Source organism: Camarhynchus parvulus, chromosome 1 (assembly GCF_901933205.1).
Source record: "Camarhynchus parvulus chromosome 1, STF_HiC, whole genome shotgun sequence".
Taxonomy (NCBI): Eukaryota; Metazoa; Chordata; class Aves; order Passeriformes; family Thraupidae; genus Camarhynchus; species Camarhynchus parvulus.
Window position 1 is genome coordinate 35,528,481 of NC_044571.1, and position 576,716 is coordinate 36,105,196.

Below are 576,716 nucleotides of genomic sequence, written 5' to 3' on the forward strand. Positions count from 1 at the left end.
AAAAATGCCTCTAATTTAGCACAAAATGCTGTAAAAGAGTAAAATGCTTCAGTGTTTCTGCCTCCTAGGACAGATGAAGTTTTGCTGATGAATAAATGTATATGAAATAGTCTTCCTGGTGTAGCAGTTACTTTAAACAAAGGGTAGAATCCAGTGCTCAGAGGTGAAGAATGAGTATACTCCAAGGTATTCAGTAGTTGTTTCACTTTGCATGGCTTCTTAATCAGAAGTGTTCGAATGCCTCGAGATATCACAGCGCATTCATCATTGGGACATAACTTACAGGAAGTTCAGCAGGAGGTTTTATAAGGAGATGAAATACAACCAAAGACATTTTTCTTTTTTACTTGATCTAAGATAAAGAAAAGGCTTTCTGGTTTGCTGTCTCAATTTCTTTAATATAAAGAACCTGATTGTGTTTTCACGACACATATAAATTGTTTTTTTTTTTTAAGCAGTTGTCTCAATTTACACCAAGTGAAAATTTGGCTTTTGTCCTTAAATAGCTTACCTTTAATATCTTTTCTATACCTTAAGGCTTTCTGGTTTATCTCAAGCTTACCTTTAATAATTAGAATTGCATTAATAAAGAGGTGTTATTAATGTTTGTTACTTTTCTTGTGTTTACTGATTCTGTGCTGTGTCCACACTTGTTAGGGTTTGCCTCTCCTTTCTAGTTTTGTCCTCTCTTCCTTTCAACCTACCATATCATCAAATTTCTTAAAAGTAAATGTTGTGGTATATTCAGAGGGTGGGGTCAAACCAGGGTCCTGTCCTACTGACATTTTTTACTCTAAACATAAACTTTACAATGTGCATTTATTTGTTAAAGATGAGTTTAAATACAAAATTAAACTTTCTGCACTTGAGAGATTTTCTTATAAATTCAGATCTGATTCCAGGCACAAACATTGTTAATCTACCATTGCTTGAGGTTAGCATTACAGTTTCTCACATGTTGACGTCTTGACAGATTTTTTTTGTTTTCTTATAAACAATGTCATTTTCTTTCAAGCTGGAATTTCATTTGCACTATTTAGAATTTTCTCAATAGATTATAACAAAATGCTCATTAAAAAGTTCACTTTCCAGAACTGTTAATTAAAAGGGCTTGCTGGGATAAATAAACCCATATGTTGTTGATTAACCACATTTTAGGGGTCAACAGTTGGAATCTCCTGCTGTGCTTATGTTAATTGTTGTCCAAAATTTTACCAGGAACTGCTTTGTCCATATGGCATTTGCTGAAATTGTAAGACCTATAGAGAGAATGAACAAAACCCAAAGAAAAAAGGTTCCTCAGGCTGTGCTCTATGTGTGGAAACTTCACGGTGGCACTTAATGTGCTCTGTATCTTACATTACATAAAACACAGAAAATTTTAAAAAGTAATAGAGAGTTCATGTGGGTGTATGTGTGCATTCATCATTATCATGTCTATGAATATCTGCCACTATTTATAGAGAGAGTATCCTACCTGCATGTAAGGAAATATAAATGTAGATTTTCCAAATAATGAAAAATATAAGGAGACTGCAATATGTTTAAAAGACCAAAATGACATGGCAAAGCATTCATATTGTTGATTTTAGACATGTTGTTTTTCAGCTAAAGAGAATGCACTTTTCCTTGTAATACCCAATATATACTGACATTTCTTTTTTTTTAGTTAATTACCCCCTGAAAATCTCTGTCTTCATGCAAGGTGAATCCCAGAAGTGTCTATAAGACAGGAAGATTTGTGCTTTGATTCTCTTTTTTGAAGTTTAAAAACACACTCCCTGAAAATCGTTCAATTTTTAAAAAGCTATTTTTAAACTCTAGACATACATATTTTTCATTTCCATCTTTCAAAATATAAAGAATTATGAAATTATTTGCAGATGAATTAAAAAAAAGCCAAACAAGCCCCAGACCTTATGCAGAGATTTAAATAAGACCAGAAGTTTTGCCTAAAGCTGTTAAAATTCAGTACCTATTGCACCAAATCTCTGCTGAAATTATGAAGCATTGCTGTCCAAGTTTGAGCTTCAAACAATGATATCAACTGGATCAACTCCAGAAAAAAAATGGTTTTATTGATCATTTCTTTTACTTACTGTGTCTTTTTAAGAGATAAAAATCAATCATTATTGAGAAAGCCTCAAACTTCAAAAACCCCCAACTTTTGCTCCAAGAAAACCAGAGAATAATTAAGGTTTTGATTAATTTAGTTTAGTTTGTCAGTTCAGAAGGAGACTATGAGTGACATACCTAAATACCTGGATCACAGTACTTTCAAACCCAGGTGAAGAAAGCTGCTATTTTCAGCATGTTATTTGCTGTCCAAACGTTTCTGCAAGGTGGCAGCTGACAGCTGGATCTGATTGAAGATCTGTCTCTGCATACAATCCTGTCCATCAAAGAATGAGAAAATCCTGTGATAGATCTCCTTAAGTAAAAAAGGACAAATTAGCACCCTTTTGTTTCACAGAGCACCAAATTATGCTGAATATATGGTTGCCTCCACTCACACTGAAATGGCTGTGTCTTCAGCTCAAGAAAAGCTGGAGAAGGTGATGATCTTGATGATGACCACACAAAATGCTTGACTAGGTTTAGTGCTCTGTGACACCACAACCTCGCAGAAGAAAGCCACTTACTCCTGGCCCAGTCTGTGTCCTTATTTCATATTTTGCCATTGTCTGGCAAAACAGCTTTGTCTGGAGAGAAAAAGTAATGAGTTTTTTGGCTTAGGAAAAAAATAATTATGAGCTGTTTAAACACAATATTGCATTGATGCAGCTATGCTTTATACAGGGACAGAATCGTGCCTAATTCTCCCCAGGCTCCTCAGATTTTGCTGTACATAGAAGCAATTGTGTATAAATATCATTCAGCTACCTCTTCTGGTTCTTCATTGGTCAAAAAAACTAAAACAGATCCTCCAAACCTCAGTCTGCTGCAGACTCCTCTCCTTTTCCACAAGGTTAGTTCTCATCTTTATTTTATAGGCTTGTGATCTTAAGGAGTATCTTTAGCTTGTAAAATAGTTATTTGATCTAACTGTCCTCTATGAAGAGCAATTAAAACCACAAACAAGTCTTTCTGGATGAAATGCCTCTGAAGCTACCCAAGCCTGAATCAGTATCAGCAGCAGCACAGTAAAACTATGGAAACAAAGATGAAAATGTATTTGTTTCTCACTTGTTTTCTCTCTGTCTCCTTTCATGTTCCTACCTTTTGCCTTGCTTGCAGTAGCCCAGCTGTACAGCTAGTTCCTTGACATTTCGTGGCATCCCTCAGTATACATTTCCTGGTTATTGTCAGGGGGGATTCAGTGGGAGGTTTGCTTTCTTATCCCACACAGGGATAATAGGGTTGGGGTAATAAGATGTTCCTTGGACAGAGAAGGTGAAATGGTCAGTCAAGTCCAAGGTCAGCCTGAGAAGTCCAGTGAACAAGTCAGAGTTGGCAGGGACAGAGCCAAAGATGGGCACTCTGGGAAAATCAGTGGGGCAGGGAATGTTGGCCTGGGATGGGCTGAAATGGAGTCCAGGGATATGGACAGAGAGAAGGAAGACACTGAGGGAGGCTGGGCAGCAAGAGGTAAGCATGTTGCTGCTCTCAAGGGCTGCGAGAGGTTGTTACCCTTCCTTTTGAGTTTCCTCTTTCACTAGATATAATTTTAACTATCTTCAATTTTTGTATTTCACCCAGAGCAAGCTATCACACAGGGGTCCCCCTAGTCCCAAATTATTTTCAAATATTTCAATTTTTAGTGTTTTCCTCCAAATAGAGCTCCACTTCCTCTTTGCTTATGATAAGTAATAGGATAGCTAAGAAAATAATTCTGCTAGAATTGCCAGTTTCAGGGTGGTTAGAAAACAGTTTAGGTGAAAGAAAAGGGAAGAAAAGGAAATTAGTAATGTTCAGGAGCTATAAAGAAATGACTAATTAATATTTCCACTAAATTTCTTTTGTTTTTCTGAGAGACCTCTTAGTTATCAAGTATATTTTCCAGCAGTCATGATTCCAAAGTATCCTTTCATATTTTCTGGAAATAACTTCATCAGATGCTGCCCATATGTCAGTACCATCTCTAGCTTATTGAAGTACTCCAGGCCAAAGTTTTTACAGGATTTTCACAGTTCCAAAGGTGAGGCATAATCCTCTTCTCAACAATGGCTGATGATTGCTGAGGGTACACTTTTCTGTCATTTCTGGTATACTGCCAGAGACCTGAGCTACACTATTGCTGGGCTTTTCCAGCTAAAATACGTTTGTTATGTCCTTGGCTTCTTGGCAAACAAAAACTCAACATAGCACAGGGTGGATTTATAGCAATAAAATTAAAAAAATAATGTTTTACAATAGCAACTCCACACTAACGTAAAATGCCTGCTGCAAATCCACTTTTTGAAATTCAGGCTATAAGAAGAACCTAAAAAATTTCAAAATAAAGTTTGAACTTTTTAAAATACCTTAATTTGTGGGCAATGACTATGCATGAGGCATGTCCAAAAAATGTAAAAGTAAACCAATCAGCAGTTCAAATTTGCCTTTTCCTTTCTAAAAGTTTAGAGTATTCCTCTTAAATACAGGAATTCTGCATTTAGATTTTGACCAAATTCCTGGTTTTCGTTTCTTTTAATTGGTTGGGTTTTTTTTAGTGTCAGCTGGTTTGGTGGTCCTGAAACTAGAAATGCTGCTCTGCTTTTCTTCTGTAAGAAAGGCGCTACCCTGAAATAATTTGTCTTAATGAAATGTGATTTCTCTGTGGCACAAGGAATAGTATTACCAAAGAGTGGATTTAAGTAGTCTAGGTACTGTATGTGGGGTGAAGGTTTTGAAATATTACATTGTTATGAATGAAAACATTGATATTTTTGAGTAGATCCTCAGCTGGTGCTGTTTCTCAGTGTAGTTGCTCTGATTCATGCCATGAAAGGACTGACTAGCACTCTTTGTTCATTTGTACTGAAGTTGTCTTCTTTTGTATCATTCATTAAAAAAAAAATAACGCCTGGAGGAAAATTGTATCTATAAATACAGACACTTGAAGATAGTACCTTGCCTAATTTAGTACATATGCACACTCACATACTGAAGCTGTTGATGATAATAGGCGCACCCTCTAATGCTCAGAAATCTGCTTTCAGATTCCAGAGCCATCTAGCCTTGGGTTAGGCAGTTCTGCATGAGAGAATATAACAAGCCAGAGCAACTGTGATGAGTATTCTCTTCAGCTTAATACACTGCTGATCACTTATAAATATTCTACAGAAGTATGTTATTAGATTTAAATTTCTTTATCACTTTTTCTTTTGGTTTCTATTAGAAATACCTGCCCGAGGCATTTGGAGATGTCATTTTGCATAATGAAAAAGGCTTAGCAGGAATGCAAATTTCCAGCAAATATTTTTCTTTCTTTTAGGAGCAAATTCTCATGAAATTTTCCCAAATAGAATTCTCCTCCTTTGGCAGTTTGGCTCTATATTTCTATATACTTTCCCCCACCTCATTTTGAATGCCAAATTCAATCTTGATCCAGAAAATTTAATTTAAATTTTTTTTTAAAAAGTGAATTAAAATAGTAAGTTGAAGTGGTTAAAAGTACTTGCAGATGAATGGAAATTAAGGATATATAATCTTCATATTTTGCATTACTCATCCTAGAACATCAACCCAGAGAGTTTATCCAGAGTTCTTACTGCTACACTGCTGACAAGGATCTAATTATAAGAAATAAAATTGTTTCTTTTTGACGTAGTACAAATACAGTGCAACTGAATATGAGAACCATATTTCTTAGATAACTAATAAGGAAAAACATAACATAAAAGCCCACTTCTTCCTTGGCAAGTATGCATGCTTAAAACCTTAGTGACACCTCTCATTACTCAGCAGTAACTCTGGAAAATAGAGAAGTGCTTCCACTTAAGGGCTTCTTTAGTGTTTACAAAACTAATTTGAGGAGATGTGCAGTCATCTTCCCATGACTAAGTCATCTTTAAAGAAACTGAAAACATTAAGTAAAAGGAAAAGATAGGTTGGACATACATAAGAGTAAATAATCTGTTTCAAACCCTTGCTAAAGTGGGAAAGGATATTTCATAAACATTTCAGAGATTTCAATATTAGCTATGCTGACACAACCCCCAAGTCCATATCCTTGCTTCTTGAACACAGATGCAAATTATTACTTTACTTTTAGTGCTATACACTGTTTATCTTTGTCAGGAAGATGAAGAAAATTGCAGAGAGGAATCCATTTAAATATTATTCCCCTTCTATTTGCATAAATAAAATAACTTTTATCTTTCAATTTTTGGTATGTCTGTCCTCATTCTTGCACTTTTTTGATGAGTCCTTTTTCCAGTTCTCCCTTGTCTCTTGGCAAACTTATATTGCCTTTCTGCAGCTGATCTTCTTGCACTATTTCTGGAGCATTTCTACATTTTTCCCACTGCTTTAAATGTGAACTCTAGCTAGCTGAATGTTTTTATCTTGGTATTCCAAGCTGGTTGTACATCTGAGGACTAGCAAGTACCTTTGTCTCTCAGGACTTCTAATTACAGCAGAATTTGCATGGAGGTATATAACATTGTTCTAAAACTGCCTGAAGATAAATTCTAGGTCACTCATTCCCCAAGTGGTTTGAACTTAAGTATTCCATAAAAAAAAATTGTATTTCTTTTTTAACAAATATTTCATATCATTAATTTACAATGCTACCTCATTATTTTCACTACTAGCTTTCCTTATCAATACAAACCTTTCCATTCCTCTGTTTTAGTCATATTTGACTTGGATTTTCTTCAACTCTGGCTCCATTTCCTGTAACATTAGATCTGGTTTCTGTATTTTGTTGATCCTTTCCTTCATTCTCCTGCAACCTACATTCAATGAGAGAGTATAACTCAGATAATTAAAGAATAAATAGCAACAGAAGAGGAATTTATGAAATTAAAATGCCCAATTTTTAAATTTCATAAATTACCATGTGGCTTGTCAAACCTGATAGCCTCCTATTCCAGTTTCTGTGCAATTGAAAACCACGACCACCAGTTTTTTAACAACAACTCTCATCTGCACTGTAGACACAGGTGTGAAACTCAGCCTCTAAATTCAATTACATCCCCTGCCTGTGACTCTTGTGTGCTGGTCTAGAGCTGGGGAACCAGCACTTTCTTTCCTCAAGAGAGATGTGTGAAGGCTGTGTTTGGAAGGAAGCATGGTATTCCAGTGGGTATAGTAGGCACAGAGTTTGTGAGCTTTGGCCTCCACACAGAAGCATTTAAGAGCTCTCTTTTTATTATGTGGAATACTTTGCCTTCAATATATGATGGAAAATAATATTTGTTCATTATTGTTTAAATTCAATTTCAAGTAATTTGCAACTGATCACAAACAAGGGGGCTATTTTACCAATTGTCCTTTCATTAAGAAAAAATAGACTTTTTAAGGAGGGTTATGTAAGAAAACTTTCAATAAGCTTGTCTACTGTTATTAGATTAATGTATGTGAGAATTTTCCTTAATCATATGAATCAAATCGTTCTCTCACAGACATCAAGAAAACTTTACATTGATGTTTTTGTTTACTAATTTTGATAGGCGCTCCTTTCTCTTTAATAAGGTTATAATGTTTTTTATTCCTTTCTCATTTCTAATATGTTTTCCTGATTAGAAAATAGCAATATAATTTAATATAACTTTAATTATTGTTAATTTTGTGTTTCTGTCCAAGTAACTTTTGAAATGCCTTGTTTTAGCAATCTCTGTGAAATTAGTCCCATAAATTCATATAATTTGTTTTTTTAAAGTAGCTATAACCTCTGAGGCTGATATTCTTGTATAGCATTTGACTATGCTGTTAGAAAACATCAGTGTCTGCTTTCATTCTGACACTGGTTGAAAGACCTTGCTTCGCTCTTTTTGGGTGTTTAGACCTGCTGATAAATATTAGACAACAGTTATGTGCATTGCACTAACTCAGGAAGAGAAGGAAAACTTTTCAAACAGAATTGCTGCGATTTCCATCCAGTACACATGAGTGTCTTCCCTTCCACAGAAACATCCACTAACATGTCATTGTCACTATCTCATCCTCCCTCAGCAGTCAAAACATGCTTTGGAAATAAGTGCCACCTACCCTTAACATACTCCAGTGTAACATGCAAACAGACACACTATTTGTTGTACTCCTCCCATGCTGGGTGATTCCATCTGAAATACAGGTAGACAGCTCTCTTTCTCTTGCAAGTTCATAGTGTGTTGCTGTGAAAACAAAATCAATTTTAGTATCAGGGGATATTTTCGAGTTGTTTTATTTTTTCCCTTATGTTTTTCCTACCCTGAGTCTGCTGCTAGATTCTTCAGTTGCCATGGTGAGCAGGGGTGTAGGCAGTTTCTCCTATCAGAGGAAAAAAATAAAAATCATGAAATGAATGCTAATGTGAGGGGAAATTGGCAATATTTGTTTTATAACCCAGTCTGGTTCATAAATAAAAAGCTTTCCACCTCAGGCTTTCATGAGGAAAATGTCATAAAATTAGGCCCTCATCTTGAAATAAATTCCTAGTTGTTGTTTTGTTTTGTTTTGTTTTGTTTTGTTTTGTTTTGTTTTTTTGCAATCAAAAAGACGAGAATAGTCTTTCTCATGCAGAAGAGAATAGTCCAGTGAATAGGTAGGTGAAAGACTGGCCCTGAATTCAGGTGTCTTTGACAATCCAGCTTCTGGTCTCCCTTGTTGAGAAGCTCAACCAACAGTACTTTTATTAGAAAAACACTAATTTGATAGGCCAGTGTGTACTAGACCCTCATAAATGCTAGAACCTCATAAATAGAGTTAACTAGAAAATATGTCAAATTTTACACACACACCACTTTTTCAGTTTAAAATTTATGTTTCTCATAGAATTATAGAAATACAGAATTATAGAATCATAGAATGGTCTATATCAGAAGAAATCTTCAAGATCATCTAGTTCTAACACCCCTGATGTGGGCAGAGACATCTTCCACTAGACCTGGTTGTTAAGAACCCCATCCATTCTGGCCTTAAACACTTCCACAAACTTTTCTGGGCAACTGCTTCCAGTGCCTCATTTCTCTCACAGTAAAGAATTTCTTCCTAATATCAAACCTAAACCTGCAGTCCTTCAGGTTGAAGCCATTTCCCTTGTCCTCTCACTGCATGTGAGTAGTACATGTAAATAGTCTCTCTCCATCTTTCTTGTTGGCTCCCTGAAAGTACTGGAAAGCCAAAAATAGATCAACCCGAAGACTTCTTTTCTCCAGGATGAACAATTCCAATTGCCCTAGCTTTTCCTCACAGAAGTTGTACTCCATCCCTCTAATAGGGGGTTTTGGTGATCCTTCTCTGGACTTGGTCCAACAAGTCAATGTCCTTCACATGCTGGGGATCCCACACTGGATGCAGTGCTTACCATGCTTCAAAATACATCTCCCTTCAAAATACAACAAGTTTCCCTAAATTACATACATTTCTTCATATCTATGTGAAATACTGTTTTATTTTCTATTTTCTTCTTTCCATTAGGGCTTTATTTCCTCTACCTTAACTTTGTTTTTCTTTCTGATTTTTAAAAGACAGATGTGGAAGTAGAAAACCACTAAAGAAAATACTAATTTCTTTGAAGAAAGCATCATTTATGGAACTTAAAAGCTTTTCACAAGACATTTTTTCTTCCCCTCTTGCAGTCTTCTCTCTAGAATACAGTACCTGAAAAAAAAGTAGATGTTGATGACTTTTAAATAGTGAATGTGCTACATAGCTTATTTATAGATACAAGGGTTATTCTGAGGCACAATTAACATCTATAAGGCATCTCAACATCTTGTGCTATACTAATGCCTAGCATTACTGTCATTGACTTGGAGTCCCTAAAGAGCTTTCAGAAACTAGTCAATCTCTTAGCTTTAATTTAGACATGGTGATCCTGTAGATTAGTGATATTAAATCAATATCTCATTGGAGGAACAGCAGTATATTCCCTCCCAACATATTAGTTATGTGCTTAATAGTGGAAAATTACTCTCTTACTTTAGAGCTGGATTAAATTTTGCTGTTATGAAAACTTGTGAAAAGAGAATTTTAAGTTCTGCTTGTGAAAAATATCCATAATAATTATTTTTTCTGAAAGTCCCAAGTCTTCACTTAAGATCTGCTGATAAATTATCACTAACAGTCAAAAATTATTTACAGCATGTTTTCAGTGGGAATTGCTTTATATTTATATAAGGTAAAATTTGGTGGAATTAATTTTTAAATTTTCCGTAATAGAAAATCTTTACTAGAAATAACTACTTGTATTTGCTCAGCTTTAAGCTTCTTGATAGATAAAAGTATGAAGATAGTTTTTCAAGGAAATAAAATTAATTGGTTTGCTTTTTGTGTGTTTATGTGTGAGATTAAAGGATTGCAAAGCACAGCAATTCCTAGGCAAGTCTAACCTAAGACTCACATAGTCTTAAGCTAAGGAATTTTTTATCTTTTTGCCAGGGACAGGGAAATGAGCCACAGAAGACCATGAAGACAATTTCTGCATGCAAAAATTCTTTAAATCTGAGGCTGAGACATAGCAATTGCTCATTGAAGTTATACAAATAAATCACTTTACAACTCAATATTGTAGGAACAATGCTCTAGGCAAGGTCTAGATGGCTTGAAAATAAATATTTTAGTCTTTCCTAAGTTTTAAAATATATTTCATAGCAGTTTCTTTCATATGCTTAGAGATAAGAGACAAGTTCACTTGACAGATATATCCCATCACAGTTAAATGAACCATTCAGCTGCTAAGCACTATTTTTATTGCAGTTTGTTTGTTAATAATAATTACATACTGAAGGCTTTAAAAAAAAAAAAAAAAAAACACTAAACCAAAGAACTTCTCACTAATTGGAATCATATCTAGACTTAAACATGTAGAGGTCTGTAGCACCTCTGCTATGAGGACAGGCTGAGAGAGATGGGGCCATTCAGTCTGGAGAAGAGAAAGTTCTGGTAATACCTGAGAGCAGAGTTCCAGTACCTAATGGGGACTGAGAAGAGAGCTGGAGAGGGACTTTGTGCCAGGGCACATAGAGATAGGGCAAATGAGAATGGCTTTAATCTGAGAGAGGGTAGGTTTAGACTAGATATTAGGAAGAAATTCTTCATATGAAGGTAGTGAGAAACTGGAATAGGTTGCCCAGAGAAGCTGTGTATTCCCCATCCCTGGAAGTGTTCAAGGAGTTCAAGGACAGACTGGATGAGGCTTTGAGCAACCAGGTCTAGTGAAAGGTGTCCCTGCTGGGGAGCCTGGAAGTAGATGGTCCTTAATGTCCCTTCCAACCCAAACCATTCTATATTTCTATGAAAAATAAACCTTGATTTCTTTCACAGACAGTAAGTTACTTAAGTAAGTTTGCTTTATGCATATTTTGTCATTACTATCTTCATAGTATTAATCTTTTTTTGCTTGGAAAAGAAGTCTAAAGAATCATAATCTTCCAGGAAAGCTAACAGAATGTTGTCTGAAGAAATTATTGCTCTTACTTTATCTATTTAAACAGCAATTCTTTGTGATGGTATAGAAGACAAGCAAGTTTCATTCAGCAAGCAACAGGTTAAAGTTAATTCAGGTGTAATAATTATCTTGTATTCTTTTCATCAGAGTAATTGGTTCTAACACTGTACAGAAAAGATGACTAGTTATAGTATATTCACTATAAAGACAGAAAATGCTGAAGTCAAATTATGTGGCTCTAGGCATTTTTAGAGATAAACAGTGATTCACTGTGTCACAGTTCTCGTGACCTGCCTTTATTTCACTTATGCAGCTGCCCATGATCAGTGCATGCCTAAAAAAAGAATGAGAAAGTACACAAATATAAGTACTAATTAAAAAGTCACATAAAAATGTGGTAAGCACTGAAAATATAAAATATTAATGCTGTTGAGAATAGGGCTGGATGCAGCTCAGGTATGGATATGGAGCTGTTCTGGAGCAGTCTACTTTCCTCCACCTTGTCCCAGAATACCTCACATTCTGGGTCATGCTGGCATGGGGCTGGATAGCACAGCCAGCAATCCTGTAAAATCCTCTCTTCAGTGTAAGAAACCACCCATGACTGAAAGGGAGAAAACACTGTTACAGAAGCATCAGTGACAAATAAGCTTTATGCATTGGGATACAAACTGGAGATAAAGAAGAAGAAAAAGTAAAGCCTGATCCATATGTGGAAAAATGGCTAGGGAGACGTTCTATCCACATCCTAACATGTGAATAACCTTATACCCTTATAACGTTATGGAAATTATAGGGTTAAATACAGCTTCTACTCCCTGGATGGAGCACAGCTGGCATGGTCCACAATGATTCCCCAGACAACAGTAAGCACCTGCTGAGGGGGACAGAACCGAGGGTGGAGCAGTGTGGGGACACCTCCGCCAGGCTCCATTGCAATCTGCAAGGAGGAGAACTCGATGGTACTTTGCAGCTAAGGAACCACATAGCCCCTGACACTGAAGGGAGATAGATGTCAGGCTGCTGAGCCAACAACTCTGGCCAAATAACTTTCTTCAGACGAGCTTGGTTCATTATAATCTAATTGCATTATTAAGACACATTTCCTTCCCAAAGTTACCCACCTCCGAGGTGCCTTTGTTTGCTTTTTTCCAAATGTACGCACCTTGGCAGCCCTGAAGTATTTTACACTGAACTAATTTGAAAGTTCCATCCAAATTTACCTGATCTCACCTACAAATATTGAATCCATTGGCATTGTCAGGACATGACAGTAGGTTAGACCTTGTCTAAAATGCAAGGGGAAAGATTCCAGCATGCTGTTTCCTAGGGTAGAGTAGCTCTGTAACAGACTCCAACTAGGAAATGTATGTGCCTGTTTTTATGGAAAGGCTCGCTCAAAACAGCATCTTTAGGATGATAGGAGCCAAAATATTCTGAGGTAAGACTTTTTTTAAACTGTTTAAAAATAATTAACTAAATATACAGTGATCCACAAAAGGTAGCATTACTGTTCCGTGGTAATTGAGATAACAATCTGGTGTATTAATAAGTTTGAAGCTCTATTCTTTACTGTGTTTTATAAAAGAGTGGGTTCATGTAACTCTAGGAGAGGATTTGAGGGGCTAGGAATTTCAAATTCTGTGCTATCAAGGATCAAAATATGGGACTTTGGAGGGACAGTGAGCCTCTAACGAGTAAACTTAGGCAGCTCACAGTTCTGGTAGCTGACTTCTATGGATATCAGTCTTCAGCCTAATTCTTACAGTGTACTGGGGGAGGGTAACTACATAAATTGAATTTTAAGTTGCATAGGATGTGTTCTGAATTATTGACATAAAGTGTCTCATTTGGACTCAGTTCAGTGAAATTGCTTGTTGTTATGCCCTGTTCCCCTTTAATGGGCTCTAGTTAGCTCACTGAATCCATATTTCAACACAGTGCACACACTGCTTTCCATGAAAATGAACCCACATGAACTTTCATAGCAGTGTCTAGGAGGTGAAAATGGTACTCTGAAGAAGAATCTGCTTTTAAAGGCTTTTGGCATGCCTTCTCATTAAGCATTTAAGATAGGAAAAAAATCTTGCATGACAGAGAATCATACAGTAGGTCAACCATTTTTATTTCTTCTCAGTTAGAGATGAGCTTATACTGAAACTTTACCAAAATGTTATAACTTGGGCTAGTCTCTGTGTTCACAGCTTAAGCAGGGATAATCCATGTGTCAAATCAGTTTAGGCTTGCTGCAAGCAAGACCAACAGTAATCAGTAAAAAACAGAAGAGCTAGTTTCTGTCCTAGCTTAAGATGAATTCAGTAATTTTGATTTTATCACGAAAGCAAACCCTAGAGGACCCAAATGTCAGTTAATACTTATTTGACATTCGAGAAGAGATTTTGTTTTGGATGGTAAGGATTTTGGTCATAGGAGGGGGGCTACAGGGGGGGACTTCTGCAGAAGCTTCTAGAAGCTTCCCCACTGGCTGATAAAACCAATGCCAGCTGGCTCCAAGATGGATCTGCCACTGGCCAAGGCTGAGCCCATCAGCAATAGCACCTCTGGGATAACAGATTTGAGAAGTGGCAAAAAATCCCTTTGCGGTTGCAGGAGGAGAGAGGAGTAAGGATATGTGAGAAACAGCCCTGCAGACCCCAAGTCAGCGAGGCAGGAGGGAGAGGAGGCGCTCCAGGCATTGAAGCAAAGATGCCCCTGTAATCTTTCCCCTGAGGGGGCAGAGATGACGCGTGATGAACCTTTCCCCAACATGAAATACCATATTTTGGCAGCCAAAGTTTTAAAAATTTTAAGATTCGAAGTGCAATGCACAAAAGGGAGCCATGAAAAATCGATACAACTTCTGTCATAGGATTTGACAAATGTCAAGTCATCAGTTTTTAATGTGTATAAAAGATAACACTTTTAGCCCTACATTGCCCTCTAGTACTGTGCTGTATATTGATTTAGATTCTCTGAGAGGCCTAGATATTCCTTGGAGGTGTCTGCTCCAAGTATTAATCCATCCTGACCTGACCTAGCTTAGAAGATCTGGTGTAATCCTAGTATAAGATAGTATGTCTAAAGGCAGGTTTTCTTCAAAATATAAAAATTAGAAAAAAAAAATGTGTGTGTTTCTGCCATGTAAAGAAAGCTGTGGATAAATTAAAGAAAATATAAAATTAAAATGAAGATCAAAAAAAGAGAAATCATAATAAATAAGAGTATTTTTAAGATAAAACAAAAATAAGAATCCTGCAGTCATTTGAAATGAAGTGAATTATCTAGACTTCCAAAGAGGGTGACCAGAAAAGATGGGAGTAGTAAACGAAAATTGAAGCTTTCCTCTACAAAATAACTCATGACTGGAAGACACATTTTGTGTGTCTTCTCTGAACCTGTATGGAAATGCAACTTTATTAGGCACATGTCAATAAATTAAAATATAATATTTATATTTATACATCCCAGGATTTATGGAAGTGGTCTAAGCAGACAAGTCATTTATTCATTTAGTACGTACTGCTATACAAGGAGAATGAATTCCTTTAATCACTTAAATATTTGTAAGTGTCACTGGGCAGCTCTCCTTAGCTCAAGTACCTGAAGATTTTTGTATACTTCCTGGTGTTGTGCATATTTATTTTAAGACATTTAGATTAGTTTCTTTCACCAAATTATTTGAACTGCAGCTAGACTGACTCTCAGAACTTGTCTCATTATTACTGATAGGGCAAACAAGTGCTGGAAGAACTTCAATAAAGTAGGAAACATCTAGTCAATTATAGAATAGAATAGAATATGGTAATTAGAATATAGAATAGATATAGAATATGTTTATTAGAATATAGAATAAGCTTCACTTAAGACAGAAAGTCTTATCTGGCTTTTTTAGAAACTCCTATGCAAAGTGTCCACTGACAAGGAATAATATGCGCAAAATTCCCGCATAAAGAATCAGGCTGAGACAATAGAGCCAACTGTGATCTTATTCTTAAGAAAATAATTTTATTTCATGAAATGTTTGGTGTTGGGGGGGCATAGTATGGTATGTTCAAAATCACATATCTTATTAGCTGTAGAAATCCTTCCAAGAAACTGATTTCATCAGGCCAAACAAATATGATGGCTGATTTTTCTTCTTTTTCCCTCTGCATTATAATCCATCAAAGTAGGAACATCTTGAGGCATTCTCTTCATTCATTTGTTATTAGTAAATGCTTCTGTAACTGAATGTTCAATTAGATAAGAGACGCTCGGAGCAGGGCATCCAATCTTCACTTGACAAAGTACACATCATATCTTCTCAGGAGAGAAAATTTTTGATTCTTAGCCTTATCTTTTAGAGTATATGTGATGTAGGAGCTTAGATTTCCTAGAATTACAGTGAAGAAGCAGATGAAATCTTGACACATCTGGCTGTAAAATGTGCTGCCATTTTAACTGGTTGGCAGCAGCAGGATGCATGACAATGTGCAACAGATGCTGGAATATTAGTCACCATGTTTTACTTTCTGTGCTGAAGTATTTAGGAGTTATTCGAAAGAAAATCCTTGACAGCTCATGTAAGTTGTTTTCATTGTGCTGAAGCTGGAGAAATAATGGGGCCAGGCTGCTCCAAAGAAAAGAATGAATTGTCAGAGTTTGTGTGAGGTCTGCTGTTAAAAAAAAAAAAAAAGAAAATGCCTACCAGCTCCTTAAAGGTCATTATTTAAAGGCTGCTTGGATAATAATCAGGACTAGGATGGTTAAGAGTATGTCCATGAGGAATGGGCTTTCCTCTGAGGGGGGCATTAGGCTTATCACAACTGCTGAGTAGCAGCTGGTGACTTCTGAATTAAGAGACATTTCCTTGGTGAAGATTAAAATGGAAGTCTCAAGCTTGCAAAGAGGTGTCTTGTTTAAAATGTCAAGCCTGGAAGACTTTTAGGATTCAGGAAATTAGTTGTTTCTCCTGGGATTTGAAACCACATTTTGAATTCTTACTGGAGATAGGTAATAACTCTTTCCACTGAGTCAAATTCACAAATCCTAATATTAGAAAAAATGATTATTCTCAAATTCTTGTTGAAATTATTCATTGCCCTGTTTTGATTAGTATTATTATTCTTCTATTGTGTTTCTCTTACATATTTTAGCAATATTCTTTTCTGTATAAGTGCAAATAAAACCACGTGGGACTTTCAAAACCACTGAGACCAGTTCAACATATGGTGTGATATCACAGGCAAGTTACAAGTCTTTGAAAATCTCCTCTATGACCTATCACCCTGACAAACAAAGCCACTGGCTCCTTTCAAAAGCAATTTATACTGAAGAGCATTCTTCCATGAGTGTTAGCCTAGCTTAACAGAGAGTCAGCGTTGAATCATTGTGAATACCTTCTGAATTCTCATTTCCCAGGGGAATAGTTTTGGAATATGAAATTCAACTTTGTCTCACCTCATCTCTGTTTTTCCTTTTTTTTTTTTTTTTGTGTCCTCCTCTATGAATTCCAATTTGATGGTCACTTCCAAAAAACAACATTCATGTTAGCCACTCTGAAATACTGAAATAGAGGCAGGGTCATGACAAACAGGCACCAGAGCCTGAGCAGTTTGATGACAGGAGAAAGTTGTGTACCTTCCCATAAAAAGAAGCACTGATCCTATGGAGACTGATGACTGTTCAAGATGCAGTCATTATTTCCCTGCCCATGGGTGGAATAATGGATTGTACTTTACTGACAAGTGGGTTTTCAGCCTTTCAGACACCTCAAATCATGCTTATTTTTACTCTAAGTTGAAATGTGAAGGTCTATCACTAAGATAAGAATTTGCATGCGTTGTTTCACATCTCTGAACTTTAATTTGCCTTCAAATCCATTTTAATGAATGGTTAAATAATCAAAGAATAAAGAAATCTCTCTGTATTACTCAGATGCTAGACTTAGGACTGCTTGTTACAAGAAACACAGTTCCACGTTAGGCAGCTGTATTGTTGCTTCTCTCACACCATCCTATGCTTCTAATTGACTTGACTTTAAAACATATTTTGATAGCAGATCACTTAGAAAAAAGTATTTTAGCATATATTACAGAAATTTTTGGGTGAATTTCAAGAACTTTTAAACTTTTTATCTTATCAATATTTTAATAATGCATGTTTTTGCTGGCATTTTATTTGATGCCGATTTGCTACAAATAAGACTGAAAATTTCAACTGAGTTTTGAGGAAAAAAAACCCCACCAAGCAATATTTTTACTAAATATTATTTTACTTTATATCTGTCATATCTTGTCAGACTGTCTTATTCTTCTTATCTTTTCCAAGCTTAGTTTCTACATATGTTGAGCAGAATAATGTATACGGTCTAAAGACACAGTGCCTGAAATCTGGCATTTACTGGATATAGGTAACTGTGAAAGCAAAAGGTAACTGAAAACCTGTATTTATTGCTGCCCCACCTGAAGGCAGAAATTTTAGAATATATGGCATAAAAGTTCCATGCCTATTCAAATACTGATTCTGAAATTAAATTAGAAAATGAAACTCGGGCTCACAATCTACTGATATTCTAGAAATTTTACACCAAAAAATAATTGGTCTGACTCACCATGAAATCTTATGTGGGATCTGCAGGAATTATCAGTTTGGTCACAGAAATATTTGATTCACAACTCCCAAGACTAAGACAAAAAAATTGTCAGGCTATCTATAATCTTGGTATTTTTTATATATTAAAACCTGTACATTTAATGTAGTGCAGTAAAGCAGAATTACAAGTCAGACAACTTACATATTGAGAAAATAAACTTGTAGGAATTAAGAAGTTCTGTTTTGTAAAGTAAAGCCATTTTAAACAAATGAAAATACACAAGTTAATTTCATTTTCAAAATAATTCTGTAGTTTATTACCCTTCATATATTTTTGTGAAGATATTCATATTGACCATATTGATTTTTATATAGATTTTCATATCTGAAAATGTTTCATATTAATGGAAAAAAACCCAAACCACAAATAAAGCAATGTACACTTTTTAAAAACCAGCATTGTGTGGTGTAGTGGAGTTAATATCCTGCTTATTGCTTTTTTTATCATCTTTGGACACAACTTTCCTTTAAAATTGCACAAAGGAGAAAATAAACACAAAAAATTCCCAAATCCTAGAGACCGTGCAACATGGGCAAAACACATATTTTCAGGTGGCATTTTGTTTCTTGAAGATGTCTTCTTTTCCCTTGGCTCATTGTGCCTTACACCACTGAAGTCTTAACTTGATCTTTCAATGATACAATAATTCTAAAGAGTGAAGTTACCTATTCCACAGTTAAAGTTTTTTTCGACTGTACCGGAATGTCTTCTGTATTACAAGCTACAGAAATTAACCTTCAATATGTATGTTCTGCTTTTATTTCTAATATTGGCTAAAATAGGCTATACTGGGGGTATAATTTAACTAGGCAGGCTGAAATGAAATTCAGTTTCATTTGACTGTTTTTTAGTGCCAGTGTGGGACATTTGCATCCATACACATCACTGAGGACCAAGTTACAACCAATGGGGAGAAACAAACACTGTCAAAGTGTGATTCGTTGAAGCTAATGTAGATACCTACTTCAGGAAAGGATATATTTTACCATCCCAATGCCTATTTCTCTGCAGTAACTATGGAGAAACCCGAAGGTGACCAGCTCAGATATCAGTATGTGCAAGGTGTTTTCTGCATTTTATCAAATGAATCATAACCCAGGAGTCAGCTTGATCAAATTTAACTGTTATGTATCCAGGCAAAAAGTTTCTTGCTGTCTGTCTGTTTTGATAGAAAATCAGAAATCATAATGATTTTTTAATAATTTATAATACCAGCTTGATTTTTGTATTTGGCATAATTTGATTCTCATGATGTTACTTTTGGTTTGATTTCTCTGCATATGACTGGGGGAAAAGAAAGATATGCACATATCTTCCTCTTTTATGGATTACAAGAATGAAAGAAGAGCTTACGTAAGTCTTTATCTGTAATAATTACTGTGTTTGATTGCCACTCCAGCACATGAACTTTTGCAAGAATAATTTTCCTTAAGCATGTTAAGTATCAACTCAAAGTTTTAAAACACCCTTAGGAATTGCAATGGGAATTGTCAAACATGATTCTTAGCAAAACCTAAAGTCACCTAGTCCCTTTCAACAAATGTGCATTATCCATCAAATTCATGAACAGATGTTTCAAACAGTTAGGCTTAACTAACAAAAGTAAATACAGTAATGTCATTCATGACATGATTTTGAATATAACTAATTTTCCCCCATCATGCTATATATTACTATAACCCTTTTTTTTGTTAAAGCACTTGTAAGATCCTAATTTATTATGAAAAACATTTTGCTAATTTCTGAATCTATTCCTTTCCCTTTTTGCTTTCTTTTTTTCAATATGTATTTCCATTTTTTTCTTCATAAAACCAACGTGAATTCCCTGCTCTTGCAAATGTCATGATTCTGAAGTTAATCTCCTTTACTATGTTTTCCTCTTTAAAAATCATTCATCTGTAAAAACTGTAGAGATTTTGCACCTATGTAAAATTTTAATTTCAGAGAAAGAACAAGCAAAAATAGAAAGTTTTTGAACATGATTGAAGACATACTTGAAAGTATTATTAGAGGAGTTCCAGAAGTTAAATGAAACCAAAATGAGAGCTAATACTTGACAAGTAGAGATGCTGTACATTCTCAAAATAATTAGATGTTCTGAAAAAGAGATAAATCAATCAGACTGTCTGGTTAGATAAAATGCAAGAGAATTATAGACTGTTTGGGGCAACTGTGCTATGGAAAGTTATGAATTTCAGTGTTTAAAAAAACATTTTCTGTGTTACAGTTCAGCATGACTGAAAAAAAAAAGATACTTTAAAAATCCTGGAGATATATTTTCAGAGCTTAGATAATGAAGAAAGAAAATATTTCAAAAAAACTACAAATATTAAAAAAGTAGGAGACTACTTTCAAAGAAATGGTTGAAACCCACCCTTTAATAAGATTGTGTAGAGGTAAAGCACTTCATGGAAGTAACCTTTCTTCCTTCCTTTCAGGTTTGTAAACTCTATGTCCATTCTCATCCTTCAGGCATTGCTCAGAAATTAAGAGTTCAGAGAGGAAGCCACTGTTCCATATGCTCAGAGAAATATAAAGGAAGAATGTGTTATTTTGTCTGTTTTGGGTGAATAGTCACTGAAATTAAATTAAAAAGACTTTGTAAAATAAACTCAGCTGAGTCAGATGCATGCTGTTTAATACAGGGTTTATATATTTACATATATATATATATATTTTTTTTTTTTTAACCTTTTGATTGTTAGCTAATTTGATTCTCCAAGAATGTGTAGGTTCTGGTGATAGGTACAAGAAAAGCTGCCAGTCCAGTTAGGGGACTGTAGACTAATTGAAAACATCCTACTGAGATGTCAATGAACATACCAACTCCAGCGTTGTTGTGTCTTCAGTCTTGGGTTCCAGGTAGTCATAAGTACCTGTTCAGCTACTCGGAGTTGCATGAAGTGACCAATTCTCTTTGTGTGGAAGCTCAACCATATAAATTGTTAGACTATCATTGTCTTTATTTTCACCAACACACATTTTACAGTAGGACTCACTTCTCTTCAGAATTGATGCTGTCCTTCAAGATTTCCTTATGTTTGCCAAAAGGGATAAAGTTGAGCAGGGCAGTCAGGATCAAAGAGAAACACAATAAACACTGATAATAAATTATCTCCTTGAACGCTGTAGAAAATATCTATTTTCTTATTAAGAATATCAAATTGCTATTTAATGTAATTTAAATGCAAAACAATGCAACTTTGGATTTGAACAAAAATACTCAAGTAATTCACAGAAATGAAAACTTAACTGGATGAGAAATGAACCAGGTTATCACAGGAGAAAAATTCAGTGTGCATCTGTGGTTAAAAATGATCAAGATGTTACACTGCATATGTAAACAAACAATAAATAAGATAGAGAATGTTGTAATTCCCTGATTCAAGTCAGTGCTGTGATTTCATCTAGGATACATAGTCTTGCACTAGCCTGCTCAGTTCCAAAAGAAAAGCAGCAAGAGCACTGAGAAGGGTGAGAATAGCTAAGACCTCCCATTGACTCAAATAAACTGCAAAACATGAAGCAAATAACCCAGCTGAGCACTCTACCTCGTTGAGGATGTCATCATCTTTCAAAATGACACTGTGCTTCACAGCTAGACAGCAGGACATTTCTTCCACATACTCCTAGAAAAAGTCATCATGCCCACCCTCTCCACTCATACCTGTTGTGTCACTCCATCTCTTGGTCTTTGCACAACCACAGTGTTACTCTCCAGGCTGGCCTGGATAGACCAGAAATAGCTCTGGGAAACAGCTCACAGTAAGAGCTGCAGCCCATATGAAATTACCTACTGGACATGTCTTAAAATCCTTCTAGACTGTCTTGGAATTGTTAAAGTTGCCAAAGACCTCTAAGGTCATTGAGTCCAGCCATTAACCCAGCACTGCCATACTCACCACTAAACCACGTCCTCTTGTGCCACATCCATGTGCTTTTCACATTTCCAGGGATGCCACTTCCCTCAGCAGCCTTTTTCCATTGCTGATCACCCTTTCCAAGAAGAAAGCTTTCCTAATATCTAACCTAAACCTTGCCTAGTACAGCTTGGTGCCATTTCCTCCTGCCCTGTCACTTGTTACCTGGAAGAAAAGTCTGAGACTCACCTTGCTACTACCTCCTTTCAGGTGTTTTTGGACATGCTCTTGCACCTCTCTTTCTTGTCATGAAGGAACAAAAACTGAACACAGGATCTGAGGTGCAGCCCCACCAGTGTCAAGTACAGGGGTAAAACTACTTCTTTAAGAAGGTGATCACGGCAGGGAGTGGAATGGCTCAAGGCATCAACTAAAGATCAGATGAAGAAAGGCAGCACCTTCATGGGATATATGATTCTGTTCCTGACTGGGAATTCTACACCTCAAAGAGGGCATCACCTCATGGGGAAGGGTGCCAGAGATATATCTTTACTGACACCAAGCAGGTGCCTATCACAGTGCTGTTGTCATGCTCAGGCCATTTACCTTGACTGAGATGAAAGACACGATACATTGCCCCTCACATTACATTTTATTGATTGCCCAAAATCTGTACAGCTTTCTTGCATGCTTTTTCCTCTTCACAAGAATTGATTTTTTTAAAGCAAAGTTTACACATAGTTCAGATTTCTGCTAAATCTTTTCTTAAAATAGAAGTTGCTATCTACTGTAATGTGCAGATATCTAGGCAGAGGTGGCCAGAGTACAGGGATCAAAGGTGTAGGGTTATGGGAGGATCTTGTCTAGCAAAGATGGCTCCTGTCACAATGGCTTGTAAGTATTCTCAATCATAAAGTAGAACAAGGGTTGAAAACCCAGTTAGCGCTAAGGAACATGTTTCCCAAGTCTCTTCTGGCTGACCGTTCTTCAGTCAGGTGGCTGAATGCACACTTCTCCAAAGCCTATCAGAACTGAAGTGAGCAGAGTCTGTGATGGTCCTGAAATAATTTCAGAATTCACAATTGTAATGAGCAGGTAACATCATGATGAAGAATGTAATAAGGGCCAGACACAGGCTGATTATTTTAATCAAGATTTTCCCTTTCATGTCACTCTGGAGTGCAGGGTATGTTGAGGTATCTAGTGCAGTGGGATTCACTGGCATAGCAAGCAGTGTTGGTTGTGATGATTTCAAGAGAATTCTTTGGACAGCAAAGGTTCACAAGGTAATGACAGCTCATTTCTTCACTGGGATGGACACAGATGATGGCTCGAGGTCCCTGCAAAAAATGTACCATGGGTGTTCTGCACCCATCACTGATAATCCTGTGTGCTGCCTCATGTGTCTACCAACTTTTGGGCCACTGTCTCCAGGGTGTCAAATTTCCATTACAGAGAGAGGCCGTTGTGTGCAAGGTGATATCTGCACCCTGATTTGGGAATGTGCTGTATGTGGGCAAAACGTCTGCCATGCATGGGCCAAAGGAACAGTATGTTTCCTTTGAAAATCTTGTGAAATGCATTTCGTGAAATTACAGGGCCTGTGCCAGCTGACTAGCAGCTGAGAAAGGATATTCTACTTTAGGAGACGATGAATATAATAGAAAGGATGAGTAGATAACAAGCCTTCATATTCTTAGCACAGAATTGTCAGTGAAACGTACATTGTGCAGTTAGTACTCGTAGTCCAAGCAGAAACTGTTACAGTAATGGGAGCAGCAAATTCTTGGAAGGAATAAGTAGAGTATGTGAATCATTTAGAAGATGTTTTTCATAACAAATAATCTCTCAACAGTGATTCTTGGTTAAGTGAAGAAAGGAGCTGCTAACAGAGTGACTGCAGCTACTCCTGACTAATATAGAATTTGTTCAGTAATTTATACACCTTAAGTTAGAGCACTACAAGGTGTTCTACTCAGAATCCTTACAGAGCATTTCAATGGTTCTGGTCACAAAAAAAGTCAGGCAAACCAACTTTATAAGCACATAATGGAAATGCCTTGTTATTCAAGCAGGATTGCTATGACAGTGTGTCTTTAGAAAGAAAAGAAGCAGGGTGTGAAGGGGTGAATGTAAGGGAAATGATGTAAGATATATATTTGCATCAGCAAGGTGGAAAAAGATTAATTTATACAGAATTAGTGGAAACAGAAAGGATAGATAGAAAATCCATTACAAAGTGCTAAAATATAATTAAGTCTTCATAAATAACGCTATTTACCTGATTTGTTTTCCATGTCTGAAATTTTTTAACCGATCATGGGCCCCTGAAATGGGCATTGTTCATACTTATTTAATAACTGCTTTCCCTTTTGATTGTTTATTCAGAAATTTGGTATTGTCGCAACTTGTTCAAACAAGACACAGGATGTAGCTTCTGTTCTGGATTGAAAGCCCTTCCAACTAATGTTTCTCTCTATTTTCTATTTAATCTTAAACTGCCTGTGAATGTTTTTGCTGGAAAGTAACTGAATGGATGCATGAACTCATAGAGAAAAATTTAATTAATAATTGGCTTTGCTTTGCCATATACATTTACTCGGCTCTGGTGGTCTAGTGGTTATGAGTCATCACCAGTAAAATTGGGATGATAATAGGGAAGAATATAAGTCAGTAGGGTCCAGTGCAGCGAATTAATCAGGCTAGTTACTGGAACAGTAAACCAAAGCGTTACTTCTATAGAGCAAATAGCTTTAAAAAAAAAAAAAAAAAAAAAAAAAACCAAGCACAAAACCAACAAAACAAAATAGGAAGTTTGACAGAGAATCAAAAATCTTGTTCCAATTCTTTCAGGAAACAAAAAACGCCCCTGTATTTAGTTTTCCATCTCACATCCTTATAAGTTCTCCCACTTGAATACTCTTTCACTTATTCTGCATTAATTGTGTATTCTCAGATCTTCATTTAAAACAAACATAGTGTTTTTATTATATGTTACTATATCCAAAAATTCAGTGCTTTTCATGCATATTTATTACATAATATTAAAAAAAAATAATGCTTCTGTTTTCCACAAGGAAACTCTCTCTCAAGGTAAGTTTGAAACTACAATTCCTCAGCAACAAAGCTTTCTGAAAAATGTCCATCAGTACTTTAAACCTTGAGTCTGATACCTAGAGGATATAAATCTGCAGATAAAACTACAATGGATGTATGGCAACAGTGATTGCCTGGATGTGCAGGTCATTGTAATATGATGGGAATGTCAGCATCTATTTTTGATTAATCTTTCCAAATGCATACGTTTTCTCGGAGAAAAATAGAGAGTGTCAGGAATACAGTTAGTTTATTTAAAGGAATGCAAAGCATAGCAGGAAATACAGGCTGTTTACAGGCAGAGAAATTAGCTTTTTGTAAACTAATGCAGATCTCTTTAATTAATATCAAACTCATACTCTGCCCACCTTGCCAGCTTAGATTTAAGGGAAAGCTTGGAGAAATATTTATCTTTGGAGAACAGATGTCTCACTAAGATAGTTGTACAGAAATACATCCAAGAATTATGCAGTCCTTTCAAAATTAATGTTGCTGAGTTTGTTTCGTAATTAAGAGCATAATTGAAAATACAAATGTTTGAAATATTCATAAGGCCCAAACTGTCTCTGTATTATCAACCCTGAACAACTCTTCCACGTTTAGAATAAGAACAGAGACACTCCTTGGGAAATTCCTACAGCTTGACTGGGACAAAAATACCTAGTAATAGAGTATCCAAGTTTATATCAACAGAACTTTGTTCACCCCCCCCTTTTTTTTTTAATATTTACATATTAGTACTGTAAATTTGCTTGCTGTAACATTAGAAGAATGGCAGAACCATTTTTGTTGCATGCAGAATGCTTCTGCTTCTCCTAGGTGCACAAGCATCAATGATTAAGGAGCTGAGGAACAACTAAATTAGGAGCAACTGAGGATGCTTAAGTCCATAAGAGAATATCTACTGTGAATCCCATTATGATTTTATATTCCCTTGCTTTTCCCCCTGCCTAAAATTAAGTATGTTTGGACAATATATGCATAACATCTGTGGAAATATTTTCTCAAGATTAAATACATTCATCAAACCCTCAAAACAAAAGACAGACAAATCTAAATCTTCTGCTATGAAGATTTCCTGCAATGCTTACGCATGTGGAAAGGAGGGAAACTCCTAAATTCACCTTAGATTCGTGATTGCTGCTTTCAAATGGTTCAAATATTTTGTAATTTGTGGTGTGCGGTGGCACAAGTTGTGATATTTTATCATAATCAAAAGCAGATTACCTTTCCCATCTCTTCCCAAGAATAGATGTCTGTATGTGCTTATAATAAGTATATATTTCTTCATTCTTCACAATGAAAAATAATTAACAAATACAGTTAATATCTTAAAAATAACTTTTCCTAAGGTTCTTGTTGGGATTACTCCTTGAGGTAAAGAGGGTTTGGCATGTACAATTCTGTGAATTAACCTGGGAGCAGCATTCTCAAATGCATCTGTGAAACTCAATACTTTAATTTTCAAATTGAAATAATTTTGGCACTAGAAAGCTAAACTTACATGATCTGAAACACTCTGAATGAGCCTTTCTCTTTTTTCTTGGCAAGAGAAGAGTCTTCTTTGGAATACAACTAGTTACTAAAAATAGTTCCTGTTTCCCCCAAGAATCACCAGTTTATATGGTTCTACTATTCCAGTACCTAAAGAGGGAAAAGGTTTCTTAGGATATATGTAAAAGCCTTTAAAATGAAGTTATGTAAAGTACACAGACTGATTCTGTGCCTCTGTAGAAGATCATAAAAAAAAATCTTGATAACTTTTACTATGGTAAGTTTTTGAAATGCCTAATATTAAAATATGCCAGTATTTATTCATTTGTAACTTCATCATCTGATGGGTAGGTAAATTATCATTAAGAATTCAAATTTCTGACAGAAGGCTACCAAAAATTTTGAAATTTTCAAGTCCTAACTTCACATTTCTGGATGGAATTTCTTCATATGACATGGAGTTCTCCATATCACTGTGTCTATAAAGCAAAATATATTTTCCACTTTTCTTGTCCATTCTTTGTGTCACTTCTTAAACTAGCTAAGTCAGCTTTGCTTTTAGAATACCTTAAGACAAGAGTGTATTTACTCTAGGGGTAAACTTAAAATGAGCAGGTCAAAGAACTGTTTAATTTGGTCTGGCCTGACAGAGCAACACAAATTTTGCTGTTCTGAACCCCCAGATGAGCAACACAAATTTTGCTGTTCTGAACCCCCAAATTTGTCTCCTTATTCAAGCTAGCCACTGCAGAAAGTACAGACTGAAAGAGGGCAACTTTTACAGCCACTGATAAATAAGACAGCCAGAAACATTTGTTTTAATTAAAAAGAAAGCAAACTTGGAAAAAGTGAAACAGCAGCTTTCCTTTTCAAAAGGCTTTCTCTAAGTGTCAGTAATGTCAATAGGAATTGCAATGTTCCCCACTAGTTATCCCTTAACAGTGAATTTACTGCTATAGCACTCTCACCCTTGCTGATCCTTTGAGTCTATGAACCCCTTACTACACCTTCTCCTGATTTAAATTTATGTGCCCTGCACATCAGAGACTCAGGAGAGCAGCCTTAACCCTCACTTTAGGAGCCAAACTAAACCAGCTCCCTCCAGGGGCTCAGTGGACAGAGAGGAGAGACAGATGTTCTTCAGGTTGATGTGGAAAAGGGGTATAATTCAAATTGTTCCCTGCAAAGGAGCCTCTCTCTCTATGCTGACTAAAGGAAGGACTTCAGAGATGAACTGTCTTACTTTAATGAATTCCCTCACTGTCAGTGTTAATTCAGGTATCCTGAAGCAGTGACTTCCCCTTCATTTTTGCATTTCTGTTTACTAAAATTTTACTGTAATTCAGGATTTCAAGGAGTTGTTGCCTTTAAGAAATGATAAATTTTTAAAAAACAGTAATGACAATGAAACGGCAGTACCCTTTTAGAGGAATTCTGGAAAGATGCTGAAGATCATTGCCCTTGTGAAGTGTTTTCTCTTATTGTTTCATGAAGCCCTTATGCAGTAGAGCTAGCCAACCTTTTATGAAATGATGGTCTGTGAATTCTGAGAGCATGCAGTCACCTCAGCAACACACAGTGCACTTCCACTGACCCTGAGCCAGCCCTGTTTGTGGCTTGAAGCAAATTATACCCATAATGGAGGTACTTAGAGGCAGAATCTCTCTGCCTATCCCTAGCAAGACTCAGAATATGCTTGGTAAAAACCCGGGAGCAGTATTTGCTCTGGTGCTGTGGGAAAAGTGAGTGTCACACAGCCACAGCCAGCCATCAGGGGCTGCCTCCAGAAACAAAAAAAAAAAAAAAGGAGAACAAGATAAAAGGAAAGAGAAGGAAAATGAAACTCAACAGAGTGTAAGAGTTAAATCTAGGACCCAGTGAAACTAATTAGGAGACTAAAGCACCCAGTGTAATTACATTTCTTTTCTCCGTCTTCCCCCCACAAGATAAAAGCATGCAAATAAAGTACCTCTTTTCCAGCAATCTAATGCAATGAAAATGTAATATATTGCCAAATATCAAGTAATGTATTTTACTGGAAAATTAGAAAAGCAATACTGTTTGTTTACTCTAGGACTGAGAATGATCTGAATGAGATCTCTTTTGTAGGAAATTTTTGTGTATTCACAGAGGTCTGCACACTACTCAGAAATGGAGAGCAATCTCTTTGAAACAATAACAAATATTCAGTCTTAAGAGCTAGATGAGATAAGAAATTGCATTATATACTGACCTATATAGCAACCCATCAAAAGTAAATTCATTATTTTTATTATTTAAAACAGCACTTTGCAGGCATTACCTAATTCTTCTAGCCTCCCCTTGTTTATAAATAGAGATGCTGAGGAAAAGAGAATGTCCAGAATCATACCCATCTAAAGAGTGGAAATAAACTGAAACATCAGGAGCTCTTTGCTTTCAGCCTGTGCTCAATTCTCTGAATCTCTTGCAAGGCATATGGAACAGAAGCCAAAGTTTAGAAAATTGCTGGTGATGTTGCAGACAAAAGGAGACATTTGTCTTCGGGTCAGACACATTAAATTGATTGTGGGATGACTCCAAGAAGACCATAAGAGCTTGAGTCATCCTACAACTTGAGTCACATGCCTTCTTCACAGGAATAACCCTGGAAGGCAGAGTGAAAAAACCCACCCTATCTCTCTCTTCCTGGCAGATGGCATTGCAGCCAGTTGGCAGAAAGCAGAATATTACATCTTGATGGAAAAGGATACGACCTTTTCGGCTCCAAATATAACGACTGTCAATGCATGGTTCATTCAAAGGATATGGCTCCAAATATAATGACTGTCAATGTATGGTTCATTCATGTCTGCTTTACTAGTAACCAAAACTAGAAACAAAAATGTGTCAAATATGTATTTCAACAGTCATCTGCAGTTTTTTCTTCAGGAAGAATCTTTTACAGGACACCAAGACAGAGACAAAAATCTTACTGATTAATTTAAACTGTCTTGTTCTTTTAAATATTACAAGCTGGGTGCTATAGTATCATGTCCAAACCCCACCCAGTAACTCAGCCGCACACAGCTCACTCCTCTCCTGTGGGATGATGGGATGATGATGAATGAATCAGGAGGGTAAAAGTGAGAAGAATTGTGGGCTGAGATAAAGACAATTCAGTAGGTAAAGCAAAAGCCATGCACAGAAGCAAAGCAAAACGAGGAATTCAGCCACCACTCCCTGTGGGCAGGCAGGTGTTCAGCCATCCCCAGGAAAGCCAGGCCCCATCACACACAATGGTGACTTGGGAAGACAAACACCATCACTCTGAACATTCCTTCTTCCCCCAGCTTTATATGCTGGGCAAGCCACCACGTAGTCTGGGATATCCCTGTTGCCAGCTGGAGTCAGCAGTCCTGGTTGTGACACCCCCCAGCTCCTTGTGAAGCCCCAGCCTCCTCACTGATGGAGTGGGGTGAGAGGCCTTGGTGATGTGCAAGCACTTTGCAGGAATGACAAAACCATCCCTGTGTTATCACCACTGTGTCCAGCACAAATCCAAAACATATCTCTGTGCCAGCTACTCTGAAGAAAATTATTCTCAGCCAAAACCAGCTTAGATAAGCAGCAATGTAAAATTACTCAGGGACATTTCTTCCATATTCAGTGTAAAGAGATGGCAGAAGATAGTTTGCCATACAAGAGTGCCTGTCTTAGAAACATATTTAAGGGTGGAATGTGCTGTGTTCTGCAGGTAGCTGTATTTTCTTATTAATAACATGGTGAAAGGATAAGGTTTTTAAGGATGCTTAAGTCTGCATAGCTATTGCTAAATGAAAAGTGCTGAAATTGTTTCTATTTTTAGGATATATATGTTTTTAGGATATATATATATACATATATTACAACGATAATTATTCAGCCTGTATTGAAGCTCCATATCAAATCTATAGATAACTACATATCTTTTAGTAGTAGGGGTACTTCTTCTGGTCAAACAAGAAACCCCCATATGTAGGAATGTTTTCTGCATGCCCACACTGTCATGCATTTAAAATTTACACTGCAGCCATGTGTGCTGGAAACATAAAGATATTACCAAACTTTCATATGGCCAACTTGAAAAGAGTTTTCTAGGATGGCATATTTCCAAGGCATGTGGATTAAAATGTGTGGTGAAAAGTAGAGAGAAATTTACTTGCTGCCATATATTATATCTAAATTAGTCCTTTCTTTTTTTGCATATCCTTCATACCACAGACATGGATGAACATGGGGCTACAAATTCAAGTTAGTCTAAATTCTGGACTAGAAACATCGTATCAGTACATCAGAAAATAAAACCTACCTAATGCAGGAGTTGTAACTCAGGGTGATACAAGACATTCTACAGTAACATGCTTAAGGAGGAAACCAAACTGTGAACAAAACAGGGAAGTTATCCCTTAAAGTACTTCTTTTTCTTTCCATGAGAGTAAGAGAGAGTAAAGGAATGCTATTTGACTGATTAAAAACCTAAGACTTTCTACACAGTGCACAGATATTCTTATTTAAGGAAAAGATTGTAAAAGAATATTTCGAAGAAAAATCAAATATCTCTTTCCTATGAGTTGAATAGGATACCTATAAGGTAACAAAGGAGAAAAGATTAAAAAGATGTGTTTAATGTCTGTAAAAGCATAATCACATTGTGAGGCTATTACATTTATTAGAAGACAGCAAATATATATATATAATGACAGTATATAATTAGTAACAGAGGGAAACAAGGAAAAATATTTTAAAAGCCAGAATCTACCTTTTGGTGGTGCTTTCATTCCTTTTCCTTCCATCCTCATATGGGGGAAATCTTTATTCTTCTGTCTGTTTCCTTTCTACATGCTTGGTTAAAAATCCATTGCAATGTTTCCCCTGATCTCAGCATGCTTTGGATCAGACCTTACTCTAATAGGCATAGGCTAATTTGTGTGAGACATTTATATTATCTTCTTTCTGCTGCAGTCATGTGCAATAGTTATATTACACTTTTTTGATGGCTTCAGTTAATGAAGAATAGCTTTAGCTCATTTCAGATCTTGTCCAAATATACCCACTGGATGTAATATTACGGCTGAGCTCTCATTATAATGATGACATGATAAAGATGACCTACAATTTTTGGAGAGACATTATCAGACTCCTTATGCTATCCATTCATCGTTCCAAACAAAATCGTTCCATCCATCGTCAACAAACAAAAATATATTCTCATTCTCTATCAAGAAGTCTCACAGGACACCAAGAAAGCATCTGCAGGATAATTCAATCAATGACCTCAGTATCTTTGAAGTTTGTACTGCACAGCCTTTTGAAATCCAGTTGGACAAACTTTTATAACTTGCTGTGTGATAGTTAATTCTCTAATTTGGTAAGAAAAGCTTAAAAAAAAATCGAGCCAAAGAGACAAAATTGAAGATAATGTGGAAAGTGTGAACAAAGGAGAATGGAAGAATCTTAAAATCTGCATTAGTGCTGTTCGATCAAGGATTAGAAGCTTCTGATAACATTAACATAAATTTCTCATTGCTTTGGAGCAATCAGGCCCAGATGACTGAAGCTTTCTCACAAAAATTGAGCTTTCTGAAAAATACTGAATAGGAAACTAAGACATTAGGAATGTGATGAAAAAAAAATTAGTTCTTCAGTATTCTTAACTTCTTTGTATCTTACAACCATCATGGATATGCTTCTTATCAAATGGATTGAGATAATTAAATCTCTGATCCACTTCCCGGGTAACAGGTAATATAATGCCCAAATTTGTTGTAAGATGTTGAAATAAACAAAAAACTAAACAACTGTGAGGATGTTAAACCACATAAATGACATATTTTGCCTACAACAAATGTATAGATATTTCTGTTGAAGACAAATAGTTTAAACTGTTAAAAAATCACTAAGAGGTACTAGTAAAGGGCTTGATTATGTTTGCTTGGTATTAAAAGTGGTGGATGAGCCTCCAGTGCAAAGGTGTAACTGAGTATTTCTGTAAATAACTTCTGCAACAATTGGTCCTATCAGTAGAACCAATCAACCCAAAAATAAAATGAAATCTGGTCTATTAAAAATAATCTGCCTTTTACAAAAAGAGATGCTCCCTAGCAATTATGAAATGTTTTTTTCTTTTATAAAGAATATACATTACAAAGACAAGATATGTCTCTCAAACCTGTTAAAATCATCTGAAAGACCTATATACTGCTCTTTTGATGTTACAATTCTGTAATCAACAAAGTAAAGCAAGAGAATTGTGCAGGAAATTACTGTTTGCCTGATATTAGGCAAAAATATAAGAACTTTTACTTTGAAACAGCAAAGCCCTCTACTCTGAAAAGTGTTTATTGCCATTTCACGTGTTACATCAATAAATATTTCTGCTTCTTAAGCAAAAGTATTTTCACAAAGAAAACACAAGGTATGTAGGCTAAAAAATGGCTCCAAGTATCTGGAATTAGGGCATACTTCTCCTGTTAGACTTTGTCTTTAGTGCTCAATAAATCAGTTGTCTTACATATTATGAGTCAAAGAATGAAAGAACATCAGCTCTGATTGTATTGATTAAAGCACAGTGTGGCAGAGATGACACTGAACCACATTACTTTGAGGAGATCCATCTGTGGAACATCTGGTGATTCCACCAGCTAGGGAGACAGGATTCCATGAGTTCCTCACACTTGCCAAGCTTTGAAACACGAGTAATAAATATTCCCAGTAAGACATGTAATTTCAAAGTGAAGTTTTTTGCACCACTAGAGTTATTTAGGAAGAATGATGAATATGGGGACATACTTCTGTAGCGATATTTTTGAGGAAAATTTTTTTACTTTTCTTCCCATTTATATAATTCATTAAACTATTTCAAACAAAATTCTGTTAATTAGATCAGATTTATGGTAAAAAAATTTTGAAGGAACTTTTAGAGAAAGCAGCTACAGTGTATAATTCAGATTCTTTCCCTCACTGCATGCAGCTTCTTGATTTTCAGATATTATTTTATAGCCTTATTTTTTCCCTTGAGCTCCAAGACCTAACACTAAGGGGCACCAGAGAACTGAACTGCATTTGTTCACATCCATCAGGAACCAGCTACTGAAACTAAGTTGCAAGTTATTCACCGTGCTAGGTGGAGAGTGAATGGGGCTTTGGGTGAAACGCAAGAGGCAAAACAACAGTTCTGCGTGACGCGTTCTCTGTTACAGAAAACTGTCACTGGGAAAGCAAGGACATGCTCATTTTGAAAATACCAAATGTCTTGTTATAGTTTATTTCTAGGTGTTGAAAAAGAACTCACTCTATTTTTTTTTCCAGAAAAAAGTTGGGAAATGTGTGAAAATATTAAATGACATGAAAATGGATTTTTTTTTCAGAAGCCAAGTATATCTAAATCATCCTAGTGTACTGACTTTGAGTATATTTGCTTTTATCTTAGATAAATGTAAATAGAGGAGCAAAGACTTAGGAATTCATTTTTATATTAAGTTTCAAAGGAGATCTGAATACCAGCACATTTTCATTACCAATTCTTGAAGTTCCCCTATGGAGATAAAGAACTTTTATAATTTCATTGTGGATTGCAAAATTGCCAACTATCGTCTCATTTTCCCAACAGGATGAAAGGGAAACAACATTAAAAAAAATTATATAAATTGAGCCTCTTTGCCAGGCGTGGACTCCAAAGCTCACGTTTGTCTGTCAAACACAGAATAATTACACAGTTACTGCCACATATCTTAGTAGACCACATTTTGAAAATCTCAGACCTGATGTCAGGAATCTGTTGCTTATCCCACTTATTTTTGGTTTGGATGTTCTTTTTTCTTTTTCTTTTTTTTCCCTGTATTTCTGCTTCAGTTCCTTTATCCTAGCAAGAAATGCATAATCAAATTAGCAAAAGGAAATTAAATAAATCATGTTACACTTTAGAGTAGTCAAATTGTCCCGAATGCTTTTTAAAAGCTTGATCACAGCCTTGTCCCAAAACAGAAAGATTACAAAAAGGCAAATTCAGTACAAGAGCCAGTATGTCAAATCATTTCAATTAAAGCTCCAAGACCAAAATTAATAATGTACCATTAGCAGACAGTGTGAGCTGATTGACTGAAAATTGTAAAGACATTCTTCTTTGAGCACTGTAGACCTTTCCTTACAATATTAACACTTTTTTCTGTGGCTTTAAATACCCTATCAAAATAAAATCCACAGAAAACTTCTGCTTGGTCTCGTATTTGACTCATAGATCCTGTAAGGCCAGATGAGACCATTATGAAAATGTGCTTTGAGCCCCAGCACGACACAGGGCCTAGAACCTCTCTCAGCAATTCCTACCTCAGGTCTGCATCTTCTGTTTGAGGATCAGGATCTCCTTTTGAAAAACATCCAGCCTTGATTTATTGCTCAAAGTGACAGAAATTTCAGCACATTTCTTGGTAAGATCACCCTTCTGTTAATGACAGCTGCAGTCAGATAAGGTACAAGTTTTGTTTGCTTCTGATATGGTTTAGTCTCGGGTCTTTTCCCACTACACTTTTTTGAAGCAACTCAAGAACTATCAGCAAGCTGTATTAGTTTACAGACCATGTTTGTTAAGAAAAAAGGCTTTCTTTAACCAAAAAATGGGGCAAAGCCACTCTTTGCGATATACTGCACACCTTTTCCAGGGGCAATTATCAGTTCCTCGGGATAGAGAAAGCCTCTGGAACAAGGAAAAATATGGTTTCTAAACCGTCTGCCAGTCCAGTGGAGAAATTAAAATACGTCTTGGTACGCTATCCTGTGACCAGACAGCATAGCTGATGTCTCGAGGTGAACACCAGGTCTTCAACTGTTAGTGTCCAACCTCTAGCTGGCACCTGCTCTTGTCTTATGGGTGGGATGGTTCTGTTGCTGTTACATTAAGGTGCATAAGTCAGCCAGAAGAAAGGAGTGAGAGACACTTTGGGGTGCCCAAAGAGTATGTTTATTTGAGCAAGAGACCTCCACGGTTGGAGGACAGATAGTATTTGGATCTCTGTCCTGGGTCCAAGTGGAGATCATCACCCCAGGTGATTTCATCATCCTAGAAGGAGGGCTCAGCCTGGCCCCACTGTCTTTCTCTCTAAGCAGTGATGTCTAAACAGGGGAACACACAGACAGGCCATATTTACCCTGCCCATGGGCTGAACCAGGGTTTTGCAAAACTTCTCTTGCGGAAACAGCTTGGGATTTATGGTCATTTTGCTTTACAGCTTTCTGACTGAGAGACAGGCAACTGTGTTCAGACATTTTACTGTGTGGCCAAAACTGGCCAGGATGCAGAGCCTGTAGTGTCATGTGCCATTTGTGATTTGCTATGACAAGGACAGACACGGAGACAGAGCTCTCCAGCCACCATCCTGCGTGGACATGGTGTTCCACGGCCACAAAGGGAAGGAGACCCTGAAGGAGAGAGGGCTGGACAGTACTACTGAGCAGTCCCTTCGGCGAGATGACTAGAAAGAGTTGCATCGAGGAAGCCCTTTGAAGGGTCCATGTGGTCCCCAGTGTATCACCCACCTCCTCCTCCTCAGGCAGGAGGAGGCAGACTTGCTGCTGCTGCCAATGCGCCAGGATAGAGCGATCTCGGCGCGGGAGGAGATGACGCAAAAGGCAGAGCTCCCACCAAAAAAGTGTTTCTCCAGGACGAAGATGGCGGCAACTTAGCCCAGGGGCCCAAGATGCCTGTGCCCATCGGGGGCCCCCAGCCAGGCAGTTCCGCCCCGTGCGCCCGGGGACACCGCGCCCGGCGGCAGCAGCGGCGGCAGCCGCAGCCCATTGTCACCAGCAGCGGCGGCGGCCCCGGCAGCCTCCTCCTCCTCTTCCTCTTCCTCCTCCTCCTCTTCAGCATCCTCGGCAGCGCTCCGGGAGCCCTGCAGCAGCGTCTCTCCAGTTAGAGCGGAGCGGGGAGAGAAGAAAGAGACTGAGACAGCGGTGCAGGCATCTGTGCCGCGGCTCGGGGCTGAGCAAGAGGAGCAGCGGCGGCAGGGAGGAAGAGGAGGCGAGGAGCCCTCCCGTAGCCGTCCGTCGGCAGCGGGGGACGCGGCATGCGGTTGTCCGGGCGCAGTGGGCTTTTCTCAGGAGGGAGATGGGGAGCTGCGATCTGACCATGCCTGGGTGAGAGGGGGAAAGGACCAGTCGTGCAGCCCCGCCACCACCAACTATCACCACCACTACCACCACCACCGCCACCACCACCACCACCATCTCCTCTCCCTCCTCCTCCTCCTCTCTCTGCGTTATTGCTCTTATCTTCTCCACGGCACTCCGCGTTGGATGGACTGGGGCTGTTTCGTGTGGTGAGACCAAGGCAGAGCCACCGGCGAAAACCAATAATATCTCGGAGGAAGAAAAAGAGGAAAGAAGAAAGAAAGAAAGAAAAAGAGAAAGAAAGAAAAAAAAAGAGGAAGAAAGAGAGAAGGGGGAGAGTGGAAGAGAGAGAGAGGGAGAGCGAGCGAGAGAGAGAAGGGAAGGCGGGCAAGAAAATCCCCCCAATCTTTTAAGTCAATGCATATTGTGGTGACACTGGCAAAGGAGCCCTCACGGTGGAGTCGGCCAGGGCTGTGCGTTCCCAAAATATGACCAGGGGTGCTTGGATGTGTAGTCGGCAGTGTGATGACGGCTTAAAAATCTGGTTCGCACCCCGGGAGAACGAGAAACCCTTCACGGATTCAGAGAGGGCTCAGAAATGGCGACTGTCCCTGGCATCGCTCTTGTTTTTCACGGTCCTGCTCTCTGATCACTTGTGGTTCTGCGCCGAGGCCAAATTCACGGGGACCGGAGAGAAGGAGCAGCCGCCGCCCGAGAAGCCGGAGCCCGCGGAGCCGGAGCTGCTGGCGGGCATGGGGGAGCCGGCGCCCCCCGCGCCCCGGCTCCTCGCCCCCCCCTCGCCCTCCCTCCCGCCCTCCCCCGGCAGCAGCGGCGGCGGCAGCCGCGGCAGCCGCACCAACGGCACCGAGCCCCGGCACGGCAAGGCTGCTTTCCTGGGGAACTCCACCGCCAGGCCCCCGGAGACCTGTCCCCCCCCGGGCTCCTCGTCCGGGCAGTGCTTCAGCGTGGGCGACGTGGAGGCGGTGTGCCAGCGGCGAGGGGGGTCGGGGCGGCCGCGGGGCACGGGGCAGAGCCCGGCGCCCGGCTGGGACCTGACGGATTTTTACCTTTCCTTTTGTAATTCCTACACACTTTGGGAGTTGTTCGCCGGGTTGTCCAATCCGGACACTTTGAACTGCAGTCTGGATGTGGTGCTGAAGGGGGAAGGCTCCTGCAGCCAGTGCGTCCAGGCTTACCAGCGCTACGACCAGCACGCTCAGGAGAAATACGAAGAGTTTGAGGTTATGCTCCAGAAATATTTACAGTCGGATGAGTACTCGGTGAAATCGTGTCCTGAGGATTGTAAGGTAGGAGCCCCTGCTGTGTTTCCTGTCCCTGGCTGTCGGGCTGGCGTGCCTTCCTCGGCTGTTGTGGCTGCCGTGGACCCTGTTGTGCCGGCTTCGCTCTGTGCCCCTGGCGCCGGCGGCCGCGGTTCTCACGGTGCAGGCGGTGCTGCGCAGGGTATCGGCCGGGATGCCCCCCTTAGAGCGTTATTAAAACAGAGGAAGAGAGAGGGGGAAGCTTGAGAAAACGCAAAAAGAAGTGATCCTCGGTCCTCTGGGAGCGTAGCGCTGGATTTCCCCCTCCTCATGAATATGCGATTGGCTCCGGCTCGGCTGCCGGCTTCCAGCGGGCTGGGATGCGACTTGGCGGCAGGCAGCGACAGGGTCTGCATGACAATGAGCGGGGCTCGGAGCGGCCACCGGCGTCGGGGCTGCCCGACGGCGCTGCCCTGGCCGCCGGCCCTCGGTGTGCAGCGGCCGCGGTGCCCGGGCACGGGCGGCTCTCCCGCCCCGGGCCAGGGGCGCGCACCGGAGGCTCCGGTAGGTTCCGCCAGGCGCTTGGCCCGGGGCCGGCGATGCTGGACGGCGGCAGAGCGGTGCGGCGCCGGGCCTCCTCGGGAATGGGAGCGGGACAGTGTTTGCAGGCGCTCTGCCAAAATCTGTGGAGCTGGGGAAAGCTGGAGGACGAGAGTGTCTGTTGGCGGGCACCGCAGTGGCCCCTTGGTTGGGAAGTGACGGTGACAGCAGTTTCATAAGCCGCGGCTGTTTCCTTTGGTGCCACTGGTGACGGCTCAGAGAGATCCAGAGGCTTTTCTTTTCCTTTGCTAGAAGGCAGAGGGTTTCACTTTGGCTCTTGTAGATGTTGTCTTCTCTGTACTTTTGCACAAGATTAGTTGGCCTATCTCTCAAGACAGGGCAGAAGAAAAGAGTTGTCCTCGGTGCCTAAAATAGCTAACTGCATGCTTCCTCTTTGAGTACTTGGTAGGAGGTGAATATTTCTGCCCTGAACTAGATTATCTCAACTACTGTAGCACTAACCAGTCTGAACCAAATTCTGCTTTAGCAGCGGAACACAACCATGCGCGTGAATCACTGCTCTAAATAGGAGGCCTGGCAGTACCTCTGTGCTCTGTAACTTCAGCAGGGCCTTCTGAAATCATTTAATGGTAACAGCCTATGCCTAAACAGTCCCATTCACCAATCACTTAGTATAATTTGTGCATATATTTGCCCCAAAAATGGATCCAGAGTCCCTCCAGAAGCTGAAATAACCTGCTATCTAATTGGATAAAGGTAGGAAAGTTGCTGTATTTATTTTTTCTCTCTAAACCTGACAAAAGTAAGGTAAAATCACCAGAAGTGTTGACTCAACTGTTTTTAGATTGCAAACTGTGTGTGTACACACTCATTGCATATATGCTGTGTACTCAGTTACTGATAATGTAAACATATTTTATTTCCAGAGTGAATTGGATAAGTAAAAAAGGGTATCCAATGTAAATACATATCTATTGCTGTAAGGAAATTTCTGTCATTTCAGAAGCTCTATAATTAGAAATTGACCTACTATTCCTTGATGCCAAATGATCAGCATTTGCATGCTTAAAGTGATTTTTTGTATCACAGTTTAGTTTGACTGAACTTTACCACAAAGTCCTTAGTTGCTCTACAGAATAGCAGAGTGTAAAAGGTGTTGGAAATGAACAGAACAGCAAATTTATGCTGTTTAACGATTTTCCCTTCACACACCCAACGAGGAGAAATACTTTTTTAATGATAGAGAAAAGGTTGTTGACATTAAAAATTATTGTGTGAAACTTTAATGAACTAGACAGAAGCCAGTGACCTACATTTCTGCAGTTCTGAATGCCAGAAGATATTGCTTTATGTTTTGAGAATTTGGCCAACCAATCTGTGTTAAAAATGAAAGATATTTCAGAAGGGGAAAGGATAAAAGCCCAAACCATTGGTGCAACTTAGTCTATTTTCCATTTCTCCAGGGAATCTGGTGGGCAGTGCGGGTGGGGAGCGCAGTGGGGTGAGCCGCGGGGCTGGGCTGGGCTGGGCTGCACTGCGAGGCGGCCAGGGGACCGCTGTCCAAGGTTCTGCAAGGCAGCGCACGCACAGTCCGAGGTCAGGCGGAGGACATGCCGCTCTCTGCCCCCGTGCCCTGGTTTGGTGTTTCTGGGTCCCTCTGGAGCCTTTTGATTCGTGTGGATAGTTGCGAGAGCCAAGTGGATGGCGCGTGCAGCGGTCTGACGTGTGTCTTCATGTGCTTGTGCACGGGCTGACCTGAAGAGTGTAGAGGTGAAACTGGAAACTTGAACACCGATTGTTGCAATATTTCGTTTATAAAACTCAGGACTCTTTCCTTTTCTTTTCTTTTCTTTTCTTTTCTTTTCTTTTCTTTTCTTTTCTTTTCTTTTCTTTTCTTTTCTTTTCTTTTCTTTTCTTTTCTTTTCTTTTCTTTTTTTTTTTTCTTTTCTTTTCTTTTCTTTTCTTTTCTTTTCTTTTCTTTTCTTTTCTTTTCTTTTCTTTTCTTTTCTTTTCTTTTCTTTTCTTTTCTTTTCTTTTCTTTTCTTTTCTTTTCTTTTCTTTTCTTTTCTTTTCTTTTCTTTTCTTTTTTTTTTTTTTTTTTTGGGGGTGTGTAAGTAAATATTATTCTTTTTTGCATGTTGGATATTTAGCTAATTCTTAGGTAAAGCATCAGAATAGAAAATAACGACATATGTGTGGTTTAGGTACACATTATTTGGTGGGCGTCATGGTTTATACGGTGACCTGCTTTTTCTTCTAAACAAAGTTCTAAAAATTCTGCCTTTACTCAATAACCATGTATATAAGCGTTGCCTCAATACAATGAAAGGCTTGTTAACTAGTCTATTTATATTTAAGATGTCTTTAGCATTCTTGGAGGCCAACTATGTTCACAGAAAAAGAGATATTTTCATCCAGTTAACCAATTATAGCTGATGACAAACAATAATAAAATTTACTCTGAGTAACAGTCAAGCATAAACTTGCAATTGGGTGTTGCTTCCCCCTTCCTCAACTCACCCCAACACCATACAGCATCCTCAACTCAGTCAGTTTCTCACAGGAATGTGTGAAGGTTATGGTGGGTTTCTCAGCAAGTTATGCCTTTCCAGAAAGAACTTTTGGTGATAACAGATAGAATATATCACAAAAGCCTTTGATGCACAAGTATAAACCTCAGACTTTATGTTTTCATTCTTTTATCTGAAACCAGAAGAAGGTGAAATATACTTTCAAAATATTTTGTCTTCCACTACAAGTCTCCTGGTCTCTGAAGAATATTTTAAAGCAATTGCTTTATATTGCAGAATTTTGTAGACAGGAGTTGTTTGACTTACAGATCACATTTAGCTATTCTATGTGGTGAGTTTCAGTTTTAATATATGAGTATACTCAGGTTTTTTTGTTTGTTTTTCTTAAGTGTACCATCCTGTAATTAAGGTCTTACCATCAAACTTCTATTGAGTTGCATTGGGGTTTTTGAAAATTTTGTAGAAAATGCTGACAATCTTTAACATTTAGAAAATAACTATTTTTGGTGGTATCAATGAATATGCATATGCCTTTTATATTGTTTGCATGTCAGTAGACTTTATGTGTTGTTTAGAAACTTGGGATATCAGTGTCGTCTCACTATAAATCTGTCTCCAACTTATTTCTTATAAGCTCTTCTTAAAGTCTGATGTCTCTCTATATTGTTTCCTTGTCTTGATAGTCACATATTAGTAATGGCTAAACAGTAAACATAAGAGAAATGTTTGAATTTATTACATATTCAACTAGATGGTGAAACAAATTTCTGTAGCTTTATTGAATCACTAAAGTAGCAGAGTAACTGGATAGCTGGATTTACACTTCTGCTTTTCTGTTTGAAATTGAATTCAGATTTTTAAAAAATGCTTTTGAAATCTTGTTATTGCCTATTATAAATTTGTGGTTATTTTTGAAGGAATTTGTCTTGCAAATATGTATAATTTCTTGGTTTCCAGAAAATAATTTTTATATGCAGTGTTTCACAGCACAGTATTCAGACAATTAACAGAAACTGCATTGGCTTGACGTTGGAAGACACAGTTCCTCATTATGACTTGTCAGCCTTCTATCAGGGGAAATACTCAAGCTTTTATTCTTAAGGCAGCAGACAATCGCTCTGTGGAATAGAAGAAAATTATGGCTACTTCTGATTAAGAACTGGGTCAAATAACTAAGTAGGACATAAAAATGTAAAGATTTTTAATATTTTTCCTTTTTTTTTTTAAGGTGGAGCTTCCATCTTTGTGATTAAGCGTCAGAGGCCAGGGCTTTCCTGGCAACTGTGTTTATTAGTGTTTGAACAAGATACCAGTCATCATTTTTGACACAGGCTTCCTTAACCTAGTGCAAGTTAAGAGTGTTTAAAATGTGGGCTTTCTTAGCAGTAGTTAAAATATTGAAATGTATAATTCAAGTACAGGCATATATTTAAAATAACATTAAAATAATTTGTTTTCCTTCATAGAATATCAAAGAGGAAAAATAAAAACATACCAACTCTTCTTATATCAACATTGCTAAAAAGCAAACTTTGGCTGACATCCTAGGTGCTCAACATGTACACACAGTTTTTTGGTTCTCAGGAATTAAATATCATTTGGTAACTTCTGATTTGAGGATTATAGTATTGGTATCAAAATATGTCATAGAACACCTGAGTTATAATACTACTTAGTTGAAAAGTGTGTGTCAATAAAGGCTTTAATCATTAAGTGCTGATGATATAGTTGATAGGAGTATAGACTTGGTATTTTTCTTACTGAGGAATTTTTTTTTTGATCAAAGAACTGTGCTCAACTACTTTTATTTGAATAAGGGGGTGATTGGAAGTTATTTAAAACAATTAAAATCACATTTCTTCTTAGATGTTATCTGGAAATATCAAAGCCTATATGAATCATTACTTTCCTAAGAACTTTTTCCTAAACAGCATATGTAGTCTAATTAGGTTTTGATTTAAAATCTCCATTAAGCTGGCAGAAAAGAGCAGATGAGAAATACAAACCCAAAAGCTCAAATGATAAAAGAACCCTTCAGTTACAAAAGATCACATAGAGCAGCATCTGCCACAAAGTTAGATATTTCAGTTGCACATCTTAATCACATATTTATACAATGATAGTTCTATGAAAGAGTGATATCTAAACTAATCAGAATAAACCCATACAAATTAAACCTTGAAGATCTGTACTTGTGGTCTAATACAAAAAAGAAAAATCCCCACATTAATCACTGAACTAGTGCCTTTTCTGAATCTCTTAACATACAATTATTATTTGAATTCTTTTTTTTTTTTAATGAATACTATGCTGTACTTAAAAATGCCAACATAATACTTAAATGTTTACACTTTTTAAAACTTTGGTACAAAATGCTGTGAAACTAATGTGATTGTGTAAATTGATGTTTGAACAGTTTCACAGTTTTTGGTGTTATTTGTTCAGGTGATTTTTTAAAAAAAGTAGATGTTGAATTATTTTTCAAAACTAATTTAAGAAAAATATGTGGATGAATTTAGTATGACTCTTCTTGTAGTATTGGTATAATTCAAGAATCAACACTGACTATGTGCTAAGGGTTTTTTATTTTGGCCTAGAATCCCGATACAGCAGTCAGTCTCAGTCTCCTATTTTGAGCTAGGTGAATGGTACTGCACCCAGGGAAGACTGTGCACATGCTTGTGGTCATTCAATTGCTTAAATGCTTTACTGGATCGGGGTCAGATTTCTTCGCTCCTAAAAGAGAAATTCCCCAGGGTGTTCTTTCCAGAAGTGCATTAACCCCACATAACTTTTAAAAGTTTGCATCTAGTTGATCATCAAGGTACTCATCCCATTCATAATGTCAATGGGTACAGCATTCCTGATTTAGGAAAAAAAAGGACTGCAGATTACTAGGACAGAGTAGTTGAAGTGCATTCCACCCTAATCCAGTAACCACCATTTAATGTTTCAGGGTATTAATGTCACATAGTTTGGGGCCTCATGGCTCTGCCCTCAATTTCAGTTTGTTCACTTGTTCTCTTTACCTCAAGCAGTGTGCCTCACATGCACCTTGCAGAGACTGTGACAGCCTTGCTTCTTCATTTCGGGTTCTTCTGGGAAAGGTAATCAAAATGCAAATTATAGTTCTATCACTTATCCTGCCTAAAAATCATTTGGTCTATACTTAGTCATTTATAACTTCAGTCTTGCACTAAGATCCCTAGTGTATTTAGATCTGTGAATTGCCTAAAAGGGAAAAAATAACTTAGAAGCTGAATTCTTAAATATTACTTTTTTATAAATATCAGTTATAACACCCCAGAACATAGAAAAATAAAGTAGTCCATATGACAGAAAGGAAAAAAAAAAAAAAGCTAGATATCCATTATGGATATTCACAAAAAATATAAAAGTTTAGATTCTCTTTGTAGTCAGTGGAGATACATAGGTAATTCTAGAGTCTAAATCAGTTCACAATGAAGTGGATATCTAAAATATGTCAGATGGATTATGCCCTAAAATACTTATTTTATGTCTGTTGTTTCTAAAGAGGACATAATGTCATTTTATATCAGATACAAACACTCCCATCCACTGTTGACTTCAAAAGTCATATTAGATGAATTCTAACAAAGTGATTTTGGTATAAAAATTAAGTTTGGATGAAATTATGTTCATATGCAAAATTTAACTCTGAAAAAGTTTGTAAAGTCCTACTACTTGTGCTGTCCTACACCAACCTAGTGAAATCACAATTCTATTTCACTGCTAGGATGTCTATATTCTGTTGCTGAAGAATCTGTGAGCTATGTAATCTGCTTCTTAGGGATGAGAATGGGAAAGAGCCTTCTATGACATAAGTGCATTTTCATAACTTTTTTTTTTGACAGAAGACCAAAATCTTCTACATATGACTTTTCCAGTTGTTAATTTCTTTTGAGAAACTAGACGATAACAATTGTAGATCATCTTCTTAATAGACCTTTTTGGAGGTAGATCTGCTAGAGATCATTTCTTTTATTCTTCCTTCTCTCTTTACAAGAAGGGTGGATTTTTTGGGGGAGTGGAGTGTCTATGTATGAGAATTTCTTCCCTTCGTCCAAATGAGAGGAAACTCCCAAGACTACCCAAACTCCCTCTGTCAAGAAACACACTTATGCCACTTTGCTAAAGTAAGCATATTTTACTTTTCTAAGTACTTTTCACTGTGCTTTTCTCTTGTCAGAACTGTAGAGCAAACATCTCCAAGTGAGAATGTCTGGGAGCTTGATTTCCTTTACAACATCAATCAATTAGATGAATATGAATGTAGTGAGGCACTGGAGACATATTCTGGCTTGTAGAGAGATTTGATTAATTTGGAGCTTTGTTAAAAAAATAAAGACCAGATTTCTTTTTGGATTTGTGAATTGACCTTGTTTGCAAGCAGGGTAGGTATATGAAATATGTGAATTTCTCCTTTAGAACATGCACATTGAAGAGCTATATCCAAGTAGGTCCCAGTCCATAATGACAAAAATAATAGGGCATAATGTAAGTGACTCTGAAGTGAAGCTGATCAATGCTTGATACTCTCCCACCCTTCATCTCATCTCGTCTCCTCTCCTTCAAAAAAAAATTGATAGACGTGTTTGAAATCTGTGTTTGACATAGGATTGGCCTCAAGCCTTTATGGAACAATCTGGTATGACCCTTTGAAGCACTGATTGAATGCAACAAAGTTGTTGGGATGAATGGTGATGATAAATGCTGAAGTGACAAACTTCAGCAGTTATACATTAATATTTTGGTCCTCTGAAGTGTATTTGAGAGCCCAATGGAAATGTTCACCTTTAATATCTATTGATTCTGAGAGCTGATTCAGATGCTTCATCTTTAGAAGAAAACCTCATGATTAAAAACAACAGTAAAGATCATCTGAAGTTACCAGCAAACAATATGTTTCAGTCTAGGTTTTTAGAAGTTCTCAACAGCTTGGAAGTCATTGTGGATGTTTTAAATGACTTCAGCATAATTAGAAAGAAATGGTACCAGACAGATAACAAATAAAAACAAAAGGTCCAAATTTTCACTTTTGGTATATGATATTGTCATTTTAATGATTTTTTAAATGTTGTGATTTAGGTAGCCTCATTATTAAGGTATTGTATTTTCAAATATATCCATTATAAAATTTTTAAAAGTGAGAAAAAAAAAAGAAATTGTATTATGTTTGCATTTTGGAATGTGCAATGTGTTGCAGCTTTTAGGAGATATTTTCCATGGAGGAAGTATGATATCTAGAGTGCTTTTTAAATACATGTTTAATTCTTGTTGATCCTCTGCATGTTAGATTAGATGTTGCCTTCAATTTGCCTGAACACTTATGTAAATGGTATCTTGGGCCTGTCAACAGACTTCATCTCTGTTAAGCATCATAATGAAGTATCTTTATTACATTTTAAAGTATTAGCAATCCAGAATCAGAGGGCATTCTTTATTAAGCAGATGGCAAAAGACGAGATACTTTGCAAAAATATTTTTCTCATTTTATTCATTCTTTTAGGAGAATAAGAGAGTTTCCAGAGTTTGCTGATTGATGATTTTCTAATCATTGCTCTACATTGGTTAGCTTGCTTTCTGTATTTAGGGGGTTACACTTACAAGTTCTTCCTAAAAAAAAAACAAAATAAATGTATGAGACTCATTTATTTATATAAGTACTTGGATTTCAAGGGAGACCTTGAGCAACTCTTTAATACTTTAAAATCTATATTAAGTTAATTACATATCTCAGAGACCTCTGTGTGTAGTAATAGATGACTAAATGCTAGATGATAAATATAAGAACTTATTAATGTAAACTTATTTTTCATGATGAACAGTATGCCAGATGGAAAAGCTTTTGCTGGTTTGGAAAGTATATTCTTAACTCCTATTAGTTGATTTGTTGTCCTCATGCGTCAAGAAAATATAATATTTTACTAGTATAACTTCATTTAGAGGGGTATTTTTTCACTGGTAAAGTTACATTTTAAAAGGCACTAAAATCATCTCTGCTGAGACAAATTTTTGTATTTGTATACACACACACTGGATTAAAAAAACAGATGTTCTTCAAAATAAAACCCAGCTTGTAGAACAACAAATGGCAAATGAAAAGTCCAATTTGTTTTTAGGCTATTTATATTGAGAATAAGTAAAGCACGTATATATATTTGAAAATGTACCCACAAAAATTACATGTGAATTTTATAGGAATACTCTTAACATTGCCTTAATCTATATTTATTGAAACTGTATTTCTGTATAGAAGGGCTTTAGGGTAATGGAGACGTACTTCATAGCTGGAAGCGAAAATTCCTGTGTACTGAACAACTTACAACTCACTATGCAACTGACTGTTGCATCATGCTTCAAAAGTAAATTATTTTTAAAATATAAGAGAAATTTAAGTTCCAGCATATCTTATCAAAACAATAGCAATAAAATTATGTATGTAAATTGTAATCTTTATAATTAAAACATCTACAAGGAATCCCAAATCCATGTTTTGGTAAAGATTAAAATCTCTGAAGGGATTAAAGAGAAGTATTACTGTAACATCTATTTAGAATACTGATTGTTAGTAAAGTCCTTCAGAAAGTTTCTGGTGGTTTCCCAGTGGGATGTGTCTGTACTGATTCTTGCCCTGTTAAAGCCAGGAAATCAGTGTAACCAGTGGAAAAATATCCATGTCATCAGAACCTCATTTACTGGCCTTTTTTATTATTTAGTAAAGTATCCCAAATGCATCTGTTTTGAGACAGTGCAAATTTTGTACCTCTAGAGGTATAAACCCGTCCTTTAATGTTTTTCCTTTCATACTATGTTCAAGCTGTAAATATTGTGGTACAGTGCTTTAATGAGAGACTGAGTGTATTGCAAGCAAGGTTTTCTTTCTGCAGAAGGGAGCAAGTTTGGGAATCTCACAGCATCCTGTGAGTAGGGATGCCCCAGCACGTTCTGCCTGCCTGGAACGTAGAAGCTCTGCCCTGGAGCAGGGCCAGGGATGAGGATATATTAGGATTAGATTCCACTGGCTTGAGGTTCTGCACTTAAAAAGGGAAGCAAGTCAAAAACATAGCCAAGGTCCCCTGGGATGACTTTTAAAATTCTTCATGCATCCAGAGATGAGAGATGTTCATTTCCAGTCCTGTTCTGCTCAGGAGTTAGTCTTGATGTAATATTTCTACAGAGAACCTGACAGAACTTGGACAAGTATTATGAAGAAGTAAGAGTTTTTGAACAAAGTACATTTGAAATACTACCCAAATTCTACTGAAAACAGAAACAATTTTTGTATTTTTACTGTTTTTTTTTTCCATTTATGCTTTATGATGTAACAATCCTTGGGGAAATGACCCCTATTATAAGCTGAGTTTAGCTAACAAGATATAGTATAGCACTGGAGTTCAGGAAATGAGGCTTCCTGTTTTATATTCCAATTCAGTTAGAAGTGCATTATGGTTTCTTTTGTCTCTATTTAAATCTCATAATTGTTAAAGCTGAACCTTATAAATGCACATTTTTTGTTGCAACCTCACTATGAATTTAATGAAATTAAATCATTGATGTAACAACAGCTTTATAAAATCTAGGTACTGAGATTAATTCCTGGGACCAGAGCAGAGAAAATGTACTGCAAGCCAATCTCTGTACAATAGATATGAATTTAAAATATTATTTTATTTTCATTTGTAAATATAGGCCAATTTTCTTTGGTCAGCAATCCACAACAACATAAACCAGACTAACTCCATTGAAATAAATGGCTTTACTTGAATGTAATGCTGTTTTGAGAGGAGGAACATGATACGTTTAAAACTCAAATATATGAATTCAGAAGGACAGTTTGACTTAGTCAGATTTGTTTTACACACTTTGCTACAAAAAACAATATTCAGACTGCTTTAAATGCTCATTTTCCTGTCTTTGACTGACATTACTAATTTGTTATTGTTGTTGGATTGATGTTTTTTTCCCCTTTGTTGTTGTACTTGGTCTTGATTATGTTCTCTTATTCTATTGATTTTTCAGGCACTGCTGTAGAAAAATATTACGAGCTTAAGTTGTTCAGCTATCCAGAGAGAGGAAAACCTTGAAGAAAAGAAAGCAAAATTATTTGCCTTTTCCAGCCAAGGGTGTAGGTCATCCACCAGGGTTAAAAGGAGAGATAATGATCAGTAGTATTAATAGTTTAAATCCAGAGAGGATGCTTTGATTGGTGCAAAGACAGTCTGTATTTATGCTGGCATAAACACAGCTAAAAATTTAAGTGTAAGTTGAAGAATTGATCCGGTAATGGAAGTTTTGCTCTGTGGTACATTTCAACACTCATATAAAAGGTAGTAATTTTAACAATGACATCTTAAATAAAAATTACAAGTTTGATACACATTTATGTGTGTGTGTATATATATATGTATCGGTATGTATATGTCTTAAAGGAAGTGGAACAAGGAAATTATTGATGTAGGATTAAGCATTCTGGAAAGGCTAGGACAGTTCTGCAGTAGTCCTGTGGAAATCTGAAAAGTCATGAATTATGGAAAATTAAGAAGTACAGGAAAATGTAGCAATTGTTTCTAAATGGCTTCTTCTTTTTTCAGGATTTGTTTGTTTTTTGTATGGAAGTGTAAATTACTTAGGGTATTTTCTTTCTTTCATCAATACTTCAGAAAGATTCCACAGTAAAAGTAGAATACAAATGCATCTATTTTTGGGATGCCCACCAACCCTGTCTTACACTGGTTTTCACAATGCATTTGTAGAGACCCTTTGTAGAATATTTTAGATTATTTTTGTTTCTGCATCTCTATTTGGACATTACAACAAAGTTTATTGTTCAGCTTATATGTGGGGCTTTTTTTAAGACCAGCATATTTTGATCACTGTGATTATCTGAGAGATCAGTTTTTTATTACTGTTGTATAATGTAATTTTTTTTTTTCTGCAATATTTTAAAGGGCAGAATGATGTTAGCTTGTTCAATATAAGCATGAATTACAGTGACTTCACAACTATTTCTTTAAAAGTTTTTTTAGTTTCTGGTATTTTGTTTTTTTCTAATTGCTACAGAAACAGTCATCTTTAAATTATGGTACGAAAGTAAATATTTACAGCATGATTTTTTGGGTTTTGTGCTCAATAGTTTTTAATATAGGGCTGGTTTGAAGACAGCCAATAGAAGTTTGGGATGGAAGAGATCTTTTTCTTCTTTTATAGTTGTTTAGACCTGCAGGAGGAGGAGATATGTTTTGCAGAAACATATTTGCATCTCAGAGTATTACCAAAATCTTAACTGGTAGTGAAGGTCAGTAGCTCATAGGAAGGAATGTCATAGTTGCAAATACCAGTAGGCTTTCTTTTTTTTTTTTTTTTTTTTTTTAGTTCCTCTAAAATTGTACTCCTGAGTACAGGGTAAAATATATATGAATATGGAGATGTTTGAAATGATTTTATGATATGTTTGAAAGAGAAGCAAAAGACCTGAAACCCTTTAGAGGTTTTTTTTCCCTGCAAGTAAAGCACTACGGGGGAACTCAAACATTACAGTAATTCAGCAGTGCAGGAGCCCATAGCATGCAGGTGTGCCATGAGATGCAACTGTGATATTGCTCAAAGGGCTGGTCCTGCTTCACACTTTGCTCCTGACTTTGTGTCTTAATAGAGTTAAAAGGCAACTATTTATTTCTTACAGAGTCTGTAACAAATCACAACTGCCTGAGCTGAGTACAGACAGCCTGCAGACCTCAGGCTGTCTCCTTCAGCACTTCAGTTCAGGTCTGAGGTGTGCTTTGGAAACTTCCCACTCACTCCTGCTGGCAGTCTTAGTGCCCCTTGGTTCACCACACAAGCTGCATTGCTGTCTGCTGAAAGCAAAGGCGTGCAGGTGCCCAAGAAGTGCACCCATAATGAGCTGCAGGCACTTTTAGGGATGGGCAGTCCCTAAAAAGGACTAGGACTAGCCCAAAGTAAAAGCAACAAAAGACATGTAATGTGGGTACCAGGCTCTTGGCACAGTCTGTTTACAAAGTGTGTCTGCAGAGTCACACTCCCTGTTAATACTCATATAGTTATAGTTAAAGAGGCTGAAATTCAACCTGGAGATAATTCCCAAAGTATCTCAGGCAATCTCTTTAGGACTGCAGCTCAAGGCCCTGAGCCAATTTGCTGAAATGATTCACTGCACCTGGCTCTAGATAATCATGGCACTAGTGATCATGTATTATCCCTTTTTATTTTTTTCTCTTTTATCTTCTGTTGGCATGCCTGTGAAGGTGATGCAGATTTTTTGCTCTGTGCTTTCCCTGCATCTGCCAAGCCTCTGTGCAGCAGAACCACTGCAGCTCTGCTGCATTTTGGGTCTGCCTCTGTCCTCACCGTGGATTTCACAGCACCTTCCCAACACACAGACATAAGGCTGAACAGAACTGTCAGTGCTTCGTCGTGGCAATTCTAGAGTTTTTAGTTTCAGAATGGTGCAAAAATATCTAAATAATCATGAAAAGGAAACATTTTTGTGAGGGAAATTGGCAGCAGTGAAGCTAGTCTGTCCAGTCTTCATTTAATACTGCACTCACTATGTTTTGATTGTATTTTCTTTTTTCCTGCTAAAATTAAAAAAAATACTATGATGCAGTGTTCAGGCTAGATTTTAGGTAGCCACTGAACTGACAATTAGTTATGCAGGAAAGCCTAAGTAGCTGATTTTCTTTTTTAATTATTTCAGTTTCTATATACATGTGAAGACTTCATTTACTTTGGATTTCTTCAGCATACAAGATGAAGGTGTGTCTATGTTATGGATTGATATTATTTTTCTTCACAGAGTAAGCCTTTTTTCTTTGAATTATTAGAAAATACTGTGCAGTTCATAAGAAAATAGAACATTGGAAGAATATTTCTCTGCTGGTAGAATATTTGCTGTTAGTATACAGGGAACTACCACCTTTCCAGTTTTTATTATTTAGATATTTTTATTGCAATATGCCCACTAATCACAGGTCACTGCTCTTGAACCCTGACAATTCATGCCATGTATTGAGTTTGTTTTAAGTAAATTTAATGGACTTTGGAAGAAAATTAGTTCTTCTAGAGGTCATATTCTAATAGTAGCAATGTTCCTGATGATCTGGGGTTTTTTTTTAATGTTTTTAGCCTTTGGTAACTACCAGGAAAGTTTCTTACCTTTTCCTCAAGCTTGAAACCTGAGGAGGGATAAAAGGAGGCAAGAAAATTGAAATACTGACCTAGCAAAAGTGGATAAATAAATAATTGGCTGAAATAGTAGCAGTGTGTGTGATTGCTCAAAACATGAGGAAAATACCTGCCAGGTGATCAGCACTTTCTGCACCACCAGATGTTACTGACCTGACCAGGAACTGCAAGGGAGACCCTGCAGCAGAGACAAGGCATTGCCCAGCCACAGGAAAAGCAGTCAGAGTGGCAAACAGCCAAAGCTGCAGATGTTTAGCTAAGGTCAACATAAGACTAGGCAGAAAACATATTCACATAAGACTTCAGTCAAATGTATCTCAGGTTATACTCATGTTACTTTACCCTGAAGCCTGAAGGAGCTGATACTGAAGAATGACAAAACTGAAAAGACTGTGTTTTTTGGCAAGCAGGCTGTAGGAACTGACATACTACACTGCTCAGTGGTCTGCTCTGGGAATAAACTTGGAAGGTAAAATGAATTTTACACCAGACCAGAAAATTGTTTGTTAGTTTGTAAAGTTTCTTCTTAGTTCATATTAGTTAGTAGTCAATTTATCATGCTTATGATTCAATAAAATATTTTTCCATATTCTCTTCTATTAACACATTTTCATATATGAAGGGATATCTTACTTTTAGAGATAAATTTCACTTTCAAAGGTACTTAGAATAGTGTTCAAAATAATGATTTTCTCTAAATGTGTAGCAATTGCACCAAAATTTCATCACAATCTGGTTCTTGTTGTTGCATGTGTTAAATCTGTTGGTTCTTTTTAAAAATTGGGTAAAGATTTCTGTTCCTATAGTTCTTACAGGTTTTTTTTTGTGTAGCTCCTCTATTTTTTTAACATATATCTAGGGGCAAAATATTAGGTTGAAGTGGAGACTAGGGTAGAAGGAGATGCTTATATTATAAGAATTATATTAAAGGGGTAGAGCTAAACCAGTAATCAAACCCAGGAAAATCTAATTTTGAATATCTTGAAATACCTTTGCAGGGATATGTTGCCTATTTGCTCCTTTCACATACAGTTTTTGGGCAGTCAGCATTAATGGCTACTGACTGATGAAGGCATTTAAGTGCAGTTTCTTGTTTGACAGAGAAGGATTTTATTTGTATATTGTCCATATAAATGAGAACATCTGTAGATCTGCTGTAATGCAAGAGTTCCCTACATCTCTAACACATTACAGTGTGGGTGTTACCTGTGATTCTTGGTAAAAAGGATGCATGTATCAAGTGTTCATTCATTATGACTTTGCTTTCAGCAGCTGCCTCTGGTAGACAATGTTTCACACATTAATATTGCTTTAATTATCTAAAGGAACATGGGTACAGGTCACACTTTCTGGTTTGATGCAGCCAGGATTGTCCTAAATGCATTTCCAACTTGTTCCCACCAGTGGTAAAGATGACAACTGAAAACATCTTTTAGGATTTAGCTATCCTTTTCCCTTTATTGTCCATTACTATCCAGCCTTTTCTCTTTATTGTTCATCACTATCTAGCTTTTTCTCTTTTTTCTCTTTCCTCCCTCCTTAAGCTATCTGCCAAACTAACCTCTCCTTATGAATTTGGCTGTGGGTCTTTGATGTGGTAATATTCTGTACTAAGAAGGACAATTTTCTGAAAGGGGAAATAAAATATGAGTATCCATGGCTGAAGACCTGCAGCTGAAAAGAGCGGTTTATGATGTATAGAAGTTGGGATAAGAATAAGCTGTGTGCCCATGAAATAGAAGATGATAACTGCAGAGGTAGCTGGATTTCCATTTATTGCTTGTGTCGGTTTGATTCTGGCTTGCTGTACTGAACACAGTACTGTGAGGAACGTTTATGTATAAATCCACAGAAAAATCTAAGTCCTTCATTAAAATGGTGTTACGTTTCAACTTGGCAACATCAAATGAGCAGTTCTATATCTTTGATTTAAATAATAATGAAAAACAATTTTCTGTTTTAAATATGCTATTTTCAGTTTGCTGAATTCTTTACTTGTCTTATGAAGAGAGTTAAGTAATAATATAATTCACTTAATTTATGATCTAAATTTACTTATTCATCATGTCTCTTTTTATCTCTTCATTTAAAGGTGCTAGGCTTCACCCCTAAAAAAATAAATCTCAGCCTTTGTAGCCTTTATGCCAGTACTCTTCCCTTTTTCTTCATTTTCTCAACAATATCTTTATTTTAGATTGTGATTAGTGCCAGAGAAGTATTTTCATTAGTCTGTGCTTATCAAGAGGGTCTTCCCCTGCCTTCAGTGGTCATACTGAGTTTTTAATTCTAGATGAAGTATTTCATATGGTTCTTTCCCCTGTGCTTCTATTAGGCTTGGCAGTGCTGCATTCCATCTGCCATTGTTTCCCCTTTCACTGAGATCTTTTAAGCAACCTAAAAGCTCCTTGGCCTGTTTTGGCCTTAATTAATCTAAGACTTGTTGTGTCTGTTGTAAACATTTCCATCTTATTGTTAGTCCCATTTCTGGATGATTAATAAATAGATTAAACACTTCCATCCTTTGTAAAGAACCTGAGGGCACCCGCCTGTTAACCTTTAGCCACACGGAGCAGTGACCACTAATAAATGCATTCTGCTTCTCTGTTCTCCTTTTTGTAGTTGATTTCTAGTCAATGACAATGCTTTACTTCTTATCCTGTGATTACTTGGTTTCTCTAATAGCCTATTGTGGGAAGTATTCTTGAAGGCTTTTTGGAAGTCCAGAAAACTTGTATCTGCCAGTTCTTTCTTATCTGCTATTTATTAACATGCCAAAAGAATACGAATAGGTTCAAGACATATACAGGGCATTAAGGCTTTTAACTTTGATCCACATACTTAACATTTTTGCTTTTAATTGGCTCCTCAGTTATTTCTGCAGTAATATGTGTGTGTAAAGCTGAATTCTTTCTCAGTTTCTCTTGGGTGTTACATGAAGATCACTGCAGTCCTGCGTGGTTCAGTATACTATACTAACTTATTTCAGTGGGAGACTGCATAATTGTGGAGTTCTTTTGTTTAATCTTAAATTACTTTGGGAGTCTTGAATAAACAGTGTCCCATTCTTCAGATACATCAATCTTTTACTTATTGATCCATTCCAACAATTCCTCTTATGATAATTCAATTATCAAATGTTTCTTTTCTTTATTTAGAAACTCTGGTATATCCTCGGCACTATGAGTCAAAAAGAGATGTAAAAATTATATGCTTTCTCTCCTATAGTCTTATCTTGTTTAGTTTCCACTTTAACTTGTTGGGAGTGGAGTCATGGTCTCTCTTGATCATATTTTTTGTACCTAGTTACTACATATATTCTCATTTAACCATCCCACTTCCCTCTTCAGATGCACCTGTCATTGTTTATGCATTTTATATACCATATGCACTTTGTGCCAGGTGCACTGGAAAATCCACAACCCTTGCACTCCCAAAAGTAACTTGAAGCTTCCATGTTCAAAGATCTGATTGGCTTGAAGTGTAATTTATCTATTTAATTTTTATTTTTAGCTCTGTAACCCTTGGAAGGGAGAGTAACATGTTTTCCTCAAAGATGGGAGCAGAATTGGAGCCATGTGTGCTGTGTCATGCAATAGCGTCATAGCTGGAAAGGGAATAACCAGGTAAACTTACATTCTGATGAGAAATCTCGGACAAAAAAGAATCCCAGGAAATCTTACTGATACACTGTTTCTAAGTACTTGTTTTCCAAATCTTTCCCCCTGTATGTGCTGCAGCATCTATGCACACACATGCCTCATTTTCTCAGGTGTTGCTTTATAAAACCATTGTAATATGCATGGGTTCTGTACCCCATTCATTCAGAGAAACAAGCATGTTTGGGTTTTTTTAAAAACTCTTCCAAAAACCCAGCAGGGTTGGGGATGCCATTCTGCACTATTTGTATAATTGCCTGGTAGCTGGAGAACTCAGTTAAGAGGTAGAGAATTTGCTGGTGTTATGTTCAGTGTCGTCCACAGCTTGAAGATATTCAAAGGCACTTAAACATAGTGAAGCAGTGGGAATGACATCGAGTGGTAGCTGAAAGGCTTTAGATGAGAAATATGTAGCAATAACTTTCTTTGCCTTCAGAACTGTTTGGTCTTTTTCTATGTATTTAGAGATTTCCAACTCGATTTTGCTGAGAACTTTTTTTAATGATTAGTAATAATAATTCTAAAAGTATTTTGATAAAGAAACTCCAGCCACATCTGCTGAATTATTTTGGATCATATATGTCTTGACATTGCTTTCAGCTCATACAGAACTCTGATGCTGAACAATCCCCTCCTCCTTTGAGCAATGAAAGGTGCTTTTATGTCACAGAAAGTGTGGAGTAACTGTTCAAACTCTCCTACCGACCACATTAATGATTTTGGACTTAGGACAGGGCAATAGTGGAACAGCTAGCTTGTTTGAAGCCATTCCCACCTGAGTATACCTACATCAATATATGCCCTCCAGGGAATGTTTTAAACCATTAAAAGCTGCAAGGTTTGAAACTTTACCAAAGCTATATATATGCAGCAAAAGGCCCAGAGGAACTTTTGCCTCAGTAATAGCTTCTTCTGGGTCTTCCAGCATACACCAGGGCATATTACAAACATCAAAATATGCTCAGTGGATACAGGCTACATTTCAGCTCCTCTAGGGATATTTTACAGTGATGGGAATAGAATCCCTTCTCTGTTCTACTCTCATAAGCAATTCAAGTAGGAATTACTTAGGAGGACAGTCTCAGAAAACAGTGTCTAAAGGATATTAAGAGGAATGACCTGGCTTTCAGAGATGCTAAGCACTCACATGCTGAGTTAGGACACAAATTAGGATCTAATTTCTATCACATGGAAAAAGTTAACCCAGCAAGAAATGGTTTTCAATGAAACTAAGACAGTTTAATGTACTTGGTAGGGAAAAAACATAGTCCTTTTTGAGTTTGAAATAGTTTTTCAGATTTTTTGATGTTTTCCAGTGGTCATTCTGGATACTTCTGTAAAATCTTCTTACAGCCACAATAAAGTATAAAATATTCCGTCGTATCATTAAAATGTATTTTGTTGTGGAGGTTACTAAGCATGCAACAGAAACAGTGAAGACAGTCTATAAGAAAATTATTTTTTTCACTACAAGTGGTTTATCTAGAGATGTTGCTGATGCAGTAGCCAGGTGCAATGCCTGTGTCTCTACGTGAGAAAGAACATGCTCTCTATAGACTGGCAGGAGCTGAGTTTTCCAGATGGAAGAGAAATTCAGACAGTGTGGTGTGCAGAACCCTTTAACATAAACCTGAGCTGCTTAGATGACTTAGCACTGGGGATTTTGTGCTCGTAAACAACTCACTTCAAGTTGCCATCATGTCAGGTTTTGCATTCTATTTGGATGTGATCAGTTGTACATGCAGGGGCAAAGGATTTTGTGATAAAGTGTTTCTGCTTTCTGTTTAGCTAGAAAAAGACAATTGATGGGCAGCTGAAAAGGTATTATAATTAAAAAAAAATTTGATTTGCTTTCCTGGTTAAACAGCATATTAAAAGAAGTTCTGCACTCACTATGTAAAATTGTGATAATAGAAAACTGTAGTAATCATTCCTTACAGATTACTTTTCAAAGATTTACTGAAGGTAAATCTTTATCACACAGTTTGTGAACAGGTTCAATATTGTTTTCTTCCTTTCTGTAATGAAAAAAAATACCTACTTACCATTTACCTAGTTAGGCTTTTACCCAAATGCTTTCCAAAAGACTGTCATAGACAAGGTGAGCTCAAATTATTTTAGGTAATATTTCAGTCAAGAGAAGTCTCGCACAAAGGCTGTTTTTTTCTTCTTCTAATAGTCACCTTCCTAAGAATTGACTGCTTGCCAGAACTAGTCTCCTCTTGCAGAAGCTCACCATTCAAAGAGTGAAAGAGCACACTTAGCATCTCTATCAAGTGGAGGTGGTTTCCATACTGCAGCCTTTTGAGACAGGTCCAGCACTAGCTACTTCCTTGTAGGTGACATTCCATGGACATAGCATGTCAGGTGAGACCCTCTGGAACAAACTCTGGGGCATGTTCCTTTAGCACTTCATGAAAGGACAGCAATCGACTGGCTTAAAATAATCCCTTGTGGTTTCCCACCATAAAACTGGATGTGTTTTGCTCTGTCTGGCCTGGCTGTAAGATGTTTCCGTGTACAAGATGTTCCCATGTGCTGGTAATCATTAGGAGTTGACTCAGTTCCTTGAGATCATCAGCAAGAAAAAGCAACAGTAATTCACAGTTTTGCTTGTGGCAGGCATTAAGATCAAGTGAAAATAGACATTTTGAATGAGCGTTAGAGAAAAGGGTTAACTACCTTTTTGAGCAGAATAAGTGTTCTCTCTACACAGCACCTACTTTCCTAATTTTTTTTTTCCCACTAAATCAAGAAAATTAGCATTAAAAGCATAATTAATGAGTTCCCTGTGTCCAAAAGTAAACCAGGGAATAGCTGTTTTGGAAAAATGCCTATCACTTTTTTTTTGTTTGGTTGTTTTTGTTGTTTTTGGGGGTTTTTGGTTAATAGAGAGAAGATTATATATTCTCATGCAAATTTAAACTTTTAAAATGTAGAAACTGCAATACACTTGAGGACATTAAAACTGAGTCTGGATTAAGAATCTGCATCAAGGTACATTAAAATAACAATGTTATAAACATCTCAAATAATTTTGAAGTGGAAACTTGACTGGCTATTAAAGAAAGTTTAGACTGACTACCATGTGATGCTTTCTGTCTGTAATATCTGTAATACTATATTTATGTAATGGAATTTACAAGAAAGTCTCATATAAAAACCTGGATGGATGCCTTTACTCAATAAAAAAAAAAACGTGTATGAAAACTGTTTTCTGTTTTGTTCATTCAGGGATCAAGTATGGTATCCCAGAACTTCTTGGATCTAGGAGATCAAGTGTGTTTATTTCAGGCTTTATGAGGGTTAGTGAGTGTCTATTAATTTCATCAGTTTCCATTATTCCCCCAGGGATTTTTTTTTCCCAGGTCAGTTTTCTTCAAAAAGGCAAAATAATTCTCTTACAGAGAAATATCATCTTTATTTTTGAGAGACCAAATGCACACTGACAGGAAAAGTTAAAAGCTCCTTTTCAAAGATTGACTTTTCTACACTATAATGAAGAGTTTTGCCTGGAGTTTAATGATGTTCTGCATCTTGCATTTGTATTTAAGGTTACAACATGCTTTAGGCTGGTAATTGGTCATTATTGAGTTAATAAAAACATAAAATTACCTATCTTTTCTTGATGTAAAAAAGCAATAGCACAGTTTCCCTTTAGAAGATTTGAGTACTGTAAAATATAGCACAAGTGGAGTCAGTTAAATCACTTTTCAATTCCAGCTATGAACAGAATTTGCAAACAAATTGTTTCCTTCAGTACTTTGCACTTCAACCTAAAAGATGCTGATCTCTCATAGAAGAATTAGATTTGCTAACATGAAAGTACATTGAAGTGGTGGCCTTGGATAAGAACTGTGTAAATTACCTTTTTTCCCATACTGAATTTTTTTTATGAAGAGGGAATTTTCCAATGTGACCTTTACAATTGTACTCCATCTATGTATTGATCCAGGGGTTGAAGATGACCTAGTAGACCTTAGAAGTGATATTTAGCTTGGAATTGTTTTCCCTGGTCTGGAAAAGAAAGCATCCCTGAATTATATTTGTTTCACTGGCAGAGAGCTAAATCATGACTCTTCTGTAAAGCCTGAATAAACAAGCTTTATGAGGGGTTTTGTAGGATTTGAAGGGATCGAAAGAAATCCCCTTTTGGGCTGCAGAACACTTGGGACGTAATTTGTCTTAACAACTTTTGCTGTCCAAAAGCTAAACGTCTGGTTAAGCAAGTTAACTTGGCTCCCTACACAGTTAATGGGGAGAAATGGTTTCCTCTCTTCTCTAAATAGGCATTTAAAATAGCTGGGTTGAATTACCCTCTGGAGTTTCTGCACTCTCTCCATTAATTAGGGAGAGATTCATCAGTTCTAGCTTTAATGTCTAGAAGTTAGACTTCAAAGTCTTAGTTAAGCACTGTGTATTGAAGAGGAAAAAATAGCATTTCCAAAGAATTGTCCATCTTCCTGTAATATTTTTTGTGATAGGGCAAATAAATGTATGAAGAGAGCCTAAGGTGACAGATATATAAGAAAGATGGGAAGTTAGCCTAGATAGCTAAAATTAAAAGAGATTAATTTCTCTCTGGTTACTTGGACATCAAGTTAGCCACAAGAACTGCAGATCAGGTGTTTCTGTGCTCTGAGGAAAGTAGGGCTATGAATCCATCATGTTATAGATGTGCTCCTGATCTCTCATTGCCTTTTCTCCTGATTTTCTGCTAGCTATATGGTACTTCAAAATATGTTTGAGAAGTGAAGTGCCTCTGCGGGATGTCTCTGCATCAGAGCCTTCTGCACAGTGGAGGCTCTTGATTGCTATGCCTTTGAATGCTTTCCACAGACTTCTGCAGGTTTAGCTGTCTAAAAGAGGGGGGGCTGTTGTTTGCAACAAGACTTTGTAAGTGAAAATACTACATTTGCTATGTGCCAAGGAATGTCAGTTCAAATTATTTTTCCATGCAAAAGCAAGGATTAGGGAAGCTAATGAACTGAATCGCTCAAGATGTACATGGTTCCCCTTCTTAGAAAATGGTGTTATTGTGCATAATATTCTTTGCTCTTCTTTACCACTCAGTGATTTCCTTTTAACCCACACTTAAAAACAAGCTTATCTTGAGCAGCAGTCTGGATTTTAGTACAAGGAGGTTTTTTTGAGAAAAATTTCAACTAGTTGCTATCAATGAGTCCTTGCTGCTTAGTTTGACTGCAAACCTATTTCTCTAGGCTTTGGTTTAATGAGTAAATTAGTGCAATGTCAAGTAGAATACAGATGTGCAGGATGCCAGCTACTATCCTCTAATTGCCTGCGTGGAAATGCTTGTTCTCTGACAGTATTAAGAACAGTTCAACACTACTTATTCCACCTACATTGTCAGTTTTATTAAGCAAACATATGGAAATACTGAAGGACACATTAAGAAGTGGTTTTCTTCCCTCTCTTTCCTCTTTCTCCCCATTCCCTTCCTTTCATCCAGGGTCACACACGGAAAAGCGTGGGGCACAAAAAGAACAAACACCTCTCAGATTGTCTCCAGGCAGTTGTTCATAGAAGAAGCATGGTTAGAAGCTGAATAGTAACAATGGAATGGGGAAAGTCAAACAAAATTTCAAGCTGCAGTAATGAGCCTATGGTCTTCCGCTTACGTACCCTTACTTACCCAGGCAACTGTAATAAGATTTTCCTAAGGTTCTTTAGGCTTATCCTTAAAAGTAATCCTGGTGATCATAAGGACATTTTTTATTTGCTTTATTCTAGCTTTTTGAGTCCTGGACTTGATATTTTTATTTTCATTCTCCATATATCTCTTTCCATGACTGTATCCATGACTCTTGGAACTTTGGGTTTTGATTGAAACCCAAAACAGGACAGTAATGGAGACTAGCAGTTCATCTAACCCTCTTAAATAAAAATCAGTGTCTCTCAAAAGCTCAAGGTAAGCAAAAATATTTAAAGATTGTGAAAATTTGCTAAAATTTTTTTTATTTGATTCTGTTTGCTTTAGTAAGGTTTATCTTTCCTTGTGTACCTCAGAAAAAAAGAGAGTGAGTACTTGCCTCTTTCTTTCTGCTGTGAGAATTATCTCCAAATTGCCTCTAAAGAGCATGACTTAAGGACATGACACCCAGAAAGAAAAATGCTATGCCAAGAGTTAGCCTTAATTCAATGCAGTTGATACTACAAAGCATTAATCTTTTTTTAGGGAACCTTCAATGAACATTTCTATATTAGATTTCCTTCCTTTGCTTGTACCCTGGTTGCTAAGGAGAATGAATGATAAACATAAGAAACATGCCCAATTAGCAGCACAAATGTAAGGATCAGGAAGATCAGGCTGAGAACTGTGCAGAGCTCTCTGAGAGGCAGAAGAATTTTTTCTGTATTATGCTGAAACGATAGGAGGTTTCATCTTCTAAACCTCACAGTTGTGGTATTTATGAATAGGTTTTCTCCAGGTGGTTTCTGTGTTATTTTTTAAATATTAGACAAGAAATATTTGCTATTTTTCCATCTAATCAATTTTTCTAACATTTGTCTGTCTATCTGACTTTTGTGTGAAAAAGTATCTGTTGCTAACTGAGCCTTACACCACCCTTTGTCCCATGAAGTGGAAGGTCAGCATATGGTAGAAAAAAGTAGAAGACTAATTAGGCATAATTGGGGCATAATGGGGAACTACTGTAGAGGCCACTGGAAAAGTGGTCACTGCTGCTACATACTTTTACTGCAAAAGAATAAGGAATGAAAAGAGCTTACATGCTAGAAGAGGAAAGGAGGAAGAAATTATTTAAAAAAAACATAGATTGGGTTGTAGCCCATAGTGTTGGGTGGTATTGCAGGGCTAAGGCATCAGCTAATGAACCAAGAGGGGTTTGTGTCCATGGTGACAGGTTTACATGTGCTTATTCAAGTGGTTTTCCTATTGCACTTACAGGAATACATTTGTCATAGTCAGGTGTGATGGAGAAGGAGGATAGAGAGAAGGAAAAGGAAGAAGAAAATCCAGGAGACATATAAGAAGACTTTATCTGCTGTCAGACTGAAAAAAAATGAAAACAATCTTCCCATCTCCCAGATGCAACTTGAAAGTCAGATGTAATTTTATACTAGCTGTAGGAATTTTATCAAGATCAAGCAAATTTCACACTAAACTAGGTGAACCTTTGCCTACGTAGAGCAAATGACACACTTTAAAAACCATGATGTGGTTATAGGACTTACAGAAAGTGAAGAAGCAATATAAATACAAAAGTAGCTGAAAATAAGTAGTTTGTATTATGACACTTTCAGAGCAACACTGTACAATTCATTGAAATAATTAGTAACAGCATCAAATATTATAATGATCCACAAATCACAAGGGATGGACTTCACATTTTAGAGAAGCTAGAGTGAGTCTTGAACAGAAAAATCAAGTGATATCAGAACTGAAAAAAACCTTGAACTTTCTACGCTTAAATTTCAAAACTTGAATGTTGTCCTTTTATTTATGAGCTGTGAAGAGAAAGAGGACCTCTGGTCTGGAGTTCAAAAGAGAAAAAGAATTAGCCATGGGATTTCTTTTCTGATTCTGGGAAAATATTGCAGAATGCAGATTTTTCAGAAATATTATATTCCAAATAAGTTGTTTGTGTAAGAATTAAATAAATAAAAGAGAGCATCATAGTCTGGTTTTGAAGATAAGCTTGAATCTGAACCAACCACCAGCAAATACTGTCATTTGAAGTCTATGAGCACAGCATATGAAATTATTAACTTGTGTTACAAGAATGTTTATGGCTTCTTGTTCACTAACTCTGAAATCTAACAAGGTATGTTCCAACAGTTGAAAATTGATAATTTGTTAAAGTGTCAGTTCAGTATCTTAGTCAACAATAATATCAAGACCCGCTTAAGATGACTTCTCAGATGCAAACAAGCACCTGGACTCAAGTTTGCCTTATCTCCAGTCTGCTGTTTTCTCAGAAGCAGGAGGTCAGCTCCTCTTGGCTAAACATGATAGGGAAATAACACAGAAATTCCTATGCTATTGCTCCTTCTTTTTTAACTCCTGTGGTCCCTTTGCTGTCAGTAATGCTATTTCACAAGACAGGTGGATTGACATAGGGCAGATTTAAGGCCTGCAGGTTTCAACTGTACTTCTAAGATGTTCTTTCCTTATTTTATCTTTGACTGGCCTTGAGCTGAGAACAGAAGTATTTGGTGAACAGATAAGAAAAGGATATGCCAGCCCACTTATCAGTTACAATATAGAAAGAAAGAAAAGAAAAAAGAAGAAAAAATATAGTAAGAAAAAAAGTCAGTTACAATATGAAAAAAAGAAAAAAAGAAAAAAGTAATTTAAAAATAAATCAATACTCTCTAGAAAGTCTACACTGATTTTTTTTTGTCTCTAAACTACAATATTATATGACTGCAGTATAAAAAGACAAAAGGAATGATAGAATTTATAATTCAATTTCAGGGAAACTTCAGACATATTTCAAAACATATTTGAAGCAATAACAAAAACTGCAGTTAAGGCACACAATTGTCATATGATTACTACTGAAGATCGTGGGATTTGTGAAGGAATTTAGCTTCTTATCTATAAAATACCTTTTTATAGGTTTATAATGCCCTTCAGAAAGACTTAAATACGTTGTCACAGTCTAGGAAATTTGTGTGTGGACAATTGGATGCATTAGAATCATAGAATCATTAAGGTTGGAAAATACCTCCTAGGATCATCAAGTCCAACTACCACCCCAGCACTATCACCATGTTCAGCACTAAACCATGCCCTCAGGTGCCATAAACACATGTTTGTGGAACTCTTCTAGGGATACTGTTGCGCGGAGAGGAAAAAAAACTCTACAACTTTTTTTTTTAAGTTATAGAGTCGGTATGTTTATTCACAGCGCTGGACGCAGGCCAGAGAGACAGAGAAACTGCTCTCTTTTAAAAGGGCATGCGCACCTTTGCGAACCCCAGTCTTCCCTTTTATCTCCCTTTCAAATGCATATGCATACAATTTCACAATAGGCTCATACATATTCATTTCTATGAATTTCGCAGTGACTTTTGCTGCTAATTTTCATTATCAGAAGGAATTTCTTGTGTCCTTGTCCTGTTCCCGCGGTGTCTCTGTTTTCATTTCACTGTCTCCTCTTTATCTTCTTGTTTTTCTATCGAAGCAGCTTTTCTCTTTGGCCTTAACTTGACACAGAAAAGCACCTTTTACCCTTTTTGCTCTAGGGGGGGATTTTACTATGCCTCAATACTGATTCCACTACTTCCCTTAGCAGTCTGTTCCCATGCTTCACAATTCTTTCCATGAAATAATTTTTCTTAAACTCTAATCTAAGCCTCCTCTGCTGGAACTTGGGACCATTTCCTCTTGTCCTGTCTCTTGTTACCTGTAAGAAGAGTCTGAGCCCATCTCCCCATGCAGTCTGACTCTAACCTTCTTTCAATAAGGTCAATAAGGTCAATAAGAGAGCAATAATGTCTCTCCTGAGCCTGCTTTTTTTCTGTCTAAACAACCCCAGCAACTCATCCTAAGGACGAACTAAAGTTACTGCACAAGTGGATGATACTGGTCAGGGAAATTGCATGGTTTTATTGCTGGAAAACATTTTCAGCAAATCTGGGGAAATCATATTAACCAAGGGAAGCATAAGAAAAGATGGACCTGTACTAGGGTAAAATATATCAACCTGATAAGTGTTCAGCTGGAGAGATCTACTAGAGCTGTGATATGTGTTTAATTTTATGCAGAGTGAGTACTTCCTGGAAAGACAGCCCAAGACAGTGCATATGTCTTTGTGAGACAGAATCCTGAATTTAAAGTATCACTGAGTTAGAGCTTCGAAAGCATCATCACCCATCAGATGTCAGTAAAATACTCATCAGCATCTTCTTGATTTGCTTGAAATATGTTCGCTGCTCTAGACAGGCACTAATGATGGCAATGGGTAGAAATAAATAAATCTGACAGAGATATATGATCGTGAAAATTGCCCATCAAAATGGTGTAGATCATGATAATCACTTTCACCTGGGAGGACTGTCAGTTCACAGATCTGTCTGTATGTATCTACATGACCCTAATTGTTTTACCTTCTTGAGAAAGTGCCTGAAAAAATGCTTGGAAAATAGCTGATGCACAGATGTAGCTTTAGAGAGCAGTGAAGGACAAGTGAGTTTCATGTCTGAATAGTTTAGGTTATTGCTAGAGGGTGAAAATTTAGTTCATACAAGCCAATGAGGCTTTGTTGGCCTGGCTTTCCAACCAGCTATTCACAGGTGGCGTGCTATTGTAACTGCACTCAAAATAGCACTGGCTTTTTTTTTAAACCATAATGATAATTGAAGGTTTGGCAGTCAAATACTTCAGATAATTCCACTTTCAGCTTGCTTGGTGGAGTTAGTTAATGGAAGTACAATACACTGAATTCTGGCAACTGCACAGGAGCAGCTTTTGTGGCTGAGGGTAGGCATTAAAAAAGGAAAGCGATACGTAGCATAAGCATGTATCATTTAGAATGTCACTTCTCCTACTGTGTGGGACAGTGACATGTGAGATGAGCTGGGGTGCTTGTGCTAGCAGAATATCACTAGTAACATTTCTTAACATGGGTCCATGGTGCTGCTGAGGAAATTCAACACACACTGTTGACTCTAAGAATCTGTCTGACTTCTTTGGACGCTGTCTCATGGAGCTAGGTAAGAGGAACCATATCAAGTTGCTTGTGTGAAGCAGTGATATTGAAGTTTGCTTGGATTTAAAAAGGTGCTTGTGTCAGTTTGTGGAATGTAATAGTTTATGTCTTTCACCAGCCACTCACATTTTTCCAGAATATTATCTTTATGTTTCATTGGATGAACTTTGACTGCATTCAGATAGAACTACATTAGAAAGATAGAATTTAATTTAGAATGGGATTTTCCTCATTTTCAATCAATAAAAATAGTAAGGTTTATATCATTGTGAGCAAAACAGGGCCACAGAGATATAATTTTTTCCCCCAGAGAATGCAAGACACCATGTTTTGGCAAGTGTAGCCTTGTTATTCATCTTAGAAAGATTTTTCTATAATAACTAAAATTTTTGTTTTCCAAAGATATTTACGGTCTCTCTCTACACAGCTGAGCATTGTCTAATAATTTCTTTCAGTTTATAGGTGGATAGATATTGTTACCCAAATTAGATTGTGTTAGTTTTGTGAACTGACTTTGAATTAGTGCAAATGAGCACATAATAATCAGGGCAGTGAGAATTCATGCTGTTGAAAAATGGGTTAGCTAGTGCTACAAATCTGCTTCCCAGGAAAATGGCCAAGTGGAACCTTCAAAAGCTCTTATTTCCACTTGTCTTCAACCAGGAGATGGAATAAACTTAAAGTGTGAATCAAATAATTTGTAGGTTATTGAAAAATTTGAACAAATTTGTAGCTAGAAGCCAAAGTTAGTGGCTGAAATCTAAAAGATCATTTGAAGTGAGATCATTCTGGTTTCATTTCAAGCTTTGTTTTTTGAGTATATTTCCCAGAGACAAACCTTGTTAGGAATTATTTATTAGGGCAAAAGGATAGGGTCACACAGATTTTGATCAAGAACTGCTAAATTAAACTGGAATTAGGAAATGTTTGGCTAATTTCATTAGGTGAAGGAAAAGCCTAGCTCAGACTGAAGGAAGTGGCACACCTGATGTGACTTGTGTTAAAAGGTATTGGATTCTCCTCCTGTACATATGTGTGGTTCAGGTCCAACAGTACTGAAATGGCTGATGTTATATTAAGCTAAAAACTTAAGGGAAAAGCAGGAAACTTGAGAATTAAGCTAAAATAAAATAAGAATTTGACTCTATATTCAGATGGAGCTGTAAAAGAAGGAAAATACGTATCTCATGTTTTTATCAGGAACATGTAAGCATCAGAACAGAGGGGACAGAAAATGAACACCTAAATAACTTGTCCTTAAAAATCCTAAAAGTATGTTTTCTTCAAATATGATTCTCTGCTAAAATATCCTACATAATTCAACATTTCCAAAGCAGTAAGTGTGTCTCTGGGAAACTTTGGGGTTTTTAAAGCCTGTTTTTAAAAATTTCAATTCATCTTTGATAACCAACATAAAGTACTCTTCAGGCATGTGATTTTGTTCAAATAGAGAAAATTTCATGCTTTGTTGAAAAATACTTTGGTTTCATTGTAGCTACTCTATACTTACTCATCAATTTAACAGTACCTGGATAAATTTCTGCTGTCATGGAGATGGATAGAAAAGATCCCAAAGCCGAAGGCAGGCTGAACTTAGTCTTTTCTATAGTCTGCATAGGAAAAAAAAAAGATTAAAAAATCTAAATATCATTATCAGTCCTTATTTATGAGTATGAATATGAGTATAATACTAACAGCTTCTCCTGACTACTTAGATTACTCTGGAAAAAAAAAATCTAGATGTCTTTTTTGAGTCTTTAGTGTTTTTTGCATCGCTCAGTTTAGCTCTCTAGTAGTCCAAAGGAATGGAAATTGAATTTCAGAATTCAGCCTCAGGCTCTTCCGGATGTATCAGCTTTTTGCTATTCACTCATTCCAGCACCCATGAGTCAGGACACCAAATGTTCCCAGCAAGGCTGCTTCCAGTGCCTCGCTGAAGCTGCAAGCAGTTAGTCACAGATGAAAGCAGCATGGATAAGTATCCATGTGGCATCAGGAAAAATACCATGGAGATATCTTTTTCAGCTGAATAACACCTGGCTGAGATATTTACAGCCATAAGCAGCCTCATTGTATGTGAAAATGGGAAGGAACTTTCCCACCATGAGGCACTTGGCAAGAGGGCAGTGTCAAGACATGGCAAGGGTTATCTGTATGCAGAAGCTGGGCTGAATTAGCTGTAGAGTAGAGAAAAATATTAAATCATTTGTATTCTTTGAAAGTATATTCATTCCACTTTCAAATTATGGGAAGTTGTTGGATTTCCTTAAATCAAAGTGTGATTTATATAATTACTGTATTATGATTATCTTTATTAAAGGACTCGACATTTTGTAATGGCTTCTGCAAATAAAAGGGAAACTAAACAGGATTTTTTTTTTTTTAAGGGAACTGCTTCATTCAATATTTAAATGAATTCACTCATTGTTTGGCATTCTCAGTTTCAAGATTATGCCTGAATGGAAGATTATTCATTCTGATTTTTTTCAATTTCATTGAAACTTCTTGTAAACATGATCTGTAATACAGAATCCATCAAGACTCAAGATACAAGGACACATGGACAAAAAAAAAACCCAACCAAAATCCAACCCATTCTAATTATTGAGTTAATTAAAATTCGCTTGCAGTGATTTTGTTTGTTTGGTTGATTGGTTTTCTTCAATTTCTTTCATGGAAACATGGAAAATATTTAGTTTTGTCATCTTTTAAAAACCCAATTGCCACATTTATCTTGTTATCTAGGCAAAGTAATTTATCATTTAAAACCATATGTCATAAACATTTGTTAAATCTGTGTATGAATGATGTTCAAGCCAACAAAAGAAATGAAGCAGAGAAAGAAAGAAAAGCAATCAATTTTTAGACCAGTCAATAGTACAGCTCATATCATTATGTATGCATTACTTCTGTACAGGTAGTCCATGTTACAACTGCTTTGGCAGAGAATTAAGAAATGGAGAAATGTTGTTACTTAGGAAGATTAATTGGCAATGTCACATTTATAACTCATTTTAAACCCAGCTCTGTCTCATGAGTAAGTCAGTATTTTACATTTCTCAACTGGTCTGTAACCAAGAGTTTTGCTTATTACTGGGAGTGTTTAGGAAGTAATTATAATTTTCTCTCTATTTGGCTCAAGAGTGACCTTATTCAGGATACTTAAGAAGACTGAAGTCCTCTACTCTGCATAAGTACTGCCCAATCCATTACGTGTTTTCACTGATCATGGAAGGCAGTTGCTTACTGAGTCTGTAAATGCTTTATTCCTCCATGTACTATTGAATTGAAGAATATGTCCACCCTGTTCCACATTTTATGTTGAAAGAAAATAAAATTTCAAAGGGTCAGATTCTGCATTATAACCTATAGTGATAGATGTTTACTTGGTGAAGACCTGGAAAGCAAAGGCAACTAGCAGCTCTCGTCCCAAAAACTGAAAAGAGTTACAAGACTGCATAACATACCAGAGAGCTGAAACTAAGGATGGAGCTAACCATGTTTGTGTAGAAGAGAGCTAGCACCAGGCACAGTCCTGAATCTGGTATGGTTAAAGTCAAACAAGAGGAAAGTTTGACTAAGGCATGACCAAACTCTTTATCTTTGGCGTGTCAGGACAGTCTGTGTCGGTGAAAAGGGAATTCTAAATCCGAAAGTAATGCCCAGAGTTTTATGGCACATGACCTCTTTTCTTCAGAAACAAGACTACTCCTCATTCAGGACACAGAGTCTTATGACTTAATCACCAAAATAAGGGTTTTTATATATGAGTATTTCTTAGTCCCTCTGTTAGTTCCAGACTACAATGCAGGCAGAAAGACAAAATTTCTGCACCAACATGACAATGGGCCAAGAAATACTTTACCCTTACATCTGCATTTCTATGGTTTTGATTTGGACTTCCTTCTGGACCCTCTTCTTTTTATTTTATAATTTTTTATTATAAATTTTCATATAATATCTTCAATTTTTGACTCTACTGTGTTTTGTAGCAGAATAATTGTCTAACTGGAAAACAATGACTGTAAGTTCAGCCTCTTCAAAGTTCCATGAGGTTAGGCACCAATCTCCACTTTCTCAGTAAGTCCTGTCACCAGAAGGCTATCATGTAGTAAAGGGGTAGCAGGGTCATGGTATCTTTATACTGAGATCTGTGGAATCCTGCAGATAAATCTGGTTATGTACTAAATTAGCAAAACAACTTGTTTAGAGTACTTGTGTGGATGACTGCTTTCAGGAAGAAATGTATTGGGTTTATGTAATAGCACGACATGAGACAAATAGAGAAATTCCCCATAAAACTCAGAGTTTTAAATCTTTTGCAATCCTAACTAGGCATTCTTGAATTAGTTTTCTGAACACATTGCATTAAACTTGTAGCCTGGACTACCCTTTCCACTGAGAGGTGTATTGAGAGTGGTTAAAGACTATTGTTATATAAATGACAAAAAAGTTCTGTAAAATAGTAATCTGACACCCAGTAATTTTAATCTTAAATCCATTTTAAACCACCCAATTCTATAAAAGGCAGAGCTGATTGATTATGCCTGATTAATTATTCTTTGTTTATTTAGTTGACATTTACAGTCAGAACCTGGAGTTCTTATTTATATAGAGTATTTTTGTTATTCATATGATAATTTAATAAATAAAATGATTTGTCTGAATTCTGAACTTAAAACTGTGTTTCTTTAGTTTACTGTGGTATGTTTCTAGATGCTACTTAAATTAACATTTTATGAAAATAAATAAGTCAATCTCTTTTCAACAAGGAACATTAAAGAATCTTTCAAGATTTCAATAGACGTTAAACCTCACTGATTTAATGGCCTGACCAAATATCTCTTATGATTAGAGAGAGGAGACTTGTAAGAGATCTGAAACACATTTGTATTTTCACTGGACAAGAAGTTAGGAGCAAAGGTGATCTTAATTTACCACTTGTGTTCATCAGACTAGAAGATGTCTAACTGTGAGAGTGAAAACAAATGTATATATACTCTCTCTAAGCTTCATAGTGACATAAAATAGGAAACATACTTTATTGTGAGAGCAGAAATTATCCTGAATACCAATATTTTTTTTAGTTGTCAAACTGGACAATAAGAAAACTCACTGAGGTCCTCTGGCCAATGTAAACATTTGTTATGTTAATTATTAATCTGAGCTTTAAAGTCAGTTGAGGTGAAACAGGAACAGGAAGATGGGATTTATCAGATCTGTGATAGGTTATTAAATGGGACTTTTCTGTAGGTCTTTGTTTCTTAAAATGATTGTAAAGACAGCCTGCTTGGCTTAAATGAAGACATCAGCTGTTGACATCCAAAAATATAGTACGGTTAATCCTTCTGAAAAAGGCTATTTTGTTTCCCTCCAGTTTTCACTTTAATACAATGGACATGGGACTTGGATTTTGCAAATACTTTAGTATTTTAGTTCTGACCAGGCTGCTCTTTTGAAATGAACCTCTTGTTCACTCCTGCTTTTGAGCTTTGGTTCACCTTACACAATGGCCTCAGAGCACGTGAATCAGGTATCTTTGGTCTGAAATTCAACTGAAACCTGTGTTCCACCTGCTTACAGGCATTCAGTCTGTACAACCAGGCCTAGACTGGAAATACTCTGAAATACTTGTACCCCAAAACAGAAATACAGCATGCATTAGAACATCATGCAAAGGCTTCAACCAAAAATTCCCATATTGAGTTGCACTGCTTATTACTAGAGAAAACATCAAACATCACTTTTTGTTGATAATACAGACACCTCAAATAGTTCAAATAACTGACAAAGGCAAAAATATGTGATAGTAATAGGCTAGTTAAAAACAACCAAATTCAGCAATTTTTATTATGTCACTGCATAACTGAGTGCCAAAAAAGGAGTCAGGACAAGAAGACACCTTGAGCTGGCAAAACAAATACACAAACCACAAATAAAACACTTTTCATATTTTCATTTTAAGAAAACCCAAAACAACTACATATCTAATAGCCAGTTTTGTTATTTTTTGCTGGACATTTTATACAAAATTAAACTTGTTTTCAAATTTAATCTGATACTTAAAAACCTCAGCCCCGAAAGTGGTCACTAAATTAGTGCTCATTATGTTAGTAATTAGGGATTTTCTTTCCAATCTGTATGAAAAGTATAAAGTAAACTTGCTTCATCAAAAATTTGTGAAGAGGCTGATCCTCTTGTTGAAACAGAAGTAAAGAGAGAGCAGTGCAAATATAATAGAAATTCAGAGGTTGATTTCCAACAATCATATTTATGAGTAATGTATAACATACATATATTTTAAAGCTGATGGCACTACATTTTGAACTAAAGCTTTTCTAGTGCATTTACATAGAAGAATGTTGCATACTGAGTAAGACATAAAGGAAATTAGATGCAGAACAGAAAAAAACCTGGTTAAATTAGCAAAATTGCTCAAAATCCATTTAGCTTTCAAAGCTGTTAAGTCGTCCTGTACTTAAAAATTGGCTGTCAAGGTTAGGAGTTTGGGTGGGGACATGACAACTGTGCTTTTGGTGGGCAGAATTCAGTTGAGAGCACTGCTCACCACTTGGGTCTTGCATCTGTTTTGATTAGAACCCAAATCTCTGCCTGGTGCCTGGATCCAGTCTCTTACAGGTACCCTCCTTAACCAGACAGACCTAACAGTTTTTGTTACCTGAAAGTTCATTTCCTCTGGAGGTCTGTGATGACTCAGGTATGCTTTCAATTCCAATCCTTTTTTTTTCTACCACCCACAAGCTGTAAAAATGTGAAGCAGACAAGATAAAATTTAATAAGAGACCAAGTTATATTTTCTTTTAAATTTAACTTAATTTCTTTATGATTTCCTTTGTGCTTTAATTTGGAACAGAAAGTCTGCTTCATGCAGTCCATGTATGTGATTACATTCGCTTTCTGTTTTAGTTCAGGTCTATGCCTGTATAAAAACAAACAATAAAGAAAACACAACATAAACACAAACCCAACTCACTCCAGGGAGTCTATTAGTTTTGAATCAGAAAACAACTGGAAAGCCACAGCTCCTCAGCAGCACAGTTTGTAGAGTTTATATCCATCAAGAAGTCAAAAGTTGGCAAAACATTCACGGCACATTGATGGGTTACTGGCGCTAGAAACCTGTTGGTTACCTTTTCCCTTGAGAGAAGCTGATGGAGTTTTGGAGGCTGCTTCCATTTTCACCCCTACTGTGTTCTTCCCAACTGCAGCCATCTGTTGGAAATATCCCATCAGGTATCTCTCAGCAGCAAGACAGCACTAGCTTTTGAAGACACCTGGGATTGACCAGAATGCTTTTTGAATTCTCAGGTTTAATCATGCTTCTTTTGGGTTCATTTTTTATAATGATCCAGCTGACTATATTTGAAGAGTTTTTTATCTATTGAGAAGAATATTGATGAAGAAATGAGAAAAGAGACTTTGAAGGAAAACAGGTACAGTAAAACCTGTCAAATAACATTAATGCAGTAAAGTTTCCTGTATTACATTACTTTTATTTAATATTCTTATATAACTACAAAAGTAAATCCCCTGAAAATTGTATTCCCACTGACAGCTTCCCTGCTATTTTATGGTGCATCCTCTGTAGTTAATGGTCTATCACAGCTTCCACTGTAAGTTCTGATTTGTCAAGGCTTTATTGTAGCAACAAAATTGTTAGAAAGAAATTTCATTCTGTGAGAGACTGAAAAATGAATTTTAGTTTAAATTGATTTAGCCATCTCTAAATTAGAGCAAAGAGAGGGGTTTTTTCATTTTTCAGGTTTTATCTATCTTTTTCTTTAATAGGCCAATTTCTTTTCTATTGTAAACTGGAATAGTTGCTCTGAAGTTGGAAAGAAAGATCTAGATGTTTGGCTTCTGGCTAGAATGTCTGTCTCCAAAGTCACACAAGAATCTATTTTACTGCTTTCAATGCGCTGCAGATCTGAGTCTACAGATATGTACTTGGGCAATTTTTCAAAATATATCCAACAGCAAAAGAAATTTATAATGTGTGAAGGAGAGGTACAGATGTCATGCATGGTAAAGCCCTTGACCAGTTCCTGAATCACTGATTTTGTCTGATATTTGCATTAATATTTGCTCTTAAATCTACATCTGCAGCACCTAAAAGCTGCTAAAAAGTCTTTATCAAATCTAAGACCTTTTAAAAAGACTTTTTCAAACCTATAATTTAAGAAAATCGTTCTTTTCCTACCTGCACAGACTAAAAATACAATAAAAAGACCAGATGTTCTGAATCCCTCATACTTGTGCCACAGAAGACAGAGTAGACATAGAACTGTCTTCTGGGCACCCTGATGCAGCGTCAGGCTCTTACCTGATACAACTGCAAGTAGTGCTGAGGGAAAATTGTAACACATCATTTGCTAAAGTGACACCCATAAGAAAATAATTTTATGCATAAACAATGTAAAAAAATAGAATGTGTGACAATATGACTCCTACATAAAATCAGTGTTCATCTGCTGTTCTGGACAGAGAAAGACCATCTGACCAATGCTGTAGTAAGACAAATGCAATTTTTTTCAACAAATAGAATAGAATACCTGACCTGCTTTTTTTGACATGTTCTTGCATATATAAATCCATAATTTAGATACAGCTGTTGAATAGCTGTTACATATAAATTATTTCTTTGCTTCAAAAAGGTAAAAATTCCAATATTTTCTTCACTAAGGTTAAATAATTGATTTTTCCATGTCCAGGACTTGTCCTATATTTTTAAAGAGCATCAAATAGAAAAGCAGATTCAATGTTCATATTCAGTGCTAGAAATTAAAATAATGGTTTAGGTAAATTGTTTACCAATGTGAAAATATGAGTCTGTGAAATTTGTAACTTGCTCATTTTTTTCTTTACTAACAGAGGAGTCTGATGGAGGTCCATTTTCATTTGAAGTCCACCTTCAAACTGTGTGGCACTCTAATAAATAGGGTTCTACCGGATGCAATGACATTAGCAACTCATTTTTTGACGTGATACTGTCCCTCAGGCTGATGGAATACAATGAACTTCTGAATGGTGGAAGAAAAAATATTAGTTTAACCTGTTCTATGAACACCTTTCAAAGAAGTGAATTTTTTTTTTTTTTTTTGGTGCTTACCCCAGTTTGTCTTTAATATCAGTGTCAGAGTCTTATGGAAATGTTCAGCAGTGTTTTACAAGTGTATTACAAGAATCCTCTATCTAATGATGATAGAGCAAAATGTCAGAAAAAAATAAAAGCAACCCAAAAAAAAAACAGTAAGTGAAGACTTACATGTGTCTATGTATAGAATGCAGATAGTTCTCTCAAACATGTGTATGAACAGTAATTTGATTTTATTTGATAGCATTCTTTAATTTCCAAGTGGCATTATTGATCTTGATTGTATATTATAATCTAGAGTGTTGCTTATGATCTAACACTGCTGGAATTTTATTTTGAAAGTTTACTATTTAATGCAGACAATGTGTAGTAACAGACAATTGCAATGAAATTAAGCTACCCAAAGTGTTTTCTGACCAGATCCTCTTGAAGTAGCCCACTGCATCACCATTAGGTTTTTGCCTGTCCTTCCCCTCCTTTTAGGGGAACAGTCTGAGGAAAGCAATTACCTGGCTGTGAAACATATTTCTTGAACAGCAGGATCTGGCTCAGTGGCTTGCTCCTTATATCTACAGAACTATTCAACAAATGATGGCAAGTAGGAAAATAGTGACCCTTTAGCATCTGCCTTTGCTAGTTAAGCTGTTGATTGTTTTTACCCAAAGGCTGTTTTTAAGGCAGGTAATACTTACTTTATGATTTACAGTAATTTCTTCTCTCCTGTGACCATTTGATGTCAAATCCCCAGTCTGTATATTAGTTATATGTCTGTATATAGTTAAATGTCTGTATGTATGTGTGCTTGAAAAAGGGAGAAAAAAAATCACTTTCAAAAGCACAAATATATATTAAAGCATCTTTAAATAAAGATGTACCTTTAAGTTTAGACAAAGACATGAGGGCTTTATTTGTTGACAAGAAAACAGATAATTAATTTGCTTCTTCAGCTTAATCCAAAGAAACATGTCTTCTTCTGCTGATGGGTTGATAAACAGAGATTTTTTTGTTGGTAAGTTCAGAGAGGAAAATGTGTGCTCTTTGTTTTGTTTTCATTTGTTTACTTTTTTTATGGAATAAAAATGCAAAAGCCACCTTTTTTACCAATAGTTTTCAACTCTGCCAGAAAAATATGTTCTTTTTCCAGCTTTTAATGCGCAGAGATTGGTGAAGAATTCACTCTCTGCAAAGTTCAGGTGAAGGGTACATGCCTGATTATAAGGGCACAGTTAATCACTGCAGGAGGTTGTATCCGAAGCACTTAGAGTTTTCCTACCCGTGTAGAGGAATTCCTGGATAAAAGTCTGTGGAGTGCAAGTAAATATATCCTAATATATTGGAGTTAAATCCCAATATTACTGGATGGAATGTGCCTGGGCTTGGCTGGCCTTGCTGCTGGACCAAGGGCGGCAGCTGTGGTGGTCTCACCCCAGAGACACCCCTGGCTAGCTGGGTATTGCAGCTGGCACTTGGGACAAGTCCAGGGCAAGCAGGAACTCAGTTTTACCTCTGGCGGAAGGGCTTTAGGCGAGGGTGAAGGAAAAAGGAGACAAGTCCTGCTGGAGGGTTGATCCAGAGCTTTATTCCAGGCACACAGCCATCTCAATGTTGTAACAGCTCCAACAGAACCCCAAACAGCGTGGTCCCGTGTCTTTTAAGCTCAGGGAGAGGGGGAGGGAAGGGGTAGGTATGCCACCAACCAGGTGGGAGGGGGGGAGTCTCAGGGGACAAGTGACACCTGGATAGCCCAGGGCTGAGAAGCATCTTTTGAACTTTTGCCAATAACACAACGCGGTTGCTGGAATGTTAAGATTGACGGACAACACAGCAAGGGAGCAAGGGGGAGGAGAAGGGAGAGGTTGTTGTTGGCACACCTGAGGGAGGAACTGGGATAGCTGAAACAGGGTATTACATCACACTGCAACATCACTTTTGTTTGTAAAATAATTTTATTTCCAAATCAGTTCCAGAACAAACCTTAAAAAGCAAGTTACCTTAATTAGCAAGTTGCTAATCAAACACACTACTGGATAAAGAAGGTTAAAAAGCTGTCTATGTGGTCAATAAGTGAACATTTCCAGGAGGTGTAGAGAACCAACCTCACTATTTTGTTCCATTTACATTCGTGGTATGCTCTAAAATAGTTTATAAATTAAATATTGTGTTCAATATTTTGAAATTATGTTTTTTTAGAGGACATGTGTGTGGGTGGAAAGGGAGTTGCTTTTCACTGCCCATGATCTTCTGCCTGGCCTCTAACCTGGATGTAAGTACAGTGGCCTGAGGGAAAGTTTATATCCACTGGAAGTGTGACTTTTCCCAACAATATGAGATGACCTAATGGAAGTTATTGATTCTGCCTGAAAAGCTCACATTCATGTCATCACAGCCATTTACATCAGATGTTCTCTCATTCATTTTTAATGGATTCTCACTTTGGAGCACAGAGCCTCTTTGTTATTTACAGTTAGCACCTGCCAGAGCAGAGCTGTGCACAGTCACCTGCTTTGCTCACAGTTCCCAGCAAGCATGACTGCACTGGCCCCTTCTCCCTGCCTTTATCTAGGAGAAAAACTCATCTGTTATGCATCTAGCCTGTTTTGGGCTTTTTTAAATTTTTTTTTTAAATTTTGCATCTGCATGCTAAACAGCAGGACACCTTAAATCCTGGTCAGTGCTTGGACCACCACTCTTTTTCTGGTCCTTTACATATTGAGGAACCAGTTCAGCTCTGCTGGGGAAGAAAACAAGGAGCAGCCACCATGGAAGATTATGTAATTAAAGATATTTAAAGCTGTTAGAAGTACTCAGGCATCCCTGAAGTTTGACAAATCAAAAATCCAGACATGCCCTCTCCCCTTTATGAGTCTGGAAATCTGATTTTTAGCAGTATTCAGGCTGGACGTGCTTTGAACATGAAAAAAGATTCCCATCTCATTTTTTACATGCAGTTTCTGTATCCATTGGCCATAATTTTAGCCAACTAGAGTCAAACCACCAAAACACCTACCATTACTGTGGTGGGGAGTTTTCTCCCACTTCACTCTGCCCATTCCAAAAGTGCTTTCCATTAAAATAATCTGCATTTTCCTTTCCCCACCTTACTACATTTGCCTTTGTATTTTGTCAATAAGTTGTATCCCACATGCCTCTGTTCATGTGCATGTTCCTGTTTATGTGTTAGATACGTCTTTTTGCTTAACCTAGTAATATATCTGGAGTCTGAAGCAGACATTCTCAAACATTGCCAGTGTTTAAACCTAGATTTATCTTCATTCATATTTACAGCATTTTCCCTTGAAAATTCTCTTCCAATTCTCCTTGTGTGATATTCACTGTCATATAAAACCTGATATTAGTTTGGTGTGCTTGCCTGGTTTCCTTAGAAACCTTTCTGAGTTATTTCCTGTAAAGGAAATTATCATCCCACATTTAGGAAGGTACAGTTACAACTGAATAATGTTTTGACAGAATTATCAAAATTAAATTCCACAACTTACTTGAGCACCACATCTGAATTAGCCTAATTTATATTTTCAAATCCTAAATGCCTTCTCTCCAATGCTGAGCTGGAGATCAATGCCCATCATGTTTGGAAAGGCATCTGATGAAGAAAGGTCATAGCTAATCTAGACACTGAAGCATTATTTGCAATAATTTCATTTTCTAAACCTGATTGTTTTAGACAGTTTTTTAGTGTCAAACCAGACATTTGCATCAGACTCAGGAAATGATATTACACCAACAGTAAATTTTGCTACCAGCATTTTTTTTCCAATAGCATACAATGCGCCAAAATCGAGTCTGTCTCTGAATTTGGTCTCTAGCACAGTGTGAGGAATAACTTGGGCATGTTAAGGCTTTGATTCATATTCCACAGGTTCATTTGAACTGCCTGACATTCATTTGAGACTTCAGATGCCATGGATCATGTAAAGAATTCAGACATGGAGCAGAACCATTTGTTTTATCCTGCTTGCTTGCTTATGAGCATCTGTAGCAGATTTATACACCTTGCTTTACTACTGCTTCTGCACCCCTGTGTGTGTGTGTGTGTGCCTTGTGCTACTGTTTTACTGGCACCATCATGCTACAGGACTGGCAGTAACTGCTTGCTCTTAGTTTGCTTGCTGGAAACAACATTTTAAAAAGCCTTAGATACACATTTATTATTAAAGTAAATGATACATTACATGTATTGAGATAAACAATACTATATAACAATATTGTATATGATAAATTGAATGTCATTTGTTGCAATTGCCCTCAGCCATGAATTCTTCACTTAAAATAACCCAATATATTGCAAATCTTTCAAAATTAACAATCATCTCAAAGGGACTACTTTCCAGAAGACTAACACAGATATTTTTTACCCACTTTTAATAAATGTATATTATGAAAAGTAATGTTCCTGGATTTTCTGCTGAAAATTAAATGAGCTGAGCATTTCTGGTTTCAGATAAAATCTGAAACTATTGGTCATATTGATATATGATTGCGCCCAATTTGGTTGAGGTTTTTTTGTTGGTTTTTTGTTTGTTTGTTTGTTTTGTTTTGTTTTGTTCCTCCTTCCCATTTTATTTGTAAGGAAAATGCACAAATGATGAGGGTTCACATATATGTAAACACTGGAGGCTGAAGCTTGCTTTTGTACTGTGTGCCCCTTTTGGCCAAAACATACGAGACTAAAATATTGTGGTTCATCACTCCCTCCTTCAAAATATAAACTATCATTCTTTGCCTGTGATGTCAATCGGTTCTTTCTTTATTTGTAAATTTTTTGTTCTGCAATTTTGTGAGCATTCTGCTGAAACAGAGGATTGTGAGATAGATGTTAGTATACCCATGAATGCAAAAAATACACAGGTCTCTTTGTAGAAAGCTATGTATCAGAGCAATCCTGCCCCTACCAAGTTTAACAGTGCAGCATAAATAATAAATAACGTGTACATATATATGCCGTGATATATTAAAAACATATACAGATTAAAAACATATACAGGTAGAACTGTACATGTTAAATACTTAACTTCATCAGTAGGCTGATGTAGTTAATTAATTCTGGGCTTTTACATGCTGTAGTATAAAACTCCCAAGGTAAATGCTAGAGCTGCTGGGCAATGAAACTTACATGGATGCAACATATTCCTAGTCACTGATCACTTTGCTGTTGTTAATTTTTAAAATCTACTTAGTGCTTAGACTTGTAATCTGCTGGCTGACATGGAACTGTATCATAGAATTATAGAATCATGAAATGGTTTGGGTTGGAAGGAGCCTTTAACCATTGGATCAGATTGTCAAAGCCCCATGCAACTTGGCCTTGAACATTTTCAGGAATGAGGCATCCACAACTTGTCCAGGCAGCCTGTTTCAGTGCCTCACTACCTTAACAGTGAAGAATTTCTTCCTTATACCTGTAGTAAATGTACTGTCTTTCAGTTTAAAGCCATTCCCCCTTGTCCTATCACTACATGTGCTTGTAATAGGTCCCTCTCCATATTTCTTGTTGGCTCCCTTTAGATACTGGAAGTCTGCTCTAAGGTCTCACCAGGGCTTTCTCTGGTCCAGGCTGAACAGCTCCAGCTCCTCATCCTGTTCTCATAGAGGGCTGTAGCCCTCTGATCATCTTGGTGGTCCAAGAGGAGCAAGTTCTCCTCTGGACTTGCTCCAACATCTCTGTCCTTCTTGTGCTGAGGACTTCAGAGCTGGATGGAGCTCCAGCTTTAGGTAGGGTCTCACAGGAGCAGTTTAGAGGGGCCCTGCTGCCTTTAGTGCAGCCCAGGATATGATTGACTTTCTGGGCTGTAAGTGCACATTGCTGGCTCATGTTGAGTTTCTCATCAATCAACACCCAATAGTCATAGGACTATTACAAAATTAATTAATATTCTGCCGTATCACTCTGATTCAAATTTATGAACATAAGGTAGATTATGTGGTCAAAATAGCTAAGCAGTATTCCCTAGAATTCTGATATTTCAAGTAGGGATGGGATTTAAACAGATTGTTTTTAAAGCCATTCCAAGAAAAGTGGCTTGGATTTTGCACACATATAATTAAAGTGTTGCAGTGCAAACTGTACCTGCTTTACAAATTAGATTAAAATCCAGGCCACTAGCAGCTCTATCTTCATAAAAATAACTGATCTGGTGTCAAAAGGGATTATTGAACCAAAACTGAGAAATTCAGAGTGTTCTTGATATTCCAAAGGGAGATTCTCTCTTGATGGATGATCTAAGTTGAGGAGATATCATGCATAACACCATTTTGATGCATCCCTCTGCTAGTATAGACTTTCAAAAATGCTTTTGAACCTCATTCAACAATATCTAATCCATAACATTCTAGAAAATCTGCAAACATAAAAAGATATTTAGCAGGCTTTATAGATAATTTAATGAAGTAAATTTTTAAAAATCTGAAATTTTTTGCTAATGATTTTTTATTTTCAAAAAAACATAAATCTTCTCAGATGTCCTTATAAAAGATCCTATTTTAAGGGCAGAGATATAGCAATAATAAAATGTTAAGTCTCAAAAGTACAGAATATTTTTACGCTATTTGCAATATAAAATAGGTAATTTATTATTTCAGTTTATGGATACAAAGCTTTTATTAACATTTTCTCGATGCCGTCCAAAAGATTAATCTATAGCTTGGCTTTTCACTATGAGTAATGGGTAGATTCTTGAGTCCTTAGTATAATGTATCTGCATTATAGTTTACTTTAACTTACAGTAAAGTTCTTTTTCACAATAAAATAAGGAAATGCAGTGCCATTAACGAGTCATGTTTTGCTGTATTTTGCCATGCTGTTGTGAACTGTGTGCTGCTCTGAACTGTAAAAGCCAAAATTGTTCTGAATAGTTATTAGGATCATCAAATACAAGACTTTTATCCATTAAAAAATTCCACTTCTTAATTATTTTCACATCACAATTGTAATAACTGTAGCTCTAGCTGTCCTCTTTCTGAAATGTTTCAGGTAGTTAATGAAGCTTGAGCATTAGTTCTTTGAGAAAGGTTTCTTAAATGTTTTGGCAAATCTAGAAATGAATTTTATTTTTCTTTTTTGAGACGAAAGACTGGTGCTTGCAAAACTTATCTATCTTAAGTACTATAGTGCATGCGCAGTAGTTGAACAGTCAAATGCAATATTCTGAGGAAGAATCTCTGCACATTTTTGTATCTCTAAAGGAACAGTTTTCAGTGTTTTACTTCATTGATCTGCCTCAGGTCCTGTTACACCAGGGTGGGAAGCCAAAATTTAATTGGAACAGTGGGTCTGTTAGCTTAACTGCTGGTAAGCATTGATAGACAACAATAACCGCCTCTGCACTCACCCTTTCATTAAGTTCACATTAGCACCCCCCAGGTTCTGAACTAAAACAGTCTATGTAAACACATGTGGAAAAACTGCCATATGCTGTCAATTTTAGAACTGTTTTCATTTGTTGTGTTTGAACAGTGTAGCCAAAGTCCTGTTTCAGTATAGCACTGGGAGGGAGACCAAGATATCAGGTTAGCTTAGGTAGTCACTCTATTGCTCATCTCCTAAGTGTTTATCTGGCCCAAGAGCTGATGTATTCCCAGAAAAGTGTCATGGCAGGCCATGGCAGGCTGCTTCTGCATTGCTGCCCATCAGCCTGTGCTACTCATATGGTGTCATTAACAATTGCTCTTTCAAAGATGCTTGCGTGGCAATGCATAAGCTTGTGACATATTTCAAACTGTTCCATTCTTGCATTTGGATTACTTCTTAGCATGTAGGATGGATGTTTATAAAAATTATAAGAAAAAAGACGAAGCTTTGTGAGCAAGAAAGGATTAGCTGTTTGCTAAGCTGTACCTAATTTTCATAGAAACACAGAATCACATAATGGTTTGAGTCGGAAGGGACCAAAAAGACCATTTAGTCCAATCCCCCTGCTGAAGGCAGGAAACCTTCCACTAAACCAGGTTGCTCAAAACCACCATCCAACCTGGCATTGAACACTTCCAGGACTGGGGCAGCCACAGCTTCTCTGGGCAAACTGTTCCAGATTGCCAGTCTGTCAGATCACGTTTTCACGTTTGGAGTTTTTTGGTTGTTTTTTTTTTTTGTTTGTTTGTTTGGGTTTTTTGGGTTTTGGTGGGGTTTTTTTGGGTTTTTTTGGTAGGGGGTTGGTTTTTTTGCATTTTGTTTGTGTACTTTCTGCTGCAGGTCTATGTGGAGTGGAAGAAATATTTGAAGTACATGTGAAATCATGTAGATGTACTCATGAAGATTGCTGCTCTCATCAAGGCTATAGACAGGTACTTGCAATTCAGAATGCAAACTGGGAGAAGACCCTGTTAGGTATAATTATTGATAAGTAATCTGGAGGGGGAAAGAAAGACAGAATAATATATTTTAAAAGTGCTGTCAGCTTTTTAAGATTAAATGGAAATTTTCCCTCGTAAGAAATGACATGAAATGGCAATTCAAATACCATTTTTGTTTACTGAGATGCTTTAAGGCCTTTACCACCTGCTGAGTGCCTGGAAGGACGAATAAGCATTGGAGTGACAGGTTTCACACTGCTATGTCATAGATTTGCACAGCAGGACTGAGTGGTTTCCGACACTATTGGCTGATCTGTTTTTCAAATAGAAGTCTGCATTTCAAATTTTGAAAGAAAAAGGTTCTTTTCATCTTTGCAGTTCAGAAAAGAAATTAATTTTTCATGTAATCCTTCCTGAAAATTATGACGTTTCTCCAAATACAGAACATTAAAAGAATTTTATACAAGACAATAACCTGAGGAAGGGAATATAATTTAGAAGCTTAAACCCATGAGAAGAATATATGCATTTATATTTGTGAAAATTACCAGAAACCATTATTCTGTTTAAACTGTCTCCTTTAAAACTGTTCTTTTGTAAGACCAATACAGATACCAGGTGGCGGAAAAAAAGGCAAAAGGCACAAAGTAAATCTGTTGTAATTCAATTATACTGGGCCAAGGTAGGGTTCCCATGGTGGCAGCATGACACATTAAGTGTTGAGACATTGGAATAATTCCTTTGATCGTGGCCAAGTTGGACTTACAGCTTTTTATTTAGGCATTTAATTCTAAGCCTTAGTAAGGAGCAAGGCTTGCATGCCATTTTTACCAGGACTTGTCTATGGATTGTAAAAAAGTTGAATTTATAATTATTCAAATGTTCAATTACTGTTTGGCAAGCATCTAAAGAAGTCCATATAGAAGAAATAAAATAAATACACATTTAAGTTTTTGATTAATTTTCAACAATAATCTCATAGTCATTGTTAATAGACAATTAAGGAAAGAAACATTTAAAATAAAACAAGTGGGTTTTTTTTGTAATTTGTAGAGTACCCTTAATTTTAGGAACTCTTTCAGATAATGATAAAGACATGAGTATAGAGGAAGCTATTCTAATTGTTTTTGTAGATAAAATTATCAAGACATTGATTTAAGTTTTTGATCATAGAGATTATATCTTGAAAGTCATCGGCAGAATTTAACAGTTTGTTCTTTCGTATTTTTTACATATAAGAGCAGCCACGGAATTAAAAAATAATAGCAAATATTAAGAGTGTGGTGTTCACCCCACCAAGATAACTTAGCAACCAAGATGTTCTCTGTAACAGAATGAAATATAAAACTGCTGTGATGGTGTATAGAAGAAGCTAAAAATTTTATGAGGGTATACAGGGTTACCCGTCCCTCAGATTTAAAGCTGCCCTTGCTGTCCTCTTCACAACAGAAGAAATAAAGGCCCGTTAGCTTGCATGAAGCAAGGATTTAATTAAAAATATTTTGTGCAAGGAAAAAGAAAAGTCACTTTTTAGAATTACTGAAACTGAAAAAAAAGCCGTTGCCATGGAATACAGAAGACATGGATTCAATTTCTTGTTTCAGTTTGTTCACAAGATCTTGCAGTCAAGTACAGCCCAGCCCAAGTGAGTACCTACAGAGTAGTTTCTGGAGTGTGAGTTATTCTATATTTATGTTGTTGATGGTCTTCAGTTTATGTAAACAAACAGTTGATGGTGTGGAAAACTGAACCCGGGCTCTTCTTCTCAAGCGAAAAAATTAACAACTAAATAGAATCAATATCTCTTATGTACCTTCTCACTTTTTCTCCTTTTTTCTTTTTTTTCTTTTTCTTTTGTGGCAGCTACCACCTACTAAAGCCTATGTCGGCTTTTCTTTACTACTATTGCAGAAGAACATAGTATAAGCTACAATTACACCTTCATTTTGGTAGCCAACATACTATATTGCCTTCAACACTGCATCACTTGGTGCCTCCTACTCATAATGTATTTATCCTCACAGTACTCCTATGATGTTGAGCAGATGGTAAAGTGAGTCACTAGGTACAGAGCTTGACTCTTCAGGATCAGACAAAAAGATTGTGGCAAAACCAGTCCTGGGTTTCCTTCATCCTTCTGCCAGACCCCTGGTGTGTTCCTGGGAACTGTGAGAACCTCCCACCAAGGGACAATGGACATTGTAGTAGACAGGCTCTCCTTTACCTACATCCTTGGGGAAAATAGAAAAGAGGAAGTAATGTTGTGGGCCTAGTCTTATGTAAACATCCAAAAGTGGTGGTTCCAGCTTGGCAAAGCTGAACAACATTGTAGAGTTCTCAAATTATGTTGATTAGGAGACTGTTAAAGAAAATTTTGAGACACACAAGAAGTGCAGCTCTCTTTCATTTCCTCTGACTCCAGCACATGTTGGCTCCTACTGAGTTCGCCCAATAGATGATTAATTTTAGTCCATTGATGCTACCGGCAACTACTACAAGTGTCTGCTCTTGGATAAGGACATGGGAGCTGTGTGTGATGTATTACATCTTTCCATGTAGCCTTCTGCACAAGGTGCCCATCTGGCAGCACTTCTGTGAGATGTGGTGGGTATGACTGAATGAGGCAGATTCTTTTCTGGGAATCTTCTCATCCTCCTAGAGTGAGACACCATTGTTTCCTACTCAAATCTTTTGGAAACTATCTTGTCTCTGACACGCCACTGGAAACCTTTTTGGCAAGGGAGGTGAAGATACCTCATTTGACAGTCTTAAGTGATTTTGAGCTTTCACATTACTAAACATGTATTCCATTAGCCATCAAGCACAGTAGTCACATGGTAATTTGTGTAAAACCTAAATGCCTCAGCATGATATGGGAAAGGTTCCCAGAAAGTATGAAAATAAAAGACTTTTGGTATTTAGTGCAACCTGGCACAATTGGAGCAGAATACAGTTTATTTAAGCATGTCAGGTACCCTCTTTTCCCAGCAGTCCCTAGATTCTGATTTCTTTCTCTTTTGTATCTTCTGTTGTCCCCCCCTCTTATTTTACCTATTATATTCACAGGGAAAATGATTTAATTATGGAACTTTGTTTTTTGCTCCAGAGAGTAAGAATATTTTCTGTGGAATAAGTTTCTTTGGGATTTTAGTTTTATATTGTTCTTATATGTAAAATCATTGTAGGGAAATTAAGATTTCAGAGAATATGCTGGTTCTGATAATTTTGGTATAGATGATTAATACGATTTAGCATGACTCTAATGATAAAAGTATATTAAAATGAAATGTTGACACCTCACACTCTAAATTTTAAAAAAATCAAATAAAAAATCTAAAATTAAGAGAAAAAATCTAGAATTTCTGCATTTGGATAAGTTTTTAAGGTATTTTGTCTGAGTTGGTAATATTTTATTTTATTTGGATTAAGGAAAATTTCTAACTTTGATTTATCATGTTGTTTTGAGTGGAAGGATAATTAAAGTCTTGAAGTTTTTATGAGGAAAAAAACCCCATTTTCTTCTCTAATTTATTTCAAAATCTATCCAATAAATTCTTAGTGTAAATTTTGGCATCGAAGCATATCAACCAATGGAGCTTAATAGGCAATCTCTCCTGAAGAAGGGATATTACAGCTGATAGTGGGGTAGGGAAGGTGTTTACTGCTTCTGCGTAAAAAGCCTGGCAAACTAACATACAGGAGGGTACAAGACAGCAAAGGGTAACCATAGGCTTAAGGCTGAGCTTGAAATATAATTATGTTTTTAACATTAAATAATAATATTTACTATTTAATTATATGGAATTTATCATTTTGATGTTTTGGAAAAAAAGTTTTCCTTTTTATTCATTCACTTTTCCACTTCTAAATAATTTCACATTTAATTAGCAACTTTAAACAATAATTGATGTAGAATATTGCAGAATTCTCAGAATATTTTTGCAGGTTATTTTTATTAATTTAAATGTGTTATTTTATTTTGTGTTTACCTGTTAATTCATTCTGAGACATAGAATGAAATTATATTTGTTAATATAATAGTAAGTAGGAGAAGGATTTATTAAACATAGTAAAAACTTATACGACCAAATTTATCTGTAAACTCCTTGCCATCCTTGCTATTCAGCAGTAATTTAGGGAGTTATACTGAAGGAATAAGAAGAAACTTTACCAAAATCCCTTTTTAAAAGCAGCTTTACCTGTGCTACTTCATGACATTTCATTTCCTTCTTCTTTTGCAGAATTTACCCTCTACACTGTCCTTTAATTCTAACGTAGTAATCTAAGTACATGGAAAATATCAGAGACTGCTAGTTTTCTATCCATTTCTTTTCAAGCACTAATATTTTTTAAGGTTGCAGAATTCCTGTGTGTGCATTAATATGTGTATAAATGTTATTTGCTATATATGTAAAGTTTGTCAGTCCCCTCTGAAGCTTGTCTTTATTTCTGAAGTGCCAGGGCAGTCGTAGGAATAAGTAAAAGTCTGCTTGGGAAGAAGTCACCACCTACCGTATAGAAGATGGCACATATACAGTATATACAGTATATTTTAGATGGCACACTGCAGCTTTGGGGCCAGAAGCTGAGACAGCTAATTCCTGAGGAAGCCAATTTGGGAAGAGTGCAGTTCTTTGCCCTCAGGAGGTCCAGATAAGAAGGAAGTGATCTCCACTGGCAAATTATTTTAAGTTTAGATCAGTAGAGTGGCTGGCAATAAACATAATCCTAGGTTTGAGAAATAAACCTGCAGTTCAGCAAACTGTTTTAGTTGGGTTTCTGACATTTGCCCTAGGGAGTCTGCACTGAAATATAAAACATATGATGCAATGGTGCAGAACAAATTACATTTAAAACAAATGAAGGAAAGGACATCAAAATGCCCAGAAATGTCAAGCTTGGTAGAAAAATAATGACAGGAGATGAGCTGATTTAGCACTAGTAAGTTAACAAGAATGGTGTTTGGTCTTCAAGCAAGTGAGAGGTTACTACAGGAAAAAAATTAATGTCTAGTTGTCCATGGCCTCTGGAGGTTAGCCAAGGCATGGCTACAACATTTAGTCCTGCTTTTGGACAGGCCTGTTGATCATAACCCCTTCTACCATACATTTTGTGAGGGTGAATCCAAATATCATCATCCAGAGGAAGGAAAATTGACAAAATGAGGAGTTTGGTGGTTTCAAGCTTTTTGTTGAGACATGTCACATTAGAACTAAAAAATAAGAAATAGAAACCAAACAGTTGAGGGCTGATATTAAGGCAGGTCACCTGCAGGGGACATGAGCGGGTGGCAAGCGGCAAACAGCTCTTTAGTGTCCCAACAAAGAAAGAACTGATGATGGTGAGTATTATGGTTTCTGATATGATGATGGAGAATGGAACATACCTTTTGGGGAAAAGATCCTTGAAACTGTTTGTCCCAACTGCACCCTTCAAAATCTGCAATATCAAAATTAAGGAAATGCTGCATAACATAGAAGGTCCAAAGACAGCAAAATCATAAAATTTCTTGAGAGTACTAGGCTCTGGGGAGCCTAATTCTATCTCTTTCTACAGGAAGAAAACAATGAAAGTAAACTTGTATTGATTTCATTATTTTGCATTCAAAGGATGTGCCGGAAATGCTTTTCAGGAGTTTCAGTGAGATGCATCTTTGTTCCAAGAAATCTTACTCTCTAAATTTCAAATATGACAAGACGAATGAGGATGACACATAGTAAGAAGGATGCTGGGGTAGAGAGGATCAAAGATGATCACAGTGATGAAATGTTACAGGACTCAGGTTAGGCATAAGAATAAATTGCATAAGATAATAAAGAAAAATAGAATGGTGACCGTGCTGTTTTGCCCACTCTGGTCAATAAATAATTTCAGTAGTGTTGTGAGTATCATCCATCTTTATATACCACATCAAGGGAGACCAATGAACCTGTTGCTTCCTGGCTTCCTTCAGAGCCCCTCCTCACCCATGTGCATGGTGGCTCCTCTGCTTCCTTTGCCCAGTGCCCTCCTCACTTAATCAAACTGTCTTGTGCTTCCTCATCACCACTGCAGCGCCAGAAGCTGGGCTCTGCTGAAGGGGGTGGGCAACATGCCACAGGTTTCAGCATAGCCAAGATTTTGCTTGAGCTAAGAGTAGAGTTATGCCATGTTTGGCAGGCAAGCCCAGCTTGCTCCATCTGCCAGCGTGGCAGCAATGGAAGCATCTGGAAATAAAGTCGGTGCTTCCGCCTTCCCCTTGGTGGGCGACGCTCATTCTGCCAGCCGTGGGGCTATAGTGGGCACAGAGATGGTATAGAGATGGCTTCAGAATGAAAACCTAGGCAGATAAGCAGACAGCTTTTGGCCCGAGGAGTCACGATAATTTCTGGCAATAGAAATTGTCACAATAGTGCCTGCCAAGGGAGGTGAACAGTTATCAGGCACCAAAATTGCTAAAGAGTAAGAGATAAGGCAGAAAGATAAAACTAAAAATATAAGTGTGTGCTGCGGATACTCCAGGGTATCTCATGGTCAAACCAGATACATTTAGTTTACTTTTCATCATAATATGGCAGATCCTCTATGCCCATTCTTGACAGTGATAGTCATTATTTCAGACTCCATGCCATTAGAAAAAATATAATTTATTTTCTTGAAGCACTTGCAATATTCCATCTATTATTTTTAGGAATACAAATGTTTCCTTCATGTTTTAGATTAAAATGGCTAGTTTATTAATGATGGAGAAACTCTATGAAATTATTCATTTTGAAATATTAACATTGTAAACCTTTTCCCAGAAGTTTATAAAGCAAACACTCCACACTGACATTTTGTTGCCAGATTTTGAGTTTTGAGTAAGGGAAGCTTATGAGATGTGAGGTTTTTTTACCACACCAGTAATTCTCTTTTGAATACAGCTATTCTTTAGACTTTAAAATACAAATTAAATATTAACAAAAGAGACTTCATTTGTTGTAACAGAATATCAAAACTACATGTAATTTTCTTTTAATTAAACATTTAGTTCTCTGAGAACTGAAAAAATAACTTCTTTGTCAAATTTAAGTAGACTAATTCAGTTCAAAAACACTTTGAAATGAACATTTACACATTTTAAAATAAAAGCTGAGCTTTATGCCTTTGCAGTATTGAAGACAAAGAAAAATTAGATATTAAACTATCTCACCCATCTGATTATGAAATAATGACTTTCTTGTTGAGAAATATTTTTGCTATAAGTCTTCATTTGTAACTACAAAGGGTGCACATGACTAATGAAAATCAGAAGTCATGAAATATAAGTCTATTGCACTCTAAAATGGTTCCTTTATGGAATTCCTTTTACACCCAGGTATTTATTCAGGTTTTCACATATAAAAGCAAGACCACCTACTCTATCTGACCCTGATCCCTTTAAAGCCCACTATTCCACTTGGGGTAAGAGAACTGAAAATGTGTTTGAGGTTTCAGGTGCAGCAATGAGATGTGCTACAGACTCTCCATGCTCCGTTTCAAGCTCAAGTGACTTGAAGCTCCTCATAGTCCAGGGCAAAGTATCAAGTTGCCCTGTATAAACCTTTTTATTTTTTTTATCTTTGGAAGTCAGATTATTGGGAAATAGGTCTTGGACAAGACTCTGAGGAAAGACTAGGGGACATGGGAGATGATGCAAGGGTTATGGAGAAGCTTTGTCTTTTGTCTCCGTAGCACAAAATCTGCTTGGGTAGCTGACTGTGCCTTTTGATTAATATCTTATTTATGGAAGTCTGGACAACTCCCCTGGCTTGAAATTTTCTCCTCATTGCTGATGAGCAGATCCCTGTTCTCTTCTTACTACTTCTCCTTCTTCTACGTACCTCTTCACCCCTGCCAAGTCATGGCTTCAGATGAGTACTTGTGAGAAATTTATATAGTATGTGACTGAACTGAGGTTATCTCTGCTGCAATACTCATGTAAAACTCTTGCAATTTCGCAAGATATGACCTTACAGGGGAGTTTGAAGCAGGTCCCTCTAGGCGCTTCCTTAAATTAGGGCATCAGGCCACAATCCTGGGGATACACTGAGTACTGAAATAGTTGTACAATTAATATCAATATAATTCCATCTTTCTATCTCTCAGTATAAATCTAATAGGTTGATATTAATGTCATATATTGATATTAACGGACCTGAGAACAATCTGGTCTAATGAAAGTTTTTCCCACAAGAAAGTCTGTTGTGTCAAAACACAAATATTTGCTTAGTCCACCTTTATTTCCCATTTGAGGTGTGTATACATCTTGTGGATACCATAGTGCTGGTTAGAGACAATTTGAGTACTGAAAGCAGTGTCTGTGCGCCCCACTTGTTTTGCAGGGCATGGGTGATTCTTTGGCTACACAATATAAACATGAGTGTCATTAACCTTCTGCAAACTCCAACTGCTATTTTAAGAAAAACTGCAGTTTGAAAGTTAATATAGAATGGAGAATAATTTGTACTAATGCCAGCCCAAAATGTTTTAATGTTTACAGAACAAAAGTAGCAATATGTATATTATAAAAGTCTCAATCTTAGCTCAGATCCCTTATCATTTTTACACAGGTATATTTACATAATTAACCCTGTGCTTATTTCAAAGAAAGTAACCCAGTGGTTATGATGGAAGTGGTTATGATAAAATAGGTTTCTGCTGAATTTCTCAGAGAGAAATTCTTGACATGAACATTTTTAATATACCCTGCTAATATTTGGAATGTCCCTTTAAAAACAATTGTAATCACACAGTTAAGTAGAAGACTGGTTTTTGAATTGACAGAAAGCTTATTCTATACCAAAATTAAATTCTCTAATTTCTGACAGGATGCTTTAACTAAAATGCTTCAATTTCCCTTCCAGCCTGGAAAGTTAAACTCAGAATTCCCTATAAAGCTGTGCTCATCACTTCCATAAAACCACAGAAATTCTTATTTTCTGTTAGAGAGATACTATTTTATAAGTTAGAAATTCAGAGCTTTCACTTAGAACTGTTTGAAAAATTATTTTAATCACATTCTGATATACATCCTTTCTTGACAACTGAAGCTGTACATAACACAGGCTTACATGATCCATTTAAACAGACTTTTCTTGGAAGTAGGAAATACCTGTGGAGATATATCAGCTCTGGAAGATACAGCGATAAAATCCATTCAAAATAGAGAGCAGAGAGCTAAATCATCTCAGGAAGAGCAAGTAAACAAAATTATATTTGAAATCACCAGTTGTAAAATTACTGGTAAAAACCTACTTAGCCAAAGCCTTTTACTGCCTAGACAAAGAGAGAGAGAGAAAAAAATCCCAAAAAACAATAAATGTGAGACCCCTGTGCCCACAGAGAGTGATAATTTTTGATCAGTAGGCCAACATTCCCTCCTTTTTTTTTGTTCCACCTCCTGTTTAGCTCAAGATGGGACAGGGAGGAAATGTTCCGGTAAATAAAACAGAAGGGGAAGATTATTTGTAAAATATTTAAAAACACATGTTACATTTATTTTCCCCTCTGTCTGCATTATATATATATATATAAAATCACCTTGTAAAAAAAACCTTCTTGACATTCTGTGAATGAAAGCAGGAAGATGATAGCAGAGTGTCCTTTTATGGATAGCTAAGGGCTTAGTTTCTTACTCTGTGACCAGCAGAGAAGAAACTGCTGTGCTTCTGGGAGTTCTCTCCCTCCTTGTCATTTCAGGATCCTTGGTGGACTCCGTTGAACCGCTCTGCTTCTCACCCTGGCTTTTGCCTGAAAAGGAATTTTGTGCGGTCACAGTCCAGCACCCATGGGGCCCCCCAGGGAGCCAGCAAGCTCCCCAAGTGTGACGATTCTTGGAACTGCTACTTTAATTTTACTTTGGCTTTAGTTTGCAAGCAACGAAATTCTACAGGAACAGCTCATGCCTTGATAATTTAGGAACAAAGACATGCAGTCATGCACAATATCCTTCCAGATGAGTCTGTTTGAAGTCAAGTTGGTGTGGGGCTTCCAAATGAGCTGATAAGGATCTGTTCAGATTTTTTCACTCCAAACACCGAAACTGTATACCATGCCGCGAACAGTGCACCTTTTTCTGCACCCTTAGTGTTTAACACAAACCGCTGCAACACAGCTTAATGCCTTCTTATTCTGCTGCTAATATGCACTTTGAGAAAACTGAGTACATATGTAAGTTTAAAAGGGCAAGGGAAAAAAGGAGAATTTCTGTTTCTTAACTTTTTATTTGTGCGCAACAGTTTTTCTAACAAAATGTTTTCAGGTATTGAGACTGATCATATCTGAGGTTGGAAGGAGAGATGAGATGGTACTGAAATGTTTAGTAGACATATTTGTTTGGCTAAGCAGTCCTAGCAGGCAAAATTTTTCTCGGTTGGATATTTTTGGTCAAATTTGTTTGTTGTATTCTTTTTTAAGCCGGCCTTTGCTTAGGATACAGCAGGAATTTGAAGGAAGTAATTTTCTTCAGGCTGCAGCTAAAGCTTTCAAGCAGAATCCTGTAAGGTCAATTTTCAGGGTGTTTTCTTTGACCATAGATTCCTGTCAAAAGTCAAAACAATCAGTTTTAGATATACTCTTGAGTATAAGAAATTTAATGGTCCTTTTAATTCTGAGGAAGGGCAAGGAAATAACAGATAAAGATAAAGAAGATTTGAGAGAAAGATAATTAAATGAGAAAAAGTAGTAGTTGAATAATTGGAATTTCTTTTGATGTTTCTCTTCAGAAGTCCATTCTTCTTGATGTAGCTTAGCATCTATATCTTATTTATATGGTCTGTTACTGTTCAGACTATTTTTCTCTTTATGTGTTGCTAAATATGAGATTTGTATAGCTCAGTCTTCACACACAAACAGGCTTGTGGGTTATATGCATAAATAAGTTGTTTGGTGGAGTTATCCAAATTATGAGTGATATTAGGACTATAATTCTGATTTATTTGATTAAAATTTGTTTTAGTTACCTGTTTTTCACTTCTGTGGCTGAAGTGGTTCAAATAAAAAATACAGTGAAAATAGCAAACAAAAGTTCAAGGACAGAATCAAAAGTAACTGGAGGCTTGCATTTCTTTGTGCTTTCTCTTAAAAAAAATCAAATTGCCTGAATCTGTGTGAGAAAAAGACACTGAAATGGATTTGGAATATGTGACCCAGTAACCAGAGAAAGTTATTTTCAAAAATACCATCAGAAGTAGGCTAACTGGGAAATTTACCACGCTGCATGTGAGTTAAGCTTTAAATAAAATCTGTTAAGGAAAATGGTAGGTAGCATTGGGTGGAAAAGGTTAAAGATGAAGATCAGAATTATGGCAAAATGGTGATGAAAAATTTGCAATCATATTTTTCCTCTTACTTCTGTCTAGGTATATATTTTGATTTCCCAAGACTGTAACTTGCAGTTTTCAGTTCCACAGAAAATGCTTCTGTCCCAAGGGCTGCAGCAAGGTCTGTGCTTCTAATCTGGCCCTGATGGGTTTATTGCTTCCTTCCGAGTTGAAATCACTGTCTGTAAGTTGCAATATGCTCTATTCTTGAAAAGGCTTTTAAATGAGGAAAAATAACTAAAAATATACATTACTCAATTTTAATACTGCAAAATGCATAGTAAAGTATTTTGAAATACTGTTATTGAGTGAGTCCAAAACACACAAGCCATTAAAGCAGAACTCATATTTATCCTAAAGATTAAAAAAAGACAACGCAATTTCTAAATTGGTTCATTAAATTATGTATGTTTTTACAGAGGTAGGGCTGTGAATGTAAATATGACTTAGCATTTGTAGTCTTCGGTTGAAATGATTTAGTCTAAATTTTTCTCTTTATTTTAAATATATATTTTTTCCATTCTACTTGATACAATAATTAACTTTTGACAAACATTCAGTTAAAGCAAGGCACATATATCCATCACTTGGTTAATTTTTACTTGTAAAGCCAGAAACAGGCTGGAGTTGAGTTTCTCTTTGTTACCTTGGAAACAAATGGAGGTTTGACTTCAAGAACCTCTACACTTGAAATGAGGGGTGGAGCTTTGATGTTGTGGTTCTTGTTATGATGCAGAAAGGGAAGGCAGGTCTTGAAGAGATTCTGGCATCTTGCACTTACAAGGATACGGAATCTACTTAACGTAATAGCAACCAGGTAGTTTCATGTAACAGGATGAAAGGGAAATGAGAAAATGTCACTTGCATCAAGTCATTAGCTTTCAGCTTCTGATGCTGGGTTGGTAGCTCATCCTCCTGCCAAGGTGCCTAGACAAAACAGGATAATTGTTGCTGTCAATTTATTTATCTTCCAAATTAAGTATACTGCCAATAACTTGCAGTAAAGCATCTTTGCTTACATTAATAACTTATTTACAATTTTCCAATCAGTTAATGAATTAAGTAAAGTTTCTGATGCTTCAGGGAGTGTCTAGTAGGCAATTTTTTGTTCCTGCTGAGGCAATATTGCAATTTCACCAAGAAACCGTCTCTATTAAATCATTTGGATAAGAAGGTATTTTGAATAGTAGTTTGGATAATGACAATATCGAATGAGGTACATTATTTAGGATTTTGTAGTTTAGTTTCTACTGTTATCTTTTGCTTGTGTAGTGTGGACAATAATATTGATATATATCATCAAGAAAATTTCAAAATAGAAAAAAATAAGTTTTGGAATATTACTACTTCGTTGAATTTTACACAATAGAATGAGATAAAGGGCCTCTGGGATTTACAGGGATTTGAATTAATTCTCTCTATACTCTGGCTGCAGTGAGAACTATTAATATACTCATTTTACAGTAAATGTAATTAGGCTTTCATTCCACTATTGTTAATACCTGATCTGTGTGCTACTGGGTGACCCAGGAGTGCTAATTTCATCTGAATGAGAAATGGACACACAATTTTATTTCTGGAAAATTAGCCAGAACACATATACAGAGTTTATGTTAACCTCTGACTTTTATACTGGCTTTTGCTGGGCAGCAGTGGACACACAGTATTTGAGCAGTCTCAAGCTCAACAGTGTAAAGCTAATCCACCAAAAAAACCCTGCTTTGCGCTCCTTTGAATCAGCAGCTGGTGTTTCCACATGATCAATGGTTTGCATCATGAATCCATGATGGTTTTGATCTAACAAGGTATTTCAAAGCTGGATTTGCATTAGTATCAAATACCATAATTAGTTATAGCTTTTGGCAACCAGTTAATATTTTGGGGAATTCTACAGGAATAGAAAAAGGGAAGACTGATACCCTGGTTCAGTTTTGTGTCTCTAAACATTGGTCAACAAACCTTGTGAGAATGGGTTCTACCAAGCATGTGAATAGTGCTGAAGCAAATATTACCCTGAGCCAACTAGTACAAATTTACTCACAGCTGTGTGATTGATGAATAGTAATTGATTGGATCATTTTGGATTGATTTTCTCTTTTTATCCTCTTTCCTATACTTTCTGATGATCTTGTTTGATTTTATTAAAAGCAATTAAATACAATTTAGTAGGTTCTTGGCATAATGCACATAAGAGTAATAGATAATTTCTCTAAAATTTGTATTCAATGTAAAAAATGTATATTATCAGGAAAAGCATTGAAAAAAGAAAAAATCCACAAGGTAAACAGCAGCAATATTTAAATAACATGATCAAGACTGCAGTAATTAGATACATCTTAGATTTCTCTCCTTTATTAATATCTTCTCTCCTGTGTGAATATAATAATAAATTATTATCTTTGAAATCTGCTACTTCTGTAAACCTTTGTTTGGTAAAGTATACTGTATGTGATTGTTGTTTTTATATGACTAGCAAGCTGTTCACAGGAATTTATAAAATCAGTTTCTAATTTATTTTCACTTTTTATTCTTGCTTCTCAATATTCTAGTTTCACTTAGGGTGGGTAATGAAAGCAGCCTGCTGTCTGTTTCAGTTAGTTCAAGCTGTAGTTCCCAGCCAGGGTAATTTTATGGTTTACACATATTAGCACAGCATTGGCATGCTCAGGTTTCCATTTCAGCAGGAAGAAGAAAACCAAATAAGTAAGCTGTTTCAATTGATTTCCTCTGTAAAAAACAACATGACAACATTACCTCTGAGATAAATCTGTGCATTAAATAAAAAACCAAGAACGTTTCCTCCAGCCAAACCCAAACCACCACCAAATAATAGCAGGACTCAATTATGTGAAATGGTTTTATTTTGGTTTGGCCTTTTTTTCGTTTTTTTTTTTTTGGTTTTTGTGGGGTTTTTTTTTGGTTTTTTGGGGTTTTTTTTGGGTTTTTTGTGGATATGGCTTTATATTCTATTTTATAGAATAAACTTTTGAGCTTTCTTGTCTCATTCTGAACTCTATTGCTAATAAATAGGTGGCTGTTAATTTAGAAGTAATTTTGTACAAGAAACTTACTGCCTGTGAAAGGGGTGTTTCAGGACAGTGTGCTCCTCAGCTTCATGCGGGGCAGGAACTCAGTGCCTCCTCTCTCACACACCTCAGGCACTAAGGCTCCATCTTCTACGTGCGTGTACTGTGATGGCAGCAGCTCTCCTCCTCTCCTGCCTGAGCCCTGCAGTGAGCAATCCATGTAGCCAGCCACTGCAGAGCCCTCACTGCATTCCTCCCTCTTACCAGCTGGAGCAGATCTAGGAGGTGATCACATTTTGGGGATACAGAGAACTGGGGAGACTTTGTCTCACTTCTGCTGGTGGTCGCTCTTCCACGGCACTTCGAACTCCTGCTGGCTGAGCATTGCTGTGGAGTCCATGCTACCAAATGTGGTGTGCTTGCAACTGATCTGAATTAGCAGCTCAAGCATTTGTTTCTTATAATTTCTGCATTGTAAGGGGACTGCAGAGCAGTGACATTATCCTACAACTTTTCTAAACCTGCTTCTTTCCCAGCACAATATGGCCAGTTTAATGGGATGATTCAGGACATGCGGGTCTTTCCTGCTTCAGGGAAGCTGGCAGGATAGTCAGACACATACAGTAGATAGATATACTACCATATGGCCATTTTAGAGAGTGATGTGGCTTTTTTTCCTGATTAGATCCAAACTTTGACCCTTTAACTACTACCGATTAACTTACACAGTATGTTCTATTGATCTACTTACATCTGAGCTCATTAAACACATAAAACGAACTACAAGCAGAGTAAAATACAGCATTATCAAAACTAACTGAGAGATCACATTGTTATAAGCCTAATACTGCTTTTTATTTAGTTCCCTGAAAGGAGAAGCACTTTGGATGCCTTCTTGCACTCATTCTAGTATCTTCTGCACTGTTTAATCACCTGTCCCATGCATAGTTTTGATAAATGAAAACACAGTTTCATTTCTTCTCAGCCAATGAACATGTTCACAGAAATGCTCAAGTGCTGTACCAGCATGAAATGGCAAAAGTATTTGTGGAAGTGCCCAGAATGTGTGGTGTTATATGCAAAAAATGCCAGGGCTCTAGTGGCCAAACATTCATTTAAAAAAGCGTTTTACAGTACTAATGCATACTTTCCTGTTGTATTAGAATAAAACACAATGGCTTTGTTTATGGTCATAGTCATTAATCCAATTTAAGGGGTGGGAGCATCCCGCACAAGGGATGTTTTAGTTTAGATAATTCCCGTACAAAACTGGATACATTTTTTCCCATTCATTTTCCTTCATATTTCCAGCTATTTATTAGCTTAGCTACTCCTGGCAAACTGTGGGATAATTCCTCTGAGTTAGGTGAGGCTATATTATCTCCAACTGTTGTAAAGACATTCAGCTCAAAAGAGATGAATGAGGTAATTTTTTTCTTTTTTTCTTTTTTCTTTTTTTCTTTTTTCTTTTTTCTTTTTTCTTTTTTCTTTTTTCTTTTTTCTTTTTTTTTTTTTTTTTTTTTTTTTTTTTTTTTTTTCTTTTTTCTTTTTTCTTTTTTTTTTTTTTTTTTTTTTCTTCCTCTTTTCTTCCTCTTTTCCTTTCCTTCCTCTTTTTTCTCCTCCCTCCCTTCCTCCCTCCCTTTCTTTTCCTTCCTTCCTTCTTCCTTTTTCTTCTTCCTTCTTCTTCTTCCTTCCTTCTTTCCTTCCTTTCTTCCTTCTTCCTTCCTTCCTTCCTTCCTTCCTCCTTCTTCCTTCCTTCCTTCCTTCCTTCCTTCCTTCCTTCCTTCCTTCCTTCCTTCCCTTCCTTCCTTCCTTCCTTCCTTCCTTCCTTCCTTCCTCCTTCCTTCCTTCCTTCCTTCCTTCCTTCCTTCCTTCCTTCCTTCCTTCCTTCCTTCCTTCCTTCCTTCCTTCCGAGCTTCCTTCCGAGCTTCCTTCCGAGCTTCCTTCCGAGCTTCCGAGTTTCCTTCCGAGCTTCCTTCCGAGCTTCCTTCCGAGCTTCCATGGCAGCCATAAATAACTAAAAGGAATACTAGAAAAAAAAAGGCATCAAAAGCAGATAAACAAGATTCTGTCTTCAAATAAGATCTCTCTTGGATGTTTTAAATGCAAACTGTGCAGAGTTTATCTTATTTTTTAACATTATCTTAGTAATCCTAACAATTCTGAAAGCCTAGCTAATATTTTCCATGTAGTTGCCTAACTGTCTAAGGACAAGTAGATGCTTCATCTGAACAGTTCTGTATATGTATAGATATCAATATCAGCAATATTTCTTTCCCTAATGGTTTGTTTCATAGTGATTCAGTAATTTTTTATATTTTATGTATGTAAATATTTGTATAGTGTATATGTATAAATATCTTAACATTTACATGGGCCATTATAAAACATCTATTCATATTAGTTTATTAAATCCTTCCACAATTAAAATAGATTAAAACCATGCATTTGTTGTTATGCATTGACTAAGGTTTAGAAAAAGAGACTAAAAAATACTGCTGACACCAGATATGATTCGTTGTTGACTTCAGAATTCATCAATTGAAACATTTGATATTTTCATTCACATTTTCAGTGATCATATAAAGTTATAGATGGAGATGAACAAGTAATGGAAACGATACTTCCTCTGTGGTGTAGTTATACCTTCAGGAATAATATTATTTCCTTTAGATGGATGTGCTTGGATTCAAAGCCACAGGTCTGCTGTAGTCCTGTGTTTGCAGGCTGCAGTGATTGCAAGAGAAAAGTGTTCCGTGTTTGCAGGAGAGGAAGATTTTGTGGGAAAAGTTGAATAGGTTCCATAAGGGGCCCATATACAATGTGATCCAACTAGGCAAACCTCCTCATAGGAAGACATAAGCAAGCCAAAACTGGTAGTAGAAGTCTGTAAGAAGCTTACTTGCTTTATGATGTGGAGGGAGGAATTCGTATCTGCTACATGCAGATTCTGGGGGCCTGGCACAATGTCCTTATCCTAAGGTTTTGTGCAGAGTTATGGAGGTTTCTGAACATATTGTTGCCAAACAGCAAACAGAACAATGACAGTTGCAATGCACATTTAGCTGCAATTCTTCAATTTAGAAAAATTTTACCTACTTTCTTAGATTCATTTGTTGCTTAAGGAAAATCCTGAGCAAGGACATGGTTGGGCAAAAAATTACAAAATTTGACCATTAGCCCTGTCTGCCTTGCTTTTCCTATCTCTGCTTGTTGTGCACACAATTCCCTTGAGTATAGAAAATTTTGATGAATTAGGTCATATTTACAAAACACTTTGAAGTTGAAAGGCAGTGAACAATTATTCAGCATTATAACTTTACTTTTCATTAGAGTGAGAGACTTGCTGTAAAGCAATGAGTGCAATTTAAAGTTTCCATCAAAGACTACAAAGGACATGTGCTCCTTTTTGCTTTGAAAATATAATTATCATGTGTTAATATAGTCTAGGAAGCAGGCTATCTTCTCATGCACAGACTCTTCTGAAAAATGGTGGAGGAAGCCGGAAGACCTAATTTCCCGTTTGGATTGCTCTGGGATGCATGTACTATAACAATGGGGAAATGTAAGTGGTTGATGATGAGATATGAAAGAAAATATCTTTGTGCTTTAATTCTGCCTCTAGATTTCCTCATTTGTTATGCACACTTTGTGAATATATTTCTTATTCTATGAAGTGAAAAATAAGTGTGAACAACAACACGAAAGCAGAAAGAAACAGAAACACTTTTTAAAACTTTTTAGGAGAGTGACCCTATTTTAGTCCTATAGTTCTGGAACCTGTAGCACAATAGTCATGGTCTCCTAGACATCATTATAGTATTAAGAACTAGAGGTTTAATAGTAAATAATATTTCTTGCTTACACTGATAGTACTAGTAGCAATACCAAGTAATAAAGAGCCCAGAAATGTATATATGTGAGAAAGTCAAAAGGCATACTTGCAGATGGTAATAAAGAGGGCAATTTCCATTATGTGCATATATGCCAATAGCACTGGTGCTGTAGCCTCTGCCCAAATAATCTTTGATATCCAATGTTTGGATGGTAAAGGTCTATTTGACATTTTTTACAAGACAAAGAACAGCTGAATGCTGTGTTGGAGCTATGAAACCTGATGATTCTAGTTTATTATAGCTGAGTGGACAGGGATTAGCACTTTCATGAACAGTGATACTGATCAATGATTCCAATTCAATTATCTGTACCTTAGGGGAAAAATCATAAATAAAGATGGAATATTTTTAATGGATTTATTTCATGTTTGTAGATCACTGCAAGCTTGGTAAAAACCCCCACAAACCTACAAGAAGATCCTTCAAATCTAAAGTATACTACCAGATTAGGTATGCTAATACCTTCCTTCTCCTGGGTGAGTTATTTAGACAGGAGCACTCTGGAGACAATATTTACTTAGTAGGTGTAGAAGTAGTGTGCTGACGAAACAGCTTGTGCTGTTGTGTACCTTTGTTCATACTTTTTTTTCCCCCACAACGTTTTATAGCAAGTATGTGACTATTTCAGAGAATCACCAAATCACAGAATGGTCATGGTTGGAAGAGATGTTGTCAGGTAACCTGCACCAGCGCCCCTTCTTGAGCAGGGCTGTCTGGATTCAGTTGCCCAGGAACATGTCTAGGTAGCTTTTGGACATATTCAAGGATGGAAACACCACAACCTCCCTGGACAGCCTGTGATCAGTCAATATCACAGTAAAAAGCCTTTCCTAGTGTTCAAAGGGAAGCTCCAGTGTTCCAGTTTGAGCCCATTGTTTCTGGTTTTTCACCACCAAAAAGGGCCTGACTCTGTCCCCTTTGCACCTTTACTCCAGGAATTTATACAGTGACATGGTCCCCCTCTCTTCTCCTGACTAAACAGTCTCAGGTGTCTCAGCTATGCCTCATAGAAGAGACGCTCTAGTCCTTCAGTCCTTTCTTGTACTCTTCTTGTACTGAGAACACCAAAACTGGGCATAGCACAGTTTGATCTCAGTGTTTTGAGTCAAGAATAAGCTTCTTTATGTTTGGGGGTTTGTGGCAGTTATCTATCTTTAGTAAAAACTTTTGCCATGTTTGTAGCATTTGAATACCATAAGGACAGTTATATTGATTCTGCCAGCAAAACATGGGAGCACATTGTATCATTGATTTTGTATGTAATAAGGTTATAATGGATAATTGAAAGGAGAATTTAGCCCATTGCTTCTGAAACTTAATTTTCTTCCTCCCAAGCCTGCCTAGGCAGACCAACTGGCTCCAGGCAGGACCTATTTAAGTGCAGAAATAGTGTTAAGCCACCTTAATGTGACAAATGGCAAAAAACACTTTGTAAAAATTTCATTCAGAAGCAAAAGAGTGAATTGTTGAGTGAACTTGTGGAATAGATAGGTCACAAGTACATTTTTATTTCATCTCCAAAGAGTTAAAAAGCAAGTTGAAGATCTGGAATAAGAAGTGAAAAAAAGCACAAAGATCGCCTAGTAAAAACTGCCCAAATTACTGTCTTTTTGGTGTTAATTAGTGTAAAAAACTAAATTTTGTTTTGATTAAAGTAAATCTTATGCCGCCACTGTTGGTGGTAGCTTTTGGCTACTCTCTGACAAGATGCTTTTTCCTCATCCTTCTTTAGATGTCTTGAAGAATGGACGCCAATGAACTAATGCACTTAACTTTCTTAGTGACGGCTGCCAAGGTGCTGTCAAAGCCAGCTGTCTCATTATTCCTCTGTCATTACGTTTTCTCCTTTTTCCTTGTACATGGGAGAAGAACCATATTAAAGCATTCCCTGTGACTCGGTTATAATTGCACCCTCTGTTAGTAATTGCTCATCCATTCAAAAGCTTTGCTGCAATATTTTGAAACAAATTGACATCATTCTAGTTCTGCAGTTAATCTGCTATTCAGAGAGGCATAGCAGGGGGATGTCTTATTGCTGTACTTTCTATGCATGGGTACTTTGGAAAGAAAATTAGCTTTGGAGACACTGTTTGAACATTTTAATGAAACCATTATACCTAGGAGACTGTAATTTCTAGATTTCAGTCTGATACCAACTACCCCTGTTTATAGAATATTGTTGTGCTCTGGTTGTGCATGTCTTGATTTTGTGTTACGTATTGTACATATTTTACTTCAGTGTGCGCAGGAAGTTTGACATTTTATTATGTGAAGTGATAGAAATGCATGAAGAGATTTAACTGTCATACTGTCAACTTAAATGGAAGCCCTAATGGAGATACATTATGCAAAGCAAACTCTCTGGAATGCTATGGTCAGGCTTTTGTATAATGGCTTTCTTTGATGTTGTAGCATGTCATAAAAATAAAGTAAATCACTAAATTGAAAGGCCAAAAAGACATCTACTGTCTTCTTCCTAACAGGATCTTCTGATCCTGTTCCTCTCCCAAATGTAACCCTTCACACAGAAATTATAAATTCCTAGCCTGAAACACAGTGCAGCAACGTGTGCCAGCAGCATTAAGAAACAGGAAATGTTTGTCTACATATTAGTATTTAGGAGCAGTAAATATCATTGACAAAAAACTGATTTTGACGTGAATTTTAACATTGCCTGATTGTGAAGAGTGGGAGAAGTACTGACAAATGAATCTGAATGCTAACTTTTCCAGACAGCACGTAAGCAGCATTTTGACAGTTAAGGATAACCACTATTTAAAAAAGCATTTTCTGCCAAATCTTGATTTGCAAGTGAATGCAGTTTGAAATTTAATATTTCCCTGCTCCACTTCATAGCCTGACAAGTCCTTGTATGACTTGCTTGCAGTTTTGTCTTCTGAGCTAACGGCATATTTTCAAGTCAGTAAAAATTAAAGTTTTTCTTCACAGTGAGGTTTTTGTTTGTTTTTGTTTTATTTTGCTTTGCTTTTTTTTCCTCATGAAGATTCCTATTGTGTTTATAACCACTTTATTCTCTTCTCTGAATAAATTTCTTCTTTCATGGCCTAAGAAAATAGTGAAGGAAATGTACTATATGTCAGGACTATGGCCATTTTCTCCCCTCAGTTCTATCATCTGAGGGCAAAATATCAAGAAATTCAAGGAAATTTTGAAGTGATTCCAAAAGCATAGTGCTGTATCACAAAGCAGCAACATCCCTTCTTTTTTTGCTTACGCATCAAAGCATACAGATTTGCCAATATGTCTTTGCCATTCTGAGAGTCAATATAAATTTTGTAACATCGTATTTAATTTTTGAAAACAAGAATTATCTGCCAACTCTATTTAGCCTTAGACCTGCAGAAAAATTAGTATAGTGACAATGGTGCCAATGTGAATATTTCATCTATTATGCTTAAAACTGAAATGACATTTTTGTATCCTGTGTTTTATTCTTCTTCTTAACTCTTCCTTTGTCAGTATGGTTTTGGCCACCACTGGTTAATATTTACTGCTATCATTTTCAAAATTGCAGTAGATATTAGCTAGTATTTCATCAGGAGTTTTTTTTTATGTAGATTTGAGGCCGTTCTTCTATAGGACCAAGTGGATAGACAGCTAATAAGTTACATGGATATCTACATAATGATTTCTGTCCTAAAAAATGAGGCCAATTTTCATTAATAAAAATTGATTTTAGCCAATTTATAATAATATAGCCTATCTTCTAAAAGATACATAATTTTATTCAATATGTCTGTGTTTGACTTTGTTTTGGGCCATTCTTCTAGAAAACCTGTTCCAGTGATGTTAATGCAGCTCTGGAAGCGTCTGTCTTTTGCAATAGGCAGAATTATTGGATTTTATTCAATTGTTTGTAAATGTAGAATGAATTTTTACTGCTCCTGAGAAAACAGAACTCAGATCAGGAAACCATCCATTGTTGAAAATCATATCTATAATTTGTATAATTGCCTTATTTTTACAAATGTTGGTTTAGCTATAAGACTGTTAAAATGCACTTAGACATTTCCTTAGCTTGGTTTCATTTTTAAAATTCACAATGAGCACAAATCTTCCTGCAGTGAAATAAATGTATGCTATAACTGAGAAGTTCACTCAGAGGGCTCTTCCAATTTTCCAATTTGTATCTGGAAATCTGAATTTATAATACACTTCTTTAGGTATGACTGCTTTGAACTGTAGCTCTACTAGAAATTAATTCAGATTAACTATATGTGCCTCAGATATCTTGCTACTCAGAAAAACCTTTTTAACTAGTAAAAGCATTGAAAGAGTAGAGGGATAAGGGGAAAGCCTCCAGCATAGCACTGAGACTTTAATTTATTCTGTTAAAAAAGACACAATTATTAAGATATAAGCCCCAGACTATTCCAAGAATATTGACTATAGAGTCAACTGATTTAACCTTGTTGCAGGCATGTAATTAGTATTGATGGAAACAACTTAGAACTCTACTTATTTCACTTTTTATAGTTTCCAGGAAACTGTTCTGTTTTGGATGTTAGGTTGGTTAAGGCAGTATGACTTGAAATTATTGTATTTATAGGTCACCGCAATGGTCTTCAGGATGACTGTTTAACTCTGTATTTAAAATATATCTGTTAAAAATTGCTTACAATATTTCACTCTTACCAAATATGGCTTTATATTTCATAAGTATGCCTGAAGTAACTGGTTTTAAAGTTAGTTATTAATTTGTTAGAAATTTTGTGTGTTTTATATTTTGAAGAATTTGGTCTTCTCTGTGTTAGTATCTTTTCCCACATGCCTGAATTACAGAATAGGAATTCTATTTTCTTATTTATTAGTGCAGTACTTCTGTGAAATCTTGAAGACAAAAAGGCATGGTTGGAGTATATTCAATATTTTTTCAGACTTTTAACAAGAGTTTATTGTTAATATATATCCAATAAAATCTTAAATATGCCTCCAGAAAAATATGCCATATAGTGACTGGGGCAGGTAACTGTAGGGGCTTACCTAGGTGGTACATCTTAATTGGCCTTTGCCAAAACAAAGATTTTAATTTGCTTCTCCTAACATTGGAAGGCAGCTCCAAGCATATCTCTACCTCTCTCCATTGTGGAATAAAAGAGATGTTTCCTGAACGGATGCACATTTATGATTCCTATTAGTTCTGGAGCTATGCAAGAACTCTGAAAAGAAAGCCCAAATTCTTTACCACAATCTTGAAGCATATGTTTTTCCATGCTGTCTGTCTTGTATATCGGGATGCTTTCTGCAAATATAAAAAACCCTTCCCTTTTAACATTCCTCTGAAAAAGAGAGGTTTGTATGCATATGTACATGCATACATATATATACATGCACGTGATGGTGACAGCCTGGTCAGAGAGAGAAAGCCAGATAAACTTTCCCAGGCATCATTCTGGGAAAAGCTGTGAGAAGCTCAGAGAAAAGAAATAAAACAATTCTTATCTTAAGGCTTTGCAGTTGTTGTTTTGAACAGTTGTTTTCTCATAAGATGGTTTACCAAAGGGTGGTTTCTTAATTACCCAATGGTGACAGGGTGTTGATTAAAGGACCAGTCAGGCCCACCTGTATTGGAATAGTCTATAAAAAGGAATGGATTTCTAATAAATTGGATTATTAGCCTCTGAACACGTATGGATCCTTTCTGTTCCTGACTCAATGGTGACACACACACTCTAAAATAAAAGCTTCATAACATAAAGTGCTTGTGATTCCAGAAAAGAAATGTACTTGTTTGTGAAAAGAAAGAGCCGAGAGGGAAACTCTTTTCTATATTCTCTGTAAATAGGCACAGAAAATGACTTTAATTTGTCCAATGATCAGTATGGGCTCTTCACTGACAAGAGAATGCTCCCTGGCTCATCTTTGCTTATCTTCTGTGAAAATGGTAGCTCTGTGTTGTTCTTTAGCAGGCTAAACTGAGGTGGCCTATAAATCTTATAAATCCTATTTATCATTACCTTCTGGAAAGTAATGTCATAGTCTTACATAGAAGGGCTTTAAGATTAGGTAATTTTATTCCAGAAACAGATGGGACCCACAGGACTGGGTCTAGCACAGTACAAATCAAGTCTATCCAAAAAAGTGTGTGTGCTTGGGGCTGTGCTATGTGGCAGTGTAAAATCAAATCTGCAATTCCTTGAGAGTTATATCAAACCTAACTTGAATTCAGCCTTTTGCACGTATAAAAAATTTTGAGGGAAATATAAATTTTTACATGGGTACATTCTCTATTTTTATAAACATCATATTCATAACTATCCATGCAAATATTTTAGTGGGTAGCATGTTTCTGATATTCAATCAGATGTACAAAATCCTTGCTGATTACACCAAAGACCTTTCAGAATATTTTAAAAGCTTCTCAGATCTACTGACACAAAAAAATCCATGATATTATGAATCAAATAAACTAATGTGCTTTTAGTTTGCCCATGAGCATTCTGAATTATGAGAACACAATAGTTTCTCTTTCCTCAAAAAGGATTAATTTATTGGTAATATTCCTGCCTGCTCATGGACAACTTTGGGCCAATATGAAAGTAAAATATTGCAGTGTTTTATGCTATGCAGAATTTTCTTGGGAATACAGCATGGTTCTCAAATCCTTTCTTGAGAAGACTTTTTCTTTTCTTCTCTACACAATGCTTTTACATTTAAATATTTGACTGTTAGTACTTGTGCTGTTTGAACAGCCATAATTCAACAATTAATTACTAATTACTGCACTTAGATTTGCCAGTGAGGTGATTGAACATAAATTACATAATCATATTAATTTGTCTAGGAGGGGAAAGCAGGGCTGTGGCCAGATTTACTGGAAAATTTATGAACTTAAGATATGACATTGTGGGAAAAATGGGAAATATTATGTGCACTGTCACTATAAAAATAATTTTGAGAATCTTCACACACAGAGTGTGCAGTAATGAATAGTGAAAGATAGCTGACATCACTGACCAGATAGCATCTAAGTGTGCAACACAGCAATAAGAATTTCTGCTGTAATGCCTGCAAGGAGAGCCCTGTGATTGGTATTGAGTACTGCAATTGATTTGTCATCTGGAGCAAGCTTTCCAGAGTTCATATATTGCTGAAATTAAGGTAAGGCTTCTCTTATTGACTAGATTAGGGGGAAAGCAGTTGGGAAGAATAATGAGAATAAATGCTATAGCTGAGCATCAGTAACATCATAAATAATGCAATCAATAAATGACAGTGTCAGATGAAGACCACTTGAGACACCAGAAGTTAAGATACTAATTGCTGGTTGAAAGGTATGGAGGAACATTCTCAAAGGCAAAAGGAATGGCAAAGATAGATCCAAAACTGTCTACAAGTAAAAGAGGGGTAAAAAAATGCCATGCTATAGCTCAAGTTGAAAAGAATGCTTCCATGGATATCATACACATGTATATGTATATCTGACAGATGCAGTCCTAGAGAAATTAATATATAAATAATAGCAGGTAAAACTCTGAAATGAAAAATCTATTAACATTGAACTTTTAGATATGCACAGTATCTGATAACAGCAGCGGTGGTAGCTAAGGCTCTGTGTGCAATTTATAAAAACAATAGCGTTACTGGCATCACTGCAATCAGTAAAGATCTGCCATTGACTAATAACACCAAGCTAACACTTGCAGACTGGTTCTGTATTAAATCAGTTACCTTTGATATGCATTTGGCAGCCAGGCTGCTTATATAAGCAGAAGTAGCGACCTGAACAAAAGCAAAACCATAGTTCAATGGTAATCATAGAATCACAGAATGGTTTGGGTTGAAGGGATCTCAAAAACCCGCTGGTTCCATACCCTCTGCCATGGGCAGGGACAACTTTCATTAGACCAGATTGCTCAGAACCCCATCAAACCTGGCCTTGAACAATTCCATGGACAGGTCCTCTACAGCTTTTCTAGGCAAACTGTTCCAGTGCCTCAAAGTAAAAAAAATTCTTATTATTTACTCTAAACCTGCCCTCTCTCAGTTTGAAGATACGTAAAAAGTCCTGCTCCATCTCTCTTGTAGGCCCCTTTTAGGTACTAGAAGGCTGCTATATGATCTCCCTGAAGCCTTATCTTCTCTAGGCTGGAGTGTCTCAGCTCTGTCTCTGTCTGCATAGGAGAGGTGCTCCAGCCAAAAAAGCAAATCCAGAAGCAACTTTCTTGCCTCATGCAAAGAACCAAGCAAACATAATAAAAATAGCAGCATGTTTTAGTGGCAAGATGGATTTGACTTTGTTACTGAGAAAACGTGGTCTCAGATCACCATGAAGTGCAGATGTCTAACCTTTACCCAGTTAAGAACTCGAACAACTTTATAGGTATGAGACAAATCAGTGTTTAATTAGACACTAGATGTCATTCTGTTGTGATTTGGTAAGCTAAAAACGTAAGCCAGATACATATTCCATCATCACAGCTCAGTGAAAGTAGGACAAAAAGAGATAGGGCAAGACATTCCTTGTTTTCCTGTACGATGAACAGACTCAGAGATGATGTGATATGTGACAACTGTGTGATAACTTTCCCATGTGATAGCTGCTCCTGCAGAATTTTCTGCATTGTAGGTTTTGCATTGCCTACACAAGAGCATTGAAATCCTCCACACTTCAGGTCTGTGTCACTCCTATATATTGCTATGGGAGGGTAATATTGGAGTTTCTGGTGGAAATCTTATGCAAGGTCCCCAACATTAAAAACACTCTATAGCTCTTTAAAAATGCTTGTTTATTAAAAATGTGAATGATTAATGTTTTGGAATGGGCAGATGCTGAAGTGATTCATAATGTGTACAAAATGATAATTGACAAGAGAAATGAAGAAGACCACAGGGAAGAAATAGAAGAATAAATGTCAAAAATAATGATGAGATTGTAGAATGCTAATACAAATGAAAAAAGGGAAAATATTAACAAAAACATGAAACATTATGTTCTGAAGTACTTAACTGAATGATAGTCCTAATGAAAAGAAAAACAGATTTATCAAAGAACTCTCAACTTTAAAATTTGGCTATTGATCGAATTAATCATCCTCTCCTATGCAACAAATATGACAGCAGAGCCAGTGCACATTTTCCCCTCCTGCTGCAGGAGTAGCTCAAGGGATGGGTGCAGCCTCTGTGCACCCTGGAATTTGGGAAGCAGAGAAGGCCCTGAGTGGGCTCAGCCCCTACCCCTGTAGGGGGCAGAGGAGGTGCAGGGAGGTGGCTGCAGCAGATGGTGTCACTGACATTGGGGTGCTTGAAGAGGCTGGTGGGCAGGGTAGCCTTCCTCCTGTGCTGGTCTAGCAGCATGTAAACCACAGAGAAAACTCAGTCTTGTCTGGCAGGTTACAGATCCACACTTATGCTTGGGATCTGAGCCTTATTTTCAAAGCAAAGAAATTTTGTGAGAAAGGCTTTTTCCCAACAATCACATTTTCTACATTGTTTGTTTTAAGGACTAGCTATTAGCCAAGATTGTTGGAAGTAATTTGGAAGGGAATGTGATTTTTGAAAAACTGTAATTCTCTGCAGGGTCAAATAAAATTATTTTGCAAAATTCTTGACTTATTCTTTTGTGTTGGGTATGATTTTTTATGAATCGGGGTCTACATTTGTTTATTCTTCAGTGATGTCCTTGGCTGGAGTGCACCCCCCAGGATCACTCTCATTTTTTTTCTCATGAAAAAAAAGACATGTAGGAGAGCTGCCTGTAGGAGACATGTCAGAACTGTTAAGAAAACAAGAAGAGAACTAAAGCTGAAGCTAATATGAAATAATTCAGTAGCTAGGCAGGTATGATACAATATTAAAATCAATTTACAGGAAGTATTCTGCTGAAGAACATTTTAAAAACCATTCTTTAGGTTAAAGACAGAAAACATGACACATAGACATGCCATTGCTTATAACATCAGTTTTAGGACCTTCTGTTTGTTTGTTTGTTTGGTTGTTCTTTCTTGATGTAGTAGGAGAAGTAGCACACCATTCAAAGTATGGAAAAATTCTGTCAGAACTAAAAACTAGGATATATAATGAAATTTTTGAGGTGTTCTAAAGAATAGGATTTTGATATTTGTTTCCTTGTTCAGACATGAACACAGACAGAGGAACACACACACAATTTTATGCCTTCTAATGGTCTAGCTCTGGGAAAACTGTTATTCAGACTAGACTCTTGGGTAATAGAAAAGAAAATGAGTATATACCACTATAAGTGAAAGTCAATTACCCTGAATTGGGGAATAAGGGAAGAAAAGATTATTTTTCCCGCCAGCCTCCCAAAGTTAATTCTTCCCTCTTAAGCATGCACTAATTTTTGGCAAAGATTTTCATGAGGTCTTTTAGAAAATCCTTGTGGCATACTGCTTTAGCTTTCAATTGATTTGATTTGATTTTCTGTTTGATTTTCCTGTGTCAAGGTTTCTCTCTAAATAAAAGGGTCCACAAGAAGTCTTCCCAGGCTAGTATACATGTCTTGATACTTTCAGGTTTTTTGTGGTTTTGTTTTTTATTTTGTTTCGGCTTTTTCTTTTGTTTTTGTTGGTTTTTTTTTCTTTTTTTGTTTTTCTTTTTTTTTTTTTTTTTTTTAATTTTCAGGGTGAATTCAAAACCTAAAGGAAGTGCAAAGGTGCATCCACATGGTATTAAAGACTTACATATATACATAGAGACAGAGTAAAAATGATTTTGTGAAAGGATCTGGTTATGAAGCAGCCATGTGGATTCATGTACTGCTGTGTGATGATGTGCACTGGGGCAATATATTAAAAAAATTACAGAAATTATTTACATACAAGTATGAATTTGAAATGGATATACACTGATATGCAAATAAGAATCCAAGCCAGCTGATTGGCTTGAAGCTAAGGAAAGTAACTTGTTATTCACAGTGCTTTGGCACTATATTTACATAGGCTTAATTTTAAGCACTTTGCAAACATTTCAGTCTTTTACAAATACTTCTGTATAGGTTTTTACTGGGATGAAATCTTCTTCATAGTAGCTTGTAGGGTGTTATGTTTTGAACTTGTGAGTAAGATGGTGTGGATAGCACATTGTAAAGCTTTACTTTATGTATTCAACTGTCTTTATCTCATCACAAGAGATTTCTCACTTTTACCTACTGCTTCCCTTCTCCATCCCACTGCAGGGAGTAAGACAGTAGTTGCACAGGACTTGGAGACCTTCCAGGTTCACACCATGTAAACTTTGTATATAGTTTGTGGTAGAGCTAAATAAATTAAAGCAGTATTTCAAAATAAGTTCTGTATTACTGAGTTGTAAACAATGGAGTCAAGACACTCATCACTGCTTCTAAGAGGCATAGAGAAAAATTATCTTTTCTTATTATTTATTATTAACAGAAAGGTGAAAAAATGTAGAGTTTTTGCTCACACTTACTTTTGTGCTACTACTTTTAAAAATACACGTGCAAAAAACTTAATTTAACAGAATTATCTTTCCTTTGAAACCTTAAATTCCACTATCTTTTTGTAATGACTTGGTGATTTGAGTGTGTGGCAGCATTTGTTCATACAAGTCCTTTGTTTTTCTGCCCGAACCATTGTATATATATATCATCTGCATTAATTGCAGTACCACAAATAACCTGATCTACTGCAAGTGAAAAAAAATACAGGAGAACACTAAAAGCTTGAAAATACTTTTATTGTGGTTATTTTTTAAAAAGTGTGCTTTTTCAGTGGTATTTTTGGAGCGTCTAAGTTTTGTGGTGTGGTGAAAAATCTGCAAATTCAATTAACACAAAGGTAATAAAAGGTGAAAGATTTGAGAATAGAACTCTGTTTAATTTTGGTTTTTTCAGCTACTGAGTTTCTTATAAGTTAATGGTTGGCATATTGAGTTGATCTTAAAATGGACTACGGGCTATTTTTATATCATGCTGGCAGTATTACCAGTAGAGGTCTAGTATGCCTGCTGCAATATTATTCAGTGTTAAAGTGTGAGCAAATACTTGCATAACTGTGATATGAAGTTTGGGGTTTAGGTTTCTAACCATGCAGCAAATGCTATTGTGGTAAAAATGACAGCTTTTCCATGTTTGCAGATTTTTGCGATTGCTCTGTTCTTCTCATCCATATGTAAATGTTGCGAATGCCAGGCAGGATTAACTGAGAAGTGAGTTATAACTGGATGGAAGCCCAATTACCTGGTGCTTCCATGAAGTTAAGACGACAAAATCAAACCAGAAGAAAAGATTTTCACCCAGAGGATGGTTGGTCACTGGAACAGGCTCCCCAGGAAAGTGGTCACAGCACCAGCCTGATGGAGCTCAAGAAGTGTTTGGACAACACTCTTGGGTACATGGTGTGACTCTTGGGTTGTCCAGAGCAGAGCCAGGAGTTGCGCTCAATGATTCTGATGGGTGTCCTCCATCTCAGCATATTCGGTGATTATATGAAACCCAGTCAGCAGATAAAATGCTCAACAGAATGTTTCACATTAACTTCATTGGTTAGGCTCTTCTTTTTATACTACTTTTTGGACATACTGTTAGTGATTTTTGATGAACAGGTACACCATATAAACACAGAGATTATTGATCAGGACTCACAGTGCCAGGAAATAAATACACTTCACTGACAGTGAAAACTTTGATTATGGGCAGCATGGTAGAACAGAAGAAAAGCACTTCTGCTGAGGTGTTCTTCAGTAGACTTGGGAATGTATAATGTATTGCCTTAAGTAAGCTTTAAATCATTAGGAAAGCATCTAAATTAGTGCCTTGACTACAAGCAGCCCTAGTTATTTCATAGTTTCCACTGAATCACTTGATGCCTTCAACATTTGGGAATATGTCTCCTAATTACATGCCAAACTAGAAAATGTATTAATACATTTTTAAAGGAGACTGGAGTTGACATTCTCATGTTCTAAAATAATTTGAAGCCCAGATTTTTTACTGATTTAAAATGATATTAATGTCACTGGATAAGACAGTTTAGACATAGCTAGTATTAAAATTTTTGATAACATGTACTATTTGATCTCATGGCTGTTAGACTCCTAATAAAAATATTTTCTTTTTCCATTATCTGACACCTGTAGCAGTCTCACTTTTATATCAGGTAGCTAACAGTTTATTTGCAGGTCCAGGACACAGTGTGGGCAGGCATCCACATGCAGCAAATGCTGCGTGCACTCTTAAAGCAGGTACCTGCTAGGTAAGAGAGAGCTGTCCAGCTGAAAACTGCAGGAGCCTGATGAAGCTTTTGGTATCCCTGTTACCCCCTGCATTTCTTTCCACTCTTTCCTATGCACTAATCTATTTCTCAGAATTATCTCTCATGTGCCTCCAGCAAGCTGGATTGATTTTGAATGAGCTCATATGTCATCATCTCTCCCATTAGCAGTGAGGACACCATTCTCTGAATCAGACTGTGGCAGATGTAATCTATGCGAGCTGCTTGTCCCAATCTTTTCTAGGAAGAAACTTTAAGGCACATGGAAAATGAGGTGAAGCCTGCACTCATGGCTTCACTAAAGGCAAACCATGCCTGAAAAATTTGGTAGCCTGCTATGACAGGGTAGCAGTGTTAGTAGATGAAGGAAAAGAGACATATATCATCCACTTGGATTTGTTCAAAGCATTTTATACTGTTCTGAGCAGCAGCCTTGTCACTAAGTTTGGGGGACATGGGTTTGATGGCTGGACCAGTTGACATATAAGGAATTGGCTGGATGGTGGCACTCAAAGAGTTGCAGTAAATGCCTCCATGTCCAAGTGGAGACTATGAAGAGTTGTGTTCCTCAGGGATCAGCACTGGGACCAGTGCTGATTAACACCAAATTCTTAATACTTTTTCAATTTCACTGAGCTCTAGCATACTCATTTACTACATTTCTTACTAGCCAAAAGTCTCCTCAAGGAAAGCAAAATTTTGATACAAAGATTAGGCTATAATGATAATAGAACATTAGAACTTAAGCTTTCTTCATGCTAGAGTTTTAGATTTATCATCAAGAAATATATTATTTTACATTCTTTTTCTTATGTTCTTTAATGGCCCTCTTCACAGATTTGTAAACCACGGAGCTAGGTGCTTCTGTTTATTATTGTTTCTCTTTTTAGTATTGTTTCTCTATTTAGTATTTGTATATTCTGTAGAAAATTTAGTATAGTATTCAAACTTACTGTTTTACCTGCAACACTACAGCCATTACAACCCTGGAGGAAGTAAATTCTTGAAATACTATCAGTTTACCCGCTGGTAAAATATTGCCGGGTTTTGTGGAATATCAGCCTCGTGTTTTGTAATTATGTACATTGCCTATCAAACTTTTCAAAATACAAATACATAGCAAAAGTATTTATAGTACAGGATTGGAATATTCTAAAGTTTATTTTGCATGTGTTAAATTATTTTATATGTATAAATAATCCTAAGATTTGTAGGTCTCTACATCAGTCTCGAAGTAGAAGGTGATAAATCTGGCTACAGAACTACTGTAGTTCTCATATTACTGTAAAGTAATGCAAGACAAAGAATATGGAAAATTAGTGCATTTTTTAAAGCAGAGGTAGTAAGCCCATAGGTCTTGTGAAAGAAAAGATAGAGAGTAGAAAGGAAGCTGTGGGAGAAACATGGTATTGAAAATGCTGCTTGATTTACCTGAGTTTTATGACAGCTGTTTTGATTTTTTACAGGTTGCTTATGGTTGCCCAGAAATGGGATCTGTGTCTTTTATGAGAACTAGCAACACCATTTCATTTTCAGAACACTAAACAATCCCCATCTTCAAATTTAGATGGGTACATATGTTAATTCATAACCATTTAAGTACACAGCAGTAATGAGTTTCCTGCTAGGTTAATTTGTGTCATATTCAGTGTAAACACTTGATATCTGCTGGTAATCATTGTATAAAAGCCTGAACAACAGCATGATATTTCTCAGGAAAATTCTGTAATTATCTGGGGAAAAGATGATCATTAACACCTTATTTGGTGTTTCCTTGAAGTAAGCAGAACACACGCTTGAAAAAAGAAGAAAATAAAAACAGTTTGGGAACATGTCTGTTGCAATATAATTAATCATGTGCCAGAAAGAGTCTTTAATAACATGGTATGAGCTGCCTGAGACAGCTGGCTGGGCATCTAGATTGCATAGGCATTGCTTATTAATTTGACTGTATCATATGGTAAAAATAAGGCAAAAAATATTTAAGAGTCACGTTTTTAGACTTAAAAATTATTTCGAATAGATGTAAAACCTCTTAACTCTGGGGTAAAGCACTTTGTAAAAATATATTTGCAATTTAAATGGCTATACATGTTTTCTGGATTGTTTGCAGTGGATTGATGATACTCTATTCAAACTTGGCTTTTCCCCAATGAATGTGGTGAACATTTTCCTATTGATTTTAACTGGAAAATACTAGACTTTCTAGCATGACTGCCCCTGCGGAACACTTGACCAAAATCAATTAAATACTGTTAATTCAGTTAAAAGATTGTGTTGAGCATATTGGGGTTTTCTATCTTAACACAGTACTTTAAAACTGGAGGGCACATAAAACACATTTGGGAGACTATTTCAGTAAAGTTGTGATTGATATTTTATAGTAAAATACTGTTGTTTACAGTAGATTGTTATTGTCTGTGATGCAAGCAGGTAGTGAAAGACTGCAATTCTGTCATTCTACATTTGGTTTAAAGTAGGAAACCTGAACAGAACTGTATTATGCCATTTATAGAGAACATCGTAAAAAAACCCTTCAGTAATGCTTAAATAACCTTAAATGCCTGTAGTTGAAGCATTTAGTTTTAAATTTGCTTTTGAAGAGTGGTAATGTAATTCTTGGTAGAAGGGCTTTCCCAAAATTTCTCAGCACACCATTTGTACTTTGTCATGCAGAAGTGAGAAAACTGTCATCCAGCCCCAGAGAAGAGAGGGAACATTTCTGAAGGAAATGAGAGGCAGGAAATTACTTGCTAGAAGAAAAGAAACAGAAGTCCATCATGGTAGAACAGACGGTCTACAGACAAGGGGAGAATTGGAAAAGGAAATTTTAAAAAAATGTATTAATTAAGGAACAGTTATTTAAATATGATCTTCCCAGAACTTAATCAGAAGTTGTAAATAATTATAAAGATGATGTACAAATGATGATAGTGGTTACTTACAGTATCCAGTAAAGGTCTGGTGCTTTTGATGGTTAATTTCTCCATATAGAAAGCCAAGAGATATTGGAGCATGTCAAAAAGGAATCATTGTCACCATCTGAAAGAAGAAAAGATAAAATCAGACTGCAAAAACTACAGTGTACTGTTTTTGTTGACAGTTCCTGACAAAATCTTGGCCAGATTTCTTACTGACTGCTCTGCATGCCATGTCATCTATTATGTTCTGCCTGATGTACATTCTGTGACTTCAGAACCAGTGATGTGCATGTCAAGTGTTATTTGGTATCTTGTCAGCAGCAACAAAAAAATGTAGGCAACATGTTGACAAAAACACCCAGCACTGTGGGTAGACCTAGCTAAGGGCATGAAAGTTTTAGAGCCCAAGGGACTTTACTGATATCTTGAACTTTTCCCTGAAATTGTCATTCTTTCTGGGGGTTATATATCAAGGTTGGAAATCACTGAAAAGCTAGTGTAGCTTGTTGTATGAAAGAATGAGTATGTTGTTTGGGAGAATATATGCACAGACACCTGTGAAATTGATATCAGCAGCTGGGAGACTGACAGTAAAGTAGCACAAAGCATTTGAAACAGGAGTAGCTAAATCAAATTTCAGAAGCAAGGTGAAGATAACTTTCAGTAAAGGCAAAAATGTCAAGTGCAGCTGGCAGAAATTCCAATCTCCTTCCACTAGCTATACCTGGAGTGACTCTTTGAGCTCTTTTAGCTTGAAGATGAAGCCATTGGCAAAAGTTTCTTAGATTATGAAAGAAAATGAATGTGGCAAAAAAATCATGCATATCATTTAAAGAACAGTTGAATGACATTTAGGTGAGTGACTTGTATGGAAAGCAAAGAAAATAAAAGTTTGAGTCCTACAAAGCATCTGAGTGTGAGTGGTTTCTTCTAAGACTTCAGTGGAGAAACTCATGGGATCAAAGTATGAGGAATACTTTCAGAGAAACTGTGCAAATCCAGACAGTAGAAACATAAATAAAAGAATACATGTTATAGCACAGTAGATTCAGATGTATAGTTGCAGATAATGAGAAACCCCCAATGCATTTAGAGGCTGTCATTCTCAGAAGGACAAAGAAAACAAATACATATGTCTGCCTGCTGTGTGGCAGTTGTACTTCTCAGCTGATGGTGTTTGTTGCCTAACAAATTTGTTTGTTTGAAAATGGCCCACTGGTGGTGGATCCTTTACAAACGTTCCACAGTGACATTGCAGGAGGAGTAGTTACAGCCTAGATTCCAGTATTCCAGCTGTATCCCATCAATATTCCAGTCATGAGCTGTATTGGGAATGACTGGTAGTTTTACACTTCGTAGTGTAGATGCACCAGCATACAACGCCTTTGGGGTGGCCTGCTAAAAACTAGGAACAATTGCTACCTGTCCTTAGGTACCTGTGGGTTAAAAAGGAATTTCTTAGTAATGAAACAGGAATAAAACAAGGAACAAAGCTTATAAAAAGGTAGTTGTGAAACTGAAGCCTCCTCCTTCATGGTTTTAGGGGAAAGTGTTCCGCTTCAATCTTGTTTGCAGACAATTCTTTCAAGATCGACCTCAGGAATAGTCAGGACATTGATTTGAATTGTATTGCTCTCACGTGAGGTTGGGGTGAGGTATTACTCCTGATTTGTCCATTTAAACACAATTTCCAAATATTTCTAAATAAGTAGGCCTTCAACTCTGCCTCACAGCTTATTTAAAGCTATTTATCTTAGCTAAATATACTGCTCATTATTTGGAAAGTGTAATTAAATTGGGTTTAGATATAGGGTATCATTATATCATAATTTGAAGACTATCAAATATTGTAACCACACAATAATTTTTAGTAAGAAGATTAAATAATGGAAGTTGATAGAGAAATAAATATCTAAAACAATAGAATTACAATAAAGTTTTTCAGATCTATATATATTTATTGAAATTACAGAAGTTGTCTGAGCTTAAGTCATGTGACAATATTTTTCTGGGCTTGTTTTAAACAAGCATACAAGCAAAGAATAATTGGAAGTATATGGATATTTCAAACAATGTTTACAAACTTTTTAACCTCAAAATCGGGATTAAATTTTATTGGAGAGTCAAGATGGTGTTTTCTTATGTCATTTAAGGCATCTTGTGTGTCTTCAATGGCATAATCATATATAGCAGTCTTAGTAGATGGGTATTCTACCCTTTTTGGTTTCAGATTTAAGGCTAGAGGTATGTATATGCTGTTCCACATAAGTATCTATAATTTGACAGAGGAGCTTTTGCTGTGAACTTTGCATTCTGCACCATCTGTCACTGCCTACTTTCCTGTTGCAGAAGATACAGAACCTTTTTTACTCTCCATGGATTTCCTAGAGATCTCTCACAGTCCTCCAACACCTCTTCATCTAAATAGTGCCTGCTAGTAGTTTTCACTGAAATTACAACTAGATATAAGTCCAATGTAAGCATAATCCCAAGACTTTCCTTTCTAAACTTTTGACACTGTGGTTTAGGGAAGAATTTAACCTTTCCATTTGTATCACCTTGTACAACAAAGTCAGTATGAAAACCAGATATTTCTATTGACCTTGGCAGGTAGGATAGGGTGAAATGCATGATTTTAAATGTTATTGGTGTTGCTCTTTTATTCATAGCTCTGAATTATTGCAACCACTGTAAAAATTAATGGGACACTAAGTAAAATATACATTCCACTTCCTAGGAAGTTCAGGTGGTTTCTTGTCCACAAACAAGCTCTACTTAAAAATAAAAAAGCCTAAAAAAACCCCAAAAAACTAACAAACTCCACTTGGGAAATCAATTCTGTCTTGCAAAGTCCTCTTTTCCAGAAGGTCCTGCACTCATATGGAGTTCAGTGTAGCATGAGACCTTACAACCACAGAGGGACAAGGCAAGAAATTCCAGCATTGCCTGCAGAAATGCCAGGGCTTCCTCCTTCCTCTGACTCAAAGGGAGATGGAAGGCTGCAGAAGGAACAGAGCCAGGTAGCCTGCTGTCTGTGGTGCCTGCGGATCTCTGGATGGGCTTGTGATGTGTGAAGGCAATTAAATGGTGTTTTATGTGGATGTCTTATTAATTCTGGTTGGTTTCTTTGGCTGGGGAGAAGTTGTGGTTCTGGAAACCTTTGCATGGGGAGTAATCTGCAGAGCAGAACTAGACCTCACACTGCACATCTGGCTTCAAATTTGGAAGGACAACAACTCCTGAGTGCTTCTACAGTGTTAATGGATATCTAAATCTCACATATCCGAGCAGGATAATAATTTGATTGCTCTAATATATATAGAAAGGATCTGACCTTTCAAAGCTCATAGTGCATCCTTCAGCAACCAAGTGGCTGGGAATTCAATGTTTTTAGGATCCCATTGAAACAAAAACATTCTAATCTGTTCTGATGAAAGGGCTTGTTTACAGGTATGTCCTTGTCATGTCCCAAATTGTTTTTCTTGTTGTGTTACTACAGAATTAGGAAGAAGTGAGAGAAAAGCCTAAACCATTTCTTTTCTCCGAGAACCCAGAGTCAGTACTTAAAATTAAGGACTGAGGACTCAAGTAATAAAGGTCCTCAAGCAATAAAGCAACGTTTCTCCCTTTCCTTCTCAGTTTACAATTTAAAAGTTAAGCTATCAAACATAAAATTAAAAATCCTTATTTGCTTAATTATAAGATACCTTTTTGTATTGTTTTGTTTTTTTGCTTGCCTTAATTAAAATACTTTTTCCATGGAAACTTATTCAGTTAGAAAATAAAAAACAATAGGTTTTCACGATGCTTTTTCTCTAATAAGAGAAATTACATCCCTAAAAAGTCTAGTTGTCCTATATGTACTCATAACAAGTTCAGAACTGAAGTGACATCCAGTTTAACAAAAGAAGTTGTATGCTTGAAATGGCCATTTCAAGAGTTCTTTTTGTATCTATAGTGATGTATGTTTTGAAAAAAAAAAATAGTAAAGGAGCTTGATTTTACAGTGGCACTTCATGAACTGGCACAATTGTAACTTTGTCTGTTACCCAGCAGCTGCTGAAAGCCCTGCCAATATGTGCTAAACAAGAGTAACACCAGTATTAAGATCGCTGGTTGTCCCAGCAACCCAAAGAAAAACTTAAGGCAATTTCTACATAAAATGCAGTCTGCATATTTTACTTTACTAATCTGGTTGTGCATCTATGTTAAAATATGTTTAATCTAGAGTGTTAGCCTGTCTCTACTGCCTGCAAAAGTTCACTTATAAATACTTGCCTCCATAGTGAGGCTACCTACTATTAGGCTGTCAGTATCTGAAATTACTGCAGTAAAATTTAGAGAGTAATAACCTTTCTTTTTCAAGGAAAATACGACAGGTGAGTGTTAATTAAGTGTCAGGGAAGAATAACTTCAGCCACACTTGAGCATTCTTCAGTCTACAATGTCTGTAACTTCTGTACTTCCATCATTACATTCTGTCTTATCAATCATCTTTGCTGCAGCCTTCTCTGTGGGATTAGTCAGGTGTTGTGCCAGCTGCTGAACACACACATCGTGGGAAAAAACTCTTGTTCTATGGGAATCCCAGAAGTTATAGAAGCATGTAAATTACCTTCTGAATTAGGACCATTTGTTGAATGTTTATAGATATGTACATACAATAGTAATGAAGCTTTTTTTTTTGAGCCTTTACAGACGTGTGCAATAAACAGTCTTTAAGAATTGTTTTAAAAAAAAAATCAGGGAGATCTTGAACCATAAAATCATCTCTGTGAAACTAAGGCTTTTGGCAATAGCATTTGATAGCCAGTATTGGCAGGGGAAAATAATCAGCAAACTACTTTGAAATTATATAACAGTATTTTTTCAAATTATTCAAAATATTCCTAAAAGCAGATCCTTAAAACTAAATTTGAGTGAACAGTTATTTTTACAGGTATCTAGCATGCATTTCCAAAGAACAGTACTAAAATTGCTGATTTAGCCTAAGGGTTAAAAATTTCTTCTATTGATTTTCACTATTTTCTGTTGCTCTTTCAGACATTAATGGATCCATGTTTTATTTGGGAAATTGATATTCATAGCACACACCTCACAGGAATTATTTAGAATAGTGAAACCTCTCCAGACATATTGAGTATTCTTGAGGTGAAAATACTCGTAATACAGAGAACTACTAATTTAAAAATTCAAAACAGACCAAAGTATCAAGCTGAGTACTTAACTTGCAGGTCAGACAAATAAGCAATAGATAAATATATCAATAATAGCACTACATGCATGTGCTCTATCACTCAAGATTTATTGATATATTTTAAAAATCTTGCCTTTTTCATCAAAATCACTAAAACTTTTGCATGAATACTAAATATGCCAATCCCACCCCCAGTATAAGTCATCCCCAAACTATTTATGAATCTGTGATGAATTTGTAGGAAGGCATCAAATGGAAATAATGGGAAGACGTGAGAAAACTGAGCTATGGGAGGTGTGAGATAGCCATGAGATTTAAAACTGCCTCCCGTAGGAGAGATCACTGTGCATGTCTTGCAGAATATGCTAGCTACTAAAATAGTTTGTAAAAGGGAATCTCCTCTGTTAGGTATTTTCTGAATCTGATGCTCCATTTTCTTCTTCTCTTTTTTCTTTTTTCTTTGCTTGTTAGTTTGTCTGGCTTTAGTGTTCCAGAAAATACATTTTCTAAGAAACGATTTTTGAAGAAGCTTGTTAGTGGAGGAATAAGAATTCTAAGTGATATTTTTTGTCATTTTTTTCTTTTTTTTTTGGATTGACAGACAAATGAAAAATATATGCTTGTGTAGTAAATGTGGTGGTTTCTAATCCATTATTTTATATAGCTCTGCTCCTTCAGAGGCAAACGGGGATGGAAACAGACTGTGATTGATTTAATCACTACAAAGTGCTCAAGAATAAAGCTGGTAGTGCTGACTCTTCTCTAGGTGTGCAGATCACAGAAAAACCATTACTACATTGCCCCATTTTTGTCAGACTGAAGATTGCCATGGCCACAGCATATGAGTGCTTCACAACTGCTAATTAATTTCTTTTCACAGGACTCTTGAGATAGCACAGTTTCCTTGTCCTCATTTTCTAGAAATGGAACTGAAATACAGAGGAATTAGGTGCTTTGTTCAAGGTCACAGAGGAAGTTGGGACAGAACTTGGAATAGAGCCTAGCTCAAAAATTGTGCCTTAACTAATATATCACTTCCCTCCCCCTGAGGTATCTATGCAAAGGTAGTCACAACACAGCTCTTGGTGAATCAAAACTCCTCCATAAATAGCAAGCAAAACTTGAAAGGTTTAGTTCCAGTAGGAGTACCACTACTTCCTAAGTAAAGGAGATATTCCAGAAATGTTCTTTAGGAATATTTTGAAATTTCTACCAGAAACAAATGAAATCATACAGGGTTTTTTTGGTGGTGGTTGTTTTTTGGGGGTTTCTTTTAGGATTTTAGATCACTGCTATTTTTTTTCTTACCATTTTATCAATAAAATGGTATTCCCTGTTCAAAGATTTAGCCTCAATTCTTATTTTGTCTTCCTGAACTAGTTGTTCTATCTTGCTTCAGTGTTTAGATATGCTATCGAAAAGCATGTTTATCCCACTGAAAATTTGCAAGCAGATTTGTAGTTGGTCTCTGAAAAGCCAAAAGAACTCAAAACAGATTATCATAGGAAAATAAAAGTTTTCATTATCTTTTCTTTAAAAGTAGTTATGTTTTGTGCATTAACTAGATCCCATAGTTTTACACTGAAGTAAAAGAGATGGGGATACTCTAAAGGTATCAGATTGCTTTTCAACAGTGTCTAATGCCTGAAACAATTTCATTATCAGGGAATAGCTGGATTGAATGCATGCAGCCACACTGAGGGTCCATGTGCAGTGGCTGAAGGTCTTCTACATTACCTTATAACAATAATCTGATTCTAAACACACAATCTGAAATTTGCAATTGAAAATTCTCACTTTCTTGTAAAAATCATGCAAGAGTAAATGACTGCAAGTATTTTAATGTGTAAAATTATTAATAAATGCACTGTAAAACTAGTCAGGATAACTTTTTGTGAGTTACCTAAAAACAGCATGGAAAGTGATTTTTTTGCCTTGCTCTCTCAGTATGTGGTACTTCCTGAAACTACTGCAGTGGTGGGTTTAGAACCTTCTTACCATCCAGCTGATAACCAAGGCTCTAAAAGTTGTGTATACTGTTATCAGTCATTTGCACCTGTAAATTCCTGAGTCTGTACAATAATTTTCACTAAAATCACTCTGTTACTGAGAGTTTATCTAACATATCTCAAAAAAAACTTCTGTCTGGTTTGTGGCATTACAGATACCTTGTATCTTGCCCAAGGTCTTCTGAAAAGTGAAACAATCTTCATAGAATACATTTGTGCTGGAACTTTTTTTGGTAAAAGATGACGAAATAAAACTTTATGTTTTTAACAAATGAGTTCTCGTAGGGGCATTTTTTAATTAGTTACCTTGACCTTATAAGAGCCAATTATTATGTAACATATTTGGCCCCAAATCCCTTCATAGCCTGCTACTTTTCCTATTGATCAAACCTTTCTCTGCAGTGGTTTGTGCAGTAAATGCTGTGCACTGGAGTCATCTCTGTATTTTGGAGTAGATTGAAAGAGACAGGGCAGTCGCTGCAGGTCAGATCTGCTGGGAGATCTGCGTTGTCATAATAAGCCAGTTTCTCAGTAACTTGCAGCAATGAAGTTCAGAGGCAGTCAGCTCTAGCAGCTGCAGAGCAGACTAAATATTGATTGGAAGGGAAAAATGAGGGAGATGGTGACCTTCTATTCAGAGCCTGACAAAAGTGTGGTCGGAATGATGCACTTGCTAATGCAGCGCCTTCCTAGTTATCCTGCGCAGTAGCGGGAGGCCGCTGTGCTTCCTTCCTGCCTCAGATCTTCCGCTGCTGACTTCTGACATCAAGTCATTAACTTTGTTAGCCTTGCTCCGCCCTTGGAGTTTCCTAAAGGAAAGAAAGAGAAATTCTTCTCAACTTGAGCCTCATCAAAGTCATGAGAGTAATTTTCAAGTGTGGTCGAAATGAAACTCCCTCAAGCCTACCTGTATTTTCAGCAATTAATGGGGGAAGTATTTACCATTCAAAAGGCTTTTGCTGTTTGGATTTCCTCCAGTTCAGAATCAGCTCTATCAAATTGGCCAGTGCAATTTATTATCTCCTCAGGGACATTCAGCTGTCCCAGCTAACCTTTCCCAGAATAGATCCAGCTGTGTCCTTTTGGACAAAATCTTTCCACTCCCCTAAAAATGCAGTCATTGTAAGGATGTCCTCAACAGAACTATTAAAGATACCCTTAGGCCTAGCTCTGCATTAATGACCTATAGCTCATGACTTCCATTTCAGCTGTATATATTTTGATGTGAGGGTTAAGAAGGATAGCATAGGTTAAAGTATTGCAGTAAGATCCCCAGGGAAACAAAAGTGCAATTATTCTGTAAATGGCAATTCAGAATTAATGGTCCAGGAAAATGACTTTGCAGAGAATTCAGCTCCCATGATTTTATTTGGAATTGACAGCAGCTTGAAGATAGTCCATTACATGACAACAATGCCTTGCATTTCTCTTAGCATGTTTAATCTATAGATCCTGAAATTTTTCTGTGTCTTGTCACAATTTTGTATATGCTGGCAGTGAGAAGTCTGGAAATGAGGAAATTAGTTTAATCTGTTTGCTCAGAGTGATGTGGCCACTAGATGAAACTGGAACAGAGGCATCCTAGTTCCTTGGTGTAATATCAGTTTATTCTGACAATTACTTCACTGATTGTACTTTGAGCATCAGTGGTGAAAAATTAAATGGATGGTAGAAGTAAATGTTTTGAGGAAGTGCATTTTGCTTTAAATCATGTAGAAGTTCTGTATGGAAATATATGCAAGAGAAAAAATAACCTGATTAAAAGAATATATTAGAAAACATAACAAGAAGGGAAATTGATTTACCCAAGGCATAAAAATGGTCTTACCTAATAGAAATATTTGTATAATATTTAATGTAATCTTGCATATTGCATGTCAATATCCTCATTCATATGAACATCTTAAAGATAAACAAGGGAGAAAAGCCTGCCTTAAATTATTACTTTCCTGTTTAAAAAGTCAAAGAAACTCTTAGGTCCAACAGATTATTGTGTAATAAAAAACTCAGAACAAAACAGTCAAAAAAGAAAAGAAATACTCCTAATTGGGCTGTTGGAGTGGAGGGTGGGTTTTCCATTAAAAGAAGATGGAGTTAGCACCTCAGACTTAAAAACACAGTCAGCTAAGCAGTGTATCTCCCAATGATTAATCCATCTCATGTGTATTTTATCAGTCAGGCTACAGCCTAAATTAGGCTCGTTACTTATCAGGCTTTTATTCAGAAACTCATGTGAGGTTGTTTTATGGTCGTGATTTTAATGCTGCCTTGGTAACTATAATTGTTAAATGAAGATTTAGGCTTTTCTGTTTGTTTTCAAGAACTGAAAAGCAAACATGGGTGTGCTCAGAAGCTCTTACTGCTTTGTCTTTTTTCTTCCTTTGAAGGGAATATTTTTTTCTTGGGTGTTAATTTTTCAGGATGCTAATATTCAGTGATCTCTGTAATTTTGTGAGGCATTGTAGGTAGCTGTGTTACTGGAGAAGACAGAAAAGCTCATGCTAGAACAATTTATCTTCTTGATTGTTCAAATCTGAGGTGGGCAATTTGATGATGGCTTATTTTGTCTACAGTTTTACCAAAACACCACTGATAAATGGTTAGAGATCCTTTTGGTGAAGGGGTTTAGATTTCTTTCTTAATGGTAATTGCTTTCTAAATCTCTGTATGAATGTTGGTAGGTATGTTGACTCGTGTATAAATTTTTCTTTAAAGTTTTTAACTTTGGTTTGTATTTAAAAATCAATTCCAGCCTAGAGAGAGGGGAAAATATCAAAGCGATAATTTTATAACTTCTTGATCTGTGATCTTCATGATTTATTGTTTCAATAATTTTGTATTAAAAATGTATTCATTTTTCCTAGAATGTGTAAGGAAATGCCTTCTTTTAGAAGCTGAAGTACCTAAAGCAGGTCTGTGATTTCTGTTTTGTTTATTTAACAGTTGATCTAATAGTTACCCTTAGTGATTATAAAGGTGGTATTTTGCTCCAACTGGGATTTTTGTGTGCTTTACTAAGCAAATCATTAATTTTATGGGTGCTAACACCATATACCACATTTATGTAAATATAAACAAGCTGCACCTACATCTACATCTGGTTTTTGATCTGGACAGCTATTCCTATGATTTAGCTCAGTATCCTGTCTTGAACATTACTCATAACTATCTAGAATACAGCAGTCATGCAGACGTGACTTGGGTAAAGGAAAAGAGAATGCTTAAAACACATGTTGTATGATAAAATACTTGGAAATCTCATTCTGGTGGCATTTTATAAATGGATGACTAAGAATTTTTTTAAAATCCTGTAAAGTAAAATTTAAAAGAAAACCTTTCTCTTAGACTAGTGCCTTAAATGATGATTTTGACATTCACATTAGGGCAAGGGTTTACCTAATTGTGTCTTAAAGAGTAAGCAATTTCATTTTTTGAATTCTCAACACACACGCACATGCATGGAATCACCCATATACACAAACTGCAAGGCATTAAAGTGGGATGACATTGGGAGAATTTTCTTGCAGAAACATAATTACGCATCATGGTAAACGTACTTCTAAGTTTGCATTTTCCAGTCCAAAATTTTAATGTCAATATAATTTAATCTTTGCTTTGAATTTCCTGGCTTTCTGTAATTATCTTTATTGGATGCTTAGATGCTTTTCAAAAATAAGATAACCTGAGAATACTGTGGGACTGATCTTAAGTGGAGTGCTCATAATTCAAAATGCTTTTGTGAAGAACTCAAGAGCCTCAGCAGCTCATATGTTAAGTAGTTCATAGATTCTGACTAACTTTTAATGGCTTGTGAGTCCCTGAGTAACTACCTGGGTACATGAAAAGAAGCTAAGGCTCTTTTGGATGCAGTTACAACGCAAATGAAGGTCCAAGATGCATGAAAGAACTCTAAAAGTTCAAAATGTAATGAAAGGCCTCTAGCAATGAGGTATGAAGGTAGAAGAGCTTCTTTCCAAGAAATTCTTTAATGTTAGTTGCATACAGAAAATGCAGGGAGACCAGTGAGTTGCAGAGAAGGGGGGCTGCAGCATTGCAGAAATTCTTAATAATGCTGCCATCTACTTGGGAAGCCTATGACATGACTTCATCTAGACAGCATTTCAAATGTACTTTAACTGCAGGAACCTCATCTCATACTGGGAAAGCAAAAACAGGTGCAACGATCTCACCTAATCTTACGATCCCTATGAACTAGCAGCTGTGCCCCATGCTGCCTGGAGACACTTGAGCTCCAAATTCTGATAAATCCCCCTCAAAGTGCAGCTACCAGTATTTCTTCTTTCAGAAACTAAAAATTGTGTGCCATTTATCCTGGAAAATACTCAAATATACTCAAGTTTATGTTTCTAAAATAATATTAAGAGGAGATTAAAGATTTTAATATAGATCCCATTTGTTTCTTTAATAATGAACAAGCTGTCTAAAAACTACTGGAAAAGAAAGGAAAAAGTTTTGATGAATACAAGCAGAAATAAAAAATCAAGACTAAATAAAAAGTTTAGATTTAGATTAACAGTGGATATTTTTAATTTATATTTAAATATAGTACTAATTTTATGATATTGTAAAAAGTAGACTGTTTTCACATGCTCATTGTACCTTTAATTATAACACTCTTTCAAATATTAATGGTTGAAAATGGAATTTTTAGTGAATAATACCCCTTGAGAATGTCACATCTGACTTATGGGATGATTACATGCAAAATATACTTTTATAGTAAAAATATTTTAAGACACAATAGAAAATTCTAACATTTACAATACTTAACCACAAACTCATTGCTAAAATAAGACCTAAGGAAAATAATAGACCTTTTAGATCTAAAATATTCTTATCCTAATTGCATTTTCCTGGGTATTATTGTGGGGGAAATGGAATCCTGAAGTGACAGCCACTTCACTCAGCATCTAGGTAACAATTATCTGTCTCCTCCAACAATGAATCTCTGAAATTTCCTGTTATATGGGAAGCCACAGTAAATATGTCATTTCTCAAATGGATGAAATACATAAAGACCATTGAGAATATAATAATTTTCACATTGCCATATTTTATATCAGCATCTATAAAATGACTGTAATTTAATAAGAAAACTGATGAAGCTAAATACTTAGGATGTACATGATGGATATGTATGAAATCAACTTTTCCAAGGAGCTATCACAAAAAACTTTTTCTTTGTTGAAATCTGGAGTAATATTTGTTAATCTTTCCAACAACATCTGTATCAACTTTTCTTTCAGGTGCATCCTCACTACCTAGTTAACCTCCTTCTCAGATGGAATGCACTTCCCACAATGGTTTTAAGCTTTGATTTCAGAATTTTTAGGCAATCTCTGCATGTTCCTGTGTACTATAGTTCTTTTAGTTTTGCTGAGTAACTCCTCTTCCTCTCGGTTCCTTTTTGAAATCAAACTTATTGACTACTAATTTGTTTTAATTTATTATTTGATTTAAATAATTTCAAATGGGAATTAAATCATGATAGCTTCAACCAGATTTATCGTCTGTCACAAAATCTTTCATAAAGTTGTTGTTACTTAGGGATGATAAAGGACTGTCACAGATGGTGCAGTGAAGAGAATGGGTGAAGCTATCACCACCTTTCATTCTTTGCACTGCTTCTGAGGAATTTTCTCTACCTTCCTGGACAGGTTTTTATTGCATTTTTGTGGTAACTCCTTGTTCAATGTGATTTTCAGTATGCACTAGAAATCCTTCTTTGCAGAGACACAATCAGCCAACAGTTTCTAATGTATCTTCAAAGTCTGTCAGAGCCTTTCCTTTCAAATCATGTAAACCACAAAACACAGAGAAACTTCACGGAAGGTGGAACATGAGGAAGACCTCATGCCAAGAGGGGTGTTGCCAGGTCAGTATAGGTACCTCTAATACACAGTGACCACCAGAACTTGGAGCCAGTGCAATGTTGTTTTTGTTGGTTTTTTTAATTTACTTTTTGTATTCTACTTAAATATCATTTTAGATACCTAAAGAGTCTTGAAGAATCAGCTGATTCATTGGATATGTATTTACTGTCAGCCCTGGATGATTCTATACATGAAGATCCTTATATTGTAACTGCTATAATTGGTTGCTGCTGCTCTAATTGGTAAAATTAAATTTGTTGAGACAATTTTATTTTACTTCCTTTTTTGAGTGCTTCAGCATGAGCCAACAGTTTCTTTATGTAGAAATTAGAAGAGGACACAACAAATAAAGGGTACTGCTAGGGCATTTATCAATCACAAAGACATTGCAACTGTATCGTATATTGCAAATACAATAATTTGTGGTTTCTGAGTCATGATCAGAAATTTCAGAGGGTTGATGCTGGTTTCTAACCTTTGCAGGCAGGACAAGAGTGGTTTTACACTACTGGGGAATAATAATGTTATATGCTTTTCTGGGAAGTAGTGTATAGAGAGAGATTAATGAAATTCAAAGAACTGAGAGTGCTGCAATACAGATTGCAGTCCTGTGGCTATTTCTGTAGAAGTGGGTGTGTGGACTTCTGCACACAGGTAGCAACCCTTAAACAGCATGATGCGGGGAAGAGAATTCAGAGTGTTCCTTGTGGTCTGCAAAACTGTAAAGCAGTCCACAAGCAGTCTGAGGAGATTGGCTATGCCCTGTTGAATCAGCCATTGCTGTACTAACATATCGTGTGAGGAAGAATGTTAAATAAGTTCTTGGTAGCTACTGTGTACAATGCTCTTGCTATCCACCTGCTGTTGACTGCATTCCACTTTCTCTCACTGTCCATCTGCCTTTTCTATTTTAATCCTCGTTTGTGATGAGCGTCATTGCTCTTTTCTGTGATGTCAACAGACTGTGGTTGATGTAAACAACTGTGGACTCTGAAAAGGCTGTTCCTTGTGAGTCATGGCATCCTAGGGCATCCAGGATTTTATTGGAATCTTTAATTCTGTGTGTGGGTACCAAAGGCTCCTTTAGGCATCGGTACTATTGTCAGGAGAGAAATTTATCAAAATTTTGTGCCAGGAAAAGGGTCCTACAGAAAAAACAGCAATCTGATCTGGTGATACGGATATCCAGGTACCTATCTGGAGTAAAGGTAGTATCGCTTTTAGAAAACAGGAATTGAAAACCAAGAGGGAAAAAAACAAAATCCATCATCATTCTTCAGATATAAGGCTATCATAATAGGTCTCTTGGAGACCACTAGAACCCATGAATCCTTTTTACACCAGCCATATCTCAAACAGTGACTATAAAGACTTTCAGAGTTTCTGATTGGGAACTCAGTTTTATGACAACTATTTATGTGCAGAAATATGTGCCTTTATTTCAAAATATGAGTATCTTTTGACCTGACAGATTCCTATAGTTGGTGCAAGTATCACAGAGACTAAAATTCTAGTTTGTTGTTTTTTTTTTTTTTGCTATTGCTTTTGAGAGAATAATTCAGTGTAGCAAACACAGTAAGAGAAAACATAAATCAGAGACTTCTCAACCAATAAAGACCAGAAGTGTAAAATCAGCCAAAGAGTTGTTTGAATTCAATATCTTTAAGAAATTACTTTATCTTGGAAATAAATATATGTAATAATTACTTGTAAAAGAAATTTCAATAAGTTGACCATGTTCGAACGTGTACTACAAAATTGCAACTAAATAATTATTTTGGATTATAATAAATGCACTAAAAACACACTCAAATTTAAGAACTTAAATCTTGAAAAAATACTATATAAATTTTGAATCTTGTAACATATGTGATACCTGTTAATGCTTATTTTGCAGCTAGAAGAGCAGAGACATATGAATCTTGCCTCCCAGTATCACTTGTACTTTCACTTTGGGGAAATAGGTAATATGATTTCAGGCTAAAGAGCTGCCACTTCAGAGAACTGCATATTTGCATGTGTAAGTTCAAGAAAGAAGCTGTGGGTGTTTTTTCCCAGTGTTAATATTTTAACTGTAATGATTCTGTATTAGTCTTATAGTTTTTCATGTAAAAGGAACATTATAAAATTTATTTTCTCTCTGGAACTGCAACAAATATACAGAGGAAAAATGTAATCACTTTCTATGTGACATTCAGTACCTAATAAAATTCAGTAAGTGTTAGTTGTTTTGTTGCCAGTTCTTGTGATTTTTCTCATGATAGATAATTTACCTGAAAGCTACAGATGCTAGACTCATGCAAGTTTGTAAGTATTTCAGGTTTTTTTAGAAAAACGCAACATGTTGAATGTCACAGGACTCCTCCAAAAGCAGTACTAAGTTGCAATTAAAAGGAACCATTTTTTGAAACTAGCTTTTTCTTACTGATAAGTGATTTTTTTTTCTTTTACAAGTACTATGATTGCAAATTATTCCTTTTTTTTCCTCATCATGAGTGATGTCAAATCTTTGCCACATTGCTAATGCAGGCCTGTTGTTTTCTTTATCTAACTTGAGCTCATTATAAATTGGTATTTAAATGTTTCAGCTAGGAGAACTCAAAAGTTCTTTCTTAAAAATTTTAATAATTATTTTTCTTCTTTACAAGTGCATCTCAGTACACTTTTGGTTGCTTTGCATGACTTCTCTATCAGAACAAATATTAGATTAATGAGTAATGTTCTGGGTCCTTATGTTTGGTGAAAATTTCCCTTCTTGGATATTAATATTCCAAGAGTGAATTGTATTTTATGAGAAAAACACATTCTAAGAACTATGCTGTTGATTGTACACAGAAAAACAAATCAACCATAATTAAATGTCATGTTAAGTTTCTGTGAAATGTCAGTGGGGAGTCACAAATGCACTTTAAAATACTTTGAAAACAAAAATTGCCTTATATTCCCAGGTTTAAATTATGTTATCAACAGGCAGGTCTTTATCTTCATTTTAATCTTCTTCCTAAGTAATGAATGGAATTTGCTGTGAAGGATGCTGCTAATTGAAAAACACTCTGAATGTTTCAGTCCAAGATACAGCTATTCACATCCATTCCTGGAAGCTTGCTTTTGCTATAATTCTTGTGACCTTGTGTAATAATGTTGTTTTTCACACTCTATTCAGCATTAAAATATGCTTTCTTAGGACTGACTATATGTGTGCTGGAGAACCAGGGAGCAGTGAATGCTTGGAGAGCTGTGCTGGAGGTTCTTCGGCAGCACTGGAGTTCCCCAACAGCCATCACAGGAAAGGCTGACTGGCTATTATAAAATATTAGTTTGCATGAGATCAAATTTTGAGCCTGCTTTCCCTCAGTAGTGTATTACATGCCATGGACATTCTTCCTGTTCCTTTTCTCGAATTGCTGACAAAGAGAAATCTTACAGCTTTTCCTAAAACCAAGTTCTGTTATGCTGTTTAGGGGCGACCAAAAGGAAGAGCATTCACATAAACTGTCTCACTTAATTTTCCTCCCTTCAGAAGGAGGCAAAGATGTTGACCAAGGACCTTCTGTGTCCTAAACCACACATTTTTATCAGGGTTTTTTTCACAGGTTGTGAAATTTAACTTTACAAGTAGTAACACAAAAGTATTTTAACTACTGATTATTTTCCATTGATATATGGAAAATAATGGATTTCAATGTATGAATTACAATTTCATTTATTCTAAAATTGAGGAGAGTAGTTAGACTGTCAGTGATTTTTATTCATAATAAAAAATAAGCTGTGAAAAAAGTAAGATTTTGGATTGAATTTTTAATCTCATGCAAAGACCATAAATCTCAGTAAGACAATAGCTGTTTCTGTTTATTTGTGTGTTTGTTTCATTTTTTGGTCTGGATTTCTAACACATTTGACTGTCTCCACTTTTTCATGTTTGTATCCACATAGCTTATGGCAACAATGATAATGGCAAATGGAGGGCATTATTAGGGAGGCCACTGTGAAAATAGTGAAATGTGTAAGCAAGGGCAGAAAGGAAGGGGATGCAAAGAATTTTAGACTATGAGAAAAACTTAAAAATTTAAGTTTGTTTTTTCTCTTTCTAGAAAGCTCTATGTGGAGCATATGCCTTTGCCGTCTCTGTAGCAGCAGCCAGTTCATTGCTATATTCTTTGTTTGAACCCACAGCCAAGGCAGATGTTTCACTGACAGCAGTATATTTGTTGCTACTTACCACATTTCTATTTTGTTTTCTTTTAGATAACAAAAGGCAGAGAAATCTTGGGAGATGTGTGAATGGATGAGCTAAAGAGTTGCAACAAGACAGGATAGAGCTGGTTTGCATTTGGCAAAATCTGAACTCTTCTTCAGTTAGATTTATGGGAGAACTATTGATCTGTCTGATTATATTTGGATTTTTTTGGATAAGGGAGGAAAAAGTAAATCTGGATATAGCAAGTTCACTGATGGTATTCTATAAATGTTAATGAAGCTTCTAACTGTACATAATAACACTGCTGTGGCTTCTAGGATGAAAAACCTGTATTTTGGAAGGAAATTCTTAATTACAAGTAGGCACTCAGCCTACATCTGTTGAGGTTTTGCATCTCCTCAGGAGTGTGCATGACGGGCTTTCAACATTGAGCACTTTGCAAGCAAGTAATTTGGCATATTTAAGCATATATAAGCTTTCTGTTCTTGACACAAATGTGCTGCCACTGGTGTGCAGAGCTCTTCAACCTGTTTGCATTTTTACAGCTCATGTCTCAATAAGTTTCAGCTGGTTTATTGCACTGATGGGACTTCAGTACAATCCAGACATTTCGATGTCATTTCTACTTTTTTTTGTAGTACTTTTTTTCCCTAGTACTTTTTAAACAGATTTACCACAAAAAAGTGCCAAAAGGGGTGAGAGGAAAGATGGTCAGAAGAAGTCTTCATAATTTTTATTTTATATATATACATATATGTGTGTATATATATATATATATATATATAAAGTTGTTCTGCACTTGAAGAGCTGTCTTATGAGACATTGCCTACTAAGTGTACAGATCTAATGCAGAAAATCCTCCCTCTTCTCTTGGTCTGGCTCAGTTCCTAGGTGTTGGCCAGTTTCAAGTGACCTGAAGAGTTTGGGATGGACTGACAAACTCACACTGTGGTCTTGGCTCTCCTGAATTCTGCTGGTGACGTTGTGAATCACATTCCTTGCATGGAACATAAATCAGAGAACTTTACAAAATATAGATGAAAAGCATAGATTGTACATTAAGTCTTACTATATACTAATGTCCTTAAAAGTGTCCCTTAGCTTTCAGATTTCTTATATTAACTTCTTTGTTAACAATGCACTTATATCCAAGGCTCTTGGGAAAAGGTGGCTGAAGTTAAATGAGAGAAAATTGGGAAGTTATATGGACATTCTAGCAGAGGCTGTAGTGATATAAAATCATAAGGTGAAACGTCATTGCTACTCACGTGATGGAAGGTGGTTGGCAGCTCAAAACCTGTTCCACAATGATTCCCCACTCCCACAGCCTGCAACCTTAAGCACATGCTAAGGGGGATGGCCTGGAGGGTGGAGCAGAGCGGGGACCCCTGGCCAAGCTCTGTTGAAATCCTTGGATATCCAAAGTGAGGGGCACCTAGGGTACCTTGTAGCTGATAAAGCCCAAAGCAGCTGTCAGCCAGCAGCAGCTCCCTGCGGAGTCCCCATGAAGGGACACTGACAGACTGCTCGGGCACAAGGCTCTTGGCTTTCCTGGGGCACCGACAGACAAAACAAGCACTAAAGATCTGGGGAAATCTCCCTTTTTCACACGATGGTCTTGAAAGAAGGTGTTATTTGTAATTTTTTGTGCATTAACTATGTGAGCAGGATCTTTCTACAACACGTTCAAAAGTAGCTCTAACTTTTTCCTAAGCAGCTGTGTAGAAAATCACTTTGGGAGAGCTACTGCACCAGGGATGCAAGATTTAGGAAGTAAAATACTTCTGTCAAGCAGACTGTTTCTCTGCTAATTTGCTGATGTAGCAATGCATATATTCACAACTTACACATTGAGCCAGTACTTACATTGCATTTTATTAAGTTGCATTATAGATATTTTGATATTTGTTTCTCACTATGTGTGCAATTTGTATTGACACCCTGCCTGCATTGTAAAAATACCAACACAAAAGCTGGAGTGATTTCAGCTTCTGTCAGAAAGGAATGAGTGGAGCTTTTTCATACATTTTCATGCATACTGTTAAGCAGCAGCTTGGTTTACACTGTCTAGTAGATGTCTTCTATGTTTCCACTAAAGGTAATGAAAATCACAATTGATATTAAATAGCAAAATAGCAAATTCAGCAATTATGAACGCTTGATAAGATGAATAAAAATTTTCAGATCTTATGTTGTGAAACAGGCCTTGGGTGAGAAATTACGGCTCTCTTAGGAAACCAGCATAAATATAGAAGATTATTAGCAACAAATCTATTAAGTTAAAATTCTTAACAGTAAAAAAAAAAAACCCAAAAACCAAAAAAACCCCACAACCCACAGTTAAAAGATATATTTTTTTAAACAGAGTTTGCTTATACTTTCAAGTAAAATGTAAAGAAAGAAATGTTCTGGTCAAAGCCCCATTATTGTCTGTAATAAAAATGAGATGCAATGTAATGATAACTTTTGCCACCAGAGAGCTCTTATTGCATTGTACTAACAACGCTATTCAAATATTTATTCATGGGCCCCATAATTAATTCTCATGAAGTGAAAATACCTTCATATTTATATTCTCTCCTGTTCTTTTTTCCCTGCTCTACTTGCAATTCCCACAGGGTTATTTCCAGTCATCAAACTGCACTAAGGAGAAAAAAAAAAGTGTGCATAACTGACTGCATAGCCAGAAATAGCACTAAAATCACAAAGATTAATAGCTTGCAGAAACTAGTTTAGCTTACCATTCTTTTTATGTAATTCAGTTTTAAAACTGACATGCATCTTCCTATCATATATTGCCAAAAAGTCCAAAACTGTTATAATTGAAGTATATTCAATATATGAGTTTTCTGGGAAAAAGAGGCAGGCAAACTTGAAAGAGCTGATGAAGAAAGAGGTTGCTGAACAAAAGAAGAAAAAATATTTTTTCATGATTTATAGTTTGATCCATTCAAGTCAATATTAGTGATGCATAGTTAAACTGTTTATGGACAGATCCTGTTTCTTCTAGGGCTTCATATATGATTTTTGTATAGACTGAGCAACTAAATTTGTTTTAGTAACTTTCACTTTTAAAAAGTAAACTATGCTACCTACATATTTTTTTTCATACTTGTGACATTTACATTCCTGCTTTAAGTTCCTGGAACCATGATGTAAGGTTTCCTGTTTAGTATGGATGATAAAGTTATTTTTTGCAGTTTGAATTTCAATGGGCTTTATAGGCAGCCTCTGATGGATCAACATGAACCTTTTCTTCTGCTGTTAGAGTTTAGATTTGTACTTACCCAGTATTTCACTCCCAGCCTACACACTTTCTATACACAATTCTACTTCACCTTTTACCTTGTATATATCATACACAGTCTGGGTGTAAAAATGACAAAATGGGAAAAACCTCACTTTACAGCTGGTTTTGCTCAAGTGCAGCTATTAGCCAAGTCTTAGTTGAAGCCTCTTAGGAAAGGCTTTTTAATCTTGCCAAGTAACAATTTTTAGAATATTTTCATACATTGAACTTAAATGATTAAATTTAAATTTATTATAGACAGCATATTATGGTCACATCTGGTGGGGGGATAGAATGTAAGAAAATAAAGATAGTATGGAAGGTAATCTCACCCCTGAGGAGTTGCAGCTGTACTAATCACCAAAGAAAAGGCCTGCCCTTAACAGGCCGCAGCTGTGTCCAATGAGGATGAGTGCTCTAAAAGAGTGGGTTATCTGGTTGAGAAGGGAGTTGGAGTTTGTTGGCTGTACTGCGAAGAGGAAGAAGGAGTTAGTGCTGTGAGGAAATGCCCATGAGAAATCACGAAGAAGGTATGGAACTTTTGCAATAAGATGACAACAACATCCTATGTAATAGTGGACTGGTTCACCACACTTTCAAACTACTTGAAACGCCTAATGATTAATATGAATTTTGTAGACCAAATTTTTTAGGTTTCAAATGTGGTTACTGATAAATCCAAATTAATCAGTGGCAGGTCCATACTCCTGTGTTAATGTGGCTGGCACAGTTTCTGCCAATTATGTTCCAAAGGTATTGTAGCTATTTTATCAATTTGACAGCTGATCTGAGGAAAAAAATCATAAATATCTAACCTGAGTGTTCTTCTTATTGTAGATCTATGCTGAAAAAGCTTTTCTGATAGCTTTAGTAACTTTTGTAAAAGAACTAATAAGAAAAACAAACTAGCATATTCAGGATATCTTCCCCAAAACAAAATGCTTGCTACCAAAACTTGAGCTAAAGAAGGGGTGAGATTTTCAGAAGTTCTTTCCTCCCTCATGGGAACCCTCTTCCCACAGCTTCCTTTGAAACCCTTCATTCCCACCAGTCCCTCAAATGTTAACCTTAAATCTTCTAAGGTGACTCATGTCCTGGGCATAACTGGACACCTGACAGTTCTAAACTCCATTCCTTGTGTCTCCTAACCAGGATTCGGCAACTAGTGGTGGAATTTGTCCAGTCACAGTAAATGGCAAGACATGAAGTTGAATTGCAATGAGTCAATAAAAAGACAGGTACAAGGAGGCTGAATGATTAATTCAGGCCTCCACATCTACCTTTTGGAGAACAAGATAAGTGACATAATCCTGCCCTGCATCCCACTCTAGTGGACCCTCCTCTTGTGCCTCCTTCCCGTGGTTTTCATTCCTTCCCATAGAGTATGTGCACAGGGAGAGGTGATGCAGAGGATAAATATACCACCCGTGGTTGGAAGGAGCTTTCCCCACATCCAAAATTCTGTCTCTGTGTGGGTTGTGACATCCCTCAGAGCTGACAGTGTATTTCCCAGTTGATTGCCATTTCTTTGAAGTCTGCATTAATTGTAGAATAAGCTAGCTAAACTACCAAGAAGGCTGGATTTGATTTTATATTCCTGAAAAATCTCCATGAATCATGTGGACATCTGCTGTAGTTATTTAAGAAACAGGTAGTATATACTTGTCCTCTCTTTTCCTTAAATCTAATGTCTAGCAGGATTTTGCACATGGGACTTGCACTAACCCACTCATGGATTACTTTACGCTTAAGGTGATTTGTCAGTTGCATTTATCCACTTTGAATTGAGATGAGCTCCTGGACTTTTACATTTTCACTTCTGCTGCCAGGAGGAGTTTGGTCAGAGAAGTTAAAGAATTACATTCCAGGTGCTATGAAATGGTGGTGTTGTGCTGTGCGGTGGTGTATACAGTGATTTTTAATCCCAGAGACTCTAGCTAGAAATTCCTCCTCACAGTGATGGCATTCTTGTACTCTGTAAACCATATTTTCTATTAGTAAAAAAAAAAAAATTATATGAGACTTTTCTTCTTTATCATATTTTCTATCATACCCATCAACTTCATGTATACTGTGTGAGAAAGAACTTCAGTGAAATAATTCCATCACATCCATTTAATTTTGCTCTGCTTGGCTCCACAGAGCAATAAGGATTGTCAGGCAAGGTCTGTTGAGCTGACAGCAATTTCATTGTCTTTGTGAGGACTTAACTACTTGACTACCCATAGAAGTGACATGTTGTGTAGTAGCTATAGCACTGAGAGGTTCAGGGATGTCATCTTTCACCAGGGTTGTGTTTGCTTATGTGCTTGGTGCTGTCCAAAGAATCCTGCACTTCCCCCAAACCACAGTCTGAAATCATGATATTTCAACCTATGGCTAAATCAAGAACATCCCTTTTGGCCAAGCTTTAGATTTCATCTGCAGTTCAGTTCTTCCTCCCTGGTGGTGTGGCTGGAGAAATAGCTCAGTGCAAGCTGCAGTTCTGGAATACTGGGCTGCCTCAGGGTATGTGGAGGTCTGTGGCACAGGCCACAGTGCAGCAGCTGTGCTGCAAGAAATTCCCACATCACCCCCAAGCTGGGAGTAAGAGACAGTCACGCTTCAGGCTGCAGCTGAGACCAGTCTTGCAACCACTATTTATATTTCATAAATGCAGCAGAAAGTATTTGAGGATGGGTTGCAAATGGCAAAATTAACATCAGTTGTCTGAAAGCTTGGTATTCAATTGCAACAAATGTAAAATTATTTCCCTCTAGTTCAAAAGAGTAGGAAAAGTAAAAACAAAAAATGGAGCAGATGAGATGAATTCTGAGACGGATTTCATAGTTTAAGTAAAAATGAAAACTTGCCGTTCAGATAATTTTTAAATTCATAATGTAGTTTCCATTCTTGGCTATTCTTGTTCAGTAATTAAATTCACACACACATTTCCAATTGATGGTGAATTTCTGCAAATAAAAGTTAAAAATCTGATTGATGTTATAATAATTTTAAAAATTATTTCTCTGGTAAGATCCTTAATTAGGTGGGAATGTCTTATTTTATTTAATGCATTATACATGGAAACTAATACTTTTTAATTTCAAAAGTATTTCCTCAAGTGGAAGAAATGTTTTACCAAATTATTTTGCTGACAGTCCAATTCTTGAATCCTTTTTCATCTGTTCAAAGGTTGGATTTGATGATCTCAGAGGTTTTTTCCAGCCTAATTGATTTTGTCATTCTGTATCAGAGATAAATTAGAGAAATAATTGTGACATATTGGGTAGATGCAGAAGTTTGGTTTGGGGTATTGTTCAGACTAATGTTTAATTGATTGTGAGAGATCCTGGGAAAAAAATTCCTCTGGTGTGATTTAATTCATATCAGTGCCATGTATTCCATAAATTCACTTCTGTTCAAGAAAAGAGCAGTTACAAAGCTATCTGAAAGGGAAGAAAATGTTTTAAAAGGTATTCTAATTATTTTCTTCAGATACTGCCCTGCTCTGGCACCCGTGTAGTGACCTGGAAACACTTTTACATGACTACTATTTTCACTTACAAATTGAAATAAGGAAGAATTGAAGAAGTCACGTTATCATAAAGAGTGTTTCGGACTTCATTGAAATTATTTCTGCAAAACTCAGGGAGGTAGTCTCAAAAATCTTTTGAGATAACTCAGTTGTCTTTGCACAGCTCAGCACGTGTCTGCCGCGGGTGCGGTGCTTCCGACTGGGGAAGGACAGCAGGTCACAAGTGGCTGCTGTGGCTTGGGAGGCACTGCCCAGGGTCACAGGTTGCTCTGGCTCTGCACTGCTGCTCCTGTGAGGTGGCTGTAGGCATCTTTGTGCTGTGCTAGTCAAGCAGATCAGGGTCAGCCTTGTCCCCTTAGCCATTACAACACCTTCAACACGCCCCTCTGCTACGTGCAGGCTGCAGGGAGGCTGCTGAAGGGGAGGAAGCCCTCTTACAGAGAAGTCTGTTTTGGGAGGCACCTTGACAGTCTGAATTGTTTCCTCTCTCTTACTCCTTGTTTCTGCCTGGTTGACATTTTGGTGTGGTAAATCTGTCACCATTTCCTAAATTCCCAATTTATTTCAATGTAATACTTTATTGCGTGAGTGGTTGATCAGGGGTAGACCTCTTTTGTAGCAAAATGAGTTCCAAGCAGGAGCTACAATACACAGGTGTCACTTTCTTATTGTGTGTAATGTCACATAGCTGTAAAAACAATTCACAAATACACACAAGGGAAATATATTTTCGAAGGGATGATTGTGAAGAGCAAAAAATTGAAAAATAGCAGTATTTTTGAGGACTTAATTAACTCAGACATAAATCTGAACATTCAATACACAAAAATGGAAAGGAACTTTGGATTGTAATATTTGTTGTAATCTATATTGTCATCCAAAAATAGAGAATAAAGTTGTTTAAGACAGTCATTGTGAAATGCCATTATGTCATTTTTCAAGTGAGTCTGTTGACAGAAAATTGCTCCATAACCTGCAAAATCCCTGATTGTGAGTACAGTCTCTGAGTGATTTCTAAGTAATGGACCAGGTGAATGTATTTGCATCCATAAACTGGATTTAATTCCATTCCATATTTCAAGATAATTGTCTTCAACGCAGAAACTACATAAAAATGAAATTATTTTCAAATACTGATTGAATGAAAAATAAATTCTTTTGAAAATTAAGTGTATTCAGGATGTGGAGCAAAACTGTAATAGCAACTGATGTGAATATAAGTGAGGTGCAAAGGTGAACCCACTAAGAAGTCTCATAAAACATGATATAGTTGTTACGTAGCTAAACTGGGAGAAGAAAGATATCAAATGTTCATTCCAAGTTCTTCTGTAGTGGTGAGTAGGTCTGCACAGTGCAACCTTGTATTTTAGTCAGAAATACTTGTTAACTATCACATCTGTCACACAGAATGCTTTAACTGAAGTTGCTTTGATTTCAAAAGATAAAACCTAAGCTTTGACTCCACCAAAGTGCTCACAACGCTCAAGTGTATTTTTTTAAAATCAGTGCTTTACTTTCTTATGCAGTGCTGCACTCCTGCCCCAGCCATGTCAAGACTCAGCTTCAGAAAGCAGAAGAATATTTAGTCAGGTAAAAAAAATTTTGTGGTGTTGAAATCAGCACCATAAAGTCTTTTGGGATTGGAGAAGCTACACAACTCTATTACATTCTCATACTCTATTCATTTTTGTTTTATCAACAAATAACTTTTTATTTGGATGTATGAATCACTGTTACTGATAATAGAAACAAATGAGCTGGATTCCCCAGATCAACTATAATGGATGTTTTTGTTGTTCTTGTTTGTTCTAATCTAATCTGAATTAGACTGGAATTTAAATGTAGTGATTTATCTGGCTACAAAGAGGAAAAATGTGCAATGAGTGCATGAGTTGTACCAGTTGAAGAACCACAATGTAAAATTGGTAGCCAGATCAAAATGAATCTGAAAGAAGAGACAACAAATATCTGTGCACATAAATACATGCTATAGTTATAAACGTGTGTGTGTGCACTTAGACTGATTTATGCAGCCCAAATGGCATTTGTAATTTATATTATATAGTTAGTCTTTATATTGTATAGTTAGTCTTCATACAGTATCATTGCATCCTCTGGATTAAAAAAAAAAAAAACAACAACAACATCAATCTAATCACTTTTATGCCTGTAAAAATCCGTGTTTATCATGTTACCAAAAAAAAAAAAAAAAATTAAGCCAAACTAATGTTAAATAATTTTGACCACTTTTTTTTATCAATATGCACAAAACACAAAAACATCCATTCATAATGATTTACTGAAGTAAAGCTTTTAAGACTGAATGATCTTTTCTTATTCCTGATTTGTTGTGTGCAAGAGAAATATTAAAAAATCCCCTTTAACAGAGTACATTATCCTGTTTGGAATACTCTATATTTCTCTCTTTCTCTGTTACAATCTATAAAATATTGACTTTACAGACAGCTCGTTGGCAGATAGATAAATTCAGGCTTCCAGCCCCTGTCTTTGTTTCTCACATGAATATCAGCAACGACTATGTAAAATCAGCAGCATACAAGTTAAACAGAAGTAGCAGATGGGTGAATTTCACACAGTCTTTTTAAAATTAATATGGATGGGGTGGGGAGAGATGGAAGCATGGGAAATTACAGTGTTTTGTTGGTATAAAATGATGGAGTTGAAAAGTATTAACCTTTCACATGAATAGAAAATAGGAATAGATTATGGACCAAATGAAATTATCTGAATACTCGTTTTTTACCTACTTTGGCAGATGGGAGGAAGAAATTTTCTGTGCTGCTACTATTTTTCACTTTTCTCTGTATTAGGAGTAAAATAATGGAAAAATTAAGTTCAAAATCTCTTTCAATTTTAGAAAGACATAATAGACAATTTTTGGGCTTTAAATATTTTTAACTGCTGATAGAATAAAAATTAAGTGTATTTGGTTGCCATATACTTGAAAAGTGTTTTGCAATGTGAAAAAGAATTGATAGTACACTGTTGATAATAACATCAGCTGTCAGTCTACTAGTTTGGACAGCATAACACACACGCACACACCAGAAGAGAGAGAATTTTGCTTCATTATTATCTTTAAATACTCTATGCCTAAGACACTGAGTTAAATATTGCTAAACTGAATCATTATGCATATGCAGACAATAGGCATTATGCAATATACTATACATACTCTAGACACTGGCATGGAGATATTTTGCATTTCTGTTAAGTGTAGCTAATCATTAAGTTTAATTAGAATTTAAAGTGCAACACACAGGATAATCCAGAAATACGTAGCATAATTCATGCCTTGATTTGTCTAGAAATAAAAGTAGAAAAAAAAAAGTAGAAATCCACAGGAACAGAATCCTGACAGACAGTTAACACCTGAATTTTTCTGCAGAGATGTAAAGCATGTAAAAATCCTATGAGAAAACCAATACCTTGGTGACTAAAAATAGGTTTCATAGCTCATTAGAGTGTCTGTGGTTATTATGTGGATTCCTTAAGCAAATGTATACTTTACAATTTTTTCTGTGTGCATTTGACTTGGAAAATCTACGCAGGAAGTAATTGGCAGAATCAGACTGACAATACATTTAATCTGTTGCAATGATATGATGAGCCTCAGGATGCATTACTTATTCTGTTTGGTATTGAGGAATTGCCACACCTATCTGTCAGACAGAAAATTCTGCTCTGAAATTGAGGTTTGGGTGCCTTCACTTCTGTACTGCATATCTATATTTTGCTGCAAAGTCAATAGGAAGTGGCATGAAAAACATTGCACCTGTCACACAACTCGTAATGGAATATCATTAAGTACAGTTTTTCATTCAGTCAAACAGAGATCTTATGAATAAATGGACAGCTATCATGCAGAACAAACTGAATTTTTACACTTAAATGACACTACAGTTATTAATGAGGAATTACATAGATCTGACAGGAGTCAGGTCCACTTAAACGAAAGCTCGCCTTAGATGTACAGGGTGCCTTCCTCCTCATACTAGGTAGAATCAGAAAGGGGAAAGAAAAAGAAAGAAATAAGAAAGTCAAAATATTATTTAAAAAGTAAGGGGAGCACAAATATACATGTTAATTAGTCCTCTTTCCTCATAGTAACTGAGGTAGGAGTGGACCACAGTGCTCTTGTGGCATTTTCACATCTATATGCTTCAGTTGCCACATGCTGCTGAGGAGGTAAGTTGTAAATTCAGTGTTCCTCTCAAGGTTGAAGCTGTGGACAAGAGAATGTGCTTGCACTATTTGCTAGAGTGTCAAGAATCAGCCGTGCTTCAGAGAGCTTGCTAATTTATTTTGTAGAGAAGAAATGGACAGAGGATGTGTGGTCAGGGCATGTGCCAGAAGGAGGGAAAATAAAAGTCTTCCAATCTGCCAGCATCAGAGGATTTCAATATATTATATTATAATATATTAAGGACATAAGACTGAACCTCAATGGATTTTTGTGAGCCAGCTTGAACAGATTTGCCACAATTACACAGTCATTCTGTTAATTCACCTGCATGCTTTAATCTTGGTGAGAAATTGCGCATTTTCTTCCTTTCCTATTCCAATGCATAGTCATTTTACCTTTTCACCCTAGGGATTATGATTAATACATGGTGGTATTGCTTACTGCCTTATTATTATGGTGTGGATGAGTGAAAGAGCAAAATGAACCTAGAATAAGGTAGCAAATTTTTCTCTAATAGAAACCTGGCTAGCTATGTTTAAAAAGTATATATTCTTATATTTAAAAAATATATGTATACTTGTATTTTAAGTATGTGCATATATATACATACATACTTAAAATTATAATTAGAAAATGCCTCTTGTAAAGCAGAAGCAATTTTCACTTTATGTTATCAGACAATGTTAGCTGACCAATCATTTAACAATGCAGATAATTCAGGCCATTGTCAGCCCTATAAGGAAGGCACGTCTTCATGTCGAAATGTTTCCTGTGTTTGAGGAAGTTTTGTACTGAGTGTACCTGTGCACTGTTTGTAATGTAATTCTGGGGAAGCAGTGGCGATATCGAAATTCAAGAAACCTTGAAACTTGTTTATCTTAAGATTTGAAAAGATATTTGAAGTGGCATAAGAAACAACAACGAAAGAATAAGAAGTTCCCAGACAGGATTTAATATAGTATGGAAGTAAGAAAAAAACCCAAAAGAAACTAAAATTAGTTCTGTTGACAAGCTAGTCTTTCAGACAGGAATTGCATCTGTTTTTCACCAGGTTTTAAATTAGGACTTGCACCATTGTACTGTCCTTCCAAACTAAAGTTTATTGTTGAGATGAACTGAATGATAACCTATTAAAAAACCCCAGGTTTTGGGCGCTGGGAAAAATTCTTCTGACCTTAGGTAAGATGCCAATGAAAAATCAGCAATGTAACTAATTTCTGTTAATTATAAATAACCAGGGCTAATAAATAGAATGTTTGTAGTAATCTTATTTATCTTGCATTAGATAACTTCCTTCAGAAAAGAAAAAGAATGACTTTTAGAAGTGACTAACATAAATATTTTGTTGAATCAGACCCAGAATAATCTCTGACCCCACAGATACTTGCACTTGTGCAGATGAACAATCAGACATTGAAGCAATTTTCACTACTTCTATACTTCTAAATTTTTTTTTCAATTGGAAATGTAAGGATTGATTTAGCAGGCATATAAAATGATCACCCACTGTTCCTTTCCAGCCAGCAAAAACCTCATTTTTTTTCTCAAACTAAGATTTTGAGTCTTGAGGATCTGGTTAAGAAGACCCTACACTTTTCTCACTCTAAGGCAACACAGAGCAGTCTACCACAACGAAGGCGGTTGGCTCAGCATTTTAGGTGAAAATCTGTGGTTTGGAAATATTTCCTGCAATTTTAAAAATAAGTGCAAATCATTCAGATACTATAAGAGTGAGTGCAAGACACTAAAGTAATTAAAACCTCATTGTAAATTCTATCGTGCACGATCAAATAATAAAAACATTGCTAGAAAACTCTGTGGAGGCTGAGGTGAAGTGGTGAGGCGCTGCTAGGAGAAGTAATTTCACAGGCTTTTTATAAAATTTGAGGGGTTAATGAGTAAGTTATACTAAACTGACTAAAGACCGCAGATAAGATGGATTTGTTGTGCTTAGGTCTGCACAACCCCAAAAATTTGGGATTCTAGAATACACAGTTTACAAATTGCAGGTTTGACTCTTCAGCAGCTTCCACAATAATGACCACTGGAATGAATTATTTGCATCCTTTTCCATGCTATGTTGTTTTGTAGCATCATTCCTTTTGTCTCTTTCTTCACCCCCCAGGCTACTGTAGATTAATTCTCCTTTTAAGTTTAAATATATTTTACACAGGATGCCACCATGGATCCATTAATGAAACACAGTTGGTAATGATGTTTTTAAGGAGAATGCTTCTTGTAAAGATGGGTTAGAGATCCAAAGGGCTCAGTAATTTTCTTTCCAAAACTTCATGCTTTCTGTCATAAATAGAGCATTCAATGAAATTTTGACAGAAGTTTTCAGGCTTTAAAGAATTACTTGAAGTGAAACACTTTGTACAGTGTTCATATATGTAGAGATCACAAACAATGAAATAATAAGAAAATTTTAAATTCCTTTTTAATAATTCAAGCATTCGTTTTTAAAACATCCCATATGTAATGTTGCATAATATAAAATGTAGATCTTCCAATATTGAATATATATATATATATAAAATGTTGTACCAGAGACTCATATAATGCTTCATTTTGGAAGTGACCTTTAAAAGTCATCTAGACACCTCCCCTTGCAATTAACAGGGACATCTATATCTTCAACTAGCTCAGGTTGCTCAGAGCTCCATTCATCCTGACCTTCCATGTTTCCAGAGATGGGGTATCCACCATCTCTCTGGGCAACCTTTTTCTTTGTAAAATCTTCTTCCTTTAGTGTATTTGGAATGTTATGAACAAAGTCAGATATCTATACTGATAGAAGGTGAAATGAAAACAGATGGTTTCTGCCTTTTGTTAAAAGGCAGAAACTTTGAGTGCATCTTAATTGAAAGAGAACTTGAGTATTTATCTTGAAAATTTATAGTTCAGTTTTTCAAATAATTTTCCTAGGAGTGTCCTAGTGCTTACAAACAGGAAAGGAACTAAGGCCAAGCAGCATTTTGAAGTCTTTAGAGCTGAGCTGAGGCTGCTGAAATAGCAATAAAATGGGAATACTCTGATTTGAAGGCTGGGTTTTGCTCCTTGGTTTCTCTCATTCATGCCATTGTCATCAGCCCACATTCTAATGAAATGTTAACACAGAAATTGTGTGCAAGAACTTGCTGTGGTTTCCACAGGGCCAACTTTTCTTGTCACATCTTTTTTGTGGGAGGCTAGCATTTAATGTGATGGTCTGATTTAACATGAATTGTTCTTAACAGGCTACATGCCACAAACCTCATATAGAGTGCTTGTCAAGAGATGGCTAACAATGACAGGCTAGGCAAAGCTGAGCAGCCCAGGAGCTCTTTGTGTTCACACCAGATCAGGCTTCGTGAACTGATGGAAAATGAGCCCAGACAAGCCTCCAGGATCTTCTGTTTTGTAGTTTGTCTAATAAAGAAAAAGGAAAAAAAATCACTAGGAATTTTCTGAGTTCTGTGGTTTTTTTCTGTCTCTTTGAGGAGTTTTTTTTCCCAGGCAGGGAATAAGAAGTGTGCATTTTCACTGCTGTGAAAGACTACTTTTTTAAAATCCCCAAGTTCTTTGGATTTGCGGTTCCCTGAGCAAAGGCACAGTCCTCCTAATCAGGATGTTACCAGGTTTGCCAGGCATTCTCTATGTGTATGGTCTCCCCTAGGTTAGTTTGCTTTGTTAAGCTCTGAGACCTTCTTCATCACTGAAGAAGTACACTCATCATCTTCATCATGAGTGTCCTGCTACTTAAAGCTTCTTTTATTGTTAGTGCCAAAGTGTGTATTGACTGGCACAGTAACTAACCAGTTCTCCCTCTGCTGCTATCTTCTACTCAAATATAACCATTTGCGGGCAGAAAACAAATTCCTTGTCAAGTTTTCAGCAATAGTTTATGACTTTAGTTTGTATTCAGGATTGTACTGTACTGCTAAATGAAGCCAACAGCTAGGTCCTTCATTTTGCCATGTTTAGGATGCATTCCTAAACATGTGGTCCTGAACACTGAACCTGCTTATACCTCCTTTCATCCTCCAAAATTTCCCTATGATGTACGTTGTGATGTTTGCTCACATTTTTTTCTGCTTATTTGTGATGGCTTCAAATTTTGCAAGGAAATAAGGGATTTCCTTTTATGATAGTATTGATTCTTAAATATGGTCTATTTTTTTCACCTGAGAAAGAAAGCATAGCAGATTCCATGAAGATTTAACAGTGCAATGCCTCTTTATATGAAATGTATTCACAGAGGTTTCAGTTTAAAGAGGTTGTGCAGCACTTTGACAGGGTGTGTTAGCTGCACATTCATTAAGAGTGACCTGAACTGAGCTGTAAGAATCTTGAGTGCTATACTGAAATGTGTTCTTTAGATTGTGTACATGTTAATAATATATCAGATATTTCTGTTGCTTTTCGGGAAATCTTAAGGAATAAATAAGATAGCATAAAGCTAATGTGTTTTAAAAGTGAAGACCATACTTCATTGTTGTCTAAATCCCAATCCGTGCTTCTCTGTAACTCCCTGTTATAATCACCTGCATTTTAATAAAATGCATTTCTGTGCTTGTTCAGTTCCTCTACAGTGAAGCTTCTCAACTATGAAAAGCCTGAGAGTAATACTGTTTTCATGAGCACCAAAGGCAGAAAACCCTTTATATGTAAAGGTAAATTGTCGTGTTTTAGCCGCTTTTGTTCTTTAAGAGAAAGAGAAGCAGGAAAGAAAATAATGGAACAGTTTTTCCTTGACTTGTTGTGGATGTAAAGACATATAATTTTTTACTGTCAGTGATTTACTCAGAAATCACTCCAATACTTTTCAGTGTAGCACAGCATTAGCTAGATCAGCCCTTCTCTGTCCTCCCTTCCAACTGCATTAACCTGTTGTCCTTGAATTTCTCCTTCAAGTTGTGAACAAAGAGCTCTTCGGCTTGGGTGAAAGTGGGAAATGTGGTTATTGATTTAGTCATGAATAAATGAATGTGTGCTTGAATGTATGAGCTGATAAATGGATAGATGCTATTAGTTTTGTATATTATAGAAAACTCTTTTTGTTTTCAAGCAATATGCACAAGAATGCCAAGAGTCAGACACACACATACATTATTTCCAAGCCTTTATAACCTTTTGAGGCTATCTCTATTTATGTACTGGAGTACAGTGCATTTCAGAGCCAGATACGACTGAAAGCACACTGCAGTCCCTTCTGGATGAACAAACACTTGGGAAGAGACACACTTCTGAGGATGTTTCTCTCTGAGAAAATCAGGATTCACTTCCAGACGGTATCCCAGGAAATCTGTGTGAGGTAGATACAGACTCAGAAGCCCCCCTTCCATACCATGCTTTTAAAAACAGCGGTTTGGTTTGGTTTTTGTTTTGGTAATTTTTTTTGTTTTAACTTTTTTTAGGTGAAATAAATGGCATATAGTTATTCCCTTACATAACAAAATCTCATTTACCTGTGCCTGGCTGCTTTTGTTTGTAACAGCATCTTCATTTCCCTGAAATCTGCGCTTTTTAGAGGTTTCTTTACACAATGATTTTAGTTATCCTAGCAGCTATGTATATATCATTAATGTCTTGTAGACTGTAAAAAGCACTATGATTCAATTATTAATGCAACACAAAGAAACATACGCTTATATCAGGACACCTTATTTTGATAATAGAAGGAAATGCTTTTTGTGTTGTAACAACCCAACACCAGCTTGTTAAAATCAATATTGAAGGTTTATTTGCTTAATTAATTTGGTAAAAGGAGACTCCTCATAGGGAAATTAAACTGGTGCAAAAGTTATGTGTAGATTAGCCTCAAGGGTAAAAAAAATTAATTGCACTGTCATACATGTGTGATTTTCTGATATTAGCTGTATATTAACCAAAGTGCCTAGTAGCTGAAAATCTGAAACTAAGTGATGAGGGAAAATGCTATTGGACAGCCTACTAGAGGATTATTTTACAAAGAATGTATCACCTAAAATGAAATTAATAGCTATTTTAATGGAAGGACATTTTCCTTTACTTTAGATGGCAAATTTTGAATCTAAAGAAAAGGAGAAAGGAGTGTATTTCCTTAGCATATTTGAGTGAAACAGTGCTACTAAACAACAATAGCAGTTTGTATTTGCTGTACCAAAGCAGCTTGTTGCTGAGCCCTGGCCACTCTAAAATTAATATTACTAAGTCAAGGAGATACAGGAAATCATGGAGATTGAAGTTTATGATAGTTTTTCACCAGAAATGCCCAAAGGCTTCCAATAGATACATTTTACTGTTAGACAATATTTACTAAAGAAAACATATTTTGTTCTGTCCTTCTTCCATCCTGATGTTTTACCCATTACAGAGGAAAAATACAGTTGCCATCATAGCTGGGTAGGACAAGGGAGTGGATTTGGTAACTGAGGAGTCAGGGAATGCAATTGTATCATTGCATTGTCTACTATTTGTCAGGAAAATAAATTAAGCTTCACTTCCCTGAATAAATTTCCAGCAAATGAAGGAAAGAATTAAGAGAATATGATGAAATCTGGAGTTGAAATCCTTTGGGAAATTAAAATATTGCAGATTGTAATAATCTAAAACCTCGATTGTGATCCCTTTTCCTTTCTGTTCAACAAGGAAAAAAAAACCAAATAATGGGAGGGTTTTGTTTGCCTCTTGATTATTTTTAAATTTTTTGGGAGATATTGAGTCTGAAATATGTGAGAAAGAACTATAAAACTTTTTTCAAGCTTTTTCATATTCAGAAGTAGTGACATTTCTTAATGTATACGTTTTAATGAAGGAATAAGAATGTAAAGAAGTATGTATGCATATATATTTCAAGATTCCTTTTAAATACTAACATTTTTAAAGCAGTCATTTATTAAGCCAAACAAAGAAAAATGTTGTCTTTGAACTGAATTTATGAGTCCTCACATTTCCCTTGCCTGGGATAATAGACATAGCTGAAGGACAAAAAGGATGATGGTATTTATGCACCACTATTTATAAACAGATAATTGATAATATAAGCAGGTAAATTAGAGAGCCTCAGACACTTTTCTTTTTCTCTTTTGAGGTTTGATCAATGGACTTGTCTCATTTGTTTTCCTTTTCTGTTTAAGGATATTGCATATATATTGGTAATCTCTTATTTCCTAATTTTATAGGAGAAGGTAGAAGTAACTGAAAACATCCATTGGCTCAGTACTCTACACTGACTGTATTTTGCAGGTCAGATTAACTTCCTCTGATACTATTAAGGCTTCTAAATTTTAATCTTTCTGTAGTCTTCCCCTTATTTCTCCTTCAGAGATGTATCTCTCTTCTCTAAAGGGTGCCCAATGTAAATTTTTTTTCTTAAGAGATTTTAGATTATTTGTTATTAAAGATTTTAGATTAAGATTTTAGTTTTGTAGTTATTAAAGATTTGATCATTTGCCACCTAGCACTGACTGATATACTGTCAGCTCCAGAGCATCCCCTATTTATGTTGTATTAGAAAAGTTTGATAGTTTGACACATCCACTTATAAACAAAATGAATTTTTTGCTATCTGACGCAGTATGGGGATGAGATTTCAATGGAAAATCTATTTCATTGGTAATCTGTGGCATTTTTGACAGTGCTGAAGTAAGGTGGTTTTGTTCCCCCCACTGGATTTCTGCCTCACAACATGCACAGCCTTCTTTTAACCTTCACCCCATGTCTTAGACTAAAATGAAAGATTTAAGTATAATTATAAAAGGTCTGGTTTGTAATTTACCTTTACTAATATATACCCTCAGTAGCAACTCCATTTTAATTTGGGTTTTGTCAGGGAATCATTATGCCTACAGATAATTAACTAATAAGTTTCCCAGGCTGTGTAACAGATACAGTTGTCACAGCATCTCAGCTTTGTTCAGTGTCAGGTGAATTACATTTCTCTCCTAGGCAGTCACCGCTAAAGACCTTGAAATGAAGCTTTCATTATTTGCTGACTGCTTTCAGTGTTGCAAAACAAAACAGCAAACATTTTATTTTCATTTCATTTATTCTTTGTTGTCCACATATGAAAAATTAAATGAAGTGATCTCTTTGCCATTCTGCCATAATGAAGTTTTAAAGGCTGTTAAAGCAATAATGCTTTAAAATATCTTTTAGAATCAGCAGGTTGATAAGAGAGAACCAAATTCGGTGCATCCAAATTATTATGTAATGTATATATTATGTAATGTCCATAAACATAAAGTTAATTAGACAGTAGCATATCTTGATATTTTGGCTGTCAGATGAGCTTTGTGTATTCCTGCCTGTCCTCCCTTGCCCTCCCAAGCGTGCCACTGCTCTCAGCAGGCTGCGAATCTGACAAATGTAGCCCATAGCAAATCAAGCCCTGAAACACATCTGGGGCTGTGGTGAAGCTGCCACTCCTAGTCAGAACCTCCAGAACTGGGGAACTCTCAGTTGTTTGCACAGCCATGAAGATGCCTTCCACCATAAATCTGACCTTGCCACTTTCATCTGCCGAGCTGTATAAAAGGCATTTTGTAGCTGGATCACTTAGTGAGACATGGAAGTTTTATTCAGTAGTGAATGGGAAATAAGTTCTGTTAGTGTTCTTATCCTGAGCCCACACTCCACTTCCTCTGGACTAAAGATCATTCCATGCAGCTTACCAAGAATATTAAGAGATCTTTGTACTGTAAATCCTTTTGCCTGCTTCACTAATATTACTTTAGATATGGACTTAGTTGCTACAACTGTCTCCTGGGCAACATCAGTTAAAATCCTACTTCTAAGAGGGCCTCTGGGAATTGGTTTCCTGTCAGAGCTTGTTGATTTCTGAGCTCAGGCCTTTTCTTGTCAGTTAATGGGTACAAATTGAGGAAATGGGCAGCATGTTAGAGCAGTGTGAATAAAGGAAGCATTGCTAAATGAGGTGGGTGGTAGAACCATCTGGACATTTGAAAACTTGCCTATTTCTCAGCTAGATAATTATCTAATTTCACTATTATTAGGCATGAGAAGTCTAAATGCCAATAACTTTGCCCCTGATCTAAAATACAACATCAAAATGCCTGGGTTTTTTTTTACATATTAAGCTAGTTATTCTTCTCTGCTGTATTTTTAGCTGTACTTTTTATTGATGTTTCTTGTGTTTTTACTTACTAATAGTGTTATGCAAGTTATGACCTTTTCCCTTAACTTTAATAGCACTTTTGAATGCTTTTTGCATCCACTTAAAATTAACAATAATTTTGAAGGTTTTCTAGATAGTATGCATTAGTGGCTGGTCACTATTTTAAATTTTGAGTAGTATTATAACAATTGTGAAACACTTTTATAATGGAATTCAGTCTCTAAACCCCATCTCATAATTAGGGGCAGCTGCAGGATATATTGGAACAGAGTGGTGAAACAGAGCATCTTTAGCCTCTTTGGTCCAACACATGGAACATTTTTCATAGAATAAGACTAAAAAAAATTCTTTGATATAATTTTCATATAATTTCCTAGGCAGACAAATTTTAAAATGGAATAATAAGTTGGGGGCTTTTATTGGCTTGACAGCCATTGTTTTTCATCTGAGAAACTTGATAATGTTTAGACAGAAAGCCAATTATGAAAACATGATGTAGATGCACCTTGCATCTTTAAAGCTCTTGCATCATTTCTGGGAAACATGGTATTTAGATAGTGCTTATTTATTTATTCACTGAACTTTACTAGAAAATCTTTACAGTGATAAACAGTTTTCCTTCAAAATGCATATATACAAAATTTTATTTTACATTTAAAAATGAATAACATAAAATGGAACATTTTAGACATTTTTTCAAAGAGCAGAAAAGAAAGGCAAAGCAAGAGGAAAAACACCAAAGGACAGCCAGAATAAAAACTTAGTCTGACTGAATTTGAAAATGAAAAAGAAGAAATCTATCTTTGATTTTTTTTTTACCACTTTTCACCTTCAAGTTAAGAATTGCTTGTCTTTTCATCTTCCATCATGAAGTTCTTGGTAAAATAAAATAAAAATTAGCAGCAATTATTCCAAATGTGAATAATAACTATGATTATTAAATAGATCGATATTAAAAAAATGTATGCTCACAACGGCTTATTGTTTCAATCCCCGCATTAGAAACCTGGTAATACTTCTATTCCGTTGTTTCATGGCCCTTGCTTAATCAGACACTGAGCAAAGACATCGTCTTTTCTACTACAGAATGTATTTCTTTCCTTTGCATATGAAAGTATCTATGCAGACTCCCAAAATACCTGTTCAATATGGTGGGGTGTTCTCTAAAGAGGCAAATTTTTTGTGTGTGAGAAAGAAGGAAAAAAGTTTTAGAATCATGTCTCTGGTAGGACATCTCTACCATGCTGGAAATTTAATGCTTTGGAAACTTTCCTCTTTCAGATCTCTTGCTCTCTGATTGGTTGCATTCAAACTTGATATTCATTCCTTATTGAAAGACAGTGAAAAAATTAATTGAGATATTAGAAGATTATGTCAGTCAGGACTCTGTGGGGTTTTTCCTTTTTTCTGGTGCCCTCATGCACCTTTCAGTCTAGTTCAAAGGGATAACAGCTGCTGGAAGTTTATTGCTGGCTACTAAGGCAGCACAGTAGGGCTGTCTGGTTTATATTGAATTTAAAATATGAGAAACTGCACTGGCTTGAGAGGGAAGGAAGACATTTTTACATAAGTAATGGTAGTCAGCTATACTCCTTTTTTCTTCTTAAGCACAAGTATACATGAATTTCTGTCTTGTTTGTGCTCCATTCTTGATGGCTCCAGAGAAGTCAATATTTTCAGTGATGCCTTAGAGTTTTGCCTTAGAGTTCCTTGGGATCTTTATCTCATGGCAGTTCATCTAAAGAGATTCTTTATGGCCAACTTGTGGATAGTTAGTTTGATTATTGCCTCACACTGATGATAGTAAACCACCTGTGCCATAAAGTCACAGAGTCCACCGCTTGAGATTCTAAAGATGAAAATATTGAACTAATTTTGGTTTGTTATTGTTACTGTTATTACTTATGGTGTCATGGTTTAACCTCAGCAAACACTAAGTCCCACACAGCCATTCTCTTGCTCTCTCTCCTGGTGGAATGGGGGAGAGAATTGGGAGGATAAAAGTGAACAATCCTATGTGTTGAGATAAGACAGTTTAACAGGTAAAGCAAGAACTGTGGACACAAGCAAAACAAACCAAGAAATTCATTCACCCCTTCCCATGAGCAGGCAGGTGTTAGGCCATCACCAGGAATTCCAGGCTCCATCACATGAAACAGAGACTTGGGAAGACATACACACCATCACTCCAAACTTTCCTCCTATATTCCTTCTTTCCCAAGCTTTATATGCTGAGCATGACTCCATATGATATGGGCTATCCTTGTGGTCATCTGGGGGTCAGCTGTCCTGGATGTGTCCCCTCCCAGCTCCTTTTGCACCCTCAGCCTGATCACTGGGGGCTGAGAGGCTGAAAAGGCCCTGACTCTGCTCCAGCACTGCTCAGAGATGGGGAAAACATGCCCGTGTTACCAACTCTGTTGCTAGCACAAATCCAAAACACAGCCCCATACCAGCTACTGTGAGGAAAATTAACTCCATGCCAGCCAAAAACAGCACAAATGGGAAAGATAAGAAAGGCCTATTCCCAACAGAGACATTAGGAAAAGCCATAGCTATTCTAAAGGAATTAAAAATTCAAAAAAATCACACACTGTTATTTATATGCATTCTTTCTAATGAACAACAGAAGAAAACAAGAGGGACTTGTGTTCCTTTATCAGAAGAATTCCCAGAGGTGATAAATCATACAGAATTTTTGGCTTTTTATATCATCTGCAGTTTAACTTAATTAACAGTTATTTGTGAATGAATTTGTCCTAGGCAGGTTTTTGGCTATCTGTGGTTAAATAGTCTCTGACATCATTGAGCTGAACTTCTGCACCAGCCAGCTGCCCAGAGCAGCTTGAACATTTGCCAGGAAGGGGAAAGCCCAGTTCACCCAGCCCCCACCTCTGCTAAGAGCCCAAATCTCTGATCTCCCTCTTGTGTTTCCTGTTTCACCCTCAGTGTATTGATTCACTTTCATTGCAAAATGCGCTTCCCACACACACTCCATGGAGAGCTGCAGCAACAAATTCAAGTCTGTTCGTTTTAGGAGATTATCTACAAAGGCTTAGGATCAGCCCATGTTTTACCAGAGATTTCACGTCTTGCAGGTCCCACATACTTTCCACTCTTGACTGCGCCTTCAGTTTCACGGCAGGTGGATGTCCCACAACCTTTGCACGTAACCAGATACAAGAATCAAGACAAAGATGTACAATTTTCCTAGGTTTCTCAGACTGACTAATGAACATTAATTTCAGTGTATTCTGAAAACAGTGTATTCTGAAAACACTGCTGCAGTAAGAACAAGTGTTAATGTGCAAACCTGGTACAGAGCATAACCCAGGACCTGGTCCCCATCTAGTACCCATTCAGCAGTCAAGTGTTGCCCTAATTAAACAAAAATAATAACATAAATAATAATAATGGTAAGTTACCAACAAAATATAAACTATGAGGCATTGCAGGTGTTCAAAGGGGTGCTATCAAGTAAATACTAATCTGAGCACTTCTATAGGTAGTGCTAGTAACTTTGGGGAATGACTTTTTATGACTAAGTGGACCTCTCCTTCTATGTGTTTGTGTGGTCTGGTAAATTCAACTTTTCCTCAAAATATCAGTATTTCCATTGCCATTATATCACTGGTCTTGTTAAACAATACAAAACTGAGAACATAGCCAAAGTTACTTGTTTTCCTTAGTTACTTGAGCTTGACTACCTTATTCTACAGTTGAAAAGGGAAAACCTGATATTGTTTTTTTCACTTTTTGTTTAGCTTAATACACCTCAGTGGTGCTCATGTTAAATGATTTTGGGAATTCTGTCATGTACTGTGCCAGTTCAGAATTGCACTATTAAAGATACAGCTGTACACGAGATTATTTTTGTAATGAAGTTTCCAGGAAACCTGAGTGAATCTAGTGAAGGAGGGAGGAGAGGTCAAGAATGATAGGAGGAAAATAACAATCAGTAAAAAAAGAATGGTGTCAAGGATATTGATAGCCCAGTGGACTGTGACAGGTGTAGTTATGCTCAGTCTCTGGGGGACATTTATGTATACAGCTGGATACTCTGGAAGAAAAGGTGGAACTAGCTGTACAGTGAGATTTGCAGAAACTCAAAACAAAACTTGATGATTTTCTGCAAAATTTAACTGCTGGGCAAGTCGGGGCAAGTTAAACATTGGAGATAGGTTTAATGTGTAGCAGATAAGAATCTATTTCTCATTCGTATGAGTTATAAATTTGCCTTTGAACAGTTTTGAGTTGAGCTTTTGGGAATTTTAGATGAGTCTTCCTTAAGCTGTGTCTGTGAAATATCTGTGAATATATCTAAACTCATCTTTGCCTGTGTACAACAGTGAGAAATGGCATCACTATGAATATTCTAACCTTATAGTCTTAATTTTGAACTAACTCTAGATCAATATAAATACTACCAGAAACAGTTATGAGAAATTAACACATTCTGAGCCCCACCATTTTCTTGATCCAGTTTCTCGGTCCCTGCCCCATCTGCCAATACTCCCAAGCAGTCACAGTTCTCATTTTTAGAGAGAACTACGCCACCTGTCCAATGAAACAAAATATGTTGGTGTAGTTACAAAGATGTGTAAGATTTTTGGATGCTGTCCCTCTGCCTCTGCTTTCAGACAAATTTTCTTCACACAGAATTTCCGAAATTTTTTGTGCTGAAAGGTACATTTGGTCTGAAATCACTGCTGGGAAATGGCTACATATTGTATGCTGTGTGCAGCGACCATAGGTCATGACAGTAAGAAGAATTTAGATTAGAAATAACCAATTTTGAAGGGTGTATGTATTATTAATTTATTATTAATGTATACAGACAACATATAGGATTTGCAAATAAGCATCTGGGAACATTTAAGGTTTGCTTAATTAAAAGTCCTTGCTGCCTCTAGGCAAAAGTTGGCTTAATACAAAAAAACTTTAAGTGAGGATGGGACTAGAGGAAATACTTTTAGGGGTGCATGATAATAAGGTCAAATTTTTATTTCTTGAAGTTAGTGCAGTTGATTAAGTATATTTGTTCAACAAGAAGCATTTTAAAGACTTGGCTACCTCTGCTTATACAACAGGGGAACAAACTCTGGTACTCATCCCTGTGAAAACAATTCCACAGCCTAAACATTAATGTTTCATGTCTAGTGCTGTTTTAGCTTCTTCAGAGTGCTTGAGGTACCTCTGTGTAACTTGAAAGTATTGCCCAGGATTTGCAGGAGAGCTGCACCTCCCTGTAGGAGCAACTGGAGACATGTCAGGGTGTTCAAAGAGCATCACCCCCTTTGGCTTGACAGCTGCATGCTAGGTTTCTCCTCCTTTCCTCCCGAATCCAGTCGGAGATCAGTCTTTCAAGAAGTGGAAATACTTCTGGTGTCTTCCCTTTCTTTTCAAGATTTTTGTGATGAAGATACTCACTGATGGTTTCCCAGAAAGAAGTTTTCTGATTAGGATACTCAGACACATCTTCAAGAGTCTCTTAATCACCCAGCAGTCCTGGAGAGACAAGGCAGGATTTGGCATGTGAAGCTGTTTCTTTTTTTCCCCAGAAGATAATTCAGGATTCTCCAAGAAAGGAGGAAAAGGAAATCCATTTCTATGTACAATTGGCTAGAGTGCTGTACTGGGGTTACAGAGACTTGCCTGCTGGTTTCCACATTTCTTTTTTTTGGCCAGTGACTGTTTACAGAGTGAGTGAAGAACAAATAAAAAGGAAATGTTGTACTAAGTGCTATTAAAGTGCAAAAGCAGTGTGAAATGCATTCAAGGACTACTTATGTAGACAAATGATATCACTTGAGTTTTATCTCATTAAAAGATAGAAGTTTGTTAAAAGAATACCTCTTAATTCAGGCTATGCAATTGCTAATGAAAACTGAGCTAAATTTGGCTAAAATAGTTGAAACTTAATTGACAATTCAGACGTAGTTCTTCAGCTAGGATTAAGACTGAACACGCAGTATTTGCAATTAAACAGAAATTGATAAAAGAGGAAGAAATCTCCCAGTGTCCATTGGAGTCTGCATGTAAATATAGTAGGAAACTACATGCCTGCTGTAGTTCAGCGTCTTCCATGGAGTTATATGAAAAAACAACTTGTGTAAACTATTGATACAAAACATCCTTAATTTACATTAATGATAAAACCAGCTTTTAGTAAAAATAGTACTATTTATCTGAGAAATATTTTAAACTGTTAGTGCTAAGTCCGATATAATTTCAGTATAATTTCTGCTCACAAAGATTTGTGGTCTTCATATAATAATACTTCTCCTAGAAATTCCACTGACAGACGTAATTAAATTATTGACTAATTGCCAGAATCGAACGACCTCTAAGTGCAGCCAACTCATTTTACAATCTTAGAGGGTGCAGCAATTTTCAGAGCTCTTACCTGCATTTTGCCTCAGAGTTAGATGCTTACCTGGGCAAAGCCAGCTGCAGGAAACAAAGTGTTAAATTTCTTCTTGCAGATAGCAGAGACACTGGTTTAAGGGGAAGAAGAGGGGAGATCAGAAACAAGACATACCTAAGGAAAATTGAACTCCCACTGCATCAACTGGCACTGTGTGTGTGTCCTGATAGTAACATGTCACTTGAGTGTAGCGGTGCAATCCCACTAGGTGGCTGAAGAATTAGGGAAAGTAATGCCCTGAGTAACATTTTGACTCTTGTTTTGGAAAAGAGTATCTGTACTTGCATTCAACAAGAAAAATTAATCAAGTAGCATGATCTCCTTGAAGCATCCAGAATGAAAATTTGTGAAAGGTTAAAAGCACAGAAATGAAGACACGGTGTTTCCTCTAGTTACAACCACATCAGTAAACTCAGCAGAGTCAGGACTCTGGCTTTGAGCACTGTAACAAATTCATCCTTAACAATTCTCCACAGAGTTTCATAACACACTTCCTAAGAGAGTTCTTGGCTGTACCAGCAGGTTTCCAGAGTGTCCATGCTCCCTTCAAAGATACTCTGATGAGGACGTGTTTTTAATATGTGCCTAGACAAGACCACCTGTACGAAATGTGTAACTGTTGGGACACAAGCTCTGCTTGCCCCTTATTTCAAGTTTAGAGACCTTGCCCTTTTTATTTAGTAGAACAGTTGCTATTTGTTGACCCAGGAATTGCTGAATCTGCTTGCTGTGATTTCACATTCCTACATTTTAGCAATGGCAGGAATAGCTAACACTAGGCACATGGCATCTACAGCTTTTATCTTATTTTGTTACCTACAGTTCCGTAAATTTTTGCTGTTTTTTAGTATCACAGATGTTTTGGTGCATGTAGCTGCACATATCAAAAGAATTCGACAGTTTGCTTTCAGCACCAAACTAGAGGTAATAACATTTTGATGGCTGTTTCTGGTAACTGTGGAATTGTTTGTAGAATCATCTAATTTCAAGGACATTACTTCCAGAAGTGTGCTCAATAATTTAAAAAAGTCTCCAAAGCATTTATTAAAGATTTCAAAATGTGGGATATGCACACAAGATTCAGCCCAATTTTATTAAATATGTCAGTAAATTAAGGAACATTGTATTGTGAGGTCTAAATGCATATATGGTCAGGCAAACCTGATCTTTCTCTTTTTTGTAGGGATTCTGGTATAATATGACATTCAGCTGCTTAAGAACATTACACTTTATTTTTCCTTTTACTATAGCCTGCCTATTTATGCCTCTGGAAATTGGAAAATCAAGTTATGATTTCTCTTTTGAAAGCTTTCACCAGTCAGATTTGCAGCTTGTATTTCTCTCTCTGCTGTCTCTTTTCTCACACTGGTCTTCACTCTCACTGCTCTGTGTGACTTCTGGCTGATCCTTTTTGCCTCTTTGCCAAGTGATGTGCCTCTTACAGGTAGATTTAAACAGTTTTTATGAGTAAGTGGGAGCTGATAAACCAGCTATTGCTCTGCTTCCTAACATTTAATTTGTGTCACAGACCTACATCTACTTCTGCAATAGGATCACTGAATAATCTGAAATAATGCCCTGCAAGCAGGAACTGTGGTACCGCTTCTTATGCCCTGAAATCAAACCAAACAGAAGAAGATCACTTTCGTATTTATTTGGGAAATTCTTTGTGAGGTTGTACATAATATTTTATCTAAAGTATGGGCTGCAGCGTGGGTAGTAAAATGGAGATTGCAGATGTAGCTCCTATTTAGTTCTGTGGTTTGTCTGGGGACTGGAAATTTGACCTACTTGATAACATCCACAGTAGTTATTAACATTTTAAATAGCATGCATTGTATGGGCAGCAGAATCAGTGGACAGTTAGATTTCCAGTCTAGTAAGTGAAAAGAAAGCCCAGAAAGACAGTAATTTGAATAGAGATAATACATCAGGTAGCCAAGAGTGACAAGGGTCACTGGAAGGACAGGTAGAATAACAAAGGACTAAGAGACATGGGAACATAATTTGAGGAAATTAAATTGGAGCAGAAACTATAAGCATAAATTAATGTTAGCAGGCCGGCAGAAGGAAGGGGTTTGTAAGGACAGGAGCTGAAGGATGAGAATTGTAGTGGGCTGTGTGATACACAGAGGATCAGTAACCAAACAGTAGCTTTGCAGCATCAAATCATGTGTGGGAGAAAGAGACAAATCTTGCTGTACAGCTAGGAGTTTAGGGCATAATATTACAGAAGAGCAGATGTAGACACAGAAAAAGCTTAAAAAATTGTTAGAGCATAAGAAAAGATGAAAAAGGAGCAGCAACTATGATGTAAATCTTCCTGAAGTACTGAAATTCTGTAAATAAATACTTTTTGATGAACAAAGACGTCTTGATACTGTTTACACATTGACTTCTCTCACATCCTGTGGCAATGAGTTTCATAATTGGATTACTTGTTAAAACAAGAAGTAGTCCTTATTGTTTGCTTTTTAGGCTTATGCTTTGTAAATTTTCAAGTGTGCAGTAGGCCTTGCATGAGAAAAATAAAATAAAATAAAAAACCCTTCCTATTTCTCTTTTCTATATAATTTTTTATTTATAACAGATTCCTACATCTTCAGATTTCAATGCAAACCTATCCAGGTACATTTCTGCATTTCTGTCTTACCGATTATCATTCTGTTTGTCTTTCTGATCACCGATGAAAACCTCTATATGTTCAGAGGACCATCAACAATATCTGCAGCATCTTTTTTTTTCTTTGGCAACAGATAATTTAATACACCATGCAAATATGGTTAGAATTGTTCTTCATGTATGTTCACATACTTTTTATCAGTTGCTAAAATGAAAGGTTAGATTCAGCCCCTTAACAACAGGGTTTCCTTCATTAACTCCTTGGTGTCAGCCTTATTCTTGGTTACTGTGAATAATTTTAAAATGGTGAATAACAATCATGTTTTCTTGGTCTCTGAAGCTTCTCTTGGCTTTAGTTGAAAGCTCTTGTTTCCCCATTATTTTTCATCCATTTCTCTCATATTCCATTCTCACTGAGTTTATTAAAATGCCCTAAAATAACTTTTAAAATTCTAATTAAAACAAAAGCTGTTTAAAAAAAAAACAACTTCACCATAGTTACCATGTGTCTACTGACTTTGTGTTACACTATCTTTGTGTTGGCCAGAAATCATTAAAACAGGGCACTTCAGAAATTGTCATTATTTTTATTATCAGCTGTTGTGTTCTGATACTGAGGCTGGTTTGAATGATAGTTCAGTACTAATTTAATTCCTAGAGAAACTGAGTGTTGAATCCTGTTTGTGGTGAATTTTTTTACTGTTCTTTTTTCTGAGTCCTTCCAAAATATCTTTGATATTTGAATAGCGCAAGATTTTCCAGCTGAGCAAGTTTTTCTCAGCTTTCCCCTTTAGGTTAAAATTAGAAGCTTCCTAAGCTCTTTTGTAGTCAAAACTGATGCAAAAAGGCAATTTATTTTTTTCCTTTGACCTTATTATCAGTGAGGATACTTTTTACACCTTGCTTATCTGTCAGCCCCACTGTATCTTTGCCAGGTTCCCTGCTGATGTTGAGTCCAGGATGAACATCTGGTACTTGATATGGAAAGATATCTGAAGCTGAAACAGGGCTGTAGACAGACAAGAGACACAGTTGCAATCAAATTTAAGAGGAGTAATTATTTTGGTATGTTGTCGATCAGTGCTATGTAGGAATTGCTGAAACAAGAGAAACTGTTTTGGTAAACAAGAAAAAATAAGGTAAGAAAGAAAGGAGCTGGCAAGCTCCTCTAAAACAAATGAGGCAAGATTAAAAAACTTATGGAGAAAAGATGGATGTGAGGATTTTAATAATATATACATTTCATTATTCCAAAGAAAACCCCACAACATCATTCTTTCCAAAGTGTTCACTTTCCTAACTCTGAGTACTGGATGGACCATGCTAACTGGAGAGAAGACTTTTGATGTTTTAGCAGCTCATCTAATTGCCAGGTTCATGACACTCAAAATGAACAACTGATATCTCCCCTAGGGCTATTTCAGATGACAATCATGTCAGACTCATGCACAGATGTTTGACCCTGTTAGTATGAAATCAATGAGATTATTTGGAATTTGACATGCTTGGTAATCAAACCATATGTCTAGCTTCTAAGGATGGATTTCAAGAGACAAAAGCTCCAGGTATTTTAGTTTAAGAGTTCTTAGTCTTCTAGGTATCTCAGTTTCATTGTTTGTAGATTATGGGTAATATTTACTTATTCTCAAGGAACTGTCATTTTCTACTCAGTTGTTGAGTTGTGTCCAAATTAATCCCTACAGGAATGTTAAAATTAATCTCAAAAGTCCAAAGGTCTATATCAATGCTGAATAATTTTCTTTTTGGTTCTTCAAGCACGAAGACAGAATATGTAGTTTGGAAGTTCCCAGGCTTACGTGGGGTTGCTGTCCAGAACATTGTATAATTGCCTGACTTTTCTTGCCCATTGCATTTCACTTGAAGTGTGAATATCAGCAAAGATTGTAAAGAGCTCATGAAAGTACAGAATGGTGGATCCCAATGTCAAACAGTAGAAGGTGAGTATTTGCTGAACATGTAAAAAGAGAGGTGGAGTGGGGGGGGAATCTAGCTGGCAGTTTTAGCTAGGAATAATCCAGAGCCATATATAGATAGGGTGATGTAAATGCGCTCTTCATTCCTCAGCTTTCTGAGCTGCTCTCAACGTACCCTGTCTTCCTTTGCCATCCTTCTTTGCTACTTATAAATGTTGTTACCCAGGGAAGCCTTTTTTCTGTAGAATTATATTGACAAAAAGATGTGATTTTTTTTTTTGCCTAAGCCCTGGGTGTAGAGCAGTCCTACATGCCCACTGAAAGAGGTGGCCTTATTTTGGTAGGGTAAACAGTGTTCTAGCCTCAAATCCCTAAGATGCTTTGGAATAAAAGAAAAATGCATCTTTTCCTTGTAAATTATTAATTATTCTGATGTCTGTGACCTTTGTTTATGTTTTTCATCTTGTCCCTGCTATGTCCACCCTTTTCCTTAAGCAAGACTATGGAACAAGTGCCAACTCTTAGAACTGTGAACTTGTACCCAGACAAACTTACAATTAGGTTGTTGAATTCAGACACAAGATAAACTATAAATGATCCATAGAGAATAAAGGTTAAATATTAAAGCAAAATCAGAAATCATTTATTCTGCCTATATTAGTTTTTAATTGCTGGACATATTTCATGGATGTAGTCTAGTCTGAATTTTTAGGCTGATTTTAGGCTGGGAACCTCTTTTTCTGCATTTCAGAAGCCAGATTCAGATAAAAGGTAAACTTAATAGAAGCAACATTTTTGTTTTCTGTATTATACATTTATCATTAAATATTAAGGAGTCTAGAAGTCTTCTGATCCTAAAGAAAAATCAATCCTTTTTTATACATGGAACTGATGATTCTTTTAAATAAAATATTATGGCAACAACGTATCTATACCTTCTGAGGTCCTGTTTTTGTCAGTAATTTTATTTGAGTTTTCACTCTATATCCATAGATCAAATTACTGGAAATACTGTCTTCTGTTATTAAAAGTAAAAGAAATTTGTTAATGTTTGCGAAATGGCGGTGCAGATTCAGTGACTTGTTTTTCTATTACTGTTTCCTTTTTTTAATATAAGAGTTTACTTCTGGAGAGTACTTATTGTTGTGCTGAAAACTGAAGTTGAATGGCTTTTTGCATCTCATTCCTCTGATATTATTTTGGAGGAATGTTTTTTGGTTCCATAGATGTCCATTAGTGCCAATCATGTCAAGTGTTGATTTCCAATTATTTTCAGCATATTTATGTTAACTATCACAACATGAATCTTTGAATACTTTCCTCATCCCATTCTTTTCTTCATAACATTGTTATTTAAACCAGAAGGGGCTTAAATAATTCCTCAAAATATTCCTTCTCATCAGATGTTTTGTCTGAGAATATGGACCTGTATATGGGGTTCTGCACATGGAAAACCTGGTACCATTCTAGCCACTTGAACTCAGACCATATGTCAATTTGAGAACTTAGTTCCAGTCCCCATGCTGCCATTTGTACAGGGATATGGATAGATGTGGACATGGATAGATAGAGATGGAAAGCTGCTGAAATGCTGGTGTTAGCAGAACTGAGGCAGTGCTTTTAGAGGCAAAGCACACAAATTGTGCCACAGATACCTCCTCTTGCTCTACAACGTGAACTAACTCGTATGATGGTTTCATGACTTTGTTAATCCCAAGTTGTAATGTCATTCAAACCCTCATACTCATAATGAGCTAATTTAAAGGCTAGCAAGCATTGTTGCTGTTGCAGAGAGAAGATGCTTTACGGATGCAGCAAAGCCATGTGCTATGCTGTCATTTTCTCAACCCTGAAGCAGATGAAGATGACTCTCCCAGAGTTAGATTCAGCCTTCCTTCACTTCAGCTTCCAATAAATTTGTGTGGAAGAAACTTTTGCTACTTGCTCAATTGCTAGAGTATTTCAGTCATCAACAGGTTGTTGATTTCAAAGATGAATAAGCATGTTAGGTACTTAGGGGAATCTGAACATCAACAGAGGGTAGAATTTGCACTGAAGGTTTATTATGCTGCTTTTGGTAGCCTGATAATGTCTTCTCTTCTCTGTTAATAGGAGGTCTTCAACCAGTTCATAGAATCATAGAATCATTAAGGTTGGAAAAGATCATCAAATACAACCAGTATCTTAATAATTTCAGGTCCGCCACTGAATTATGTCCCTCGGTTATTTCATTCAACTTAGCATGTAGGCTGCTAGCAGTGAAAGAGCTGAGGATAATATCTCTGAGAATCAGGTGTTACCATCTATCAATTCATGCAGCTTCTGGATTTTAAATTCACACTTTGTCTTCTCTGTTTTCATCTGATTCCAAAAATGCATCTTATCATTTTAAGGAAGTCTGTGCTGCTGTGACAAATTAAAGCAAACAAATGACTTCCTAGCCTAAGGTGGCAATTGAGAGAGCTTAGAGGACCAAAATGAGTGATGAAGTTCTCATTATTTACCCTCAAAAAATTTGCAAACTGAGTTTTTTGTCCCAGAGAAGTCTATGAAAATGGCTTCTTTACAGTGAAATAGCCTCATTTGTCATGCTGAGTTAATTGACCTTTGGCCAAAATCACACCATGTAAAATTTTAATAGGTATCAAAATACTTGAGACAATTTGTAAAGTTATCTTTCACTGTGTGAAATTAAGGAATTTATTTTGGTTTTGTTTCAGTCAGCCCAGCAGTAAGTTAAATATAGTGTGGTTACTACTACAAAATAAAGTTGATAGAAATATTTCAGAAGTTTTCCTTTTGCTGCTCCTTTCTTTCTTGTTTTTCAGTCACCTATAGAATTGACCTTTTTTAATTGAAATTTTGTTGGGGAGGTTCTGAAAATCAAAGATCTTTTTGATCCTTTCATATTAATGCAAACCAGTGTGATAGAAAACCAGATGTGATTGCCAAGCTAATTGTTCCTAGGCAAATAAATTGCTTTTACAAAAACATTTTCAAAATCTAATCTGATTTAAAGACTTGTTCTGGAAATGTTTCCTTTTTGTTTAACATAAAGAATTTTGGTTTAAAGTAGTTAATCTATTATTTATTAATCTATTTATTTATTAATCTATTATATTGTTAATGGCCAGTAGATTAAAAAAAACACCCTAGAAAGATAGTACACTCCTAAGTGCTTAATAAATTTACTAAAGTTTAATACTTTCACAGTATACAACACAGTATTACAGTCTCCAGAACTGTCACTGATAATTCTGATGATATTTGATTTGCAGATTTAAGATTTATGGTGCTTTTCTGTCAAGTCTAGTCATGCTCAGTGTTTATCTTCATTGCATCCCTTTTGTTATCAGGCACAATGAGGACCTGATATTGTGTGAAGCCTTCTGGGTCATATTGTCAAAAATAAAAGGAAAAGTCCGAAATCATAATCAAATATCTAATTTAGCCATAATTATGATGCTACAAACAATTGTTGTGCATCTCACCTATGCAAAATATTGTTCAATGGTAGCATTTTTTGGTAAGAATTTTAAATGCAAGGCACAATACGAGTAAATGATGGTTGTCGTGGTATTGGCCAAATTTTTCCTCCTAGGATTCAACTGAATAACTCTGACCTTGACTCTTAGAGATTAACAAAACACATCTGTTTTACTACCTGATCAATGTTATAAGTCATAAGTAGAGACTGTACCCACAGATAAAATGGTATAATTGGGATTTTGCCAGCCTCATTACTGTCATTGATTAGTGTGCATTATTCTGTTTCATTTCTACTTCTTCAGAAGTTATGTCTTATGCTAATTTTCCTGTTGCTGTGTTTTTAATATAAATGCAGTTCTGTGGTTTGTGCTGTTGTTTTTTCTTCTGAGAATACTTCTTTGAAATATGTTTAGGCTTAGATTTGTCATGATAAAATGTCTTTTGAAATTGTGTAAAGGAAAGTAAAAGGGTAATAATTTACTAACATGAAACCTGAGGCAACATGTAAAAAGTAGCTGCTATAAAGGACAGTGCAGCTGAGCAAGCCTGAAAATGTACAGGTGACTTAAATAGCATGAACAACACAAGCGGTTTTGCTGAAAGACTGGAAGGTTGCCACAACCACATATAGATGCACCCCAGTTCTAGCCGGAGAAGGTCAGAGACAAAAAAACCTTGAGCTTTGGATTTATGCATACGCAGATTACGGTTGTCTCCTAAAGGAGATATTACAGAAGAGGGGACAAAGTCAAAATGATAAGAGCTTGTCAGTGCGATCCAGGCTCAGCCAGTCACTTTCTTTTTCAAACTTGTCTAAGTACCACAAGCATGCAGGCAAAGTGTAGTTCTGGCATATTGAGTGGTGAAATAATGGGTGGGCTCAGCAGTACAGTGAAAGTAGTCAGTACACAGAATGACATGGCTGTAGATTGCACTTGTGTGCTGTGAGAAGTTGAAAGCATCATATCCAAGGATGGAATCATCTCACAGATTAATTTAGTTTCAGATCTTAAAAAATTAGGCAGCTGGTCTGAGCTAAATGTATAGTTTTCTTTCCAATCAGTGAAAAATGAAATATGAAACTCCAAGATGTAATTAGTCTCTGATACTTGGCCTTAGTGAAAGGAGCCAAATTGTTGGAGGGAACACAATAAAAAGCAAGCCTCACAGCCTGCAGAAGCTTGCAAAAGAAATATATGTACCTGCAAAACCCATTAAAAACAGAGAATTGTTTGGGGAGCAGTTGAAATTTTCCGAAATTGTTTGGGGAGCAGTTGAAATTTTCCCAAGAATTTTAGAGCCAACCTAAATTAAAAGTACTTTTACCCCACACATTTTCTTCACAGACCTGCTCTACATTGGGCAAGATGTGATGTGGTCAAGAGAATTTTCTTTAGCACATATAAAAGACACATCTGAATTGAGCTTAAAGGTTTTAGAAAAAGTATTTTGGAAGCTGAAAGCAGGAGTTAAGGAGAAAAAGAAACTTATTTACCCTTGTAGTTATATAATTTTAGAACATCTAAATTATTTTTAAAAAAGGAAGATTTTTGCGTACCCTTAAATAATAAAAAAATTATTAACTTCTTGAACATCCCATTGGTCTGTGTATTAAAAAAAAAGCTGTATTTTTCTTAAGGTTAATTTTCTTTGTTGGCAGAAGTATACTTATCATAACCCTTTGTAACTCACAATTTATGAATTAATACAGAATTGAATGGTGAGTCATGAAGATGTAACTCGGTAACTCCTACCTAATACTGGTGAGCATTTCACCATTATACTGACTTTGCCTATTAATTATTTACACCAATAAAAGTACTGCTTTTAGGAGAGTCTTCTTACTCATCCAGATACCATCAAAACAGATGCCAAATCCGTGCTTGAAAAAACTCTTGACTGAAAAGCCATCACACACTAGTTGCCCTGATTTAGTATTCTGGGATGCTTTTTTTGTGCATTTACTCAGCACAGACAGCCTCCAACAAAGTGTGTTTGCCTCTCTGCATCAGTTGCATTAATTTGGTCTGCTCTGGAGGCACCACGCGATGCCTGCCGAGGACCTTCGGGTCTGGCTGCAGCAGGTCGCGAGCAGACGTGCCCGTGTGGGAGTGCCCAGCTGCTGTCCTGACATCTCCTCTTTGACTCCTGCTGAGCTGCTAGGACTTGCAATGAATTTTATGAAGATGAATGGAATACAGAGAGGAGTTATTGGGGAAAGATTTCAATATGACAATATGTGCTCTGAGCAGCTGGATGTCTGCAAGGCTACTAGATTGTCCTGTAAAAGGGAAAATTTTAGTGATGGGTAAAAAGCATTTCCTGAGCATCTAATCTTTGAGTTCGAGTGACATTTTCCTTTTCCGGGTCAGATGAAGCTTCAAAGTATTTGTGATTCTATTTCTAATATATGTTCAATGTTTTAAATTACTTTGTATTTTGTGAGATATTGATTGTATAATTACAGGGTTTAGTAGTCAGTCCATAATAAAGCATAATCGTAGTCATAACGATTGGAGAGATAGATAGATAGATAGATAGATAGATAGATAGATAGATAGATAGATAGATAGATAGATAGATAGATGGATGGATGGATGGATAGATGAATGTACCATACTGGTTATATTTCTAGCACTGATTGTGGTTTAATATCAATTTGTTTTCTTTTGGTTTTCAATCAAATGCACCAAGTGTGAGATGCAGTGCTAGAACAGGCTGGCTGTAAGAAGTTTAAGTTTCTCATGAGATCAATGAAGTCTAGCAAGTAATTCAGCCTATCTGTCTGAAGACACATGGTGATTAGGTATTGAATTGTTTGCTGTGTTTCAGTAACTGCAATAGGTTACCCTCCATACTCAGTTACAGATATCTTTTGTAGGTATTTCAACCTGAAATAAGTCCCACCCACAGTGTTTCTACTTGCAACAATATCTTTAGTGTGAAGAGGAAAATTGCAGTTTGCTGCTCTAGCATTTTGTGTTGCAATAAATGTTAGCAAATAAGAAGCACTAGCAGCAATAACTTCAGCCATTACTTTTATGGCTCTTTTGTTTCATGCATCTTCTGGGGATTTTCAAACATTTGGGTTTTTAAACAGCTTCTCTACAGATGTATTCTGTCTTTTGAGATGTAATTTCAGAGGATTGGGAGTAAAAACCCCAAATATCGGTAAATATGCATTAAAAGATAAAGGCTATCTCCTGGCCTACTAATTAAAATTCTCAGCCTTTCTGAAGATTCATGAAGTTCAAGGATTTTTCTTGAAATATCAGGGGTTTTTTTTAAGAAGTTTAGTACTTGACCATCCTTATTATAGAGTTAAGTATAATTAAGCATGGACTGGCCTGTGGCATCTGTGGTTTTTTCCCCAGTGATTAGACATGACAGGATGTTATCTTCAACTGTGAGATGGAAGGTAATTCATTTTTCAAAGAACTTTTATGTAATACTGATTGAATTAGTATTTAAGATATGCGCCATGTTTTGTGTAGGGCATTATATATTCACTGCTATTATTTGTGACTGAGGTGTTTTACTACCTTCTTGGTATTCACGGGTGTGATAAGTCGAGAGAGATATTTGCAATGAATAGTGGAAAGCAGACTTTGATGTTTTGAGATTTTAGAATTATGTTCTGCATTTTCTTTAGGTTTTTTTGGAGAAGATTATCTTTAAATCATGCAAGAAAATGGCAAAAGTCTTTTGCCATCACAAAAAAACCTGCAGTTCTCTGGATCAGTTTGGAAATATGGCCTTTATGAGACTGTATTGCAAGTGGAAGGGAATGAGGAGTCAAACACAGCATTTTGCTGGGAGAAGCAGTGGGTAAATTACTGCTCCATTGTTGCATGAAATTATTAAGAGTTTTAAAATATGTGATAGCATATATAGGGAGGGAATAACAGTTAACATAATAGTTTCATTCCAGAAAATGAAAACTTCAGTTTAACTCTCCTGTCTGCTAAATTTGTTTTTCAGCAGTTCATTAAGAACAATGAAGGAGAATAAATGTTCCTGTCTTGTTTCGTGCCCAGAGTGATTTTGGTGAAGTAAAGGTTTGTGGAAATAACATTTCCCTGTAATTCAAACACCAACATATGTAGACAGAATCTGTCTACTATTTCTGCATTCTAGACTTTCATTTCATGCCATTTTATGTTTTTCATTGGTTTAGATGTTTATTTATGAAACTATTAGGCACTACTTATTTATTGGTAATGTAACCTAGAAATATTATTAAGATTTCAAATATTAGTCCTTTCTTCAGTGTCTGGCACATCAAAACACTTACACACCCCTAACATGATTGTACCAGCCCTGTAAAACAGGAGGTATTTTAGTATGTACCCCAGGAGAGTTCCACTTAACTTAGCAGAACACAGAGAAATCTTCCTTGTAGCTATCTTAGCTTTGGAAGCATTTTAAATATTTAAAGATTCTTTATAGCAGTCTTGCCTCTCTCTTGTTATGAAATCCCTATCAGTTTTCTAAAGACAGTTAGTTTAAATGCAATTGCCTTTATTCTGTGGAGAGAAACAGAGTTAAAATACTTTATTTACAGAAAGACTAAATGCCTGCATTTGATAGGACATGCTTGGATTTTTCTGTTGTAAAGCAGGGCACATGTGGACCTTTGGTTTTCCCATTATTGAGAGTCCCCATGAACTCCATGACAGAAGCAAACAGAGGCTCAGCAAGGCTGCTGCAGTTTCTTTTCACTGATAGTTCGACAAGTTGAACTGTATTGATGAAATTTCAAGGGGGTCACTACAGAGAATGAAAATCATGCAGTAAGTCATTGCAGGAGAGGTCCATTGCTGAGTCTGGCAGAGATCAAAACAAGTTTCTTACTTCTTTCATAACACTAATCAATAGGAACACATGCTAGAAGGGTGAGATACTAATTTTTTTTAAATTTAAAAGAAGAGATGAGTGCAAGTCCTAGCAGACAGAGCCTGGTAAAATTGGATGGCAAATAGAGCATCATCAGAAATAAAAGACGTCTGAGAAGGTGGTGGACTTTGAATAAAGAGATATAATCAATATATGAAAATTCCTGGATCCAAACTGACATTTTTGTGGCTTGGAATAAATATGGACAACACCTTGTCAACAGCAGCAAATCTGTTTTTGGCACTGTGTTCTTGCACCTAATTATTTACTCTAGCACCTAAATACTGAGTGAATGTTTATTCAGTACAGTTAAGAAGGGGTTCTTTATCTCTATGGAAGCAGAGAGCCTTACTTTACATTTGGTTGTATTTCCAAGAATGTTGAAGCATTCCTGCCCTCTTGGTAGAGAAATGGAGACCACCAAATTAAGGTGTCTCAATCTACTCGTGCAAAAAAAATGACTCACTTGATACCAAATTTTTAAAAATGAGTCATGATTTTATTTATAAGGAGTAGGTAGGAGGATATGAGAACTCCTCAAGTCCCCTTAGGCTTTAGGAAACCCACAGTGAAAGCAACCTTTAGTTTTCTGATCTGGTCAAATACTGTCAGTGTCCATTTTATCATGGTACCTCAAAAAACTTCCATTCTTACTGCATGGATCATTAATTTTGAGAAAAAGGAGGTAAGGAAAGGACACTATAAAGTAGTAAAAGTGGGAAAAATAACATTCAGCAATCACTCGGTACCCCCTTTTCAGACTGTCTTAGAAACACATTCAGCTCTGATGAGGAGCTGAATTCCAAGCCATCTGTGAATCCTCAAGCTTGTACACCCACAGTGGAAAATGGATATAATTTGTTTCTATAGCTGCTTATGGGAACTGCCAAACTTTTTTTTCCTCTTTTGGTTGCTTCTCTTTTCCTTCTACATCCGTCTTCATCCTTATTTCTCTGAATTTCTGACCAGTAAGGAGAGGATAGAAGCACCATCTGTTCTTGAAAAGCTCTAAGTTTGGCTTCTTCTGCTGTTAATCAGCAGCAAATCAGAATAAAGTACAGCAACTGGTATTCCTCAACTATAATGTATGTTACAGAAAACATGAGCAAAAATTAATGGATCAGTGTTTAGTTACTAAACTAATTATAGCATGGCTACTATGGGATTGTTGTTTAATTACTTCACAAATATGTGAAAAATGCAGATTTTTCACTCCTGAGGACATTTCTATCTGCAATCAAGCTATATCTGAATATTTTTCATTCTTTTTGGCATTTAATTTGCAGTATTTACTTTGGTATAATCTATAATCCAATTAACTTTTCCTCCAACAGTAGCTGTAAATGTTATTTTACAGTAAGTAGAAATCATGGTAAAAGCTGTGAAGATTCTTTTCTTTCTCTTTGTGTCTATTGGAAAGACTGGTGGAAAGTCATATATGTGAGAAGCCACACTAATTGTAAAAAATATGTTTCTCTTCAAGACAACATTGCTATTAAAACTCCACCTGACAATTACACCAGTAAATATGTTAATTAGTTTTCCCTTTAAAGCATTGGGTGTTCTTAAGTCATTAGTGAACGTGAAACCTTAGGTGCAAATGAGTCAAAATAATTCAGTAGTGTGCATGGTTTTATGAAGAAATATGGTGAGAATTGCTGTTTGAATCTGAGTAGTGTTCTGGGTTTTGTGCTGAGACATTTGAAGACTGAAAATGCAACTGTATATGGAATACAGTTTCCTCCCCTTGTGAGAATGGAGGAGTAAATCTTAGCAGTGTTTTGTCATGATTCAATCTTAATTTTGATCTTCTGCTTTTACTGCTACAGCATATTCAATTCTTTTTTTCAAACCAATACAAATAAAAGCATCACAGTCAATTCCTGGTTTCTGACATTATAACAAACTGCAGAGAAGACCCATTATTCTGTCTCCTTTCAGTGAGCAGTAGATGAAGGAGGAATTTCACCCTAAGTGTTTTTTCACTGGAATCTCCAGATGGTGTGGTGTTACTGTGCTGCATCCGATGCACTGACAAATAGGCTGCCAGTGAAGATTTTTCCTGTAATGTACACTGTGAAACGAAGCCATCTATTTGTTGGTATACATTGTTTGAAGTGCATGCAGTTTGCCATGAGATATCATGGGAAGGTGACACATCTTTGCCTCTGTATGAAGGCAATACTTGATTGAAGTGAAATTGATGTGGTTGTTCTGAGGTGTCAAATGAAGTAACATGCCAGGGAAAGAGCTATGCAGAACTAAATCAAAAGTATTTCTAATCCATACAGGGTGTTATTGGCTCTGTGCAGGCCCTCGATATTTTCTTATGTGAATTGTCTGACTAGATGGAATTAGCTAAACCCATTAAAGTTTGGTTACCTACCATTAACTAAAATAATAGAAATAGGGATCCTCATATTCAGTTTCTCATTGGATTGAAGGCTACTGTGAAACTGTGCTGCATCCGATGCACTGACAAATAGTGCATCGGATGAAACTGGTGATTTGGAAGCTTAAATAAACAGGAGGAATCAGCATCCTAACCTGTTACCTGTTTCCCCTACTTGGCTGTATCCCTTGGTAGAACTTCACTAGAAGTAGCTTAATTTTCCTCACATTACTACTCCTGTAGATTTTGACCACAGAATTTTTCATGTTGTTGACTATGCTGCATGTTGATAACTAATTAGTTTCAACAAATCACAAATGTTTGCTTTGCTTTGCTGTTTTAAAGTGAGTTTTAGTTCAGTGTGACCAATATGGGTCTGCATTTAATCTCACAGAGTTACATTTCTATTTGTTGGAGGATAATTTGTTTCTCAAACTACTTAACTCATAACCCACATGCATTTCATTTGTTCACTGCAGAAGAATACAATTTACCAGGAACAGGTGTCCACTGGTCTCCCACAACATCCTTCTCTAAATTGGAGAGAAAGGGATTTAATGAGTGGACTGGTTGTATAAGAAAGTGGTTGGATGGTTGTGTCCAGAGGGTAGTGGTCAACAGTTCAGAGTCCTGATGGACATCAGTGACAACTGGTGTCCTTCAGGGATCCGTATTGGTAACACTGTTATTTAATATCTTCATTACTTAGATAGACAGAGGGTTCAAGTACATCCTCAGTACATTTGCAGATAATACCAAGCTGAGTGGTGTGGTTGCCACATCTGAAGGACAGGATGCCATCTAGAGGCACCTCAAAAATCTTGAGAGGCCCATGGGAATCTGTGAGTTGTAACAACGCCACATACAAGGTGCTGCACCTGGGCTGAGTCAATCCCCAATATCAGTGATATTGATATCATTGAACAGGGGGATGAACAGATCAAGAGCAGATCGAGAAGGGCTTGGGGGTGCTGGTGGCTGAGAGACTGGGCAAGAGCTGGCAATGTAAGCTTGCAGTTCAGAAAGGCAACCATATCCTGGGCTGCACCCAAGGCAGCAAAACCAGTAGGTCAGGAAAAGTGATTCTGGCCCTCTACTTCCCTCTCATGAGACCCCACCTGCAGTGCTTCATCCAGCTCTGGGATCCTCAGCACCAAATGGATGTTGAGCTGTTGGAGTGAGTCCAGAGCAGTCTCACTAAGATGATTAGAGGGATGAAACACCTCTTATATAAGGAAAGGCCAAGAGATTTGAGTTTGCCCATCCTGGAAAAGAGAAGGCACTAGGGTGACCTAATTGCAACCTTCTGGTACCTGAAGACAGCCTACAAGAAAGACAGAAAGATTTTTTACAAGACAGTGTAGTGAGAGGGCAAATGGGGAGGGTTTCAAACTGGAAGAGAGTAGGTTTTAATAACATATTAGGAACAAATTCTTGGCTATGGGGGTGGTGAGACACAGGCTGGAACAGGTTGCCCAGAGAAGTTGCGGACTCAGCAATACCAGAAGTGTTTAAGGCCAGCTTGAATGAAACTCTGAGAACCAGGTCTAATGTAAGGTTTATCTGCCCATGTGGGGGGGCTAGAACTAGATGATTATCAAGACCCCTTCCAACCCAACCATTTTGTGATTGATTTTATGTATTTCTTTTATAGTATTCTTCCAGAAAGATGTGTTCCTTGAAAAGGCAACATAAAGATATTTCTCAAAGCAGTCTGTCACTACATGCAGCCAAAAAGGATCTAAATCCTGCCACTACCTACAAAAAGCTTCCCATCAAATAGCTCTGTTGCTTCATTTCACTCATTATGCAAGTGTATGTCCTGATTTCTAGCTGCAATTTTATTTATGCTTGAATCGATTAAGAAGTTCCAGAAGTTAGGAGTTGACTGTCCTGAATAGTTTTGGGGAAAAAATTGTAATTTCTCACTTCAGTTTATAGAGATTATAATTGATGTATTTATGTGTTTAGATTTATTTTCATATTCTTAATTTTATTTGGAAACTAAGATCCAAAAATAAGTAACTTACATGGCTCTGCATAAGCTGAACTGCTGCATGTTCATTGCGGCATTTAATAAAATTTCAGAGTATCAATGCTTTTGATGTCACTTTTTAATTTATTTTTCCCCCTTGACCCAGTCTGCTTAAATAATAATTAATTCCTGCAGAGAGATTCTTCTACAATTTGGTGTTCAATGTCAGCCACAGTGACTGTAACAAGTAAGGAAATATTATATAATTTAATGAGACTTATTGTGCTCTACTCTACAGAAAAAACTGAATCAGCAAATACTCTGAGAACACAAAACAGGCAGTTTCACTTTGGAAAAACAGACAAGGAGATGAGTGGGAATGAGGTGGGCAAATCTAGTTTGCTTCTAAATAGTGTTACTATTCTTGTGTTAGTGTAGAATTACCTTAGAAAAATAGATAGTTACCAGCAGGATTGACTGAAGGTGACTTTCAGAGCCAAATGTCATTTGTTGACTGAGCAATCTGAAATATTGCAGACTAGTAATTTATTCAAATTGGCTGAATTTATATCAGTTCAGTACATTTACTTAAAAAAAACCAGGCTAGGATCATAAATGTGCTGATCCTGTAAACATTATGGTAGGTAGAGAAGGGTCTGTGCTAAAGAATATTTTGCTACCTTTGTAAAATTTCATCCAGGTTTGACCAAATGGCAAAAATTCTAGTTTGCATATGCTCAGTGGCAGTTTTTGGACTCATACTAGCTGATATCTCCCAGAAGACTGGCCTAATAATCTAAAATACATGTGCATAATCTGGCCTGTGATTTCAGTAATACTTTGTTCAGAAGCATTGAACACGTCTCTAAAGGCTAAAGTATTTTGAAAAATTAGGTGTTAGGTGCCTTGAGTTTGTTACTTAGTGTTGAAAGAAGTCTTTTACTTCAATATGTTTCTTTTGTCAAGATAGATCTTCACTGAAATCTAACCTCATTGAGTAGATGCAAAGGAAAAGGAGGCAGTCTTTTCAAACACTGTGTTGTACAGATAATCCCTCTAAAATCCTGCTAGGAAAGACTAATTGTGCCTTCAAATTAGGTATGAAAATATGCAATAAATATAAGTCCCTATATTAAGCAACTTACAAAAAAGAAAGTACTGGATACTCATTTAATGAGCATTGCACATAGCAGAGTCTGTATTGGAGAAAAAATTATACACAACCATAATATACATGTATAAGAGATCATTTTTCATGTTGCTCTTTCCTGGCTCTATGGGGCACGACTTTTAACTAGAATAAAACTTAATGTGTTTTTCAGATCAGAAATATATTGTCAAGCATAGCCTTTAAGATCATATTGTGTCTCTTCAAATTTAATAAAATGCATTATATTGCCTTGAAAATAGATTGCAAATTGTATAGACAAAAGTAAGTGAACATGTACAACAAGAGTTTTTAAATAGATTTGGACAAGCTTACATATTATAATTTATTTTGTCATGTATTTTAAAAACATTGCTGTATTTCTGCCTCAATTCTCCTTTGCTTAGTTGTCCAAGAGAATGTAATGTAGATTAATTATTAATTATATAGTATTCCTCTACATTAATGACAGACTATTCCATACTTAAGATATAGTTTCAAAATGTATCTGAACAACTCATACTTGATCTTAGTCAAGACTGGAAGATGGGATCAAAGATTCATTATGGTAATTTCTGGGTTACAACGAAATGTATGTCGAGGACAGATGAAAATCACCTTTCTTGAAAAATGATCTGTTTGTGTATTATTTTCCCTCAGACTTAATTAAAAAAGTCTCATGAAAAGTGCAGCTTTTTCCAAGCACCAAAATTTCTCAAGGACTTCCATAGTTTTTCTTTAAGTGTTTTGTTCAGGTACCTCTGTAAAAGAACAAATATCATTACAAAGTGTAAAAATGCACCTAGGAGCATCAGTCCTGTTTTTGCTAATATTTCATCATCTGAAATGCCGTATATCCTGTCTCTTTAATGCTTGCTTTCTAATCCACTTATAGGTATTTTATGCAGGAAATGAAATACTGGAACACTAAGAAATGAGGAAAACACATGATACCAGGGGAGCTTGGAAAAGCAGTAAAAATGAATTCTGGCAAAAAATTAATAATCATATTGTTAGAATAGGTCATTTCATTTCATCTGTCATTACTCTGAGAAAGAGATAAATGTACTGTTGAGAATATCAGTCAAAGTGTTCACATCCACAGAGGACATGAAAGGAAAATGAATTTATAATCACCTGTATAGTATGTAGGAGCATTATGAATAATGAGTCATACAAAATGCGTATGGACTAGGAATGTGCATATACATCCAGATAAATTTCAACTCATAATCTTAGTACCTGTCTGTCTGGATTACTATAGTTGAAAGATGATATAAAACATTCTTTCTGACAAATTAGTATCGTAAGTAATTGAACTTCAATGTTACCTTCTAGAAACAAAATTATGCCTGAATTTGACAAAGCCCTGTAACAACTGCTTCAACGGCCTGAAGATAGGGCAAATGGCTTCACTCCACTAGGCATAAATTTTAAACTATTATGCATTTTGCATGCTCTGTGATTTGGAGTTAATAAATTCTGACTGTTTTCAAATTTCCTGAAATAAAATCTCTGATTTGTTTATTTGTTTTGGTCTTTGTTTCTTGTCAAACTCTTAGAACAAGATGAACCATCCAATCTCAAGGAGTTACTTGTGAGAAGTTAATGCCATCTTCTTTGGGCAGAGCAGGTGCCCTGAATTTCTAGGTGCAGTTTCTGAAGAGAGGTGACTTTCATTGGAGTTAGGGTTCACAACATCACACGTGTGCTTCAATTACATTGCCTGCTTTGAAGGCATCTAAAACCATTGGTTGTCTGTAAGGAGAGCTTGCTACTTTAACAAGGTTCCTTAACTATGTTCTTATATGTAGGTGGGGTGGGATGGATCTAAGTTTGCCCCTTATAAAACCCTTCCTCTTTTCTACACATTTCGAGTTCCTTTTGTCCTTCAGGGCTTTTGGTTTTGGTTTTGGTTTTGGTTTTTTTGTTATGTTGTCATTTTGGTCTCTCCCTGCCCTCCTAACACACAGCATTTCCTTCCCTACAGTTTGGAGGTAAGGTTACAAGACAGACTAAGTAATCAAGCTGATTCTGTAACCAGGTTTTTAAATAGTAATAGCTGGCTGTACTAGGATCTTATTCTCTTAAGTTTATTTTCCCACCGTTCATGTGTAGATGCTCTCGCTTCCTACGCAGTAGTATCAGTCTTCTGAGTATTCCCATGATTTTAAACTAAAAAGACATGAAAATAAAAATAAAGGGGGTTTTGAATTTCTCCTGCCTGTCAGAATTTGTCCCAATTTTAATCTTAGAATATGGCAAGAGTCTGTAGTGAAAAAGTTATTGTTTACTTTGTCTTTACTAATAATCAAAACAAAGCTGCCTTCATTGTAGGTTCTTAGAATATACCAGACAAGCATAAATGTGATTTTTCAGTTGGAAAGTTTTAGGGTGTGCTTTTAGAGAAGACCTGGTCTTTGAATTTCATAGATGCAATTACTCAGTGTGGCTTTTTGGTTGGTGCTGCTTGTGTTTCCCTGCATTCTGTGGGGGATCTTTCCTACTTCCAATGTATTGGCACTTGTACACCCATTAATTTCTTCTGCACAAATCGCTGGCAGTCAGGAAAAATTCATTCAGACCAAATGAGGTCTTATTCTCTGAATTTATAGTGCATACTTCAAATGAGAAGATCAACATTCATATAACTAATGCCCCCTGCCCCACTCCCAAGTCATACCACTTCAGTGTATTTTAGTCCTATCAAATGATGTTTCATGAATTGGTAGGTAAGAGAATGCATATTAAATTGAGCAAGACTGAATGGATTTAGGGTTGAGGGTGGAAAGGCTGATGGATTTGGCAAGGAATTTACTTAGGTAAAGTCAGGTGGGTTGGCAGTAAGCAGAAACATATTTTATTTTTTGGCAGTAAAGCTGTTATGCTCAGGGAATATCATATGTCTTGTTGACTGAGGTGGAAAATTTTGGAGAGATCCTCTTGTAAAACTTCTGGAATTATATCACAGCCTTTGTCAAGATGTAAATAATTCAGTATTGCAAAGTCATCTGGAGAACAGTCAGGAAAAGAAAACAGGGATTTTTTGACATCGATGCTTCTCTTGTATTCAGGAAAAACTAGTTCCTTGATCCCTTTTATATAAGCACTGGGACTGTGCCAACCAATGGGATGCTGGTTTTAATCTATAAAACAAAATGTTATGCAAGTTAGAAAGAAGTCTGAGTCATTAATCCCTATAAAACAAAACAAACAAAAAAAAATCAAACCAAAACAACCCCGACCCCCCCAAAAAAAAAAAAAAAAAAAAAAAAAAGAGAGAGGAAAAGAAAAAGAAAAAGGGAAATGAAAAGAGAGAAGGAAAGAGAAAGAAGAAAGATAGAAGAGAAAGAGAAAGAGAAACATTTGACTTACTGAAATGGCCTCACATTGCCTTCACCTTTCATTGAGCTCTTTAATATGAACAGTATCATTAAATCATACCTCTTCAGTCTGTTCTTGCCTCACTTACTTTTGTTTGGAAACAATGTTTCAAGGAATTTTTGAAAGTTTAATTATTAAAGTAGAAACAGTTTAATCACTCTTTCATCACAACTAATATGATTCAAATTTAACACTATGTTATGTGTGGGCGCAATTAGGCATCAAGACTAACTTTTGTGAATGAATTATTGCACAATAAAGGCATGTTTAAAATAGATTTGATTTGGGGTTTCATTTGATAACTCTAATAGAGATACATAAAATATTTCTATCTTTAATTATTTTAACTTCTTTTTCTTTTTGTAATTGTGGAGAGATTAGTGATTTTGATTGTGATTTTTCTGGAATGCTTAACATTTATTTGGCATTTGATTAACCTGTGGTTAAGACACTTGTTGTTCAACACAATTGTATTTAATGTCAACATGCAATTTGTATAGATATGGGTGATGTAACATGTATCTTTGAGATGCACGCTTTCTACTCTGAGCAAGAATTTAATGTCCTGTATGCCCAAAACCAGCTGAGATCCTCTGATAAGAATAGTCTAAACACCCTCTCTGGGAGTATGCAATTATATATATGTACATACATCTTTATTTATAAATAGTTGTCGTACCCTTTTCACTACTGGCCTGTGTGTATCTTTCCATCTGCGTGTTTGTGGGTAAGTGTGTGAACAGTGGTACATTTTTATGAGTATTAATTATTTCTCTGAAAAAGCACACATAGCAACATATAGGTATACCCACATGCACTACATACACAGGAAATGTAATGTCCCCATTTTTAAATAAAAATTCGTATTATTTAATTCTCAAAATTATTATTTTATCTGGAAATTAAGTTTCAGAACAGAATAAGGAACGCAGTTGGCATTAAATGAGATTTTTTTTTATTTGTACATGCAAAGAAATCTCTCTAGTTAATCATAACAATTATTTTTAAGCTTATTGTACAGATGCGTCAAAATATTTAGGGTATGTACTGCATCAACTTTGAGAATCATTCTATTTTTCTATTTTTAAAATAATTTTTCATGTATATTTGGTCTAGGTTTGGTACATGGTCTTTCAGAGCTTGTTTTCCCCAGGCTGCAGTTAATGAGACAACATAAATAGCATCTTGATGTAAGCCTTAAAAATGTTGGTTTATACTAACAAGCCTGGTCAGAAATGCTCAGTTAGACTATTTTTCCTATGACAAAAAGTGTTTTATATGCAAACCTGAAACATTTAGAATCTTTCATATTATCATGTCTTCCTTTATTTTTAAGTTTTTCTCTTTTTTTTTAATAATAGTGAATTTTCATTTTGTAGTCATAACTGACACAGTAAATGAAATGAAATATAATTTGTCTGTGCCTGCTGTGTCGCAGTCATATTTCTTCCTGATTGCAATGATTTCAGTCTTGTGATGCACCAAAATGCTGTCTAGTCAACTTTATTTTCTTCAAAGAGACTACAGTGTTGTGAAACCATTAGACACATAAACTTCAGACAATTAATTGGGAATTCAGCTTCGCTCAGAGTCTGCCAAGCAGAGAAAAGATTGTGCATGGTGAAATTGTTCAAACTCTTCTATGGAGAAAAAAGTGTACAGGTTTCCTAAAGAGGTCAAATTTAAATTGTAAGCAAGCAAGCAATTTGTTATGATGTAAAATGCATAAGCATAGTCTTGTAAATGATAAATGCTGAACTATATTTTCTTCTTAATAGGCTAGCCTCAGTAGGTTGGTTTAAAAAAATTGGTTCTGTTGTAAAAACCAAATATATTTATTTTAGTACAAACTAAATAGCTTTTAAGAACATCTTCTGTCTTTCTTAATTGCCATGGAAGTTCAGTGAAGCATTCTTGCAAAGAAAAAAAGGAGTAACTGAATGAAATGGTCTGAAACTCAAAATGAAAACCCATGATTTTCAGATTTCTTTTGTTTATTTTTTTTCCATCTTTTTCCGTCCCTGGTCAGGGAACTAGAATTTCTATGGATTTCTAGGATTGCAGACTCTCAAATCTATAATTTAAATATAGGGTTTAAATTTAGGGTTATGTTTTCTTTCCCTTGAAAGGAAAAGCCGCAAAGCTATAAACATGCTGTTAGCTCTATCTCTCACAATGAAAGCTTCACCTGAAAATACCTCTATCTTTTCTATGATTCAGTAAAATAATTAAATATCAATATTTATAGATTGCTACAATGTTTATACAATTTTGCTAAATGAAAACTGACATATGTAGCAGTAGCTTTTCAAAATAAAATATTTGAAAACTATGACTGCACGTCTTATGGTTTACTGCTATTCTTTATAAGAATTACAGTAACACATGGCTCACCAGGGAGATGCTGAACTGGACTGACAGCTCCTATCCAACACACATTTACATCCATCTGTTTTCAGATAAATTCTTATTTTTGTGTTTGATGTTTAGGAAGTGAATAAAAATGAGGCTGGAAAAACAAAAAAAATAGTTTATTCTTTTTTGAACAGCTACTACAAGAAATGTCATAATACAGTCTTAGAGCTGCATTTTTTCTGTATTCAAGTGTTGAGTGGAAAGCTCGGGAAAACACATAAGGTGCAGTGAAGAGAGAGATAAATATTGTTTTAACTCATATACTGAAGAAACTGAAAATACGACTGAAGTCAAGATTGGTCCTGCTAGGATATGGTTACTTCATGACACATTTCTTCTACATCACCTTTCTGTGCTCGGCTCTGTTTCCGCAAGACCTTGCACACATGAGTGGTCTTGCTAAACATGACAGGATGGCTGGAAGAACTTGGCAGACCTGGAGCCAGTGCATGCCACAAATCCCCAGCACTGCAGGGAAACCTGCTGGGTGTCAGGGGACATCCGTGGTTCAGACCTTAAAGCCTCCTTCCATCTTGCTTTCACACTGGTTTATGTGTTTTAAATTACATTCTGTCACTCTCAAAATCCATGAATATTGCTTTCCTCTATACCCACTTCTGCTTTCTTGATCTGTCTCCTTTCTTTCTTTGGGGGAATAAAAAAAAAAAAAAATTACCATGATTACAGTATCTGATAATCTGATACTACCTATATAGCAAATTAGGCAGCAAAGGAAACCGTAATTTCTGTGTATTAATGGGAATTAATTGTGCTGAGAAATCTGAAGGGCTCAATCTCAAACCATTGCCAGCATGGCTATAATATAATTGTTTAGCAGTGAGCATGCTCAGTGAGCATGGTCACTGTAATACACACTGTCAGGACTTGTTTGGGTGTTGGTAGTAAAGATTAAAGAAAATAGCACAGTGTACTTGTCACAAAACTTAAAATATATTATAAATAGAAGTCAATATTGATATCATTTCAACCATTATTGATGTGGATGGGAATAACCCCTACACAGAAATTGGATGTGTGAGATCAGGTCTTTCCAGGTTCTCAGCAAGAGGTCCCAAGGAATCTAATAGTAAACAAATGGAAAGAAAAAAGTCCCAAAAACCATGAAGAAAGCAAGTGATTTTTTTGGGAATAGGATGAATTCAGAATACTTAAGTTGCGCTTGATATAAAATCTTGAATTGTTCTCTGATTTTGCTATCAGATTAGTATTTGATTAATCTCATGCTCAATGACATCTCACATTATAATGTCAAAGGGAGAAAGCAATTATGTGTAATAATACAAGACAATGTCTGGGGGCAAGCAATACTTAATTTTCCAAATTGTCCAGTGCAATGAATTGACAAAAAAAGCATTTCTAGTAAGTGTTTCTTTCATTTAATCTTTTCCATATTTTAAATACTTTAGAAGAGATAAAGTGTGATGTTTGTTTCTTTCTTCTATGTCAATCAGAACATCTGTTTAAAATCTTTCTGTACTCTGTAGGTGATAGTGATTCTTCAGTACCAACAATGCAGAAGGAAATGAACTTGCCCTTCATATTGCCAGACTACAATTTTCTTTTATTCTTTCCTTTTTCATGTGTCATGCTGCTGCAACATTAGTAATTTTACAGCAATTTGCTGAGAATGTGTCTAACATCTCATTTGTCTAGTTATGAACCTTGCCTTGTTGTGCTGGGGTCAAGCTTTTAGCTAACAAAACATTTAAGAACTAGGAAAAACAAGTAGCATCACAATGAGTTTTTGTATAAACAGTTCTGTATTTTGAAAACACCCTCTTGCTGTATGAAAAATCTTTCTTTGCCAACTTTCAGAGCCATTTCACATTTTCTGTCCCCTGTATGAGGAGTGGACTTTGTGGGTCATATTTTCCTCCATGAGATGTTCTACAAATATTTTCAGAATGAGTTTCTTAATGCAGTTGCTTTGGGGGATATTGGCAGAAAAACATAGTTACAAATATAAAACTATTAGAGACAGAGAGTGAAATAAATTCAAACTCTTTTTTAGAGACAATTAATTATTCAATTCTTACATTACACAGAACTTACTTCTACCATGCTTGCTGAGAAGCATTTTATATTTTGGTTTTATATGGTTATGCATAAACAACCCTAGCATTTGCACACCCTTTGGAAAAAATATGGACTGACTTTTTGGAGTCAAAACATCTCCTGGTTTTGGGTGATAGCCATGGCTGCATAAGTTGTAGAAGTTTTTGATGCATCTTCTTTTATTCCAAAAAAATGCTGACATTAATTTCATGAATGTCTTTGCATTATTCCACAAGCACTTTTCCTTCCTGTACATGGTCAGTAACCCAAAAGACACATCTTTTGCAGGAAAAATAGTAATGGTCTTATCTTACATAAACTATTGCAAAAGTGAGGTCTCAATCACATTCAGAAATTTATTGTTTTCATATTTGTTCAACAGTAAAAATGAATAGCTATGGAAAGGTTAAAATTACTTTTATGTTTTTACCTCAATTCCACTCCTAAGACAAGGCCATAGATCATGCTGTTTTTCTTAGAGCTGCTCCTTTAGTCTAATCTGAACAAATTGTGAATCTAGGGCAACAGCAGCAGCAGCCCAGGGGAAAAAAATGAAAATTTGTAAAAAAACCCTAAACAACTCCAAAACACAATAAAAACCCCCAAAACCAAAAGACAACTGTATTAATAATTCATGTGTTCACTGTTCATTGTATGAAGAATCTGAATTTTAATAATGATGGAATAGTATAGTAGTGGACTTGGTTGAGTCAGTTTAAGGTAGGAGAATTGCAACACTTTTTCTGACTTCACTGACTCCCATCCATAATGTGATCATAAACTCACTACCATTATTGTAGACTGTCAATCTTTATGGAGGACAGAGGAAGTATTTTGTATAAAATCAGTGGCTGAAGTTCTTGTAAGGCTTAACCTTTGTTCTCAAAAGGTTGAAACACCTGTCTTCCAACGCCACTTTTTTTTTTTTTTTTTTGTAGAAATCCCTTTCTGAACATTTTTCTTTCCTGATTGCTGCCATCATTTCAGTCATTTATTTCCATTCTTTTTCTCTTGCATCTCTTTCCTTGAACAAAAAATTAAGCTTTTCAAAATTTCTTGTGACAAGATAGGATCCTTCAGTATATTTTATTTCCCTTTCCATTCCCTTCTCTAGAAAATTATTCTCTGTGCACCTTAATCTTTACATCTGTTATGTTGACAAAAAGAGTTAGTAACTTACAAGGCAATGGGAAAAATAAAATCTAAGTATATTGGCAAAGCATAAATGTTATCCTTTACTTCCTATGTCACCATTCATGAGATTGTAGGATAATTTAAGGCATCACATCAGTGGCAATTTTATAGATTGTGTAATATTTTGCTCAGTCCATAGTGAATTTTGATGTTACTGAAACCTTTTGCTATTCAACTCTGCATGCATTCAGGAAGTGCAGAAATCAAGAATTGTGTTTTCTTGCTACTTCACAAAGTCCTTCTGTATTAATTTGGCCTTTTGCATGAACAATTCTGCAGCATGCAGAATTGCTTTCATTTTCTTTACACATTGGCCATACAGTTTAAAACAGTGTATATATATAAATGGGGCAAAAATAACACTTTGGTATGAGCATGGGAATCTTTGCTCCATTTATATATGCACTGCATAAACAGCTTTTAAATATGCTATTATAATATGGAAGAGTCTATTTCTGTCTGTGATATTCCTGTGAGAATATCACAGATATTCCTGTGAGAGGGAAAGACGATCGTCTGCAAGGTGCAGTTGAGTGGGAGAAACAAGTCTTGCAAATTACTGTGGGTAATGGGGAGGTGAGAACCATGTTCTTGTTGGTTAAGAATAACCTCCAAAAAGCGCTGTTCAGTGTTTTGGCAGCAGTTGAAGCAATTGTCTCAACTTTCCAGGGGTCTGGCAAGGCCAGCCGTAGAATTATGGATGTCTATGACTATAGTCGGCTCCTCTCAGTCTGTTGCCCATGTTGTAATGTATAGGCCAAACCTGAGTAAGCATTCCTTAGCACATTGTATGAAATTACAGTGTTGGTATCCAAGCTGGGCTGGTCTTTTGCACTGTGAAACTACTTTTCTGACTCACAACTTTTGCTGAAACTTAACTTGAATTCCAGTTGAAATTGTCTTTCAATGTTTGGACGTCTTGTTGAACAACTGCACTCCTAGCAAGGTGAGTCCACAACTGTACATTACACAGCCTTTTTTACACAGTGTTAATGTGAAAGGCTGGTTCTCCAAGCTTAGCTGCTATGACCACAACTCAAAAGGAATATCAGGGGTTTCTCCAAACTCTCACCTTGGGCCACAATATTTTTATGAAGGACCACTTGGTCCAGATTTGTTCACGATATTCCAGGGCAAGGAGGCCATCTAGTATGGAGTCCATGTAATTATTACATTATTTCAACAGTTTGAGGGGTAAATAAATAAATAAAGAATCAATCAGTTGTTCCTTGCAGCTAGTGTCTGTATACAGGCTGTATATATCTTGTATGCAATAGAGTATATTACTAAAGAATGTTCTGTTTGGGAAGGCACTGTGTCAGAATTTAGTCAATATATGCAGGGAGCAGATTTAAGTTTTGATAATGTCAATGCAAGCCAGCAATAAACTTGTGTTGGAGCTGGTACTGGCCTTAACCCTAAAAACCTGCTGATTACACACCACAGTTTGAGATGATTGTAAGAATGGCATTTACAATATACAATGTAAGAACCATAGCCATACTGCAATATTGCTCAATCTGTGCTGTTTTTACGTCAGTTCTGACTCATGAACACATTCCAATACTGCAGTCTTGCCATATTGCATCTTATTATACCAAGTGCCAAGAGCAATAACATAAAACCTTTGTTTTTCCTACATGCTTCATTTAATCTCTAAAAGCAGGACTCAGCTCAGTGGAGTGTGTACATACACCAGCATTACACCAGTCCCATTCTGGAGCCACAGCAGCCTTTGCTCATAAATTTCTAGACCACAGCAATGCACAAGTGAAGCATATAGGTGAAAACTATGAGAAGTTTAGTATCTAGTAAATCTAAGAGTCACTTCCTGTAGCATTTGCAGTAAACCTCTTCTAGATGGTTGTATTTTAAAGCTACATGCTCTAAAAAGATTTAGCCCTGTCTTGGCACTAGCTGAAAGAATGGGATATAATGTGTGCAGAACTTTATATTGCATTACAGTAAGCTGATTCATTTCTTATTAGTTCTGGGTGAATGTATGTGGGGGAAGAAGTAAAAGGGAGGGTGAACTTAGTTCTAAGAAAGAATATAAATTTTAAAAAAGTCAAACTGTAAACATGGTATTTGAGTATAAATATAGACTGTCATATTTTCAATGACACTCTTAACAGTAATTAGCACTTTTTGAAAGTGTATTATTTGCCTCCAGAAGGAGAAAATATGTCTTTGCTGGAGCTGCATGTAAACAGCTTCAAGTGCAAGTTGACATGATTTTTCCAAATAAAAAATCTAGAATAGATTGAGACCCAACAGTGCTTGACATAGAAAAGATACTGTTGATGCATACATAATACATTTCTAGAAAGCTAAGGAAACCAGTGAAAAGCAATCTAAGGCAGGACTATGGACTGCCTAACTTTAGAAAATTACAGTGCATTGGGCTAGACTCTCTTGAAAATGATTTCAGAGGAGCAGACACTTACAAGGAGTAACAGATCACTTCCCAACGTACAAGACTACTTTGGAGGTAACTGAAGTAAATTGTACATCATTCCAAATGACCATCATATCTATTTTCCACCCATTGCTAACATCTTCTGGTAAACCAACTATATTTTTTTTTGTTATAGAAGCTCACCTTTTCAACACTTTGTATACCAAACTTATAAAACAAATCTCTTTCAAAGACCTTTCTTCCCATGTCCCAAATTTGCATTACCAGTGGAAGTTTATAATAATGATCTTGCGTTAGCAGGAAGGAGCTTGCAAAATGGGATACAGGAAAACTGTCACTCACAATTGAGTAGAATTAAAGGCAATAGTCATGTTTCATGGTACCTGTGGCTGGACTAACATATGGCTGTCAGGAAGAGGAACCTAATGTATTTGTTAAATTATTTATTTTTAAACTTAGCTGTGTGTCCCATCTGTAGTTTTTAATTATTGTACTTGTTTTTTTGCTTTTACTTTTACAATGGTAAGCACTAGTTGCCATGGTATATAATATAAGATTCTGAGTGGTTTCCATTCGTGGTCTTCAAAGCAGTAGTTCGTCTTCAGTGGGTATTCGCATATTGTTCAGGTTTCTTCTGAGTGAGTTCAATAAGTCATCTTTCCCCTTTTTTTGACAAAGGAAATCCATTTTTAGTCTTGGCATCTCCAGTTTTACCCATTGTTGGTTGATATTTTAGTCATGAGGAAGGCTGGAAGAAATGGAAACTGTAAAAATATCAGAGTAATAAGAAAAAGCTCCATTTTTTTCAAACATCATCAAGTCTGAGATAAAAATTAAAACCAGGCACAGTGTAACTGTTGCCCATCACTTATGTTTTTCAGCCTTATAGAGACATTTTTTAGTTTCCCATTTGCATATGCTCACTGTAATTCAAGCATTATTCAACATTTACGTCTAGTAATAAAATGTGATCCTAGCAACCTCATAAAGAAAAACTCCATGACCTTTCCTAAATCCTGGGTTAAAAGTCAGCATTTCTTTCGTTCATCAGAATGTTGTAAAGGAGAGTAGCTGTATGACTTGCCTCTCTAGAAAAAAAACCAAAAACACACAAAAAAAACCCAAACCAAAACCCCTGGAGATTTGTATAAGTTTGCCTCCTAAGATAAATTTCCAGGGTGGGTTTTCTGTGAATCCATTAGCTGCCTTGTAGCTTTACAAGTTAAAAAATGAGTTGACACTGATGAAGATCTTCTAAAGAATAAAGCAATTGAGGTTTAAAAGCAAAAAATAGATTTGGTTTTGTGATGGGTGACAACTGAGCACTAAAATGATACAAGAAACAAAGATGAGGGAGAAATTTACTCAATAATTCTGTTGAAAGTGTATGGGAAAGTGATAAAATTTCCTTAAAGGAAAAAAAATATTATTTCCTCCCAGAAAGTAGGCAGTGTGGGAAGCCTGTTTCTCTCAAAAACCTTTCACTTATGTTTTTTTAAGTTATGAAACTTTTTCACTTGAGGACTGCATACTCCTCTTTATCATTGTTACTCAAATGGCAGGGGAGTATATTTTTTTATTTACTCAATATTAAAAAAGTTATAAATGTAAAAATGTGGAGATGGCCAAAGAGAATAAAATTCTAGATTGTCATTCAGTAAAAAAAAAGGCAAGTTTACAGTAACTTCAGTATTTTATATATTGCACGCTGTGCATCTGGTTACATATATTTTTAAATCTATAACAAATGTAAAACACCCTGGCTATCCAAGCTCAACAATTCATTGAATTGATTGATGTTGACCACAAGGATAAAATATTCAGTGTTTATTGTCAAACCAGAAACTGTGGTGTGAGAAAGATAGCAGGGGAGTTACAGAAAAGAAGTTGAAAAGACAGCAAAACCAGAAATCTGTTAAAAATAGTTGAGACGAAGTGTCTCTGTTCTTGAAGATGATGTACTGTACTTTCTGTTATACAATACAAAGGAAAGTGATTATAGCAAATTGGCTGTAAAAACACAGACCAGTAACATTTTGTTCTTGTTTTCTTGTGGGATAAAATGTATTGTGGGCTCTGGGGACTTGAAAGGAAGTACATTGCGGGAGGTCTGCAGGAAGATGTGGTTGAGAGATGAATTTCCAAGTTGCTAAAGAAAGTATAAAATGAGCAAACCTAAAAATAGAAATGTGGAGAAATGAGGAAGATGCACAACGGGAGAACCAAAGACGATGCATAACCAGTTAAGCTTTTTCAGAATGAAAGAACAAGAAGCAGTGTCAGATTGGTATGATTATTCAAATACACGTCTTTCCTTACATTTTTATTCTTCTCATTACTAAATGTGTTCCTTCTTCTCTTTTTGTAGAAATTTTTAGGAATAAAATGTATGTTTCATTTTTAGGGTCTCTATGTCTGGCAACGCACAAAAAACATGAAATGTCAATAGATTCCTTTGTTATACTGAAGTGGCTGAAAGAAATAAATTTTGAAAGTAACTGAAGAGATAGAAAATTAGTTGTCATTCCCCCTTTAAATGATGGGGAATAATATGAAATGGACATTGGCTTACATTTTAGGGCAGAGAGCAACCTTACTTAAAAATTATGTTAGCATTTTAGAGAATAATTTTGCTGCTAAAGCTACCAAGTTCACAACACCTCTTAGAACAGAGTCTCCTAAAATCCTGGCCTATCTGCATAAAGATACATGAGATCAAGTCCTTCAGAATCTGTTAAAAAAAAAAAAAAAAAAAAATATTGACAACATTAATCAAACTTTTTATTGTCTTTTGACTTAAAGCCTTTGGTTTTGCAGAAAAGGACACAGGGGTCCTGTGAGATATCAAGTTGTTCATGTGCCAGTGAAACATCCTTGCTGCCAAGAAGGCTAATGGTGTCTGAGGCTTCTTTACACAAAGTATTGCCAGCAAGTCAAGGGAGGTGATATTTCCCCTCTGGTCAGCCATGGTGAGGTCACACCTGCAGTGTTGTGTCCAGTTCTGGGTGCACAGTGCATGTGACAGACATAAAGGAGAGAACCCAGCAAAGACTCACTGAGGTGACTGAGGTCTGGAGCATCTCTCCAATGGAAAAAGGCTGAGAGAGCTGGTAGTGTTCAGTCTGGGAAGAGAAAGCTCAGGAGGATGTTATTAATGTATATAAATACTTGAAAGGAGGGTGCAAAGAGGACAGACCCAGGCTCTTTCAGTGGTACCCAGTGTCAGGACCAGAGCCAGTGGCACAAACTGTGGCACAGGAAGTTCCTTCTGAACATCAGAAAACATTTTTTCACTGTAGGTGTGACTGGGCACTGGCACAGATAGCCCAGAAACGTTGTGGAATCTCTACCCTTGGAGATATTCAAAGGCCATCTGAACATGAGTCTGGGCAGCTCACTCTGGGTGGCTAGGCTGGAGTGGGAGGGTTGGACCACATAACCTCCAGAGCTCCCTTTCAATCTCAACAATTTTGCAATTCTGTGATTCTTCAGTTAGTTGATAAGATAAAGGTTGTTCTTAATGTTTTGATTTAACTGCAAGTATCTTTCCAAGGTGCTTGTTAAAATAACTTTTTTTTTTCTCATTCTATTCAAAGAATTTCTTTCTTCTTTCTTTGAGTCTCAGAATAATACCTTCTTCCTTTTAATTGTCACAACTCCATTTGTATGTTCGCTGGTACTCCGTATTGTATGGGCAGGTTTACAACAAACTGCTACATTTACAAATTCAAAATCAATTTCTAAATTAAAAAAAAACTGCAATAACAACACACCAAAACTTCTTGAATTATAAATACACAAAATGTTTCATATCCACCAATATGTTTCAAATCAATAATTTGTAGCTCAAATCAAGTTTATGCCCTGTAGCACAATTAATCAATGATAAGTTGGCTTCTTTTTTTTCATAACAGAAAAATGAATACAGTAAAATACTGCAAAAATTCAAAGCTACTGATGCACATGTATATTAAATATACACGACTGAAATACTATGCATGTTGTGCCAAAGTTGCAAGAACATTTTTTTTCCAATTAATTTTCTTGCCAGTTCTTCTGAAATATAGAATATACATTTTTATCTGCAGAAAAATTCAGGCTAAAGCCCATGTTTCTCTTTCTTGAAAAGGTAAAAGTTTTCTTTTCTAACTACAGAATTAAGTTTCAAATTCTAATTAAAAACTCAAAACATATAGCTAAGGCTCTATTCAATTTGAGCCAACAAAAAGAAATGGAAGTAAAATTATTGCAATATATAAGCAGCAGAAAGATATATATATATAGTATGAATACCTTTTTCAGATGTGTCTATTTTAAAAGGAAATTTAACCAATAAGGGCATAGTGTTTTTGTCTTAATAACTGCAAGTTATTTAACAATAGCTGCAAGTTATTTATCAGCAATATAATTACTTTGTTACATAAAAATAGATAATAAAAAATCATCTCAAGGTTGATGAAATTACATTTATCATAATGAAATCACATTATTTATATAAATTTATTTTTCAAATATACAATGTTCTTTTCCTTTTGAAATGCAATCTGCTGTCAACCTTCTACAGTAAATATCTGCAGTTTCTTTTGGCTGGCTAGTATAAAAAAGAATCATTAATATAAATTTAAAGGGTTGATATTTTAATAAATTATATATAATTAGGAAGAAATATTCATATTCCTGTTTTTTCAAGTTTGTGGATCTGTAAGGATTTTCACATCTTTCCTTCATTGTTTGTGCTTAATTTGGCCATTAAAAACCTCCAAACAACCCAGACAATTATTTAATGGTTTTTTGGTAACATTAGACACATGTAATGGAGGTCTATCAGCATTGAAGAGAGACAAGGAAGACTTTGAGGTGGTCAAACAATCCGATTTTATTGTGGGATACAAATGCTTGTATACTATTTTAGGGAGACTGGGAATGTTTTGCTACAATGATCAGGTTAAAGATCACATAAACAAACTTATAAATTTTAAACATCTCTTGCTTGCAGAAGTCTGATGTAATTTTCTTTCTCTGGTAAACCTGTCTGATTGAACCTTCTTGCAATCTTGATTTAATCCTCAAAGTTCTGTTTGCTCTTGCCAAGGCATTTTGTTTATCAAATCTCTTATGCTAATAAGACAAATAATAAACAAATAGAACGAGCTTACCTCATATAACCATACGAATGCTGGAGTCCTCTAGCTTCACTGGCCGGTCAAAACAGGGCACTTCCAGACACTGCGCTGCCTCCTTGTGTTTTTTCTCCATCTGAGTCTTGGAAAGATTAAAATTTCACAATGTCTGTTCCAGCTGTACAGTACTGTACTAGTGAAAATGTTCTTCCAAAAGTGTGATTTGACTATTGTGACTATTTCTAACACTTCTAGCTCTCTTTTATGTCTCTGCTGCTCAAGTAGGCAGGTGTGACTGTCTCCTGAACTCTTTGTCAGAATAAACGAGCTCTCAATTTCTCCTCTTAGGTCTTCTTACTATCTTTTGAACCCTTCCCTGAGCTCAGACCTTTGGACAGCCTTTTTGAGTTTTGCTGGCCCAGAACTCAACATAGTATTAATGTATTGCTCAGCTAAGTTGCAATCTTGACTTTTAACACTTAGGCTAACTTGAAGGAGAAAATTTTATTTAGAGGCATGTCATGCAATTTTAACAAAATGTGTAAGAGATTTCAAAGTCTGAGGTGAAATGAACATTTTCCAATTGCTTTGTACAGTAGTATTTAAAAGAAGCCAGATACTTTTTCATGTGAGTGATTCAGGTAGACAAATTCAAAACTTATGGGGCCTGTGATGTGCTGTCCCTAAGTACTATAAGTGACCCAATTTGAAAGAGCGTTTTCATACATATTTTAGCTAAAGTACCTCTGAAGTTTGATACAGGCTAATTAAACATTGCATGTCAGAATCTTAAAAGAAAAGTGTTATTATTAGCCTTTTCAGAATTATTTCAAAGTATATTTCATCTTAACCACCTATGTTTATAGTCTAGGTAAACATTAGCTTTCTTTTCATCCTTATTTTTAGCTAGTGGATTGCTTGTGTGACCGTGAGAGTGAATGCTTGCTTTGATTTCTCATGAGGCTGATTTATGCCATGTTACTAGAATTCATTGCTTAAAGTTCACCCATAGACTGCTGAGATAATGTGGTTTTATTGTAAATGTATGCCATATAAATTATATTAAAAAGCAAGATGGAGGGAAAAAGAGACCAGAACACACACTTGTGATTTTTTTTCAAGATCCATGCATGAAATCCCTGCTACTCTATGAATATTCTTACTTCAACATATTTCTACTGAGTTGAAAGCAGGAATCCAATGAATGCTAAAGAGGTTGAAGAAGTTGTGTTTTTACTGAACTTAACCAGTTAATTCAGAACACGACACAGTGGTGTAAGGACTTTGCATAGAGAACAGGTTCACATTCCTACGTGCTTCAGCTGCATTTTAGTGATGCAAATGATACCATGTACTGTTGATTGGGTTCTATATTTGATATCATGCCCACTTTAATTCACGTTACCAAACCAGAATGTATGTGCTGAGTCTTAAGCAGTGAGTCATTGCTGCCTTGAACTTAGCTGCCTTGTAAGTCCTGAGATTGCCTCAAAGGCTACAGTAGGTAGTCTAAATTGGGTCACACACAACTCTCTCTCGATTTGAAGTACTTGGGTAGGGGTCTTCAGTGATAGTAAGTTTGATTGGCATCAATAACTTGACTAGTGCAAAAGGACTTGGGGAATATCTTATTATGTTTAGGAAACTTTGATATCTAAGGAAATGTTGAGGGGAACTTGTAATAGATTGTTTTATCAAAACAAGGAGTACATAATTTTGCCCCAAGAAGACTTGAGGGCCATTTGAACAAGAAAATAATTGTTATATCTTAAAAATTGAGCCTAGGCAGGCCTAGGGCAAAAGAAGAGAAAAAATTATATTTTCAGGAAAATTCATCCAGCAGTATGATTTCACTGTTGGTACTAGTTGTATCACCTCTTTTTAATGGGTGATGTTACTTTGCTATCTCAAAGATACGTCTGGAGAGATATTCAGTTCTTAGGCCAAAACCTCTCATTCACTTACCTTACAAGACACAGAGGGAGAGTGAAACACTAAATTTTATGCAAGAAATCATCAAGAAGAAATAATTTCTGTGACCATCTGCAATATGCATTATGAACGGTAAATATGAATAAAATATATAAATTCAGAATATATGATGAGAGTCTATCTCAAGTGGTAGGCTGTAAATAAATCATTTTGGGTTTTATTTCTTCTGGAAGAATATGGTAAGAAGACTTGTTGTCATTTCACCCCAGACAGCAGCCAAGCCCCATGGAGCTGCTCCCTTACTCCTCCATCAGCAGGATCAGGGAGAGAATTGTAAGAGTAAACGCTAGAAAACTCATGGGTTGAGATAAAAACTGTTTAATGGGGAAAGTAAAAGCCATTTACACAAATAAAGCAAAACAAGGATCTAACTCACTGCTTCCCAAGGGCAGGCAGGTGCTCAGCCATCTCCAGGAAAGCCAGGACCCCATCACGTGCAACAGTGATTTCGGAAAAGAAACTACATCATTCCAAGCATTCTCCCCTTCCTCTTTTTCCCCCCACACTTTATATACCGAGCATGATGTCATTAGGTCTGGAATATCCCTTTGGTCAGTTGGGGTCACCTGTCCCAGCTGTGTCTCCTCCCAGCCTCTCAGGTACCCAAACTTCTTCACTGACATGGCAGTGCAAAAAGCAGAAAAGGCCTTGGCTCTGTGTAAATCCTGCTCAGAAATAAAAATATCTCTCTGTTCAGCACAAAACCAAACCAAAGTCCTGTATTAGCTGCTGTGAAGAAAATTAACTCTACCCCAGATGAAACCAGCACTAGCCTTTACTCCAAATCCCTTGTGCTGCTTTAAGGTTCTTTAAGGGGTCGTTATTAGTCATCAGCTTCATCTTAAATCCATTTTCAGCATCTACCTTGGAGATGCTCTTTGCCTTTCTGTGTTCTCTGAAGTAGCCAGGCAGAGCGCACGATCCTGGTCCTTACTGGTGAAGACTTCTCCTGGCTTCAGAAGTAAGTTCTGTCTGTATACAACAAGCAGCATCTTTTACATAAATTTGTAAATATTAAATAGAAAAAAGATTAAAAAGTCAACAAATGGCATTTTATTGTCTAAAAAATTTGTTATTTGTTTTAATTTACAGGACTCTTCATGTGCTGATTCTGTATCTGCCAACAAACATTCTCCTGTAAGCCACAGTCGCGTGCTGTCACTAGAGTCGCTGGACATAAGGCTGCTTGTGCAGTTCGAAAGAAAAAACATGAGGCAACAACAGTTCTTTGTAGAGCTCAGTAAAACAGAGAAAACCTTGAAGCAGAAACTTCTGTTTCTCAAATTATTTCCCTTCATCAGCATCCACCCACTTTATCTCAAGCAGAGGTGTGTGTTTCTTCCAATTTTCTGAGACAAGCAGGTATTATACGTAGATGCTTAGAGGATGTACGCAAAGGAGAATATGCTCTGCCTGCCATAATGGACTTGAACTGATGAGAAAAGAACATCAAATTTCAACTTGCAGAGAAGAAGAAAAGCCAGTTCCAAACCCTGGAGCAATTATGTGACTTTCTTCCAATTTATTCTCACATCTTATCAAAATTTATCTCTGCAAGGAATCACTGAAAGAATATCTGTGAGAATGAAGCTTTCAGAGGAATATCTCAGGTCAGTGAAGAAACAGTCAAACACAATGAATTATCATTCAACTTAATATCATGTTTTTACCTATGAATTTTGGGGGTGAGGGATTTTAGTTTGTTTGGAAATAATTGAAAACAAAATCTTTTTTTTTATTAGACCATCTTGCATATTTCAAAGGGAATCATATTTTTTGGCCAATCTTAGGAGGATTGCTTCAAGTATGTCTTATAGTTGACTCCTTTAAAAAAAAAAGGAAATAGTGTGGAACTCATGATCATGATTCTGTAATTTTGAACATTATATTCTGATACTCCTTTTGTAATGTTATTTCAAAAAAAGCATAATAAAAGTTTTCTTTTAATTATGACTTCTATGAGTTGATGTTTTTCTATTAGGCCCAACATAAATAGAAAAAACACCATCTCCCTTTCTTTCAGTAACTCAAATTTTCTCTTAGCTGCTCTTTTCTCATGTTCCTCATTCGACCTCTCCTAAGATATCCCAACAGCAAAATATCTGCATTTAAAGCACAATTAATATCAAATAGCAGATAAAAATTAGCAATCACAGGCTAAACCCAAATGAATCTATTGGGAGGACATATGTATCATAGCGGTAATTATTTGTATAAGAAATAAATATGTGTTTATATATATGTGCAGAAAGAGAGAGAAATTTTTCATGTTGATCTGTTGGAAGGAGGAGGTAGTAAAGAAGGAAGATTCAGAAGAATCTCTCAGTGTCATAGGTAAACCATTATGTTCAAACCTATTTTGCTGTCCTCATGTAAATGTCATGTAAAGCATCAGTGGTGAGAAAAACTGCTTACAGTATACTAGTATCCATAAAATTCAAGATGCTTAATTGAATGTTGTCCCTAAAATAATTGCTGTAAACGTCTGCTTTTTTACAAAGCCCCTTTGTTATGTCATCTTTGGCTGAAATTTGTGAAAGTTAAAAGTCAATAGGGTACTGGTTTATTCTGAGGGAATATAAATCCAGGAAAATATTGTCTTTGCAAACAAACCATTATGATACAAATAAAACTAATTTTAAAAAAAGCAAGACATGCAAAACCTTATGTTTATTAATTTATTTGGGAAATAGAAAACACTTCATGCTGAAAGCTCAGGATAAAAACCAAACTAATCTTTTAGATGTAAAAATGCTAGGAGAATATTTAAAGTGCTTACATATGGTGAATTTCTTTTTAATGGAGCTACTTTAGAGATGAGTTGTAACTTGCTTAGAGTCTCACAATTATTGCTGCAGGGAAGACTGAAAATGTACTCCAAAATTCATGAATCGATAAAGGAATTCCCACCCTGTCAAGTTGCAGCTCTGCAAGGAGGCAGAGCATCACTTTTGTGCTGCTGAGGCTCAAAGCATGAAGAACCCAGTGGTGTAAAACAGTAGATTGTTTTTCTGCAGATAAGAAATGCAAAAAGTCAATAGACAGGATAGCATAGCATGTCACACTGCTACTGTGGAAGAAATAAAGCAGAGATGAAAAAAGAGGGGGAGTGTGTAACAAAACAACCAGAGCAGAAATATAAGTTTTGAGACTTAGTGAACAACTAATCAATAAAAACAGACGGACTCAGATTTGTCAGAAACATGAAATGTCAGTGAAGTTTAGTGTTGGTGCTCTTTCACATCTATTGTTGAACCATATATTTTATCTGTATTTACTGAATCAATGTTTAGAATTAAATAAAAACCACTAAGCCTTTGGACTTAACTTGTGGTTGATTCACAGCTAAAAGTTTGGGTGACATTTTTAACCTAGTTGTTCTTTTTCTGTCCCTTCCATGTGTAGGGCCTGATTGCAATCTAGAAAGGCTAGAAATTTTGATGTGAATTAACTTTAAAGGAGAATAAGCCTGCTAGTGTCCTAGAAAAATGTGATCACATTTCTTTTTGTGGGTCTTGTCTGCCCAGCTTAAAGCCAGCACTTCCTTTGCTTCAGCTGTGTGGTCTAGTAAACACTGTTTATTCTTCATGATTTATTTGGGAATTACAGCTGACTGAGTGTGCACTCAAGAGAGAGAGAGAGAGAGAGAGAGAGAGAGAGAGAGAGAGAGAGAGAGAGCCTTCACAATAGAGAGAGAGCCTTTATTCATTCAGAATAAAACTTTGCTTCATGTTTTATTTGTCATCCTTAACTGATTACTGCATTATTTAGTGGAATGAAAGCACTGACACAATGTACATGTAAAGTGATCTTATTTCCTCAGTTTTGAGGAAAAGGTTGGAGGGTTTTGGGTTTTTTTTTGGTTTTCAGGTTTTGTACTTTTTTGGGGGGACTTGGGGTTTGGTTTTGTTTGTTTGTTTGTTTGTTTAGTGGCAGAAATATTAATCTTAGCTGCAAGTTTAAATTAAGTGTACCTTGACTTGTATAAGGCAATTGATATGGTCCAGCACAACATCCTTGTCACTGAACTGGGGAGATATTGATGAATGGGCTGTTTGAGGGTAAGGTATTGTCTGGATGGCTGCATCCAACAAGTTGCCAATGTCTCAGTGTCCACATGGAGACCAGTAACAAGTAGTGTCCTGTAAAGGTCCATGTTGGGACCAGAACTGTCCGCTATCTTTATTAATGACACAGATTGGGGCATTGAGTGCATCCCCAGCACTTTCTGTGTTTGTGGGTAATTCTAAGCTGAGTGGTTCAGTTGACACACTGACAAGAAGGGAAAGGGATTCATCCAGGGGAGCCCTGGACATTGACAGGGTTGAGGCATGGGCCCCTGAGAAGCTCATGCAGTTCAAGAAGACCAAGCACAAGGTCTTGCACCTGAGTTGGGGTAATTGGTACTGGTAATCCCCAGTACCAATAGAGACTGCATGAATAAATTGATTGAGGGCAGCCCTGCAGAGAGGACTTGATGCAAGGCAAGTATGAGTTGGCAATGTGCACTTGCAGCTCAGAAAGTCCCTTGTATCCTGGGCTACATCAAAAGAGGTGTGGCCAGCAGGTCAAGGGAGGGGATTCTGCCCCTCTCTCAGTTGTGAGACCCCATCTGGAGTACTGCATCCCGCACGCATTTGAAATCAGAGGATCAACAGAAAAGCTGGGAGCTGGTGCTGCAGATCCGTTTTATGTATTCCATGGGAAGGGGAAAAAAAGTTCCAAAATTTTACACAGTGGAATCCACAGTGGTGTGATGGAAAGATAGAGTTCCTCAGCCTGTTCCAAAGTAGCAGATCAGTTCAATAAACCTTACTGGCTTTCCTTGTGAATTTTTTATATTTCAGTGTGGTTTCATTTTTGTTTGCACAACAATAGTGCTTACTGCTGTGAATGTTATCTCAGGACATAGCGTGCTACACTAGAAAGAAAAAGAGTATTGCAAGGAAACATTGCAGTGAGTGTTACATTCACAGAAGTTGTGACTGTTTTGTTTGTTTATTTGGGAAAATAGCTATACCTGGCCTAATACATGTATGAAATCTCCATCTTTTCAACGTTCCACATATTTTATATGGCTTCTGCATGTGTCAAGAATGTTGAATTAGTGGAAAATGGTCTACAAGTAGTTATTAATTGATAATAATAATAAATATGAACATGGAAAAACTCTAAAGTTAAATAGGATGCTGGAGAGGAAACGTTTGAACCTCAGGAAAGTAGACATTTATTCACTGTACCTCTGTGCCACTGTACTACTTGGATATTATCTTTAATATATTCCTCCCCCCAACCCCAATATCGTTATTCACAGACTTAGTGTTTACTTTTGAAAGTAATGAAAAAGTGTATTAACCATCACACAGCTTTGTTTTGATTTCATCTTTTTTTTAGATAGAGATTTTAAGTTAAAATTTTCCTAAGAAATCAGAGGTGAGACATTTAGACCAAAATATTTTTTAGCTTTTTCCAATGAAGAAATGGAAGAAGTCCAATTTTAGCAATCACACAATTTAAATATAACTTAGGCAAGAAGAAAATGGGACAATAATTAAAAGTATAAATTTAAATGCTTAGATAAAGTCTACTAGGAAGAACTAATTTCGTTACAACCTCCCTTTAGAAAATCCCTTTATGCATGTAATATATGAATGGAAAGTCAATTTACTAATTGTACAACTTCAATTAACTTTCCTGTAAACATCTTTTCATATATACATCAGCTGTCTAAATAGCATTTGAATATGGGATTTTTTAAACAGGTCTTTAATATTTTCTTCCTGGCTTCTGAGGAGCAGAGTTAAACAAAAACATAATTTAGGAATTGGGAAAAAGACTGTTGTAGACCTCGAGCCAGCAAGCATGTATGTTTGCATTTAATTGTCTGGATATGGGGAGCTCTGTTACACTGCAAATCCTGTTTAAGTGTAGAAAGCTAATCACAGTCCTGGATGTGTGAAGGAATTAGACCTTGTTTTCCCACTCGGGTTAAATTCTACATTTTTCTCTGCTAACTCAGGTTTTATTATCTTTGAAATATTTTAGATTAAGCTTTGCCTCAGGCGTGTGGTAAGCAAGGTGATTTACCTTCCTTTGTTTGTCATTGAAGCACTGGAGGGAAATAATGTACGATCTAGAAGTTATCTTGCTGCTTGATAGCTTGGCAAGGTTATGCAATATGTAAATTACCCAAAAGTAGACAAGTTTTTCCAAGCAGCTGCAATATACATATATTTACTTATTTGCTTTTTCCTTGTTTACTTTCCATTCAGGAATTCAAACCTCTAAAAGGTCTTTATTCCAAGGTCTACAATGATGATCTTCAAGTAAAATTATATCCTTAGGTCAGCTGCAGCATCTCTGTTCAGAACACCACTCTCAACCCTTCTCAGAAATTCTTTGGTCTTGAGAAACCTCTTGAGTACGTTTTTTCCTGACTCTTTCATCCAGGATCTGGCTTTTAAAACAGAAATAAATAACCTGTATCCAGTGACCATTTCTCAATCTCTTAATGATTTTCCTCAGAGATAAATTCTGCCTATTAGAAAACAAGCTTCTGTCTCCTGACACCTGATAAAAAGAAATTTGGTTTTTCATTGCTTCTATTCAGTCTGAGTTCTAATGTGTTAACAGGACAGGGTGCCTGATGGTTTTGGTTTGCTTTTTGGTGGTTGTTTCTGTGTATGGTTTTTTTGGTTGGTTGGTTGGTTTGTTTTTGCTTGTTTGGTTGGTTTTTGTTGTTTGTTTTGTTGTTTTGTTTGTTTGGTTTTTGGCATTTGTTTTGTTGTTTGTTTGTTGATCCAGGTAACCTAGACTTTTCAGGTGAAGTTCATGATCATATAGTTTCACCCTGAGACATTGGGAAGGTTTCAGAATCCTCCAATATTTGCCAAGTAAGCAAAGAGAGTTAGGGAACCTCCACCCTGTAAGATCAAGTGTAGAAAGACTTGCTATAAAAATACAGGTTTGATGGGAGCTGTTGAGATGTTTCCATGACTTTCCCACACAACAGCCTCTGCTCTTATTTCCTTCTGACATCTCAGACAAAGCACACTTAAAGTGGCAGCAAAATGATTCTCTAGTAATTTAAAAATAGGCTCTATTCATATTGGTGAATCTTCCTTAGACTTATTCTATCATGAAATGCTTTATTTCTTTTTGTTGAAAAAGCTGTGCCTCAGGCTTGTTTAAGGGAAGCGCTCTCATGAAGGCAAGGCATGTTGCACAGGACATGCAGAAGCCTCTAGAAACACTTGCATCAGCAAATATTTTCAGGGAGAGAGTTCTATCCATCTGTGCTACTCTTTAGCAATTTGTGGGGAAATGTTTCAGTAAGTAAAGACATTTTATCAGTGGTCATTGAAGTTCCACAACCTGGAGCTGATTAAATGCTCCATTAATTTTTGCAGTGTCAAAATGAATGGGAATGAAGTAAGATTAAAAACCTGTGGAAAAGTAACAATTTGACAAATATGTGAACACTAGTGTTTTTTCAGCAATAGGCTGGCACAGCACTGGGTGCGCGGATGGCAGATAAGCAACCTTTTCTGGCATGGTGTGTGTTTGATGCAAAGAGAGCAAAAGGTCTTCAGGAGAAACAGTGCAGTTTCTGACCGCTGCAAACAATGTGTGGTGGAACTGAACTGGGAGGTGAATAGGCTGCCTTCCAGCACCCTGCAGGTCCTATCAATCATTTGCCTTCTAATCTCAGTTTCCTATAAATCTTTCTACTCTCTTATCCATATATGTATCAAATGAATTACTCACATTATATGAAATTAGCCTCAACATGGAATCAACCTTGTTAATTTTTGCTTCTTATGCTTAAAATATTGACTCTTAAAAAATATAAAGTGATCAAATTATAACAACCTGAATATTTCATACGTCAGTGTATCCTCCAAGTCTGTTCTGGTGATATTTTAATGAAGACATTATCATAATTCATTAGCAGAATAGCCAAGATGTTGCTAGCAGTCCTTTAGAACCTTTTTAGAAGTCTCTGTCAGCTTGTGGGAGCACAGATATCAGATGGTATCTTTTGTCGAAACCTGGAAGGTTAACTACTAAATCTCATCAGAACACTTTTTCTGGAAAATTTTAAGTTATTGAAATGTCCTTTGTTTTTAGGCTGAAAGGTAAATCAGGATGTCCCTCATGCACTAATGCTCCAAGTACAGCCAGTTGTGAGGTCAGACCAGGTTGTTCAGGGCTTTGCCCAGATGGGCCTTAGAATCCTTCAAGGACTGGAGCCTGGGAAATCTGTCTCTGCCTGCTCCCTGTCCCCTGCCTGTCCTCATGGGGAAAGGTTTCAGCACAGCCTGAATCTCCCTCACTGCCCTTCATGCCTGCTGTACCTTGGCCTGCCACACAGAGCTCTTGAAAAGCCCATCTGCCCCTCTACATCCCTCTGCACCCCCAGTAGGCACTGGTGTGGCTGTGACATCCCCCTGAAGTTGCCTTTGCTCCAGGCTGGACAAGCCCCACTGCCTCAGATGCTGGGACAGTGCTCACAGGACACTCTCAAGTCCTGAGTGCTGTGGGCATGAACTCACTTGAGGTTTTTGGTGTCTTTCCTGTGCTGGAGGGCATTAAGCTGTCTGGCCTCTGCTGGACAGAGGCAATAAGTTCTGCCCTGAGCTCCTGGCAGTGCTCCAGCTGACACAGCCCTGGATGATAGTTTGATACCAGGGTTCGCTGCTGACTCCTGCCCAGTTCCCAGGGCCCTAGCATCAAAAGCCTGCCTGAAGTATATAAACAACATTCCTGGTGCTTTCTTTGTCACAGATGTAGTCATTTTAGGATGTAAGGCAACAAGGTAAGATGTGCATGATTTGTGCCTGGTAAATCCATCCAGACCATTCCAAATCATCTTGTCCTTCTTGTGTCAAATCAGTAGCTCTGCCAAACCAGAAGAAGGAAGGAGAACAGAGAAAGCAAATTCTGGCTTTAATGACATGGTTAAATTCTGATTTAGAAAAGTGAGATGAAGCTGAAAGTTTTGTTCTATTGATGTGAAATAAAAAATTTCTGCTGTGGATCAGGCAGCCCATGGACTTGAATTGGAAACTTTTTACAAAGCTACCTCGAATATTCAGGAGGACTTTTTTCTCTGACAATGCCCTTTTTTCTGGAAAACAGTTCCATGCCAAACTGCTCAAAATACCTCTGTTCCACTAAGAAGCAAAGATGATTCTGAAAACTTCAGAAGTTGACCAGAAAAAAAATTTCTGCTCTTGTTCTGTTCTCTGTTCAGTTCCTGTGAATGCAAAATGGATTTGGTATAATGGCACGTGGTAGAGGAAATTATGACACAAGGCACAGTCACATAAAGTAACGTTGACTTAAAAGGAGCCTGGAGCAGCACTGATTATTAGAAATAAATGTTCTTCAAATACCTTCCTGCTAAAGAGACACAGGTGCTTTAATATCTGCCTTAGCTGGGGGGACATCATCCTTCCTTTGTGGTTTATTAGTCCTTCTCTCTGTTTAAGCTGCAAGTTTCTCCAAAGAAATCAGGACCAGAAAGGTATTTGGCCAATGTATACTGAAACTGTAGTAATGGGAAGGAAGGGAAAGAAATGTGAAAAAAAAAGTCTTGTCAAATATACATTTTCAAAAGAGTGGTCATTAAAGAGTGATTTCAGTTAAAACCCAAACACTTTTTACCAAAACTTTCAAACTAGACTACTGCATAATAGATCTAAGGAAATTATGAAGTGGCTTTGGCTGCCTGAGTTGAATAGCAAGATGTAGAAAAGAATAACAGTATAGTGGTAATTGACTCAGGAAAAAAGGCAGTGATTCTTAACACAAACTATAAACATGAAAAGAATACAAGTTTCATTGTCATTTAAATTGTGTGGACCAATGAAGCTCTTTGAAGACCTGCTGCATGTTTCCTGGAAAAGGGTCAATGCTTGTTATTAGACATTTTCTCAAATGAAAAATACTAAGGAAATAATTTCAGGGGTTTTATATGAAAAAAAGTAATATGCCCACCTGTATAGATGAAAACAAAAGTTTTGGGTATTTTAGTCACTGCTTGGACCACATGCTTTAGAAAATCTAACAAACTGACAATAGAATTTCAGATAATGGATGTTTCATAAATACTTTACCTTGATGGGATATTTAAAATCGCTGTTTAAAAGCAATTTTTGGGATGCCTTTCCACAAAGGATGTAAAACACTGCATAAAAATCTCACATTTGAAAAGAGCAAATAAAATTAGCTGAACTGCATAGTCTTATTACTTTTTGATATGTAAAACAGTTTTGCAAATTTATTTTGGCTCATTATCTCTTTGATTTGTCCTATTCTTGAAAGCACATTGTTATTATTATACATTTAATACTGTGAAACATTTTATGGAATGTTACAAGAGTTTAACATTTCACAGTCTTTCCAAACAAAAAATAAGTTGGATAAAGGGTCATTCTGCCTAGAATAAAATTGCTTAAGAAATCTTTAGTGGTCCAAGTTTCAAAATTACTTGCTACAGATCAGTTACTCTGTCCACTTGATGTGGTGCTGGTGGAAAAGGGCAAAATCATTTAGACCAGCTTGTCTGCCCTGCCCTGCACACATGCATGCTTTAGTGAGAGTAGTAGGAGATGCACTGTTAAATACATTTTAGAGTTCAAATTGTCAGAAAATTGAGCTATAGAAGTGCAAATGAAGTGATTTAAAACATCAAATAATATATTAAGAAATTGACCTGTACATGAAGGCTGGTCTTTTATCTTTTCTGTTCTTTGAAATGAGACCTTGTGTTGGATAAAAGCAATAGGGTCCTATTAGACTCTTAATAGTCTTCCATCAATATGATTTTAAAAAAGCCAGTCTTTGCTAGCAAAGCAGATGACACAGGTCAATTCCCCTGTTTCCTTAAAAAAATAACAAATCCAAAGGAAACAAAAAAAGCCCTCTTTTGCCTATTTTTGGAACAGTTTTTTCTTTCAGAATGGTTTGTAAAGTGTGTAAGGAATCTGGACTGTTTGGCAAGTTGTAGACTTGTGTTTTAAATCCAGCTTTTTCCACAGAGGCTGACAGCGTGAATACCTCTAGCTATGCAGGTGTTCTGTAACAGATTTTTATCTGTAGAGAAATGTGCCTTGTGTTCAGCTGCCTAGCAAGATGGGAGACTCCATAGTGCTTCGTGACATGAGCTTGAGCTGAGAAACTTTGCTATGCAGGAAGAAAAGTCAGCCATGCTTACTGCATATATGTGCACAGTCAATTTCCTTTCCTTTCCTGTTGTTTCACACCCCTGTCAACTTTGGAAAATCAGGTCAATGTAGACTCATGAAGTCATGCAGGAGCCATGAAGATAATATCTTGTTGTTGCTCTGCTTGTTATACCTGAGTATATTGGAAGTATAATTAATCTTCTCATGAAGAACGTGCAAAAGCATCTTGATTGCTTTCATCAGTCCTCAGAACATATTGTTGCTTCACTTTTCTTTTTAACATATGTTCATGCATGTGTATGATTTACTACATTGTGAATAAGCAATTAAAAATATTTGATCTAACTTGCTGCTAGGAAATGATGTTTATTGGTGGGAGGGAAGTAAAGGGAAATGTGAAGGTGTTTCGTCTTACCCTGCAGAGCCAATGCAAACATTAGGAAGAGTAAGGAAGAGCAATTGGCAGGAAACAACATAGAATTAGAGATTCAAAGAGCTGTTAAGGCTGGAAAAGAACTCCAAGATCACTGAGTTCAAGCTTTGACCAAACACAACCAGGCCAACTAAACCCAAGTGCTAAGTGCACTTTAACATTTCTAGGAATGGTGACTCCACCACCTCCCTGAGCAGCCTATTCCAATGTTTAACAACCTTTTCAGTGAGGAAATTCTTCCTGCTGTTTAATCTGAGTCTCCCCTGGCACAGCCTGAGGCTATGCCCCCTTGTCCTCTCACTGGGTTCCTGGGAAAAGAGGCTGACCCCCAAAGCATGGCCTGTGGTAGTCAAGGAATTAAACAGGTTCTGCTCTGCTGCTCAGTGAGGAACAGAACTTGGCCCTGCTTTTCCCTGTGTATGCAAACCAGCACCCAAATTCATCACACAAAGTCCCCACCTTCATTATAAGATTTCCTAATAAGTGTCATAGTAAGTATTATGATAATAAAAAAGAAGCCTGAGTATCCTCTTTTATTTTAATCAGACATCAGCTGAGAAATTATTGTAATGGAATCAAAATAGTTTCATCCTTGATCTCTCAAGGTCCTCATTTCCCTTCATATCTTCTCAAACACACTCCTTAAATCCCATATGCCAGAAGAAATATTCATATATTCACTATGTAATTAGAAAATTTCAGACCTCATTTGGTTGTATAAAACATAGTAATTAGCTCAGTAAAGGATATTTCTTTTCTGCTGTTTTGGTTGTTTCCTTTATGTGCTGCCCAAGTTTTACTGAAAAGCCCCAATATGTTTTGAAAAATTATAGATCCTTTGATTTCAGAAAATGTTTAGAAATGAGAAAAAAGACATATGCATATGTCTGTAGAAAAGGAAGTACTATTATGAATCTTTGAGGGATTGCTAGAAGATTTTATTAGTATATTTCAGTTTGTTCTCTCTTGTCCTATTCTTGTTATTTTCTTTATAGATCATGTATCTTTTTGATAGCAATGTAGTTGAAACATGCTGGAAATTGAGAATATGTGGAGAGTTCACCTCTGTCTGTTTATCAACGACTAAATATTAAAACATATTGTGAATGATTTCATGGTTATTTCTTTAGAAGTCCTTTGATAGAAGGTCAAATGCATAAGTTGTGAGATGTTTCCATAGCCAACCTTCATCTACTGCAGATGAGTGAGTTCAGTGCCACTCCTATACAATAAAAGTAGAAAAAAGCTAAAGAAACCCATACAGATTACAATAATGGGTGTGCAGCTTAATAATAGTTCTTATATATATATATATATATATATATATATATATATATAAAATATATATATATGCAAATACACTTCTTAGTTGCATTTATAGTGTAGATAAAAAATAGGCATTTTTTAATTGAGGGAAGATACCTGGTCTTGAGTTACATTGCTGGTAAGCCTACACACTGAATCACTAGAAATCTAAAAATCGTCATCTTGAAAAGAAACTGGAATAAGTAACTCCTAATGTATGTCTGGTGTGTGACTCATTATCCAGTGTTTTCAGTATCTGTCTTAACCAGCTCCTTCATTTCTAGATAAATTATTCTATTAGTGTCAAACAGTAAAACAGAGTATTTAATATTTCAATATTGAAACCAAGTTTTCTATGGCTAACTGAGCATAATGTCCACAAGGGAGTAAAAATTCTAGCAGGTGTTTCTATAAATGACAAATATACTTACAATACTACCTCTTAAGAGCTTAGGGAGGGAAGTGAAATAGATGGCATTTATGTAGGACATATATAGTGACAACTGTAGCTTAACATTAGCTCAGACCTAAGTCTGCATTTCCTTTATTTTGCAGTTGAAGCTGGCTAAGTTCCCTGCACAGAAAGATAATTTATACATTAAAGCTTGCAATCAGTGGTCTAAAATTATTAAGAAAAAAAAAAAAAAAGATGTAATATATATAATGAAGAAAGGTATATTTATATTCAGTAACTCTTACCAGCAATCCAGGCAAAATTGAACTCTCTTAAAATATAAAATGTAACTCACTGTTGTTGGTATGGTTTGGGAGACCTAGATTTTTGTGAAAAGGTCATGTATATTTCTTTGGAAAATACATTGAAATTGTGCTGAAGCAAAAGTTGGTCTGTAAGTTGGAAAATACCCCAAAAATTAAGTTGTAACTATATTTTGTCATTTTTCCCACCAATTAAATTCCTTACATGAACTATTTTAGTGTCTATCTAAAATGCGAGCAGCATTCTTTTTAAAGGGTTTTTATCTCTTGTTAAGTCTCTGCCCAATGTCTCTGCTAGAGATGGTAGATTCCTTATGGTCAGAAGTCTTTTTCCTTTAGTCTGGTAAGTACAGTCTCAGACTTAATACATCTGTAGTATTGTTGTTTTATAATTCAGAGGCACTCTGTCAGTATCTTAAATTTTCCTTATTTTTAAGGAAAAAGGTATGTCTGGCTATTTTTGTTTCAGAAAAATGTGGTTGCATTGCCATCTTTTGTTTGAGAACTTAGTTCCTCATCCAGCCTAAAAGTTCCTTAGACATCTAGGTGGTAACATTAGAATAAATATCTACTGACTATATGTCAGCTTCCATCCTGTGAGAAAGCCTCTGAAATGGGAAACCTGGGCAGGTTGTATTGATTAATGCCTTTAGTTTTGTAGGCAAAATGTTTCAATTCTGTGCTATGTATCAGATGTGCATAAAATTGTGACTGAAACATTTTTTTAAAAATTCCTCTAAACTCCTCTTTGTTTGCTACCATTTTTAAAGGCAGAGTGACATCTCTTCTTTCTTAGCATGTACTTAATTGAGTATAAAGAAACCATGAATGGCCTCACTCCATATCTGTATATGCATATTGAAAACCAAGTGCAAGAAGTACATTTTATTAATGCAAGAAACATAAATGCTGTAGAATTAATTTTAGCAGCTAAATGTTCATTTTCAATAACCTCTGTTTCATAATTCTATAATAATTATTTAAATAATGTCCCTGGTTATTTGGTGATTAGCACATTTTAATGATGAAAAATTCATTAATTCAAAACAAATGGGTTTTTCCTTATGGCATGGTTCTTCTTCCTTCCTTGGTTAGAATGGCTAAAAAAATTAGAAAATTTAGACAGGTACAAGCTCTAGAGACAAGTTATCTATCTGTCTGCTTTCTTCAGCTGAACCAACAAATGGTTCATGGTCTCCCATTAACTGCTTCTCTTCCTTCACATCTTTTTTACAGCTGAAGGAAAAACCTCTGCTCTAGCTCTGTCTCATGCTAAAATATTACTTGGCCTTAGCTGTGCTCCCAGTCTATATCTCTGTATTTGAGAGGAATGTAGAACCTTTTTATCTCAATGTGTTTTGTGGAAGTTTCATATCAAATAGAGAGTGGAGTATGGAATCTCTGCTGCTTACTCCATCTCAGGTCACTGTGACACAGAGCGAGCTGGAACACAGATTACAGCTTAATGAATAAGCTTATAGGTACTGTTTGCATGATTTTTGATCCCAAACTTCCTTTCTTTAGTTCTGGAAAGAGAAGGTTCAAGTGGATATAAATGTGTGTCCATACTAGTTTAAATTTTTAAAAGTTGGGAGTTTTACAGTGTCTCCCCTTGCTTCTTATTTTTGCAATACTAGATCACTACCATTTTCTAGTTCCAGTAGTAGGCTCCAGCAGGCTCCTGCTAAACAGACATCTTCTAATTCAGGTGCTGGAACCAGACAGTTGGACCTCTTGTCTTGTGGCTCAAGCATAATACAGTGGAGAAGGCTGTTAGGCTTAAAGAGTTAAACACAAATGTATTTGTATTCTAAATTACAGTTTCAGAAGACAAGCTTGAATAAACACAAGGGCTTGAATAAACACAAACCTAAAAAACTAAACTCCTTTGATTTGAAATTAGATTTTTTTGTAGACCGCTGTACACCAAATAAATAAAATGAACCATTGAAATCCTATTTATTAACAGAAATATCATTATTCATCATAAGACCAGTCTTAAATCATGAATTCAGTACCATTTTAACTCCCAAATGCATTAATATAATGTGTTAATACATTATATTAACCATTTAACTATTACATACTTACTTTTACCCAGTCTTCAGCTTCTAAATAATGTCTCTGCTCCTCAAACATCATATACCTGGGATTTTCATATCATAAATAAAAATGAGGTCACATTTTCCTTAAGCTGCAGCAAAGATTACCCAATATGTAATAAGAAAAGTTCTCTGCCTCATTATTTAAAAGAAGTCTTAAATTTTCTATCTACTTATGTTATCAAACTCAGAATTTTTTAAAGTTATTGTAAAAAATATATGTGTCTCTCTACCTGAACTTTGAAATAAATTCAAGGTGAATGCTAAGTAAATGGCCAATTTTTAATTGACTAGATAAAACATAACTAAAGAACACAGGGAATTTCTTGAACTGGAGCTTTTTTCACTAATATTTGATATAAAATTCTACTACATTTTCCACAAAATTGAATTGGGTAGCTGCAGAGAAAATACTTAATCTCATTTTATTGCCTCTTAAAATGTTTTTGCAAGATAAAAAATATATGACCCCAAAAATTTTCAGGAATTCTTTTAGTTCCTCCTTTTTATGACTGAATCTTCTGCAGTTCCTATTGTGAATTAATGCTAAAAATGTTTGATATTTGGCCTTAGATATATAATTTATTTCTAAAGCACAGAGCTTGTGCTTAAGACACCTGTTCAATTTTTTTTTTGTATTTTTTCTATCCCAAAGCCAGTCTTTCTGCACAGCCCCTTCAGGTCCAGAGAAGTTTTTGCACACCCCAGTCATGTATTTTGTTTTTGCCATTCAACTAACACCCCTCTTTCATTGACTTGTTTTCCTAAAATCTTAGAAAGAGTGTAATGTAGACAAGAAATCTGGGTTCTATCTCTGTTTGATGAAGTACATCATAGATAATTCTTCTACCTAGAAATCAGATTTAACCTGACAGTTACTAGTGTGATGTGTTTTTTACAAAACTCCAGCAGCTCCTTGATACATAGGGGAAAGTTTTATTTCATGCTTAGATGTTTCTGAAAATACATTGGGAAGGTAGGACTATTTGCTCATTATACTTAAGACCCAGAGACTACTGCCTTCCCATCCACTAACAGACACATCTCCATTCCTTCTTTCATGAGAAATGAGAGTAGGTTTAGATATATCCATGTCAGTAGAGTGCATTTACTTGAAATAATTTTGACAATGTACACAATGGGAAAAAAGTGGGAGGAAAGAGGTCAGCATAATTAAATTGGTGAGTTAAAAACTTATTTTATTGTCTTCCTCATTGCTTTTTGAAATCTCACTACCATACTGCATATTCCCAATGCCTCGGGATTTTGCGCTGGTTTATGTGTTCATTTCATGAAGAGAAGACAGAAGAACAGCCAATGCAATTGCCACTGCAACTGCCTCTGTCTGTCTCCTTTCTCTAAAGGCCATGAGCTATCTGGGGAAGGCATAAGCTGCTTGTTATCTGAGTTCAGCAGCAGGTCAGTTCTTTTCTCAATAGGTTTCACTGCAGCCAGAATCAGCTACCACAGTTTCGGGGACTTTTTTTGTTTCCTTTCCCAAGAGGAGAAGGTAAAGAAACCTAAGAAACCTAAAAACACAATTAAGGCTAAACAAGGGGAGGGGAACCAAGGGACTGGTTCTGAAAAATGACATATTGGCCAAAGTTTGTACCATATTGTGGAAGTATTTCTACAGAAGTGGAGCTTTTTGATGACAATACTGATTGTATGAGTATTCTGAAGGATTTAAAATATTCTTGTCACATTCCAGAAGAAGTTCAAACTCACTGACAACATCTTTAAGACTTACACCATCCTATCTACTACAACAAACTCTAATTTACCTATTTACTATTCTAAGCTACTTTCTCAAAGAGGCAGGGTATATTTACTAATTATATAGATATGTGTGTGTATTTATGATATATGATATACAGTAGGTTATCTATTAAATATAATAGAATGTACATGGGGAGTTCACATACATGTATCTAAAGAGATTCATATTTATTCATGTCCATGTTTTAGGATGGAAACCACCCTCTCCTGGCATTTTTTGTGAGTTTGCATCCTGGAACTCTTTTCTTTCCTTCTTTTCATTTATGTTCCTCATTGTGCTTTCTCCCTTCAGTGATAGAAAAGATCATACAGCACTTCTCAGTGGGTTTTCTCCCTACAGTCACAGAAAATATCATGCACGTCTCATAGGGTTTTCTCCCTACAGTCATAGAAAAAAAAATTATACAACACTCCTTCCATGTCTTCTGACACAAAATCAAACGTACCATTCACTGACTTGTTCTCTTCCTGTTATCGCTCCTGCTGACCTTTTAGGAGGTTGTCTTGTTACTCCTCCCCTAACATTTATCCTTCCTTCACTCATTTTGGTCGGAAAATGTTTCTGCTTTTAATAATTTCCTGTCCTAATTTAGGGAGGGAATGAATCCACTGCAGTTAATAGGACTCCTAAACTAATTCTATTAATGTTGCTGTACTGACTAAGGTCAGTATTTCACCTCCTTAAATTCCTGTTGTTTTGTTTGTTTTTTTCTTTCATGTTCAGAAGCGTATGAGAAGGACCTCTAGATTTCCACTTTTCTTCTAGAGGTTGATAGTGCCATAGATTTCACTGGGAAGGAAAATGGGAGCAAGGCCAAGAGTTAAGTATTTTCCCTACATACAACTACCACCAAAAGATTCCATAACCAGTGCAAGCCATAAACTTTCAAGTAGCAATGTAGCTCATCAGAGTCTCAGTCTTAGGAAAAATGGATTTTTCTGGATATTATGAAAAAGTAAATAGCATAATGTGGGCATTTCTCATTGAATTACAATAATTGTTTCTAAGGAAGTTTTCAGTATGTGTATGTATGTGTATTATGTATAATATGTATATATTTTAATTATCCAAGATAACTTTAAGGTTTTGGCTTCTTTTTTGTTTTGTTTTGGTTTTGTTTTCCTTTTTGTTTGTTTGTTTTGTTTTTTGGGGTGTTTTGGGGGATTTTTTTGATGTTTTTGGTTTTGGGTTTTTAAAATTATTTTAATAGCAAGCCTAGAAAATGACATAGCATAAAAGAAAAATAGCTTCTATACATATGGGATAAGTCCATGTGCTTGTTAATTTTCTTCACAGTATCTTGCATGGTGCTCTGTTTTGGATTTGAGCTGAAAATACAGCACAAATTGCTGTCTTTTAGACATTGTTAAGCAGTGCTTGCACAAGCCAAGGCCCTTTCTGCTTTTCACTCCACCCCACCAGCAAGTAGGCTGAGGGTGCAGAAGATGATGGGAGGGTACAGTCAATCCTTTGGATAAATAAAGAATATCTCATTAATATCACACATCTTATGACAAGATTAAACCTTTTTTTTAATCCTTGTATTGAAATACAACTAGACTGAGTTAGAAATAGTTCTTGAATTTTATGCACCTATAATTTACAGATTTATAGCTTGGATATATTTTTATGGCCATTAATTACAGTCAGAGTTTGTAACCTTTTTTCATATTGATGGAACCTTTGCCTGAGTGGTGACTACTCAGCTGAGAGGTGATTAAACACATAGTATAATTTAAAATGACCAAAATACTTTTAAAATCCAGAAAAACAAAGCCGAAATCTATTTAAAGGAAATGAGGCTGCTTTAGGGAGAGTGGTGTGCAAGCTCAATTAATGTCAGCAAGAGTTTTGTCATATCAAAGATGCCAGACTAGTTATTCAGGCTTTAGGTCTGCATGGATGCAAAATAGAAGTGGGGTGGGGTTTTTTTGTTGTTTGCTTGTTGTAATAACTATGTTGCATTATTATGCACTATAATTATATTGCACAAATACAAAAAGCTTGTTTAGGAATGTGTAGTGATGCATAAAATTTGGAGGTTGGCTGCAATATAATCAGTTCCATGAGGTAAAAGAAAAATTAACTTTATGGATATTGCTTGTGTCAATAGAAAAACACAAAACATTTATAATTTGAGTCTTTCAAATATGTGTTCATGTGTCTTGTTTCTTTTTCTCAAAACATTGTATTTGAATAATTCTGTGACGGAAGAAAACCATTTGCTATTACTGTACCATAACTTTTTAAAAGGTTCATTTTAAGACATTTTATAAAACAATTTTGATATTAGTCTGGCTATATGGCATCTGATCATGACCCTTGAAGTGTGAACAGTGTTGTAAAAGTGATTCCTTTGGCCCTCTGTGCTCATTAAAAAGAGACAACACCACAAGGCAATGGAAAATTGGTCCTCGAAGAGTGTTACATACTTGAATATGTGGCTTATACAGAATACTGGCAGTTCATCATTATTAGAATCAACCTATATTCATAGACCAATCTGTTCTCTAGAATAACCCTCTTTGTTTCTTGAGAGAAGGGAAAATAGAAAGTTTTGATCATTGGGGCTTTTACATATCAACTGTAATGAAAAATACAGGAGAAGGGGCAACAGTGTCCAGAGTAGATGGTTTTGGCTTTTCTTTATTTTGATAGTCAGTGATAGCTATTTAATGCTCATGTTGCTGTCATGGGAAACTTAATGACTTCCTCAAAAATAAAATACATTTTTCTGTCCATTTGTTAATAGAGACCTTTTACACATGTAAAAACAACATGAATCATAGGATTCTGCTCAGATGAAATAAACTTCTACCAAGAAGCTATATTCAACCCAACAGAAGCATTTCCTGCAACAAATCCAAAACCTAAAAGGAAGAAGTTCAGTTTGCTGACAAGATGAATAATATTGTTGTCTTTCAGACTGATAGCTACTGCACAACCTTAACTTGAACAAATATATCTCTTACATTTAAAAAAGGCTTCACAAACAAACAAACAAACAACAACAATAAAAATAAAAAACAACAAAAACTCCTCTTATTTTGTCAGACCATCAAATTCGATGAGCAAACACTTCAGGCCATGTTCTAGGGATACCACTGGCATAACAATGGTGATTAGGTACATGGAAAAGAAAAAAATAATGTCCTGCAAATTACATCAATGGTTATGTAATAATAAAACTATTTTAAAAAAGAAAAGCTTATAAAAAAGGCTCACTGTCATTATGAATGAGTATTCAGATGTGGAAATAATGGCTGTTGTGTAAAAGGAATTGGTATGTTTTATTAAGGCATGCAAGTGCAGTTATTAGTGACCGTCATTGTCAGTGACCCTCAATGGGATTTACAAATTAGCAACATATCAATTGGAGGGAATTTAAGGTTAGATTTATCCTTTCTTCTCATTTTAATAGCAACCATGGAGATGACACAATATAGATTAAAAAAGGCACAAATAAAGAAGGCAGACTACAGCTTGAGCTTTTATTTCTTGCTAGCCAATAGAAAAATGGCAAAGTGATCTGGCATGTAGACCATTTATAATTATAAGGTAGTTAAAAGTGGGGAAATTGTCAGTAACTGCAAGCATTTGGACAAAACCCCTGCAATTTGAGTTAATTATCTCTCCAGAGTTCTTGTTCTGAGCAAAACACATGTGTTTATGTAGTACTATTGTATTAGGGCTTTATTTATACTTGGTTTTTACATAGCCTTATTAAAAATAAAAATAGAGATCCGGAAACAGTGTTTGAAAAGTTTGTTAAAATAGATCAACTGTTGCTAAATAGACATTAGAATGCAAAACATTTCTAAAAGTCTGTTTTCAAGTATCAAGGGCAAAATGCTGTACCAAGAAGGAGGAGGGGTGAGGTGTGTTTAATAATCCCAACTGCATCCTAAAGCAGTGCAAGGGCGTGTAGCTCTGGTGAACTCAGCAGACCTGTACCTGCCTTATGTAACTAAGTTTCTGAACAACAGTGATTTAAGCCAGTGCTGTCATCTCACTTCATTTTGTTTTGGGTTGTTTCCTGACTCTTAAGAACTGTCTTGTTTCTAAAACTGTAGAAAACTCAGGAACTTTTTATCTTTCAGATATGCACTTTTCAAATGCAATGAAATGCTGTGAATTCAGAAAATGGAATCAAATTTGAGAAAACATTTGTCTTAATGTAAATATAAGTAAGCAGACCTAAATTTTGCATGCAATAGTGATAAAATACAGAATTGCTAATTACCTGTTTGAGCTAAGGTAGATAAAAATTTTTAAAGCACTCAGAAAACTTTAAAAATAAAGTTCAGTAAAAACTCTGTTAAGTGAGTATTTGTGAATCTAGCATCTATGTATGACTGAAAAGATGTTGTCTTCTCTTATGTATGGGAACACTGCTATTTTGATGAACTGTAAACTATAATTATAATCAATGTGCACCAAGTGTAACAGAAAGTATAAAATTAAATCATAAAATCACAACTTTCCAAAAGATTTCTAGCTCTTTTTTTGAGCTCATAAATGATGGTGTCCTAATCTAGAAGCATGCAGAAAATAACACACTCCTGCTTCACATAACCAGGCAAGTAAAAACCCCTAGGTAGAAGAGCAAAGCAATTTTTTTGTCTGTTTGTTTTTTGGGTTGTTTTTGTTGTTGTTCTTGGGGTTTTTGTGCTGTTTTCCTTTTTTTGTTTTTGTGGTTTTTTTTTGTTTTTTTTTTTTTTGGGTTTTGTTGTTGTTGTTTTTTGGGGTTTTTTTGTTTGTTTGTTTTGTTTTGCTGTTTATTTTTTTTTTCCCCATACTTTAAACACAAAAGCAGTGGTAATTGCAAAAAAATGAGCTGAGATGTATTTTGGTTTTTTTCCTATTACTTTTCAATACCTTTTCAATAAATGAGGGCTGCACTCAAAAGGACCACACTGTAGCTGGACATAACTATTCTGTTAGGCCTGCTGGTGCCTAGTTAATGGTGTGTTTGGGGATAGTAGTTGCTGATTTTTATTTTTTTTATTGTACTGTGTGAAGCAGTTAGAGCTCTAGTTTCTAATCTATAGACCAATGGGTGATTAATTTATGTTTTAACATGACTGACATATAAAGCAACCTGATGTAGTGAAAGGTGTCCCTGCCCATGGAAGGGGGGCAGGAAGGAGGTGATCTTTAATGCCCTTTTTAACCCAGGCCATACTGCCTTTTCTCCCTTTAGTTCAATGCTTCATCTGAACACCAAAATGTTCATTCCCTGCTCTCCTGAGACAGAGCCTTTTGCATTTATTTTCATCCTTCCAGCCTGTGCACTCCCAGATTGTTCATGGCCCATTGTGGGGATACTCTGCAGTCTGACAATATTCGTGTTTTTGTTCAGGTCAGACCAGCACTTTTGAAGGAATCTCCCAATGCTTGCCGGTTGGTTTTATGGTCTCACAGTAGACTCCTTTCAAGTAAAACTAACCAGCAACAGAGGCTGTCTTGATGCACTCTGGTTGTTAATAAATGCTCTGTTTACAAGACCTTACCAGAGCTATTCACCAGTACATGTCCCTAGAATCATGTGCAGCGAGGTGATGAGGAACCCTGCACCAGCTCTGCTGCCCTGGGGATCCATTGCGATGGCACCACATTGGTTGCTAATGGAGATGCAGTCTGCAAAGTCAGAATCCAGAAGAAAGGCTTCAGCAAGATGGGTTGGAATGACTTAAGGATAAGGGTGAACCTTTTATATGTCTGAGGCTGCAGCAGAATCTGAACTCCAGGCCAGAGGTCTGATGAAAACTTTTTACTCTTTGGGCTATTATTCTAAAGGCACAGGCAAAAAGCACTCTTCCCCTAATAGACAGAACGATCCTTATGTATATGTCAAAGATTGCCACATTTTAAACTTTCATTTTTTACACAAAGATGGAAAACAAATTTTTTAGACCAAAAAAGAAAAATTCTTAAAATTCTTTCAGTCTTTTGGAATAGGGAATGCTTTTCCTTGCTTTTTTTTCCTTCAATGGGAACAGTCTATCTGTGCCACATAGCAGGGAAGCCAAGAAAATTAGTCCTGCTGCAGGGCAGAGACTGTAACTGCATGGATGAGCACTGAGTCCCAAGCTGATAAATTGCTTTGTATATTGATGTAACATGCCACGGAAGGTATTTGGATGGAGGCAATTCTATTTGTGTTTTGCACTGATCCACTCATATATATATGAGTGTGTGCATGTGTGTGTATCTTGTATGGTTACATGTTGCTTGACTTTTGCCATCATGGATATCTTTTCCAACTTCTAGCATCTTAGATTTTCCAATTTGCCCTTGCATGACTTCTTTCTTTCCTTACCATCTGCTGAGATTTGCTTAGGCTAGTTTGGCTGAACTTTCAATAATCTAGCATTTCATTACTGTGGCATTTCTCAAGCAATTAAGTTCTGTATTTCTTTTCCTAAATTAATGTGTTCATGCTGGTGGGACTCTGCAGTTCTGAATGGATGACTTGTTAATGGAAGTATTTTCTACAAGGCAAATAATAAGGCAAATTGAACCTATGCTTTTGTTGCTCAGATTAATCTTCCTACTAGGGACAAAGTGCTGTGCAGGGGTTTCCTCCTATGTTATGAGTGGTCTAGCTTGCCATTATACCTGATTTTATATGCACACCTGGGCTATTTCACCAGGCCTGCTATAACTTTGCTTAGAGATAGCAAGCAATGACTTTATCTCTCTATTTGGTTCAACTCAGACAACTTCCTTCATTTCTGGGGATTAAACCCTTTAAGCAAAACTTAACAGCAAAAATTTAGCAAACATCCTCTCAAAAGCAAAGTAAGGTAGGAAAAGCTGAAGATTTTTTAGTTCAGAACAGTTCAGTCTCAAGTGACAAATTCTATTTGCACAGTTTCTTTGGAATGGGAGAAAGTATTTGTCATGCCCAGAAAAGAGCGGTGTCCTGTTCTGACCTTTGCTGTTATAACTTAAGAGAGCTGAAACTACACTTGAGCTCATATGGTGAAATCCATATTGATGTGGATTTCCTCCTCAATGTCTACCAGTGGGCATAGATTCAACAAATTTGGAAATAATTTTAGGTAGCTATTCACCTTAAATGATAGTTTATCATAAACAGTAAGATTTAAAAAATATCTCAAAGCATGTGGGTAATCAGCACTGAGAGCTCATTAGGATTCTGGAAGAGCAGGACTCAAATGGTCAGGTGCTGCATCATGAAGATGTGTCTCTTATATTTTTAAACCTCAAATTTTTCCTGAGAGGAGTGGATAAGGTGTTTCAGCTAGAGGAAAGGGGAATTTCTGCAATGTAGTTCCTTGCACAGGTAAAAGGGTTTTCCCTGTTAGATAAAAGTGGAAGACTCTCATCAGCAGAAACCAGTTTGCAGCAATTTTCTAGGATAAAAAACCATGCAAACATACAAACAAACAAAGAAAGCCCCTCAAAAAAACAAAATTAAAATTGAGACAAAATTTTGATTAGCTCAAGTTTTGGGCTGCCTATATGCCTTTACATGAAATTTGTGCCAAGTTCATATGATACCGGTATGATTTTACTAAAATTCTTCAGTGACTTGACTCTGTGATAGCGGACTGAAGAGAGTCTTTTTTATGATCTAATTTAGGACCTTCCATAGAAAGAAAAGAGAAGCTTTAAAATACATCCTTTGCTGTTTTAGTAAAAAATAAATAAGTTTTTTGCTTTCAAACAAGACTTCTGTCTATAAATATGCCAAAATCCAGACTAAAGATGCCTCAAAAGATTTCTTTCTTTCCATTTTTTAAAGAAATTCCAGTAAAGGTTATTTTTTCTCCATCTCCCTTGAAAGAATATTTTTACCTTCCTGATTTTTTTTTCTCTTACCCCTACTCTAGCAAGAGGTTAGTGAACTGAAAAATTAATTATTTGCACAGTCATAGGGGTGAGTGAACAGCAGCGCTCTGGGTTTTCTTCCTCTGGAGTCTGTAAAATAGGACTGAGAAACAGAAACTATTTTTTTAATAAATTTTATTTATTTAATGTAATCTCTTAACAAATTTATTCAAGCATGACATACCAAAGAGTTTTCAAACTCTGTACTGATTTTAGTGGTTTACCCTCTCTGAATGACAAAGGTGGGTTTTTTGAAAATTCTAAAAATTATTTTCTTTTCTTAAACTGCAATTGCTTTTAAAAAATAAAATTTTAATTTCTTAATGTAGTAGATCTCAACCTTGTTTTCCTACTGCAACTTGTTTCGTTTCATTTAACTATGACAGATTCTTCCTCAGTTCCAGAATTTACATTGTTGCCATTGATTTTTCAAATTTTTGAGTAAAAGTGGTCCTTTGAATTTACCACATTTACAATGGAAAAGTTGATAAAGATCTTTTTTTACTAAATTCCTTTCAAATTTCTTTAATGCAAAGCAAATATTCAAGTGATGGAATAATAATTTCTAATTATTTTCTGGAAACCTCTATATTATGTCTGTGACAGTTGTTAATAGCATCTGTCACTAACTTTCTTCTTAATAAGATGATTTTAAAAGCTGAAGTGATTTCTTTTTCCTCCCCGTCATTCAGTTTTGTCTACTGGACCCCTATAAGTATTGGTACAGTGTTAGAGTGTTTCAGTTAGATATTTACAATTATCAGAACCATGAAAGTTGGTATGCTTGCAAAATCCTAGCTCTTTGTATCTGTTTTTTTGCTCTTATGAAGCCTGTTATTGGATAGCACTATGTTCCCTCTAAATGTGCATAGTCACATAGCTTTATGTTTAGATAAAATTTAGGAGCAAATCATTTTTATTTCAGATTTAAATAAGCATGAATTTTTGGATTAAGTTCAAGTATTTGAGTTTCAAAAAATGTCTAAATATCTGTATCTTCCATCACACGCTTATATTAAAAAAACCCCTTGCCTATTTAAGAAAATATTCTTACACTCATTTGAAAGGCTTTGTTTTCTAGTAAACTTTCTTTGATATGTCATCTGCTGTTTTGTAAAGCATTTTGAGATTAATTGTTACTTTAAATTCATATATTATGCTTAATTAATTTCCTTCACACATTTGTTATTTATTTTAAAACTTTTAAGCATAATATTGGAAACAATATTTTGGCTATCTTTTGGGTGAATATTTCTCTAGTGAGTGATAGTCTCCCTACAGGAATTCATCTTCATAGTGAGGAGAGGAAGAAAGGATATGTTAAAAACCACTGGGGGGGGAGTGTGTGTGTTTGTGTGTGTGTGTGTGTGTGTGTGTGTGTGTGTGTGGTTTGGAATATCTGGTTTTTATAATGTGGTCTAGTACTTGACTAAGTGGTAAAACTCCAGATAGGATCCAGCAGTAAAATCCTTTGAGTACTATTTCACTTTTCTTAGAAATACTCGCTCTCTGGTTTTTGCTTTTTAACGTGTCCTGGCATGGCAACACCTTCTGTCATGCTTTATAAATTTTGCAAAAGACATTGCAGGCCTTTGTGGGTCAGGATGTCATATGACTGATGTCTGTGTATCCCTCCCTGGGCCACAGGTACACTTTGTCACCTTTTGGATGCATTTCACATTTTCTGTGCTGTCCTTTCAGACGCTGATTTTCCTTTACATTTGGCACAATTTAAATTTTTGCATACAGAACAAATGTTCATATATTCACTTATTTTCCAAAAAAACTTTATTTATGGTGCTTTAAATATTAAAGTCAAGCCTGAGTCACATTATAGGGACCTTATCTTCTGAAGGGAAGAGCAATTTCGTCACAGAAATGCATGCCATGTTTATTTGCCTTTCTAATTCACATCAGCTTCTATATTATTGTGTTGCTACTGGCACGATTCAGTTCTTGTAAGCCTGTTCTGTCCATCTCTGATCAGGTTGTCTTTTCTTATGCCATGTGGTTTTGAGCTTCACAGCCCTTGTTAGTTAGGGGTTTAAATTTTTTCTTTTCCTTCTATGCTTCCTTCATACTCCAAATACTTCTTTTAGTTATTATTACTTATACTTAGCTGTTAGTTTGGCTACTGATCACCTGGAATCTAATTTACAGTCACAGAATGTGTTAAATTTATATTTTCGAGAAATTCCTGGTGCCACCTTTTGGTTCAGTTGTGGAAATGCAGCTGCAACTCCAGAGCAAAGCCAGCAGTGGAAATAAGTAAATTAGTTACTCAAATTGTTAGGTGCATATGAGCTTCTGTCTGACTAAACAGAACACTACTAAGTTCTAGTAATTGTATAAAATTTTAAAGTACTTTTTTTCTACTTAAAAGAGTCAATTAAATATCAACACTCCTCCTCATTTGAAAACTTCAATAAACATTTTGAAAGAGGGATATGGCAGTTACTGAACCTTTCTGTTAATTTTTTCCCAGTTAATTGGACATTTTCTAAGGACTATGTATGATTTTTAAACATATTTCCTATAATTATCAAAATTTATCAGCAGTTGTGCTGACTCATCTCTTTATAAAATATAAACTTTATCCTAATCAGTGCTTTGACATAGATTTTATTTTTTTTTTTAATGTGGATATAAGAATACATATAGCCTTTTACTCTTTAGTATGTAGTCTTACAGGAGAGATACAGTGTTGTGCAGAAAACTTTTAGATTACTTACTTATGTGGGGAATGCAACTTTGTGTATTTTACCAGCCAGATCAAAGTAGTAGTAGCAACAAGTGTAGTGCACTTCCGAGCACAAATGGTTTTACCTCACAGTCACTGCAGGAATAGTGAATTCACAGAGCTGCAGATACCATTCTATTGTACTGTACTGTCTGGTGGCCCTGTCATACTTATAAGTTAAGTTGGATTTGTATGATTAAATCTGTCTTAATGAGAAGAATTTATGCATAATTGTGGTTGACAATTGAAGTCCTGGCAAAGATGATAGATGATTAATTACTATTAAGTACCTCTCTTGGTATACGTACACTACAAAATCAATTTTGTTTCACAAATATGTAATACTTAATTAACTGCATTACCTAATTGTTTCATTCTCATCTAGAGTGAAATCTGACTAGATTTCTGAACTTTATTTACCTCGTAGAAAGATCTGCATGTAGATATTACATCTGTCAGATTATGTGCTTCTTTCCAAGAGAAAATATTTTGAAGTTTAACTGAACGAGAAGTGCTGTTGCAACCCTGTGATAAAGCACTACATAGATTGTTGCTTTTCAGAAAAATCCAGAAACAAAACAAGTTCAGAACACCATACCTTTTTATCCCTTTTGATTACTTTATCTATTCTCACTGTTTTCTATGAATAGGAAATTGCAGTACACTCAGTTGTCCAGTTTATTAGAACAACAGAATAGCTAACTGTTGAACCCTCTGTGCTTTACAGATAGGAAAAATACAGCCACTGGAGATGTGTTTGTAGTTTCCAAGCCATATCAGCACAGGTTTAGAAAACAGTGATCCTGTTCTGCAGTTTTGAACTTCTACATTTTTGAAGGCAGCATGGAGCCCAATGGTCTGTCCTCCAAAATATGTTGTGAAAAAATGTCGTGATAACCTTTACATGACTATAACAGGTGGGATTGCAAAGGAATAGGAGTGATAGTAGTGAGAAAGGTCCAGTAGAAATTTTATATAGTCCTGAAACCTACTTTAAACAGATATATAGATATATAGATATATAGATATATAAATAAAAAAATTGGAGTACTTCTTGTAATAATCACTATGTTGTGTATGTCGTATGAACACTTAGGCTGCTCTATTTGCATTTCACACTTTACCTCAGCACAGTATGTTCACAGAATCGGTCTGGGAGGTAAATAGGATGTTACTTAAATTCTGGTGCTTATTTTACACACACACAAGAGGGCAGAATTCAGTTCTGAAGTCACACACTAGCTTGTCTCACTGAAACGTACTGGGTTTTTTCCCAAAATGGGTTGCAGAAACAGGTTATTTTTCTCACCAAGCAGGAGAGGGCATGATGGTACAGGCTGGCCCAGTCACACTGTACCCTCTCCTCTGCGAGACTAAAAGCTGAGCTCACTGACTTGGCTTTGAAGAACAATATCACTGAGAAATCTCAAACATAAGCCACCACAGTGCCAAACTGAGGCTTATGTTTTCCAGCCATAATAATACTTTAACCATTCTCTGTGGGTTAAGTGGAGTTCAGGATAATTGCTTCCTTTCCTCACAGAGGTGTTGTGAGAATTAATTAGTTAATGTTTCCATGGCTCTTCCAAGATACAAAGTGCTATACGCATGCTAATTAATTCAACTATTATTTCCTGCATGTCATTTGCACTGCCAGGAAATCCATACATGACTAATCCAACCCAATAGTTCCGTTTTATATGTTACATCCTAGTCCATGGTTTAGAAATACCTCTCATTAAAAAAGGAAAAGAACCAAAACCAAAACCAAAAATAAAGTATTAACAAATAGTAGAAGAAATAAAGGTGAGCATTGTGTAGTGAAAGAGATTTTCCACCAAGAGTACCATTTTGATCTTGTAAACATTAACAAAATACTGCTGTAGTGAGTGTTAATTCTCAAAACAACCATGAAAACCATTTTCCTACATAAGGCGTTCTGGGCACCAGATCTTCAATTACAGGGAAAATTTAAAGGTGCATAGAAAGATGTTCTTTGCCTAGGAGGTAGGGTCCCACCAGCTAAGAATGTGCGGGCTTTGGATTTGATTTAATCCAAATTTGGATTTGGATATAATTAAGCAATTGGCAGACATTATCTCTGTTTGAATGTGTTTCTAGTAGTATCATTCATAAGGCTTGAGGCTAAAGCCACTTTATGTAGTGACCTTAAATACATAAGAAGAGCAAGAGTTCTCTGAATGTATGTCCCAGGGTAGCAGTTCTGTGCTGCAGGAAAAATAATGTATTAAAAGGAAAAGAGCTTTCGTGTGAACTATGACATATGAACACCTATTTCCTCGAGATGTGTTTCATCTCAAAGTCATTCATGTATCTTTTTAACAAGACAAAAGAAATATAATACATATACTAAGTAAGGAAAAAAGAGAAACCCCCAATATAAAACACTCCTAAAAGCTCATCTGTCAAATGAAATTCCTATAGTAGCTGATGGTACCTATAGTACCATCCTCTTGCATGAAATTTTTGTAATTGGTTCAAAGTGCAACTTATTCCTCTCTCTACACTTTCTGGGTTTCCCAGCATCTTATTGACTCTTCTTGCCTAGTCTCATCATCTCTACGTAATGCTTCAATATTTCTGTTTTATCCTCATCCTGCCTTTATTCATCCCGCTTTTCTTTTTCTCATCTATATTTCCTTTTGTGAACAATTTTCTGCTGTTTATGATTTCTTGAGATTGCACTGGAGCTTTTTTCCTTTTTTTTTGTATTCTTTTCCCTGTGCTGAACCTGATTTTTTTTTTCTTTCTCCTGTCCCCTCTTTTCCCTTTTCCCTTTTCCCTTTTCCCTTTTCCCCTTTTCCCTTTTCCCTTTTCCCTTCCCTTCCCTTCCCTTCCCTTCCCTTCCCTTCCCTTCCCTTCCCTTCCCTTCCCTTCCCTTCCTTCCCTTCCCACACATCATAAATGACTCTCCTATAACAATTCTGTATTTCATGGAATATTAATATCATTGTGAGTTATGTTTTTATGTGCTGAAAGTACTCAGAGTTGTGGGAGGATGAATGTTTTCATAGTCATAAACCCTCTGGAGCTGGGAATATAATTTATCTCCCAGCTCTTTACCAAAGATGTCTCTGACTCCAATCAGCATAACCATATGCTTAAAGGTGATGTACATGTTATGCTATTCTGCTGATAAGCCCACCTCTGCCTAACATTTTATGTTTGGGTGATTTATGTACAATGAAAGATAACTAGAATTGTAAGAAAGTATTTTTGGTTGTGAAGATTTACTTTCAAATAGTCCAGAGGAACCCATTATTATACAAATTGCTCATCCCCAAAGATATGATCTTCATTTCATGATTTGTGCTAGCAGCCACATTATTGCTCAACTCCAGTTCATGAATAGCCCGTATGAAAAGGAGGAGGTGATATTGAAAAGCAACTGGTGACTTCTGTGGGCACTGTGAGTAAAGCTGATTTACTACAGTCATTCAATGCTAAGATGCTTCATCATCTGGAAAGTGATACAGTACAGTGATCATGGTGGAAATTCATCACCTAGAGGTGGCTGCTGGCATCTGTACTGTAGGGAGCAAATAGCTGTGGAAGCTGGGGAACTGCCTGTGTTGGCTCTGTAAAAGGTGTGTGGCTGCAATCTGACTTTTCTGTTGGTCCTTACAAGTGTGTTGAACATTTTTTGACACACTGATAAAACATTGTTTCTGCTTTCCCCGTTTTTTTCTGTTCCTGCATTTCCACTGAGCTGGAAAGAGGAATAATATGAAAAGTTAATCCTTTTTCATCTGATCATGAAGGTGTGCATATGTATATATATATATATAAGTATTTATATGTATTTCAAATATATTATATGTATTTGTATGTATTTATATATATATATATATATAATTTGGCTGTCAGAATGCAAGATCAGAATCTACTGTAATATTCAGGTATTATTCACAGTACAATGGAGTAATTTTTTATTTTAGTTACTCTTAGAAATACTCTGTCATTATTCTCTCTCACCTTTTTGCTTAGCTTAGGTCTTTGCAATAAATCCTTTTGACTTTTGCCAAAACGGGAGAAGAATATGATGAAGTAGTTTCTCTCAAAATGAAAAAAAAAAAGGTGACCTCAGACTAGCTTCAAGTTTGTATGTAAGTCAGTTAAAATGCAACAAATTATTTTTCCAGTGACTGAGTACTTTGGAAGATTTCTAAGGAACACTTTTTTCACATGAGAATCACTTTCAGGAAATATTTTTTGCAATGTCACAACCCCAGTTATAGAGATTTCTGCAAATGATCTTTGTTTTTAGTTTTTCAACTGAATTACAGTCTTTGTGGTATTTATTTTTCAGTCTGAATCCAGGATGCTTATACTAAAAGGATGGAATTTTGTTTGTATGAATTCACAGTTCTTTGTCTTGTTTAGAAACATTTTTTCTACATATATCAGCAATTTAAGTCACATTAAAGCACCTATGAATGTTAAAGACCCACTCTTTGTGTTCAGTTGCATATCTTTTGTGCCTAAGAAGAAAAATATCTGTCACGTTTCCCATCTTGTGGAGTAAATCTGAAATATCCTTATAATCAGATGGAGACTTCAGGGGAAAAATGTGAATACTTTGAAAAAAAAATAATAGTGGTACAACAGTTGATCAGCCACAGTCGCATCTCTAGAAGTCCTGCTCTCTACAATTCCAGTATTAAACACCTATAAGACATGTGAAAAGAAATTCTACATTTAGCAAGTGAAGGGTTACCTGAATAAAGGAATAGTTGTACAAGATCCATGCATCTCATAGAACCACAGAGAGTTTTGGGTTGGATGCAGCTTCAAGATCACCTAGTTCCAGCCCACCTGACACAGGCAGGGATGTCTTTCACTAGATCAGGTTTTTCAGGACCCCATTCAACCTGGTCTTGAATGTTTCCAGGGATGAGGCATCCACAATCTCTCCAGGCAACCTGTTCCAAAAGAAATCTCTCTGGATGACTTGTTTTCAAAGGCAGCTTCTTTTGCTGCAAAAACTTACAGGGTTCCTATTGGAAGGTCACCAATTCAAATACCTTTCTAGGGCTTGCATTTTACAATTTTGCTACCTTTATTAAAATAGATAGATTTGGATTCTTTTTAAAGAACAGTCTTAATAGCATCTTCCCAGGGGAATTGAACAGCAATGGATTACATTTTTAAGTGACAACTGAAGAAATGGCCAACAAATAAAAATAAAAAAAAAGAGAAAATGAGAAATAGAGAGATAGATAAAAACAAAGGGAAAAGGGCAAATCTAAAGAAAATGTTTGAAAATGCTAATACCACCTTTCACAGAAACAAAAAAATGATACACAAACAATGAGGACACATGATGGAAAGTTTTCTCAAACTGGAGTTATTATCTCTCTTCTCAAAATTACTTTTGCAAAAATCTACTTTCAACTTCAACTCTTTTCTTACAGTAGAAAAAAACTAGAAGCTATTTTAGAGAATAATAATAATTTAAAAGATTCAGAATAGAATAGGAATTTTAGTAAAACACAAAATAAAAAATTACTAAGTAACCCTGGTGAGTGTAGCTTTTATCCTGACTTTTGTGTTTTGTAGGAGTTCTGCCTGAATTAAAAGGTGGGTAAGGAAATCAGGATTTACTGTAGAATGAATGCATATAAAAGGCTTATTTTTTTCATGTGAATGCAGGCAATTAGAACCTGTGGATATTCTATTCTCAGCTGTGGGAAAAGCAGTAATGGTAATTTTGAGGTGTTATACATTACACTTCTTTTATGAGGGATCAAGTACATTGTCTTGATCATTGCCTTTAAAACCTTCTTTGAAAAATGCAGGCTAGAATGGTGAGGAAATATGTATTGTTTTTTCTTCACTACAATTTCAAAGTGAATATGTTGCTGAAAAACAGAAAAGAGCACATTTCAACCTGTGAAGTTTTTTTCTGCTTTACATTTTGTGGCAAAATTACATTTCTCCACTTTCTTAGTAGAAATTATGAAATATTTAGGAGGCTTATTCCTACTGATCTCTACTTCTGAAAGGGAGTGAGATAATTTGAAAAAAAATCCTGCAATTATTTCATGGAGATTTTTTTCAAGAGAAGTTGATTCTTTAGATTTTGCATCGGTAGGTTATTATTTATTCCCCTCAGAATTCACATTGTTTCACAGACCCTGCTGCTATTGGTGTTTTCCAGTAAATATAGATATGGAATTTCTTCTGAGGTAACGACAATTTTAAAATAGCAATTAAATGCTTTTAAGCTAGAGCCAAATTCTTTCTTCTAGATGTTGTTTGTTTCAAGAAGAACTTTTCCACATATTAAATCAAGCATGAATACCCAGTATGTCATGCAAAGGTACCACAAGGCAGTCAAGAGATCTGAAGGTGTTTACACATATTGATCTATACAGAGGCTTAGAGAACCTTGAGTCAAAGGTGAATATATTCCATTGGACAAATACAGGTGGAATCTTGGCCTCACAGACACTGGTATAATTTTTTTTATTGTCTTCAATAGAAATTAATGTCCAGCATGATTATTTCAACTGTGGTAGGTTACTGATCCATACATTATCCCAGAGTTCTAAGAAGTGCTATGCCCAAAGGGAAGGCACTGCTCACATTTCTATTTTTTTCTGTTTAATGGTCACACATGTGGTGAGATGGACTGAGCATAAAGATTTACAAAATAAAGTTAGTATTGTTTAGTTGTATCAGGCACTCCCCAGAGATACAGGTCCTTGTTGTTGGGGGCTATTTTGGCTCTATAATGGCTGAGACTAACTTTGAGTGCATCATAAAACTCAAAAGAGCTTCAGTGAATGTGTTGGATGCTTTTACATGTATAACTGGTAATTGAGTTGCTATATTTCCTTAAACTTGGTCTTTGAATATTCAAATTCTACAGCACCTCGGAGGATATTATTCAAACACACAGTGCAAGGATAGACATTGGCATGTGCTGCAGTGAAAACAAGTCACAGTTTTCATTTCACCTCCCTTAAAAATCATGAAAAAATTGACCCATCATGCTCCTTCTCTTCCATGCTAAACTGAAGGATTTTGAGGAATGTTTCAGTTTGCACTTAGAAAAGAATGATATTTCAGTTTGACAGAAGAACATCTCTCCAACAATTCACACACCCTCCAAGCTCAATTATTCTTTCACTTAAGGGACATATTTTGGCTGGAATATGGTTCGTAAATTGGATTTTAGCTTAACTGCTACACAACATATTGCATAAATTTACAAAAATTTGATAAAATAAATTTATCTTTAATCTTCTGCTTTTTTTTTTCCTAGAAAGCTAATTAAATACTACATTCATTTTGAAATTAAGACAGCAAAATTCTATAGCATTTAGAGTTGATGGAGTTTTGCCACTGAAATCCAGTCACATAGTTGATGAAAATTAAAATATTTTTTGTTCTTGTTACTATTTTATTTGAACAAGAATCAGTCAAGCCACAGCCACTCCCAGTTTCCTGTACTTTGTCTCCCAAAATTTTTGCAGCTTGAGGAAGAATTCATGTTCCTATGGCTGAGCAGTTTCTCTGCTTGAGGAAGTTTCTTTGTGTGATAGTTTTCCTTATATCACACTTCTGCAAATTAATATAGTGACTTTAATATGTATCCCTTCCTCACTTTAACTCCCTCTCCCTCACTGAAGTCATGTTCCTTAATTTAATCACTTTTATTGCATACAAGGTCATGATCTGCTCCTTGTTCCACAGTAGATTCTCTGGTTTATCTCCTTTGAAATTTCTGAACTAGCCTGAGCTGAACCTAGTGGAATAACACTGAACACCATGTAAGAGGTTTAAGTTAATGTAGTGTGCACGCAGTGTGATAGCAGCTGTTTTGAAGGACAGGTGAGATGTTTCCATGCCTTACCATCTGATATATTTACATTCCTTAGTCATAGCATATGGGGGTTTGATTACTCCAAGTGAGAAGTACAGCAATGGAAAGAGTATAGAAAGTAATGAAATAGATAATAATTGGAGATGCTGGATACAAGAGAATAAGTTCATGCGAAGTGACAGGGCAGCAAGGAGGGTACACAGCAAACTCATTACTATGGACTTTAGGAGAGCAGATTTATGTGCTTTCTGTCCAGAAAACCAACCATATCCTGGCTGCATCAAAAGCAGTGTGGGCAGCATGTTTAGGGAGGTGATTCTGGCCCTCTGCTCTGGTGAGACCCCAGCTGGCGCGCTGTGCCCAGCTCTGGGCCCCCCAAGATGAAGAGGATATGGAGCTGTTGAAGTGAATACAGAGAAGGCCATGAAGATGATCAGAGGGCTGGAGCACTTCTCCTATGAGGACAGGCTGAAGAGTTGGGGTTGTTCAGCCTGGAGAAGAGAATGCTCCAGAGGGTTCTCCTAGCAACTTCCAGTACCTAAAGGAAGCCTACATGAAAGCTAGAGAGGGACAATTTATAAGGGCATGTAGTGATAGAGGAATGGCCTTAAACTGGAAGAAGGTAGGTTTAGATTAGATATAAGGGAGAAAGTCTTTACTGTGAGGGTGATCAGGAACTGGAACAGGTTCTCCAGAGTAGTTGTGAATTCCCCATATCTGGAAGTGTTCAAGGCTAGGCTGGATGGAATTCCAAGCAGTTTGGTCTAGTGGACAGTGTCCCTGCTCATGCCAGGGGGGTTAGAACTAGATGATGCATAATTGGATTATGGCTATTCTGTGATTCTGTGCCTTTCTATTAAGTTTAAATAATTTTTTTTAATTAGTAATAAGTGATTTATGAAAGCAACTTTGTTATCTTTTTCAAGTTATATCACAAAGTTCTCACATTACTTCAGATTTCATCCCAGTGGTACAGGAATGGAAGAAGTAAATCTCAGGCTGTATTTACTTTCTTTGTTTCATGCCGGGTTCCTCTGTAGCTGAGAGTTTGGCAGACCTGCTTATTTGTGCCCCAGCAGCCTTCACAGGTATTCATAAGCTTTGCAGGAAAAGTAGTTATCATTCTTTCTCCCAAACAAAGGAGATCTGAAGAAATTGAAACAGTATATTTCTACATGAATGGTGTATCCTACTTTAAAAAAATATTATATTGCTCATAGTTTGCCTAGGGTTTTTGTTTTCATTTTTGTTTTTTAATTCTGGTAGAATTAATTTTGACCGTTTTTATGTATCTGAAGCTTTCACATATAAAAATTTTGTGTTATTATTCACAGCTGGAGGCTTTTAGTTCTGTCTGCTGTTTTCTCATATTGCTGAAGTTTTTTGAGTTGTATGATTGATTGCAACCATAACAGCAATATAACCTTACCCCTGAATTTCTAAACCCTTCAAAATTTTAAAAATGTTTTTATTTATAATCAGGTGAACATTGTCTTTTGAATAATTTAGTTTTATTGTCTCCAGGGGCTGCCTTAACCCACTGAATTCTTCTTTAAATGAAAGACTATTTAGAGTAATTCCTTTCCTTTCTACTACTTTTATGGAGCACTACTAATTAAAGAAATTTAAAATGTAAATTATAAGTTTAAGTAATAAATTAGTTAAAAGAAAAATTTCCTGTGGGGGAAAAAATAATGTTTAGAGAGGCTTCCATAAAACAAGAACACCTGATTCATGATTTATTCCCTTTTGAACAGGCTCTGACCAAAGGGGAGATGTAAAACGAACACTGTAATATTTTCTTATTCTCACGAAATCCTTTTGTGTCTGGACCATCTTTCCCCAAGGATGGCAGGGAACAGTTCCCTTCATAGTGTGTGAAGGGAAAAAGACAATAACTGTGATGAAGCTCATTTGCATCTCCCACTGGAAAACACCCAAGAACCAGGACACTGGATGGGTTCTTGTACTGCCTGAGAGACAGTGTGGCAGGAGCAGCTGTGTTTGCCACAGGAGCTCCTGCACAATGGCCAACAATCTACTGCAGATTCCTAACAGTGAATAAAACAAGCAGGTATTTAGCCAGCTACTAGTACTTGCCATAACTTTCTACCATACTTATAGCCTTGCTGCCCAATGAGCCATAGTTTTACCACATTTTTAACAAACACTTAATTCTTGGTATCTCCATAAAGCACTGTCTTTAAACACGAACCCCTCCCTGCAAGTCACACATATCTTTTCTCCCCACAGTCCAAGGGATTGTGCCTTAGGCCTTGGAAAAAGTAACATCTCAATTTCAACAATGCCAGCAGTATTATATTCCCACCGGGGAACAGTAGGACAGACTTTTGCAGAGATGAGGCTCATTATCTGCCTTTAGCCCACCCAAAAAATCTCTGAAATGCAGTCTCCGAGCTTGGCTGTTTGCATATCAGCACATTGTTGCAATGTTGCTGTTGCTGCAGTAAGATTGATTATATTTCTTTTTCAAGAAATGGCAGAAGTGACTTCCCCTCTAACCTCCCCCTCTCTATTTCCAACAGATGGAACAACAATCCTCCTCTTCTTGGTAGGAGATATGGGAATTAGCAGTCATCTAGCTGGTCATCCGGGAATGTGCAATGATACTTGAACTAGAGCATCATTATTTTTTGCTGTACTGTTTGTAGCTAGAAATCCTTTTGCCAGTGGCTGTTTTTGTGTTTGTAGCTGAAATTTTAAATTCCTTCCATCCACTCAGTTTTCTTTAGCAGCAGTAGGAGCATTCACAGGTTCCTGAGAAGCCTGTCAGTTCCTTGCAGATCTGATAAAGTTTTCATTGATGTCTTGGAGATTTCACCTTCACTGGTGCATGGGCATGTTCTAGAGGATGAAATAATGGAAAATCTCATGATGAAACATATTAAATTCTACATGATGTCTACAGTTTTTAATACTCAAATAGAATTTGAAAGGAAAAGACAGTATTTGCACTTGTCAGCTGCAGGAAATCTAATACTTTGAATCTGTGAACACAAAAATAGGTGTTATCCCATTGGATTTCCTTGCTGGTAGAATTCATTCTATTTGTGACAAGCAGGTTTTCATTTGTGCATAATATAGAGCCATGACAAAAATTAAGTCATTTTGATGGGTTAATTCTTTTTCAGCTTTGGGTTTGTGACTTCCAAGCAATTCTGAACATGATGTATTGTTACAGCCGTGTCAGTGGAAGTTAAAAGAATTTAATGCCCTAATTTGTTCTCAAAGAATTCAGATTTTATGTGATATGAGATCTGTAATGATGCTGTGCATTAAAACAAAAGTGCAAGGAGATTTCTAAGGATGCAATTCCTTTACAGCTCACTGCCTCTCATTGATTTGAAAGGCTGCTTCACACATTATAAATGGATTTCGACCACAGCAACTTTGCATTCTCTACTACTAAAAGCTGGATTGCCTATGCAGTGGCAGCTCTGTGGCTTGCCAGAATGACTGACCTTGGGTGTGAATCCATATGTCAACTCATTACAAGATGATAACATGCATACTGAAATAGCAGAAGCTGAGTTTCTTGTCAAGAAATCCTTTGATAAAGGACAGAGAGATGAACTCAGCTGTTCTTAATGATCCATCCCCAGAGGAATGATAAAAGACAGAGAGGACTGACTGGCCACTGAGGGGAAGGAGATCAGGGAGAGTATTTTGTGTGGGTACCTCTTCAGCTATCACTCACTTATAATTAACAGTAGGACTCTTATGAAATGCTGTGAAAACACAGACTTTTCACCAAATATGTATATCTCACTTGTCTGCTTTGGTAATAGTATAAACACTGCATGGGGGCAGGAAAAAACCACAGAAACAAACAATTTCATATTCTAAAAAAGAGGTCCAAAATATCTTGGCAGTGACCAGCTTGTCGTTTACTGCTTCTGTTGTCCCTGCCAGCATTTAAATTATGCTGGACTAGAATCAAATCAGTTCTATCACCACCCCGCTCTAACCTTTGGTTAAACTGATAATTTTCAACTTGTTAAAATGTTTAATCTGTATCAAAAATGCATCACACTACACTTCTTGGCACATTTTTGTGACTGGTGAATAGGACCCTATTTTCTTGCATGTTTACAGAATATTAATTCTATAGTGTCTTTATGAGACACTTGGTGCTGCCGGTTGCCTAATGTAGAGATGCAAAACATTTTTTCTCCTCCTGAGAAATGTGATTTATTAGATTCTTATCCAAACAGAATGCCTTTTCAATAGTGCCAAATGTGCACCATTCACGAGAAACATTAATGAGAGAATATCTTCACCACTACAATCCCGCTGGATTGAGTCTACTGTCTGTGACTCCATTCATTTCCAACACCTCCTTTTAGATAGATGAAAGAAATGTCTGCATGTGTTTAATCTTTTTGCTCAGTGTTGTCATTGGTGACATATTTGTCAGTACCTGATGACCACACTAAATAACTGAATAATGGCCACAGGCCAGAAAAGGCTTTAAGACTTTTCCCCAGAGGTATTTACTACTTTATGTGACATGCTATAATTTCATCCATTTCTTTAGAAATTTAAAAATGTATGAAAACAATTACTTTATTGTTCTTTTTTAAGCTTCAGGTGAAAATCAACAAACTGTTTCACTAAACTGGTTAAAAAATAAAGTGAGATTTCAGCTATCTAGTATACCAGATACCCAAATCTATAAATTTTTTATAGTTATTTTTATTAGAGTCATGCAGCTCAGACAATCACATAAGAAGTAATACGAAAAAAATGGGAGAGAATATTGCATCCTATAAAAATACAGTAAAATGTTAAATAAGTTGCATTTTCTATTTCTTTCAGTATTTTTTATTGGTGAAATTGAGTCATAGAGGACTACATGTTAGTTTTCCTCTTTTGAAAGCTGTCAGCTCACGCTTAACAGAAAAAACTGGCTGGAGAAGAGATCTGTTTTGCCTGTTATGTGGCATTCAGTATTACCTGACCTCAAAACACCTTTTGGAGAGGAAAAACAACCAAAAAAACCAAGAGGCATCATACTTCATACTAGACAGACTTTGAAAAAAGAAAGATTAAATCAAGCTTACAAGGGTGAAGAATATGGAACAATTATCAAAGAAAGAGTTACAAAATATAAAATGTCAAAAGTATCTGTCTATTTCCATAGACAGCTCTATTTCTATAACTCCAGCTCTTTCATTTGTTGCTGTTTCATCTTGCCTGCAGCTTTCTCCTCAGGAGATAGATTGGAAGCAGATTTCAGCATCTCTTCCTCTTCTCACTTCTCCAGTTCAGGTGTCCTTGTGCTGCTGCTTTCACACTTGAAGCTGGATTTGATGTATATTTGCTAGGGGCATCGAGGAACTTCTTGAAAGCATTTACTGAAAACTTTCTAGGGAAACTTATTTCATTAAACTGTGGGCATGATTTGAGGATAAACCTTTCATAAGGTTCTGGGGGTGGACTTTATATAAAAAACACTCTCCTAAGCCATTTAACCATGATGAGAAGAGAAAGCAGTGAGGAAGATTCTGCTTCTGCTCTGTAGATTGTATTTTTGCTGTGTGTTGTGTCTCTACCCAGCAGAAATATGAATATTTTATCAAATGCCATGATTTTTTTTGTTGCAAACATTGCAATGACTATTTGTGAAAGGAACAATAAATCAGAGGCAAACTTATCCAATTCATTATAGTGTCATGGTTTCACTTTTATCATTGGGAAGGTGGATTTGGGTTCTTTTTAAACAAGTTTTCCACTGCTTAGCCAGCTTTTTGTTTTATTCTTTTGTTTTAACATATATTACATGATGTCTAAAATCCTTGCCAACTTGTACAGAGCTGTTACCAAATTTTTTGTTACTTGAATATGTAGGAGAGAAGAATAGTGAGCAAAGAGCCATTTGTGGTCCCAGATTTTGTTATTGTTGTTGTTGTTTTTTTTTGTTTGGGGTTGGGGTTTGTTTGGGATTTTTTTTGTTGCTTGTGTGATTTTTTTGTCTTCTTTGTTTTGTTTTGTTTTAATAATACATAAAATTTTCAGGTGGTCAATGATAAAGACTGCTGCTTCAAATATTCTGCCAGCTAGAACTCCTGTTGAGTAGGTATACTTTAAAAGAAAGCCCTTTCATCATTTCACTTTTTAATAGGAAAGTGAGGTTTTTGCTTCAAAAATACTTCATCTTAAGCTGGTGTTTTGTATGTCATTTTCTTTCCTCCAGTGCAGATCCTTTTCTGTTTTCATCAATGTTTTATGAGAGGGGATGGGAAAAAGACATGGAGAATAATTTTATCAACACCTTCACAGCTTGACAAGGAATACATATTAGAGAAAGCAGCGAACAACTTGTTAGGTATGAAACAGCAATAAGACATGAAATTCTCTGCTCCACTCCTGTCATTCTTGTCCAAGGATATTAATAGAACCTTCTCACATGTATTATACAAAATTTATGCTTAAGAAATGAGGTATTTTGTTGAAAACCATCTTCCTATTTTTTTCTCTGTAATTCCCTCACCATTACAGCTCCTCCCAGTGTGAAGCTGATAGATGCTCATATTGTGTTTGCATGAAATTGACTTTTAGAGGTAAATTTTAGCAGTATTTCAAATCTTTTTCCATTCTTATTAACTCAGTTTTGCTTAACCTGGTAATATTTGAGCTAAAAGTTTTCATAGGCACTTTCTGATTTATTTGCTTTCTCTGGAAACTATGAGCAAAAGTACATGCCTGTTATTAAAATGTGAAGATTATTTTGCAGTATATACCTATTTCTGACCTTTGCTGTTTGTAAGTGAAGCAACAGAGCATCTGGGGGTCGAAAATAAAAATTTGGGCCAGGAAATAGCGGGAAAGATTCTTACCTATTGTGATGATAATAAAATTTTCTTTTGCTTAATCAAAAATCTCTCCATGCATTTGACTGTGGGGTTTTTGGTTGCATTGTGCTTGTACGACTGCATGTATTGTAAGCTAAACAGGTAGGTGAGTATACACTTATGTGAACCACATAATGAGGGTCATGTCATGAGGAGAGTGTTTGTATTCTCTGATCTTCTTTTTAAGCACCTGATCATGGGCATTAATGCTGTGCTGGGATCATACCTAGAAAGTAGTCCCTGTGTGGCATGGTGGGATGCAGGCTGCCCTTTTTCCTGGGTGCCCCCAGACTTCTGCAGCACATGGGAAACGTGGGGAATTCACAGTGTGAGGAGTTCTGAAGAGCCAGCCATGAGTGCTGCCCTGATGATGGTTTGAGATTATCAGGTAGCACTGTGCAAGGAGAAGGATGGCTTTGAGTGAAGAGTCCACAGAAAATTCTGAAACTTCAGTTATTTTTAAATCCAAATAAGTGCTTTTCGCTGTGCCTTTGGTGAGAAGCTTTAAGTGAATAGGCTCTATTTAAATACATACTAAACTGAGTAGAATGTCACCTGGATGAAATCTTTACATTTTTCTGAACAGAACAGGTCCCTACAGTGTAAATTTCAGCTTTGAATGTTCTTTTTTTGCCCTCAAATACTCCCCTTAGATTTTTTAAGTACACATGCAACATACTGAAGAGAAAAGAAACATTTACAGTTTCCAAACACCTGACAATTTTTCAAAGAACATGCTTGAATTAACTATGGGCATAAAACGGTTATGCAACTGTGTTCTTGGTAAGGAAAAACTAGGAAAAAGTGAGACTAACACAGGTGATATTCTTTGGTAATATTTTGGTGATGGGAAAGCTGTCCTTCACAATTACTCAAGAAGAGATGGCAGGGCCTGACAGCGAGGTTAATAGCATCCTGCAAGCAAGGAACAGGTGTGATAAATGATGGTTCCTTTCTCACAGTGGAAGGGCAGTCCAGAAGGCTTTGGGAAAGTGAATAGAAACTGGAACAGAGTAAAATATCATTTGAACAATCTTCTGATTTTTGGGGAAGGTTTGTTACATTTTGTATTATTTTTCTTCAAAGCATGGAATGTTCTTAGAATTTTTTCTTTCCAACTGTAGCTTGATTAGACAAATAATCTTTGCTGCTCTCAATGAAAATGACTACATGAGAATAATTACAGGGTTATTCAGGAAAATAACCCACTATCATATTCCACATAATTTCTTTTTCTTTTCATTTTAGAGAGAGTGAAGGAGAAACTTCAGTTTTAATTAAAAGTCAAGGAAAACCTGGCACAATCCGGATCTAGGTGTATACTAGATCAAGACCAAGGATGCATTTAGATATTTATGCACAGAAATTTATTTCAGTAACTTTTGCAATAAGAATTAATGGAAAGCTGTTTCACAGCTGCTAGTTTTTAGTGTGGTTGACATCTCTGTACTATTGATTCTGAAATGTCAGTATTGAAAATTTGTGTGCATAGCGCTGACTTAGTTTACTTTAGTTCATTAAATCAGAGCTCTTTACCATTTTAAATGGCAGAACTGGAAAATAGGTATGAACTGCATTGTCTAGCTTATTAAATGCAAGTTATTTAACGTCAATGTCCAGAAATATAGGTCATACTTGAGGACTGCCAGAGACGGCATACCTAGGAAAACAAACTTTAACATATGTAAGCTTATTGAGCAAAGTCAGGAAAACTATAAACAAACTGGATACAAAAAGCCAGATAGGGCAGTCAAGATCCCCTAGTACTTTAGATGGTTTTATTCTTACCTTACACTGAAAAAAAACCCAAACAAACCTGGCATAAATCTCTTCTTACTAATTCAAGACAGCATTTTAAAGAGCAATTTATTGAATTTTTTTCTGCATTTTTTAAAATTTAGTTTGCATTTGAAACAAGCTAACAGTCACCAGACACAGAGTAACATAGAAGAGCTGGCTGGGGCTGTCATCCCTACACAGAATATATGAAGAAATGGGGAATAAAATGAATGAGCAGAATAAATGACTTTGTGTTAGTTTTATCAAAGAAGCGTGAATTTGAATAATGACATTCCAGTCACCTTGGCTGCCTTGTTTATATACAGCCATGCACAAAGCTTCCCCTGAAATAAATGAGGCTTTAATTTTTCTTGCTAGCTACATTAATTATGTTGCTTTTATGCTTTTAACTAATGTGACTGTTCCTGTATCAGGTATTACACATCTGTGTTATAAACCAGCATTCACAAATACCTTCATTAGGTGAACACTTTACAATTGTTAATAATGAGAACCACCATGATAATTTATCAGCAGATATCATGCCACAAGGTTCACTGGTTTCCCTGGTACAATGACTACTTTTGAGAGTGGATGTATTGGTTGTTTACCAGTAAACAGAAGGAAATTGTGGCACATTCTGTTGAAGATGTGGTATGTAGTAGAACATGTGATATGTCGACATAGATGTACTTTTGCCCATGTAGACAAAGTACCAAATCTCCCCAGAATTCTTTGAGAATATGTTGCAGATGCGTTCACCCATCTTTTAAGTTGTAGAGATGAATTGGACATTTTATCTTCTTTGTCACCACTCAAGACAAAACTCTTAATCTTTATCTCCCCTGTTGCAAGCAGATTGCAAAACTATTATTAGAGCTTTTCCTGCCTACAATTGTTAATTTTATTATTCAATTGTTATTAAAAACAAAACAAAGCAAAACAAAGCCAAGCAAAACAAAGCCAAACAAAACAAAACACAACCTTAATTTGCTCTAGAGAATAAATCAGGAGTAGAACTATAAGAATAGAGTTAGGAAATATTTGAAAATTTTAAATTTTGTTTTGGTCTGAAGGTGTTTGAGTGGAGATCTGTAGATCCAGGACTCTCATCCATAGTTTGAGAAGGAGGTCACCCTACAACAAAGGACTCCAGTACCTATCAATCAAGCTGAATCCAAAGGAGACTCTCAGAGAAGAAATTTCAGGACCTGAGTACTGCAACCAGATGTACTGGATGAACACCTAGGAATAAGGAAAGCCAAAAGCATTGATTCCCCAGGCTTAGACGGTTATCCAAAACACATGGCAGAATTTTGCTTGAAATACTGTTTGGATCTTGTAAAGGTGAATTTTGCCAACATGATTTCACAAAATTTCTGACAAAACCTAGTCCATAATGGCAAGTATAAAGGGTTTGGAAGGCTTTTTCTCCTGGAAAACATTTCAGTTTGACACCTGACTGTAGCCATTTGTGCTCACAGATAGATGTGCCATAAACCTGATTGTGGATGCAACGTCACTATGAATAGATCTAAATGTTCATGTGCACTGTTAAACAATATTATGTAATTATGAGACAGGAAAAATGTCTCTCATTTCCAATAAATAGAGTTATTATTTAATTCAAATCATATACTTAAGATATAAATGCTGGTTAAAGGAAGCATGATCCTATTGGTTTTGCTTAAAAAATTTTGGTGGCCCAGTCCACCCTAAAAGCTATAACTTGTTTGTTTCTTATGTGTTCAGTGAAATATACCAATTATAACCACTAAAGTGGGTTATGCCTGTTTATGTGGATTTCTAATGAAAAGTAGAGAAGTGTACAGTAAACAGCTTTTGAAAACTCAGATTCAAAATTCATCTCAACAAAAGTTCTAAAGTACCTCTTGCAGACATATTTTGTTTATCTGCTGTCACTGCTATCACGCCTTCGTACAAGAGAAATTTGCCTTCTGAAGAGTACGGATAATCAAGGAGAAGTTCTTGCTAAATACCTTCTCAAAGGACTTTTATTAAACATGACAAGAATCTAGAATAAGAAGTTATAATTCTGTTAGTTTGATTATTTCAAGTAATGGACATGGGACACAAGGCACAATTTTAAAACAGCATATTTTCAGTTTCTTAATTCCTACTTTTTTTTTTTGTGGTTACTCATATGAGACTGGTTCTCAACCATACTGGAAACCACTATATATTTCTCTAAACAGCTTTTTATTAGGAAGGCTATGATCCATTGTGTCTCTTGAGGGAATATTTCCTAAATTAATAGGAATTATAAAGAAAGGAGGCAAAAATACCTCTGAAATGGAGTAAAAGGTCAGAAATTTTTTAGACCAAATTTAGAAGCATATTTTTTTATAGGAGGCTTGGTTTAGTTCTCTCCTTATTCACAGAACATCTTAATTATTGAAAAATCTGACTTATGCTAGCAAATTTTCTTGCCATATGTACATCCCAAAAGATTCTCTCTTTTTTTCTTTCACTTTTGTCCTTTTAGATCAGCATTAGTTCTGAAGAAAAATTGGCATCTGTGTCCATTTAGGTGATTATGTATTTCATAACTGGATAATTAATTCTTAAATTGGAAATATTCTTTGATCATAAAAAATATGTCCTGGGAAAATAAATTTTCTTTCTGATTTGGTTGTTAGGTTTTTCCCATTTTTTCCCAATGTATCCATTGATAACCTTATGTTTGCTAAAGGATAATAATCTAGATCTATATCTTCAAATTTTAAAAGGTGATTTTTCAAGACGGAACTTAAATTGTATTTCAGAAAACAAGCCACAGAAATTATCACTGAAGGTTTATTTTGGTTTTTTCTTCCCCATAGGTGGGAAGCTGAGTACAAATATCTGTGCTTGAATTTTTCAAAGGTCTGCTTTAGTAATGGACACTGGAGTGGTATTCAACATTAAAGGATTTCAATACCATTTGTGATTCCCTCTCCTTTCCCAACTCTTTACCTGAGTTTATTGGTCTTTACATCGCAGTCAATTGTTTGAATCTAAGTATTTTTTTACTATGTTCAGTACACATAAGCAGTAGACCCCACTCTCAGAAAGAAATTTTCTTACTCTAGCAGTGATTATATCAAATCTCAAGTTCAAAATTAATGATGAAAAAGACAGTCCAGTTTCTCCATACAAATGGTTTTCTGAATTTCTAAGTCGCTGGTTAGTGCTATTTGCTCCCGTATTTACAAGCCAAGATAATAAAATTACTAGATATTTCATGTCAGGAAATAGGAAACAATTTTCCTCTGGGCAGATGGGAGAAGATCATTAGGGAAGTGACTGCATTCACTTTTGGATAACAAACTGCACTTCAGCAATTCAAGGCATTACTGGCAACCTCCTTTTCTCCAACTCTTTTGCTGACACCCTGAGACATATGGTCCTTTGTATAGAAGGGTTAAATGTGCTCTATTTTACAGGTGTCTCACATATTTGTTGTACAGAAGATAATAGTGCAGATGTTCTGGAGAATGTTTTTGAGTTCAGTCCCTATTGAATTGTTTACCACAGTTGCAAGTGCCTGGATCTGGTGGCTGCTAACAGTCTTTTCAAGCCTTGAGTTTCGTGTCGTGAGCCATTAAGGAATTTGGGCATAGAAAATAAGAATACCTGGGTACAGGTTCTGCCTATGCAACGTGCAAAATTACAAAAATGAAATTTTACAGACCTTTATATCTTACTGAATGTGAACTCTGATAGCATTTAAAAGTGCAAGGTTTTGATCCTGCATCCCTTGAGTGCAATGTTGCAGCATTTTCTTGTTGATATTTCTAAATATTTTTCAGAATAAAACAACATACTTTTGTAGGTGTTATTTCTCCTGCAAACACTTTAGCTGTTGGAACAAAATAACGAGCATTTTTAGCCTCCAGCCTTCTAAACATTTTAAACATAGATGGGAATATCTGAAGCATATCTGTGATTGTTCTGGACATTTCTTATATACAACAAAATCAGAAAGAGCCAAGGCAAAAAGAGAGCCTTGGGGCACTGAACAGTAATGTTTAGATTGCAAGGGATATTAGAAAGCAGACAATGTCAGAATTCTGTTCCTGTACTTTTAAGCATAACACTGCAGGGAGGACACTCTGCTATAATGTTTGCAGGAATTGTCTGATAGTGTTTAAGGGTGTATAAATCCACTGACAATATATAAGAATGAATGGGAATATTTAACAGCTGAGTGAAACATCTGAAATTCCTTTTAACAAAGTCAATACTGAGTTTTCTCTCCTTTCATTTAACAATGAGATTTCTTCACTGGAATTAAAACAACACAATTTCAGCCTTGCAAATTTTTGCAGAAACTGCTCATGTGCCTAAAAACTATTGAGATTTTTTGGAAGAAAAGGAGGGAGAAAGTTGGAATCAGCTGTCTGTTTTGGCAAATGTTAAGAACTAATTAGTGAGAGAAGCCTCTGCCTGAATTAAGGTCCAAATGAGACCATATGCAGAAGTCAACAATACAGATTTTATTTAACAATAAATGTAGATAGAGAGATAGAAAGGAATAGAAAAGGGAGATAGAGAGACCGATCAAGAAGAAGAATGTCGCCACCCATGGATCCAGAGGCATCCCACTTCTTCTTCACATTCTTCTTCTTTGTTGTGGATTTCCTGAGGCTGTTCAAAGCTTTTCATCATTTATACATCTTAGCAAACACAGGAATTAAGGCTCATTGGATACACAGCTCTCTTATTCTGTTGTTTGAATGATTCCCTCACTTCTAATGCCAATTATGCCCCACGTTCAGTCTTTTTCTTCTTTTGAGTTGGTTTCCTGAGTTGATGGGCTGCAAGTCCTCATCACAATCTCCCCCTGCCAGAATTACCTTTTTACCCATCAGAGCAGATTTCAGCACAGTTGTTAACTTGGCTTTCCTTTATTTTTGACCAGTGATACACATATAAGTAGTTGCTTCCCTGCACTGCTTGTCCCAGTGGGAGTTTTTGTCTGGATGCATTAACTAGGATGAGCTAACCAGATCTTGCCTCTCCCAGACCCTGAGTTAGCACCATCCTGTTGCTCCATGCTGTGCTTATCTCATGGCAAAGCCCACAGACACAGACAACTGTGCTCTTTAGCAAACAAATCACAAACAGTCTCCTTAACGCCTAACGTATGGATTTTCAAATTTTCTTTTAAAAAATGCACAAAGGGAAAACATTATTTTCATGTGAAATTGAGTCTGAAATTGCATAATTCTTGCAGAGTTCTAGAAGGCAAAGAAATATTTTGTTGGTTCATAAATGATTTAGACAAAGACAGGAGACATCTAACACTGTCATGCAGTGAATTTTCCTATAAAAACCTGGGTCTTACTAAAATGACAGATATGACACACAATATTCTGCTACTATTATCTGCCTCCTTTTCAGAAACACTGATGAAAGTCTGCAAGTATGGTAAACAGGATGCAGACTGAGTGGATCTTACCCCACCTGGGGCAACACTGGTCCACTGAGTCAGTGCCCCTATCATAGAAACCCTCATCATTCCAGTCCTGCTGACTAAATACATACAGTGGGAGTAAACCTTGGCAAGCAGTTAAGTTTAACCTTTTTGTCTCTTAATTTCATGGAAATGAGAGAATTCAGTCAGATTTAATCTATGAATGATTGGTGTTTCTTATATGACCTTCTGAGATGTCTTTTTTAAAATACTGATGTAAAAGATCCCTCAAATTTTAATGTATATAAAAAATCATCAACTAATAATGTGTCTTGGCCATTGTACTATTGAAAACCCCAATGAAAATCAAACCTGGATAGTAAATATTGTGTATCTCAAGGGTTTCTCATTTCTAGCTATTTTAAACAGGAGTGAAATGCAATCTTTATGATGTATGTCAAAAGTATATGCTTAATACTTGTATGATGTACTGAGGTATTCTGAATAATATTTCAAATCTGATGCAAATATCAGTAAAAAGTTCAAAGTAAAAATATCATTATCGTAATAAATTAATGCTACTTATTGACTTGAAACTAGAATGAAACATCTGCTCTATCATGGGAAATATTTAGCACCAATGGTTTTGCTTTCAGAAGTTTACTTAAGATTTTAATTGGAATTTCATACCTACTGACTTGTAGGATATAGCTGAAGATGAGATTTCTAAAATAGCGTAGAATATAATGAATGTTAATGCAAAGAAAGTAAAATAAATTTTAAAATGTTAATATTTGCTGCAAAAGATGCATTATGTTCTACTCCTTTGCTCCTTTTCTTTCATTTCATTGGTTGTATCTCTAGATATTTCCTTTTGTCCTTTTAGTGTTCTTGACTTATTCTACCTACCCTCCTTTCCTCTAGGTAAAAAATGTATAGAAAAAAAGTGTTCAAAAATCTTTTTTATCAATTAATTATTTTCCTTTGATTTCATTAATATTTTCATTTTTATCTTTAACATTTCTAAGCCTTTATATTTTTTATTTTTTTATGAATTTTGCTTGAATTTTTCTCATTTGTCTAATGTAAATAATATCTGCCACTACCTTTCTCTAATATTCTCCCTTTCCTTATTTTTTTTCTGTTTTTCCCTTGTCTTTTCCTACTTCTCACCCTCCCTCAATCTGTTGTGTTTCTCTGTACTTTTCTTTTGTTTCCTATCATGAACCAATCATTTATCTGTTTCCAAAAAGTCATCATCTAAAAGCCGAATTTTAGAATGGTGTTCTGGATCTACACCACTGGCAACAAAAGCAGAAGTTGCAATGCCATTGCTTTCATGTTATATTCATGTTGGTTGTGGACTGCAGTGCGAGAGAATGCTTTTATTTCAAAAGCTAATATTTCTATTGTAGTGGAGCACAAACACCTCATTCTTCGATAAGAAGCCTAGGACAAGTATTAGGAGTACTAAGTATGGGATAGGTACAGAACGAGAAAAAAAATTAGAAAATAAGCAGCAATAACATTTTGCTGCAGGAACTTTTTCTTTTATTTTGCTCTATGGTGCATCATGCCAGGGACTGATTAAAATAAATATTCAGGGAAATGGATGAAATATATTCAGATGCAATCACAGATTAAAGTGTGATTCACATTTCAAGTTTCTGTTGTCATTCAAGATGGTACTTAATAAGAGCAATGCATTGAGGTCAAGATGAAGCTTTGTAGTCAACATCACTGATAAGAGCTTTTTGAGTCTTAATTTGTGTATAATTGTGTCTGAATAGCAGCTTCTTTTTTTTAATGTCCTTTTTTTCCCTCTGATTTACTAATAGTACAGACAAATGAAGAATGTGAATCTAGTGCTCTGTGGAAAGCAGAAAGGTCTGGAAATCACCAGAGAATTGAAGAGAGTTCTTCCTTCACTACTTTTTCTTTGCAGAGGCAAAGCTTATTTACTGCTTTTAAAATTGATTGAATACATGTAATGAATTCCATTCCACACATCACATGAGTTTTTGGAAACTCTTTAGAAGAACACATAGATCCATCACTTTAAAATGTGAAAAAGTTAATTACAGGCAAAGAATAAGGAAGAGAGATATGGCCCTGGATGAAGATCTGGCAGGACATTCCTTCCAGTCATTGCCCAAATAAAGAGAGAGCAGGGTGGAATGACCTGTTTGGTAATGCTCATGCATTCACAAGCAGCTGGGGAGCAAGCCTGCCCCGGTGCTGAAGTTCTCTAGTTCACATGGCAGCTGAATCAGGGGACATGCAGGACCCATGGAGCTCCTCCTTTCCCAGGTCCAGCTCACTGTACATACTCCTAGTAGAGGCACGCACAGTATTAACGTGGACAAATGCACAGACTAAAGCACGTCTTTTTAGCACAGCTCTCATCCCAACATGAGCAGCACAGACTGTTCTTCTTCTCCAGTTTATCAGGATGGGAGATAATTAGTGCAACTAGCTCCCTGTTGCATAGCTACCTGTACCTGCTCAATCCTCTTCTTAGCAAGTCCCTAAATCACAGCTTCTCTGAGCTGCCAACAGTGGGCACTCAGGACCCGCCAGCTTGTGGTGTCTCATTCTCGCTTCCCTTGGCCAGCCAGGGTTGCCAGCTTTTCCTCCATACTTGTTCTCTCACAGCCACCTTGTTCCCTTCCTTTCTTTACCTTTGACTCTTCTCCTTAGCATCACCTAAGAAGTTTCTCGCATCCTGCAATCCCCTGAAAACATCTTTTGATAAGTTTCATGCACTCCCCCAGACCTCCGCCACTATTAAGTCCCATGCTCATTGAGACATCAAACCCCTTCAGTTGCATGCAAATAGAGGGAGAAAGCTCAGGTCAGGGGCAACAGTCCCATTGTGTGTTCTTAGAGATTAACCATTAGATAATTTAACAAAAATTACTCCCACATATCAGGTAGAATTCATTATTTATTAATCACAGACATAGATAAGCTCCACAGATAGTTTAAGGGGGAGAGAAGGGACACACCTCTCTTGAGACATCTCCTATAGGAGAGAGATGTCTCATATACTCATATACACATAGTTTTCACCTCTAAAGGCTGTATCACTAAATTCAATAGATAGATATAATTTGAATGAATAGTTTTAAGAAGATGTCTTTAAAGCAGCTAAAAAGATGCTATGGCCCCTATATTATTTAACATACATAGGTATTAAAAAGATAAGTAAATAAGAAGTAAATAATTTACTGATTAGTATTCTTATGAGGAGAAAAAAATTTATATTTGAAGTTAGTATAGTTTTGGCTGTCGGGATATGATTCTACCACCAGTTATTTTGTAATAACATGTCAAATATCAGAAAAAACATTTAATTCATTTTTTTCTAAACAAGTTATCTCCATGAAATATTCAATATTGTTTAATTTCTGCTTTTTATTTAGGCCAGGAGGAATAAAATAAATGCAATTACAATTATACAAGTAAATGTTATTTCAAACCCTCTAGCAGCAGGAAATAGCTTCATAACAAAATTATGTAACATCTGCTATCACTAGTGATCAGCTTGATAATGTTTTCTCTCTCTTTTTCATTTATCAATAAGAGTAATTTCATAGCAATGTCTTCAACAGGTTGTGAAGTGAGGAAGAAATAAAGCAGACACAGGGTACCCATGTAAATATGGAAGTGGTGAAGTAGTCTATGTTCTTTGACACAAAAATGTCTTTGGTCTTCTTGGTACAGTAAGTCAGTTGTCATCTAATCGTTTTGTTTTATTTCTGATCACTAGACTCACAAGAGATTGTTCAGGCCCTAATGAAATAAGCCCTTGCTTTACATTGCACCAATATTTGGGAAAGACTGAAAGTTCTAACTGAAGCAATTTTGTCATCCTTAAATTCTATGCATGGATTGTATGGTAGCTGCCTAGTTAAACTAGCATAATTATGCAGTTAGAATTGCTGAAAAGTCATTTGGGGTTTTTTTGGGTCAGTTCAGCTAGGAAAAAAAACAGGAAATAAGTATTACCTAAGCAAACAAAAAAAAAGAACATTTTCCAAAGAGCTAAAGAAAATGGTGTGTACTGGGCAACAGTGCAAATATAACGTGACACAATGAGGAGGATGTTAATGCATGTCTTTAGAGACCTATCTGCTAGCAAAGAGTCTGTAATGTGTGGAGAAAAATATTTTGCCCACAAATTTCTGTATACATTAAATTCTATAAATAAAGTTGCTAAAGGAAGTAAAAAGCATATAAGTCCAGGATCAGTAGAATTCATTTTAGAAAAGGAGTCAGTTTGATGCTAAGGCTTGGTATTTGCCAGGTACAACCATATATTTATGACTCTTTGTCCCAGTAGTGGTTTCTCAGTCCATGGACAGCTCTGATTTGTGTAAGAGGAAGTCTTTATGTTATAATACCTGTATTCCTTCTTTAAACATGCTGCTCTCAATAATGTGTATATAGATCTTGTTGATTTTCCAGCAAGACATACCTCAGACAACCTTTGAAGAGGTTGGCTCAGCTGCCAAGATACCATTTTAGCTGTGGTTATCAGAGGAATTTTCTATTTCTAGATAACCCCCTTACATCTGGGAAAATGCTCAGTAGAATTTTGGCAAAACCAATTATATTCACATACTTTTCCTTTAGTAATAAATTAAAAATCAATTCTACACACCATCTTCTAGCAAAAGTCAGAAATCGGTTGTCATTTTCTTTATTTTGTTGTTACTAACTTAATGTTTCCTACAAAATTCCTGAGTAGCATGTTACTTTACTTTTGAGAAGCAATATTTGTGCACTTCTGCAGCTGTTTTCTCACTGGAGATGGAAAGAGATAAAGATTCTATATATACTCTAAGAGCAAATAACTTGTTTCCCTTTATGTACATTTTCAGTCTAGAATAAATGGAATTGAGCATAAAGGAAGGAATTTATAATTTCATATATCTACAGAACAAGACCTAGACTACTAGGACCTTGCATGATCTAGACTGCATTTCTTAACAGTGCAAGGGCTTGAGAGATCAGGACAAAGCATACATTTTCCTATGCTAGATAATTTTTGCCTTGGAGCCTTGAAAAAAAAAACCCAAACAAATCAACCCACCCTAATAACATTGCAGCACATCTGGTAAGACAAAAAATTCCATGTTCATTAAAAAAAATCTTTTAATAATTTGCAATTCAGCCATATTTCAGTAATTGCTATCACTTATATTTGATGGTTTAGGGACCTTTCTCTCACCCTCCCCTTTCAATCTCCCCCCACCCTGTTTTTATTTATATTGAGTGGTTCTTTAAATGAAGAGTTAGAGATGGCAGCATGTCAGGAGAAAGGATATGTAAATAACAAGCCCAAATATTCCTTCAGTCCCTAAGGAACAGAAGCAATCAAAAACATTGTTTCTGACTCACTCTATTAAAAATATTCTAAGCAAAGGTACCCAGGTTGAGAAAGCAACCAGGTTGAGAAATGCTTTGCAAAGTTCTAGTTACAAAGTGACAATGCAGAAAATATTACCTATGGAAATTAAATCAAATATGCAAGCACATAAAGAACTGGTTCACCTTTAAAAACAGTAATTTCATTGCCTGTGTCAGAAAAACATCCTCCAAAATATGAATTCCTATTCTGACATGCAGTTCTGGCTAAAAGTTCAAGGAATATAGCATCCCTGAAACAGGGTAGGAAATCACAGAATTGCAGGAGAATTCAGGTTATCAGAGACTCCTGATATTCATCAAGCCCAGACACCTGCTCAAAGCAGAACTAACTTCAAAGTAGATCAGTTTGCTTAAGACTTTTAGGTCAGTTTTGAAAATCTCCAGGAGCCTCTAGAAAACACAGTCTCATGTATAAACACTTGCGACTGGATCATATAATTTCCTTTTTCTCCAGGCAGGAATTGCCATGATGTGTTTAGCTTATTTCCTCTCAGTTTTCTAGTGCATCTCAGAGAATGGTCTGATTCTGTCTTTCCTATTCCCCTACTTTCTGCAGTGGGTGAATACAGAGTAATTTATAAAGTCATAAGTTGAGCACGCATGTAGGAAAGTTTTATAGACAGGGCTGAAGGGCTGTGTGAAAGCTATTCTTCTTTCCCAGCCCCACCACAGTCAGAAGAGGATTTGTGGTGAATATTTTGCAATCATCTTACATTAATTTTCCAAGAAGAATATTTTAGTCTCCCCTCCAACATGCCCTAGCATCCTCCACTTACCCAATTTTACCATTTCACTAACCATTGAAGAAGTTAGGTTTTTTCCTCCCCTTCCTTTCTACTACACAACCATAGCATATAAAATATTGTCCTGCTTTTTGTCTCAAGAATTACATGACCATCATTTTTTGAGTCCCATGTGATCATGATTAGTTGTACCTGAAATAATATCAGTACTACCTTGGAGCAAAGATTCAGTTGGCGTAAGTTTTTCTCACAGCACACTGCACGATAGAGCTGGCTCTGGTGTTTCTGATTTCCCAGCCTGCTTGTTTGACTAATTAGATGTTGGGCTCTGTAGATGGTTTTGAAGTTGTTTATTCCCTATCTAATGACATTACATGTGTCACAGCAACTGGTAATGTGAGGTGCTCAGCTTAGAAAATACACAGGAAACATCTGGGGTTAGACACTGCCAGCCTGCAGAGCCTTGTTTTTTCTTTACCAAAATAAAACATCCTAGAAAGGGAAGGAAGAGATAAATAAAAACATATTAATACTCAGGCATCCGTTACATTGATTTAATACACGTTCAATGTCTCATAGAGAGGAAACAAAGGCACTGCTTCTGCTTGTGAACACCCTCCCCTATTCTACAATGTTGACTTGAAGCATTTTATTCAATTTTGATCAGTATCTACTTTTTCATTTCTAGAAGATATCCTAGTAGTCTGTAGCTAAAAGTAAAGGAATATTTGTAATAAAGAAACAGTAGCTTTGGGTTTTCCAGTGGATTCTAGATTTATTTAATACTTTTCTCATAAAGTGGTTTTGCATTTCAAATGATCACATCTGGCAGCTGCCCAAGTAAAAGAGCCCTGCCAGCTCAAAGACACACTGCCAGGATATTAATATTCATGTTGCATTTTGGTCTTCTCATTTGTGTACTTAACTCTCTGAGACACAGGAAGGTCCATGGGGAACACCGATGTGGGAGCTTCAATCAGTTGTGCATCAGAATTTCATTAAAGAAACAGAGAAGAATACAAATTTTAAAAGCATAAGCCCAATACTGCCCTTAGAGAGGTTTATTAAATAATAGCTAGCAAGCATCAAGTGGGACTGTAACCCAGAAGTTATTGAAGCTGTTGACTATCCTAACCTTAATCCAGAAGAAAGCTAGGATTGTAGGTTTGTGCTACTGTTTCTGGAAGATGCTTGAGAAAATGTAATCCAGTTCCTACAGACATCTGTAAAGATGGTGAAATATGTTTCACTTTCCAATTAAAAGAAACTCACAAGCAAATCTCTTTTCATCCCATCAGAGGTTATGTCAGATGAACTTAGGGTGCAATAGTTTATTAAAGCAGATATCAATACACATATTCTAAATGAAATTTGTTGGAAAATATATTATTTATATTGTAAAAATGTATTTCAAAATACAATTTTTATAATATAATAATTTGGGAAAAAACATTTACATGTGATGTTATTAGCATTCCCAAAATTTATCCTTGCATCCTCCATACCTTTAGGAATACCTTTTGTTATGTTCTCTGTATAAAGCAAGCCATTATGTAGCAGCTAGAGGGTGGTTAGAAGAATTTCTTATGTCCCTTATATGAAGAACAGTGGTCCAAACCTTCAAAGTGCTCCTAGAACTCCAGTTAAAACTGAAGATAATTGCAAAAGATCCTCTAGTAAAATCACATAGATATGGAGAAAGCTTACAGTTATTCTCTCCTTCATTCTAAATAGATTCTTTTCTAACACACATATTGGAAAAAAACAAGATTGACCAAATATTCCCTGATTCTTGCTCCTGTATTCCTATCACTTTAACTCCTTATTGTTTGTCAGTTTAACTTACTGTTTGTCTCCTTTATATAGAGATAAAATATTTAGCCACTTTTACTTCTTGCTGTAGTTATAAAAAGGAAAAAATAAAATAAATTGTCTTGTTGTGTAGAGAAAAGTTTCAAAAAAGATTTTGATTACAACCATGATTCACTTTAACTGAAAAGTGACTAGAAAACAAAAATCTGAGAAATGGGACCTGACATGTCACCAAAAAGAAAAAAATTCCTTAAAAAGATTTTGTCAAAAGACAAACAGTGGGCTGTAACTAAAATGGCATTTTGGGAGATTAACCTTTTTTTGACTTCAAAATTTTGGAGAGATTTAGCTATCATTGACAAAGAGAATTATAAAAAGCATTGGACCTTTATTTTAGCGGAGGGCAAAAGGATAGGTCAGTGTACTGACAGCTTCTAGGAGAAGGTAACACAGTCCCTCTGAGCTTGACTATCTTTTCTGCCCAACAGAATAAAGCAGGGATTTTTATGACAATTTAACCTTTTCAATCTTCATGAAGAATGCACAGCAAGTAACCATTAACTTTTGGAGCTTATGCATCACAGAAGATCAAGTATTTTTGAGGATGAATAAACCTCTGCTAATGTTTTAGATTTTTCATCTAAAAATGCAGTGGATGAGTAGCTCCTAAGGCATACACAAGAGCATAGCATTTGTCCAATATTTCTGTGACAGATTCAGCTTGTGTTACAAAACAAAGAATTTAAAGAATCCATTCCAGACCCCCCCAACTAGTTTGGAAAAGCAACTTGGTAATTTCAGACTATTTGCACAGACAATTTTTATTCAATGCTGAACATGTAAACTGTAAGGACCCATTTGCCCTTGTGCTGTTTTGGTCAGTCACCAAAGAACACATTTCCATTGCACTCTTGGGGAGAAGCCCTAGTACCAGATTTCTTCTGGATTTTTTTAATCAAGGAAATGTATTGTGTACTTTATTAGTAGCACAACTTTTTACATCAACTGACAGAATAGAGACAGAAAAATCTAGGAAAGGCTAAAGAGTCTTTCTCTAAAGGCACATAGTAATGTGCTGTGGATTCACCTACAAAAACACAGGAATAACTTGACTCCTCTCAGACACATATGCCTTTGAAATTGTTTATGTACTTTCAGATATTCATGGCATTCTCTAGACCAAGATCTCATTTGCTTATCTTGAAATATTTTTCCAGAAGAAGTCTGACACTTCTTTTCCTGTACTAGGTTGCTCTAAATAGATAAATATTTTCTCTTTGGCTACATAAAACTGAACACTCACTCTAGGTAAGCGGTATACTTCTGCTGCTATAGCACTTTGTGGGACTACATGGAAGGGTTAATCATTAAATAATTATGCAATGAACAGAGTGATTGATTTTTTTTTTGTCTAGTTGGTGGCAAATGAGAAAATTATAGCATAGCAACCATATTTTAAAATAGAGTGATTTTTCCAGTCCATTTCCAAGCTCTGTGCACCTGTATTATTAAAACAAATCCCTATTGAGTAGACCTATTTATGCATCATAATTTGGTGTCTCTAGGGCTCAAAGCTGATAGTTGCCACTTCTTTTTGTCTCAATACCATGACTGCCTTGCTGCTCAGGCAGTCCACAGAAAACTGTAAGAGTGAAATTCTGGCCTGCAGCTACCTGATTTTTAGTTGCGAAGGAAGAAGAACCTTTACTTCATTCTAAAAATGACAATATTTTTCATTTTCCCTTAAAATGGCATGCAAGTAGAAGAAGACAACTACAATGGTGGGCGACAGTGATGAATGTGGTAGAGCTAAGAAAGACAGTGCAGCACCACAACTCCATTTCAAACCCAGTACAGGTATCAGATGTGCTCAAATTTGGAGCAGGTTATACTTACAAAAACTTAATTAACCAAAGTATACTTTTTTCAAAACTTGTCATTGACCTCATTGGTATATTGGTATATTGTGATATATCATGATATTGTAGGCTACCACCCACCCCATTCCCAAAGTCTCCTGTTTTTCCAAAACAGTGGAAATTATTCCAGTAGAAAATATATTAAACCACCTTTTAAAAATGGCTAATGTCTCCTAGGAGAAATTTATTAATTCCCACTGCTCCATGTTGTACAGTGAAATCCTTTGGACTCAGTAAATTACATAAAAAATGATGCAAGAAGTAATATGGTTGTACAGTAAAAAGTCAGCTATAAACACAAAAGGCAGCTGAACTACTGGTGAGAGTTCTCTGGTAAAATTACAAAATTTATTTAATTTAGAGTTATATGAATTTTTGGGGTATGGTATTTCTTAGGACCAGGAGTACATCAAAATTGTTATTAAACAAATATTTTACATATTAAAAAAAATTGTGGATTTGGCTACTTCATTCTTTCATCAAAAGAACCTAAACACAAAACTGCATTACTTAAAATTACTCTTTTCTTGTAAATTGAACTGTTCTTGAAAATATTTGCATGACAAGTGAAAAGAAGTATTTGGGGTTTTTTTAAGCCTTTTCAGGTTTCTTGGGAAAAGGCAGTTTCAGCTAGGCTTGTTATTTCTGCAGTTCAAATGCCTACACTTAAATATTTGTAAAGAGTGAGAAAAATAACTCCATTTTCCATGGTTGATTCGGAAACCTTTGTTCCCTTTCTTTGAATAGGCGTAGGCAAACATGTAATTTGTCCTGCCTTTTGTCTAATTGCAAACAATAGATTAAGTTCAGCTGAACATGCAAGGGAAAAGACAAAAGCAAACATTGTCAAGCACTTTCCATTAGCTGGACTTTTTTTTTCCTTGAAAATGCCAGAGTGTGGTGAAGCTTTTCTTCTCTTTGTTTTAATAATCATATCCAGTGGGTATGGCTCTCAAGGAAATTGAAAGGTCAAGACATGCACACGCTTTTGTTTGGAGTGGTAGCATAGGTTTGTACATCTTCTGCTGGAAGCTTTTGGATCACAGCTGCAAAAAGATGCAAAAATTTAAATTATTTAAGGCATAATCCAGATGGCTTTTGAGATGCTATTTCTTTCCAATATATAATCTAAATCTACCATTCTCTTTCAGTTTAAAGCCATTCCCCCGTGTCCTATCACTACATGTCCTTGTAAAAAGTCCCTTGCCAGCTCTGTTTTACAATCCCTGGAGCCTTCTCTTCTCCAAGTTGAGAGGTAGACCAAGCAGGGAATACCAAAGCCCACAATACTTGTGTGTTAGCTAGAGTGGATAAAACCCTTGCGCTGTAATTCTTAAGTGTGAAGAAAATTACAGAAAATAGTACCACTGAGGAAATTTCATTTGACAGAATCATACCCTGGATCATCCCTTGTTATGTAACTTCTGCTTGTAAAGCATAAGAGCTTTTTTTCACTGACTCACCTGAGAAACAGATAACACTAGATTTACTTAAAAATTTGCTTAAGATATACTTCTCTGACCAATTTCCATATATTTTGATTACATTTTGTAATAGATATTAGATGTGGTCCACGGCAGTCTGACCTCAGATCACAAGCTCACATACAGGCAACCAGAAAATTCATGTGGGGGGAAACAAGCAGGTTAATATTAAAATTCAAATAATTGAACATTGAAGCATCATAGGAGTGTGATGTCTAGTTTTACTGAAAACCATAAATATGTATCTTAATTTGATACCCATACCTTAACGTTGTCATGTTGCTGTCATATTGTGAGGTAGAGTTTCTGACTTGAAAACTGCAGGAAAATCCAAAATTTCATTTAGATAAAGCATAGTAACTTCAATCTTTTATTGAACTTCTGAGTAGAACTGTGGTTCCTAAGAATTTGAGTAATCACAAAGTTCATCAACAACACAGGAAAGGCCATTTCATTTATATCCTCTGTTCTTTGGAGTCATGCATTCAGAACTCTAGAGACTTAATGAACCTTCTTTTCAGAATTGCTATATTTCTTATAAAAAAGGTTTTTAATAAAACCATAATTTCACAGGAAAATGATGTGATTTCCTACCCTCTAACCAGCCCCTGCCACACAAGATTTTAGTTTTGTTAAATATTAGCAACAGACGAGTAGATTTCTGCCCATTCTATTGTATAAGGAAATAATATTAAAAAATCAGGCTTTTTACTCTACCAGTGATTAAATTTGAAAAAAAAAAACAAAAAAACAAAAAATCCAAAACAAAACAAGGTAAACCTAACTTTAATAGCAAAATTCACTGGTATGGAAAAAAAAAAAAAAAACAGAAAAAAGAAAACAAATCAAAAATCTGCTTTTAGAAATATTTCTTAGAAGGTTTACATTGGGACTCTGTAAAGCAAGACAGCGAAAATGAAAATTGTCTTTCATGGTGAAAGGGACATGCCAAGTGAAGGGGTCACTTCTCCTCCTCTCCAAACCTCACTGTATCTGAGCTTTTTTTCCCCCTAGAAATGAAATTCTTTGATAATGTCGGTCAAACAAATACATGATTTTGTGATGTCCATGCCATGCTTTGGAAAAGGCGTACTTTGGAAAAGTGTTTGTAAATACGACCTTTCTCTCACTTTAGCATATCTCAACACCAGATAAACAACACTCAAAAAAATCTTCCCAGTATCTGTAAAGGAATATCTAAAATTATAATTTTTAAATGTTATAGATATGCTGTGGTTGCTGACAGTCTGGTCAGAGAGAAAGTCAGATAAACTTTCCCAGGCATTGCTGTAGGGAGTTTTGAGTAAACTCCGAGAAAATTAAAATAATCTTTAATCTTTGCAGCTGGTGGTTTGAACTAGTTGTTTACTTGTAAGATGTTTACAAGAAGGATGTTGGTCCTAATTAGCCAATGATGTGAGGGGTGTTGACTGAGGACCAATCAGGTCCAGCTTTGTTGGAAGAGTCTATAAAAAGAATGTGATGTCAACATTTGCCTTCTGAGAACATAGGAGTCTATATTGCTTCATTCACCCATCCCTAATCCAACAGCAACAATGTGCTTTTGTTTTCCTTTAATAATTGTGTAATTTGGAAGAAAAATATTAAATCTAACTCCGTGTAGTTGTTTTTCAGAGTGGAAAATGTTGGTATGAATTGATAGGCTTGTTACTGTTTTGCTAAAGCAGAACAGACAGTGTGAGAGTGATCATAAGATAAATGGTGTATTAAAAACAGATGAGCTTTGGCACAAGAAGTGGCTTTCCTGTGTTCCTGATCACTTTGATGCCAGTGTCCAGCAGAGCATGAATAAAGTAAGGACAGAAATGTTGTGTTTGGTCTTACAGTGAGCTAAATAACACTTTAGATTTTGCATAGCCAAATCTCTATCTGAATTGGAAACTATGGTCTGTACAGAGAAATATGGATTCTGATAATTTATGTGTGGTTTGGTATAATTTAATTAGAAATGCTTTTAGAATTAGGAGGATGCTTGTCTTATAATGCTGAAGAACAGAAAATCAGACAGTATGCAAAACTTCAATTCAGGTTTGAGTGATTGTACTGGCTTTGCACAGCCTGGTTTTTGGGAGCAGGAGAACCACAGAGGTGGTTTCTGTGAGAAGGTGCTGGAAGCTGCCTCCACATCTGGCAGAGACAATCCCCAGTGGCTCCAAAAATGACCAGGCCATTGGTCAAGGCTGGGCCAATTAGAAATGGTGGTAATGCCTCTGTGATGACATATTTAAAAAGAAATCCAAATAAAAGTTGTTGCACAGCTATAATTGCAGCTTGAGAAGAGTGGAGTGAGGCGATTTGTGAGAACAACCCTTCAGACATGAAGGTCAGTGCAGAAGGAGGGGGAGGATGTTCTGCAGATGCTGGAGCCAGGATTCCTCTGCAGACCATGGTGCAGACCATGGTGAAGCAGCTGTGCCCCTGCAGCCCATGGAGGTCCATGGGGATGCAGAGATCCATCTGCAGCCCATGGAGGAGCCCCACAGTGGAGCAGGAGGATGCCTGAGACGAGGCTGTAAACCCGTGGGACACACAACATGAGGGGCCCTGCTGCCATGCTGGAGCAGCCTGTCCTTGGAGGACTGCACCCTGTGGAAGAGGGACCCATGTGCAGCAGTTTTGGGAGCACTGTTTGCCTGTGGGATGGACTCACAGTGCAGCAGGTCACAGGGAGCTGCTGCTCGTGAGATTGGAGCCATGCTGGAGAGGGTCACAGAGAACTGTGTCCTGTGGGAGGGACCCCACGGTGCAGCAGGGGAACAGCTCCTCTCCCTGAGCAGAGGGAGAAGCCACAGGTGATGAACTGACCATAACCCCCCTTCCCTCCCTCCTTGCACTGCTGGTGTAGCAGGTAGAGCTGGAAGGAGGGAAGGGTAGGGGGAACGTCTTTGTAAGGGTTTATTTTACTTTTCGTTATCCTGCTCTGATTTTGTTAGTGATAAATTCACTTTGTATCTCAAAGTTGAGGCTGTTTTGCCTTTGATGGTATTTGATGAGCGATCTGTCCTGGTCCTTAACTCATGAACCCTTCATTAAATTTTCTCTCTTCTGTTCCACTGCAGAAGGGACTGAGTGAGCAGCTTTTGTGGGTGTCTGGCATCTGGCCTGGGTCAGCCCATGACAGTGGTGGATTTCTATCTGAAGTTTGTCACAGTCAGATCCTGCTTATTTATGAACACTGAAATAAGGGGAATTTCTTAAAAAACTGAAGCAGGATGAAATTTTTTGATGTACCAAAAAATTAATTGTGAAACTCATTTGGGAAGACAGGTAGCTTGTGAACTAAAGCATTGAACAGATCTTATACTGCATGAATGAGATTTTTCAGGACTGTCTTAGCAACCACCAAGCAACAATCAGATGATCTGGTATCAAGGATAGCTGGCAACATGGAACAGCTTGATAGCAGCTGAGATCTGATGGTTTGTAACGCGTAGGATATGATTACTAATTCAAATTAGACAGCATTGGCATGTGCTTGTTTAAGATAGGAAATGCTAGCCTAGAAACCATTACATTTCATCGGCTTGCATAGCAGCCTCAAGCAGCCTCACCAGATATACTCATTGCATCAACTGTTGCAACTACAAGGAAATGAAATCCTACAGGAAATGACAATGTGAGTTCTATAGTCAATAAGCATTTCTGTGTCCAAGAATATATGATGAGTGTTGTGATTTATTTTTGTTTCCTTTGACTTTAAAGGCAAGAAGTTCCTATAACTGTTTTTCTGTAGGACTCTGTTAGAGCCTGTCAGATGCTGTTAGTGCCAGGCTTTGTCTCACAAAAACTTGTCATGCATACCTGACTGCTTTGACTGTTGCCATTCCTAAAAGGTGAGTATGGAAAACAAAATCACCCATCAAAATCCCTCTTTATGACTGCACCTGCTAGTGTTGATTCTGGTAAAGGAGACCATCAACACCTCACAGCTGTCTCCTGCATCTTCATGGCCTGTTTCTTATCCCAGCTCTTGTGATTTTATCCTGGGTTTTTTTGTTTGGGGTCTGTTGTATAAATGGGGTTATCTGTTCTGAAGCTGGACCATGTCAGGATAGGAAGGAGCAGGAAATGTCCCAAGCAGGGGTGGAGAATGAAGTCCCAGCAGAAGTTCTTTCACTTGTGACATTCTCTTCCATCCTTTCATTTCTCTCTTCCTTGGTAGAAATATTTCTCTCTGTGGCAAAAAAGTTAACAGGCGAAGGCTGACATGAGATGAGCAGGAACAGCTGGTTCAGCACAGTCTGGCATACTCTCCTTGGATGTAGTAGTAGCTGATTCACTGGAACACAGATTTCAAGAAAAGGTCAATCTATCTAAAGCAAGGGAGTCACCTATCCAGAAATGCTAGAGCTAAGTTGGTATGAGCTTTCGAGCAGTGACAGGATAACCTCAGCTACAATTCATCAGCCAACCTTCACCTTTCTCTTGCTTGCTTGAAATTATAACATATTCTTCTCTGCTTATAGTAAAAAAATATTTTACTTGTACAGGGATGTCAGGTTAAGCCATTCTAAGTTTGGGTTGCCAAATAAGGAAGTAATCAGACTGAATCAATAGTTTACAGAACTGAAGTTGAAACATCCCTACTAATCCACATGCCTGCATGTTCCCACGTGTTCTGTTTATTTTATTCACTTTATAAATGATTTAAAAAAGAAAACCATCCATTCAAAGTGAGTAATTTTCCCAGTGGATATTACGTCAAATTTTCTGGCTTTAATTCAGTCAGTTAATTATATTTTATTATCCATAATTGTTATACTAATGATGGAAAAAACAATATTTTCAAGTGTATTAAAATATCTTAATATATTTTTTTACAATTTAGGTTTAAAGACATTTTTACCATGAGTGTGATTCACTAGTGAGTTGACAACTTACCTGTACTTCCTTTTCAAACATTTTCTGTGGACCATTATTGGGTGGGATTTCTGCCATAACTGGCACTGTAATGACAGCATCAATAAGTTGACTAGCACTTCTTAAAATCCATCATGCTTAAAAGCAAAACACAACAGAACAGATGCAAAAAATGCTCAGCAGTATGGTGTTCACTATAGACTAGTGTTCCCAGTCTCTGACAGGTTTGTATAAATTTAACACAATCTTATGGCATTTTTATATTAAACTAGAAAGAGAAACTTATTTTAAAACTTCCATAAATGTAGTAAGTACAGTCTATACATAAGGTCACCTACAAGACATAAACTTTCCAAACCTTCTGGTCTGACCCAATGAAATACTAGTTTTTGTGTTGTAATCTGCTTTGAGGGAAGAGTGCTAGGCTTTTCAGTGGCTTTGTCAGTATAAAAATACTGCTCTGAGTAATTTAGATATTACTGTTGTAAAAGAAAGTTATTTTGGATTGTAAGTTTTCTCCTGTTAAAATAAAATTAAAACTCTCCCAGAGTTTTCGGAATTGCAAATTGACAATTTTCTACCTATTAAAAGTATGACTGGCAACAAACATTCCTTCACCTTGACTGGAATCCTTAGTGCAGTCCTCCCAGTTCTTTACTGGAATGGCTGGCTAGCCCCTTGACCCTGTTACTGAATCTCTGAGATCACTGTTTTCTGCCAGAAGATGGTCCACTGAACTGAAGAATTCCTGAGGGATTCATTCACTTAAGACTCCTTATCTCTCACTAGAGGGTTCCAAATGCAGCAGAAAGAGATGAGTCCATGAAGCAGCAGAGCTGATACAACCACTGTAAGGAGGATGTATTAAGAGCACAAAACACAGGGAGGGATGAAGGGGAAGAGTGGTGAGGGCACACTGCGGCTTTATGTCTGAAGTTGCAGAGCAAACAGCAAATCTGGTGTAGTTCAGCTGTCGAGAGGTTACGAAGCAGCAGTCGCCGATTTTTGGCTCAGCAGATCAAATGGAGTATTCACTTATCTAAGGTTGACTGGTCAGGTCCAAGCACATGTGCTATGTAAGTTAAGAGACATGTAAATATAAAGCAGAAAAGAAGAGTTAAAAACTAGTATTTATGGGTTTGATATTTAAAGGCCAGTTAATTCAATTTAAATATGTAAGTGCAATCTCTCCATTCAATTTCAATTTATCTTTTTTTCTTTTTTTTAATAAAATGGATTATTTTTAAAGTGTGTAATTATAATATAAGCTTTTTAGCAACATTTTATTTCATGGAAAATATTTATATCCAGAGGTGGCTGCAAGTTTTAATTGATTTTTCACACTTCAGTGCAGACAGTTTTCGCAAATACTTGTGCGTTCTCAGTAGTGTCCTAAACCCAGATTTAATTTTCATGTGGCAAGGGAGTTACTGTGCCTAGAATTCCAACATATTGTTTAAAATATTTTTCAAGTTTAATGTCAAATAAATTTATTTGTTTTGTGGGTGCTGAGCCTCAGTTTATATACTCCAAGCATCTTCTGAGTTTTAAGCTGTCCACTTAGCATGAATGGTGAGATAAAATCTGCATTCCTGGCCTGAGTCGTAGTACTTTACTTTTCAAATAATCTCAGTGAAAGAAAAAGACTACTTAAAGAACAGATTTTTGATCCTGAGACATCAAACTCCATTTGGTTTTGAGCAGGGGAATTCTCACCGAAATTACTTTTGGTGCTTTATATGTATAGCCAATACGTGTATGAGGATTTATGGGATTTTGCTTGCTCTATGCCTCAGAAGGAAAAAAGCCTGATACAGTATCTGGCTAATGGTTCATATTTAGTAGATAACTTAAATGGTAGTTCATATTTTCAACTTTCATCTTCTTAGTTGACTGTATAATCAACTAAAATTTCCAGGATTTAACCATTAAAGATTATGAAAAATAGGATACATTAAAATAACAGTGTGTAATATCTCTGTTTGCAGATTTTCCTATTGATAGTGCAAATTAATAGTGTAATTGATACATTATTAATATTTAATTTTATTTATACTCTCTCTTTCTATTCTGTTACGGGCTTCAATATCCCTTGCTCAAAGATGAAATCCATGCATATTTATGAAATGAGCTCCGATATTATACATTGGCTGTGTTAAAGGGTACAAGTCTATATAGCAGAAGGGTTTGGTGAGGGGATAGTTAAGGGAAGATAAGTCTTTTCTCTCAGGCCAGTACTGTGATGGAGAAGAAAAATTTGCTCTTTAGACCGTGGCAAAAACATTTGTTTTTTTTATCCCTGACCATCCCACTCTAGCAGCTAATTCAGGTAGAAGATCGAATTTTGATTGGTTTCATGTCCGCTGGACAAATTTGAGTAGAATGGTTTTAAAAGTGAGAACAAACTCAGAAAAAAAAAAGGTGTGTCAGTGTGTCAGTGAAAATATTGGGAAAATATTCCTTCACAGTTACACACATGGGAGCTCAGTAACCTTTTGTACACACAAGATTCAGCAGTTTATCATCAGAACCAGAGAGGCAAGGGGGAGACCAGCTTTTTCTGCCTGAGGACATCTTCCTGTAGATGAATTTTAATTAAAATGTGTCCTTCACTGTATTTTATCTTGTCAAAGGCCAGCCAGTATTTCAGTTAATACCCCTGTAAATTCCTTTGCCAAGTGTCTTTAATTTGACACAACAGCCTTGTGAAGCAAGGGGTCCTAAAGTCAAATATATATATTGCTTCTCTGGGAATCTGTGAGTGCTCTCAACAGTAAGAGCTGGAAGGAGTGGAGAGCAATGAGCCTTATACAGATTATCTCTCAATCTGACACAAATGATCCAAATATTGAATAACTGTGTTTTTTGTAGGATCATTTTCAAGACATATTTTAATCTCCATAAAGAAAATGCATTGTTCACCCTTAAAGGTCTTTTATGTCACCAAGTTCCTGTTAGGGAACAAAATTCTTGTTTTATCTGATATATATGTATTTGTAGCAATGTTGAATTCGATGTTAAAACAAATGATATATCCCCAGAATTCTATGCTCTCTTTATTGGAGTTAAAATATACGTCAAATGCTAAATAACAGTGTGCCAAAGCTAGGGAGTTTCTTGTGCTCTTGCCTTTCTAGCCAGATCAGCTTACATTTATTGAAATAAATAAAACTTTGGAATTATGTTATTGAGTTGAGAAGCTGAGGTTTTCTATCTCCTCTGCACATGGACAACTCTCAGATTGTTAAGGAAGGAGGCGCTGATGGAAATACAAACGGCTGAGTAATGCCCTTAACATAAAGCTCCTGTAATTGGGAATAAAATTATTGGAACTAAGTAACTCTAGCACTAAAAAAAAAATTTAAAAAATCCCAGATTTGTCAATGGGGAAAGAAGCTCTTAGAAAGCAAAAGAACTCAGTCTATTAGTATGAGTCTGTGCCATGCCTAGGGAAAAAAGCTTACTTTAGCAAAGGCATGACTTATCTTCTCTGAGTTTCTGCACCTATTTGTCTATCCTCACAGCATTCTTTATTCCTTAGGAAGTCTTAGGAAGAGAGCAGAGGCTTAATTAAAGAATGTCATGACTCTACAAGTTAGTGAGCATGATGTTCTTTAGATGCTGCAAAATTATTTATTTCACTGCATTTTACTATTTCATTTAATTTCCCAAAATTTATTGCTATCTAGAAAACTGTTAGTGAAGTTAATTTTATTTATGTAACTGAAGAAATAACCTTGATAAGCAATCTAGTTTCACAGTTTAATTTTACAGAAAAAATCATTATCTTTTCTCTATCTGTAACATTTGAAGAGTTTTCTTAAATTTACCAAGCAAAACTTATTTTTGAGATGAGAATAAGGAATAGAAAATTTAATCTGGAAATAGGAATTCATCAGAAATAAATGAGCAAATAAAATCAATGTGCAATTCCTGAAGTGGAGTGAGAAATTTTTGAAAGGTAAGCTAAAGAAAGAGCAAGAGACTTGTTAAGACATAAAAGTACTCTTATCTTTTCAAACTCCTGAGTCACACAATGTTGCTTAATATTTAAGTTCAAATTTTCCAAGTATTTATGACTGCCTAAAAATCTGATATCAATCAGTGCTTATCAGAAGGGTGCAAGGAATTCATAATTAGATGTAGGTAGTGGCAACCATAAAATCAAAGTAATATCTTAATGGTTTGGTAAGAAAATAAATACACAGTTTAACACAGGAACTAAATAATACAGTAATACTTAAGTACCTAAATTATTTAAACTGGATATAGTTTATTTCAATATGTCAATTGTACTGCAACTGTTAGTTGATGAATTGTCTTTCAACTCTTCCCTCCTTGGGAGAAGTCTCATTGTTCAGAGAACCACAACAGAGATAGCTGGCAGCTCGACTAACAATTGACTCCAAATGGATTCTTCAGATGATCTGTTTAACAGATCATGATGATCCCTTAAACACATGCTTTAAATACTTCTTGACAGAAACAGAAAAATATTCTGTAACAAAATGTTTCTTTTGACTTGAATGTAAAGATATAATGAAATTTGACCCGCAGAAAATACTGAATGAAATGTGTATACTAAGTTTTTTAGTGAAGACTGTCTTACCAGTTAACATGAATTATTATGAAGGCTTTGTGTTATTCCTCAAATCAGAAGCCCGATAAGTATGTGGTACACAGGCAAAGAAAAGGATGTTGCTTAAAAAAAAACCTGGGTGTTTACTTGCTTAGATTAGAGCAAACTTGCTAAACAAATTTATGACAGGTATAAATCTACACACAAATGGGATCATAATGAATAGCAACCATATTGTCCAAGAAGATATCATGTGTTATGTTATTATAGTGCTAGTATATACATATGATCTAAATTTTATATATCATTATTTATATATATTATATATATAATAAATATAATAACATAATATCATGTTATGTTATTGTAATACTAGTTCTGTTGTAATTTCTGAAAGCTGTTTTAAAGAGAGTAGTATTAGATTGCTATGGACACAGGACAGAAGATTGAAGAGCACAATGAAAAATAATTCCCATTAAAAACAATTACTTATGTAGTGTATGAACGATTCTCTTTGTGATCACATTTAGTCAAACTAATGTGAAGCTATTAATGTAGGTCAGATACATTTTGACTTCTGCACCAAGCACAGGGAAAGACCATCATACTAGTGTGAATATTCTCACTAGCTGCTGATCTCAAAGCTATAGCTAATTCATTATCCTTCTTCTGTCTCCTTGGCAATCAAACTGAGAAATAATGACTATGATTCTAAAAAGACTAAGACAGGGTATATTATAACCAGCTTTCTAGGGTATATTATAACCAGCTTTCTCAGAACAGATGTTACACTGCAGTAGCTGGACTGAAAACAATTGCTTTTCTTGCAAATTCAGACACTATAACCTATTTCCCTATGAGCACAGTGTTCAGAATGAGGATTGGTTCTCACAGAAGATGGAAATATTATCAGACAATAAGATTCAGATTGCTTATTTAAAAATCTTTGCGTCACAGGCAGGACAAAAGTAATACAAATTTGATAGAGATTCCCTCTTTGAGTAATTTTACTTGTCATCCAAATGATAAAATTATTGGAACCATAGAATGGTTTGGTTTGGAAAGGACCTTAAAAATCATCTAGTTCTGACCCACCTACACAGGCCAAGAACACCTTCCACTAGAACAGGTTGCTCAGAATCCCATCCAACCTGGCCTTAAACACTTCCAGGGATGAGAAATCCACAGCTTCTCTGGGCAACCTTTCAGAGCCTCACCACCCTCACAATAAAGAATTTCTTCTTCATATCTAATCTAAATCTACCATCTTTCAGTTTTAAGATTTCCCCCCTTGTCTGCTGATCACCTCCATGGCTCTCCTCTGGACTCACTCCAACAGGTCCATGTCCGGCAAGTGTTTGTATGCCCCAGAACTGAACACAGTACTCCAGGGCGGCCATCCATCAAATCCATCCCTGCAGTTAACAAGAATGTTGTGTTGTATATTGTCAAATGCTTTCCACAAGTCCAGGGAAATTATGTCAGTCGTTGTCTTATCCACCAAAGCTCTAAGCCCGTCACAGAAGACTCACAAAATTTTCAGCCATGATTTACCCCTAGTGAAGCCATTTTATCTGTCACCAACCACCTCTATTTTCATGTGCCTTAAAAAAATTTCCAGGGGGATCTGGCCCACTCTGTCTAGAGACAGAGTTAAGAAAGACTGGCTTGTAGTTCCTCCACAAATGGGGGAGTTTCCCATTTTTTGTCTGTGTGAACTTCACTGGACAGGCATGAATTCTCAAATATTCTGAAATATTCTCTAGTGGCTTATCCCCTTCACCTGCAAGTTCCCCGGGGACCTGAGGATGCATTTTGAACCCGATCTTATCGTAAGTGACCACTACTTCATTCTCCCAGTCCCTGCTTCTGTCTTCTGCAACTTGCTGGAGCACTTGCTGGTGAAGATTGAGAAAAAAAAGTCATTGAGTATCTCAGCCTTCTCCATGTGCTGGGTAACCAAGTCTCTGGTTCAAAGACTAAAGTATGATAAAAACATAAGGATTTTGAAGATGAATTTCAGATACATCAGGAAGTTGAAAATTGGGTGACATATTCAAGATACATTTTATTATGACATTCAAATATAGAACTGTGGTTCAGCAAGTGGACTATTGCTTAGTGTGAAGTTTCATGAGTGCTTAGTGATTATGTTTGGATTAAATGTAAATAAATAACATGTTTAAAGCATGCCGTTACCGATTCAGAGTTATGTATTAGATCTGTGCTTCAGGTTTAAAAAAACTACTGTCAATCATCCTAATTGTGAATGGGTAGATGGCCAGGAAATCACTCTCCTGTTTTCCTTCAGCTGTAGAGAATGGTCTTTTCAGGTCTAGGTTTGTTTTGAGATTGAGGCTGAGTTGGAGTTTTAAAGGTGGAATGAACAGTGGATTTCTGTGAGGATAAGTATTCAGTCTCTCATGGTTTTGTCTCAGGTCATGTGGATAATCAGAAAAAAAGAGATGTGGAGAACAACTTTGGAGTCACCTCAATTATGTCAGCATTGTGCCCTCTTCAGTTTGACATAAGAGGTGTGGAGATCCTAATGGATTTCTGAGACATGTCAGGACAGATCCAATTAGCTCTTGTAAAAGGCTGGAAAGGGGTTTCTTACAAAAAAAAATCTGCCTTGTGGCAGGCAGTATCCTAGTTCTGCCATGAAAGGATGTAATTTTCTCTAGGTTGCAATTAACAAATTTGTTCGTGATATCACTGATGGATAGATGGGACACTTTTAGGTTGTCACCTGCAGCCTGGTGATGTAATACTGATATATGGTCTCCTCGAGCCAGGTTTTATAAGCTCTTGGAGATTTATATCACACCCAAGATGGCTCAGCTACCTTAGAAGGCATAAAATCAGCAGGATGGCTCCTGTGGTAGTGTTGGAAATGGAAAAGTTTTAACAAAAGGCAAAATAACACAACTCTTTACAGAGAAACCCCAAGCCAGGTACAAGAGGTTCTTGGTTCCAGTAAAACACCCCACAAATGCAATTACTTTCTTTGTTCTTTTTCTAGTAAATTACTTAGGCAGGATTTTTTGGCTCCTGTCCAATTGGCTATCCTTAAGATTTAGGTGAGGTCCCCCAGGTCCTATGAGGTGTCTTTTTTACCTAATTGAGGAGAGAAACTTCTGAGCTTTTTTCCTCTTTTAGGAGACAAAGGATAGTTTTGTCACTCCGTCAACAGGGGGCACATTCCTACGTAACACCATAAGTGGTCCAAGCATCCAAGCACAAGTATTCACTGCTGTTCTTCTGACCCTTTTTTCCTGAGAGAATGCATCTTGCTCTCTAAGAAGTACACCTTTTGTGCAGCCCTAGAATAATCATTGTGAATGACCTATAAATTTTCTCTGGAGCCTATCTTTAAGGCTGTTCTTGATTTAGAGGCAGCCTTAATCCACACCTTATGTCTTGGGGATTAGTCCATTCTTGTCCAAATGCTGTACAGAACCAGGTTTCAAAGCTGGACTCTTTGGAAAATTTAATTTCAATTTAATCGCACAATCACAGAAGCAGGAGGGAGGATATGAGTATTCCTGTAAATTCCTGCACAGAGTAAGGTGCTGAGAGACTAAACTGTCATTAATCAAATAGTGGTTGTAGGACGGTTCATTGTATGAAAACACAATGAATGGAAGAATCTTAAATCAGAAGAAAATTTTGTAGAATTGTTTCAATTTCATTCTTTTTCTTCCTTTTTTAAATATTGGCTTTCAACATCTGCTAGAGAAATTAGTACAAAGTAGTTATGTATCTAACAATCAAGGAAATGGCCTTGTATGGACAAATGTCCTAAATGTCCCATTGTGCTATTCTTTCTATTAATCATTTCCAATGCATTGCAAAGCAAATTGACCTCTTAAAACTAGGGAATCACTTTTATTATATTCTATTATCTGTGCTTTGAATATTCCTCTTTCAAATCCAGAAAGGAGACTCAGGAAGGAGGAAGTACTTATTACTGTGAAATTCTGTTCTAAAATGCGGGTTAAGTAACATTCTAGCAATGATTCCAACAGCTGAATGCCAGAATGATGAGCTTTTATCATATGGAAAAGCTTCTTAATTATGTATTCCATAATGCTCTAAAATTAGTTGGATGGCCTCTTTTCTGACTATGTACCATTTCTCAAAACATATTCTCTTGTATAATTTTTGGTGTCACAGTGATCATGGCTACCTTTTTACACAGAATTACAGTAACACGGAATAACAGTAATTTTACACAGAATTGCTGGAACAACAGCAGTTGCTGCCAGGACATTTTCTCACGACAACCAAAATCTCAGCTTTACTTTTGCTACACTGAAGAACGGTGATAGCTAAGAGAGGAACAGAGAAATGTTGATTGTTGCTAACAGTTGTGTGTGCAATTATTTTATGCTCTCTAATGTGCAAAATTCTTTCTTTAGCATAGCTGACATATGGAAAAGATATAATTATAGTCCTTCACCCACTCCTGTTTAGTATATTGCTTTAATCTATCTATCCTATCTACTTCAATATAAGCATGCCAAATTAGAAGGAGATGATTTTCAGAGGGAGGGAACTGTTTTTGTATCCAGTGGAGATAGGACCAGGAGTGGTGGCTTAACACTGCATCTTGTCCAGAATTTCAGCAAAGCCCTGCCAGAGATTAGAAAGGTGGTGGCACCACCATCATGACAGGCAGTTTGTATATTGTAGGCAGAAGTATATTGAAGGTATTTCTGATCATGTTGTTCTGAGGTTTTTGTTCTCTGAATATAGACACATGGGAGCAGTTTCAAGCTCACCTTTTTTGAAACAAGTTCAGTCCTTTGTTTTTGTGGTCAAGATTCTGTACTGTCACTTCTATGGGGCAGAATCTTTTCTCCTATTTTTCCTACGTGCACAGCAAAATAGTTCTCTGAAGATATTATACTCTATATATCTCCAATATTTTTAATTCCTCTATGCATTTGTCCATTTTCTTGCAATGTCTAGAGCCCTCTGCCAGTCCCTGGTCACATTGGGAATATTTACTGTGGTTTTGTTTTGTCAAACATTGCCTTTTTTTTCAGAGGTTGTCCAGTTTGTCTGCATATTATGCTGCATTTTCTGCCTCACCTGAATAGATAACCTTTTTTTTTTCCCTAGGAAACTGAGGGTTGTATAAGTTAATAACAAAGGCTATAACATATATATATATATATATAACATATATATAGTCCATAGCAAGGGTTTTGTTTGTGGCTTTACCTCTGCAAGCACAGGGGAAGTGCTTTACTTCATTTCCACAATCACCAGGGATTCCCTGGTTGCCTGATTACTCCAGAGCCTTTGATTTGATCAGAGCTGTGCCTTTGCTCCCTGAAAGCATCCTTAATGAAAAGAATACTCTGGGAGCTATGAAGGAACTCCTCAAGAAAAGAGACAGCATGGGGAGGGAGGAAACAATGAGGAGACAGTCTTGCCAAGATAATAAGGAGTGAAAGAGCCCTGTTAGGAGAGGAGAGAAATATGATTATGCAGCACCAGAACTGCAGTAGCCTCTGCAGAACATAGAATAATAGCAGCTACACAACAAGACAGAATTTTCCCTTTGAAACCATAGATGGGAGACTCCCTATATAGGCCTGCAGATCTTTAATATCTCACAGGTGAATTGTCAATTACAGTGCCTTTGAGAAAGCTTTTGAAGGAAGGGGCATAAATCCTACTTTTATTTTTATTTATTAAAATGGAATGTGCACTAATTTAACCACTATAGTTTTTCAATTAAAAACAAAATTAAATTAAACAATCAAAATAATAAATAAGTCCTTCACAAGTCTGTAATGCTGGTTTAAATGGCTAAATTTTGAAATAGTTTAGTAAAAATTAATACTACATTTTTAATGGATTTGCTTGTCAGACAGTTCCACTATCTACATTAGTTAATATTTTCAGAGTAGCTCCAGGTCTTAAGTATGAATTCCTTGGCTGATCTATATTCTGTTAAATCTGCAAAGCAATACATTTTGTCAATCATATTATCATCAAAAGTAAGATGATGGCTTGTGATAGTCACTTTTAGAACAACACAAAGTCCCTTGTTTATAACAGTAATAACATATATAACAGTATATAATAACAGTATATAATCAGTATAACAATTCTGAAAGTAGAGAACTCATATTAGGTGTTTTCCCAAAAAATTCTTGGGACAACAATATATTCAGAGTGATACTTCTAAAATAAAACCAGTATTAAAGAAAAGAGCTGTTGTAGCACATTGGGATGAAAGCTTTGTTGTAGGCACATGCACAATTCATTAGTATTACAGGCTTGATATTTTGAGTTCCTTTATCCTTTCCTGAAAACTGTAAAAAGAAATATATTTAGAGAGGAGATATATCTGCAAACAAATAACTGAATGGCAATCTAATATCCTGGCTAAGTGGTATTACACATAAGCTCCAAGACAGATGGTGGTTTGTTGTCTAAATCTTGCATAGGGACTGGGGCATGAACACTACTCTGGCAGGAGCTGAAGTGAGATATTTTGCCCCATGGGGATGCAAAAAATCTGTCATAATACAGAGGGTGCACATCCTGTCACTCTCTCACTGGAGATGTCCTCTTTCTTTTGCAATGTCATACATTTGATTCTGGAGGCTTTCCATCCCCACACCTTTTTCTTACCAGTTCTTAGAGCCAGCAATCCTAACGTGACTCAGAAAAGAGTAAGTTTAATTTCTCTACCAATATTTGGGAGTTGACAGAAAAGAATAAGGATTCTACCTCTCTCACTAAAACTATGTCATATACTGAAGCTCTGAAAAGTGACAGTTTTCACTTGAGTTTTTTTCACAGTTTCCACACATACTAAATCACTTTTTATTTCATATATGAAGGAATAAAACTAATGTGATAAGCTGATTTCTTAATGAAAGGTTGTGTTTCTACCAAGTTTATAGCTTGGACCAATTCTGAGTATCCAAAAAACAAGTATCCTGGTTTTGCATAGTTGTGTATCTTCCTACTTATGTGTTTTCTTCCTACTTATATAATCTGAAAAGAATTGAGCCAATTTTGTTTAAGCATGATTTTAAAGACTTTCTGTACATGTCTTAACATGAAAATTCTAAGTACCTTTTCTCTCCTTAAAACATATGGTTATTTTGGGGGGTTTATTACCTGTAAGAAGTTAAACAACACTGAAAGTACTCCTATGATATTCTAGTGTTTTAGTTCATGAATGTCTGGAACTTGAGGTATGTGACTATGCTAAGATTATGAAGACAGAAAGCACCAATATTTTGTACTTACCTCCTGTGATGAACAAGATTGGCTAGTATTTTGAACCTCCAATGTGTCTGCTTATTCCAGAAAAGATAGAAAAAATTGCCTATCTCTCCTCCAAATGAGGAAAAAGCCCTACACAGATTGCAGAGAAGATATAGGGCTGAAGAATGTTCTTACAAAAATCACAGATGTTCATCACATGCACTCAGGAAAAAACACAGCCACGAGTGGCTGTAGCACATCCATTGTTGTTATCTATAGCTGGTAGCTTATCTGAACTTTACTCTTATCACTATATATTAGGAGTGAAATTTTCAATGCCTAGAAAGAGCCTTGGCTTTGCCACAAAACCTACCACATGCATTTATATAATTCTAACTATCATTATTGCCATTTCTTTTCAAAACACTTAGGAGAAAAACCACAAGCGGTTACCAGTGTGAGGCAAGCAGACATATTTCAGATGCTTTCAATACAAGTTTCAGTGTTGGCCATTTAGACAATGGTCAGATATGGTTTTGTGATTCCATTTCTCAGAGCAGCTGCTTTAACTCTTTCATTAAGCTGAGTGTGATAAAACATCAGTGGAGACAACTCCTCAGACCTGATTTAAACACCCTTATTCATCATCTTTTCTCCAGTTTCCTTATATTTAGTATTTTACTCCTGAAGAACTCCCAATTAAATTAGTGAATAATGCTTTATTGAAGGGCTGCAAACTGCCCACATGAGAAAGGACTATTTAGTTCAGTTAAGAAAGATGGTGTTTGATCCATTTACTTTATGGTGTAGTCCAATGGGAATCCTTCCAAAGCAGTCAGTCTCATCATTTCCCACCTCTTCCTCTCACTCTCCCAAACTCTCACATGGGTATAACAGCAGATCTCTGGAAGGGTTACCTAAAATACCAGAAGAATGAGCTTCTTAATTGAATTTGTCTAACTATACTAGACACTGCAGAAATGAAAAATATATCAAATACCTGTGAGTAAACATATAAAAACAGGAGTTTATATCTAAATAAATATGTATATATATGTATATATGTATCTGCAGATTTAATTTCATGAATGTATTTTAGCTATATATTTTTGGTCTGCTTTTCTTTCAAGTTGAAATTAAATAAATCTTCCCAAATATTTTAAAATTATTATTATTTTTATTATTTTATAATGGTTTTTTTATATACTTTGACAAAGTGAATTGGTGATGAGTATCAAACATAAAATATCTCATGAAGGTTAACTGGAAAATTTTAATTTTTAACACCTAATTTTAATAGGGTGTCTACTTCATCCCCATGATGAAATGAGACCTCTCAAATATTTTTGTTTGTGATCCATTCTGTCCAGCGGCCCTTAGTCTGGGCTGTCCCTGGGATTCAGGAGGCCAAGGCTCAAATTTCATCTTGAAACAGACTTTGTGAGAATTAAAATTCTCTGGGGTCTGCTAGGTGAGTACTGATGGATGCTGCTGTTTAAAAGCAGCTGTCTCTCAGCCAAGCCTTTCTAGACTTTTCAGGAAATAGTCAATTTCTATGAAAATTGCAGTTTAGGCAAATCATTAAACATTTGCTGATGAGATCAATTCGATAAAGAATTTTGCAGATAATTCAAATCATTTTATGCAGCACAGAAATCAGCATCACAAAACTGCTGGTTTGATTCATAATTTTTTTCCTTTTTCATTTAGTAAAATGGGATTGTTGGATGCTTCCAAGAGATGGCAAGTAAAAAAAAAAATAGCATTCTGAGATATGAATTTGGGGATAACATATCAACTGAGTTTTTTAATAATTTAGTATTTTTTAAATAATTGAAAAGTAGTGCTACTGTGCTCAGAATACAGTACTTGCTTTATTTTGACTCTGTTTAGAAGAGCACATTTGAATAAGTTACCTTCAGCAACCTGTCCTAGATATCAATCTTTAAGGAAATTTTTCATGTGTTAAGTCTGTCCTCTGATAAATGTGGAGACTTAGCTTAAACTTTGCTGCCTAACGCTTGAATGCCTAATCTAGGATAAATAAAACTTGCTGTTATTTCTACTTCTGGATGTTTTGTGATTCTGGTGATCTGGATTACACAACACAAGAGAAATATAAGATAGAGAGAATAATTCAAAGGAAAGATACTAAGACCATGGTTAAAATCGAGCAGTCTAAATTATGTTTTCATATATTGGTCTATTTCCCAAGCTGCTATAGTAACACACTATGACTGATTCTCAGTCTTCCTGTTTGCATGCCTCACTGACAAACTCATAAAACAATTTAGAGGGTGGAATTTGTTTTTCAAGATTTTTGTTTCCTTATTAGACTTCAAACATGATGTTTAAAGTTGATATAGCGCTATGAGGATGCACAAGATATCTGACACTTAAGAAATCTTCAATGATTTCTTTAATGAATATTCAATGCCAAATCATAGGAAGAAGAAAGTTTTCACAGCAGACTTTTAATCCTTGAAAACCTGGATTTACAATGGAAATTATGACAGACTCTTAAGTATCACAGTACTACTGGGTAGCTGTATTTATTTTATAAAGCACAAGAGCACCAGATTTATAGCTGTAAGTGGTTTCATTAAAATGCCAGTTCTTTCTAGATTTTTCCCATTTCACTAGCTCAAAATTGTCAGTATTCCCCAACAACACTTAAGGAAAAACAAAATAATTACGATAATAAAATTTACTAATAACATTGATATTATTTTAATTATTGCTTGTGTTGCTGGAAGTTAAAGTTGCTGTGTAACATGAATTAGCAGGAAAATTTCAGAGACGTAAAGAGGTAATTTCTGTCCTATTTCTGCCTGCTGTCAATCTCTGAGGACCTGAAATGTGGGATTACTTTTAGTCTTAAATTAGGTTAGTCAACACTTGTTCTCATTTTCTCCAGGAGAAAACTTCCTATCAAGCTGGACTATAAATCTATCAGAAGAAATTCCTTAGGAAGTATTTCTGTCATATAGAAACCTTTGTTTATCAAATATTTTCTAGAATTTTCTTAATGAACTCTCAGCCTTTTTCTATCTTAAAAATACTTATTTTCCACCATGGAAAACTGAAATTCTAGTGAAGATTTATGTAACAAAGTGAGTATGACCTGTGAGGATCTAATCCTCTAAGATAATTTGCTCAAGCTACTGGTAACAGAAAAGCAACTGGATCCTTCAAGTTAGATGAACTTGTAGACACTGGACAAGGTAGTGCAAAGCTGCAGGTGAATGTAGATCAGAAGACACCATATAATAGACAATGCTCACAGTCTGTTTCTTGCTTAACCAGCCAACAGGCATCTTATGTTCACATACAAAGAATTAAAAAGTACATTGTCCTGTTAGTTTTGGCCTAATTTTTCAATTTCAGAATGATTCAGCATAGGTTTACCTTAGATGGAGTCTATTGGTGCTACAATTGTCTAATTGTCTAATTGTCCAAAGCTATAATTCTTTAGATTTTGAGATAATACCATAAATACACTGGAGAAAAGGTAGGAAACAAGGATGAGAGAGGGAGGGAATGAGAAAGGGAGGACAGGACACCTTAAAGAATCTAATAAAACTTGCATTAGTTCTAAATTTGTTTTGGGAGCCATAATTTACAAAATGCATAGGCATCATTCAAGAGCTTCCCCTATTCTCATGTTCACCTAACCTTGGCCAAGTCACACCTCTCAAGAGTGAATAATTGCCTCCCTGATTTTTTTGTCCTCCACTGGTTTCAGTCTTTCAAGGGATTTCCTACTTCTATTGCATGTTGGCTGTGATTATTTCTTCCACTGCCTTGCAATTCACATATTAGCCAAGTGTTTTCTTGCTAACTGCATCCTCTCAGCTCAATACAGGCATTACTTTGGATTTTATTCTGAAATTCAGTAGCGTTAGACTTGTGCTGCAGTCTGTGTTAGTTACAGTCTTGTTGGAGTACATCAGTTCTCTGCCTGGGCCCTTGGAGAAAGCTCCTGGGCACCTGAAGCTTGAGATTCCCTTTAGGTAATAGACAGCCAAAAGTTAATAACTTCATCACTTCATTCTACATTGCTATCCTTCATGGCCTGTATGTTTTTTCTTAACCTCGCTGTAGCATAGCAAGGACTTACAAATTAGTTGTACTCCTTTGTGTTAAGATACTTCCAGGTGGTCTTCTTTTTTACTGCCATAAGACCTGGTTTTAGCTGCAAAGTGTCAGTATAGAGATGTAAACAGCAGGCAGTTAAATCGCTAAAGATTTTCACTGAATGATTTTTGAAACAGTAGTATTTGATACACCTCTGTTTTCCCAGCTGGAAATGCTCTGTCTCTTAGACTTTGATTCAAGTATCCTGAGGGTGATCACATTCCTGACTCTTGACAAAAAAGCCTTCTACAACCACAGATGATAAAATGAGAAAGTGGGAATAAGCTCTGTGTGTTTGTCTGTGAGAGGCTGGGGGCACCCATAACTGCCCATAAGGGCCTTTGCCCTGCGCAGATCGCACTAAAGTGGAAGGCAGCCATCAGCAAAATTAAACTGCAAGCAGAAGATTGCAAAGAGATTTCTGACACAGCAGAAAAGACCTTGCTACAGGGGTAACAGGTCAGGGATCCCACCAGGGTGAAGTGCTTTCTCACCAGGACCTGGGTCAGTGGGTGAAGAATACAACAAAGAGCAACAAAAGATCAGGAAACTCACTTGTCCCACAAAAATGGTGTGCTCAAGCAGGACCCTCTCCTGGGTGGGGATGAGCTTCTGACCCACACAACTGCGGGAAACCTCACTGAGGTCAGATGGGTTGGGGTGGAGCTTCTTGGAATGAAATATAAATGGAATTTAGAAACCTGAGGGTATGCATACATGTGTCTAATATTGTGTGTTTTGTTGTGTTTCTGATCCTGAGCATAGTGTTTGCTGATTAATTACATGTAGTAAATCAATAAAATGCTTTGATCATTATTTGATTTAAAGTGTGTGAATGGATCAGTTTTCCCCAGGGTCAACAACTAATCTGTTAAAAAACTAGCAGACTTCTGAGCAGGCTAGTTCAAGGAGAGGATTTACTGAATCATCTAGGGGAAAAAGAGAGAGAAAATAAATTGTGGTTCTAATGATGAAAGGTTATCATTCTAATTCAATGCAAAATTTAAATATTTTCATAATTATATTCCATTAAAGATAATTCATGCATCAGCAGTTTTTTTCTTTCAAGAAATTTTATATATTTCTCAAAAGCAAATTGCAGAAAAAGTGTCAAGACTATTAAAATTTTATGTCTAAATTCTAAGGTAAAAGTGCTTTCTCAGCTTCTCTAGATAGAGTTTCTTAATCTAGGTTTTTAAAAATGCAAGTTTGGTATGAATCTGCTATTTCTTTCTCTGTGGACGATTTCAATGATTAATCGTTAGGAAAAAGACCGCCTTCATTCAGAAAAAAAATACTACTATTTATAAGAGATCTAGAGCACCCTGGAGCTGACTTAATAACATGTTATAGCTAAGGTAGTGTAATAATATATCATAAAGATGAAGTACAGATAACCATCCCTGGTATCCTCCACAGTAACATTTTTATTGTTTATATTGTTTTGCAGATTTATTAAAGTTCCTGAAAAGCTTTGCTTTGACATGTTATTTGATGTACCATCCTGAAAAAGTCCATGTAAAAAAGAGAGATGTTTCAGAATTTGTGGAAAAATATTTGTATAGTTAATAAAAAATGAAGAAATGTAAGGTGGAATCATTTTTGGAAAGCAAAAATCATGGTGATCTTGTCCAAAGTCTTTAAAATCATGTTTAATTCTGTCTTGTGAGTGTTTTTTACATATATTCCTCTTATAAGTGAATATTGCTTTTAGGATACCATATCGTCAGCAGAGCCGCATGTACCTCAAGATAGGTTGTTTTTCTTCTTCATACTTGTCTCAATAAAGTGTTAAAAATTGATTCAGATGGTAGTAGTATCTTTTTTATGGGCATTTACTAGACTACAGCTTGCCATTTCTGTACACTGACTGTGTAATACAGCCTATAATACATTATAATTAAGTATCTTCAATAGTTAAAAGGCAGAAGCACACACAAACAGAGGCACAGCAAGCAAAAAGTCAGTCTCTCAATAGATGTGTTTTAAGAAAAGTATTAGATATTTGATCATGTCTTCACTAGGCAAATGTTAGATTAGATTTTTCTAAAAGTATGTTGTTTTATTTACATTTCCATATAATGAACAAATTAAAGTCAAAATTTGTCTGTGCATGAAAGTTTGTTGAATGAGTGGAAAAATACTTGTTTGTAGAAAAGCTTAGCTAAAAAATTAATGTCCAGTGTTGGTGTTACTCTAGCAGAAAAGGCAAATGAGATAAAATCAGTATTATTTTAACAAATAGGGAGACAGTTGGGTGCAGATACAGGTGAAAGCTTACTTGTGGTTTCAGAAGTGCTAGACATAAAGATTCAGAAGTAAATGGTGACTAATTTTATATTTTCACCGCTTGTAAACAACACTATAATGGTTTTTCCTACTATGTCTTTCCCAACACATCCTCAGTTTGTTATATGAAATGCATATCAGCAGTGGTGCAAATTGACTGGAAAACAGACTCAAAGAAATCACAAGGGTCTGTGTAGGTTTCTGGGCAGCAGAGAAGTATCTTACTTCAAGTAATGCAGTGCAGCATGCTGAGTTCATGTCACTTGCTGCAGGGTAGTAAGGGTTCATAAAAATCAAGCCAGCTACATGGCTATAGATCATCTATAATGTAACATTTATTTTCGTTTGCCATGGGCAATAGATTTTCTATTACTGAATGTGAACTAATGAACTGGCAGGGCAAGTCCAAGTTATCAACACCTATTGAATGTGTTTCCATGCTCTAACAGAAAGGACAGCTCAGTTGCCAGTGTTCTATCTGCCTCTGACACAGTGGCATTTTGACCCCAAGAATGCTCTCTGTCTTTGTGCTGCTCACTGATGCTGCAGCTCTTCTTTTGGAGCACATTGTAAGTCTTCCCATCATGTAAATCTCCTCAGCCCACACAGGGATAGCTTCTTAACAATCTCAGTGGCATTGCACAGCAATCCAGGAAATAAATTCTCAAGCCATATCGTTAGATAAATTTGTGGACTGCCTTTCCACAAGTAGAAAGCTGGTGTGACCACCAAAGCCAAGAGACTGTGGGCACTCTACCACTCTGAACTTTACAGGCACCTTTGTGCCAAGACAAAACGAGTCAAAAAGGACATAAAATCCCACCCTTCTGATCAGTCAGCACCTGCTGCTCAAACCATCCAACAGGGTCTCCCATTGCCTTTAGAGACTGTGCTGCTGGTTTAGTTCTAGTTAGGGGGAAAAAGAGGGAAGTGTGTACATTGGGATATGTTTTAGGGAACATGGAAGAAGGTGGGACAGGGATTTATGAAGGAACTACCAGCTTTGTGGAGCAGAAGCAAGTGGAATAGAAGAACATGGAGTGGTTATGGTGATGTGACTCTGGTTATTGTTCATGTGCATGGAAACACATGTAATAAATTGCCATGGGTTCCACTTATATATCATACTAAGAAAGAGACCCCAGTTTGCTTAAATTACATTTGATTAATGCTTTTGTTGGCTAGACACAGGCTTATAAAAGTTAATGTTGGAAGACGAAATGGCTCAGGAATATAATTGCATTTATTAAGAGACATTATTAGGTAAAATTCAGATATTGGCAGATTTTTTATTATGTTACTTACATATCTGAAAAAAGTTTAAAAAAAAGTTGTTAGATAGATTTATCTCATTCAGTCCTGCTTGCAGTCTCAGAGAGTAACCATTACATGTGGGGAGCACTGCACACCAAGACTGTTGGTCTGTCATAGCTTTAAAATATGAGAAGAAATGCTTTCTCAAGTTTCTGTATTTAACCCTCTGAAGCAGAACTAAAAACCCTAATGTTCCTCATTTGCTATATTGGGCTTTGTTGGCCAAAAGCCTTTCAGCAATTAGTGCTCTACATCCTGCAGCTACTTTCAGTGTCCTCCATAGCACAAACTTCATCTCTACCTATTATGTATGAGCCAAGCCAAAAAAAGGAATCTCCGTTGTTCCAAATCTTGCATATGAGCTAGCAAAGTTATATTGCAGGTTATCCTCAGCTACATGAAATGTAGAAAATTAAGCCCTTCCAGGTCTCCTCATTAGCCCAGTATCATAACTTTAATTGTAGAGTATAAGAGAGGAAAGCCCAGTAAGAGGGCAAAATAAACCATTCCTTCTTCAAGTATCAAAACAGGCTCCTATAGTTCTGGTTCAGGGTCAGTTAATTCATCTAATTATAGTGATAGTCTTTCATGAGTTAACAATTGCACAATACAAATGAAAAGCCATATGTAATTTAAATCACATTATTCAGATGAGGACATTGGAGTCTGAGGTCCTGTGATGAAGTGGGGCACCCTAATCATTACCAAGGTCTTGGACACATCCAATTTCTGGACAGCATTGTATGCAGTTTCTTTACCCCTTTCAGTATTTTGAGGATGTATTAAATGTCTCTGCAGCAGTTTAGCTGCAGAAATTTACTTTGAAGCATTATGCAAAAGGAATGTAGAAATCTACAGAGCTATATTCTATTGTAATAGATCTCTTTATTTTTTAGTGCATTGGAAGCATAGAGGAATTCAAGACATGAACGCTGAGATGGGTGTTGTCTCTCATGGATGTGCAGTTGTTTGCTGTATAATTTCACTACCAAAAACAATTTGTATGTGCCAATTTCTTTTAGGTGATTATATAGGTGGTAAACAAGGTGACGTTTGGTAATTTTTTTACCCCTAGCTTTATTTTCCCCTGCTCCAGAGAAATTAAACATAATGGCCTTGACCTGCCTTTTCATGTCATTATGAGTTTGGTTGGGGGTTTTATTTCAAATTCAGAGGATAATGTTAGTGGAAAGCACTGGGGAAAAGATTTTGGAGGCTTTTTGTTTGTTTGTTTGCTTCCCAGTTTGGTTTTTTTGTGTATTTGGTTGGTTTCCTTTTTTGGGATGTGGGTTTGTTTGTTTCTGGGTTTGTTTTGGTTTGGTTTATTTTTTGGGTTTTCTTTTGGTTTTTTTGGGGTTTTTTTTGGTTGGTTGGTGGTTCAGTTTGGTTTGATTTATTTCAGGCGTTTTTTTTTTTTTTTTTTTTTGAGGCAAAATGCAAGCAGATTCTCCTTTTGACTCTCATAGAGAGGCGAAATATGGTCAGGAAGCACTAACACATATCTGACTCCCAGAAATGAATGTACCAGTTCTTTGAAACAGCCACTGCATTTTTACCCACAGTTATGGGAACACTCGTGATAAAACCTTGAAAAAGGACATTCTTCTTTTTCATTTAAAAATGTTTTGTTTTCTATATGGAAGAAGAAAGCAGTTCACTTAGATAAAAAAACATAGTATATAGGATTTTAAAATTCCATTTATATTCTTTTGTATGCCAAAAAAACCCCATCTCTTACCAAAATGCATGCCTATTAAAATATAGGTACATGATACTAAAAAATAAAACTGTCTTTCATTCACAAGCAGATAATTAACATGTCTTCAGTTTTATGAAACACCATGAGATATTGTGCTTGGCTTTTAATGCTCTGTTCCACAAAGAACATTGATTTGAATTGCTCTTCTTATAAAAACTAAAACAAAGTTCTTAAGAAATAAATGCTTTTTCTCTGTCCTTATTTTCTCTCCTACACATGGCACCTTTTTGCTCATTTCATTGTGGGAAAGAAAAGCACTTAGTTCATTGGAATGGAGAATAAACAAATATGAAGGCCCAATCTTACCTTCATTGTGGCCTTAGGACCTATTCAATATTTGAATAAATCTTTCATTTGCTACCAAGACCCTAAAGTAGAGTCACTTGCAGTTGTTCTACTGAATACAACCCAAAAGCTCTTTAGGGTCATTTTATCTTGCAGGCTTGCTGTATCCGCAAATTCTGAGTGCACCTATCCTGTTGAAAATAGATGAATCAGCTTAAAAACATCCTATAAAAAGTTATTATCTTTTTTTTCAGGTTTTGGATGCATGATTCAAGCACACCCAATTTGATTCTGAGTATGAATCAGCTGGTGAATTAGAGGAAATAATGAAATGCCACCATACCAATGAGACAAGGGAAAAAGTCAATCAAAATTGGACCTTTAATAACTATGAAATATGACATAAATATGAAATATGAAATAGATTTAGCTCTTAAATTACTGAGAGAAAAATGACTGATTTTCAGTGTGATCATCATTCCAGATTTCCTGACATACATATTTGATAAACTTACTAAATCTGAGAATCTCCAACAGTATCTTGAGGGTACGGCTAGACCAACTAAGTCTAGCATCAAATTAGGGAAATGAAAGCATGACAGAGCTTGGAGGCAAATTTAAAATTCATTTGATGAGCATTCCATGAAAATATTGAATCTAAAAAACAAATTGTTGTAGAGTCATTATGCATTTATTCAGATACACCTAAAAATAATAATAAAAAAATGATCAAAGCTCTCTATGCAATAACTTTTAATGCTGTAAGAGGAACAAACTTTCTCTGAAGTGTTTAGCTAAGTTGAAACAGTGATGTTTATTTTTAAATAACAAAGGAACAGAAACAAGCACATGTCTTTAAAATTCAGGGTTCACATTCAGTTAAGCCGCTTTTGAAATAATATCTTAAATCTTCTTGCAAGTGTGTTAATTAAATTATTTTGTTTCAGATTAACTGGTGTTGCAGCTTTGCCTCTTTTTAACTGTGAGAGTTTGGGTTTTATACAGAAGAGACAGCTCCTGTCCAAAAGTACTTGCAGTCAGTGGTTGCAAAGAAATACTAATTACAGGTAATTGTGATTTGTTGTATAAGCTTCAATCACTGCATAGAAATTACTCATCCACTAGCAAATATTTGACAAGTATTTCTCTATCATGGCAGTATAGGAATGACTCTGCTGTTCCTGTGAAGAAGTAATTTCATCTTCATGATGTCTCAGTGATTCTTCATATTTCAACAACTTCTGAATTAAAATGCAATTTCAAGAAGAATAACACACACATATTTTTTGTTCAGCTGGCATACATAGAAACTCAGATTGTGAATCAAAAGTTGTCTTGGTTCTTGTACTTTCCTATGTGAATCCATCAATAATTAACATTCTATTTTCATTCGTTTATACCAGAACAGTTGATTTTTATGCACATTGTACAGATTGAAATTAAATTATTGTCTACAGTGATTTGCTTCTCCTATGGTTCTTTACTGCTGCTTCAAGAACTGAAACAGTGCAAGTACTCCTATACTAATGAGGCTGACATTTAATCATGGTGTTGTAAACTAAGTTAAAAAAACCCCATCATTCTTAATTTGAAGGACCTTCCTGACTAATATTGCTAGAATGAGCTGTGTAATACTGAGAAATTTCAGTGGAGAAATATAGGCAAGGACCAAATAAATTAACAATTCTACTAATTGGTGATTTAAGGAAAATTCTTGTCTCATCTCTTTAAAAATACTACATTGTTACTGAGAGTATTAAAAAGCAAACAAAAGTAAGAATGATGATTCTAGCTATTATTGTAAGAGAAAGATACAACTCTGAGAGTAAATAAATATTTTATTTACTTAAGGAATAATTTTTGCAGTCACTTCTTTGCTACATCATGTGGATTCTTTAAATAAACTTTCAATTAAAATTATATGAAATCATATTTTTAAAAAAAGAAACTAGCTATATAACTATCATATTAAAATTTGAGATTCACTGGAGCTGGTCTGAAGTAAAAATAACTCAAAGATGGAAATAGCCCCCTGAGTAGAATACATCAAGATACTTAGAGTGTTTGCTTTACAAGGATGATTATACACAGACTACTAGTAAGGATGGGGTTTTTTTCTGTTATAAAGATAAATAATAAAAACATTAGGAAATATTTAAAATTTTTTAAATAGACAGGAAAAATCCAAACTTTTTGTTTTGGTTTGGCTTGGGTTGGGTTAGAGTAAGATACACAACAAACGCATATGAGTTGGAGTCAGATTTTTCTAAGGGACAAAAGAACAGAGTCTGCCGTTAAAAAAAAGTGTATGTTATATATTGTACTGAATTTACATATGGTGATTATCCTCTCCAGATCTGAACATCATTGATGTAAAATGAAATTGGGGATTTTGGGATGGGGGAAGCAATGAATGAAGCAAAAGGCTTTTTAAAGCTGAATTTGTAAGCTCAGCCTGACTAGGAAGATAAATCAAGCAGAACTATTGAGCTTCATGCATAATCATTTTCTCCTCTTCTGCCTATTACTTCTCCATCTCATTCAGTAAGCAATCCATAATTTGTACCTGTAAACTATCAGTTACTTTAAAAAATAAGCTATCCAGTTGTGATAACTTCTGAGTCAGAAGTTTCAGCCTACTTCAGTAGTAAAATAATGCAACCTGTACTGTTTTTTCCCTGGAGTAACACCCATCTCCTGACTGCCAAACCATTAGAAGTAAAGCAAAAAGGAAACATTAAATTTAAATTAAAACTAAATTTCTGTCCTGAATTCCTTCTACACCCAAAACCCAGGGAGAATCCACAGAGGAGATATTTTTTGATTAAGAAATAGTTGTATTTCTGCATTTCTTACCTGGACCCTATGCATGTCTGACACATTCAGAGGAATGTTGCAACAATTCTTAGGTGGGATTACCTTCCTATGACATACATGTCTCCATCTGTGCTAATTCTATAAAATCCCTTCTTAGTCATCAGAGAGAGAAGCACACTCTACTTGAGTTCAGCTCACCTGCCTTGTAGGATCAGATATGATATTATTCCTTAAAGAATACGAAAAAAAAGTAAAAACATGCAGTTGGGTTTTTTAAGAACTTGGATTAGGAGAAAATAATATGTAGAGCAAAAGGCTTGAAACAAATAAAACCTTGGACAGAATCCTGTTGTTAAAAGGCATGATCATTTCTGATAGTTCTGCTCCTTTCAATTGTCTTTTATTTTCACAAAAATAGCATTGTGCCTGTGTCTAATAGATTTTACAGGGTGTTTGAGTAGTTTAGGTGATAAATCACAGTCTTAGAAACACAAAAGGCACAAAGGAACATCAGATCAAATGACTTGTTTTGCTAGGATTTCCAGGTCTGGGAACTGAAATCAGTGCCTGCTTTCATGACTCTGGTTCTTGATGCAGGAAATGAGCTGCACTGTGGAGCGATGCTAAGCAGATTGTTAAATTGCATACATAAGGTAAAGCATAGATGTGTCACCTCAGGTTTGTCTGCATGAAGCTATATTAATTTTGCTGAAATTTTGCCTTTAACTAAGGTTCATCTTGTGCTGTCAGAGCCTAAGGCACAGTCTAGAAAGTGGGAGGAATTGCTTCTGTCATTGGACCGTGTGGATGATATTGCTTTACACCTCCTACCTGGCAGCCTGCCAGATGCCTATGTCTCAGCCAAGGGTGTGCTTCTTCTTGGTCCTCTAATGTTCCTGAGCAGAAGCTACCAGCTAGTGTTAACTTCCCACTTAGTAAGGAAACATCTCGTTTTTGCACTGGGCAAAACTTATAAATTATTTATAGCATGTTATTTATCACGTATTTGAAATATTTCTTTATTTACTTAACTGATGTAAACACAGACAGATATCAATCTGTTAAGTTCAAGTCTGTAACTCTACATGCTGTCTTTGTCTCAACATTCAAAAATATTTACCCTTGGTTCAGTGTCCACTAAGCTTTCTAGTTAAGGAAAGGGAAGAGCAGACAGTGAAATTTGATCTGTTGGCTGGCAATAAACTTCATTCTCTCAGTCCACTGACTGTTATCTGCTGCTCATGTGAGCACCAGCAGTACAGCTGTGAGCAGACTGAGGAGCATGAAGAATAATTACAGAGTTCTGGGAGTGGCAGTGAGGGAATTTGGAGCACAAGTTATTTTTTCCTCAGTCCTCCCAAAGAGAAAGGGTTTGAAAAGGTGAGTGAAATCTGTAATGGTTACAGACCTGGAGCCACAGTTAGGATTTTTCTACTTAGACCATGCCACTCTGAAAAATGTGGTGTACTGGGAGCTGATAGGGTCCATCTGTCAGAGAAGGAGAGGAACATCTTTGGTCATAGGCTTGCCAAGATGGCGGAGAAGGCTTTAAACTAAAGTGGCCAGGGAAGGAACAATATGTCCTATTCCTTAATCTGTCCTGCTCCTAATATATGGATGCCAGGGCCAGAAATTGATGCACAGAGGTTGCAGAGAGAGGCCACAGGTCAGCAGAAAAGCACCTGAAGAGCAGTACAAAGGAATTACAGCCACTAAGTCAGCTTGACTGGGGCCCCAACTTAAATGCCTCTATGCAAAGCACATAGCAAAAACCAGAAATTAGAGATGTGGATGTCTGCAGGGCTTTAATCTTATTAATGTTGTGGAGGCATGGTGAGATTGTTCCTGTGATTAGATTGTTAGAATGGAAGGATACAATGAAGGATCGGCAACAGAGCTGAGGAGGTGGTGTTGCCTTCTGTGTCCATAATCACCTGGAGTGCAAGGAGCTCTACCTGTGGATGGAAGAGGAATCAGCCAAAAGTTTATGGGTCAGGTTTATAAGGAGAGCAGGGACAGGATATTATAGTGGGGGTCTGCTACAGGAACACATGGTAAATAATGATTGGTGACAGCCAACATGGTTTCACTAGGGGCAAACAGCTCCTGAAAAATTTGGCCACCTACTGCGATGGGACTACACACTGGTGGATAAGGGGAGTGCAACTGGCATCATCTCCCTGGATTTGTGCAAAAAATTTGATATTGTCCACCATGACGTCCTTTTCTTCAACTGTAGAAAAATGAATTTGATGGATGGACTCTACATAGAGTAGTTTGTTTAGAGTAGTTTGTTTAGTTTTGGGGCCCCAAACATAGGAAGGACACAGACCTATTGAAGTCAGTCCAGAGGAGGCCACAAAGATGATCAGAGAGCTAGAGCATCTTTCATATGGAGACAGGCTGAGAAAGCTGTGGTTACTTACTCTGGAGAAGGCTGTGCGGTGAACTCACTGCATCCTTCCAGCACCTTAAAGGGCTTCAAGAGAGCTGGGGAGGGACTTTTGACAAAGGTGTGTAGTAATAGGCAAAGGGAAATGGCTTTAAGTTGAAAGAGAGGAGGGGTTATATTAGAAATTGTTAGAAAAATTTTTTCACTATGAGTGTGTTGAGGCACTGGAACAAGTTACCCAGAGAAGTTATGGATGTTCAAGACCAGGCTGGACGGGGTTTTGACCAACCTGGTTTAGTGGAAGGTGTCCCTATCCATGACAGGATGGCTGGAACTAGCAAAGTTATAAGATCCTGTGCTTCTATGACTCTTTAAAGAGAATTGTGATAGGTTAAAACAAAAAAGGATCCAAACATTTTTTTAGGCTTACCTCCATAAGAATTTGTCTTTGATTAGACCAAGTGATCATCTTTTAAGCACTGAAATATTCCAAGCTGAGGGAGTGCTAGTAGAGCCTGCGTTCTTGTTTATATAATGTTCTTTTCTCTTTGTCATGCAGAAGATTTTCTGTGCTTGTGAACGTGACTGACTTTACTTAAAATACAGGATGTGAAGAGACTGAGGACAGAATTCTGCAGTTTCTGGAAACAAAAAAAATATTGAAGGTGCCCACTGGAAGTTGTCCAGTGGGAAGTCGAGGTCTGATCTGCTTTCCAGAGCTCCAGAGGTCTGAAGTTTAAGATCGGGGGCTCTAGGTGATGGCCTCCAGGGGTGTCTTGGACTGAGTCCAGCCTCCTACTACTCACTCTGAAATAGAGGATGGTGCTTGATTGCTGTAGAGCTTTGGTGTCTTGGAGAGAGGAATCCTTCAATTTCAGCACTGTATATTTTATCTGTCTTTTCTCCAAAGCCAATATATATACGAGACTACTTCCACAACAGCAGAATCCATTCCCTCAAAATAAAAAAAAAGGATTTAAGATGTTCTGTTGATGGAAAAAGTTAAAAAGATAGGAAATTACTTCCCCAAATAATGCATCACATGCAATTTCTAATTTTGATTGCATTAGGAATATCTGGGTGTTCATTTATGAGACCAAAAAGAAGAGAAAAATAGAAGCAAATAAAAAGGACAATTTTTAGACATAAATTTGTGGGTGGATTAGTTTGGGATTTTATACATAAAGCCTGATTTTACCTTTTGTGGGAAGAAAAGAATTCGCAAGTAACCTAGAAATAATTTTACACAGTAGTCTAACAAGAACTGAGACAGATACAGAGAAATAATCATTTCAAATAATAAATCTCTAAGATTTCAGAGTAAGAACAAAGTTTCAAAATCTCTGATGTTACTTTCGATCAGTAATGTCATCAAGCCCAAGCTTGTCAGTCCTTTCAGATAATTATAATATTCTACAGTTCTCAATTTAAAAGACCAATTTCTGATTGCATATGACAATTCTTCTTATCCCTGAAAAAAATTCTGCCTGGTAAATGCTTTCATTCAGTACTAAATCAGATGCAAGGTTCCCAGTCTTCTTGTGCCTGCAACTCTACTCTTGATGAAAATCACCTTTGTTATTCTGGAATGCTTCATTTTACTAAAAAATGTCTTTACACTTTAGTATTTCAGAGCTGGGGCTCTAAATCTGGGAGTTGATGTTCTTGCATTATTAAAACTGTGTAATACATGACTTTTTGCTCTGCATATAAGAGAAACACTTAACTCTCTCTGCAAACATATTTTGTGTTCTTCTCTCCTTTCAGTAACTGCCGATTGCAGATGTTAACGTCCAGATTCTTATATAAAGAAACTGTAATTGCCTTTATTATAATATTATAGAAAATTCTTCTAAGTCGGTAAACATAAAAAAACAGCTCTCATTCACTGGAACTGAATAAAACTTAAATTTTTTTTTATACCTCTTTATATTTGTTAAAAGCAAAAGGGTGCAAGAGGATACTGAGATTCTGCCTGAGGATATTTAGATTAACAGTACAAGCAGTGAAACAAGCATATTCAATTATGAGGCTAGATTAACTCTCCTTGACAAGGGAAAAGTAGTAGTAGGCCCAAAAGAAACTACAATGAGCAATCCAAAATAGGCATATTTCCAAGCAGATCATGCTTGCATATGAAGGGGAAAAAAACACTAAGCCATCAGTTTTCTGTGGTCATAAATGAACCTGCATGTGGAAACCAAACTGAATAAAACAAGTTCCCAAGAATTCAAAACTCTAGGTAACCATTTTTAACAGAAAGGTTTAACAATCACTAAAAATTCTACTATAAATTTACCATGACTCAAAAAAAGCATTTTCAATCCTTTGGAAGAATCTACCCAACTTTCACTATCATCCATTGGGTCTGGTTATACTATGCTATAAATCAGGGGTGATTAATTAACTACTTAATTACAATGTGATAAACTACACAGATTTTGGGGTGAATTTTGCTGAATGGGTAGTAATGTCATGTTTTACAGACCATTCATCATTCTGGACCCTTGTTTCTGAACTGCCTCCAATTTTTTTTCATTACTCTTTTTAAGCTATTTGCAAAATGTTCTTAGTACCACTAAAAATAAATGGAAAAAAATAACTGATCCATACCTAATTAATATTTCCCTTGTTCAAGTATCCAAGGACTGTAACAGTCTTTTTGATAATGGTACGACACTAGAATCTCTATCCCAATAATCACATTCATGACTATACATTACATATAATTAAAGTGAGCATCTGAAAGGCAAACTTATACAAATATGAACTAGAAAAAAAAGCCATATTTTTTTTACTTAGTTGTTATATCCTTAATGTGAAAAGACTTATGAATATTATGTTGACCTCATAATTTTTTCTTATAACATTGAAAGCAAAAAGTAGTATCAAAGAAGCTGAGCAAGCTATGTTGTCTGGCATAAATTATATTAAACTTTTTCAGAATCATAAACTAACAATATTATCAACCTGGATTAGAAAGTATTACCTCTTCCTTTGAAAATTTCATTTGATAAATTATGCTTAGGTTAGATTTCTAAAATAGTGTATGCCAGCATTAAAACTGGCAGTAAGTAAACATTAAATCCCTTCAACATTTACTCCAGTAAGACAAAACAATGCTGGGAAAGACTTTTTATGAAGAGAACTCTCAATTTCATCTAAAATAGTGTTAGCAGTATTTAGCAAATATCTTGGATGGAAACCCAGGAGTGAACAATAGAAAAAGAGAGAAATTCAATAACAGAATCATACAGCTGGAGACAAAATAATTAGGGGAAAAAAATCCAAACATACTCAGAACATATGTTGATTTTGCTTGTAGCATAGTATATAATCAGAAGGGAACTCTATGGCATAAGGCAACTAGTGATAGTATCTTGTTTAATTGACATTTTTTCACAAAGATGACCAAAGAAGTTTATGTTTGAGTACGTTCTTGCTGCTGTTACTTATGATCCTATTTCAGATTTTTGGTATTGTATTTTTGAGACCAAATACTGCAGAGACAGAGACAAATTAAATTCTCTGAAGAGGAATCCCATGGCTCTTTTGCAACTCAAAAGTTCAGAATTTCCTGATGAGAAGACCATTGAATAAAAAGATGCAACATCAAGGTGATACACAAAAGTAAGGGAAAAAAGGAGAAAATTCCAGAGTGCATTCTTTCTTCCTTCTTCTTGTTATTCAGGTACTTAACACTCAGACACTTCTGTTGGTTGGAAAAGTGACAGTGACTTCAGTCAGCCTTCCAGGTCTCTCCCTGGAGATGAAAGGAAGGAAAGAATGTTTTGGCATCCTTACACATTTGTTTATAACTCACACTTCATTCCAATCCTGTTCATGTGCTTACTTCAAATATGATAAATTCTGGTAGGAACTGTGGTTGAAAAGGGCTTTAGAAATCACTCCTCCTTTAGTATTCAGACTTCAAGTGGTGGAGAATATAAAGCATTCTGTGCAATCTTATTCCTATATAAATTTACCTTCTCTTCATTGATTGTATGATATGTGTGCAATAGATTTGAAAGTCCTTTAATACTCAATATCAACAATGTTGAATATTGCACAAAATCATGGTTATTTTGATGTTTAAGTGTATAGCTAAGACTGACTAAAAACAGAAGGTTTAAAAAGTGTAAGGTTAAATGTTTGTTTTCTTTCAAATACAGAAATCAGATTCTTCAATTGCCAAAATTAAAATGAATTTTTTTGGGAGCATCCATATCACCCATTTAAGTTGCTGTTTTGTAGATTCTTTATCATCAGGAAAAATGAATGACAGATATAGAGGAGTATCCAAAGAATAATTTGTAATACTCCAGTCCTATCACCTTTTTTTTTTTTTAAAGTTCAATGGATTGTAAAAGGGACTGAGCATTTTTGAACTACAATAGGTTTCTACATATAAATGACACAAATATTCTTCTTTCTTCTTGCTTCTATTTTGTTAATTATGGACTAAAGTTCTCATAGGCAGAAAAAACCCTTCTGAAGTTCCTAATTGACTCTGGAGTCCTATGGATCATGTATATGGCTTTCTGCAAGCCTTGACCATATGTTATCTTCCACTGTAGATTTTAAAGGGATTTAAAAAGGATGGCCGTATATTTATTTTTTAATTCTTAACTGAACTAGCTGTTATAAAACCAGGATTCCAAGCACACACAGTTCCCTGGAAGCTGCACAGTTTCAGAATTTACAGGCTCAAGAAAAATATATCTAGGAGGATGAGTGGGCTCCTGGGAAATGAATGACCTGACAGAGAGGCTGAGAAAGTGATGTTCAAGAAATATTTTATGAAAAGAAACCCCCGATTTTAGTGTCTTCAATATATTGATCTCAAATTTTTAGCCAAGTTTTTTTAGAATAGCTTTAAGTCGTTTGCATAGATTACTTGGATAACACCAACAGAACATTTTCTGAAGAAGCAAACATTTCCCAGAAAATGTGCTGTTGAAAGGGGGTTTGTATCCTAACAGAAAGATGTCCAGCTGACTAATAAACAGGAACTCCATGAAATCAATGTGCTTGTGCTGGTTTTGGGTAAGCAAGGAATTTGTGTAATAAGTTTCAAATAGAACTCCTCCAAGAAATTTTCAAATGTTGTGTTGCTATAACATTTATTCTGCTTTGTAAGGATTCTTATGCAGAAAATGATGAAGGAGTGAAGGTAGGTGTGCTGTCGCATTGGCATTCTGTTCATAAAAACAGTGGTAGACTGTTAAATGCTAATGTGTACTGTAGAAGATGCTAAGAAACATTCAACATTAAATCAATTTATGTCAATAACATACAGCTTCTGACTGCTGCTAAATTCTCTTCTTGAGACTGAACACCAGTACATGTGAACTTTGCACTGATTTGAACTTGGAGATCAGCCCCAGAAAAGTATAGCCTTTTTTACTTGTTTTTTGCCTGGTTTATTTTATAGTAACTGCTGTCTCATCAGCTTAGATCTTGGCAGCTGTCTTCATGAAGAGATGAGATGGTTTATGTTAGTGATGACATGAGTGTTTAACCAGAGAGAAAGTGAGAGACAGAGGAAAGCCCTGGCAGGTTTATAATGTTGCTGCTATAGGGGTTTTTGAAGTGTGGAGGTGGTTGTTTTTTGGAGTGGTTTTTTTTTGTTTGTTTGTTTGTTTGGGTTTTGTTGTTTTTGTGTTGTTTTGGGATTTTTTTGGGTCTTGTAGTAGACTGTGAGTAGGTGGGAAGAATTGTGCAACCAATTTTCTTTAAGAAAGTGTAGACTGGGATTTAGATATGATTTTCCTGACATCCAAATAAACTGTTCCGGTAGGATAAATAGCAAAGAAATCTGATGACTCACTCAGTTCATAAGATTTTGAGGAGTAATAGTGAAGAATTTCCTTCTTTGTGTGACTTTTCGTTTTCCACTTCACACATTAAAATTAGAATAATCATGCCCTACCTGCCTTCCAGGAAGAAACCCAAAGATATCCATTACAATGTCAGTCAGAAATAGAACAAAGTAACTGTGAAAATCTGCTGCCTTTATTCCTCTATTTTCTCTGTTGGCCATTGTTTCCTGACACTATACAGTTAAAGGATTCTTTTAAAGACAACACATAAAATGGAGCATAATCACATTAGATTTGTCATTATTCCCAGCACTGTAAAATTTAGGAAGATTTTATGTACATATTTCAGAAAATGTACAGAAAGCTGGTTGGGTGGCAAGATAACTAGGAGAAATGGAATAGATGTTATTGTTGTAGAGACCAATGGAATAATAAGGAGTCTCTAATGTAAACCAGAGTATCAATATCTCTGTCATAGCATCCTACTGAACCAGTTTAATAAGGCCTCTACAAACAGAGCTACACAGCAGATACTACAGAATTGGAGGTGGTTGCTTTTTTTGAATTCTCGCATAAGTCTCAAGTTGTTTCTAGCAGTTTATGATGCCATGATTACAAGAATCTTTCAAATATCAGGATAAATTGAGAAAGAAGGAAAGTGTGAGTCTGAAACAACTGATATATTTATACTGAATTAATTTGAAATGTCTTTTTGTGTTAATTTTACTCCTACTACTGAAAATTAGAAACTGAAAATTGACTTTAGTGTTCTGAATCCTGAGAATGCTTATGAGGATTTCCAAATCAGAACTTATTCTGATAAATAATGCTAGATTCAAAAAACCTTGATCTATAAATCTTGACTTTTTTTCCTAAAATATTACAATGTCTGCATACATATTTGTTGTCCTTAGACAACATCTAGTCTCATAACCATCCATCACATAAATTCTACAGCTAACAGGTTCAAAAGCAGAGTGCCAGTTAGATTTTATTAGCTACAGATGGAAGGGTATGATGAATCATTCACAGGTATCAAACTGTTGTAAAGATCACATGCTATTATTTCAGCAATCTAGTTATAATGCATTGACCCTTAATATGCTAGACTTAAACAAATAATTGCTTTTATAAATTACTATTTAGTAGGTTGTTTATAAAATTATTTTCAATTGTGACAGCTTGAGGAAACAATGAAGTGTTGCTGCATAATCTGTTCTCTGCCTCACAGGTATTTCCTGATAGAAATGATCATGAGAAATGTGAAGTTTTTGAAATTGTGTTATATGCAGGAAGCAGGAAGGCCCTTTAATTATGCCCTTAAGTACAGAATATTTGCTTAATTGCTTAGTAGCCCTTGTATCCTGAAAATTTAATTAAGTGATGATTAACTATTCATTATAATATTTTCCTGTTATTATTCCGTACAAGCTGCACATTAACTTTTAAAGTCTTTATCATGTTAGGAATTAAGCAACCCCAATTCTCATCAACTACACAGACTGACTGTGATACTACAATAACTTATCTACTTCCCTTGTTCAATTAATAATACCTGATTCGTCAGGCAAATCAGACTTGCCCGTGGAAAAAGTCTGGCATTTTAAGAAGTGGCAGCTAATCCTGTTTCCTGCATCAGGCCTCTGCTCTGTTAGGCAGCATGCTCAGTTTCCCTGGCCCAACTAATTCAGTCTGGAAAGCTGTGATATGATACAAGCTGCTCAAGATGGGGTTCCAGAAGAGAATATGTGGAGTTTAGAGCCCCTTAACCTCCATTGGAATGTGAATGTCTAAGCTCAAAAACCAGAGGAAATGGTGGCTTTCTTTTCATACAATTAATTGTTGGGATTCCACTAATTGGGACATTGGAATTCCAGCTAGTTCCTCACCTCTATCCTGAAGTAATCCCAAATGACTTCTCACTTCTCTGGAGAAAATGTGGGCCATGAAGAACATGCCATTGTGAGGGAAGCCCTCCACATCTCCTTTGAAGCTGTGCTGCTCCCTAATGTGAACTCCAGGAAGAGCTCAAGGGCAGTGGCCAGTAGACCTTTGCCCGACACGAGGAGATGAGCTGTGCAGATCTGAGATACAAAAAGATTGTGACATTATTTCATCTTTGTAGCAAAGGTTGGCATATTGGGTTTCTTGCTTTTCTTGTTCCCACTTGATAAACTTCAGATCTTGTTTCAGATGCCACTCTGGCTTTCTACCCCGAATCATAATTGCCTTCCAGGGCATTGAAAGGATTCTCCTCTTGGAATAAATTAAAAATGTAGCAGAGGTGAGGTCAGTTGTGCCCCACGCATTTTATAAGCACTGTGTAAAGCATTACTTTGTTTAGCTGATTTGCAAGAATGAGAGGAAGAAGGAGAAAGTAGAACATAAGTGTGCTTGGCTACTCAGCTGCTGCATTACTTTCAGTGATGGTGGCATGTGTCAGCTGTTTCTAGAACTAATCAATTGAATTTCTGGCAGTCAGAATATTGGAAAGTTGAGGAATTTGTAAGGATAGTCAGTAATAAACCACGATTTTTCAGTCATCTTTTAAAAAATTATTTGCATTATATCTAAACTGTATCTCTACCTATATTTTCAAGTTATTGTGTACTCCTGAAACTTTCTGGTATTAAACAACTTCTGAAGATATGACTTTGCAATTTAGTGCTACTACAATATTATATTCTGTATATAACGATACATATATTTGCACACATGTTGAACCCAGAAATGCCTTAATCATTGTGCTAAACTTGTGTGTGTGATAAGCAAGTGAAATCAGGACTGAGAAGGAAATGGGATAAAACTCTGTAAAGGGGAAGAAGTGGAAACCAGTTCATTCAGATGCAATGCCATGAACTGATGAAGGAAGAGATTTTCTTTTCAGAAATTTTGGTTCTGAAAATCCTACAAAAGTTCTCATTTTGCATTCTTATTTTTATATGTATATTATTAACAGTACCACATGAAGCCACAGGGTGCCTGATCCAGATTTTGTGGGAGGCTTCTTTGGGGAAATTTAATATATGTCTTTTAAAATAATTTTGAATAACAACTTTATTAGATAAAATTAACACATTAAAAAATTATCTTATATATGATTTTATGATTGATTGTATCAATCATGGAGATGGATACATATATAGTAGACTATGCATATGTCTAGCTGGTACATTAAGTATACTTAGATAATTTTTATTTAATCTTTAATCTGAATATTTATATTTTAATAATTTAAACCATGAAATGTTAGTATTTTAAAGTACCTTAAAATTTAATAAAATTAATATCATAAGCATATTCTGACAGAGGGAAAACTAGATACATTTCCCACTTTTGGATCTGGCTCCAGTCAGGACTGCCTAAGGGCAAATCTACATTCATCCTTGTAGATTTTTGCTGAAACATTTTGCTGTAACATTTGCTTATAAAGAAGAGCATCATTATGAGTTTGAGTTTGATTAATACTATATAAAAAAGCCCACAATGTTTTAAGCTCAGCAGTGGGTTTAATCTGATTACTTAACAGTGATGAGACTTTATATAAGAGAAAACCTACCACTTGTTTTTCTAGCAGGGCCTGTTTTTCAGAGGTGACCAGTCAAGCATATTGTTAGATGTTTTTTCCTTTTTAGTGTATGCTTTTTTAGACATCTACAACCCACAATTTTTCTACATGAATGTTTTAAATGTCTCCTTTGTCTTTAAGTGATTGGGACACAATTCTCTAGACACTTACTAGTCATTTGATGATGATGTTAATCTCTGTACCAGCAGCTAAAACACTAATGGTTTAAATCACCATTAAAGAGGTGAAAAATTCAGTGTGCACTTGTCCAGAGGAAATCAAAAGTGCTATCCCTATCAAAAAAATTACAGGCCTAAGCTGACTGATATGTAGTTCACCAGAGCTCATGTGTATTTTCAAGTGATATCTAAGTATGAAAATATTTCTAAGGAACTTCACAATAGAAAAATTTCTTGAAGTGCTGACTAAACTCTGGTCTAGTGGTGTTTAAACCTGTCATGAGCACTTTCTTAATGATTGCTCCTCTGTTCTACAAAGTTGAATAAAAGGACTGCACTAAACTAGGTTTTGCTTTGTGTGGGTGTTTGTGTGGGCATGTACCATGCAAAACAAAAACTAAAGGAACATATTACCAGGTTTTCTTTATGCTCTAGCCAAAGTGATATCAAAGTGTCTAATTACTTTTTATTAGTTTGTGGTCTCTAGGATGCTGAAATGCACTATTTTCAATGTTTTTAGGAGTGCAACCAGGCACAACACAATTGATGAAGTTTTAATTTCATATGGATGACAATTATCCATAAACCTCTACATAAGAAAGCTACTAACATTATAGCTGAACATTTGGTTGACTCTTGTAGAAAACATGTTGTTTATTTTGCCATACTCAGGTTAAGAGTTGCCTAAAGAGGAAATATTCTGATAAGAATTGAAGCACAATCTGCATTTTCTTATTCATCAGACTTGTGAGAAAATAATCAAAACTGAAAACACTTTTATATACTTTCATTTTTGGCCTATAGAAACTCCAAGGTTGCATGTAATTTTCCTTTCTAAGATGGTGTAGCTGGGACTGAGCCTAGATTGTAATTCCCAGCCTGCTGACTTGTGCTCCTGGATGGGAATGTGTTTTCCATACTGTCAGGAGTTCCAAGCTGGAACAGCTTAAGACTGATTTTATGTCTTTTGGGGGAAAAAACAGAAAAAACCCAAGAAAAGCTATAGCCTGGTCTTTCAGTCCTTATTAGAAAAAGAAAAAAAAAAAAGGTAGTGACTGTTTTTTTATAAATCTGAAGTAATAACACTGTAATGTTTTATCCTAGGAATGGATTACTTTGTATTTGATTTGCTCCCATTTTGAAGGATCTATCCTCCATCAACTTTGTTATTTAGAGATTTTCTTGTCAGAGCTCTTTCTTGCCTTCTAAGCTTTGAAAGAGATCAGATAATCCTGAACTCAAAGCTGTTTTCTAGTTTCAGTCAGAAAATTGGGCAGACTTCTGACTTTTTAAATTTATTATTCTGTTATTGGAAAACATTTTTTCAGGCGGTTAATGATCCTCTATATGCCTATGAGAGATTTGTATCTGTGTAGGAAAGGAGGTTAATGTCATGAGTGAAAAGTAATTTAAAATTGTTTTAATTAGTCTACGTTTTTGTCTCTCAGAGAAATTAAAAGCCAGAATAAACTGGCCTGAGCATTTCTAGGACTATAGTCTCTCAGGCATGTATCATTTTGGTTCAGGTTTTCAGGCATATACTGTATATCTCAAAGCTAGTTTTAGTACAGAAAATGTTTTCTTAAAATACTTGTTGTGCCCATCAGCTACTGAGATGTAACAGGACCACATTTAAAAGTTTTCTCTATTAGCAGAATAAAGTATGTTGATTACATAAAGTTTAATTTGGAAGAGAATTAACTTATTTAAATTAAATAATATGTAACTGAATTTTAGGCCACTAACAAGTTGAACATTTAACAAAATGTTTCGTTTCCACAAGAGACTCCTGACCTACCAGAAGCAAAGAAGCCCACCTAAGAAAAACCAAAAAAGCCAGAGATATAGTATCAGTCCTTCTCAGTTTATAGCTCTGGCTGTGGAATATTTACAGAAATAAATCCAAAGGAAGCTTTCATGTGCTTACTGTATTTTGTCTTGTTATGATTACAATGCACATATTTTTGATAATACATTATTTTAATTTTATATCCTAAAAGTTTCATGTCCTAAAGTTCATTTACTTACATAATCAGCATAGAAGCGCTTCACAAAATAAAGCACTAAACAAAAGAAGTGATATGGTTTCCAAGATTTGAGGGAGTAGGGATTTAATTTTTCATTTTGTGTTATTACGAAAACAGATTTATTTAAAGGGTAGGAAGGATAAGCATCACTTATTTAAGGGTTTTTTGTCTGTAGTTTTTTACTTTCAGCAATACAGCAAAAAGAGTTTACACTACGACATTATTTCAAGAGTGACAGCTGAAAAGAGAATTACTACTGAGAAACCACTTCAAGTTAAAATACTGTTTAGTAGGAATTTTAGTGTTCGAATATTTCAGTCTTATAGAGGGAACTAAATCATGAAATTAATTCATTTATACATCACAAGAACAAGTTTTGTTTACAGTGTCCTCTTGATCACACAGATATTAAAATGCAGTTGTACAATGCAAAAATCTTAGCATACTAATTATGCTTATCAGGATTTAAGTAGGTTAATTTAATCAGATGGAAATGGGTGTGTCAGACTAGGTTTGAAGTAACTAATAGAACATATAATTGACAGCTTTCCAAATGCTGCTTTAGAAGGGCAGAGGAAAAGCATTACTTGACCTTGATGACTGCTCAGATTTTCAAGGTGCTACTTTGGAGTACAATCACTGGGGGCGCACAGGTTAGGAACTGCAAATAGTTGCAAATGCAGCTACAAAAATGAGACCATTATTGAGTTGATTGATTTACTTATGGAAAGTGATTTTTTTAGGTGAAACGTTTAGGTGAGCAACTACATTGTGATTTTAATAACATTAATATCTTATTTTCTGTAGTTAGGAATGCTGCCTAAGGAAAATGTATGATTATGGTTTTCGATTATGGCTTTCCTCCTTTAATGTTGATTCAGTTTCCATAGGGAAGGTTTCTGCTGTTCTGAGCTGCTCAGCCCAGCGTAACATGGCCACATCTTCATAATACACACAGATTCACAAGCAAATCAATGAAAACCAGCTTACAATGTGGGGCTTACAGAAAAGAAATACATTCTCATGACTCAAGAATGCATTTTATAGTATTTGCTTTTGAACTGGATGAGGATATGTCATCAGAACAATTTTAGATTTAAGCATAGGAGTATGCATTGTCCAAAGGGTACTATCATAAGATCTCAAAGAGAAAAAAAATGACTGAACTTTACAAGCCTGTGTGAGATTCAATGAAAAATAATTTACCTCAATGATAATTAAGACATTATTAAATATTAATAAGTTATAAATTAACAATTGTATCTCAATTTGTGTTTAGATCATTGCTAATGATTTAAGTGAAGCTTGTCTCCTCAGTATGCACTGAATTTCTACGTAAAGGCAGATTTGTTCTGGGAATGACTTAGCTGGGAAAAGTTGTTCCTTGCATCAGCTTTCCAGCTTTCAGAGCCCCTCTAGATTATCTTGCTGTATGGACTGCTAGCACAGCTCAGAGGTTAGTGTGACAGCTCCTAAACTGTTGCAAATCACATTCTGGTGAATTAAGGAAAACTGAAATTGAGGGTTAGGTTAGAAAGTAAACAAATTGGCTTAAGAGTCACTGTAAATTATCTAAGAGCCACTGAGCAATCCCTAAGTGAAAGACATCACTTTCAGTAATCACCTAGAACAAAGTATGTTGAAAGTGGGAGATATTGCAATTACCATAGTAAAACTTTACTTACCTGTGATTTTCTTTATAGATTTTCCCTATAGCACTGCATGAATATAATTACTTGCACTCAGTATTCCTGGGATTTTGTAATTCAATTTTAGAAGAGACTAAGAACCCCAAACTTGCACATATTTTATGAAAGACAAAAATCTCTGTGAGACCGCCATATTTATTGTCTTCCTATTTATTTTGGCTTGTTCAAAACTAAAAAGCAAAAAAATGGAATATCTCTGACTGAGCTAAATGATAAGAGAACTCGGGTCTTTTGCACATCATTCCTTTAATAAAGGAATGATAAAAATACTAACTTGTCTCCTAGATAAATTATATGTTATATATTAAAAAAAAAAAAACAAAAAAACAACAAAACCAAGAAAAACAAAACCAGTCAAAGAAAGATGAATGCATACCTTCTTGTTAAGCCAGATCTAAGAGTTTTTAAAAATACAAAATAATTTGTCATTCACAGAATTCACAGCTTAGGGTTAAGTTGCTGGGTCAAAATGGCATTCAATCGAAACCATTTGATTGTGGCTTTTGGAATTTTTAAGTGTTTTTCTATTTAATTTAATCCTTGTTTCCAAATGAAATGTTTGCTTGGATGAAAGAACTGATTTTGAAGCCAAATTTATTTGCAAATTTGGCACATTATTAGGATTTTTTAAAATGTCCTGAAGTATAACATTTTTACACTATTTTTCAAGGGCAAGTTATTTATTCAGATGTAATGATAAATCCTGCACTTCTGTACTGAAAATGAAAGATATTCCTACTTGTGGAATTAAATATAATGTTTTTATTGTTTCATTAGCTAGTAATGTAGTTCTGCATCAAGGTCTGCACAGGAAGATTATGCATCCAAATACTTTAAATGTGCAAGGATTTAATGACCTGAAGAATTTAGTCTTGGATACCGCTTTTATTTATGTGTAAATTCAAGATCACTTAAGTGCGAAGCCAGCTGTAAATAAAATCTTTATAGCTGGAAAAATCTTTTAAAGTGTGCTGTAGAAAAACCTCTTATTTAAGTAGCCACAAGTTGTTTAAACTCATAATTGGAAAAGATTTTGCTTTTTCTTTCACATAAAGAAAAGCCACAAAGCTATTTTAACTCACTTTTTTGGAGAAATGAATGTGAGGTTTTGATGTACTTTCTTAAATGTAAAATGCTGTTAAATTGTGAATATCATAAAATGCTGGTTGAATATTGTGTAGAAAAAAAATTAAAGCAAAGACAATTTCATTCATCATCATAATCTCATGCTTCCGGGAATAAAGAGATCAAGAGATCTTGGATCAAGAGACAATATTTGTCTCTTCATCTAGATTGCACAGTGGGGGGACTCTGAAAAAATCCTAAATAGGATTACTATGAATAGAAGGATGCCTGATTACAGTACAGAGCAAGTGGTGTCCAGCCTCTGTGTGTGCAGTTCCAATGGCTCCCACAGGGAATTAAAAGGTGAGACAAACTTAGTTAGGTTCAAAAGAACTCACTGGTGTTTCCATTTGGCTATACCACTCATTGTATATCCATATTTCCACTTTAGATTTTGGAGAATATTCATGTTTTTGACTGGAAACATATATCTGACAGTAGGATCATGGAGACTTTGCATAGAGCAGGAGCAGAGCTCTGGCATAGGAACATGGAATTCAAGTCAGCTCCTACAGTGTCAGCAGCGCTAAACCTCTGGAAAAGAGCTGCCAGAGCTTTACAGCCTTTGTCATCATCACCAGTCTAACACACACTAATGGATCTGGGTCAGGGAACAGACTGCATGCTGCCTTGAAAAGCTTTGGGGTTTTTTCAAATATCTGTCAAAAGATTGATGTCTAGGAATATTCTGTAGAAGCTGTACAGTATTGCTGCACATAGTAGAGTGTCTCTGGAGGCTGTTAAAAGAGCTCATTATGACCCCTGCTATACAGAGCCATTTCAAAAGCTTGATCAATCTCTCAAAGCATGCCAAAATAGCTTGAAGTTGTTCTTTATTCAACTGTCCTAGAAATCTAAGTCAAAATATATTGATAAAATTGAACTGTTAAACAGAAATACTTCGCTTTATTTGGGAAAATGAGTCAGGAGACTCAGGAGAATATTACCTCCAGTGATGTCAGCAGTGGTAAGACCAGAAAGAATATCTGTATGATTGAGTATATAAATGCTTCTTTGGAGTTCACTGCCTATTTGTGCATTCTCTTGCCTGTTTCTCGTCTGTTAATGAGGTCCTGCAGTGAACATATGAACTCTATGAGTTATTGCTGGGATGGAATGACTGAGTGAAAACAATCTGAGAAGCTGCAAAATAGCTATCAGACCACTCTTATAAGTTAATATCTTTGCCTTATCCAAGAAACTGTAGTGATCATGCAGATTGGTGTGAATTAATGAATTTATAAAGGTTTCTTTCTATATCAGTAGCTGCAAAAAAATTAAGAGCAAGAAATGTATCTTTATGGAAATATTCAGGTTTTATTATTTTCCTTTTTATTACTAAAATTTCTGACAAGTTCTGCAAATGGTTTTTGGGCTCAGCACAGTCCTGTACAATGAAGCAGAAAGCAGAAATGCCCATTGGAGAATGAAAAGCAAAAGAAAGAGTAATTGCTTTCTAACATCTTTGATGGTTTACATGGAGTAAACTCCTGACCTTCAAGCAAAGCATGAGACTCAACTGAGTGAAAAAAGTAACAGTGAATTTCAGGAAGAGAACAGTCAAAACTGGATTGTCCGTTAGCTATAACTTTTAAAGCTCTGCTGCATCCATCTTGAAGGAAAATTTTTAATAATGAAAAAGAAAAAAAATAATCAGGGGGTGGTTTTTGTCAGTTTTAGTCCTAATTGTAACAACCTCTATCTTGAAAGTGATGCTTTGCATGATTGGTTCCATTATGTCTAGTACTGAGAGTCTGAATACTTTCATCTGCATAATGCTGTGATGGGGTATAATTAGAAAAATGCTATTTTGAGTCTGAAGAATCTTTCTGTGGCCCTACCCATCTCAAAACTATTGTCTCATTAAGGAGCTGAAAATTCTATTGTGTCATCAGCAGTTCAACTTTTGTTATATTTGACCAAGTGAGCTAAAACACAGTGAAATAAAGTAGCATACTGAAATGCTTTCCTGTACATTCTTTTAATATAGTCATCCCAGAGGGTGTAGCCTCCTAAACAGTTGAGAGAGAGCATTTGCAGTTATAAAATCATTGTGGCTCAAGTCCTTATTGTTTGAGAACATCTTCAAGGACCTTACAAGAATAATTTTTTGCTGGAATTAACTACTCTGTAGTTGTTATTAGCCATTATTTAACTATTTCATGAGTCCAATCCTGGTTATGTGATCTTGCTGTGAATGAGTTCCTAGTTCATTCACAACATGGGCTGCTATGTTCTGCCCTAAGGGTTAGGGCACACTTAGGATGTCACTTTCTTGGCCCCTGTGCCTGAAAGGGGGATATCTGTGCTATAGCTTATATGGTGAATAAAGGCTAAATGCAGCTGCAAACAGCTGAACAACTCAAATGAGGGTATCACTCTTGAAATATAACATAGATACAATTACAACATCTTTCTAGAGCTAACACTTTTGATAACCTTCTTGGGAAAATAAGGATCAGATGTCCTTATCTGATTACAGTAAATAACCTACAGGCATCCCAGTTAAGCAAATTACCATCCCAATTAAGCTGCAGTTCTTGCTGATAAGTATCATTAGGTTTAATTCCATTCCTTGGGAAATGTCCTGATTAAGGCCATTTCTCAATTTAGTGGTATGTAATCTAATAGTTATAGGAAAAAAAGTGACATTTGAAGTAGAAACGTGAAAGAAAAGCTGAATAGGTTGGAATATGAGCATAGGTTTGGATGAAATGCATCACAGCAAGCTCTAAGAAGCCAGATGAAATATTGCCACAATTGCTTCAGTTGGTTTTGGTATGTCACAGAGAGCACAAGAGTGAGTCTGATGAAATATACTTCTTTTCTTAAAGATAGTGTCAGTTTGTTGTAAAAAAAGTCAAATGCCTCATCATAGGGAAAAAATTAGAAGATGGGGAGAAAAAAAATATTATCTTCTTGGAAAAGAAGCTTCTCATAGGGACCCAGATGATTTGTAGCTGAGGAATAATTTCTTGTTTAAATAAGATTGTTATTGATGGGCTATACAGGGAGCATGTTTTCACCTGGTGAAAATGTGGAAAGTACAAGAGCAAGTTCAATCAAATATATTGCACTACAGCAAAGCTGGATCTCCCATATTCAATTCAACAGTGCCTATTTATTATGATATTATACACTAATGTGTAATAAGGAGGTGAGTGATTATGTGAGGAATTGCATTTTACCATGGGGGAGGCAGAAGGCAGCCAAATGCACAGGAACCTCCCTGCAGGGTATAGTGCTATCAGGGGGACTGGGGCTGGCTGGTGATCTCTAACCACTTCTCTAAGCCTGTTTTGAAAATTGCCAGAATGTTAAAAAGGAATACATTTAGTACAGCAAAAATGTTCTATCTCTAAGAATTCTGTTTGTGCTGAGAGCATTACAGATGAGCAGCTTGTCATTTTTAAAACACCAAGCAAATGTCCTAGAAAAACTGCCAGGAATTTTTTTCTGCTGTGGCGGTAGGGACAGAGGGATTTTCTAAGTTCTGGTCAATCCCCTGCTCCAAGAAGGGATAATACCAGTTCTGGTTGCTCAGGACTATGCCCTGACAGCAAACAGGAAAAGGAACTGGTATAAAAAGATCTGTGAAAATACTTTAAAAGCTATCAAACTCCAGGATTCTCTTATACTATTAGAAGACATAAACCCTATGTTCCCTTTAATTTGTGTTCTTATTGAATCTCTAAAATATTTCAACAGATTTTTTTACCCCTGTCCAAGGTCTTTTTATTCCAATGGGTATTTTAAGTTCGGTAAAGGCTTTCCTCAGGTTGGGAAACTCTGGAAATAAAAAAGTATTAACATATACGATAAGCATAGCCTGTCATCTGTAATATGAAATTTAGAATTTTCTGCACTCCAAGAAGGATTTGAATACTTTTAAATATTTTCCTTATAAATTGAGGTTTCTGTGTTTAACATGTTGTTCTTTCCAACACCTTCCTGGAAGACTAGAGCCCCTAGAAAATGTACTGTATGACACAAAATTAGTGGTAAATGATGGGGGAAGGCCTGTGCTTTTATATAATAATGGTGCCTGTAATAGTCCAGTGTCCAGAAGTGCATCTTCCATAACAGATGACAATAGTTACACAATCAGCAAAATACTTGATACTTCCAGGGACCTACAGTGCAGCACATGAAGTATAAACTCAATATTTTTCTGATAATTAGAATTAAAAAATCAAAAGACTGCTTGTAAACGGGAATCCAATTTCCCAGGCAATCTCAGCAGCTGTCAAAGGAGGGCTCCTGCGCAGAGTGGCACAATCAGAAGGGAAAACACAATCTAATCTATCACCACAGATACCTTTCTGAGGATGTGACACACTAAAAAGGTCACTATGCCCATCACTACAGCCTAACATTTTGCAACAGTGTGATTCTCCTTGTTTGTGAATCTTATGCTAAACAGAAAGGGAGCAGGGAGTTGGCTGTTATTTAAAGCTGACAGCCAAAATAACCCTCAGTGCTTTGCCTTCAACTTCAAGTGACTGAATGCCCACAGGCATTCTTGAGGGATAGAACTGCATGGTGTGTGAGTAGATACCAAAGCTGATAGTCCCAGGTGCGATCCAGCCTTGCCCTTTTCACTCATGATCTCCTCACTCATAGCTGCATTTGTTTTTTAACAGTGGGTTTAAACAAGCATACTTTAAATCCACTCATTTTACAAAAATAAGATTTATTATTCAAAAAAAGAAATCTGAAATTTTATGCAGCCTTTAAATACCGTGGGTCCCCCTCAAACTGAATGCTTTATAAATTGTCTACATGTGTGTACTTTCCATAACAAAAACCAAAGTGACTTTCTACCCTTCATAAAATTCCAAATGTTGGTATCACCTTTTTGCTGCAATCAGAAAACATTCATCTAAACAAAGCTCAACTTAATTGCTGTTAACTTCTGAATTCTACATTTATTCATTTATTTATTCATTTTATGAAGATAAATGAAAGCATTTTGGTTTTGTTTTTAGTGCTGATGCCAACTGATAGGCAATTTGTCAGTTTAAAATAAAACCATCCCTAAGCAGTGCTGAAAAACTGCTAATGGTTTAAATAATCAAGCACACTCTAAGTCTCTGAGGGCACTGGAACTAGACGAGAAAGAAGCACAGGATCTTAAAGTGGCACAGTACTCTATAGATTAGGGAGGTATACTGAGAAAGTGACAAGGACTTTTTGGTGCAAGCAGTAAAATATATAAAAAAATAAAAATGAAAAAAGTAAATGGAACAAAAAACCTAAAACATTGTTTTCTAAAGCACGAAAACTATAGCATGTATATCTCTATTATAATGGGAAAATCAGGTTGTGTTTTCAAATCCACCTGAATATCATTAAATTTTTAGAATTGGATAATTGCTTGTCCCTGCCTTTCACAACTATTGAATATCAATACCATGGCCCTAGAGAGCTCCACCTGAATGCTTTAGGGAAAAGGGGGCTAATAATCCTTAACTGAAATATTTAGGCAAATACTTAAAGGAATAGATTGTCCTTTAGTGTCAGGATAAAATAATGATTTATTAAATAAGTTGTACTAAGGGACTGACCCACACAATTATTGCATTTGGAAATCATGTTCCTAATGTTAAACAAGCTCTTCTGCTGATATAAGACTGCTAGGAGAAAAAAAAAAGAAAGGAAAACAAAACAAATTTTGAGCCTGGTGTGCTTAAATTTAGCCAAATTAGACCTTTTAGGGTATAAGAAAAAGTATAGAGTTGTCTCTACAGTTCTATTTAAGAGTATAAGCTGTAAATATAGAGGCATACTGACCAGTAAGAACTGTTGCAAAGTAGAAGGGCTATAAGATGAAAATGGTGAAAAAACCACAGCTTTGTGGAAGATCAGTAGTATTGGTGTGTTAAAATACGTAGTGCTTGAGGGATGGAGAAACCATTCCAACATAATCACCATCTTCCCTCATTACATCTGCCAAAGGAGATTAGGAGTTAAGGCTGTGTTTCTAAAAGATTTTAGGGTTCCTTATAGACGAAGGACATCAAACTATTGAAGTGAGAGGAGGCCACCAAGATGAACAGAGGAATGGAGCACATCTCCTGTTGGATAAGTCTAATACAATTGGGTTTGTTCAGCCTGGAAAAGAGAAGGCTACAGGGTGACCAAACTGAGGACTTCCAGTAACTGAAGGGAGCCCACAAGGAAGGCAGAGATAGACTTTTTAGAAGAGCATGTAGTGACAGGACAAGGGGAATTATTTCAAACAGAAAGAGATTTAGTTTAGACTCTAAGTTCTTCGCTGTGAGGGTGATGAGGCCTCAGAACAGGCTGTCTGGGAAGTTGTGGCATCCCATCGCTGGAAGCGCTCAAAGCCAGGTTGGATAGAGCTCTGAGCAACCTGGTCTAGAGTAAGGTTCTTGTTGCATCTCGTTCCCCTCTACCCTTGGCAGAGGGGATGGAATGAGAATTTTATTGTCCCTTCCAACCCAAACCATTCTCTGATTCTATGATAAGGTTAATCTATTAGAACTCTTGTACTGAGCAGAGAGATTCAGGAAGTTAGCCAACTGAAAAGCATTAACAGGAGGGATGGCACTGAACTCATGTCCTTGTCATGCTTGTAGGCATCTGAGCAAATATTTTTAAGAGGGAAATGCTCCTGGGATCCTTTCCTAAGGTTTGCTCTAATTATGTCTAAAAGACAGGAATAGGATTTAATCTTTGAATATAAAGTAGAAACGAGAGATGAAATCATCAGGTTCAGATAAAACTCTTGAGGTACTTGACAAAGAAATAAGAGATCTGGGTTCTATCTTTTTCTCATTTTCGAGAGTTCATAGCCACATTTCATTAGAGAAAACAAATAAGCCTGGTGATCAGTCCTCATAGCACACTATTGTGACGTCAAAAATGCGAGTCCCACAGATTGCATCTTATAAAGCAGGGCAAATAGAAATGTTAGAACTGAGTTTAGTTTCTGGTCTCAGTTTATCTTTAATCCAGAAATTACTAAAAAATCCTCTCTAGGTGTTTTTATTGCACAAAATAAGCAACTTCAAAGCCAGAGATCCAAGAAAAAGTAATTTACTTGTTTTTTGCCTCCTCTTATATAAATGTTAACTTGAAGGTAATGATTTTGTAAAAATGTTCTGAATAATAAATTTTGTTGTTATGCAATGTGCTGAATTCCCTTTTCTCATAAGGAAGTAAATGATTATTCTCTACTGCCAGAGAATATTGGAGAGTGGAGAATCCTTTTCTCCTGTATAATCTGGCATGCAGATATTTTCTGCTGCAGAGTTGCTTTCTAGCTTTTCTAGATGAAACTAATAGAAAACCTTATGCAATTCTAACAGTGACATGATCATATTTCATACATTTATAGTTGGTTTTCAGAAGCATTAGCATGGGAACATGTATTGCCAAATTATCCTCTCATAAATAGTTTTGTTCAGCTTCCTCTTTTTTAGAGGCAATGTCATTTCAGAGCCCTTAACAGCTAAATAAGCATGTATTACATTTAGACAACAACACTTAAAAACTAATTCCTTTGTCAGTATCCTCAAAAATTAAAAACTAATTCTTTTGTCACTGTCTTCATATTTCATGGTATTTGTCTTAACGTTTAATATAGGAGCAAAATAAGTTTTTATTTTCTCCTCAGATTCCAGGCTGAGCTCAGCTGTCACTTCCCTCCCTTGCCCTCCCTGGTCATCATGACTGAATATTGTGCCTTTACATCCACTTGGCCACTCTAGCAATTCACTTTTACCCTATGTCACCAGCAAAACTCTTTCATTAAACAATAGATAAGTGCTTTTTTTGTTTGTTATTTAAATGCATACACCAAATTATTCATTTCTGATTAGTGTTTGTAGAGTTTAACACAGCATTATAATAGAATTATCCAAGTTCCTCACACACAAAATTGATGTTTTTACTGTATTTTATAGGTTCATTATTTCATTTTGCACTACAACAGCTAATGAATTTGGTACACAAAACACTGTTGACAGGAACAATTTTTATGTGTTTTTCTACTCTTTTCCTTAATAACACCAGAATCTTCTCTTAAGCACTGTAACTTTTTTCCAATCCTTTTATGTAACATATGAAGATAAATTGAATCCCCCAAATGGCAAATCCCCCAAATGGCAAAATGTATTGTAAAGTTTCCCTCACATGTTTTAATGGGAAACTTCACCTGGAAATTCACGCATAAATTATTAGCTTTTTTTAAAACTAGCTAATGAGAAATTTCTTTCCAGGAATTAAATATGAATGATTCTCCTTTTTTGTTTATCATTTAATGTTCATGTTCTTTCCACCATTTAAGTTCTATCTGTTTCACATGGTAAGCATAATAAAACAATCTGCAAAACTGCTAAGGATATTATGGCTAAGCCTGTGAGCTGTACCAGTGAGGTTTCACAGCTTGTAAAATTTGAAAAAGCCTTGTCTAGGGGGCACAGTCTTGAACCACATGAACAAGCTGAGGTTAGTGTTAGTTCAGAAATTTCAATCATACACAATTTTCCACTTAGGCTTAGGTAATGCCTTTGAAAGAGTATATTACTCAGTATCTGATTCAACATCTAATAATTTTCTTTATGTTTGGTTGTTTGGTGAATGTGAACCTTTTCTAGGCATATATTTTACCAATTTTATTACAAGTTAAGAGCAAGAGATAAGAATGAAAATTCATTGTATGAAGTAGCTAAGAAGGAAACATCACAAGTAAAACCATAAAACTAAAAAAAGTTTAAAAAAATATGGCAAACTTGAAGAACTAAAGTAGAACCCCTTCCTCAAATACTGAGCCTGTTCTTTCCTTTATTAGTTATTTTTGGGTTTCACCTCTATCTCTTCATTGAATGTGTTTTCACACCCATTTAATGAATGCGTATTTTAGTTTGTTTTGTTGTATTTTTTACTTAAAATCAACTTTTATCTACATATCTTAGTCTAGTCCCACTGGCAACTTTGGCAATTAGATTTTCCATGGCCTCCCTAAGTCTGCTACAGTTACATCTGCTTGTACATGGTTTACTGTACCATCTAATTTAGATGAGAAGGGCATGGGTCAGAAGATAAATTGGACTATGCCAAAAGCCAGAATATACTCTTTGAATGTAAACTTATGACTATTCAAATAATTTACATCATTTACTGATCCTTCAGTAAAGAGATACTTGATGGAGCAGTGGAAAGTTAACAGCCCTTCTGAGTGAACTGTTTTGAGTGAACTGTTTTACAATGAACTGTACACTAATATATTCATGAGTAGTCTGTGGGCAGCTGCTAAACCTGTTGCTGCCATTAACAATTGACCAGTTTTAGCCCTAGCCTTGGTAAAACAGTCCTATCTCCCATTGCTCTGGACATGCTCATACAAATTTAGCCCCACTGATGTAGAAGGTTTCCCTCTTTCTTGGGACAAATGTGTAGTCCTGATCTAGCTTTCCTCAGACAGGAGGCATAGACAGAAATTCACAGCTGTCACATTTGCCTCCTTTTGGGTTTTTCCCTGGGAACATATACATTAAAAGGGATATCCTCTCCACTTGGCAAAAATGATTTAGATTGTCAGGAGGATGTATTTATCTTTGCATTTTTTAAAGACAATTTTGATTTTTCCATGCTGGAATTGAAATGCAGCCTTCAGAGTACAGAACTCTCTGAAAGTGTGGCAAAAATCATACAGGCACTACTATACTTAAAAGATATATTTAAGAGTAGGGCTCTTAGGTAGATAGTATAAGTCAGGGGTGGGACAGTGGCAGGTGGATAGGAGAGGTGTGGTGCTGTGGTCTAATACTGGCAATAAAAACATTTTAAAAAATTAAATGTATCTATCTGGTTTTATTCTCTGAGACTTTCTGTGATTCGATCAAGAAAAGCACAATATTTTCTTCTGGTTTTGATATTGAAGTATCAGATTCTTTAAGCCTGCCTTGCTCCTCTAAGGAGAAAAAGTATAAAGTACTGTGAAATTTAAATAAATATGTGGAGTCCTTATTTGACTAATACTGAGAAACATTGAAGTCTTAAGTCACAAAGACCCTAGCAAACAATCCTGTAGTCAAATGATCAAAAATAAACTAGAGAACTAATACATTATGTTGTTATGGTAACTGAATATTTAGATTTAATTTTATGTAAGCAGAACTTCAAGGATTATCCTGGGCAAATACAGTAAACATATTTGCAAACAATTTAAATATTTTCATCCAGATATTCTATGTCTGGTAATCGCCAGTGATGTTTACTCTAGAGTTATTTAATATTCTGGATTCCCAATGACTTTACCATTAATCTGATTCTATACAATTTTATAGTATGTTTTTGGCAGCTGAATACTTATCGTTGTTGTCCAATTTGATTTCAGCTAGTTCTGGTTTTAGGTTTTATTTTTCTCTACTACAGCTGTATGCTATTTTTCCCTTCTTTGGCTGTTTCTTTAAACAATAGTAATTTCCTTGTCATCTGTAGGCTAAACTGCCTTTTTTTATTTTGCCAGATAATCAGTGTACAGTTCCTTTATTCCTCCCTTTTTTTCTTACACCAGGAGCAATCTGTGTTGCCTCGGAACAATTTATGGCAGTATGTGTGAACTGAGGATCCATCTCAATGTGGTTGAGATTGTTCTGTGCTGATGTATTTATAAAGAAGCCTGTCTTTATAAGGAGACTCTGGTTTTCACTTAGGTTCAATTCAAGTTCTCAAAGCAGCTGTTTTTCCTCCAATGATACAAGGTATTGAGCAAATGCTGAACATACTTTGTGTGTAAAGAGCACTGGTCTTTTCAATGAAAGAGGAAATCAGATAAAATATGATTTTTATATGCAGCCTTCAAAATTGCTTTTGTTTAATGTTATATCTCTAACTGCATTTGCCATTATCAGTAACACATTTAATATGAAAGTGCATTGCAAATGTAAACAACAATTTGATTTTTCTAGAATCAGAAAAGCTTATTTTTCACAGAAAATTTGAATTAACTGCTTTCTAATATATGGTTTTGAAGCTAGTAACTTAATGTACTAATGCAACTGCATGTTCTAAAGAGTGATTGGCTCCTTTATTAGTGTTTGTTTCAAAAGGAGCAAAATTTAACCACCCTTTACTGTTAATCTTCCCTAATGTGTGCAGGATCTCATTCTTTTATTCAGTTTTACTTTCTCAGCTTCAGTAGTGCTTCTACTTCTCACCTAAGAACAATTTTTGCACTTACATAAGAAAAAAAAATGCAAAAGAAACTTGGAAGAAAAATCACATTGTTTTCCATGTGCATTAGGAAAAGTGATAAACAGAGTCATTGAATATATTTGCAAATTTTCCTCTAGGGCAAAGTATACTTGAGCAGAACACTTTTTTTCAATATTTTTTCTCTGCAGTAGGGAGGAAAAACTATTATACAGTCTACTTTACAGAGCTAGGGAAGTGTGGGTCTGCCAATTAAATTGGTTTACAGGTATGCAGGCAGAAAGAAACACCTCACCCAAACCAAGCAAGGAAGAACTCATTGCTGAAAAAACAACAAGCAATACCTCCAAGGAAAAGCAGAGTTCATTATGCCTTGTTTCACCTTCAACTAGCTGAAACAAATAGTTGGAATTTCAATATAAGATTTTCTTATCTGATAAAACAGTATTCAATAGTCTTGCAACAGATTGTTTTTAAGTGTAACACTTGTAAATCATAAATATGAACCACCAGGAGGGTAGCTGCTATAATGTTAGCTGTGCTATAGTTTCAGCTATGTTATAATAAATAGAGCTGAAATAGTCTCAAATTGACTTCTATTTGATAGTCATGAGATTTTTGCCATAAGAGACAAGTTATTTTCATTATGTGTTATATAGTCTTTCAATGGCACATCAATGTTTGGCTGCTGTGGCTTCTAGCATGGGGTACACATAAAATAAAGCACACTGCTTAAAATATTTGGGCATGTCATGTTGCTGAAATGTTTATGTTTTCAAGTGTGATTGCCTAATATACATACTAATAGTAAAATGCCAGATTCATTATTATACATTAAGAGATTAGAATTTTTGTAATCAAATATGTGTTTTATGTTAAACTCCAGAGTTACACTGGCACTATGCTATCATAAGGCTAATGAAACACTAAGTAGGATCATAGTTTATATGTTATGCTTATAGATGTTTATAACTTAATTTCAAATTATTAGGGCCTTATTTCAATATTTTTGGATTTATGATTTATTATGGTAACTATGTTAGGTGAAATCAATGAACCATATAATCTACCATCAATGGTAGTCATTGCTAGACATTCATATTAAATAGACGGAAAAATTCTAGTGGGTAATTGTGAAATAGCTACTTCAACTACAAAGATTCTTCATATTCTCAACACTTAGTAAGTACCTTAAATAATGTGAATTTATACTCATTAAAATTTAGCTCATTTTCCATATCAAATTTCTACACATACATTAGCATCTTTTAGAAAGGATCTACCGAATTTGTAAAAAGGCATAAATATTCTGTCTTCAGTTTAGTCTAACAGTATTTGAAACTCAGGGCTTAAGTATCATTTTTGCTAATTTCTAAACTGAAGCCATGAATAATGAGAGCTGTCAGTCATACATTCACCAGACAGCCATGATTTCTCATATATGATGCTTAGAGACTTAGTCCCTTCATCCACCAGTCCTGTGGACTTGTACATCTTCAGGTTCCTAAGATGGACCCAAAATGGATCTTCCCCTACACTGTGCAGTTCTTTGTTTTTCCCAGACCTTGTCTTTGTTTTTTCTGATTTGCTGATGGAGGCTGAGGCAAAAAAGTCATTGAGTCATTAGCTTTCTCCATGTGTTAGATAAGCAAGTCTCCCACTTCCTTCCAGAGGGGGCCCACATTTTCCCTACTCTTCCTTTTGTCATTGACAGGCCTCTAAATGCTGTTGTTGCTTCTCCTTTTGTTTTGATCACTATTAATTTTTTATTATCATCAATATTGAAAAAAGACCCGTGTGCAATGGAATAGTTGGCATCCATACATTAATATGTTTCTGATTTGAACAATGTGGTGTAAGAACAATACCAGTTGTTGCAGACTACAATACCAGTTTGCATCTTAATGAATGCTGAGTATTTCCTAAAAACAGCTTCTACTTCCCTACACACTTCAAGTAGATATCAGGAATATTCTTAAAAATCATTCAAAGATTTTTGTGATTAGTAATGTACTTCCCTAAAAGAAGTTCCATTTGAGATGGTATTGGTAAACGATATGGATTGGTAAATGCTCAAAGATATGATTGAGTGGTCAAATCAAGAGCTGTCCATTATTTTTTTTTTAATAATGAGTCTTTGGTCCAATTCTTTTGGAACACTTTTTTGAACACTTACAGGTAATTTATCCAAATCTTTGTGGACACAGAACTAAAACAGCGCAGTAATTTAACTAAAATAACTCTTTGGCAAAATCTATTCCAACAGAATGTCTGGGCTCTCTGAATACACTCCAGCAACTGGTTGTACTCATCGAACCAGACTTCTTGGTAGAGTACTAGTTCAGTTTAATAATATTCTGGTCCAAAACTGAAGGAAGCATCATCATGTCAAAAAAATGAATGAATGAATGAATAAATGATCTCTTATTGATTGTAGCAGTATTTTTCTCCTGCCATTGCTGATAAATTCATATAATTACAGATGTGCTCAGCTGTTGCAAAGCTCAGAGACGATCCCTGATTACAATTTTTGCTGCAGTCATAGCAGAACCTCTGACACCAATATGATATTCTTCTGTAATTACTAATATTAGGTTTTTAACTACAGTGATTTATTTTTTTAATAGGCAGTTAAATATTAGAGGAAGGAGTTTGTGAGGATTGTCTGATTCTGTCACTTTTTAGCAGTAACTCACTCTAATAACCACTCCAAGTCAGTATATTGTAATCAGGAGATAAGAGATATTCATTGACTGTGCATGAAATACTGAGTGGCTCGCATTCACACCCTAGGCTTCTGGCCAAAACCAGATGCTGCAGCTGTCATTGTTTGGTCCATCTGGAAATTAGCTATAATGTGCTAACTTCATTCCCCCAAACGGCCTGTGGCTGAATTGTCACAAAAATGAGTACAATGTCTTGGAAAAGAAAAGCAAGACAAAAGACCTTAAAGATTTTATTCAAAATTACATAGTCTGTGATGATGACCACAGTATTTAAGCCCTTCAGTAGTGTACTGTGTAAGCAACATGACTAACACATTCCCAGAAATGGCAGAATTGGGTGTGATATGTGATAAGGGACACAAAAACACCCCCAAAAAACCCCTCCACAAAACACCTCGGATGGTCTGTTTCCAGCAACAGCATACATTTAAAATGAAGGGTAAACATCTTGAATAAGTCTCAGTTATATGGTGGTGCATCTGCTTTGTATATCAGTTTTTGGAAAGGTAAGCATATCAATGAAGAGCTGTGTTTAGAAATAAATCTCTGACATTTCTAGGTCAATTATACATCTTTAGGCCGGTCTTAGTGATAGTTTGGCATTATATATAATTTTTTGGCTTGAATTATAAGCAGACAAAAAAGGCCCAGAAGAAAGGAAATATTACTACATTCATTTTACCAACAGGCAGAGGTGATACAGAGGTTTAAGTTCTTTTTTTTTTTGCCTCCAGTCGCATAGCTGTAAGATTTTTAAAGGCTCTTCTGCCTTCCATGAATGGATGTAGTCCTGTTTCTGTCTCACAACCCTATGTTCAAGTTAGAACTGGGCATGTATCCATCCCCCAGCGCCTGATGAAACAAGACTTTGGTTCCTACAGAGAAAAGCTGATTTAACAGATTTAACCCACTGCAAGGCTCTCATGTAATACTCTAGACAGAATCCACCTTGGAAGCCATGATGACACATGTTGTTAAACATATCTCCCATGAATTAAATATAGTCTTAAGTAAAAATCTTTTCTGTATGATGCTAGGGAAAATCAAGTCACTTCAGGATCCATGAATGCCAAGATCTGAAGTAGAAGCAATAATGTTATATGCCAGGCTGAAAATCAAGCCCCACATCTTTTACTTGTTCCTTTGACCGCTAAGTTTCAAACATGTTACTTCCTTAGTATCCCACTTTCCTTATAGTCTTTGACTCCTGTCACTGCATTCCTTCTTACAGAGGGAATAAGAGGATGGAGAGACTGATTGCTGCCTCTCATGAGCCCCAGCGTGCACACAGAGTACTTCAGTGCAGCTTCAGTATCCATTTGGGAGTCGTACCACATGTAGGCTCCATTTAGATGGAAACACCAATTCATAGGTGTTTACAAAAACTATAGGATCATTTCAAACTTTTATGACTGTTCTTTCAATGAAAGCTAACTTCCCTTAAAAAGTCCAGTACTATGTTAAAAAGGATATAAGTTTGAAAAGCTGGTTTATTAGCTTGGCTTTCAAATACTATTGTTAATTTCACTTTTTAGTCATCTTTATTCTCCTTTTTTTGAGAATACATTAGGCTTGTTCTTTTCACAGAATGCTGTGATTTCCTTGTTCCATCCTCTGCTTGGAAGAATGGATTTTATTCAGAATACAGACTCCTGGGCTGTGTATTTTTCCAGTTCTCAATATTGTTTGTTTACAATGATCAGGAGCTGCTGGAGACCAGAACTGAATAAAGTTTGCCATCAGCCTTGGATGTTGAATAATCTGGAATTTCTTAGTGTTTCATAGCAAGCTTTTGTACAGCACAGCAAGAGGGTTGTAAAATCTTTCTTTCATGCATTGAAAAGAAAGCATGAAGTGAATAAGTAAATATGATATTCATATTGGAATGCTCTGTTTGCTGAATCTCTTCACAAATTATATGTGTGCACCTTAGAAATGAAATTCTATCTTTCTTGAAGAAGGCAAATAACAGAGAATTTAGAATTAGGAAGTTTTTGGAGCATATTATAGAATAATGGCTACAGTTTTTCATATTTAAAACTAATTCCTTCATGAGAATAGAGAGGAAGTAAAATAGGGTGAGTTTGGTTTTTTTTTTTTTTTTGAAGAAGAGATTGTTAGTTTTAAGAAATTTACAGGGAAAGTTTGATAGAAAAGCAACAGGATGTTTACAGGGAAAATTTGATATTTCTATAAAGCCAGGCCAGCTTTCTAGATTGCTAATACTAGCCCTGGAATTTAGCTCTTGGTAAGTCCTAGAATTTTAGCCTCAGCTGCTTTTAATACTATTCAAGAATGATGTCATAAATTAAATTTTATTTTTCAGTCATAAGAGGCTAAAAATCATATCTAATGAAGCTAAAACAAGCTGTGTGAAATGCTGATAGGAATGTTGTATATATTCTCATTTCATAAGAAGTTGCTTGATAGGATCTCCATAAAATATTTAATTAAGACTGAAAGAGAAAAACATTTTAGAGATAAATTGAATCCAATATATCTCATCTATGTGAGTATTCTGACATGTCTCAGTTTTAGATTTTGGAATTAGAAAGAAAGACATTAATTAATTTCTACCCTTCTTGTAGACAAAATGGCATGATATGTGTGTAGTCATTTAGTGGAGACAAATGCCTTTGTTTTTATTTTATTCAATCAACAAATGCAGCATGACTACATATAGAGAGGTATAATTTATTTTTAAAATATAAATTTAAAAATATTTTAAAATAATTGTATTTTAATTAGTCATCATTAGGTAGTAATTTATATTTCTACCGGTACTGCTAAGTAATTGAAAATATATAGAAATGGAAGCAGTACTGGAAAATTAAAAATAATATTAATGGAAACAATATATTGTAAATATTAATGATTTATTAAAAAGTAAGCAATAAACCAAAATTCCAGATCTTTAGATCTGAAGTATAGAATGTTTTTCTTCATGTTCTTCATAAGTCAGGAACTTGTTCTAGCAAAGATGAACATTTTCTAAGCTAATTAATGAATTCCTGAAACCTAAGGGTTTGGGGTTTTTTACTTTATACTTTTTATTCATGCAAATTAGACACAAATGGAAACTTCATAGGAAAAAAATCTGAAATACTCTCTGAGTCTGATTGTAAATTAGAGACTTTCAAAATAAAAACATAATGGTTTTTTAAACAACAAATAGATTAGTGATGGAAATAAGTAGCAAAAAGTTTTTATTCCAAGTGGAAATTAGCCCATGATAGAAATTTATGGTAAAAATGTGGTCTGCAAAATTTGAAAAAGTTACTATGTATATCCACATAAAATTGTGGCTCACATATGGTGGTGTGGACTTTTAAGATCATAACACCAGGTAAAATTTTAAGCCAAGGGTAGAAATTGCTGATAGCTTTTCAATAGATCAATTTTCTTTTTTCCAAGGTTTTCCCCAAAATTCTGGGATCAGAATTGCCCCAGGTGACAATATGAAAACACCTGCAACACCTAGATGTACATTTTCACTGAGAATTTTTATTTTCCCTTTAGTCCATTAGATCTAACAAGTCTGAGGGGTTGTTTATTTCATATTACTCCAGACATCTGCACTTGTCAAGGTAAATTACAGACTGAAAACCTTAATTTATCTTAAATACTTGTGAAGCTAAGGAAAATTATGGTGTTTAAGACGGCACCAAGCTAAGATCAATCCCATTCCTCTCTTTTGTATGACCTCAAATGTATAGGCATACAAATGTATAGGCAGAAATCATGTCATTAGAAAAAAGATTCCTCCCCCTTCATCTAAGCACCCTTTTTCTCTTGATGGTTTGGGCAGCAGTCCAGACAATAACAGGAAGCACAGTTTTACAAGGCAAATATTATTAAAAATACAAAATGAATACTGTGAAAGACAAATATACAGTATGCCAATTACCGTGATAAGTAGCAGTGTGAGCTCATTATAGCAGAGGCATAGAAGATAGTCAGATAATGCAGATGATCATGTTAATCTGTGCACAAAATGTAATTCATATTATCAGGGAAAAATAAAAAAATTATGTAAAATAGTGCAAAATTTATCATACTCTCCAGCATTCTTGACCACAAAACATGCACAAAAAATGCTTCAAAAAGAGTTGTTCTATGTTTAAGATGTTTCCTTTCTGTCAGCCAAGAAACTCTGGGCATTACGGTTGACATCTGTGAATATCCATGTCCTCTCTTAGGTTTCAGAGAAGCAAAAGATTTTAATAACAATCAAGAAATGCTGATGAGGACAGATTTACTGGGTCTTTGGGACCATTCATCAGTATAGCGTAGGGGTTATTCTAAAATTATTCTGAAAAATTCTGATTAACAAATGTCTCAAGAGGATAAGACACTGCATGAAGTTCAGGAAAGCCCTGGCCCTACCTGCAAAGCCAGCATTTGCAATTGAAATGTAATAGCACATTATTTACCTAAACAGCTGTACTGCATAGTGTATCCCAGTATTGGTGCTGCTGCTGCTATTGTGATTGAAGAAGAAGAAACAGCAAAGAAAAGGAAAATCACTGAGTTGATATACTGGCCTTCAATATCCCTAAAAAGCAATTGTTCTCCTACAGCTCTGTATATGTCTCTTTTTCCCATAACATAAATTCACCACATCTCTTTTCCTATTTTTTTTTTTTTTTTGCTCCTTCTCCCTGCAACATTTCTCTCATTCTGCTGGTACAAATTACTTTTTCCCTCAGAGGGCAATTTGTTAGTACATTATTTGTTAAACTCTGCCAAATTCTGCTTTAGAATTGTAGCTGTTCTCTCTATTTCAGAACTAAAGAAAGGCCTGTGTGCCTAAAAGCTTGTCTAGTTTTTGAGTTTTTTTTCCCCGACTATACTTCTTCGGTCTAATAAAAGATTTGTCCCTTATTACAAGACTTGTTTGCCTGTACTGTGCATGGAACCTGTAATAGTGAAGCATGGAACATGTAATAGTGAAGCTATGCATATGACAGTATAAAGTCAAGGGCAGTCCAGGTCATCATTACTTTTTTACCAAGTTTCATTTCAATAATTTTTCTCTAAGAATCACCTGCAGTGAAAGCACTTATATTTTATTTACCTCTGTTAAACTTTAGAAAAACTGTGCTTCTGAATTATGTAAGACTGGAGTTACAGGTAGTAGATTCTGTTAAAATTGTATCTTTTCTGTCTTAAGCATTATTTAGCTTTGTTTCACTTGCGTTCTCTCAAACTCTTAAAAATTACAAATGTTTTTTGTGTCCCTTGTTGCTCCTTCCTTGTTCCCTTTTCTGTAGACAATTGTCTCTTTTCTTCTTCTCTGTCTTCAGGGGAGTCATAAATTCCTGAAAGAAAAGAAGAAAGAAAGTGCTATAATTACCGGCACAGGCACTTAGCGCGGGTAGGAACTAGCTACCTCTGATTGCTAACAGCAGTGTAGCTGCTTTAGAGTGGAGGAGGAAAATCTTTCTATAACTACTAGCTGAAAGCATAAGCTCTCATTCTAAGGCTAAATGAGCTGAGCCAATGCCAAGGATAAGGAAAGAGAGTAATTCCCTGTTTTGTGCAAGCAGTTTGTGTCTCTTTCACGCTTGGGCAAGAGTGTTGAGGAATACTACTTTCCATACGAATTTGAAATGCTGGAATTAGTGTGTGATGTTCTTTTTTTTTTTTTCCTCTGCTGCTGGGTTTAGAAGACCAGTTTAACCTTAAAAGTTTATCATTTCCTGTTTCAGAATCTCTTCAACCTCTTACTTCTTTTTATTTGCACTTCCGTATGCATCTTTGGTTAGTTTTTTTTGAGCAAATTATATCTGACAAACAGTTTGTTACAGTGGGCATGAGGATAAGGCATAATAAATGGCAACTACCCATGAACACATAAAGAAGACAAAGCGAACCAATGAACTAAATCAGAAAATGTCACCTGTTGGACTCAAATGGGACTACAATACTGTTGCTGTGTGGTGCTTCAACTTAATAGATTTTATGTTACTCAAAATAGAACCCGTCAGCAAATACCATTTCCTTGTCTCACATCAAATAAAAGGAAATAACAATCAGAGAAATGAAAATGTTTTCTGAAGTGGAAACCTGAAGGCCCTGAATGTAGTTCTGGGTTTTGTCTCTCCTTTCTTTTCTTTTTCCCCTCAGTCTATGAACAGGAAAATAATAAAAGAAATTTTTTTTTTACAAATTTGCAGCTCATTTGGTTCTTCCTTTATCTTTCCCTAAAAGAGTTCATAGTTTTAGTCAAAATATCCTTTTCTTTGGCATTTTCCTCCTTGAGAATGAATCATTTCAATACCTGTTCCAATGTATGAGCACAAAAAGACCAAAAAAACCCACAAAAACAAAACAAAACAAAACAAAAAACCAAAACAAAACAAAACAAAAAACCAAAACAAAACAAACTACAAACAAAAAAGAAAAAACCCACCCCAAACTACAAGCACCCCCCCCAAAAAAAAATGAACTCCAACCCCTCCAAAACAAAAGAACAACAAAAACAAACCCCAAAACAAAACAAAAAAACAACAAAAACAAATGCCAGATGTAACCTACATTTCCTGCTACACTTTGGTCCTTTGATTTTCAGGAATTTATGTAGAGTATGTGTCAATCATCCTTTATCCACCTTGCACATCGTGCTACTCCTCATATTCTATTATATGAAAGACATTATTTTTCCAAGGGATATCCAAAATAAAGATGTATGTCAGAGATTGAAGCTGCCTGCTGCTGTGCCTGCTGTCATTGCTCCTGTCACCAACATAAATGCAAGCAATCAGAGCAGAAGTGAGGCAGACAGAAGTGGTGACAAAAGCAATGGAGCTGGGAAAAGAGGTCGCAGTAATGCCACAGTTGCCATCATTTACCTGTGTGGGGAGAGTTCAGCTCATGTTCTGCTGTATTTTAATAACTGGAAAATAAGGTGTTGCTTATCTTTTTAGATTGCTTCTCTTTAGACCTTATGCAGGTTTCTGTGCATGTTTAGTTTCCAGCACTTCAAGTAGAAGCTAACTTCAGGAAGATTGTTCACAGAGCATTCAGTTGAAAATCAACATGTGTGCACAGGATTCCTTCCTTATACACAAGAAAATCTTTTTTTAAACACAAACACAGTCTGATAAGTTACTCTATATATTAAGTGAGCATCCTCCATTTTTAGTGAAAGGCTGACAATTTATTTTCAAATTTTATGGGCAGAGGGGGGAAGACAAAAACAACATCAGAGCTATGTCACAACACTGTAATAATCTCTTAAATATGCAAATAAAGAATGCAAACAGGTGCTTAGGGGTTCAAAGTAAGTTCATGAATTCCATTATCTCAGTTTCTCATATTTTTATGTTAAACTCTTCAATTATAACTTTAGTATAATTTTAGAGATAAATTTAAAAGAGAAATAGAATTTTTTTTTAATAGAAATTCAACTAAACTTGGCAGCTTAATTTCACACAAAAATTCTGTACTTTGCTAAGACCTGATGAAGAATCTAAAATTGGAAGACTGGACTGAAAACTGATGCAAAAGAGAAAGTATAATAAACTCCCAAGTACCTAACTTTTTTTTTAAGAGCTTTTGTAAGAGTCAATTTGAATATTGCTCATTAGCTGACTGAGAAGTTTGAAAGCTTACTCAGTTTTGTAGTCCATACCCTGAACTCTTCTGTATTTCAGCCTAATGATTATGGGGACTTGATTCTTAGACTGTACTGGAATCAAAATGTCTGAGTTCAGTTTTCAGATCTCTTATAAATGTCCCCATTACTTTCAGCAAGTCTGAACCTCAATTTTTCATCATTAAAACAGAATATAATTTTTTCCAGTCTTTTGAAATAAGAAAAGAGCACATTTTATAATGTGCTGCATGATATCTAGCCTAAGGATTCACAATCTCCTTTAATGTTTATTGGCTCAGCTACAAAATAGAGATATAACCTTTTAATTATGTTTGGGTTCAACTGAACAGTTTTCAAGGAGCCACTCTGGGTGAGATCAATTCCTTTTCTGCTTAGCTAACTGTTCTACCTTCCACAAGTCCCATATGGGCAAACAGCCCAGAGGAACAGCTAAAGCTGCTAATGGGTGAACATAGTTGGTGTGAGAGTGCAAGAGGAATGCCCTTTACTTTTCAAATAAGCAAGATCTGCTCACTTGGTAAAGCTGTAACTGCCTATACTGTGTAAGAAGTTTTCTGTATTTAGACTACACAGTAACGGTTTGGGTTATTTTCATAATTCTACCAACATACAGCTCACTTCCTGCTTACTCAGTCCAGGTCATGTTAATTGAAAACCACTTTTCTGAGTAATGTAACAACTCATGGTAATAATTTTCCTCTATTACTTTAGAAAATTAAAGAAAATAACTCCAGTCATCACTTCAGTGAAGAAGATTGGACTCCAATACTGCTGAGTGTGTAATCATGGAGTATGTTTTGCATTAACCCCACAGTGGGAGAACTGTGTAGGGAAAACGATAGTGCTTGTGAGTACAATTGATTAATCATCTCAGGACAGATCTAAGCGCTAACTTAGTCACCTGCAATGACATAAATTTATGTAGGTGACATTTAGGAAGCTTCCTGAAAGACACAATTTATGTACATTATATGGTCACCCCAAAATTAAGACAAGTGAGAGAGTCTGTTCAATCACAGATCTTGAAAGAGTAGGGACAGGGGACTGGGCATGGCAACATTGCCATTCATTAAAAATCTTAGGGTGTGCATACCCCCAAAACAATGTGTTTCCTTTCACATACAAGTATACTTAATGATAACTTGTGAAAAACAGGCAAAACCAGGAAAAAAAAACTAATAAAAGATGCACCTTCCAAAAGCCTTTTTTGACCTAAAGTATCAGCAATAAATCTTACCACCTTCATCTCTCTAGCAGGAGCAGTAAATCAAAAACTCAGTTAATCAGATACATATATTACTGGTATTCTGTTTAGTTTTATTTTATGAATGATCCAAAATACCTGCAAACCATATAGTATTTTAGGCTGCAGATCCTCTGACTGAATCTAGATGCTCAAAAGAGAATTCAATTGGCTGCTTTTCACTTCTTCCTCACTTTGAATGTATTTATAAGAAATTTTACCAAACCAGCCCCTTGTCTGTATTCTTCACCTAGAAAGAATTCCTGCTTTAGGCAAAGCATAGCCAGCAGGTCAAATGAGGTGATCCCTCCCATCTGCTCAGCTCTGGTAAGGCACATTAGTGGTGCTATGTACATCCATGGGCTCCCAGCTGCAGGAGAAACACGGACTTGCTACAGTAAGTCCAGCACAGGCCACAAAGATAATGAAGGGACTGAAGCATTTCTCACACAAGAAGAGGGGGAGAACAATGAAACTGTTCAGCCTGGAGAAAAAAAAGGAGATCTTATCATTGTGTGTAAATCTCTGATGGGGTGAATAAAGAAGATTGAATTTTCTTAGCGATGTTAATGAAAAGAACAAGAGGCAACAGGCACAAACTGATATACAATAGCATCTGTTTAAACATTAAAAAAACCCTTATTTCTGAAGGTGGTTGAAAATGAATTGTCCAGAGATATGGATTCTCTATGCTTGGAGATATTCAAACTTCGCTGGTTAAAACACTGAGCAACCTGCTGTATGTGACCTTTCCTCTGCGTGGCTTCATACTCAATTAGACAGTTTTAATAAAGTCAAACCAATTAACCAACAGGGCATGCACTTACTTGAAACAGAATAGAACAAGGTTAAATTTGTTAGCGTTTATTGTTATGAATGTGAAATCTGGAAACTGAAATTTGAAAGCCAGATTATCTGCATGTCGGATTTTTCTATGTGTTTCTTGCTGGCAATTCTATCCTTGTCAAAAGCCTCACTTATATCCTTTTAGCAAGCCTAGATTTTCTGGGAAAATTATTAGAAGAATTGCAAGAAATTTTCCTCTGAAATGTTATATAGAGAGGTCCTTATCACCACAAACTGCTGTCTCTTCCCATCTGACCACTTATTTCTGTCTTTTAGTCTGCTGGGTCCTCTTCTGGCTTTTCACTAAGAATGGACCTATGAGCCTGACAAAAGTTGTCAAAATGTTCAGTTTATATCTCTCTGAAAATACTTTTCACATCTTCCTGACACTCACTGAGAAAGACCAACAAACAATAAATTTAGTTAGGACATTAAAAAATTTCCTTGAGATTCTTCTCCTTATCCTACTCAGTGGTATTTCCCAGATTTCTCTTGATATCGTCTTACATAGAAATGGGCATGTATATGTGTAGACACTCATGCCATTTTGTTATTGCAGAGAAATCTGCAAAAATTCTCTGTTACATGGTAACTTGAAGGTCTCCCCATAGCTTCCAGCATTATTTTACTTGATTGTTAGTTAAAGATCTGACAGTTGTTAGGAACAATCTTTGTAAGTCCTTCGGGTGATAACTGACAAAGCCTTTATAGTGTGCTTCATATTTACATTCCTTAACATCAGGCTATGAAATACCAATTTGTGAAAGACTATAATTTACTAGGAGATAACAAGTATTCATGCCTTTTATTCTTGTATTTTTTCATTGAATGCCATAAATCAAAGCTGGCATGAGATGAAGAAGCAGCTTATTTTAAGGTGTATGTAGACAGAGAATTAAAACTGAAGACTATAAATTTTCAATATATTTATGGGACTGTTTTTCTTTGTGCCTTTTTTTTTTTTTGACCATGGCTGATTCAAGTGAGGTAACCCAAGACAGACGTGAATGATAAATACACATCCAGATTTGTGGTTCTTATATTAATTATTAATGTACAACATTTCTTAATATATAATATATGACAAATTTATAAATTTATAAACATAATTTCTTCAAAGAGAAGTCCTTGTGAAAATGTTATCACCATTATGCGCAACAGTCTCTGAAACATTTTTTTGCTATCACAGAATATGTTGCTCAATCCAGTTTAACTTTCTGATATACTCTTAGAAACTGAACTCTATGACTGGTATAGGGGAACCGAGTTCTTCAGTGCAATATGTTCAGAAGTGAGATACAAGCTGGTAAAATATGTGTATATGCACAAAATTTAGTTTCCAAAAATTCCGCAAGATCATTGATCCCCATTGAAGTTAATGAGTGCTCTTATCTGTAAAACAGTTTTAACTAATATTTCTTTATGTTTATATATATATAAGGTCTTGAACAATGTATTTAATGTGACTGACTTGTTTTTTTATGGTGATAAAATTTCCTGTGTTGAGATCCCAAGAACTGGAAGTAGCACTTCAGATGGTCTTTCACCAGAGAGAAATAGAGGGTCAGTGTCAACTTCCTTGACCTCCTGTCCTGTTGCTTTCTGGGCTGCAATTGCACACTTATGTCCCAGCACCCCCAGGTCCTTTTTAGCAGGGCAGGTCTCAGTCTGTTCATCTCCCAGACTGCATTGATACTGGAGGTTGCCCCAGCACAGGTGCATCACCTTGCACTTGGTCTTGTTAAACCTCATGGGATTCCCATGCCTCACTTCTCCATCTCATCTAGGTCCCTCTGGATGGTGTGCTATCCTTCAGGTGTGTCAACTGCACCACTCAGCGTGGCGTCGCCTGCAAATTTGCTAAGGGTGCACTCAATCCCTTTGTCTAAATCAGTAATGAAGATTTTGTATAAAAAGTTTCTAGTAGCATCATGAAATTTTTTAGATTCACCAGAAAGTTCTAGAAATAGAAGAGAGATAACAAGAAAAAAGCCACTCAGAATACAGCAATAAGTGGTAGAAAAAACAATGAGGTATTTCCAGACTCGTACATGATATGAAGTGGCCTGATGAGAAATGCATCTCTATCACTCATGTACAGAATTCAAGTGTTCCATGTGATACCCTAAGATTAAGCTCTTCCTCCTGAGTTTTCCACCAAATCTCTGGTTCTTCCAGCAGAATGTCAGGAATGGCAGCTTCTTCCTTTAAAAGTCACCATTTGCCTACTTTTCCTTGTCCTAAAACCCTTGTCCTTTGTAAACCATGGTTTCTTTGTTATTTTTATGACATTCTTTATGATAATAAGAAGTGTATTAGAGCAAAGTTGCATCCAGCATTCAACAATGTGCTGTCTATTCAAGTGTGCTTTCTGTCTGTGACCTTCACGCAGCAGCTTCTGTCCCACACATATCAATGAGTTCACAGCAGGAGTAGATGAAAAGAGTGTAGATGATAAGGATGGTTAAGGTCTTAAGGATGGGAAAAGATTCAAAGCCAGAAGACTTTGAAACAGCAAAAAATGCCCATTACTGTGGTATATAGGAGTTACTTAGCATCAGAAGACTGTTCACAGAAGACTGAATGCTGAAAAATAATACTTTTTTGTAAAGGAAAAGAACCTGCACTGGATGTTGGTATTTGAAGAGATGAAGAGATACCCACAGAGTTTACTCTTCAGATGCCATGGAGGCTTTCATCAGTTGTCTCAACTCCAAATATTCTTATTAGTATATGTCACATCAAGTACTATGTTTTAAATGTATAGGGTGAGACAAGAGTGGAGTGAAAATAACCACTTTAGAGGAGATGAGGAGATTTTGTTTTGTTTGATTTGCTTTTTGTTTGTTTGTTTGTTTGCTTTTTTTTTTTTTTTCCTGAAGATAGATACATAATTTTGAATTCAGAATGCGGGGGTTGGGGGGTGGGAAGCAGAACCAACGAATGTATATTTTCAGATGATGTTCCCTTATTTTTTGTGTGAGCTATACAAAGTATATTGAGTTAGTATAGCTCTGGTATGCAATTTTTCAACTTGCCACTTTTAATTTAGCAATAGGCTCTTGTTAAGAATAGAATATTTTAAAGAAATGTAACTCTTTCCATTGTACTGAATGAAATTTCTGAGCATAACATAACACAGAAAACATCTTCCTTCTGTACCTCCATTTCTTAAACTGTCTGAACAGTGAACAAGACTAACAGTCAGGACTCTTCTTGTTTTTCATTCCTATATAAGAAAAGACAGAAAGGGATTTCCTATACCCCATCTGTATATTCTAACCAGCAGTACTGGGCATGTTTTTCAGTCTGAAATGGTCTCAGTCTCATCATAATATGAAATAGAAATAGTTATTAAAATATTTGTTCTTTCCATAAAATGATAATAATGTATATTTAGCCAGTTATATTTTGGATTTTCAAGTCAAAAGAGTAAGCTAGTTAAGAAAATTTTGTAGATCTCCTTAGATGTTCTTTTTCTGAGAACCGTATCATTTGGTGCCATCACATTTATTAGAAGTGTAAGTACTTCCTCTTCATAAGTACTAACAAAAAGGTATTGAAAAAGTGAGTGGCATCAGAAGAAAGCAAATCACACCAAATTAGGTTAAATCTTAAACACAAGGCTTTTCAGATGTCCAGCTTTTGAGACTCATATTTAGGATATTGTACACAGACAATATCTGTCTGGAGGAAGAGATACAAATGCAAATTGTGCTTCCCTAGTCTGCTCTGCCACAGCCAAGTAGGCTGAGGAATAACACCTAATGCATTGTGTCTGAGGAAAAGCATGGATATATCAGATACACTTAATTCAGAAAAAAAGCTGGAACATCCTTACAGAACAGTGGAACTGTGGCAGATAAATTAATTCCTAAAACAATTTCTCTTTAAGTAATGTTTCCTACTTTTTGCAGCAAATACTAATAAGAAAAAAATGACTCAAATTCATTTCAGAAATTCAGGGTTGGTTTACAGGAAACTTATTGCTTATATACATAGAGACTCACAGTTCAATAATTTGACTTGGTTAAACTTCATGTGGGTGGAGTTCAAATTTACACTTGAAAAGATTGAGGAAATAAATTGATCTTTTACATCATTTGACAAATAGTTATTTTAGCTCATATTAATTAGAAAGCTAGAGGTGGGGTTTTTTTCAGAAGAAATGATAGATTTTTTCACTTTTCTTGCATCACACAGTGGTGTAAAAATAGTGCCTTTTAATGATATGTGCATGTAATCTTTAATACAGCAGTAACCATATCGAATACTTTATGCTGGAAGATTTAAATTGCAGAGTAATGACTTACACAGAAGGAAAAATCAGGACATATCTAACCTGCTTTCACAGATTCTTTCTTAAATATGTGTCCTTGTGCTTAATGATACTGTATAGTGCTTGAAAATCATCATGGTACTTTTTATTATAGCCCTGATTGTTTTGCTCATAAAGTTTGTACTTGGAGAGAATGACATGTGTTGGTATACTCCAACATTAAGTTCTGAATTAATTTTAACTTGTAGCAGGCCTGAATGAATATTCCAAATATCTATAAGGTACTTCAAGCTCTTTATTCCCATTTAATATAATAGCACTTGAGGGTATCCAACACCTTTCAGCATCAGAAGCTCTATTTTATTAAAAACTTGAAATGCTGAAACAGTTGTTAATAAAAAAATATCACCTAGAGTATAGCTACCCTTGAGAAAATTTAATTGCCTGTACCAAAAACAACATTGTGGCAAGAAACAAGAGATATTTAAACTCTCCTTTGAAGTGTTTGTTTTCTTAGTAATAATGTGTATTAAGGTACAGTGTACATAGTATTATTTCCTCAAGAGCTGAGTGACCGATTCAGAAAAAATTTGTGAATCATTTAAGTTAGTGGTAGCATGCGCTAAAGAGACTCCTTAAGAAAAAGGACACACCAAGCACATTGAAAACATACTATTTACCACTTAGGCTGTGGAAACATTTTAATTCACATATTTGAAACGAATTCAGGGAATAAGAGCGGATGCTTCTTTTTTGCAGTCTAAACTGTACTATAGCAGATGATTCAGTAGCTTGAATTGCAGATCTTTCATTTCCATCTGAGCTTTTATGTATAAAAGTTTGGAAGTGTTTCAACTTTTCAAACCAATTAAAATTGCCACTGCTAAATTGAATTTGAATATTCCTTGTTTTACAGTCAGTTACTTCCTTCCGATTACTTTTTCTTTTTTCTTTTAGTTTGGAGTGGGTAATATTTCTGCAGTACTACTAAGATGAATGAAGAAGAAAGTAAATAAATGCACAGAGCAAGACCTTGCACAGAACTCCGAAATATTCATCATAAAGAAAAGGAAAAGGAAAGTAGGAGAACAGTGCAGGAAAAGAAAAAAAAAATCACCCTTTATTGTTTACAGGGATGGTAAGAATATCACAACAATTGCCCTTGAAAATATCAATGTTGGATGAATCTAACAACAAATTGTCAACAACATGCCAGTAATTATGTCAAATAATTGTTTTTCTTTCATGCAAATAAAAATGGAAATCAACATACTTAACAGAGGATTGTGTGCAGTTTAAGAGAGGGATAAATCACTTTGAAACAGCTCTGTGTGTTTACCCCTAAACTGCAAGTAATTAAACAATAAATGTTTGGATATTTCTGTTGATTCAATCCTTAGGAAAAAATGACTTGCATACTAAAAAAAAAAGTCTGTGATCTTGCTTGACTCCCCATTCAATTTATTTTTTCCACTGCTTGGCAAAGAGAGATTCAGTTACTAGCTTTCAAATTATAACCATTTTATGTTCTGGTATTCAGAAATAAAGAGCAACCTATTTGTCTTAACACTCTCAAGGACAGTGCTGTATTCCTCCATGATTATGTATATTCATGTCAATAGGCCTACTGAAATAAGGAAACATGATTGTATGCAGGTTTAAAGAAGTCCAAGAATATCATAAACTCCTGATCTCAGCTTTCAATTAGTGCAGTATTAGCTATGCAAATTGGAACAAAATAAGCATTTTAAAGAGGAGATGTTTGTGGTAAAAGAGAGATAATCTATCCTACAGACTATTTTCCCTCATTGTTGTCTTTTAGGAGTGTTTTTATAGAAGTTATATCTTTTTAATAACTGTTACATAGCTTTATAGCCAATTGACTAAATGTCCATCAGTATTCGTTCTAACCTCATATGAAAACTACCATGAGCACACTATAGAAAAAGCAGCATTAGCTTAACAATATATGTATATATTTATTTCATATATAATATGCACAACAAACAGTGACATGGATTTTTAAGGTATTACAAATGCGTTAGTGCCTTCTCTTATAGGAGTATTTTCTTTCATTTTATAAAAGCAGCTATGACTGCAGCCTCATTTTGTAATGACTGTATCATTTTAAGAATTTTCCCCAAATAAGTTAGCCTCTCAGTGTGTTTTCCACAACCTTTGTATTCCTGCCTTTACCAGTACTATAAAATAGTTTGGCATAATCAGCCTGCTCTTATCTGTCTAGACTTAAATTTTCTTTTCCTCCTGTGGTTTCATTGAGTCTGCTACAGCTAGTGCTAGTGACTGATTCTCTTTGAGATCCTGAAGCTATGAATATGTGAAGAACAAGGACAAGAAAAAAATTTCTGTATTTCCTTTTCTAGTACCCAAACAGATTATGGGCTACCTGAACTTGGCTTACATATTCAGAAATTATTGAAATTTGAAATTAATAATTCTCTTAGGAGATTATTTGGTATCTCCAGCCTTGCTTGAACTGGACACAAACATTGTACTTCTTTTCTGCTTTCCAGATGGAAAGATTTTCTGCTTTCCAAATGGAAATAACTTTTGATGATGGTTCTTTTCAAAACTTGATCCAAAAAAAATCAATGAGTCCTGCTGCTCCCAATTGACATGAGTAGAAACTGGTCTCCAGACAAAGGCAAAGTGGCAATGATTCCCATGCCCAACACCACATAGTATTTGGGAAACAAAGGCAGTAAAGCAAGGAGAGTAAAGCAGTTTCCCCTAGCCTGAAAACAGCGAAATACGTGGACAAACAACCGCAAGGATGTGAGTGGTTTAGATTAAGCGACTTGGTCACACCCGTGCTCTGTTAGTCTCTGCCCCCTTCTCTGTCACCAGGACACCATCAAATTGTTTATCAACTCAGATGCCACTTAGAACTTTATATCATCATTATGGAAAGGATTCACACTGTTTCCTTTCAAACAGTATGATGTTTATTGCCAGTCCTACTATAGGCCCCTGAAGTACCTGGTATCCCTCATTAATGAACAGTCAACAAGTCTGAGGTACGTCAGTGAAGGTAGCCCAATCAGACATTTCTGAACTGACTCAGCACTTTAGGAGTGTGAGAGCATTGTTCCAAGCAAAATTAGTAAAATGTCTCAACAAATTGAACATTAAATGAAATTCCTTCTGCACCATTTTCTTCTTATTGAACCAAGCCTTCAGATCTCAGCAGGCTGTCTTTCACATTTTTTAGAAAAATCCAGAACTTCTTTAAACCTAGGACTTAGTTTTAATCCTCCTACTTTCTCATAATATCAGCCTTTGGCTTCATTGTAGCTTAATTACAAACTTTTCTAGTGATCCAGTCTTGTAGGTCTGTCATTTTCCTTGAGTCATTCAGAGATGTCTGGTAATGGAAGCAAAAAAGTAAGTACAGGCCCAAGAAAGAAAGCACATTTTACAGTAGATAACTCAGGAATTTTCCACTAAGGAAACAAAAATATGCTTGTTGAATAATATGTTGTCTCATTCTTCTTAGATTTCTTTACACTTAAAAATATTTTCTTTTCCGAAGTCCTTCCTTTTCCTTGGCTAATAGACTAATATCTACATAATGCTAAGATGTCCCGCTTAATGTGACCACTTAATAATCTACCAAAATTCATACAAAATTCTCACAGGTGTCCCATCTATTGCTCTGTTAAACATTGAGTAGTTAAACTTTTTCTAGGGATTTCTTTTTAGTAAAAAAAAGTATTTAAGTAATAAAAAACTTTTTTTCCTCTTACAGCACTGAAATTTCAAAGCTTTTCCTTTACACAGTCTGTCTAATTCAAAAATCCATCTGAGAGATGGTGAAGTATTCCTATAGAGTTAGCTGATATACCTCCTATTGTACGTTCCAAGTGAAAATATTCAGGATATTATCTTTAAAATACTGTCATTTACATCACTTGTACAATAAACTATTGTTTTTGTTTAGAGCTTGTCAACAAGCACTCTATTTTGTAGGTATTACTCAAAGAAATTATTTATTGTTATAGTCCTGCCTTTGACTCACTGTAGATATCGTCTTTGGTCTTTCCAAATCACTGTGTGGAACAAGTGAATTGTCTGAGGTTCTGTTCCAAGAAAATAGTTTAAATGAAAGCATTCTTTTCTGCTCACATATCCAATCAATTTTTAACTCAGTGTTAGCCTGCAAATTCTATTTTACTTCTTGGTTGTTTGTATGAACAAAAATTAACTTTCATCTACATCACAAGTGAAATAATTCCATCTATGTCAGTATACCAACATGCTTTGAAATGTACACTGGGAAACCAAAGTTGGAATGTGTCTCATTTTCTTTACATCCTTTTTCAGCTGTGGTACCAAAGGATGTCATTCAACCGTGCATTAACTCTGATGTAAAATCCATTTTAAGAACAGCTGGACACTCATTCCTCCATCCATGTAACAAGCTCATGTCTTCTCTGCTTTGTCAAGCATTAGTGAAACTCTACAGTAAGCTAAGTACCTGAAATAATTCAGGTAAAAACTCAACATTAAAATAAACATTAAATCTTTTGCAGCCTATAGTCTTATAATGGTAATATAAAAAATTTCCATTTGTATAACAGAGGGAAGTGGTAAGAGTAGGAAACTAGGAAGCAAACTAATTTTTATTTTTTTTAGTAACGGACAACTATTCATCAAATCATTTGGATTCTGACTTTATTCTCATTTTCTCCTTATAAACAAAATGACTAGTTAGCTCCCTGTTTTCCATAGCACTAGTTTTTTAATTAATTGCTCCTTCACTGAAATCAAAAGCAAGTTAATTCTCTACCAAATCTTACTGAGCAATATTATGAGGATTTAATTAATGTAGTTATGTTTTTTGAAAAAAACACCACCAAACAGGTATGGATCAGATATGTGGATGAGACCCCCCCCAAACCCTGAAAGCTGTGTAGGGTCTTAGACCTACATTACAAAGCCCTTTCAGGAAAAAAAAATTATTCAGAATGATATTATGTAAATTCATGTTTGTGTTTCTTAGAAAGAGACACACTCCTAATAGTAGAAAATTAATAGCAAAGAGCTTTCCACTTGTTTATTCTCTTGAGTTATTCTGCTTGGTAACTGGGTGCTTCTTTTATAATCAAAAACAAATTAGCATTACATATCTCAAGGAAGGAAGGATTAGCTTTGAGAGAATGTGGTCTAGTTGTATCTGCTTTGTATCACAAAAATACTGAGCTATTAGAGAATGTGTACATCTTTTTATTACTGATGTACCCATTTTATAAATGTCCTTGCTTTTCTGTGCCACAACAGATTATAATTCTTTTCCTCTTTAAAAACTGAATGTACATAATATGTGGATCTTCTCCACATTATTTCTGCAATGAATTTTCAAGGCAAAGATAAATGGTTGCTGTGGTGTTGATGGACATGGTTTCAAGATTGAAAGAAAACTGTAGCAGGGTACCTTTCAATTCTAGCAAATCTCAATACTCAGTTGATTTGCAGCTGAATAAAGATTCATTTTAACACTCATGAAACTTCCATATTTAAAAAAAGTCTTGTTATGTGTGATGGTGATAAACCAAGTATGAAAGAACAAAGCAGAAGACTTAACTGGGATACAGAATGTCTTTTTCAGGTCCCTTCTCAGAGAGACTGAGAGAAAAGACTTATGCCTGGGTCTTCTGTCATTAGCTGGGTTTGTTCTTTGTGCATAAGAAATCTTTCCTATGCTTCTAACAAACATATTTCAATTTTTTTTCTTAAAAATGATGAATCTTCACAGAATTATGTGATTTGCATGAACAGGAATTTTTCTGAAAGAAACAGGAGAAAATTCCTATACAGTTTAGACAGCTGGTGTAAATGGCATCATTGCCACTTAGCTCTCTTTGATATAGTCATACCTGGATACATTTAGGTGTTAATTACGCAGTGAAGAGCTGTTTTAATCACAGCATTGATACAGCAATGGATATTCCATAAGTTCAAACAAAAAATAATAATTTCATGCATGAATAATGAAACTTCATGTAATAATGTAGTGCAGAAAAGAGTCACAAATCTCTAATGCATTCAGGTTTGTAGGAGAGACAAGGAGGTAGAACAATGATAAATTATTGTTTTTTCTGTTCCATTTATTTAAGAGAGCTGGCTAAAACACTGTCAACTAAATGGGTCATCTAACTTCTCACTGTAGAATGATTTTTCCTGAGGTTTCCCATCAGTGCTTATTGTACCTCATCTTTTCACAGCCCTGCAGCTGTGGGATTGTTAATGGTATTTCTTAGCCGTCTCAGGAAGGTGTTTTCACATGGTGCAAGCTCTGCCAGCTCACCTGCATAAGTATATGTCATTTTCCTGATCCTGTGGCCTTCAATTCAGAGTGCTTCTCAGATTCAACACAGGCTCCCACTTAGCTGTGCATCACACTGTTAGCTCACACTGTTTGCCACTAAGCCTTTTTCCTCCCCTGCTCTTTTCCCAACATCTCTAACTAACAAAGATAAAATTACTATAGTATTTCATTTCAGGTGTTATTTTTACAGTAAATAGTAGCACATTAGTGTGCAAATGTGAAAAACGTAATGGCAAAAAAATCTTTCATCATCAAATATGTTGACTGACTTTGTAAAACAATATATATTTATCATATTGTAAATCATGAACCACATTATGAAATGTTAAGATCCTTAAATGAAAATGAACTAGGATAATATGAATCATAATCAGGTCCTCCTTTGTCACATCCTTGCATAGCACAACTAATAAAGAAACAAACCTGTTAGATATAAATATAAAAACATTTCACTGGAGCAGGTTCCTCAGGCTCTGTCCAACTTGAGCACTGCCAGAGATAGGGCATCCGCAGCTTCTCTGGGCAACCTGTTCCACCACTCTCACAACAAAGAACTTCCTCCCAATGGCTAATCTAAACCAAATCTAAACCTTCTTTTAGCTTTAACCCCTTGTCCTGTCACTACATGCTCTTCTAAAAGGTCTCTCCCCATCTTTCTTGTAGGCTCCCTTCACATACTCCACATGAAGGCTGCAATTAGGTGACCCCAAAGCCTTCTTTTGTTGCAGGCTGGACAAAAGCAATTCTCTCAGGTTTCTCTCATAGAAAGGGTGTTTCACCCCTCTAATCATTTTGCTGGTCCTCATCTGGGTGCAGTACTTCAGGTGGGATCTCACCATGGTGGAATAGAGTCAGCGTGATCTCCCTCAACCTGCTGGCCATGCTGCTTTTGATGCAGCCCAGAGCATGGTTGGCTTTCTGGGCTTCAAGCACACATTGCACAGAAGCTTCTTTTGTCTATGTGCTTAAAGGAAAAACTTTTTCCTTTGCTTTGGGACTTTTTCCTTTCCTTTTCTTTGCTTTCCTAGCTTTGGGACCAGAAACGGCTTGCTACAGCTGCCAGCCTGTCCATTGACCAGAGTTTCTTAGGCAGGAAGTAAATTTACCTCTCTCCAAAAGCAATGTCTTTCACAGTCAGTCTCCAATCCTAAAGCAGGGCATGCAGGTGCTTCTAAAATATAACTATCAAGTAATTATAGCTTTTCAACTAAGAAAATGAAATTGCAGTTCTCATGTCATGATATAGCCAACATGGCGATAAAGAAGAATTCTACCTTTATCCCTCTCACCATGCTTTGATGTGATCTCACAATCCTCTCTGAGGTGAAGTAGGCAAGCCTCAGCCATTCTGACACAGCCAGGAGAAGAAAAGGTACTTTATTAACAAAGGATGGAAGTGTCCATTCCCCTCCTTTTTCTGCTTCTGACTCAAAAACACTCTCAGGCCTTACCAAAATCAGAAAACTGACTTAGTCTCCTGTTGCTGTGACCAGTAGCTGACCCCTGGTCTCCAAGTTTCTCTCATCTGGACATGCCAACCACTGGAGCCCAAAGCCCTTCTGCTGTTGCCACAAATTCAGATATGCACACACACATCAAGGTACACATACAAGGACACACAGTCTCACACACATTACAGATCACTACAGTCATCCAGTCTGGACCTAAATCCCTTTGTCTCCTCACACACAGGGACTCACATTTTCTAAAGAGTCTTGCCAGGAGCAGGACCAGACCTATATGCTTACTTGTAGATGATTTTATCCCCGTGGCCTTCCCATTAGCTGACCTCCTGCCCTCTCCAGTAGCCAACTTGCAGATCCTTTTGCCTCTTCAGGGTAAGCCCAGACTCATGATCATTCCACTATGTGGTTCTCAAGCCTTTTATCCTACTTGCCAGCTAGTCCAGCTTCATGTTTTCATCAGCAGTCACATGCTGCTGCAAACATCCCAGTTCATCATGCAGCTTCATTGGCCGCTGCAGTTGCTGGAAGCAGAAACAGACAAATGGACAGACAGACAGACCTGGTCTGATTCCCGTTTCTGGCACGCAGCACACAGACCTATGCACACACATGCACCCTGAAGAGTCCTCTCAAGAGGAAAAAGAGTTGGAAATTAGCTCAACAAGAAGAGAGGACAAATTGTGCTGAGTGGGTGCAGGGAATGACCTGACCAAGCATTTGATTACCTGGCTGGAGGTAGCTAAATTAGCTAACTTCAGCAAAGGGGACATGTGTGTCTCATATAAAAGATCAAGCCAATTTAAAAAATGGAAATAGATGAAGAAAAAAGACTGTCTGCTTTGCCTAGCACAAGTTACCCAAGTCTGTCACTAAAAAATTACTATGCTGTTCATCTACATTCTGCTCTTTTGCCAGTAAAAAAAAAAGATTATGACATTTTGACCTTAATAAATCTATATTAAGCTCTGTATCCTGTCCAATCAATACTGGAAGGTTATTGAAATACTTCCAACCAATCTAACATTTTTGCTTTTTTCCTGACAAAGACATGCTAATATGACCCTATGTAACTGGAGAAAAAAGAGTGTAAAACATTACAGTCAAACTTCCAAGAAATCTGAGGGGTTGTAGGGGGGCGTTGTTCATGCAAGGGTGTTTTCTTCTTGTTGTTTTCTTGTGACTTTTGAAACAGGATTAACTCTTAGTATTCTCTGGCAGCCACCTTGAAACTGCCTGGTTTTCTATATTCCCAAAAATTATATTTTCCTTCCAGAATCCATCATACAGAAGATTACTTAATATCTTGTACTACTCAGTAAGGAAGGCTCTTCAAGCAAATCATCCTTTTTCTTTGTCTTCCTTGACAGTTTATTATCAGCAGTTTCAGTGCTTCTAGCATGACTTGATGAAAGTAACTATTTTTAGGGAATAGAAAGATTTTTGTTCAGGAAAGGAAATTTAATTATCTCATTAATCAGTTCATCACAAAATATTTGGACCTGACACTCAGCAGTGAAAGCTGGGGCATATGAACAATGGAAATAGTAATGATATTGTTGGTGATGGTGATAATGGTAGTAATAATAAATACTATTTAAACATAATGTTTTAATCATCCAATGAGTAATTAATTTGATAAATTTAGAAAGTCTTTGTGCTCATTAAATATCTGCAAGCAAACAAGATTTCCTCGGAAAAGCTATTTTCATTGATATATCTTTGAGCACCAAGAGACGTTTGAGTTGTGTAATGGGAACAAGTAGTCCTCAGGAGACAAGTCTTATGATATTGTATCTCACTTAGTGGAAACATATTAGTGATTAAGACACAGCAACAAGAACAGGATTAAGTATTCTTTGCTTAGAAGAGCAATTTTTCCATACACACATGTGAATGCAAAATTTTCAAATTCATCTTCCACAAAGATGCATTGACAAATATCCATGAGAAGTTAATAAAAAAGTACTGAAAAAACTACTAAAAAAACAGTTGGCATTTATTTTATTTACATTTAATCTTCCCTTAGCATTCCTTTTAACTTCTACAGGACTTTCATTATTATAGCCCACACAGTAGGATAGTTCATGACAAGGAATAGTAATGAGCCTCATTTCCATAGGTTAGGAAGAGTGACAAACCAAACTGCAGCCAGCCTGTGTTGTATGGCCATTGAGGCTTTTAGGGATGCCAGGAGGTCTCTAGTGCATCCCTACACAGAGCAGAACCAGCTGTGAGATCAGACCACACTGTTCAAGACTGTTCACCCAGGTCCTGAAAACCCGCAAGGATGGAGCCTGCAGGAGCTTCCGTGAGCAGCCTGAAGAATTCAGTCTTGCAACCTATCCCTAGTGCATATCTCAAACTGCTTGAAAACAATTTTTTCTCAGAATTTTTTCTCTGAATACCTTATATCGTACTGTCTTCATCACTGAGAAGCATTTATCTTTATTTCAAGGATGAGATTTTTGCTTCTCTGTTAATATTTCTTCTTGAATATAACCACTTCACACAAGCTGCATGGAGCACATGAAATATTTTCTATATTCCTATCACCAAACCTTCTTAGTTGGTCTGAGTTTAGGAAAAGGAAAGGGTTCAATAGCTATATTAGTATGCAATCACCTTTGAGTTATTATATATCCTGAGCTGCTCATTCCTAAATAACACAACCCATTCACTTTTATGTATCTCAAGTTCATTGTTTCACTGTTGTATACTCCATTCTGAAGGAGAACACCTATATATTGTCATTAAAACATACTAGGCTGAAAAAGCTATGAATTTTCCCATACTCTGGAAGATCACACAGCACAGATTTTGCCATTGAGCCAGAGCTTTCTGCCAAACACCTTTCTGGTAAACAGTTTTGGCAAACTGTTATTTCTAAAAAGAAAGAAAATAGTTTTGGGGTTTCTTTTTATTTTACCAGCCAGCAATATTCTCAGTCACAGATGCTCATTGTGCAGCAATGACTGATCATGGTAGGACTGAACTGTATGGGCTGTACTCTGTGAGTGACAATTTCAAAAAGATTGGCCTTGTTAGGTGAATTGCTATAGTTTACCCCAGTATTTTTGGGTGCTCATTTAACCAGCAAAGTGCAAATTGTTCTCTCTTCATAAAGTGTGAGGTGTAATCTTTCTGACTTCCTTCTCTTGTTAGTGTTGATGCCGGAGACCGTAGTAAACCTGCACACCAGATGCGTAAAGTTCTTCCTTGTTCCCTTTAATTTTCAAGGGCTAAAAATACTCTAAGTATTTAGAAGTACTTAGACATTTTTTTGTCTAAGTCCTGCCTAGTGTTACTCTCTGCTGCATGTAGGTTTTTAGCTTAATGTTAAGTTCAAAATGAAAAATATCTGTTGAGCTGTGTGAACTCTGACTGCAAAGGACATGGTTGTGTAGAGCAGTGATAACAGTTACATTACCTCGCACTATATTTGAAGTTATTGTATTCCTCATTATTTATCCATAATAGGAGGGCCAAGGTCTGATTTTCAAATCCCTGACTCCTGAAAGCTTGTGTTTCTTAGTATAGTCGCTGGAACTTTTTTTTCCCAGGTGGACACAAAGTGTATGCATATTCACACAAATATAAGAAATGTTAAGGCCCAGGCCTATTCCATCCACCCTTAGTCATTTACCGGAGTGCATAAATTAGAAATCTAACATTGTCTAATGGAAAAGAGATAGCTTACCTTAAACTAATCTATGTCTTTTCAATGCCTATGATGAGGGATCTCAGTCTCAAGCACAGGCACTTGAAGATGATGTCTCCATTTAAAAACTTGAACTCAAACATCAAAGCTTGACAATATTTGCACTAATCAATGGGAAAAAAATACATATTGGAGTCAGAATTTAATTAAAATTAGTTAATGACACTTAATTGGTTACCTGAAAAAAAAAGTTGTTTTCCAGTTCAAAAAACCAGAACACCAGACAACAGAAGTCAGAGTTGTATCTGCTTGCCTTAGTTCCCTCCTAAGATCAAAGAAAGAAACTGAAAAGCTTCTATTTCAAGAATTATTGGAAGAAGATTTAACCAGATGTTGTGCAACTTTTTTCTTTATTCTCCAGCTTGGGGTAAAATATTAAACTCTGCTCTACTAAAAAAAGAAAAATTGTAATAGAAGAAATATGTCTTTTTTTACCTCCTCATGCTTTTCCATATTCTTGTGGCCTATAGATGTATATTTCTAATATACTTTTCTTGTTGATGGACCACATCTCCTCTCTAACTTGAGAAGTAATATTTTGACAGGCCAATATTCAAAAATAATTAAGAAATTATAATATTATGGCTATGTTTTTCAAACTTTTTTAAGTAGCTAAGTAATCAGAAATGATAAATTTTAAGGTGACCAAAGTGCTGCAAATTAAAATTAAAGAAAGCAGCAATACTTTGTCCATTTTTAATTCATTTTTAAATGCCAGAAAAGTTATCTTTTTGCAATCTATAAGCCAGGAGTTATTCCTGAGTGTTTAACAAAGCTGAAAGACAAGCTAGTTCTTCAATTTGCTCCTGTGTATTAAAGGGAGATCTGAAATACCCCCTACGGTAGTAACATATCTTTCTATAAATTACGTGGTATGCCATGTCCTTGGTCTCTTTACGCAGAGTTCGATAACAACCTTTTAGCTAGTTAAGGTTTGTTTGGGTTTTTGGTTTTTTTCTAGTCAGCCTTGTTTCCCTAATTCACCATCAATTTACCAAAAATCTCAGCGGAAACAGTGGTGCTGACTAGGGATCCTGATGGGATACAAGGAATTAAATTCTGCATGATAGCTGTGTCTTATTTACAACGTTTATATTCCCAACCTTTGCATATTGCAAGGTTTCACTGAAGTTATACACTCACATCTTGACAGAAAAGCTGTCTGAAGATAATCAAAATTCTTGAGGTAATCAGAAGGAAATTTGCTATCAACTGTGGATCTATTTGTCTGTTCTATTGGTTTAATTCTTTCACATGCTAAAACTTTATTACTCTTACTCCAATTTAGAAGGGATTTTGTGGTGAGTACACAGATAATGTGGCAGTTCTGCATGAGCCAGGCATTTAGCAACTCACATGATAAAATGTGACAGAATTACCGATTTCAATAACATTTTATAAGTTTAGAAGCAAGCAAATTTTTATTAACAATTAATTTAGGTAACTTTAATCACATACATTATTTTAAAATACCTTGTATTCGATATTTATGGTGAAGCCGCAACTTTTTTGTCATTTAGCGTACACACTACTAAGGCAGTCTACCCTTTTGTCAGTTTTGGATATTTCTGATGAAAACTCTTACCTGGAATGACAATGTTTGGATTTATTTGCTTTCATGTATTCCAGTATGATTGCATACTGGAATACAAAATCTTTGTATTTTTTTTTTTATCTTTACATATCATACTAAACTTATCAACTGCAAGTGTATCACTGCTTCACAGCTGGAGGCATAATTTCACCTATTAAGAATATATAAAGTCTAGTCACCTTGGAAGATTATTATTAACACCTCTTCTGCTGTTTTCAGAAACAGAATTAGTGGACTAGAGGTTTTCAGTATAAGAGTTTGAAATATTTTCTCAAATCCGTTCCTACATCTGAGAGCCTAAGACTTTTATCAGAATTGTGCTACTTCTACTCATTTGCTCTTTATGTGTTTCCTTCCTTTTTGTCATGAGTGTAGCATAGTGCTGGGGGAAAAGAAACAAATGAAATTTGCTGCTACACCAAAAAAAAGTTATTTCCTTATCTTTAGAAAAAAATTAATGTGCTTTGTTTAACCATTCATAATCTGATATCTTTCTTTGAAAGAGAGGGAGGAAGCTGGGCTGGGCAGGTGTGAGAGAATGGACTGTATTGTCCATGTAGTCAACAATATCTTAATTTTTTTCTTGTGATGAAAGTAGTTGGTCACGTAGCTTCTTCTCTAAGAGAATAATATAATTACATTTCTTATGGTTTATGAGAAATTTCTCATACAAAAGAAGGAAACTAAATATTTGAGTGGAAAATATATTTATTATTTTTCCATTTATCTAGAAAAACAGGTCAATTTATTGATAAACAGTAAAATCCTTTGTTAATCAGAAAAAAAAATTATGTTGACATTCACCAGTAGAAGAAAACGTGGTTTTGGTCTTCTTTTTTGAACACAAAACACAAAGACTACTCTCTTTGCTCAGTTCTCTCCTTAGGATCCTTTTCTTTCTTAAAACCTTACAGAAAATAGCTACCTAATGCTTTTATTTCTAATGGAAGACAATGTAATGCTCTTCCTGAATCATACCTTGCACTAATCCTGCTGAATAACCATGTACTTTCATTGAAGTTGGTTTTGTGTGTCATTTTATGTTCTAATATCTTGTTACTCTCCTAGCTGGACTGAATGCAAAGTCTCTTTAAAAGCTGCCCAAGAAAAAGTCCTATTTTGCATCCATAGAGGAGCATCATCTTTCCCAGTATGCTTAAATTATCTCCTAACTTTTAGCTGAATTATAAAAAAAATACTTTTAATAACTTTTCATGTTATCTTTTCCCTTGTGAAGACTGGAAAGGAGGTAAAATACTTACAACTACCATGTATTTATGCTTTTCCCCCCCTCCCCCTCTATGTGTAAACAAGAGTTAGATATATAAAGGATGCATTAAGCCCTCAGCATGAAACATTAGTGCTGTAAGACTTCTTCATTAAAATAACGAAAAAGGCTACAAAATATTTTTATATTCTGACTGTCTCATCTAAAAAGAAGAGGGCAAGATTTTTGTCAGAATTTTTTTCCCCTTTAAGTTTTGTAATTTCTTCAAGTACTACCCAGTCCTGTAAGAACTTAATGCTTTAATCATATGAAAAACATTGAAGGCATAACTTTTCCTTCAGGCATATGTGATCACATGAACACCAAGTACAAATGTATGAAGCACAGTAACTTAGATCCAGCTGGGATGATCAATTTCTTTTCTTCTCCATTCCAACTTTTAATATTGATGATCTACTGACGGTTCATCCTATCTCTATTCTTAATATTACCTCCTGCTCACAGTACTGTAACTACTTTTAGGAAATTGGTTCATTTTTCCATTTCTCTTTTTATATACTACAGTTGCCTTTGTTGCTGATGAACCTTCTGGACCTCCAAAAGGATCTGTTACTTTTCCAGGGAAGGAGCTGAGGCTGACTCACCAGTAGTTTTCCAGGTCCTCCTTCCTGTCCTTTGAGTATGGGAGTAGCATTGGTTTTTCTCCTGTAACTGGCACCTCTCCTGTTCTCCATGGTTTTTCAAAGATAGTGGATAGTGGCTTAGCAACATCTGCCAGCTCCTCAGCACCCATGGGTACATCCCATCAGGGCCCGCAGATTTATGGGTGTTAAGTCTGCCTAGCTGATCTCTGACCATGGGGAAGTCTCTCTTTCTCCAGCCTTCCTCTCTTAAATCCAACATTTAGGATTCCTGAGGGCTTGTCTCAGCAGCAAAGTCAAAGGCATAGCAGGCATTCAGTATTTCCACCTTCTCTGTGTCTTCCATGACCCACTTTTGTTCAGCAGCAGCCTCACATTTTCACCAATCTTCCTTTTGCTGCTGATTTGCTTACAGAAGCCCATCTTGCTGTCCTTGCCAGATTAAATTCCAAGTGGCCTTTGGCCTTCCTCTTGCATTCCTGAAAATGTTCCTATGGTCCTCCCGTGTGACTTGTCTCTTTTTCCACATCCCATAAAATATCTTTATGCTCTTTGATATTTGATTAAAGCTCCCTGCTCATTCACGCAGGTTTCCTGTCCCCCTTACTTGATTTTTTGCTCATTCCTTATATTTTGTTATTTATCCACTGGAAGAAATTTCTGTGTGCAATTTCGTTTTCAATCTATCTACTTTTCTGCAGTAGTAATACTTGATGAGGATTTATATGACTGCCTTGTGATTTTTTTATTTATCTCACAACTGATCAAGCTTAATTATCTTTATTATGCTTGTGGTGACAAACCTGGTATTTAAAGTGTTTTCCATCTTCCAACATCTATAATTATATAGTATTTGAAGTTCCCATCATCTCAAAGTCTCATATCTGACAGACTTTTTTTTATGTTCACTTAGAATGATCAGAAATTATTGCACAATTGAGCAATCCTCAAAAGCCTAAAAGTATGCCTGCTGTGGTTTTCTCATGCATTGTTTTTAGCCCTGATTGTCAGCCAAACACCCAACCAGTTGCTCAGTCCTACCTACTACAAGAAGGGGAAAAAATCAAAAAGATCAGTAGTGGAAAAACTTAGGAATCAAAATTATAATGGGAAGTCACTCACTAGTTACTGTCACAGGCCAAACAGACTGAACTTTATGAATTTACTGCTAATTAAATTAAAAAATTAAATACTGATTAAAATATTCAGAAACTAAGCCAAGCATTTAAGCAAATATGGAAAGCACCTCTCCTCCCCATTTCCTAATCTCTACATACCTTTTTACTACTGCAGGTTGCACTCAGGCTCTTTGGTGAAGCACAGGAAGCTGGTGACATTTTGCTTCCTACCACTTCTGTTTCTTGTACTTTTCTCCATACTCATTTCTGTTGCTTCACACATCACACTCCCTTCAGGAATGCACCCATCTAGCACATATCCTACACACCCCATGGGCCCTCCAGGGGTTTTACCAGCTTTGCTATGAAGCACCTCCTGCTTACCTGACCCTAATATTCCCCACATCACCTCAGGGCAAGCCTCTTTCTCAAATATATTTCCCAGAGTCATCACACACGTGGCTGAAGGGCTCAGCTGTGCCCTGTGATGAGTCCATCAGAGCCAGCTGGAGCTCCTGCACTTAGCACAGGGCAGCCCCTGGCTTCGTCTCACAGAGACCACCTCTCCAGCCCTACCACTGTAGAAACTTAAAGGTAACACATCCTGTTAAAGACAGTATTGCATTCAGAAACACCCAAACCTGATAAAAAACGTGCATTAAATTCTGTCTAAGTGTTCTTCAAGGCAGAGTTACTAAAGAACAGCAGGGCTTTGGCTTTTCTTACTGTTTTTGATGGTGATGGTAGTTTTGAGGTTGGTTTGGATTTCTTTTTTGCTTTGAAATGGTTAATGCATATTAAGAGCCATACTAATTTAGGATGCAAACAAAAAAGGAAAACAGCACCTAGGGGATTGGAAACAGATACTAAACAAAGAAATGATAATGAACAATATTTTTGTTTGCAGTAAACAAAATGTAACCACTCAGCTGTAGATATTTTTTAATCAGGTATTCTGTGCTTTTTAAATAATGTGTGCCCTAAAATGCTGGAGATAACTTCTATTTCATTTACTCAAGAAAAATCGGCTAATTCTACCTCTACCAATTATACTTTAAGTTTCTGTATCATGCTATCTTTCTTTGCTGAACAGCAGTGCTTCTGTCAGTTCATAGGGCATCTTACAAAGTAATCTTCCTCCCACTGGATGATCTCAAATAGAGTGCAAACAAGTGAAAAAAAGTATCTGTATTTCTTTTCCCCATTTTTTTCTCCCCTTACTTCTTGTTATTTGTGTTACAACTAAGGACTATAGAAAAAATTTTGTATTCATCCTTGTCTAAAGCTCTGATATTGCTTTGTCTTCTTTTCAGATATTGTGTTTCGATTTTATGGAGTCCCAGTAAAATAAAACCAGTAATTGTTTTCTTAGCTATAATCATGTTTTATTGAGAAATGAGGATCTGCTACCATGGGAATGGTATATGAATCCAGGTGTTGATTTGATATTGAGCTTTCAATTCCCATCTATGTATTTTCAGGGTTATTTTTTGTTTGCAAAAGAAAGTTATGTTGCTTACACTGCAGCTGATGAAAATGGCCATGTGAATAAAGTCTTTAAAACAAGTGTAAAGTAAATGCCCACTCTCACTGTTTAATAACCTTTTACTTGTTTTTCTGATAAGTTGCATGTAGTTATACACAATATAATACTCTTCAATTAAAAAAGTATTTTGATATGCTCACAGGTCACTGGATGTTCAAATTCTTTATCAAAAATCAAGGATTACTTTTTTAATTGCTTTTGAAATGTTTACCCAGTGTGGTTCCAAAATTACTTATCTAAAAGAAGTGGATATTAAGCTCCTCTCCTATGAGCTGGAAGATAAGCTTATTTTATATTTGCTTACGAGGGATTTATGCAGTTCATGTTTACTGAAGTTTATGAAAACAAAATATCTCTTCATAAAAACATTATATCCTCAATTCTGAACACATGAAACTGCCATGATGTGCAAAATGCAGTGTGAGTAGGATTTTTTTTTACTCAATGGTTTTTTGCAAAACTTAAAAAAAATGCCATAGGTTTTGTAAGGGCAACTCATGACTGGGCCTTTCTGTCACTGTACCTGACAAAAAGGGGTAGTTGAGGTTTTGTTCAGAAAATTGCTGAGGAATTGCAAGAGGACTGTCGGTATAAATGCACAGTAAAAGCATACCCTGGTTCTAATAGAAGGCGTCCAGGTGCTCCACCTCCACCTTGCGGTGACAATTGTGCTGATAACAAGAGGGGATGGAACTAATACCTGAAGGGCTGTTAATTTCACTGTCCAGACCCCAGATCTAGTTTAAGGTTTTTCTGAGAGGCAGTTACTGCTTCAAGAGCAACAGATTGACATCTTGCTTTAGAATTAACATGCGTCACCCTCTGGCTTAAAAGCTAAGGAAAAGCAGAGTTTTCCAGGAGGAAGTAAAACAAGGTGTAACATACAAAGTATTTCCATTTTGCTGTGGTTTATAGATAGTTTTAAAGCAAATTGTGTTCTGTGACTAAAATCTAAGTGTATAAAGATTTACCTAGATGAGGATGGCTACTGCACTCACTCCTGATTTGAGAAAGTTTAAAAAACTTTTCTTTAAAGTTTCTCTAAATTTTTTCTTCTAAAAAAGCATATGTCTTTTATAATGACACATAAAAAATAATGAACAGAAACCAATCTATTACTCTATAATTTGTTTCTAAGCTTGTAAAAACAGAGGTTGCCAATAATTTCATAAATTAATCTATGTTTGTTGTGAGTTTAGGCACTGGAAGTCAGAATGAATGGCAAAGACCATGATCCAAAAGTGGATTTGGGTACCTCTGTTCTGCTTTAAAAATCAAAGTACAAGAGTAGATCTCATCATTCTTGAAATGGTCAGCTCTCTTTGGGGATCTAAAGTTGTACCACTAAGTATTGGAACAGACAGAACTTGATGAAGGTGGCTGATTAACACCCTTCTCCCATCAGCTTTCTTTAATCAGGGTCCTTTAGGTTATCTGGTGAATGTTTCCCAAGCCTGTTTACATGAACACATGCTTTAATATGTTTTCTTAAACTGTGCCAAGGAAAAGATAGGTTTTTTACAGAAAGGGTGATAAAGTACTGGAATGGTCTGCCTTGGAAGGTGGTGGAATCACCATCCTTGGATATGTTTAAAAAAAAAATGGATGTGGCACTTGATTGAGGTGTTAGGGGTGAGTTGAACTTGATGATCTTGAAGGTCTCTTCTAACTTAGTGATTCTGTGATTCTTTTTTGGGGAAAAAACAAACAAGCAACCAAAAAAAAACCCTTATTCATTATAAGAAAAGAATTTATTACCTTGCATTAAAAAAAAGAAGAATAAAAAGAGTAATTAGTCACAGTTCCTGTTCTGAATGATGTTCAAATAAATTGTGCTGAAGGTAAGATTGTGAAAGAGACCCAAATCCCTAAACCTTGAACATGCCAAGACAGAGTTCTAGGTGGAAATACCTGCATGTAGCTACCTACTGCAAATATCAGAGGAAGGCAGCTTTCAGCCAGGTTTTCCTCACAGAAGTAATGGTTTCTCTTAGTGCTGAATTGTCACATAGAAAGCAGTCAAGGAATTTTCTTTAAAATTTTTTTCACAGTGAGTTTATCCATTTGCATGCCTGAAGACAAAGAATATAGTCCAAAGTTTAGAATCTTGAATTGAGGTAGAAATTTTCTTCCAGATTATCTTTAATTTCTCCCAGACAATAAAGTATTAGTCATAATCATTTCCAGTACTCATCGTTGAGTTTAATCCCATTTTTCTGGCTTCTGTAAATCTTATTTTTAGCATCTGACCTTTCTAAAAGTATCATTAAGATTGCATGGATTCCTGACCTTGAAAATGCAGATTTCATTAGCCTGGTAAAGTTGAATCCAATGTTGTCTTTTTCCATGGTAAATGGAAGACACCAGATTCAGAGATTCTCAAGATGACAATGGGAGAAATTAAACACAACACCATGAATTCCAGCATTGACCCAATACCTCTTAAATTCAGTGGGATCATAGCAGACACATGTAGTTATAGGAGAAGTGATTCGTTTTGAAGAAACTTCTTGTCTACCCTAGAGAGAGATTTTTGTAACCTCAGAAAACTGAGCCATATGAAAGCTTATTATTTCCTTTACAGGATGCGCCAAGGACTGAGAATGTTCCACTTGAGGCTTCCAGCAAAACATGTCATTCACCTACAATGCTCTGCTAGCTACAAAAGCCAAAATCAAATCTTTTGTGTTCTAGTAGCATTTTCAATGTAAGTGTTCCCATTAAAGGCAAAAAATTTCATAATAGAAATAATAGAAAAATGGACACATCTTTTCATTTTCTGCAGTGCCTCCTTCCTAAAAACCTTTATTCCTTATTGCACTAGAAATATAGTGGACTTGCTTATGGAGGTTACTGAAACATCTCTTAATTTTAGACTTCAGTGATGAACACTATGAAAAAGTTGTTTTAAAAATGATCTCTGTATTTTTTTATCTGAAAGCAGTGATACTTTTTTATTTCCAGGGATATAAGTAGTTTCATAAATAAAACAGCTGACTACTCCAAAGGAAATCATTTTCCAAATAGAATGATGATTTTTTGCATATGTATATACATGGGAGCAATTAATGCTGGTAATAATAGTCTGTTAAATCATTCCCACTTGGATGCTAGTGCAAATTACAAATTCACGCGTTGTATGTTTGAAAATGTTGTGAATTATCTGTATTTTCTCTTTCTACCCCTATTATATTCCCCAATGCCAACAAGAAAAAACTGAACTGTCCAATTTATATGAAGAATGAAAGAACTTCTAATTCATACAGTGCAGCAAGAAGTGTCATTCATCATTAATGTGATGAAGATAAATGCTGCTGGCCACAAAGAGGAGCCTTATGAAGATGACTGTGGGTTGCAGGAAAAAGGAATATTCATTTGTCTTGAGTGAACATGATAGTCTGAGAATTCAGGAAGAAATAGGACATTGGGTACATTCCTTTAAAGATATCTTTAAGTCCATTTTCACTGTTGCTGTTAGCATCCTTTAGGATCCATGAAAGCATTTGAAGAAAAGTCTGCAGTTAGTGCCTTTTTTAAATTGTACATTGGAGATTTTCCCTGCAGAACTTTAAAAGTCATAAAATTGTAAACAGTTGACCACTGCTTTGAAACAAAATAATTGTAATTGAATGCATGAAGGTATATTTTGAAAATCAGATATATACAGATAATTTGTAAGTTTAGTCCATTATGCATGACATTATCCGTTCACAGGTTTTTGGGCATTTGTGTTGGCCAAATCAATGTACAGGCTGCAAGATGCATCAGCAGCTTCTCTCTGATATGGTTTGGTTTTGGGGAAAAAAAAAACAAACAGAAAAACATGTTACCACCAAACAGAAAAAGATGTTAATTTTAATTCACATTAGGTAATGGTCTGTCAACATGAATTGGAATGCTCTAATTTCTAAGTGAGGGGTTCTGGATAACATTCTTGTGATATAGATACAGAGCATTCGAACAAACATAATGTTATTCTATGGACTAATGGCAGGAAATTGAGAATGCACTGGAATATGAAACTCTAGTGAGACAGACTTTACCTCTGCCATTCTTTGAAAATCAGTATTTTGATATTCACTTTTAATTTTCTTTAGTACTGAAAAAATGTACGTGTTCTTAAAGCAGCTCTTTGACTTGTCTGTTCATGTGGGCTGAGCTGGACTGGGTTGGTTAAATGCAGTTGCTGTCACTACCATTGAATTGCCATGCCAATCACTAAACAGTTAAATCATTCACAAAGGCATTTTTTGAGGTATTTGTCTTTTAAAATTAAAATCATAGGTTTGGGCCTGGAAAGTTAGTTACTTTATTTGTTTTTCTTATTTACTTTGAATTATTATGAGCCTTTCTCTGAGAACTGACAGAATTGAAGCTTTTTTTATTCTTTTACTATAAATATTTTGAAGCAAAAATTGGCAAGCTGGGTCATGAATGTTCCTAAATAATATTCACACTCAATTGTAGAGTATGTGCAGTTTTTGAAAGAAAGGATATTGTTTCCAACTTTCTAATATAATATATATTTAGAGTTAGCTAATTTCTGTTTATTGGAAACTTAATTCCCCTCAAGAGACAGGAAATAGGCATGGGCACATTTCTTTTCTCAAATCTATTATGGAATTCTAAAAGATTTTGGAGTCTCATTAAAAATAACCTTAAGTTGATAGAGGCTTAGTTAAAAAGAACTCAGTATTGTTTCTTCACATATAGGACTTTAATAAAAAATATCTAGCCTGGAATTAATTTAATAAGTACTTGATTATGAGATGAAATAGTTTAGAAATATATGTTAAAATTCATTTAAGTCTTGTTAAGCTTGCAATAAGATCAGAAATCTTCTAGATAATTTTTGAAAAGCTTATAAGAAAAATAGCCTCAGTGGCTGTTGTTGGCATTTGGCATCATTTTTTGGCAAAGAATAATTCAAGGTAATATGTACTGGAAGGATATGGTAGGATTCTTAATGTGATGAAGAGCTGTATTAGCTTCCTCTGATGCAACAGCAACATTACAAGTAAGTTGAGGAAGTAAAAAAATATTTCATGCTCTATTTATCATCTCTTTTACTTTTTCCTTTGAGTTCTTTATACTTCATATTTCTAATTTTTTTCTGAAAACTACTAAATATTGCCAGCCCGCAACACTGATAGGAGGTATTACTAAAAAAAATATCTTGATGTGCAGCTGCTCATAGAAATAACATAAGGTTACAGGTATAAAAGTGAATTGTGAGGGCATAGCTAAAGTATGATATGTTTTACATGTTTTACTTGTGTCTTTTTGTCCTGTTACATTGCTAATCTCAGCACTAAATATTATTGAAGTAATTAATATTATTGAAGTAATTAACCTATTAAGCAATCTCTTAGCTCTGGTTGGACAACAAGGCTTAATTTCTGAATACATGAAACTGTTTCATAAAAATTCACTTAAATTTTATAACAATAAATCCTTTTATTTCAAATTGAGCATTCTGGATGTAAAAGATTCACCCTTAATAAAACCACAAAACATACTGTTGGAAAATAATTTGAAAATAAATTTTAATTCTGAACTTTATGGAGAATTTCTCAGCTGTGATTGCCCGTGCTTACAAAGCAGAAAACAAAGTGAACCATACAACCCATACGTGCCGGAAGCCGCAGACTCTGTGAGGCATTGGTGCATCTCCATATACATCTTCAATTTTAGAAAAATCATGATGCAGTTCTTAGTGCTGTCCCGTGTCAAGACTAAGACACGGGAGAGATATGTTAGAAATCCATTATTCAGAATGCAGAAATGGTATTTATACTATTTGGCATCTTTTTTGGCAAAGAATATTTATTATATTATACTATAATAAAAAAGGAAAGGGAAGCCCCAATATTCATGTGTTTAATGTCATTTTGAAGTAGACTTTTCTGTTCACTACTAAGAAAATATAATAATATATAAAAGAGATGTGCAGGTTCAAAAGGCGCTTAAAGGCCATTCAAATTGGTCTCCTCTTAAGATCCTGTATTTTTTCTTAAAATATTCAAAGCCTTCTTATCATTGTAAAACAATAGATTTTTATTTGTTATATAAATTAGCTTTAAAAATTCTTCTATAAAATATTTGACCACATTCAGGCTCAGAAAAGACAAAGTTGCTTTTCAAGTACTTGTTTTTCTCTGGAATGTATTATGAAATAATAATAAAATAATAGTAAAATAATTAGCAAAGAAAAAAAAAACCATTTGTCTTTTGAACAATTCCCAAATCCATTTATTTCCTCCTGTGCTGCTTGTACCAGAACTGGCATGTGCCAGATATCGTGAAAGAAGCAAATTAGAATGTACAGATGTGCTGGACCTCTTCATTTCTCAAGCCTTCCTGATAACCAGTGACAATTTATGCAGGGCTGGTCTGCAAAAGGCTCTAAATCCTCTCTGCTCTGTTCAAAGGGCCCCTTCCCAGGGCTGGCTTAACCCACAGCTGGGAGTGCTGGGCACTGGAGGGCAGTAGCCAGGACACTCTCGTCACTCTTAGGTTGTCATCCAGACTCCAAATCCACTAGGATCTCACCGCAAATCCAGTCTAAATTTTGCCAAGGAACAAATATTCGGCAGAGACCCTTTTGTGTGAGAATACAGAAGAGCGTTCAGTGGGGATTTCAAAAACAAAGCAAAATATGTTTTGTTTCTGAATTAATGACAAATGTGTGTCTGCTTGGTACCTGCTCCTGAGCATTTACAAGAAGGCAGGTAGGAATGTGGTGATATCCTTACACATCCTATAATTTTTTAAAATCTTGACTGCATCAATATATTGATGTCTGTGTTCATAAACTGCCATTTACAGAATATTGTTATGATGCTGGGACAATTTATACAGGTTATACAATTTACACCCACGATTTGCAGGTATGGCTGGACAACTGTTGCTATACTGACTATGTTACCTGCTGGCCCATCATTCCCAGTCTTTTATTAAAAATGCAGTAGTGTGGTTTACATTACAAAATACTGCCTACACTGCTGACCTGATACTCCTTTACACTCCACATTTCAGACTATGAAAACAGAAGAAATGGGCCACTCCACTCCTTCTGGAATCAAACATTTTTACTGGATGCATTTTTCTTTCTTTATGGAAATAAAGGTTAATACTCTAATTAAAACTTCAATTGGCGCTATAATGGCTGTGAGGAGGATTGCAAGACCGATACAAGTTAACTTTAATGGCTATTTTTACTAATTTGGGAAATAAGATTAAGAGGGTTGAAAAGCTGCAGAAGACAAAGTCTTGGGTAGTCTCAAACCCAGATTTGATCAGCAATTTCCTGTGTAAACAAGAAACAGAAGCCTCCATAATCTAGGTGGAAATGGCCAGTAACCTTCTACAGTACTTAGACGCACAAATCTGTGGGGCAGGATGGAATCCAGGATGGATATTGAGGGAACTGATGGGAGTGCTCACCAAGCTCATTTTCATCATTTATCATCAGTCCTGGCTAACTGGGGCAAATTAGATTTTTGTTTTTCTATTTTGTTTTTTTTTTCCTGACAGTAAGACAATACATAGTTTATATTTTTAGAAGTGATTTGTTTTCTCTGTTTCCCAGCATTCTTTAACATTTCTGTTGGGGATACTTTCATGCACAATCCTTGAGGTCATCTTTATAAATTTTAGGGATATTATAGATGTAATCTTTTTCAGGAATTTATTTTTAAAAAATCAACAGATATCTTTACAAATATGGAGCTAAATTTGCATGATAGAGCTGCTGAAAACTGTGTGACTCAGAGGAACATAAACCAAGTTTGAATTCTCTTGACAATTACAACAGGGATAAATTGGTTGTTAATTAATTATTCTTAACAATTAGGTAAGCAGAGAGTTCCTACTAGCCCAGTTATGAACTTATATGGATTTCTGGATGGTAAACTTTCATATAATGTGTGGCCGTTGTGTGCTTTTTGTTCCATGCATTAAATTTTCATTTTAGCATCTAACAAAAGTGCATAAAATTAAAATTTGTGTTCAAAAGATCCATCTAGGTCTTCCAATGTCAATTCTGTGCAAGGATTTTCTTCATACAAGTTAGCTTGAGCAACTTCTGCAGAACAGCACTACTCTTAATTGGAAAACAATATTAGAGTGTTATTAAACTGTATGGTGATTGTATTTATGCTTTCATTTTTGACATGAAAAAAATCTGTGAAGGTCATGATAGGTTCATCTCATTACTTCAGACTCTTTATGTATTTCTTAATAGCCCAACATTGATGCCACTCTTCAAATTTCTCACAACCTCTACAAGACCTTTAGAAAATGACATATCCTTATGTGAAAGAGTGCAAATCTTCATGTATACCTCAGATGTGCTGCCTCATCACAGATTTCCCGAAGAAATCTAAATGAATAGTGAAGATTTAAGGATTTGTTTGTTGGATTTAGGAAAAAGTTCAACAAATCAAGCTCAGAATTTTAGAACTATATTTAAACCTTCAATAAAATTTTCAGAAAATTTTATTTGCTTCAAGAAACTGCATCCCGATTTCCTTCTCAATTTAGCGATATGAAGCCATTCCTCCGGAACTGAAGGCTGAGAAACAAAAACTGTGAATTGGCAGAGATGTTTTGAGGTATTCTGAGATAAAGCATTGATGTGAATAATAGTTGATGCACATGTTTAGCTTTCTCGATGATGCTGGTTGCCTGGTAACCAGTAAAAGGCATATGTCAGACAGGAGTTCAAATGAAACAGATGACATCAATCTCAGCAGGGTGAGGAAAAGGAAAACCACTGATTAGCTCACCCAGACTAGAATATATAGGAATCTTGTCATGTTTTCATGTTACTAAATATCTAAGCTGATTCTAAACCTCAATTTATCACAGCATTTGTGGTGGTTCTTAACTAGGGATGGCATTTCTGTTTTTTTCTGATGATTTTAAATGTTTATTTTCAGAATCTGCATAGTGTCCCTGCTCAGCAGCATGCATTGGAAAAATATTGTTTTCATTGCTCTGACACTGGCTGGGCAGCAGCTTCTTTTAATTTATCACAAAGTCACATTCTATTTTGCAAGTAGAGTGACTGGACCTTCAAAGAAGGTCACAGAACCTCCATGGGGAAGTCACAAGGCCAAAGATACATTTTGAAATATTATAATTTTTTTTCCATATTCCTCTGATTGAGCCTTTTATTCCACACCAAAAAGTACACAATAATTCCAGCAATGTTTTTAACCTTGCTTTTCCAAGTATTCAGAAAACTATATTTATTTATATCTAAACAATACAAGAAACAGTCTAATTATAGATAGATATTAATTTTTCCTACAAGTTATTAGGATTCACATTTTCAGTGTTTTTCATGGAGAGGTACAAAATTTCCAGTAGGATTTCTTTTCGGATGGTGGTAACAATTCTAGCCCAATATCTTAGTTAGTTAAAAACTCAAAGCTGTTTATCTTTTCAGAGTCTTTGTTAGAATAATTTATACTTTTTTACACAGAAAACCACACAAAGTTATTTTTAAAAAAATGGGTTTAGAGTAATGACTTTATTCTAATGATGTTCAAAAATTAGAAACCACTGTTAAATTACCCTGTTTTATAATACCTTAGAGTTGCACATTTAGCCTAAGATTTCCTCTCATTGCTCTCTGTTGTCAATGGAGAGGAGCAGCACACCTTCCCTAGATTGTGTCAAATTGACATCTAAGGGTGATAATTGTTTCCATTAGCAATGAATCAAATATATAGCAATGAGTCACATAGCTATCACTGGCTAAAAACCTGTTCTTTAAGCATCAGATATCAAACCCACCAATTAAACCTTTTTTTTCTTTTATGAGTAAGTGACAATAATATGATAGGAACAGCCACTTCACATTCCAGTTGCTGATGCTCATTATGAAACCCAGAGTTGCTAATCCTGAAAACAGGCATTAGTAAATATTTCTAAAAATATTTGATTTAGGTCACTTGCTCATCACAGGACATTATTGTCATGAAAAACCTAGCCATATTTTTCCATCTGTCTCATACATGAAATCAGCTACACACAAAATTATTTTTCTTTTTTTTCCTGAAATTTTCCCCATACAACATACTTTCTCCAAGGTCTGCAATAAATAGGGCATCACAATATTAATAGGTTTCTAAAGTGAGGTCACTAACCTTTATTTTCTGCATATGACTTTATCTTTTTGAGCTCTCATCCTCTTCACTGTGAAAACCTCCACAAACTGTGAGAGCATGAGAGTGGGATCTCAGACCTCATATCAGGGAGATTAATTACTGGATGTTTACAGAGAAGCTACAATGAGCAATTCTAAGTCCCAGAAGATCTCATATCCTGGAGATGAAACAGGCCTGAAGTGTCTGTCAGTGCTAGCAGAGGTGCTGCCTCTTGGCTTGCTGAAGGAATGTTTATTTCAGACTGATTAATGGGAAAATTTAATTAATTTAACTCTACATAATCTAAGATGTGTAATCTAAGACTGTTTTAAAGATTAATTACATCAACAAATTTAGAAATATTTCAAGGCAAAATGAGACATAATAAAAATACAAAAGGCATCATTTTATTATTGCTCATTCAGAAGAGTTCACCAAGTCACACTCCATCATTTACCAGCAATTCTGGCTAACCAGGCGAGTTCCAGAGGACTGGAGATTAGCCAGTGTGTTGCACATCTACAAGAGTAAGAAGGAGGATCCGGGTAACCACAAGCATGTCAGCCTGACTTTGGTGCCATTATGGAGCAGAAAATCTTGAGTGTCCAGCACATTTAGGAGAACCAGGGGATCAGGCCCAGCCAGCATGGATTTAGGAAGGGCCCAGAGAATGCTGGTGAATGGTGTCCCATCTAGTTGGCAGGTGGTCACTAGTGGTGATGCCCAGGGCTCAGCATTGGGACCAGCCCTATTTAATCTCCTCACGGTTGTAACAGGATGTGGTGTTGACCTCTTCTCCCAGGTAAGAAGCAGCAGAACAAGAGGCCTCAAGCTGCGCAAGGGGAACTTTAGGTTGGATATCAGGAAGAAATTTCTCACTCAAAGGTTGGTTAAGCATTGGAACAGATTGCCCAGGGAGTGGCAGAGTCACCATTCCTGGAAGTGTCAAGAAACAGCTGGATATGGAAATTAGTGCTATGATTTAGTTAACACGATGATGTTCCATCCAAAGTTGGAGTCAGTGTTCTTAGAGGTCTTTTCTAGCCTTAATTCTATGATTTTATGATTCTGTTCTACCATTGCAATGGAGCTGGTCCCTGCTCTGAAGCACTGAGATCTTTGATGTTGGCAGTCAACTCAGTGATCCACAATGCCATTCTGAAAAATCAATGAAAAATTTCACTAGAATCAAAACAGAGATTTTTCTTCAGTTATAGTTTACAAAGAATATTCTAGCCTGACAATGGAGTTGAATATAGTTAGAAGCACAGAGGCAGGGGCTGTATGGTAGGCTGGGGAGAAGATTAATACTTTTTAAGGGAACTTTAAACAGGATATGAGAGCGCAGAAAGGACAGAAGAACCTGGGCGGCTGAGCCTAATCCTCAGAAACTGCAGTCAACTATCAAACAGGCGTGTTGCTGAAAAAAATCTATAAGATTCTTTTTCCACACATAGCATAAGCCATAAAACACATCTTTTGACACTTAGATATTGAACCTCAATCAGAGCAGTTAGAAAAAAATGAAATAACTAGCTTTGTATGATTTCTTTTAGATTATAACACAGCATTAAGGATGTTTTAAATAGTATTGTTTATCAGTGCATTTCAGACGTGTTCTTTATTGAATTTGCACTTTTCAATGAGGAAATTAAAATTATTAACTTGATTTTTACTTCAAACCACTGTGCAGTGTTTTTCAACTTCCAAATGTACAACACGGTAAAATTTTGGCTGCAAGCATGCAAGGGGGCAAATTGCTTTTATTTCAGTTTGTTTTTTTGTTTTGCTTTTTCCCCAGTTTGGTTCATTTCACACTGCATAAACAATGAAGGTAAACAACATTAACAACAGCAGTTTATTTGCCTTACATATGCATTATGCGGTCAAATTCTGAATAATCCCATAGATATGTGGCCATTTCTTGCAAAAGAGCAGGATTCAGAATCAGTCTTCTAAATTTTAATAACTTGGTAAAACTGAAGTCTTAATCCTATTGCATCCAATTCAATGGTGAAAATTCCACTAGTTTCAGTTAAGGTAGAAACAAACCAGTGCATTTTTCCTTTAAATTTGCCAATAATGTCCTCTTGACTATAATAAATCTCTCTCATATTCTTAATACCACAGGAGACACTGTCACTAAGAAAAAAATAGCCTTTTTCCTGAAAAATGTTAATAAAATCACTATTTTAACTTTACAGAGAAAATGTGTTGGAAGTAGCCTAGGAACTTCTAGTTTTATTTATCTTCAGAAATTCTACTTATAGGTATCTTTAAAAATGACCTCGCTGTTTCTTTTTATTCTCTTAATTAATTTAGACATTATTGACAATGCCATTTTCCTGTAATCTCTCTTTGGAAGCTCTGTGAAAGTGCAAAGAAATTCCTCCTTGCTTTCCGTATCCACACACTTTTTCTTTTTGGAAGCTGCTTGATAGTTGAGAGAAGTCAACGTATCACATATGTTCACTTTTGTACTTAAAACAAAGGGCACCTTGAACAGGAAAGCACAAATGAAAAATTCAAGATTTGACAGATGTAGCTGTTCCAGGGTTTAGTATTAAATGCTGACATTAAAACATGGCATCCTATTTCTTTTCTGCAATAACTTAGATTCCTTCTCTGAGAACACAGTAATTTACTTGATTCTGGTATTTTCTTGTGTTATTCACTTTAAAGACTGATAAATATAGCTTTACATATATTATTACTAAAAAAAGACATTTGCTATGCTGTTCAAGTTTACTGAAACACTCCTAGCATTTATCTGAGTCTTCTTTTCAGTTACAGAACAGACAAGCAGGGGCCAGCAGCCTGCCATGCAAACTGTTCCTATTATCCCAACAGTCACCACTGGAACTGCAAAACTATTATTTGGAGGTTTGCAGTAAAAGAAAGTGGCAGCATACCTTATATAAAGTTGTGAAATTAGAAAAGGAAGAAATACAAAAGCTTTGTTTGAACTCCTAATACATCTTTCTGATGAAATATTTGCTGTCTACCATTGCTCTCTTTAAATTCAAGTAGACTTGAAAAGCTGACAATTTACTTTGTCCTTTTCATGTTGTAAAAAAATTATGGGGATGGGATAGAAGATAAATAGTTCTGATGCTGAATTTGAAGATTCAAGGAGCCTGGGTTTTATTTTCTTCCTCACATGTTTCCCCTCAAAGTTAATGTATTTCCATAGTATTTCAATGGTGATAGGAAGACTTCTATCAGTGAATTATCATTATGAGCAATCAACAACTTGGTAAGACTGGTACTTTATTAGAGCTCTCTATGTGTTATAGCATATCAAAATCTGGGATTATAAATCTGAATTTTTTTCACAAGACTATTAAGTCAAAATAGACATATGATAAAAAAATGGCATTACTTTCTATACAAGTAGTCTAAAGAGGGAATATTTAACTTCTTTAAATTCACTGCACTCTGATTCATTGTCATTTAGCAATACTTTGACATCATGGATCATTCAGTATTTGAGAGCAATTTAGCATTTTCTAACCAAAGATCTAGTATTTTCCAATTAAAATAATACTAAACTTTGTGGAAAACAACTATAATAGGTTTGCACACCTATTTGCTAATGACACCATCAATTTGTCTTTTTAATTCCAAAATGCTTTCTTAGTAAGACCATCTAAATTCCCTGTTTATTTGCTACCCAAAGAATCTCTCCAATATCAAGCATTCACATTTTCTGCTTTTTGATCTAGGCAAAATCCAAACAGATGTCTTTTCCTTTTCCCTACATCACATCCTTAGTTCACATTTCTGAATGACTTTTCTCTGGGTCTGGGGAATCATGGGGCTTCTGGATGGAGAAAATTAGAGATTCTGTTTTGGTTCCTGGACTGCGCCATGATTTCCTATCCATGATACAATAATAAATTTATCAGTCTCAGAATTTAAAAATTGCTATTGTCCTTTCAATGCTCTCTCTTCATCTGTGCTAGGAATGATTGCATATGTTAGGAGTTGCCCATGCTGTCTAATTTGATAGAAATTTCTCTGCGTCCCAGTTAATACACTAATCCTGCTATGCCTTGTTCATACCTGGTGGAAATATATGGCTTTTTAAAAAGTAATAAAAGTGATTCTGAGAAGAATTCTTTATCTTCATTTACTGTGTTAAGCCCTGGGTGAAAAATTCTTTTTTGAAGAGATCTGTTGTATCAAAAAACCTGCTTTCTAACTCACACACATTCACTGTCTTCTTAACATTAGACAATGTGGAACTCTCCTTTTGGAGTGCATATGCTTGATCAGGCTTTGGTGTCCTCCTATGCTTCTGTGACATGATGGGTTTCTGGCAGTTAGATGTGGCAATCAAAAAATCCTTACCTTTAAACCAAGGTAAAACAATGACTATATTCTGTTTGATTTTTAAAAATTATTACAAAAAATTATTATTGAATTTATTGTGTTCAACTCCTGTAAATATACTAATGAATTACCTTAGATACAGAATCAGTCACATACCAGAGATCTCTATAGGAAAGTAAAGTTAATCTTTCAAAACACAGATATTTTCTGTTTTGTGAATTTTCTGATGTTTATGTCAAGTGAGACTTAGTCACTACAATGTATATTTGAATCTCCTACTTCAATTCCCTTAAGAAACTACTTTTTAAGTTAAGTTTATTACATTACAAAAAGTTCAACTAGATAGGTGGAGTAATTGATGTGTAAGAATTATGCCTTTACCACAAAGGACATTGTTCTGATTGACTGTTCTGTTCTGTTCTGTTCTCAACAAAAATTAGTAGCAGCTTTAATAAGTCAGAGAATTAAATATCCAATTTTCACTCTGAAGAAATTTTGAAATTGAGCCTATTTGGGGACATACAAGGTACAGCTGCAATCCATAAAGATTTAATAAATATGCCAAAAAGTAGAAAGCACAAATTAGACTTATTATATTTTCCCAAGTGACAACTGATTTATATATGAAAGCGGTTCTTATATATGGCCAGGTGTACAGATATATACATATATCATATATACATAAATGTTTACACAATTTAACATTTCTAAAACTATAACCTCCTGAAGTAACATTCCAGGATGTTTTTCAGAGTGAGGTAACAATACCAATACCTGTTAGGATGGATGTGCTTTTTAAAACATTTTAATAAATATTTGAGAAAAATTTAAACCATTTTCAAATAATTCAGCAGAAATTAGACTTTAATTATTATGATGGAAGTAAATATTACTGAATTTTATAAATAGTCATAAATATGCTGAAAAGTAGAAAGCACAAATTAGACTTATTTATTATATTTTCCCAAGTGACAACTGATTTATGTATGATAGCAGTTCTTATATATAGCCAGGTATACAGATATATACATATATGTTTGCACAATTTACATTTCTAAAACTATAACCTCCTTAAAACATCAATCTGTTTTTCCCTGCTATTATCAAAAATATGTGCACTTTGTAGTACCACTTTGGCACAAAATGCACTATTAGGATATATTACACCAATATTTAAGTATTAGCTTTTATGTGACCACATAGTTATATAATCTGTCTTATCTCATTATATGCTGTGCCTCTGTGCTTTGATGGCATGTCATAGTCAAAGTGTTCTAAGATACTTTGGAGTATTTCAGAGTTTCATAGAAAGGATGATTGCAAATTTCTTACATGCAAACATGGAATTCAATAATAATACACCTGACCTTTTCCCTTTCTTTTAAAAAATAGAAGGTTAATATTTTTTCCAGTGATCAAATTGAGAGTCTAGCAAAACATGCTTCAATTACTCATAATCCCAGTGTATCTGGGTATACTAGACAAACTTTATTGTCTTTACTGATAGATTTCTTATTTGATTTGCAAAATATAAACTGAGAGAGAAAACAACTGTGATATCAAAATTATATCTAAAAATGATAATTTGTATGCAACTAGAACAACAAAAAGGAGGTAAGCTTATGCTTTTTTCACACTTCCTTCCCCTTCTTTTTTAATGCTGTCCTTACAAGATGATCATAAATATTGTATTGCAGTTTGCCTATTCAACCCAGTTTCTTCATTCTCAAATTGTTAAATCTCATTTCTCGATGATGTTCCCTCATTACCTACACCACTGACTGTGTTTCTGATGCTACTTACAAAGAGAAGAATTAAAAATAAATGATACAGGCTGTTCTTTTTTTCTTGAACTCACTCTTTCCTTATTAATCTGTAGAGAAAACTTCCTGCTATGCAGTTGAGTAAAGTATTTCTGAGCAACTAAGTAGAGGTCATTTATATCAGGAGAGTTCATTGTACAAGACTGTCCTGTGGAAGTCAATACACTTCAGCCACATTACTAACAGTGGTAACTTCTGATCAAGTAGAAAGAGATCTCTTTCTCCTTGAAAGACCTCAGGAGCAAGGAGAAAGCAAATCAATTACATGTTACCAGAGCATCCTTCTGTTGTTTAACCACATTGCAGAATATTTTCATTTCAAGACTTTCATACAGATCCAGGCACATTTTTGTAGCTATTCCTATACTTTAGAAACACAATTATTTACATACTTTTCAAAAACAATGAAATGTTTGGACTAGTCACAATTCTTTAACTTCTTTATCTGGTTATCCTCCATAAATATAGTAGATATGACTTGTTTTTCTCACATAAAAAAACTGTCATCGATAGAAATGTTGTAGAAAAAGAGTTTATATGTTCTACTTTCAGGAACACTATAAATAATCCATTTTGAAACAGCTTATGAGCTGCACTTGAGGATAACTTAAAGACCCAGATAGCAGATACTCATAAATTTGCTACCTGCCTACAGTAGCATGAAGAGTCATTTACAGAAGCTGCTGAAAGTCAGTTTAAATTGAAACTTCTTTCATGATGTAATCATCTAGGAGGAAAAATATAAATTTTTTATTAGGACTGGTGATAGAAGAAAGACCTAACTGTGATAACCTCATTCCATATAATTTTTGGTCTAATTATACAGTCCTGTTCGTGACAACCATTTTGTTTTGTCATAAGAGCAGTGGTTCTTCTGAATTTTCTTTAGGGAAAAAAACCTTCAAATAGAAAGAAATCTAGGATTTACCTGACAAAAGAACAAAGAAACTGTGAAACTGTGCAGCAGCACATGCAGATCTTATTTTAGGAGATGATACGTGGATCCAGTGCTGCAGTGAGTCAATGCCTCACTGGAGGGCTGACAAGCAAACGGGTTTGTCACCAGAGGGAATCATAGAGAAATCGCCTGTTAATGGAAATGCTACTGCACTGCTGCAGATGCTGATTTATAAAGGCACTAAAACCGATACTATGTCAAATTTATTGGTCTAAGTCAAAGACTGTATTCTTAAAAATACACACCTAGATTCTAGATGCCTAGGATTCTATTGCTAAAATCACTGTGTGCTTAAGGATCATCCATGCTTGTATGGGAATAACCATCCTGAAATCACTGAGCAGCTCAATACCTCCTTTAAGAGCTTTAAGATCCTCCAACCAGATTTGCATTCTCATCTCTTTTATTTCCAGAAGGATATAACATAAAATTTGTGCTCAGGTTTTCCTTAGTAAACAGTGACATGACTGAGTGCTGTATAAAGTACATTAGGAATGGCCATGTTCATTTCATTTATGCTTTTAGATAGAAAACTGCTACTGAAATTTGTCCAATAACCCTAATTACTGCACTAATCCAGCATTTGGGAGAACTGGGTTCTCTGTTTTCCCACCTGTGACTTGATTCTCATACACTTTTCTTTGAGCAGCTCAATAATCTTTTGTCTTTAGCTAGCTGGGGTATATCCATATTATCTGAATGCTCACCACTCTTTGTGCCACTTTGAGTAATAAATGCTACCAATAGTAACAAGATTAACACAGATTCAGACAAGCTTTTGTAATTGGGCAGTGTAGTCAGTGCACAGTAGGAAGAAGGGGGGGTCTAGGTCATGAATTTCAGTGCAAGCCTGCTTGCATATTTCATGGGGCCTAAACAAACCTCAGAGGACAGGTATGAAACTGCATAGATGCAAAATAAATTTTTTATCAAAAAAGAACACTTGCAAATTGCTCTGCATTTCCCTGCACTTCACTGTGCTTCATTCATTAAATTGTGGTGGCTGGGCAACAGAAGTTGAGTCAATTGTGTATGTGGTTGGTTGGTTGGTTGGTTGATTTAATTTTTAATGTTGTTGAATGTTTTCAGTTTCTGTGTATCTTGAAAAGAAGTTGAATGCGTACATGGATAGGCATATTTAGAAAGAACTATGCCTTTTCAGCATGTAGCACATGTAGCCTCTTGCCTGCAGCACAGCAAATAGGTCTCATAGCAATTTTATCCCCTGATTGTGTGGCAGTCAGAATACAAAGGTTGATAGTAAGAAATGTTAAACACATCTCAGCTTCTTTTTCCTCTTAATTTTATGCTTATCAGTTTTATGTAGGACCTGAAATGAGAATTACAACAATTGTCTAATTCATTCATGTTACCTGAACATTAATTCTTTTTGGGCTTCTTTAGAACATTTTTCTTCATTTATTCCCTTTTCTAGTCTTTCTTACCAGCATCTCTTTTTCTAGCCCAGACATTTGAATAAATCACTACTGTTGTAATCTGAAAGTTATAGTTTACAGTTTTGAAGTCTTCTGATATGGGTCAACTTGTTTTGTTCCTGTTAGAACTCTGTCATTTCTTATAAACTCCAGTCTTTACGCAGTAAGAAGAAGAGGGTAGCTCAATTAGCAAAAATTGGTTTTGAAAGAGAGCCAAGGATGAGTGCATTGCTCTCTCAAAAATTATTTGAACTAGAATATTCTTGTAGAAGCTCATGGATATGTTTCAGAAAGAAGAAGGAACTAAGGCTGGGGTTTCCATATCCCATAACTTCCGGGTTTCAGTAAAATGAAATGCTATTATATTTTTATATATTTATATTTTTAGATTGGTTTCTTTATTAAAAATATCCAAATGTTTCTTTCCAGCCTAAATATAATGACATCTTTGATACAGAGGGAGTCTTTTCAAATTTTTGTGTCTCAGGAAAAAAAGCATATTTATGTTCTACCTGAAACAGTTTTTCTATATTAGATTTTTCTTTTTTTACCTGCCAACATAAAAATTAGTTTGAACAACCCTAGATCAGACTATGGATGTGCTTGGGTTCCTATGTCTTTCAGCATCCAGAAATCACTTGCCTTTAACGTCACAACCATCTGTTCTACAAAAAGAAAAAAAAATCACCTAGAAACTTTTCTAATACTAATATATTTACATTGCATAAAAGCTACTATATGAATGCAAATTTTTAAAACAGAACAAACATCAAATTATGAGTTAAATAGTATCAGCTTTTGCCTTCTGATACTATTTAAAGGTTAAAACAAGGTTGGGGGACAATAGGAAAGAAAAAAAAAAAGAAACCCAAAAACTTCCAAAGCAGACAAGACTTTTATATTTGCTTTCTTCTACATCAACTGCAATAAGACAGACCTCAGGACATAACAGTAGTGAATTCTCTCAGGAAAGGAAGATGAAAACTGTGGGAAAGCATGTAGATGTTTGGGACCAAAATTTTGTGTGGTTCCAATTGTGAAAAAACTCAGCCCTGCAATCAACTTATGCTTATGCTGTAGGGAGGAGGATTTTTAGTGAATACAATTTTTATTTATCTCTCTATCATTTGCATACAGGCTAAGTATGAAAAAAAAATTAAGGCCATGTGCTTTGGCTTCTACTGTATTATTTACCTGAATTTGGTGTTAAATAGCATAAGGTTGTTGTGAGCTATCAAGAAATGACTCTGCAGCTTAACTAAAATTGCATGTTTGTTTTAACTAGAATTTCACATTCAAGATCTTTCAGTAATGGTGTGGGGTGGGGGGAGGGGGGAAGGCAAGAAATATAATAGTTTATGGTTTAAATTATTTAAATTATGAAAATAAATATGACTAAGAAAGTCCTACAGTTTTTCAGTCCTCTTCTGATCTGCTAAGGACATGTCACAAATTTCATCACGTCATCAAATTCAAACGTATCCCTGGCCAGGCTGGGAACAGAAGGAAGGCAGGCTGCTGCAATGGTACACCAGTTTGTTATTACTCCCTTTATGGATTCTTGCAGAAGTGATATTCTGAAGCAAGCATATGGAATAATTTCTAGAGCAAGTAGCACAAATGCAGTCTATGCTTTGGATTACCAAATATCTTTTGTTAGTGTAGTCGAAGAGGTAATGTAGTAAACCAGATCCATGCATTCTCTAATGCCCTACATGCTTTTTGTATTCTTTACTGATTGTCATTGTCCAGTTGTCTTACTATTCCTTCTATTAGTGCCTCTGATGAGCACTTTGTTTCCATATTCATCTTCCAAGGCACAATTTTGTGTTGGTGCTGAAAAGCTGAAATTGGAAGAAAGCCTTACAGAAGTGTTCCAAGAAAGTGAAGACAAGTCCCTGTAGCTCCAATGAAGGACTCTATCTAAATCCAGGATTTTGTCAATGTAGACCAAATATCTCACTAGTATAAATAATTACTTCAAATTATGATTTATGCTTTACCACTACTCTTTAACATGCACTGGGTATGCTTAATAAAGTACAGGCAACAAAAGAAAAAAACTATCTTGTGCCTCAGACACTGATGCTGTGTCCTTAGATATGTGCCATGTCATTGTCAAGATTTATATTTCAAACGGAAACAACTTTGCACAGTTTACTGTTTTGAATTTCCAAGAATGGCCAAGTTGGCAGATATGCAAACCAATTTAATTCTGCCTGGCACCACAGTTCTTTTCCTGGTCCTCAAAGACTATTCTTTGAAAGAACTGAACCACAAAAGGAAAGCTTACTCACTACTGGACAACACGTCTCATCTGGAAACAAATCGGAACTTGCTTGCCAGCTGTTAATCAAAGTATACAGAAAACAAATTATTAAAATCCCAGAGAGACTTAAATTTCAGTAATAGCCTTCTGATCTTAGTAATACAGCCCTCTTCCCAAATATTACTCAACACTCAAAACATTGTTTCTAATCTTATTTTCATGTTTTGAGTATGCATTTTTATAAATGCATTCTTTAATCATATTCATTATAAATGTGAAAGCTCCACTTGATGTTTTCTACTCAGCTAAATCAGTGCAGACAAATTGAAAACCTTTATTACACCCCACTCCTCTCAAGAGGGCCACTGTGGCAGCAGCTGACATGATTTGAATCACTGAGATGTTACTAGCCATAAAAACAGAATGTAAGTAAACAGTGTTTGCTGCATGATGTGGAACTGCCACTGCCTGAATTCTAAGTCTCTGCAAATTCTCTATGTTACCAAGAACTGACACTGTGTTTGATAAATTTTATTTAAAACTGAGTGAATCAACATTTTATGAAATATCAATTTAAAAAATTAGTCTAAAAATTGCTTCAGAGTGGGCCATTTAGATTCCAGTAAAAGTTAATCAATGGCAGAGTTATTTTTTGGCAATTGCTATTAGTTACTGTATCTTAGATTTCTGCCAATGAACTCTGAATTTAAATAAAAGAGCAGAAAATTTAATCAAATTTAATAATAGAAAAGGGTAGTTATACGTAAGCATTATATGCACACTCAGGTTCTGCTACTGCAATGTGCATAAGTAAAATAAACCAAGCTCTATAGTTTGAGATCTAACTTTTTGTTAACTTCAATAAAAATCAAGGTAGAAAAGAAACAATAGAATGATATTATATTGATATGATCAGAATTTAACAAAAACATCTTACTAGGATATCATGGGAGGGGAGTTCAGAACTCATGTGTATGGAAATTTACCAATTCTCATCATCATCAGAATGTTAAGAAAGTCTATTTTAGGATAAAGCTAAAGAAGAAGCTAGACTTGTTTTAGTCCTTACCAAAAATGGTGTGCAGGAAATGTTTCAGGCTACTTACAGTACCAGTTTGGTGGAGCAGTTAAAAAGTCGTATTTCAGTACCTATTAATTTTTGTTGACTGTGAATGAGAAGTATGTGCATGTAGGTAACTTCCACCTCCTTAGCTCTTCCTAATCATTCCTAGCTGATGGTGAGGCAAGTCCCAGGTTTCTGGGAACTGTGTAGCGCCCGGGAGTTACACTAATTCTTGGGAAAGTTTTAAAGACAAATTCATCTTATTTGGAAAGCCCTGTGGGTTGCATGTGAAATAACTTAGGCTTCCCATTCTTGCTCTACCCCTTGTGTGGCTGTGGAACTGAAGCTGTTTTCTGAACATAGTGATCATGGTAAGTTGTAAATATAATGATAGAGAGGTTATGTGCTGAAAAAATGTTGGCTATAAAAGGATACCATTTTATTCTGCCATAAAAAAAGCTGGGGAAAAAGGTGCATCTGCATTTTTGCTATCCAAGTTCTTTCTACTCAAGATACTTCTGCAGAGTTGTTGAGTATATTGGCTATGCCACTAGGAAAACTGTCATTCAGTCAGCACAATGAATTTAGAAAGGTAAGGTTACAGATCTAAATAAGTTTTAGACTTTACTCATGAGGAAGAAAAAAGGTATAAGCTCTTTGTAAAATTATTTAGCATGATGTGTAGGAAAATTAATTTCTCCCTTCTCACTTTCTGAAGTTGACCTTCAAATTTCTTAACTGCTTTGAGTAACTGTCAATTTTCAATAGATAAAGGAAACCAGCAAGTGTTCTATGAAGGGGAAGACAAAGTAAAATTTAATATAATTTCTCTATTTCCACAGAAAATCTGAAAAGTTAGGCCTTAAAAGATTCCCAGGAATGGGGACAAATTATATTTAATGTCTTTATTTATAGACATTGAAAAAAAATCTCAACGGAAAAAGTGATACCTATATAATGAAAATGCATGAGGACCATTTAGCAAAATATCTCAGGCCTGCTGGAATTAACTGATCTCATATTGAAATATACTTTTTTATCTTTTGCAGTTATATCTTCTGACAAAGCAGAATAGCAGCAAAGTAAATCGCAGGAAGCAAAATCTCTGCTATAGCTCAGGAAAGTGGAACATGGATGTCATGCCTATTCATTATATCCATTTTGGCTCTCAACACAGTAATAATTGCTGAAGACACATGTCTAAAAGCACCTTCCCTTTTGTATGTACAAACCATTTGCAAAGTTTCCAAACCAATCTGTATGTAAAAAGACTTCTGTGGTTGTCATCTCAAAATCATTTTTTCCCTTGTGCCCATATTGAAACGGATTACAGGTTATATAAATGCAAGTTTTATCATGGTAGCAGAGAAGAACTGATACAGCATAATAATTTTTTCATTAAAGTGTAAATGAGGAAATTATAACAAGAGGTAGTTGCATGGTTTGCTCCGGCTATCTTTGGTAAATCTAAACATGTATATTCAAAACTGATGGTTGTCCAAGAAGCATCTTTGCAAATTTCTTCAATTTAATCTCCTCTGCCTTTTTTCAACACTAGTTACAATATTTTATAAATGAGATATCAGTGTCCTGCAGTATCAGATGGTGAGAGCTCATTAGAGGTTATTTGATTGGGAAAGGAATTGGGGATAAGGGGAAAGGAGCAGGGAGAATAAAAGTACAGATCTGCTGGATCACTTGTGTTAAAATTCACATCAGATTTAGTGACTGCAATATACTTAAATAATTAGGTATATTATTTATTATCCTGTGTTATTAATTGGTAACCAGATAAAAACTCTATTAAAAATCAAAACTTTTAAAACTTAATTATGGAAACAATGTCAAACAGAAGTGGTATATATATCAGGTTCTCTGGTTTGGGCTTTAAGATACTTAATATATTTTTCCTCCTGGAGATATAACATGACTGTATTTGCTATTATATTTGCTATAACTTGCAAATAAGTTTATATTTTGCTTCAACCCTATTAAATTAACAACTAAAAGGTATTCAACTGAAGCTAGATTAAAAAAAATTAGACCAATTTTGAAGGTTGAGTTAAAAAAATTTTAAATTTATCATGAGATAGTAATAAAATAGAAAAGGAACTGACAAAGACAGGCACTGTTTCTGTTTGCAGAAATGTTACGGAGTTTCTCTGTTGATATTTCATCAATGTCCCTACCCATGTTTGGCAAGGGAAAGAACAAGGGGAATTATTTGTACGTTGGTTCTTAAAATGTCCCTGAGATTTCCTGAGTTACCTGGTGCTGCAAGAGAGGCCTTGTATGGAGTTATGGGTATGATCACACATTGAGAAATCTAGTATTTTATTACTGCACTTCAAGAGAAACCCCACTTATTTTCCTGAAAGACAATTCAGGAAAATTTCCATTTTCCAGCAAGTAAATTCATAATGGTTTTTATGTCTCAATAGCAGGTAAAAAAAACCAAAGAACAAACCCAAGAAAAAAAACTAACCCCAAACTAAAATAACCCAAAACTCCTAAATTAATTAATCTTTCATAATCCTTCAAGAGACATTTGGAACAAACCGAAACATGGGACATTCCATCTGAACATCAGGAAAAGTGTATTCACTGTGATGGAGACCAAGAACTGGCAACATCAAGAAGGTTGCCCAGAGATGTTGAGGAGTCTCGATCCTCAGAGTTAGTCAAAAGCCACCTGGACATGGTCCCAGACAACCAGCTTCAGCTGGCCCTGCTTGAGCAGGGACGTTGGACCAGATAACCTCCAAAGGTCCCTTCTAATCTCAGTCATTCTCTGATTCTTGATTGTGAGGCAATGAGAGCAAAGAAAACCTGATTTCTTCTCATATGTGTAAAATATAGGTAAAGAAAATTGTTCACATTCATCTAAGAAAGGATATTTTAAGTAAATGAAAATCATACTATTGTATTTGCAGGGATCCTTGTGGCAGGAAGGAATGATGAATCTGATTCCATGTTCTCAGAAGGCTAATTTATTATTTTATGATACTATATTATATTAAAGAATACTAAACTAAACTACACTAAAGAATACAGAAAGGATACTTACACAATGCTAAAAAACTAGTAATGAAAACTCGTGACTCTTTCCAGAGTCTTGCCACAGCTTGGCACTGACTGGCCATTGAGTCAAAACAACTCACACCAGAATCCAATGAAATAATCACTGGTGGGTAACAGTGTCCAAACACATTCCAGACGAGCAAAACACAGGAGAAGCAAATGAGATAATAATTGTTTTCCTTTTTCTCTGAGGGTCCTCAGCTTCCCAGGAGAAAAATCCTGGACAATGGGGTTTTTCAGAGAACGTGAATGCCACAGCATACAACTTCTTGTATTTAATGCTTGGACTTGAATAAGTGGTGTGGCGGTGAGACACTGTTAATCTGATTTTGTTTCTGTCAGTACCGTAGATTTTTCCCTGGCAAATATCAGGAGGGAAGCATCATGAGTTTCTAATATTAAATGCAAAGGTGAAATCCTTTGTACTGTGAATTCAAGTAGGGATTGAAGCTGCTCTTTAGAATGTCCTTTGGACCAATAAACAAACATTTTCCTTTTTGGCTTGATGATGATATGGACAAGGGCATAATGAAAGTCCTTTAGCATTCTAGTTTATGGATTTGGCTAATGCATGAACAGATTTGATTGTGCCTCAGTGATTTGAGTGATTGTGTTTTTTTCTGCAGCATGTTACATTTCATGGACAACAGGTAATTAAGTTTCATCCGTATAACCACTTGGTCAGTGTTTAAGTGCACTCTACATTTGTGTTTTTAATGGAGTGACAATTTTTCTAACTTCTCATAAAGATAACAGTGATACTTAAATGTTTTTATTGAGTGATGCAGATAAATCTTAACATAAAATTACTATATTAAAACAGAGCTGCTAAAAGCTTGACTCTGGCTGGCTTCAGTTAACAGGAAGTTGAGCATGCTTCAGATTATCTGAAGGCATGGGGAAGACAAGAGAGCCACTACATCAGGGTGACATTTTCAGATAGAGGAATCACTCTAAATTTGGAGTCAATCTGCTGGGGAAGAATTTGCAAATGAATCAACCATTCAGAAGATCAAGCAGATCTTTGATCAAGCAGATTAGGTGAAAAGAACACTAAAACCCATTGAAAATGAAATCAAACCAAAGGTAGATCATGCCAGACCAAGTTTGATTTTATCTTTAATAACTGATCTTCCAAATAGTCCCATCTATAGATACGATGGTAAAGCACTGATGTAGTACCATATGGGAAATCCTGAATTGTGCTGGGAAATAGAGCAGTAGCACAAGAATTACAAAGTAATGATCAATGCGTGACCAAACAAAGTTTCAGCTATGCAGCTCTGCATTTTCCCATTTTCCAAACCTTGCTCAAAACCACAACTGCCATCTTGGAGCAAACTGGTGAACTGTGTGGAGACATGAATTGCAAGACTGGTGAGATATGACTAGTGGAATTAAAAACCAGAGTTGAGAGTAATAGTAATTTTGTTGATGACATCAAGCTGTGGAAATGTTAAGGTAGAGGGTGTGTACAGCCAGAAACAGATCAAATAGTATATATGAGGAACTGAGTGTCCTCAAGGGGCTTAGGTGGACTAGAATGAAATTTTATAGTTATGGGCATGCAATTAAAGGTTAGTAAATACTAATAATTTTACCATCGATTATTTACTGGAAATTATTATGGTCAGAAAGTCTTAGTTACACAAGCTGGACACAGAACCTCATGTACACTTCAGCTTATAGAAAGGTAAATTTAATATCAGATAAAGGCAAAATTAACCTAAAGACTTTGGAAAATATTAATAGCTTTCTGTAAGGCACTGAAAAATTGCTATCTTCGGTGCAGTGCTATCAGTGCCCAAGAAAGATGAAGAAAGAAAAACTTTGCTGAAAAGATGCTTCAGTTCAGCCTCCCCAAATACTTCAGACATTGAGCTCCTACTAAACAGCCAAATGCCCCCTGAAGTAATTGGTTTCAGCGGCAAAGGCCTAAATAAGAGTTAGGCAGACAACTACCTTAGAGGATCCAATCCCAAGTTTTCTACTCTAATGAGAGAATAGCCAAGAATGGATATAACTGCTCTTTTTTAAATTCTTTAGGGACATAACACTTGTAAAAGAGAGGGAACACGCAGAGGTAATGTTGGTATAAAAAGAAATAAGAACACAGAGGTCATTACTAAATCTAGGCTAGAAACAAGTTTCTGACCGCCAGAAAACTAAAGTTGGGGTAGGGGGAAGAAAGGACAAAAACCGTCTGACTTAAATAAAAAGAGTTAACACATTTCACTACATTTATGATAGGATTGCAAAATATACTGGCTAATAACAATAGGGCTCTAGTTGAAACCTATTTGCAGCCTATTTACTTTGGTCTAAAAACATCTGGAGATAGGTTGTTAATGCAACTAGTCCTAAGTATATCATATCAATATATCCTAAATATATCACCAGGTTAAACCTCGTCCTTGCTTGGAGCTGAAAGATATATGGAAAGAAATTTCATTACTTCTTGGTAACATCCTGAGTCTCTGGATCTGTATAAAGATGAGTTAAGCCCTAAATGGAAGCAGTAAGCTGAGGTCAGGCTTCCAAAGGGTAGGTGTGTTGATTCTCATTGATACAAGGAATTGCTCTCAATGATTATTGAAAGTATATTTATAAATCTGTTGTCAACAAATTAAAATAATGGTGGATCTGGAAACATTTCTGGATTGAGATGGCAGAAGGTCTTCTGTATGTTATTTTTTCTTTTTTTGATCAATTGCAGCATAACTAAAATAATTTTATTAACTGTAATTTATACTTTAAAATTTTTAAATGGTGTTGAATTTAGTAAAGGAATCCCTAAGCAGATCTTACAGCTTCTGTAGAGACTACAGAATTTCTAAGGCCTTACTCCTGGAATAGGTCTGCTGAGCATTGTGAAGTTTTACCTTTAATCTGAAACAGTAAAATGCTCCCCTAATCCAGATCACTTCTGCTGCTCTGATTGAGGTAGTACTCTTGTCTTGTCCATCTGGTTTGCATCTTCCTTTTCTTTCCTCTAGGAAGAAAGTAAATTAAGACTGTAACTTTTTCTCCTACAGTGGCTTGGTCTCCAAGGTACAAACCAAATATAAGAAATGTGCAGCTTGGGATCTTTATAATGTGGTTTCTCTTTCTGTGGAAAACCACAGCAGGGAGAAGGAGAGAGAGACTGAGAGTTGAAGAGGGACAAAAAGAGACATAAAAGAAGGAGAGACAGAGACCCTGGTGACTGTGATATATTTCTGCTTTGGTTGATGTCAGGGCCTTTTCTGTTTCAAGGGCCAGCCCATGCAAGCACACTATCACAAAACCAATTCCAAACACTTGCTGCTTTGTAGCAAAATGTCACTGTGGGCATCATGCAAAATTTATGGATTGTTAGAAAATAATAGCTTAAAAATGAGTCTGAGCTGTTTAGAAGTACTGATTGGAACTGAGATTTGGATGAATAATACTCATCCTTTTCTGCTAAAATGTATTAGTGTGCTGTGAAAATTCCTTGGCTAAATGGAAGTCCAGTCTCTCATTTTGATCATCAAAATGGTACCACTGTTTCAGATGGATATTCCTCTCTGTGGGCTACATAGTGTCATTTCAAGAAAAGTTGGAATATTCTTAGTCTAAATGAATCCATCAGTTATAGCTCAATAGCATTTTGCAAAAATATATGAGTATGATAATAAGATGGAGTCAACAGCTGACTTTGACCAAGTTTCATTTATATAATTTTGACTTTACAAAACCAGATTAAAATACAGTTTTTGATCAAAGTGTGCTGCTGCCTCCAGTGTAAGCACATGTACAACTTTTTGCCACTGAGGTAAGGGTAGTAGGACCTTCTTAACTAATGTGATTGCAACAGAGTGTTGTATCTGTCTCTAACTCTGTTTTGGATTCTGATATACATTAGCCAAATTATTTCAATTGCTCTATGCTATTTAAGGACAGACAACTAAATAATATACTCAAAACAGTATCTTTTTATCGCTCTCTGAAATTAAATATCCCTTTCATTACTAAGCATTTTGTAGGTTTGACTTAGTGATTCATGAAGCAAAAATTATAGGGCCAGTTACACAAACTCCAAATTATTTTAAGCTTTTTATGCTATTTCATTTACATGTGCCCTTCATTTTAGCCATTAACATTTGGTATTGGAGCTATAGTATATTGATTAATCAAACCAAGGCATTAGTTGTCAATTAACATAAAATCTAACAACATTTAAACTGAATGACAGTAGTGGACCATTTACAGAAGTATTCCTTCACAAGAAAAACAAGAATGAAACTAATATAAATTTCTAACAACATTCAACTTTGCACTTAAAGCATATTTGCTCAGATAAATGGATAGCATTTTATCCAAGTGATTAGAATTATTTGAAAATTTTCCCCACTAAATGAATATAGTTCTGGAAAAAAAAGCATCATTGCTTCGGAAAAAAGCTTAGCTCCAGATACTCTCTCCATATGCGATAGAAAAGTGGTTCAGCTGCTCTACAGTTAAACATGACCCTGCTTTAGAGGAGGTTATGTTTCAGTCTGAAAGTCAATTTGATGCATTTGTTCTCACCAAATGCAGATGATTCTTCTATGAGGAGATTTTACTTTAGCCACAGTAATGCACAACCCTCAGCACTACAAAAGCAACTGAAGTCTGCAAAATAGTTTTAAACATGCTGAAATTATTTTTTAAAAAAAGTTTAAATTAAACAGTATTTAAATATAGATCTATTAACCTTGACTGAATTTTAGAGTGTTGTTTGGTCAAAAAATATTCTAATAAGACAAGGGTTGCTGCACCTGATTGTATGGCTATAGAGTGTCCGTCTGTTTCTTTGTTAGCTTTAGGAACTTTCTGGACAGGAAGTATGGCTCCCACATTACAGAGGCATACAATCAAGTTCCCAAGGAATGAGCATATTGCCCACAACAGTATCAAATTTCCTCATAAATTCATTTTGATAAATGTGCTTTTCAAAAGATTTCAACCTAAATTTCTGAGGCTGTCCCAGGGATGTGGCATCTGAGCCTAGAGCTGATGACTCCACAGAAAATCAACATATTTGGGAATCTGCTCTTGAGATGTACTTGAAAATTGGCAAAACCAGTTTTTCAAGGCAGTAATGAGGTATCCACTTCCAGAGATGGTTGTTTTCCTATTAACATTTACAGGAGTGAAAAAACCTTTTAAGCATTGGGTGTACTAGTACTTCACTCTGACATAGCAGTGCCCACTGTTAACATTAGTTGTAAGAATAATGTAGGTAGTGGTGAATGGAGTCATATTGCACTCACCAGACTGAAACATTGGGTGCGGCAGCCAGGGCCACTGTTGCCATAAAACCAACACACCTCATTACTGGAGGGGCAGCAGGAGCTCTGAACCTCTTTGCAAGCACCCTCACAAAGAAAGTGGTTCCTGTTAAACACCAATTCATCCACAAAATTACTCCAGTTCATTTTCAATCCAGTTTTTTTATGAAGCTAGCTGAAGTCCAGACATATAGACTTTTTTTCCTTTTTCCAGTTTTCTGAGTAAAGCTAAATGTATTCTAAGCGTGCTGTGAGAAGGGGCAGAGGGGGCAGAGGGGCAAGATGTGCTGCAGGCTGCTCTGCTCACTCTCTTAATTGACACAACTTCAGGGGAATATACCAAGCTCGCAGGATGTTCTATATAAGATACAGGATGCTTCCAACAAGGAAAACAGGGATATACTGGGACCCTATCTGAAACCTTTTAAATACAACGTGACAAATGTTCCTGACCCAACTGTCATGTTTCAAAACACTCTGTGAAGGCACAATCCTCAGCAAGGAGGATGTAGGGTGCGGGAGTTTTGATTAGTTGGAGATAAAGAGCCAAATATTCAAATTACCCAAAGTCTATGTACAAGCTCAGCTCTGTTGCTGACTCTGTGTCACCACTTCGGCAGAGGAGCAGCCCAAGGGACCTGTAAGCAAGCTACTTGTGAGCTGCTTAAAAACTCACCAGTTGATGGCTTCTGCTATAGAGAATCTGACATCCACTGATGCGATGGACAACAACACGATTTGAAAGAAAAACTCCCTGAGGGCTTGTTTGTGTCTCCATGTCCATAAACGCTTTTAAAAATCTGCTACTTGGTTAGCTATTTTCATGAGGATTTCAGCAAAACAACTCTTTCTTTAAGTAAGCATATTTAGGTGGCATATCTGCTATATTAATGAATTTCAGAAGAAGGTGAAGCTTCTGCTGTTATAAGTTTGATGGGGTATAAATTCATATTAGTTATTACTATCTAACAGAAAGTCTCCTTGAATTTTATTAGCAGTTACACTGTAGTGGTAGGTGAGTTGCTGAGCAAGAAGAAAGTGATTTTTGCATCTTTGGAGAGATAGCTGTGCTAAGAGTTAAAGATAATTCCAAATTTTTTATAGACAATAGCCTGAAAACATGCTGCTTAATCATATGTATGAAAAAAAATCTATGTGCATAAATGCTGAATATCATCTTCTACGAAGGCAACTACATAGTCCTTTTGCCAATATTGTTTTTTCTCCTTAGTATTATGCATACTGTTTAATGACATAAGCTCCCAGAGAGATTTAATGTAGCATCACCCTCCAACAGGCCCTGCAGCAGCAAGACAGACAGGGACATCTCCTACAGCTTTAATTTATACTGCTGTCACTCTGCTTCTTTAATGCAAAGCATTAGTATAGCTATCTTTTTTTGCATGGCCTTTTCAATCATGATACCTCTTCCACCTGTTTTTAGGTTCTAGAAAATCCCTGAATCTTGATAAATCCCACTCACTCCTGTCCATCTTTATTAGATACTTTTCCTAGACTTTTTAAGCAGTCAAAATATTTTAAAGACAGTAATTTAAGAAAAGCAAATGCTTTGTCTGCAAGACTTCCTCTTCTAACTTCTTTCTTGCACTGATTTTAAACGCATTTGGATTTCTTTTGTGATTTGAGAATCTAAACCACTCATCAAAAGGTTTCTGGCTAATATGCCCTTTAAGATACTAGTAGCTCAATAGTAAAGACTTTGAAACCGCATAATCTACCCATGCTTTCCTAAATGGTCCAAGTAATAAATTAATTCCTCGATTAAAATATTACATTCATTGCAACTGCATTTTTCTATTATTATTTTGAATGTTTTAGATTTCTATTGGGTGTATTGTGAGTTTTTATGCACATAATTTTTTAAATTGTTCATGGTTAATATTTAATTTGCAGTGGATGTGAAAACTTGCGATTAACACTTTTGCTTCTTATATAATCTATCAAGAAACTAAAATTGGATAACTAAACTATGTCTTTACATCTCTAGATGAGTCAGCTATTAGAGAAAATATATTTTTGATAGAGATCTGGAGTTGAAAATATGGCAGAGGAGAAACATAAAACAAATGCGAAAATAATAAAGTATAGTGAAAATAAGAAAGTATAATGGCAAATAAAAGCCCCAGATGTTTCTATGGGAACACTTGATGACCGGTTAATGGAAGAATACGGCTGGCAAGTAAAGACCAGAAAAGATTTCAAATAAAGAAGAGGATGAAATGAAGCAACAAAGAAAAAAGATTCATTAATGAAAGTCTAAATGAAGATCTATTGCTGTTCAAACAAACATGCCTGGATTTGTATTCTATTTCATACACTTTACCAATTACATTGCACATGCTAAAAGTTGTAGTTTTGGAAACTTCATGCTGAGAGGATAAATATTACTGGTATACAGGTTTCATCAAAATTAGTCTCAGTGCCTTTTTCTTTCCTACTTTTAATACAGATTAGTTTGAGCTTGCTGTTGTTTACTGTACTTCTCACACAGTTACCTGTTGTCATATATATCACAGGCATCATGGGAAGGATACAGAATCATTACCTTCTATAAGTTAGGTATGAAAATACCTGAGTCAAAAGTGTTTGGGAAGCCTGCAGTCTTTTTAAATGTAGCTAGACTAATTTAGTAGGAAACAAAAGCGGTTGTTTTTAAGCGGGACTTTTATTCCTTCATAATTCACTGAGATGTAAGTGGATGCAATTAATTGAAGCGTGTTAGTCTGGGCCAGATCGTTTCCTCTAAAGTTTTCTATTTTTTTACCAGGGCATTCTCATCACTTTAAATAAGGTCCTTCCTCCAGAAGCAGCTTCTAGCTCTACCCAGGCCCTGTGTGCTAACATGATAGCAAATTAATCCTAGGATTAGGAGATGGTACTAAATTAGAAATACATGACACCTCTGTACAGGTCTGAGCAAAATTGATGCAAGGCTTTGACATGGATTTGGCCCTTCATTTGGGGAGGCTGAGATGTGTGAATGGAGAATGATCTGCTCTAGCTTGTGGTAGTATTTGGCATTCACAGTGAGCATCTGAACAACATAAAATCATCAAAACAAAAATGGTTTAGACTCAAGAAGTTGAACAGAATGTTCAGAGCAAACTTGTCTGCCTTCTCTTTCCCACTGCTCCCCCGCCCTATTCCTGCAAATATTGCTTCAATCGCCTGGTTTCAATCCAAAACAGAGAATCGTAAATTTGTTAAATAATTGGGTTTGATGCCAGTTAAATTAAAACAAGAACTACTCAGCTTTAGTGAAGCTTCCTGTTTTTTGCTGTGTTTTTCCATGGCAATATTTTTGCTTCCTAGGCTCCAGACTGTTGTGTTCTGAGTTCCAGAACTGCATCTGCTTAGGAAGTTGTACTTAAGAGGATAATTCTATTGTTCTTGTAATCAAGGGTCAAATCACAGTTAACCAACAGAAATAATCTGGAATGAGTTAGAAATTATTTGTCCAGTTATACTGACTGTTTTATATTGGCACATTTCTTTACATTGCTTTTAATTTACTGAAGAATAACAGTAGGAAGTAGGCAAACTTTGCAAAGTTTCCTTGCCATATTCAACCCTGAGAACCTGCAAGTGCTTTCTTGGTAGTTAATGGGGAACAACAGCAATTTGTTTTGTAAAAGTTTAAATGAAGGTGGTATCTCCACTGCATTTGTGGCTGACTTCAGTGGTCCTAATATTATATCAAGTTTTGATAAGTATAAAGGGGTCTGCAGCTGCTCTGAGTTTAGCAAAACCTCATAACACAACTAAATAAGTTTGCAGGGTTCTAGGCAGTCTTACATGTCTTCTGCAGAAGCACTTCAGTTTATTCCTTTTAACAAATATGATAACCAGATTAAAGCTAATTCAAATACCCTGCATGTGTGATTACATTTCATAATTACAGCAGGCATAAATCTAAGTAATACTTTGGCTTCATCCTGCTTGGCTTGTTTGTTGGAGTAGTTGGAATTCAAGTGCTGGTGGCTTTATATAGTAGCACAATAGTGATGCAGCTTGCTAGATTGTAGTAGGGGAAAAACCCAGCATTTTACTGATTTAATGGCTGACTCCAATGTAATCTGAACAGGGGATAACCCCAGGCAGCACATTATTTCCAGCAAATATTGCTGTGGCTGCCTTAGCCTCCACAACTATTTGTTCTATATGTTTGGTGGCAGTCACTAACCACTGCTGCTGGTGTAGGAGGCAAGTTCTCCCTTTCTACTCCATAGGAGGGGGGTCTACAATGTGACTAAGCCAATCTATCAACTGTTTGCACCAAAGGGGACAGTCATCTTTTGGATGTTTACAGGCACAGTTTTCTTTCCTCCTTTCAGCCACCTACACGTGGTGCTCATTCTTGTTTTAATGTCAGCCTTCTGCTGGTTAAGCAAGTTGAACTGCCTCATTTTCTGGTCAGCTAAGTGCCAAAGTCAGCATCTAGGAGGAGAGAACACAGGAGAAAGGGGCAGCCAATTTCGCTGGAAGTGAGCCATTAGATTGGTTCAGCTTTATCACAAACTCTCACCCTCAGAGATGCAAATGTAAAGCTGGAAGTCTCCGTTTAGGCTGCCAGAGAAGGACTTTATGCAGAGGCAGCTGACAAGCTGGCCCACATTATCTCTGCTGACTCTGCTGTTGACCTCTGTCAGAAGGGCAGAGTCGCCAGCTGGGGGCTGTCGCAAGATTTGTCATCGTTTGCCAGTCAGTGTCCTCGCTCTGTGATCCCTCCTGCTGAGTTAGGGACTCACTATGGTGCATTCATTTGGCCTTTTTGTTGCACTGAAGCAAAGGTATTTGGCAGAAATCTGCAGGATTGCGAAGTTCCCTCTGCATAAGGGAAAGTTTAACAGAGTGGCTGTTGGTATTATCACCTTGTTTACTTTTTGGAAAGCAAGACCAAGGTTTTACTTGTTTTCTTTTGTCAGGAAAAATTGACTTATAGAGAAGGAGGAAAATTATTATTCCCTTTTAATTTTTTTTTTTTCACTCAACCTCTGTGTAAAAAAGAGCAAGAGATCTAGTTCTAGTTCACTGACCTGTTATTTTCCAACTAAAATTCATTTTGCAGTCCCTATGGCACTGGTGAGTTTCAAGGGCAAAAGAGTATGAAACTTGAAGTCTTAATGACTCTGTGAAGGTTTGATCACAGAGTAACTTGTCTACATTAACTCCTATTAATGGCTGCTGTGAAAGCTAACCTTCAGTGGGTTAGAACTTGCTTTACTAAAATTAGATTGGAAACCTTCAGCTGCGCTTCATCCATCTTTATATGGATGGTTTTACATGTCCTGGTTGGCATTAATATAAACGTGTTTAGATAAATATATGTAAATATGGTGGTCCACCCAACTTCCTGCTGGTAAATCTCTTGTAGCAATGATGAGAGATGCTGAAAATGTGTATCTACAAACTGCTAAATTTCAGTAGTGTTGTAGATTACAAATAATGACTATTCACAGCCCTTTCCATAATGACAGAAAATGCACAGCATTATTTTCATTCTCCCTTTTACTATCTGTGACAGAAGATGAGTGAAGGCTGAAAATCCATGAGCGTTTTTTTAGCATGGTGTGCCACAGTCATTTTAGCTCATTGCGTAGAAGTAACTTAGAGAGATGAAAGTGCCAGGAGGTTTTTGCAAAGAGACTATCTTTATCTCATATTATTTTCTGTCTCAGGAGTACTCCCCTGCCAGTGAACTCAATAGTTCTATAGTTTCTCCATTGGGAGAAAAAAAATGCATCAAGTCCAAATAAGTTAATTGGCTGTGATGATTTGAATAATTGTGTTTACACTATTTACAGACTTTGTTTTATGAGGTAGAAGTATTATGAAATTCATCTGCTTTTCTTTTTTTTTTTAATTCTTCCATACTAAAGTCAATACAGTATTGCTGGATTGCTGGCAAGGACTATTCTGTGCCCCTCAGACCACAGCCAGTAGTTAAAAGCAAGGTGGGAGGATGGGTTAGCAGAAGCCCAGGAGAGCTAGTGTTCTCTTCTTTGCCTGTGGGAAAGGGTTTATTTTGTAACAATGGAAAGTTACCCGAAGCAGAGCAGAGAAGTCTGTGATCCACTGGGTGTTGTATGCCGATGGAAGCCTCATCAAGAAAGGGCAGGTAGGGAGGAAAAACAAATAAGAATCTTTAAGAGACAAACACTGTTCAGAACACAGGGAGCTTAGGCCAGGATCAGAAATAGCCTGACCTAACTAGACAGCTGAAATCAGAAAAAAATTGAATGTGATAGAAAGGTTCTGCAAATCAGGAAAGAAACCACAAGTTTCAAAAGCCTGTTCCTGCTGCAGGCTGGGGACTTATCAGACAGTAGGAAATTGAGACAGAAAGATAAATACAGAAATTATTTTCTGCTTATTTCTTATCCTGCAAAGTGTTTATTATTTTACTAAGCAATGGTGATGGAAAACCCTGTACTGATGTGTGTTTGATTATACATATTCTGTTCATGTACTTTAGCCTAGAACACCCTTCTGATGCTGTTTTGGACATTTTGTTTTTCTACGGACACACCTAAGGCTTTGAAAGGTAAGGCTGCAGTCCTTAAAAAGGGCTCCTGCACACATTTAGTATTGAAATATTTGTACATACTGTCTGTATCCAGGGGAGGGACATGCACTCTTGTAGTAAACTTGAGGCTGGCAGCACTTTGTAAACTGAGACTCCATGTAATGCCATGGAAACAGCAGGATCCCAATTACACCTATAGATCTGCTCCTTCTGTTGGAAAAACTTGACTTCAGGTTCATAACAGATGACACAAACAAGACAAGCAGTGGTTCTCATGACAACTGCATCATCTTTTGTTCTTAGTTTCTTTTGTCAGGAAGGCAGCAATGCAGGAGTTAAGACTATTTAATTGTTACAACTAAAAAAAATCTTATCCAATGAAATTATAGCTATATAATGATGCAGATGCTTTCCTTAGTTTAGTAAGTACTAATGCAGTAGCATTTCAGTAGCATTTGAAGTATAATGTAGCAATTTATGTTAACCTAATGTTAACAGTAAAAAGTCTCGGTAAAGAAAATTAAGTCTGTATGAAGCCCACATACTACTGTTTTCAAAATTTTCTTTCTGTCAGCCTATACCAAGAATTTTGTTTCATTTCTTTGGGTTTTTTCTTTAGTGTTTGTGGAAAACAGTGCTGATAATATCAGAACTGAAATAAGAATGAATTTAAATAAGCAAACTAATCTCACAGAATTGTTATGCTTTCCCCTTTATTTTCTAACAAAAATCTCTTATTCTTCAATATAAGCCAAAAATAAGACACCTTTATCCTCTGCAGCTATTTCAATTGCCTTGCATGCATTCATATATAACTTCTTGTGGATTAAATAGTCACTTTCTTTTTACCTGCAGAAAAATTAAAAGAGAAATATATTTTTTCTACTTTTTAAAAATCTCTGTCTTTGAAAAGGCACTCAGAGGAGCAACACAAAAGCAAAATAATTTAATTCAGAAAGTATTTTTGAGAAAAATACTTTCTGAATTACATGACAATTCCAAGTGCTAAAGGCACTGTGGCCACCAGTTCTATGAGAGTGCATAAGTTTGTCCTTGTAAAAAGACCTGAATATCCCTAATTCTCCTGATGCTGTTGTCCATCTGTAGTTCTTGTCCATCAGTGTAGTTCTTGAGATTCTACTCACTGCAGTGCTCAACACTTTGAAATCAACTCACAAAGCAAAACAGTAAAAAAATGCTCCATGATGTATGTTTTTAACTTATTCTTCAGCTGCAAACTTTCTAGAGAAATGATCCTTCACCCTTTAGTCTTGTCACTGGTGTGATTACCATGAACATTAGTATTATAATCTACTAATGTAGATGAGCATCAACGTTAGTATTCCAGAAAGACAGATCAAATGCCCTCCAGTGATAGAAAAGGTGTTTTTTTCCCCCATAACCCTGGTGTTGCAAGGTATGTCAGAGCAGGTGAAAGGAAAGTGGTGGAAGGAATTAAGAAAAATTAAGAGTAGATTATAATAGAAAGCAACAATGATATCGTTTTATTGTTTTTTGAGATAGTAAGATAATATTACAAGAAAAATATATTTAGCTGTTATAGAGTGGAAAAGACAACAACTGCTAATGACTTTGTAAAGAACCTTGTAACTTTTACCTGTGCCTCTGTTCCTATTCAGCTCCAGCTGCTACATGCTCATCTCTGCAAGCCTGAGTAGTCAGAGAAATCACCTCCAACTGCAGAGACATTTTCAAGTACTTTGAAAAGACAAGCTTGCAGGTGACAGGCTGACCAAGACCTGTTCCCAAGATACATTCTTTTCAGTTCACTTTTGCACCTATTTGACATGACAATACATAGGGGACAAATAAAAATACCCATGGTCAAACCTTCAGCATCAGTTTCATGAAAAAAGGCATATAGGAAAAGATTAAAATGTCCTTTGAAAGGTAATGCCCATTTTTTCCTTTTTTTTGCCTTAAAGCTCTTGAACATTTTGGGTCTATTTATATTACCTCGGATATTATTACCCTACACAGGGGTTTTTATCTTTTCCTCTCTGACTTATAGCTTTGATTAGAAATTACTTAACCATTTCAGTTCTGAGACTGAAGGAGATACAATAGGATGTATGATCGAAGAAAATAACCAGAAAGCTGGGAATAGTCTTAGAGGTAGCAAGATTATTTTTGCATTCAGGCTTTGAGCAATTATTTCTGTCCATGGAGAATTGGAAAAATATAAAGGTATGATGACCTTTTGACATGTAAAGGTAGTTTTGTTTTCAAGCTTTCCTGGATTAAAAGACAGTGAAGAAAGCCAGCTTTTTTCTTCTTGATCTTAATGAGATACAGCTCCACTTTGTTCATCAAAATTGCACAGCTCTGCTTTTTGCATATGGTCTATTCTACTAGTTTCCAATTTCACTCTGTTCTCAGCTACTTGAAAGATGGCTACTGAAGCATGTTGACACCATCTGTGCTTTCAGAAAATAAACTCTTCTATAATAAAAGTAATTTTTATTTTGGAGACAATTGGTGTACCATTTTCCATTCCACAGATAACTTTCTCTTAGAACTGTTCTCACAGGCACCTCAAAAATACCTGGAAAAGAAGGTCCTCACCCCAGATTCATCATGGTTAAATGTCTTGCTTACCAGTTTTAGAACGGCCACTGACTTGATATATTGAATTGTTACAGTTCTGGCTTATATTTCATTTTGTACTTAGTGATTTTTTCCAAAGTTGAATGAGTAGAACCTTGAGACAAAGCACTGCACTATTTAGTCTTTGCAATGAAGTATTGTTGTAGCTCTACAGAATTATTAGTTCATGAGTTACAATACTATGAGCCCAGCCATACCATAGAAGCAGTGAATGTGAACTCACTTTTTGTCTATTGTGTTGCAGAACAGAGGCTTAAGCACACTTGCTTAACTTCAGGTATCTTATACATGTATAGGCAGATTCAGTTATCTCTACGTCTAACATAGGAAAGATTAGAGTAAATATCTCGTTAGAGCCTTAGTAAATATCTCTGCAGGACCTTGAAATGTTGTGCCTTAAAATACTAACAGAATTAAGCAAACCACTCTGGGGTTTTCTATCATCTAAAAAAATTTAGCAAAGATTTCAATTTAAATTTCATTACCTTTTCCCAGTATTATCCAATTTTTTTGGAAATATATAGTGCAAACAATTTGATCTTATCAGCTTTTTTCTCAGTTGTGTTGCTCTGATTAATTTTAAAGTTTCTATCAGGAGTTACATAGTTGATAAACTGTATTTCACAACATCATTGCTCAATAGATTAAATAAAGGTGATAAAGGTGTTATATTAGGTGCAATTTCATTGCTCAATAGGTGCTATATTAGGTGCAATATCATTGCTCAATAGATTAAATAATTGTGATATACGTATTATATATCTTTCTTCCTAATCATCAAAGGGTTTATTATACATGGGCTTTTCTCTCTTCATAATCAATATAGCATTTTATTTGTTTCCTATGGAATCAGAAGGCTTATTGAAAGAAAATCATAGTTGCAACCACCATCAATGGAGAGGCAGAATAATGAACAGAAAGTACAAAAGAATAAGCTTTTGGTAGAAATGTCTTTGTATTTGGGATAATTATGTTAAGGTTTTTCTTCTTATATAAATAATTATTTTTTGCTCATTGTCATAGCGTTTGAATTCAGAACAGTGTCATATTCAGTTCAAAAGCAGTTTGTATACAAATAAACAGAAATTATTCAGAAAGCAAATGCATTCTCAAATGATAATGTTACTATAGCTACTGTTGTTCCCTGTACTGAAGTGGAAATATGAAGAACTACCCAGATAATGAGAAGAATTTCCCTCAGGTATGTATGACGAGTCCATAGGTTATTAGATAATTTTGAGTGGATGATGAAGCTTAATAAATTTTAAAACTATCTATATTTATTTTACATTTGCTAATTCATTTGAGGCCTTCTTTTATGATTTCTGATGGTCAACAGATTTTCCAGACATTTTTAGCTTTTTGCAACACTTCTCCAATATAAAACCCTCTTTCAGTACATTTGAGATGAATAGAAAGGTGATCAGTTATTTTTTCTAAACTCATAATTTTTCTATGCTCTAAGCCATGAATATAATCTCTAACTTGTCTCAATCTTAAGAAATACTGTGTACAGTAATTTTTTAACAGTATTATCACTGCAACACTAATTTTATCTACCACAAATCTTTCTGCTTTAATATTAAAGTCCTACTCACACCTGTGTAGTAAAGGTAAGATGTAAAGTGATAGAAAAACTAGAACCACAATGTAGATAAACTGTAATATAAAAGCATAATTGTAAGAAAAATAATTTGCATTTTGGACATTCCTAAATGTCCTTTCCTTTCCTGACTTCCAGTACTGAGGACCTGAAGAGAGAAATATTTTCTTTTAATGCTTAGGTAATTAAATCAGCTTTGAATATCATAGTGACGGACATTTGTTCAGTAAGAAGAAAGAATTATTTTTGAGTCTATATAACCCATGCAAATATTTTCTAGGATATATTTTAAGAAACGACCATATTTTTCTGAGACACAAATTTTTTTTGAGAGAGATTTACAGAACATGAACGTTTTACTATTACTTTTACCAAAATCCTAATTTCACCAGATTTATTTCATTTTGATACTTTGAATATTTGCTACCTGTGTTGTAATGGGGGCATAAAAATCAGACCTGTCTTCTAGGAAGCAAAGGGTGCAATCTTGATCCTAGGTGTTGCAATGTTGATTCTAAGTTTCATGTCTATTTTCCAGTTGCTTCAATAATACTGTAGGCTGGATGAAAATATCTTTTTCTTAGTTCAGAAAAGTTTATACATTTATGTGGTGTGTTTCTTGATGTTCAATCCACTGAGAGACCTAATCCTGCAAAGATTCTAATGTGGAAGTCCACAACTATGCATATTGTTTTTGCTATGTTCTTAAGCCATAAATCACCGCCTTTCAGCTCTAAAAATTGGCAAAATTATCTGATTAATTTAAAACTTTGAATAGGTTACCAAGGTAGAGTTTCTTGGTAAGTTATTTTTTCAACATTTACAATCTTTAAAAATGTTGAAGTTTAATTATATTTATTTATATTTCTTTTTTTTTAATATGTATTCAATTTCCAGCCTCTAGGCTCATTGCAAGACAAAATGCTGCTTTCATTTTCACATATTTCTTGAGCTCATGCAACAGATGAAAGTATGCTAGCTTACCACCTTTTGTTTGTAGGATCAAAAAGAATGAAAGTTTCCTACTTTCAGTGGCCAGCAACTTTAACATAACTTGAAACCCTTGTTTATGAATGGAATCCCATGAGGAAGAGCAAATATTTTTTAAGAGGCCTAAACCCATCATCCTTTTGTATTCAGCCTTCAGTTTCTTGCTCTGCAAACTGTTTTCTAGGTAGCAAAGGTGCCTGCTTGAATGGGTACCATAACAACCTTCACTTTGTGAAAATATTAATATTGTATTTTGTCATGTTTTATTTGCTGGTTTTGAAGACAGAGTGAGCTCAATTCAGAAAAAAGAGAAAGAAAAGTATGTTTTTTCCTTTTTTATGCTCCCCCTAATCAATGCTGCTTTTTGTGCCTGTGAAAGAGGGAAAGCAAATAAATAATATTTTTCACGTAGTCAATTTAATTTTCATTAATAGCAGATCACTTGAACAGTTCTGCTTCTCAGAAATTTTCTGCTGCTGCCTTCAGTAATGCAAATCCTGCAGATATTACTCTTAGGACTCTCATTTTTACTTGGTAAATCACGCATTAAATTTAAAGGATGTGTAATTGAGGAAAATTGGCTATAAATAGGGTGAAATGTCAAGATTTGGTCAATATTAATGGACTTCATGTAATAACTAGTATATTGTGATTTAAGGACTTCTTTAGCCCTAGATACTTAGGCACGAATCTATCCAATCCAGCTTCAAATCCATCCATATCTTAAGTGGGTTGAACCAATTTCTCTCTCAATTTTCTTTCTCTTCATCTAAGGACTTAGACATCTCATTTAAATTCCTAGTTCAAATGAATCCTAGGATTTTGTGATGCAGTCATAAAATCCTTTTTGACAATGACAGAATGCCTGTGCAGGTCATACTATCCTTGAGGCAATGAGCAGTTTATCATAGAGTCATAGACTGGTTTGGGCTGGAAGGGACCTAAAAGATCATCTAGTTCCAACCCCCAGACAGTGTGGGCAGGGACACCTTTCTCTAGACCAGACTACTCAAACCTTCATCCCATCTGCCCTTGAATGCTTTCAGAGATGTGGCATCCACAACTCTTCTGGGCAACCTGTTCCAGTGTCTTACCACTTTCCCAGTAATGACTTTCTTCCTAATATCTCGTATAAACCTACTCTCATTCAGTTTGAAACCATTGCCCCTTGTCTTGTCACTACATGCTCCTGTCACAGAGAAAATAACTATTTAGCAGTTATCTGTAAGATTAATCTTGTAGATTTTCCCATGTTTCTATCTACTCCCGGGATATAGTGTTTTCCCAAGAGGCAACAAAAAGCAAGTACAAATTCTGAGATTCACAGAACAAAATACAGAGCCAAACAGTTGTTGCATATGTTACAATACTCCACTGAGCAGCATTCAGTGACAATATTTAGCTAATTCTTGAACCATGCTGTTGTTTGGATAGAGCACACTTAAGATATGTCCAAAAGCGGGTCATACTCTCCTTATTGAATGTGACCAGTAACCAGGCTATGCATGCTGCCTTTTGGATTATTTATCCACCAACATTCATCTGATAGTGCTATTGGTATGGATTTTCATAAACCATAACATGCAAAGTTTAAAACAGAAAAACATGGGATATTACTTACCTATGCCTTCAGGAACAGAAATATTACTATATAACTTGTCTGGTCGGAAAACAAAATTTGGAAAACAATATTATTATTATTATTATTATTATTATTATTATTATTATTATTATTCAGTGGAAAGCAAAGTATTTACTTCAATACAATATTTGAAATAATTAATTTATCTGATAACAGGTGTTCCAAATAGAACTATATATCATAAAATATTTTAAAGCTGAAGCCTGATCCTTTCAATACTGCTCTTTTAAGGAAAGTTGGAGGCCTCGAGGACCTAAAGATCTTTTGTGCTCTGATGCACTTGACAGTATAGAGATCTAATGAGCCTTCAGTGGAGATCTTGAGGAGTTGAGAAGGGGAAATTGAAGAGCCTTGTTTACTAACAGAAGTTGTTTGATATTGATTTAATGTAGCACAATTGTGTCATGACACTACTTGACATCCACAAATATTTCTTCAGGGGGGTTGGATTTTTATGTTTCCTTTTTCTTTTCCCTAAAGAAGGAGTCAAATAAAAGTTAATAGAATAATTTGATATAGCACTTTGTGCTTGTCTTGCAGCATAGGGTTATTTTGCATAAATGGTTATTTGTTTCCATTGCAGTTCTTTACATCTGCTTGGGATATTACAGGGGTAGTGTAAAGTAGATATATCAATTAGCAGGGCCACTTTCATGTAGCACTTCTCTCATGCTTTCTTTTCAAATGCAACTAACATTTCACAAGACATCTTTGTAATCTGTGCATGAACAGCAAAGGTAGAGGTAGCTTTGTCAAATACTCACTTTATGGTAACTGCTTCTTTGTTTGTATTCTACTGTAAAAAATACCTTAAGAGAACTTTAGTATACAGTCTACTGTTACTGTATCTCACAATTACTTTTCTTGCTGCTTATTGGTATTGTTTAAAACAGAGGCATTTGGTGACCACACTTTCCCATACTACATACATATAATTTTACTTTCTTCTCTATATTCTTCTTTATATTGTTCTAAGACTTTTTTAATCCTTCTTTTTGATTTCTAATGATTTCCATCAGTTTGGAGATAAAATTAATGGTACAATTGCATGCATATCTGTGCTGTTTTCCTATTTTTACCCGTGGGCTTGTTTGTTTGGAGTTTTTTCCTCCTGTACAGCAGTTAGATTAATTTGAGTATAAGGTTTTTTGACCTTCAGAATGTTTAGAAATTGTTTCTATATTTTAAAAGTTAAAGTAAGTATGGAGCTTTATACACTTGCCTTTTTTAAATTATTCTTTCTCATTCTTGTTTCAAAATAACAAGTACAAAACACAGATTAATATGATGTAAGGGCTTCTTTATTCCTAAGAATTATATTATTCTAATGTTAACAAGTGACTTTTGAAATATATATAGTGGATGTAGAATTACAGATGTGAAGAAACAGTGCATTTTCATGAAGCTGAACAGCACATGCTCTGAAGCTTTTTTAATTTAAACTGCGTTTTTAAAGCAGAATTCAGAACATCAGACAAATTTTGGATTTCTCTAGTCTTACAACAAATGTTATCATTTAAACAAAGAATAGATTGGATTTCAGATAATAGGAAGCTATGCAATGCAGTAACTGATGCTTTGTTTTCTTCATCATTGGTAATATCAGAACATCTTTTCTGCATATGCAGAGAGGCAGAATGAGAACATATGACAAACAACAAAATGGAGCTGTTTCCTTATTTCCTTACACTTCATTAAGAAACTTATTATAAAATCTTCTTTATTTCCATAAACAACAATTCATAGTATGTATTAACTCCTCTTTCAAACTCTGTTTTTCTACAATCGGTTTGGAAGGATTTTCACTGATTTATGTAGTGAAAAATTAAATAAGTTACAGGGCTTTCAGATTACTGCCTTCATAATTCAAGAGGATTTATTACTAAGAACACTTCTGTGAGGAAAATAAGTCAGCTAATAAAGAAAAATGATTGCTGAAATCTTCAAAGTACATAAATATCAATGAAGCTGCATTGATCAGTTCATTATATAAAAGAATCTGAACTGGAAAGCAGAGTACACATGGCATTCAGTAAAGAGCTATTTTTATTGGCTACACTGTAGAAAATTCTATCTCAAAAATAATCAAAAGCAAGATACTTGAAATTATTTAAGTAGATATATTTCAAGAACATTAAATATAAGTCTTTCTACACACAAATTAATGTTCTCAACAAATATTCCCCCAACACAGAGGTGGGTCCCAGTCATGAGGGTCTGTTCATTCAGAAATTAGAAGAACTTCTTGGCATTCTGAATGAAGAAGCAGTTTAATGTAGCCATAATTTAATGCTGAGATGTCTTGTGCCTAGGAGGAAAGCAAGAGTTTCAAAAGTAGTTTTGAAACTCCATCAACAAAGACAGACACCTCATAATCCTCAGAAAATTCTGTGATGAAAGGGACGTGCCTGTCTGATTCTCAATATTAGTGGGTGCAGACATTCCTGGAACTATGAGGAACTGTAAAATGCACTTTGAAAGAAGTTGTTTGGGTTGCTTGTTCTAGGAAAAAAAAATCAAATCAGAAGAAGAAACTTCCTTTTAGAAGAACATTCATGAAAAATTAAATTAATGTTACTCAAAGCTGGTGAAGATTTTAATTACTTGTAACACAACAGAAAATAAAACACACTTTTACAATTTATAAAAGTTTTAAAAATTGTGTTTTGCTAGCTCATTATATACAAAATCGGTGCAATTTGACTCCTTAAGATGACCAATTCATCTTAGGAACAGCAGAAACACTGAAAATAATATTGAAGTATGCATGATAGATTTTTTATAAAATTCTTTTAAAAGTTTCTTACTGTTGCTTTTGTTTAAACAGAAAAGTTTTGGAATTCTGGCAAATGCAGAACTAAACCAAATGTAACATGCCTTACAAACAGTGCTGTGCTTTGTAGGACTTGAATTTTTACTTATGTAATACTAATGGCTGACTTCATCAGATGAGGGAATGAACTGTCCACGAGTCCTGGTTTATCATTTTAGTCAACCAGGAGCCAAAATTGGACTGCAAGATTTGAAAAATCTTATGGTTGGAAATAAAGAGGTTTAAGCCAAATTTCCTTATATAAATTGCTTCTTTATTAAAAGAAACAGAGTGGACAGTTACTCTTGTGTGTAATAGAACACAAGAGAAAAGCAAACTCAGGCTTTAAGCTTAAAACATGTATGTCTTTCTAAATTAAGGTACACTACAAATCAATGAAAGTTGCAATGAAGTAGGTTTTTTTATCCAGTACACAGTGAGTGACAAGTGATTTTGCCTTTTGGCACTTATTATGTAAGCTTAATTCCAAAGAAGACATGAATGTTCCAAAGAACATAATTGCCTGGAAGAAACACTGAGGCATTTCAGAAAGCCAATTCAAAGTTTCAAGAAAATAATACCGAAGCCTTAGCTAATCTAGCTAACATGTTTTGCATGGACACTAAAAGCTTTGTAATATTTTCTTCTGAGCCACATTTTTCCCATGCAACAAATATATCTAGTATTCATCTGAATAAGTGTAACACTTTACAGATGACTTAGCATGCCTATTAGCATGTTGAACCTCTGTGATGCAGCGTTGCACTTCATGTAAAGTCCTGCTAACTGAATTAGGAGTGTGTCATTGGGTAACTGCATGCCTGACCAACTTGTGAAATCCTTATTTTTCTAGGTATGCACTGGTTTAATAATGGATCTGAAGTTGAACTGATCTCTAGTAGAACTGTAATAATCGAAGTCCAAGTAGTATTTTTAATTCTATGAGCCTGCACCTATGGTCTTACAATTCATTGCATTTTCCAACAGGTTTTATACTTGAGTAAGTCTTTATACACACAATCATTATATTGTAAACAGGATCAAGATAGTGAGAAATTTCTTTTTTATATAACCTTCCCAAAATGCTTCATACCATTATGCTCATTGAAAATTAGAAGAAAGTACAGAGCAGACAAGTTAATAAACTGGTTGAACTCTACAAAGGGATTTGTGGACTCACATAATGTAATAAAAATTGGGATTTTTTTTTTCACTCCAGTCACACACTTAGACTTGCATACTGCACTTTAGAGTGCCATAATAATATTAGTACTATCTGAAAGAGAATGCTGTTAATGTGAATGAAATTCTTAGTGCTTTATGGTTATATTTGGACAGACAATTAATACCTATATTTTATCTTCATCTAGTTATTTGAAGTGCAGTGATGGTCATTATTCTGTGTGCAAATCAATAATGGTTACAAGAGCCATTAACAGTGAGAAGTTACGAGCAATTTCTCTCAGTGCTCATAGGAAGGCTGACCTTCAAGAAGTTGCTCTTGCTTTGGACAAATTAAGAATGTGGAGTCAAATATTCTCTTTCCAACAGTAAACAATGAATGTTCACAGAAGAGCCTAGGAACAAGGCAAGTACACAAGATTATTTCTCCAGAAAACACCTGCACCTTCCAGCAATTTGTGGGTTTCTGAAGCTAGAGAACATATCTTTTTATTTAGCAAATTTTTGTATATTTTCCCGCATAAATTTGCCCTTGAAAAACTTTACTTATTGCTTTTCCATATAAGAATACTGATTATGCAAATGTGACTTTTTCACAATAATAACTTTTAAATTACCTATTGGTCAGCTAGGAATAAATTCTTCAGAGCAGCATATTCTTAACTGTTCCTTCTTTATCATATAAGGCAGGAATTAAAATATACAGCTTACACAGGTTATGCACAAACATATTTTTGCCAAGCTGGCCAGAGTGATATAAAGCATTACTGTCTCCATCTGTCCAATTACTGCTTCTGCATTCTGAACACCATGTTATTAAGAAATCTCTCCTTGTTCATAAAACAAATTAACTTAAATCACCCTCTCTAGTGATTAGTCTGAACTTTTTTATTATACGAGATAATATATTGTGCTCACACTATCATTTATGTCATATCAACTGTGTCTAAAATCTCCAGCAGAGAAGGGGCTGTAAAGACTTTGACTAAAACTGTAAAAGTGACTACCTGCAAGTGCAGTTTTCTTTGGTTTTGATTACGTTTTTTACACAAATTAAAAATTTTTAAAACCCCCCTACACTTTTAAGTAATAAAAGACAGAGCATTAATTGCATTTGGAAGTGCGCTGCATGGGGCCAAGATCTGAAATACAGAGTATTAATGTAGGAAACAGGATAACTCTCTGAAAATTTTACCTTGGTTCTATTTAAACAATAAAGAAATATAAGTGTCCTTTATCACTAATTCAAGTACACCAGTAGCCCAAGAAAAAGGCAGATACCTCACAAATTTTATGAAATCATCCTGACTTTTTCTTTGCCTTCAGAGTGATTTCAAAGAAATTTAGTTTACTGTTTTATAACCCATTAAAATGGGTTTTCACTGGGGGAAAAAGTAGACATATTTTTGTGAGGTTTTTAATGGTTTTCATGAAATTTCAGGGTTTTGTTAGTTCAAATGTTTTCAGACTCAGTTATAGCTCTGAGGGGTGAATGTTTGCTGTTAGAAAAGGATTAACAGGAAAAAAATGTTACTCATTTGTAAATTTGACTTCACAATAGACATCAATACTTGGTACATTAAAAACAAGATACTATTGCACATTCTGTTATTTTAGAATTTGTTCTCATTTTTTAAGTCAATTAGCATTAACCTTATCTCAAAAACACAGGAATGCAATTTCTCTTCTTTGACCGATACAATTACTCAATTCTTGATTACATGAACAGCTGGATTTTTAAAAATTATTTCCTCAAGACGTATGTTCATTTTTGTATAAAAATAAATGTGCTTATAAACTCACACACACACACACACACATACACACACACAGATTTATGGCCATTTTCAGGTAGTTTTTAAAACTTCTTTTGTGTTTTCACTTAGCCATTTTCCCTAGATGATAACCTTAAAAAGTAGATTAAAAACAAAGTACAGAAATACTTCCATACTAATACATCTATATCTGTTAAATATATGTTAAATAATTTAAATTACTTTGTTAGTACTTGGTAGGCTAGTGCTGCAGCATGTTTCTCAATATTTTCCATCCCTGACTAACCTAATTTTCAGTGATCTCCAGAGTTAAGCAATTTTCAGGTAATTAATTTCTATTCTACATTGGTTTACATAATCTTTTTTTCCTCCCCTGTACAAATTATCAATTTCCACTCTATAAAAGCTGTATTATGTAAAAGCCTGGAAACTTTTAGTGCATTATCCGTTTTAAAAAATCTGCCAATTCCGGTTAAATTTTTCATTCCCTTTTAATATGGAGGCATTAAAAATAATAATAAAAGTGGATTCAATTACAATAGAAATTTGTCTTGTAAATATGTTTTCTCTAATGAAATGGTGTTAGAGGAAATTTAGAATGGTCATTCTTAAGGCAGCATTTCTCTTCTTGTGTTCTTTTTTTTTGTTGTTGTTGTACAGTTGAAAAATGTCAAAGATAAGTTTTCCCAATTAAGACCATGCTTGAATAAATGACATTGAAAAAGGTTAGTGTCACTTTTCTCTACAACTTTTCCATATAATGAATGCAATTTTAAATTTTTTTTTTTCTAATGCTGGTTAGCTTGAAGGTGCTCTGACCTGAGTAAGAGAGGGTGGAAGATTGCTCACAGGTATTTGTGTGAATCTGTCTTGGTCTGTCATTGTCTGCATGAAGGAATGTACAGTCATCTTGAACAAAAATAGAAAAGTGGTAAGTTTGGTGGACATGTATAAACATTCCTCCCACATCAAGCCTCCAGCTATTTTATGAAAAGGCAGCTCACACAACCAAATGAAGAAATACAATTCTTCACTATTCAGAGTAAAAGAAAATCCATCTAAATCACAAACTTATTTTATCAGTAACAGAACACCTTCAGAGGAGCAAAGACCTTGAAATTAAGCATTTATTTACCTGTTTATCTTAACTGAACTTTTACAGCCATTGACTACAGTTGTAGGAGTTCACCTAAACCAGTAATTAAAACAGTTCAAACATGCTTTTCTTGTTCTGAGGATAAATAGCATAGCTTAGATAATGGTGTTGTGTGCACTGCACCCTGGAAACAGTTCCTCAACACCCCAAAAACTTCCTAGGCATTGTCCAAAAGCTTCGAAATTGGCATAAATCAAATACACACTAGGGAGTGTACTGGCAGCTAGCAGACAAAGATCATCTTGCCTCTGGCACTGTTTTATTTAGCCCACCAGTACAGATGGTGCCGTAGCAGAGCTCCTCTAGATGGAGTTCTCAGGCTCTGTTTTATTCTGTAAATACGTCCTTTACTGACCAAAACAAGAAAGCCTCACCCTGGGTTTTTGGTGTCGCTTTTTATGAGAGGTATCTTTGTTTGCTTATTTGTTGATTAATTAGTACCAAAGTGTAAGAAAGGAAATTCTTCAATGTACTTGCTGCATTCAATATGTTCAGACTGTAGCTTCAAAGCAAGCAGTAACTTATTAGATCTGACAGTGTGGCTTTAAAAGGGCACTATAACCACAGATTAGCTTGATGTGGAGGTCAGCATTCTGTTTTGCTTCACTAGCTCATGAGCCAATAATCTTTGTTCTAAATGAAAGTAATTGTTTTGAGTAGCATCTGATGGAAGGCTCTAGTCCCAAGGTCAGAGAAACAAAAGGCATGTAAAATGGAATCCATCATTATATCATTATACCATCATATACATTAAGTTTAAAAAAACAGCAACCACCTCAAGTAAAACAATCAGGAGGACAACTCCTGTTCTCCCATTCATTTTTCTATTAGTACCTTTAGACCTGGAAAATAAATGGGACAATGTAGGTGTCCTTAAAAGAAGGAAATTATATGAATTTTCTCATTTTATTTAAACATACAAGTGAACCTTGAAAGTTGAAAATTTCAATTATATGGTCATTTGGCTTCTCTGAAACTGATGGGTTTCACCCCGCCCAAATTGCCATTCCCTCATTTGAGAGCAGGTATTACAGATTTCAGCCTAACAGAGCCTTCTATCCCAACCTATCTTTTGCAGAGAGAGAAAAAAAAATGTTCAGTCCATCTCCCAGTCAGCAACGTATTAATTAGAATTATAACATGTAGAGGGAATGAAAGCTGCTTGCTAAATTCATAATCTGCTTCAGATGTACGTGTATTAAGATTCATCTAAGAATAATTTTTTGCCCTTCTCTGATGGAACATTGAGTTCCTTCACTTACTCAAATGTGAGCTGCCTCATTTTAACACAGAATGATCAACCACAGCATGGATATGTGCTTTCTATTTATATCCCTGATGTCATTCATCTGTTGATCAGAATAAAAAGCCATCAGCCATAAAGTCTATCCGTTCATTTTATCAGATACTCTTGCATTTGAAAATAAGATGGATTATATCTTACTTTATCAACCAAAGAAAAAGAAACAACATATCAAGTTAGGTTTTTCTATTAGTCATTCTCAATATGGTGCGATAAAACAAAACTGTTTTCATGAAAGCTCATTTTTGATTTTGATTACAATGAACAGAATGATACTGCCATCCAAGCAATCTCTTACATTCAAACAACCACACAAATGACAGAACATCTTGAAAGACAATAATGGGAATCCCTTTTTCAAGTAGTGACAATGCCCACAATATAGTCGTAAATATATAGTAAGAAACTGGAAAGGCATTCCATACCAGTGACTGCATGAATTCAGTTAGATTAGTCGGTTAGTAGTACTCTGAGCAGCAGCTGTAGAGACAAAATAAATGTCAGTAAAATCTAATAAAAGCACACAAACAGCAACAGTTTGAAAGAGCCTGTTCAGCAACTCACAGTTATGCTCACATAGCTCATTTATACACCAAATACAAATCATCTGTTTTTACAGAGCATGTTCTTGCCACATTGTTCTCATTATTCATTTCTACAGTCTTGGAGCAGCCACTTCAGCCTCAAGAGCTGGGAGGGGACCTCATCAAAGTGCATAAATTTATGAAAGGAGGCTATCAAGGGGATGGAGCCAGGCTCTTCTCTGTGGTGCCAGGCAATAGGAAAAGAGGCAAATGGCAGAAACAGATGCACAGAAATTCCACCGAGTATGATGAAGAATTTATTTACTGTGTGGGTGACCACACACACTGGAACAGATTGCCCTGAGAGATTGTGAAGTCTCCCTCACTGGAGACATTCAAGAGACATCTAGAAAAATCCTGTGTCGTGCACTCTGGGATGGCCCTGTTTGAGCAAGGAAGTAGCACCAGGTGACACATTCTGACCCATGCTCCCAACCTTACCCATTCTGTGATCCTATGATTTCCAGAAGTCTTCTAGAAGACATTTACTGAGTTTGATTCACTTCCTATGCACTTATTAACTAGTTCTAGTAGTAGTAAAGCAACAGAACTGTCATTTCTACATCCTACTGTAGATATTATTTTTAATGTCTATCTGTATCCTCAGGTGCTTAATTATGTTGACTTGGGCAGTTGTGAAATGCTTGTTTATTTGCTTGTGGTCCAGTTATAATGCTTCTTTGATGTACAAAACTAGAAATTCAGATAGTCTGAATTTCTTAACATCAGACAAATGACTGGCCCCTAAGAGCTGGTAGTAGTATATATTAATATAGTAGTAATATATATATATACATATATAAATTAAGATATCTGTTTCAGTACAGAACATGCCAGCTCTTTATCAGAACACAGTATCGGGCACATCTATATGTTTCGTATCAACTACCCAGAACTTCCTCTCTGACATGACAGTGAAATTCAGGGGTCTTGCTTCTACATATGATAGAGGAGTTTCTGGCAAAATATCTTTTTGCTGAATGTAGTGAATCAGAACTTGAGCTTCTCATGGAAGCCCATCAGTTCTGGTAAAGCCTTCAGTAGGTCTGGTAAAATTCAATTAAAAAGGACATTAATTACAGAATGAATCCTGTTTGGAGAAAATGAACAGAACATTACAAAATTCAGTTCCTTTAGTATTTATGGGTTTGGATATGAATTATCTTTGCCTTTGATCCACAAATATTTGCACTTGTTAGTATCATATCTTGACATCCTATTCTGACAAAAACCTAAACAAAAAAATCCCACACCAGAATCACAAACCATCCAGTCTAAACAATCTATATATATTTTTTGAGAAAAGAAAATGGAAACGCCAGACAACAGCAGTGCCAGGCCCACAATATGACTTCAAAATAACATATGCAATATCTCAGAAGGCAATTTGAAACTGGGCCTTCAGAAGAAGCAATTTCAGCCATTATTCTTCTTTGTTAAGCAGAAGAAGTTAAGGATGTGAAAGAACTTTCCAATTGCATTTTCCACTCCCACTTTATTTCCTTCAAATATGCTGATAGGAATATAAAAGGAATCTGTATCTTTAAAACTGAACTTGCTCTTTTTTTGAGAAAACTATTTTGAGAAATGCCACTATAACTGCCAGTTCCTCAAACATATGCTCAAAGACTACCGGAAGACTGTCTTCAGAGTTAGGCTAACAATCATAAAATGATGATGCAAAGTACCCACTTGTGTTTTAACATGCAAACAGTCATTATACATACTTTCTGACTGTGGTTCATAATATCTGTTGGTTTCTGAGCAAAATTGTAGCCAGTTAATAACACATTCATTCTTTATAATATGAAAACCCAGATGGGAGAAGGTTTCTCTCAGTGATGATTGCCATTGTGTTCTTATTAAGTATAGCAGAAAAAGATTCATTAATCAAAACATAATTTGACAAATTCTTGATTATACCAATATGACTAATTGGAAAATAACAGTCATTCAGGAAAAAAGGTACAAATTTAGAATACAACTTTGCATATTTGATTGTGGTTAATAACAAGCTCAATATAAAATCAAAATACAGGCTTTGGAAAGCTAGATAATTTGTGTTAGACTGCATCAAAAGCGAAGGTATGTTATGGTAAACAGTGATAATCTATTAGTCAACACTTAATAATCAGAATTTTATCTCTTTGGAGATTTGTGTTGTAACTTCAAGTGCTCAAGCAAAAGACTTTGCAAGTGTTACGGGTTGACCCTCTTCAGATTCCAGGTGCCCTCTACAGAGGTCTATTACTCTTTTCAGTTGGACAAGGGAGAGAACATATATTGAAAGGCTCATGGGATAAGGACAGGGAGAGATCATTCACCAGTTACTGTCATGGCAAGACTCAAGTTGGGGAAATTGATTTAACAACAAATCAGACTAGGAAATGAGAAATAAAATGAAATTTTATCACACCTTCCCCCTATCCTCCCTCTTCGCAGGTTTAATCCCATTCCTTATTTTCCCTAATTCATCCTGCCAGCAACACAGGGGAGCAGGAAATGCTGACTGTGGTCAGTTATCACACCTTGTTTCTGTCACTCCTTCCTCCTTAGAGGGAGGACTCCTCACACTCTGCTTCAGTGTGGAGTCCCCTGCATGGGAGACTGACCTTCATGAACTTCTCCAGTGTGAGTCCTTCCCATGGGCTGCAGTTCTTCACAAACTGCTCCAGTGTGGGTCCCTACTACAGTCCTTCAGCAGCAGGTTGCTCCAGGGTGAATACCACCATGGCTCATGCCATTAAATCTGCTCCACTGCAGGTTCCTCTCTCCATGAGGCCACATGACCTGCCAGGAGCCTGCTTCATCATGGGCTTCCCATGGGTTCACAGCCTCCTTTGGGTTCTGACCTGATACATGATCCTATGGAGTGGGATTTGCCATGGGCTATAGGTAGATCTCTACATCCCTATGATCCTCCATGGGCTTCAGAGAGAAAACCTGCTGCACTGTGGTCTGTACCATGGGCTGCAGTGGAATCTGTACCTCAGCACCCGGAGAATTACTTCCTCCTTCTTCTTTACCATCCTTGGTATCAGCAGGACTGTTCTGCTCACATGTTCTCATGCCTCTGTCCAGGCTTCTCTTTCACACCAGTTTTTTACCCCTTGTTAAATCTGTTATCCCAGAGGTGCTGCCAGGATTGATGGGTTCAGCCTTGGCCAGCAGCAGATTCATCCTGGAGTCAGCTGGGATTGGCTCTTTGGAAAATGGGGGAAGCTTCTAGAAGCTTCTCACAGAAGCCACCGTGGAACTCCCTCGCTACCAAAACCTTGTCACATAAACACAATACAGCAAGATATTGCTTCAAAGGTTAATTGTTTTCCAAGAGTTATTCACAGTGACATTACTTCTGCATGTCCCTACTGATACATGCTATTAAAGTAATTTTTTTCTTCATTAAATTTGTAGAGATAAAATTGTCTATTTTCAATTGAAGTGTTTTCTGTCTGCAGATTTGAGAGCATGTTCCTTTGGTGTATTTAAAAGCAATAGGCAAGGGATTCAGTAACACACACTGCTAGTTTTGCTCCTAGAGTACTTTGGTTCCAGTGGTAAAACATAGTTTATTTGGAGGCTATGGGTAAGAAGTGATTTAAAACGCTCTAAAAGAGAAAATAATTAATTGAACAGTGTAAGAAGTTTATCAGCAAAATTGTCTCAATGTTATTGGAAGAGTAATTGTACATTCTTCCATTTGAAGTGATGATATTTTCATAGAATAGAATATCTGTTGAACAGTACTTCTACACCCAAAATAAATGCTAGCCTTGTGTAAATTATTTTATCATGAGAAGTCCTCTGGAGAAGCTTTTCAGTTGAACATTCAGAGTCAGAAAAATCACAGTATTTATGCTTATAAAAATAATTTGGTCTTGGTGTTTTCTCTATACAGTGTTTAGATTGTGTACCTTTTCCTTGGATTGGCACAGAAATTTGAGACAGGCTGGGCCTTCCTATGTATCAAATTAATTGCTTGGATGACTACACAAAACATATTAAAAAGTGTAAAGAAAGAGTGTGCCATTAATTATAAGGATTAAAGTTTCAGAGGAATTGACTGCATTACTGTGGATTATCAAAGGCTTTCTTTTGCTTTGAAATGGGTTTTCATTCGCCACTGGAAAACAGAACTTGTAATACTTCTTCAGTTCTTACAATAATATTTAATTTTTTTTTAAAAGGTATTGTTGTTTATGTGAGGCTTGGATACTAGATATTGAAGTTTTTGGAGGTACATAAAATTTGAATAATTAAGCAAGTATATTTCATTTGGAAACCTAAAAGATATTAGAATTTTCTATGAAGCTTTGCAAATAATTGAAAAAAACATAATTTTGTTAATTATTTGATGAATTCATGCTAATGGATGAAAAAAGTTTTGAAGCATATTTGTGAGAGCTTTAGACCTAGACTTACCAGATATTGCAGCTATAAAACTACTAAAACCTATCATTATTAATGCAAAGAGAACTTCCATCAAGAATTTGCTGTATTTATTTTTTTTTACTAAAACAAGAGAAAATAAATTACTTTAGCAAAAATATTTTACATTATTTTTTAACTTCAAACTTGCTCAGTTTTCAGTAGATGAGAACAAGCTTTTTTTTTTAAGTGTTTTAAAGTTTAAAATGTATTTCTATGAAATCCTGAAAATGAATATTTTAGGTCAGATATTTGTGACAGAATTCTTTGCCTCTGATTTTTCTCTTCTTTCCCCTAAGACTTTTTTGTCAAAAGAAGCTGTCCTTCGCTTACCGTACGTGTCCTTCACTTATAATCAGGACATTGAAAACCAAAGCTCATTTTCCAGGAATTAGAGCAAAGTAAGTTGCCAGTTACTGTAGGATACATTTGCCTGGTTCTGAAGAATCAACTGAAGGCACACAGAGAGATGAATGAAATATTTTTGCTACGCATTTCACTTGTACAGGAGAGGAAAAGATGTTTTGTTTTTGTTTGGGTTTCTTTGTAGCTAGGGAAAGAGTTTGGTTGTCACCGCTTTCTTCATTTTTGAAGATCTACGTATCCAAAATAATTAATATTTAATAAAGATGGTCTTATGATGGCTATGTTATTATTGTTAAGCCAGCTTCTTATTAAAACTGTGGATTTTTAATTATTCATAGAGATAATCTGATTTACAGAATGGGATTTTTTTTTTTAGTAAATCTTTGATCACTTATTTCTTCAGTAAAACTGTACAGAATTAAGTAGATTTAAAAATCCTTTCTCTTAGAAGAAAAGTATTAAAGAAATCATTATAAACAAACCAAATTTAATTCAGAGAGGAAGTGGAAATAAAATTTTTTTGAGGAAGAGAGCAGAACACAGAAGACCAGCTATCCAAGGCCCAATAATAATATATAATCTTCTTGAAAAAATATTTCAGTTCTATTCTGTTCTCCAGTGAGGAAAGGGAATATCTTCCCACTTTCACATAAAAAAGTAATCAAGAATTTTTTTCCAAACAAATGTTATAATTATCATGATAAAACATGAACAAAGTAATAGATGAGCCCGACACTTTTCGTATATTCTGGTAATCCATTACATAGCGATTCAGTATGAAAGAACAATAAAGCTAACAAAAATTAGATCCTAAAGTAGGTCCCCAGGGCTTGTTCTATATGTAATCATTTGACCAAAAAATACCAGAATAAGAAACCAATTTAATTGTTATCTTACAAGTCTGAGCTTGAATGTTAAAATTAATAATTAGAACTTTTTTGTGAGTTTGTTACCAACTTCAGTAACTTTTAATTTACTAGCCATTAATTTCCATTGTCAGCCCTAGTATTGGAGTGCTGACATTTTCCTTTCATAGGAAAGAATTATCTTTAAGGATCTCAATAAGCAAAACAAGGTCACTTGTTGGTTAACTGGATGGTTAAGACTGAAATTGTAGAAAAGGTGTTAGCAGTCTCATGTCCCTTCTGCTGTTGGAAGCCCCAGCTGTTTTAACATCGCATGAGTCTTCCCTCATAACATGCTGCTCAGATCCCATCTGTGGTGGGATCCAGCCCTAGTGTTCTTTATATCTTTACAGCATTCTGAGAAGTGAATAGATTTGTCAGTCTTTTACCTACACAATGCTGAACATTCTAGATGTCACAGCAGTGTTCACACTGAGCATTATGCTCTTGCAGGGTTCCCTAAGACCAAACCTTAGGAGACTTGACAAGAAGTGTCACCATTTAAATTGGAGAGCCCATACAAGACCTTACAAAAGGGATGTACAGGTAGCATTGGCAAAGGCAGGGCATGCTCATAGGTGTCACAGTGTGTGCTCAGGTTATCTCATAGCCATCCCACTAACACGCTGGTCTCTGTAACTGGCCTTTGGTTAAACTCTGCATAGATGCTGCTTGAAATCACTACTGCACTATCTTCCATGTGGAAGGCGGCCCATGATGCATTTGCCTAGAATAAAATCTTATCCCAAAGGAAACCATTCTCCAGTGACACATCCCAGAACCTTTTGTCTGGTTTAGCTTTGCTATGATCCTTTCCCTTTCTTGACAGCTTTTAATAAATATTGTTTACTGCTGTCTTTCAAATATCCTAGCTGTTGTCTGGAGTACCCTGTGATCTAAGAGATTATCTGAAATGCTCTTAGGCTGTTCTCATCTCTGACCTGCAGCCAAAGAAAACACTTTCTTTGTGGGAATTTAAGTTCATACTTTGCTCCTGTATGAACCTATAAATGACAGGTACCAGCATGAACATGTAATATATTTACTAAAGTTGTCATATCACCCAAAGATTTTGAATTTCTACATCTCTACATCTTTTCCCTCTCTTCTTTTTTTTTTTCTGTTTTCTGTCATAAAATATCAATAATTTCCTTGTCAAAATGCATGTCCATTGATGAGGTTTTAATGAAAATATTCATTCAGCCATACCATCAGTTAATTTTCTCTGGAAGACTTTCAGTAACATAGATCTTGTAATTAATTACAGTGAGAACTTTTCAGTAAGGGCATAGCTAAAGAGAGCACAATAAATAGATCCTCTTTGATGCAACCGGGAGAGTGAGCTATAGTCCAGATACTTCTGGGAGTGAGTAAATGTTGCCTCTAATGCTCTAAATTCACATTCTGCTATATACACTTTGTTTCTTCTAGAGCAAACACTGTTGTAGGACAACATCAAAAGTGGAGGTGCTCCTCCAAAACCACCATTTAAATTGGAGAGACCATAACTGCCTTCTGCTGAATTTAAGGCAAACTTCAGAGAAACAATTAATTTGATGTTATGGAGAGATTCCCTTGACATCTTATGAAAGATATCGTAAGCAGTCCTGAAAATGTGGTCACCTTTATCCATGTCCTTTCTTCAGCCAGATCACGGCAAACATTGTCTTTTCTGTCTGTTATCTGTTATGCCAAAAGCTTGCTGAAGTGTCAGCATTTTTTAGCCACACAATTGTGTGCAGAAGCACACTGCTTGTGTGGTCACTTCAGGTTAAAACAGATTAGGATAAAGAAGGAATATAATCAATTCTTGTTGGCAAACCTGACTAGTTTTGACTAAAGAAGAGTAGAAATACACAGGTAGCAAGTACTTCAAAGGAAGCTAGTTGCTGTATGTCAACTTCTGAAGTACAGATATGTCTCTGCTTGATACTTCAGGGAGGTAAATAAAACCTTCAGTTTCCACTTCTAAAATCCAGATTGTCTCTCATTTTCTGTGAATCAAAACTCTAGGAGCAGGAAACAGGCATCTGCTGTCCCTGAAGTGAATCAATTCCACTGGTGCCAACTGGGGTACCTGTTTTGCTGTAGGTGTCTGTCTTTTGAAGGCATTGTCAATAGAATTCTGATGGGAACTGAGCAATAGGAATCCAGATTTAGATGATGACAATAGCTCCTCAAGACCCTGAAAGCTGTAAAAATAGCAGGTCCTGTGCCCTGGCATAAAGCAGGCAGCTCGTTTAGTTACATCATTTTCAAAAGGTGTTTTACAGGCCAAATTCAAAGGTATATTTTATCACTGTCCCAGACCAAAGAAGCAAGGAGGAATGGAGAGTTCCTGCCTAGTCACTTGTATTATTACCTATCATCTTTTTTAACTATTAGATAACAAATACTCTGCTACATGCCAGCTTGCTCCTATATTATGCTGCTGGGCTGCAACATGTTGGATGCTTGATTTGGTGTTCACATTTTGATTATAGCAGGAGCAAATTAATCTAGGCTGACTTAATTGGAAATTCATACACTTTCCCAGGCAAAGTCTCAGACAGGTAGTATAAATGAAGCTGTTTGAGGATTTTCTGACTGTAAAATTGAAGGGGAAAAAAAGACAGTAATTTTAGTAAGTTACATAATGTTATGAAATAATAGAAAATGAACTGTCATCATCTCAGTCTTGTTATATTTTAATTCAGATCTGAAATGAGCCCAGACTGCCTCATTTATACCAATCAACCTCCTCCACTTCATTCCTGAGGTGAGTCGTTCAGGAAAACAAGACCCGAGTCTAACCAATGCAGAGAAAAGAAAGTGTTGTCAAACTTTTGTCTCCAGAGGACTCCTTAGCATTCAGGACTCCTTAGAATTCAGCTGGGGGATGCTTGAAAAAATGTATCTCCATCCAGTCTGGTGCAGAATACTTATAAAAGCTTTCATTGAGCCTCTACTCGCCAAGAGTACGCGCTTCAGGAATTTTAAATCTGATTAATTCATTAATGACCTATTCCATGTTGCATAGTGCCATCCTGATTCTCTTTTTTAATGTAAATGTATAATTTACTGTTGTTAAGGTAAGGCAATAGACTTGGATATAAATATTTGGGAAAATAAAGAATGGTCAAGTAGATTAAATTTGCGTTTAGGTTAGCATTCAGAAGTGGCCATTAGCACATGCCCAGAAAAAAGGCTAGAAATGGGCAAGAACAAAAATACTTGCTAATACTAGAAAGAAACTTTCCTACTATTTTTAGCTCAGGAACTTCCTGAAGAGGAATGGCAAACCTGGGAGAGGATCGATTACCACAATTGTTGTGGCTTTCAGTAGATTTCTTTTTAGATTACACAAGAAAGGCATCTCATGACAGCCGTGGGAGATGATAAAAACATAAGTGTCATTTAACACTTGAAAAATATGTTTTTATCCTATCCAGAGACTGCCAGTTGTGTGAAATAAATGCAATGAAAGAAAGTGAGATAATAAAGCAAAATAAAATATGACTTTGCTGTGAAATAAGGTATGAACAAAAGAAAAATTTGGACTTATTTGAATGGGAACTGTTTTTATTCAGAATTCACCTGAAAACTGCTTTAAAAACCAATGAAAAAACACTACAACTGAAACATTAAACTTTCATCAGTCTTCTAACTTTCATACCATCAAAAGTGCAATATAAATAACATGAACAAAGGGATTGTAATGTTAAGCTGCAAGAAATATTTCAAATTTGTAGGATTCAGATGTTTAAGTAGCATTTAAAAAAGAAAAATAAATTTAAAATGTGTATTTTCTCCTAAATGTAAAATAACTTTTTTTTTTTACATTTTTTCTTTTTTTCTTTCTTATTGTACATTTTTTTCTTTTTTTTCTTTCTTTCTATTTTTTTTAATAAATACTGCTTTTGGTATATCAAGTAATTATTTGTCATGTTAAAAATCCAAATGCCTTTGTAGAAGTATTGGCAAAGCTTAATCAATGACCATGTGTAACTTTATACTAAATATGTATTTTATGGGAAAGTTGTGCTAAAACAAGCTGTGTTTTCTCTTATGTTGGGAGTGATTTAAAATTATTAATGACTCTTTAAACTTGTTGTTTTTAGCATAGCAAAATTGTGAAAACAATTAGATAAAAGTGTACTATGGAGAAGAGTAAACGGCTAAGAGTAATTCAAAGGGACATGGATGCAAAAGTTCTACCTAATAAAATTATATTCTTTCCATTCCACATCCTCCCCTATTCAAGAATAGGTGCTACGGAAAGTAACTAAGAGGATATTAAACATGTTTATAAACTTTAAAAAATATGTTTGTACAAAGAAATTAAAAATAGTCTGGGTGCTTATCAGAACACTACTCAAAGTTATGTGACACAGAATGGAAAATAACCAGCAGTTAACCAAATTTAATTTCACCTGAACTTCATTACTTGCACCTGTTGTACATAATTTTTTTTACTTGATGTTACCTGGCACAAATATTTCAAATGACAGGTTTTCTGAATTTTGATTTTTTCTTTAAAAGTATTGTTTTTATTTCTATTATTTTATAAGTTCCTTTATTTTCAGCAGGGCAAAGTTCCTTTGCTTTCCAGTGAGCTTGTTTTCTAATTAGCAGAGAAAGAATAAGGGAAAATTCCCCATAACAGTCAGAGAAAAGGCAGAATAAAGAAGTTCTAAGACATGAACATTTAATATCACATTGAATAATTAACAATTCTAAATGTCTTTTCACATTGCAACAAGAGTCTCAGCATTTTCCTTTCTCAGATAATTTTGTTTAAGGATTTTAGCATTGCTCTCAGCTATGCAAGTGTCTGCATGAGCTAAACAAAACCATTTAATTCCTTCTAATCTTTTTAACGCTGAAAGCACTAAACTGGACAAACAAAACCATTTAGTTCTTATTAATCTATTTCATGTTAGAAGCCTGTATGAATACTTTCTATATCAGTTTTTAAAAAATAATGTAGTATCTAAATTTATTGGAAGTTAATGAACCTTTGCCCCAGACAATAGTTTATGACTGTCGTTCTTCTAGAGCTCAGTGACAGGGCCTGGAATAACAAATAGGATATCATTCCATATAACTAATAGGTGTCTACCACAAAAGGGAGTAATTTTTTTTGGAAGGTACCTCTCTGTTGACTTCAAAGGGAGCCTGGATGACTAGGTTATCTTAGAAATCTCAGCCAATCCCTGTTTTAACAGTTTTGGGAGGGATGATCTAATTATTGTATCTATACACATCGAAATAAAATGAAACAACAGAGAGTATTTTCATTAAATCTTGCAAATGATGAAAGATCCTTTGAATGGGTAGCAAGAAATCCTCTAGTCCATCTGCCTGCTCCAGCTCCTGTACAAAAACATGTCTTGGTGCAATGTGTCACAGCTACTGGCTGTGTGTATATCCACTTACTCTGTTGGTGCCGTGAGTGCAGTGTCAGCTGGGGCTCTGCCTGGACCTTATAACAACCTCTGTGCCTGGACTTTGGCCAAGAATCTGTAGAACATTTCAACAGGTCTTTCTCCCCATCTGGTGTGTTAATTAACCTTTGTTCTATCACGGGCTGCTTCTACTGCTTAGCATTATCATAAGTCTAAGGAGAATAAAACTGCTAGCCGTGAAGAGAGGCCAGGGACTGCCGAAGATACATTTAAGTTCCATAAAAGCATGATGAAGGACACTCACAATAAAAGCACTGTCAGTGTAGTTTTATCACCACAATCTGTCACTTCTCCTTGTATACAATGGTGTTCAGCTTTTGCAAAGAAAAAGAACAAGTTGAAAAGAAAAAGCAGTTTCATTTCCATTTGAAAATTATTTTATTTTGTCACTAAGCAAGCTTGGATGAACTTAAAATTTGTCAGACTCTCACAGGAGCAGCTGATATTTCTGAAAAGTGAACACAGAAAGCCAAAGATGTTGCAACATTTAACTCTTTCTTTAATTTGTCAGAAATTTTGCCAATAATTTTCTAGGTCAGTAGTAGAGGCAAACTGAATAAGGACCCAAGAGGTTTTACATACATAAGGGATTGCAACAGGAAACAGACTAATGGTTTTGGACAAAGGAAGATATTCTGGTAGCTAGAAACAAAATAACATATCCTTTGTGTTTAAACTCTAAATATTTTAAGAAAAAAGAACATTAATTTTAAGGAAATACGTAATCAGGCACTGTTCCATACCTTGGCATGGTGCAATACCTAGGCTAGAAAGAGCTGAAAATAGACATTTACAGTAATATTCAGAACACCTAACTTTAGGTGATTAAATAAATCCTAGATTCAGAATATGGTCACCCATGGTGCATATACCAAAGTTAAGAGTTACTGCAGAGGAAAATCCTTAGTTTTGTAATGCCATCTGTCACATTCTCTCATTCTCTCTTTCTTTCAGTTGAGTATAATGGGAAAATAAAGATTGCACTGCTAATTTTGTCACTTCAGTAATTAAAATCATAAAGAAGAGCGAAAATCCTTGAGATTCAAAAGTGTCTCCAAAACAGCATTGAATGGCTCTTGTTTTCATTCTTCTGCAAAACAGAAGATTTTTTCTTTTAACATTTAGTTTCATTAATAAATATGATAATGTTTTTTCCACTTGACTCCGTTCAAAAAGGAAAATTCCAAATAAAGCAAGTAATTTTTTTTCAATATCACAGTAGATATTTTTGGCTGTAATATGGAAGTAGATTCTGCAAGAAAAAATGTATCCTGCGTATTCACAGAACAGAAAGGTTAAAATATTCTTAGGAATGACACATGAGACTCCAGCAGAAACTGAACAGTGAGCAAAGCAAATTAATACTGAAGCCTCAAAGACATTGCTGAGGCCCAATAAAGAAGGATTATGTATTTGTATGTATGTATATATATATATATAACGGTCTAAGGAAAAAAATGGTAAATATTATATGCTTTCTTAGGAGTGAGAGGAATTAAATACTAAAGTGTATTTAAGTTCCAGAAAAAATTTCTAAATATGGTGTTTCCAGGGAAGGCATATTATGACATAAGAGTTCTTTGCTACGCAGAGAGGATGCAAGGGATCTAGTCATTGTATGTTTTAGTGGGGATGCAATTGCATAGACAGTGCCATGGTGCTAAGGAAATGAGGTAGACTGTGGCATGTAGAATAAGGATCTCATATTCTATTTCTACTCAAGATTTTTTACTGTTCCTTTCCACTTGTTTCTTACCTGTAAAATGTCAATTTTTTTTCTGCACTCCTCAGCAAAAGTAAGAACAAATATGTGACAGTGAATTATTTCTAAATCTAATTTCTTCTTATCCCTGAAGTGGTTATTTAAAATAGAAAAAAGAATTCAGACATGGACTTGTAAAATTTTCCACTTAATGTAAGACTGTTTATTGTGACTGAAGGACAAGACAGTAGATAATCATTCCTTAAGTTTTTTAATTTTTGTTTAATTATCCTGGCACAGACAGACATTTACTTACTACTGAAGCAGGCAGCCACCTTCTCTGGTTAGGGCGAAAGTGTTCATGTCTCTGCAATGAGGACTCATAGGCATTTTTAGACCCTGAACTACCCTCTTTCCTGAGCAGTTTAGATTCTGTGTAGCTGATATTGAGCTCCTTAAGCTCAGTTTGACAAGAATCAACACAAATTTCATGAATGCGCTACAGTTTTCATAGCAATGGAGAAATTTTGGTTTGTGAATTTTCAGGAACCTGAAGGCAGAGAGTCTCTTTGGGTATATTATTTACATTGAACAGAATAAAGTAACAGAGGCCAGTATCTCAAAACTATTCTGCACTTTTTCACATATATGTGAAAACAATAGCCTTCTCCATCACTTTTGAAACAAATATATGAAAAAAATTTAAAAACATTTTTCATCTAGTTCTATTTCTTGCATTTTAGTTTTTTTTTAAAAACCTGACTGATATAACATTAAAGAGGAATTCATTTTATGAACACACATGTGTAGACAGACGTTTTTTATGTCATACCATAAAAGAAATAGGATTAGAGCTTATCAGATTCTGAGTGCAGCATATTATAGAGAAAAGTGTCTTTCAACACCTTTACAAAACATTTTGATACAAGTAACATAACTGCATCTTGTTTGGAAATTACAGAGTCGCTTGCTTTTTTTACAGGTGTAAAATTCTTCCCTTTGAGGTAATTTTAAATATTTTATGCCTTTGGTTGGCAGAAGAATATTTCACTATATATCAAAGAATAGAGAATTAAATTAAAAGCTATTAACCATTTCCATTAGTCTCAATCATTGTGGCAATAGGTCTTTTATTTCCAGACTTTGTGCATGGTTCTAGGAAATATGAGAATATTTTATATTTAGAATTCCCTGCATGAATTTCCCTTAGCATACTGAAAACTTTTATAAATAAAATTAGACCAACAATGTGAGAATCAGATGTTTTCCCATTACATTTTATGTCCTATGAAAAAAATCACTCAAATCATCCTCCTTTTTATTTGGAACTTTTCATTTGTTCTCAGGAAATAACATACCAGCTATCTTTAGTTTTCCACAGTTTGTATTAATGATCAAATAAGAATTTGATCAGGATTTATCTTTAGCATAGCAATAGAATGACCTATTTATTTTCTGAATAATTTTTTCCCTCAGAGAAGTCTGCAGCTCATCTGGGGATTAATGACATAACAGAAATGGAATTAATGTAAACAACAAACTTTATAAAATGCATATAGACAGCTGCTAAGATGGTAAGGGGAAGGCAGCATAGGAGCTCTGCTTGTTGCTCTGAGTTGCTTAATTTACCACCACTGCTTTAGTATTTATTAAGACATTGTATTACTTATTAGTTTTACTGCAGTACTTGGCAGAATGAGTCTCCAAGCATTCAGAGTCTCCAAACCACAGCTGTTGTTGTAAATAAGGAGTAAATTCAAACTTCTCGGCAGAATATACAGTACTGATTTACCAACATCACCTACCCCCTTCCCTTTTCCTGGAGTGAGGACAGGTGACTAAAAGTTAATACAGAGTAAAGAATCTGGAGGACTGGTTGGATTTGGGACTCCTGTTTTGCTTCAGGGAAGTGAAAAGTCGAAGGTTGCAATTACAGCTTCCTGGGTAGGTCTTGCTGCTGAGCAGAGGTTGCCCTCCCTCTGCAGAAGTTCTTTCCCTGGCAGCTGAGTAGTAAATGTGTCATTTCACATCTCTGGTTTGGCTGAGTAGACAATGGGATGTGAACACTTTATTTCACAACTTTGTTGCTTTTAGATCATTAAAAACTCTTGCATGACCTCAGTAATAAAGGGTAGAAAGCATTTTCTGTTTTATATCTCACTTCTCAAGAGCTTGAAAATTACACAGGGAACTCAATTTGGGATTTTTAAAACAACTGTGAATAGGAGAAAAACTAGGAAGCAGTGTTGAGCTGGTGTACTAAGTCTCCTTTAACAAATTACATTAAAAAATGAGTAAGGCAGCAGGAAGTTTGCAGAAAGAATTTGCTTAGCTGATTAATTTTTTTCAGTTTCCTTGCTGCTGTGTTCCCTTCTGTTATGATGACTATTTTATTTTTAAAGAAAGTTCCCAGTATTTCCAAAGTCTGAAATAAGCTTTTTCATGTGATAAAAGATTGCAAAAACAATTAACAATACATGAAATAATGTCTGCTGTACAGCAAGTGCAATATATTCTAACTACTTTTCAAGATAATGCATTTTTCTGATGATGATCACTATTACTTTTTAAGCAGATTTTTCTTTTTCCCTGTGGTTACCAAATCTGTTTCATACAAGGAATTAACTTGACCTATACCTTTTGTTCCGTTTCATCATATTAATTTGCAGATAGGTTTATTGGGAAACTTGTCCTTTCTTTTTTTATAGCAAAAAGATAAATAGATTGATGAAGTATAAAGAAAAAAATTAGTTAAAAAAACCCTAAGCTTAATGACATCATTATTTTCTTAACTTCAGATTGGAGGCACAAAGTTTGCAAAACAATATATAGATGCATAATCATAATAAAAGAAAAATTGTTTTTGAGAAGTGTATCCAATTAATCCACATTACTTTCTCATTTTTAGAGATCATCATAGTTGACATTTTCATCCACAGGTCAAGAAGTAATTAGTAACATATGAAATGAAATCTGAATTTGAATTCTTTTTTTAATTGGGGAAAAAAAATCTAGTTACTTCTTAATTAACACTTCTATCAGTACCTTAAGATTTTATCTAATTTATACCAAACGTATATATCTTAGGCATCAATACTGGCCTAAATTACTGATTATTAGATTTAGCATTTTCTTAATGTTTTATATTGTGAAACTTACATTTGGAAAAGACAATCTTAAAGTCTCAGAGTTTAAAACAGATATTGGACCTATATGTGTAGATAGACCTATGCAAAGCTAAATTACGTAAAATTAAAGAAGACATTTTTAGAGTACACATAATTTCTAGTTGTAGATATAGAGCATATTAGTATATATGTTGTGCATATTTCTCCTACAACTGAACTGTTTAGAATAAAAAATTCTAATTTCATGTTATCATAAATTTAAAATACTTCATTATACACATATATGTGTATATATCTCTCGTTTGAAGATAGAAGACATCAATATAGTAAATAATGATTGAGTTTTTGCAGAGCTTTTAGTACACATACCCATACATGGACATGCCATTCCTACATGGGCCTAATGAAATTGCACTGAAGACCAACTTAACTGCCTGCAAAATTCAGGACTTCCTTGAGGTTTTGTTCTTAGTCACAGTACTTCCATTCTCTTGTGAATATGAGCCTGACTTAAGAAAACGTTAAGAGTCACTGAAGTGTAAGTTATTCACAGGATTTAATTATGCACCTATTTAAACATGCTTTTACTTTAGTCCTAAATTAATATCATGCACATTGTTAAACTGAAAGGTGAGCATTTTGATGTTTTACATGCTCTTCCAAAGGAATTCAGATTTCTAGCAGATAAATTTTACAAGGTGCTTTAGATGAATATGGTGAGAATGTTAGTCCCATGCCCAAACCTTACATGGGTGGAGAGGTAAGCTGCAAATTGCCATACAAATTATTGAAATCAAGATCCAGTGACAGGAGTAATATCTTGACACTCAGTAGAATGGAGGCCTAAAAATTATTTCTTTTGTTTCTTTTTCAAACCATAGAATATTAGTCAACTTGCAATTTTAATTTTCCTCTGTCTTATACCAACTAAAAATAGAATCCTTCTAAACTTAACTTCATGTAAGGTGCTAAACTTAAAAAAATTTAAAGCTAAACCTAATTAATATTTCAGTGATAGTATCTTCCTATATTCTTGTCCCATGTTTTATAAATTGAATAGACCTTCAATAAGTGGTCCTGGCACTGAACCAGAATATGGGAAGGGAAGGGAAGGGAAGGGAAGGGAAGGGAAGGGAAGGGAAGGGAAGGGAAGGGAAGGGAAGGGAAGGGAAGGGAAGGGAAGGGAAGGGAAGGGAAGGGAAGGGAAGGGAAGGGAAGGGAAGGGAAGGGAAGGGAAGGGAAGGGAAGGGAAGGGAAGGTGTGTCATAGTAATTTTGTATGACATAAGTCCCTAAATGAACTCACTGAAGGTTCAAACCAGAGAAGAATTAAGGATTAAGGGAGGTGAGGGCAGAAGAGGTCTTCCTTTTGATAGTAGGAACACAGAAGAAAATGGTTTGGAGAGATCATCAACCATGGTCTAACCCAGCCTCTCACTCACAAGAACAGGCTGGGAGCAGCTAGTCAGCAGATTGGCTTAGCTGTAACATCAGACAACATTTTTTGTTGGTTTACCTCAGATAGCCCAGCATTAAGCCATGAGGCAGCCAGTCCTGCTTATCTAGCAGTTCTGTGTCATACACAGCCTTACTGCAACTCTATGGTTATAATTATGGATTTTACTCTTCAGTGCATTAGTGCATCTAGACACTAAATAAAGTAATCTATGCTGAGGAAGCAATAAACAATGCTGAGGAAATCATCAACAATACTTAGGAAACAGAGAATCTTTTGAAGAAAGTGATTACAAATCTAAACAGCAGTCCTTACAATGAGTTACATTCACCCATTCTCACCATTCAGCCTTGATGCTTTTTCCCATATTAAGGCAGCTTTTGCAGGAGTAGGCAGGAGATGCCTCTATTTAGTTTGTCTTCTTGCTTCAGGGCATTTTTATGAAAGCTATGTTATGGGAGGGAAAAAACATAGTCATTATACTGTACTGCTATCATATATCCAGGATTATTTTCTGGGAAAGTTTCTTTTTTTCATGACTTAAATCCAGCCGTGAAACCTTAGCTCCACATGCGTCTTCTTGTGACAATTTTGGTGCTAATCATTGTATCTGATCCCCCTTTTTTTCAGCATTTAGACAAGCAATCTATAAACTAGTGGTTTTTCTATCTTCCCCTCTGAAGAAACACGCATATATATGTAGAAATAAATTGTATTAAAATATTTTGCAGCAGATGGACTATATGGAAATATTTTCTAGACAAAATTAATCTCTGTGCTATTATGCTGGTACAGTATATGGCCTCTGTGATTATACATAATTCGGGCATAGATCATTGCTTCATTTTATTTATGTTCCTCTCAGACTGTCTGCATATAACAAGAATTCTGTCTTGCTAATTAACTCCAGTGATCCCTTTAAGTCCTGATTAAGTTCTATTATTAAATTATTAAGACCTTTCCCTAGTGTTATAGAGTTTTTCCCTCTAATTTTGAATGACTTCTTGAAGCAATAAATAACCTTATGAAATAATTTTTCTCTTTTTTTCCTGTGCACATATTTCAAGACTGTCAGGCTGGCAACATATTACAGTTAGAGGTTATAAAACAAGAGATTTCACCTGGAATAACTTTGAAGGATGTTTATAATGATATTTTCATACTCTAAGTTAGCTATCATTACCCAATGGATTGCAGTAGTTTTAATTACTAGACAGAGAAGAAAAAACAAAATTACATAAAACTCACAAGGAAACTTCTTTTCAAATACATGGAACACTTTATGCTGTAAAATTATTTGATGCAAGAGAAATAAGCTTTTGAAAGAGATTTTTTTTAATATGTATTACACTGTGATTTATTCTAGGGTTTTTTGCTCTGATTATCCATTGTCTTTCTAGAAAGCAAGATTTTGCATATATACTTATAAAGGAGGAATAAAAGACAAGTGCAGCATGAGAGGACTCTGAGACACACAAGTTTATGCACACATGCAAAAACATACTTATTGCCATTCACCTATGCTATAGCCTATATATTCCTCTGATTCCTCTGTTAAACATAAAAAGATAATATTAGTGGGCAATAAATAGGTCACAAACTTGTAAGATTATTTGGGGTGAGGAGGGAAATCAGAGATATTTAACAAAAAAATATTAAAATTCAAGAGAGCAATATCATTTAGTACAAAGTAGATATATTATAAATTTTTTTTATTTTATTTTATTTTCTATTTTGCATAGACCTCTGGAAAAAAAGCAGATATTCTGATTGACTGCATCAAAAACTGGGAGAAAACTATTTAAAATCTGAGGATTAAAAACCATATGAATCTTTTTTCTGTGTTTTTTTTTAACCCTTCATTTTAGTATCCCTATAATGTTACTTCTGTAAACAATCCCAGTAATTATAAATGGAAAAAGATGTCAAGCTTTTTGCAAGTAGATGAATTTTTAATTAATATACTAGGTTTTATATCTATATCAATAAGACGAAGCAATTCTTTTTAAGAATAGTTGCTTTTCTGATTGTTCAATCTTAACATTTTTTGGTTTATCTCCCTTAAGTGACCCGCTGTAAACTTTGGCTTTTGAAATCCAGGTTTGCCTTTGTGAAGCAAGCACAACTGAAACCCCACATACACATTTAAAACAGTAATAGGATGTGACAGCACAACATGATTCAATCATGTCAGCAGATGAGAGTTGTACAGAGAAGATCAGTGGTGCATTTTTTCATCTTTCCGAATGGCTGTTGCTTTTTGCAGTTTTCATTGAAGCAGATGACCTCTTTAGCCTCATACAAAAGTAGAAACAGCAAATTTGGGTCTGCTGGAGTAGCAGGGTCTTAGAGAGCGCTAAATATGAGTAGTGTTAAAAAGTATAAGTCCTTTTGTAAAGAATAACTTTCTAACTGTGTAAATGATAAAATCTCTCACATTGCAACATCCAAATAATTATTTATCTCTCCCTCTTGCTGTTTTTTTTGGCCGTCTCTCACTTTTGATTTTATTTTTAATTATTATCTTTGACCTAACTGCCGTGGTAGTTTAGGTCATACATTTAATCAGGTCTAACAACCATGCATTATATTTTATAATTCACACTGAGAGTTCAAGTGACCAAGGCTATAAAAACTAAAATACACTTCAAATAACCACAGGAAACATTTAATTTCCTCCATAATAGCTTCCATGTTTGCACTATACTGGTATTTTCCTGCTGTTCCACACTGCCAGGTGACAACACCTCTTGCTGTTTAGCAGTAAATTGTAGATATGGGAACCAAAGTATCATTTGGGCACCCTTTATCTGCTTCAGAAAGGAAGGATTAAGCAAATAATAGTTTATTCACCATCCTGTCATTATTTCCCCTTCCAGCCCAGGAAAACTCATAAACTGATTTGCATCTCAGACATTTTTTGTTATGGTAAAGTCATGAATTGATTGTGCTTGATTGAGGGTCAAAGCACATGAAGCTGAAGAAGAATGAGTAAATATATATTGAAAAATACAACACATCAGCTTCAGAGATCACATTGAATATTAAAATGTCATAACATGCTTAACTTAAATAATATATATTTTATTTTCATAGAATGGTAAAATCACAGAATCACAGAATGGTTCATGTTGGGAAGGACCTTAAAAATCACCTAGTTCCAGCTCCCCTGTCATGGGAAGGAACACTTTCCACTAGACCTAGTTGCTCAAAGCCTAGATACTTTCCTAGATACTAATGAGAAAAACAGTGTTTTCCTGTAAATATGTTGAGCTGTTAGAAAACCACAGAGAAAACAGTTTATAATTGCAGAAACCACAAGTTTTATGCGATTGTCTTGCAAAGTGCTTTGCAGAGATTGAAAAATTTTACTCATAAAAACCCCAACATCTGTTATTACAAAGTAACAACAAAAAATGTTAAGTAACAAAATTACAGGAAATTAAATCAAAGAATGGGGAAGAAAAACATATTTTGAGGAGATTTTGGCAAAGGAATTGGAAACATAAACAATAAAAATGTGCAAGGTCTGACTTATTAACTAGCAAACAATCTATTCAACTTATTTGACTGCTTTACATATGTAGAATGTGGCTTCTGGAAAGTAATTTTGCTATTTTTTTTTACTTTTAACACATAAAACCAATGAATTGAACTACTCCAGACAGATTGTAACTGGCTTCAGTGTTGTTCTACTGGGACTAGACTGCCTTGTAATATTACAGAATGAATGAACCTCCCTGGATCTATAATTGCTCACATACTTCTCTGTAAATCCCTCTTTGGGGCTTCTGGGTTTAGTTTAACCTTAAAATTACTTTATCTTTTGTAAAAGTTTGCACTATAGTGAATTTTCTTCTAGACATGAAGAAAATTGATTTTTTTTTTCATTTTCTGATTATATGTTTGAATTTAAACTTTTGAAATATTTCCCTTTGTTAAAATTCATTCACATTCCTATACAATACAGATAGACATTGAAAAGATAGACATTGCTATCTTTTCAAAAGGGCAACAGTTAAATCTGCTTTTCAAAATGAAAACTCACTGCATTTAAAATTAACAGCCAATAATTATGGAAACAGTTTTCATTTATGATAGTGTGCTGTACTTCTGTCTCCATAACACTTCTGTTAGGAGCCACAGAAACTACTTGTATCAGCTGAAGCAGATATTTGCATCTGGTTTTGGTAGAGAGAAATATAGGAGAGCGCACACGTGAAGACATACTGCACTCTATTGGCAAATTGTACTCTACAGATGTCAACCTGACCTTTTTTTTTAAGCTTCCATATTTTCCTCAAAAAGAGTAAAAATTCAAGTTCTGAGGCTCAGTTGAAGAATTCTGAAAAGGGAATAAATTTCTACAGATATGACTTCTTAACAGAATATTTGAAACTATCTCTTTTGCAAAATGTTTTGGTATGGGATATGTAAAATTCATTTTATGCTTTAGCTTATTATATTAAATAATATCATGCCTTCATATTTGCAACATATTTCAATTTGGGCCTGGATTCATGGAAAAAACTTTGTAAAAAACTGCAGTTTCAAAAATTTTCCACCAAATTAAAGTGCTTAAAATATCTCCAGCAGGAATTTAACCCATAAAATAACAAGTAACTAAACTGTGTTCTTAGCAGTATCCCTGTCTCTGCCAATCCTAAAAATACAAGTCCTAAACCACTGGAAACACAAACTTTGGTGTTTGCTGTGGTAATAGATGTTTTGGCATATCCAATCACAAAGCATGAGTTTTTCTGGAGTTTTTAGGGATTGCTTAAGAGAAGAGGTTTGATAATGACTATATTAATTACTTTCTCAAGGATGCTAACCTTATCTTTTACAGAAAATTATAGCAATAATGTTGTATATCGTGCTGATAAGGAAAATCTTTTATGTTCTAGAGTGTTTAATTCTAGCTCTAGGATAATGTCATAAAACAAAGTAGAATTATTCTAGCTTGCCCAAACTGTGAACAAGATGCCCTGTGTTACATGAAAGGTACCCCCAGGGCAGCATATAAATTTATTCCAAATCAAAATGCATCTGTTTTACTGAATTTAGAATTAATAGAGAACATCTGTTTTTGCACAGCTGAATGGTAGCACATGCTGGCTCAGCATAATCATGAAGCAAAACTCTGTCAGGACATCTACAGCAAAATCACAAATTGCTTTAAATTTATGCATACAAGTAGTCTCATAGTCTGGACATGGCTAAGTGCTTTACTGTCTCATTTTCATTAATTAATGTAATCCATTACCTTAAGTTTTGCTTGTGGAAATTATGAAATTGCAAGTCTGATTTTAAGAAATGCAGAATCTAATGGAGAAAACTGTAAAATCACATAATTCATAAGCATTGGGGATGGTAATTCAACAGCATTGGGATGCTTAATAATCTCTTCTTATTACTCTTTAATTATAATTGATTTTAGCAACAGAGATATTCTGGCATAATAAATTCTCAATAATCAAACTTTTTATGGCTATGAGAAGTTGTGGCTTGAAAGTTTCTCTTTCAGAAAATATAGCTTATTTTTAGTACATCTTGGGAAAAATATATAATAGTAGCATTTGAAATTACTTCTTGATTTTTGAGAGATTTTCTACTAGATGAATTTCAATCTTTCTGCTTAATAAGCCATAATAATAAATGCTCTGTAGGTCTCCATAGCTCTAAGGATAAGAAGGATAAGGATACTGCTAAGAAAAGGCATATAAAGAATTTTTTTGTTGGCAGAATGGTTTCCTGGAAATCTCTTCATGAGCAAAACCCTCAGCTTTCCTTCAGCCTCCTGCATTACATGCTCAGGTTCTCAAAAATTTCGGAAGAGTATATTGAAACTTCTTTTCAGGTTTATCTCCTGAGGAGTACAGCATTCACACTGAGATTAGGGACCAGGAGGAGCAGACTCTAACATACTGTATGTGTAGAAGGGTCTTTTTGGGTAAACCAGAATGTCTTAGAAGAGAAAACAGGAATTTCTCTTTCAGCATGTCCCAATTCTACTCCAATATAGGGTCAGGACATAATTTCAGTGTATATGAAACACTGAATTGAGAAAAGTTTCTGAGTTTGGGGGTTTTTAGATGTGGTTTTCAATTGAAGGTATGCTATTTGAAATAGCTCTTATCTGGACAAGAAGGGAGATTACTAAACTGGAAACCCCTTTTTTAAAAGACCCTGCAGACAGGTGAAGAGCTATGTGCAAAGACATAAAGTAATATGGATAATATTAATAATCACAAAATCACAGAATCATTTCAGGTTGGAAAAGACCTCTAATATCATGGAGTACAACCTTTGACCTTGTCAATAGAGCATGGCACTAGGTGCCAAATAAAGCCACAACCACATGTTCATTACCTTTACTATAATGGAACATCTTTTCTCTGCATGCAGCTCCAGCTGTTGTAGGTCATGTTGCAACTCATGCCTCAAATGCAAGAGGTCAAAAGTTCTGTTTGGCTGACCTGAAGCTCCAGTCATATCTCCAAACTTCAAGTTCAGTCAGCTGGATGTGCATGTAAGCTGATACAATTATTGTGAATTTGAGGAGCTCACATAGTAAAATTCTTGGCCAAGGACATGTACATTTTCCATCTTCTGTACTTATATAATAGCAGATAAATCAAATTTCATTAATATGTATTTCATTTATTTGGGTGTAACTAGAAGACCAGAATGACCTGCTTATATATTTTTGTTTAGACCTACAGAAGAATTTTAGTTTAGTATGTAGGCAAAATTAGTTACTGCACTTTAGCTGGTATTCATCCAAAGAGCTTTTCTCTCTATTAAAGAAGAAAATAATTTGTTTGTCTTTTCCTAGAATTTTGATCAATATCAATTTACTGAGATTTCCTGGTTAAATTTTATTTCTGTCTTAGTTTTGTTATAGCATCATATCAGTGTCTTCTGAATTTTTTAATAAATAAATTATTTGAATTGGAGGTTTGTTTAGTTATGTGATATTTTACACTGAGCAAAGCTTCTGTTGTTGTATTTTTCAAGTTTCAGAGAATATAAAATATTTTGGGTTTGTTTTCAATGGAGGAGTTTCCTTATACTTCGTTTATTTAGGATAACACTTGGAGTAATGTTTCAGTAATTATATGAGCTGTAATTTCTAGAGGTGCTTTTTCCTTCAGTTGCTCTTCTATATAAGTCAGTTTGCAGATCAAATATGAAATTCTTGGGTTTCTTTGATCTTTTTTTACTGCATACTTTAATGTCTGTTGGATTTTATAATCCATGCAAGCACAACATTTTTTCATAGCAGCTTCTTCTTTTTCTTCTCTTACACATCGCATATGAAATGAAATAAACTGATTCTCAACTGATTCTAAGTGTTGCCTATTGACAGACTGATAGTCTATTTATAATCTATTTAAAATTAAATAATACAACTACATTGTGAAGTTCACTATTGCTTTGTACTATTAATTTCAATTAACTAAGTCTCACCCACCAAGATCACCAGAGATACTTCAACCTTTAAATTTAAAAAGACAATAATGACATGAGAAAAGTAAAAAAAAAAAAAATCAAAGTGTGATGGTATGATGTAAGTTATTTAATCAGATAAAATTCTTGTGAAAATATATATTTCAAATATTTTAAAACCAATATCCAACTCTTCTGGTTGTTCAGAGTTACATGAAGCAACCTGATGATTATGTCAATGCTAAGGCACCGGAAACAAGAAAACAAAAAAAATTCAAGCCAAGAAACACATAAACAAGTCATTTTCTTGCTTCTTCTAGAAGCCCCAATGTAGGCTAAATGATCTGTGGCTTCATTATTCAGCAGGAATGTGGATCTGAATCTGGATCAGTTTGTGGTAGACCTGTCACTGATGTAACATCTTTCTGAAACATCAGTGTTTATGGTTTCATTAGTGTTCCAATTCTGTAAATGTCTTTCCTGGTCTGAATTCTAGCTCCTTTTGAATGCCAGTCACAGGACATGAACAAGGCTTTTCTTCTTAAAATGCCTAGACAGATTATAATTCCAGAGCCTTAGCTGTAAGATAGTCCTACTACTTCTACTGATGAGAAAATCCATATTTTCCCATGTTTTACATTAATGAAAGTCAGTGGGTGTTCCAGGGTGCCCAGAAACAGTTGAAATAATTAGGAAGCAATTTCCACATGACTCTCCTCCTCTCCATGGAGCTTTCAACAGAATTTCCTTAAAGCATGCATTTGGAAAAAAGAACACTGGTCTGTTAGGATTGTAAAAATTGCTAGCTTTCACAAAATTCTGGGAATAACAATATTTTCCATTTAGAGTTGATTTAGATAACATATCAGCCATAGTGAGTGTTTTCTTTTCTATCTTCATTTTCCCCTACACATATAATTTCCACAAAACTGTAATGCACTGAAAAGCTTACTTACAAAATAGACAAGAGTAGTTTGAAAAGTGTTGCCACTTCCCTATATTTTTATCTTCTCAAAGCTATGGATTGTCTCAGAAGGAAATACGAGACATTTCCATGACCAAACAGTTTTAGAGATGCTTTTGGACTTGAAGAGAATAGGCAATTGTCCCAGGTTCCCTTTCAGTTTGACTCAAGGCTATGTGAGGTAAAATGTAACCAAATATGCAAGTAGAGAGGAGGAAAGGTCTTCTACCTTCCCTCCCTCTTAAATCTCCATGACTGTATTGTAAACTCTGGTCATTGTGTTCCATTTAGTTAAAATGGATATGGAAAGTAAAAGCTTTTGTAAAAATAGAAAAATAGCAGACGTTAAGGAATAGCAAGGAATAGTTCTTTTATTGTCAGGAAAACAGACTCAGTACAAGAGCTGTACTGTCCTACTGTGTCCTACTGTCATTGTCCTTGCCCTTGTAGAACTTGGGTATTTGTTTATTTTTTTAGTTCTGATCTTGGATGGCTTTTCCTTCACACCACAAAACAATGATGTGGTAAAAAGTACTTGTATGAATTCTTTGCTGACATGGTAATAGGCTTTGCTTGCATTTGTGACCTCAAGAAGTGACTGTCCCACAGATATACCTGAATTGGTAACAGCTTTTTTTTTTTTCTCTTTTTCCATTGTAATATTTTTATTGGCTGTTTATTTAAATACTTTTCTGAATACACATGTATCTTTAGAGTGCTTGCTTTCACTGCTCTCAAGTGCTCTGCTGTTTATTGTTCTGAGTTTCTTCAGTAACATAATGAATATAACCTTGAGTTTTTGGTTTTTTCCCCAAGTGTCTCATATTTTAACTCACTGAGTACTGCAGAAGCCAAGGACTACTGTGTTTTATCTTAGAAAAAGAATGCAATGGAATTTCAGTAAGTTATATGAAATGTCTCACATACTAACCATGTTCATGCTACCAAGTTATGCTCAGACCTAAAATGTAACACCTGAAAATCATGAGGGTCATCGCTGTTTCCTAAAGTTTGAAAAAAATGTGTAGAATATCTGATACTTGCGAAAGAAATGCAGAGAAGAAAAAGAGCGAGAGAGAAAGCTCTGGATACTAATTACCCACACTATTTAACTCTTGTCTCCTCAGCTCTGCCTTTGAACTGCTACAAATATTACATCTACCACAAGGGCTAAAGCTTTGAGCAGCATGAGAACCAATTGGTGCCATTTGGCCTTCACCTTTTACTTAGCAGAGCAGAGACTATCTTTTGTAATATTTTTATTGTTTATATTGTCATCAGGCTTGCATTCTTGCTTTGCAGTCTTTTTAGACAATGCATGAATGAAGAAAAAAGATTAATCTAAAAACTGACAGGGAATACAGCTATTTTATACAAAGCATGGGTAAAGTTGTGTGAGACAGTATTCCACTCACAGCTTGTGCTTCAATCTTGATTTGGAAAGACCCTCAGGTGCATGCTTAACTTGAATCCCTCTGAAGTCAATATATTTACATGTGCATAGTGCCTCTGGTTGTTGTTTCACAAAGTGCTTTTTCAGTGCATCTGAAGGTTGTATGCTAGAGGAAAAGGGGAGTATCTACAGAAATATTACCAGCCGCCTCTGTCTCAGCCCAACAAAGCAGCACAGCACAAAATGCATTTGGGGATGGCATATGAGGGGTTATGGCTTTGAGATACAATGGCCCTGTTCTTTCCCAGAGACTGAGGTGTGTACATGAGCAGCATCTCCCAGGAGCAGTTCAAGCTGTAGCAAAATAGTCTCCCCTTTCCTACGCTCCAGAGCTTAGTGCCGTGTAAGGAGGGGGATGCAACAGCCCTGCTCCTTTCTCACTGCACTTCAAGGAGCTCTGTCAGGCATGTCATGCTGCAGCCTCTGCATCTCCCTAGGTAAGTCCCTGTGTTAAAAGCTAGATGTTTTTCTCAAAGTGTTTTAGTTTAGAGGTGCTCTAATCTGATCACATCTAAAGTTTAAACCACCTTAAACCTATTCAGGCTAGATGCCTGAATTTTACCATGCCTTTCCACATGCCTGGTGCTTGCCTCAGACATGTTAGTGTGAGTAAACAGTAAAGGCACCAGAGCTTCCTGTGGCTTTGTCTTCCTTCATGATATACAAACTGCTCTTATTAACAACAGGAGGAAATTACATCTGGTGAATCTCTCTTAATGGCATCATTGAGGGGTTAATTTGGTATGGTAATTTTCATTGGGTACCTGTTGAAGTCTGCACAGAAGTCCTGTGTTTTAGCACTGCTTTGAATGTCTTTGCTGAAGAATTAAGGTAAAGTCTTTCCTTTGCACACTTATTTGTTTTTCTTTCAGAAGGAGAAGGGTCAATTATTGTGATCCATAGAGGTTACTGCTCTAGAAAGCTAAGAAAGAACATTTCATCTGAGAAAACGAATACACTTGGAGAAACAACAGTGAAATTTGATAACCTTTTAGTGTATTTGTCAAAGGGCCTGCAGTTCCATTTCAAGGCAGGTGAAGGAATACTTAGTGAACCCAGAAAATGAATCTACCTCCACAGAACTAAGATAACTAAAAAGGAAGAAAGAAACAGGCACAAAACCGTTAGCACCTGCCAACTCTTATTAAGAGATTAGAATGCTTAAAAAGACAGCGAGCAGCTCAATATTTTCTTTTAAGTTTCTCTTGCCTGACTTCTCATGCATACTGCTGTGCACTGCAGTGAAACAAACAGGTCACATTTCACCTCCTCAGAGCTTCCAAAGCACTTTATAGCTTAAGAGCAAGTAGCTTCTCCACAGACTTTGTAAGATATTTTTACAAAATGTATAATTTTAAGAACTGTATCTGTGCCCAAGTGATTGACTCTTAGGAAACAGAGTGAGGCTAAGCGTTGGCAAGAAACTTAGTTCCCAATGTGAACCTAGAGTTACTTTACACATGAATGCTGAGTGATTTAGGAATTGTTCTGAGATACACTGAAATATCCTACAATTTTAACAAGTTTCCTCTTTAATCAGTGGAAAACACAGTTTACAAATAGGCTTCTTGTGAAACAGTGATGAAAGCAGCACTGCTAGTCATGCAGATCAGAGAGCATAAATCCCAGTGAAGCTGACAGGAATACAGACAAATGTTTTAAAATGGAAAGAGCTATTTCTGGCAGAAATGGGGGCCTGCTCCCCCTGTGAAATGCTAAAATTTGCAGGGGAAAAGGCCTGCAGCTACCATAGTGTGAACCACATGCCTTCTGAGAAGGGGCCGTCAGGTGACCCATTGCGTTTGCTGCTTCACCACTCTTTAGTTTAACCAGGAATTAGACCAAACAGAGGCTGAGGGAAAACTGTTCAGTTACAGAAAAAAGGGGGTTAGTGGACTGAGCTGCCTGCAGAGATGTAGTCTATCCCTGGCTGGGAGTCGGAAAAGGGCAGGGTTAAGGGGAGCAGTGCAACCAAATAACAGAGGAGTGGGGTCTTCACGGCTCGCATAATACCCATGGCTGGGGCAGGACCAGGCAAACCTGCAAGGCTGTTATCCTCATGTGGACAGGGAGGTATGAACCTCAGATGTCTTCCTCCAATTGGAAGACAGGCACCTGGGCAGAGCTCTAGGTTCTTGCTGATTGGGCTGACATGACCAGTCCTAACTTCTATTGCATTTGGCTCATTACAAAAACAAAACCAAACCAAAACAAAACAAAAAACAAAAACAAAACAAAAACAAACCCCAAAACAAAAACAAAACCCACCAAAATAAAAAACCAACCAAACAACAACAAAAACCAAGCCAAAACAAAAAAAATCCCCCCAAAAAACCAAAACCAAACCAAACCAACAATCAAAAAAACCCACAAAAACCCCAAACAACACAAACAAAATAAATAAATAAAAAAACCAGAACTACTGACCTCTGCCTTTGTAAGGCATGGCTTGGAGTACTGCATCCAAGTCTAGGCTCCTCAGCATAAGAAATGGACTTGTTAGAGGGGGGCAGAGAAGCCATAAAGATAAACAGAGGGGTGAAATGCCTCTCCTACAAAGACAGGCTGAGATACCTGGGACTGTTCAGTCTGGACAAGAGAAGACTTTGGGGACACCTCATTGTGATATTTCATTACCTTAAGAAGATTTATAAAAAGGAGAGAAAATGAATTTTTATATGGGAAGATAGTGACAGGACAAGGGAAAAAGGTTTTAAACTGAACAAGGGCAGGTTTTGATCAGACAATAGGAAAAAATCCTGTAGTGAGAGGATGATGAGGCACTGGAACAGGTTGCCCAGAGAAGCTGGAGATGCCCCATTCCTGGAAGGCCAGGTTGGATGGAGCCCTGTGCAACCTGACTTTGTGAGCAGCGTCTCTGCCTGCGGTAGGGGGGCTGGAACTAGAGGGTGTTTAAGGTCCATTGCAACCCTAATTATTCTATGGTTCTATGATCCTAGGTGATTGATGTTATCCTTGAACAGGTCTTCACTTACTGATATTGTTACAGTGTTTTAATTCCTCTTTTTAGCTCTGAGGCTACATTACTTGTTCGGCTTTGCTTGAAAATGCAGATAATAGATACAGAATCTGTAAGACACTGACTGACCAGAGATCGCACCCAGGTATAAAATGTATTTGTGCAGAAAATGTCACTGGAAGAAAAGAAAAAGGCCTTTGTGCAAAGAGAACTCTGCGGAGAAATATTGATATTAAAAAGATTACATTTGATGAAACATCCTAGCAATACTGAAATGAATCCATTGTGTTTCAATGAAGAAGCCAAAGTGAAAACAGTTTTGGTATACACAGCATTTTAACTTCAGTTGTTTTCCCCAGTTCCTGTTCTATACTTTGAAGCCGTACTACAAAAGAAGGCTTAATTCTCAACTTTTTCACTGATGCTGTAGGGCTGAGATAACCAAAATACAGATCATGTTAGAAGAAAAAGTGAACCTAACCTTCCTCAGAATGGAGACAGCACATGGGACAAAAACTAAATATTTTATAACTTCATTAAGTCTCCTGGGCGCATTTTACACAAATGTCCCTTTGTGTAAAGATCAGAATCACATTCTGATTTTTTAAAAATATATTGCATAATGGTACTGCATATTCATTACAGAAATGTAACTCTACAGACCCTTCAGTTCAGGCCTATTCAATGACAAAACATCAATCATCTGGATAAAAAAAATCAAAAAATCAAAAGGCACCTGGATATGTCTTGCAATCCCGTTAGTTGCATAATAGCCTAAACACAGTGAAGTCCTCAAATACAAACAATGCTATATTTATTTCATAGGATGTCTCATTTTTTATTTAAAACAAACCCAAATTTTACAGCAAGAATAATTTACAATTAAGTTTTAATTTAACAGACATTATTGATCTAAGCTCCAAAAGAATTTAGTGATTTTTTTTCTAAATTTGCTTTCAATCACTTTGTGTTCAATTTAATTAATTACATTGTGTGCCCTCAGCAGTTTGGTGTTTAATTAGAATACAGCAGAGAAAGAATTTGTTTTAAAATCTTGGGTTATCTCATATATGCTTGTTTATGGAAAAGCTTTTGTGGGTGGATGCAGAGCAGCTCAGTCACTGTGAATGAAGTAAAAATGGGACCCTTTGTGTGCATATTCATTATTTTAATGCATTAACATTAGCCTCTCATATTCACATTTATTGACCTTTTACTCTCTACTATTACTTGCATATTTGTCAAGCACTTTTCATGTCTTCCTGTAGATGGTAAGAGTTACCCAGAGCTGACAATGCCTTTGAAAACTAGAATTTAAAAGTATAAAGTATCGACATGGAGCTGCACAATACTGGAAATTATTAACATTAAACAGTTATAATTAATTTCCGTGATGGAATTATGTTTTAAAGTAACAGCATGATCCGACACATGATGATTTGTAACAAACCCTTTGTCCTGGCTAGTCTTTTGCCAGTGCTGGTCTCTCTGCTCTTTGGAATCTTTCCCTACTTGCAAATTTTTTTCTCATCTTTTTTACAGAATAGAGGAACAACTTTTGGGAACAACTATATAAATCTAAAAAACCTTGTGATAGCCGCCATATTTGACAATTTCTATCAGAACCCATAAAATATAGTGTTTTCTTTGAAATTTGCAACTACACTAGTTTAAGAATAATCAAGTCATTTGACTATACAAAAAACTCCTATTTTCTTAAAAAGGGTCTATTTGTAAGTTGTAGAAGAGCTTAGGGAATTTGTTTAAATTTACTCTCCATCATCTTGAACTTTTTGGATAGTAACTTTACATGAATTCAGACCTCTTTTATCACTACATAAGGAAACAATCCTTTTTTTTTAATTTTTGGAAAAAAGTAAAGAAAAGTGATGGATCAGGCTAAAAAGGTACTTTCTCTGAACATGACTGCTAACTATATAAAGGTAAGAATAAAAATCAAGTGATAGTCTCTAAAGTTTAGAGGTTCTAATAACAATCCACTAATATCTAAATGGAAGTCATTAAGAAGGCAAATACAAGCTCTTTACAATAAAAAGGTAACAGACATAACTTAAAACAAAAGAGATTCCAAAATATAATCAGAAAATACTTTTTACAAATGAGGACTATCAGGAGCGGCACAGGGAGCCTCTGCAGGCTCCATCTTTGGTGAAGAGGTTCAAGAAAAATCACTGAGTAACTTACTCTCATCTCACAAGTGGCTCTGCTTTGAGAAGGAGGGTGCTCTAGAAATCTCCTGAGGCCCTTTTCCACCTGGATTATTCAATGAATCTATTTCATTATTCTCCAGACCTGCTTGAAAACCACCATATCATATAGCCTTCAGTGACCATTTTTGTAATCAGAGTATCTCTTCCTTCAGTGCATGTCTTATTGCTCACAAATGTTGTTGAAATCAGATCCTCAATTTGATTCTCCATTCTGTAGAAGTGAATTTTCAACATACTGTTTTATAAGAGTACATGATAATTAATCTAGCTTTGTGATTTACTCAGTCTCAGTCTTGGGTATTCAAGTGTTTGGAATAGGTAATGTTAAAACATGACTGTGCATATGTTTAAAAAGACAACACTCCATGATACACTGTCTTTTGTTAGACAATGGAAACACAAATCATTCAGTCAATCAGTCAGTCAGTCAGTCAATTGGTCATGTAAACCAGTGATTTGTTCTGTGGTTCAGTAAACAAAGGATTTAAGTAATAATGTCTGTAGAACAATTTGGAATTAACTCAAAATTGATGAATACAGGTAAAGCAATTAATATAAATCAATTAATCACAGGTACTAGAGTGTATAAAAAGAAAAATATTGCTCTTGGTTTTTCACCAACTTTTCCTAGCAATTTTTCTGAGGTGATGAATTCTGATCTCTCCTTTCTTGTGTCTTCTGCTTATAGACTATTTCAACATAAATAAGACCAGGATGAATGAATCAGTTTCCCAATAAAATAATAAGAGATGTTCATTATTGCATTGAAATGAGTCCTTGTCTTTCCCTGTCCTTCAGGAAAAGAAAGATAATCAACTGTCTTCATTATAAGATTTGTCAGCATGATGGAGCTAATATTAATGCATTTTAAATTGAAAATAAATAACAGGGCTGACATTTATCTACAATGCTAGAATGTGACAGGATACTGTATGTGGTGATGTGTGTCATTGGCTGATGCGGAGTGAACACATTATCCCCACTGCTCTCTCTGTGCATAAATCAGTGTAATTATTTAATCTTTAATTTTAAACAACTTCCACTTTGGTCTAGCTACCACATTTCTTTTTTACAGAAGCAAGATAGACACTGGAATTTTTTTGCATCTCACAAGGAGGACTTCCTGATGGGAGAAATTATATAGCAAATTTTGACGTGAAACTACTTTGCACAGTTTGTCGCAAAGTCCTTGGCATGTCTTTTAGCTGGTCATGTTCAATTCAAAAGCAGAATTGTCTGCCAAAAGAGTTGTTCCTAATTTTGTGACTACAGCACTTTTTGGAATGAGAGTTTACCAATAATATTGTTAATGGCCAAATTCTAACATTTTTGAACTGCTTAGAAGAGGTTAAATTTACAGACAAAGAGTATCTAAATCCATAGAACACAAAGTCTATTTGTTTGCCTGAATGCATGTCCTTTAATGGTACAATTGTATTTTAAAAATCAAAAGCAGAACTAAATTTCACAATGGGTAATTTTCTCTATAATAACATTCTTTTTTAGGGAAAATGCCACATTTCCCAAATACAGACCTCTCATTGCATTCTGTGATTCACTTGTGCCATGATCTGTGGATGTAAGGCAAGACTACCCAGTAAAATAAGTGCTAATAAACTTTCTTTACTATCTGGGTCTATTTCATATCCTTAGAATTAGTAGCAGTTTATCAGTAGAATATGAATAAATATATTCACATATATAAGAGTTTATTATAGGGGAGGCTAATCTATTTAAATATCTTCATCCCTAGGGTAGCTAGGCTCTTTCAACAGGTGAGTCATAGTTGGAGCCAATGTGTCTTCGTTGATTACGCAAAAACTGAAGAAAAAGATGACCCTGGCACCGGAAGTGCCCAGTTAGTAATGATTCATTAACAATTTAACTGGTATAATCTCCACCCCTGCTTTACAAGTATAGCCTTGCTTGAACTAAGAATAAAACTTCCTTTTAGAGACTGGGGGCATGAATTCCACCGGCACTTCCCTTTCTAACAGTTAAACAACAGCCTAAGGTATTTGGTGCTGTTAGGTGTTTGAGAGAGATGCAATTTTACTAAATATATCAAGAGGGATACACAAAAAAAACCCTAAACCCATATTTGAAAAAACAAATCCAAAATGAGAGAGTAAAGTGTAGAGACTTAAATAACTACATTTTATGATATCGTACCCAAAAACCAGTCTGTTTTGTAGTTCCGTATTTCTGGTCAGAGTAGTGTCGACAACAGAAGTGAGGCGACATCAAACTGGGTAGAATGGAGATAGCAAAATATATCTCTACATTTTGAAGTTATACCTGCAAGGAATTGAATGATTTTAAAGAGAGAGAGGCCATCATGTATGGGACTATATTTTTAAAGTCTTCTTAGCCCTTTCTTTCTCCTTTTCTCTTGTACCACTCTGCCTAATTGTGTTAACAGAACATGCATTTTAAAAAGATATTAAAAATTAACTCCTGCCTTGACAATTGCTTTTTGAATTAAGTTCTTCAAAGACTTTTCACAAACAGGACTGGGAAATCTTACTTATTATTCGATTTGCAATAGCTCACGCAAACTCCTGGCGCTAGAGATTGTTTTGCTGACATTGAAAGCAAGGTCCAGAACAGTGGGGGGTCCAGAACACTTAGCAAGTGTTCTTCTTTCTGAAGCGAATCCTGGGATTCTGTGTATACACCTAGACAGCTGATCTGATGTACTGGTGACAGACTTCAGAATTTTCCGACTTGTATTTCCTACTACACTGAGTGGTAAAATGTTTCATTATTCACACCAGACAGAAGGTCATATAGAGTGATATAGATAGTCTTTGTCTTTGTCTTTGACCGATCCTCTGGCCAGGTACTATGGCGCACCTCTCTCTTTCAGGGTTGGAGTCTCCCACATACACATGTGCCAGGGGCGGTTTAGATTGGATATTACAAAAAATGTCTTCCATGAAAGGGTACTCATGCACTGGAGCAGACCCTCTGTCTGGAAACTGGAAGTCTTCGGAAACTTGTAGATATGGTGTTTAGAGACATGCGTTAATGGTGGACTTTGATGCTGTGACTTGAATTGATGATCTGATTTGATGACCTTAGAGGTCTTTCTTTATTCTTAATTATTCTGTGAATCAGTTCCACATGCTGCTTTGAACCATTACTCTTTCCCTCCATTCTGCTCATGTTCTGAGCTTTTCCTCTCCCTAAAACTCAGAGGAATATTCTGGCCTCTTGCTGCCCTTTGATATTCTAACCCACAATTTCTCACAAACAGGATTTTCATGAAGGCTGATTAATGCAGACTTTTTCCTTAAACATTTTTCCTGTTATTGCTGGTCCACAGAGCATAAAGATGCAACATGGGACCAATTAGCTCTATAAGAAAATAGTGCCTAAATGCCTTTAATCCTCAAAAACAGGAGTGGCTGTGAAGAGTGAAGTTCCTGTTCTGGTAACCTTCAAGAAAATGGTTTACTGAGAAATCTCAGTAAGTTAGACTGTCACTATTCTCCAAAATGAGGCTGTCTCACAACTCTTCAAAATCAACTACAATTATAACACAATATAATATCCCAAATTGCTGCCTCTTTATTTAAGACTAACAGTTCTGGAAACAAAGAATTTTTTTATTACAATGTCAAGACTACAACAGTACAAACCAAACAGGTTTTATCTACTTGGACAAACTTCTGGGAATTCAGCATGTCATGGTCTTCTGACTTTGTGACCACTTTTCTTGTATCATTTTAACTATATAAGGGCTGCAGGAATCATCAATTCTGTTACACTCAATGGGATTTTTGGTGTTTTAACACTTATAAAACCTGATGACAGTAAACAGATTTTTTTAAAAAAACTAAAAATTTAAAATTTACATTAAAATTTAAAAAATCAAAATGTAACTTCAAAAAAAGAAAGATTTTAGCTCTAGACTTGTCAGTAGTATGCTTCATTGTTGGATTTTGTCCATTGCAGTTAATTTAAGTAGTGTAACTGGTCCCTGATTCTGACCAGGAATTGTGGCTCCTACACAAGTCTGTGAACAAATAGTAATTAAATATGACTGCATTTGGTGCTAGTGAACAAGGAATAGAACTGAAAGCAAAATATGAAGTAAAAAAAAATATATATCAGCTAGCACAGCATGCTTGGGAACTAATTTAGTATAGATAAGTCACTAAGAAGGAAAAAAGTAGACAGGGGAGATTTGCTAAGTTTCCAAGCAGCTTGTTAGTATTCATGAGAGTGAATCTTTAGTAATTATCATGACACACAGATAGTTCATAGCCTAGATGAAGGATTCTGTGTGTCAATCAGTGAAAATGTAATCACCCAAAAAAAGAGATGTCTGAGGCTGGTTTCTGAGATTAACCAACTTTGAAGGAATTTGGAACTTTTGAATTTTTAGAACTTTAATGGCAAAGGAGCATAGGAGCTTAATGAATTATTTTCTCCTTCTGCTGAAGAGGGCAACTTTGCCTCTCCACTCAGCAGTTGTCAGGCCATGTCGGAAATACTGGGTTTGATTTTTTTTTTCCTATTATACAAAAAGGTTTGGACAGGCTAGAGAAAGTCCAGAGAAGGGCACAAAAATGATCAATGAACCTGCCATAGCAAGGAAGTCTGAAAGCCTTGAGATGAAAAGGTTTAATGGAGACCTCATTACTGTGTTCCAGTATTTAAAGTGTGTTACACTTGCTAAAGAAGATGGAGACTTCCTGTCATGGTTTAAGCCCAGCTGGAAATAAGGTGCCATGAAGCTGCTCCCTCAACCCCCTTCTCACTAGTGGAATGGGGAGGAGAACCAAAATAAACTTTTTAGGTTGAGATAAGAACAGCTAGGAAATTAAAAAGAAAGTAAAATACACTGGTAATGGTAAATTATAGCAATAACGATAATAAATAGGAAAAAATAGGTTGGTGCACAATGCAACCACCACCTGGTCAGAGCCCCTTCCCAAACCCAGATCAGCCCCCACTTCAGGGTACCTTCTCCCATTTTATTTTCCAGTCATGATATTCTGCAGTGTGGAACATCCCTTTGGGTCACCTGTCTCAGCTATGCTTCCTCCTAGTTTCTTTTCCACACCTCCTCACTGGCAGAGCATGACTTAGGATAAACACAACTTAGCAAAAGACCAAAACATCAATCAGCGTGTTGTTAACACTATCCCCTTTCAAAATCCAAAACATAGCACTGTAACAGCTGCTATGTAACAGTTACTGAGAAGAAATTAGCTCTACCCTAGCTAAAATCAGGACATTTCCTTTTTTATAAGGAGTCACTTGGGAAAGACAAGGGGTAATGAATAAAAAGTTACTTCTGGGGTGATTCCAGTTAAAAACAGAAGGAATATTTTCACAAGAAAACCAGCCCTTGGAAAAATCTTACCAGGGAAGTGGGGAACACTTAAGAGTCATCTGTTCAGGGTGCTGGGCCATGTTGTCAATTTTGTTGCTAAGAAAGTCTGGACCAGCTGATTATTATCTATTAACATTTTAAGATCATTCCAGGCCTGCCATTGTGCAAATTAGCACAATGTGTTAGCAAGGATGAGATTCCTGGGATGAAGAAAAGCAGCTGATTGCAGAAAAAATGTATTTGGTTCTGTGTACTTATCCCATTTCATATTCCACAAAATACCATTATGTCTACAGCACAGGATGACAGACTATGCTGTCAGTGCTGAGTTCCCAAGATGTCTTTGATATTCATAAACACAGCATCTGAATTTCAAAAAAAACTAATAAAACCTGTCAATATGAGGAGAAATATAGCTTAATCAAAAGGAAAATTAGCTAGGTCACAGACTAACAGAGAAAGATCTGCAATTGTGTTGAGTGCATTTAGGAAAGAGGTATTTTGGAGAAGTCAAAGGAAAGCTACCAGACATAACGGGTTTTGATTAAGAAACAAAAATCATTAAAAAATGACAGGGAAAACTTAAAAATAGCTATGTTATCAAAAGTTTGAAAGTGTCTAAATTCCAAACAAATTTAAAGTTCAAAAATAACTTCTGGCCTAATTTTAAATAAAGATCTGTTAATGTTTAAATAAATATTAAGTAGTGTTTGTTGCTGTTAAACCATTTGGATTACATTTTCTCTGTATGTTTTTCTGCTTTTTTTTTCTCAGTCATTTCTGGGGAATGTCACACAGGAACTATGGTGTGTGCTTCTGATGTTCCAACTGGACAGAAGCCATCTAAATGTGCAGGTTTGAGCTGCACAGTAACTTTTAGTCTATAAATTACCAGTACTGAACAAAAAGACATAAGACTTCCTTACTCCTCATTCCCAATTATTGTCTTCTCCCATGCTTGCATTTCACAAGGCTGGATCACAGGTCTAATGCAGCTGAGAATGAAGTCAGTAAAAAAGACCCAGTTTTGAAAGGACTTGTGTTATAAAAAAGTTAAACTTTTTTCCTTTTTAATTTATCCTTCAGGATTTTTTTTTTCTTATATTAAGCATTTAAGCTCTCCTTTGGTATATTAGACACATATCTTTTAACCTTATTTTATTAAACAAAGTGGGCAAATTAGACCAAGCATTTCCAATTGCTGCTTATGTAGGTTTCCCATTGGCTTTGACAACAAATATGAATGTTCAGTCAACAAAGAGTAGAAGCTTACAAAGCCTTCTGAACCTGTAATTGTGCATTGGACACACATCAATAAAGTCAACACATGATTTATTCACAGTTGTCTCCCACTGGAATTTGGAGTTATTTCCTTGATGGCAGCAGTCCACAGGACAACAGTCACTTGCAGGGCTTTATCAGTTAGTCATCCCATCCACAATCTTATTCCCATGGTAGTCAGCAGTAGCCTGTGCAGAGAAAGAAGCCAGAAGTTTCAGAATAAGGCACTGTAAGGCATCCAAGCCACCTTTTGTGCATCTGCATTTTAAGTATCCAATGCTGCAACTCTTCAGAAGTCATGTAAGTGCCTTTGCATATGCAGAGAAAAGCCTAAAAGTTCTTCAAAAAGAGACCAAGTACACCTCTGCAAAGTATCTAAGGTGAACCGAGTTTCGCACTCTGACGGTCTCCAAAAATATTTTCCTTTAGAAAGTATATTCTGGTCTTACCTTGGAAAGATCATTTTCTGAATCTCAGTTTCTTGTTCTCAAGAAAATATTACTGTCTGACTGCCAATCTCACACATTACATGGAAAAATATTTCCATCTATTATTTCAAAAGTTATATTTTTCAATTTAATTACTCCTTTGACCCCCACTTCTGGAACATAAAACAACAAGCTCAGAAAATTGTCCCTCCTCTCTACAACACTTATAGGTATTATTCTGTCACCATTCTTTTTTCTGAAATCTCATAACTTAATCTTTCAGCCTTTCTTCAGAGGTCCCAATGACAGAAATGCTGTCATCTGTAATTCTCTGCCTCCCTTTTGATGTGGGGTTATCTGTTTCTGGGTGGAGTATTTCTGGTAGGCCTGTGGCACTGGCTGTGCAGGAGATTTTTTCTATCTCATTTCTCAGGTGTCATAAATCCACTTGTCCTTTCCACCTGCAACTGCACAGAGCTCACTGAAGAGCAAGACACAGATCATTTTCCAGGATTGACACATTAAACATAAAATCCCTTATGGTATACAAGTATATACAATTTTCTTCACAAAATTTCTTTTCTTTCAATTCTTCAGCAGTGAACTTCAGCAAGTTTTCAGTTCAGCTGAAGTTTAATTTCTTTTTTTTGAACTTCATTGACTTGTTTCTTTCAGTACACTTGTTTTCTTCTTGTTTAGTTTTCTTTCTAATGCATTAATGCATTAATAAGCAAAACATTGAATATATATGAAAGTCTGAAACACCCTACTTTTAACATTTTGTAGTGATGAAAACTGATTTTTTTGCCTTTTGTTTTCTGCTACTTATTTTTTGTACAGGACTGTGTAATACCCTCAAAAAATAATAATTTCATTTGTTTATTGCCTTTCTTTAGAGACCTGGTTAATGAGTTTTTGAAAAACTAAATAAATTGTCGTTAGGATCACATTTTTATATATATACTTTGGAAGGGTTTGAATTCATTAGAGAGAGAATTCACCTTTGTAGAGATGAAGTTATTTACCATTTCTCACATCACCATCCACATTCAATTTTATTATTCCACTTTTAAGTATTAAGCAAATTATTTGCTTCCAGAAATGTCTGTAGCTTACTTGTAAGAGAGTTTCTGAATGACAGAGAATCATTCTGAGGTACCAAGTAAAATATTTTCTACTGTCAACCCTTATAATCTAGAAACTTTTTAAATGGCAGACTGTACAATTTCTGGTAGCATGTCTGATGTTTTACTCTCAGGTTCTTTGGTAGTCTTCCAACATTATCTTCTATTTGCTGAACAAGCTGTAGCAATGACAAATAAAAGTAAATTTGAAGGGCAAAATATTTTCCCTGATGCTACTGACCTATGCAAATTGTTGGATGTGTCAGCAAATAGTTACATTCAGACTTGACCCAATGTAACCACAAGAAATCATCTAAGAAAAACTGCAATGGAGTAAATATTTGAAAATCAGAGAGAAAACAACGCTTGTTCAGAGAGAAAAAGTTCCCATTACAACAGCTTGCATAAATACCAGTTTTGTATAGTTCAGGCAAGTCCCTACAAAAAGAGGGGACAAATGTTCCTGTAAGGGCAAAGTCAAATACATATAATGCCATAAAAACAGTGTGGCAGTGATGTAATATATTCATTACAAGCTCATCCTGTTTCATTTGTGTGTAACTCTTCTACAGTATCTTTGTGGAATACACAATGTCTTTTTGGGTATTATTATTGCCTACCAAATCAGTGAAGGAATGCAAATGAATTATGAAAAACACTGAGCCCCAAATCCTCTTATTCTCTCTAAGATGGCACCACATTTAACAGAGAGTCTCTAAAGGCTGTAAATAAATTGATACTGATATCTAATTTACAATAAGAATATAGTATTTTCAGAATAATGTCTAAAATTGAGATAGCATCATATAATCCAACAGGATCAAATAGAAAAATAATTGTAGTAAAGACTGCATATTATGATACTGGGTTTTATTCAGTTTCCCATGAAAGTTCTTAATCAAGTAGTGAAAGGATTTTTATATTTAAGATAAAAATATATATTTGGATTTAGTAATATTAAAGATGATGGGAATTGGGCAGAGGAAAAACAAAGGATATTTGTGTTTATGGAGAAAGCTGCTAGTACAGCCATTCACAGAGCAGTATCACACTCATCATGCAATTAGATAAGATGAGGGGGTTTTGCTAGCTGAAAACAGTACCTAATATGACCTGTCTTGAAATTTCCAATTTTCAGTCTAGCATAAAAAAACCTCTTCTCTTCCTGGAAGAGGCATGAAGAACTGATCCCTATATCAGGCACTTTGAAGACAAGAAGTGCCATATGCATTGTATATACTATTAAAATCAGCTATTTCTTCTGCAGAACCATATAACAGTGCTGAAACCTGACCCTCTCCTCTCAGGCTGGAATCACTGAGATATTCCTGGATCTTCTCTGGAAACTCTGAAAGCACAACAAAGTTTGAAGGAAATATTTTTCCTTCCGAAAACCTTCAGGCACTAAGATATGAGGACAGGTTAGACTATTGCTAACACAGAAAATGACTGGGAAAAATAAACCATTTGCATTTTGGAAATGCAGGATAAGAAAGGAGAAAAGCAAGAAAAAAATGGATAGGAAGATAAAAGAACTGTAGCATTCATATCTTCTTGACAACTGAGTGAAGCAAGTATACTCTACTTAGACAAAAGAGAAGCTTTTATCAATTGGAAAGGCTAGTGACATCACTTGTTTCAGAGACACTAAATGTGGGTTTATTTGTCTGCTTGCTTAACAACTTTGAAGTCTGCACCCATGATTAACTTGTGGTCTCACTCTTGAGCAAGCAGTGAAAAACTGTGTACTCTATGAGTTCTCAAAGACTACAGACTATGGCTAGCAGTACCTGTTGACTATGTACCAATCTCATCATCAGAAAATTCTTGAGACTTTTTATTTTAATACTAAGCCTCAAATATCATGCTCTGAATCTAAACTTTTCTCAAAGTGATATCTATCTCACTTTTTCCTAGAGAAAACCTGATGGAGCCCCCCTTCCACTGTGTATAAGGCATGACCACTGGTCTGGCACAGAATTATATAGAAGTCACAGATCTATCTTGTCTTCAATGGAGTTTTAATTTCATACCTTATTTTTGGGTTTGTTTTTTTCTGATTGACCCATAAGCAAGATTTAGTGGCTTAAACTGATGTAGAACCGTTACAAGTTTAGGAGATTAAAAATGTGTATTAGATTTTAAGTGGCAAAACCTGATAGATTTAAGTATTTGAATAGGAGTTTCTAGTGTTAATAGCACTTGAAAAGTTCCACTTTAATCTCTGAATGTCAGCAAGAATATCCAGTAATAATCTCGGATTCTAATATGATTCTTAATGGTGGAGAATTTACCTGACAGAGATTTAATTTTGTGTTTAACTGCATCAGCCATCTCTGTCTAAAGGCATGTTATGTAAGTGCAGTGCTTGAATAACTGGATAGGGTCTAAGCTATCTTAAATTTATCTTACTTATCTTTATATATGAGCAAATGTAGCAGAAAGAATCAATAATACACCTCAAATTCTCTCTAAGGTAAATCTCCAAGGTAAATCTAGTTTAAAAAAAAAAAGATAACTAATGAAATAAGGTCCTGTTGGTGAAGTAGAAACTTCAAAGGCATATGGTTAGATTATGGAGAAAAAGCAGAAATTTTTAAAAAATAATATGAGTTTCATAAGGTGGTTAAAAGTATGAAGTCTCATAAATACTGTGTTATATGGTGTAAAAGCTTTGACTGCTGAAGTTACAGATGGGAGTTGTTACTGGGGGCAAAGCTGTAGACAGTTTGCACAAATCCTTAAATAGACACATAATGCTTTGAAATCTTCTGTCAAAAGACAATTGAGATTTTGTTGCAGTCTCTATGCTGGTGATTATCAGATTGGCAGGTGAAACAGCAAAAGCTTTGTGAGAGCTGTTCTTTACTATTTTATCCCCTATGATGACAAGTATCATTCTGCTGTAGCAAATGTTTATTCCCTTGCAGAGCCACCCCAGACTAGGGAAAATCCTCTCTTGAGACATCTGCTCTTGGGTGAGCCTATTGTTGAGCTTAATTGTGACCTCTTTGGAGAGCTGATTGTGCCCTCCAAGAAAATATGATTTATCAATTGCTTGGTCACAAGCTGTCATGGCTCTGATTTCAATTTCATGTATATCCCCATCTTGCCCGAATTTGGCTGCTGGGGCTCAGCTTTTGGTGCAGCTGTGTGGCCTTAAACCAGAGCGGTGTGAGGAAAAAAAAAAAAAAAAAAAAACTGTGAGAGGAAAAGCCTTCTTGAGAGCTGCTTTTCAGCTCAGCCACTCACCCTTTTTGGATGTCTGAATGTCTCACTTAAATTTCATTACAACAGCATGCAACTCTGAGGTCTTTATGCCAATCTGTAAATTACATCTAAGTAAAAGTAGCACAACTCTAGGATAGAGTGTAACAATGTTGAATAGTGCAGTAGAGTCTCTGGCCCTGTTCATGCATTTAGAATTGTCTAGAGAAAAAAAATAAAGACAACCTGGTTTGCCTCTAGAGAATTTCCAACATCATAAAGTTCTCCTAATCAGTTCAATTAACCATTATTAAAATAAACTTGATGCAGTGCAATATATCAAGTGAAAATATACTTGATATCTGTGATACAAATTATATTAATAGAAACTGCACTATAACAGGCTCCTTCCTTAGTTTTAAATTCTGGGGGTCTTTCTTTGTTTTTTCATATATTTCAGGCTCTAAAGCATTTGTCTTACATCTGGTGACTAAGAAATTTTCTTCTTTCTTCTGGATTCATTAGCTCCTTGTCTTTGGATTTTGTCATATTTACTGAATTTTCATAGAATCAAGAACTAGCACATAGAATGTGCTAATAACCCCATTTGGGTTATTGAGTCTGACTCCTGACCCTGCACAGGACAGCCCAAGAATTACATCATGGAGAATTGTTCTTGAACTCTGTCAGGCTGGTGCTTGACCACTTCCCTGGGGAGCCTGGTCAGCGCTCAGCTACCATATGGGTGAAAAATCTTTTCCTGATATCCAACCTAAACATCCCCTGACACAACTTCATGCTGTTTCCTCAAGACCTATTGCTGCTCACCTGAGAGCAGAGATCTGCACATGCCCCTCTACTCCCTGCATGATCAAGATGAAAATTCAATAGTGAAGTTGAAAAATTCTTATGCTTAAACAAGCTATAATTCTAAATGGAAAGAGAAATTTGAGGCATAGGACACATTTTCTGTGTGTATGTTTATATCACCTTATGGCAAGTCCCCTCATCTGTCGGGAGTGTGCAGCGGCTGTTGCAGGTTGATTGGAAGCCCTCAGAACCCATAAGGGATTCTCTCTTCTGAGCAATGGTGGAGATCAGTAGGCAGTACAAATCAGGTCCTTAATTTGAGAAAGCAGAGGATATAAAGACTCTCCTTGTGTCCTGCACACACTGTTAATAAGTGGTATCAATCTTCTGAATACTGTCACGGTGAGCTGATTTATACAGACTACCCTCACTTCAGAAATTTTGTAGAGCAGAATTGAACAAAAATACTTTCCAATCTTAACAGATCGCTTGGTTCATGAATTCAGATGTAATTTTAGAAGGCTGTAAAACTTAAAAAGAATCTCCTGACCATTGTGAGCTGACTTGAAATCAGTAGATCTTAAATTTTCTGGGGAAACTGACCAGACATTTTAGAGATTATTAATTTGTTTTATTCTTCATAATTTGAATATTCTAATATACTTTATGATTAGATGGAATACTATTAAGCTCACAAAATCAAAGACTAGTGCCTCCTTTTTTTTTTTAACAGACTACTTATTTCCATAATGAGTTATTTAATCTTCAGTTTTCTTTAAGCTCACCCAAAGGGATGTTTATGATCTTCAAAAGAAAGTTTGCTTGCTATATTAAGTAACAGCTAAAACTGAATTCTGATACAGAGGATGAGTTCAGGTTTTAAGGCATTACAAAACAACACTGAAGCTAATCATCATGATGACCTCAGTTGATTGGATGGCTAACCACCAGAAAGACAGGACTGGTGGATCAGATTTTTGCACATTTTTGTCTTGCAGAAGCTTGATTTATTTTGGTGATAGAAACATTATAGAGCTCTCCTATATATGTAAATACTTTCTCAAAGTTACCAAAGTGAGACATTGATACCATCTCCTCTGCAGTAACATCTCCTGAAAGAGAGGATACATCAAATCAAAGAAACATATTTTTATTAGGAGACAACATATTCACATCTTTCAGTTCATCATTTCCAAGATAAACAAGGATATGAGCAGAGCAGCTTGCTCTTCCACATCTGTACTTCGTTAAAAGAAATCTCATTACATAGCATACAAACTGAAGCTGAGATTAACAATATTCTGGCAAAACAATTTCAACCTTGGTTTAATTTTTTTCTATCTTCAAAATAAATAGCATGTGCATCTTTCACATGAAATTATATACATAAACATTATTCATATTTATTCATATAAAATAGGGAAAGAAATTAGTTTGTCTATTTAATTTAGGAAACATGAAAATTTTTTGGTTTTTAACACAATAGTTTGCATTCTGTGGCATCAAGATCTTCTGAATAAATATTAAAATATTTATCTTATGATATTCCATCCATGCAGATACAGAAGATGTTAATTATAATAAACTACAAAAAAATCAAAGGTTAAAATAACAACAAAACAGATGTTTTCATTCCCAAATTACTGTAAATTTCAGGCATAAGTATGCACAATACGAAGCAGATATTCTCCTTTCCTGGTACAGTCTTATAATACAAGGAATTTTAAAAATGCACATAGAATTGAATAACTAGAAAATATAATGTCTGTTGTACAGGAAATTCAGATTCATATATTTTATTCATTCTGGATCAGATTTTTTAAAAAATCAAAATGGAAATTCCCCAGAAAAAAAAAAAGGTGAGGGTAGGAGTGAGGGTTGGTGTGAATGCATATACAAAACAGCTTCTCCAAAAATCAGAACATCTATGAATCAATATCAATAAATAAAATACAATAATGTGACATGTATTTAAATGAATGTTTTATGAGGAACATTTCGGTGTACAAACAGAATGAGAACAGTTTATTTGGAAAAAAATATTTGAAACCAAATGGAATATAATTCCCCAGTCAAAATTATTTGATTTTGATAATGCTGAAACGAAATGAAAATTATAACTTAAGAAAAGCAAAATCTCCTTTCAGAGACTGTTCCTATAAAATATCTTATTTTCAGCAACCCACATATTTGAAAGCCACTTGTCATACCTTTCCTACTGCATGTAGTGAAGAATGTTAATCACTGATGTTACCACTGATATTCAGTGGCAAAGATACCTTATGGAGGGTATTGTTGCCTCTTATCTGGTCACTGTTGCTGCATTATTTGTGTGCTTTGCCAGGCCTATCAGGAGGCTGCCCAAAGTCTCAGAATGGAACTGGGAACACAGCCCAGAAAAAGAGAAATGCCAGCAGCACTCCTGCAACTCTCATGGGTAGAAAGCTCTCTGTAAAATCTGATTTTTATCCCATAATACACATGTAAAATGCAGTCTTCCTGAAGTCAGACTGCCCTTAATGCTCAAAAATGACAAAGTTCCTTGGGGAGTCTACATTTGTAACACTACAGTTGTCAAACTTAATCAGGTTTTGTACCAGTTAGCCTACTATATTTTGGTTACAAAGTCTATATAAAATGCACTTGTAAGCTATCTAACAGACATCTGTGCTTGTAAAACATGAAATCTCAGGTCCTAATGCACAAAGCAGGCACTGAGACTGACCCAAGATGTACTGTCTTTCAAACCAACACACAATATGCTGGTGATCCAAATATAAAAACCTTTTAGAGGTTCCACTTCACAGATGTAGCATTGCTTTGCTTCTGTAAAGCACTCATAATATTTGAAGTGACTTTTGCAGCAAAATTTTTATCACTGGGAGAAATAGGTGTGCTCTTCTGAGGTTCCTCATTGCTACATAAAACTCATAATTGCAATCTCGTCCCCTTATATCCTATATATAGTGTTTAATAGATTAATCTTTTGCCTGGTCAGTGTTCAGGCACAGTTCTAAGTGAATGAGTGAGTACCTTTATTTGTGGGAGTAAGGATTTGAAAGGTTTTTTAGCCTTTGCCAGTAGCTTTTCTCCAACTATGTTATTGGCAACACATGAAGTATTATTACTGTTCTTAATGTCTACACTTTGAGATTGGGAAATTATAATTAAAAAAAACAAACTAAATGAAGCAAAGTAAGTTAGGCTGAAGCAGATACTTTAATAATATTTCATAGAAATGTTGAAATGAGGACCCTACAATACACAACATTATTGACTGTGGTAATGTCACAGAATACTGCAGAGACAATTCACCAGGCTCAACAGCAACAACAACAAAAAGAATAACCGTGGTATTTAAACATATGGCCTAACTTTAAATGCACATATAATGACTTTAAATAGTTCAAAAATCCCTAAGTCTATGAGTCAGGCAAATATTAGACATGTGAAATAGACATCACCCTCTGCATATAAGCAATACCTTCTGTACTAGAATCTTTAGGGTTTCAGAGGATCATATGCTCTAGCTGAGGCTGACAGGAAACAGATCTCACTGTCCATACACAGCTGATTCACTGTCAATGAGTAAACATGTACCAGGCACCACTAAGGTAAAATGTATCAAAACCTGAAGGCCACATCAATATTCATTTTTAGATGAATGCTGCTTCTCCATCCAGCTCTTCTGAAAAAGCTCAGCTTACATAACGGTTATTTAATGAATATTCTTGGAAAAATTAATTAGTTATTCAGTCACAACCTGAGGTACTCCTGATTATACATAAGAACTGCAGAATTTACCTCAAAATACTCACAAACTTTGAGAGTAGTTGAGCCGGAATTATATCACACTTTCTGAAGGCAATACCTTTATTCCAATAAGGTACAGTTTCCTGGTGTCATTGAAAGTGTCACTGATCAAAACACTTCTCAAGTTCATAGGGGGCCTCTTCCTTCCAAATTGGTATGTGAAGTAATTCAGTTGTGCTCTCTTTGAAGACTTCATTTTTACAGTGAGTAATGGATATGGTCACAAAGCATCAGTTAAAAGCAGTTAAAATTTATTTTGATTCAGAAAAAATTACCATTTTGAGAGAGAGAATTTCTATTGTGACTTCTTTCTTCCTACTTTCTTTTCCTCCCACCATCCTCCACATCTACACAGTAAGAGTTATTTGATGATTTTTAAGTTCCCTTTTGTGCAACTATTATGATAGCCCAGCAAAAACATCAAACATTTCCTCAGTGAGGAAAAAAATCTTTTCTATGGAAAATGGTCGAAGTACTTCCTGGAAATGGCAGTCAGAAACAACAGGGGAGGGGGCAGAAGTGAGTTGAATTCATCTCTTGAAAACCAGGAAGAAATGGCATTTGTAGAGAATGAGACTGATTGAGATTTTCCATGCTATTCTACTGACACCTCTCCTGCAGTGTGACTCAGATGATTAAGGCTACGTGCTCAATCTGTTTTGACAGAGCTTGGGTTATCCAGAATCACATGTATTGTGTGCGTATGGGTGAGTGAGAATGAGACAGGGAGGAAGGGAAACTGTGGGCATATACACACGGTGCTTTATCTTCCCATTGGTTTTGCAGTATTAGCAAAGAGAATCTTAGAATCATGGAATCATAGAGTGGCCTGGGCAGGCAATTTTTCTTGTCAAAATTAGTTTTGTGCACTTGCACAGCCAATTAGAAATCTGCTAGTGTATTGACCAGGGCTGACCCAGCCATTCTGTCCACACTGGGAGCCAGCAGTTCCTGGTCTCTCTCTAGGTGATTAATGTAACAGTATTAACCAAAAACTTCGTCTGGTTGCTTTTCAAGAGCAGAAAGAATAACTCAGACACCTCATGTGTGATATGAGATACAGAATATCTGAAAAAAAAAAAAAAACCACGGGACTGCCAGTCTCCACACAGACAAAAATAAGTGTTCTTCCCAACGTCCTGAGAGAAAAAGCACACAATGTGCCCTTCCAGTTTCTCAAAATTCTCCACACACACTCTTGCTTTCTTCCTGTTAACTCTGAATCCTTTTATTATTTCTAATGATTTGACAAGTAGATGTAGTTTGATGTCTAGTTTGTTTGTGATGCTTTAATTCTTCGAATTTCTGAAGCTGGATATTTGTGTTGGGTTATTGGTCACTGAAGTAATAAAATATTTTTTCTGCTTGAAACTTGTACAGTGGAAATGAAATGAATGCCAAATAATAAATTAGTCTACCCAAATGATAACAAGCTTTTATCATAATACTGTTAATAATTTAAAACTACCAAGATGCCTTTGATGATGATCATTCTAGGCACTCAGACACATGAATATAGGTATATAAAGCCAGCACTTCACGTACTTTTTCAAACATGTAATCTTATTTTTTTTCCTGCAGGTACAAAATAAGGTAAATTTAATTTATTTAGGTGAGCAAAATTGCCAATAAATCCTTCTGAGATTTTATATCTATGATTCTGTACACGAAAGATTACTTTATTCTTATGGGATACTACCATCTTGCATTACAGTGTCTCATCTAATAGCCAGGACTGGATCTCTTTCAAATGCAGAGTGTCTAAAGTTATGTTGATGGTAAAGTGATGAGATATTTATATATATTCAGGTATTTAGTCTATGTATGTGATTGTCATGATGCATTAATAATCCAGTTCATCTTAGTTCTTTCCCTTGTTAAAAAAGAGTTAAAACAAAACCAACAGAAAAACATGAGGGTTTTTCTGTTCTTTGAAATTAGTTTGCCAGATATCTGTTAGGAACTATGATATTTCAAAGGTTTCAATCACCTTATTGTATCTTATTTATAAACCCATTGTATCTTATTTTTAAACATATTTCTTGTGTTTATAAATCTTTGAGTTTAGCTATTGATGTTTTCTAAGAAAGAAAGAGAGAACTCTCATATTGAAGCATAGTTTGTAAAGTGAACACCAAGCTCAATATACAGGCCAATGTGCATTTCACTGATAGTTTCATAATGATAGTTTCATTTCACTGACTTGTTACATAATATATGTTTTAAGTCTCTGAAAATCAGCATTTTGGACTTGCTAGGAGGTAGAGCAAAATTCCCAACCAAAAAAAGTCTATATTTTCCTGGGTAAAAGAAGGAATACTGGCCAATCAAAGGCTGTAATATCTTCTTTACTATTAGGAAAATATCAAGAAATTTCAAGAAATTTCAGTTCCAGATTATGGACTTCTACTAAAGCTAAAAAAGCCACCTCTCATTGTCCCTGAAACAGACAAAAAAGACTTCAGACTGCTCTGTGTCCTCTTACTCAACTGGGTTAGCCATGGGACTTATGCAAATGCTGTTGAGCAGAGTTATATGGACAAATATGAGATCAATTCTCCCATTTCTGTACTCCCTCCCAGGTAACACATATTTAAGCATGAAAGTAAGACGTCTGTGTAAAACCTTTGGTGCTTAGAAAGTCCAGGAAGGGTAGGAGAGATTATTTGGGGTGTTTGTTAGGAAAGCAGGTATTTAAATCATGTCTGTAGCAGTGAGAGCAGAGAGGGACCACATTCTGCTCTACCAGCTAAACCAACACAGTTCAACTACGAATACCTACATCATTTTCCTTTTTCTCCAGAAGAAGATAAAACTGCTTGCTGGATGCAATTCTTGGCACACACCTTTTTCCAGACAATTGCTCAGTACTCTCTGGAAATGTAGGAATTACTACAGGCCAAAGCTGTGAAGGCAGTGGACAGACAGATAGACACCATGAATGTGCCTTGTCTAGGAGTCCATGTAGCCTTACTGGGTAAAACAGAGCAAAAGGTAATCACAATATTAAAAATATCAATATAGGCTATAGACACACTTTAAATCAGCTGCAGGATAAAGAAAACAAGAAAGGATACAGAGTGGGAGGTATTCATCTGAGAAACAGATCTCAGGAACAGGTATGCTCATGCACTCTTTAGAAATATGGACGATTCAAAAGTAATTTTGAGACAAAGCTGAGGACTTGTGAATCAGAGCAGGAAGATGATGTGTATGAACGGAGATTGGATGCACGAAAATCTTCATAGAAGCCCACGATTGCATTATTTACTTCTGCTCCTGAATAAACATTTTCTGTCTTTCTTCAGTAAACACATGGTTTTGCTCATTTTCTTGCTACCATGTAGGGACTGTTCAATATATTTCCTAAAAACTGATTTACACTTTCAAATATGAGTCATGAATCGACTTACTTCTATTAGATCTATTTTATTAAGAGAACATGTCATACTAAACAGGTCTAAGACCAAGAAAGAACCTCTTTGAATGTAAAAGTGTTACCAGACCCAGCATTCCTGCCTCCAAACAATTGACTATGATTGCTAATTGAAAATAGAAAACTATTGCTGTATTTCACCTAACCTTGAATCCTGAGTGCAGTTTTGGGTATGACAACATGATATGAAGTTATTAGATAGTATCCAAAGGAGGGCAGCAAAGATGGTGAAGGTCCTTGAGGAGAAGCCATATGAGGAGCAGCTGAAGTCACTCAGTCTGTTCATCCTGGAGGAGACTGAAGGGAGACCTCATTGCAGTCACAATTTCCTTGTGAGGGGAAAGGGGGGGGCAGGCACTGATCTCTTCTCTGTGGTGACCTGTGATAGGAATGGGAATGGTCTGAAGCTGTGTCAGAGGAGATTTAGGTAGGAAAATGTTCCTCACCCAGAGGGTCATTGACAACTGGAACAGGCTCCCCAGGGAAGTGGTCACAGTGCCAGCCTGACAGAGTTCAGGAAGTGTGTGGACATGGTGTGACTTTTGGGGATGGTCCTGAGCAGGACCAAGAGTTGAACTCAATGATCCTTGGTATTTTCCAACTCAGTATATTCTGTGATTTCACGATTTATTGTTGTAAATGTCAGCAAAGCAACTGAAGCAGCAGAAATGTGGTGATGTAATTGACAGCGGGAAAACCACCTTCTGATTAAAAGTTTATTTAAGAACAAAATGTACACACATCTCCTGGTCTTCCTTCTTATTAATCATTTACTGTGAATAAGAAACCTTAGTAAGCAATTAAAATTGAATTTTTAATGAAAAAAAAACATTTTCCACAGAATGCAGTAGGCAAAAACTGCTATAAAGAGATAATCACAAACCATAGAGTAATAAAGGCTTCATTTTATCACCTAGAAACTTAACATATACCTGCCACCGTTGCAAATAATCTAAAATAAAAGTTTGGTGATTCCGGGACTACTACATTGATATTATTTATACAATTTAGGCTACTATTAATAAAATTATAACCACTGAGATGAAACATACTGAGATCAAACGAAACTCTCATCTAGATTGGTCATTTCAGGTATCATCTTTTTTAGCTTTCTCAGCTTATGAATTTGATCTGTAGTTTCCTTTTCTATTACATCATTCCTAGAAAGAATGGAAATGATGAGCTGACTATATTGGTTTTCAGTCTATGTTTAATAAAAAAGTAGTTTCCAGGATTTTCAGATAATTAAAAAATACAAAAAAGGATTTTTTTTTTGTTATGTAACAACCTAGATAGCAAGTATCTAGACAGTAAACAATGTACTCAAAAACAGCTAAGTAGAAAATAAAATGGGGAACAAGGAAATTTCTCTGTACTCAGTCACACAGGTTTTTATCACATTTGCAGCCTGGTGTCCAACCTAATTTTACATGAAACATTTCCATGTCCAAAAGAGTTTAATACTAATGACAAACATCATTGTTTGGAAGAAAAAAGGTAGCAAAAATTAAAATCAGCATGTGTATTTTACTTCTCTGTTTAAATGGTGACAATAATTGCAATAACCACAAGTCCTGCAGCCACGGCTGTGCAGCATCAGATGAGAGCATCTTTAAAGTGTTCCTTTTAGCACCCAAATGTAGACTTAGGTTTTCACTGTGGCAGATTTATCCCCTAGTCTGCAGCTGTCGGTGTTCAGGTACCCTAATGCCTGTTTGAATGCTGTGGACTGGATAAGGTTTTATTTGAAGGGAAGCAGCACCATCTATTGCAACCTGATAGCTTAGCTCTCGATGGTATAAAGACAGGATTGGCCTGAGCCCAGCTTTCAACTCTTTCTTGCAGGCGCTTTTATAAATTTGTCCTTGTCCAGCTTCAAATGAGATTAGGATCTCACTTGGTGAGATTTGGTGGTGCAGGGACAGGGCTGTGTTCCATGCATGCACATGTCTAATAAAAAGTCACATCTAAGAAACATAGCTGTTTACAAACTAAGAGAATAAAATAGCATAAGCCTAGTCCTAAATAACCGTTGCTTTTAAATGACTTTGCTGGAGTTTTCATTTCTGAAGTGGGAGGACAGTCAAAAGTTAAGGGCATATTTTACCCAGATGATATTCTCTCAAAATTTTCTTCCAAAAGCAGCATTAATGTAGGTGTGCAGTACAGTATGTTCTTCTAATTATGACAGTGCTATTGTCATCCATCTATATTTCTGGTTCTTCTCTTTTTTTCCAGACTGTCTACAAAGCCTGGCTCTGTTCCCAGTATTTTGAAGTCACACAGTTTCACTGCAGCAACAGAATTCCTTGCAAGCAATACTGTTTGGAGGTTCAAACGAGGTGTCCCTTTATATTACCAGACAATGATGATGTCATCTATGGAGGACTATCAAGTTTCATCTGTACAGGTATAGTACAGAAAAACCAATTTCACTTGTTTTCATAAGTCTAAATGTCATGGATTTAGCTCTAACTCTGAGACCTTAAAGGTATTCCATATCAGAAAGACTTTTTGGAGGTGCTAGGATTTGAGCTCAGATCTAGTAATGCACAGTTATGATATAGCCTGCCAGTCATCAGCTTTACAAAACAAAATTTCTAGAAAAAAATTTATTCTGCTTATTTTTTACACTTAATAATTTGGTGGAGGATTTATTTTACTTCATGTCATGCAATATTCAGAAAAAAAAAGGGAAAAGGTACATCCAGTTTTTAGCATATTCACCTTTGTTTGCCTGCATTCTTATGCCAGATGAATCAAGAACCTGAAGCACAGCATTCAAAATTGTGCAGCAGCTCTCAGAAAGTGTTTACGAAAACATCTTTCGCTAGTGAAGAAATTTAAGAATCAGTTGTTCACCTTTGAAGAACTTTCTTTGTTTGATTTTTGCTTGTTTCCTATTGAGTTTGGTTACATTTTATGAATATTTTTTAATTTTAGAAGATATTGGTAATGTATATCTCATGTACCACAGATACCTTTTTCAGGAATGGATGGGAGTTATCCACAAAAAATTTCAGCTTATACCAATATTATCTTCAGACTTATGGCACCTAGATTATCATCTGAGAATCTTGAAGATATTCAGGCAACTTATTCCCAGTAAATTCATAAAAAAGGAGTTTCAACACTTAGATCATTTGACACTCTCATCCAAATATCAGAAATTAAACTGTCTTCACCTCTAAATTAGGGCTCCACTGGAAGTCTTGATAGTAAATAAGTTGTCTAAGGTAAACTACTTATAACTAGAGTCAATTATAAGAATCCATAAATATTATATACCATTTTAGATGCAGGCATAAGGATTATGGCAACTCCCTTCACCTTGTACCCTGTATTTAGATATAAGGTGGTTCTGGTAACAAGGCATTTAATTGATTTTTTTTTTCTTGGAAATTAAACCTATTGCACAAAATCAAGCAATATCCATCCATATACAAAAGAAAATATAACAAAAAGTGAGCTGAGTTACAATTTGAATCTGATGATTCAAAATTGTAACTCAGCTCACTTTTTGTTATATAAGGTTCTTGGCACTTCAATGCATTTTTTAAAAATTAATAGCCTTCCAATATGTATATGCAGTAAGGAAATGAGCATTATTTTCCAGTTTAATGTAGTATAGTAGAAGTGAGAGACAGGAAAATTTTATTTACCACAAGTACACAAACTATATGTATGTTCACATATATGCATGTGTACACACACATGTACCCAATGGCAAGAAACCAAACCAACAGCAGACAAAATCATCTTGGCACGTATTTCAGAAAATCTGTTAGGAAATACACATCCATCTCTTCATTTTCCTAGTATAACTCATAATCCAAATTCCTTCCTAAAACACACAAAATAGATGATTTTGAAAAGATTACTGACATCTCTGAGTCTGGGATGAAAAAGCAGCTTTAGGGGAGGATTAAACTCATTTTGTTGCAGGTATTATTAATGTGGGTATCTACACATGAACTCTGTGACTAAGCTCTGCCTGGAGTCTTGGTGTAGTCAGTGGAACTGAGAACCATTTAACTCACCCTGAGCAGACACTTGCACCTGATGAGAGGACTTGCTCACATCGCTGGCTGTACTCTATTTGCTGTAGCTGCTGTTAGACCAGGGTCTATTGCAGGCACTTAAAATCAGGGTGACCTAATTTTAAGGTCACCCTTAAAATTAAGGGTGGTCTTAGCTGTCCACTAACAGATAACAGTTCGGTTGAACTTTTTGTCCTCTCAAGCCCAACCCCAGCAGCAGCAGAGCAGAGCTTGTGTTTCAGACCCACAGGAGTCAGTATGCTGACCCTAGAGAGTTGTGTGCAAGGGAAGATGTTGAGGACAGGTATGAGGCAGCAATTCAAATTCTGTCTGGAATACAGACCCATTTTCACCCTTATAAAGCAGCAGCTCCATGTAAGAGTGCTAATGAAAAGTTAGACTTTAATCTGCTACAGGAATAAAGAATTATACCTCTCTGCAGCTTAATGAAAACAGATTTATTTCATGCAAAGTGCAGTGAGCTCAACAGCAGACAAAATACTCTACCTCAGCATAGCTTGTGATAGATAACTTGAAATCCTTTCAAAGAAAAAACAGCTCAAAGAAGGTCACCCCTGTCTTGAGGGACATCTCCTACTGCACTTTTTGTGTTTCTGTCTGGTATACACCTTCTGAGATTTCTAGTTATTGATCTGTCTCTTCATTAGAAAAATACAAAAGAGTAAGGTGAAAAGGTATTCTTATTTAATATTTAGATGTCAAGTTACAAGAGAAGTTATACAAGGGATAGCTGATTTTATTTGGCATTGACTACATCCGAGAGCTCAGGATGAACACAAAAACATTACCTATAATTTTCCAATTGCAGACAGGTAGAGGTTGGTGTGGGTCCATAGCCCCTGCTGGGAGGTGTCCTGGCAGTGGGAGCTGCCACCTCCCCTTTCAATCCTGTCCTACCACAGCAGTAAGAGCGCAGAGATCTGCTGGAGATGAATGCATGGCAGCACTGGTGGACAACAGGGAACCCACAAAATTTTTTTTTTTTTCTTTCAGGCCAGGACTTTTTGGGTGGTGTTGGGGCTTGAAAAACAAAAAAACCCCAAACCTGGAGGTTGTAAAAGGATATAATAACAAAGGCTTTACCCTTCCTTGGAAGGTTCTCATGATGAGAAAACAGCACAGAACTGGCTATTTTTCCCCAATAAATACTGCAGTCATTGTTATATTTGTAATTAAGTTTAAAAGAAAATAAAGTGTGGTTTATAATGTGGATTAATTACAAGATATTGGAAATTCCTGAAGACTTCATATAGTAAGTAACAAGTATTCTAGCCTGAGAATGTCTAACTTGATCGCCTCCAAAGAAAGCCTATAATAGGAAAGGGAGAAGGCATGCTACCCACATTTTGCATTACCAGAACTCATCTTTTGTAGAAATGCATATGAGGGTGTGGAAAAATTGCAGTGTAAGAGAAAGTCCTTGAGAGATTAATCAAAACAATCAGAATCACAGCGTGGTTCTGATTGTGGAAATAGTTAGGCAGTTAGGCAGAAAGGATTTAGTGTTCCCTTCTTGCCCGCTGTCTTCCAGGACATAGAAGGAAAAAGTTGATCCTTCCATTTGGTGCTGTGCTGTAACCTGCTGGTTTTCAGATTCATTAAAACTGAATTATTACTTTCAGTTTAGACCTTTGGAGTTCATATCCATACGAGTAAAGTTTCCAGTGGTTTCATCCAATGTTTCCTTTTACAGCTCAGCTGTCTTGAACTGTCCATGCAAACCAAAATCTCATTTGAGGGAAATAACAATAGTTTTCAGGTGTGCATGGAAAATTACAGTGAATTAGTCCCATGCAAAACTCCAGGTCAAGGTTTTTAACTGTAACTTCTAAGAAAACAGTGTTCATACCAGCAGGATTGTTTTCTCTTGTAAATGTAGTCATCTCTTCCTTAACTAAATGTGCTACAGCATCATACTACCCTATGCCAACCAGTGATGCACATTTGGTCTACAAAATTAGACTAGAGCTAGAGTGGGGAAAAGTCCTTTCAGAAGCATTTAGGGTTGACATGAGATAGATACTCAGTACCAGCTACTTCATTGTACAGATCTTCTTATATTTCCAAAAATTACTTGTTAATACAGCCTGTTCTGACTGTTTGGAGAAACTGCTGTCCATGTGCCAAGTCTGGACCAATTTAGAGTGCAGACTTAGGGCTAATTGTGTCCTAAAGGCTTTCTTTAAAATGACCATGACTTATGGTCCCTTTGTGCCCTGTGGCATAACAGGGCCACCATCCAGCATCAAGCCTTGGGCCAGAAATCCCGGCCACATATTCACTCTCTTTATCTGTACAATAGATGTCATGGTATTTAATGGAGAAGGAAAGTTCCTCATTGAAGGAAAGGAAGAGAATGTAGTGAGCAGCAATAAGGCAGGAATGTGTTGCATCAACTTCCAAAATTAGCATGGCATTCTTTAGTACGTCCTGAGAGCAGTGCCATCAGAACAAGTCTTCTGCCATCAAGAGGAGAATCAAATTTGTCTATTCTGTGTTGAACAGACTTGTGATGCTTTTCAGAAAGTGTTGAACAGACTTCTGATACTTACTCCTACAGAAGGAGAAAGTAAAGGGAGAGAAGAGGTAAGTAGACAGGTGATTCAGGTACTTTAACTCACTAATATCTTTCAGTTCATATTAATTTAGACTCCTAATTTTATGTGTTCTGATTAACCTCTCAGTTGTTTGGAACACAGTGTGAACCAATTTTTGGCAAATAACAGTAACATATGTTTATGTGATCCATGCAAAGTAACAGTTACATGGAAAATCCACCTCCTTTACACTAAGAATTCACTGGAAATAACACTGTCAGTCATGCTTCATAGCACACAATAATGCTTCTAAAGACATAGTGAGAATTATTACAGAGAATTCTCATCAATCTGTAGAAGTTTGATGACTAGCAAAGCTCAGCAAAAGTATTAGAAGAAATTCTGTAAACTGCAGCTTCCTCTCAGAAGGGGCAGATGTGTGACTGGGTTTCACCAACAGGTTTGGCTATAGTATGTCTCTTTCAAAACAGATGCCCTGATTTCAGTGAAATTTGAAAAGCAATTTCCTTGAGAAAATGTGATATATAGAAAGGAATACTATCTATCTATTTCGTAGAACAATTCAAGAGAAAATCACTCTGAATTCAATCTGCTTTATGTTGTTATTGGCAAATTTAAAAAAAATATATATTTGATCCAAATTCTTTCTCAAAAAATGTCTTATAATAATGCATCACTTACCTCCTGTCTGCACCTCTTAATAGGTCCTAAAATATCAAAATATTAAGCTAACACAGACAGCAGGATAAATCCCTTTTATGTTTGATAACCATGGTTTAAATCATTACTAGCCATGGATCGGCTTACTGGGAAAATTTGACATGGTTTTTTCAGCAAAATCTATCAACTAAATAGCTCATCTTTTTCAGTCTAGTGTTCTTCTAGTCTTGAGCATGGGGCTTTCCCACGAATGAGGGCTTTCCCATGAATCATGGCACTTTCCCATGAATGAGGTCCCATATCATGCACAACATACACAGCAACACATATCTCCAACCCAGATCTCCTCTGACAATTGTAATTGACTAATAGAAGTTAACCTTTTCAAAGGAGCTGAACAGTCTTATTCGCCAGTTTAAGAATAATCTGTTTGAATAAAGAATAATTTGTTTATCTTCAATATTCTTCTACACATAATTTTGTTTCATTTTTTTGTAATGTGAAAGGTATAAAATACATGTCTAATCATCATGATGTGTCACAGACACAGCAATTTAGAAATTGAGAAGACCATCTGGATAAGATCAAAAAGTTCTGGCTTCCAGATCAGTTGCACGAAAGCAGTGAAATCTAGTCATATAATATCGAATGTGTTCTCTTCACTTCCACAGTTGGAAAATGTTAATACTGAAATCTCAGAAATAATTCCTCAGAAACAGAAATGCCATGCAGAGTGCTGGCATTCACTCATACAATGATGTCAGTGCGGGATGGATCACTCTTGGCAGACACTATTTGCTTTGGGCTTCACAATAAAATGGAATATTCAAAACTTCTGGTATACTACATCCACTTATCTTGTTTCAAGGTCTTTTCTTGAAACACAAGGAGCTCCATATATCTCTCAAAAATAATCAGGAATCTCTGTGAAAAATGAACACAGGTTAGGGTTCTGCAGAAAGAAAAAGAGGAAAAAGCATAACATATCATAAAATCTGATTTGTTTCTGTGGCTTCCCAAATACTTTTCCAGCAATGACAACACACATATCAACCAGACTAGTTTCCCATAATGCAGAATATTATGGCTCCATAACTCTTTATCTACAAATAACCAAGAAGCCAAGTCAGACCACCTGCAGCAGATTCAAATTCAGCCACAAGTGTCATGCATCCTGACAGTGCTGAGAGTCATAAGAATGCAACCATTGCTTTTACAGGCTGTTTCCTGCAACTGCTCAGGCAGAAACTGCAGCAGTCTCTGAGTTAGATGGTGTTCTAGCTGATCAGCAGACCATGTCTTTGTGATTTCAATTTTTGAGTAAGAACTTTTTTTGGCTTTGCTGCTTTTCCCCCAAGGTACATTCTATAAAGTGAATATGGTATTCATGCTGTCACTCCTTTTTCTTTCAGTCTGATTCAGCTAGGCAGGACTTACAGGATTTCTCTCTCATGTCTCCATTAACAATCTCAGTGGAACCAGTAGCCTTAATACTTGCATCAGCATTAGTAACACGGAGTGCCTACAGATGTAACTTCTGTGCTGATCACCAAAATGTTATTTTCATGTGGAGAAAACCTATCTGATTACAAAGAAAAGAGAGAGCTTTTGCATGACCTTTGTGAGTGATAGTGTATCTGTCTGGAGAATGATTTGAAATCAAAAAGTCTCTTGGCAAATTCTAGATCCTTGACTATAATAAAGGTTCAAGTACCTCCATATGGATTAAGTTTTCTGCTGGTGGAATATAGCTGAGTGCTGGGAAAAGTTGGGAAATGAAGACACAGAACTGAGAATTTTAAGTGAAAAGCACTTAAAAAAACTTAAGCCAGTAACAGCTGACCCGTCAGCCTCAGAAATAGAGTAGCCAAACATCCAATTAATATAAAATAATGATGTCTACAAACAACTATAAGGACAAGTGAGGAAGGGGGAAGCCTTGATATTTTTGTGGGTACAGATATTGTTTTTATTTCTTATACCTATGTATTTAATATTTAAACAAAAATACCAGTCAAACAAAAGGGAGAGAAGCAAATGCACAGGCAGTGGAAGCAAGGAGAGGTAACCCTGGAAAAGCATAGAGATTAAATCAGATTATGTAGGGATGGGGCAAGGAAGGTCAAGAGGAAGCTGGAACTGAACTTGTAAAGGCATGCAAAGAATGAAAAAAAAGGGCTTCTATACATATATTAGCAAGGAAAGGAAGGCCAAAGAAGGCGTATCCCTATAAACATTGTTGGAAAACTGATAACAATGGATGAGGAGGAGGCTGAGGTACTCAACAACAGTTTTGCCTCAGTCTTGAATGGCAACCTCTCTTCCTATATCTTTTAACTGGACAGACAGACAGCAGGATGTGGACTGGATCTATAGCCCCTCCCACTGTAAGTAAAGATCAGGTCCATGCTCTCCTGAGGAACATGAACGTACACAAGTCTGTGAGACCCAATGAGTTACATCCCCAGAGACCCAAGGGAATTGGCTGATGTAGTTGCCAAGCCACACTCCATGATATTCTAAAAGTCATAGCAATCAAGTCAAGTCCCAGGTGACTGAAACAAGGGCAACATTGAACCCATCTTTAAAAAGGGTAAGAGTTGATAGGTCAAGGAAGAGGCTGGGAACTACAAACCTGTCAGACTCACCTCTGTGGCTGGGAAGATCATGGAAGAGATCCTGTGCTAGAGGCTGTGCCAAGTCACATGGAGAACAGGGAGGTGGTTTGAGACAGTCAGTATGGCTTCAACAAGGGCCAGTCCTGACTCACCAACTGAGCAGTCTTCTACAATGAAGTGTTATTTAATATCTTTCTCAATGAAGAGATCAAGTTCCCCCTTAGTAAATTTGCAGATGAGCAGAGTGGTTGACACTGAAGGACGGGATGCCATTCAGAGAGACCTAGGCAAGCTCAGGAAGTGGGCCCATGGGAATCCCATGAGGTTTAACCAGGCAACCCCTGATGTAAAAACTGGCTGGGGATGAACAGATCAAGAGCAGCCTTGCCCAGAAGGACTTGAGAGTTCTGGTGGATGGGAGGCTGGACATGATCCAGCCATGGGCACTCACAGCTCAGAAAGCCAAAAGTGTCCTGGACTGCGTCAAAAGCAGCATGGGCAACAGGGCAAAGGAGGTGACACTTCCCCTCTACTTTGCTCTGGTGATGTCTCACCTGGAACACTGCATCCAGCTCTGCGGTCCTCAGTACAAGGGGGACATCAACTATTGAAACAAGTGCAGAGGAGGGACACCAAGATGATCAAAGGAATTGAGTGCTTTTCCTATGAGGAAAGACTAAAAGAACTGTGATTTTTCACTCTGGAAAAGAAAAGGCTTTGGCTGCTCTAATTGTGGCCTTCCAGTATTTGAAGTGAGCCTGCAAGAAAGATGGAGAAAAACTTTTTTTTTTTTAAATGGTGAGTGGTGATAGGACAAGGGGGAATGGTTTCAAACTGAAAGAGTAGGTTTAGATTAAATATTAGGAAGGAATTTTAGGAAGAAATTCTTTACTGTGAGGGGGATGAGGAACTGAAACAGGTTGCCCAGAGAAGCTGTGGAGTTCACATCCCTGGAAGTGTTCAAGGCCAAGTTGGGTGGGGTTTTGAGCAACCTGGTGAAAGGTGTCCCTGCACACAGCAGGGAGGTTGAAACTAGATGATGTTTAAGGTGCCCTCCAACCCAAGCCATTCTATGATTCTATGAATATTTTGATAAAAGAACAAACTGGTTTTTCCTCCTTGATTTTCCAAGGAGATTTAGCCAGCTTACCTGGATTTCTAGTTAAGTCACATATTTGTAAACCTCTGACTTAATAGACGGACTAATTAGATCCAAGGGGCAAAAGCTTATATTTGTGGCTACAAACAAGTATGTGGTGAAGAACATGTATTGTTTTCAGTACAAAAGGTTTTACTGAATTTATCTACATCTTCTACACTGTCATACGAATAGAGACTCTGTAGTTAATTGTTTATTTAATATGTAACTGCAAATTCAAAACCTAAATTCAATTTCTGAATTGAAATAAAGAGGAAATGCAATTTTACATTAAGGAACATGTTAAATTCATCTTTGGATGGAGAGTTGTCATCAATTTATTTATAATTCAGTAAGTGCATGTGAACTATTTAAATACCTTTTGATTGACAACTTATATACATAGCTTTGATTTCAAAGGAAGTCTGGATTTTCCAGTAACAAGAAAGGCAGAAAAAATAGTTTGAAAAGTAAACAAGCCTCAGTGGGATCAAAGCATTAACCATTCTCTGTGTCTTTTCAATTACTACTAATCGTTTGAGCTGCTGCAGTTTACAGAACAAATCATAATTCCCTGCTTTGGGAAGCATTGCCTGTATATTGCAATGTTTAAAAACAGACTTATGCACAAAAGATAGGTCTCAGAAAATAAGACTGTTTTATTATACTTTCAATGAACAATTGTCCAGAAGTTCCCAAATACGATAGAATTTCTTGTTTAAAAAGAGATTCTTTCAGCCATGATCTAGAGTGAGAATAAATAACTTTCAACCTTTGGAATGCTGCATTAAGTTTCTGACTACAGAAATGGAAAAATTGGTCAGGTTTAGCATAGGATACACTCTGAATTTACAGAACATGAAACAAGTTGCTGTCATTCCTGTATCTTTAAAAATTTAGTTAAATCCAAAAACAAATGCAGATATAGCTTAGCAGAAAATTGTGTCAGCTATGTAAAAATCTGTCAACCTAGGCATCTTAACATTCTTAGCATACTTAACACTTTTTTTTTTATGGAAATAGGAACAAAAGCATTCAGGTTTATAATATTTTAAGGTATACTGCTTTTCCTTACAGGTTATTCACAAAGTGCAAGAAGTCTGGTGCCTGGACCTCAGACCTAGTGTTACACCTAAATTGCTTTTTGAAAGTAATTTTGTTGTTGTGATATTTTGGAGAAAATGTAATTCTTGTTCTAAAAAATAAAGCTGCTTTCAAAATGACTATCCTAATATTTCATTGCAGATGGATTTTTTTCCTAGAAAAACCTAGTTCTACCACAGAGGATATTATTTACTGCAGAATTTAATCTCAGTTTAAACAGAGAAAAGGTGTTTGTCCATTGTGTTAGATGTTCTTGCATTTGAACTCTAGTTAAATAGCCAAATTTGTTTAATTTATCAGAGGAAAAGGTATGTGAGAAGCAAACAAAACACTCTGGTTATGTTAGTCTTCTGTATAGTAATGCAGATAACACTGAGAATTTCCAAAAAAGGTACAGTTCCTCTTAGTGTTCAAAAAGTCATAATCAGATCATTTGAACTCAGTAAAATTCAAAGGCAAAAATGGCCTATCTGTATAATCAGAAACTTCAAGAGATCCAATCATTGTGTGGCAAGGACAGATTTTTTTTCACCTCTGGGATATGTTGAAGGCAATATCCAGCTGGAAGAACTCAGATGAGTTAAGATAAACAAATAGGTTCTGAACAGCTCTGTTTGAAAGCTGTTCCTGTGATACAGCTTAATTTACATTGGTTTGAAAATTAAAATAGCCAATATAATCAGTGCATCATTATTTGTTATTTAATGTCTGTCTTTATGCGGTCACATACTGAAAGAAAAATTTTGAAGACCAAATTTTGTGGAAACATCCTGGTTAATTAGTTCTTACTTCATCATTGTTCGTTACTTCCCAAAAAGGAAGAATTCAAACACTCTTATTATTCAAATAGCTATTGTTTTTTAATGTTGCTTCTTTACACAATCATGCTCAGTTGTCATACTTCTGCTGAATGACCTTTTGATGCTGCTTCCTGTTAGACAATGCATATTCCTTCAACATCTATAATTATACAGAATTACAGGACTTCTGAGGGCCTCAGTCTCACCCAAAGATATGGATTCAACAGATTAGACTAAATGTCAGCTGTGCCTCCAAGCTACTACTTCTGCCAATCCTTGTGCCTGGTATTTATTTTTCTTTTGTGTTTACCCTACAGGGCTCTATGAAAACTATCCAACCAATGCAGAACCAGAATGCTGTGATGTCAGATGGGGACTATTATCAGATCATCAACCCAAAGGGACTATAAAAACAAGTGGCTCAACAATGTGTCACAGGACATCGCTCACAGTTTCATCAGCATCAAGACTGTGTAACAGCAGACTTAAACTGTGTGTTCTTGTATTAATTCTCTTACATACAGTACTTTCAGTCTCAGCAGCACAGAACTCAACAGGACTGGGCTTTGGAAGCATAACAACTTTGGAAGATAATTCAACCAATGAAGAATAAAAGAAAGGATTCATCTTACATAATAGAAACACAACAGGCCCAAATTACTAGAGTCAAAAATAGCAAGGACTGAGTGCTTTACCCTCAGAGCTCTTCTTGAATGACCTTTTGGGTAAAATGAAAAGAATGGGCCGCTACCTAAACAACAAGGACACACAAATGCAGCTTTTTATTGACTAAAAGGCTGTTTGGTGACTTAACTTTCTCACACCATTTTATACACTGTGTTTTAATGTTTGGAGTTTCTTTTTTTTTGTTTGTTTTTTGCACTTGTTAATACAGGATTTTATTTTTGGGACAGTTTCTCAAAGCTAAATTAAGTCTTTTCTCTGTCGATATATTTCTAGTCATTGTGTGTGTTCATCTGATAGTTCTGTCTTTTATGTCCTGTCAGTTTCTATTAGAGGAATGACTGCTATGATTTCATGACATAGCAAAAAAAAAAAAAAAAAAGAAAAAAAGAAAAAAACAAAAAAAACAAACAAACAAACAAACCAAAAAACCCCAAAAAAGCCCACAAAACACCCCAACAAAAATCCACAAAAAGAACAACAAAACAAAATTTAACCAAAAAAGAGAAAAGAATAAGAAAAAGAAAAGAAAATAAAAAGCAACCACGAAAAGGACCCCAAACAAACCTTACTGTCCTCTTATCCATGGGAACCATTCATCTCCTTTCCCTTTCCCATCTACCGTCACAGACAACATACATTTGCTTCTGTCTGTGTAATCACAATGAATGGGTACACAATTCCAGTGTGCCTCTGCCACTGTTGCACAAAACAGTTGACTGAGCAAACCCAAAAGGAGCATGAAGGGGGTTCCTTTTAGCTGAACAAACAAGTGCTCTCCTTACAAGGTGGGATCGGACAGTTAAAAAGTATAAAAAAATATATAACAAACTGTTGCTCCAATACCCATTTTGAAGAAGTCCAGTCCTTTCTCACTGGTCAGTTGAACAGGAGCAGCCTTTTCTAGACATGTTACTTAAAACCAGTTATGCTCAGCAAGTTGAATAGTTGGGAAGCCTTCATATTGGAGGTGAAGGATTGACATTCATTGTGAATCACATTTTGAGTTCTCCTGCTGTCACATAACCAGCAGATTTCCATAGAAAATGGGAGCTAAGAACTTCCAAAATTCAACTCTTTTTTCACAACTGAATTACACTAGAAGTCTTTTAACATCTACAATACAAATTATCTCCTTGGTTTGATTCCATTGTTTTACTATTACCTACATGTTGTTGAAAGTAACTAGTTTATTATGGATGCACAAGAATGTGTTAGCACAGATAAAGAAACTATTTTTTTTTAAATATATAGGACAACCGTTTTCATAAATGTGCAATAAAAACAGTAAATATATACTAGGATATGAGTAGTCAAGAGAAAAGATTGTAATATGCTGGTTTTTCATTGTTCGGGGTGGTTTTGAATTTGTTTACTTTTATTTTTTGTGGGAACATTTCACCTGCTGAGTGTATGACAATTTGCTTTTTAAAAAGGCTTTTTAGAGTTTACAGTAGAATCAATGGAAGGAAAAGTTAATAAGGGCTGTTTTTAAAAACTTTACATTCCTTCCTATTCTCTAACTACACTTGGGAAGTGCACTTTAGAGATGTTTGCTGTGTAGCTGGGAAATGAAGGAAAACTATAGAAAATGTTCTCTTAGGAAATAAAATATAGTTATCTACTTTCTAGCTATGAAATACCCCTTGATAAATATTAATGTTGTAAGAACATTTAATCACTGGTGCATAATGCATTTTTGTATACAATTTACGGTCTGTTAAATTCTGGAGAAAAACAAAAAGAAGATAACAATGCTGCTTAAGCGGTTCAAGATGCACATGTTAAGCTGCGAAGCTCAAACATTTTGCAAGAGTATTTGTTTTGATAGTGTTTTGCTACAACCTGGACTGAGGAGCCTAAAACAATCTGTGCAAATATGACAACAACAAAAAGCACCAGCTAATGCAAAATTCTTCAGCACTGGTTTGTTTCTATAATTCCTCCCTTCCCTTCCTTGCACATGCTATATTTTGTTCAATAAAACATGGTGCTTTTTTATTTATTTTCTTTTCTTTTAGAGGCACATGTATTAATTGCAGTGAATTGATGCAAAATTGGGGGAAAATGTAGAAATGCAAAAGAAAAAGCCTTAACTAATGGTAGAATGTAGACTTTTGAAGGACAGAAATGTTACTGAAAACTGATGGAGCAATAACTGGGCAGTGCTCTGGTACTGTACAACAGCTGATAAGTCACACACTACTGAGAAAGCTCTTACTAGGTGAGCTCTTGTTCAACTGACCTCTTAATTCTAGTAAGTGTACATGGTCAGTAAACAGTTTGTTATAACCTTTATCTACCTCTGCTGTGCAAAGGCCATCCAACATCCATTCCTGTGATGTTCCTCATGGTTTTTTGTTCACACCATTACTAGCTGTCATCTATTTTTACACTGTACCAATACAGTAACTAGTCCGGTTCATCTTGATTGAATTGGCACCTGAAGAAGAGTTTTTATTATTTATCTTTTGCTTCATGATGAATTAATGTAGAGATCTATCTTTAAAGTATTTGAGTTCTTCTTTTCTGCTCTTTTTCATTCTTCATCCCTTATTTTTCTATAAAAATGTTTTTAAGTGGTGTCAGTGAAAAACGACTCCTCCACTGCTTGGCTACACTCAGTCATGTGTCATACAATATGAGAGAGACAGGAGGAAAAACAGTGACAACAACATCACATACATAATGTAGCCTAATTAAACTTGGGGAAAATGAAGCAGAAAACAATTACAGACTTTCAATTACAAATACAAGATGTAATAAATTCATCCCCCTCTCCCTACCTGGAGTTAGTGCCTGCAGTTCAATGGTCTGTGAATTTTCTCTGTCATCTTTTTGAGGTCTATTTCTTTAATTTCTGAAACAAAGAGTCATGTTGCAGTTGAATACTGCTGGGGTATCTGTTGCCATTTTCACTCTAGCAGTGTGGTAAGAAGCTTCTCTTGGTGGTACCTGGGACATCAGGAGTAGACAAAGACTCTTCTATGAAGTTAAGCAACATGTAATCATGTATGATGCAAAATTCCATCCCATCCATTCTTCATTCGTAATAGTTTTCCTGGCACAAACTTAAGCATGCTTGATATTGTGCACATATTACTTTTTTTCAGAATAAATTTGCATCTTGCCACTGCTATAACTGCCATCTTGTTCCATTTCTCCTTGTACTGTATGCCTAATACATACATGATAAAGAGCTGGCTTAACAAAGAAGTAACGCTAAAATCTTACTGCAAATGACTGAAGAGAAGAAAAAGAGAAAAAAGAATATTTATTTTATGATCATATGGAAGAAATTAATGTCCCATGTCTTTTATTGTCTTATTTTCTGCAATAGGGAAAATGCAGATTTTGTGCAATATGTTAATACTGCTAAGCCAAATGTCATATAACATAACCAGAGCTATATGTTATTCCTTATTGCATTTGCATTTAGTAATACAGTATATTGTTGCTTTTCTTTCATTAAAGAGACAGTATCTTTTTCCTTATTTTTTAATATAGCAGGTGAAGGCTGTGCTTCTGCACACCATAATTTAAAGACAAAAAAACCAACAAAATGTTAGGATGAAGTTTTAGTTCTATAAATTATTAAACCAAGCCATCAGCTGCCAAAGAATCTGTTGAATAGTAGCTACAAACAAAACGAAGATATTTCTCCTTGAGAGATAAAAATAATTTTATTCTGCGTGATTAAAGAAGAAAGAGTAAAAGAATGAGAGGTGTATTTCAAACAGCAGAGAGAGCAGGTGTCATCTGATACACGTTGTGACTCTCAGCTTATATAGTTATACTCTTCTATTAAAGAGTGAGGAACGAAGCATTGTCTTCTGCTCTCTCTGCATTTATGATAATGAATGTCCTTTTTGCAAGCGTTGCCTGTCTGCACAGAAGATACCTGCCTACCATGAGAGCTGAAAGTAGCACATGCACACCAATTTACGCAGTGAAAACTGTCCTGAGTGACCATCCAAAGCACAAGCAAAACTCGTTTGCAGAGTAGACCTAGTTTTTAGGAAAATTCAAGATACATGTGAAGAGTCACCTAAGCAAGGGGTCTGTGAAGGTGCCTGGTCCTTACTTCAGCTTTCACAGTATGTCCCATCAGTGCCACAGCCCCACGATAAGCCCTGCTCAGGCAGGCTTCAACTGGGCTCAGAGTCATGCTGACTTCAGTGAGCCTTGGTACAGGTAAAGGCATGCACCCACAAAAAATTCATGGTAGCACATATGTCTCAATTTGCTATCCCATAATCTTTACTCAGGAATCGTTCATGGGCATAGTGTATAAGCAGAAGATCTCTGAGTTCAGCCCTAGCCAAATCTTGACAAGAGATTGGCAAAAGCATATTAATGGTGAATGGTCCTTTTTTATTATTACTCTCTACTCATATTAGTTCGGTGAAGGAGTGGCTTCAAAATTTAACTACAAGTACGAGGACAAAATACCAGAAACTTTGTCTTTGTGGAGAAGAAATTAAATAGCTTTGTAAGGTAAAAAGAGACTTTGTCATTTTTCTGCAGCTGTCAGCAATCTTTTAGAAAAGCTTGGGAAAATAATATGTCTAGTTCCGAGTATGATAATTCTCATTAAAGCTAGATGTTTTTATGAGACATAGGACTTGATCACAAACCATCTCAAATGAGGGATATAATTTGCCAATATTTCCCACAGCAACCCTGAGAAATTACATTACTGAACACCTCTAGGTATGCAGTACTTAACAGCATTTTTTCAAATGTTAACAAGCTTGAGATAGGAGGGAAAAGGAGGGAGAGAGAACTATTGTCATTCTGGGAAAAAAAAAAGTCTTGGCCAACTTAGAAAATCCATCCAAGAAACAGCTCTAATTTTTCAAAATACAATTGAGACTAAAAAAAAAAAGAAAAAATATTCATATGTAGATGTAGATCTATATAGAAATAGACCCATATCAAAAGAGAGAGACAAAAATATATGTTCTCTACAATTATTACAAATACAGCACACTGTAGAACAAAAATGCCAAAGGATAAGACCTATAAAAAAATAGAGCAAAATTGCTGTATTTATATTCCTTACTATGGAGTGTGGATTTCCAGGTAGAATTTCAGCTGTAGAAATAGATTTTATAATAAAAAAGGAAATAATTTGGGCAAAAGAGATATATTTGGCTATTCTTTCCACATACTGTCTCCTATGAGTTTAGTTATTTTTCTGAACTTCTCCTTGAAGTCGTTGACTTACACAGGAAGATCCCAGCACAGACCTCACCCCAGCAGTTCCAGTGGCTGTTGGGGACACAGGACATCTCAGTCATGAGTCGTAAGGGATAGTTGCACTCAAAGTGCTGCCTGTGCTTCAGCTTTCCAGTCCAAACTCTCGGCTGTCCGTCTCTCTCACTGTGTTCATCTCTTGGGCACACATGAAGTGACTCAGTTTCCTCTTCTGAGGAGCATGTGCTTGGCCTGCTTGCACCTTCAGCCTCAGTCACAGGGTCATTACACAGATCAGAGGAAACACTACTGTGCTTTAAATGCAACACGTGCTCCGAGCACCCCAAACAGCTGAAATAGGATGAACATAATAAGCATGCTTTGGAACCAGCCCTCTGAATAAGCCAGTTGCATATATCTCTAGACCTTTTTGCAATTTTCACACTGAGAACTATCTCAGCAGAAGGGTTTTATCAACTAGTCTTTGTCAAATCTCTCTGCAGCAGTTAAGACACTCTTCCCAGCTGCCCCTCTTGTATGATTTTGCCAGGACTTATTGTCCCTGGTAGGACAAGATAAAAGAAGATGTGATGTCCCACCCCAGTGGAAAATGAAGGACACCTGGATGAAGACTAGAATGCCAGCTGGGACAACTGTAACAAAGACATACAAACCTTTCCGTGGAGTCTTTAGCAGTGGGGGAAATTGAAGATAAAAGAAGGGTACTTTCTGTCAAAGGCATAAATCAGGCAGTGGAGGGATTTATTTTCAGAGATCACTACATGATGTATTTGAATGTATTTGAATGTATTTTTAGTCAGGACAACACTGAGCATTGCAGCACCAAAATTTTATGTGTCTTATAAGTGGCTAATTTGCAACTCTGAATTAAGGTGGATGAAGCATAATACACAGTAGGATTTGGTGATACAAACCAAGAATCTCCTGAGGAAGGTACTATCTAAGCAAGTGCTCTACATAGAATGGGATAGCCCTATTTTACTCCTGCTCTCTTAGGGTCATTCGCAGAGCATCCAGGAAGTTCCTACATCTGGAATTCACATTTCTGAAAGCTTTTTTACTAGACAGGCTCCTCCACCAGCTTTTTTGCATGAAATGCAGTGTAGGATGAAGTGGCAACATGATACCATCTAGAACACACTGAATGAATTTTCTGTGAATGCAGATCAGTCCTTCTCTAATCAGCAGACTACTCTTATTAAATGAGAAAGAAAAACTATTTTTTTTTTCTTTTCTAGTGTTTCTCCAGCGGACACAAATCAATGAACTAAAAATTGGTCTAGTACAAAAGTACAAATTCTGGTTACTACACACATATAGGAGAGAGATGTTCTTTTTGTCCTCTGAGGAATGTTGATAGACTATCTGGTAGCATTATGTAATTTTGACAGTCTTCATTATAATTTCCACAGGGAATTCAAGTGTGCTCAATTCCACTTGTTTCATTTGATGATGAAGGGCACCTAGCACTTTACAAGACCAAGTTCCTACGTGGGAGTGGCACTTAACAATTGTAAGCTGCTATGCAGTTTTCTAGGAAAACTCTGAAAAAAGGCAGAGCAGCTACATAAGATGGCAGATATCTTAAGAAAATAGTCACTAGTTGTAGATAGTTTTAGAGAAAGCCAGTAAAAACAAGGGCAAAAGAAAAAAGAATTGTCTTTCCCCTTTCTTTCCTCCACCTTTCCCTTTCTCTGACAGCGTCACCAGTCTGAACTAGGACATAATTTTGCCTTGGTAGCCCTCTGAAAAATTAAATACATTTAAGAAGAGATAAAATTCTCCTATTTCATATTTCCTATACATATAGAATTAGAAACAGAACAAAATAATGAAAACAAAACACAAAAAAATTAATGAAATAAAAGTATTTTTTCATCCACAGAGAGATGTTCCCATATCATTTCCTATTCATCATTAGTCCATAGGTCCACTGAATTCAATGGGACTCATGCTTTTCATTTAGATGGAACTAGGATTAATGCCATGGATCAAAATCTGCCAGTTTCAGAGCAAGTCCTTCCACTGACTTCGGGGAGGATTTGAAAAGTCCAAGGTCCCTTTGAGCACAGATAAACTCACATGGATAAGATAAATAAACATGTGATCAGCTGAAAGATTGAAATGTTCCCAGTGTTTGTCCAAGGGTTTGGTCAAATTAGCTGCAGCTCTATGCAAAAGTCATGTTGAGCCAAAGCTTTGAGCTTTGATTTGATAGACCTTTCTTTTTCTGAACTCTAACAAGTTTCATTCAGGGTTTGAATATGCAAAAACTTACACAGGATTATAAGTACAAGGAGAAAGACTGGAAAAAATTTATAATATTTTCACTCCCACAAGTGAAAATGAAATTTAAAAATTCTGATAATTTTGGGTTTTTTAAATTAACCCTTAATGACAATTTATTTATGTAGTTCTTCAGAAGCTGCTTGGTTTCACTTGTTTGTTTTCCTTTGTTTTGTTGAAAACCAGACTTTTGGCCTTTTAAAGATTCAGATTGAACTATGCAGCTACAAATTATATGTTTCTGTTAAAAGATTTGCAATTAAAATTATTCTACTCTTCTGTTCCTTCCAAATTGTATGACAGAAAGCTCATGTTAAAAATAGATTTATCTAAGTGTGTTTAATCTTTGTTTCTTTTTTCTTTTCTTTGTTATTTGTTTTTATTTTCTTTCTTCAGAGTTAAGGACTGGATTTTTTTTGAAATGGGCTAAACTGGCATCAGTGTTTTTTAACAATATGGAATGTCCTATGATTCTTAGCATTGAAAAGAGGGCTATGTGGTCCTGTCAGAAAAAAAAAGAAAAAAAAAGCTGTAAATTGTAATAATATATTAAATATTGTATTATTATAGCAACTTTAGTTAAGCAACTAATACTATCTTTAATTTTTTACAGAGAACTTTGATGAAATAATTTATTACAATGACTCACAGAAAAAACTTGTTTTCAAAATGACAGGAGAAACTGTTGAAGATTGTGAAAAAAATACTAACAATAATGCTCTACTAAGAATAAATTTAAAGATGCAAACAGTGAGTCTGACTTTTTGGTTCAGGGTTTTGTGACTGAAATTAAATCCAAGGTGTTGGGGGGAATAATTTCTTTAAGTGATGCTTAAATTTAAACAAATTTCTTTTCAAAATAAAAAGAAAAGAGATAAAAAAAGACAAAACGCTTGTGTTCTGGCCTGGACTGCAGTTACCTATTTCAGAAATTGCCATAGACAAAAATATAAAGATAGAGGTAATTTCCTCATATTAAACTGGTTTTCTAGGCTGTACTGTATAACACAGCAACAGTACTTTACAGCTGTTTAGCTCAGATACTTTATGAAGGGAAAAAATTATAATAAATGAAAAATAATGTCCAAAAAAGAAGAGCATTTAATTTTTAGAAGAGGTATGTTAAATTTCAATGGTGCAACATCTACAAAAATACAGTTCATTTACTACCTATGGGATATTCAATGGGGGTGTGAATTGGTGGTAAATACTTGCCCATCTGGTTGCACAAGGATCAGCTCTTCTCAAAAAGGATTTGCAACCAAACCACAGCTCCAAGAGGTGAGTTCAAAGATGTTTAGAAGTCAGATTTCTTATGTTTTAGGAACTATTTTGGATAACAGTAAATGATCGCAACCGGTCTGTGGAAATTAGTGCTGATCCTCCTAATAACAAGAATAAAAATTCAATAAATCCAGTTTAAGGTACTGCAACAAATCAAAGATGAAAATAAAAAGTAATTTGTAACAATCTGAGCTGTAAATATGGTGAGGAAATAAACCAGAAGCCTCACAGTTTCCTCAGAGATGTGTAAGTTAAGATTGCCTCCACACCTTCACAGACACCTATTTTTTGCTCTACTCACCTGTTCACACAGGTAGGTACCTACAGTGAGTGAATGAAGTCCCCTACAACTGTTCTACTTCAATATACAAAGTTTGTACTACTTACAAACTCCTTCTGCATGTCATAATGTCTGTCTTGAAACCAGGTTTTCCTTGTGATGAATAGCATCCGATGTTGTGAAGGAAACAAATTTCTCTGATTCAGTAGACTAAAATCTGAGGTCCAGCAATGCCAGTTTTTCATTAGGCTTCCTAGATGGAGATATGAGGACTACACTTTGTTTCAAACCTATTGTCAAGGTCTCCTCTACTGCAAGGGCATTGAGGTTTCATTTTATGTATGCAACATCATCAGGCATAAAGTGAATGCCACATAAGTGTGATTCCTATTTTAATAAAACTGTTTGGGACATGGAATGAAATATTTTTTTCTGACTGGCCATTTTCACATGGGGATGAGCAAAAGGAAACAAAACATGCGTAAACCAAAGTAAAACTCATTAAGCATTTGATATATGTAATGTTATTTCAAGAACCCTGTTGGGTTTTTTGTTTTCTTTTTTCTTTATAACATAGCTTCCATGTCTTTTAGCTTATGGTGGGTCCACTTTTCTTAATAAAACTTCATAAGATTATATTAGTCTACACTCTATACTGAAAGTGATGCATGATATTCTTCAGAAGTAAATGTATTCAACAGACCAAGCAAGCAAAGATTTTTTCAGGCATTCATCCTACCCACTTATCTTATCCAGCCCTCTTCTATGCCTGATTGTTAATTGTGGCCTTCTGCTTAATATGCCTTGAACATTTAATAGAATAATAGAATTGTAAAATAATTTAGATTCAAAGAGACATTCAAAGATCACATAGTTTCCAATGCTCCTGACATGGGCAGGGACAGCTTTCTCTAGACCAAGTTGCTCAGAGCTCCATGCAGCCTGGACTTGAATACTTCCACAAATGGGATATCCATAACTTCTTCGGGCAACCTGTTCCCACATCTCACCACCCTCATAATAAGAAAAAAGTCTTTCTTGTGTCCAGTCTATACTTACCCCCTATCAGTATAAAACTATTCCCCTTATGGTGTTGCTTCTCTCGCTAAGCCCCCTTTATACTTTGAAAGGATCCACAGCTTTCTCCAGGCTGAACAACCCCAACTCCCTCATCCTAACTTTGTAGGAGAAATGATCCAGCCCCCTGACCATTTTCGTGGTCCTCCAACATTTTCGTAGTCCTCCTTTGGTACACTCTATCTGGTACTGGGGACCCCAGAGCTGGATGCAGCACTCCATGCAGTATTTCACAAAAATGGAGTAGCCCTTTGTCTTGGTCATCATGCCTCTTTTGATGCAGCCTAGGAAAGGATTGGCTTTCTAGGTTGCAAGAGCCCACTGTTGGCTCATGTTCAATTTTTCATCCACTGACATCTCTAGGTATTTTTCTGTTTGGCTGCTCTCAATCTGTGCATCCACCAATCTGTATTGACCCTGAAGATTGGCCCAACCCAAGTGTAGAATCTTGCACTTGGCCTTGTTTGAGTGAATGAGGGCCACCACTCAAGGCCATCAGGTTCTTCTTAAAATCTCTTCCCTCAAGCATATTTGACCACTCAGCTTGGTATCAGCCAAAAACTTGTGGAGAGTGCGTTCAATCCCATTGCATCTAAATAGATTACAGACCCCAGATGGACAGAACATATCACTGCTTTCCATTTGGACATTTGGTTACTAACCATAAGACTTTAGGCATGGCCATCCAGCTAATTCCTTATCCATTCAACAGTTTATCCGCCAAACACATATCTCTCCAATGTAGCATCAAGGATGTTTTGTGGGACCACTCCAAAGGACTTACAGAAGTTCAGGTAGATGGGATTTATAGCTCTTGTGTGGTCCACTGATGCAGACACTCCACCACAAAAGGCTACTAGATTAATCAGGCATGATTTGTATTGGTTAAGCCATGTTGGCTGTCTCAAATCATCTCCCTGTCTTCCACATGCCTTGAAATAACTTCCAAGAAGATGAGTTCCATCATTTTACCAGCTGCAAAAGTGATAATGATTGGTTTATGGTTCACAAGGTCCTCCTTTTTTACTCTGCTTAAAAATGGGTATGCTCTTTTCATTTTCCAGGCACTGGGACTTTGATGGCCATGACTTTTCAAATTTCATGGAAGTGGCAACTACACCAGTTAATTCCCTCAGGGCTCTAGGAGGCATCTGGTTGTGTCGGGTTCCTCAGGTGCTTTTGAATCTGATCCTAAATGATGATGAATTGGACTTTGTTCTCCTCATCCTTGCCTTGAGTTTCAATAACTTGAGAGACTTACACTCTTAGAAATCTGTATTTTTCCAGATTCAGACAACATCTCTTCTTGCCAAATGCAAAGACTACTTCACCTTATTTTAATCTAAGAGTGATTTAACAAATGTTATGAGGAATTATATTTTTCCCCAAAGACAATTAAAACAGAGCAATATCGAAAATTAATCATTTTACTTTACTTATGCTGTTCTTCAGATGCTTCACAGAAGCTTGGCTTCCTCAAAATATTTTAGGAAGCTACCAGGAGAAAAGCTTAAATGAAAGAAAGCTTAAATTAAGAAGAGCATAAAGGTTGCAGAAATAGCTAAAACTGGAGGTACAGATGAATGTGCTACAGGTATATGCAGTCAGAACTAGGAGGAGAGATACTCAGCATAGGCACATTATCCTGTATGAAATTTAACAACACAGAGTAGGTAACAATAAAAACAAATAAATGTGAAAGCCTATGTCTAGCACTCTAACAAGTGAGAATCTAAAAGTTAAGAACAAAATTAAAAGTGACAGCCAAATTTTTCAAACAAATCATAAGTTGGGTCAAGAATTTAGGCTTTTTTGTTATATAAAAATTATTTCGAATTTTGAGGGGTATGTGATTTCAGGATTTTTTTTAAGGGGTTTTTCCACCATTTTAAGAACCTCCTCTATTACGACTGAAACAAATTTTTCAGGCTACTCTGGAAAATTTCTTCATAAGGTGACCAATCCTTTTGACCTTGATAATGTTACTCTAAGATTATGCTCACAGTTAAAAAAACAAACAAACAAACAAAAAAAGCCCCACCACTAACCTACTTATTAACTTTAAAAATATCATTCCCAAATGAGTAGATTAGCCCTTTTTTCTGAGAAGCCAAAAACTTCATATTTGGAAAAAAAGAAAATGAACAACCTGTTATAGAATACAGCAAATCTATTGTAATGCTATAAAAGCTGCTTATCCAATAGTGAAGAATCTCAATAAACTTACTTAAATGTTCCAAATTATGTGGTATAAGAAATACACATTTCTTGTCAATATTAACTTTATTATGCCTTTGTTATATCCGGTGTCAGCTCCAATTCAGATGTATCTTTTATTTCTATTACTCGATATATGATGGAAATATGGTTTACTGCTACTTTATCAAAATAACATATAATTACAAAGTTGTATATATTTACTTCAAGGTGTCTCATGATTGTGACAACATTGTAAAAGTTCAGATCTTTCACACAGAGCTATAAAATTCAGACTTGCAAAAAAACTAAAAATGTGAATTAAGAACTGAATCCAAACCCCAAATGTTTCAAAATAACAAAGGATACATGGAAACCATGTCAAAATCAGTTTAGACTCATGTGACTTACAAAACCTGGAGGTTTAGGTAAATGGAAGTAAACTGGGACCGTGGTTGTTTTGGTAGAGTCACACATACAGCTCAAACTCTCTAGGTCCTAAATCCAGTTGCATAGTTATTCCTATTCCATTTGATGAAACACCATAGGATCAAAGGGACTGTGACTTCTTACTGCTTGCAACAAGTAATTCTCTAAGCTTTAGTCCTCACCATACCAGTATGTGGTTCTTGGCTTCATTAATACTGTGAATTTCTACACACAGATGTACACAATTTTTTGGTTGCCCACGGGGCTGGTTTATGCAGCAGGAGGAATCCTGCTACAGTCAAGAAGTACTTCCAGAGTAGCTCTACGGAGGCTTTCAAGATTGTATTATCTCCATGGGGTTTGGGGTGAGTTTTTTTCTGTACCATTATTACATGAGGTGCCATGGATGTTGATACTGTACTTTCCAGTAGAAAATAATTTAGGAAAGCAGTTATGAATTTTTCGTCTTCAGCCAGACCACTAAGTTCAGCAATAACACCAATATATCCTGCCTTTGAACTTGCACAGTATTTCATTAAAGCAAAGATGGATATGAAACAAATGTTCCATAAGATTTGAAAAGTCTCTTTCTTTCTAATGCTTAGCATTTAGAAACTTGAAATTTAATTTATCCGCCAGGTCCTGTATTGTGTGCAATTGAATCAAAGACCTAGACTTAACCTCTACTCTTATTTTCTGGAAATCAAAACTCCCATTTAGGTGTTGATATTCTGTCTCCTTTATGATTCAGACCTCATTTCATTTCTTAAGAGATGTCCCTGAAGTATCAAATTTTAAAACAGAATAAATATTTTTCTACTCTAAGTAAAATGCATTAATCTATCGATTATAAGTACAATGAATTAAATAAACAAATGAATACAATAGAAATTGAGGCTTGCACTGCCTAGCTGACAACTACTATCACCTCTGGGTCAGATAAACATGATCTATAGAATATGATGAAAAAAGAAAGTTCTTCATTTAATATAAACATACCCAGAAAACTGTTTAAGCTAGTCAGAGGAAATGCAAACATCCCCTATTCTCCATATTTGTAAAAATTCCATATTTTTGCAATAATTTACGCCTCTGGATTTAGACACTGTATTCAACATCGAAGGGAAAATATATGCAAGAATATCAAAAGTAATTTCTCTGTTTATGTGAGGTATTCCTTCTCCAAATGCCCAAGGATAGAATTTAAATGAAGAGGAGAATAAGCAATGCTTCTGATATTGAGGGTGGTAGTGGTGGTGAGTTAATTCCTTTCTATTTCTCATCTTCTTTCCTCTTGCCCTCCTAATATTATTGCACACTCTCATACTATTTTCCATAAAGAACTTTAAATGCAGCATATATGTGGTGGTTTAATTTCTTTCTGTGGCTGAGATCTGCTTCCTTCTTGCAAGCGCCTTTTCAGGCTGGTGGGCACAGTGCCATTGCTCTTTATTTTCTTTTGCCACCATGTATGACATATTTCCAGTTTCAACTTAATGGACACAAAAAAGGAAAGCCTGGGAACAAGAACGAAATAGTCAAGAGGGCAGATACATTTGCTTTCTTCATATCCTTTTTCTTCTCCAAGTCTCTGTTGTAAAAATTTCACCTCATCCATCACATCTAGGGACTTCATGACTCATTACCTCCTTTTTTCCAAAAGGTGATCCTCCAGGGATGTGGCTGCTCAGGACACCTGGCCCAGAGAAAAGGAATGCAGAGTCAGATGTTCCATCCATCATGAGGCAGAGGATTTCCAAATCCTAACATTTTGCTTTGCACTCACAACCTTTCTTTAAATTTGAATACATTTAATTATTGGAGAAAAGAATTGCAGCCAGTTCTATCTATTTTCAAATGGCATAGTGATCCCAGGATCATGAATTTAATTTTCTGTCACTAACATTAACCTGTTTCTTGAAATAGTTGGGTATTTGCTTCATTACAGTAAGCCTGAATAGTCATTGATACTGAGTTCATCAAGAGCCAGAAGGGAGATTTGTAATCCAACATTTCAAATCTTGACAGCATATTCTCTTTTCTTGCTCTGATTGTTATTTCCATAGCAGAAATTCCTCTAGACTCAAATAGTAAATGTAAGACAAACAACAAATGCGGGAAAACAAATTTGCAGAGGTTTGTTGTTGGTTTTGATTGTTTATACATAGTATTGCTTTTTATAAATAAGTTTAACCCCAAACAAACACCAGCTTTTAAGAAAAATCCACCCGTGTATGATGACAGAAGGTAGTTCAGGGATGCCCATGTGAATGACATATTGACCGCTCAAAGCTCAGGTCCTGTGTCCAATGTATTGGTTTATTTTTTCCCATCGAAATACTCTTTAAAACAATGAAATGTGAGGAAAAGAATGAATGAAAATTCTGCATGCATTTCTCTGCCTAATTTCAGCTGGCTCTTCCTCATGATTTACCTGAATCAAGCACTCAATTCTTCAATATAATTTCTTAATAACCTCAGAGCTTCCAAAAACTAATTGATTTTCTTTACTAGCCACCAGGTGGCAATCATAAACTTCCATAAACTTTGCCTGCACCATCAACTCTTCTGAAGCAGCTACTGCAGACAGAGAATATGCTGCAAACAGAAAGCAGAAACCGGTATCTCCATGGTGACTATGATACTATGTTTGTTGTTTGTCATGGATGAAACTGGATGAAACCATGCTTGTGCTTCTAAATTACTTCTTCATTAAGTTCTGAGCAGATAGCCTTGAAAAAACATGTGTTCTGCTGAAAGATGTACTTTATCTCTCAAAGAGCCTGTTGATAGCTTATTATCCGTGTGGCATTTTTAGCCTTCTGGACAGTAACCATAATGAATATTATTGAAGGAAATCTATATGAAGTTTTAAGTTGCATTGTCTACCCAAGTAAAATCTAATAATAATTCGGGTCAAGTACTTGTTTTTCTCCCTCTCTTACCAGGCCTTTGAATGAGATATTGTAAAGCTATGGCAGGCAGAGAAAGAGAATCTGCATTTTCCCTTTCTATATGATAAGGCATTTAAAGGACAGAGAGCTCTTTAACAGAGTCTTGATTTTCAACATCATTGTCATACTCGGAAAACTGAAGATGAAAAGCTCTGGTCTGCTTGTGTGCTTTATTTTGAACATTCCAGTTGAGAGAGATATAGCTAGACATCAGCAGATTTTTTTTTTCAAAAGTGTTTTAAGATCTTAAACTCCACTGACATTTGATTTTCATCTTGTTTTTCTTCTTCCAAGTCTCTTGCTCCTAGATCTTTACCTGTAGGTCTTTCAGTCTTAGCTCCCATACCTTTGGATTCATTTGAAACTCTTTTCTACTTAGTTGCATTACAGCTAGCTGAGCAACAAAACAGCAAAACAAAGATGTAAAGAATACATTGATTCTCCATATTCTGATAGGAATCATGTATTTTGATTAGGCTACACTTTGTTTTGTCTTTAAAAAGATGGCATAAAGTAAAAATGAAAGAAAAGTTATGAAAATAACTCAAGACACAGTAAGAATATCTGGAAAAGAAAAGTTAAATAATTAAAAATAATAAAAGGAGTCACAGGAAAAAAAAAAAGTGCAGTTTAAGAACTGTTGGAAGCCCTGACTAATTGGAGGGAAAAAATCCACCATCCAATAGGCTTGAAGGACATCAGATTAAGAGCAAGGAAGTAAAAGATTTTTTTAAAAAGTCTCCTGTTTTCTGGTGAAAGTTGCTTTCAGAAACAGCAGCATTAAGAGGACATGGAAAACAGTAATAATTACATCATCTCAATCAAGTCAAGATAGCATAAACATAAGACAGAACCTTATAGACTGATACTGTCTTTGCCTTAATTATTCACCATTTTCTATTTTAAGTGTTCTTCAACATTTTCTTGGAGCATTTGTTAGGTATAAGGTAGGGAACTGGCAGTCTAGGTGTGAGATTTGATGTAGAAATTCCTGTGATGATGCAGTCTTTTGCTGTCTTGGGCTTTTTACTGCCTTCCAGCACACAGACTGTTTTGTGTGTTTTTCTTGACCCTGAGCAAGCCCAAATTTCCAAAGTACATTTCCATTACAATTTTAAATTTCCCTCTGTCATTCAAAGACAAGCCAAACTTCAATGCTTATAGTCAAATTAAGAAGAAAAACAAAAGTTTAATACTACTACTTGTAAAGAAAAATCAGAGAATTTCTTATTTTAAAAAGAGAGAGACTATGTCCATGCAGTCACCATAAAGAATACAAGGACTCTCTAAGTTCATGAACCTGAGGTATTTTTCCCTGTTGATAACTTGTGGTTCTCTATAGCAGCAGTTAGATGGCAGTGCTGTTACACTATTCAAAGCAACCACTCATTTCTGGTTTTGTCAGAAACTATCACTTCAATCCAACATTACAAAGTCAAAGCATAATTACCACTAATGCTCCCCCTCTCTTGAGCAATGCCATCAGGGTATATCTTGCAAATGAATGGAAACTGTTAATTATAATTATGTTAGACACCCATATTGTATGTTTCAGCAGTGCCGGTGTCGTCTTTGGATCTTTGTTTATCATTACACAGGAGATATTAAAGTATAAGGATGGAGACCACAGTGAAAACACTCCTTTATAGTATGAAAATTATGCATCCTATTTCATTAACAGCTCAGCCCCATAATTTGAAAGTCTTGTAATTGGATTATTCTTTGCCCATATTTTACACATATGTCACTAAAAAGAAGTAAATGCTTAATTAATCTTTTTTTTATGTTGTTTGCAATCTAATTAAGATGTTTGCTTTCATTGACAAAGTAATATTTCATACTTATTTTGCCTTGAAACATATATCTTCATTTTCAACCCAACCTCCAGGGAACTATTTCAAGTAGAACTATAATATGTGTACAGTACAAATCCTGTCTGTGAGGTAACTGGGGAATAGTATGTGCTTTCTTAGCCCTTCATCCTTTCTTCTTCACACCAATTTTCCCAACTCTGTTTTCCTTTTCACAAAAACCCTAGCTTATTCTTAGCTTCCTAACCTTTCCAGAAAAGACCTGTCATCTTTCTCTTAGCATTTTATTTAGCCGATCTTCCACAATCTGTCTGGTGCACCTCCCTGACATTTGTCAGCTATGCTGAATCCTGACTGCTGCACTGACTCTGCAGGTGTGTTACTTTCTTTGAACTTCTGCTGTGTCTTCCTAGAACTTGCCTGAAATCAAGAAAGCATCCCTTTAAGCACCCACAAACACATTCATTTGTACTACTTTAGGTTTGACTAAATTACTGCAATGCCACCCTCTGCAGTGGTGATGCAACTGTACTGCTGTAGAAGACCTCCTGCTGCCTGTAAATGTACATCTTTTCCAGCTATAGCAGGGCTGAGTAAGCTGTTAAAGCCTGCAGTAGATCCTTACAAGCTTCTCTACCAGTGTTTTCTCCCTCTGAAAGTCAGCTTCCACAGTTCTAAAAAGTTCCATTCAAAATGAGCCAAATCTGCAATGAATTGCTCATCATTTTGAACTGATTAAACCATTAAGCATGCAACTTTTCCCTAATCAGACTAGGATAATAAACAGGAAAACAGCTATCTCACCAAAGTGCAAAATACAGGTGCCAGGACAGCTTTTCCTCTCTGTAACCAACAGAAGGTTGTTTAAATAGCCTTTTACTGTCCTAAATCATACTGCTAAAAAGTTGGCTGCTCGTACCCATTGCAGTAGACCATTTAAGCACCACACAGACATTTCTCCCTGAAAGGAAATTCTTGGCTATCTTTCTTTTAGGCAAAACAGTTTACTTTTCTTTTTTTCTTTTTTCTTTTTTCTTTTTTTATTTTTTTCCTAGTTCGACTTTCCAATCTCCCTCAAACTAAAGCTGTTCTTCTACCAGGATTTCTGCCATGTGGCCAGTAGCCTGGGAGCTCCAGGAGCTTCAAGGCAAACTGAGGTACTCAGGGCTGCTGGGGACTGTGTGTACAGAAGAGGACAACTGAAAGGAGAGTTCCTTGGATTCCCCAGGTTACCAGCATTGCAGGAGCTTGCTATGGGGAGCACCCATGGAGGAAGGAATCAGGAAGCTGGCTGCTAATGAAACAGACTTTTCCTAAGAAACCTTCCTGGATCCAGCTGGGAAATTAGAAGAATTTGACATGGTGGAACATTTGAAATGTTGTTAAATGTGCATTTCCCAGTGGAAGGTTCCCAGACAGCTGTCATAATTTCAGTACAAAAGAGATAAACACACAACTGAAGACACCATAACCATTCTCTACTCTTCTTTGCATTTATGCCTCAGAAATTCATTTGCAATAAAATCCTTTGAGTTTATTCACTTTATCTGAGCTCAGGGATAATTCTGTTGATAGTTTGCCAGTCTTCAGATAGAAGTCATCTTCTGGAAGAAGTGATAGACATTCTGCATGAATATATGATGAGTATATCTTCATTCATCTGCAACACCCAGGCAGAGTGTCTATTATATATCTATTCTCCACATAAACAATTACTCATAAGCAATTATTAGATCAATGTTGACTTTGCCAGATAATCTGAGTCAGCTTCTATGTCCTTGCTATGTCTCACGGAGATTTATAAGTAGATCTTCATATGTGCAACTCTTAAGAAAGAAAATTAAGAAATGGAAATTACAATGGCATATTTTTGACATTATGGAACATCTTACTCCAGCATCTTTGAGGTTGTTATCATGGCCTGACGTTGTCATCTAAAGTTTCTCAGGGAGAAGACTAAAAACTATTTGAGTGACACATCACCCTAAAGTTCTCATGGTAGGAAGATCTAAGAGAGGTAAAGCAAACTAAGCCTAAGAATGCTTCTTACTCTTTGATTAATATAAACAAATCTTAAGCAAATAGGTCAAACCTGGATATAAATTTTGAGAGACTTAAAGTTAGTTGAATTCTACCCTACTCTGTAATCTCCATATAGACAATCAAGGCCCCTCTCTCACACAAAAATATTTCCTTCAGTTTACTAAAGCCACGCTGGCTCCATATGAACCTATCAAATATAATGTTGATATTGATCTCTTTGATCTCAATGTAACCTCTTTATCAAAAGCTGGTAATATGGTGTCCCGTGAACATATTGTAATGCAAGGCCATTCCACAATTCTCATTTAAAGTCAAGGTTCCATTACAAGATTTTTTTGTCTTATTTAAAGCTCTCTAGGGAAGAATGATCTGAAACCTTTACATTTATTTAGGGCAAGCATTTTTCCCTTGAACATGAAAATCTGTCAGTAAGGAGACAATTGAAAGTAAAAAAAAAAAAAAAATCACACTGAATTCTCTATACGAGAGATTTCACATATGTACAGTAACTTGGTGGCCAGGTAAGAAGGTTGTTGGAGCTCCCAGTCAATCACATAGGATTTCAGGATGTCTTTGCTATCATTTTATCTCACTCTCTGTGGTATGTATGCATATACTACAAATCTGTGTTTGAAAGTCAAGGCAAGTAGATGTAGCTAGTTGTAATTCATTTCAGTACACACAAGTCTCAAGTTTTTATTATTCTCAGTAACATCACACATTATAAAATAGACATTCAGAATTTTAATTTATTTTCACACAACAATATTTTTAAAAAACCTATATCTCTCTTCAGTTGTATAGGAACCAGAGAGACAGTAATTAATGATATGTCCGTTAAAATCTTGTGAACTTTTCCAACTGTGTTGTTCTTGAAGTTGGATAAACAGAGAAAGAGAAACAAAGAAACAGGGAGAGAGAGAACAAGCATACAGTATTATATTTTTTTTTAAAGAAAATAACACTGGAAAAATGCAAAATAATGGACAAACACCACTGCAAGGTGTTGGTGAATGTCCATTCACCATAGTGTTTCCTGTCCTTAAAGCACAGGAAGTCACATACAGAAACACTGCAAACAAAAAAAAATTGATAGGAATTTGTTTAGATTAGCTCTGTATTCAAGTCAAATTATTTTTCTAACATAATCCAACAGAAAAATAAGGATTCCATTTAAAGATGTATGGTAAGCAGATGCAAGGCCATTAGAGGTCTTGAAACTGAGGAGATGAATTTGGAGTGATTATTAGATATTTTGCATTTATGATTTTCCTTACCATATTACTTTGTCTCATGCATATCATCCATAATTTTTATATGAGAAAATATAGGTTTTAATGATTTTTTTTTTCATTTAGTAATTAATGTTTGAAAGGCAGAATAATAAAGCAGAAAAGTGCATGTTATTTTCTTCAAAATATTTTCAATATTTCCTCTATTTATTTTGGGCCCTAGTTACTCACGAGTAAGGCTACTGCAAGTTGCGTAGAGATATTTCACTCTGTCAAAATAAGAGCATAAACTCAAAGAGGGCTTAGTTTTAAGATACACCAGAGTTCACAACTGGGAAGTTAATAGTGGGTCCTGCTATGGAAGTCGTATGTGAATCCTATTATGATGCATATTAGGACAGAGATCTACTAGAGGTGGACCAGTATGCCTTGGTCCTACTTTAACTCTCATCCAGCCCCATGATCTCTATTTTACAGGGGTGATCCAATGAAACACACACTGAAATACCCCCTTTTCTCCCACAAATGAAACCTTTTTCTTCATCATATCCTTTACATGAATGACTAAACTCTGCTAAGTCAAATGTTTTTACTAGTCAGGCACTTTTTCTAGTCAGATTAGTAAAAGGCAGGTCTCCAGCTTAGGATAATGCAACTACTAAGTAAGTTTTCTGAGTGGGTCTTGTCTTATATATTTAATGAACAATACAAGTCTTATAGACTTAGTCTTACAAACAAGAAAGCCAAACAAATTTGCACATGAAAGATTTCAAATATCCTTGGAGATTGGTTGTGATTAGGCAACTCAAGAGTTCATGTGTGTATCTGTGTTTAATTAGCAGGCTACACCACAGTTTAAAAGTCCTCTGCAAGTAGATTCTGCCATGACTGTAAACAAGGGCAAGAATGAATATGCCTAACACTTTTAATAAAGCTGCTGTCTCTCCTTGTTTCAAACTTTGTCTTTTAACGTGGGAGTCTCCCATTTGTCTCAGTTTCTAATTTGCCCATGGCTGCTACTGTTGATCAGCCTCTCTAGTCTAGATTACCTCTGCTGCTACAAGACCTCTCAAGAAACCCTTTTTTCTACTGCCTAGTGTGTTTGTATTAAACAATGTAATGAGGCATATTGTAGTAAACAATATAACCAGAATAACAGAGTAATTGGGAGAAAACCTTGCCTTAGAGTTCCTACATTTAAACAGACATAGTTTTTTTATCTTTTTCTCTTTTTTTTTCTCTCTTTTTTTTTTAATCACTTCATTGAATCTCTAGAGCTTTCCTCCCTTCATCTGACCAGCTGGGTAATTTAATTTAGTGACGATTAAAACAAAGTTCAATTGGGTGCTGCTTTGTTTACTTGATTGTATTTTTGAATGCAAAATGAAAATAACTCACTAAAGAGCTCTGGGAGAAAGTGTAGGGCAAGCAGAATGCAGGACTTTAAAAGCTGCCTTTATTTTGTTCATTCTTCCATTTCAGACATTAAGTAGTTCTCAGTTGTCTGTCTCAGTTTATCTGTCAAGATAAAATAAAACTGACAAGGTGGCAGGGTAAGAGAAATAAGGCTGTACATATGTGAAGAAGACAGAGTAATCAAAAAGAGAATTCAGAATTGACAAAAAAGTGATCATGGCATAAAAAAAGACTTCTTCCATTATAATATAAGCTAAAAAAAAGCACCTCACAAATGCATTGCACTTTGCAAGATACTGTTTAATAAAACTCTTTCAAGACATTCAAGAGTGAATGATTCTACAAAATCTTTTGTATTGCTAGTAGTAACTGATTTCAGGATTTGAATTGCAAATCTTTATGGAATATACAATAATGAAGAAAAAATGGAAAGGTCTAAAATAAAAGGTCAAATACAATTCTAAAAATATAATTTTTTAAACTATCAGATAATGAAAGTGGACCATCTAGTAGAATGTGTAAGGCCATGCCCATTACAGCCCCAGGGTATAGGCAGAGATAGCAGATCAGTGTACAAGCAACAGCCACTGTATGTTTGTTTGATTTGGTGCCCAAGACAGGGACAGATCTTTGTGATCAACAAAATGAATGCAGCTGATGTCAGAGGGTGAGGAGTAGTGAAGAGCAACCACCAAACTTAGCCTCTTAAATTGTGAAATCAGCCAACCCATCCTGCCAAGCTCTGAGCCAAGAGGTTCTCAGGAAAAAGGGTTGAAGCCTCTGCACCTATAAGGAGCCTGGCAAAGTGGAACAGATTAACTCCTTATGAAAACGCAATGCCTGATAGAAATATACTTTGTCATGCAGCAGAGGTATGAAGCAAGCAAGGGTGCATGTTAACCATTGTTGTAGCAAAAGCTGCTTAAACTAAACTCTACAGCACAGAGCTTCATAGATGGAATAGAATGGCAAGGAGGAAATGATGTGACAAAAAACTGGCATCACAAATGTGTAGGAAAGGATGTTTTCCCTCTGCTTGATTACCACACACCAAACTTTTTCACTGCTCTTAAGCAAGGAAAGTTTTCATTTGCTTCCTAACTTCCCTAGCCCTGTGTCTACTCTTCTGAGATCAAGCAGCTGGAAGTGACTTTGTCCCATCTTGCAAAATGAGCTCAAAATGCAAGGCAGTAACATTGATTTCTGAAAGGAATGTCAGGCCCAATTCTCCATCTGTCTTGAAAATTCCTTTAGCAACAAATTGCCAGAAATGGACAAGACATACAAAAGGAACATCGCTTCATAATTACCTTGTTATTCTCTACTGTTGGTGACAGCCAGAGACTGAATTCTGACTTTCTTGTAAATTTTGGTCTGATTCAAGATATCCATCCTTGTACATTTATATGATAGCTCAAGTCTCAAGATAATATGGCACTTTAGGCCTAGGAATATTCTCAATAACTTCAGAGACATCTGTACCACTGCATTAATATTGTGCTTTTTAACTGCTCTGGTTAAATGAGGCAGTCAAATGCTCCAGCTCTAGAGTTATTGTGTATGGAAATATGGAATTTTAAAACTCTATTCCATGAAAATTAGAAAGACCGTTCCTGGGAGAAATTCTCCAAACAGTTGGAGATTTGGTTTGGAAAGCTAAATCACTGACAGAAGTAAATCTGGCCAAGAACATCAAGGGTAATAAAAAATGTTTCTTTATACATCAATATGCATCAGAAATAAAAGAAAGAATAGGAAAAATGTGGGTCCTCTCTGGAAGATTATGGGAGACCTGTTTTCCCAGGACATGGATAAGACTGAGGTACTCAATGGCTTTTTTTTTTTTCAGTTCTGACCAGCAACTTCTCCAGTCACACTATCCAAGTTGCAGAAGGTAAAAGCAGGAACTGGGAGAATGAGGAACTGACCACTATAGGAGATGGTATTCAAGGACATCTAAGGAACCCGAAGATGCTCAAGTCCATGGGACCTGACAAGATACACCATGGGGTCCTGAGGGAAAGGGCCAATGAAATGGCTAAGCCACCATCCATTATATTTGAGAAGTCATGGCAGTCTAGTGAGGTTCACACTCGCTGGAAAATAGGAAATATAACTTCCATATTTAAACAAGGAAGTAGGGAAGATCCAGGGAAATAAAGGGCAGTCAGTCTCACCTTAGTTCCTGGCAGGATCATGGAGCGAATACCCCTGGAAATTACGATAAGGCACATAGAAGATAATGAGGTGATTGGTGACAACAAAAATGGCTTCATTAAGGGCAAATCATGCCTGACAAAGTTGCTGGCCTTCTACGATGGGTTTATATCAGTGGTGGACAAGGGGCATCTGCCTGGATTTCTACCAAGCATTTCATACTGTCCCACGCAACATCCTTTTCTCTGTACTGGAGAGACATGGATTTAATGGCTGGACCAGCTGGTGGACAAAAAATTAGCTGGATGGTCAGGCTCAAAGTGTTGCAGCCAAGACTTTAATATCCAAGTGGAAAGTAATGATGAGCAGGGTCAATATTGGAAGCAGCACTTTTTAGCAACTTTGTTGGTGAAACAGATCACGGGATTGAGTGCACCCTCAGCAACTTTGCTCATGACACCAAGCTGTTCCATGAGGTTGTCACACTGGAGGGAAGGGATGCATTCCAGAGGGACCTTGAGAGGTGTCTGTGTGAACCTCATCAAGTTCAACAAGGCTGAGTACAGGGTCCTGCACCTAGGTTGGAGCAATCCCTAGCACCAATAGAGACTGGGAGGAGAATGATCAAGATGAACCCTAGGAATAAAGACTGGGGAGTGTTTGTTGATGAAAAGCTCAATGTGGCTCATCAATGTGCACTTGCAGCCTGGCTACGTCAATAGTGACATGACTGTTGGAGGTGATTCTGCCACTCTACTCTGTCCTTTTGAAACTCCATCTGGAGCACTTCATCCAGCTCTGGGGGCCCCCAAAGAAGAAAGACATGGATCTATTGGAATGAGTCCAGAGGAATCCCACTAAGCTGATCAGAGGATTGGAGCACCTCTCATCTCCCAATAAGATGGGGTGAGGAGTGGGACTTGTTCAGCTTGGAGAAGAAAAGAGTTCACGGAGCCCTATAGCACCTTCCAGTACCTAAAAGGATCTTACAAGAAGGCTGGAGAGGAACCTTTTACAGTGGCATTAGTGAAAAAGACAACAGGAGAATGGCCTTCAGCTGAAGGAGGGGGGGGTTAGATTAGGCATAAGGAAGAAATTTTTTACTTTGAGGGTGGTGAGGCACAGGAACAAGGAGAAGCTGTGCATTCTTCATCCCTGCAGGTCTTCAAGACCAGACTGGATGGGGCTCTGAATGAGCTGGTCTAGTGAAAGTTGTCCCTTGCCCATGGCAGGGGATTTTGAGCTAGGTGAGGTATAAGGTCCCTTTTGGGCCAAACCAGTCTATGACTCTATGATCCTAAAATATCAATTATGGGTATTTGTAACATTTTTTTTTTACTTTAGGCAGTTGTTCTTTGTTGTTTGTTTGTTTGTTGTTTGTTTGCTTGTTTGTTTCATATCAATCCCCTTATAGTGGTTGCTTATCAGTTAAGTTCTGTTATCTTGAAAAATGCAAATGTCCCTGATCCATACTGAGGATGCGTATTCAGTCACAGTCACTGTTTGTATGAAGAGGCATATTTTATTTCTCTACTGTATATACAGGAAAGAAATATTCCAGAAGAAGAAAGAAGGAGCATAAATACAAATTTTACAGTACTAAAATTTGTAGAAAAAAATCTCCAGAATTGGCATTCTGTAAAGTATAAGGATAATGGAAAAGCAATAAAGCAATACACAAGATGACTATTTCTTATGAACAGATACAAATATTGACTAACACATACCACCTGTTACATCCCTGAGTAATGTTCAATATCTAATTGAGCATTGTTTCTCATTTCACATGGATGCTGCAATCTCCTTAGTTAGACTCATCAGGTTATGAGAAATTAAACACTTGAAAATAAATGCAGTAGATTCCCATGCTCATTTCTTAACCTCTCATAAAATTCATTTAGATTCCAGATGAAGAATTCTCCATTAGTCATGAGAACTAATAGGCTTATAAATTCATTAATTTTGGATAAGCTTTTTTTTTTCCTAGCAAGTTAATAAACACAGTTTTCAGTTAGCTTTCTGTCTTTCTTTTAGCAGATAGGAAAGAGTTGGTTCCATTACATTTTGTCTCTATTTAATCCCTCACTGTTACAAGAAGTGGAAAATGCAATTAAATGCAATTTTGAAACCTTTCCCTGGAGAGCTGTTTACAATATTGCCTGCATTATTCAGTCCATGTGAGATGATGTATCTGCTCTTCCATATTCATGACAGCCTTAAGAAACTTCAAAAATATATATTTATTTTTAGTTAAAGAACATACACCCCACAAACAACAACAACAACAACAACAAAAATTCAAACCAAATAAAAACAGCCCCCTCACCTTTTAGTATAAAAATATATTTATGAAAAAATTGTAATGTCAGACATGGATTCCCGGCAGTTTTAGAAGCAGACCATTGTAAAATGTGCCTTAATTTTTGTACTCATGCTGTTTTCTCCCTTCCACAAACTAAAATGTCCTTAAACTTCCTGATTACTTCATCTGACTCCATACAAATTTCATAGGCATGTAATTTTCCTATCTGTTCATTCTAAGCAACAAAAAGAAAGCTGATAGCTTTGACAATAGAAGTGCCCTAAAAATGTTATCTCCTCATGCAAACTGTCCCTAGATAAGCACGGTGGGATATATCTGTATCCCCCTATATCTGTAGGCTTCTACATCCAAGGTCATCATATAAGCTCTTTTTTTAGTTAGTGGGGGGAAATAACCAGGGGTTTTTAATGATTGACCCATCTGACTTGTTCAAGACTTGCATCTTAGGGCATCTAAGGGTGGGATGAGTTACAGCTATGTGTTGAACTGTTACCTTCCTAAGCTGTCCAATGTTTGCAATGGTGCAATTAAGCCTCCAAAATCAAAGTTTGTTTTTTTTTTTTAATCTTGGCCTTCTAATTGAAAACTGTCAGAAAACACGTGTTTGGAATTCTAATGAGTTAAATATAAGTTTCTCAAATAACTTTTGAAGCACAGAGGAAGTGAGAATGGTTGCAATAATAAAAGATTACATGTAAGTAATAAGGTTAAAAGAGAAAAAGAACCCTCTCAACATGAAAGCATCACAAATGGCCTAATATACTGCTGTTAATTTTCTAGGAGAATCTTTGACCAAGGCTCTTAGAAAAGGAAAATCTCAGGATTTGTCTTTTTTTCTAGGATAAGAAGTGCTCTTACAGACTAGCAAGCAATCTATAAATAGGATACAAAGGACAGGAATGCACATTCAATATCCAGAACAATGGCATGTATAAGCAGCTTTACTCCAAACCTGACCTAGCATTCCTAGAACCTGAAATAATCTTAAATACCCTGGGGGGAAAAAAGGTATAAAACCTGAAGATGACAAAGAATAAATTCAAAACTTGGTTATAAAATTTAAAGTGAGAAGTCCAAGAAGATTTCGTAATACATGGTGAAGTAGGTAGCAAAATAACACCTGAAATTCTGCATCAGTGAGCAGAAAGTGCCCCATGTGGTAAAATACGACTATAAAACATCTGTGTAATGGCAAGCTCTAAATTTGATATTACTTACTCAGAAAAGCATAACGGTGTCACAGTATATCACTCCCAAAAATATCAACCTGGTAGTCAGGAGAAGAGACAAAATGATAGAACATAAAGAATTATGAAGGAAGGAATTGGAAATAAAGTAGAAGGTTTACTGTCATTATGCAATTGTAGAAATCTGTTTTAAGTCTCCATCTATGAATACTGCACAAAATTCTTGTTGCTGTGTCTCAGAGATTTAGAGAGAAATTGGAAAAGGTACAAATAATGAAGACAACACATTGACAGAGGTGAGGAAGGGTATATGGCTTCTGGTTTGAAAAAAACCCAATACAGTCTTAGGGTAGATACCAGTTAAATCAAGCATGACAAGGAAAAACTACTAAGAGAAGACTATATACTTTTCCTCACCACACAAAACCAAAGAGCACCTACTGATACCACTATGCAGATATCACAAAAGAGAAATAACCTTTTCACAGAGAGGACAGTTAAGCTGAAGAGGATGGTGGAAGCTGTAGTTCAAGAGCTTACCAAACAGGATTGGTAAGAGAAGCCAAAACAATGGTCAAAATCGAATTTTTGTCTTAGTTTCTGGTTTTAACTGGAAAGCATAAAAATACACAAAGGAAAAGCATTTGCTCACTTTTTACACATTTTTTCCCAAATATCTAATACTGGCAATCACTGGAGACAAGATGCTGAGTTTCCCAGACTCAGGTCCCAGGGAGTATAAGCCTTCTTTGTCCTTAAAAAGAAATATTTAGAAAGTGATGTCTAACGATAGTTAGGGCCAACAGTTGAGAACTGGTGTATTATTTAACAATTATCCTCTCAATCTCCTCATCCAAATGAAATGCCTATCTCATTCTGGTTGACTGGCTAGGGAAAATTCACTCCCAAATATGAATTCTCATAAGGTAAGAATCAAAAATTTAATTCTTTACTGGAAGAGGATGTGTTTCTCAAAAAACAGATTTTTACTCTGAAATGTTGGAATTGCATTTTCCACAAGATTTCCTTATTGTAGCCTCTAAGTTGTTATGGTTGATATGTTTCTTTGATGGCAAAAAAAAAATAGAAAATTTTAAATTCTTCATGTCTTGCAGAGACGAATTCTAGTTTTGGTGACAAAATCTGTAAGTTGAATAATTTAACAGTACAGTGACAACTTAATTTTTTGGAGGTGTATTTGTGAAACACAATTAAAAGATACAAAACAGGGTCTTCCACTCTCTTCAACATAAGTTGAAATTAAATAATATGCATTTTTGAATTTGAATTAGTTCAAGTTGTAATCATATGAGATCTTGCAGTGCCTTCCAGGAAGAGACACAGTGGTCATTCATTCCTTTTTTTTTTTCTCTACAATGTGGGAAAACACATTCCTGTTCTCCCAGAAATTTATTATCTGCTCTTATTTAGCCTTGATAGTTTTTTAGGTTAAGTTGCCAAGCAACTTGTATAGTCTGCTTAATAGACTTTTATTGGTTCAGGGTAATAAAAAGATATTTAATACTTGACTCTTACAAGAACTTGATAAAAGCTATTAAATTTATCTGAGGCCTTTCATATAATTTTGGAAGAACATGAAAGATTTTTGAATCAGTCTGAGAAAGTGAGGCTTCTGATCTAGTAGCAGGTAAATATGAAATAAAGGAAAAATCATACTGTAAATATTTTTTCCCTGAAGGGACCCATATGCACAAAATTTCTGCCTTGTAGTAGCTGTGTAAAGTGCATTTTTGCTCTCTCTTCTAGCATATCATGCCCTCTGATCCATGAAATGTAGCAGAGAATTAGGAAGACTGTTCAGTAGGAGAGTTTCTGTGAACCCTTAAGTGTGTTCTCAGGTTTTTTTGCTTTTCAGGCCAGACTTCCTATATTTTGAGTCTGTTCTATTGCTAAGAGAGAAGAAAAAATTTCTTCACAACAATAAATTTAAACTATTTTTTGTCTTCTCTTAAATTTTAAATGAATTTCTGTTATAAATTGTTGTAATATTTTGAAAGAGGTCGGAACACAAGCCTTCACAATTGAAAGTTAGTACTGTATCATAAATTGGATGGGAAATGGTACCTCAAAACCACCCCCACAAGGAAAAGAAAATGTACAGTTTTAAGCTATAAGATCGGTAGGAGATTTTCCAGAAAAATAATTTTGGGTGGGTTGAAAATGAAAGCACAGCAGGGTCATCTATCCTTCTGGCACTTGAGAAATACCCTGCAATATACAGTTCAATTCCCTTCCAATTGTTCAGCTGTTTATATCATTAACCCTGCAGCCAAGTAAACAGACCAGCAGTTCTAAGACTGCCGTTCAATGCCATGAGGAATTCAAACTCATGTCCCTACAATTATCTCCACTGCTAACGATCTGGAAGAGGAGTGTTTTTACAAGTTTGGGTTGCCAATGCTTGAAGGCAGCAGGATTGGTAGTCTTTTGATTGTTGAATTGAAACGGGCTCAGTTTTCTCCCATTGCACTAGCCACTTTTGCACATATATTTGATGGGTTTGATTATAGTTTTAATTTTTAGCAGACTAAAAGCAGGGGTGCTCTTGTGTTTTGTATCTTTCCTTTGGCTCTTTGGTTTCTCAGTTTTTGTCACTAAGTAAAACAGTAAACAAAGTAAAACAGAGTGGGCCGACTGCTGTACAGAAGGAGGAAGCTTGCAAAAGAGCTTTTCTACAGGAAACTTTGAATAAAAATTAATTGACTCGGTAAACATTTTGGCAAGCGGAAAAAAAAGACTAAATAATACCTTATCATTCCTATATAATAAGAGACCAGAGAGATTTGTTTGTTAGGGATCAAGAGATCCTGGTTGCAGATATTTACTCTGCAGTTTGCAGCTCTCTATTGAACAAAAATTTGTACACCAATTGTTTCACATCCTATTTTGGAATTATTCCTACAAGTAAGGTAAAATACATTCTTGGGATCTTTGTCACATCAACACTTAGTCACTATGTACAATTCATTCTAGCTGTTGTTAGTGAATGGATTCTTTGTAGAGTTAATGGGGACTCAGGAAAGATTAGGGAGGAGGAAAGTAAAAACCAAACCCCACCTTGCTTTCTTGCTGTGTAAACACACATCTTTCTTGGTGTGTGGATGTTTCCTCTTCCCTCTTCCTGCACTAACCTGCAACCTGGCTGCTGAGGCAGTTTCTTGAAGCATGAAAGTGTCAGGCTTGTGACTATCTCTTTCCCCATTCCCATGGGACTACTGTAACCTCTTGGTACTTAAACTGAGGATAAATCAACCTTTTCTGGTGATGTTTTTAAAAAACTGTGGCAACTGCAAACAGATTGTGTGCAGAACCCATTCCCACAAGCCTCAGTCATTCCCAGAAAGGCCTCACAGGGCGCTCAGGCAGAACGGTATCTTGTTTCTTAATTCCTGTGTTCGGCAGGCGTTACAAATGCAGACATAGCATCACAGAGCTTCCCTAAGTATTTTAATGGAAAAAGTAAGGTGCCTCCTTAGTAGTCAAGAGCTGAGACAGATTTTGCAGCATCTTCAGTCTGGATTTTAGTGTATTAGTTCTTTAACTGAGTCAAAGTTCAAAGTTTAGATTCACTGCAACTGGCATTGGCTGGATAAATTGTTGACACTTATAGTTTCCACAGTCAGTGGTGAAAAGTAAGAAAGCCACTCCAGGAAAGTAATTAGTTTGATCCTAAATTAAGCTGTCTTAATTGTTTTCTGGAATTTCACTACACTAGCTAGAGAGAAAGTTAATGTGTCTGAGGTTGGAATCCTTGAGCCTGAAATACTGAAATCCAGAGAGATGAGACTAGAAAATGAATCTTCAGATTTGACTCGAGCCAATAAAATGTGTATTTTATGCTATATTTTATTAAATATATAACATTTATAAGAGCAAAAAAACAGTCAGCATCTCAAAATTTTGTGGTTTTGAGGACTTCTTGCAGGCTGAGTTCATTCTAGTCTCTGAACATCTAATGACAAACAAAAGTTTAAATCCACAGATATAGTCACAATGAAAATTTCCCTGGAATTTTTTACATCTAACTAGAACAAAAGATATTTTCACTACCTATCTAGAATTCAGTTCTTTTGATATTTGTATTTCTGTTTTACAGATGTGTCAAGCCTGAAGCTTTTCTCATGAGCATTTTGCATAGTTATTGAATGTAATTTCTGAATGTGGAGAGAATCGACAATGTGAAGGCTTTCTTTAAAGTGGACTTTTCCACTCAGTTAATGGGGCAACAAGGGTTGTGGTTTTGAGTGATATGTGTTGTGGTACACCTAGAGGCTCTACTTCAGTGTGCACTAAAGCTCCTTTCCCACCAAAACACTGTCACAGACAGGTCACGTGGATGTTGTTGGAGAGAAGAATGCTCACAAAATATTTCATCCCAAAATACATTGCACAAAGGGATTTACATGCACGTGTGCAAATTTGGGAGTTCAGACATCGCTATTAAATATTACAATATGATATTTAAGGAGGGAAATTCACATTTTCCAATTTTAAATACTTGTATCACTTCCACATTTCATATCTCTTTCTTTTTCTTTTGATTTTCTTAAAGCAATCTGCTTCCTATTTTACCACCTTCCTTTCTTTACTCTTTGTACAGATCATCTGTAGACTTTTAGACTTCTTTCTCTTGTGCTTTCATTTTTCATCTGACTCAAGCATTTCTACAAACTGCTGCCTTCCACAGAGGCTGCTAAATGGATAGTATTATTGCTAGGTGGCAGAAAATTGAGAAATGATGTGAAATGCACAGAATCCATTATTTTATACTGCCCATGATTTTCCAGTGATCTTGACTGCAGCTTCAACTATCAAAAATGCAGTGATTACCCTTGCTGCTTTTTTACAGAAGAAAGATTTCTGGGGCTCTGTATTATGTTCCCTAGAAAAAGCTATCACAGACTTTTTAAAATGCAAGAAATTCCCCATCTGCATAATATCTGTGGGCATTCTGAGTACATCATTTCAGCATAGATCAGTTAACTTTCACTGTCATTCTAAACTGCTCAGTGTGGATGCAAGACTGGATTACAAGAACTGACTTCTGCTCTGATGTCACTTTGAAATATGTTTTTGCAAGTAACTGTTCCATATTCATATTCTTAATAATGAAATTATCTAACAGTGTAGCACAACTCAAACAATAAAGCAAATTTGGGGTGAGGGAAAAAGAAAAGAGCTCTTCTCAAAAAATTCCTCAAAATGAATGAGCATGAAAGTATAAATATTCCACGTTTGGAAGTAGTACCTGAGTTAGGTGCATTTATGAAATCTAATTTCGTCTCTCACACTGAACTTCATTTAGTTAGTGAAAGTGTGTAAGGAGGATGCAATTTCACAGTTGATTTAAGTCAGCCTAAGAGAAGTAGTCTCACCTTCCTGCCCTTAGTTATGTCTTCCCACCTCTTTTCTTATGCTGTTGCTAGCACTATAGCACTCATGAGACTACACTGTTGGCTGAATGGGGATCTGATTCAGAGGCAAATTTCACACACACACACAGAGGAAGAAACAGACAGGTTTCATAGCAATAAATTTCAGCTGGATCAGTTGACTAATCTGGCTGACCACACAGATACTAGAGTTCATGCAAGAAAAAGACCAAGAATGATGAAGTAGGAGGAAAACACCCCTTGATTGTCACAGGAAAGAAGTTAACATTGCACACTTATTCCATAAATATGCCGCAATAATTATTATCAGTGCTACTTTGAGAATAAGTCCTGCATGATCCCCTAGTGCTGAATCCTGTGTGTAGAGTGTATCATTTAGATAGTTAAAATGGCAAACTCTAGTTTAAAGTAAAGCGGTAGTACTGAGCTCTTCCTTCTTTGTCACAATCCTTTTTGAGGAATAATGGACAGTTTGTCATCAAAGAATACAGAAAAAAAAAATGACAGCAAGGTAGACTTTGTCCCAAACATCCCTAAGTTCAATGAAAGGAAATTTATTGTGTATTTCAGAAAATAAAGCCATCTTAATATATACAATTATTTATTTCTGTGAACGAATGGTATGCCACATTTTACTCTTAAAACATAATTCAGCACATCATCAGCAATAGAAGCCCTTTTTTAGCACAGAATCATAGAATTGCTTAGGTTGGAAACAATCTCTGATATTACCTGAGCTCAACCATTAACCCAGCACTGCTGAGTTCACTACTAAACCCTGTCCCAAAGTGCCACATATGCACATCTTCTGAATCCTCCAGGGGTGGTCACTCAACCCCTTCCCTGGGCAGTCTGTTCCAATGCATGACAACCCTTTCATTGAAGAATGTTTTCCTAATATCTGTATGTCCCCTGCTGCAGTTTGAGACCATTTCCTCTCATCCTCTCATCTTTAATTTAAGAGAAGAGATCAACTCCACCTTGATACAGCCTCCTGTCATGTAGCCATGGAGAGCAATAAAGGTTCTTCTCAGCATCCTTTTCTCTAAGCTTAATAGCTCTCTCTCAGCCACTCCTCATCAGACTTGAGCTCCAGACCCTTCAGCAGTTCCATTCACCTTCTCTGGATTCTCTACAGCACCTTAATGTCTTTCTTGCAGTGAGGAGCCTGGAACCAGATGCAGGATTCAAGTTGAAACCTCACAAGACCTGAACACAGAGGGACAATCACTGCCCTGGTCCTGCTGGCCACACTTGCTGATACAGGTCAGGATGTCATTGGCCTTCTTGGCCACCTGGGCATACTGCTGGCTCTTGTTTAGCAGCTGTCAATTCCCTGAGATCCTTTTCCACTGGACAGCTTTACAGCCACTCTGCCCATAACCAGTTGTCCAGACAAACAACATCCATAAGTTTTCCCTCATTAACTCAGTGGGTCACCTTGTCATAGGAGATTGTGTTGGTTAAATAGGATCTGCCTTTCAAAAAGCCATGCTGCCTGGGCCTGATCAGCTGGTTTTTCTGCACATTCCACATGATGGCATTCAAAACTATGTGCCCCAGGACCTTCCCCAGCTCTGAGATCAAGCTGAAAAGTCTGCAGTTCCTGGATGCTCCAGCTCACCCTTCTTGTAGAGGGGCCCCGTATTGGCTAACTTGTAACTGAACTCATTGCTCTTCTTGGAAACACACTTTTATTCTTAAGAAAAAACCTAGAAGAAATGCAAATGTATGTACTGGTTACAACTGATTCCATACATACAGATGTGCATATCTGTACATACATATACATAACACATATACATGTGCACTCATGCTCAGTTTCAGTGTTTTCAGTTCAATCAACTTATCTAAAAGAAAATGTTCATCAGCCTTCAGGTCCAAATGGAGTTATTCTGAGACCAGGTCCACTTCAAAACAGTGGGAAGTAACGTGTTCCTATTTCACTGTATTTCTTCATATGCTTGAATATTCCAATACTTGCCTATCTAGAAACTTTTATTTTCTTACAGAACATGCTGTAAGGTCTGTAATTTATTGCAGCATTATTTTCTAGACACAGTAAGTTATATTACTCATCTCATTCACCTGTGAAAGATCATTCAGAAGGTGAAAGACCTTAGAGATATGGCAAGCATTATTCTAACAAATGGAGATGAACAGCCTGGTATAAATCATGTTTGTGGGCTGGATAAAATGTTCAGTGGTGAATCTAAACATCATTTATCAGAAGGGAAATTTTGTAAAACATCAAACTTCACTCCACAGGTAAACTTTTCAGACAACCTTTTGTACCCCATCTTATAACTGTCAGATCTATTCTCGGCCAAAACATCTTGCTGTTAATTAAATTTTTACACTAATTTTTTGCATCTTCCTCTGTATCTAATTGCAGTTTTATGTGCCTATGCCTAAAACTTCTGAAGTTTTTTTCCTGTGATTATTGCCATAAAAATAACAAAAGAAAATATTGCACTAGTATGAGAAACGCAGGACTTGTCTGTCAGTAGCTTTGTGACTTTTCGTTTTCAGGAAAAGGTGTTATTTTGTAAAAAAACATACACACATAGAAATATCCTATATTAATAATGTAATATGTATATTAGATGAGATTTTGAATATGAATGCAACTCCACTGAAATAACCAGTTCAGATATGCATTTAGGGACATACTCATTAACAAAAATTCAATGGTGTAATCAAAATACTACATGTCAGGGGAAAATTTGTTTGCAACAATTACATTGGTCCACATCCTATTGTCTTCATCCTCTATATAAGTGTGTGGATATTTCTAACAGGAGGTACCTTAATGCCATTTCAGTCACCACCTGGAGAATTCCCAATTACACCTTATAAATTAGAAACAAGAAATGTTATTTTTTTATAATCTTATTGATATATTTTAGGATGAAGTTAGAATTGTAAAAAAAAATTCCAGAATAAAGCAGGTATTTTTTTATTTGATATGTTTCTTTTGATGACAGGACTAGCTCAGATATTTTTGTTTTATCATATTCTGTGCAGAAACAACTACAGATATTTGACTTATTTTAGGAGCATTTCAATGTCATGGTATCTGAAAAGTCTTGATGGTTATGTGCACTGTAAAATAATTTTCTTCTACTGTGGAGACATCTAATCTTTCAGTAGGAATTTTAAGATTGAAGTCTTTATTTGCAATCCAAATAATTGCTTTTTAAATGTCTTGCTGAAGGTTTACAGGGCTGGTAGCTTAGAGTTGCTTTTTTTTCTTCCTGGGGAAAAAACATCTTCCATATGGTGAAATAGGGTAAAAATGTCTTCTCTGTTTAAGTTGTGTCAAATGAATTTGTTGGCAAGCGTGAGCTAGAGTCCTGTTAGGTATAAGTGTGATTCAGGTAGTTTTAAAGTGATGTCAAAAGATGCAATTTTAAAGATGTGGAGGTTTTATGTCTTCTGTAGGAAGGAATAGGTCAATGTTTTTGTCATACAAGACATTCTTTAGGAATAACACCGTTTTACCTAACCTACAATACGTCACCCTTTTTAAGTAGGAATGAAGAAACTTTCTTTCTTAACCTTGGTGGGATCTACAGAGGAAAAGTAGAATATAAAGGGGAGTGGGAAGAAAACCAAGAGGAACCGTTGTGGAAAAAATTCTGTTTCTCACAAATGCTTTTAGAAGAGTATAATCATTAGAACTGAAGCAGTCTGATTTTCTATAGTTTCCTGGCTTGAGATTGCTTAAAGTTGATGCCCAAAAAGATGCTAACCCTGTCCCATTTGTGGGACATTTTTAAGGATTATCTTCCATTTCCTGATGTGATATAGACTTTTCAGGGTCCAATATGTGTGCTCATGGCCCTGGTTTTCCCTCATCTGAGATACCTTCATTTTTTCATACTAGTTCATCAATTTGCGGAAAACTCAATGGGCTTGCTTGAGTCCTCTATCCCTTTGTTAAAGTTGACTGAAAAGAATTGATTTTAAAAGCTTTTGGGCCAAGGAGAAAGAAGCTTTCACACAAGAACTTAACATGGACATAAACCTCTTCTACACAATAAATCTGGCAAGGAATCCTATTATTAATATGTGAGTTTGTAAATCAGATCCACTGCAAAATCCTGTGATCCTAACATATGTTAAGAGTGGAAGACAAGTCTTAAGCATTGCTTATATTTACTGAACATTTAAAAATACTAATATTTTTTTGAGTTACAAATGAATCTCTACTTTGCTGTTTTTCTTTTTCTGGAATCCCATACTTCAGAGGATTATCGAAGGCAGACTTGAAGTTCACATCTGTAATATCTGTATCTGCTATTGAAACTTACTCATGTTTGTCATTCACTCTCCTCTAGTGCTGATGAGATCAAAGAGCCTTATTAGCTGGATTACCTTTGTCAAGCTTATTATTGGAAAGACTGACTGTGTATTTTTGCTTTCTTGCTTTTGCTACTTGCAGAAAGCTTAGCATCATTTTGAAAGCCTTAGTAATAGTACTTTGTTAAAGTAAAAGACTTCTGTGTAGGGATTTGCTCTTAGAGATTATTCTGTTGTTATTCAATCACATCCCTATTTAATTTAATTTAATTTAATTTAATTTAATTTCATTTCATTTCATTTCATTTCATTTCATTTCATTTCATTTCATTTCATATTTCATTTCATTTCATTATTTCATTTCATTTCTTTAAAAAATATAATAGAGGCAAATATAGAATGCATTCTGCATGTTCATAGTATTAGGCTGATACTTTAAAATCCTGAAGGCCTATTTCATGATCTGTGATATATACACTACTAATTAACTTGATTCATCTGCTTTCAAAACAATCTTCCCTCAAACAGGAGAGCTTTCACTCTCCAACTTTGTAACACTAGAGTAAATTATTTCCTTACTGTTTTGTTGTGCTTCAAGCATCGTAAAGTCTGCCTTCATACAGAACCTGGATTCAATGAATGCCTTCTGTTTGAAAGAGCTGAATCTTTTGTTCTTTTTTATCATTCACATACAGGCACGGAGGGGTCTCTCCCAGTGAAGTAGGTTCTTCAGCACAGAGGTTTAGTTGAGATAACCTATGCATTCAAGGCTGTGCCCTTTGGAGAAGTCCTTCAAACTGTTTAATGAAGCAAGAACTGGGAAAGTACTTTGTTCTTGCAGCTTCTTATCCATTCTTCAAAACCACAGTGTTTAGCAACACACTAATGAATCCGGTTTCTCTCATGGATATACAGTACTCTTCATTACGGATTTCTTTACAAGTAGTATCAATTAACCGTATATTTCAAAAATGCAGGAGTGTGAGAAAATTATTTCCAATTACAGCATTGCACTTGTGCAACTGTCTATTGGACGTTGATAAGTGTTTTGAGATAACCTTTAAAGGGAAATTCTACACTGGAGAAGTATCTGTATTAAAATGGCAGCTGTTAAATGAACAGATTTCTTCTGCTGTGCTGAAGTGCAAAGCCATACAAATTAATGCAGTTTGCTTTTCAGTTGCTAGTCTAAATTTTACGAGATTTTTATGTATATAAAGTATTTCTTTACACTGTTATACATACAAGCATAAATTCATATATGCATATATGAGGAAATTACCTATTCAGCATAATTTCAGACTCCCATTTAATTTTTACACTTCTTTGAATATTCACTTTAAAGTGACACTAAATAAAAGTAATAACACATTTTAGTGGGAGGTTAAAGACTTGGAGATTATTAAAGTGATATAGTTGAAATACTTTTGAAAGTAAGAAGCCTTGGCATCTATAAAACAAAAGAATGGCATTATGAATCCATTTGGATGTTCTAGTGTAAACAGAAAGCATAAGGTTCTTCAGAAAAAAAAATCTTTTTTCAATGTCTGAAAAAATTTGTGAAGAAAAACGCTAGTCAAGCAAGAATATAGTGAATTAACAGCATATCATTATCCTATACATAGTATATTAAGTAAATAGTATTACTATTAATTGATTATTTAAGTTCATTTTGACCATGTATTCTTGGGTGTGGTTACTTCAATATCAGTTCAGTGTCAGTGATACTGCTATTTTATCCCCCATTATAAAAAGAAAAAAAAAAGTCTGAAATATATTAAAAATTTATTTCAATACTTGGCAATACTTTTTTTATGGATAATTGTAGGTGTTCATGTACCTATGCATGTGTGTGCAGTTATGCATAAACATTAGATTTTCTCAGCAGACTGCAGCAACTTCTCTGCTATCTCTGGCTGTGGGTCAATTTGGCTATTATCCTGTTTTGCTCTTTTTCTTTCACTTCTTATCTACCACTGATATGCACGAAGATGGCTTTGAGGTGTTAATCAATAACTGTGAAATGATCAAATATATCTTGTGTGCCCAAAAGAAAATGACATACCTTAGTTACCAGGAAGAGAACATGCAGATTGTGGTGGCCTATCTAAAACAGTATCTTCTCTCTGATCATCAGGAATCTGCAGAAAGTTTACAATCCTATTTGTTCAAAGGGAAAATATTTTTTTAAATGACCATTAGTTAGATTATGTCTCAAGTCTTATGTAGAATTATCTCCTGTAATCCATATCCAAATGAAAGATCATAATTTTATTTTTGAGTATTAACAGGTGTTTGAATTAAATTATATCATATAGCAGTGAGATGAGTCCTAAATGTTGTTTATTAAAACTTAGTCAAAGTGAAAACAACACTTTTAAACATTCTGTATTATATTATAGAAATATGCAAGCATATTTCTAAAGGAATACAAGAATTATGTTTCAATGTTGAAATTCCGGTCTCAAGAAGACAGAAGTGCAACACAACCCACTTCTTGTATATCTTCTATTTAGATAGCTTCTTTGTGGACTAGCTATACAAGCATGCCCCAAAGAGAAGACAATACACTAACTACCCAGAAAATCATTATAAAGAATCCAAATGCTGTTATCTTTCCCAGCATTGCTTCTGAAACTTTCTTTGTGAGGGTTATACAGAGACAGTAAGGCTATAAAAATACTTTTTCAATTTCTCAGACTGCTTTATAAACCATTTTAAGATTTGCCCACACCTAAACAGTTCATCACTTACAGAAATAGAAATGTCTGAAGTAAACATAATCCTCTGTCATTGGATGTAGATATTCTAATTTAAAACTTTCCAGACTAGGGAAGGATTTATTTATTTGTTTTGAGAGGTGGGAATGATTCCCACTCAAAAAGCAAAATAGGTTACATTTTTGAAGGACATCTTTATGTCAGTAGAATGTTGTCTATTTTTCCAGGAGTAACTGTGTTTTCCCCATCACTAGATTGTTACAACCGCACATGTAGGAGTTCTTTCTAGCAGCATACTTTAGGTCAGAAAGATATTTATTATTCAACACTCCCATTCAATTTTGTTACCTGCCTGACATTCACTTTTAGAGGACCATTAAAATTCTTTTACAATACAGTTTAAGAGTTCCTGATATGTTAACCGTCACCCTGTTGAATAATAATAATAATTAATTCCTACTCTTTGTTTCCCACTTCTTAGCTATCTTCTGATCTGTGACTGCTTTTTGTTTCTCACCAAATGAGCTTGATTTCTCAAAAAAGTCTCAGGGGAAACTAGTCATCTTTAGAAAGTTTATATCAGTTATTAATGCTGATTTTTACTTCAGAGTGTCTGAAAAATTAATGTGCAGAAGCTTTTTGAGAAGGTAAAAATTCTGGTATTATTCTTCCACTAGCATGATGAACAAAGCAAAAATAAAAAACGCAAAATCTATTAAGCATTACCTCAGCATCAGTATAACGTCACTGGGAGTTTCGCTTTCTTCACTTTCTAAAGTATAAATATACTCTTGGAAGATCATGGAGTAGATGAGGAGATGTATTTTAATTTTCTCCTTTTCTTGGGTCTTCATGGAAAACCCTTGTCTTTGAATATGTATTCTTGTCTCTGTTGTAGGACTGGATTTAGGTGACTTGATAAATATTCTTCAAAATGTAAATGAAGAATTAATCCTCCTTGAGGAATGCTGCTTCCTCCTTTATGATAGGTGAACTGTAGACAATGACTGCATAAACCTCAATGTAATGTCATGGCAGAAATGTTGGCCTGTGAACTTGAAAAGGTTTATGTTCTATTTTCAAGCATCCCAGTGGTTAGATTTTTAGTTGACTGAGTCACTGAAGATCTGATTCATCTTGTTAAACCTCATATAAAACATAGATATTTTTGAAATAGTGGTCCAGATTCTCTTTGCAACTTATGGGGGGAAAAAGAAAAAAAAAAAAGAAAAGGATATTTTGAAAGAATTATTTCATTTAAAAGTAAATATTTATAATGCATTTCAAAAATCATGTCCTAAAGAATACCTCTTAATTTTCTTTGGCTGCAGTACAGGCTCAGAGAGCTAGATTAGGTATAGTTATTTATATAGTAGGTTCCTAGAAATACAGCAAATCAAAACCATGTTAGAAGTATTGAGTAATGAGGACTGGGCAAATCATGGCACAATTCTGAGAAAAGAGATCTGTGTATAAGAAGATGAAGCTTATGTTAGTTAAAGTCAATTTGCATTTTGAAACAATCATCAAAAAGTATTTAATGTTGGAATACAAGATATGCATGTACTCAATTTTCTGTACGCAATATAAAGCAAAGTAACAAAAAAAATAGTAAATTTCGAATTGTCAGTTGTTACATGAACTGCATTTAAGTTATTACTCTCTGTTCCAAAAATTTTCAGTTCTCACATTAAAAAATGCTACTGTCAGAGAAAATAAGCTTTATTTATCACACAGTAACTTTACATATTCTTTGTATGAGATGTTCATTCATTACCATGTATTTTAAGGAGAATGTTTCAGAGAAAAACTCTGTGCACACAAACTGATAAAATACACTCTCTCCACAGAAGGGCTGAGGGAAGTTTGTACACCTTTCCATCCAATAATTCAGTTAATATTCTGTAGTCACTTACTGGAATTCAGATAGGAATTTTCAATTTTCTTTTTTTTCTGATAATTGCAAAATTTATTCTCCAGTTTTGTTTTAATACTTTCCGTATTTTATGACCATCACATTCTAGTGCTCCTTGCACCACTATTGATTAGACAGTGAGTTGTACAAAATGTCAAAACATCAGAAATGTTATTCTGCCCTGTTGATAATACTTTGAGTGATTTTGAGCACAAACTTCACTAAAAGCTTGTAATCATGTCACTGAGTCATAGCTTGAGTGTTCTTTTATCATTCTGGGTAGCATCAATATGTAAAATCATGGCACCAGGTTTTTTGTTAAATGCTTTATATTTTTTTTAACTTTCTGAGCTTTTATCAAGCTACAAAATATTTCTGCTAGGTAAGTGTGTTGAAGTATGGTTCAGGTTGTCAGTTGTATCACCTCTGTCTGCAAATGTGAGTCACCTGGTCCAAGTTGGGAATCAAAGCTTCTTCTTTTTGCCTGTGGAGACAGATATTACTTCCCAGCCTGTATTCAGCCCAACTATCTTAAGCACTATGATTGGATGGGGGGAACCTTTCACCTGGAAATTGCTCTCCTGCTGTTGATGACAGACTCTAGATGGATAGCTCAGACTTAAAGAAATAACCTTGTTGATCCTCACTCCCTTAAACTATTTAAACCGTACTTTAAACAAATGATATATTGCTTGTTACTTTCTCATATCTTTTTCTGCCCAGTTATTTCATTTTTTCAAATGGACAAATTCTTTACAAACAGGTCTATCTTCCTGATATCTATGCAATTCAACACAATTAAGCTACATTAATCAACAGAAGCATTACACAAATTATGAAACATATATTTGAAAAAGAATATTTTAGACCAAACTATGCATTACAGTACTAATGAGATTTTAACTACCATTACTTTCTATTTTACTTAATTTTTTTAGTCAATATAGTTTTCATCATCATTTTCGTCATCTTTTTGCTCTGTTGAAGATAAATGTTTAATAAAACAGAACAAAGTGAAATTGTACTGAGGAACAGTTAACATAAATTTTCAGTGGCCACCTTAGAAGTGCAGCACTCAAAAATATAATAGTGTTATATCATTTAAGAAAATGTATTTGAGTTTTCTATTTCTTATGACATTTCACAATACTAGTGTTTAGTGATTAATCCAAAAATACCTGTTTGGACAAAAGTAACTAAAGTGTGGACATTTTGAGTTATTCTGATACTTGAAACTAAAAATTGTCTGCATTTTTACTTCTCATCCATCAATTGTTTCATTTGCAGTGACCTTAAAGTTATTCCGGCATAGCCACCTTGAAGGTGAATTCTAAAACTTTGATTAGCAGCCTGTGGAGTTGTTTTTTTTCTCTCTGCTACTCTTCTGGCAAGTAAACTAGCACAGAGACTTTATTCTTTCAGATGTTGCTAGAAGAATCTGGCAGGGATTTTATTCTTTAATCAAAGGTAACATCACTAAAGGGTAGAAAGGAAACAAACTAGGAAAAATAGATGCTTGATTTCTTTAGAAAACAACATCCAGATCAATTATAAAGTAAAAAAAAAAAATTGGAATAGCAAAGTCTGAGTAATGTGTTTAGCTTTCTTCAAGTCATATCACAAGCTAATTGTCTATTTTTTGTCAATTTCTAATTTGTCTGTCCAAATGTAATTCAAACACCAAGCATTTACTTATTTCCTGGCATCATAAAAAATATGCAGAGGTCTTCTTTTCTTTTCTTTTCTTTTGCTCCATTAATTTTGCTTTTTTATGGGAATGTCTTCTAAAAATAAGTAAATTTTGTATTTTATTCAGGTATATTACAGATGTGAGCTAATACAATTCTGTTGAAATTAATTCAGTAATTGAGACCTTGCTGTAGAAAACTGGGGCTCCTCTTCATCAGATCTCTCTAACTAATCTCTGCCAGTTTTAGGTTGCTCTTTACAACATAGCCCTAATATGTTCTTGATGAAACTTGTTTCAGAAAGGATTTCAAAGTTACAAAACATCAGCAGGACCTCTTACTGTTCTCAAATCCATGGAAAGCCCTTGACAAGTTTGAAATACCTGTTAACAAATGTGGTAACAATTTTCCCCTACTTTTCAGTATTCTACATTTTACACAAATGGCATAAATTCCATCAGCTCAATTGACATGAACAGGCAAATATTTTGGGATTTTGTCAGCGGTGCCAAGCATTATGAAAAGAGGCAACAGGAAGAAACATACACAGGAAGTTCCACCTGAACATAAGACAAAATTTTGTCCAGAGAGGTTGTGGAGTCTCCTTCATTTGGAGGCATGCAAGACCCATCTGAACACAGCCCTGTACAAAGCACTTTAGGAAGACCCTGCTTGAGCAGGGAGGTTGAACTATATGCCCCCAACAGTGGTCCCTTCCAAACGTAACCATTCTGTCATAAAGTAGATTCTCTCTTTAGCTTGGTCTTCCCTCCACCTTATTCCCAGTAATACCTTCACAGTTATATGTATATCATTTCCTCTGCTTTCAATGTCTTAAACGGCAAGTTATGCAGACGTGGTATTGTTGTTAAAAGAAGTGGAAATTGGTGTGTTGGAAGATGTTGTGTGAGCCATTAGTTTAAGTGAAAATGCTTGTAGAGATACTGTCTATGAAGAAAGTTCATTTAGTTCACTCTTAGCAAGAAAACAATTGCATTGAAATTTAAGTGTCCTGTTTTTTATGGAATGTGTTGTGAACTTTTCATACTAATTGTAAGGTCAGTATATGCCATTTCAGATAAAAGATATCCCTTTATTATTATGTATTTGTATAACAAAGGCAAAGTGCAACGAAAAACATGTATACAACCCCACTTGATATGCCATTAACAATGAAATTTTGGGCAAACAGAGAAAAGGGGTTTGAAAAACAGCTTATTCTGTCTCTGTAGGATCAGAGATTTATGGGGTAAAAAATGGGTTTCCTTCTCTGGTAGTCCATCTATTAAACTGGAGTTTGCTTTATTTAAATACTGTGAACTATGATGTAGCATAATATGATTGAAAAGACTGAAATTATGCATTTAGACTGAAAAGATGGTCTTCCTAAGATTTGAGTTACATAACAGATTTTCAAATTCTGAGAACAAACTGTAGTATTTATGTTTCAAAAACTCCTGCTTCTAGAGATTGTGTTTGAATTTGTTGACTTTGACAGTCTATGACCTTGAAAGATGCTTGTCTTATCCTCCATCATCCTATTTCTGTTCCACAAGTCCTCTACTAAAATGATATGTTCTTTCTGAATGAAAAGTAATTCTAAGCACTTCACATCTTCAACAGAGATCTGGTATTTTGTCATTTCAGTGTGTCACATTTTTAAGCTACCTAATGCAATGAATCAAAATGATTCAACACTAGCTTCTGGGCTTACATTTATTGTGATGTACTACATACTAAAGATAAATGAAAATTAAACCAAAACTCTCAGCCAATAGCTACACTTCTTGCCAATGATTAAATATGAATGTGTCTGAGTAATCTAGGGATGGATTATCTGTGTATTGTATTAGCAGAACAATGGATGTAGGCAGTGCAAATTGGTTCAGGTTTTAAAAGAGTTATTAGTATAGCACCACTCAGACCAAGTTTATGCTTCTTCCAGGGCTGTTTTTCTCAATGCAGTATAACTGCTCTTTGCAAAGCAAGCGTGAGAAAATAAGGAACTGGGAGAATTAGGTACAGCACACTTACCTGATAAGAGGGAATTTAAGTGATGGATCCAGACTCTTTATCTTGTGACAGAAAAAGAGACAATTCAAATTAAAGCACATGAAATTCAATCTGAACACAGGAAAACACATTTTACTGTATAGATGGTCAAAAAGAGAAAGGGGTTGCCAAAGTAGTTGTGGAATCAGTATCCTTTGAGATATTCAATAACTGGCTGAATATGGTCCTGGGCAACCTACTCTATCTGTCCCTGCTTGAGGTGAAAATGGTGAAGTAGATGATCTCAATAGGTCAATTCCATGTTTCTGTGATTTTGTGTAAAAAATTCAAAAGATGACAAATCAGCAGAGTGCATGTACACTGGCAAATAATATGAGAAGTGACATAATACCTGAGATGAACTGGATTGAGTCGACAGTCTTATTCCTCATCTCTATCACCAGCTCAAGTTCCAGAATTCATAGAAGGGCTATGCAGAGCTCAGCAGACTCTAGTTTATAAAGAGAAGTACCTGATCACAATTTCTTCATTTTCCCTAAAAATCTTACTATCTAGGTGTTTCTAATACTGAGGATCTCCCAGTTTTTCTATTACCTCAATAAATTGAGAGCCAATTCTGAACACATGTACTTAATGGCTTTCATCAATGTCTAAGGATCTGTCAGCTTGAAGGAAGACCTCTCCTTCTGTTCAAGTCATCTTTTAATACCTGTATTCTACAGTGACACTCAAAGCAAAGCAACCTAATTGCCCTCTTTTCCCTAGGAGCTCATAGTTTAGAATTCACATGTACCCACCTGATACAGTAATTTCCTGACAACTGCTAACCAATTTAGCAATTGGACAGCAAGATACATTTTACATAAATGTAAAAGCCTTGGTTTTTGGTAGGGTACTTTCCCTATATTTCTGAAAACGTCAAGCTATTTCAATTTCTAAATATATTCCTTAAGGCCCCTGGTACGCTATAAGTCTGTAGTCTTTTCTGCAGTTTTTATAATATATTTTAAGATTTAAAATAAAATTTCTCAGGTACGTTCTCATATGCATTTTGGTGAAACCTTCCAAAAGGGCTAGTCTTTCAGTACACTTTTTAAATCTAGACGGATCAGAATTAAAATTAAACAAGCCATTGTACTGTTCAATACTAGTTTTGTGTGAATCAATAAAATAAAAACAAATAAATCCATGCCTCCTTGGAGGTAATACCTCCTTTTAGCTGAACACACATGAAGACATGAGGAGAGAGACACAGGGAGGTGCTGCTGTGGACATCTGCCATCTCATGTCAACTTGCAGACTGCTTTGGAGAAACTATGATATGTAAAGCACATACTAGGGTAGGAAAGGTACAGATGAAGCAGATATCATTTCTGCATTCATTCACTGTAAATGACATTGTAGCTATGCCTCACCTCTGGCATAAAGGATAATTTCCTCTTTACCTTGCCACACCTGAGTGAAGGGAACAACACATTTAGCAGGTCCTCTAGTCTGGAGATGCAGAAGCTCTCATAGAAAGGCTGTTTCATAATGCAGAGGTAGCTTGGTAACAAAGAGATTGTTAGAAATGGAATTTCATAGATCCCAGTCTGTAATGTCAGTGGGGCCCTGGTTTTCCAAAGGTGCTTCTTCCACTCTTCATTTAGAAGCATTGCACTGCTTCTTCCATTGAGTCAAAGACATCTGAGAATTCAGGCAATGTTTACTTAGATTTTCAATTTTATGTCACTCATAAAAAAGGCAGAAGGAAGTCCTGGTGTATTATCAGCCTTTTATAATTGGTATATTTTTAAGGTCCAAAATTATTTTTATCTATTGATGATTCTTTCTCTATCCAACTACATCACCACTACATAATTCTTCAGAACAGCTAGTGAAGGTGGGGTATAACTAAAGATTAAAAAGATTAAAACAAAGAATTTGGATGGGCATTTTGACCACATTCATGATATGATAAAAACAGTTCAGGCTGTAAAAGCATAAGCACTCCAAGCAAAAATGTTACGTGTGTTTAGTCTTTGATTGTTTTCTTTAGGAATCTGTTGTTTAACGGTTAAAACATTCTACAGTTCTAATCTCACAGTTTGTCATCAGAAAATTTACCTAAGAATATACTTCTAAAGATTTTACTAACATAAGCCTGTAGATTTTTAAAAGATTTTGAAAGATTTCACTAATATAAGCCTGTAACTTTTCTGCATTTAGAAGTTTTTAATAATCACAGAAATAGTTTCTGCACATTCGTGTTTCACATGTGACAATATTTAGAGCCCTTTACATAAAAAAGAGGTTGCCTTATAGGCTATATATATATATATATATATATTCCTCATTTTGCTGATTTTTGGCCGGATCTAATTTACACTGAAGTAGATGGAACCTCTTCCAAAATGTACTTCTAAGAATCTTGAAAGAAAAAAAATCCTAAATTAAATAAAGCAAATAATATTAACAGGATAAAAACCTTAATCATCTTCTTAAGGATTTGTCTCTAAGAAAATAAAAGTTTATGGAGCGACTTTTGCAGCCTTTCAGTCAGTACCTGATAAAGTCTACAAGAGAGCTGGAGCAGGACTTTTTACAAGGGCATGTAGTGATGTATAATGTGAAATTAGATTAAATATTAAGAAGAAATTCTTTACTGTAAGGGTGGTAAGTCACTGGAACAGGTTGCCCAGAGAAGTTCTGAAGGGATGCTCCACGACACATGTAAGCCTCAAATCTAGATTAACTACAGTTTTCTGAGCCAAGCATTTTACACTTAGCTTAGGTGGTTTATTTGCAAAATAAAAGCTTTAAAATAATAATTACAGGAGTCAGGGTACTGGCCAACACAAATGCATCCTGAAAAGCTATCTCAATCCCTCCATCAGAAGTGATTGGGAAGTCCTTGATATTTTCTTGTGATTCCAGAAAATGAAAATGCTTTTGCTCTATGCTCTCAGTCAATTAAACTGAAGGCTGTGGGTCATGCTTTTCTGTATGTGGTCAGTGGATGCTTTATAAATTACATTGATTGCTTCTGAACATGTGAAAAATAGTCATCATGGTAAGCAACAATTTTCTTTGTGATACAAAAAAACAAGTGGTAACAAATTTTTTAAGTAACACCATCCCTTCTGCTAACTGCAGGGTTCATCAATTCCTCCTTTAACCATAAAAATGAAAAAATCTTGAAGCAGTTATTACAAAAATGTCTCTACAGTAAAGAAACAATAGCTTGCCCTTGAAGGAGTATATTGTGATACTCTTCAACCATATTCAGCACATCAGCAGTTTCTTTCTGTATTCTCCCAGTGTGCTGAGCCCCTCATAACCCCACCTGTGTGTAACCTCTTGTATTTTCAACTCCTAAATACATTAAAGGACGCTGTTCTACCTTTATAGTCCTGCACAAATCTAGCTGACTCCAACTTTGTCTTACAACCACTTTCCTTAGGATGAGTGTGTCCATGAGTTCCACAAGTTACCAGATGTAGGTCTCTGTAACAACCAGAATCTGAGGATGCGATAGCAAGCAGATACTTATTTGTGTCCTGTGAAAGCACACGGAAAGAACCAGCAGGTTTTACTTAGTCAAGTTTCATGCTGCCTATGTGATTTTGCAACACTCATGAACTCTTTCCTATTCTGAAAATATCTTTAACTTTTCTAACAGTCTTAGAGAAAAAAAATTATTTTCAAACTATGCTGGCTTCAAATCCCATTTTATAACTCAAATTTCCATCATTCTAATGAGTGCTGACAAACTCCATAGGTTAACAGCAAATAACAGTACATGATCTAATGTCCGATTCAGCCAAAAAATGTGGAAGAACCTCATTCTGAGGTTTCAATAAAATCACCTCTTCTTTCTACATAAATTTCAGCATATAAGGATGGGGCAGATGTAGGTCTGTTGGTGACAATTAAAATCCTTACAAAAAAAATTCACCCAAAACCACTATTGACAAACTTTCAGTAAAAAGAGAACGACTTCCTCCTTTAGGTGTGCAATATAAATGGTAATAAAAAGACCTCTTTAACATGCAATCTACAGTACATCCCATTTCCAGTGCTTACCTTTATCCTGACCTACTTGAGAATATTCAGGCTATCTCCTTCCCTACATATCTAAGACATAAAACCTGAGCAGAGGTACCTTCTTTTTCAGGTCCCACAATTTATAGAGGTATGCAGTTCTACTTCATATATCAGTAACCTTCTGCCTCAGAAAGAAACACAATCTTTGTTAGCAGCAGCCAAAAATCTGTAAGTAGATTTAAAGAGAGAATTAAGAAAATTTATAGACATTAAGCCCATCAGTAGCTATTAAACACAATGAATGAAATACAATCTACCTCAGCAAGTTCCAGGAAACTGGGAGGTTTTAGTGGAAAAGAATCACTTTACACCTGTTCTTACATTTTTTCCTTCAGTACAAGAAAGTGGAAAATATTTGAGACAGGATGTTGGCTGAAAAGAACTTTTAAATTGATGCATTAGAGAATTTTATATATGTTACATATAAACCAGTTTCCAAAGCCCTATAATAAATACCAGATGACATAAACCAAAATAAAAGATCTCTTGAACACACAAAAGGATTCTCTATTGTCTCCTGATTCCTCTGTGTCTTAATTCTTGCCTGCCAGAAAACAAAACATTATCTGTAGAAGCCTACATAAGGATAGGAAGGAAGTTCTTATGTGTCCCATGTGATTCAATGTCTTGCCAGATACCTTCCATTGTTATTACCCTAGAGTCCAGAAATATCTTCCATTTTTTCAAGTTATCCCACGCATGGGATGCTGCTCTCCAACTGGAAAGTCTTTCATGCTGACCACTGCTCACCCACATTAATAAGGCTTCCAATGTTTCTTATTTTTCATTTCCCTTCCAATTTTCCTTTGATTTTTAATGCAGTAAGTTCCTGAGAAGTCATGTTCAGGAGTCCACCAGCAGTGATGATACTCAGACTTGGAACATCCTAATTTCTCCTGTCCTTCTTCTCCTAACTAACACACTTTCAAACCTGTGTTATTGATTTATATTCAGTCCTCCCTCTAAAGATAAAGTCTTTTTCACTCAAGATGGGGCCATCATTCGTCTAACTAAAACTTCTATGGATCTGCTGATGCTATTTTCTATGACAGTACTAAAGATAACGGTGTCAAATCTTACTTCTTCCCTCATTCCTCAAATTTATTTTCTGACTCAGAGTAGACACTCCCTCTGCCTCAAATTCAAGACACCACAAAAACAAGATTCGTAACCTCAATTCCATATAAATGTTGATTTATTAATATCAAGAGTGCTCATTGAAATGTCTTTCTTGATTTACCTCCTGAATCTGTAGCAATGTGAGAAGCAGGAGGAAACTTCTGGATAGCTTAAACCAGAATCCAGGGTGTTAGACTTCAAATATCAAATTTTGCAAATAGCACTACATACCATCTTTGTTTCTTCAAGACAATCAGTAATGCAGATCTTCCTGCACATATCTGTGTGATTCTACCAGAGAAGGAATGTGCTTTCCTCAGAGTCTACATTTGCCTTTATTCAATATTTGCCTATATTCATGGAAGAAAAATATTTAGGTATATATGCAAAGGAAATAAAATCCATCTTCTGTCCCCAGTATCACTTATCTGGCACTGTCTCACGGGAATTTAGGCAAAATTTCAAAGTAACACATTCAAAGAACACAAAATTTAATATTTAAAGTAATACACAGTCCATTACTTATTTACTTTTTCACATGTAGGAAGAACCTATGTTTTGAGAGTCATTCAAGGTGATTCTACTGATCTAAATTTCTGGTTGAATAGCATTTTAGTTAATAAATACATACATAGTGGTGTGAATTTGAGATAACCTGGAGGTGCTAAGCAACAATTTTGTAATTTTACTGTGCTTAATAACTATCACAAGAGATCTATACATGGGCAGTGATCTTGAAAAAAGGCTTCTTGGGTCCAAAATATCGCTAATCTACATTTACAGATTTTTTTAAGTACACATTATTTTGTTAAGCTTTTCAAAAATGAATATGAAGGGAATTATTTTTTTGTTTAAAATGGATGTATTTTGTGAACCACCTGTTCACACATTTTAAAAAAGATACTATAAAGCAATTGCCTTCAGAAATTCAGATCATATGGTCAGCCCCTGAATTAATTATCTGATCAAGACTGATTGGGGTGAGACCAAATAATTACTCATTAGCATTCAGCACCACTGTCAGGCTGCATTTTGCATGCTACAGTGTATGCTGCCCTTTTTCATTTTACTCAGTCTCCTTTTTGGGTTACACCACATTGTTCTACATGACTGGGAAATGAAATTGAAAACAGGAAAAAAGAAGTTTGGAGAATAAAGCAGACATGACTTTATATGAAAAAATGTGCATTACACAGTTTTGCTTATTGAACAATCATATTGTCTAATAACTATTTCTATAAATCTGACACATACTGGTCTCTGCAGGAAGTCAATAGGAATTTTGGGCATAGATAGTTTGAAGCATTCTTCAAAACTAGTGTTCTATGTTTAAATGATCCAGTTTGTAACTGGTTGAATGCTAAAGCTGTATTTCTTCTTACCCTGTAGGCTAGTAGCGTTTTTTTTTGTTTGAGCAGCTCAGTATTGTATTTCAGCAGCCATGCCATTTAGCACTGTGTGGTGCAGGGTTCACATTCTTGCAGATGTGAAAGAGGAGCAGACAGCTGTAGGTGTCCCTGGATCTGGTTTGGACACCATACTTCATAATGCTAGACTATAATAAACACCATAGCATCTTAAAAGAGTGAAAAAAACAGAATCTGCTTCAAGGTCTTGTATGTTACGTAGAAAATACATTAGATTTAAGATGCAACCTTCTCCAAATCTCTGCCCATATGGCAATGTCTAAATACTTAATTGAGTATACTCAGGGCTCCAGCTTCATGATGAGGCCAAGTGGAGCAGAACAGCTGCATCCATGCTATTAGATTACTTGCTGTCCAAAGCAGGATGTCTACACTAGGAATGTGCCTAATTGCACATTTGGCCTCTGTCCTATGATAAGTCCAAACCTTTGTTGGAGATTTGTCAGGAGGCTGCTGATTGGCACGACCCTCAAGAAGACCAAGACTCATTCAAAACACTTAACTGTACAGACATTAAAATTTCATATCCCATGGATGTCAATTGGCCTTAGCTCAAAAATAGATACATAACTGAGTAGAAAAGGCAGAAAGTAGAAAGCATATACCAGTTAAATTCACTGGAATAATCTTGAAATTTTGCCCTACCTGACTTTGAAAAAAAATCTTTTTTACCAGACAAAGTAACTATGCAACAATCTTCTGCACACTATCATAGCTGTCAAGAAATCACAGTGTCACCATTAGACCATTAAGTTCTCAAAAATTCCCTGCTTGATGTATAAAGGTGCCACCTGTAGCAATCTCTACACTTAAGTGAAGATTTTAGAGCAGAATCCAAATCATTTAAAATCACTGACATTGTTTCACAAGTGTAATGACAAAATAGAAGGCTTTATATTAGACAGTATTTCTTAGGCAATCTGTTGGAGTTTCTTCTCTCCCTAACCATCACTGCCCAGGAGGATCCACTGCAAAATTCACCATATATTTCAGGCCCCTGAATCTGAAAAACACGTAACCAGTCCCCACTTTAAAGATTCTAGATGTTTGGGTATGTTGTTCTTTTGATATTAATCATGTTTTTAAAGAAAATTTCCTAGTCATTCTCACATCTCTTGCCTCAGTTGACACCGTGGGAAAAGATTAGGGCACATGAAACTGTAATTGTACCAGACAAAACTGAATGAGAAGTGGTACTCCAGGAGCTCACTTGAAGGGCTGTAGGGTCACTGTAGGGATGCAGAGTACTGAGTTCTGGAAATAATCAAGTGCCTCCACTTGGCTTTCCTCCACCCCACACATTTTCTGCATCAGCTTGTCTTCTCTGATTTTGCCTATGAATCCTTCTGTCTTACCTTTGCTACAAAAGTACACTGCTCCACTGCAAAATGCTACTGTGTCTTTTGTATAACCTCTCTCTTTATATCCCTTTCATAGATTTTTATGTCTTCTGTGGGTTTTGCTAGTTTTCTGTTCTTTTGCAAGTTTGCAGACAAACCTTTATTTTCTAGAGAGCTCATCTGAAGAATACACACAGGGTTCTGTACTTTTCTTTATAAACTGCCCAACAATTTTGCTGCTGTTGAATCATTCCCAGCTCTGGATGGGAGGAATGAGGTAGACTCCTGCAGAGTCTGACTCAGAGACAGACAAGTGGTATTGTGGTGCCTGTGGCCTGTCAGGAGGCTTTGCAAAACGTCCAGGCCCTGAGCACTAATTTCTCAGCAGAAAGTCTTGAAGAACTGGAACTTCTCACCTAAACTGGGTTTCGTGAGGGCTTCCAGCAACCTGCTGGTTTATGGGGTGTCATTTTTAATAATAAGCTTAGGAAATTCCAAAGGAATAGAAGAATCCTAATGTAGCACCAATCTCTTTGGAACTGCCTGACCAGCTAGAGCTCAGTCACTGGCAGTATCCCAGTTCAAGTAGTGGAGAAAGAAAAGTTATTTCATTTTAACTGACACAAATTAAGACGAGATGTATTAATAATAATTGTCAATAAAATTTTAAGAAATAAAGACCATGACACCTGGTATCAGTTTTTAGTGCCATTAAAATTGTGAGAGATTAAGTTAGATGAATGGTTGTAATACACTTAGTTTTGCAAAATATTTTATATGGTCTGAGCTATTGTACTTCATAAAATAACCTGCTTAAGAATAGTGATATGTAAGTCAGCTAAGTATTTGTCATAATGTAGTAAACTGTCACCAGATCAAGAAAGTTTTGTATTGCACATGCACCTGCTATCAGACTTCATGCTTTTCCCCATTTTCTTCAGTTAGTAATATCCACCATTTAATTTTCTTCTTGTGACGTATGAGTCTAATTCAGAAATATAATGCTGAGTTAGAGCATGAGAAATCTCATCAAACCCAATTGGATTCCCACTGACAGGCTAAAGAACACAAAATTTAAATTGCTCAAATGCCAAGAAGTAAATGAATGATAAAGGGCTCTGCAGAACTGCAGGCCTGAATGCTTTTATCTTGGAGCATTTGTATACGCATGCCATGAGTAAAGTATTCTGACTAATCATGTTATTCTCTGACAATTTATTACAGTCTTACAGTTAGCTGAATATATCTTTCCCCTTGACAAGTCTCCTGGGAAACTAAGATGAAGTTGGTCTTTTATCATTATCTCAAGTTTGTCTTTCCAAATGCTTTTATTACAGTGATTTTGGAAGCAGGAATATTAAGGCAGAGATATTACAGAACTGTTTTACAAAATAAAATTGTCAAATACCATGTAAGTGAATTTAGGTATTATCAAAAATATCTTAGAGATAATTTAGGACTAACTAAAAAGAAGTAAATCAGCTCTTGAGCCCTAGGGTACCTTTCAATAGTAATAGTTATAAATCAGAATGATAGCCTGAAACAGCCACTGATTTTTCCTTTTAATCAAATAAGATCTGAACAAAGCCATCATTCCAGTAGAAAAAGCAAAATCTAATTAGCTTATCTAACAGTGTCATTTAGTGAATCAAAAACTTTGAAAGGTCAATGAATTTTGTCCTTATCATCTCATTATCTTCCATCACTAACAAGATATCATTAAGCAACTTCATGTGAGCATTTAATGTCGCAACAGCCAGTAGCACTGCTATAATTTAAAGGGAAAATCCAGGCCATTTAAAAATATTTATTTTTCTTGAATTTTTAATTCACAGAATGATCCTAAAGGTCACTGGAAAAACAAAAACAAATACAGCATTTTTGCATTATTTCCATATTTGTTTTTATTTCTGAAAAAAAAATAGTAGTGTATTTTTTATAATCCCAGTTGCTCAGACATACACACAACTCAAAATACATCTGCAAGAATATACAGAACAATACACCTTAAATGCTTTATTCTAGTCCCACTAATATGAGCACAATCCCCATATAATATCCAACATTATGACCTGTCTCTCTACAAAACCAGTGGAGAACAGTGATGAGTGGTGTTCATCAGGGGTCAGTATTGGGACTGCGCTATTTAACATCTTTGTCAGCACCATGGACTGCGAGGTGGAGTGCACCCTCAGCAAGTTGTAGTAATAAGACAAGGAGAAATAGCTTCAAGCTGAAAGAGGGTGGATTTGGATTAGCTATAAGGAAGAAATTCTTCACTCTGAGTGTAGTGAGAGACTTGAAAGAGTTGCCCAAGGAAGTTTTGAAAATCCCATCCATGGAAGATTTCAAGGCCAGGTTGGTTGAGGTCATTGGAAGATGTCCCTGCCCATGGCAGAGGATCTGGAACTAAATGATCTTTAAGGTCCCTTCCAACAAGGTTTTTGACAATTCTATGGTTCTGTGAAAACCATTTCAGAGGCCTTTGTCCCATCCTTGCACAGGCAGGTTCACCTTCCACTACACAGTACCTTCCTATCCAGCAATCCAGCACCACATGATCTGTTTTATAAATGTGACCAGTGAAAACAGCAGGGCTCAAAAAAAAAAAGTGCTCTGCACACTGAAGGTCATTTCACTGCTCTGCTCTAGAGCACAGATACATAAACTCCTGAAGAAATACATCCAAGAGGGCAGCAACCTGCAGTGAGGCAAAAGCTTGCAGTGGGAGCCTCTCGCTACAGATTTGCCCTCAGAGTAATTCTAATGAAGAACTGCACCCTGGAAAGTAATTTTGTGGAGTTACACTGAGCACTGCTGTAAGGCAAATAGTAGCACATTAGTTAAAATAATTTGTTTACATACCCTAAAATCAATGGAGTTTTAAGATTTGTTCTTCTAATAGCACAGAGGGAAGGTAAATAAAATAACTTGCTGAGGTTATTTCCATCAGATTGTGATCATTTTAACATAAGTCAGGTCTGGAGCCTCAACTACCTACTGCTGTTCCACTGAGAAGCTGTAATGATTTCTAAAAATACATGCTCTTAGCTGAAAAACCACATGTGCTTCAGCTGAGATGTTTCTCTCTCCCCACCTTTTATTTATGGTACCTATCTGCTTTAAATTGATTTTGCTATCTTTTGCTCATAGAAGGCTAGAAAAAAGGGCTAAAGGAATTCACATATCTTACACTATGCTGCTACAGGGTTTATGTGGCAATCCTTCATTGTGAAAGGATGCAGGCTTTACAAAATCAGAAATCTTAGCTACAATGGAAGTTATCTCTTAAAAAACAAGATCAGCAGTTTTAGACTAGATAAGAACTTTTAAGATAGGAAACAGAATACCCTGGCTGATAGCAGAAAATATCTGAGTCTCTGAGACAGGTGATGAGGCAGAGAAGGGTGAGTAAACCTTCTCTCTCTAAATAGGATCAGGATTCACTGTTGTTATTGCCATAATCATCTCTGCTCACTTCCCAAGTCCATTCCTTGGCCAGATTTTTCCTCTGAACCAGCCTTTCACATCAGCCCCCAGAAAATGAGAACTATGTCTGTTTCTGCAGATGTGGGAGCAAGTGGTTTTCTTGCTGGCTTTTTGTGCTAGCAATCACTGCTGCTTCACCATCTGCTGCTCCTCTTTTGTGTCTCCAAGCAGCTGTAAGCAGAGCTGCTGTATTCAGTTCACATTCCAAGTTTTTTCTTAGCAACCACCAAGGCTAAAAAAGAAAATCTTTTAATGAGACCTGAGATTCTGCAGTCACTGCAGCCGTACTAGACATATGCCTCATTGACATGACTTAGACCCATCCAGGGGTCTATCCAAACCATGGTGAGAGGGAACTGAGTGAGAGGCAGAACAGGTAATTAGAAATTTTCCAAGTTCTAAGCAGGCTTTTTTTTTTTCTCTTGTTGAGAAGTGTTGTTTTGCTGAAACGGAAAGGAAGGTTTTCAGGGAAGGTAAGCAGCTAGGTCACTGCAGCTGTGTCCCAAGTGGGAATTCAAGCAACATGACAGGCTTGGATTCAATCCCTTTGCTACCTAGCAGCCTGGGAGGTGTGGTACTCTGAGCCATTCTTTAGTCCATCAGTTTCCCACCTCAGCTGCCTATCATTGCAATACTACCAGGAATAGGCAAGAATGTAAGCTATGGGGCTTTATGAGGTGAGATTTAGCCATTTTATTGCTTGCAGGCCAGAAATAGCTGAATGGCACTGGACAACAATAAGAACTTTCCTAATAGTTAAACATTAAAAGGTTAATCTCAAGACTACAAATCCATAGGGTCTGGGTTGATAACTTTAGGAATTTTAATAGAGGAATTGTATGAGACAGTCTGTTTAAAAGTGTTCAGTACTGGTATGCATAGAAGTGTGATATGTTTTTTTCAGGAATAATTTTACCATCTCTGCCACACCAAATATAGTTGTATCATTGTTCATAGAATACAGGAGTCTCAGGACCACACTTTCAAGCCAGAGCACACATTTTTGCCTGTGTCATTTTGTGCCAGATCTCACAAATAATAGAAGTGAAAGCTAAAGTCCCATTTTTCTCAGATGTACACAAAAACCCTTTTGAACTCATGAATTTGTTTGTTTGCATACGCAAACAGCAAAAAGAAAGAAATGGAAATGTAAGTTATTGAACTAAAGAATAAAGAGTCTAGGAGAGCTTATAAATGAGTGATCCTTCAACTCTGTGAGTGCTTTTGACAAAACAGATGAAACTACTTTTATCAATAATCTACCAATTAGGGTTCATGTTCATATGTTAATGGGATAGACCATAGCAGCCCCAGAGGAAGTGTAATGATCAATTGTGGCAATAATCCACAAATTAAAGATCTCTAATAGTATGCATTCACTTGACAGACTGCAAGGGTTTTAAATGAGTGTTGCATTTTATCATGCCAATGATCCATGGATTAAGGGCTTGCATTTATATATAGCACATTGTAATGGCTTTGAGGAAGCTGTTAGGGTCTATCATATCAATGATCCATGAATAATGAGAGTTGTTGGAGAAGTATCTTTCAGTCCATGAGGCAGTGCCTCAAGGATATTTTAGCATGGTTTAAGGTTTAGCAAGTGTAATATACTTTATGTAGCACTTCTTACACTTGTATTTACACAATGAATAAAAACAGTATACAAAGCACCTGAAGGCAAAAGGAAGAAGTACTGCTTCAAGGGGAAAATAATGGTTTGTTTTCTTTCAGTGCCTGAGATCAGTTTCTGGCAGCAATAATCTTTTACTCCCTGCTTAGTGCAAATTCATATGGTGCTCATAATATCACTACAATCAAAAGTATGTAGGATACAGGCAGGCTTTGCAGTGTGACAGTAATCAAGGATGTCATCAAGGTGGAATCAACAGAGTTATGAGGGATTGGGTAATCTCCTAATAGTGATTCAAACAGGGACTGTTCATTGTTATGTGAATCCCATTCCATTTCATTTTGAAATATTCTGACAGCTTTCGATGCTCAGAGATATACAGTATACAAGACTGCAGCTTTCTAATTTCTTTCTTCCCCACAACATCATGCCTGCACAAAAATTTAAAAGTCATCATTATATTTAAAAAAACCTTGATCAAGTACAATCTCTTCCCATAGGTTTCTAAACCATGAAATTTTTTGAAGTTCATAATTTTGAGCATGATTGAAGGAATATGAGACAAAAATACTTCATACATTAAAAATATGTTCTGAAAATGTCTAAACTAATGTAGCATTGTTTATGAAAATTATTGTTCTAAGATTCTTCTGTCTGTCCAAGTTGCTTCTTCCTCAGCCATTACCTCCTCCTTCACAAGATCATCTCAAAGACAAAGTGAACTCTTGGCCCTGAGAACATGTGAAACAGGAGGGAGACACACCCTGCCTGTTCATGGCTTGGCAACATCATCCTGCTGCCATGTTTCTCAGAGACTGCTTGTCTCAATGCCAATTGGTGCCCTTGGGAAAGAAGGGACATCTTTTCCACAGGATACAGCTGGAAGGGTGAGGAAAGGGGACAGGAGAAGGAGCTGTAAAAAACTTTCTCATCTCAGCTTGTTGCCACATCCAACTCCTTTGGCAGGATGAAGCAGAGAAAGCATTTCCTGCTGTGGCTATTGCCTTTATGGGTTACTGCAGTCTGGCTGCAGTCATGTACAGACAACTGCAGCCTGTTGGATCACAGCACTGGGAACCAGCCACTGCAGCTGCTAACTTTGGACCAAGTTTGAGGGTAACTTCTTCAGACAGTGTATAAGGAAATTTGAGTAGAGATCAAACAAGATGTAATGCGAGTGTTGGCGAATTCACGAGCACAGCATGTAGTGACTCCTACAGTCAGCAAGTCTTAGTTCAAGCTCCGTTCAGAGCAGTGTAAATAGTCCTGTCCCCATCAGAGGGCTTTTTTCCAGATGGAAAGTTATAGTTACAGGTCCAGGGAAACTCAGCCTTGCTTTTACAGTCCACAGTGGGAAACAGGAGACAACTTCATCCAGTGGCGGACGTTCCTTGTCCTTTCTGCCGGTAGTTGTAAAATACAAAATTATACCTCTGTTTAGCTGGTGGATCTCCATTTTCTCCCTCATCTTTGTAGGTGGATTTATCAATCCTTGCAGGCCAGATGAACCAGTTGTAGTGGTATCACTATGTTCTCTAAAGCTAATGAACGCCACACAGAGCTAAGAATTTGGCCTGGTGACAGAACCTCATACAAGGATTTGCATTCCCTCCACCTCACAACACACCTTTTTTTCTTCTTCTTCTTTCTAATTAAATGGAAAGGCATCATAGCCGCTATCTTGAACTACTGTTAAAATAAGTGCTACCTAAAATAATTAAAATATGTGATTGTTGGTGAAAGAAAAAGAAAGACATATAATCTCCCTGTGTTTAGGAAGGCTTTTTATTATCATTTCACATATTCATTTTTCCTTTTCAAATAATTGTAACAGCAACTTTTCTCTTGTCTTTTTCTGCTTTACCAGTTAGATCTTAAGTAAAGCCACAGCACTGAGTTTGTGCTACTACTGATTTTTTCTGTGGTTAGGAATGTGAAGCCATAAATACAGGGTTGTGAATTCATCACACCCACCAAGCTGAGATGTGGGGTAATGAGGGAGAACAATGCTATTCAGATACCAATAATTTCCGCAATATCTAGTGCAATGTAGAATATTACAAGAAGAGAAAATTGCTTTTTGTGCAGGTATTCTCTTTTCAAAGAAACCTAATTGATATCTATAGTAAGATAAAATATGAAAACTTTGAAAAAGATGCTGTTCTTTTTCTGCTGCCATCAGGGTGAAGTTACACCCCAAAATACAGGGAACATGTGCATGGAGGGCATGGAAATACAATTTCAAATGTGGCAAAGACAAAACAAAAAAGGAATTCAGGGAAACCTCAGCCTGCATTACCATCTGTCACCTGGCATCCTGGCTCAAGGGTAGAAGCTAGAACCAGTAACAGAGCTGGGCTTTTTAAAAAGCATAGTATGGAATATATTCTAAGGTTCAATAGACTGTAAGCTTGAATTTTGTGCCAGGTGTGTAGGCTTCCTCATGCCTTCAGAAGAAAATCCAAAGTGACTGATTCAAATGAGCATCTGAAATAAAAGTACAAAAAGATGAAAATGAGAAACAGCACGCAGAGGAGAATATGCACTTAACTTCTCTTAACTTTTCTATTGAATGGTCCTTAAAACAGGCTGGAATTAGGCTTCATACAATTTCAGTAGACAGACATTGCATACTTCAAAGGTACAGAAATGTTTTGGGTTTTTTTCCAGGAGTTAGCAGGATTTTGATGAGAGAGGGAATGCTGGGCCAAAATTCTTTGACACTGAAAAAGAGCTGAAGCTGGGTCACCTAACAGTTGGGCCAGTCCTCTGTGCTGCTGTGGAGAAGTTAAAAGGCACATGAAATTTATCCTGTGAATAACCTGCTCCTGTGGTCATGCTCAGAGCATGACAAATGAATCAGGGGATTTAGGGAGAGAAACAGTTTCCGGATCTTGACTAAGCTAAGTCAACAGGATATTTGAACTAAAGTTTTGTCTGTATGCTTGAGTACAAGATTGCATGTGTCTGGAAGATTTAAGGCGCATAGATACTTATCTAGTGTGGCTAGAGAGCAAGAGAACTGAATTATGGGCTCATTCATTTGGATTCAGATATGTTGCCACTTCATAAATGAACAAGCTGAATCAGTTCCTACATCCTCTTTAACATATTTTCTTTCCAGTTTTTGGGTTGCACAATAGAGACACAAATATAATTTTGCAAAATCAAGTAGAGAAATCTTGAAAACAATTAAGAGAGAAAAAATAAACTTACATACTCACTGTGCAGTAACTTGAGATCCTGGCTCAGAAACCCACGCACACACAGACAGACACACAAAAGAAAAAAAAAGCTATCTTAAAATCAAGAAAAGAAAATTTAAAAAATAAAAAAACCCAGGTTGTTCATTATTATTTTTAATGAATGATAAAATATTGATGAAAATAAGGATATGCCTTGTATTGTGATATAGATCTGACAATCTGCCAAACTATTGAGGATTATAATTATTATCCTTCAATCTAGTTTAAAAGTTTTAAATTTTATATAGCTGAAATTCCACATTAACATCTAAATAGCTTATGAAAATATGCCATACCAATACATTTTTCATTTAGGTGTTTCTGCTGAAATAAGGTAAGCTATCTCCACAAATTATTGTGAAAGAGCAGGGTCATGTTCATGAGGGTCCAAACATTGATAAAGTCATTCATATCAGCTTTCTCTCACTCCCCCTACCCTCTAACTCCTTGTCATGCTGTTCTGAGATTTGAAAATATGCCAGCAGAACACCAGAAAGGATGTGCATGTGCAACTGTGTGTGGTGGGAGTGAGAGCAGATGAGCTTGGTCAAAGCCCTCTATGCCATGTCTAACCTCTGAAGTTTTATTGTGTCATCCGGGGTTACCATGAAAAGCTAAAAGCAAAGCAAACTCTGTATTTGAGAGGAGGTGTTTGCAGGGGAGCAATGTCTAGTAAAGGGCTTCTAGTCATTTTAAGACAACAAATTCAAGATTTGTTTATATTAACAGGAAAAAGGCCATCTAACTCCACTAAAATGAGTGGGCAAAAGTCCTCTGTGCCCAGCTTTGCTATAGGGGAGTGTAAGGCAAATAGTTCTTCTGTTGCACAAAAAATAGTTGCAAAGGCATAGTTGAGATGAATTCCTTTCTTTGGAGATTCATCTCCAGAGGTTGGCCTCCGGGCAGAAGTTATGCATTATCAGTTTCACTTGCTGCAGTTTGTGACTCTTGCCTCCTGTCTTTTCTATGTGGGCCTCTGAAAAGAGCTTGGCTTCTCCTCTGTAGTCCTCTTTACTGAGTGGAAGACTCAATTTAATGTCTCCTTTTGCTTCTGTACTCCAGGGTAAGCAAGCCTTTTTCCTTCAGTCTGCCCTGTGGGTTACATGTTTTGGCACCCAAACTGTCCACAAACATCCCTTCACCAGACTCTATCCAGATTGTTGGTATTTGTTTCTCTCCCGGAACTGGACAGAAAATTGCAGATGCCAAATGGAGGTTAATTAGCTCTTCCCTGGTTCTTCTGAATGCAGCCACTATGTAGGTAGAATTTACAACTTCCTATTAAATACACAGGACTTTACAGTGATTATTTGAGAGGGTATTTTATCAGGCTTGGCTAACACAAGACAAAATGCAATAGAAGACAGCTGAAAAAATCCTTGGTTATTTCATACAGTTTTATAAAATTGCTCAACTAAAAATTTTAAACTGGGACAGGAGAGAAACTCTTGCTTTCTTAGTTGAAATAGAGGCAATTGGTGCAACAGTTTTGTCCCCAAACACTTTTCTTCATCATCATCCTTCCTGCAATCCTTTTCCAGCTGGATCTGAATTTTCTTGGGTTAATTTTGTATATGCTCAGGGTTTCTTTTGATATTTTCCATAAAAATTAATGCACTGGAAATGCAGCAGTTATCACATGGATATACAAACAAATGTATAATATTGTAGCCTTGTATAACTTTGATAATATTCTTGTCATTAATGTAAACATTTAGAATATGATTGGTTTGCTGTGTTATATAGATACATATATATAGATACCTGGATAGCTTAATAAATTCTTTCAATTAAAAAGTCTTGAAGTACTATGCCTTCAGGTTCCATTGAAATTCTTTTTGATTCATGATCAGGTAATGTACCATAAAAATTAAACATTACCCCACAACAAAATGATCGTGGTTCATTGCATAGAGAAATGAGCAGGGAGTACAGTTTCTTGATTCGTTAATAATGGCAAAACATTAACTTTCCCAAGGTCTTTGTTGGCTCTGAAAACATATCCTATTGTATAAGATCCATTTATAAAAATGTACTTTCAATATGTATCCTGAAAGAAAGAATGTACAAAATGTGCATCAACAAGGCTACCTGAAGTTCAGTTGTGCTGACACAGTGTGGTGTGTCTCCCTCGTATTAAGCTCAACAAGTTCAAGACAAACACAGAATCAAACTTGGCAACTGTTACTCAAAAGTGAAATCCCTCTTCCTGGAGGAAATTCAATGACATATAACTCCAGCGGATAGCTCCTGTGAAAAATGAAACATTCCCCTGAGTAAGCATTCTAGAGGAGGCCATCCAGGCCCTGAACATTTCCATCTGCAAAATAATTCTAGTAGTAAGTAAATGAGCATAAAGCTCTCATAGTCACAACCTAATATGTCTGAATTTGGAATTTTGGGGAGTAAAGAATTATGAGGGAATCAATTATTTAAGAAAGAAACTACCATAATAAATTCCTTTCCTTTGTTTCCTTCAGGTGACAGATGGCCATGAAGTTATTCACATACTTAACAGTTTTCTTGCTAAAAAGGTACTTGTAGTTTCACTGAAATTACTAACAGAATGGGGTCATTCCATACTGAGCAATTTTGGGAGGGGAAAAATCCTCATTCCTTCACTACGCCTACAACCCTAAATAGCCTACATGTGAAAAATAGCCAAAGAGCTTGTTGATGATGATGGTTTTTCTAAAAAATTCTTAGATATTAAGAAAACCAGTTACCAAAAGGAGCAGATCCCACCTCCCCCTGTACCATTGTGTTATTGAATACCTCTTCATTTCTCCATAGATTAATTGTTACGTTATTTGCATGTTCTTCCAGGTCAGCTGATGAAGCAGTAGTCATACCTCTTAAATTTGAAGAGAAAAAAAATCATAAGAATGAAATAACAATTACAGTGCAATATGGAACAAGAAAGTAGATGAGAACAAAGGAAGAAATACTAGTGAGGAAGGTTCTGATTCAAGGTTTTATTTTTATAGCTAATTTGCATGATTTTATAATCACACATTTTCAGTTTTCCATAAGTATGACTTTATCTTTTCTGCAATGCATTGCCTTCTTACCCAAGCTTATCACCGTGATAGGAGATTACTTCAGATGGCTTAAAGATGACAGGATGCAAGGAGGTGATAAGCTGTCACATATCCAGCATAAGTTTCTCTCCGCTAAGTCTCAGCCTGTCCCACCGTGAGGCCTTTGAAAAGAGTGGGCATCGTTTCAAAAGACAAGAACAATCACCCCTCTGCTCAATTTTTTTTTACTGCAGCTGGTGGGGAACTCTGCCACGACAGGCGACAAGGTTTTTCTTTAATGCTGAACAGACATATCTGAATGCAGGCCCAATGATAAAGAAAATGTGTTAGATGAAGGCTTAAATATTCTGGATATCTAAACATTCTGAATAATTTAATGCTCTGCAATCTAAACTGCAGCTGCTATTTTGGATGAACAGGTTATAGCACAGTGATGCTCAGGGACAGGCCACAGTATTTCCTATGCCTCAGTAATCTGGACCACTGGTTTTCAAGAAATTAATATAAAACTCAGGGAGATAATAGTTTTGATGTGATTATTCTGCAATAGAAATGTATGTCTGTAACAGTGAAAAGAAAGATGTCTTGTCTATTTTTAAATGTATAAGGAAGCGTAGGGAAAAGTTGATGCAAGGCTCTTTATTTGGGTAAAATTTAATTTGGGATTGTTATGGATAGTAATGCATGAGCAACAAGCAAATACATTAATTTCTCCTTGCACCAATAGGGAAAAAGGTCACAGCAGACCAGCAAATATAAAGCCCAGAGGTGAGAAAGAAGCATATCAACCATGAAATTGTATTAATTCAATAATTAAAGTGAGTCTCAGTTCCAACACAGACTGAGGTTCTGCAGCAAAGATGTGACAAAACAATTGGGAATGGCAGTCCATTGCACTCGTATTAATCATCAGGAGAAAAACAGTTCCAGTAAATTGAATGCCTTATGAACACTACCGTGTGTTTAGCCTGGACCTGGTATCATCTCATTAATCAAAGCAACATACAGGGAGTGAAATTTCCACCTGAGTTTAGTTTTGAGAAAGAGGCAGTGAGAAGTGGTAGGGTCATGTTTTTGTTCCCAGATGCTACAGCAGAGCCAGGCTTTGTAGTGCTCTTCCCAGCAAGGGAATGAAAACAGTGCTGTAGAGGGAAATTAATTATTATCAGGGACATTCCAGCTGGAAATCTGTGTTGCTGCAAAATGAACACATTTCAAGAAGTTGAGTGTTTCCTGCTGATCTTGTTAGCTTCCCTTGTGTTTAAGAGCTTCAAAACTTCTATGGAAATGCAAGTTCCTATTAGGGCTGGCAAGGAATCTAGAATTTGATTTTGCATTTTTAATTTTTTATTAGTTTTCCGTGTTCAATCCCAGAGACATGCAAGAAAGAGAGATATTCCCAGATAAAATCAGTGGCCCAGTGGCTGGGATATTAATTTAAAATCTGGAATTATCTCCTGTCCCCATTTCCAGTGTAAACCACCTGCTTGAACAAGTGTGTTTTTTCTGGGTTACTCTCATTTACAAAAAACACTAATGGATGTTTTGGAGGGAGATTAGAGTAGCCAACTATATGGTTGCTGCTCTTCAATGAAATGTGTTGCAAACAGAAGCAAAATAGGGAGTGAACATCCCAAGAGTGTGCCTGGGCCATTTGGCTGACCTGTGTTTCCTGTCAACATGAGTGCTCCCCTTCACCTGTGAAGGCATCCAAAGGGAAGGCTCTTAGTTTTCACAACTCATAGCTATTCTGATTAATACTCAGGAAATTTCCAACCAGTTCCTGTTTCTAATGTTCTTGAACAAACCCCTTCAAAATGCAATCGGCAACAAGATTAGATCTGGGACTGTCTTATTACAAGAATATTAAAGACTGCACCCATGCCACTTTGGTTCTGTGTCTCAACAACCATTTTCTTCAACTATTAAATTTAGCTGCTGGGTGTCCAGGTAGACGTTAAGGAGTGTTTTACATTCATTATTTGCATTAGTCGTAAAAAAAAAAATCCTGAAGTGTTTAAAAAATGAAACAAATATCCAGCCTTAAAGTAAACAGATTTTTAAATACTTATGGCTTCCTTTAAATGCTCCTTCACTATTTTTATAGAACACTGGGCTCACAATTTACACAGTATAAGTTAATATCAGAGTGGATCTGACTTCATTTCACAATAAAGAAATAACAGTTAAATCATGGAAGGGGAAAATGAGGAATGGATGCACATAAATTTGGAATGGAGGATCAGTGAAATTTAATTCTATGCTCAGAATAACATTCCTTCATTTCCTGCTACTCTTCTTCCATGAATAGCTATATTCACTTTATGTATATTCCATTTTAAAATATATTTTCATGAACACCTGCATTATTTATATATACTCACATTCTTGAATTTGTTGGAGAGCAGAAATGTTTTAGAAATACAAATAAAACAATAGCTGTTGAAAGGCATATTTTGACTGATAATGAGTCAGATATTTTGACCATTCTAATAACTTTTTAAATCAATTATTCAAAATACCTCTTTACCAAATCCTATGGCTGTGAAATAATTTTCCATTAAGAGTTAAATCCAACCTTAATTAACTAGACAAATACACTTTTCAGATCACAATTTTTCTGCTTTTCTGCAACATATGCAAATTTTCTTACTGATTTTATGATAAATTTTCCCTTAGAAGCTGATAACCAGTAGCTCCAGTAAATTATCATATACATGTTTAGATTTGTTAATTTAGCATAAGCAGCTATGCTGAAAATGCAATGGCATGTTTAAAGAGCTGGTCATTTCCTCAAGACAGGCTCTAACACTTCATGGTTCTCTGTGTATAAATATTTCTTGAGAAAAATTGGTAGGACATAGGTATGTACCCTTACAAAAACAATTCTGCAGACTTAATGATGTCAGTAGGAATCCATTTGCCTTTAAACATCATTTGTTAGTGCCTAGACATTCCTCTTCTTTCTGGACTTTCCCAGGACCTAGCAGAGAGCAAATAAGTTACTTTCTGGTTTTGATTTATTAAAAATATGCAACGCCAGACAATTTTGTGCCACAGAATTAAAAACCATTTAATGTAGAGAGGTGCAATCTACAATATGAGGCCCTCAAAATGCCTGCCAATTATTTGCTGGAGGTCTAATATGTAAGAACCATATCTTACATTCTGCCATTTTCTCCTTGTTCTCCGCTGAAAACAATGGATTTGAAGGGTGTATAAAAAGTTAAACCAATATTCAGCTAAAGAGTATGCTTGCAGATTTTAAAAAAAATCAAAATATTTCTGGTGTACTCAGGAAATCACCTCCTTCAACTTCTGATAAAACTTGATTTTAATAAAAATTACATTTTTGTCAATATATTATTTTTTGTGTCAAAATGTCTTTATGTCAAGTCAATAAAATAATTTTATTTTATTATTTAAAACACCTAAAAATTGCAAAGGGCCTTCCTAACAATTTACCATGTAATTATAAAAGCTTTTTTTGTGCTTTATCATGTCATTCTAATATAAAAAATAGGAATTCATGGAGATAGAGAGTTGCCTGGAGATATTAGGCCTTTTTTTTTAATGTTAAAAGATTCAGTAGTGAACTTATACTTATTGAAATAATTTTACTATGAAAATACAAAATAGTGAAATATACCTTACATACAGAACCTAATTGACTTTGCAGGGCACAGTGAGAATTGGATTGCTGTGGTTCATATGAGCTGCATTTTATACTTGTTCCAGAGGAGATGAAGAGTACTAGAAAAGCAGAAACTATTAGCAACAGCTGCAACTATGTTATTCAGAACTTTAAAAATATGAACCTATTGGAACCTCAGACTTCGGTTTGGTGACTTGGACAATGAGAAGTGCTGTGTTCTGCCTCCGATGATCCACATAAGAACATATTTCAGGGCAAAACTGAAACTCATGTTAAAACTTGACACCATTCAAATTCCTGAGCCGCCAGTAGGGACATTTACTTACAGAGGACTTTTATACAAAACAGCTCAAAATATAATACATATATACATATACATGTCTGTACATGCATATACATACACACACATTTATATCTCTAGATATGTTAATCAAGTTATTTCTGCTTACAGCTAAAACCAAAAGCTACAAAATGGAGATAAATACAAAAGAAAATCTTTCTGATGCTCTCACAGCTTTCACAAACAAAAGTATTTTTCACGTTTCATTTCAAATGTTGATTGATGCTCAATGTAGTTTCCAAATTTCAACCTACATCAGTTATGGAAACTTAAAGCAAGCCCCTGCTCCTGTTACTCTGACTCATTCCATCACAAAGACTTTGTAGAAATTCTGTAACATATTCATTAATGTTGTTCTTTAAGAAATATTTTAAATAAATCTTCTTCTTGTGAATTATGAGAATTAATTTTGCCTCTGGTTTTGTTGTATCAATAAACACAAAGCAAGGATTAACTATTAATTTTGGAAATAATTTATTACAAAAATAGTAATCCTACACATATGTAAACGAAAGCCTTATGACAACACAAATATTTTTGTACTATTTTTGATGTAGCTGAAGGCAATTACATCTGTAGTTCCCACTAGACACACAGATATGGCACTGCCATGAGGCTGGAGGAACTTTTTCCATAGGAGTGATATCCTAGGAAAAGAGATATTCTGGACATATACTACAAAATATCCATAAGATGTGCCTTTAACCCTCCACAGAGTAATGTACAAAATCCGAAGCATATGGTTCTTCCTCAGGCATACCTATTTGCCAGTGGGGAGCATTATGGTAGTTTTATTTTCAATATTTTAATTACCTTTTTTTAATGTATATCAATCAGCTTCAAGGATTGGAAAGTAAATATCTCATTCAAAAGCAAAAGATGAGGTCAGATGAGATGAGACAAGATGAGAAATCATGAGATGCCAGCGTAGAGGAAGAATTTGAAAATCACTTCGTTAGGCAAATCCTGTAAGGGCTCAGTCTCCGCAAAGCAACTAGAAAACAAAAACAGATGCCTTCTATTCCTTTCAGCTGGACACTTCCCACGTGGGGACGCTGCCCATAAAATGTGAGCCATTTTTTTATCTGATAAACACTCATGTGTTCAGCAGGGCTCAACTTGGTGCTGCTATGGACTGCTGCCCTCCCTAACTACTGCAACCATTGTACAGCAATTTGCACTGAGCTGCAACCACAAGCTATATAGACTACTTAAGTCTCCTTGCAACTCAGAAATGACAATATTTCAACTTAAAATTAGAGACAAAAACAAGCCAAAGTGTCTTGCCCAGTTCTGCTTAGTGTTAGTACAGAACTTATTACTTAATCAATAAAACTTTTTCTCATAAAACTGGGGTATAGAGAAAATCTTAACTCTCAGGTGTTGCCAGTCTGTCTGCATGTTTATTGCCTCATAAGATGTGTGATTATTATCTGGGTCCTTCCCAAGAAACATGCTTTTACAAGGTTTTAGAAAACCCTATGTCTCTCAAGAGTCTTAATGATCACTCCAAATATTTCCCCCTTCCTCCTCCTTCCCTCCACTTTATATACAAGGGATGTCATATGGTCTGGAATATACCTTTGGTCAGTTCACTACCAGTGGATTTTTTACTTTATAATAAGGCCACTGCAGCCATGCCCAATGATCATAATCAAAGACCAAAGTGCACTACATTTTGTCCTGTCCTGGCTTTGAAAATGACTGCTGGTCCTGACTACCTCAGTCCAGGATGCGTCTGGAATGCAAACATCTGTTTTATGCTAACTTGAGCAAATGAAGATTATCTGAGCAAATTATATCTTTGTATATGTCTGTGTGTGTGTGTGTGTGTGTGTGTATGAACATATGTACGTATATTTCTGTTTGGCCCAATGAGTTCAATTTCAAATGAGCATGTACTCACCCTTTCCAGTGACTTTGTATGTACCAAGCCACATTCCTGCACTGCTGTGCAAATTCTACAGTATTTTTATGCAGTTCCTTCAGAAAAATGCATCCCTACACATTTTGTAAAATTCAGTACAGGAACCATGAAAACATTTCATCGTATAATAAAAAGGTGTTTGCATTAAGATGTGCCATAATGCACCACAGGCTCCCCATCCAGGACAAAACCATTGTTTAATTCACAGAAAGTAAATTCTATCAATCAGCTTGTCCTCTGTGGTCAAAAAAACAACTTAAGATTTAATTCAACAAGAAATAATCATAAAATGAACAAACAAGAAACAAGATAAAGTACACCAGCTTAAGGTTTTCCCCACATAAAACACTGAGAAGTTAATACTGTGTGTGGGAATAGTTCTAAAGATAAGATAAAAGACGGAAGCCTAAAAACACATGGGGTTAAAATCTGACAAAAAGCTGTATTTGTTCAGTAATCATACCTGGAGCTTCCCAGAATTTTTAAGTGCACAGCAAACCTTCTGAAATTCTCCGCCTGCCTGAACTAAGTATAGAGTAATGAGGCTACATTTTAGAAATATAATTTGCATATTAAATCTCACCAGAGGTAATCATTTCAGTACTATCTGTGGGAGTTTATACTCAAGACACCAGATAAATGTTACACAATATCTTTTCCTAGCAACACCCTGTGTCAGCTGAGATAAAGATTATCATAGCATCCAAATTAGGGCTTAATTCAGGGCAATTTAAAATTATTTTTGAATATTTCACATCTCAGTCTAGCAATTTCCAGTTTCACTTCACAGGACATGAGGCAGCACTAAGTATTGGAAAATAGGGATCTTTTTTAATGACGAATTAATATTTATTGAATATTCGACTATATCATAATCTTTTAATGAACAAAACTAAATAATAGGGTGGGAATGATGTGTTGGGGAAAGTGAGCACACAGCAGCATTAACCTCCAAAGAGTCATGCTCATTCATGCCAGCAGTGACTTTTGCTGTGTAATTTGCCCTGGGACACTGCTGAGCCTGTCCTCTGGTGGATGTGGCCTCTTCCCAGGTAGCAGAATGCTCTTGGCTGGCTGCACCTTCTGTCTGGCACTGCACCGGAGCCTGCAGAGCCTGGCACTGCACGGTCTGTCACGTCGCCTGGCTTCAGCAAAGCTGTGCTAAAGTCTTGCAGGCTCTGCATTTGTTGACCATCAGAGTTCAGCTGGGAGAGAATTTATCTTCCTTAAATACTCGTTATCTTTGTTAGCTAACTCATCATCATTTAGGCAGCTTAAGTCCATGCACATGAAGGGCACAGCAGCTAATGCTGTCAGTGTGGACTTTGAAATGATCTATGAAGGAGATAGAATATAGGGCCGCTGCTTCATAATCGGATACTAGAAGTGAATTACCTTTCAATACTTTTTCTGTCCATAAATCTCAAATGCTGTCAGTTCAAAATACAGCAGTTGTTTCCCCGGGGAGTCTCAATTTAGATCCTGTACCTCCTCTGCAGTGCAAGACTCCTTTACCTGCCTTTGCAGCTGTTTGACTAAGGTCAAGTGAGTCATCTGAGGTCACAGAGGGAAAGAATGACCCAGAAAGATGCTGAAACCAGGCCAGGACCTTTCAAAGTTCCCTGCTGCAACTACTGAAGCACACTGTCTCCCTTGAATAATTCTGCCTGTTGATCCCCACTGAACATAGACATTTCCTAGTGCCACAGGAAATGAAAGCTTACATCCAAGCTGTTGTAAGAGCTAGCATGCAGTGGGAACAAAACTCTTTTTTTACTGTTATATCAATAACATTACTTCCATTCATGTACTTCAGGATATCCTTACATCCTGAGAAAAAATGGGAAAGAATACAAACCCATGTCCAAATACATCTAGCTTCACACCATGAGTCAAAATCCCAGCTTTGTGGTTCTTAGATGTTTGTCTTTTCTTTGACGGGATTAAATTTAACAGTTTTGGTTTAGGTTTTTCCATCACCAAGACAGTTTGAGACACTTTTCTTTAAAAGAGAAGGCATCACTGTGTTTGTGAGAATCAGAGGAATCCTACAAAGATTTCACACATAAAAGCCAGCATAGACTTATCTGCAATGTCCTGCATTTCCTGCCCACTATTCACACAAAAAATTTGGGGTAAATACCATGCAGTTACAGCCCAGCAGGTAGCCTGTGTATCCTACATCAAAGATACCAAATAAGTGGATGAAACTACCTACCTAAATAAAATGGTAAGATATGATTGTTGTATTTTATGGGGTCAGTTTATGTGTACTTAAAATTAAAAAAAAATATATATATATGCAAGAAGAAGAGAGAGAATGAAACCAAAATCACAACTGAAAGCAACATTTTAAATATTAGCTTTTCAATTTGCAAAATCCCAGCTCCAATCCTCATGTTAAAGTTTTCCTTGCTTCATTCACAGCGATTCCAGATGTTTAACTGGCATATAAGCAGGTCCAGTAGTATTTTCCTTCTACCTGTGGGGAGCCAATATGGCTCACATTCCATCATTTAAATGCAGAACTAGTCCATTAGTTAAAATAATAGTGATGCCTAAACACCAGATGTCCTGCTGGCACAGCAAGGGTGAGAGTTTAAAAAAGGCCTATGCACCAACCATACCTTGGGGCTTGCACTCAGCTTGGGGCAGGTGACTTTCCCACCTCTCATCTCAGTCTGTGTTTTTGTTCTGCTTTTCCTTTGTAGATTGTGGCCTGCTTTACTTGATGTTCTGTGAACCTTCATTGCTGGTAGCACGTACTCTGGACATCTGCTCTGAATTTACTTTTCAGATAATATCTATATGTGTGGGGATTTTTTTGTAATATTGGGGTTAGACTGAAACTGGCAGTCTGCAGGAGGGAAGGAAAGATCAGTACATTTCTAATAACAACAGCTATTTGCAAGCCCAGGGACCTCAGCAGGTATCACTTTCCTTCCCAGTGACACACAGCTATCTCAGATCAGAATACCACAGCCATTTTTTACCAGTAACACTGCACAACAGTTTTCAACAGAGGAAATGAAATATGTATTTATTCATTGCTAAAACACAGGGCAATTCCAAGGATGCAGAATGGAATTCACCTGGAAATAGGCCAGAACAGGGAGGCCAGCTTTTCATCCTGGGAAAGGAATGATGTGCTCTTTTCTGTGATCAGAGGTCATCAAGGTTTCAGCCTTGTAACTAGCCATAGGGGCCTACAGCTGTAGCATAGTTCAAATTAGGCACTGAAGAAAACAGTAGGGAAGAGTGATCCAGCTCTCCCTAAAATAAATAGAAAGATTTCTGTAGGAGTTAGAGCACAGTGAATCACCACTTGTTTCTTAAACACCCTATTTTATCCTTGGGGCTCAAGTCACCTTCTTTTTAGTTATGATATCTGATGGGATTTCAGCCTAAGCTCTACGGCTATGATCATACGTCCTATAATTCAACCTGCTCCAGAAAATCTCTATTTATTGAGTGACGAATAATAGAATTACTTAGCAGCTTCTTTTAGCTTTCAGAAAGGAAAACACAGTATTGTATGCACTGTTTCAAAAGTTTTCCTTTATTTTCCCGTGGGGATTTATTCTTAAAAAAAAAAAAAAAGCCCTCACTGAGAAGTATAGTAGTTAATTCAGACAGTTTCAAGTTGCCTAGAGCTATTGACTGATATATGCAAAACCTTGCCATTATGTTTTCAAAGCAGCAACAAATAGAATTAGGAGTGCAACTCCTTTGATGATACTTTGAATTTTTTTTTAAATTACCTTCCATTATTGTCTGGGCTTGATCCTTCTCCCCCAGAAACTAGTGGGAGTTCTGCCACTGACTTCAGGGGAAAGAAAATTGGATTGTTTTCAGCACAGATTTTAAAACAAAGGCTTGAAATTGGCAGGAATAGAACCCTCTGCCATGAATTGAGGCAGCAGGTTGCCAGATGGCAACTTTTCAGAGTTATGCAAACAAACTTGGTTTATTCAATACAAATATTTGAAGGGGAAAAAAATGAAGAGTATTATTCTCATTTACCAAAGTGTCAGATTGGAGTCTTCTAAATTTTAATTTGGTTCCAAGAAAAAGTAGAATCTTTACCAACATTGTTATTGCTCTAGAAAGCACCTGACTCTGGCTTTCCATGATAATAATTTGTACTACTTCAGATATAGTTTTGGGTAGGTGAAGAAAAAGAGGAGTATTGGGGAAGGCAGGAATTCACACTGTTGCTAGGGGAACGCAGTTCAGGAGCAGTTGGTCGACTTCAAGTTGAGGAGAACATGTTTCCTGCACTACCCAAAGAAAGAATGAAACATCCTGAGAAGGCATTTGAGCTTTTAAGTTAGATCCTTGAGGTTAGGCACTATGAGTAGCCCCATAACTTACAAGTGAAATTTTCAACATATGGCTAACCCCCGAGATCCACTCATTAGGTAACCACAAAGAGAAAGAGGCAGATCAAGAATACCAGAAGAGTTCTGTTCTTAGACTTTTGTGTTATTACACTCTGGTCTGGTTTAAGTCAAGTAATGCTTAGAAAATACAGAAAGTGAACATAAAACAAAAGTTAGATTCAGGTTTTCCTTGAAAATTAACTTTGAATCTATCTAGAAAAATGACCTATGAGCAATTAAAAAAAATAATATTGCTGAATTCAGAAGACTTGACTTTCCTCCAATTCAGTAAAGAGGCTAAACAGGAAGAGGTTTGTATACAGGTCAGAATAAGAGAGCTCTAGGACTCTTACTCCACTATCATAGTCCTTTTCTCAACTGCATCTAGCATTAAAATAAAAAATAATAAAGCACATCTGCCCCGAATTCACTCTACATACAGTTTCCTTCCGCCTGTGGTGAGGGGTGTGCTTTTGGAATGGTAGAAGGTTTCATCCTTTAACATATAATGAAATCCACATTCCAGTCAAATGTGATCAGCCCTGCTAGTGAACAAAGATATTTTTATTGTTCATGTTTGCCTTCAGAGTGCCACTGCACATTACTAAGCATGTTGGCTTCTTGCCACCTCTATTTTAAGCTGTTGAGAAATCTGGGAAATGAAGGAATATCTGCCTTTGCTTTTTAAGGGGAAAACCATTATTTAGGTAAGCAAACATTTTAAATAACTTAGGCTAGAAAATGCATGTGTTCTTAGATGGACACACTTTTAGTTAGACAGAACTGATCATTTCTTTGAATTAACTTCTTGTTCCTCATAACCCACTTGTGTGCACTGTGTTGACCTCATGGGAAAGAAAATCAAATCAACTGCAAATTGCCTGAACAGATTTGTCTGAACCCTTGGAGCAGCAAGTCATACATTTACATTATTCACTCAAGACAAGTGGTACTTGCCACACCTTCTACTCAAAAGGTCACACAGAACTTTTTATACTCACTAAAAAAATACAGTAGTGGGCCACAAGTTTGAATTCATTGTCTTCATATGATTCCTAGATCATGGAGGAAAGGAGAAGAAAATAAATGACTTGCCGGAAAGTTCAGAGGAGCAAGGCGAGAAAGTGGGAAGGAACACATTCATGTTGATGAAAGAGTTTCATTTCAGATGGATCCTCTCCTCAGCTAACTTTGGGGACTGGCATATGGCATATGCTACAGATGGATAGGCAGCAATACACATACAGCTGTAAGGTTCTGGCACTCCTGGTCCTGGCCCACGCTGCCAGCTGGCCAGCAGAAAGCAGAAAGCAGGTTTGCAGGACAATTTGATTTTCCACAGCTGCTGTACAAAGCACGAGGTCAAGGGAGGTGAGAAGGAGAGTGAGGGGATTGTAGCTGGCTGGTCCTTGCTTACAGCACAGAGGCTGAATTCACCCATGACAACTGCAATATCCCAGGCAGCAACTTTCTCCATGTGCAAGCCCTTCACTTAAATGAAGTGCTAATGTAAGGTTTAGGCCTTTACTGGGTGCTCTGGAATCCCTTATGGTACAAAATACAATACCATACAAGATGGGTGGTTCTTGTCTAATGCACACTAAATATACCAAGTAGATTGAAGAATGGTTTTGTGGAAAAAGGAAATCTCTGTTTGGTAGTTATGTCCAGGAAAACTCACTCCGACACCCCTTTGTGTGTTGACAACAAATAGTTTTTTAAAAGAAATCAAAATAAGACCCCCTTGTCGCCAGAATCAAAGTCAAAAGCAAAGTCCTCTGCACACAGTCAAAAGCCTCAAATTTCTGCTAGTGGGGTTTGAATCACAATTTACTATTATTTTCACAGGAGCCAAAAGTCACTATACTCACTTTAATGGGATGATTTACTAGAAATATTTAATTTCATAGATATAAGTTTTAATGTTTATTAATTATTTGAAATATTTTGAAAACAGTTTTATCATTACATTATATCAAGCCATGTGTACAAAAATTTTTTGTGAAATTTCCTGATAAAACTATCAGTTACATCAGATGGTGAGGATAAGGCTGGAGTATGAGGAATTTCATATTAACAGGCTTGAGTAACTGGATAAAAAATGCCAGAAAGAATACAAATATGGAAAAATTCCTCCTGTGCAGAAAGACTGAGAATGTTAGGTTTGTGCAGCATGGAAAAGAAAAGGCTTTGGGGAGACCTTATAATGACTTCTAAGGGGGCTTATAAGCAAGATGGATAAAGGTGTTTTCACCAAGGCCTATCGTGATAGCAGAAAGAGTAATGGTTTTAAACTGAGAGATCATAGGATTAGAGTAGGTGTTAAGAATAATTTTTTTTTACTGTGAGGGTGGCAAGGCCCTGGAACAGGTTGCCCAGAGATGCTGTGGATGCCCCACCCCTGAAAGTGTTGAAGGCCAGTTGGATGGGGCTTTGAAACATTCAGTCTAGGAAAGGCGTCCCTGCCCATGGCAGTGAGGTGAAACTGGATAACTTTTAAAGGTCTCTTCTAACCAAAACCATTTTAAGATTCTATGATTCTATGAAATTCTAAGCATGAGGAAAAAGCCTCTCTACCTTCAGATATACAAGGTGATTTCTGATCTGTTCATCACTCTGCAGGAACAAGACCTTCAGGGCATGATAAGTAGTTCCACAAAAACATTGACTTAGTATTCAGAGGCACTCAAAAAAGAAATTCATATACTAGGAATTATTGTGAAAGAAACAGAGAATAAACCAGAAAATATTACTCTAGAATATAGATCTATCATTCATTCTGACTTTTAATTTTGTATTCTAGTCATCTAATCTCAGAAAACATAGGTATCAAAAGGTTCAAAAGCTACTAGGATGGTTGTATGGATGAGTTAATAGGCTCAAAACTTCAGCTCAGAAAAGAGATGGTTTCAGATCATAACACAAAAGTCTACAGAATCAGTGTTGGCCAGAGACTCATTACTCACTGCTCTCCTAGAGCTGAAGGTGGTTGCTGGCAAAAAAAAAAAAAAGCCCTAGTAGAATTTGATTCAAAGAAGAAACAAAAAGGTAGTTTTTCGTGAGTTAACCTTTGTAATAACACACAAAAGGTCCTAGTCAATACAAGAGGTATGTGTGGTATTAGTACAAAGAAGGGTTCATAGAAAGTTACTAAATAGACAAACTGCAGATGTTGAGGGAAATACTTGAGCTGAAAATAACTGAAGCCTAGGAAGGCGTTAGAAAGAAGTATCACACACTGTTATTCTTTTACTCCTGCTTGCATGTCCACTTACAGGCCAGTGTTGGCAAACTAGATTAATCTGAACTGTGTGACTGCTCTTTCATTCCTACCATAAACCTCTGTGTGTTTTGTATGTATCATGGCTGCCTGACAAATTGCCCAGCAAGGAAACAAAAATTTATATTCACAAGCATTAATAAAGGTAATTGTATCTTAACAGATTATTAGAAAAGGTGCATGAGCAAAATTTTGGAGACGGAAGAAGACATTTTGTAACTCAGTCTACTTGATCCTCTGTGGTGGAAGGCAGAAGCCTAAATGAAGAATTCAGAGAGATGAGCAAGATAAGTAGATAGAGCCACTGGCAGTAGCAGTAGGCAATGGGGGTGCCCAGCAGATTGCTCCACAAAGTTCCATTACTCTGGAAGTTTACCATCTTCAACAGGGGTTTTGTGGGCACAACTCTTCAGAACCCAAAGGTTCTTTTTCCTTCGTCAAAAAAAAAAAGCTCCCTTTCCTCCTACATGGCCAACATTCAAGAAACACACCTTCATATTTGGTATGTAATACAGAGTTCTCAAGCAAATATGTCTTTCACAGTCTGTACAAAAGTCTTTTCTTCTCTTTTACATTAAGTATTCAAAAGGCTACAGAGGTAGAAGATGAAGTTGACTCTAAAATCTGGGGTCAGAGATTTGCACCAAGTTGTTAAACTACTTATCTCTTAATTCATTGAATAAACATGTAACCAGACTGAGTAAACAAGGCTAAAAGTGTCTTCTTCAAAAAAGACCTTACTAAAAATGAAGTGACCAGATTTAATTATTTCCATCCAAAATAAGATAAAAAGTGATTTAAAAGTTGCTAGCCTTTACCTTGGGGAAATTTTTTCTTTTTTTTTTTTTTTTTTTTTTATTAATTAAATGGCATAGGCTTTGCATAAAAGCAGCATCTTGCTTCCATTTTTAGTAACATTTAGAACCTAGGCTTCTGAGCTTTCACTCAGGTCTGCATGTTATGTAATTCATAGGTAATTTGTCCCTCAAGTATTTCCTGGTACAACAATGTCTACTAGGAAATCTTCACAGGTGAAAATTCAGGATACAGCATATCCCAGAGTTTCCTACTGACAGTGTAGGGGTAAAGCTATTCCAATCTGAGGGAAAAAATACTGTGGACATAAATGTGGAGGTTTACATCAGTTTGCCTCTGGACCAAATAAGACTCTTCCACCTTTTTTTGTTTATTAAATGCAGATAAGTCTTGGGAATACAATCAGCACTGACAGCTAAGTCCCCCTTGGAGCTCCCGGAAGTCTCATGCAGACAAGGTATGAGCAGCCTCCAGCAACCCTGGCCAATGTAGAACACAAAGGATGTGCAGCTGCAGCATGTGCATAACTTGGAAAGCTTCATCAGTCAACAATGCAAGGGAATTAACCACCCTTTTTCTTTTTTTTTTTTTTTTTTTTGGTATAGACATTGCTGATGGTGACTGTGCTTTGTATTTGCATAAGGATAACCTATTGTAATGTGTATCTATTCAGGTTTACTTGTGATGCTTTCTTCTTATTCTCATTTATAAAGAAAGAAAATGCTTTGGTCCTCTGAGAATAACATCAATGAATCCCAGAAACTATTTATTGCTCTATGTACATAATGCTCTTTTGCATTAGATCTTTTGGAGTAAAAAGAACAATAAATGATTCCTCTGTCCTTGAAAGGGAAGACAAAACCTGTAGATGAACATCATTAACTACTGTTAAAATTTGACAGCCTGTAAAATAAAATATTTTAAACTGACAAACCCGGTTCAATTATCTTCTAAACTGTATGTGGAATATGTTGAGAACTCAAGAGATGTTATTTCTACGAGAATTGTGAAGGCATAGACTTCCCCTTTTACAATGGATCTGCAATGGCTTGTGCCATCAGAGAAAAAAACTTTGATGATGCATTAACATGGTCCTGACCCAGCTGGTTGGCATGCACTGTCACTCCAAAATTCCATTAATAGGGTGCCTGAGGACATGAACTCAGTTTGACTTGAAAGCTTCATGTGTTTCAATTAAAAATGCATTTATTTAATTAATGTAGACATTAGAGAGAACACTAGTTTAAAAAGGAAGACTGAATCTGATAGACTATCTTCATCTTTTTTTAAGACATCTGGGAAATGTTGCTTTTTTTGCAAGTGTAAGATATAGGAAAGGGAGGAACGGAAATGTTGCAAATTAATAGATAGGAGGCACTGAGGAAATTATCAGGCCTGTTGCACTCAAAGTAGTTATATTTGGAGGTGGATAGCTCTCTTTTCTCTGTCTCTCTCTTTTTTTTTCTTTTTGTTTTTTTTCTTTTTTGTTTTTATGGCTGAGAAGACAGTGCTAATTCCACTCGCAGGTGCTTAAAACAAGAGGAGTTTGGCCACAATGGAAAAAATGTTTACAGGCATCACTTAAAGTGTAAAGTCAATGCTTTTTCTAATCCAATAAATGTGACAAAATTCTGCTGTTGCTGACACCTGAACAATTTCATTGAAAGAGAAAAGTGAAGAGATGAAGGAAAAATACAGCTAAGGGACATATCACCACAGACATTCCTACCGAACCTAGTCCCCATAGACTCTATTTTCTATTTTAATAAAATGTTTTGCTAGTCTTACCAACTTAACTCCTTTTAAAGATCATTTCCACTCCACAGCAGACTCTAGGGCCTTATCAAAATAAGATTCAAACTCCAAGTACAATTGCTGTTTTTGAAACCTCGGAAGATCTCATGAAGAACATGCCACTTCAGTCCTGCTTTTATAGATGTAATTTTCTGATGCAGAGTTCATTTTAAATAATTAGCTGTCATGTGGAGTGCGGTCACAAATGGATACATCTTTCCTAAGACACTCTGTACGGTATCCATTCTTATCAACCTAATGTAAACAGAGATTTAGTTACCCACAGACACACCACATAGATCTTATCTAGCACAGAAATACCAAATCAGCACTAACTGATTCTTAGGTAGCTATCAGCTAGCTGGCAGCTGTGATTTTTCATATCCAGTACATCTGCTTGATACCATATGCCAAGGCTAGATCTAGGGATTTTGGCACCTTGGTCTGGTTGGACAAATCCTTTGACATGTTTTCTCCTTGATGTGAGACCAAACAATGAATAGCTTCAATTGCATGTGCACTTAGCATTGTCTAGATTATTTATTTACTTTGAGCAGTTGTACAAATGGGACAATTCTGCAATCTGATAAAAAGAGGGGAGCTTTGATACATATCATAGAATAATGATGTGTCAGAGAGTGGACACACAAGTATTGCTTTTTGAGCTGCTGTCACAAAGCTTAACCTCGCTTACTATAAAGAAAAACTGGTAGTCTATGATGGTTTTGTGGCCTGTTGAATGAGATTCAAAATCCTAGGAACAAGGCAACCATACAGACTCTTTAAGATGTGATGCAAATGGAGCCATAATATTTCATAGTTGTCCTGACTTAGTTCAATAACACAACAGAACAGATCAGTCATTTTAATTTTGCTGATATTATGCACAAATCCATCCCATCACCAAGAACAGTGCTGCTTTTCTGCTGCTTTTTTTTTCAGCTGCTCTTTCCCTTTCACTTTGGCCTGCTCCACAGTCTCTAAAAATGCACAATAGCTCAGAGAAGGAACTGATCCAGCTAAAATACTCTTGAGGAGGTGAGAGGGTAGCAGACACTCTGATAGAAAGCTGTTCTTAAAAGGTTTCATTATGTGGTGGCTCGCAGGCTAGACCTGCCACTAGAGAGGAGATAGGGACAAACAGTAATGACCAGTCAAGGAGAAGGGCAGAACATTCCTTTTTGGTAGATTCCTACCTTCTTTCCACATTAAAAATACCAGGTAAACATAACCAAAATGATTTAAAGCAATAGTCTGCAGAGCATCTCTTCCTGAAGGACAGAAAAAAATTCATTTAAAACAAAACAAAAAAAAGGATTCCTATTTATACAGGTTTTTCATATGAGAGTCTGCCTTCACTGGGAATGTTAAATAGAAATTCCATTAGATAGAGTAGATTGAAAGCTGCTGATTTCTGGTGGATGGGCTCAGCTGTGGCTGAGTGCATATGCAACACAGCATATTTTGTGTGTGAGGCTAGCCAGCCTGACAGCTCTGGTGGGGACAGGAGAGGTCACAGATGGGCTGAACTAAAAGAGCTCAGTACCCCAGCTTGCCTGACCATGAGCAGTTCCAGACACAGGATACTGCTGGTGCTCTGGGACTGACCCTGCTGAGCAGCAATTGACTGCAAACGCTGAAGTCTGGCTTGGAGACTTTCAGGAACAGCAAAGTTGTCTAAAGTATCTGGACATGGGGTGGGCATGATGGGGGAAGGGGATGGGTTTCCAATTTATTCTGCACTTGTGAAATCGCCATTAAAGTTCAAGTCCCAACAAATTCACTCATGTTTTTTGCATAATCCATTGTTGTGAGAGGCATAAAACAACAAAGCAAGTATGAGCAGAGCCCCTGGCTCTGGGAGCATCACATTTTCTTTCCCTCAAGAATACCCACCTCAAGAAAGCTACATGCTGAACATTATAAGTATTACTGCACACAATTCTTTCTCTTCCATGTTTCAAAGGGATGAAATGGCACACAGCTTTTATCTTTTTTAAATTATAGCTCTTTTTATTTATAAAGACTTCAGCTTGAAAAGCTGTTAAAAGTAATAAACCACATCTTTCTGAGAATACAATTCCATTATTTAATCATGCCCAGAGGCAGCAAAGACACTGGGAAATAATTGTCTTTCCATCACTCAAGCATGAAACGCCCAACATTGTTTGAAACCTAATTCTAACAAACGTTTAATATTCTAGTTCAGAAATCCCTTGACCATGGGTAAGTACAATCTCATTTCTCAGTCTTTTAAAACAGTTTGATGAAGTATCCCAGCAGGCATAAGTTGTGTTTTCTTCTCTAGATTTTTTTTTCTGTCAGCAAGGTTTCACTTTTTGCAGCCAGACCTACCAGATCACAATTTCAATAATATTTAAGCATCTCCATAAGACATTCATTCATCTAATTTCTTCAGTCTAAAATTTCCCCTTTAATTTTTGAGGAAATCACACCTGAAGAAAATGAAGCACAGGGAACAGTGGATCCAGAGATTCTGTAGCTAAAATCTAAATTAACATGGAAAGACTGTATTTACTGCAATAGCCTTGTTTTGGCACAATTTGCCTTTCTTGGAATTTTTTTCCTACTAATTAGCAAATTAGTAGAGCCTTTCAGTATATTTTTCCACAACATGATCAAGAGATTTTTTCATATATCACAAAATCAAGAGATTCTGGCACTTAGAAATAAATTAATTAGTTAATGTTAACATTGTAGCTCATAATTTATAGGCCCAGTAAGTGACGACCCAGACCAGGATGATACTGTTATAGGACTGGATGTCTGTCTCATCCTGACTCCATAAGCACAGGAGAATAAAACATAAACACTAGATATTGAGGATTGATATTTACTACAAATGGCCCATAAATGGTAGACTTAGATTGAAATTCAGAACTGAAACCCTATAAAGAGTCTTACCTATAAGGTGCTTTGAGTACCTCGATATAGATGCTATTAAATAATAGAGTTAAAAAATAAAACCTTTGCAATATGGGATACATCCATTTCTTTTTATAAACTCTGACTAAAGTGAAACAATTTGAGCATTGATAGAAACCATAATGCAAGTTACAGTTTTTGAGTTACTCCTCCTTTTCAAAGCTCCAGTGAAGTAACTGGGCCATTTCATGTTGCAATTGAAAAGATCAGGGCCTAAAATAGTGCAGGTAAAACAGGGAATCCAAAATGACTTTTAACTCCTGCAGATACATGCAGAGTATCTGAATCAATCAAGAAAACAGGCTACTGACCTCAAAAAAGAAAATTAAATAAGCACATGGCAGAGAACAGAGAATAGCTCTTTGCAATGGCACAGTAGTTAGACAGGAAGAATGCAGAAAAAATCAGGAAACAACAATTTATATTCTATATATTAAAGGTAGGGGTAAAGGTTTGTTTCAGGCAAGTGCCACCAAAAATAAATTGTTTCTGAGTTTCAGCCTGAAATGTGGTGCAGCATAGCATCTGAGCACAGGCCAGATCTCTGATCATAGATGGGTATTTCTAAAAATAAACAGAGGTGAGAGCACCAAACAGCTCATTGAAAACATTGCTAAATTTTTATAAAGCAGAGCAAATGCAAAAGAGACAGTAAACATTTTTGTATGTTCAGCCATACTATTTTTCATTATATTCATGAAAAAGTGAAGCCATCTCCCTTTCCCAAAAGGTGCTGATTGGAACGTGGGGAATGAACCTCACCCTGAATGCTGAATTCCAATTACATTTGAAAATGTCTAAACAATTTCTTTGTTTATTTCTTTATGGAAGTTGTTCAGATTTAATTTGATTATGTGTGGGTTTTATATATACGAGTATATGCTTCTAAATAATGTTATGGTTTTTTTATCAGAATAAAAACATATTATTGTAAATATGCATTTTTCACTAGGATTATGCTGAATAACCTTAAAGACTATCAAGGTAGTGCACAGCACAGAGAACAGCTGAATTCTCTGTCCTCTTGGTTTGCTATTTGCCTTGCCAAATATGTAGTGAAAATGCAATAAAGGGGCTCGGTGAGTGGATTTTAAATGAACTGACAATTTGAGCTTTGAATGATCACTGTTTTGTGACTATTTGGGGAACATGACTGCTGGAATAAAAAATGGGTAAAGACAAAAACTATTCTCCTCTGACAAACCATTCTTCTAAAGAAATTGAACTGTGTTTTGTTTTTTTCCTCCTCAGCAGAGAAATGATACTTAATCCATTGAGATGTAAAAACTCTATAAAAGAGACTCTTTACAGGAGCACTTAGGTCACTAGGTTAAAGAAAGTGAATGGTATTCCTAATGGAAGATAAACGGTTGCCCTGTGGGGTTTTATCTGTCATACTAATCTCAAAAAGCATTTCATATAAAAGTAGAGTTAAAAAGACTTAAAGCAAGCTTCGCCACTGCAGTAAACTAATACCTGTGGCTTACCGCCTCTGCCCTACATATGTGAAATGTTTAAAATGTTTGGCAGGAAGCTTTTTCCCACATTTGGCTAGGCATACTCAGTGAACCCAATGTGAGATAATCCAAAACAATTCAGGTTCAGCAAAGGTTGGGAAAATATTATAGTGGACGTAAAGCTTTGATGGAAAGCTTCTTTGATCTTGAGATTATAAAATATACAATTTCTAATCTGACAAATTTTTAGCTGCAAAGCAGAATATCTAAACATTCCTCTTTTGTCATAACAGTTTAATCCCTTAAGAATGTGATTTAAACCATTGGGGAGCAAAGGTTACCACAAGATTTGTATGAAAGAGGAAACCTGCCCCAGACACCTAGATAGAAAAATGTGAAGGCCATTAAATTATATAACTAAATACTATCTGCAGATTGGCACTGCCAGGTCACCTTCAGTTCAAGCTGTGTCAAATATCTGCTGTTCTAAACATCTTCACTGAATGAATACTAAAATACTTATGATTATTTTAAACTTTGGATTTTGTGTTCAAAATGACCCACTTCACCATGCATGAAAAATAGCATCAATACAATAAGAGTTTAGGTATCAACATCTGTGGAGTGGAAGGTTTTGTTCTGGGGTTGGTTTTGAGGGGGGAGGACATTGATTATTTCTGATGTATTTATTAATCTCATAAAAGGTATTTCTTCTTCCTACCAATCTTTCTTAGGGCCATAGACTATGAAAAATCTGCCACTAACATAAAAATAATGATTTTTAAATTAAAATCACCCTTACAAAGCATTGCCTACTTATTAGCACAGCAATTCTTGTAAGGAAGCACAATCAGCAAAAGCAAATACAAAATTGTTTAGAGTTATGCATACCATGATTCAATATCACAAGTCACATGGAAATCTGTGCATTGGAGTTCATAAAATCTGTCTTTTGGTGCTGATATACCACAAATCATTAAACATTAATTTAAGCACAAAATCTAATAGAGCACCAGACAGCTTCTAATGGCTTTTAAAGTCAGTTGGATCAGACTTCAAAATTTTTAGGAAAAAAAAATCAAACAACAAAAATCCTATTTATTTCCTCTCTGAAACTGAAAGCAAAGTTCATCCTTTTTGTTTGAAAAGCCAACAAGTAGAAATTTAATTCCATGGTGATTTGATTTCGATGGATCTGCAGAGTAGTGTTTGTCACTAATGTTTGCAACTAAATATCTTTATCCAAACTCCATTCAGTTTTCAGCTTTTTTAACAAATTGTTCCCTACCCTATAATCATGCCTGAAAAAGATAAAAAGTCTGGGAGCAGAAGACAGGGATTGAAATAATGACTAGAATGGGTTTTTTACAGTCATTATACAAATGAATATAAATAGTGATGATTAATACATGAATTGTCAATTTAGAAAACACAGCCCTGTACAATGTTGTACTACAAAATGAGGAAAACATGGATCTTTGTGGTAGAGTTTTTTACAGTAACTGAGCTTTTGCTTATACTTGGGTGGAACTCTTCCCATTTAGTGGGGAAAAAAATGTTGATAAGACTGAATCTCCATAATCTCAAATTTAGAAGAAATCATATCAGAAACAGTAGATAGATCAGTTCCTGACATTGTGTTACTTCTTACATTTCTTGTTCCCACATCAATGATAAAAGTATTTGTTTTTTCCCTTGTCAAAATGTGCAACTCTTTCTCTTAATCACTCCAAAATCTTCACAAAAATTAATTTTAACAAAAAAAACTCAACAAAAATCCCACATATACCCAACAAAACCCACACAAATTTTGGTCTGTCATTATATTAAATCCAGTGAAAACCACCTAATAGGTGCAAAAGGAGAGTAAGGTGGGAGGAGAGGCCCCCTAATTGCACAAACCTCATTCCTTTTGGAAACAAGTATGTATTTGATTAGAAATAGCATTTTAAAAATAGCTGCACACTTACTAATCCTTCTGGAATCACAGCTGATCTTCTCCACATGCCCTGTAACCACAAAATGAGGCTTCTGACCCAGTGTAGGGAAGTAGGGTCACTGCTCCTCATGCACAAAGGTTGAATTAAGGACATGGTGTTCCTTGATCTCCATAGAATTTATAGGATGTGGCTCTGCCTGGCTCCTCACCTGCTCAGGCAGACATTACATGCAGGGATTATCAGGGAGTTTTCAAATTATTTCCCTAGAGCTTTTTCTGTTTCCTGGCAGTATAGAGTTTGGACCATTAAACTATATAGACTTCTGTATAAATCTAGGCTAGTGTTATAACAGACATTATTCATTTCAGTGCACAACACATCTACCATTAACACCTCCCTTTACCATCCTCTATGTCTCTGAAATGCTATCCATATTTCCAGATTCCATTATGCCATTCAGAAGAACAATTTTGGATGTACAGCTGTGTGCAAAATAAGAAAGTCCCACAACATTAAAAACATATTTTCAATGTGTTTCCTTCACTAAATATCATTACACCTAAATGGAATTGAAAGAACATATGATTACTTAAAATAATCAGAAAGAATTTTTACACAGTATATCCATTACAACTTCTTCATTTCAACCACAAAAATTATTTACAGAGGTTTCATAAAATATTTACATAATGTTTTCATTAAATACGTTACTGTTAATATCCATCTGAATCAAAGAGTAGACACTGGGGAAAACCTGTAAGAGAGAAGCAGGGAGCTGGGAGAACACTCATGCTGAAACAAGCTACATACACCCATGTGACTGACCCAGAAACGATTTAGTTGTTGCCAGTACAGCTGTCTTTGAAGTCAGCCAAACAACCATATTCTACTGCCAAAAAAAGAAAAAAAGAAAGAAACCTCCTTAGTTTGGCATCAGTGTTTTGCAATCAGTTTGTCAGAGTTCCAGAGAAGCTATTTTAATTTTTAAAGTGATTCCACTCTAATCTTCAATTCTTATCTGTTTAACACAGTGTCTTGAACAGTTTTTACTTCCCTGACAGAAACCTCTTCTCTGTGTATCCTCCTTCAAACCTACCTTTGCCATCTGCTGTTTCCATTGTTCTTTCACTGATATGGATGCATTTCATTTGTCCAACTTCTGTCTTTGTTCTCAAGACAGTTCAGTAAAATAAAAACAAACTTCTTATATGTTAAAGTCTGTCCTTTTTTCAGTCTCAGAGTCTTTCAAAAGATCCCTCAATGTCCCCTCATTTTGCTTGTGTTTTCTTGATATTGTCAGATCAATTTTGACTGAATTTCTGCTAAATATTCCAGTGCAAGGTTATAAAATCTTCCTTCTTTCAGTACATGCCCTTTTACTATCAATTGTAGGTTGTCAGTTCCTTCATTTGTGAACTTTTTATAGTCCCAACACACATAATAATATTTAATGACCACTTTCTTCCCCTGTGCCAAATCTTTCCTGTCTGCTGATGTGCTGTGCAGCTGTAAATCATCAAAACTAGGGTTTATCTTTGCTTTTGTTTAATTACACTTGAAAGATTTCTTTTTCTTTTAGTTTTCTTCCAGTTTTCCCGTTGCTTTATTCATAATTTTCCCAACTTGTTGCCTCACTTGGATATTGAATTTGGAACCTAGACTTGTTCATATTATTCTGTGAAAATAAACTGCCATATTGTCTTTCTGACCAATATCTGTGCTGTATTACAAATAGTCTTCTTAAGTGATAAAAAACTTCTCTAGGAAGTTTTCATTTTCTGTCTTACTACAGTTCATCCATCATCCACTCCAGCAGTTTTTTGTCGTTCTCCTTGTAGGGTTAATCTCAGAAATTTTGGACTTCTTATTTAGGTAGAATTTATCACACAATAACATTTTTCCTCCTTTTAAAGGTCCAAAACATGACAGAACTGATGCAGTCTCTCTGAAAGCCCTATGACTCCTTTGACTACCAAAACTGGCACTACAGGCATCTACATTTAGGCACCTGACTGATTCCCACATGTCCAGTCTAAGTCTGTTTTTAGGCTCCCTCTGTAGTCCAGAACAAGTGTTCAAAACAAGCATTATCCTCCAGAGATGCACTTTTCCTATTCATTGACCAGAAGGGAACCTACTCATTTCACTTCCAGAGAGGTCAAGTTACTGCAGTGCATCCTGTGCTCAGTGTCACATCCTTCTAGGCATGGGAACAGTGGGTATTACTTTCTTCTCTGTGTTTCCTGAATGTCTGAAACTGCCCCTGATTATTGCTACGTTCATTTCATTTCAAATTTAAGATGGAAAATTTAACCTTTTGTCTAGCTCCTGCCAAGATCTTACTAGTGTGAAAAGATATCTGGTTTCAGGACCAATGATGGAATATATCTTCCTGGATTTCCTCACTTCAAGTCTGTGTCAGAAACAGGAATGAACTCTAATATTTGCAATATAGCAGACTGAAGAAAGATTAGGTTATTATAGAAAAAGATCACAAAAAAAAAGTTTTTTGAGATTGCTTAAATGAAGCAAAATATATTCATATTCCCCAGTTCACTCTGGATTGGCTGACAGGAAGCACTAAGGACACAGCATTGACTTTTTTTAATTTTTTTTCAACATGGAATGTTAAATGAAGTCAACAACATTAGCCAGAGGTCAAGAAAGTCTGAATTTTAATTTGATGAGGTTGACATTCAATCATCTGAAAGACCAATATTGCAAACCTTTGACTGCTCTCTCTCAGGAAGAATCAGTAACACAAAAGGGTGAGCATCATTCTTTCCCATTGATTTCAAATGGAAATAGAGGTGACTGCACCACAAGTACTGAGCACCTTTTAGGACCAGGACTTAATTTAAGAGAGGAGAAAATGAAACCGAAGTTATAAGAATAGCAGCCTGAAGGTGTAGTTAAACAAAATGGTCCAGGCAATAGGATGCTGGGAAATAGAGAATGTTAAGTAGATAGGACTTTCAGGAATCTCTGAATATTATTGTCTATATATAATTATTTAGTGATTTAATTACATCATTAACTAAATGTAATTATTTGAGTGAAGAAGATTACTGGAATATGAGAATAATGTTTATAATTTCTTTCCCTGTAAGGACTATCTTCTCATTATTTGTGCAGAACAAAGCTCATTTGAGAGATGTTAGGAAGCTGGGACATTTAAAAAATAAAGCAGATTTATAGCAATTTTCATTGGGAAGGTGAAGAGGGGAGAGAACTCTAGAGTATTCAGCTGTCAACCTTATTTTTAACATAGACATAAATATTACTTTCAGCAGAATGGACATGCAGATTAGGCCCAGAGCAAAACCTTTTTAGGAGATAAATGCTCTTCACACTTACTTTCCTTCTTTGCAGATGATGGCAACAGTGAACGTTGCCAGAGAAATTTGTAAAAATAACACTGAACCCAAATCTGAAACAAAGTGCCCCCCATGGAAAAACTGGCTAGGCTGGAAGAGGTTGGTTTCAGAGCTAGGCAGTAGGAGCATGAACAGAAGAAAGCAGCTGAGTAGGATAAAAGCTTCATCTGGAAGGGACAAAGGAATTATTTTGGAATTAGAACAAAATGGGTAGGAAACAGACTACACAGAACCACTTTAAAGGTCTAGTGTCAGAAAATAAGAAACAGATTTGATTAAGTGAGGCCAAGTAAACATTGCTCATGAAGAGAAAGGAAAAAAAATCAATACTACTGCAAGCAAATCTGCAGACTGCGGACATGAAAGAAGAATGACGAAAAAATAGCATGGTCAGAAGAAAGATGAAAGTGTACAAAAACATCTGGTAATTACCTGCACGGTTATTTGGAAAGGATAGCCTCCTACTCAGATTTAGTGTGCCAAGAAGCTTATCAAAAGTTCATTCTCTTGACAATCCAAGTTCTTGCTAATAGGCTATAATTGACTTCTGACAATTTTCAACTGGAACCAGGCACAAGGACCAAGAAATGTAAAAAAAAAGAAAACAAAAAGAAAACGGAGGAATGCTGTTCAAAGTGTCCACTCCAAGGTACTGAAACATTTTGTGTCAAAACATAGAACATTGGCCATTTCTCTTGGACAGGGTGAAGGGGGTGGCGTTTGGAGAAGATTATGAACATTAGGAGGACACAATGACCTTCTTTTTAAGCATTTAAATTAAAAACTAATCCTCAATAATAAATATTAATTCCTCTTTTCACAAAATCTTAAATTCCTTGGAAATTTACTTTCAACTGTACTGCTGTTTTCAGAGTAGTATTTCCTTGCTAGTGCTTTCTAGCAAGAGTTATCTAGTGTTTAGTGTTTCTTGCTAGAAGTGAGCTGCTTCTTGTAGCTTCTCATGTAAGATATTCTGCTGGTTGGCAGGAAGCCTAAGACTTAGAAATTGTAGTTCTGCGTGCAAGTTTGTTCCAAGAATCCAGTCTTTGGCTCTTTATCCTCTTTTTTGTGCTACTGATCCAATGACTTTAAATTGCTTTTTAAAAGAAATTTAATGAAGTAATAATGTTTTATTTCAGCTTGATATGCATTTGGTTGGTTTACTCGGGATACAGTTACCAAACATGACTCACCCCAGGATGATTATGTTTCAGTTTCAGCCAGGTGCACCCAGGACTTGGCAGCCATCATCCTGAAGCTGATGTCTGTGCTAATTCTGCACTTAGTGACCTTCACGATGTGGGTGTTTGAAATGATGCTGTTGGCACAAATACAAATTCTCTCATAAAACCATCTGTTCCTTGCGGAGACGAATTTTCAACAGGTATCTGGGATGTTTCATCTACAGCACTCAGTTTTCAGCACAACTCCATGTTTTTGGTAGGAAAATAATGTTTTCACTGCCTTGCAGAAAATAGGGCCACCAGTGGTATTTGGAGACAGAATCCTTTATTAGTCTTAGCTGTAAAGGGAACCTGCTGAGCCCTTCCCTATGACACTTCAAAACAACCTCAAGGCTGAAGGCTGGTCTTTCAACCCCAAAATCCTTATTACTCCAGTTCTCCTACCACATATCCACTTTCACAAACCCCATGCTTACCTGCCCTGGCTGTGTCTGAAGATGAACAAGTACGTGGACAGTTGATAACCAAGACTTTTGTCTAATTGACTGTAGCATAGTGTGTCCAATGTGCTTGAGTCTCTTTGATACCCTAACTTAAGGGACTACAAACATCATTCACAGAAATAGGTACACTTCTTTTTTCCTTAATTTGGCCTACATCAAACAGCCAGGCAGGGAGAAAGGTTTTCATTTTTCCCAATTAACTGTAAGCCTAACAGCTAGTTCCTAATATAAACCTTAGAGGATTCCTGTTCCACTGGAACCAATGCCGGCATCTGTGCGGCATCTGTTTTAAGACAGATATACCAGTATAGAATGACATTTTTGCTTAGTATATGCAGGTTAATTTCCTTGAGGTCATTACTGATTTTATATGCTCTTTGGAGACTTCCTGCTCTTCAGAAATTCCGGCACAGTTTATCTACCAGTTAAATGCACTAAAAGAGGAAAGCAATATTTTGTCTACAGGAACAAGTTTTTTGCCATTTTCAGGTTTAAAAAAAGAAAAAGTGGGGGAAAAAATCTATCTTATTTGAATATTGAAAATGAAGAGTCCTCTCTGCAATAAGAGATAAACTAAACCATATAAGGCACACATTTGCACAGAAGATAAACAGAGACCCTACATGGATTTTCAGAATGACAGGTTACTTGACAATGATTTTGAAACAAATGTTGTCATTTACATGGTGCACAGGGGACTTTGCAGTAAGATTTAGTGATTATGGCAATTTCTCTTTCAGTACTTCTGAGACACCTTCTATTTTAGGAATTTAACTTTTGGGGATAAGTATGTCTTTCTTTTTAATCTTTCAAGATTCTAAGGCTCAAGAAGCCTTTATTGGTGAGGAGGGAGAGGAATTATACTGTCTTATGCTGTCTCATGATCTATTTCCGAAATAAATCCAATACATGGAAAAATTTTGAAAATTTAGTTCAATTGACCTCATCTCATTTTGATTTGTGTTTCAGGTATTCTCCCAGTTTAGTGTGCTACATTCCATACAATGGCATGATATTTTAGGATTAAATCTGAATTGGCCACCAATGTCAAATTCCATTGTTATCAGACCACTTGTAGGTGCTCAGTGCTCTACAGAAATTACCACAGCCACTTGATGCAGAGTCTCTGAGTTTTTCTGCTTCTTCAACTTAGATTTCATAAAATCACTGAGTCACAGAATCATTTATGTCTAACTGTTAAGACCAGGAGTCCAGCCATTTACCCAGCACTGCCAAGTCCACCACTAAACCATGTCCCTGAATACCACATCTACACATCTTTTAAATACCCTCGTGGGTGGACTTGACCACTTCCCTGGGTAACCTGTTCCAATGTTTGGCAACCCCTTCAGTGAAGAAATTTTTCTTAACCTCCAATCTACACCTCCTCTGGCATTACTTGATGCCAACTCCGCTTGTCCTAAATTTCTTATTTCAATCCTATTAAAAATGTCCTGCCTTATGTGTAGTTTTTCATGCATTCATTTATGATCTTATCTTTGTAGCAGTTAAATCCTTTAATGTATTATTTTTGGAGACAGCTGGCATACAGAATGATGAGCAATGTAAGAGTTTAAATCAGGGAAGTGTTTCCAAGCAGTCAACTTTTTTTTTTTTACAGACAAATAGTAGTTCTTTCTCCTTCTTCTCCTAACCAGCTGGATACAGACCAGTTTCAAATAAAAAGAGCGCAGCTATATCAACTGTAGTATTATGGTTGAACTAAACATTAAAAATCCAAGACCAAAGGATTGCTTGAGAAGAGTTCTCAAAACACAGGACATAAAGGGAAGCTAACTGTACTAAGGTCCAGAAATAGACAAAAGAGGAGTTCTATTGGTCATAATTTCCTTTGCTACAGGACTGCTATTTTTGAAGTCTAATCTGTTTGGTAGTCACCATAAAATGCTAACTTAGATGGAAATCTTCCCATAGCATAATCAGAGAGATCAGGGAGGCAAGTGGATGCCGCTGGGGATGTTTCCAGTATAAATCATATTTTATCTCACCTAAACTGTGAGCCTGCAACTATAAACTCAGTAAGTTAAACAAAATATTGGTGCTATCCTGGTCTGCGCATAGTTCAAGAAAAACACTTAGACAAAATTAATTCATGCAAATTGGCAACCACTGGTTGCAAATAGCCTGCATATTCTGAATTAACATAATGCACAGATGAACTTATAGCACAAAGACAATGAAGTACAAAAGAAAGAAAAAAACAAGATGCAGCTGCAGTAGATAGTAATGTTGAAAACTTCACTAAACACACAGTCATTTAGACAACAAACTCCTTATCTGCCTTATTGTCGCTGTTGCTATACACAGCTTACCTACATGGGTATCCAAACGTGACTGGCTGCAGAACCACAGACAGCAGAGATGTCACTGCCTAGCCATTTGTCAAGACACAGCAAGGAGGAAATCTGGGTCATTTGGATGATTATCATTTGAATAATCATTATCATTCCAGACAGCTCAGTGTGTTGCCTCAGGCATCTGAGCTATTTCACCCAGTCACCTCAGTCCTGTAAAGCAGGGAAAAGTATTTTGTGAACTTAACAGAACTTACAGGGAAAAAAGTCTATTGGATTCCAGATATTCCAGATATATTCTAACTCTTTTATACATTTTCAGGACATATAGAAATTTTATAGGGATGGCTTTCTAGTCATTGTCCTTATGATTGGTAATAGGTAGTAACCTTGCTACAGGCCCCATAATGTTAAAGACAGGCAATTATAGAAGGTTCTGCCTGAAAAGGAGAATGATCTGAATATGCAAATTTTGAGCCAAGACAAAAGACAAGGAAGAGTCAGAGAAAAATAGTCACTTTGTATGTGCATATGTTCCTTAGACATAAGAGAACTTATAAATTAAAAGAGATATTAGAAGAAAAATAAAAAAGTTACAAATATCATCAGAAGAACAGGAAGACAGTCAGCAAAAGAAGCAACTTTCTTAGAGATGCTTAGCTGCACCTCTGAGCATAAGGTAATTGCCAGTGAATAAAAAGAGCAAACTGCATGCCAAGACAAAAAGCAATGATGGAGCACCAAGCACTTTGGTCAATATATTTGTAAATCTACAGAAAGTCCCAGGAGGAAGAAAAACTCATCCTGCTTTCTATTTCTCAAGATGGTAATCTTCTCATGAGATACATTTTCACTTAATTTCTTGACAGAAAAGAAATGCAACCACTCCTAAAGGTTGCTAGACAAATAGAGAATTAGCTAGTTTTGCTGGGTTTTAACAGACACATATAAATATATGCCAATAAACAAGAAAATATTAAAAAGAGCACTGGCCAACCAAGTATATATCTCTGGTATGGTCAGTTAAAATTAATTCTGGCACTGGAGGCAGCCTGGAGCTAGTCCTTGTTGTGCTTTGAAGTGAGAACTTAAAAAACAATTTCTTCTTCAGACTTACCAGGAGCTAACTAAATACCTGGGGTTTTATTGAGGGAGACTTAGGTATTATGGTGTTCTTGTCATGGGTGCCATTTATATATTAGACAAAACAATAGTCTGACTTCCATAGAGGCAGAAAAGGGAAAATGGAAAGCCGTGCTCTGTTGGTTTTTGGCAACAGGGAATTATTAACAAATAAAAAAAGCCAGTTAACTTTCATTTAGAAAGAATTTGTGTTGAGCAGTCATGAGTCTGGCATGAGCACTTCAATTTAACCACTTAATTTATAGCATTTGATCATGAACTTTGCCAAAGTTTTTGCTACCCACATAAGAATTTAGGGTCTCAAAGTATTTCCAAATATATTCTTCTGGCAATCACTTTTAAAAGGAACCCACTACTGTGTTTTTAAACTTGTTTGATTCATATGAAATAGTATTTGTTGCTCTGGAATTGCTATTGCAGGTATTCTGGCTGACAACTGAAAACAGCACACTTTTTACAGAATCACAGCATGGAAGAGGTGGGAAACAACCTCTAGACATCACATAGACCTGCTCAGAGTTGCTCAGAGCCATTTCCCATCAAACCATTAATATCTGCATGGATGGAGATTCTACAGTCTCTCCAGGCAATCTATTCAAGTGATTGAACAACCTCATTGCCTAAAAAGATGGTTTTCTGTGTTTAAACACAGCTTCCTATATGCCAGTTTGTGCAACATTTGCAGCGCTCCTTGCCAAAACCTGAGCAAACCAATGAAAGCACAAGGACTACTGCAGCATGTTCAGCAGAGCTGAGCTTGCTTCAGCCAGGGCTACCAACAGCAGTTTTCCAGCATCTGAGCTGGAATCAGCACTCTTTGTAAATGGCAAACACGGTGTGACCTTGTAAGGTCAAGAACTGGAACTGATTCAGACAACTCTGACTTAAAAAAAAAAAAAAGCCCACATAAGAAAGCATGAGCAGTGTGAGCTGAGGTAAGCAGTGACTAACCAGGACCAAGGGAGGAGAGTAGGCTCGGGGCTATTGTGCTGCACATCCGGGAGGGTGAGGAGGTGGGGTGGAGGGGGAGACACAGGAGAAGGGAGTGAAGAGGGAAGGCAGCAGGAAAGGGTGATGACATAGTTTAATAGAATTGATTTATGAATCACTGACTTTGTGAAGTTAATTCCATATTCAACTTTCCCTATTTTGCTCCCCCACTCCCAATAAAGTTGTCTTTGTTCTAAACCCTTGAACTCATTGTTTGTTAATAGGGAAGTATTGCTCATGAGGGAGACACAGACAATGTTCATTTAATTTCCCAGCTTTCCCAGGAGGCTCTGGAGGGTATTATTTAAGGAATGTTTTCAAAGGAACATATGCGCATTGGCCCTCTTTACTACCCACAGCACCTCCACCTAGACAACTTAATACATCAGTCAACATTTGCAAATCATCACTTAATCAACACAGAGGAAAGGTAAATTGAAATAAAACAACCTAAGTGAATAATTTCATTAGCTTTGCTCTAATACAAATAGAAGCCCTTGGAGACTCACATTTTCACTGGAGCTCGGTAACAAATGTGTTAAGTGCTTGAAAAGAAAGGGATACAATTGTGAAAGCACACATGCAGGTGAAATTTTCCCAAAGACTGTGTGGGAGAGCATGTAGTGGGAGCAGACCTGACCTGGCTACTGTGTGTGCTACCGTAGGTGCAAGGAAGGAAGTCTCCAAATGGTGGATTTAACATGACTCTCTGCAGTCACATCACAAAGCACCCGGGAGTGGCTTGTCCCTCCTGGCCCCTGTGGGAATCAATTTGAGGAAGCCTGATGCTATAGAGATGTTTCCTGTATATTGTGTGGGAAACTCAGCTAAGTGCAAACTACTGGCAACAATGAGACAATAAATTATAATAAACAGGAAAAATAGCATTGGCTACTGAAATCAATGGTTGGAGCATATGAAACTTTCACAGCATTGATAAATGAATAAATATAACAAAAAGCATTGGTTTTTGAAAGAATGGGAAGTTTTATCTGCATTGAAAGGCTCCTTTTCTGTTAACTAAATACATTCAAAAAATAAACACTGCTAAAGCACTTTGGCTAGGATTTTCAGCACTGGAGAGGTGGTTTAGAAAACTGCACAATACGCCAGAGTCTGATTCCTTTGCTTGGCCCTGAACACAATCAAGCAGAGTCTGAACAAATGGCCACCTGCTAGCAGCCCCATTGCATCATCCATCCATGTCTGCTACTCAGCCCTCACAGAGTGATCACAGATGAAACAAGCTGGCCCCCTCCTTCTGGAATATTATCAAAAACAGCAACAAAGCTGAGCTTAAAAACACTAGAGACAGCCTGCTGTCCAGTGAAGAAGACCTGGACCAGTCTGAGGGTTAAAAACTGTTCACCTTGTGCACACAGGCTATCTTAGTGAATTCAAAGAATTGAGCAGTGAGAGCTGAAATGAGTGGGAGTGAAGAGTGTGCAGTACTTCAGAGGAGACACTGAAACACCTTACAAGCCCAAAGGAACTGCAGTATTAAGTACTTTTCATATAGTGCCCTTGTGATATCCAGGCTCTGTGAAAGAACTTAAGAAAATGTTCAGCTGCAGCACCCACCTGAGGCAAAATGAAGTCCCTCTCCAGATAGTCTCTGGAAGGCTCAGGGCTGTGTGGGGCCAAGCTTTGAGGGACAATGCATAGCTGGGATAAAGCACTAAGTTTTAGCCTGCATTAGAGGTTTCTGCTTTTCAAGAACAAAAGATCTGAGAGAACACCACCAAACATCTTTGAGGGAGCACAAGTAAACTGTGCAGAGGTAAATGTTACTCTTTCAACGTTCAGGAATAAAAAAGAAAAACTAATGCACTAGCAGAAGCATATAAATACACTCCAATTCTTCCTGAATTTATTTCAATTAGTTTTATCTGAATCATACATCATTGGAAGATCATGACACAGAAGCAATAAAGTGCATAGGTGGGTGTGTAGTTGGAATTAGATAAAATCATGGAATATACATTTTACAGAATATACTGGATTGCTTGTTTTCTAGTATCTCAGAACAAATTGTTGAAGAGAAAAGTGATGCACTTGGATTTTTGCACAGCACAGTACAGCTGGTTGAAGGATGTGATTGTCCTGCTGTGCTCTGCACTAACACAGTATCACCTTAGTCCTGTGTGCAGTTTTGAGTGCCACAATATAAGATAATAAGCTCTTAGCATCCAGAGGAGGGCTACAAATATGGTGAAGGGTCTTGAAGGAAAGCTGTATGAGGAGCGGCTGAGGTCACTTGGTCTGTTCAGCCTGGAGGAACAGACCAGCTGAGGTCATTTGGTCTGTTCAGCCTGGACCAGCATGGTCCACAGCTTCATTAGGAAGGAAAAGGAGGGGCAGGTGCTGATGTCTTTTCTCTAGGGAACAATGATAGGACCCAAGGAAATGGCCTGAAGCTGTGTCAGGGGAGGTTTAGGTTGAATATTAGGAAAAGGTTCTTCACCCAGAGGGTGAGTGGGCAGTAGAATAGGTTCTCCAAGAGAATGGTCACAGCACCAGCCTGAGTTCAGGAAGTGTTTGGGGTTGTCCTGCGCAGGGGCAGGAGCTAAACTTGATGATCCTTCCAACTCAGGATACTCTATGATTCTATGATGATTCCACTTGGGGATTTACCCCTTGTGACATATAATGAAAAATTAGTTTACTTTATTCTAGGGGAGAACTGCCTGGTTCAAAGGAAAGCGACTGATGTGTAGAAAGCAATGCCAGATAACTATGACTTGGTTCTTGAAGAATTTTTGTGAGAAGACATTCAACATTATGAAGACATTCAACACTATGGTAACTTTAAATAATGATTGGAAGTGTGAATACAGTACTATTGAATTTACTTTTCAATAAAATTTAAAATTCTAAGAAATTGAATAGATAGTGCAAGAGGGTGTATAGAATTTGGTTTCACAGAGAGAAGCAGCCTTCTGCTGTTCTCATCACTGCAAAGTACAGTGATCAGATCTGGGTACCTCATCACTGATACATGACATGTACTCTAAAGGAAGAACGAAAACCAGTTAAGAATATGCAAGGAATGACTTTTTAAAAAATAACAGTTAAGTATGCCTAAGCTTGGCTAAGGCAATAAAAGACAATAGCAACCCCTAAATATTTAAACAACAAAGAAGGTGAAAACTTAGCAACAAGGGAAATAACCAGATTAACTGCAAGATATGTAGAAATGTTCTACAGAAAGTTCCACTGAGGTCAGGTTTACAAATGATAAAATGGACAGAATGCTAGCAGAAGTATGATAAAAAGTTTTTCTGTTCAAACAACTTGATCTGCTTGATGACTTAGTGTTTTCCATCTCTTTCAAAATATAAACATCAGAATAAATTAAATACAACAATTTTAACGTATGAATATTAAATTAATTGATGTAATAAAATATTTCTGAGAATTTTTTCTTTTAGTATAGAAAACCTTCATTTGTTCATATCTATAAATAAACTGCTGTAATGGAAGAATCACGTTACTAGTCCAACAACTACTCAGACAAGGTGATGAGCTACATGCATACTTTATGCTAACCATTTTCCTAAATACCTCATGCACCTCTAAATGCTCCCCCTATTAAACCACACGAAGCAAGCACAGCACTGTATAAACAACATCTGACTGCAAACACAGAGGTAACAACTGTGGCTGTGAGTCTGAGCAGGAGAGGGCAGCATAGACTAGGAGTAACTACAGATCTACAAGGTCCAGAAAATACCATGGATTTGTAGGAGGGGATGATCTGAAAAACTAAATGCTGATCTCTCATATGTGTAATGCCCAGAATATGTGAAACCACAGGAAGCTGTTACCAGCCCTTCATCAAAGAGTGTCCCCAGCCTCTGTCATGGTTAATCTGTGCTATATTTCTTTTCCAAGGTGACCTTACCTGGCATTGCAGCTGATGTTTGCACTGCAAGGATTGCAACACGTATTTCATAGCTTCTCAGGACACCTTCCTTTCTACCCCCAGCCCTCCCCCCTACTCTCTGCCTGATCTTAATCTTTAGGCAAAAACATCTCAGGGAGAATTTATTTGGGTAAAATCTGAAAATCCATTTTCTTGTGTAAAAGGTCAGGAAAAATGTGGATTGAATAAAAAAAGCAGGTTTATTTCATAACAGTCTAGTGCAGTTGCATTTCTTTATGTGATTCTTCCTTCTGCTCCTTCAATTCTTTTCACTAAGACTAAAGACACTGGATCTGAAAATGCCCTCTGGAACCACATAAAAATCTTACCTCAATGTTTGTATCATCCTGACATCTCCCCTCTGCTAACTTTCCTTTGACTATCTGAGTCTGATTTTGTCTACCTTTTGTTTTATTCTTGGTAATACATTTGGCTATGAAAATACAGTCTATGTCCTACAGCCTTCAACCGTTCCCACTCTGCCAGGTTGGTTTTCATATAGGTCACTTGCAGCTTTCTCTTTAAAATATTTTCTTTCCCTTCTAAAATTGATGAAAGCACAGATTTTAAGATATTATTGTTTCTAAAAATTATTTCTGTAGCCCTGTAGCCTAAGCCCCATTCTTCTATTGTTATATTATGCTCCATACACAACATGCAGGAGCATGCACAAATACCATGAAAGTGTTTAACATAAACATTTTCCTAGCATTTCAGGATGAAAGTGATCTCAGGCTGACCACTTACTTTTCTGTGAGTTTATTTATGTACTGAAACCATAAAAACAAAGAGAAAAAAAATTATTAATAATATTATTATTATTATGTCAACTAAAATCCTTTGTCAGGAACCAGAAACATATAGCACCAGAACTTCTAAAAGCATGGGCAAAGATGGCTATCTCATTACTCAAAAAAGGAAAAAAAAAACCTTACCATGAAAGTGCAACTCAAAGCAGTAAGTGAATTATTTATTTGCATTTTTGTAAGGCATGGGTAACAACACACAGTAAAACTGAACAAGTCTCTGCTGTGAACCTCATACGCTCTAAATAAACAGAGAAAACAAGGAAACCCAGAGGCATAAAGAAATAACATCAAAGAAGTTAGTAACACAGGAATAGAAGGAAGGTCTCCCTATTCCAAGAGTAGTGTTCTATAAAACTGAGCATTTCTTTGCACATTTCACAATTTCATCTTTTTTGATGATAATTAAATATAATGACCTTTAGTATTCACCTTTACTGGCTGAAGCACATAGGATAGGAAAAAGTCTTTCTTTTACCTTTTTAGTTTGTCCTGTACCCATTACCACTGCGAACATTCAGATGTGAATTAAAAGCAAATTTTAATTTTATCAGCGTAAGTTATTTAGCAATATTGTTCCATTCACTTGAACTTATTGTTTCAGTCATAATTGAGTCTAATTATTCTGCAAAGTCTGGACTTACTTATCAGCATTAATCCATTTAGAAACCCTAATACAAAGGTTTAAAATTGTATTTTTAAGAAAGGAAGCCCACCCTGCCAAAAATACAAGCCTACAATTTCCTGAAAACAGAGTCTCAGACATACTAAGTCTTTAATTTTTTTCCTTTAAAAACTAATTAAAATTTATTTAAAAAGGCAAAACAAACCAAAACAAAACCTTTTATTCTGCTTGCTCAGAAGGAAGAAGTTCAGTATCAAGGCAACAAAAGTGCCCACAGCCACATTTAAAACAAAGATTTACCACTAAGTATCATGATGAACGGGAAAAAGCTTGTGTAAAAATACTGTTAACCCATTTTTGCTGCACAGCTGAAGAAAATCCTTGCCTCTCTTTCATCAGTAGTAAGAGAGGGCAGTTACACATGTATGTGCATGAGTGTCAGTAGGTAAACGTGCACGAGAAAAGTCAAAAGTCTGCCATCTCCTTTCCTCTTTCAGCATTACCCTGGTGTGATCCAAGCTCCTGGCAGGACCTACTATTGCTAAATAATAAATACACAGCACTGGCAGTTTAAAGTTAGACATATCAGTTTCTGTGATGCGTTGAAGATTGGCACTAATCTATCAACCCAAATTTTTGGGGATCTACTGGTTTCAGGACAAAAAGGTTATGCTGAAGAAGTTTAGAATTCAGGTAGGGACGAGGTAGAAAGAGTGTAAATAGTCAGCATGGATATGAAGGTGTTCCTCAAGCACAGATGGTGAACCTGCTTCACCTCCTGCCTCAGATGGGAAATGCCTCAAGGACAGCCCAGCTGCCCATTTCAGCCATAGACTGTGAGTAAAGCTAAACACAGCTTTCCTACCAGTCACTTGAAGAAGAGACACATCCTATTATCCCAAGGATGTCTGAGCTGATGGCATGGAAAAATTCCCAAAGCCTTCAAAATTTTCTTCCTGTGCTAGCATTTAGCTAAGGAAAGGGTTCTGAGGAAGCATTACACATACTTCCTTTCCCTTCTCCCCAAAACTCTGCATTGTTCCAAGTTTTAGTGGGTGTTGATGTTTTTCTGAGATTCAGTTACCCTCAAAGGTCAGAAAGCCGAGGACACTAGCTAGAAGTGACAGATCCTGAGATCCTGGACTATTCCACTATGGAAAGAGTCTGGGGTTGCAGAAATTTATGACCCCAATTAAGCAATTTCCATTTTCTGTCACTGCATGAAAAGACTACCGTGCTGGAAATTTAAGCCAGGTGTCTGTTTCTCCTAGAGCACATTGTCTGTTCAAAATGACCTAGAATCTCAGCCAAAGCAGAGACACTCTCATGACACTGCCTTGAAAGAGGAAAAGCTAAAACACAAGGAAGATAAAAGACCCGTAAGAGGCTCTACTTCCAGCTGAAATTATTCCACTTACATACCATCCTTTCAGCATTACACTTAAGAAAATTAGCACCTTGCAAACCTTGATAATAGAAAGGACAATCGGGCAGCACTGTAGATGCTATTACAGGGTCTTCAAGGAGTGATAAACAAAGACAAGAGCCATTTGTCTGACAGCTGGACTGTGAACACAAGTAATTCCAGCTACCATACATATAACAAAGAGATACTATAGATCCCAGAATATATTGCTGAGGGATACCAGATGACACTGAAGACACCAGAGATCAAAGCAATAAATTTTACAGAATAAGAAAAAGAGTACAATTATAGCTGATGGTCAAAAGAGTCAAATGTCACATGGAAGTTCAAAAGCAGCAGACAAATATAATAATAACCCTGCTGCGTACAAGTCCACAAACACATTATCTAGATAGCCTTCAGAGAGAGAGAAAAATAAAACGCAAAATTATGTCTGTAGTTTATCTGCAGAACAGTTTGCACTAACCTTTGACAGCAATGACAGTGTAAAGGAAATGTTCTTGATTTCCTAGGAATGTTACTTTTGCTGACATAATTCCCCCATACAGCAGCCATCTTCCTCAAAAAATAAAAAATCTTTCCCATGTTCATATGAGTTAGAAAGTAGAAGTAATGATCACATAGATAATTAGAAGAAGAAAACCCCATACTAAAAAACAAAACCCAAATCATGAAACAGACAAGACAAGATTTTTAGTGTAATCAAACACAGTCATTTTGCTGGCTATTCCTCCAGTTTCCCTATCCTTCATCTGTGCACTGTCTTCTCAGCTTATAAAATCTTTACCCAGTGAAATTTGTTTTCATACTTGTCAAAAATGTCAGTACATATTCTGGACTGAGTAGAAGAGACAAATATCAATTTTTATTGAAGATCTTGAAATGTACCAAAACATTAGAAATTTTCAAACTAGCTGGCAAGCATAAATACATTTACCATAAATCAGAACTATAAAATTCAGGTATAAATTAATTCTAATATGAACATTTTATTGAGAGAGCTGAATATGATGAGCAGTAATGAAAATGGTAGTTTTGAAGCATAACTGAAGAAACCCTCAGCATTGTGTTAACCCCTGCTTACAGTAATTATAGAAACTTCTACCATATCATTAAACTCTCTTGGCATTCTGAATTTGGCCCAGCAGTAGAATAAACTAAGATGTTTCAAAGCATTTTAGGCACCAACACATCAGACGGAGAAATAAATCCATGGTATAAACTGACTCATTACATGTGTTGACCAGAGCCTGAGTGCATCCTGGCACCTTCCAGGTTAGGTGGGCCCTTGTTTAAGAATCTGTTCCAAATTTTACAGAGCAAAATGAAAACTCTGAATGTCTCACATCTTGGTGATGGCAGTATCTCTCTGCCAGACAATTTGCCCAAAAGATGAGAAATCTCTGCTGTTGAAATATTTGGGGGGTGGCAGGTGGTGAGTGGGGAAGGAATTGGTTTTAAGGAAAGTTTTATTTTTGGCGAGGAAGTATTTATATGAGAAAATGACCAGTTAAAAATTAACCCCCAAAATGCAGAATAAAACTGCTCCATGGATATCATCTAATTAATATATGTCAAAAACTGATAAAATGTTAATAACAATGTTAACACTGAACACAGAGTATTTAAACTTAGGACAGAAAGAAATAACAGATGGAACAGAGATATGTACAGACCGCTTACATTCATATATCCATCTACTTATGAATATATTAGCATCTGACTCACAAAGCATATTGAAAGAGTCACAGCAGCATTGTCTACCAAAAAAGTTAATAATGAAAATTTTAATGTGCTACCATTTATAAATATAAGCTCATTTAAAGACTAGGTGTTTAGAAAATTATTGATTCTTTGTGTGCAATTAGGAAAAAGAAAATAC

General features: G+C 36.0%; 1 protein-coding gene across 2 annotated transcripts; it reads left to right on the forward strand.

Annotated features, from left to right (window-relative positions):
* Positions 1-37,164: 37,164 nt before the first annotated feature.
* FAM155A (family with sequence similarity 155 member A) lies at positions 37,165-470,928 on the forward strand. 2 transcript variants are annotated; one of them, XM_030958707.1, is made up of 3 exons: positions 37,165-38,010; positions 459,289-459,460; positions 470,307-470,928. In XM_030958707.1, the coding sequence occupies exons 1-3, from the start codon at positions 37,192-37,194 to the stop codon at positions 470,600-470,602; spliced, it is 1,287 nt and encodes a 428-aa protein (XP_030814567.1). In that variant the 5' UTR covers positions 37,165-37,191; the 3' UTR covers positions 470,603-470,928. The 2 variants fall into 2 exon arrangements, with proteins under 2 accessions (XP_030814567.1, XP_030815419.1); XM_030959559.1 differs by lacking the exons at positions 459,289-459,460; positions 470,307-470,928 and adding an exon at positions 200,419-202,866.
* Positions 470,929-576,716: the final 105,788 nt, after the last annotated feature.

Excerpts from the sequence above, each read along its gene's own strand:
- FAM155A (XM_030958707.1), top strand. The coding sequence starts at position 37,192 with ATGACCAGGGGTGCTTGGATGTGTAGTCGGCAGTGTGATGACGGCTTA. Across the intron at positions 38,011-459,288 it reads CGTGTCCTGAGGATTGTAAG|ACTGTCTACAAAGCCTGGCT; the intron begins GTAGGAGCCCCT and ends CTTTTTTTCCAG. Across the intron at positions 459,461-470,306 it reads ATCAAGTTTCATCTGTACAG|GGCTCTATGAAAACTATCCA; the intron begins GTATAGTACAGA and ends TTTACCCTACAG.